Source organism: Astyanax mexicanus, chromosome 11, assembly GCF_023375975.1.
Source record: "Astyanax mexicanus isolate ESR-SI-001 chromosome 11, AstMex3_surface, whole genome shotgun sequence".
Lineage (NCBI taxonomy): Eukaryota > Metazoa > Chordata > Actinopteri > Characiformes > Acestrorhamphidae > Astyanax > Astyanax mexicanus.
In genome coordinates, this window is record NC_064418.1 from 47,229,014 (window position 1) to 47,682,966 (window position 453,953).

The window sequence follows — 453,953 nt, forward strand, 5'->3', positions numbered from 1 at the left end:
TAGGTTGATTTTATTGCCTTTTTCTGTATGGGTGGTTATTAAAGCTCTAGTAAAGACTTTTAGTTTTCAGTCTGTTTGATAACTTGATCAAACACTTCATTTTGGTCCATTTTACTCTTGTTTAACATGTTGGGTTCTCCACTTTAATACAGATAAAACATCTTCACTATATATCGCTTCTGGAGTCCTTGTGGTTTTGTTTCTGATATTCCTCACAGTCCTTTTGTGGATGAGGTAAGAGTTTCTGAACATTTGAGATTTAAGATATTCTAATGCTACATCCTGAACAGTCTAATACACATTAGCCCTTTGTTTCCTGCAGTCTTTTGTCAGGTTGAGAGAGAGAGAGATAGAGTTTAAACAATGTAAAAGATTTCATAAGGCACTACACATGGTCATAAAATATGAACAAGAGCATTTTTGTGGTAAAAGTTGTGTTTACACTAATGTCATTTACAGGAGAAAAGTAGCTCTGTCCCACAGCCGGAGTGAAGACAACACTGACGGGGTGAGTTTTAATGCTGGAGTGAACACACAGCAGAGAAACAATTATAAAATATCTAATGCATCAAATATAGATCCTTAATGAGTCTAATGATTAATTAGTTCAGTTTTATATTGTTGTATATGAGAGTCTGTAAGAAATTAGATTTTTAATTAATGTGATATAAATTGTGATATAAAATAATAAAACATCATTTTAATTATTTTGATAATAAGCTTATTATTTTTATCACCACTGTTTTGCCATTGTGGTGCTAAAGGAAGTGTTCTAGAAAATGTTGCCCAAATGCAAAATTAAAATAGTTTTAGTAAGCTTACAACAAGAACGTAAGGTTGCAGTAAGAATATAAACAGTCAAATATACTTCTTTACACATTCTTGCACATGTACCTATTTGTATTTATGACCTACTTGTACGCTTCATTGTATTGGACGTAGATATGCCTTGTTACTTTATATTTAAAATGAAATAAATAAATACAGAAAAAATAAGGTACCGTATTTTTTGCACTATACAGCGCACCGGATTATAAGGCACATTACCAAAAATGTCTATTTTATGGTCTATTTTCATACATAAGATACACCTCCTTATAACACTACACTAGTAAGGAACAGGGGTGTCGCCATGTTTCCCTTCTAATTCTAATATCAGGTCTCGCTGCTGAGTGGTGGTAGGAGGTAACTAAAATCTAAGCTAAGTAAACAAAATTGTAATTCTTAAAAATTCTTAATCTACACAGATTTCTCTCCTGAAAACTGTTTATTTGCCAGGGTAAAGTGCTTCTGTTTATTTACAGTAAGATTTAAGATCTAAGATTGGGTGCAGCAGCATTAGCATTAGCGGCTAACTGTAAATGCTGCTCGACAGCGAGTGTTTCGGTAAGACAGGACAAAATTAGCTAGCGGTTTTAACACATTAAACACGCAGACAGTCAATATATTCACCTCTGAACGGTGAAAGAGCTAGCGCTTAGCGCCGTTAGTGGCTAATGCTAATACTGCTCCAGTCTCGATGCTGGAGAACTACACTAAAAACTCCTGTATAACGCTGTACTTTAGCGGAGTGGCTTTACTGCTCCTTAATACCTGACGGGTATAATTATTCATACATAAGGTGCAGATTAAAGGGTTTTGGGTGCGCCTTATAGTGCGAAAAATATATGATATTAAATGTTGTAATAACAATCAGACGACTTGTGGCCTGAGGGATATATCATGCCATAGAGGGTTAATACTCTCTCTCTCCTTCTCTTCTCTCTCTCAGCCAGCTTCTGCTCCGGTATATGAAACCATCTCAGACCTGGCTATGACCTCCAGGCCCTGCACAGGAGCTGCATCCTCAGATGAAGTTCAGTACTCAACCATTCAGTTCAAACAGTCTCGCCCACAGGAAGAGCCTCTCTGCCCCACTGTTCATCAGACTCTCGCTTTTAATAAAGAAGAGGAAGTTGAGTACTCCACAGTGAACAAAGCTAGAGCAGAAACTGCTCGGTAAGCAATACAGATCACTCATATATCTCTATCTCTCCTTCTCTTTAAAAACCACTCTGTCTCTTTTACACACCCACAACCCACCTCTGCTTTCTGTGAAATCTGATTATTAATGTCACATACACTGTCAGATAGACCAACTCGAAAGCAGAACCTTCAGCTTCATGCTGACTTCATACTTTTCTTTTTTTTTATTAAAATAAACTGCAGTTTCCAGAACTGTAAAGACAAATAAAACTGTTTACTAGTTTTCCTAGAAGCACAAATCTGTGAAAAAAGGGTGTGAAGAACAGTCTGATCATTTATAGAGTTAGAGTTTAAAGCTATTTAAGTGAAGATGTGTAAAGTAGTACTCGTTTAAGAGGTGTATGTACAGCCCTGGAAAAAAAAAGAGATTACTTAAAAATGATGAGTTTCTTTGATTTTACCAAATTGAAAACCTCTGGAATATATTCAAGAGGAAGATTGATGATCACAAGCCATCAAACCAAACTGAACTGCTCGAATTTTTGCACCAGGAGTGAAGGCATAAAGTTATCCAAAAGCAGTGTGTAAGACTGGTGGAAGAGAACATGCCAAAATACAAACTGTGAAAACTGTATATAAAACTAGGGTTATTCCACCAAATATTGATTTCTGAACTCTTAAAACTTGATAAATATGAACTTGTTTTCTTTGCATTATGTGAGGTCTGAAAGCTCTGCGTCTGTTTTTGTTATTTCGGCCATTTTACACTTTCTGCAAATAAATGCTCTAAATGACAATATTTCTGTTTGTAATTTGGGATAAATGTTGTCCGTATTTATAGAATAAAACAACAATATTCTTTTTACTCAAATATATACCAATAAATAGCAAAATCAGAGAAACTGATTCAGAAACTGAAGTGGTCTATTCATTTATTCCAGAGCTGTATTTGAAAGTAGAATTGATTCTGTTGATGTTGACGTATGCGTTCTTAAAACCCCTTAGTCACGGATTCTCTGATAGTTGGTTTTGAGTTTGCCACCGCACGAAAATAATATATAATCTCAATGTTTTAAATGTTGCAGGTATGAAGAATCCCCAGTCTACAGCATGGTCCAGAACTCTGCCTAAGATTAACATTTTCCACCATCAACATACAGCCTCTCCAAACAGATGCAGTTTATTAGAGTGAAGAGCAAATACACAGATCCATATTAAAACAGCACTTCACTTTAAAACTATATAAAAATATTCAGAGGAAAACATCCATCGTTTACATCTTGTGCTCTCTATTTTACACTGGTACTGGTATTATATTACAGATTTAGTTTGACAATTTACCTTCTGAGTGGTAACCCACAATTGAGATTAGATAGGCTAGTGAGATTAGATTAGCTAGTAGTGCAGAATAGGGTAAAAAATATGAATAGTATAATAAGGCATCTCGGAGGGTTTGACCATGGAGGGATTTTTTTTATTTATTTTACAGATTATGGTGTTTTAATGGCTTTATCCGTTTAAATCATATACAGCATTGTTTCATTTTTGTTGTAAATATTGTATTTGAAATTTTACTTTGCTTTATTATTGTTTTGTTTTTCACCAAAATGAATTTTAGTGTGTTATTCTTGCTCCTTTGCCTACAAGGAAATGTGGTAACACTTTATTTTAAGGAACACAAATTAGGCGCTTATTAATGTCTTATTATTTGCTTAATAAAGCCTTAATTAGACATTTGTAAATGATTTATTCTCTACTTATTAGGCTTTACTCTGTGTGTTTACTCTAAGTGTTATTGGTGCTTAATTAGTGGTCTGTTATGTGGAAATGATTAATAATGGCTGTATTAGTTCTTATAGTGCACAGTGAACAGTTATGTCTGCACCCTGGTAAACAGATTATTAAGCATTAACTATTAGCTAATTCTACATGTTATTAGTGTTATTATAATTGGCAGCAGTTTGATCTGAGTGTGAGTTTGGTAAGGTTATGGCTGTGCTGGAGTTTATTATAAGAGTTAATAAGGGGTTAATAATCACTAATAGACCAAGATGTGACTAAAGTACCATATTCTAAAATGAGCTTCTGTTCATCACTAATTACACACTAAAAAGAACTGAATAAATATTTAATCAATCACAGACCCCTAATTAAGCACCAATAACACTTGCACAGAATAAAGCCTAATAAGTAGTGAAAACATAATTTACAAATGTCTAATTAAGGCTTTATTAAGCAAATAATAAGACATTAATAAGCGCCTAATTTGTGTTCCTTAAAATAAAGTTTGACCGGAAATGTATTAGTGCAGGAAAACTGTCTTACCTTAATTTCCTTTTACCTTAACCTATCACAATATTGTAACATGCATGAGACTTTCATAACCTGTTTTTTTTTTTCTTATGGCTCTTAATGTATAACCTAAAACAGTGGCAGCTTAGTGAACTTGGTCATCAAACCCACAATACTTTGGTCAGTAACCGAGTTCCAGTGCAGCGGTTTACAAGCTTTAGCAAACAAACCTATATTTAGAGCTCTTCTCTAGCAATCGAGAGTATTATTAGAGAAGTGTGAATCTACCCTGGCTATTAAAACCTGCTGAAATTACAACAAAGATAGCCCATAAGTGTGTTAAAGGTTATGGAGCTTAAAACTGGTCTAAGTATTTGAATCTGCATTTTGTATTGTTGAATTAAATAGATATTTTGATAAACTTCAAATATGCTGTGGGGAAAGCCATATATATTTTTTTTATTTCAACAATGCTTTTTTGTGTTTTTTTTGCTTGTGAGGTTGTGAAATTTACTGTTGAATAAAATGCTTTTTAAAATATTTTCTATTCATACAATTTTCATCACTCATCAGATTCTGTCCTAAAGTCATAAAGAGATTCAGTCAGATTCACTCAAAGCTCCTCTGTCTGGTGGTGGATAGAAGTTATATGGAGTTCCACAAAACTCTCATCTATTAGTCTATTAGTCTTGAATTTGAATCTCTGCTGTTTAAGTGAAATTCTCCTCTTCTTTCAGTCCCCCTCACCAATCATGAAAAATAAGATGAATGAACTATTAAACTATTGCATAAAATTATATTATGTGTAAAAAATGTTTTATCCAGTTTATAATCAAAGGTTTTGCTGTATAATAGTGTTTCTTTATATATATTTAATAAATATAGAAATATAAATTAGTCTCTCAGAAAATGAGAATTTTTATCTCTTATCTAAATATGTAATAAATAAGGAATATCTTAAGATGCTTTTATTTTGTTTATTTTAACGGATTTAGTCAATATTGTACTTTAATTATATTGGGCTGTTTTTTAATATTTTCTTTATTTAAAGTTTGTCAGGAAAAGCTGAACTGCTTGAATTGATTTTTTTGCACCAGGAGTGGCATAAAGTTATCCAAAAGCAGTGTGTAAGACTGGAGGAGGAGGAGAAAATGCCAAGATGCATAAAAAATGTGATTGAAAACCAGGGTTATTCCATCACATATTGATTTCTGAACCCTTAAGACTTTATAATAAATGTTTATATATTTTTTATTATTATTATTTGAGGTTTGAAAGCTCTCTTTTTTGGTTATTTCAGCCATTTCTCATTTTCTACAAATAAATGCTCTAAATAACAATATTTTTATTTGGAATTTGGGAGAAATGTTGTCTATAGTTTAGATAATAAAACAATAATGTTCATTTTACTCAAACATAAACCTATAAATAGCAAAATCAGAGAAACTGAATCAGAAACTGAAGTGGTCTCTTAATTTTTTCCAGAGTTGTTTATAAATATATTTATTTATTTTTTATTGTTTTCATGTATTTTTTATTACTAACATGGATTTAAAAAGAAAGTAATAAAGCAGTACTGTTGTATGTATTTTTATTGTTGTTTTTTATATATTTTTTGTGTGTTTTTAGTTACGTATTGATAGTTAAGACTCTTTGCTATGTTACAGGACTGCAGTGAGAGCAGGAAGTGAACAGAGATGCAGTTTTAACACCATAAATCCAGTAGAGGGAGTCAGTTCTCCACCTGTTTACCTCCCAAACTCCACCTGTGTAGATCAACCTGTCAGTAATATGAGGTCAGTCCATGTTAAAGTCAGCAGGGTCCAGATTTCCATCCAGCTGTTTAATTAGATTGTTTTATACATCATATTTTAATAGTGTTGGACATTTACTCTAGTTTAAGGTCTGCAAGTTCTAACAGTCAGGATTCTCTTTCATTTCTGCTTCAGTCCACTGGAACCTGCTGTCTCCTGCCCTGTTTCAGAGCTACGGCTGGACACAATAACGGAAACCTGTATTCTGTTCCCACTAACTGTATTTTTATTCAGCAAATGTTATACTTATTATTATTAAATATTCAGAGTCTGACAGTCACATAAACTTCTGTATCTAATTTGTGTAGATTCAACACAGTATAAACACATAGTGACTCAGATTTCTTCTCTTTTCACAAAGAAATAAAAGACTGAAAAATGATTTTCAGATTAATTGGTAGATTAAACAAGGAAGTAACAATGTTTTATTTATTTTTTAAAGCTACAGATCAGACTTTGGATAAAACATCAGTAAACATAGTTTATTTCATGCCTCCTGTCCAGCAGTAAGTGTAACATTAATATTATAGTTATTATTATCTGTATCTGTACCTAGAGCTGTGTACTAGAAAGAACCTAGTGATGCAATTATACATTCTGATTCAATATATTGTTATACTGAAAAAAGGCAATATATTGCTATTTAAAAGAAAATAGGAAAACTATTATGGTATGAGAAACACAATATTATATGAATAAAAAAATGACTTTTATCAAAATTACACTTTTTATCCAGTCAAATCAGTCCAACATTTTTTCAAACCGGTTCAAACACAAAATGAAATGATCCACTGTCTGACACTAAATAATACTAAATAAATCATTAATTCAAAATCTATACAGTGTTTTTTAGGAATGAATACAATACTTCAATTATAAAGTTGCAATACTTCAATATATTAATATTTTCTTACACCCTACTAATCATTATGTTAATATTTCAGCAGCAGTCAAATAAATTATTAAAACTACTGGTAATAAACTTGTATAAAGAGCTCCTCAGTATAAGAGTCTAAAGAGTGTCTAAAGTCATGTGGTCAAACACTGCACTCGTTGATGGTGTGAAATGAGCTCATTTCTCATCTTCTGTTTCCTGTTTCATTACCCCTTAACCACATTTACACCTCTGCATCTCTTCTATATAAGTGTATTACACAAGTTATTACAGCCTTATTATTCATACAAATTCAACATCATTAACCCTTTACTGATAATGATATGAGAATGATCAGATAGTCCTCACAATAAATAAATAAATTAATTAATTGATGACTGACATTCTGACAGTCTTAAGGGGAGTAAAAAAAGAGCAGCAGAGGACAGGAAGTGGCTCTGAGCTATGGGGAGATGTGAGGACAGAATGAAAACTGCAGAACACACCGTCATCTTTTCTTCTGACTCTTCTCTCTATTTAGACCAGAGCAGATCAGAAGTGAAGGACAGTAGGACTGAGGATCTTCTGGATCTTCTGATATCAGCTGTGTTTAAAGAGTGATGCTGCCATGTCTCCCCAAAGATCAGCAAATATCACAGCAGCAGTGATCCTCATTTTACTGGCAGGTAAACTTTTACATTTATTACCATTTCTGATCTTTTTTATTTTAATTAGTTTCAAATGTTTAATATCCATGTGTGTGAACTGAAAGTGTTTAGACTAAGTCTGAATCAGGTTTTTTTTTTTTATCTCACTGATTTTCTTTATTGTTGCAGATTTGTTGTAGTGAGTGTGTGTAGATCTTTAAGCACAGTGCTATATTAATCCACGATAAATAATAAACACATTTTATTTATGGGTAAATCTTAACCAATATGTGAATCACCTGTGTGCAAAACATATTTCAGTCATTCACATCATTGTGGAGAAATTTAAACTCCACTTTTCTCTGCAGAAACTTTGGCCAGGCCACTCCTAAATATTCATATAGTTTCTGTTCAGCTGCTCAGATGTGGGTTTGCCTTTCTGTTTTGAGTCTTTGATTTTCTGCAGAACCTGATTACGTTCAGCTCATAAACAGACAGACTAATTAATAATTCTTTAATACAGAACTGAATTCAGAATTTATTTAATAAAAGAAGGTTGTACAGGTTTTGAGATGGGAAAACATCCCCACATTAATAACACTACCACCACCATGTTTAATGTTTATATGAGTTTCTACTAGAAGAACCATGGTTCAGACTGATCAATCAATAGAAAATTAAGGGCACTTATTCTTACACCCTGCGCAAGGCACATTATGATGTTACCGTAGTTACTATCTGCTCAACATGTGTATACTTCCATTTATCACACACACAAGTACATGCTGAAGTGCACAAACTCATCTTTTAAATAAAAAATAAACATTATACAAAATAAATAAATATTGGTGTTCTTGTAAATGATCTGATTGGTTTCCTCTGCTGAGAAGAGCTGGACACGTCCAGGTATCTGCGACATTAAAATATCCATATGCCAAAGTCAGAGCTCACCTAGCTCTTAAAGCGAATGTCAAGTAACACACTAATTGGTTTATTTCACGTTACGCCCAAAACACACCCATGATTAATTAAGAGAGTAAGTACATGCCCTTTCCGAGCTTCGAGCCGCACAAGGTGTACTTTTCCTGTCTATACGAAAGCAAAGACACACTGACACACCCTAAATCAATACACATGTTGATTGGTTTATGGCTCACCTACATATCTCTAAAATTGGGCCCTAAGCCTTTACCACATCACACACAGACAGTAGAGAGTGAAGCTTAGCCTCACAGTGAATGAAAACATTAATAATTTCTCACATTTAATATCAGATAACTAACTCTTCACCCACATACTGTTCTCTAGCTAAATATAGAAGGTGCAATAAGAATGTTAGGAGGGTATTACCATTGTTTGAGGACTTTATATTGATTATAGACTATATATATAAGTGTTTCTGTGTATAGATTTTAAAAGACTCAATGAATCCAGAACTATATTAACTAAAGTATTGGGAGAGCTGTTAATTTATTGTTTTGTCCACCAATCAAGGGTGTTAAAACAAGATTATCTTGTTTTTTTTAGACAGTCTCTGCTGTGTTAGCCTTTAAGGCTAGCTCCTAACACACAACAAATAGTGAAAATCTGCCTCATGAACATGCTCTGGCCTTCTGCAGAAGTCCTGGGGTAGAGAGGTAGACAGGCAGGTACTGTATGCTGTCCAGTCCAAGTCATTATGTAATCAGAGCATTAAATCTACTGATTACTTTCAGGATTAAAATATTAATTATATAAATTATGTCCTATAGCTTTAAAGGGGAGATGTTAATACTGTAAATCTCTGAAACACTATAAACTGAGCTCAGTTCTTCTGTGTTCATCAAATCTACCTTCACATGTCTTTGTGCAGCTCATGATTCTGTTAATGTTATATATTAAATATTAACAGCAGTATTTAACACTGTGGATTTAACACTCTCTCCATCAGGCCACCAGATACCAGCATCATCTGGACAAACAGGTAAACAAACACACACACACACACACACACACACAAAGACACACATTCCTTGTGCCACAACAAGGATTCCTGAAAAAAAACATTGTAATTGTGTGTGTGTGTGTGTGTGTAGCTCAGCAGGGGACGGTGGATCAGCAGGTTGTAGGACACAGAGTGAAAAAATTAGCCTGTAGTCCCACCTGCAGTGGAAACTGTTACTACAACTGGTTAAAACAACGCTGGATCACAGACTACCGGTACAGAGGTGGAGGTTACTGGCATACTCCAACTAACATGGGATGTTCAACTACTGCCACAGTTTGGATCGAATCCACCAGTTCATCTATTCAGGACAGATACTCCTGTAATAATAACTACGTCTCCTCTCTTCCATACTGTAAGTACAGAGTCAGTCTGTCTCTCAGTGTCACTAAAGAGAATCATTCAGGCTGTTTAAAACCAGGAAATCAGGTTCTACTTTAGAACGATGAGGTTCATTCTGTATTCTGTGCAGTTCTGAGAAACTGAGTACCAAAGATCAAGTCAAGTCAAGTAGTTTTATTGTCAATACTGCATATGTACAGGACATACAGAGAATTGAAATTACGTTACTCTCCTTCACAATTTTACAGCAAGTACAGATAATAGATATAATAAAGGAGAATGGGAGACACTATGTGTACAATACAGCAGGGACACAAATAGACATACATGAGACAAAAACAAGGTGCAGTGGTGTGGGGGAGGAATAGATATATAAATATAAGTAAATAAGTAAAAATAGATATATAATTATAATATAAAAGAGTGGGAGACACTATATGTTCAATACAGCAAGACACAATAAACATACGTAAGACAATAGTGCAATATTGATGGTGATTGAGATGGAATGACAGTAAAAATAGTAAATAACAGTAGTGCAAATACGGTATATGGTATATAGCTTAAGGCTGGTAAAGTGAATGGGTGCGCAAGTCCTTATAGTTCACAGTTTAATTAAGTGGAATTAAAGTGCGTATTGACAGTGCAAGTATATCAGTAGTGCAGGTGTTGTGTAGTGCAAGTCCGTTTGGAAGGGACCAGTACTTTGTGCATTGTAGTGCAGAGTTTCAGTACTTTATTAGTGGGGGGGTCAGGATGCTGAGGGAGTGTGTGCTGGGGCAGGATTGGGATGGGGGGTAGAGCAGGAAGAGAGTTCAGCATCCTCACAGCCTGATGGATGGGGCTGTCTTGCAGTCTGCTGGTCCTTGCCCCGAGACTCCGCAGTCTCCTCCCTGATGGCAGCAGGCTGAAGAAGCTGTGTAGTGGGTGAGAGGGGTCTCCTGAAAGACGGAGGGCTTTCCGTGTGAGGCGGGAGCTGTACAAGTCCTGAAGGGAGGGGAGAGAGGTGCCAACAATCTTCTCAGCTGCTCTCACGATGCGCTGGAGGGTCCTGCGGCAGGATGCTGTGCAGGCCCCGTACCACACGGTGAAACAGCTGGTCAGTATGCTCTCGATGGCCCCTCTGTAGAAGGTGGTCATGATGGGGGCGGGGGCTCCAGCTCTTCTCAGCTTGCGGAGAAAGTAGAGACACTGATTTGCCTTCCTGGCCAGTGACGCTGAGTTGGTGCTCCAGGAGAGGTCCTCTGTGACGTGCACACCCAGGAACTTGGTGCTGCTCACCCTCTCCACAGCAGTTCCGTTGATGGACAGAGGAGTGTGCAGTGTGTGAGTTCTCCTGAAGTCCACAACAATCTCCTTGGTCTTCTCTGTGTTCAGAGAGAGATGTGTTTGCACCAGGAGGCCAGGCGGCTCACCTCGCTCCTGTAGTGTGACTCATCGTTGTTGCTGATGAGACCCACCACCGTCGTGTCATCCGCACGATGACTTGACGAAGAGGTTGGAGGTGTGTGCTGGTGTGCAATCGTGGGTCAGCAGAGTGAACAGAAGGGGGCTCAGCACACATCCTTGGGGAGCCCCTGTGTTCAGTGTGGTGATGCTGGATGTGCTGCTGCCAACCCGCACTGCCTGTGGTCTACCAGTCAGGAAGTCTAACAGCCAGTTGCACAGTGAAGTGCTCAGCCCCAGACTGTCCAGTTTGTGTATGAGCTGTTGGGGGACGATTGTGTTGAATGCTGAGCTGAAGTCAACAAACAGCATTCTGACGTAGGTGTTCTTCTTGTCTAGGTGTGTGAGGGCTGAGTGGAGAACAGTGGAGATGGCATCATCGGTCGAGCGATTTGACCGATAAGCAAACTGGTAGGGGTCCAGGGAGGGGGGGAGCAAAGACTTGATGTGATGCATGACTAGTCGTTCGAAGCACTTCATGAGGATGGGGGTGAGTGCAACTGGACGATAGTCATTGAAACAGGATGGCGATGCCTTCTTTGGGACAGGGATGATGGTGGTGGCTTTGAAGCATGTGGGAACCACCCCCTGACTCAGAGAGGTGTTATAAATGTCAGTATAAACCTCTGCGAGTTCCCAGGCACAGTCTCTCAGCACACGGCCAGGAATGTTGTCAGGCCCAGGAGCTGTCCGAGCATTGATCTTGCTGAATGCTCTCCTCACACTGTCTGGGGACAGCGTCAGCACCTGGTCACCAGGAGGAAGGATGGATTTCTGGGCGGGTGTGTTGTTGAGTGGCTCGAACCTTGCGAAGAACCCATTCAGGTCGTTCAGCAGAGATGTGTCACTGTCGCAGGTCTGTGGATGTGGTTTATAGCCTGTGATAGACTGGATATCCTGCCACAGGTTCTGTGTGTCTCTGCTGTCACTGAAGTGTTGGGAAATCTTCTTTGAGTACAGCCTCTTAGCTTTCCTGATCCCGCGGGACAGGTTGGCTCTGGCTGACCTCAGGCCTGCCTGGTCACCTGTTCTGAAGGCTGCATTTCTAGCCTTCAGGAGCTTGTGGACCTCTCCTGTCAGCCATGGTTTCTGATTCGCTCGAACAGTGACGATCTTGAGGTCGGTTACATCATCAGTGCACTTGGTGATGTAGGCAGAGACAGTTTCTGTGTACTCCTGAATGTCTGTGGAGTTGTTGTGGGTGGCAGCCTCTCTGAACATATTCCAGTCTGTTGTGCTGAAACAGTCCTGAAGTGCCTCTGAGGAACCCTCTGGCCATACTCGTACCTGCTTAAGAACTGGTTTGGTGACTTTAACCAGTGGTCTGTAAGCTGGCATTAGCATAATGGTGAGGTGATCAGAGGCTCCCAGGTGGGGGAGGGGGGAGGCTCGGTAGGCTCCTCTGTGTGTAGTAAAGACCTGGTCCAATATGTTGTTTCCCCTGGTTGGAAAGTCTATGTGTTTAAAAAGTCCAGAAACACACTCTTTGGGTCTGCATGGTTGAAATCTCCAGCCAGAATGAGAAAAGCATCTGGGTGCGCTGTCTGCTGTTCACTGATGTACTGGTACAGTTCATTCAGTGCTTCACTCCTCACGCTGTTGTTGGAGGTCGGAGGGATGTAAACAGCAGCGATCAGCACGGCGGAGAAATCTCTCGGTAGATAGAACGGACGGCATTTGATAATCATCAGTTCCACTACCGGTGAGCAGTGTTTACAGACCACAACAACGTTCCGACACCAAGCATCGCTGTTGTAAACACAGAGCCCGCCGCCGCGGCTCTTACCTCCGTCAGCTAGCGCGCGGTCCGCCCGATAGCATGTTAGCCACTCCAGCTGAACGGCGTGGTCCGGGACGCTGTTGTTGAGCCAGGTTTCGGTGAAAACATAAACACAACAGTCTCTCACGGTCTTCTGAGTTGACTGAAGTAAGCGGATGTAATCCAGTTTATTGTCCAGAGAGCGTACATTGGCCAAAAGTACGGTGGGGATAGCTGGCTTGTGTGGGCTAGCCGCTAGCCTCGCTCGGATACCCCCGCACTTACCCCGTTTCTGCCTTCTCGCCTGCCGCCTGTGGCGCTTCCATTGTGGTCGAGCTGCAGCGGTGGGGGTCGGTGGGGGTGCGGGTGTCCGGAGCACGCCGCAGACTCGCAGTTCTTCTCGGAGTCCGCGGTTTAACTCCAAAAGTGAGTTTCTGCCGACTCCAAGCAGAAACTCACGGCTGTAGGTGCGTTTCAGGACGTGAACGCACGACAGAGACGTACAAAAACACTGCGACTTACGAGACAAAAAACACAAAAAGGCTGTTTCCTCGGGGGGGAGAGAAGCCGCAGCGTGTGCACGCGCCGCCATCTTGGATACAAAGATTTGAGTTCAGTAGAATAATTAGTTTCCTTATCTTAATACTTTCGATTCCTGTACAATAAATAATAATAATAATAATTCAGATAATTTTCTTGTTTATTATTTTAAGTGAAGTTATGAAATAACTTGAATCCCTGAAGCTACTCCCCTTCTTAATCTAACACCTTATAAATCATGTATTTTTGGTGTAACCTCACCCCCCTCTCCTCCCTCTGACTCAGTAGTGTGTCTCAGTCTGTATTTATCAGAGGAGGTCTAGTTTTCTAGCTGTAAGCAGAAGCTGACTGTGATACTGCCTCTTAGTCTCCTCCCACGTTTTTATCTGCTGAAGGTTTTAATTGAGAGCTGATTCAAGAGGAGAACATTTATACTAAAGTTATTTCAGATCTCACTTACTCAAAATGTTATCCATTCTAAAATCTTAATATTTTTTAGCGGTAGTAAGTCTGTGATTTTATGCAGCTTTTGTTGGTTATTCAGAATTAATTATTAAACCTAATTAGTACTAAAATAAATATGAATAAACAAAGGTTGCATAAAGATTTTCTCTAATAGAGAAACCTACAGAACCCTTTAAATACCAGCAGAAGAGGAAAGTCAGAAAACTCAGTCCAGTAGCAGTGCTTTAATTGATGTTCATCTATTATTATTATTCTATTAATATTTAGTTTCTGACAGACAGTGTGAGCTGGAGAGGATTTAGATTTTTGGTGTAAAAACAGTTTAAAAATTATTTTCAGGCATGTCTTGATGGTTGTCAGACTTTTCAGTACTTGATACCAGTACTTGATTTCCAACAAATGTAACAAGGCAGTGATTTCTCCAGAACTAACAGGGCAGGAAATCTTGTTTTTTAACATTTTATTATTACCTTTTTTAGATATATATTACACATATTACACATATTCACATATATTATTACCCCTTTTCTATTCTTTTTTATTGTTTTAAATACACGGTTTAATGTTTTAATGTGCAGCATTGTGAAGCAATTTTCCATCTTTCACCTTTCATGCATTTCAATATATTAAACATTCTCTACAAATTAAGCTCTTCTTCTTCTTCTTCTTCTTCTTCTTCTTATTATTATTATTATTATTATTATTATTAATAATAATAATATTATTATTATCATTATTATGATCAATCTATGAAATAAATTTTGTGCTTTCATCTTCTTCCAGATCAAATAAGAGACACTGTTTATATTATGACACGGTATAAATGTAATAATAAAAACAACATTTTGTTAGTATGAACATGTTATATTGCTTTAGGATTGAGCATTTACCAAAACAACAAAAACAAAACAACCTCAGATTTAAAACGGATTAAATTGTCTGTCTAGATAATCAACAGGAAAAACAAGACAGAAGACGCCCTGCTTTCCTCAGTGATTCATGAGTTTAACTAAATATAATAACATGTAATGAAGTAAATGAAGCTAAACACTAAAACTACACTATAGAACCAAAAGCAGAACACAATTACTGATTTATCTGCTTTAGAATAGAAGCTCCGCCCACAATCAGTGCAGACCTGCCCACAGGTAGGGTAGATATTACAGTGTTTTACTCACACTCAGTATTTCAGTTCTGCTGTTCCCACTGATGTGTTTAGTTAATATAATTCTTCATCTGTTTCTGATTTAACTGTTCAGAACTGTTTCAGTACTGACTGATCAGCACTGTACTGACTGTACTTCTGTGTATTCCAGGTAAACTGGGTGAGAAACAGTGGGGCGTGATGTACACTCCTGATCATGTGTGTGCTCTGGAAGGTTCATCAGTTCGTCTCTCCTGCTCTTATAAACACCCTGGAGGACTCAGAGTGACTGAATCATTCTGGTTCATTAATGAGCAGCCTGGAGTTGAGCCTGTAGATCTGCTAGATGATGATCAGTATAAGGGGAGAGTGCAGTATTACCAGAACCAGCTCTACCACGCAGTGAGAATCACTGATCTGAGAGAGAGCGATTCTCAGATATATAAGTTCAGATTCATCACTGATGATCCAGATGTTAAATTAATTGGCAGCTCTGGAGTCCGTCTGTCTGTCACAGGTAGTTCTGGATCAAATAAAACAAGTTTATTTATCTATGAGAGATTTCCACAGATAAAAATTAGACTAAATAATGTTTAAAATCACCTGCAGATCTGAAGATTGGTGTGTTGAACACAAAGGAAGGAGGAAAGCAGCTGACCTGTAGCTCCACCTGCACTCTGACTAACCCCACCTACATCTGGTACAGGAACGAACAGCCTGTATCTGAGCAGAACAGAGCTGTACTGTATCTGAGGGACCGCACTGTGGATGCAGGCAGCTACTCCTGTGCTGTGAAAGAACACGAGGAGATCCGCTCTGCTGCTGTCTGTAAGACATCACTTTACACTGCACTCACTCTGTTATTATATTATGGATTATATTCAGCCACATTGGGGTAGGAAACGGGGGGGGGGGGGGGGGGGATATTAGAAACAGGTGGATTTGTCCCCCCCAAAAATGATATAGTTTCGCTCAGCTCAGCTGTATTATTAATGAGGAGACAGATCGCTGTGTGTAAATGGGAAATCTCTTAACGCCAATTACGGAGCCGGTTCAGGAATTAAGTTCCGCCTTTCAGTAGAAACAGCCAATCAGCTTGCTGGTTTTCGGCGCGCGGAGTAATATCAGTGTGCTGGTGGGGTGAAGCCCGCCCTTTGCTGTGAGATTTAGCAGCGTGATCGGAAAGCAGCAGCTGATTTTAAAACAGATCTGGATAAACGGCGATTTTTTTTTTAAAGAAAGGTAACAGAGCTAACCATGTAAACTGTGATGACACTGTTTCTGATTAAAAAGACTCGTCTCCGAATCAAAACACACAGATTAAACTCACTGTGTGATTAATTCAGCTGTGTTAGTCAGTTATCTTAACTTTGGAATTACCTAAATAGGGAGTCAAGGTTTAAGAAAAAAATAACTATATATGCAATGCACAACTTGCCCTGATGTACTTGATCAGCTAATCACTATTTCATTTTCAAACTGTCTTTATTAATTTAGGATTGCAGGACTTACTGTGAGATATAATGAACAACAATTCATTTAGATAACTAGTTTGCTAGAAGCTGGATGTAGAGGATAGCCAGACTTTAGTACAAAACTTTATGTTTAGCAGTTTCTTAACCCTGATCTCTGCCCTAAAATTGTGTTTTCCACCAGATCCAACTGATTAGCTAATAAACAGTCATTTTACTGAGTTTACCTGTTAAAATCTCTTAGCCCCTATGGATCATAAATCAATCATTATGTATACCACCACTTACTTTATTAGGTACCTTTAAAGCAGAGAAAACTCGAATATGCAGAACAGTGGGAATATGCAGGAACAGGGTGTAGAAACACTGATCTATCCTGGCTTCTGTTCAGTTGTGGTTCACAGTACGACCACAGTAAGACCACAAGTCCTGACGTCTAACGTTTATCTTAACTTCTGCCAAAAATCTCCATGAAACGTAAAGTTACATTCTTTATTATAAACAAACAGCATAGAAAGAAGTGCTCTCAGTAGAAAAAAATTAAAAGCGCAGGACCCAAAGTTTTTTTAAAAAAAGAGTGGAGAAAATTTAAATATACAACAGATTTGATATGCCAATACATAATAATAATAATAATTATTTAAAAAATAATAATAATCAACTCTTATATTATTTAAAATTTTACCTCTCAGTCAGTCGTCTGGACTGAAACAAATAACTAATGTGACTGAAGGCAGCTTTATCATGTTTAACTGATCATGTGAACTGAAATATTCTAGTGGAGTTGTATTCTTGTTCCAACATGCCAATTATGTATTTAGTTTTCAGTCTGTTTAATTATTAATATATAATCAGGAGAATGTTATTATCTGTTCTCCATTCAGATCCTCCTAAAGAGACCAGAGCAGTTGTTCTTCCCTCTGGAGAGAGAAAGGAGGGAGATTCAGTGACTCTGACCTGCAGCAGTGATGCAGATCCTCCTGTTCTCACCTTCAACTGGTTTAAACAAAGTGTAAATGAATCACTGGGAACAGGCCAGAATTACAGCATCACCAACATCAGCTCCCAGCACAGCGGACTGTACTACTGCACCGCTCTCAACCAGCTCGGACAGCACAGCTCTGCACCCGCCCGTCTGGACGTGTTCTGTAAGTGCAGTTTGTTCTGTATGATCCTGTTTCTTCTGAGTGTAAGAAGTTCAGTGATTAGCTCAGTCTCTGTGCTGTTCAGATCCTCCCAGACCTCCATCTCTATCTGAGTTTAACGGGTTTAACGGCTCGATCACGCTGGTGTGCGTCAGCGACTCCAACCCTGCCAGCTCTTACACCTGGTTCAGGAAGACAGGAAGCAGCTCTGAACCTTTTAGAAACGGCTCTAATTTAACTTTAGCTGCTGGAACAGCTGGAGTTTTCTACTGTCTGGCAGAAAATCGATATGGATCATCCAACTCAACAGAGTGGATGTTTACATCAGATGTGTTATAGGTTGATTTTATTGTTTTTTTTTCTCTGCTGGGTGGTTATTGATTATTAAAGCTCTAGTTTTCAGTCTGTTTGATGGCTTTACTAGACATTTAATTTTGGTCCATTTTGATCTTGTTTAACATGTTGGGTTCTCCGCTTTAATACAGATAAAACATCTTCTCTATATATCGCTTCTGGAGTCCTTGTGGTTTTGTTTCTGATATTCCTCACAGTCCTTTTGTGGATGAGGTAAGAATTTCTGAACATTTGAGATTTAAGATATTCTAATGCTACATCCTGAACAGTCTAATACACATTAGCCCTTTGTTTCCTGCAGTCTTTTGATAGATAGATAGATAGATAGATAGATAGATAGATAGATAGATAGATAGATAGATAGATAGATAGATAGATAGATAGATAGAAGAGTTTAAACAATGTAAAATATTTCATAAGGCACTACACATGGTCACAAAATATGAACACGAGCATTTTTGTGGTAAAAGTTGTGTTTACACTAATGTCATTTACAGGAGAAAAGCAGCCCTGTCCCACAGCCGAAGTGAAGACAACACTGACGGGGTGAGTTTTAATGGTGGAGTGAACACACAGCAGAGAAACAATTATAAAATATCTAATGCATCAAATATAGATCCTTAATGAGTCTAATGATTAATTAGTTCAGTTTTATATTGTTGTATATGAGCACTGTGACAGTCTGGTATTATTTTTGTTTCTGAAATTGAGATTTGATTTTTAAATAATGTGATATAAAATGTGAAGTCTAATATTTTAAATTTAATTTAAATTATTTTGATAACAAGCTGATTATTTCAATCACTGCTATTTTATCATGATGGTATTAAATAAAGTGATGTAGATATTACCCACAGGCAAAAAAATAGTGTTAGTAAGCTAACAACAAGAATGAAAGATTATTGTAAAAATATAAACAGACAAATATATTTCTTTGCACATTCTTGCACATATTTACCTATTTGCAATTATGACCTACTTGTATGCTTTACTGTATTGGACTAAAATAAAAATACAGAAAAAATAAGCTATCGTATTTTTTCGCACTATAAGGCGCACCGGATTAGACGGCGCATTATCACTATCAATGTCTATTTTCTGGTCAATTTTCATACATAAGATACACCGCATTATAACATTACACTAGTAAGGAACAGGGGTGTCGCCATTTTTCCCTTCTAATTCAGCAGCTCTCGCTGCTAAGTGGTGGTAGGGGGTAACTAAGAGCTAGGCTAAGTAAATAAAACTGTAATTCTAAAAAAAAAAAAAAAAAACATTTTTTTTTAAATCAAACAAGTGCTGAATGTTAATCTACAAAGATTTCTCTCCTGAGAGAAATTTGAGAGAGTTCATTTGAGAGAGTAAAGGACTTCTGTTTATTTACAGTAAACTTATTGGAGTAATTTTACCCTAATACCTGACTGGTAGAATTCATACATAAGGTGCACTAGATTACAAGGCACACTGATGATTTTGGCAAGATTAAAGGGTTTTGGGTGCGCCCTAAAGTTCGAAAAATGGATGTTGTAGAATGCTGTAATAACAATAAGGTTTGTTGCCCGAGGGCAACATTATACCATAGAGGGTTAATACTCTCTCTCTCTCCTTCTCTTCTCTCTTTCAGCCAGCTTCTGCTCCAGTGTATGAAACCGTCTCAGACCTGGCTATGACCTCCAGGCCCTGCACAGGAGCTGCATCCTCAGATGAAGTTCAGTACTCAACCATTCAGTTCAAACAGTCTCGCCCACAGGAAGAGCCTCTCTGCCCCACTGTTCATCAGACTCTCGCTTTTAATAAAGAAGAGGAAGTTGAGTACGCCACAGTGAACAAAGCTAGAGCAGGAACTGCTCGGTAAGCAATACAGATCACTCATATATCTCTATCTCTCCTTCTCTTTCAAACCCTCTCTCTCTTTTACACACCCACAAACCACCTCTGCTTTCTGTGAAATCTGATTATTAATGTCACATACACTGTCAGATAGACCAACTCGAAAGCAGAACCTTCAGCTTCATGCTGACTTCATACTTTTCTTTTTTTTTTATTAAAATAAACAGAAGTTTCCAGAACTGTAAAGACAAATAAAACTGTTTACTAGTTTTCCTAGAAGCACAAATCTGTGACAAAAAGGGTGTGAAGAACAGTCTGATCATTTATAGAGTTAGAGTTTAAAGCTATTTAAGGGAAGATGTGTTTAAGAGGTGTATGTACAGCCCTGGGAAAAAAAAAAGAGATTACTTAAAAATGATGAGTTTCTTTGATTTTACCAAATTAAAAACCTCTGGAATATATTCAAGAGGAAGATGGATGTTCACAAGCCGTCAAACCAAACTGAACTGCTTGATGTTTTGCACCAGGAGTAAAGGCATAAAGTTATCCAAAAGCAGTGTGTAAGACTGGTGGAGGAGAACATGCCAAAATACAAACTGTGAAAACTGTATATAAAACTAGGGTTATTCCACCAAATATTGATTTCTGAACTCTTAAAACTTGATGAATATGAACTTGTTTTCTTTGCATTATGTGAAGTCTGAAAGCTCTGCGTCTGTTTTTGTTATTTCGGCCATTTTACACTTTCTGCAAATAAATGCTCTAAATGACAATATTTCTGTTTGTAATTTGGGATAAATGTTGTCCATATTTATAGAATAAAACAACAATATTCTTTTTACTCAAATATATACCAATAAATAGCAAAATCAGAGAAACTGATTCAGAAACTGAAGTGGTCTATTCATTTATTCCAGAGCTGTATTTGAAAGTAGAATTGATTCTGTTGATGTTGACGTATGCGTTCTTAAAACCCCTTAGTCACGGATTCTCTGATAGTTGGTTTTGAGTTTGCCACCGCACGAAAATAATATATAATCTCAATGTTTTAAATGTTGCAGGTATGAAGAATCCCCAGTCTACAGCATGGTCCAGAACTCTGCCTAAGATTAACATTTTCCACCATCAACATACAGCCTCTCCAAACAGATGCAGTTTATTAGAGTGAAGAGCAAATACACAGATCCATATTAAAACAGCACTTCACTTTAAAACTATATAAAAATATTCAGAGGAAAACATCTTTTATTTTACACTAGTACTGGTATTATGTTACAGATTTTGTTTGATAATTTACCTTCTGAGTGGTAACCCACAATTGAGATTAGAGATGCTAGTGAGATTAGATTAGCTAGTAGTGCAGAATAGGGTAAAAAATATGAATAGTATAATGAGGCATTTCGGAGGGTGTGACCATGGAGGGATTTTTTTAATTTATTTTACAGATTATGGTGTTTTAATGGCTTTATCCGTTTAAATCATATACAGCATTGTTTCATTTTTGTTGTAAATATTGTATTTGTAATTTTACTTTGCTTTATTATTGTTTTGTTTTTCACCAAAATGAATTTTAGTGTGTTATTCTTGCTCCTTTGCCTACAAGGAAATGTGGTAACACTTTATTTTAAGGAACACAAATTAGGCGCTTATTAATGTCTTATTATTTGCTTAATAAAGCCTTAATTAGACATTTGTAAATGATTTATTCTCTACTTATTAGGCTTTACTCTGTGTGTTTACTCTAAGTGTTATTGGTGCTTAATTAGTGGTCTGTTATGTGGAAATGATTAATAATGGCTGTATTAGTTCTTATAGTGCACAGTGAACAGTTATGTCAGCACCCTGGTAAACAGATTATTAAGCATTAACTATTAGCTAATTCTACATGTTATTAGTGTATAATTGGCAGCAGTTTGATCTGAGTGTGAGTTTGGTAAGGTTATGGCTGTGCTGGAGTTTATTATAAGAGTTAATAAGGGGTTAATAATCACTAATAGACCAAGATGTGACTAAAGTACCATATTCTAAAATGAGCTTCTGTTCATCACTAATTACACACTAAAAAGAACTGAATAAATATTTAATCAATCACAGACCCCTAATTAAGCACCAATAACACTTGCACAGAATAAAGCCTAATAAGTAGTGAATACATCATTTACAAATGTCTAATTAAGGCTTTATTAAGCAAATAATAAGACATTAATAAGCGCCTAATTTGTGTTCCTTAAAATAAAGTTTGACCGGAAATGTATTAGTGCAGGAAAACTGTCTTACCTTAATTTCCTTTTACCTTAACCTATCACAATATTGTAACATGCATGAGACTTTCATAACCTGTTTTTTTTTTCTTATGGCTCTTAATGTATAACCTAAAACAGTGGCAGCTTAGTGAACTTGGTCATCAAACCCACAATACTTTGGTCAGTAACCCAGTTCCAGTGCAGCGGTTTACAAGCTTTAGCAAACAAACCTATATTTAGAGCTCTTCTCTAGCAATCGAGAGTATTATTAGAGAAGTGTGAATCTACCCTGGCTATTAAAACCTGGTGAAATTACAACAAAGATAGCCCATAAGTGTGTTAAAGGTTATGGAGCTTAAAACTGGCCTAAGTATTTGAATCTGCATTTGTATTGTTGAATTAAATAGATATTTTGATAAACTTCAAATATGCTGTGGGGAAAGCCATATATATATTTTTTTATTTCAACAATGCTTTTTTGTGTGTTTTTTTTGCTTGTGAGGTTGTGAAATTTGCTGTTGAATAAAATGTTTTTTAAAATATTTTCTATTCATACAATTTTCATCACTCATCAGATTCTGTCCTAAAGTCATAAAGAGATTCAGTCAGATTCACTCAAAGCTCCTCTGTCTGGTGGTGGATAGAAGTTATATGGAGTTCCACAAAACTCTCATCTATTAGTCTATTAGTCTTGTATTTGAATCTCTGCTGTTTAAGTGAAATTCTCCTCTTCTTTTAGTTCCCCTCACCAATCATGAAAAATAAGATGAATTAACTATTAAACTATTGCATAAAATTATATTATGTGTAAAAAATGTTTTATCCAGTTTATAATAAAAGGTTTTGCTGTATAATAGTGTTTCTTTATATATATATGTAATAAATATAGAAATATAAATTAGTCTCTCAGAAAATGAGAATTTTTATCTCTTATCTAAAGATGTAATAAATAAGGAATATCTTAAGATGCTTTTATTTTGTTTGTTTTAACGGATTTAGTCAATATTGTACTTTAATTATATTGGGCTGTTTTTTATATTTTCTTTATTTAAAGTTTGTCAGGAAAAGCTGAGCTGCTTGAATTGATTTTTTGCACCAGGAATGGCATAAAGTTATCCAAAAGCAGTGTGTAAGACTGGAGGAGGAGGAGAACATGCCAAGATGCATAAAAAATGTGATTAAAAACCAGGGTTATTCCATCAAATATTGATTTCTGAACCCTTAAAACTTTATAATATTTTTTTATTATTATTATTATTATTTGAGGTCTGAAAGCTCTGTTTTTTTTTTTTTGTTTTGTTATTTCAGCCATTTCTCATTTTCTACAAATAAATGCTCTAAATGACAATATTTTTATCTAGAATTTGGGAGAAATGTTGTCTATAGTTTAGATAATAAAACAACAATGTTCATTTTACTCAAACATAAACCTATAAATAGCAAAATCAGAGAAACTGAATCAGAAACTGAAGTGGTCTCTTAATTTTTTCCAGAGTTGTATATAAATATATATTTACTATTTTCATTATTTTAATATATTATTGTTATTACTAACATGGATTTTAAAATAAAGTAATAAAGCAGTACTGTTGTATGTATCATTATTATTGTTGTTATTGTTTTTATTAATCAGTTTTTGTGTGTTTTTTAGTTACTTATTAATAGTTAAGACTGTTTGCTATGTTACAGGACTGCAGTGAGAGCAGGAAGTGAACAGAGATGCAGTTTTAACACCATAAATCCAGTAGAGGGAGTCAGTTCTCCACCTGTTTACCTCCCAAACTCCACCTGTGTAGATCAACCTGTCAGTAATATGAGGTCAGTCCATGTTAAAGTCAGCAGGGTCCAGATTTCCATCCAGCTGTTTAATTAGATTGTTTTATACATCATATTTTAATAGTGTTGGACATTTACTCTAGTTTAAGGTCTGCAAGTTCTAACAGTCAGGATTCCCTTTCATTTCTGCTTCAGTCCACTGGAACCTGCTGTCTCCTGCCCTGTTTCAGAGCTACTGCTGGACACAATAACGGAAACACCTGTATTCTGTTCCCACTAACTGTATTTTTATTCAGCAAATGTTATACTTATTATTATTAAATATTCAGAGTCTGACAGTCACATAAACTTCTGTATCTAATCTGTGTAGATTCAACACAGTATAAACACATAGTGACTCAGTTTTCTTCTCTTTTCACAAATAAATAAAAACTGAAAAACGATTTTCTGATTAATTGGTAGATTAAACAAAGGAAGTAACAATGTTTTATTTTATTTTTTTTTTAAAGCTACAGATCAGATTTTGGATAAAACATCAGTAAACATAGTTTATTTCATGCCTCCTGTCCAGCAGTAAGTGTAACATTAATATTATAGTTATTATTATCTGTATCTGTACCTAGAGCTGTGTACTAGAAAGAACCTAGTGATACAATTATACATTCTGATTCAATATATTGTTATACTGAAAAAAGGCAATATATTGAGATTTAAAAGAAATAGGAAAACTATTATGGTATGAGAAACACAATATTATATGAATAAAAATGAACTTTTATCAAAATCACATTTTTTGTCCAGTCAAATCAGTCCAACATTATTTCATACCGATTCAAACACAAAATTAAATGATCCACTGTCTGACACTAAATAATACTAAATAAATCATTAATTCAAAATCTATACAGTGTTTTTAGGAATGAATACAATACTTCAATCATAAAGTTGCAATACTTCAATATATTAATATTTTCTTTTACCCCTACTAATCATTATGTTAATATTTCAGCAGCAGTCAAATAAATTATTAAAACTACTGGTAATAAACTTGTATAAAGAGCTCCCCAGTATAAGAGTTGTCTAAAGAGTGTCTAAAGTCATGTGGTCAAACACTGCACTTGTTGATGGTGTGAAAAGAGAGTTTCCTGTTTCATTACGCCTCATTCACATGTACAGCTCTGCATCTCTTCTATATTAGAGTATTAAGTGTAGAATTCACTGCACGGTGAGATTACAGCTTTATTATTCATACAAATTCTCCCCACAGATAAATAAAAACCCAAATCTGATAGCAGAACATCATTAACCCTTTACTGATCTACTGCCTATTTTAATATAATGTTTAAAAGTCCCTACAGTCTTAAGGGGAGTAAAAAAGATCAGCAGAGGACAGGAAGTAGCTGTGAGCTAAATGGGGAGATGTGAGGACAGAATGGAAACTGCAGAACACGCCGTCATCTTTTCTTCTGACTCTTCTCTCTATTTAGACCAGAGCAGATCAGAAGTGAAGGACAGTAGGACTGAGGATCTTCTGGATCTTCTGATATCAGCTGTGTTTAAAGAGTGATGCTGCCATGTCTCCCCAAAGATCAGCAAATATCACAGCAGCAGTGATCCTCATTTTACTGGCAGGTAAACTTTTATATTTATTACCATTTCTGATCTTTTTCATATTAATTAGTTTCAAGTGTTTAATGTGCATGTGTGTGAACTGAAAGTGTTTGGACTAAGTCTGAATCAGGTTTTTTTTTATCTCACTGATTTTCTTTATTGTTGCAGTGAGTGTGTGTAGATCTTTAAGCACAATGCTATATTAATCCATGATAAATAATAAACACATTTTATTTATGGATAAATCTTAACCAATATGTGAATCACCTGTGTGTAAAACATAGTTCAGTCATTCACATCATTGTGGAGAAATTTAAACTCCACTTTTCTCTGCAGAAACTTTAACCAGGCCACTCCTAAATATTCATATAGTTTCTGTTCAGCTGCTCAGATGTGGGTTTGCTTTTCTGCAGAACCTGATTATGTTCAGCTCATAAACAGACAGACTAATTAATAATTCTTTAATACAGAACTGAATTCAGGATTTGTTTAATAACAGAATGTTGTTTAGGCTTTGAGATGGGAAAACATCACCACATTAATAACACTACCACCACCATGTTTAATGTTTATATGAGTTTCTACTGGAAACTACAGAATCAGCAATAAGTCAAATACATCACAGACTGATCTATCAACAGAACATTAAGGGCACTATCTCTCACCCTGCGCAAGGCACATTGTGATGTTAATTGCTATCTTACACCCCACCATCACGTTTGTTTTAATGCCTTGCATCTGCGTCATTTAAATAGCAACGGGATTACGAATATATCTATGTCAAATGGTGTGGTGGTCTGGAAGTGAGATGTGTTCAGGTAAATGTCTGGCGTATTGTTTTCTTGGCAGCAGAAAAACAAGGTCTGCCACTGAAAAATGAACCTAGACAAATGTCTGACGTTCATTGCTATCCGTGTGTATTCTTCCACTCATCACACACACACAAGGACACGCAGCAGTGCACAAACCCATCTTTTAAATAAAAAATAAACAAAATACAAAATAAATTAATATTGGTGTTCTTGTAAATTATCTGGTCGATTTCCTCTGCTGAGAAGAGCTGGACACGTCCAGGTATCTGCGCCATTAAAATGCCAATATGCCAAAGTCAAAAACACACCTGGCTCTTAAAGCAGATGGCAAGTAACACACTGATTTTATTTTTTTTACGTTATGCCCAAAACACACCCATGATTAATTAAGAGAATAAGTACATGCCCTTTCTGATCTTCGAGCCGCACAAGGTGTACTTTTCCTGACGATACGATAACGAAGACACACTGACACTCCCTAAATCAATACACATGTTGAGCGGTGGATGGCTCGCCTACAGATTGCTTAAATAGGGCCCTAAGGCTTTACCAAATCACATAGAGACAGTACAGAGTGAAGCTTAGCTTCACAGTGTATGTGACAAACTTTAATAATCTCTCACATTTAATATCAGATAACTAACTCTTCACCCACATACTGTTCTCTAGCTAAAGATAGAAGGTGCAATAAGAATGTTAGGAGGGTACTACCATTATTTGAGGACTTTATATTGACTATAAACTATATATAAGTGTTTCTGTGTAGATTTTAAAAGACTCAATGAATCCAGAACTATATGAACAAAAGTATTGGGAAATCTCCTAATTTATTGTTTTGTCCACCAATCAAGGGTGTTAAAAACAAGATTATCTTGTTTTTTTTAGACAGTCTGCTATGTTAGCCTTTAAGGCTTGCTCCTAACACACAACAAATAGTGAAAATCAGCCTCATGAACATGCTCTGGCCTTCTGCAGAAGTCCTGGGGTAGAGAGGTAGACTGGTACTGTATGCTGTCCAGTCCAAGTCATTATGTAATCAGAGCATTAAATCTACTGATTACTTTCAGGATTAAAATATTAATTATATAAATTATATCCTATAGTTTTAAGGGGCAGATGTTAATACTGTAAAGCTCTGAAACACCATAAACTGAGCTCAGTTCTTCTGTGTTTATCAAAAATCTCCATCAACCTTCACATGTCTTTGTGCAGCTCATGATTCTGTTAATGTTATATATTAAATAAAAGCAGCAGTATTTAACACTGTGGATTTAACACTCTCTCCATCAGGCCACCACATACCAGCATCATCTGGACAAACAGGTAAATAAACACACACACACACACACACACATATATAGAAACATACACACACACAAAGACACACATTCCTTGTGCCACAACAAGGATTCCTGAAAAAAAAAAACATTGTAATTGTGTGTGTGTGTGTGTGTGTGTGTGTAGCTCAGCAGGGGACGGTGCATCAGCAGGTTGTAGGACACGGAGTGAGAAAATTAGCCTGTAGTCCCACCTGCAGTGGAAATTGTTACTACAGCTGGTTCAGACATCGCTGGATCACAGATTACTGGTACAGAGGTGGAGGTTACTGGCAGAGCACTCCAACTTACATGGGATGTTCAGCTACTGCCACAGTTTGGATCGAATCCACCAGTTCCTCTGATCAGGATAGATACTTATGTACTGTCAATAACTACATCCAGCCTCCTTCATACTGTAAGTACAGAGTCAGTCTGTCTCTCAGTGTCACTAAAGAGAATCATTCAGACTGTTTAAAACCAGGAAATCAGGTTCTACTTTAGAACGATGAGGTTCATTCTGTATTCTGTGCAGTTCTGAGAAACTGAGTACCAAAGATTTGAGTTCAGTAGAATAATTAGTTTCCTTATCTTAATACTTTGATTCCTGTACAATAAATAATAATAATAATTCAGATAATTTTCTTGTTTATTATTGCAAGTGAAGTTATGAAATAACTTGAATCCCTGAAGCTACTCCACTTCTTAATCTAACACTTTATAAATCATGTCTTTTTGGTGTAACCTCACCCCCCTCTCCTCCCTCTGACTCAGTAGTGTGTCTCAGTCTGTATTTATCAGAGGAGGTCTAGTTTTCTAGCTGTAAGCAGAAGCTGACTGTGATACTGCCTCTTAGTCTCCTCCCACGTTTTTATCTGCTGAAGGTTTTAATTGAGAGCTGATTATATTGAGGAGAACATTTATACTCAGTTATTTCAGATCTCTCTTAACTCAAAATGTTATCCATTCTAAAATCTTAATCCTTCTTAGCAGTAGTAAGTCTGTGATTTTATGCAGCTTATGTTGGTTATTCAGAATTAATTATTAAACCTAAATAAATATGAATAAATAAATGTTGCATGAAGATTTTCTGTAATAGAGGAACCTACAGAAACACAGCCACAAACACAACAGCATCAATGAAGCCATGCTAACGAGCAGTTTGATTGGTCAGTAGTAGAAGTGGACAATATCATATTTTATTGTATTATTATAAATGTCCATGTCATATTGAAGTTATACTTTTTAAGCATATTGTTCATCAGTGCTATAAGAACAGTGATTGCATATTTCATTGCAGAGAGTAAGCCTGATATCATGTGCTGTGTTCACTTGCGTGTTTTTAAGCAGAGCAATGCTGTAGACATCTGTAAATTCTTTTCAATGCAAATTTGCTTTTTCGTGTAAAGCCCGGGAAAAACCAGCAGCTTTCTGTGGACTCAGCGCCCCAAACCTGATCCACACTGAGAAACAGCCCAATCCTGATTCACTTTCTGAACACTGAGTTTTTAAGTGATTTTATTTTATTTATTTATGTAGAATATTTGAACATTTTTATATTTCCAATTTCAGAATTTTCCTGACTACTTTTTTTAAAGGGTTCAGATTCCTTAAATATGGAAAAAGAATGCAAATATGTAATAAATAGCAGGACTAATTATTAAAAATGAACCAGCAGAGAACTCAGTCCAGTAGCAGTGCTTTAATTAATGTTCATCTATTATTATTATTCTATTAATATTTAGTTTCTGACAGACAGTGTGAGCTGGAGAGGATTCAGATTTTTGGTGTAAAAACAGTTTAAAAATTATTTTCAGGCATGTCTTGATGGTTGTCAGACTTTTCAGTACTTGATACCAGTACTTGATTTCCAACAAATGTAACAAGGCAGTGATTTCTCCAGAACTAACAGGGCAGGAAATCTTGTTTTTTAATGTTTTATTTTACATATATTATTACCCCTTTTTAGTAAATTTTCTATTATTTTTATTGTTTTAAATACATGGTTTAATGTTTTAATGTTCTGCATTGTGAAGCAATTTTCCATCTTCCGCCTTTCAAGCATTTCAATATATTAAACATTGTTTACAAATTAAGCTCTTGTTGTTGTTGTTGTTGTTGTTCTTCTTCTTCTTCTTCTTCTTCTTCTTCTTCTTCTTATTATTATTATTATTATTATTATTATTATTATTATTATTATTATTATTATTATCAAGCTATTAAAATAAATTTATAGTGCATCGTCTTCCAGATCAAATAAGAGACACTGTTAATATTTATGACACAGTAAAAATGTAATAATAAAAACAACATTATTTTAGTATAAAAATGTTATATTGCTCCAGGATTGAGCATTTACCAAAACAACAAAAACAAAAGAACCTCAGATTTAAAACAGATTAAATTGTCGGTCTAGATAATCAACAGGAAAAACAAGACAGAAGACGCCCTGCTTTCCTCAGTGATTCATGAGATAACTTTATATTTAGATGACTAAATATAATAAAATGTAATTAAGTTAATTAAGCTGAACACTATAGAACCAAATGCAGAACACAGTCACTGATTTATCTGCTTTAGAATAGAAGCTCCGCCCACAATCAGTGCAGACCTGCCCACAGGTAGGGTAGATATTACAGTGTTTTACTCACACTCAGTATTTCAGTTCTGCTGTTCCCACTGATGTGTTTAGTTAATATTATTCTTCATTTATCTGTTTCTGATTTTACTGTTCAGAACTGTTTCAGTACTGACTGATCAGCACTGTACTGACTGTAATTCTGTGTTCCAGGTGAACTGGGTGAGAAGCAGTGGGGTGTGACTTACAATCCTGATAGTGTGTGTGCTCTGGAAGGTTCATCAGTTGATCTCTCCTGCTCTTATAAACACCCTGGAGGACTCAGAGTGACTGAATCATTCTGGTTCATTAATGAGCAGCATGTAGATCTGCGAGAGGATGATCAGTATAAGGGGAGAGTGCAGTATTACCAGACCCCATGTCGAATGAAAATCACTGGTCTGAAAGCGAGCGATTCTCAGATATATAAGTTCAGATTCATCACTGATGATCCTGGTGGTAAATACTTTGGCAGCTCTGGAGTCTGTCTGTCTGTCACAGGTAGTTCTGGATCATATGAAACAAGTTTATTTAACTATGAGAGATTTCTACAGATAAAAATTAGACTAAATCATGTTTAAAATCTCCTGCAGATCTGAAGATTGAAGTGTCAGACACACAGGAAGGAGGAAAGCAGCTGATCTGTAGCTCCACCTGCACTCTGACTAACCCCACCTACATCTGGTACAGGAACGAACAGCCTGTATCTGAGCAGAACAGAGCTGTACTGGATCTGAGGGACCGCACTGTGGATGCAGGCAGCTACTCCTGTGCTGTGAAAGAACACGAGGAGATCCGCTCTGCTGCTGTCTGTAAGACATCACTTTACACTGCACTCACTCTGTTATCATCTCACTGTCAGATTCTACTGGATTATACTCAGTTTATTCAGTTACTCTCATATTTTGTATTAGATGTTCATCACCACAGGTCTAGAGCCTCTGCAGGCTGGCTGTTGTATGATGTGTAGCTCCACCCATCCCCATATATTTTAATGACAGAACAGCCCCACCCTTGAATTAATTAATAAAGGGATTAACAGTTTTGGGTGGAACATCTTTTCTGCATCACATGGAGTAGCTAAGTTGTAGTCCATCTGTCAGGAAACTGGTTAATTAATCATCATTATTAATTACTATAATTGATCATGTGGTGTTATTATGCTGTTGGTCTCATTAACCGTCTCTCTGTATGAAGTTATTTCTTGTTTTTTTTTTTTGGATTTAGTGTAAAATTGTTGTTTTTTATTGTTGTTGTTTCATACTGAGTGTCTTAGTTTGAAGCCTGAGTGTAAAATGGCCAATGTGATCGAATCAGTTGTTACCCAGCCATCTAACATTAGTGTTTTTTTACATTACATTACATTTGGCAGACGCTTTTGTCCAAGTTTTGTCCAATAGTCAAGTACAATGTAAAATAAGTTTAAAGGTAAAACATCTTTGGAAAGGGATAAAAGGAGGTCAAAGGGGAATAATAGGATAGAGGAGTGAAGGAGAGGAAGAAGGAAATGAGGTTAGAAGTAGTTAGTGTGTTAGAGGTATTAAGAGTGACCATATACTGTTTAAAACAGCATTTTATCTTATTTTAATGTTAACTGGTGTGCACTGACTGTATTGCAGCAGCTCAGAGGTTAAATTTGTGGATAAAACATAGCTATTCAGTTCTTCTCAAAGTAAACAAAGTTAATCTCCAGATCTCTTTTTGGTGTAATTTGATGGAAATGTAAATGGTTTGGTAATAATATCATTGTTTCTGGTGAAACATTATACTAGCTGGATAAACTGGGCATTCTGGGAAAAATCTGCTTTGCTTTAGACTGAACATTAAAGGTATAGTATGTTTATTGTTACACATAGATAAACTAAGTCTCTTTGTTTCAGGTGTGTTTGAAGGTCTGCAGGTGAAAGTGGAAGGTGCTGCAGCTGCTCCTGCAGAAGGACAGACAGTAACACTGACCTGTAGCTCGATTGGCTCTCTGATCAATCCCATCTACATCTGGTACAGGAACGGACAGCCTGTATCTGAGTGTAGATCTGCCTCCTGCTCTGTAGCTGTGTTCAGTGGAGAGATCAGCTACAGCTGTGCTGTTGAAGGCCGTGGTCTCTGCTCTCCTCCAGTGTGTGAGTTCAGATTTTCACATTCACTTATTTACCTCTCAGTCAGTCGTCTGGACTGAAACAAATAGCTAATGTAACTGAATGCAGCTTTATCATGTTTATCTGACCATGTAAAACTGAAATATTATAGTAGAGCTTTATTCTTTTTCCAACATGCCAATGATGTGTTTAGTTTTCAGTCCATTTAAAGATTAATATATAATCAGGAGTATTTTAATATCTGTTTTCCACTTAGACTCTCCTAAAGAGACCAGAGCGGTTGTTCTTCCCTCTGGAGAGAGAGAGGAGGGAGATTCAGTGACTCTGACCTGCAGCAGTGATGCAGATCCTCCTGTTCTCACCTTCAACTGGTTTAAACAAAGTGTAAATGAATCACTGGGAACAGGCCAGAATTACAGCATCACCAGTATCAGCTCCCAGCACAGCGGACTGTACTACTGCACCGCTCTCAACCAGCTCGGACAGCACAGCTCTGCACCCGCCCGTCTGGACGTGTTCTGTAAGTGCAGTTTGTTCTGTATGATCCTGTTTCTTCTGAGTGTAAGAAGTTCAGTGATTAGCTCAGTCTCTGTGCTGTTCAGATCCTCCCAGACCTCCATCTCTATCTGAGTTTAACGGGTTTAACGGCTCGATCACGCTGGTGTGCGTCAGCGACTCCAACCCTGCCAGCTCCTACACCTGGTTCAGGAAGACAGGAAGCAGCTCTGAACCTTTTAGAAACGGCTCTAATTTAACTTTAGCTGCTGGAACAGCTGGAGTTTTCTACTGTCTGGCAGAGAATCAATATGGATCATCCAACTCATCAGAGTGGCCGTTTACAACAGGTGTGTTACAGGTTTATTCAATTTTGGACTATTGACAGCTATTTGTCAACAATCAAGACATAAATTCTTGTAGGAAATTCAGTGTTAAATTAAAGAAAATTATTTTTACTTCCGCTACTTGTTTCTCTGTGGTATCATTTACATATCGTCGCTGTCCAATGAAAAACACTTATCTCCAAAACAGCAACTTTACAGGAGAGAGAAAAAACCTGGTAAACTCTTAATAAAAGTCAATGTAAAAAGAGTTTATTTCAAGTCATTTTGATAAGTTTCTGTTGGTCCGTTCATCAAGAAATTTTGGCACAGTGTAAGGGACAGTTTGTATGTTCAAATACTGTAGTAAACTAAAAATCGACAAAAATGGAGATAAGTGTTTTTCATAGGACAGCGACGATATACACTCGCTTCAAAAGTACTGGAACAGTGAGGCCAATTTCTGCTGTAGACTGAAAATAATTGGATCTGACATTAAATATGATCAACATTTCAGCTTTTATTTCCATCATTTTTTGTGAGCAAGACTGTTGTAACAGATAAATATTAAAACGATTAAAGTGAATAAGAATTTAATATTTAGTCAAAAATACTTTGCTTGCAATAACTGCATCAATCCTTTGAATCACTGAAATCACTAAACTTTTGTATTCCTTTTTTATTATCTTGCTGCATGATAAAATATCTCCCAGTCCGTTTGGTTGCTGATTCTTTTAAACTTTTAAAAAATGTTTCTTTAGATTTGTGAGTTAATTTTCCTGCTGCAAAGATTAATGTAGATTAATGAGTTCACTGAGATTCACAAATGAGCTGGTATGTTTGGGATCATGAGCAGATCCTTTTTTCTCACACTTTAGCCTTTCCATCACACTGGTAAAGATTAATCTTTGTCTCATCAGTCCATAATCAGTAAATAGGCTTGTCTCTGAGCTTCTTGGCAAATTCCAGCCTGGCCTTCCTATTCTTCTTGCTAATAGTGGTTTTCATCTTCTGGGGAAGCATGAATTTTTCTGTGAAAATTAGACTGACTTCTGCCCTGTAGGTTGTTGCTCATGTTATTATAGTTGATTTAGCGTCTTTCTTTACAGCAGACACAATGTTTATGTCATCAATTGTGGTTGTATTCCATGGTCTACCTGTTTAACATCTTTAATGCAGTACACCAGTGACGACTTTCTTCTTCAGAACATTACAAATGGAATGTCCAACTGGCTATGGCCAAAATTTTTGCAATGGCTCTGATTTTAGCACCTTCTCTTAACATCACAATTGCTTAATTTCATTCACATACCACTCTGCTTTTCTGTAAGTGCTCAGTCTGCACAGGCAAAACCCAAATCTGAATCTGATATTCAGCGCTAATTGTTGTTTGAATAATCAATGTATCAGGACACACCTGGGCAATAAAACACACCTGACAGTCACATGTTCCAATACTTTTGCTCACGTGAAAAATGGGTGGGTTCAGACAGAAGGTGCTGTTTTCTGAAGTGTGTTTCAGATCCAGGTGTAAATAACTGGAAATATATAATTTTCATATTCTCATATTCATAAAACATTTTCAGTCTACAACACAAATGAAGGGCTTGACCTCACTGTTTCAATACAATTGGAGTGGACTGTATATATAAATACCAAATCTGAAACCTTAACAATTCTGCATAGGTGGAGCTAAACTGCTGTAGGCTGAATAGGTGGGGCTTAACTGCAGCAAGTTAAATGTTGAGTGCTGAATATTTAATTTATCTCTTTTAGCTGATTGGTGGAAGCAGTATGCAGTCTGGGCAGCTGTTGGATTGGTTTCTGCTCTGGCTCTCTCTCTTCTTACTGCTGTTCTGTGCGTTCAGTGAGTAACATTACTCTTTTATTATTACACTGAATATCTGAACTGTCTGTCTAAATACAGTTTTAACCTCAACCTAAAACCTCTGTCTAAAATGGAAACTGTTAAAGATGTGTTTTGTGTTTAATGTGAGATCAGGAGGAAGAGGAGAGCAGAGAGAGGTGCTGATGTTCAGGTACTGAGAGAAGATTCTACTGAAGCTGTTTATGAAAATGTTCCTATAGAGTTTTACTGAATATAGACTTTAATCTGTGTTTCCTCATCTCTCTCTAAAAGACTCCAAAGCCTGGAGACGACACGTACACAGCTCTAAACCTCGCCACCACCTCGTCCTCTGAGTACGACACTCTGACAGTAAGTCAGTGCAGTGTGTTTGTGTGTATTTCTTGTTAGACATAGTACATTATGAACATTGTTAATGTTTAATGTCGATTTATCTTGCTTCATCAGCATGCTACACACTCCCCCAGTGATACCTACTCAACCCTGAACCCTGCAACCAGGACATCATCTGAGTACGACAGTAAGTCAGTGCAGTGTATGTGTGTGTTTGTTTGTTCTTATTGATAGTATATTTAGTTGACATTGAATTTGAGTAAGAGACCACTTAAAAAGGATGAGTTTCTTTGATTTTACCAATTTGAAAACTTCTGGAATATAATCAAGAGGAAGATGGATGATCACAAACCATCAAACCAAACTGAACTGCTTGAATGTTTGCACCAAGAGTGAAGCAGCATAAAGTTATCCAAAAGCAGTGTGTAAAACCGGTGGAGAAGAACATGCCAAGATGCATGAAAACTGTGATTAAAAACCAGGGTTATTCCACCAAATATTAATGATCTGATCTCTTAAAACTCTATGAATATGAACTTTTTTCTTTGCATAATTTGAGGTCTGTAAGCTCTGCATCTTTTTTGTTATTTCAGCCATTTCTCATTTTCTACAAATAAATGCTCTAAATTACAATATTATTATCTGGAAATTGGGAGAAATGCTGTCTGTAGTTTATAGAATAAAACAACAAGGTTCATTTTACTCAAACATAAACCTATAAATAGAAAATCAGAGAAACTGATTCAGAAACTGGAGTGGTCTCTTACTAATTGTAAGAAAATTTAAAATGAATAAAAAGATTTTAACAAAAAGAATCCAGCTCTGAAACTTTCTTTTTGGGATCAGACTACGTTCACACAGTGCAGAACAGGAACACTCAGGTATCACTTGTATTTTCCCAGTAAAAGGAGATGAAGCACCAACCTGATAAACACAAAAATACTGTAAAACTATAAAACACTGATTCCTGAACTGAAAATACACTGAAATACATCTGTAATATCTTAAAACATGTAATAATTAAATATTAAATTAGTTAAATTACTGTACGTGTTTTCTTAATGTTAAAGAGAAACCATTATACTATTACTATTAGCTGTTTCTATCCTGCAGATATCCTAAATAACTGATATAACATCAACCAAATAAAGTATATTTAGTTATGAATAATGTTAATATTGTTTTATCTTCAGCACGCTACACACTCTGCCAACGACACATACTCAACTCTCAACCCTGCAACCAGGACGTCCTCTGAGTACGACACTCTGATGGTAAGTCTGCAGTGTGTGTGTGTGTGTGTGTGTGTTCAGTATATAACAGTTTCTGTGTGTTTCTGTGTGTGTTGTGTTCAGGTTGTTGCTCCTCCCCCGGTGCAGAGCGGAGCCGTGTTCAGTTCCTCTTTATTCACTGCTGAAGATTCAGATCTTTATAGAGGAACAGAGGAGCATTTCTGGGATTAGACAGCTTTTAGAGATCATCACTCATCAGATTCTGTCCTAAAGTCAGAAAGAGATTCAGTCAGATTCACTCAAAGCTCCTCTGTCTTTGTAATCAAAGTTGTTGCTGTATAATAGTGTTTCTTTATATATAATAAATATAGAAATATAAATTAGTTTCATGAGTCTCTCAGAAAATGAAAACTTTTATATTTTATCTAAAGCAGTAAGAAATAAGGAATATCTTAAGATGCTTTTATTTTTTTTGTTTTAACAAATTTACTCAATAGTGTACTTACATTTGTATTGGGCTGTTTTTTATATATATATTTTCTTAATGTTTAATTTGTCATACATATACAGCTCTGAGAAAAAAAAGAAACCACTTAAAAATGATGAGTTTCTTTGATTTTAACAAATTGAAATTATAACCAAGAGGAAGATGGATTATCAGAAGCCAGCAAACCAAGCTGAACTGCTTGAATTGAATTTTTGAGGACTGAAAGCTTTTTTTGTTATTTCAGCCATTTTTCATTTTCTGCAAATAAATGCTCTAAATGACAATATTTTTATTTTATCAAACTGAAGTGGTCTCTTCATTTTTTCAAAGTTGTATATAAATGTATTTCCTTTTTCATAATTTTCATGCATTATTGTTATTTCTAACACGGACTAAAAATAAAGTAATAAAGCAGTACTGTTGTATGTATTATTATTATTGTTGTTATTGTTTTTATTAATCAGTTTTTTTGTGTGTTTTTTAGTTACGTATTGATAGTTAAGACTCTTTGCTATGTTACAGGACTGCAGTGAGAGCAGGAAGTGAACAGAGATGCAGTTTTAACACCATAAATCCAGTAGAGGGAGTCAGTTCTCCACCTGTTTACCTCCCAAACTCCACCTGTGTAGATCAACCTGTCAGTAATATGAGGTCAGTCCATGTTAAAGTCAGCAGTGTCCAGATTTCCATCCAGCTGTTTAATTAGATTGTTTTATACATCATATTTTAATAGTGTTGGACATTTACTCTAGTTTAAGGTCTGCAATTTCTAACAGTCAGGATTCCCTTTCATTTCTGCTTCAGTCCACTGGAACCTGCTGTCTCCTACCCTGTTTCAGAGCTACGGCTGGACACAATAACGGAAACACCTGTATTCTGTTCACACTAACTGTATTTTTATTCAGCAAATGTTACACTTATTATTATTAAATATTCAGAGTCTGACAGTCACATAAACTACTGTATCTAATCTGTGTAGATTCAACACAGTATAAACACATAGTGACTCAGTTTTCTTCTCTTTTCACAAAGAAATAAAAGACTGAAAAATGATTTTCTGATTAATTGGTAGATTAAACAAGGAAGTGGCAATGATTTTTTTTTTTTTTTTAAGCTACAGATCAGACTTTGGATAAAACATCAGTAAACATAGTTTATTTCATGCCTCCTGTCCAGCAGTAAGTGTAACATTAATATTATAGTTATTATTATCTGTATCTGTTTTTTTTAGAGCTGTGTACTGGCAACAACTTAGCGATACGATACGTTCTGATTCAATATATGATACTTCAAAAAATGCAATGTATTGCGATTTAAAAGAAAATTACTATTACGGTATGAAAACAATATTATATGACTTAAACTTAAACTTTTATAAAGAGCTCCCCAGTATAAAGGTTGTCTAAAGTGTTTCTAAAGTCATGTTGTCAAACACTGCACTTGTTGATGGTGTGAAATGAGCCCATATCTCATTTCTCATCTTCTGTTTCCTGTTTCATTACCTTTAACCACATTTACAGCTCTGCATCTCTTCTATAGTAATGTATTACACAAGTTATTACAGCCTTATTATTCATACAAATTCAACATCATTAACCCTTTACTGATAATGATATGAGAATGATCAGGTAGTCCTAACAATAAATAAATAAATGAATTAATGATTGACGTTTAAATTCTGACAGTCTTAAGCGAAGTATAAAAGAGCAGCAGAGGACAGGAAGTGATCTGAGCTAAATGGGGAGATGTGAGGACAGAATTAAAACTGCAGAACACACCGTCATCTTTTCTTCTGACTCTTCTTTCTATTTAGACCAGAGCAGATCAGAAGTGAAGGACAGTAGGACTGAGGATCTTCTGGATCTTCTGATATCAGCTGTGTTTAAAGAGTGATGCTGCCATGTCTCCCCAAAGATCAGCAAATATCACAGCAGCAGTGATCCTCATTTTACTGGCAGGTAAACTTTTATATTTATTACCATTTCTGATCTTTTTCATATTAATTAGTTTCAAGTGTTTAATGTGCATGTGTGTGAACTGAAAGTGTTTGGACTAAGTCTGAATCAGGTTTTTTTTTATCTCACTGATTTTCTTTATTGTTGCAGTGAGTGTGTGTAGATCTTTAAGCACAATGCTATATTAATCCATGATAAATAATAAACACATTTTATTTATGGATAAATCTTAACCAATATGTGAATCACCTGTGTGTAAAACATATTTCAGTCATTCACATCATTGTGAGAAATTTAAACTCCACTTTTCTCTGTAGAAGACTTTGGCCAGGCCACTCCTAAATATTCATATAGTTTCTGTTCAGCTGCTCAGATGTGGGTTTGCTTTTCTGTTTTGAGTCGTTGATTTTCTGCAGAACCTGATTATGTTCAGCTCATAAACAGACAGACTAATTAATAATTCTTTAATACAGAACTGAATTCAGGATTTATTTAATAAAAGAAGGTTGTACAGGTTTTGAGATGGGAAAACATCCCCACATTAATAACACTACCACCACCATGTTTAATGTTTATATGAGTTTCTACTAGAAGAACCATGGTTCAGACTGATCAATCAATAGAAAATTAAGGGCACTTATTCTTACACCCTGCGCAAGACACATTATGATGTTAATTACTATCTGCTCAACGTGTGTATACTTCCATTTATCACACACACAAGGACATGCTGAAGTGCACAAACCCATCTTTTAAATAAAAAATAAACATTATACAAAATAAATTAATATTGGTGTTCTCGTAAATGATCTGATTGGTTTCCTCTGCTGAGAAGAGCTGGACACGTCCAGGTATCTGCGACATTAAAATATCCATATGCCAAAGTCAGACCTCAACTGTTTTTTAAAGTGAATGTCAAGTAACACATTAATTGGTTTATTTCACTTTACGCCCAAAACACACCCATGATTAATTAAGAGAATAAGTACATGCCCTTTCCGAGCTTCGAGCCGCACAAGGTGTACTTTTCCTGTCGTTACGAAAGCAAAGACACACTGACACTCCCTAAATCAATACACATGTTAATCAGTTGATGGCTCCATTACATATCTCTAAATTTGGGCCCTAAGCCTTTACCACATCACACACAGACAGTAGAGAGTGCAGCTTAGCCTCACAGTGAATGAAAAACTTTAATAATCTCTCACATTTAATATCAGATAACTAACTCTTCACCCACATACTGTTCTCTAGCTAAACATAGAAGGTGCAATAAGAATGTTAGGAGGGTATTACCATTATTTGAGGACTTTATATTGATTATAGACTATATATATATAAGTGTTTCTGAGTATAGATTTTAAAAGACTCAATGAATCCAGAACTATATTAACTAAAGTATTGGGAGAGCTGTTAATCTTTTGTTTTGTCCACCAATCAAGGGTGTTAAAACAAGATTATCTTGTTTTTTTTAGACGGTCTCTGCTGTGTTAGCTTGTAAGGCTAGCTCCTAACACAATAAATAGTGTGTGTTTGTGTGAAATGGGCTGTGACATTTAAAAATCTGCCTCATGAACATGCTCTGGAAATGCACTGCAGAAATCATGGGGTAGAGAGGTAGACAGGCAGGTACTGTATGCTGTCCAGTCCAAGTCATTATGTAATCAGAGCATTAAATCTACTGATTACTTTCAGAATTAAAAGATTAATTATATAAATTATGTCCTATAGTTTTAAGGGGGAGATGTTAATACTGTAAAGCTCTGAAACACTATAAACTGAGCTCAGTTCTTCTGTGTTCATCAAAAATCTCCATCAACCTTCACATGTCTTTGTGCAGCTCATGATTCTGTTAATGTTATATATTAAATATAAGCAGCAGTATTTAACACTGTGGATTTAACACTCTCTCCATCAGGCCACCAGATACCAGCTTCATCTGGACAAACAGGTAAATAAACACACACACACATACACACACACACACACACACATACACAAACACACACACACACACACACACACACACACACACTTCTTGTGCCACAACAAGGGTTCCTGAAAAAAAAAAAAAAATTGTGTGTGTGTGTTTAGTTCAGCAGGGGACAGTGGATCAGCAGGTTGTAGGACACGGAGTGAGAAGATTAACCTGTAGTCCCACCTGCAGTGGAAACTGTTACTACAACTGGTTCAGACTACGCTGGATCACAGACTACCAGTACAGAGGTGGAGGTTACTGGCAGACTTCAGCTAACATGGGATGTTCAACTACTGCCACAGTTTGGATCGAATCCACCAGTTCATCTAGATACTCCTGTAGGGTCAATTACAACACCCGGCCTCCTTCATACTGTAAGTACAGAGTCAGTCTGTCTCTCAGTGTCACTAAAGAGAATCATTCAGGCTGTTTAAAACCAGGAAATCAGGTTCTACTTTAGAACGATGAGGTTCATTCTGTATTCTGTGCAGTTCTGAGAAACTGAGTACCAAAGATTTGAGTTCAGTAGAATAATAAGTTTCCTTATCTTAATACTTTCGATTCCTGTACAATAAATAATAATAATAATTCAGATAATTTTCTTGTTTATTATTGCAAGTGAAGTTATGAAATAACAGAATCCCTGAAGCTACTCCATTTTTTAATCTAACACTTTATAAATCATGTGTTTTTGGTGTAACCTCACCCCCCTCTCCTCCCTCTGACTCAGTAGTGTGTCTCAGTCTGTATTTATCAGAGGAGGTCTAGTTTTCTAGCTGTAAGCAGAAGCTGACTGTGATACTGCCTCTTAGTCTCCTCCCACGTTTTTATCTGCTGAAGGTTTTAATTAAGAGCTGATTAAATTGAAGAGAACATTTATACTAAAGTTATTTCAGATCTCACTTACTCAAAATGTTATCCATTCTAAAATCTTAATCCTTCTTAGCAGTAGTAAGTCTGTGATTTTATGCAGCTTTTGTTGGTTGTTCAGAATTAATTATTAAACAGAATAAGTACTAAAATAAATATGAATAAACAAAATATGCAAAGATTTTCTGTAATAGAGAAACCTACAGAACCCTTTAAATACCAGCAGAAGAGGAACACAGCCACAAACACAACAGCATCAGTGAAGCCATGCTAACAACAGTGCTGTAAGAACAGTGACTGCATATTTCATTTCAGAGAGTAAGCCTGATATGAGAAATTGCTTTTCCGTGTAAAGCCTGGGAAACACCAGCAGCTTCACACTGACCCCTATCCTGATTCATTTTCTGAACACTGAGTTTTTAAGTTATTTGTTTTTATTTATTTATGTTGAATATTTTTTATATTTCTAATTCCAACATTTTCGTGACTACTTTTTAAAATGTTCAGCTGCCTGAAATATGGAAAAAAGAAGGAAAATATGTAATAAATAGCAGGACTAAATCAGAAAACTCAGTCCAGTATCAGTGCTTTAATTGATGTTCATCTATTATTATTATTCTATTAATATTTAGTTTCTGACAGACAGTGTGAGCTGGACAGGATTCAGATTTTTGGTGTAAAAACAGTTTAAAAATTATTTTCAGGCATGTCTTGATGGTTGTCAGACTTTTCAGTACTTGATACCAGTACTTGATTTCCAACAAATGTAACAAGGCAGTGATTTCTCCAGAACTAACAGGGCAGGAAATCTTGATTTTTAACATTTTATTATTACCTTTTTTAGATATATATTACACATATTACACATATTCACATACATTATTACCCCTTTTCTATTCTTTTTTATTGTTTTAAATACACGGCTTAATGTTTTAATGTGCAGCATTGTGAAGCAATTTTCCATCTTTCACCTTTCATGCATTTCAATATATTAAACATTCAAATTCAGCTCTTCTTCTTCTTCTTCTTCTTCTTATCATTATTATTATTATTATTATTATTATTATTATTATTATTATCAAGCTATTAAAATAAATTAAGAGTGCTTTCATCTTCTTCCAGATCAAATAAGAGACACTGTTTATATTATGACAAAGTATAAATGTAATAATAAAAACAACATTTTGTTAGTATGAACATGTTATATTGCTTTAGGATTGAGCATTTACCAAAACAACAAAAACAAAACAACCTCAGATTTAAAACGGATTAAATTGTCTTTCTAGATAATCAACAGGAAAAACAAGACAGAAGACGCCCTGCTTTCCTCAGTGATTCATGAGTTTAACTAAATATAATAAAATGTAATGAAGTAAATGAAGCTAAACACTAAAACTACACTATAGAACCAAAAGCAGAACACAATTACTGATTTATCTGATTTAGAATAGAAGCTCCGCCCACAATCAGTGCAGACCTGCCCACAGGTAGGGTAGATATTACAGTGTTTTACTCACACTCAGTATTTCAGTTCTGCTGTTCCCTCTGATGTGTTTAGTAAATATTATTCTTCATTTATCTGTTTCTGATTTAACTGTTCAGAACTGTTTCAGTACTGACTGATCAGCACTGTACTGACTGTGATTCTGTGTTCCAGGTAAACTGGGTCTCCCGCAGTGGGGAGTAACTTACACTCCTGATAGTGTGTGTGCTCTGGAAGGTTCATCAGTTCATTTCTCCTGCTCTTATAAACACCCTGGAGGACTCACAGTGATTAAATCATTCTGGTTTGTTAACAAGAATGAAGTTGGGCCTGTGGATCTGCAAGAAGATAATCAGTATAAGGGGAGAGTGCAGTATTACCAGAACCAATGCAAAACAAGTATCAATGGTGTGAGAGCAAGCGACGCTCGAACATACTGGTTCAGATTCATCACTGATGATGTGAATGGTATTAACAGTATTAGATCTGGAGTCCGTCTGTCTGTCACAGGTAGTTCTGGATGAAATAAAACAAGTTTATTTAACTATGAGAGATTTCTACAGTAAAAATGAGACTAAATCATGATTAAAATCACCTGCAGGTCTGAAGATTGAAGTGTTGAACACAAAGGAAGGAGGAAAGCAGCTGACCTGTAGCTCCACCTGCACTCTGACTAACCCCACCTACATCTGGTACAGGAACGGACAGTCTTCATCTTGGCAGAACAGAGCTGTACTGTATCTGTGGAACCGGCAGAATGCAGGCAGCTACTCCTGTGCTGTGAAAGAACACGAGGAGATCCGCTCTGCTGCTGTCTGTAAGACTTCACTTTACACTGCACTCACTCTGTTATCATCTCACTGTCAGATTCTACTGGATTATATTCAGTCACATTGGCGTAGGAACCGGGGGGATTAGAAACAGGTGGATTTGTCCCAAAAAAAAAAGGTTATAGTTTCGCTCAGCTCAGCTGTATTATTAATGAGGAGACAGACCGCTGTGTGTAAATGGGAAATCTCTTAATGCCAATTACGAAGCCGGTTCAGGAATTAAGTTCCGCCTTTCAGTAGAAACAGCCAATCAGCTTGCTGGTTTTGCGGTGCGCGGAGTAAAGTCAGTGTGCTGGTGGGGTGAAGCCCGCCCTTTGCTGTGAGATTTAGCAGCGTGATCGGGAAGCAGCAGCTGATTTTAAAACAGATCTGGATAAACAGCGATTTTTTTTTTTAAAGAAAGGTAACAGAGCTAACCATGTAAACTGTGATGACACTGTTTTTGATTAAAAAGACTCGTCTCCGAATCAAAACACACAGATTAAACTCACTGTGTGATTAATTCAGCTGTGTTCGTCAGTTAGCTTAACTTTGGAATTACCTAAATAGGGAGTCAAGGTTTAAGAAAAAAATAACTATATATGCAATGCACAACTTGCCCTGATGTACTTGATCAGCTAATCACTATTTCATTTTCAAACTGTGTTTATTAATTTAGGATTGCAGGACTTACTGTGAGATATAATGAACAACAATTCATTTAGATAACTAGTTTGCTAGAAGCTGGATGTAGAGGATAGCCAGAATTTAGTACAAAACTTTATGTTTAGCAGTTTCTTAACCCTGATCTCTGCCCTAAAATTGTGTTTTCCACCAGATCCAACTGATTAGCTAATAAACAGTCATTTTACTGAGTTTACCTGTTAAAATCTCTTAGCCCCTATGGATCATAAATCAATCATTATGTATACCACCACTTACTTTATTAGGTACCTTTAAAGCAGAGAAAACTCGAATATGCAGAACAGTGGGAATATGCAGGAACAGGGTGTAGAAACACTGATCCATCCTGGCTTCTGTTCAGTTGTGGTTCACAGTACGACCACAGTAAGACCACAAGTCCTGACGTCTAACGTTTATCTTAACTTCTGCCAAAAATCTCCATGAAACGTAAAGTTACATTCTTTTTTATAAACGGACAGCATAGAAAGAAGTGCTTTCAGTAAAAAAAAAAAGAAAAGCGCAGGACCCAAAGAAAATGTAAATATACAACAGAATTGATATGCCAATACATAGTAATAATAATAATAATAATAATAATAATAATAATAATAATAATAATAATAATAATAATAATAATAATTATTATAAAAAAATAATAATCATCAAATCTTATATTATTTTAAATTTTAGGTGATAACTGATCAGTTTTTGTCATGTGTATATAATATGAACGTATTTTTTTTTAACAACAGTAAATGTAAAGTGGAGTATTTTTAATGTTTAATGGAGTATTTTCTAATGTTTAGGTTGTAAAGTCACCTTTACTTGGATGTAACTAATAATAAACAGAATACAGAAAAAATGTGATTATTTGTAATTAAAATTAATTCCACAAATGTTGTTTTTGAAAACTATACGGTAGGCTTTGGTTCATATTAGCAAATGTGTTCCCCCCCCAATATGAAACCTGCTCCTACGCCCTTGCTCAGTCAGAGTTTTCAGAGTTCACTAATTTACCTTTTAGGCTGATATCTAAACGAGAACACAGCTAACGTGTCTAAAGGCAGCTTTAGCGTGTTTATCTGATAATTTGACCTGAGAATTTGGTTCTGTATTCTTACAGCATATCAGTAATATGTTAGGTTTCAGTCCGTTTAGTAATTTGTAGATAATCAGGAGTATTTTAACGTGTAATTCTGTTCTCCATTCAGATTCTGCTAAAGACACCAGAGTGGTCAATCTTCCCTCTGGAGAGAGAGAGGAGGGAGATTCCATGATCTTTCTATTCTCACCTTCCACTGGTTTTAGCATAGAGTAAATGAAGCACTGGGAGCAGGACAGAATGTAAACAATCCAATATCGAAAACAGTTACTAAACTGAATAAATCTAGTTATTATTCATTGTGCTGTTTACGACATCTGTCCTGTTCAGTCTGAGAGTTTGGGTCACTAATTCTGAGTCTCTATGTTTTAGGTGTGTTTGAAAGTCTGCAGGTGAAAGTGGAAGGTGCTGCAGCTGCTCCTGCAGAAGGACAGACAGTAACACTGACCTGTAGCCCGATTGGCTCTCTGATCAATCCCACCTACATCTGGTACAGGAACGGACAGCATGTATCTGAGTGTAGATCTGCCTCCTGCTCTGTAGCTGTGTTCAGAGGAGAGATCAGCTACAGCTGTGCTGTTGAAGGCCGTGGTCTCTGCTCTCCTCCAGTGTGTGAGTTCAGATTTTCACATTCACTTATTTACCTCTCAGTCAGTCGTCTGGACTGAAACAAATAGCTAATGTAACTGAAGGCAGCTTTATCATGTTTATCTGATCATGTAAAACTGAAATATTATAGTAGAGCTTTATTCTTTTTCCAACATGCCAATGATGTGTTTAGTTTTCAGTCCATTTAATGATTAATATATAATCAGGAGTATTTTAATATCTGTTTTCCACTTAGACTCTCATAAAGAGACCAGAGCGGTTGTTCTTCCCTCTGGAGAGAGAAAGGAGGGAGATTCAGTGACTCTGACCTGCAGCAGTGATGCAGATCCTCCTGTTCTCACCTTCAACTGGTTTAAACAAAGTGTAAATGAATCACTGGGAACAGGCCAGAATTACAGCATCACCAACATCAGCTCCCAGCACAGCGGACTGTACTACTGCACCGCTCTCAGCCAGCTCGGACAGCACAGCTCTGCACCCGCCCGTCTGGACGTGTTCTGTAAGTGCAGTTTGTTCTGTATGATCCTGTTTCTTCTGAGTGTAAGAAGTTCAGTGATTAGCTCAGTCTCTGTGCTGTTCAGATCCTCCCAGACCTCCATCTCTATCTGAGTTTAACGGGTTTAACGGCTCGATCACGCTGGTGTGCGTCAGCGACTCCAACCCTGCCAGCTCCTACACCTGGTTCAGTAAGACAGGAAGCAGCTCTGAACCTTTTAGAAACGGCTCTAATTTAACTTTAGCTGCTGGAACAGCTGGAGTTTTCTACTGTCTGGCAGAGAATCGATATGGATCATCCAACTCATCACAGTGGCCGTTTACATCAGGTGTGTTATAGGTTGATTTTATTGCCTTTTTCTGTATGGGTGGTTATTAAATCTCTAGTAAAGACTTGCTAGTTTTCAGTCTGTTTGATAACTTGATCAAACACTTAATTTTGGTCCATTTTACTCTTGTTTAACATGTTGAGTTCTCCTCTTTTATACAGATAAAACATCTTCACTATATGTCGCTTCTGGAGTCCTTGTGGTTTTGCTTCTGGTATTTATTGCAGTCCTTTTTTGCATGAGGTAAGAACTTTTAAACATTTGAGATTTAGGATATTCCACTGCTACATCCTGAATAGTCTAATACATATTAGTCTCTTGTTTCTTGCAGTCTTTTGTCAGGTCGAGAGAGAGAATTTAAACAATGTGAAAGATTTCATAAGGCACTACACATGGTCATATGAACAAGATAATGTTTTTGCTAAAAGTGTGGGTTTATATCAATGTCATTTACAGGAGAAAAGCAGCTCTGTCCCACAGCCGGAGTGAAGACAACACTGAAGGGGTGAGTTTTAATGCTGGAGTGAACACACAGCAGAGAAACAATTATAAAATATCTAATGCATCAAATATAGATCCTTAATGAGTCTAATGATTAATTAGTTCAGTTTTATATTGTTGTATATGAGAGTCTGTAAGAAATTTGATTTTTAATTAATGTGATATAAATTGTGATATAAAATAATAAAAAATAATTTCAATTATTTTTATAATAAGCTTATTATTTCAATCACCACTGTTTTGCCATTGTGGTGCTAAAGGAAGTGTTCTTGAAAATGTTGCCCAAACGCAAAATTAAAATAGTTTTAGTAAGCTTACGACAAGAACGTAAGATTGCAGTAAGAATATAAACAGCCAAATATACTTCTTTACATTTTCTTGCACCTATTTACTATTTGTATTTATGACCTACTTGTATGCTTCATTGTATTGGACTTAAATAAAATAAATAAATACAGAAAAAATAAGCTACTGTATTTTTCGCACTATAAGGCAGACCGGATTATAAGGCGCACTACCAATGAACGTCTATTTTCTGGTTTATTTTTTATACATAAGATACACCGCATTATAACACTACACTAGTAAGGAACAGGAGTGTCGCCATGTTTTCCTTCTAATTCAGCAGCTCTCGCTGCTCAGTGGTGGTAGGAGGTAACTAATATCTAAGCTAAGTAAACAAAACTGTAATTCTTATAACTTTTTTATATATATTCTTTTAAAGTCAAATGAGCACTGGATGTTAATCTACGCAGATTTCTCTCCTGAAAACTGTTTATTTGGGAGAGTAAAGGACTTCTGCTTATTTACAGTAAGCTCAGAATACCAGATTTCCTCTAAGACTGGGTGCAGCAGCATTAGCATTAGCTGCTAACCGTAAATGCTGCTCGACAGCGATACACTGAGGAGCCCTGAGTGTTCCACCAAGCCAGGGCGATATCAGCTTGTTTCAACACGGTAAATGCGCAGACTAATCACCTCTGAACTGTGAAAGAGCTAGCGCTTAGCGCCGTTAGCGGCTAATGCTAATACTGTTCTTGCCTCGGTGCTGGAGAACTAAACTCAAACTCTTCTGTAATGCTGTACTTCAGCGGCGTGGCTTTACTGCTCCTTAATACCTGACGGGTAGAATTATTCATACATAAGGAGCACCGGATTATAAGGCGCACTGACATTTTTTGGCAAGATTAAAGGATTTTGGGTGCGCCTTATAGTTTAAAAAATGTTTGTATTGAATGTTGTAATAACAATAAGAGGGTTTGCAGCCTGAGGGCAACATTATGCCATAGAGGGTTAATACTCTCTCTCTCTCTTTCTCTTCTCTCTTTCAGCCAGCTTCTGCTCCAGTGTATGAAACCGTCTCAGACCTGGCTATGACCTCCAGGCCCTGCACAGGAGCTGCATCCTCAGATGAAGTTCAGTACTCAACCATTCAGTTCAAACAGTCTCGTCCACAGGAAGAGCCTCTCTGCCCCACTGTTCATCAGACACTCGCTTTTAATAAAGAAGAGGAAGTTGAGTACGCCACAGTGAACAAAGCTAGAGCAGGAACTGCTCGGTAAGCAATACAGATCACTCATATATCTCTATCTCTCCTTCTCTTTAAAAACCACTCTCTCTCTTTTACACACCCACAACCCACCTCTGCTTTCTGTGAAATCTGATTATTAATGTCACATACACTGTCAGATAGACCAACTCGAAAGCAGAACCTTCAGCTTCATGCTGACTTCATACTTTTCTTTTTTTTATTAAAATAAACTGCAGTTTCCAGAACTGTAAAGACAAATAAAACTGTTTACTAGTTTTCCTAGAAGCACAAATCTGTGAAAAAAGGGTGTGAAGAACAGTCTGATCATTTATAGAGTTAGAGTTTAAAGCTATTTAAGTGAAGATGTGTAAAGTAGTACTCGGTTTAAGAGGTGTATGTACAGCTCTGAAAAAAAAAGAGATTACTTAAAAATGATGAGTTTCTTTGATTTTACCAAATTAAAAACCTCTGAAATATATAAACAAGAGAAAGATAGATGATCACAAGCCATCAAACCAAACTGAACTGCTTGAATTTTTGCACCAGGAGTAAAGGCATAAAGTTATCCAAAAGCAGTGTGAAAGACTGGTGGAGGAGAACATGCCAAAATGCCAACTGTGAAACCTATAAATAAAACCAGGGTTATTCCACAAAATACTAATTTCTGAACTCTTAAAACTTTATGAATATGAACTTGTTTTCTGTGCATTATTTGAGGTCTGAAAGCTCTGCATCTTTTTTTTTTTTGTTATTTCACCTATTTCTCATTTTCTGCAAATAAATGCTCTAAATGACAATATATTTATTTTAAATTTGGGTGAAATGTTTACTGTAGTTTACTGAATAAAACAACAATGTTTATTTTACTCAAACATAAACCTATAAATAGCAAAATCAGAGAAACTGATTCAGAAACTGAAGTGGTCTATTCATTTATTCCAGAGCTGTATTTGAAAGTAGAATTGATTTTGTTGATGTTGACGTATGCGTTCTTAAAACCCCTTAGTCACGGATTCTCTGATAGTTGGTTTTGAGTTTGCCACCGCACGAAAATAATATATAATCTCAATGTTTTAAATGTTGCAGGTATGAAGAATCCCCAGTCTACAGCATGGTCCAGAACTCTGCCTAAGATTAACATTTTCCACCATCAACATACAGCCTCTCCAAACAGATGCAGTTTATTAGAGTGAAGAGCAAATACACAGATCCATATTAAAACAGCACTTCACTTTAAAACTATATAAAAATATTCAGAGGAAAATATCCATCGTTTACATCCTGTGCTCTCTATTTTACACTGGTACTGGTATTATATTACAGATTTAGTTTGACAATTTACCTTCTGAGTGGTAACCCACAATTGAGATTAGATAGACTAGTGAGATTAGATTAGCTAGTAGTGCAGAATAGGGTAAAAAATATGAATAGTATAATGAGGCATCTCGGAGGGTGTGACCATGGAGGGATTTTTTTAATTTATTTTACAGATTATGATGTTTTAATGGCTTTATCCGTTTAAATCATATACAGCATTGTTTCATTTTTGTTGTAAATATTGTATTTGTAATTTTACTTTGCTTTATTATTGTTTTGTTTTTCACCAAAATGAATTTTAGTGTGTTATTCTTGCTCCTTTGCCTACAAGGAAATGTGGTAACACTTTATTTTAAGGAACACAAATTAGGCGCTTATTAATGTCTTATTATTTGCTTAATAAAGCCTTAATTAGACATTTGTAAATGATTTATTCTCTACTTATTAGGCTTTACTCTGTGTGTTTACTCTAAGTGTTATTGGTGCTTAATTAGTCGTCTGCTATGTGGAAATGATTAATAATGGCTGTATTAGTTCTTATAGGGCACAGTGAACAGTTATGTCTGCACCCTGGTAAACAGATTATTAAGCATTAACTATTAGCTAATTCTACATGTTATTAGTGTTATTATAATTGGCAGCAGTTTGATCTGAGTGTGAGTTTGGTAAGGTTATGGCTGTGCTGGAGTTTATTATAAGAGTTAATAAGGGGTTAATAATCACTAATAGACCAAGATGTGACTAAAGTACCATATTCTAAAATGAGCTTCTGTTCATCACTAATTACACACTAAAAAGAACTGAATAAATATTTAATCAATCACAGACCCCTAATTAAGCACCAATAACACTTGCACAGAATAAAGCCTAATAAGTAGTGAATACATAATTTACAAATGTCTAATTAAGGCTTTATTAAGCAAATAATAAGACATTAATAAGCGCCTAATTTGTGTTCCTTAAAATAAAGTTTGACCGGAAATGTATTAGTGCAGGAAAACTGTCTTACCTTAATTTCCTTTTACCTTAACCTATCACAATATTGTAACATGCATAAGACTTTCATAACCTGTTTTATTTTCTTATGGCTCTTAATGTATAACTTAAAACAGTGGCAGCTTAGTGAACTTGGTCATCAAACCCACAATACTTTGGTCAGTAACCGAGTTCCAGTGCAGCGGTTTACAAGCTTTAGCAAACAAACCTATATTTAGAGCTCTTCTCTAGCAATCGAGAGTATTATTAGAGAAGTGTGAATCTACCCTGGCTATTAAAACCTGGTGAAATTACAACAAAGATAGCCCATAAGTGTGTTAAAGGTTATGGAGCTTAAAACTGGCCTAAGTATTTGAATCTGCATTTGTATTGTTGAATTAAATAGATAATTTGATAAACTTCAAATATGCTGTGGGGAAAGCCATATATATATTTTTTTTTATTTCAACAATGCTTTTTTGTGTGTTTTTTTTTTGCTTGTGAGGTTGTGAAATTTACTGTTGAATAAAATGTTTTTTTAAATATTTTCTATTCATACAATTTTCATCACTCATCAGATTCTGTCCTAAAGTCAAAGAGATTCAGTCAGATTCACTCAAAGCACCTCTGTCTGGTGGTGGATAGAAGTTATATGGAGTTCCACAAAACTCTCATCTATTAGTCTATTAGTCTTGTATTTGAATCTCTGCTGTTTAAGTGAAATTCTCCTCTTCTTTCACTCCCCCTCACCAATCATAGAACATAAGATGAATGAACTATTAAACTATTGGACAAAATTATAGCATTTGTAAAATGTTTTATCAACTTTGTAACCAAAGGTTTTGCTGTATAATAGTGTTTCTTTATATATAATAAATATAGAAATATAAATTAGTCTCTCAGAAAATGAGAATTTGTATCTCTTATCTAAAGATGTAATAAATAAGGAATATCTTAAGATGCTTTTATTTTGTTTGTTTTAACGAATGCAGTCAGTATTGTACTTACTTTTATATTGGGCTGTTTTTTATATTTTCTTTATTTAAAGTTTGTCAGGAAAAGCTGAACTGCTTGAATTGATTTTTTGCACCAGGAGTGGCATAAAGTTATCCAAAAGCAGTGTGTAAGACTGGAGGAGGAGGAGAACATGCCAAGATGCATGAAAAATGTGATTGAAAACCAGGGTTATTCCATCACATATTGATTTCTGAACCCTTAAAACTTTATAATAATTTTTTATTATTATTATTATTTGGGGTCTGAAAGCTCTGTTTTTTTTTTTTTTTTGTTATTTCAGCCATTTCTCATTTTCTACAAATAAATGCTCTAAATGAGAATATTTTTATTTAGAATTTGGGAGAAATGTTATCTATAGTTTATATAACAAAACAATAATGTTCATTTTACTCAAACATAAACCTATAAATAGCTAAATCAGAGAAACTGAATCAGAAACTGAAGTGGTCTCTTAATTTTTTCCAGAGTTGTTTATAAATATATTTATTTATTTTTTATTGTTTTCATGTATTTTTTATTACTAACATGGATTTAAAAAGAAAGTAATAAAGCAGTACTGTTGTATGTATTTTTATTGTTGTTTTTTATATTTTTTTGTGTGTTTTTTTAGTTACGTATTGATAGTTAAGACTCTTTGCTATGTTACAGGACTGCAGTGAGAGCAGGAAGTGAACAGAGATGCAGTTTTAACACCATAAATCCAGTAGAGGGAGTCAGTTCTCCACCTGTTTACCTCCCAAACTCCACCTGTGTAGATCAACCTGTCAGTAATATGAGGTCAGTCCATGTTAAAGTCAGCAGGGTCCAGATTTCCATCCAGCTGTTTAATTAGATTGTTTTATACATCATATTTTAATAGTGTTGGACATTTACTCTAGTTTAAGGTCTGCAATTTCTAACAGTCAGGATTCCCTTTCATTTCTGCTTCAGTCCACTGGAACCTGCTGTCTCCTGCCCTGTTTCAGAGCTTCGGCTGGACACAATAACGGAAACACCTGTATTCTGTTCACACTAACTGTATTTTTATTCAGCAAATGTTATACTTATTATTATTAAATATTCAGAGTCTGACAGTCACATAAACTTCTGTATCTAATCTGTGTAGATTCAACACAGTATAAACACATAGTGACTCAGTTTTCTTCTCTTTTCACAAATAAATAAAAAACTGAAAAATGATTTTCTGATTAATTGGTAGATTAAACAAGGAAGTAACAATGTTTTATTTATTTTTTAAAGCTACAGATCAGACTTTGGATAAAACATCAGTAAACATAGTTTATTTCATGCCTCCTGTCCAGCAGTAAGTGTAACATTAATATTATAGTTATTATTATCTGTATCTGTACCTAGAGCTGTGTACTAGAAAGAACCTAGTGATACAATAGTACATTCTGATTCAATATATTGTGATACTGTAAAAAAGGCAACATATTGCTATTTAAAAGAAAATAAGAAAACTATTATGGTATGAAAAACACAATATTGTATGAATAAAAATTGACTTCAAATCAAAATCACACTTTTTATCCAGTCAGATCAGTCCAACGTTATTTCATACCGATTCAAACACAGAATTAAATGATTCACTGTCTGACACCAATCTAAATAAATAATTAATTTAAAACTATACAGTGTTTTTAAGAATTAATACAATACTTCAAGCATATTGTTGTAATACTTCAATATTGTGGCGTGGAAGAGGAAGGAGCACTCGTGAGACTCATTGCAAGTACTCAACAGCTCTTTATTAACTGGCTTGCTACTCACTTATAGCCTTTAACAAGGCTAGGAGAGCGAAAATCAACTGCCAACTCAGCACCAACAGCCCTGAGGCCACCAACCCAGCTATTCATCACAGAGATGGTAGGTCCCCATAACCCACCCAAAACATACCCCCATAATGCCCCACTGGCCCCGGATTAACATAACCCGCCCCCACAGGCACATTAACAGCTGGCACACACACACACACACACACACACACACACACACACAGACGCCACATAGCCCCCCCCTAAAGGGTCAGCCGTCCCGGCGACCCCACAAACCCAACAACAACCCCATGAACAACAAAACATTTTTTTTTTTTTTTTTTTTTTTTTTACAATCAATCACACACAAAGTCCTCCAGGTGGGCGGGCGGCCTTCTCACCAGCGGCTCCGCAGAGCCAGAGTCCGGGCCAGGTTTGGGATCAGGTTCGATAGGCCCCGCCCCGCCGCCCACCGTGTCCAGCAGTTTAGGACGGTAAGGGGCCAACCGATCGCGGTGCACTATCATTCTGCGCCTGCCCCACCGGATCCTGTACACCACCTCCCCAAGCCTGGACAGCACCACGCACGGACCCACCCATGCCGACAGAAGCTTCGGGCACAGTCCCTTCCTACGCTGAGGGTTGTACAGCCAAACCCTCGCCCCCACCGATAAAGGCTCCCCAAAGCAGCGCGTATTATACGCGCGTTTCTGCTTCCGACCGGCAGCAGACTGGTTCGAGCGCGCGAGCCCGTGCGCTAAATCCAGTGAGGACAGAAGACGCGAAACGAAAGTGGGCGCGTCCGTAGCGTGCTCGCCCCCCTCAGGAGGCGCCCCGAAAGCCAGAGCCACCGGCGTCCTCAGCTCGCGACCAAACATAAGCAGAGCCGGCGTGAATCCAGTCGTCTCCTGCACGGCCGAGCGGCAGGCCAGCAGCACGACCGGTAGATGTATGTCCCAGTCACGCTGGCCTTTGCTCGACACCATGGCCAACTGCGCTGCCAGCGTGCGATTGAAACGCTCCACCAGCCCGTCACTCTGCGGATGAAGGAGCGTCGTCCTGGTTTTATGAATGCCCAAGATGCGGCAGACCTCCGCCATGACCTCCGACTCAAAGTTCCTCCCCTGGTCGCTATGCAGCTCCTCCGGAACCCCGAATCGACGGAAGAACTCCCGCACCAGGACATCCGCAGTAGTGACCGCCCCCTGGTCCGGCACCGCGTAGGCCTCCGGCCACTTTGTAAAATAGTCCATCGCCACTAAGACGTAGCGGTTCCCAGAGTCCGTCACCGGGAAGGGGCCCAACACATCCACGGCCACCCGCTCCATCGGGCCGCCGCACTGATAGGGGTGAAGTGGGGCGCGGGGCGCCCTCGCGGGGCCTTTCTTGGCGGCGCACACGTCACAGCAGTGCACAAAGAGTTCCACATCAGCCCTGCACCCAGGCCAATAGAAACGTTGTCTCAGGCGCTTCAGGGTTTTGGTTACGCCAAAGTGCCCAGCCCCAGGCGACCCATGGACTCCCCGTAGGACCGAATCCCTAAGCGCCCGCGGTATCACCACCTGAAACACGCGCCGCCCATTCGCCGGATCCTCCCAGGTATGACACAGGACGCCATCGGATAAGCTAAAGCTAGCCCAGTTGGAGCGCAGTGCTTTAGCGACCGGACCCAACGGCACCACCTCCTCCCACGATGGCGTGACATTCGCCTCGAGCGCGTGTACGGCCCACATTAAGTCGCGATCCGCCCGTTGCGCATCTCGGATCTGTTCCACGGACACCTGGGTCACCACTACACCGCCGGTCACATCCGCTGAGACTGCAGCGCAATTACAGTCCATGGCCACACACGGCCGGCGCGACAAAGCGTCCGCGTTACCATGGCTACGGCCCGGTCGGTGCACAACCTCGAAGCTAAACTCCTGGAGTCTAGATATCCAGCGCGCGAGCTGGCCCTCGGGCTCGCGGAAACGCATGAGCCACTGAAGCGAGGCGTGGTCGGTGCGCAGCAGAAACGGGACCCCATACACATATGGTCGGAAATGCTTAAGGCCCTCGACCACCGCGAGTAGCTCCCGGCGCGTCACGCAATAGTTACGCTCCGCCTTGTCTAGGCGGCGACTATAGTATGCTATTACACGCTCTGAGCCATCCTGAACCTGTGATAGGACCGCTCCGAGGCCACGGTCGCTCGCATCAGTATCCACAACGAAACTCTCCGACATATTCGGATACGCCAGAACTGGAGCATTGCATAGACAGCTTTTTAGCTCCTCGAATGCTCGCCCCGCCTCGTCAGACCAACGGAATGTCACACCCGGTCTAGTTAAATTGTGAAGCGGCGCCGCCACGTCTGCGAACCCCCTGATAAACCACCTGTAATACGACGCGAGCCCCACAAAACTACGAACCATTTTCGCGTTACGCGGGACAGGCCAGTCACGGACAGCCTCCGTCTTTTTAGGGTCGGTTTCCACACCAGCACCGCTCACTACATGGCCCAGAAAATTCACGCGCTGCCTCAGCAGGTTACACTTCACCAGGTTGAGCTTCAGGTTAGCCGCCTGAATCGCGCCGAGCACCACCTCGAGGTGAGAGAGCGCGGAGTCGAAGTTGGTCCCGTGCGCCATGACGTCATCCAGGTAAACAACGCAGCACGAACGCGGGATCCCGCTTAACACACGCTCCATAAGACGCTCGAAAGTAGCCGGCGAGTTACACAACCCAAACGGGAGCACCGTGAAATGCCATAGAGCCGAGCCGAGCGAGAAAGCGGTTTTCTCCCTATCCCCTTCAGCTAGGGGCACCTGCCAATACCCACTCCTCAAATCTAGCGAGCTGAACCAGGCTGAGCCCGATAGCTGATCTAGCGTATCGTCGATCCTGGGAAGCGGATAAGAGTCGAGCTTCGTGATGGCGTTAAGTCGGCAATAATCAACGCAAAAACACCAGTTCCCGTCCTTTTTTTGCAAGGACCACCGGGGCTGACCACGGGCTGCTCGAAGGCTCAATAACGCCCGCACTCGCCATGTCACGGACTAACTGCTCAGCCGCCACGCGTTTCGCTAATGCCAGGCGGTGCGGTCTCAGCCTGATGGGCTGGGCGTCACCTGTGTTTATAGAATGAAACGCGAGGCTAGTCCTAGTACACTCACGCTCAGACACAGCGAAGCTAGCGCGAAAACGCCCAATCAGGTCGCATAAGCGCAGTTGTTGGGGCTCTGATAAGCCCACACAACTGCACTCCAGCATCTCTTCAATCGGATCGATAATTAACCCCTCATCTAACGGACCCTCGAACATAACGTGCACCGAATCACACGCATCCCCCCCCAACGGCTCACTTACCCCGCACTCGTCATGTTCCTCTACGGGGAGTCCAGTCACCAGAACCGAGCCCCGTGCACAATCAATGACGGCTCCAACGCGTGCGAGCAGGTCCTTGCCCAGAATGCACGGATCGTTGATGTGCCCAACCCAGAACTCCTGCTGAAAGGGGCCCTTGCCAACATCAACAGTCAGCTCCGTTAATCCCAGGAGAGCGATAGGATCTCCGGTGGCCGAAGAGAGAGCGATGCGCCAGCTGCAGTCCACCCCAAACTCGCCTGCCACATCCCTCGCGAGCTCAGGCTTTATCAGCGAGACTGACGAGCCCGTGTCCACCAGCGCGTCCACCATCACTCCATTCAGCGTGCACTTCAGAAAATAGCCGCCGGGTCCGACAGCTCCGTGATCAGGTTCCGAGGGTAAGCCTAGAATCCCTGGGGCCACCGTAACCCTCACTTGGTGGTCCCGGCTCCGTTTCCCGACCGGCCGCACTGCGCTCGCTTGTGGCCACGCCCCCCGCAATGCCAGCACTCCAGTTGTGCCTCGGGCCGGCTCCGCCTCCATCTCGGTGGATCATGGGCTCCGGGCAACGCCCCCCACGGTTCCGGATGGCAGGACAGGATGAGTTCGGCCCGCTCAGCCACCTCCACCGCGGCCTCCAGGGTCTGTGGGTCGGCCAGTCTCACATGTTTGCGCAGCTCGCCTGGTTCTAGGGCGCGCAGGAAATTATCCAGCGCGAGACTTCTCTGAGCCGCTCGCGGAAATGCCGGATACGCTTGGCGGGTTAGCAGAACCATCTCAGACGCCAGCACGCCCAAAGTCTCTCCCCGCTGCCGGCGCCGGTCCGCCACTAGCATTTTGGCGGCCGCCTCGGAAGGTTGACGGCTGAAACGGGTTCCCAGCGCCCGCGTCAAGTCAGACAGCTCGCAGCGGCACTCCGCGGGGAGCTCGATCAGCACTCTCAGTGCGTCTCCCTGCAGCGCCAAACAGAGGTTGGCCGCCGTCTCAGCATCCGTCCAGCCCGCACGGCCCGCCACGATCTCCAGCTGGGCTTCGAAAGCCGTCCGGTCAGCGCTGCCGTCATAGAATGACAGGCGGGGATGAGCCGTCAAGCTCACCGTCAGCGCGCCGTCCTCTCTGGGAGCCGGCGCCGCCGTCCTCGCGCCATCCGTTCCGCGGGCTCGACCTTCGGACAGCCTGCTGGCGCCGTCAGGTCTGGGTCCACTCCGCTGGTGAGTCTTGCCCCTCGTCCGCTGGTCCGCCGTTATCCTCTTCAGCCGTTCGATTTCCCCTGCCAGTAGCTCCATATCATCCAGCAGGGCCGCTTCTGACACCAAATGTGGCGTGGAAGAGGAAGGAGGACTCGTGAGACTCATTGCAAGTACTCAACAGCTCTTTATTAACTGGCTTGCTACTCACTTATAGCCTTTAACAAGGCTAGGAGAGCGAAACCCAACTGCCAACTCAGCACCAACAGCCCTGAGGCCACCAACCCAGCTATTCATCACAGAGATGGTAGGTCCCCTTAACCCACCCAAAACATACCCCCATAATGCCCCACTGGCCCCGGATTAACATAACCCGCCCCCACAGGCACACTAACAGCTGGCACACACACACACACACACACAGACGCCACAATATTTTCTTTTACCCCTACTAATCATTATGTTAATATTTCAGCAGCAGTCAAATAAATTAATAAAACTACTGGTAATAAACTTGTATAAAGAGCTCCTCAGTATAAGAGTTGTCTAAAGTGTGTCTAAAGTCATGTGGTCAAACACTGCACTTGTTGATGGTGTGAAATGAGCTCATTTCTCATCTTCTGTTTCCTGTTTCATTACGCCTCATTCACATGTACAGCTCTGCATCTCTTCTATATTAGAGTATTAAGTGTAGAATTCACTGCACAGTGAGATTGCAGCTTTATTATTCATACAAATTCTCCACACAGATAAATAAAAACCCAAATCTGATAGCAGAACATCATTAACCCTTTACTGATCTACTGACTATTTTAATATAATGTTTGAAAGTCCCTTCAGTCTTAAGGGGAGTAAAAAAAAAGAGCAGCAGAGGACAGGAAGTGGCACTGAGCTAAATGGGGAGATGTGAGGACAGAATTAAAACTGCAGAACACACCGTCATCTTTTCTTCTGACTCTTCTCTCTATTTAGACCAGAGCAGATCAGAAGTGAAGGACAGTAGGACTGATGATCTTCTGGATCTTCTGATATCAGCTGTGTTTAAAGAGTGATGCTGCCATGTCTCCCCAAAGATCAGCAAATATCACAGCAGCAGTGATCCTCATTTTACTGGCAGGTAAACTTTTTTATTTATTTACCATTTCTGATCTTTTTCATATTAATACGTTTTAAATGTTTAATATTAATGTGTGTGAACTGAAAGTGTTTATCCTGTCAGAGTCAGGTTTTCATCTCACTGATTTTCTGTACTAATGTGTATTTATTGCAGTGAATGTAGATATTTACACAAAATGTTATATTAAATCATGACACCCTTATTAAACAACAAACTAATAAAAACTACAAATATATATTTATGGGGTAATCTTATCCAATATATAAATCACCTCTATGTCACAAATTTCAGGCTCTGACATCGTTGTCTTTCTCAGAAGACCACTCCTAAACATTCATAAAGTTTATTTTCTGTTTGGAATGTTTGATTTTCTGCAGAACTTGGTTATGTTCAGCTCATGGACATGGATGAACAGACAAACTAATAAATAGTTCTCTGATACAGAACTGAATTCATGGGTTCTTCAGTAACAGGAGGTTTATTTAATAAACTGTCAATAACTGTCAGATGTTTATTGCTATCTTGGCAACATCTTTAGCAAACATTTTCTCACTTTTAGGCAACAGAAGATCCCTATAACTCAGTATCACACCCACGGCCTGTTGACATCTGGGACATATAGTATCTCACAAAAGTGAATACACACCTCGCATTTTTGTGTAATTATTACATTTTATCTTTTTTAACGGGACGTCACTGAAGATATGACACTTTAATACCATGTAAAGTAGCCATAAAAGTAGTTATATAAGCTGTACACTGACTACTTTACACTGTAAGATATGCAAGTGTCATATCTTCAGTGTTGTCCAATAAAAAACATAATATTTACAAAAAATGAGAAGGGTGTACTCCCTTTTGTGAGATATTGTGTGTTTTTTTAATGAACTTAGTTTTCACGCTTACTCACGTAGCTCATGATTCTGTAAATGTAATAATGGGATTATTAGCAGCGGTATTTAACACTGTGGATTTAATAGATTTAAGCTTCATCTGGACAAACAGGTAAATAAACACACTCACCACAAACAGTGATTTTGTTTAATAACAAAAAGATTGTAAGTGCTGCGATGGATTGGCGGCCTGTCCAGGGTGTATCCTGCCTTCCGCCCGATGCCTGCTGGGATAGGCTCCAGCACCCCCCGCGACCCTTCTCGGATTAAGCGGTTGACAATGAGATGAGATGAGAAGATTGTAAGTGTGTGTGTGTGTGTGTTTAGTCCTACAGGGGACAGTGAATCAGCAGGTTGTAGGACAGAGAGCTGTCAAACAGACCTGTAATCGCCGCTGCAGTGGATACTGTTACTACAGCTGGTACAGGGGTAACCAGCAGAGAACTGAAAATTACCTGGGATGTTCAATCGTTGCCGCAGTTTGGATCGACTCCACCGGTTCATCTAATCAGGACAGATACTCCTGTTTGGTCAGTATCTACGCCCAGCCTCCTTCATTCTGTAAGTACAGAGTCAGTCTGTCTCTCAGTGTCACTGAAGACTATTTCAGTTTGTTTAGAACCAGGAAATCCGGTTCTACTTTAGAATGATGAGGTTCCTTCTGTTATCAGTGCAGTTCTGAGAACGGAGAGAATAATGGATTTTCTCATGTTATTAAGTCATCGTACTGACATACTGAAACTAGCCATTACAGCAACATATTTTACTTCATTGACAAAAACTGATAATTCATCATGAATTGTTTGTAATGTTTGGCTCAATAATGCACAGAAAATGTGATTTTACAGCACATCGAAAGGAACAGTTTATCTACCTTCATTAAACGTATTTATTGAGAAATAGAAAACAGTGTAAAAGAACAGCTTCAGATGCTGCAGGTTAGCTATTAGCTAGACATACTTCTCTTAGTTCATCTTTAAAAGATACAAACAGAGATTTATAGATGGAGTTGGTTGACCTATTATGTATTTTTAAAGAGTAGCCATCAAAAAGATTTTTTAATAAATATAATTTAAAGTAATCTAGCTAAAGTAGTAGCTAAGTGTCTAAACAGCGACAAACTCCTTACTCATTTGCTTCTTCAGCAACTGAGAAAGCCAGGCAGATATGGGCCTGTCCCAATAGTGAGAACTGAGCATTTGATTGATCAGATTTTCTGTCTTTATAGAACCATTTAAAATACCAGCAGAAATGAAATGGTTATTAACTGTTTTTTTATTTAACTTTATTTATTAAATATACATTTATATAATTTATACAACACTTTATATAACTTGCAATTCTTATCTAAAGCATAGACCTGATTACACACCACAGATTATGTATAGTGGTTTATTGTTTTAGACGATGTCTTAGCTAAATTTAATAAAAAAGTAATGAAGTAATGTAGTAGTGAACATCTTTCCAACAAATGTTTTTTCATTGGTACTGAAAGGAAGACAGTGTGTGGAACTGACTGAGAGATTTTCAATTATTTTTTACTTTCACTTATATTATTATTATAAATTAATATTTTATCTGTACATTTTCTATTTTTTTTTTTGTTTTAAATACATGGCTTAATGTTTTAAAGTTGTCATTTGTCTTGAAAGCATTTAGAACTTTATTTCACATTTTTAAAATACAATAGATCACTCGGAGTTATATATGCATGCAGCATGTGAAACTGTTCTTCTACCCCATTACCTGCATTTACCAATAAAAACATATAGACAAAAAACGAGAAAACCAGGAAAAGCCCCCGTACTGACGTCAACCTGCAAAAACAATTTAAAACACAAGCACTGAATCACTTTCCTCACAAAATCTTACTTTTACTCACACTTAATTTTACTCACACTCAGTATTTCAGTTCTGCTGTTCCCGCTGATGTGTTTAGTTAATATTATTCTTCATTTATCTGTTTCTGATTTAACTGTTCAGAACTGTTTCAGTACTGACTGATCAGCACTGTACTGACTGTGATTCTGTGTTTCAGGTAAACTGGGTGAGCAGCATTGGGGAGTGACATACACTCCTGATAGTGTGTGTGCTCTGGAAGGTTCATCAGTTGATCTCTCCTGCTCTTATAAACACCCTGGAGGACTCACAGTGACTGAATCATTCTGGTTCATTAATGACCAGCCTGGAGTTGGGCCTGTAGATCTGCAAGAGGATGCTCAGTATAAGAGGAGAGTGCAGTATTACCAGACCCCATGTCGAATGAGAATCACTGGTCTGAGAGCGAGTGATGCTCAGACATATAAGTTCAGATTCTTTACTGATGATCCTGATGGTAAATACACTGGCAGCTCTGGAGTCCGTCTGTCTGTCACAGGTAGTTCTGGATCATATAAAACAAGTTTATTTAACTATGAGAGATTTCTACAGATAAAAATTAGACTAAATCATGTTTAAAATCACCTGCAGGTCTGAAGATTGGTGTGTTGAACACAAAGGAAGGAGGAAAGCAGCTGAACTGTAGCTCCACCTGCGCTCTGACTAACCCCACCTACATCTGGTACAGGAACGAACAGCCTGTATCTGAGCAGAACAGAGCTGTACTGTATCTGAGGGACCGCACTGTGGATGCAGGCAGCTACTCCTGTGCTGTGAAAGGACACGAGGAGATCCGCTCTGCTGCTGTCTGTAAGACATCACTTTACACTGCACTCACTCTGTTATCATCTCACTGTCAGATTTTACTGGATTATACACAGTTTATTCAGTTACTCTCATATTTTTTATTAGAATATGTAACACCCCAGTGAGCACATGTGATACTGTAGTATTTGTACAGTAAAACACTCAAATGTGACGTCACTACAGGTCTAGAGCCTCTGCAGGCTGGCTGTTGTATGATGTGTAGCTCCACCCATCCCCATATATTTTAATGACAGAACAGCCCCACCCTTTTCATCTCATTTTTCTGTTCTACACTGTCTTTACCTGCCCCTTGAATTAATTAATGAAGGGATTAACAGTTTTGGGTGGAACAGCTTTTCTGCATTACATGGAGTAGCTGACTCCATGTAACTTGACTTTGACTTTGAGTAGCTGAGTTGTAGTCCAGCTGTCAAGAAACTGGTTAATTAATCATCATTATTAATTACTATAATTGATCATGTGGTGTTATTATGCTGTTGGTCTCATTAACCGTCTCTCTGTATGAAGTTATTTCTTGTTTTTTTTTCAGTAAGTCTGGATTTAGTGTAAAATTGTTGTTTTTTATTGTTGTTGTTTCATACTGAGTGTCTTAGTTTGAAGCCTGAGTGTAAAATGGCCAATGTGATCTAATCAGTTATTACCCAGCCATCTAACATTAGTGTTTTTTTGTGACCATATACTGTTTAAAACAGTATTTTATCTTATTTTAATGGTAACTGGTAAATGGTGACTGTATTGCAGCAGCTCAGGGGTTAAATTTGTGGATAAAACATAGCAATTCAGTTTTTCTCAAAGTAAACATTTAGACTGAACTGTAAACCCAGAGAAAAAGGTCTAAGATGTTTCATCTGAAAGGAGGGAGGTCCTAACAAATGAAGCTGTGTGTGAAAAAAGAACAAAAATACAGTAATTCAGGACTGATATCAGGAAGGCCTGGTTTAGTGTGTTTATTGTTACACACAGATAAACTCTATGAGGCTCTTTGTTTCAGGTGTGTTTGAAGGTCTGCAGGTGAAAGTGGAAGGTGCTGCAGCTGCTCCTGCAGAAGAACAGACAGTAACACTGACCTGCAGCTCGATGTGTAGCTCTCAGTCCTACTCCACCTACACCTGGTACAGGAACGGACAGCCTGTATCTGAGTGTAGATCTGCCTCCTGCTCTGTAGCTGTGTTCAGAGGAGAGATCAGCTACAGCTGTGCTGTTGAAGGCCGTGGTCTCCGCTCTGCTACAGTGTGTGAGTTCAGATATTAACATTAAATAATTTACCTCTCAGTCAGTCGTCTGGACCGAAAATTTATGTAGATTAATGAGTTCACTGAGTTTCACCAATGAGCTGGTATCATGAGCAGACCCTTTTTTCTCACACTTTAGCCTTTCCATCACACTGGCCATCAAAGGTAAATTTTTGTCTCATCAGTCCATAATCAGTAAATGGGCTTGTTTCTGTGCTTCTTGGCAAATTCCAGCCTGGCCTTCCTATTCTTCTTGCTAATAGTGGTTTTCATCTTCTGGGGAAGCATGAATTTTTCTGTGAAAAGTAGACTGACTTCTGCCCTGTAGGTTGTTGCTCATGTTATTAATGTTGATTTAGCGTCTTTCTTTACAGCAGACACAATGTTTATGTCATTAATTGCTGTAGTTTTCCATGGTCTACCTGTTTAACATCTTTAATGCAGTACACCAGTGACGACTTTCTTCTTCAGAACATTACAAATGGAATGTCCAACCGGCTATTGCCAACATTTTTGCAATGGCTCTGATTTTTGCACATTCTCTCTGCATCACAATTGCTTATTTTCATTCACATACAGCTCTGCTTTTCTGTAAGTGCTCAGTCTGCACAGGCAAAACCCAAATCTGAATCTGATATTCAGCGCTAATTGTTGATTGAATAATCAATGTATCAGGACACACCTGGGCAATAAAACACACCTGACAGTCACATGTTCCAATACTTTTGCTCACGTGAAAAATGGGTGGGTTCAGACAGAAGGTGCTGTTTTCTGAAGTGTGTTACAGATCCAGTTGTAAATAACTGGAAATATTAATTTCTCATATTCTCATATTCATCTTTTAATGTCAAACTCAAATGTTTTTTGTCTACGATACAAATAAGGGATTGGCCTCACTGTTTCAATACTTTTGGAGTGGAGTGTATATATACAGCTAAACTGGTGTAGGCTGGGTGGAGCTAAACTGCAGTATATTGTTTTATTTAGTTCCTTTAGCTGATTGGTGGAAGCAGTATGCAGTCTGGGCAGCTGTTGGATTGGTTCCTGCTCTGGCTCTCTCTCTTCTTACTGCTGTTCTGTGCGTTCAGTGAGTAACATTATTCTTTTATTATTAAACTGAATATCTGAACTGTCTGTCTAAATACAGTTTTAACCTCAACCTAAAACCTCTGTCTCAAATGGAAACAGTTAAAGGTGTGTTTTGTGTTTAATGTGAGATCAGGAGGAAGAGGAGAGCAGAGAGAGGTGCTGATGTTCAGGTACTGAGAGAAGATTCTACTGAAGCTGTTTATGAAAATGTTCCTATAGAGTTTTACTGAATATAGACTTTAATCTGTATTTCCTCATCTCTCTCTAAAAGACTCTAAAGCCTGGAGACGACACGTACACAGCTCTAAACCTCGCCACCACCTCGTCCTCTGAGTACGACTCTCTGACAGTGAATCAGTGCAGTGTATGTGTGTATGTGTGTGTTTGTGTGTTCTTATTATTAGTATAATTAGGTAACATTGAATTTAATCCACAGTGGACCATCATTACGTTACAGATCTCTTCGCAAAACATCTCAGCCTGCCACCAGCATTCCCCCAGGATCCCTAAAAAGACAAAACATAGTCATATACAGCTCTGAAAAAAAAATAAGAGACCACTTAAAAATGATTTCTTTAATTTTGCCAAATTGAAAACCTCTGAAATATAATTAAGAGGAAGATGGATGATCACAAGCCATCAAACCAAACTGAACTGCTTGTTTTTTTGCACCAGCAGTAAAGCAGGATAAAGTTATCCAAAAGCAGTGTGTAAGACTGGTGGAGGAGAACATGATGCCAAGATGCATGAAAACTGTGATTAAAAACCAGGGTTATTCCACCAAATATTGATTTCTGAACTCTTAAAACTTTATGAATATGAACTTGTTTTGTTTTTTTTTGCATTATTTGAGGTCTGAAAGTTCTGCATCTTTTTTGTTATTTCAGCCATTTCAAATTGTTTTGCAAATAAATGCTCTAAATAATGAAATATCTTAAAACATGTAATAATTAAATATTAAATTAGTTAAATTACTGTACGTGTTTTCTTAATGTTAAAGAGAAACATTATACTATTACTATTAGCTGTTTCTATCCTGCAGATATCCTAAATAACTGATATAACATCAACCAAATAAAGTATATTTAGTTATGAATAATGTTAATATTGTTTTATCTTCAGCACGCTACACACTCTGCCAACGACACATACTCAACTCTCAACCCTGCAACCAGGACGTCCTCTGAGTACGACACTCTGATAGTAAGTCTGCAGTGTGTGTGTGTGTGTGTGTGTGTGTGTGTGTGTGTTCAGTATATAACAGTTTCTGTGTGTTTCTGTGTGTGTTGTGTTCAGGTTGTTGGTCCTCCCCCGGTGCAGAGCGGAGCTCCAGACGAGGAGAATAACTAACAGCCGTGTTCAGTTCCTCTTTATTCACTGCTGAAGATTCAGATCTTTATAGAGGAACAGAGGAGCATTTCTGGGATTAGACAGCTTTTAGAGATCATCACTCATCAGATTCTGTCCTAAACTCATAAAGAGATTCAGTCAGATTCACTCAAAGCTCCTCTGTCTGGTGGTGGATAGAAGTTATATGGAGTTCCACAAAACTCTCATCTATTAGTCTATTAGTCTTGTATTTGAATCTCTGCTGTTTAAGTGAAATTCTCCTCTTCTTTCAGTCCCCCTCACCAATCATAGAAAATAAAGTGGATAAACTCACTATTGGATAAAATTGTATTATCTGTAAATAATATTTTATCAACTTTGTAATAAAAGTTGTTGCTGTATAATAGTGTTTCTTTATATATAATAAATATAGAAATATAAATTAGTTTCATGAGTCTTTCAGAAAATGAGAACTTTTATATTTTGTCTAAAGCAGTAAGAAATAATGAATATCTTAAGATGCTTTTATTTCGTTTGTCTTAACTAATTTAGTCAATATTGTACTTACTTTTATATTGGGATGTTTTTTATATATATTTTCTTAATTTTTAATTTGTCATACATATACAGCTCTGAGAAAAAAAAGAAACCACTTAAAATTATGAGTTTCTTTGATTTTAACAAATTGAAATTATAACCAAGAGGAAGATGGATTATCAAAAGCCAGCAAACCAAGCTGAACTGCTTGAATTGATTTTTTGAGGACTGAAAGTTTTTTTTGTTATTTCAGCCATTTTTCATTTTCTGCAAATAAATGCTCTAAATGACAATATTTTTATTTTATCAAACTGAAGTGGTCTCTTATTTTGTATATAAATGTATTTACTTTTTTCATAATTGTCATGCATTATTGTTATTTCTAACACGGACTAAAAATAAAGTAATAAAGCAGTACTGTTGTATGTATTATTGTTATTGTTGTTATTGTTTTTATTAATCAGTTCTTTTGTGTTTTTTAGTTACGTATTGATAGTTAAGACTCTTTGCTATGTTACAGGACTGCAGTGAGAGCAGGAAGTGAACAGAGATGCAGTTTTAACACCATAAATCCAGTAGAGGGAGTCAGTTCTCCACCTGTTTACCTCCCAAACTCCACCTGTGTAGATCAACCTGTCAGTAATATGAGGTCAGTCCATGTTAAAGTCAGCAGGGTCCAGATTTCCATCCAGCTGTTTAATTAGATTGTTTTATACATCATATTTTAATAGTGTTGGACATTTACTCTAGTTTAAGGTCTGCAATTTCTAACAGTCAGGATTCCCTTTAATTTCTGCTTCAGTCCACTGGAACCTGCTGTCTCCTGCCCTGTTTCAGAGCTACTGCTGGACACAATAACGGAAACACCTGTATTCTGTTCACACTAACTGTATTTTTATTCAGCAAATGTTATACTTATTATTATTAAATATTCAGAGTCTGACAGTCACAGAAACTACCGTATCTAATCTGTGTAGATTCAACACAGTATAAACACATAGTGACTCAGTTTTCTTCTCTTTTCACAAAGAAATAAAAAACTGAAAAATGATTTTCTGATTAATTGGTAGATTAAACAAGGAAGTAACAATGTTTTATTTTATTTTTTAACAACTACAGATCAGACTTTAGATAAAATATCAGTAAACATAGTTTATTTCATGCCTCCTGTCCAGCAGTAAGTGTAACATTAATATTATAGTTATTATTATCTGTATCTGTACCTAGAGCTGTGTACTAGAAAGAACCTAGTGATACAATAATACATTCTGATTCAATATATTGTTATACTGTAAAAAAGGCAACATATTGCTATTTAAAAGAAAATAAGAAAACTATTATGGTATGAAAAACACAATATTATATGAATAAAAATGGACTTTTATCAAAATCACACTTTTTATCCAGTCAAATCAGTCCAACATTATTTCATACCGATTCAAACCCAAAATTAAATGATCCACTGTCTGACACTAAATAATACTAAATAAATCATTAATTCAAAATCTATACAGTGTTTTTTAGGAATGAATACAATACTTCAATTATAAAGTTGCAATACTTCAATATATTAATATTTTCTTACACCTCTACTAATCATTATGTTAATATTTCAGAAACAGTCAAATAAATTATTAACTACTGGTAATAAACTTGTATAAAGAGCTCCCCAGTATAAGAGTTGTCTAAAGAGTGTCTAAAGTCATGTGGTCAAACACTGCACTTGTTGATGGTGTGAAATCAGCCCATTTCTCATTTCTCATCTTCTGTTTCCTGTTTCACATGTACAGCTCTGCATCTCTTCTATATTAGAGTATTAAGTGTAGAATTCACTGCACGGTGAGATTACAGCTTTATTGTTCATACAAATTCTCCACACAGATAAATAAAAACCCAAATCTGATACCAGAACATCATTAACCCTTTACTGATCTACTGACTATTTTTATATAATGTTTAAAAGTCCCTACAGTCTTAAGGGGAGTAAAAAAAGAGCAGCAGAGGACAGGAAGTATCTCTGAGCTAAATGGGGAGATGTGAGGACAGAATTAAAACTGCAGAACACGCCTTCATCTTTTCTTCTGACTCTTCTCTCTATTTAGACCAGAGCAGATCAGAAGTGAAGGACAGTAGGACTGAGGATCTTCTGGATCTTCTGATATCAGCTGTGTTTAAAGAGTGATGCTGCCATGTCTCCCCAAAGATCAGCAAATATCACAGCAGCAGTGATCCTCATTTTACTGGCAGGTAAACTTTTTTATTTATTACCATTTCTGATCTTTTTCATATTAATTAGTATCAAGTGTTTAATATGCATGTGTGTGAACTGAAAGTGTTTAGACTAAGTCTGAATCAGGTTTTTTTATCTCACTGATTTTCTTCATTGTTGCAGATTTGTTACAGTGAGTGTGTGTAGATCTTTAAGCACAATGCTATATTAATCCATGATAAATAATAAACACATTTTATTTATGGATAAATCTTAACCAATATGTGAATCACCTGTGTGTAAAACATATTTCAGTCATTCACATCATTGAGGAGAAATTTAAACTACACTTTTCTCTGTAGAAACTTTGGCCAGGCCACTCCTAAATATTCATATAGTTTCTGTTCAGCTGCTCAGATGTGGGTTTGACTTTCTGTTTTGAGTCTTTGATTTTCTGCAGAACCTGATTATGTTCAGCTCATAAACAGACAGACTAATTAATACTTCTTTAATACAGGATTCAGGATTTGAATTCAGGATTTATTTAATAAAAGAAGGTTGTACAGGTTTTGAGATGGGAAAACATCCCCGCAATAATAACACTACCACCACCATGTTTAATGTTTATATGAGTTTCTGCTAGAAGAACCATGGTTCAGACTGATCAATCAATAGAAAATTAAGGGCACTTATTCTTACACCCTGCGCAAGACACATTATGATGTTAGTTACTATCTGCTCAACGTGTGTATACTTCCACTTATCACACACACAAACACATGCAGAAGTGCACAAACCCATCTTTTAAATAAAAAATAAACATTATACAAAATAAATTAATATTGGTGTTCTCGTAAATGATCTGATTGGTTTCCTCTGCTGAGAAGAGCTGGACACGTCCAGGTATCTGCGACATTAAAATATCCATATGCCAAAGTCAGAGCTCACCTGGCTCTTAAAGCGAATGTCAAGTAACACATTAATTGGTTTATTTCACGTTACGCCCAAAACACACCCATGATTAATTAAGAGAGTAAGTACATGCCCTTTCCGAGCTTCGAGCCGCACAAGGTGTACTTTTCCTGTCGTTACGAAAGCAAAGACACACTGACACAGTCTAAATCAATACACATGTTGATTGGTTTATGGCTCACCTACATATCTCTAAAACAGGGCCCTAAGCCTTTACCACATCACACACAGACAGTAGAGAGTGAAGCTTAGCCTCACAGTGAATGAAAAACATTAATAATCTCTCACATTTAATATCAGATAACTAACTCTTCACCCACATACTGTTCTCTAGCTAAAGATAGAAGGTGCAATAAGAATGTTAGGAGGGTATTACTATTACTTGAGAAATTAAAGATTTTTTTATAAAAATGTAAAAACATTTTTTTTTTTCGCAAACATATAATATAGCTTTAAAGGGGAGATGTTGCTGATCAGAGCTGTGAAATTAATACTGTAAATCTCTGAAACCCTTTAAACTGAGCTCAGTTCTTCTGTGTTCATCAAATCTACCTTCACATGTCTTTGTGCTGCTCATGATTCTGTTAATGTTATATATTAAATATAAGCAGCAGTATTTAACACTGTGGATTTAACACTCTCTCCATCAGGCCACCAAATACCAGCTTCATCTGGACAAACAGGTAAATAAACACACACATGTGCCACAAAAAAAAACAAAAAAAACAAAAAACATTGTAATTGTGTGTGTGTGTGTGTGTGTGTGTGTGTGTGTGTGTGTGTGTGTGTGTGTGTGTGTGTGTGTGTTTAGTTCAGCAGGGGACAGTGGATCAGCAGGTTGTAGGACACAGAGTGAAAAAATTAGCCTGTAGTCCCACCTGCAGTGGAAACTGTTACTACAACTGGTTCAGACAACGCTGGATCACAGACTACCGGTACACAGATGGAGGTTACTGGCAGAGCACTCCAACTTACATGGGATGTTCAGCTACTGCCACAGTTTGGATCGAATCCACCAGTTCCTCTGATCAGGACAGATACTTATGTACTGTCAATAACTACATCCAGCCTCCTTCATACTGTAAGTACAGAGTCAGTCTGTCTCTCAGTGTCACTAAAGAGAATCATTCAGACTGTTTAAAACCAGGAAATCGGGTTGTACTTTAGAACGATGAGGTTCATTCTGTATTCTGTGCAGTTCTGAGAAACTGAGTACCAAAGATTTGAGTTCAGTAGAATAATTAGTTTCCTTATCTTAATACTTTGATTCCTGTACAATAAATAATAATAATAATTCAGATAATTTTCTTGTTTATTATTGCAAGTGAAGTTATGAAATAACTGAGTCCCTGAAGCTACTCCACTTCTTAATCTAACACCTTATAAATCATGTGTTTTTGGTGTAACCCCACCCCCCTCTCCTCCCTCTGACTCAGTAGTGTGTCTCAGTCTGTATTTATCAGAGGAGGTCTAGTTTTCTAGCTGTAAGCAGAAGCTGACTGTGATACTGCCTCTTAGTCTCCTCCCACGTTTTTATCTGCTGAAGGTTTTAATTGAGAGCTGATTCAATTGAGGAGAACATTTATACTAAAGTCATTTCAGATCTCACTTACTCAAAATGTTATCCATTCTAAAATCTTAATCCTTCTTAGCAGCAGTAAGTCTGTGATTTTATGCAGCTTTTGTTGGTTATTCAGAATTAATTATTAAACCTAATTAGTACTAAAATAAATATGAATAAACAAAGGTTGCATAAAGATTTTCTGTAATAGAGAAACCTACAGAACCCTTTAAATACCAGCAGAAGAGGAACACAGCCACAAACACAACAGCATCAGTGAAGCCATGCTAACAACAGTGCTGTAAGAACAGTGACTGAATATTTCATTTCAGAGAGTAAGCCTGATATGAGAAATTGCTTTTCCGTGTAAAGCCCGGGAAACACCAGCAGCTTCACACTGACCCCTATCCTGATTCATTTTCTGAACAGTTTTTAAGTTAATTTTTATTATTTATTTATGTTGAATATTTTTTTATTTCTAATTCCAACATTTTCGTGACTACTTTTTAAAATGTTCAGCTGCCTGAAATATGGAAAAAAGAAGGCAAATATGTAATAAATAGCAGGACTAAGTCAGAAAACTCAGTCCAGTAGCAGTGCTTTAGTTGATGTTAATCTATTATTATTATTCTATTAATATTTAGTTTCTGACAGACAGTGTGAGCTGGAGAGGATTTAGATTTTTGTGTAAAAAAAAACAATTTAAAAATTATTGTCAGGCATGTCTTGATGGTTGTCAGACTTTTCAGTACTTGATACCAGTACTTGATTTCCAACAAATGTAACAAGGCAGTGATTTCTCCAGAACTAACAGGGCAGGAAATCTTGTTTTTTAACATTTTATTATTACCTTTTTTAGATATATATTACACATATTACACATATTCACATACATTATTACCCCTTTTCTATTCTTTTTTTATTGTTTTAAATACACGGCTTAATGTTTTAATGTGCAGCATTGTGAAGCAATTTTCCATCTTTCACCTTTCATGCATTTCAATATATTAAACATTCAAATTAAGCTCTTCTTCTTCTTCTTCTTCTTATTATTATTATTATTATTATTATTATTATTATTATTATTATTATTATCATCATTATTATGATCAATCTATGAAATAAATTGAGTGCTTTCATCTTCTTCCAGATAAAATAAGAGACACTGTTTATATTATGACACAGTATAAATGTAATAATAAAAACAACATTTTGTTAATCAACATGAAAAACAAGACAGAAGACGCCCTGCTTTCCTCAGTGATTCATGAGATTAACTAAATATAATAAAATGTAATGAAGTGAATGAAGCTAAACACTAAAACTACACTATAGAACCAAAAGCAGAACACAGTCACTGATTTATCTGATTTAGAATAGAAGCTCCGCCCACAATCAGTGTAGACCTGCCCACAGGTAGGGTAGATATTACAGTGTTTTACTCACACTCAGTATTTCAGTTCTGCTGTTCCCACTGATGTGTTTAGTTAATATTATTCTTCATTTATCTGTTTCTGATTTTACTGTTCAGAACAGTTTCAGTACTGACTGATCAGCACTGTACTGACTGTAATTCTGTGTTCCAGGTGAACTGGGTGAGAAGCAGTGGGGAGTGACTTACACTCCTGATCGTGTGTGTGCTCTGGAAGGTTCATCAGTTGATCTCTCCTGCTCTTATAAACACCCTGGAGGACTCAGAGTGATTAAATCATTCTGGTTCATTAATGACCAGCATGTAGATCTGCGAGAGGATGATCAGTATAAGGGGAGAGTGAAGTTTTACCGGAACCCATGTAGAATGAGAATCACTGGTCTTAGAGCGAGCGATTCTCAGATATATAAGTTCAGATTCATCACTGATGATCCTGGTGGTAAATACATTGGCAGCTCTGGAGTCAGTCTGTCTGTCACAGGTAGTTCTGGATTATATAAAACAAGTTTAGTTAACTATGAGAGATTTCTACAGATAAAAATTAGACTAAATCATGTTTAAAATCACCTGCAGATCTGAAGATTGAAGTGTTGAACACACAGGGAGGAGGAAAGCAGCTGATCTGTAGCTCCACCTGCACTCTGACTAACCCCACCTACATCTGGTACAGGAACGAACAGCCTGTATCTGAGCAGAACAGAGCTGTACTGTATCTGAGGGACCGCACTGTGGATGCAGGCAGCTACTCCTGTGCTGTGAAAGAACACGAGGAGATCCGCTCTGCTGCTGTCTGTAAGACATCACTTTACACTGCACTCACTCTGTTATCATCTCACTGTCAGATTCTACTGGATTACACTCAGTTTATTCAGTTACTCTCATATTTTGTATTAGAAGTGGCAAAACCCCAGTGAGCACATGTGATACTGTAGTATTTGTACAGTAAAACACTGTCTGAACAAGTTACTGTATATAAAAAATAGACAGTGGATCTTCTCTCAAAAGTGATGTCACCACAGGTCTAGAGCCTCTGCAGGCTGGCTGTTGTATGATGTGTAGCTCCACCCATCCCCATATATTTTAATGACAGAACAGCCTCACCCTTTTCATCTCATTTTTCTCTTTTAAACTGTCTTTTACCATTCACAAATTTACCTCTTAGTCAGGCGTCTGGACAGAAACAAATAGCTAATGTGACTAAGAACAGCTTTATCATGTTTATCTGATCATGTAAACTGAGATTCTAGTAGAGCTACCTTCTTACAGCGTGTTAGTGATGTATTTATGTTTTTGTCCATTTAGTAGTTTGTAGAAAATCAGGAGAATTTTAATATCTGTTCTCCATCCAGATTCTCCTAAAGAGACCAGAGCGGTCGTTCTTCCCTCTGGAGAGAGAAAGGAGGGAGATTCAGTGACTCTGACCTGCAGCAGTGATGCAGATCCTCCTGTTCTCACCTTCAACTGGTTTAAACAAAGTGTAAATGAATCACTGGGAACAGGCCAGAATTACAGCATCACCAACATCAGCTCCCAGCACAGCGGACTGTACTACTGCACCGCTCTCAACCAGCTCGGACAGCACAGCTCTGCACCCGCCCGTCTGGACGTGTTCTGTAAGTGCAGTTTGTTCTGTATGATCCTGTTTCTTCTGAGTGTAAGAAGTTCAGTGATTAGCTCAGTCTCTGTGCTGTTCAGATCCTCCCAGACCTCCATCTCTATCTGAGTTTAACGGGTTTAACGGCTCGATCACGCTGGTGTGCGTCAGCGACTCCAACCCTGCCAGCTCTTACACCTGGTTCAGGAAGACAGGAAGCAGATCTGAACCTTTTAGAAACGGCTCTAATTTAACTTTAGCTGCTGGAACAGCTGGAGTTTTCTACTGTCTGGCAGAAAATCAATATGGATCATCCAACTCATCAGAGTGGCCGTTTACATCAGGTGTGTAATATGTTTAATAAATTTTACACCATTGTCAGCTATTTGTCAACAATCAAGACATAAATTCTTGTAGGAAATTCAGTGTTAAATTGAAGAAAATCAGTTTTACTTCCGCTTCTTGTTTCTCTGTGGTGTCATTTACATATACACTCCCTTCAAAAGTACTGGAACAGTGAGGGCAATTTCTGCTGTTGACTGAAAATATTTGGATTTGACATAAAATATGATCAACATTTCAGCTTTTATTTTTATCCTTTTTGTTATCAAAACTGTTGTAACACATAAATGTAAAATAGATTAAAGTGAATAATAATAAATAATAATAAATAATAATTAATATTTAGTTAAAAATACTTTGCTTGCAATAACTGCATCAATCCTTTGAATCACTGAAATCACTAAACTTTTGTATTCTTTTTTATTATCTTGCTGCATGATAAAATATCTCCCAGCCCATTTGGTTGCTGATTCTTTTAAACTGACAGAAAAAAAATGTTTCTTTAGATTTGTGAGTTAATTTTCCTGCTGCAAAGATTATTGAAGATTAATGAGTTCACTGAGTTTCACAAATGAGCTGGTATGTTTGGGATCATTAGCAGATCCTTTTTTCTCACACTTAAGCCTTTCCATCACACTGGTAAAGGTTAATCTTTGTTTCATCAGTCTGTGCTTCTTGGCAAATTCCAGCCTTGCCTTCCTATTCTTCTTGCTAATAGTGGTTTTCATCTTCTGGGGAAGCATGAATTTTTCTGTGAAAATTAGACTGACTTCTGCCCTGTAGGTTGTTGCTCATGTTATTATAGTTGATTTAGGGTCTTTCATTACAGCAGACACAATGTTTATGTCATTAATTGCTGTAGTTTTCCATGGTCTACCTGTTTAACATCTTTAATGCAGTACACCAGTGACGACTTTCTTCTTCAGAACATTACAAATGGAATGTCCAACCGGCTATGGCCAAAAATTTTGCAATGGCTCAGATTTTTGCACCTTCTCTTAACATCACAATTGCTTATTTTCATTCACATACCACTCTGCTTTTCTGTAAGTGCTCAGTCTGCACAGGCAAAACCCAAATCTGAATCTGATATTCAGCGCTAATTGTTGTTTGAATAATCAATGTATCAGGACACACCTGGGCAATAAAACACACCTGACAGTCACATGTTCCAAGACTTTTGCTCACGTGAAAAATGGGTGGGTTCAGACAGAAGGTGCTATCTTCTGAAGTGTGTTTCAGATCCAGATGTAAATAACTGGAAATATAAAATTTTCATATTCTCATATTCATAAAACATTTTCAGTCTACAACACAAATGAAGGGATTGACCTCACTGTTTCAATACTTTTGGAGTGGACTGTATATATAAATACCAAATCTGAAACCTTAACAATTCTGCATAGGTGGAGCTAAACTGCTGTAGGCTGAATAGGTGGGGCTTAACTGCAGCAAGTTAAATGTTGAGTGCTGAATATTTAATTTATCTCTTTTAGCTGATTGGTGGAAGCAGTATGCAGTCTGGGCAGCTGTTGGATTGGTTCCTGCTCTGGCTCTCTCTCTTCTTACTGCTGTTCTGTGCGTTCAGTGAGTAACATTATTCTTTTATTATTACACTGAATATCTGAACAGTCTGTCTAAATACAGTTTTAACCTCAACATAAAACCTCAGCCTCAAATGGAAACAGTTAAAGATGTGTTTTGTGTTTAATGTGAGATCAGGGGGAAGAGGAGAGCAGAGAGAGGTGCTGATGTTCAGGTACTGAGAGAAGATTCTACTGAAGCTGTTTATGAAAATGTTCCTAAAGAGTTTTACTGAATATAGACTTTAATCTGTGTTTCCTCATCTCTCTCTAAAAGACTCCAAAGCCTGGAGACGACACGTACACAGCTCTAAACCTCGCCACCACCTCGTCCTCTGAGTACGACACTCTGACAGTAAGTCAGTGCAGTGTGTTTGTGTGTATTTCTTGTTAGAAATATTATGTTATGAACATTGTTAATGTTTAATGTTGTTTTATCTTGCTTTATCAGCATGCTACACACTCCCCCAGTGATACCTACTCAACCCTGAACACTGCAACCAGGACATCATCTGAGTACGACACTCTGACAGTAAGTCAGTGCAGTGTATGTGTGTGTTTGTGTGTTTGTGTGTTCTTATTATTAGTATAATTAGGTAACATTGAATTTAATCCACAGTGGACCATCATTACGTTACAGATCTCTTCGCAAAACATCTCAGCCTGCCACCAGCATTCCCCAGGATCCCTTAAAAGACAACATAGTCATATACAGCTCTGAAAAAAAAATAAGAGACCACTTAAAAATGATTTCTTTAATTTTACCAAATTGAAAACCTCTGGAATATAATTAAGAGGAAGATGGATGATCACAAGCCATCAAACCACCAAACTGAACTGCTTGTTTTTTTGCACCAGGAGTAAAGCAGGATAAAGTTATCCAAAAGCAGTGTGTAAGACTGGTGGAGGAGAACATGATGCCAAGATGCATGAAAACTGTAATTAAAAACCAGGGTTATTCCACTAAATATTGATTTCTGAACTCTTAAAACTTTATGAATATGAACTTGTTTTGTTTTTTTTGCATTATTTGAGGTCTGAAAGTTCTGCATCTTTTTTGTTATTTCAGCCATTTCAAATTTTTTTGCAAATAAATGCTCTAAATAATGTAATATCTTAAAACATGTAATAATTAAATATGAAATTAGTTAAATTACTGTACGTGTTTTCTTAATGTTAAAGAGAAACACTATACTATTAATATTAGCTGTTTCTATCCTGCAGATATCCTAAATAACTGATATAACATCAACCAAATAAAGTATATTTAGTTATGAATAATGTTAATATTGTTTTATCTTCAGCACGCTACACACTCTGCCAACGATACATACTCAACTCTCAACCCTGCAACCAGGACGTCCTCTGAGTACGACACTCTGCAGTGTGTGTGTGTGTGTGTGTGTGTGTGTGTTCAGTATATAACAGTTTCTGTGTGTTTCTGTGTGTGTGTGTGTGTGTTTGTGTGTGTGTGTGTTCAGTATATAACAGTTTCTGTGTGTTTCTGTGTGTGTTGTGTTCAGGTTGTTGGTCCTCCCCCGGTGCAGAGCGGAGCTCCAGACGAGGAGAATAACTAACAGCCGTGTTCAGTTCCTCTTTATTCACTGCTGAAGATTCAGATCTTTATAGAGGAACAGAGGAGCATTTCTGGGATTAGACAGCTTTTAGAGATCATCACTCATCAGATTCTGTCCTAAACTCATAAAGAGATTCAGTCAGATTCACTCAAAGCTCCTCTGTCTGGTGGTGGATAGAAGTTATATGGAGTTCCACAAAACTCTCATCTATTAGTCTATTAGTCTTGTATTTGAATCTCTGCTGTTTAAGTGAAATTCTCCTCTTCTTTCAGTCCCCCTCACCAATCATAGAAAACAAGATGGATAAACTCACTATTGGATAAAATTTTATTATCTGTAAATAATGTTTTATCAACTTTGTAATCAAAGTTGTTGCTGTATAATAGTGTTTCTTTATATATAATAAATATAGAAATATAAATTAGTTTCATGAGTCTTTCAGAAAATGAGAACTTTTATATTTTATCTAAAGAGGTAAGAAATAAGGAATATCTTAAGATGCTTTTATTTTATTTGTTTTAACAAATTTACTCAATAGTGTACTTACTTTTATATTGGGCTGTTTTTATATATATTTTCTTAATTTTTAATTTGTCATACATATACAGCTCTGAGAAAAAAAAGAAACCACTTAAAATTATGAGTTTCTTTGATTTTAACAAATTGAAATTATAACCAAGAGGAAGATGGATTATTAAAAGCCAGCAAACCAAGCTGAACTGCTTGAATTGATTTTTTGAGGACTGAAAGTTTTTTTTGTTATTTCAGCCATTTTTCATTTTCTGCAAATAAATGCTCTAAATGACAATATTTTTATTTTATCAAACTGAAGTGGTCTCTTCATTTTTTTCAAAGTTGTATATAAATACATTTATTTTTTCATAATTTTCATGCATTATTGTTATTTCTAACATGGACTAAAAATAAAGTAATAAAGCAGTACTGTTGTATGTATCATTATTATTGTTGTTATTGTTTTTATTAATATGTTTTTTTGTGTGTTTTTTAGTTACGTATTGATAGTTAAGACTCTTTGCTATGTTACAGGACTGCAGTGAGAGCAGGAAGTGAACAGAGATGCAGTTTTAACACCATAAATCCAGTAGAGGGAGCCAGTTCTCCACCTGTTTACCTCCCAAACTCCACCTGTGTAGATCAACCTGTCAGTAATATGAGGTCAGTCCATGTTAAAGTCAGCAGGGTCCAGATTTCCATCCAGCTGTTTAATTAGATTGTTTTATACATCATATTTTAATAGTGTTGGACATTTACTCTAGTTTAAGGTCTGCAAGTTCTAACAGTCAGGATTCCCTTTCATTTCTGCTTCAGTCCACTGGAACCTGCTGTCTCCTGCCCTGTTTCAGAGCTACGGCTGGACACAATAATGGAAACACCTGTATTCTGTTTCCACTAACTGTATTTTTATTCAGTAAATGTTATACTTATCATCAAGGGCGTAGGAGCGGGCTTGATATTGGGGGGGGGGGGGGGGGCACATTTGCCAATATGAACCCAAGCCCACCTAGTTTCCTAGAACAACATTTGTGGAAATTACTTTTAATTAAAAGTAAATTATTATTATAAGGTGATTTTACAACCTAAACATGTTACTCCACGTTACAGTTACTGTTGTTAGAAAAAATTATGAATGCAATGTCTGAATTATATACATATGACAAAAATGATTAGTTATCACCTAATATTCATAATAATAGATTTGTTTATTACTGTTTATTATTATTATTATTCTTATTATTATGTATTGGCATGTCAATTCTGTTGTATATTTACATTTTCTCCTCCTGTAGAATTTTTTTTTCTACTGAGAGCTCTTCTTAAGATGGTGTCCTTTTATGTAAAAGAATGTAACTGTGAACTACAAATGAACAGAAGTCACTTTACAGCAGTGTTTCTCAACCCTGTTCTTACATATTCTACTGAATATTAACACTGTTCTGCATATTCTAGAGCTTCCTCTGCTTTAAAGGCACTTAATAAAGTTAGTGGTGGTATGATGTGTTTAATACACTGCTGGATATACATGATTAATTTAGGCTCCATAGGGGGCTAAAGGATTTAAACAGGTAAACTCAGTAAATGACTGTTTATTAGCTGATCAGGTGCACAATTTTGGGGCAGTGATCAGGGCTAAGAAACTGCTCTAAACTACAAACATAAAGTACTGTACTAAATTCTGGCTATCCACTACATCTGGCTTCTAGATAACTAGTTAGCTAAATTTATTTTCGTTCATTATAGCTCACAGTAAGTCCTTTAATGCTAAATTAATAAACATAGTTTGAAAATGAAATGGTGATTAGCTAATCAGGTACAGGTCAAGTTAAACATTAGATAAATAGTTGACACCCAATCTAGCTAATTCCAAAGTAAAGCTAACCCACTAACACAGCTGCAGTTTATTAATCACAGTGGGTTTAAACTGTGTGCTGATTCAGAGACGTGTTTTTTAAGCAGCTATCATATCTCCGTATATCCAGATCTGTTTTAAAATCAGCTGAAGCTGCTGCATCCCGGTCCCGCTGCTAAATCTCACAGCGAGGGGGAGGGGCTTCCCCAACAGCACACTGCCTCTTCTCCGCGCGACGCAAAGCCAGCAAGCTGATTGGCTGTTTCTACTGAGAGGCGGGATTTAATTCCTGAACCGGCTCCGTGATTGGTCCGGTCTGTCTCCTCATTAATAGTACAGCTGAGCTTAGCGAAAAAATATCCTTTTTGGGGGGGACAAATCCACCTGTTTCTAACATCCCCCCCGGTTCCTACGCCAATGCTTATAATTATTAAATATTCAGAGTCTGACAGTCACATAAACTTCTGTATCTAATCTGTGTAGATTCAATACAGTATAAACACATAGTGACTCAGTTTTCTTCTCTTTTCACAAAGAAATTTGAAAAAAAGACTGAAAAATGATTTTCTGATTAATTGGTAGATTAAACAAAGAAGTGACAATGTTTTATTTATTTTTTTAAAGCTACAGATCAGATTTTGGATAAAAACATCAGTAAACATAGTTTATTTCACGCCTCCTGTCCAGCAGTAAGTGTAACATTAATATTATAGTTATTATTATCAGTATCTGATTCTAGAGCTGTGTACTGTAAAAACCTAGTGATACGATACGTTCTGATTCAATATATTGTGATACTGAAATAAAGGCAATATATTGCTATTTAAAAGAAAATAGGAAAACTATTATGGTTTGAGAAACACAATATTGTATGAATAAAAATTGACTTTTATCAAAATTACACTTTTTATCCAGTCAGATCAGTCCAACATTATTTCATACCGGTTCAAACACATAATGAAATGATCCACTGTCTGACACCAATCTAAATAAATCATTAATTCAAAATCTATACAGTGTTTTTAAGAATGAATAAAATCATCAAGCATAATGTCACACTACTTCAATATATTAATATTTTCTTACACCTCTGCTAATCATTATGTTAATATTTCAGCAGCAGTCAAATAAATTATTAAAACTACTGGTAATAAACTTGTATAAAGATCTCCGCAGTATAAGAGTTGTCTAAAGAGTGTCTAAAGTCATGTGGTCAAACATCGCACTTGTTGATGGTGTGAAATGAGCTCGTTTCTCATCTTCTGTTTTCTGTTTCATTACGCCTCATTCACATGTACAGCTCTGCATCTCTTCTATATTAGAGTATTAAGTGTAGAATTCACTGCACGGTGAGATTACAGGTTTATTATTCATACAAATTCTCCACACAGATAAATAAAAACCCAAATCTGATAGCAGAACATCATTAACCCTTTACTGATCTACTGACTATTTTAATATAATGTTTGAAAGTCCCTTCAGTGGGAAGTATAAAAGATCAGCAGAGGACAGGAAGTGATCTGAGCTATGGGGAGATGTGAGGACAGAATGAAAACTGCAGAACACGCCGTCATCTTTTCTTCTGACTCTTCTCTCTATTTAGACCAGAGCAGATCAGAAGTGAAGGACAGTAGGACTGAGGATCTTCTGGATCTTCTGATATCAGCTGTGTTTAAAGAGTGATGCTGCCATGTCTCCCCAAAGATCAGCAAATATCACAGCAGCAGTGATCCTCATTTTACTGGCAGGTAAACTTTTACATTTATTACCATTTCTGATCTTTTTCATATTAATTAGTATCAAGTGTTTAATATGCATGTGTGTGAACTGAAAGTGTTTAGACTAAGTCTGAATCAGGTTTTTTTTATCTCACTGATTTTCTTTATTGTTGAAGTGAGTGTGTGTAGCTCTTTAAGCACAGTGCTATATTAAACCATGATAAATAAAAAACACGTTTTATTTATGGATAAATCTTAACCAATATGTGAATCACCTGTGTGTAAAACATATTTCAGTCATTCACATCATTGTGGAGAAATTTAAACTCCACTTTTCTCTGTAGAAACTTTGACCAGGCCTCTCCTAAATATTCATATAGTTTCTGTTCAGCTGCTCAGATGTGGGTTTGCTTTTCTGTTTTGAGTCTTTGATTTTCTGCAGAACCTGATTATGTTCAGCTCATAAACAGACAGACTAATTAATAATTCTTTAATACAGGATTCAGGATTTGAATTCAGGATTTATTTAATAAAAGAAGGTTGTACAGGTTTTGAGATGGGAAAACATCCCCACATTAATAACACTACCACCACCATGTTTAATGTTTATATGAGTTTCTACTAGAAGAACCATGGTTCAGACTGATCAATCAATAGAAAATTAAGGGCACTTATTCTTACACCCTGCGCAAGGCACATTATGATGTTAGTTACTATCTGCTCAACGTGTTTATACTTCCACTTATCACACACACAAACACATGCAGAAGTGCACAAACCCATCTTTTAAATAAAAAATAAACATTATACAAAATAAATAAATATTGGTGTTCTCGTAAATGATCTGATTGGTTTCCTCTGCTGAGAAGAGCTGGACACGTCCAGGTATCTGCAACATTAAAATACCAAAATGCCAAAGTCAGAGCTCACCTGGTTCTTAAAGCGAATGTCAAGTAACACACTAATTGGTTTATTTCACTTTACGCCCAAAACACACCCATGATTAATTAAGAGAGTAAGTACATGCCCTTTCCGAGCTTCGAGCCGCACAAGGTGTACTTTTCCCGTCGTTACGAAAGCAAAGACACACTGACACACCCTAAATCAATACACATGTTGATTGGTTTATGGCTCACCTACATATCTCTAAAATTGGGCCCTAAGCCTTTACCACATCACACACAGACAGTAGAGAGTGAAGCTTAGCCTCACAGTGAATGAAAAACTTTAATAATTTCTCATATTTAATATCAGATAACTAACTCTTCACCCACATACTGTTCTCTAGCTAAAGATAGAAGGTGCAATAAGAATGTTAGGAGGGTATTACCATTATTTGAGGACTTTATATTGATTATAGACTATATATATATATATAAGTGTTTCTGAGTATAGATTTTAAAAGACTCAATGAATCCAGAACTATATTAACTAAAGTATTGGGAGAGCTGTTAATTTTTTGTTTTGTCCACCAATCAAGGGTGTTAAAACAAGATTATCTTGTTTTTTTTTAGACGGTCTCTGCTGTGTTAGCTTGTAAGGCTAGCTCCTAACACAATAAATAGTGTGTGTTTGTGTGAAATGGGCTGTGACATTTAAAAATCTGCCTCATGAACATGCTCTGGAAATGCACTGCAGAAATTATGGGGTAGTGAGGTAGACAGGTAGGTACTGTATGCTGTCCAGTCCAAGTCATTATGTAATCAGAGCATTAAATCTACTGATTACTTTCAGGATTAAAAGATTAATTATATAAATTATGTCCTATAGTTTTAAGGGGGAGATGTTAATACTGTAAAGCTCTGAAACAATATAAACTGAGTTTTTCTGTGTTCATCAAAAATCTCCATCAACCTTCACATGTCTTTGTGCAGCTCATGATTCTGTTAATGTTATATATTAAATATAAGCAGCAGTATTTAACACTGTGGATTTAACACTCTCTCCACCAGGCCACCAGATACCAGCTTCATCTGGACAAGAAGGTAAATAAACACACACACACACACACACATACACACACATACACAAACACACACACACACACACACACACACACACACACACACACTTTTTGTGCCACAACAAGGGTTCCTGAAAAAAATAAAAATAATTGTGTGTGTGTGTGTGTGTGTGTGTGTAGCTCAGCAGGGGACGGTGGATCAGCAGGTTGTAGGACACGGAGTGAGAAAATTGACCTATAGTCCCACCTGCAGTGGAAACTGTTACTACAGCTGGTTCAGACTACGCTGGACCTCAGACAACCGGTACACAGATGGAGGTTACTGGCAGATTTCAACTTACATGGGATGTTCAGCTACTGCCACAGTTTGGATCGAATCCACCAGTTCCTCTGATCAGGATAGATACTCCTGTAATATCAATAACTACATCCGGCCTCCTTCATACTGTAAGTACAGAGTCAGTCTGTCTCTCAGTGTCACTAAAGAGAATCATTCAGGCTGTTTAAAACCAGGAAATCAGGTTCTACTTTAGAACGATGAGGTTCATTCTGTATTCTGTGCAGTTCTGAGAAACTGAGTACCAAAGATTTGAGTTCAGTAGAATAATTAGTTTCCTTATCTTAATACTTTCGATTCCTGTACAATAAATAATAATAATAATTCAGATAATTTTCTTGTTTATTATTGCAAGTGAAGTTATGAAATAACTGAGTCCCTGAAGCTACTCCACTTCTTAATCTAACACCTTATAAATCCTGTGTTTTTGGTGTAACCCCACCCCCCTCTCCTCCCTCTGACTCAGTAGTGTGTCTCAGTCTGTATTTATCAGAGGAGGTCTAGTTTTCTAGCTGTAAGCAGAAGCTGACTGTGATACTGCCTCTTAGTCTCCTCCCACGTTTTTATCTGCTGAAGGTTTTAATTGAGAGCTGATTAAATTGAGGAGAACATTTATACTAAAGTTATTTCAGATCTCACTTAACTCAAAATGTTATCCATTCTAAAATCTTAATCCTTCTTAGCAGTAGTAAGTCTGTGATTTTATGCAGCTTTTGTTGGTTCTTCAGAATTAATTATTAAACATAATTAGTACTAAAATAAATATGAAAAAAACAAAGGTTGCATAAAGATTTTCTGTAATAGAGAAACCTACAGAACCCTTTAAATACCAGCAGAAGAGGAACAAACACAACAGCATCAGTGAAGCCATGCTAACAACAGTGCTGTAAGAACAGTGACTGCATATTTCATTTCAGAGAGTAAGCCTGATATGAGAAATTGCTTTTCCGTGTAAAGCCCGGGAAACACCAGCAGCTTCACACTGACCCCTATCCTGATTCATTTTCTGAACACTGAGTTTTTAAGTTATTTCTTTTTATTTATTTATGTTGAATATTTTTATATTTCTAATTTGAACATTTTCGTGACTACTTTTTAAAATGTTCAGCTGCCTGAAATATGGAAAAAAGAAGGAAAATATGTTATAAATAGCAGGACTAAGTCAGAAAACTCAGTCCAGTAGCAGTGCTTTAGTTGATGTTCATCTATTATTATTATTCTATTAATATTTAGTTTCTGACAGACAGTGTGAGCTGGAGAGGATTCAGATTTTTGGTGTAAAAACAGTTTAAAAATTATTTTCAGGCATGTCTTGATGGTTGTCAGACTTTTCAGTACTTGATACCAGTACTTGATTTCCAACAAATGTAACAAGGCAGTGATTTCTCCAGAACTAACAGGGCAGGAAATCTTGTTTTTTAACGTTTTATTTTACAAATATTATTACCCCTTTTTTAGTAAATTTTCTATTCTATTTGTATTGTTTTAAATACACAGTTTAATGTTTTAATGTGCTGCACTGTGAAGCAGTTTTCTATCTTTCGCCTTTCAAGCATTTCAATATATTAAACATTCTCTGAAAATAAAGCTTTTCTTCTTCTTCTTCTTCTTCTTCTTCTTCTTCTTCTTCTTCTTCTTCTTATTATTATTATTATTATTATTATTATTATTATTATTATCACGCTATTAAAATAAATTAAGAGTGCTTTCATCTTCTTCCAGATCAAATGAGAGACACGGCTAATAATAATAAAAAACAACATTATTTTAGTATGAAAATGTTATATTGCTTCAGGATTGAGCATTTACCAAAACAACAAAAACAAAACAACCTCAGATTTAAAACAGATTAAATTGTCTGTCTAGATAATCAACAGGAAAAACAAGACAGAAGACGCCCTGCTTTCCTCAGTGATTCATGAGTTTAACTAAATATAATAAAATGTAATGAAGTTAATGAAGCTAAACACTAAAACTACACTATAGAACCAAAAGCAGAACACAGTCACTGATTTATCTGCTTTAGAATAGAAGCTCCGCCCACAATCAGTGCAGACCTGCCCACAGGTAGGGTAGATATTACAGTGTTTTACTCACACTCAGTATTTCAGTTCTGCTGTTCCCACTGATGTGTTTAGTAAATATTATTCTTCATTTATCTGTTTCTGATTTAACTGTTCAGAACTGTTTCAGTACTGACTGATCAGCACTGTACTGACTTTAATTCTGTGTTCCAGGTGAACTGGGTGAGAAACAGTGGGAAGTGACTTACACTCCTGATAGTGTGTGTGCTCTGGAAGGTTCATCAGTTGATCTCTCCTGCTCTTATAAATACCCTGGAGGACTCACAGTGACTAAATCATTCTGGTTTATTAATGACCAGCCTGGAGTTGAGCCTGTACATCTGCTAGATGATGATCAGTATAAGGGGAGAGTGCAGTATTACCAGAACCAGCTCTACCACACAGTGACAATCACTGGTCTGAGAGCAAGTGATGCTCAAATATATAAGTTCAGATTCATCACTGATGATCCGGATGGTAAATACTTTGGCAGGTCTGGAGTCAGTCTCTCTGTCACAGGTAGTTCTGTGAAACTACAGGTAGTTCTGTGTTTTATCTGTGAAAGAACACGAGGAGATCCGCTCTGCTGCTGTCTGTAAGACATCACTTTACACTGCACTCTCTCTGTTATCATCTCACTGTCAGATTCTACTGGATTATATTCAGTTTATTCAGTTACTCTCATATTTTGTATTAGAAGTTGCAACACACGTGGTCCAGCGGTCTAAAGCGCTGCCACTATGAGCGGGAGGTCGCCGGTTCGAACCCCATTGCCATCAAGCTGCCGGCGTTAGAGGGAGCAAAATTGGCCCTGCTCCCTCTGGGTGGGTAGATGGCGCTCTCTCCCCACATCACTCCTATGGTGATGTCTGCATCACAGGGCGTCTGTGAGCTGATGTACCGGAGCCGAGCCGCTGTGCTTTCCTCCGAGCGCGCTGGCTGCTCGGTAATGCTGCATCAGCAGCAGCTCGAAAAGAAGCGGTGGCTGGCTTCACATGTATCGGAGGAAGCATGTGTTAGTCTTCACCCTCCTGGTGTGTTGAGGTATCACTAGTGATAGGGGGAGTCCTAATGAATGGGTTGGGTAATTGGCCGTGTAAATTGGGGAGAAAATGGGAAAAATTAAAAAAAGTTGCAACACACCAGTAAAACACTGTCGAAACCAGTGACTGTATATAAGAGTAGACAGTGCATAGTCCAGTCCTCTGCAGGCTGGCTGTAGTATGATGTGTAGCTCCACCCATGCCATTCATTTTAGTGACAATGCATTTTCCCCCCAGAAATCAGTTTTTAAACCTTATTCTGTTGTATCATAAGAAGGTGGGGTTCCACTTGAAGGAAATGCTGAACAGCTTTGGCTTGATTGCAACTTTTCTGCATTTCATGGAGTAGCTGCGTTGTAGTTGTGCTGTCAGGCTACTAGTTAATTAATTATACTATTATTGATCATTTGTTGTTGGTCCCATTAACAGACTCTCTGTAAGAAGGTCTTTGTAAATGTAATGTTCTTTTATTGTAATAGAGTTATGTTGTTGTTTCATACTGTTCGTTAGTTTAAAATGACCAATGTAATCTAATTAGTAATTAGCCAGCCAGCAACCATTACTGTTGTCCTTGATAGTATTTGTACTTGGTATTGCAAATATTCTTGTCACATTTATTTATTTATTTTTATGATGTAAATAAATCCTAGTTATTAATCGCTGTTCATGACATCTTTCCTGTTCAGTCTGAGAGTTTCAGTTTGGGTCACTAATACTGAGTCTCTTTGTTTCAGGTGTGTTTGAAGGTCTGCAGGTGAAAGTGGAAGGTGCTGCAGCCGCTCTAACAGGACAGACAGTAACACTGACCTGTAGCTCCATGTGCTCTCAGTCCTACTCCAACTACACCTGGTACAGGAATATACAGCCTGTATCTGAGCAGAACAGGTCAGTGGAAACACTGGGAACAGGCCAGAATTACAGCATCACCAACATCAGCTCCCAGCACAGCGGACTGTACTACTGCACCGCTCTCAACCAGCTCGGACAGCACAGCTCTGCACCCGCCCGTCTGGACGTGTTCTGTAAGTGCAGTTTGTTCTGTATGATCCTGTTTCTTCTGAGTGTAAGAAGTTCAGTGATTAGCTCAGTCTCTGTGCTGTTCAGATCCTCCCAGACCTCCATCTCTATCTGAGTTTAACGGGTTTAACGGCTCGATCACGCTGGTGTGCGTCAGCGACTCCAACCCTGCCAGCTCTTACACCTGGTTCAGGAAGACAGGAAGCAGCTCTGAACCTTTTAGAAACGGCTCTAATTTAACTTTAGCTGCTGGAACAGCTGGAGTTTTCTACTGTCTGGCAGAGAATCAATATGGATCATCCAACTCATCAGAGTGGCCGTTTACATCAGGTGTGTAATAGGTTTATTAATCACTTTATTTATCAGACATTTGTCAAAAATCGAGGTTTTACTTCTGCTGCTCATTTCTATGTTTACCAAAATTAAAACCTTGAGTGTGTGTGGCTATCACACTGTAAGCTACAGTAGGCTTAAACTATTGTAGGTTAAATTAATCCCCTTCAGCTGATTGGTGGAAGCAGTATGCAGTCTGGGCAGCTGTTGGATTGGTTCCTGCGCTGGCTCTCTCTCTTCTTACTGCTGTTCTGTGCGTTCAGTGAGTAACATTACTCTTTCATTATTAAACTGAATATCTGAACAATCTGTCTAAATACAGTTTTAACCTCAACCTATGCTTCAGCCTCAAATGGAAACTGTTAAAGATGTGTTTTGTGTTTAATGTGAGATCAGGAGGAAGAGGAGAGCAGAGAGAGGTGCTGATGTTCAGGTACTGAGAGAAAATTCTACTTTACTTTTTTATGAAAATGTTTCTATAGAGTTTTACTGAGTATAGACTTTAATCTGTGTTTCCTCATCTTAAGACTTCAAAGCCTGGAGACGACACTTACACAGCTCTAAACCTCGCCACCACCTCATCCTCTGAGTACGACACTCTGACAGTAAGTCTGCAGTGTTTGTGTGTGTGTTGTTAGAATGTGAAGTTATGAAAAAAATTTTAAATTGTTTTTTCTTCAGCACGCTACACACTCTCCCAACGACACATACTCAACTCTGAACCCTGCAACCAGGACGTCTTCTGAGTACGACACGCTGATGGTAAGTCTGCAGTGTCTGTGTGTTTGTTTGTGTGCGTTTTTGTGTTGTTAGAATATGAAGTAATGTAGTGTAGTGTATGCAGTGTGTGTGTGTGTGTTCAGTATATAACAGTTTCTGTGTGTGATGTGTGTGTGTGTGTGTGTGTGTTCAGTATATAACAGTTTCTGTGATCTGTGTGTGTTGTGTTCAGGTTGTTGGTCCTCCCCCGGTGCAGAGCGGAGCTCCAGAAGAGGAGAATAACTAACAGCCGTGTTCAGTTCCTCTTTATTCACTGCTGAAGATTCAGATCTTTATAGAGGAACAGAGGAGCATTTCTGCGATTAGACAGCTTTTAGAGATCATCACTCATCAGATTCTGTCCTAAAGTCATAAAGAGATTCAGTCAGATTCACTCAAAGCAGTTTTTAGTGTTGTGCTGATGATGCATCAGTACACTTCTAAATAAATATAATTATATCACAGATAGTTGTGATGGTGCAGTGTGATTGGCTGAGAAATGTTGTAGGCCTGGCAATATATTTATTACATATTGACCAAATTCCTCAAGTATTTCTCTGCCAAACACACAAACCTAGCAATGATGTCTCAAGGTGTAAGATAGCAATGAGCATCGCCTTGCGCATAGTGTAAAATAGGGTCCTATATGTAAAAATGTTTGTGGACACCCATAGACCACTGAAGTTGTGCGTCATTCTGTAGTGCTTGTACGGCTTCCGTGTCTAAGAGTTTTTTCCCTATGAGAAAAATGAATGGGCTTTTCAAAAACGTCTCTGTCACATTCTGTGGTAAATAAATCTGTTCAGAACCCTGTACGTTTTATTCTGTGTACATTTTACTCCTGAACATCACTGGATTCTCTGAATTTCGAGATCGTTTAAGGGTCGTAATGAGAAAAATGCTAACTTTAAGCTAATGCTACAGCGGAGTGAACTGAACTCCCGGCGCCGCTGCAGAGATTAGATGTTAGTTGATTATTTGGGTCAGGTGTTGTAATTAGCATAGACTAATGACCGTAATTAAATACTAAACCCTTCAGGGAAGCGCTGCCGAACTGAGAGCCATTTTCTTTTATTATCTGCCTTTTAAAGCTCTAACACAGACTACACTGCTCAACATCACACTGCTCAACATTACTGAAAGAGTTTTCACCTGTTTAAATCCTTTAATGATCCTCTGTGAAGAAGCATCATAATCCAAAGCGCGATCTGACCGGAGTTCACTGGTGTTGTGCCGCATGACTGGTGTCATTTTCCAGCCGCGGTGCTGTGACGTCAGTTAAGCGTTAGCTTAAAGTTAGCATTTTTCTGATTACTCCCCTTAAACGATCTCGAAATTCAGAGGATCCAGTGATGTTTAGGAGGTAAATGTACACAGAATAAAACGTACAGGGCTCTGAACATATTTATTTACCACAGAATGTGACAGAGACACGTTTTTGAAAAGCCCATTTAAATCCCGTATTGATTTGGACGGCTTAGACACGGAACCCCATAGGGGCCCCAAATATGGGCATAAACAACATGGCGCCGACTACAAAATGACGACACGACTTCAGTGGTCTATTCTGATGAATGCAAAATGTGCAAATGCATGCACACACACAGGTTGTCTAGTCCTTGTAGAAAATTATTGCCAATAGAATAGGACTCTCTGGATCAGATCAGCATGAACCTATTGGCAACATGCATGATTCCAGGCATGGGCTACAGTGGAGTAAAGCCCCCAGCACTGATCCACTGAGCAGTGGGACTGTGTTCTCTGGAATTAGAGAGCTCTAACTGTTGCCTCTGGGTTAAAGATGCATTTTTTATTTATAATCATCTATTCTATCTCACCAATGCTTTTATGGTGGAATTCCCATCAGATCCTCAGATTTCAGTGCTTGAAATTCCAGTGTAAGGCCTTTGCAGAAGATTAGGGACTGTTACTGCAGCACATTTTAAAGACAGCTTTGGAGGCGAAAGTGTGGATTTTTTACGTTTATTTTTAACACATACTAACACATATTAACATTTTATGTAATATCCAGGGAGTTTTTTTATGGCTGTTTCATGTTCCTAGTAATTGTTAATTGGCTGAATAATGTTTTTTTAATGAAACCACTTGTAATGTTTATGTAAAATGATATTATTACTTACATTTTTAGTACAAGCTAAAGCCAAATATTTTTCTGCACTGATTAATAGAAATTATAATAATTCTAGTTTTTTAGTTATTTGCTAAATTCTGTTAAGTACTCCTGCTTCATGCAGATTTTATGTCAGTGAGTTTACTGAATGCTGTTGTAACTGCTGTTTTAACTGTTCTGTTATTTAGGATTTTTACTTTAGTTTATCATATTTTTACTTGATCATTTTTTTTTTGTTATTACTGAAACATATTGAAAAAAATAGTAATAAAGAAATTATGTAAGATGTTGTATATGTATTTATTATTATTATTATTATTATTATTCAGTCTTGTAGCAGGTTTGGTGTTAGTGTTTGATGGCTATTTGGCACAGTGCAGGACCATAAATCCAGTAGGGGAAGTCAGTTCTCCACCTGTTTACCTCCCAAACTCATAGGATTTCAGCTGTTGCTCAGGAGCTGTTGCTCATGAAGATTTATACATGCAAACATATTGCCTCTGATTGGCTAACAACACTACGAGGCAGCAAGACGATCAACAGTTAGAAACGTTTTAAAATAAAGACATTTTTACACTAATAAGTCTTTGCAATGTCATATGTTACTTTACAACATGTGTAATAATGCCCTGCTAAGTGCAGTTCAGCCACTGACCTAGTCTTAGAATCTCTGTAAAACACCAAATCCACCGGAGATCCTATTTAAACCTAATTACGTAGAAAATGTGGGTAGTCCAGTTCCAGAAAGTAAAAATTCATATACTTTTAAGTAGTGTGAACAAAACTGTTCTAAACATACACCTACCTATATCAATTGTACCTTGCTGGTGTTCCAAAGACAAATTTCAAATGTGTTAGATTTAAAATTGTTAGATTTCTTTGTGGGCTAAGTACAGCTAAACAATTAAAATTGTGTGACCTGTCTTACACCCTGCACAAGGCGTGTTGAATTGGTCTCCAAAAAAAGTATCCCATCCGTGACTTGATCCAATCCATGTGTTTTGTGAAACGTTACAACTCTAGTGATTCGCTTTAGTCTAAAATTATGGACATGTCCCCCGCCCTTTGCTTACGCCCACTAGTTCTCCAAGTCTGCCCATTTTATCCACTTTTTTAAGATGGTTAAACACACACTGTGTCAGTTTACTACTATATATTATATATATAATACAAATGTATTGCTGTTTCTTCAAGTAACCCTAAAACTGTTAATTCCCAGTTAAAGCACAAGTTAAAACATCTTTATCTTTGTTTGTTTTTTTATGCCAGTTTCTTTGGAGTTTGACAAGGCATAAGACTGCTGCTGATAAACTGCTAAATCGGTATGAAAAGCTTACTGTAACCACAGTAGAGTGTCTAAAGTGTTGGTCATGTGTACACACACTGGACAAGCTGATGTGAGATGAGTTTTCTCACGTTCTTGTTTTCTGAGTTTCTGTTCAGGGCCTCAGCCTGGCCTGGGTGTTATATGTTTTAACAAGCCTCACACATTAGCTTCACACATTAGCATTTACAGACTGGTCACAAATCATACTCTATGCTCTGCACTCATCAGAGTTCTCCTCAACACTGTTGAATTCATGCACACTTTGTTCATTTCTAAAAAAAAAAACACATTATACAGAATACTGAAAAAAATATTACTTACTGTTCTGAGTCTCAGATCTTTATATGCCCAGCCAAAACCCAATGTTCCTTTACAATTCTCCCCCAGATTCGGCTCTGCTTCTCTCCTATATTAGTGCATTAATGTAGAATTCACATCATACACATTCTCCAAACAGATAAAAGGAGAGTCCAGGCCTGATACTGGAACATCATTAACTCTTTGGAGCATTTTTGATCTGACAGCAATAATACAGTCCCCATAAACCATAATAGTAATGGTTAAAAGTCTCTACAGTCTTAAGGGAAGTAAAAAAAAAGCAGCAGAGGACAGGAAGTGGCTCTAAATAAGGAGAATGAAAAAAGCAGAACACGCCCATCATCTTTTCTTCTGACTTCTCTATTTCGATCAGAGCAGTGTAGCACAAGTGTAGGACAGAGGATCTTCTGGATCTTCTGATATCAGCTGTGTTTAAAGAGTGATGCTGCCATGTCTCCCCGAAGATCAGCACATATCACAGCAGCAGTGATCCTCATTTTACTGGCAGGTAAACTTTTACTTTTATTTTACATTTCTGTTTAATTGCATATTTGTCACAGCCAATGTTTTAAGATCTGTAAACAAAACGCCATATTTCACCATGACAACCTTATTAAACAGTAAATAATTTTATTTATGGTGTGAAATTAGCCAACTTGTGTGAAACACTAATTTCAACCAGTCACATTGTTGTGGAGAAATATGAACTCCAGTCTTTTGTGCAGAATTTGTAAATTGTCTTGTTTGAATATCTGCCACATTTGGGTTCATGTCAGGACGACATCCAAATATTTGACTCTTTAGACTGATCTGGCTGTTAATTCTGTTTCACACAAAATTCTGTTAATTCTGGGAGAAATGTTGTCTATAGTTTAGATAATAAAACAATAATGTTTATTTTACTCAAACATAAACCTATAAATAGCAAAATCAGAGAAACTGAATCAGAAACTGAAGTGGTCTCTTAATTTTTTCCAGAGTTGTTTATAAATATATTTATTTATTTTGTATTGTTTTCATGTATTTTTTATTACTAACATGGATTTAAAAAGAAAGTAATAAAGCAGTACTGTTGTATGTATTTTTATTGTTGTTTTTTATATTTTTTTGCGTGTTTTTTTTAGTTACGTATTGATAGTTAAGACTCTTTGCTATGTTACAGGACTGCAGTGAGAGCAGGAAGTGAACAGAGATGCAGTTTTAACACCATAAATCCAGTAGAGGGAGTCAGTTCTCCACCTGTTTACCTCCCAAACTCCACCTGTGTAGATCAACCTGTCAGTAATATGAGGTCAGTCCATGTTAAAGTCAGCAGGGTCCAGATTTCCATCCAGCTGTTTAATTAGATTGTTTTATACATCATATTTTAATAGTGTTGGACATTTACTCTAGTTTAAGGTCTGCAAGTTCTAACAGTCAGGATTCTCTTTCATTTCTGCTTCAGTCCACTGGAACCTGCTGTCTCCTGCCCTGTTTCAGAGCTACTGCTGGACATAATAATGGAAACACCTGTATTCTGTTCCCACTAACTGTATTTTTATTCAGCAAATGTTATACTTATTATTATTAAATATTCAGAGTCTGACAGTCACATAAACTACTGTATCTAATCTGTGTAGATTCAACACAGTATAAACACATAGTGACTCGGTTTTCTTCTTTTTCACAAAGAAATTAAAACCTGAAAAATGATTTTCTGATTAATTGGTAGATTAAACAAGGAAGTAACAATGTTTTATTTTATTTTTTTAAAGCTACAGATCAGACTTTGGATAAAACATCAGTAAACATAGTTTATTTCATGCCTCCTGTCCAGCAGTAAGTGTAACATTAATATTATAGTTATTATTATCTGTATCTGTACCTAGAGCTGTGTACTAGAAAGAACCTAGTGATACAATAACACATTCTGATTCAATATATTGTTATACTGAAAAAAGGGCAACATATTGCTATTTAAAAGAAAATAGGAAAACTATTATGGTATGAAAAACACAATATTGTATGAATAAAAATAGACTTTTATAGAAATCACAGTTTTTATCCAGTCAGATCAGTCCAACATTATTTCATACTGATTCAAACACAAAATGAAATGATCCACTGTCTGACACTAAATAATACTAAATAAATCATTAATTCAAAATCTATACAGTGTTTTTAGGAATGAATACAATACTTCAATCATAAAGTTGCAATACTTCAATATATTAATATTTTCTTTTACCCCTACTAATCATTATGTTAATATTTCAGCAGCAGTCAAATAAATTAATAAAACTACTGGTAATAAACTTGTATAAAGAGCTCCCCAGTATAAGAGTTGTCTAAAGTGTGTCTAAAGTCATGTGGTCAAACACTGCACTTGTTGATGGTGTGAAATGAGCTCGTTTCTCATCTTCTGTTTCCTGTTTCATTACGCCTCATTCACATGTACAGCTCTGCATCTCTTCTATATTAGAGTATTAAGTGTAGAATTCACTGCACGGTGAGATTACAGCTTTATTATTCATACAAATTCTCCACACAGATAAATAAAAACCCAAATCTGATAGCAGAACATCATTAACCCTTTACTGATCTACTGACTATTTTAATATAATATTTGAAAGTCCCTTCAGTCTTAAGGGAAGTAAAAAAAGAGCAGCAGAGGACAGGAAGTGGCACTGAGCTAAATGGGGAGATGTGAGGACAGAATGGAAACTGCAGAACACGCCGTCATCTTTTCTTCTGACTCTTCTCTCTATTTAGACCAGAGCAGATCAGAAGTGAAGGACAGTAGGACTGAGGATCTTCTGGATCTTCTGATATCAGCTGTGTTTAAAGAGTGATGCTGCCATGTCTCCCCAAAGATCAGCAAATATCACAGCAGCAGTGATCCTCATTTTACTGGCAGGTAAACTTTTTTATTTATTACCATTTCTGATCTTTTTTATTTTAATTAGTATCAAGTGTTTAATATGCATGTATGTGAACTGAAAGTGTTTAGACTAAGTCTGAGTCAGGTTTTTTTATGTCACTGATTTTCTTCATTGTTGCAGATTTGTTGCAGTGAGTGTGTGTAGATCTTTAAGCACAATGCTATATTAATCCATGATAAATAATAAACACATTTTATTTATGGATAAATCTTAACCAATATGTGAATCACCTGTGTGTAAAACATAGTTCAGTCATTCACATCATTGTGGAGAAAATTAAACTCCACTTTTCTCTGCAGAAACTTTAACCAGGCCACTCCTAAATATTCGTATTATTTCTGTTCAGCTGCTCAGATGTGGGTTTGCTTTTCTGTTTTGAGTCTTTGATTTTCTGCAGAACCTGATTATGTTCAGCTCATAAACAGACAGACTAATTAATAATTCTTTAATATAGAACTGAATTCAGGATTTCTTTAATAATAGAATGTTGTTCAGGTTTTGAGATGGGAAAAGTATTATTATTATTATTATTATTATTATTATTATTATTATTATTATTATTATTATTATTATTATTATTATTATTATTATTATTAACACTACCACCACCATTAGCAATATGTCAAATATATCGCAGGACCTGTGTGATAGTTTAGACTGGTCTATCAACAGAACATTAAGGGCACTATCTCTCACCCTGCGCAAGGCACATTGTGATGTTAATTGCTATCTTACACCCCACCATCACGTTTGTTTTAATGCCTTGCATCTGCGTCATTTAAATAGCAACGGGATTACGAATATATCTATGTCAAATGGTGTGGTGGTCTGAAAGTGAGACGTGTTCAGGTAAATGTCTGGCGTATTGTTTTCTTGGCAGCGGAAAAACAAGGTCTGCCACTGAAAAATGAACCTAGACAAATGTCTGACGTTCATTGCTATCCGTGTTTATACTTCCACTCATCACACACACACAAGGACAGGCTGAAGTGCACAAACCCATCTTTTAAATAAAAAATAAACAAAATACAAAATAAATTAATATTGGTGTTCTTGTAAATGATCTGGTCGGTTTCCTCTGCTGAGAAGAGCTGGACACGTCCAGGTATCTGCATCATTAAAATACCAATATGCCAAAGTCAAAAACACACCTGGCTCTTAAAGCAGATGGCAAGTAACACACTAATTTTATTTTTTTTTTACGTTATGCCCAAAACACACCCATGATTAATTAAGAGAATAAGTACATGCCCTTTCTGATCTTCGAGCCGCACAAGGTGTACTTTTCCTGACGATACGATAACGAAGACACACTGACACTCCCTAAATCAATACACATGTTGAGCGGTGGATGGCTCGCCTACAGATTGCTTAAATAGGGCCCTAAGGCTTTACCAAATCACATAGAGACAGTACAGAGTGAAGCTTAGCCTCACAGTGTATGTGACAAACTTTAATAATCTCTCACATTTAATATCAGATAACTAACTCTTCACCCACATACTGTTCTCTAGCTACAGATAGAAGGTGCAATAAGAATGTTAGGAGGGTACTACCATTATTTGAGGACTTTATATTGACTATAAACTATATATAAGTGTTTCTGTGTATAGATTTTAAAAGACTCAATGAATCCAGAACTATATGAACAAAAGTATTGGGAAATCTCCTAATTTATTGTTTTGTCCACCAATCAAGGGTGTTAAAACAAGATTATCTTGTTTTTTTTAGACGGTCTCTGCTGTGTTAGCTTGTAAGGCTAGCTCCTAACACAATAAATAGTGTGTGTTTGTGTGAAATGGGCTGTGACATTTAAAAATCTGCCTCATGAACATGCTCTGGAAATGCACTGCAGAAATTATGGGGTAGAGAGGTAGACAGGCAGGTACTGTATGCTGTCCAGCCCAAGCCATTATTTAATCAGAGCATTAAATCTACTGATTACTTTCAGGATTAAAATATTAATTATATAAATTATGTCCTATAGCTTTAAAGGGGAGATGTTGCTGATCACAGCTGTGAAATTAAAACTGTAAATCTCTGAAACCCTTTAAACTGAGCTCAGTTCTTCTGTGTTCATCAAATCTACCTTCACGTGTCTTTGTGCAGCTCATGATTCTGTTAATGTTATATATTAAATATAAGCAGCAGTATTTAACACTGTGGATTTAACACTCTCTCCACCAGGCCACCAAATACCAGCTTCATCTGGACAAACAGGTAAATAAACACACACACACACACACACACACACACACACGTGCCACAAACAAACAAATAAAACATTGTAAGTGTGTGTGTGTGTGTGTGTGTGTGTAGCTCAGCGGGGGACGGTGCATCAGCAGGTTGTAGGACACAGTGTGTGGAAATTGACCTGTAGTTCCACCTGCAGTAAAAACTGTTACTACAACTGGTTCAGACAACTCTGGATCTGGTACCAGTACACAGATGGAGGTTACTGGCAGCAGACTCCAACTGACATTGGTTGTTCATCTACTGCCACAGTTTGGATCGAATCCACCAGTTCCTCTGATCAGGATAGATACTCCTGTAGGGTCAATTACAACATCCAGCCTCCTTCATACTGTAAGTACAGAGTCAGTCTGTCTCTCAGTGTCACTAAAGAGAATCATTCAGGCTGTTTAAAACCAGGAAATCAGGTTCTACTTTAGAACGATGAGGTTAATTCTGTATTCTGTGCAGTTCTGAGAAACTGAGTACCAAAGATTTGAGTTCAGTAGAATAATTAGTTTCCTTATCTTAATACTTTGATTCCTGTACAATAAATAATAATAATAATTCAGATAATTTTCTTGTTTATTATTGCAAGTGAAGTTATGAAATAACAGAATCCCTGAAGCTACTCCACTTCTTAATCTAACACCTTATAAATCATGTCTTTTTGGTGTAACCTCACCCCCCTCTCCTCCCTCTGACTCAGTAGTGTGTCTCAGTCTGTATTTATCAGAGGAGGTCTAGTTTTCTAGCTGTAAGCAGAAGCTGACTGTGATACTGCCTCTTAGTCTCCTCCCACGTTTTTATCTGCTGAAGGTTTTAATTGAGAGCTGATTAAATTGAGGAGAACATTTATACTAAAGTTATTTCAGATCTCACTTACTCAAAATGTTATCCATTCTAAAATCTTAATCCTTCTTAGCAGTAGTAAGTCTGTGATTTTATGCAGCTTTTGTTGGTTATTCAGAATTAATTATTAAACATAATTAGTACTAAAATAAATATGAATAAACAAAGGTTGCATAAAGATTTTCTCTAATAGAGAAACCTACAGAACCCTTTAAATACCAGCAGAAGAGGAACACAGCCACAAACACAACAGCATCAGTGAAGCCATGCTAACAACAGTGCTGTAAGAACAGTGACTGCATATTTCATTTCAGAGAGTAAGCCTGATATGAGAAATTGCTTTTCCGTGTAAAGCCCGGGAAACACCAGCAGCTTCACACTGACCCCTATCCTGATTCATTTTCTGAACACTGAGTTTTTAAGTTAATTTTTATTATTTATTTATATTGAATATTTTTATATTTCTAATTTGAACATTTTCGTGACTACTTTTTAAAATGTTCAGCTGCCTGAAATATGGAAAAAAGAAGGCAAATATGTAATAAATAGCAGGACTAAGTCAGTAGCAGTGCTTTAATTGATGTTCATCTATTATTATTATTCTATTAATATTTAGTTTCTGACAGACAGTGTGAGCTGGAGAGGATTCAGATTTTTGGTGTAAAAACAGTTTAAAAATTATTTTCAGGCATGTCTTGATGGTTGTCAGACTTTTCAGTACTTGATACCAGTACTTGATTTCCAACAAATGTAACAAGTCAGTGATTTCTCCAGAACTAACAGGGCAGGAAATCTTGTTTTTTAACGTTTTATTTTACATATATTATTACCCCTTTTTTAGTAAATTTTCTATTCTATTTGTATTGTTTTAAATACACAGTTTAATGTTTTAATGTGCTGCACTGTGAAGCAATTTTCCATCTTTGACCTTTCATGCATTTCAATATATTAAACATTCTCTACAAATTAAGCTCATCTTCTTCTTTTTTTTCTTCTTCTTCTTCTTCTTCTTCTTCTTTTTCTTCTTCTTCTTCTTATTATTATTATTATTATCAAGCTATTAAAATAAATTAAGAGTGCTTTCATCTTCTTCCAGATCAAATAAGAGACACTGTTTATATTAATGACACAGTATAAATGTAATACTAAAAACAACATTATTTTAGTATGAAAATGTTATATTGCTTTAGGATTAAGCATTTACCAAAACAACAAAAACAAAACAACCTCAGATTTAAAACAGATTAAATTGTCGGTCTAGATAATCAACAGGAAAAACAAGACAGAAGACGCCCTGCTTTCCTCAGTGATTCATGAGTTTAACTAAATATAATAAAATGTAATGAAGTTAATGAAGCTGAACACTAAAACTACACTATAGAACCAAAAGCAGAACACAGTCACTGATTTATCTGATTTAGAATAGAAGCTCCGCCCACAATCAGTGCAGACCTGCCCACAGGTAGGGTAGATATTACAGTGTTTTACTCACACTCAGTATTTCAGTTCTGCTGTTCCCACTGATGTGTTTAGTAAATATTGTTCTTCATTTATCTGTTTCTGATTTTACTGTTCAGAACTGTTTCAGTACTGACTGATCAGCACTGTACTGACTGTGACTCTGTGTGTTCCAGGTAAACTGGGTGAGAAGCAGTGGGGCATGACATACACTCCTGATAGTGTGTGTGCTCTGGAAGGTTCATCAGTTGATCTCTCCTGCTCTTATAAACACCCTGGAGGACTCACAGTGACTGAATCATTCTGGTTCATTAATGAGCAGCATGTAGATCTGCGAGAGGATGATCAGTATAAGGGGAGAGTGCAGTATTACCAGACCCCATGTAGAATGAGAATCACTGGTCTGAGAGTGAGCGATGCTCAGACATATAAGTTCAGATTCAACACTGATGATCCTGATGGTAAATACTTTGGCAGCTCTGGAGTCCGTCTGTCTGTCACAGGTAGTTCTGGATCATATAAAACAAGTTTATTTAACTATGAGAGATTTCTACAGATAAAAATTAGACTAAATCATGTTTAAAATCTCCTGCAGGTCTGAAGATTGGTGTGTTGAACACAAAGGAAGGAGGAAAGCAGCTGAACTGTAGCTCCACCTGCACTCTGACTAACCCCACCTACATCTGGTACAGGAACGAACAGCCTGTATCTGAGCAGAACAGAGCTGTACTGTATCTGAGGGACCGCACTGTGGATGCAGGCAGCTACTCCTGTGCTGTGAAAGAACACGAGGAGATCCGCTCTGCTGCTGTCTGTAAGACATCACTTTACACTGCACTCACTCTGTTATCATCTCACTGGCAGATTCTACTGGATTATACTCAGTTTATTCAGTTACTGTCATATTTTATATTACATGTTCATCACCACAGGTCTAGAGCCTCTGCAGGCTGGCTGTTGTATGATGTGTAGCTCCACCCATCCCCATTTATTTTAATGACAGAACAGCCCCACCCTTTTCATCTCATTTTTCTCTTCTAAACTGTCTATTACCATTCACAAGTTTACCTCTTAGTCAGTCATCTGGACTGAAACAAATAGCTAATGTGACTAAGAACAGCTTTATCATGTTTTTTTCTGATCATGTAAACTGAGATTCTAGTAGAGCTACCTCCTTACAGCGTGTTAGTGATGTATTTATGTTTTTGTCCATTTAGTAGTTTGTAGAAAATCAGGAGAATTTTAATATCTGTTCTCCATTTAGATTCTCCCAATGACACCAGAGTGGTTGTTCTTCCCTCTGGAAAGAGAAAGGAGGGAGATTCAGTGACTCTGACCTGCAGCAGTGATGCAGATCCTCCTGTTCTCACCTTCAGCTGGTTTAAACAGAGACCAGCTGCAGATGAATCACTGGGAACAGGCCAGAATTACAGTATCACCAGTATCAGCTCCCAGCACAGCGGACTGTACTACTGCACCGCTGTCAACCAGCTCGGACAGCACAGCTCTGCACCCGCCCGTCTGGACGTGTTCTGTAAGTGCAGTTTGTTCTGTATGATCCTGTTTCTTCTGAGTGTAAGAAGTTCAGTGATTAGCTCAGTCTCTGTGCTGTTCAGATCCTCCCAGACCTCCATCTCTATCTGAGTTTAACGGGTTTAACGGCTCGATCACGCTGGTGTGCGTCAGCGACTCCAACCCTGCCAGCTCTTACACCTGGTTCAGGAAGACAGGAAGCAGCTCTGAACCTTTTAGAAACGGCTCTAATTTAACTTTAGCTGCTGGAACTGGTGGAGTTTTCTACTGTCTGGCAGTGAATCAATATGGATCATCCAACTCATCAGAGTGGCCGTTTACATCAGGTGTGTTGTATGCTTTTTAAATTTTACACTATTGTCAGCTATTTGTGAACAATCAAGACATACATTCTTGTAGGAAATACAGTGATAAATTTAAGAAAATTGAAGTTTTACTTCCGCTACTTGTTTCTCTGTGGTGTCATTTACATATACACTCCCTTCAAAAGAACTGGAACAGTGAGGCCAATTTCTGCTGTAGACTAAATATATTTGGATTTGACATTAAATATGATCAACATTTCAGCTTTTATTTTGACGTGGGAAATTTCATTATCACCATCATAATCACCAATATAACCACCTTGTTATGACAAATGTAATAATTTTATGCATGTTCATTCACTAGATCTGACCATTTATGATTATTCATTTCACTAGATGTTTTATCATTTGTAATTCACTGATTACTTTATTACTTTAATGCACTTATATTAATTCGTTTGCAAACTTGCTCTTGAGTTAGTGTGACACTTTGTGATGTGCTGACTAGCAGAGAGACTTTGTACTGATAACCATTGATAACCTCTGTCTGGGAACAGAACAGAAGGGAGGTTTGAAGGATGCAGGTGCAGGCGGAAGCCCTTCTGCCCATGTATGGTTTATGTTTTCATAATAAGGCAGAGTGAGAATGGATAACACTCTCTGAGAAACTGTTGGTCTCTCAGAGCACACTCAGAGCTTTTGCAGAGCTGTACTCTATATTTTGCATTAATAAACTTGTTACTCATTTGACACGACTCAGAACTTAATAGTTGTCTTTATTAATTGTCACAGGTATTTCCACCACAATTTCCATCATTTTTTGTGAGCAAAACTGTTGGAACAGCCATCACACTGGTAAAGATTAATCTTTGTCTCATCAGTCCATAATCAGTAAATGGGCTTGTTTCTGTACTTCTTGGCAAAATCCAGCCTGGCCTTCCTGTTCTTCTTGCTAATACTGGTTTTCATCTTCTGGGGAAGCATGAATTTTTCTGTGAAAAGTAGATTGACTTCTGCCCTGTAGGTTGTTGCTGATGTCATTATAGTTGATTTAGGGTCTTTCATTACAACAGACACAATGTTTATGTCATCAATTGATGTAGTTTTCCATGGTCTACCTGTTTAACATCTTTAATGCAGTACACCAGTGACGACTTTCTTCTTCAGAACATTACAAATGGAATGTCCAACCGGCTATTGCCAAAATTATTGCAATGGCTCTGATTTTAGCACATTCTCTCTGCATCACAATTGCTTATTTTCATTTGAGTCTGACATTCATCGCTTTTTGTTATTTGAATAATCAATGTATCAGGACACACCAGGGCAATAAAACACACCTGACAGTCACATGTTCCAAGACTTTTGCTCACATGAAAAATGGGTGGGTTCAGACAGAAGGTGCTGTTTTCTGAAGTGTGTATTAAATCCAGTTGTAAATAACTGGAAATATTAATTTCTCATATTCTCATATTCTCATATTCATCTTTTAATGCCAAACTCAAATGTTTTCAGTCTACGATACAAATAAGGGATTGGCCTCACTGTTTCAATACTTTTGGAGTGGAGTGTATATATACAGCTAAACTGGTGTAGGCTGAATGGGTGGAGCTAAACTGCAGTATATTGTTTTATTTAGTTCCTTTAGCTGATTGGTGGAAGCAGTATGCAGTCTGGGCAGCTGTTGGATTGGTTTCTGCTCTGGCTCTCTCTCTTCTTACTGCTGTTCTGTGCGTTCTGTGAGTAACATTACTCTTTCATTATTGTTCTGAATATCTGAACTGTCTGTCTAAATACAGTTTTAACCTCAACATAAAACTTCTGCCTCAAATTGAAACAGTTAAAGATGTGTTTTGTGTTTAATGTGAGATCAGGAGGAAGAGGAGAGCAGAGAGAGGTGCTGATGTTCAGGTACTGAGAGAAAATTCTACTGAAGCTGTTTATGAAAATGTTCCTTTAGAGTTTTACTGAATATAGACTTTAATCTGTGTCTCCTCATCTCTCTCTAAAAGACTCCAAAGCCTGGAGACGACACGTACACAGCTCTAAACCTCGCCACCACCTCTTCCTCTGAGTACGACACTCTGACAGTAAGTCAGTGCAGTGTGTTTGTGTGTATTTCTTGTTAGACATAGTACATTATGAACATTATCAGTGTTTAATGTCGATTTATCTTGCTTCATCAGCATGCTACACACTCCCCCAGTGATACCTACTCAACCCTGAACCCTGCAACCAGGACATCATCTGAGTACGACACTCTGACAGTAAGTCAGTGCAGTGTATGTGTGTATGTGTGTGTTCTTATTGATAGTATATTTAGTTGACATTGAATTTAATCCACAGTGGACCCTTCGCAAAACATCTCAGCCTGCCACCAGCATTCCTCTAGGATTACTTTAAATACAAAACATAGTCATATACAGCTCTGGAAAAAAATTAAAGACCACCTAAAAAGGATGAGTTTCTTTGATTTTACCAATTTGAAAACTTCTTGAATACAATCAAGAAGAAGATGGATGATCACAAACCATCAAACCAAACTGAACTGCTTGAATTTTTACACCAGGAGTGAAGCAGCATAAAGTTATCCAAAAGCAGTGTGTAAGACTGGTGGAGGAGAACATGATGCCAAGATGCATGAAAACTGTGATTAAAAACCAGGGTTATTCCACCAAATATTAATTTCTGATCTCTTAAAACTTTATGAATATGAACTTTTTCCTTTGCATAATTTGAGGTCTGTAAGCTCTGCATCTTTTTTGTTATTTCAGCCATTTCTCATTTTCTACAAATAAATGCTCTAAATGACAATATTATTATCTGGAATTTGGGAGAAATGTTGTCTGTAGTTTATAGAATAAAACAACAAGGTTCATTTTACTCAAACATAAACCTATAAATAGAAAATCAGAGAAACTGATTCAGAAACTGGAGTGGTCTCTTACTAATTGTAAGAAAATTTAAAATGAATAAAAAGATGTTAACAAAAAGAATCCAGCTCTGAAACTTTCTTTTGGGATCAGACTACGTTCACACAGTGCAGAACAGGAACACTCAGGTATCACTTGTATTTTCCCAGTAAAAGGAGATGAAGCACCAACCTGATAAACACAAAAATACTGTAAAACTATAAAACACTGATTCCTGAACTGAAAATACACTGAAATACATCTGTAATATCTTAAAACATGTAATAATTAAATATTAAATTAGTTAAATTACTGGTACGTGTTTTCTTAATGTTAAAGAGAAACCATTATACTATTACTATTAGCTGTTTCTATCCTGCAGATATCCTAAATAACTGATATAACATCAACCAAATAAAGTATATTTAGTTATGAATAATGTTAATATTGTTTTATCTTCAGCACGCTACACACTCTGCCAACGACACATACTCAACTCTCAACCCTGCAACCAGGACGTCCTCTGAGTACGACACTCTGATAGTAAGTCTGCAGTGTGTGTGTGTGTGTGTGTGTGTGTGTGTGTGTGTGTTCAGTATATAACAGTTTCTGTGTGTGTGTGTGTGTGTGTGTTCAGTATATAACTGTTTCTGTGTGTTTCTGTGTGTGTGTGTGTTCAGTATATAACTGTTTCTGTGTGTGTGTGTGTGTGTGTGTGTGTGTTCAGTATATAACAGTTTCTGTGTGTTTCTGTGTGTGTTGTGTTCAGGTTGTTGCTCCTCCCCCGGTGCAGAGCGGAGCTCCAGACGAGGAGAATAACTAACAGCCGTGTTCAGTTCCTCTTTATTCACTGCTGAAGATTCAGATCTTTATAGAGGAACAGAGGAGCATTTCTGGGATTAGACAGCTTTTAGAGATCATCACTCATCAGATTCTGTCCTAAAGTCATAAAGAGATTCAGTCAGATTCACTCAAAGCACCTCTGTCTGGTGGTGGATAGAAGTTATATGGAGTTCCACAAAACTCTCATCTATTAGTCTATTAGTCTTGTATTTGAATCTCTGCTGTTTAAGTGAAATTCTCCTCTTCTTTCAGTCCCCCTCACCAATCATGAAAAACAAAATGGATGAACTATTAAACTATTGGATAAAATTATATTATCTGTAATCTGTAAAAAATGTTTTATCAACTTTATAATCAAAGATTTTGCTGTATAATATTGTTTCTTTATATATATAATAAATATAGAAATATAAATTAGTCTCTCAGAAAATGAAAATCTAATTTTATCTAAAGAGGTAAGAAATAAGAAATATATTTTAAGATGTTTTGTTTAGTTTGTTTTGTATTTAAAAGTTTGTATTTAAAGTTTGTCAGGAAAAAAAAGAGACCACTTACAAATAATAAGTTTCTTTGATTTTACCAAATTAAAACCCCCTGGAATTTAATCAAGAGGAAGATGGATGATCATAAGCCATCAAACCACCAAACTGAACTGCTTGAATTTTTGCAACAGGAGTGAAGCAGCATAAAGTTATCCAAAAGCAGTGTGTAAGACTGGTGGAGGAGAACATGATGCCAAGATGCATAAAAAAATGTGATTGAATACCAGGGTTATTCCACCAAATATTGATTTCTGAACCCTTAAAACTTTATAATATTTTTGTTTATTGGAGCTCTTTTTTTATTATTTCAGCCATTTCTCATTTTCTGCAAATAAATGCTCTAAACGACAATATTTTTATTTGGAATTTGGGAGGAATGTTGTCTGTAGTTTGTAGAATAAACAACAATGTTCATTTTACTAAGACATAAACCTATAAATAGTAAAATCAGAGAAACTAAATTAGAAACTGAAGTGGTCTCCTAATTTTTTCCAGAGCTGTATATAAATATATTTACTTACTTTTCTTTATTTTCATGTATTTTTTATTTGATTTAAAAATAAAGTAATAAAGCAATACTGTTGTATGTATTATTATTGTTGTTATTAATAATAATTATTGTTATTTTTTTTTTAGTTATGTATTGATAGTTAAGACTCTTTGCTATGTTACAGGACTGCAGTGAGAGCAGGAAGTGAACAGAGATGCAGTTTTAACACCATAAATCCAGTAGAGGGAGTCAGTTCTCCACCTGTTTACCTCCCAAACTCCACCTGTGTAGATCAACCTGTCAGTAATATGAGGTCAGTCCATGTTAAAGTCAGCAGTGTCCAGATTTCCATCCAGCTGTTTAATTAGATTGTTTTATACATCATATTTTAATAGTGTTGGACATTTACTCTAGTTTAAGGTCTGCAAGTTCTAACAGTCAGGATTCCCTTTCATTTCTGCTTCAGTCCACTGGAACCTGCTGTCTCCTGCCCTGTTTCAGAGCTACAGCTGGACACAATAACGGAAACACCTGTATTCTGTTCACACTAACTGTATTTTTATTCAGCAAATGTTATACTTATTATTATTAAATATTCAGAGTCTGACAGTCACAGAAACTACTGTATCTAATCTGTGTAGATTCAACACAGTATAAACACATAGTGACTCAGTTTTCTTCTCTTTTCACAAAGAAATTAAAGACTGAAAAATTATTTTCTGATTAATTGGTTTAATGCCTCCTGTCCAGCAGTTAAGAGTAACATTAATATTATATTTATTATTATCTATATATGTTTCAATATATTGTAATACAAAAAAAATGCAATGTATTACGATTTAAAAGAAAATTACTATTATGGTATGAAAACAATATTATATGACTTAAACTTAAACTTTTATAAAGAGCTCCCCTGTATAAGGGTTGTCTAAAGGTCATGTGGTCAAACATCGCACTTGTTGATGGTGTGAAATGAGCCCATTTCTCATCTTCTGTTTCCTGTTTCATTACCCCTTAACCACATTTACACCTCTGCATCTCTTCTATATAAGTGTTTTACAGCCTTATTATTCATACAAATTCAACATCATTAACCATTTACTGATAATGATATGAGAACGATCAGATAGTCCTGACAATAAATTAATTAATTAATTAATTGATGACTGACGTTCTGACAGTCTTAAGCGAAGTATAAAAGAGCAGCAGAGGACAGGAAGTAGCTCTGAGCTAAAGGGGAGATGTGAGGACAGAATTAAAACTGCAGAACACACCGTCATCTTTTCTTCTGACTCTTCTCTCTATTTAGACCAGAGCAGATCAGAAGTGAAGGACAGTAGGACTGAGGATCTTCTGGATCTTCTGATATCAGCTGTGTTTAAAGAGTGATGCTGCCATGTCTCCCCAAAGATCAGCAAATATCACAGCAGCAGTGATCCTCATTTTACTGGCAGGTAAACTTTTACATTTATTACCATTTCTGATCTTTTTCATATTAATTAGTTTCAAATGTTTAATATCCATGTGTGTGAACTGAAAGTGTTTAGACTAAGTCTGAATCAGGTTTTTTTTTATCTCACTGATTTTCTTTATTGTTGCAGTGAGTGTGTGTAGATCTTTAAGCACAGTGCTATATTAATCCACGATAAATAATAAACACATTTTATTTATGGATAAATCTTAACCAATATGTGAATCACCTGTGTGCAAAACATATTTCAGTCATTCACATCATTGTGGAGAAATTTAAACTCCACTTTTCTCTGCAGAAACTTTGGCCAGGCCACTCCTAAATATTCATATAGTTTCTGTTCAGCTGCTCAGATGTGGGTTTGCTTTTCTGTTTTGAGTATTTGATTTTCTGCAGAACCTGATTATGTTCAGCTCATAAACAGACAGACTAATTAACAATTCTTTAATACAGAACTGAATTCAGGATTTATTTAATAAAAGAAGGTTGTACAGGTTTTGAGATGGAAAAACATCCCCACATTAATAACACTACCACCACCATGTTTAATGTTTATATGAGTTTCTACTAGAAGAACCATGGTTCAGACTGATCAATCAATAGAAAATTAAGAGCACTTATTCTTACACCCTGCGCAAGGCACATTATGATGTTAATTACTATCTGCTCAACGTGTTTATACTTCCACTTATCACACACACAAGTACATGCTGAAGTGCACAAACTCATCTTTTAAATAAAAAATAAACATTATAAAAAATAAATACATATTGGTGTTCTTGTAAATGATCTGATTGGTTTCCTCTGCTGAGAAGAGCTGGACACGTCCAGGTATCTGCATCATTAAAATATCCATATGCCAAAGTCAGAGCTCACCTGGCTCTTAAAGCGAATGTCAAGTAACACACTAATTGGTTTATTTCACTTTACGCCCAAAACACACCCATGATTAATTAAGAGAGTAAGTACATGCCCTTTCCGAGCTTCGAGCCGCACAAGGTGTACTTTTCCCGTCGTTACGAAAGCAAAGACACACTGACACACCCTAAATCAATACACATGTTGATTGGTTTATGGCTCACCTACATATCTCTAAAATTGGGCCCTAAGCCTTTACCACATCACACACAGACAGTAGAGAGTGAAGCTTAGCCTCACAGTGAATGAAAAACATTAATAATCTCTCACATCTAATATCAGATAACTAACTCTTCACCCACATACTGTTCTCTAGCTAAAGATAGAAGGTGCAATAAGAATGTTAGAAGGGTATTACCATTATTTGAGGACTTTATATTGATTATAGACTATATATATATAAGTGTTTCTGTGTATAGATTTTAAAAGACTCAATGAATCCAGAACTATATTAACTAAAGTATTGGGAGAGCTGTTAATTTATTGTTTTGTCCACCAATCAAGGGTGTTAAAACAAGATTATCTTGTTTTTTTAGACAGTCTCTGCTGTGTTAGCCTTTAAGGCTTGCTCCTAACACACAACAAATAGTGAAAATCAGCCTCATGAACATGCTCTGGCCTTCTGCAGAAGTCCTGGGGTAGAGAGGTAGACAGGCAGGTACTGTATGCTGTCCAGTCCAAATCATTATGTAATCAGAGCATTAAATCTACTGATTACTTTCAGGATTAAAAGATTAATTATATAAATTATGTCCTATAGTTTTAAAGGGGAGATGTTAATACTGTAAATCTCTGAAACACTATAAACTGAGCTCAGTTCTTCTGTGTTCATCAAATCTACCTTCACATGTCTTTGTGCTGCTCATGATTCTGTTTTTTTTTTTTTTTTGGCCCAACCACCACCCCCCCTCTTCGGAGGACAATTAATACTTTATTTTTATTTATTGTATTATTATTATTATTATTATTATTATTATTATTATTATTATTATTATTATATATATATTTTGTGTGGATATAGTTGTGGGAGTTCAGGGTTTGCTCATGATTCTGTTAATGTTATATATTAAATATAAGCAGCAGTATTTAACACTGTGGATTTAACACTCTCTCCATCAGGCCACCAGATACCAGCTTCATCTGGACAAACAGGTAAACAAACACACACACACACACACACACATATATAGAAACATACACACACACACAAAGACACACATTCCTTGTGCCACAACAAGGATTCCTGAAAAAAAAAAAACATTGTAATTGTGTGTGTGTGTGTGTGTGTGTGTGTAGCTCAGCAGGGGACGGTGGATCAGCAGGTTGTAGGACACAGAGTGAAAAAATTAGCCTGTAGTCCCACCTGCAGTGGAAACTGTTACTACAACTGGTTAAAACAACGCTGGATCACAGACTCCCGGTACACAGATGGAGGTTACTGGCAGACTTCAACTAACATGGGATGTTCAACTACTGCCACAGTTTGGATCGAATCCACCAGTTCATCTATTCAGGACAGATACTCCTGTAATAATAACTACGTCTCCTCTCTTCCATACTGTAAGTACAGAGTCAGTCTGTCTCTCAGTGTCACTAAAGAGAATCATTCAGACTGTTTAAAACCAGGAAATCAGGTTCTACTTTAGAACGATGAGGTTCATTCTGTATTCTGTGCAGTTCTGAGAAACTGAGTACCAAAGATCAAGTCAAGTCAAGTAGTTTTATTGTCAATACTGCATATTTACAGGACATACAGAGAATTGAAATTACGTTACTCTCCTTCCCAATTTTACAGCAAGTACAGATAATAGATATAATAAAGGAGAATGGGAGACACTATGTGTACAATACAGCAGGGACACAAATAGACATACATGAGACAAAAACAAGGTGCAGTGGTGTGGGGGAGGAAAAGATATATAAATATAAGTAAATAAGTAAAAATAGATATATAATTATAATATAAAAGAGTGGGAGACACTATATGTTCAATACAGCAAGACACAATAAACATACGTAAGACAATAGTGCAATATTGATGGTGATTGAGATGGAATGACAGTAAAAATAGTAAATAACAGTAGTGCAAATACGGTATATGGTATATAGCTTAAGGCTGGTAAAGTGAATGGGTGCGTAAGTCCTTATAGTTCACAGTTTAATTAAGTGGAATTAAAGTGCGTATTGACAGTGCAAGTATATCAGTAGTGCAGGTGTTGTGTAGTGCAAGTCCGTTTGGAAGGGACCAGTACTTTGTGCATTGTAGTGCAGAGTTTCAGTACTTTATTAGTGGGGGGGTCAGGATGCTGAGGGAGTGTGTGCTGGGGCAGGATTGGGATGGGGGGTAGAGCAGGAAGAGAGTTCAGCATCCTCACAGCCTGATGGATGGGGCTGTCTCGCAGTCTGCTGGTCCTCGCCCCGAGACTCCGCAGTCTCCTCCCTGATGGCAGCAGGCTGAAGAAGCTGTGTAGTGGGTGAGAGGGGTCTCCTGAAAGACGGAGGGCTTTCCGTGTGAGGCGGGAGCTGTACAAGTCCTGAAGGGAGGGGAGAGAGGTGCCAACAATCTTCTCAGCTGCTCTCACGATGCGCTGGAGGGTCCTGCGGCAGACTGCTGTGCAGGCCCCGTACCACACGGTGAAACAGCTGGTCAGTATGCTCTCGATGGCCCCTCTGTAGAAGGTGGTCATGATGGGGGTGCGGGCTCCAGCTCTTCTCAGCTTGCGGAGAAAGTAGAGACACTGATTTGCCTTCCTGGCCAGTGACGCTGAGTTGGTGCTCCAGGAGAGGTCCTCTGTGATGTGCACACCCAGGAACTTGGTGCTGCTCACCCTCTCCACAGCAGTTCCGTTGATGAACAGAGGGGTGTGCAGTGTGTGAGTTCTCCTGAAGTCCACAACAATCTCCTTGGTCTTCTCTGTGTTCAGAGAGAGATTGTTGTGTTTGCACCAGGAGGCCAGGCGGCTCACCTCGCTCCTGTAGTGTGACTCATCGTTGTTGCTGATGAGACCCACCACCGTCGTGTCATCCGCACGATGACTTGACGAAGAGGTTGGAGGTGTGTGCTGGTGTGCAATCGTGGGTCAGCAGAGTGAACAGAAGGGGGCTCAGCACACATCCTTGGGGAGCCCCTGTGTTCAGTGTGGTGATGCTGGATGTGCTGCTGCCAACCCGCACTGCCTGTGGTCTTCCAGTCAGGAAGTCTAACAGCCAGTTGCACAGTGAAGTGCTCAGCCCCAGACTGTCCAGTTTGTGTATGAGCTGTTGGGGGACGATTGTGTTGAATGCTGAGCTGAAGTCAACAAACAGCATTCTGACGTAGGTGTTCTTCTTGTCTAGGTGTGTGAGGGCTGAGTGGAGAACAGTGGAGATGGCATCATCGGTCGAGCGATTTGACCGATAAGCAAACTGGTAGGGGTCCAGGGAGGGGGGGAGCAAAGACTTGATGTGATGCATGACTAGTCGTTCAAAGCACTTCATGAGGATGGGGGTGAGTGCAACTGGACGATAGTCATTGAAACAGGATGGCGATGCCTTCTTTGGGACAGGGATGATGGTGGTGGCTTTGAAGCATGTGGGAACCACCCCCTGACTCAGAGAGGTGTTATAAATGTCAGTATAAACCTCTGCGAGTTCCCAGGCACAGTCTCTCAGCACACGGTCAGGAATGTTGTCAGGCCCAGGAGCTTTCCGAGCATTGATCCTGCTGAATGCTCTCCTCACACTGTCTGGGGACAGCGTCAGCACCTGGTCACCAGGAGGAAGGATGGATTTCTGGGCGGGTGTGTTGTTGAGTGGCTCGAACCTTGCGAAGAACCCATTCAGGTCGTTCAGCAGAGATGTGTCACTGTCGCAGGTCTGTGGATGTGGTTTATAGCCTGTGATAGACTGGATACCCTGCTACAGGTTCTGTGTGTCTCTGCTGTCACTGAAGTGTTGGGAAATCTTCTTTGAATACAGCCTCTTAGCTTTCCTGATCCCGCGGGACAGGTTGGCTCTGGCTGACCTCAGGCCTGCCTGGTCACCTGTTCTGAAGGCTGCATTTCTAGCCTTCAGGAGCTTGTGGACCTCTCCTGTCAGCCATGGTTTCTGATTCGCTCGAACAGTGACGGTCTTGAGGTCGGTTACATCATCAGTGCACTTGGTGATGTAGGCAGAGACAGTTTCTGTGTACTCCTGAATGTCTGTGGAGTTGTTGTGGGTGGCAGCCTCTCTGAACTAGGGCTGTCCCTAACGATTATTTTTTAAACGATTATTCTAACGATTATTTTTTTCGATTAGTCGACTAATCTATTTATTGAGAAACATATTTAAATAATTATTATTTTACGTTTTAAAGCAAACGATAAAATACTATATTTATATATAATAACAACAACAGCAACACAAGCCTACTAAACCAAACCCCACACTTATAATCACTTACATGTACAACACGTTTAGATCTATAACGCTAAAAATGAATAAGCTCCCATACACCACAACCGTGTGTTGCACTGTTTTCTGTGACCGCTAGATTTTGTGACCACGGGCAAGTAGTTCTCAGCAGACCGGTGCACTGGCCGATTCGAAACGTGTTCGTTTCTAATGTTTACCCCGACTGGCCAAAACGGTTCAGTTTAGGGCTGAGGGTAAGGTGTAGGTATAGAAAGCTTCCGTTTTGCCAATGAACGCTCATAACCGTGAGCACTGGTCACAAAATTCCGACGGTGACAGAAAACGGTGTGACACCGCAGCGCCGACGGCGCTAGCTAAAATAACTTAAGGCAGCTAGCTTAGCTAAACACCTGAACTTATGAATAATGCTACTGTTTCTGGAAACTGCGAAATGCCATGCACAAATATAAACCAAAAATGTATAATTTCTGCCTGTGGCAGGTTTAAAACCTTTGGTAGACAGCCTTAAGTCTTTTTAAAGACACCCGCGGAGACCCTGATGTAAACGGTAACTTACTGTGTGACCCTGTTGACATAGTGCTCCTGGATGTTTGCGCTTCAAGTGCTCCTTTTGCACATATGGCAGAGGACCACATTGTTGCCCTTTTGCGTGAAATGCTCCCAAACTTTAGATGCCCGCTGGCGTTTTTTTGTAGCAGTTTTCACTACCGCAGTTCTACAGCGGGGGTGTTGTGCCGATTCTGTCCGCGAAGCGGGAGTCAGATTCAGCAGAGAGTCGGATTCGGCACAAGCGCGGCAGCACCTCGCGGTCCGCGGTGTCAGTTGTAAGCGCTCGCGCTAGCCGCAAAATACGGCAGAAAACACTGAGGGAGCTGCAGAATTATGTATGGGACTAGAATATGAGCTCTCACCAGAACAAGCGAATCTCTCTCTCTCTCTCTCTCTCTCTCTCTGTGTGTGTGTGTGTGTGTCTGTCTCTCTCTCTCTCTCGCACGTGAACTCCTCCGCGTTTGACTTGCAGAACTGTGTTTAGCTGTTCTTAAAAATCATTTTAATTAAATAATAGTTCTATGCTTCTATGTTACCGTGTTAATTAACATATTTACGACGCGCCGACGCACGTTATGCAAATCGATGTATTTTCGTAATCGATGACGTCGATTATGTCGACGCGTCGCCCCAGCCCTACTCTGAACATATTCCAGTCTGTTGTGCTGAAACAGTCCTGAAGTGCCTCTGAGGAACCCTCTGGCCATACTCGTACCTGCTTAAGAACTGGTTTGGTGACTTTAACCAGTGGTCTGTAAGCTGGCATTAGCATAATGGTGAGGTGATCAGAGGCTCCCAGGTGGGGGAGGGGGGAGGCTCGGTAGGCTCCTCTGTGTGTAGTAAAGACCTGGTCCAATATGTTGTTTCCCCTGGTTGGAAAGTCTATGTGTTTAAAAAGTCCAGAAAACATACTCTTTGGGTCTGCATGGTTGAAATCTCCAGCCAGAATGAGAAAAGCATCTTGGTGCGCTGTCTGCTGTTCACTGATGTACTGGTACAGTTCATTCAGTGCTTCACTCCTCACGCTGTTGTTGGAGGTCGGAGGGATGTAAACAGCAGCGATCAGCACGGCGGAGAAATCTCTCGGTAGATAGAACGAACGGCATTTGATAATCATCAGTTCCACTACCGGTGAGCAGTGTTTACAGACCACAACAACGTTCCGACACCAAGCATCGCTGATGTAAACACAGAGCCCGCCGCCGCGGCTCTTACCTCCGTCAGCTAGCGCGCGGTCCGCCCGATAGCATGTTAGCCGCTCCAGCTGAACGGCGTGGTCCGGGACGCTGTTGTTGAGCCAGGTTTCGGTGAAAACATAAACACAACAGTCTCTCACGGTCTTCTGAGTTGACTGAAGTAAGCGGATGTAATCCAGTTTATTGTCCAGAGAGCGTACATTGGCCAAAAGTACGGTGGGGATAGCTGGCTTGTGTGGGCTAGCCGCTAGCCTCGCTCGGATACCCCCGCGCTTACCCCGTTTCTGCCTTCTCGCCTGCCGCCTGTGGCGCTTCCATTGTGGGCGAGCTGCAGCGGTGGGGGTCGGTGGGGGTGCGGGTGTCCGGTTTAACTCCAAAAGTGAGTTTCTGCCGACTCCAAGCAGAAACTCACGGCTGTAGGTGCATTTCAGGACGTGAACGCACGACAGAGACGTACAAAAACACTGCGACTTACGAGACAAAAAACACGAAAACGCTGTTTCCTAGGGGGGGAGAGAAGCCGCAGTGTGTGCACGCGCTGCCATCTTGGATACAAAGATTTGAGTTCAGTAGAATAATTAGTTTCCTTATCTTAATATTTTCGATTCCTGTACAATAAATAATAATAATAATTCAGATAATTTTCTTGTTTATTATTGCAAGTGAAGTTATGAAATAACTTGAATCCCTGAAGCTACTCCCCTTCTTAATCTAACACCTTATAAATCATGTCTTTTTGGTGTAACCTCACCCCCCTCTCCTCCCTCTGACTCAGTAGTGTGTCTCAGTCTGTATTTATCAGAGGAGGTCTAGTTTTCTAGCTGTAAGCAGAAGCTGACTGTGATACTGCCTCTTAGTCTCCTCCCACGTTTTTATCTGCTGAAGGTTTTAATTGAGAGCTGATTAAATTGAGGAGAACATTTATACTAAAGTTATTTCAGATCTCACTTAACTCAAAATGTTATCCATTCTAAAATCTTAATCTTTTTTAGCAGTAGTAAGTCTGTGATTTTATGCAGCTTTTGTTGGTTATTCAGAATTAATTATTAAACATAATTAGTACTAAAATAAATATGAATAAACAAAGGTTGCATAAAGATTTTCTCTAATAGAGAAACCTACAGAACCCTTTAAATACCAGCAGAAGAGGAACACAGCCACAAACACAACAGCATCAGTGAAGCCATGCTAACAACAGTGCTGTAAGAACAGTGACTGCATATTTCATTTCAGAGAGTAAGCCTGATATGAGAAATTGCTTTTCCGTGTAAAGCCCGGGAAACACCAGCAGCTTCACACTGACCCCTATCCTGATTCATTTTCTGAACACTGAGTTTTTAAGTTATTTGTTTTTATTTATTTATGTTGAATATTTTTATATTTCAAATTTCAACATTTTCTTGACTACTTTTTAAAATGCTCAGCTGCCTGAAATATGGAAAAAAGAAGGCAAATATGTAATAAATAGCAGGACTAAGTCAGAAAACTCAGTCCAGTAGCAGTGCTTTAGTTGATGTATATTAATATTTAGTCTGACAGACAGTGTGAGCTGGAGAGGATTTAGATTTTTGGTGTAAAAACAGTTTAAAAATTATTTTCAGGCATGTCTTGATGGTTGTCAGACTTTTCAGTACTTGATACCAGTACTTGATTTCCAACAAATGTAACAAGGCAGTGATTTCTCCAGAACGAACAGGGCAGGAAATCTTGTTTTTAACTGGTGTGCCAAAAAATCGATTCACATAAGAATCTTGATTCTCATTTACTACGATTCAGAATCGATTTAAAATGTCCCAAAATCGATTCTGAGGGGCGGGTTTTAGACTGATTTTGGGCTGGGTATTTTTGTTGGACCTGGCAACCCTGGGGATAGCGCTTGTCCCTTTGGAGATCTTCCAGACACACACAGAGCGTAGGTGTTTGAGAATCACCGGTAAGATGGCAGAACAAGCACTATATTACCTTAGATTAACGTGTAGTTTCAATGTTTTATGGCAGAATGCTTCATAACAAGCATAAAAAAGATCGCTAGTAGTTAGTTTCAGTAACTGTTAGCTAGCTAACTAGCTAACTTTCCAGTTCCACCTTAAATAACGCTACAGGTGGCAGCGGGCTGCAGCATTTAAGGCGGAACGGAAAAATAACAATAAGCTAATCAGAGCTAATTTCAGCTCCTCATCACAGAGGAATTAAGGAATGGACAATATGAATTAATTTCTCCACCTCCTGCCCCCTTTCTGAAGAAATACAACCACCTTAAATTAACTAGTTAATCAGCAGCTGCTCCTGAACTTTAGCGCTCCACTGCTATCATCACATCAGCCCAGCAGCGTCACCTACACACCACCGCTAGTAGCCTGGTAATAAAGCAGTGTTATTTATTTATGTATTTATTGTTCATTAACGTCATTGTGATATCCCAGTGATTCCTCTGTCACTGAGGACCCACATTCCTGCACATTTTATTGTTTTTGTAACACATTACTTGCTCCAGGACCAGTGTATATTATGGAGGGTTTTTTTTCAATACGATTCATAAGCCAGAAGCAGAAATATTTATAATTCAAATCGTTTTGAATCAAAAATCGATTTTGAATCGAATCGTGGCCCCCAAAATCGGAATCGAATCGAATCGTGAGATAGTAATCGATTCCCACCCCTATTTTTAACCTTTTATTATTACCTTTTTTAGATATACATTACACATATTACACATATTCACATACATTATTACCCCTTTTCTATTCTTTTTTTATTGTTTTAAATACACGGCTTAATGTTTTAATGTGCAGCATTGTGAAGCAGTTTTCCATCTTTCACCTTTCATGCATTTCAATATATTAAACATTCTCTACAAATTAAGCTCTTCTTCTTCTTCTTCCTCTTCTTCTTCTTCTTCTTCTTCTTCTTATTATTATTATTATTATCAAGCTATTAAAATAAATTAAGAGTGCTTTCATCTTCTTCCAGATCAAATAAGAGACACTGTTTATATTATGACACAGTATAAATGTAATAATAAAAACAACATTTTGTTAGTATGAAAATGTTATATTGCTTTAGGATTGAGCATTTATCAAAACAACAAAAACAAAACAACCTCAGATTTAAAACGGATTAAATTGTCTGTCTAGATAATCAACAGGAAAAACAAGACAGAAGACGCCCTGCTTTCCTCAGTGATTCATGAGTTTAACTAAATATAATAAAATGTAATGAAGTGAATGAAGCTAAACACTAAAACTACACTATAGAACCAAATGCAGAACACAATTACTGATTTATCTGCTTTAGAATAGAAGCTCCGCCCACAATCAGTGCAGACCTGCCCACAGGTAGGGTAGATATTACAGTGTTTTACTCACACTCAGTATTTCAGTTCTGCTGTTCCCACTGATGTGTTTAGTAAATATTGTTCTTCATTTATCTGTTTCTGATTTTACTGTTCAGAACTGTTTCAGTACTGACTGATCAGCACTGTACTGACTGTAATTCTGTGTTCCAGGTGAACTGGGTGAGAAGCAGTGGGGAGTGACTTACACTCCTGATAGTGTGTGTGCTCTGGAAGGTTCATCAGTTGATCTCTCCTGCTCTTATAAACACCCTGGAGGACTCACAGTGACTGAATCATTCTGGTTCATTAATGAGCAGCATGTAGATCTGCGAGAGGATGATCAGTATAAGGGGAGAGTGCAGTTTTACCGGAACCCATGTAGAATGAGAATCACTGGTCTGAGAGCGAGCGATGCTCAGACATATAAGTTCAGATTCATCACTGATGATCCTGATGGTAAATACACTGGCAGATCTGGAGTCAGTCTGTCTGTCACAGGTAGTTCTGGATCATATAAAACAAGTTTATTTAACTATGAGAGATTTCTACAGATAAAAATGTGACTAAATAATGTTTAAAATCTCCTGCAGGTCTGAAGATTAAAGTGCTGAACACACAGGGAGGAGGAAAGCAGCTGATCTGTAGCTCCACCTGCGCTCTGACTAACCCCACCTACATCTGGTACAGGAACGGACAGTCTTTATCTTGGCAGAACAGAGTTGTACTGGATCTGTGGAACCGGCAGGATGCAGGCAGCTACTCCTGTGCTGTGAAAGGACCTGAGGAGATCCGCTCTGCTGCTGTCTGTAAGACATCACTTTCCTCGCACTCTCTCTGTTATCATCTCACTGTCAGCTTCTACTGGATTATATTCAGTCACATTGGCGTAGGAACCGGGGGGATTAGAAACAGGTTGATTTGTCCCCACCAAAATGATCGCTCAGCTCAGCTGTATTATTAATGAGGAGACAGATCGCTGTGTGTAAATGGGAAATCTCTTAATGCCAATTACGGAGCCGGTTCAGGAATTAAGTTCCGCCTTTCAGTAGAAACAGCCAATCAGCTTGCTGGTTTTGCGGCGCGCGGAGTAAAGTCAGTGTGCTGGTGGGGTGAAGCCCGCCCTTTGCTGTGAGATTTAGCAGCGTGATCGGAAAGCAGCAGCTGATTTTAAAACAGATCTGGATAAACGGCGATTTTTTTTTTAAAGAAAGGTAACAGAGCTAACCATGTAAACTGTGATGACACTGTTTCTGATTAAAAAGACTCGTCTCCGAATCAAAACACACAGATTAAACTCACTGTGTGATTAATTCAGCTGTGTTAGTCAGTTAGCTTAACTTTGGAATTACCTAAATAGGGAGTCAAGGTTTAAGAAAAAAATAACTATATATGCAATGCACAACTTGCCCTGATGTACCTGATCAGCTAATCACTATTTCATTTTCAAACTGTGTTTATTAATTTAGGATTGCAGGACTTACTGTGAGATATAATGAACAACAATTCCTTTAGATAACTAGTTTGCTAGAAGCTGGATGTAGTGGATAGCCAGACTTTAGTACAATACTTTATGTTTAGCAGTTTCTTAACCATGATATCTGCCCTAAAATTGTGTTTTCCACCAGATCCAACTGATTAGCTAATAAACAGTCATTTTACTGAGTTTACCTGTTAAAATCTCTTAGCCCCTATGGATCATAAATCAGTCATTATGTATACCACCACTTACTTTATTAGGTGCCTTCAAAGCAGAGAAAACTCGAATATGCAGAACAGTGGGAATATGCAGGAACAGGGTGTAGAAACACTGATCTATCCTGGCTTCTGTTCAGTTGTGGTTCACAGTACGACCACAGTAAGACCACAAGTCCTGACGTCTAACGTTTATCTTAACTTCTGCCAAAAATCTCCATGAAACGTAAAGTTACATTCTTTTTTATAAACGGACAGCATAGAAAGAAGTGCTTTCAGTAAAAAAAAAAAGAAAAGCGCAGGACCCAAAGAAAATGTAAATATACAAAAGAATTGATATGCCAATACATAGTAATAATAATAATAATAATAATAATAATAATAATAATAATAATCATCAAATCTTATATTATTTAAAATTTTAGGTGATAACTGATCAGTTTTTGTCATGTGTATATAATATGAACGTATTTTTATTTTAACAACAGTAAATGTAAAGTGGAGTATTTTTAATGTTTAATGGAGTATTTTCTAATGTTTAGGTTGTAAAGTCACCTTTACTTGGATGTAACTAATAATAAACAGAATACAGAAAAAATGTGATTATTTGTAATTAAAATAAATTCCACAAATGTTGTTTTTGAAAACTATACGGTAGGCTTTGGTTCATATTAGCAAATGTGTTCCCCCCCAATATGAAACCTGCTCCTACGCCCTTGCTCAGTCAGAGTATTCAGAGTTCACTAATTTACCTTTTAGGCTGATATCTAAACGAGAACACAGCTAACGTGTCTAAAGGCAGCTTTAACGTGTTTATCTGATCATTTGACCTGAGAATTTGGTTCTGTATTCTTACAGCATATCAGTAATATGTTAGGTTTCAGTCCGTTTAGTAATAGGTAGATAATCAGGAGTATTTTAACGTGTAATTCTGTTCTCCATTCAGATTCTGCTAAAGACACCAGAGTGGTCAATCTTCCCTCTGGAGAGAGAGAGGAGGGAGATTCCATGATCTTTCTGTTCTCACCTTCCACTGGTTTTAGCATAGAGTAAATGAAGCACTGGGAGCAGGACAGAATGTAAACAATCCAATATCGAAAACAGTTACTAAACTGAATAAATCTAGTTATTATTCATTGTGCTGTTTACGACATCTGTCCTGTTCAGGCTGAGAGTTTGGGTCACTAATTCTGAGTCTCTGTGTTTCAGGTGTGTTTGAAAGTCTGCAGGTGAAAGTGGAAGGTGCTGCAGTAACACTGACCTGTAGCCCGATTGGCTCTCTGATCAATCCCACCTACACCTGGTACAGGAACGGACAGTCTGTATCTGAGTGTAGTTCTGCCTCCTGCTCTGTAGCTGTGTTCAGAGGAGACAGCTACAGCTACAGCTGTGCTGTTAAAGGCAGTGGTCTCTGCTCTCCTCCAGTGTGTGAGTTCAGATTTTCACATTCACTTATTTACCTCTCAGTCAGTCGTCTGGACTGAAACAAATAGCTAATGTAACTGAATGCAGCTTTATCATGTTTATCTGACCATGTAAAACTGAAATATTATAGTAGAGCTTTATTCTTTTTCCAACATGCCAATGATGTGTTTAGTTTTCAGTCCATTTAAAGATTAATATATAATCAGGAGTATTTTAATATCTGTTTTCCACTTAGACTCTCCTAAAGAGACCAGAGCGGTTGTTCTTCCCTCTGGAGGGAGAAAGGAGGGAGATTCAGTGACTCTGACCTGCAGCAGTGATGCAGATCCTCCTGTTCTCACCTTCAACTGGTTTAAACAAAGTGTAAATGAATCACTGGGAACAGGCCAGAATTACATCATCACCAACATCAGCTCCCAGCACAGCGGACTGTACTACTGCACCGCTCTCAACCAGCTCGGACAGCACAGCTCTGCACCCGCCCGTCTGGACGTGTTCTGTAAGTGCAGTTTGTTCTGTATGATCCTGTTTCTTCTGAGTGTAAGAAGTTCAGTGATTAGCTCAGTCTCTGTGCTGTTCAGATCCTCCCAGACCTCCATCTCTATCTGAGTTTAACGGGTTTAACGGCTCGATCACGCTGGTGTGCGTCAGCGACTCCAACCCTGCCAGCTCTTACACCTGGTTCAGGAAGACAGGAAGCAGCTCTGAACCTTTTAGAAACGGCTCTAATTTAACTTTAGCTGCTGGAACAGCTGGAGTTTTCTACTGTCTGGCAGAGAATCGATATGGATCATCCAATTCATCAGAGTGGCTGTTTACATCAGGTGTGTTACAGGTTTATTCAATTTTGCACTATTGTCAGCTATTTGTCAACAATCAAGACAGTGATAATTGAAGAAAATCTGTTTTACTTCTGCTGATTTACTTAGCTGATTGGTGGAAGCAGAATGCGGTCTGGGCAGCTGTTGGATTGGTTTCTGCTCTGGCTCTCTCTCTTCTTACTGCTATTCTGTGCGTTCAGTGAGTAACATTATTCTTTTATTATTACACTGAATATCTGAACTGTCTGTCTAAATACAGTTTTAACCTCAACATAAAACTTCAGCCTCAAATGGAAACTGTTAAAGATGTGTTTTGTGTTTAATGTGAGATCAGGAGGAAGAGGAGAGCAGAGAGAGGTGCTGATGTTCAGGTACTGAGAGAAGATTCTACTGAAGCTCTTTATGAAAATGTTCCTATAGAGTTTTACTGAATATAGACTTTAATCTGTGTTTCCTCATCTCTCTCTAAAAGACTCCAAAGCCTGGAGACGACACATACCCAGCTCTAAACCTCACCACCACCTCGTCCTCTGAGTACGACACTCTGACAGTAAGTCAGTGCAGTGTGTTTGTGTGTATTTCTTGTTAGAAATATTATGTTCTGAACATTGTTAATGTTTAATGTCGATTTATCTTGCTTTATCAGCATGCTACACACTCCCCCAGTGATACCTACTCAACCCTGAACCCTGCAACCAGGACATCATCTGAGTACGACACTCTGACAGTAAGTCAGTGCAGTGTATGTGTGTGTTTGTGTGTTCTTATTGGTAGTATATTTAGATGACATTGAATTTAATCCACAGTGGACCATCATTACATTACAGATCCCTTAGCAAAACATCTCAGCCTGCCACCAGCATTCCCCTAGGATCCCTTAAAAGACAAAACATATTCATATACAGCTCTGGAAAAAAATAAGAGACCACTTAAAAATTATGAGTTTCTTTAATTTTACCAAATTGAAAACCTCTGTAATATTATCAAGATTCTCATTTTCTGCAAATAAATGCTCTAAATAACAATATTTTTATCTAGAAATTGGGAGAAATGTTGTCCGTAGTTTATAGAATAAAACAACAAGGTTCATTTTACTCAAACATAAACCTATAAATAGAAAATCAGAGAAACTGATTCAGAAACTGGAGTGGTCTCTTACTAATTGTAAGAAAATTTAAAATGAATAAAAAGATGTTAACAAAAAGAATCCAGCTCTGAAACTTTCTTTTGGGATCAGACTACGTTCACACAGTGCAGAACAGGAACACTCAGGTATCACTTGTATTTTCCCAGTAAAAGGAGATGAAGCACCAACCTGATAAACACAAAAATACTGTAAAACTATAAAACACTGATTCCTGAACTGAAAATACACTGAAATACATCTGTAATATCTTAAAACATGTAATAATTAAATATTAAATTAGTTAAATTACTGGTACGTGTTTTCTTAATGTTAAAGAGAAACCATTATACTATTACTATTAGCTGTTTCTATCCTGCAGATATCCTAAATAACTGATATAACATCAACCAAATAAAGTATATTTAGTTATGAATAATGTTAATATTGTTTTATCTTCAGCACGCTACACACTCTGCCAACGACACATACTCAACTCTCAACCCTGCAACCAGGACGTCCTCTGAGTACGACACTCTGATGGTAAGTCTGCAATGTGTGTGTGTGTGTGTGTTTAGTATTTAACAGTTTCTGTGATCTCTGTGTGTGTGTGTGTGTGTTTCTGTTTGTGTGTGTGTGTGTGTGTGTGTGTGTTCAGTATATAACAGTTTCTGTGTGTTTCTGTGTGTGTTGTGTTCAGGTTGTTGGTCCTCCCCCGGTGCAGAGCGGAGCTCCAGACGAGGAGAATAACTAACAGCCGTGTTCAGTTCCTCTTTATTCACTGCTGAAGATTCAGATCTTTATAGAGGAACAGAGGAGCATTTCTGGGATTAGACAGCTTTTAGAGATCATCACTCATCAGATTCTGTCCTAAAGTCATAAAGAGATTCAGTCAGATTCACTCAAAGCTCCTCTGTCTGGTGGTGGATAGAAGTTATATGGAGTTCCACAAAACTCTCATCTATTAGTCTATTAGTCTTGTATTTGAATCTCTGCTGTTTAAGTGAAATTCTCCTCTTCTTTCAGTCCCCCTCACCAATCATAGAAAATAAAGTGGATAAACTCACTATTGTATACAATTGTATTATCTGTAAATAATATTTTATCAACTTTGTAATAAAAGTTGTTGCTGTATAATAGTGTTTCTTTATATATAATAAATATAGAAATATAAATTAGTTTCATGAGTCTCTCAGAAAATGAGAACTTTTATATTTTATCTAAAGAGGTAAGAAATAAGTAATATCTTAAGATGCTTTTATTTTGTTTGTTTTAACAAATTTACTCAATTTTGTACTTACTTTTATATACATTTTTTTATTTTAATATTTGTCATACATATACAGCTCTGAGAGAAAAAAGAGAGACCACTTAAAAATGATGAGTTTCTTTGATTTAAACAAATTGAAATTATAATCTAGAGGAAGATGGATTATCAAAAGCCAGCAAACCAAGCTGAACTTTTTTTGTTATTTCAGCCATTTTTCATTTTCTGCAAATAAATGCTCTAAATGACAATATTTGTTATTTCTAACATGGACTGAAAATAAAGTAATGAAGCAGTACTGTTGTATGTATTATTATTATTGTTATTAATTTTATTAATATGTTTTTTTGTGTGTGTTTTTTAGTTACGTATTGATAGTTAAGACTCTTTGCTATGTTACAGGACTGCAGTGAGAGCAGGAAGTGAACAGAGATGCAGTTTTAACACCATAAATCCAGTAGAGGGAGTCAGTTCTCCACCTGTTTACCTCCCAAACTCCACCTGTGTAGATCAACCTGTCAGTAATATGAGGTCAGTCCATGTTAAAGTCAGCAGGGTCCAGATTTCCATCCAGCTGTTTAATTAGATTGTTTTATACATCATATTTAATAGTGTTGGACATTTACTCTAGTTTAAGGTCTGCAAGTTCTAACAGTCAGGATTCCCTTTCATTTCTGCTTCAGTCCACTGGAACCTGCTGTCTCCTGCCCTGTTTCAGAGCTACAGCTGGACACAATAACGGAAACACCTGTATTCTGTTCACACTAACTGTATTTTTATTCAGCAAATGTTATACTTATCATTATTAAATATTCAGAGTCTGGTAGTCACAGAAACTCCTGAATTTAATCAGTGGAAATTAAAGACTGAAAAATTATTTTCTGATTAATTGGTTTAATGCCTCCTGTCCAGCAGTTAAGAGTAACATTAATATTATATTTATTATTATCTATATATGTTTTAATATATTGTAATACTGCAAAAAATGCAATGTATTACGATTTAAAAGAAAATTACTATTATGGTATGAAAACAATATTATATGACTTAAACTTAAACTTGTATAAAGAGCTCCCCAGTTTAAGGGTTGTCTAAAGTGTGTCTAAAGTCATGTGGTCAAACACTGCACTTGTTGATGGTGTGAAATGAGCCCATTTCTCATCTTCTGTTTCCTGTTTCATTACCCTTTAACCACATTTACACCTCCGCACCTCTTCTATATAAGGGTTTTACACAAGTTATTTCAGCCTTATTATTCATACAAATTCAACATCATTAATCCTTTACTGATAATGATATGAGAATGATCAGATAGTCCTCACAATAAATAAATAAATTAAGCTTTTTTTTATTTATACTTAAGCGAAGTGTAAAAGAGCAGCAGAGGACAGGAAGTAGCTCTGAGCTATGGGGAGATGTGAGGACAGAATGGAAACTGCAGAACACACCGTCATCTTTTCTTCTGACTCTTCTCTCTATTTAGACCAGAGCAGATCAGAAGTGAAGGACAGTAGGACTGAGGATCTTCTGGATCTTCTGATATCAGCTGTGTTTAAAGAGTGATGCTGCCATGTCTCCCCAAAGATCAGCAAATATCACAGCAGCAGTGATCCTCATTTTACTGGCAGGTAAACTTTTACATTTATTACCATTTCTGATCTTTTTCATATTAATTAGTTTCAAATGTTTAATATCCATGTGTGTGAACTGAAAGTGTTTAGACTAAGTCTGAATCAGGTTTTCATCTCACTGATTTTCTGTACTAATGTGTATTTACGAATGTAGATATTTACACAAAATGTTATATTAAATCATGACACCCTTATTAAACAACAAACAAATTTTATTTATGGGGTAATTTTAACCAATACATTAATCACCGCTGTGTCACAAATTTCAGGCTTTGAAATCGTCTTTTTTTCTGCAGAAGACTTTGGCCAGGCCACTCCTAAACATTCATAAAGTTTCTTTTCTGTTTGGAATGTTTGATTTTCTGCAGAACCTGATTATGTTCAGCTCATGGACATGGATGAACAGACAAACTAATAAATAGTTTTCTGGTACAGAACTGAATTCATGGTTTCTTCAGTAACGGGAGGTTTATTCAATAAACCTCAATAACTGTCAGACGTTTATTGCTATCTTGGCAAAACATTTAGCAAACCTTTTCTCACTTTTAGGCAACAGCAGATCCCTATAACTCAGTATCACACCCTGGGCCTGTTGAAACCTGGGACATACAGTATCTCACAAAAGTGAATACACACCTCGCATTTTTGTATAATTATTACATTATATCTTTTTTTAATGGAACATCACTGAAGATATGACACTTTAATATCATGTAAAGTAGCCATAGAAGTAGTTATACAAGCTGTACAGTGACTACTTTACACTGTAAGATATGCAAGTGTCATATCTTCAGTGTTGTCCAATGAAAAACATAATATTTACAAAAATGAGAAGGGTGTACTCCCTTTTGTGAGATATTGTATGTTTTTTTAATAAACTTAGTTTTTCAGACAAATTGTTTTCTGTAGCTTTAAGGGGGGAGATGTTGCAGATTAGGGCTGATCTTTGAGAATAATTTTGTAAAGCTCTGATTAAATGCTTAAACTGAGATCAGTTCATCTGTGGTTATCAGATCTCCACCCATCTTCACACGTACTCATGCAGCTCATGATTCTGTAAATGTAATAATGTGATTATTAGCAGTGGTATTTAACACTGTGGATTTAATAGATTTAAGCTTCATCTGGACAAACAGGTAAATAAACACACTCACCACAAACAATGATTCTGATTAAGAGCAAGAAGATTGTAAGTGTGTGTGTGTGTGTACATTTGTGTGTGTGTGTGTGTGTGTGTGTGTTTAGTCCTACAGGGGACAGTGAATCAGCAGGTTGTAGGACAGAGAGCTGTCAAACAGACCTGTAATCGCCGCTGCAGTGGATACTGTTACTACAGGTGGTACAGGGGTAACCAGCAGAGCGCTGAAAATTACCTAGGATGTTCATTCAGTGCCGCAGTTTGGATCGACTCCACCAGTTCATCTAATCAGGACAGATACTCCTGTTTGGTCAACTACGCCCAGCCTACTTCAGACTGTAAGTACAGAGTCAGTCTGTCTCTCAGTGTCACTGAAGACTCTTTCAGTTTGTTTAGAACCAGGAAATCCGGTTCTACTTTAGATTAATGAGGTTCCTACTGTTATCAGTGCAGTTTTGAGAACGGAGTACCAAAAAAATATTTTGTAGAATAATGGATTTTTTTATGTTATTAAGTCATCGTACTGACATACTGAAACTAGCCATTACAGCAACATATTTTACTTCATTGACAAAATCTGATAATTCCTCATGAATTGTTTGTAATGTTTGGCTCAATAATGCACAGAAAATGTGATTTTACAGCACATGAAGTGGAACAGTTTATTTACCTTCATTAAACGTATTTATTGAGAAATAGAAAACAGTGTAAAAGAACAGCTTCAGATGCTGCAGGTTAGCTATTAGCTAGACATACTTCTCTTAGTTCATCTTTAAAAGATACAAACAGAGATTTATAGATGGAGTTGGTTGACCTATTATGTATTTTTAAAGAGTAGCCATCAAAAAGACTTTTTAATAAATATAATTTAAAGTAATCTAGCTAAAGTAGTAGCTAAGTGTCTAAACAGTGACAAACTCCTTACTCATTTGCTTCTTCAGCAACTGAGAAAGCCAGCCAATAGTGAGAACTGAGCATTTGATTGATCAGATTTTCTGTCTTTATAGAACCATTTAAAATACCAGCAGAAATGAAATGGTTATTAACTGTTTTTTTTATTTAACTTTATTTATTAAATATACATTTATATAATTTATACAACACTTTATATAACTTGCAATTCTTATCTAAAGCATAGACCTGATTACACACCGCAGACTATAATGTATTGGGGTTTATTGTTTTAGACGATGTCTGAGCTAAATTTAATAAAAAAGTAATGAAGTAATGTAGTAGTGAACATCTTTCCAACAAATGTTTTTTCATTGGTACTGAAAGGAAGACAGTGTGTGGAACTGACTGAGAGATTTTCAATTATTTTTTACTTTCACTTATATTATTATTATAAATTAATATTTTATCTGTACATTTTCTATTATTATTTTTTGTTTTAAATACGTGGCTTAATGTTTTAAAGTTGTCATTTGTCTTGAAAGCATTTAGAACTTTATTTCACATTTTTTAAATACAATAGATCACTCAGAGTTATATATGCATGCAGCATGTGAAACTGTTCTTCTACCCCATTACCTGCATTTACCAATAAAAACATATAGACAAAAAACGAGAAAACCAGGAAAAGCCCCCGTACTGACGTCAACCTGCAAAAACAATTTAAAACACAAGCACTGAATCACTTTCCTCACAAAATCTTACTTTTACTCACACTTAATTTTACTCACACTCAGTATTTCAGTTCTGCTGTTCCCACTGATGTGTATTATTCTTCATTTGTCTGTTTCTGATTTAACTGTTCAGAACTGTTTCAGTACTGACTGATCAGCACTGTACTGACTGTAATTCTGTGTGTTCCAGGTAAACTGGATCTGCAGCAGTGGGGAGTGACGTACACTCCTGATAGTGTGTGTGCTCTGGAAGGTTCATCAGTTGATCTCTCCTGCTCTTATAAACACCCTGGAGGACTCAGAGTGACTGAATCATTCTGGTTAGTTTGGCCTAGAGATACGTATGTAGATCTGCTACTGTATGATCAGTATAAGGGGAGAGTGCAGTATAACCAGACTCAGTGTAGAATGAGAATCACTGGTCTGAGAGCGAACGATGCTCGAATATACTGGTTCAGATTCATCACTGATGATCCGGATGGTATTTACACTGTTGGATCTGGAGTCCGTCTGTCTGTCACAGGTAGTTCTGGATCATATAAAACAAGTTTATTTAACTATGAGAGATTTCTACAGATAAAAATTAGACTAAATCATGTTTAAAATCACCTGCAGGTCTGAAGATTGAAGTGTTGAACACACAGGGAGGAGGAAAGCAGCTGATCTGTAGCTCCACCTGCACTCTGACTAACCCCACCTACATCTGGTACAGGAACGGACAGCCTGTATCTGAGCAGAACAGAGCTGTACTGGATCTGAGGGACCGCACTGTGGATGCAGGCAGCTACTCCTGTGCTGTGAAAGAACACGAGGAGATCCGCTCTGCTGCTGTCTGTAAGACATCACTTTACACTGCACTCACTCTGTTATCATCTCACTGGCAGATTCTACTGGATTCTACACTCAGTTTATTCAGTTACTCTCATATTTTGTATTAGAAGTTGCAACACCCCAGTGACCACATGTGATACTGTAGTATTTGTACAGTAAAACACTGTCTGAACAAGTTACTGTATATAAGCACAGACAGTGCGTCGTCTCTCAAAAGTGATGTCACCACAAGTCTAGAGCCTCTGCAGGCTGGCTGTAGTATGATGTGTAGCCTCACCCATCCCCATATATTTTAATGACATTTCCCCCAAGAAATCAGTTTTAAGCTGTATTCTGCTATATTGTAAGAAGGTGGGGTTATGCTTGACTGAAGGTAAATGGTTTGGTAATAATATACCTGAACTGCACTTTTACTGGTTAAACAATACACTAACTGGAAAAACTGGGTATTGTGGGAAAAATCAGATGTGCCTCTGGTCTTTAAGACTGAACTGTAAACCCAGAGAAGGTGGTCTGAGATGCTTCGTCTGGGAGAGGGGGAGTTGAATCTAGTGTGTAAGAAAAGAACAATAATACAAGAACGATAATATGCTTGAAGGATTGCAGGACTGAGATCCAGAAGGCCTGGTTTAGTGTTACACACAGACAACCTGACTGTGTTTCTCATTCAGAATTCACTAATTTACCTCTCAGTCTGACTTCTAACCGGAAACACAGCTAATGTGTCTGAAGGCAGATTTATCATGTTTATCTGATTATTTGATCTGAGAGTTTTTTCTGTATTCTTCCAGCATGTCAGTGATGTATTTAGTTTTCAGTGTATTTAGATCTAGTTATTATCATTGTGCTGTTTATGACATCTGTCCTGTTCAGGCTGAGAGTTTCGGTCACTAACTCTAAGTCTCTTTGTTTCAGGTGGGTTTGAAGGTTTGCAGGTGAAAGTGGAAGGTGCTGCAGCTGCTCCTGCAGAAGAACAGACAGTAACACTGACCTGTAGCTCGATGTGCTCTCAGTCCTACTCCACCTACATCTGGTACAGGACCATACAGCCTGTATCTGAGTGTAGATCTTCCTCCTGCTCTGTAGCTGTGGTCAGAGGAGAGATCAGCTACAGCTGTGCTGTTAAAGGCAGTGATCTCAGCTCTGCTTCAGTGTGTGAGTTCAGATTTTCACATTCACTAATTTACCTCTCAGTCAGTCGTCTGTATGGAAACACAGTTAATGTGACTGAAGGCAGCTTTATCATGTTTATCTGATCATGTAAAACTGAAATATTATAGTAGAGCTTTATTCTTTTTCCAACATGCCAATGATGTGTTTAGTTTTCAGTCCATTTAAAGATTAATATATAATCAGGAGTATTTTAATATCTGTTTTCCACTTAGACTCTCCTAAAGAGACCAGAGCGGTTGTTCTTCCCTCTGGAGAGAGAATGGAGGGAGATTCAGTGACTCTGACCTGCAGCAGTGATGCAGATCCTCCTGTTCTCACCTTCAACTGGTTTAAACAAAGTGTAAATGAATCACTGGGAACAGGCCAGAATTACAGCATCACCAACATCAGCTCCCAGCACAGCGGACTGTACTACTGCACCGCTCTCAACCAGCTCGGACAGCACAGCTCTGCACCCGCCCGTCTGGACGTGTTCTGTAAGTGCAGTTTGTTCTGTATGATCCTGTTTCTTCTGAGTGTAAGAAGTTCAGTGATTAGCTCAGTCTCTGTGCTGTTCAGATCCTCCCAGACCTCCATCTCTATCTGAGTTTAACGGGTTTAACGGCTCGATCACGCTGGTGTGCGTCAGCGACTCCAACCCTGCCAGCTCCTACACCTGGTTCAGGAAGACAGGAAGCAGCTCTGAACCTTTTAGAAACGGCTCTAATTTAACTTTAGCTGCTGAAACAGCTGGAGTTTTCTACTGTCTGGCAGAGAATCAATATGGATCATCCAACTCATCAGAGTGGCCGTTTACAACAGGTGTGTTATATGTTTAATAAATTTTACACTATTTTCAGCTATTTGTGAACAATCAAGACAAATTATTGTAGGAAATTCAGTGTTAAATTGAAGAAAATCAGTTTTACTTCCGCTACTTGTTTCTCTGTGGTGTCATTTACATATACACTCCCTTCAAAAGTACTGGAACAGTGAGGCCAATTCCTGCTGTTGACTGAAAATAATTGGATCTGACATTAAATATGATCAATATTTCAGCTTTTTTTTCCATCATTTTTTGTGAGCAAGACTGTTGTAACAGATAAATATTAAAACGATTAAAGTGAATAAGAATTTAATATTTAGTCAAAAATACTTTGCTTGCAATAACTGCATCAATCCTTTGAATCACTGAAATCACTAAACTTTTGTATTCTTTTTTGTGAGTTAATTTTCCTGCTGCGAAAATTTATGTAGATTAATGAGTTCACTGAGTTTCACAAATGAGCTGGTATGTTTGGGATCATGAGCAGATCCTTTTTTCTCACACTTTAGCCTTTCCATCACACTGGTAAAGGTTAATCTTTGTCTCATCAGTCCATAATCAGTAAATAGGCATGTCTCTGTGCTTCTTGGCAAATCTCAGCCTGGCCTTCCTATTCTTCTTGCTAATAGTGGTTTTCATCTTCTGGGGAAGCATGAATTTTTCTATGAAAATTAGACTGACTTCTGACCTGTAGGTTGTTGCTGATGTAATTATAGTTGATTTAGCGTCTTTCTTTACAGCAGACACAATGTTTATGTCATTAATTGCTGTAGTTTTCCTTGGTCTACCTGTTTAACATCTTTAATGCAGTACACCAGTGACGACTTTCTTCTTCAGAACATTACAAATGGAATGTCCAACCGGCTATGGCCAAAATTTTTGCAATGGCTCTGATTTTTACACCTTCTCTTAACATCACAATTGCTTATTTTCATTCACATACCACTCTGCTTTTCTGTAAGTGCTCAGTCTGCACAGGCAAAAGCCAAATCTGAATCTGATATTCAGCGCTAATTGTTGATTGAATAATCAATGTATCAGGACACACCTGGGCAATAAAACACACCTGACAGTCACATGTTCCACCACTTTTGCTCACGTGAAAAATGGGTGGGTTCAGACAGAAGGTGCTGTTTTCTGAAGTGTGTTTCAGATCCAGGTGTAAATAACTGGAAATATTAATTTCTCATATTCTCATATTCTCATATTCATCTTTTAATGTCAAACTCAAATGTTTTCAGTCTACAACACAAATAAAGGGATTGGCCTCACTGTTTCAATACTTTTGGAGTGGAGTGTATATATACAGCAAACTGCTGTAGGCTGAATGGGTGGAGCTAAACTGCAGTATATTGTTTTATTTAGTTCCTTTAGCTGATTGGTGGAAGCAGTATGCAGTCTGGGCAGCTGTTGGATTGATTCCTGCTCTGGCTCTCTCTCTTCTTACTGCTGTTCTGTGCGTTCAGTGAGTAACATTATTCTTTCATTATTACACTGAATATCTGAACTGTCTGTCTAAATGCAGTTTTAACCTCAACATAAAACTGCAGCCTCAAATGGAAACAGTTAAAGATGTGTTTTGTGTTTAATGTGAGATCAGGAGGAAGAGGAGAGCAGAGAGAGGTGCTGATGTTCAGGTACTGAGAGAAGATTCTACTGAAGCTGTTTATAAAAATGTTCCTATAGAGTTTTACTGAATATAGACTTTAATCTGTGTTTCCTCATCTCTCTCTAAAAGACTCTAAAGCCTGGAGACGACACGTACACAGCTCTAAACCTCGCCACCACCTCTTCCTCTGAGTACGACACTCTGACAGTAAGTCAGTGCAGTGTATGTGTGTATGTGTGTGTTTGTGTGTTCTTATTATTAGTATAATTAGGTAACATTGAATTTAATCCACAGTGGACCATCATTACGTTACAGATCTCTTTGCAAAACATCTCAGCCTGCCACCAGCATTCCCCCAGGATCCCTTAAAAGACAAAACATAGTCATATACAGCTCTGGAAAAAAAAAATAAGAGACCACTTAAAAATGATTTCTTTAATTTTACCAAATTGAAAACCTCTGAAATATAATTAAGAGGAAGATGGATGATCACAAGCCATCAAACCAAACTGAACTGCTTGTTTTTTTGCACCAGCAGTAAAGCAGGATAAAGTTATCCAAAAGCAGTGTGTAAGACTGGTGGAGGAGAACATGATGCCAAGATGCATGAAAACCAGGGTTATTCCACCAAATATTGATTTCTGAACTCTTAAAACTTTATGAATATGAACTTGTTTTGTTTTTTTTGCATTATTTGAGGTCTGAAAGTTCTGCATCTTTTTTGTTATTTCAGCCATTTCAATTTTTTTTTTGCAAATAAATGCTCTAAATAATGTAATATCTTAAAACATGTAATAATTAAATATTAAATTAGTTAAATTACTGGTACGTGTTTTCTTAATGTTAAAGAGAAACCATTATACTATTAATATTAGCTGTTTCTATCCTGCAGATATCCTAAATAACTGATATAACATCAACCAAATAAAGTATATTTAGTTATAAATAATGTTAATATTGTTTTATCTTCAGCACGCTACACACTCTGCCAACGATACATACTCAACTCTCAACCCTGCAACCAGGACGTCCTCTGAGTACGACACTCTGATAGTAAGTCTGCAGTGTGTGTGTTTGTGTGTGTGTGTGTGTGTGTGTGTGTGTGTGTTCAGTATATAACAGTTTCTGTGATCTGTGTGTGTGTGTTCAGTATATAACAGTTTCTGTGTGTTTCTGTGTGTGTTGTGTTCAGGTTGTTGCTCCTCCCCCGGTGCAGAGCGGAGCTCCAGACGAGGAGAATAACTAACAGCCGTGTTCAGTTCCTCTTTATTCACTGCTGAAGATTCAGATCTTTATAGAGGAACAGAGGAGCATTTCTGGGATTAGACAGCTTTTAGAGATCATCACTCATCAGATTCTGTCCTAAAGTCAGAAAGAGATTCAGTCAGATTCACTCAAAGCTCCTCTGTCTGGTGGTGGATAGAAGTTATATGGAGTTCCACAAAACTCTCATCTATTAGTCTATTAGTCTTGTATTTGAATCTCTGCTGTTTAAGTGAAATTCTCCTCTTCTTTCAGTCCCCCTCACCAATCATAGAAAACAAAGTGGATAAACTCACTATTGTATAAAATTGTATTATCTGTAAATAATGTTTTATCAACTTTGTAATAAAAGTTGTTGCTGTATAATAGTGTTTCTTTATATATAATAAATATAGAAATATAAATTAGTTTCATGAGTCTCTCAGAAAATGAGAACTTTTATATTTTATCTAAAGCAGTAAGAAATAAGGAATATCTTAAGATGCTTTTATTTTTTTTGTTTTAACAAATTTACTCAATAGTGTACTTACATTTGTATTGGGCTGTTTTATATATATATATATATATTTTCTTAATGTTTAATTTGTCATACATATACAGCTCTGAGAAAAAAAAGAAACCACTTAAAATGATGAGTTTCTTTGATTTTAACAAATTGAAATTATAACCAAGAGGAAGATGGATTATCAAAAGCCAGCAAACCAAGCTGAACTGCTTGAATTGATTTTTTGAGGACTGAAAGTTTTTTTTGTTATTTCAGCCATTTTTCATTTTCTGCAAATAAATGCTCTATTTTTATTTTATCAAACTGAAGTGGTCTCTTCATTTTTTCAAAGTTGTATATAAATACATTTATTTTTTCATAATTTTCATGCATTATTGTTATTTCTAACATGGACTAAAAATAAAGTAATAAAGCAGTACTGTTGTATGTATTATTATTATTGTTGTTATTGTTTTTATTAATCAGTTTTTTTTTGTGTTTTTTAGTTACGTATTAATAGTTAAGACTCTTTGCTATGTTACAGGACTGCAGTGAGAGCAGGAAGTGAACAGAGATGCAGTTTTAAAACCATAAATCCAGTAGAGGGAGTCAGTTCTCCACCTGTTTACCTCCTAAACTCCACCTGTGTAGATCAACCTGTCAGTAATATGAGGTCAGTCCATGTTAAAGTCAGCAGTGTCCAGATTTCCATCCAGCTGTTTAATTAGATTGTTTTATACATCATATTTTAATAGTGTTGGACATTTACTCTAGTTTAAGGTCTGCAATTTCTAACAGTCAGGATTCCCTTTCATTTCTCCTTCAGTCCACTGGAACCTGCTGTCTCCTGCCCTGTTTCAGAGCTACAGCTGGACACAATAACGGAAACACCTGTATTCTGTTCCCACTAACTGTATTTTTATTCAGCAAATGTTATACTTATTATTATTAAATATTCAGAGTCTGACAGTCACATAAACTACTGTATCTAATCTGTGTAGATTCAACACAGTATAAACACATAGTGACTTAGTTTTCTTCTCTTTTCACAAAGAAATAAAAAACTGAAAAATGATTTTCTGATTAATTGGTAGATTAAACAAGGAAGTAACAATGTTTTATTTTATTTTTTTAAAGCTACAGATCAGATTTTGGATAAAACATCAGTAAACATAGTTTGTTTCATGCCTCCTGTCCAGCAGTAAGTGTAACATTAATATTATAGTTATTATTATCTGTATCTGTACCTAGAGCTGTGTACTGCAAAAACCTAGGGATACGATACGTTCTGATTCAATATATTGTGATACTGCAAAAAAGGCAACATATTGAGATTTAAAAGAAAATAGGAAAACTATTATGGTATGAAAAACACAATATTATATGAATAAAAATGGACTTTTATCAAAATTACAGTTTTTATCCAGTCAAATCAGTCCAACATTATTTCATACCGATTCAAACTCAAAATGAAATGATCCACTGTCTGACACTAAATAATACTAAATAAATCATTAATTCAAAATGTATAAAGTGTTTTTAAGAATGAATAAAATCATTAAGCATAATGTCGCAATACTTCAATATATTAATATTTTCTTATACCCCTACTAATCATTATGTTAATATTTCAGAAGCAGTCAAATAAATTATTAAAACTACTGGTAATAAACTTGTATAAAGAGCTCCCCAGTATAAGGGTTGTCTAAAGTGTGTCTAAAGTCATGTGGTCAAACACTGCACTTGTTGATGGTGTGAAATGAGCCCATTTCTCATCTTCTGTTTCCTGTTTCATTACCCTTTAACCACGTTTACACCTTTGCATCTCTTCTATATACGTGTTTTACACAAGTTATTACAGCCTTATTATTCATACAAATTCAACATCATTAACCCTTTACTGATAATGATATGAGAATGATCAGATAGTCCTCACAATAAAAAAAATAATTAATTAATTGATGACTGACGTTCTGACAGTCTTAAGGGGAGTAAAAAAAGAGCAGCAGAGGACAGGAAGTAGCTCTAAGCTATGGGGAGATGTGAGGACAGAATGAAAACTGCAGAACACACCGTCATCTTTTCTTCTGACTCTTCTCTCTATTTAGACCAGAGCAGATCAGAAGTGAAGGACAGTAGGACTGAGGATCTTCTGGGTCTTCTGATATCAGCTGTGTTTAAAGAGTGATGCTGCCATGTCTCCCCAAAGATCAGCAAATATCACAGCAGCAGTGATCCTCATTTTACTGGCAGGTAAACTTTTACATTTATTACCATTTCTGATCTTTTTCATCTTAATTAGTTTCAAGTGTTTAATATCCGTGTGTGAACTGAAAGTGTTTAGACTAAGTCTGAATCAGGTTTTTTTTATCTCACTGATTTTCTTTATTGTTGCAGTGAGTGTGTGTAGCTCTTTAAGCACAATGCTATATTAATCCATGATAAATAATAAACACATTTTATTTTTGTTAAAATCTTGACCAATATGTGAATCACCTGTGTGTAAAACATATTTCAGTCATTCACATCATTGTGGAGAAATTTAAACTCCACTTTTCTCTGTAGAAGACTTTGGCCAGGCCACTCCTAAATATTCATATAGTTTCTGTTCAGCTGCTCAGATGTGGGTTTGCTTTTCTGTTTTGAGTCTTTGATTTTCTGCAGAACCTGATTATGTTCAGCTCATAAACAGACAGACTAATTAATAATTCTTTAATACAGAACTGAATTCAGCATTTATTTACTAAAAGAAGGTTGTACAGGTTTTGAGATGGGAAAACATCCCCACATTAATAACACTACCACCACCATGTTTAATGTTTATATGAGTTTCTACTGGAAACTACAGAATTAGCAATATGTCAAATATATCGCAGGACCTGTGTGAGAATTTAGACTGGTCTATCAACAGAACATTAAGGGCACTAAAGACTACTAAACACTAAGGGCAATTAAAGGCACATTATGATGTTAATTGCTATCTTACACCCCACCATCATGTTTGTTTTAATGCCTTGCATCTGCGTCATTTAAAGAGTAATGGGGTTACGAATATATCTACGCCAAATGGCGTGGTGGAACCAAGGTGTGCCACTGACAAATGAACCTAGACAAATGTCTGACGTTCATTGCTATCTTAGCAACACAGGCTCGCTGCACACGATCAACGTGTGTATACTTCCACTCAACTCATCACACACACACACAAGGACACACAGCAGTGCACAAACCCATCTTTTAAATAAAAAATAAACAAAATACAAAATAAATTAATATTAGTGTTCCCATAAATGATCTTGACACAGCGTGAATTGACTATAGACTCTATATTTCTGTGTATTTCTGTGTATCCAGAATCCTGAACTATATAACCAAAAGTATTGGGAAACTTGCTCATTTTTTGTTTTGTCCAAAACCAAGGGTGCTAAAAACAATTATTTTTCTTTAGACAGTCTCTGCTGTGTTAGCTTGTAAGGCTGGCGCCTAATACACAATAATGTGTGTCTGTGTGAAATGTGCTGTGACCATGTGAAAATCTGCAGTGCATATCCAGTGCATTTTCATGGGGCTGAAGTAGAGCGGCAAACAGGCAGGTACTGTATGCTGTCCAGTCCAAGTCATTATGTATTCAGAGCATTAAATCTTCTGATTACTATCAGGATTAAAAGAGTATTTATAAAATGGTAACTAATTATATCCTATAGCTTTATGGGAGAGATGTTGCTGATCAGAGCTGTGAAATTAACACTGTAAATCTCTGAAACCCTTTAAACTGAGCTCAGTTCTTCTCTGTTCATCAAATCGCCATCAACCTTCACTTTGTGCTGCTCATGATTTTGTTAATGTTATATATTAAATATAAGCAGCAGTATTTAACACTGTGGATTTAACACTCTCTCCACCAGGCCACCAGATACCAGCGTCATCCGAACAAACAGGTAAATAAACACACGCACACAAACACACACACACACACACACACATGTGCCACAAACAAGGCTTTCTGAAAAACATTGTGTATGTGTGTGTGTGTGTGTGTGTTTAGTTCAGCAGGGGACGGTGGATCAACAGGTTGTAGGACACAGAGTGAGGAAATTGACCTGTAGTCCCACCTGCAGTGGAATCTGTTACTACAGCTGGTTCAGAGATGAAGGTTACTGGCAGCAGACTCCAACTAGAATTGGATGTTCATCTACTGCCACAGTTTGGATCGACTCCACCAGTTCATCTAGATACTCCTGTAGGGTCAATTACAACATCCAGCCTCCTTCATACTGTAAGTACAGAGTCAGTCTGTCTCTCAGTGTCACTAAAGAGAATCATTCAGACTGTTTAAAACCAGGAAATCAGGTTCTACTTTAGAACGATGAGGTTCATTCTGTATTCTGTGCAGTTCTGAGATACTGAGTACCAAAGATTTGAGTTCAGTAGAATAATTAGTTTCCTTATCTTAATACTTTCGATTCCTGTACAGTAAATACACTTTTGTAAAACTTTATTCAAAACTTTATTCAGGATGGGCAAAACAAAGATAAACATTTTAATTCAGATAATTCTCGTGTTTATTATTGCAAGTGAAGTTATGAAATAACTTGAATCCCTGAAGCTACTCCACTTCTTAATCTAACACTTTATAAATCATGTGTTTTTGGTGTAACCTCACCCCCCTCTCCTCCCTCTGACTCAGTAGTGTGTCTCAGTCTGTATTTATCAGAGGAGGTCTAGTTTTCTAGCTGTAAGCAGAAGCTGACTGTGATTCTGCCTCTTAGTCTCCTCCCACGTTTTTATCTGCTGAAGGTTTTAATTGAGAGCTGATTAAATTAAGGAGAACATTTATACTCAAGTCATTTCAGATCTCACTTACTCAAAATGTTATCCATTCTAAAATCTTAATCCTTCTTAGCAGTAGTAAGTCTGTGATTTTATGCAGCTTTTGTTGGTTATTCAGAATTAATTATTAAACCTAAATAAATATGAATAAATAAATGTTGCATGAAGATTTTCTGTAATAGAGGAACCTACAGAAACACAGCCACAAACACAACAGCATCAATGAAGTCATGCTAACGAGCAGCTTTGATTGGTCAGTTCTAGAAGTGGACAATATCATATTTTATTGTATTATTATAAATGTCCATGTCATATTGAAGATATACTTTTTAAGCATATCGTTCATCAGTGCTATAAGAACAGTGACTGCATATTTCATTGCAGAGAGTAAGTCTGATATCACGTGCTGTGTTCACTTGCGTGTTTTTAAGCAGAGCAATGCTGTAGACATCTGTAAATTCTTTTCTAATGCAAAATTTGTTTTTTAGTGTAAAGCCTGGGAAACACCAGCAGCTTTCTGTGGACTCAGCGCCCCAAACCTGATCCACACTGAGAAACAGCCCTTTCTGAACACTGAATTTTTAAGTGATTTTATTTTATTTATTAATGTAGAATATTTGAACATTTTTATATTTCCAATTTCAGAATCTTCCTGACTACTTTTTTTTAAAGGGATCAGCTTCCTTAAACATGGAAAAAGAAGGCAAATATGTAATAAATAGCAGGACTAAGTATTAAAAATGAACCAGCAGAGAACTCAGTCCAGTAGCAGTGCTTTAGTTGATGTTTAAACCATTAATATTTAGTTTCTGACAGACAGTGTGAGCTGGAGAGGATTCAGATTTTTGGTGTAAAAACAGTTTAAAAATTATTTTCAGGCATGTCTTGATGGTTGTCAGACTTTTCAGTACTTGATACCAGTACTTGATTTCCAACAAATGTAACAAGGCAGTGATTTCTCCAGAACTAACAGGGCAGGAAATCTTGTTTTATAACATTTTATTTTACGTATATTATTACCCCTCTTTTAGTACATTTTCTATTCTTTTTTATTGTTTTAAATACACGGTTTAATGTTTTAATGTGCTGCATTGTGAAGCAATTTTCCATCTTTCACCTTTCATGCATTTCAATATATTAAACATTCTCTACAAATTAAGCTCTTCTTCTTCTTCTTCTTCTTCTTCTTTGAAATAAATTTAGTGCTTTCATCTTCTTCCAGATCAAATAAGAGACACTGTTAATATTAATGACACAGTAAAAATGTAATAATAAAAACATTATTTTAGTATGAACATGTAATATTGCTTCAGGGTTGAGCATTTACCAAAATAACAAAAACAAAACAACCTCAGATTTAAACGGATTAAATTGTCTGTCTAGATAATCAACAGGAAAAACAAGACAGAAGACGCCCTGCTTTCCTCAGTGATTCATGAGTTTAACTAAATATAATAAAATGTAATGAAGTAAATGAAGCTAAACACTAAAACTACACTATAGAACCAAATGCAGAACACAATTACTGATTTATCTGCTTTAGAATAGAAGCTCCGCCCACAATCAGTGCAGACCTGCCCACAGGTAGGGTAGATATTACAGTGTTTTACTCACACTCAGTATTTCAGTTCTGCTGTTCCCACTGATGTGTTTAATAAATATTATTCTTCATTTATCTGTTTCTGATTTAACTGTTCAGAACTGTTTCAGTACTGACTGATCAGCACTGTACTGACTGTGACTCTGTGTGTTCCAGGTAAACTGGGTGAGAAGCAGTGGGGCATGACATACACTCCTGATAGTGTGTGTGCTCTGGAAGGTTCATCAGTTGATCTCTCCTGCTCTTATAAACACCCTGGAGGACTCACAGTGACTGAATCATTCTGGTTCATTAATGAGCAGCATGTAGATCTGCGAGAGGATGATCAGTATAAGGGGAGAGTGCAGTATCACCAGACCCCATGTAGAATGAGAATCACTGGTCTTAGAGCGAGCGATGCTCAGACATATAAGTTCAGATTCAACACTGATGATCCTGATGGTAAATACTTTGGCAGCTCTGGAGTCCGTCTGTCTGTCACAGGTAGTTCTGGATGAAATAAAACAAGTTTATTTAACTATGAGAGATTTCTACAGATTAAAATTAGACTAAATCATGTTTAAAATCTCCTGCAGGTCTGAAGATTGGTGTGTTGAACACAAAGGAAGGAGGAAAGCAGCTGAACTGTAGCTCCACCTGCACTCTGACTAACCCCACCTACATCTGGTACAGGAACGAACAGCCTGTATCTGAGCAGAACAGAGCTGTACTGTATCTGAGGGACCGCACTGTGGATGCAGGCAGCTACTCCTGTGCTGTGAAAGAACACGAGAAGATCCGCTCTGCTGCTGTCTGTAAGACATCACTTTACACTGCACTCACTCTGTTATCGTCTCACTGTCAGATTCTACTGGATTATACTCAGTTTATTCAGTTACTGTCATATTTTATATTACATGTTCATCACCACAGGTCTAGAGCCTCTGCAGGCTGGCTGTTGTATGATGTGTAGCTCCTCCCATCCCCATTTATTTTAATGACAGAACAGCCCCACCCTTTTCATCTCATTTTTCTCTTCTAAACTGTCTATTACCATTCACAAGTTTACCTCTTAGTCAGTCATCTGGACTGAAACAAATAGCTAATGTGACTAAGAACAGCTTTATCATGTTTTTTTCTGATCATGTAAACTGAGATTCTAGTAGAGCTACCTCCTTACAGCGTGTTAGTGATGTATTTATGTTTTTGTCCATTTAGTAGTTTGTAGAAAATCAGGAGAATTTTAATATCTGTTCTCCATTTAGATTCTCCCAATGACACCAGAGTGGTTGTTCTTCCCTCTGGAGAGAGAAAGGAGGGAGATTCAGTGACTCTGACCTGCAGCAGTGATGCAGATCCTCCTGTTCTCACCTTCAACTGGTTTAAACAAAGTGTAAATGAATCACTGGGAACAGGCCAGAATTACAGCATCACCAACATCAGCTCCCAGCACAGCGGACTGTACTACTGCACCGCTGTCAACCAGCTCGGACAGCACAGCTCTGCACCCGCCCGTCTGGACGTGTTCTGTAAGTGCAGTTTGTTCTGTATGATCCTGTTTCTTCTGAGTGTAAGAAGTTCAGTGATTAGCTCAGTCTCTGTGCTGTTCAGATCCTCCCAGACCTCCATCTCTATCTGAGTTTAACGGGTTTAACGGCTCAATCACGCTGGTGTGCGTCAGCGACTCCAACCCTGCCAGCTCCTACACCTGGTTCAGTAAGACAGGAAGCAGCTCTGAACCTTTTAGAAACGGCTCTAATTTAACTTTAGCTGCTGGAACAGCTGGAGTTTTCTACTGTCTGGCAGTGAATCAATATGGATCATCCAACTCATCAGAGTGGCCGTTTACATCAGGTGTGTTGTATGCTTTTTAAATTTTACACTATTGTCAGCTATTTGTGAACAATCAAGACATACATTCTTGTAGGAAATACAGTGATAAATTTAAGAAAATTGAAGTTTTACTTCCGCTACTTGTTTCTCTGTGGTGTCATTTACATATACACTCCCTTCAAAAGAACTGGAACAGTGAGGCCAATTTCTGCTGTAGACTAAATATATTTGGATTTGACATTAAATATGATCAACATTTCAGCTTTTATTTTGACGTGGGAAATTTCATTATCACCATCATAATCACCAATATAACCACCTTGTTATGACAAATGTAATCATTTTATGCATGTTCATTCACTAGATCTGACCATTTATGATTATTCATTTCACTAGATGTTTTATCATTTGTAATTCACTGATTACTTTATTACTTTAATGCACTTATATTAATTCGTTTGCAAACTTGCTCTTGAGTTAGTGTGACACTTTGTGATGTGCTGACTAGCAGAGAGACTTTGTACTGATAACCATTGATAACCTCTGTCTGGGAACAGAACAGAAGGGAGGTTTGAAGGATGCAGGTGCAGGCGGAAGCCCTTCTGCCCATGTATGGTTTATGTTTTCATAATAAGGCAGAGTGAGAATGGATAACACTCTCTGAGAAACTGTTGGTCTCTCAGAGCACACTCAGAGCTTTTGCAGAGCTGTACTCTATATTTTGCATTAATAAACTTGTTACTCATTTGACACGACTCAGAACTTAATAGTTGTCTTTATTAATTGTCACAGGTATTTCCACCACAATTTCCATCATTTTTTGTGAGCAAAACTGTTGGAACAGCCATCACACTGGTAAAGATTAATCTTTGTCTCATCAGTCCATAATCAGTAAATAGGCTTGTTTCTGTACTTCTTGGCAAAATCCAGCCTGGCCTTCCTGTTCTTCTTGCTAATACTGGTTTTCATCTTCTGGGGAAGCATGAATTTTTCTGTGAAAAGTAGATTGACTTCTGCCCTGTAGGTTGTTGCTGATGTCATTATAGTTGATTTAGGGTCTTTCATTACAACAGACACAATGTTTATGTCATCAATTGATGTAGTTTTCCATGGTCTACCTGTTTAACATCTTTAATGCAGTACACCAGTGACGACTTTCTTCTTCAGAACATTACAAATGGAATGTCCAACCGGCTATTGCCAAAATTATTGCAATGGCTCTGATTTTAGCACATTCTCTCTGCATCACAATTGCTTATTTTCATTCACATACAGCTCTGGTTTTCTGTAAGTGCTCAGTCTGCACAGGCAAAAGCCAAATTTGAGTCTGACATTCATCGCTTTTTGTTATTTGAATAATCAATGTATCAGGACACACCTGGGCAATAAAACACACCTGACAGTCACATGTTCCAAGACTTTTGCTCACATGAAAAATGGGTGGGTTCAGACAGAAGGTGCTGTTTTCTGAAGTGTGTATTAAATCCAGTTGTAAATAACTGGAAATATTAATTTCTCATATTCTCATATTCTCATATTCATCTTTTAATGCCAAACTCAAATGTTTTCAGTCTACGATACAAATAAGGGATTGGCCTCACTGTTTCAATACTTTTGGAGTGGAGTGTATATATACAGCTAAACTGGTGTAGGCTGAATGGGTGGAGCTAAACTGCAGTATATTGTTTTATTTAGTTCCTTTAGCTGATTGGTGGAAGCAGTATGCAGTCTGGGCAGCTGTTGGATTGGTTTCTGCTCTGGCTCTCTCTCTTCTTACTGCTGTTCTGTGCGTTCTGTGAGTAACATTATTCTTTTATTATTACACTGAATATCTGAACTGTCTGTCTAAATACAGTTTTAACCTCAACATAAAACTTCTGCCTCAAATTGAAACAGTTAAAGATGTGTTTTGTGTTTAATGTGAGATCAGGAGGAAGAGGAGAGCAGAGAGAGGTGCTGATGTTCAGGTACTGAGAGAAGATTCTACTGAAGCTGTTTATGAAAATGTTCCTATAGAGTTTTACTGAATATAGACTTTAATCTGTGTTTCCTCATCTCTCTCTAAAAGACTCCAAAGCCTGGAGACGACACGTACACAGCTCTAAACCTCGCCACCACCTCGTCCTCTGAGTACGACACTCTGACAGTAAGTCAGTGCAGTGTGTTTGTGTGTATTTCTTGTTAGACATAGTACATTATGAACATTAACAATGTTTAATGTCGATTTATCTTGCTTCATCAGCATGCTACACACTCCCCCAGTGATACCTACTCAACCCTGAACCCTGCAACCAGGACATCATCTGAGTACGACACTCTGACAGTAAGTCAGTGCAGTGTATGTGTGTGTTCTTATTGATAGTACATTTAGTTGACATTGAATTCGATCCACAGTGGACCCTTCGCAAAACATCTCAGCCTGCCACCAGCATTCCTCTAGGATTACTTTAAATACAAAACATAGTCATATACAGCTCTGGAAAAAAATTAAAGACCACCTAAAAAGGATGAGTTTCTTTGATTTTACCAATTTGAAAACTTCTTGAATACAATCAAGAAGAAGATGGATGATCACAAACCATCAAACCAAACTGAACTGCTTGAATTTTTACACCAGGAGTGAAGCAGCATAAAGTTATCCAAAAGCAGTGTGTAAGACTGGTGGAGGAGAACATGATGCCAAGATGCATGAAAACTGTGATTAAAAACCAGGGTTATTCCACCAAATATTAATTTCTGATCTCTTAAAACTTTATGAATATGAACTTTTTCCTTTGCATAATTTGAGGTCTGTAAGCTCTGCATCTTTTTTGTTATTTCAGCCATTTCTCATTTTCTACAAATAAATGCTCTAAATTACAATATTATTATCTGGAATTTGGGAGAAATGTTGTCTGTAGTTTATAGAATAAAACAACAATGTTAATTTTACTCAAACATAAACCTATAAATAGAAAATCAGAGAAACTGATTCAGAAACTGGAGTGGTCTCTTACTAATTGTAAGAAAATTTAAAATGAATAAAAAGATGTTAACAAAAAGAATCCAGCTCTGAAACTTTCTTTTGGGATCAGACTACGTTCACACAGTGCAGAACAGGAACACTCAGGTATCACTTGTATTTTCCCAGTAAAAGGAGATGAAGCACCAACCTGATAAACACAAAAATACTGTAAAACTATAAAACACTGATTCCTGAACTGTTTACACTGAAATACATCTGTAATATCTTAAAACATGTAATAATTAAATATTAAATTAGTTAAATTACTGTACGTGTTTTCTTAATGTTAAAGAGAAACCATTATACTATTACTATTAGCTGTTTCTATCCTGCAGATATCCTAAATAACTGATATAACATCAACCAAATAAAGTATATTTAGTTATGAATAATGTTAATATTGTTTTATCTTCAGCACGCTACACACTCTGCCAACGATACATACTCAACTCTCAACCCTGCAACCAGGACGTCCTCTGAGTACGACACTCTGATGGTAAGTCTGCAGTGTGTGTGTGTGTGTGTGTGTGTGTGTGTTTTCAGTATATAACAGTTTCTGTGATCTGTGTGTGTGTGTGTGTGTGTTTCTGTGTGTGTGTGTGTGTTTCTGTGTGTGTGTGTGTGTGTGTGTGTGTGTGTGTGTGTGTTTCTGTGTGTGTGTGTGTGTGTGTGTGTGTGTGTGTGTGTGTTCAGTATATAACAGTTTCTGTGTGTTTCTGTGTGTGTTGTGTTCAGGTTGTTGCTCCTCCCCCGGTGCAGAGCGGAGCTCCAGACGAGGAGAATAACTAACAGCCGTGTTCAGTTCCTCTTTATTCACTGCTGAAGATTCAGATCTTTATAGAGGAACAGAGGAGCATTTCTGGGATTAGACAGCTTTTAGAGATCATCACTCATCAGATTCTGTCCTAAACTCATAAAGAGATTCAGTCAGATTCACTCAAAGCTCCTCTGTCTGGTGGTGGATAGAAGTTATATGGAGTTCCACAAAACTCTCATCTATTAGTCTATTAGTCTTGTATTTGAATCTCTGCTGTTTAAGTGAAATTCTCCTCTTCTTTCAGTCCCCCTCACCAATCATAGAAAACAAGATGGATAAACTCACTATTGGATAAAATTGTATTATCTGTAAATAATGTTTTATCAACTTTGTAATCAAAGTTGTTGCTGTATAATAGTGTTTCTTTATATATAATAAATATAGAAATATAAATTAGTTTCATGAGTCTCTCAGAAAATGAAAATCTATATTTTATCTAAAGAGGTAAGAAATAAGAAATATATTTTAAGATGTTTTGTTTAGTTTGTTTTGTATTTAAAAGTTTGTATTTAAAGTTTGTCAGGAAAAAAAAGAGACCACTTAAAAATAATAAGTTTCTTTGATTTTACCAAATTAAAACCCTCTGGAATTTAATCAAGAGGAAGATGGATGATCATAAGCCATCAAACCAAACTGAACTGCTTGAATTTTTGCAACAGGAGTGAAGCAGCATAAAGTTATCCAAAAGCAGTGTGTAAGACTGGTGGAGGAGGAGAACATGATGCCAAAATGCATAAAAAATGTGATTGAATACCAGGGTTATTCCACCAAATATTGATACCTGAACCCTTAAAACTTCATAATATTTTTGTTTATTGGAGCTCTTTTTTATTATTTCAGCCATTTCTCATTTTCTGCAAATAAATGCTCTAAACGACAATATTTTTATTTGGAATTTGGGAGGATTGTTGTCTGTAGTTTGTAGAATAAAACAACAATGTTCATTTTACTAAAACATAAACCTATAAATAGCAAAATCAGAGAAACTAAATTAGAAATTGAAGTGGTCTCCTAATTTTTTCCAGAGTTGTATATAAATATATTTACTTGCTTTTCTTTATTTTCATGTATTTTTTTATTGGATTTAAAAATAAAGTAATAAAGCAGTACTGTTGTATGTGTTTTTATTGTTGTTTTTTATATTTTTTTGCGTGTTTTTTTTAGTTACGTATTGATAGTTAAGACTCTTTGCTATGTTACAGGACTGCAGTGAGAGCAGGAAGTGAACAGAGATGCAGTTTTAACACCATAAATCCAGTAGAGGGAGTCAGTTCTCCACCTGTTTACCTCCTAAACTCCACCTGTGTAGATCAACCTGTCAGTAATATGAGGTCAGTCCATGTTAAAGTCAGCAGGGTCCAGATTTCCATCCAGCTGTTTAATTAGATTGTTTTATACATCATATTTTAATAGTGTTGGACATTTACTCTAGTTTAAGGTCTGCAAGTTCTACGGCTGGACACAATAACGGAAACACCTGTATTCTGTTCCCACTAACTGTATTTTTATTCAGCAAATGTTATACTTATTATTATTAAATATTCAGAGTCTGACAGTCACATAAACTACTGTATCTAATTTGTGTAGATTCAACACAGTATAAACACATAGTGACTCGGTTTTCTTGTCTTTTTGCAACGAAATAAAAAACTGAAAAATGATTTTCTGATTAATTGGTAGATTAAACAAGGAAGTAACAATGTTTTATTTTTTTTTTTTTAAAGCTACAGATCAGATTTTGGATAAAACATCAGTAAACATAGTTTATTTCATGCCTCCTGTCCAGCAGTAAGTGTAACATTAATATTATAGTTATTATTATCTGTATCTGTACCTAGAGCTGTGTACTAGAAAGAACCTAGTGATACAATAATACATTCTGATTCAATATATTGTGATACTGAAAAAGGGCAATATATTGAGATTTAAAAGAAAATAGGAAAACTATTATGGTATGAGAAACACAATATTGTATGAATAAAAATGGACTTTTATCAAAATTACAATTTTTATCCAGTAAAATCAGTCCAACATTATTTCAAACCGGTTTAAACACAAAATTAAATCATCCACTGTCTGACACTAAATAATACTAAATAAATCATTAATTCAAAATCTATACAGTGTTTTTAGGAATGAATACAATACTTCAATTATAAAGTTGCAATACTTCAATATATTAATATTTTCTTTTACCCCTACTAATCATTATGGTAATATTTCAGCAGCAGTCAAAGAAATTAATAAAACTACTGGTAATAAACTTGTATAAAGAGCTCCACAGTATAAGAGTTGTCTAAAGTGTGTCTAAAGTCATGTGGTCAAACACTGCACTTGTTGACTGTGTGAAAAGAGAGTTTCCTGTTTCATTAGGCCTCATTCACATGTACAGCTCTGCATCTCTTCTATATTAGAGTATTAAGTGTAGAATTCACTGCACGGTGAGATTACAGCTTTATTATTCATACAAATTCTCCACACAGATAAATAAAAACCCAAATCTGATAGCAGAACATCATTAACCCTTTACTGATCTACTGACTATTTTAATATAATGTTTGAAAGTCCCTACAGTCTTAAGGGAAGTAAAAAAAAAGAGCAGCAGAGGACAGGAAGTGGCACTGAGCTAAATGGGGAGATGTGAGGACAGAATTAAAACTGCAGAACACACCGTCATCTTTTCTTCTGACTCTTCTCTCTATTTAGACCAGAGCAGATCAGAAGTGAAGGACAGTAGGACTGAGGATCTTCTGGATCTTCTGATATCAGCTGTGTTTAAAGAGTGATGCTGCCATGTCTCCCCAAAGATCAGCAAATATCACAGCAGCAGTGATCCTCATTTTACTGGCAGGTAAACTTTTACTTTTATTACCATTTCTGATCTTTTTTATCTTAATTAGTTTAAAATGTTTAATATCCATGTGTGTGAACTAAAAGTGTTTAGACTAAGTCTGAATCAGGTTTTTTCATCTCACTGATTTTCTTTATTGTTGCAGATTTGTTGCAATGAGTGTGTGTAGATCTTTAAGCACAATGCTATATTAATCCATGATAAATAATAAACACATTTTATTTATGGAATAATTTTAACCAATATGTGAATCACCTGTGTGTCACAAATTTCAGGCTCTGACATCGTTGTCTTTCTCAGAAGACCACTCCTAAACATTCATAAAGTTTCTTTTCTGTTTGGAATGTTTGATTTTCTGCAGAACCTGATTATGTTCAGCTCATGGACATGGATGAACAGACAAACTAATTAATAGTTCTCTGATACAGAACTGAATTCATGGTTTCTTCAGTAACAAGAGGTTTATTCAATAAACCTCAATAACTGTCAGATGTTTATTGCTATCTTGGCAACACATTTAGCAAACATTTTCTCACGTTTAGGCAACAGCAGATCCCTATAACTCAGTATCACACCCACGGCCTGTTGAAACCTGGGACATACAGTATCTCACAAAAGTGAATACACACCTCGCATTTTTGTGTAATTATTACATTATATCTTTTTTAAATGGAACATCACTAAAGATATGACACTTTAATATCATGTAAAGTAGCCATAGAAGTAGTTATATAAGCTGTACAGTGACTACTTTACACTGTAAGATATGCAAGTGTCATATCTTCAGTGTTGTCCAATAAAAAACATAATATTTACAAAAATGAGAAGGGTGTACTACCTTTTGTGAGATATTGTATGTTTTTTTAATAAACTTAGTTTTTCAGACAAATTGTTTTCTGTAGCTTTAAGGGGGGAGATGTTGCAGATTAGGGCTGATCTTTGAGAATAATTTTGTAAAGCTCTGATTAAATGCTTAAACTGAGATAAGTTCATCTGTTCATCTATCAGATCTCCACCCATCTTCACACTTACTCATGCAGCTCATGATTCTGTAAATGTAATAATGGGATTATTAGCAGCGGTATTTAACACTGTGGATTTAATAGATTTAAGCTTCATCTGGACAAACAGGTAAATAAACACACTCACCACAAACAATGATTCTGATTAAGAGCAAGAAGATTGTAAGTGTGTGTGTGTGTGTACATTTGTGTGTGTGTGTGTGTGTGTGTGTGTGTGTGTGTTTAGTCCTACAGGGGACAGTGAATCAGCAGGTTGTAGGACAGAGAGCTGTCAAACAGACCTGTAATCGCCGCTGCAGTGGATACTGTTACTACAGCTGGTACAGGGGTAACCAGCAGAGCGCTGAAAATTACCTGGGATGTTCAATCAGTGCCGCAGTTTGGATCGACTCCACCAGTTCATCTAATCAGGACAAATACTCCTGTTTGGTCAACTACGCCCAGCCTCCTTCAGACTGTAAGTACAGAGTCAGTCTGTCTCTCAGTGTCACTGAAGACTATTTCAGTTTGTTTAGAACCAGGAAATCCGGTTCTACTTTAGATTAATGTCAGTGCAGTTTTGAGAACGGAGTACCAAAAAAATATTTTGTAGAATAATGGATTTTTTTATGTTATTAAGTCATCGTACTGACATACTGAAACTAGCCATTACAGCAACATATTTTACTTCATTGACAAAAACTGATAATTCCTCATGAATTGTTTGTAATGTTTGGCTCAATAATGCACAGAAAATGTGATTTTACAGCACATGAAGTGGAACAGTTTATTTACCTTCATTAAACGTATTTATTGAGAAATAGAAAACAGTGTAAAAGAACAGCTTCAGATGCTGCAGGTTAGCTATTAGCTAGACATACTTCTCTTAGTTCATCTTTAAAAGATACAAACAGAGATTTATAGATGGAGTTGGTTGACCTATTATGTATTTTTAAAGAGTAGCCATCAAAAAGACTTTTTAATAAATATAATTTAAAGTAATCTAGCTAAAGTAGTAGCTAAGTGTCTAAACAGTGACAAACTCCTTACTCATTTGCTTCTTCAGCAACTGAGAAAGCCAGGCAGATATGGGCCTGTCCCAATAGTGAGAACTGAGCATTTGATTGATCAGATTTTCTGTCTTTATAGAACCATTTAAAATACCAGCAGAAATGAAATGGTTATTAACTGTTTTTTTATTTAACTTTATTTATTAAATATACATTTATATAATTTATACAACACTTTATATAACTTGCAATTCTTATCTAAAGCATAGACCTGATTACACACCGCAGACTATAATGTATTGGGGTTTATTGTTTTAGACGATGTCTCAGCTAAATTTAATAAAAAAAGTAATGTAGTAGTGAACATCTTTCCAACAAATGTTTTTTCATTGGTACTGAAAGGAAGGCAGTGTGTGGAACTGACTGAGAGATTTTCAATTATTTTTTACTTTCACTTATATTATTATTATAAATTAATATTTTATCTGTACATTTTCTATTATTATTTTTTGTTTTAAATACGTGGCTTAATGTTTTAAAGTTGTCATTTGTCTTGAAAGCATTTAGAACTTTACTTCACATTTTTTAAATACAATAGATCACTCGGAGTTATATATGCATGCAGCATGTGAAACTGTTCTTCTACCCCATTACCTGCATTTACCAATAAAAACATATAGACAAAAAACGAGAAAACCAGGAAAAGCCCCCGTACTGACGTCAACCTGCAAAAACAATTTAAAACACAAGCACTGAATCACTTTCCTCACAAAATCTTACTTTTACTCACACTTAATTTTACTCACACTCAGTATTTCAGTTCTGCTGTTCCCACTGATGTGTATTATTCTTCATTTGTCTGTTTCTGATTTAACTGTTCAGAACTGTTTCAGTACTGACTGATCAGCACTGTACTGACTGTAATTCTGTGTTCCAGGTAAACTGGATCTGCAGCAGTGGAGCGTGACGTACACTCCTGATAGTGTGTGTGCTCTGGAAGGTTCATCAGTTGATCTCTCCTGCTCTTATAAACACCCTGGAGGACTCACAGTGACTGAATCATTCTGGTTAGTTTGGCCTAGAGATACGTATGTAGATCTGCTACTGTATGATCAGTATAAGGGGAGAGTGCAGTATAACCAGACTCAGTGTAGAATGAGAATCACTGGTCTGAGAGCGAACGATGCTCGAACATACTGGTTCAGATTCATCACTGATGATCCGGATGGTTTTTACACTGTTGGATCTGGAGTCCGTCTGTCTGTCACAGGTAGTTCTGGATCATATAAAACAAGTTTATTTAACTATGAGAGATTTCTACAGATATAAATTAGACTAAATCATGTTTAAAATCACCTGCAGGTCTGAAGATTGAAGTGTTGAACACAAAGGAAGGAGGAAAGCAGCTGAACTGTAGCTCCACCTGCACTCTGACTAACCCCACCTACATCTGGTACAGGAACGGACAGCCTGTATCTGAGCAGAACAGAGCTGTACTGTATCTGAGGGACCGCACTGTGGATGCAGGCAGCTACTCCTGTGCTGTGAAAGAACACGAGGAGATCCGCTCTGCTGCTGTCTGTAAGACATCACTTTACACTGCACTCACTCTGTTATCATCTCACTGGCAGATTCTACTGGATTACACTCAGTTTATTCAGTTACTCTCATATTTTGTATTAGAAGTTGCAACACCACAGTGACCACATGTGATACTGTAGTATTTGTACAGTAAAACACTGTCTGAACAAGTTACTGTATATAAGCACAGACAGTGCGTCGTCTCTCAAAAGTGATGTCACCACAAGTCTAGAGCCTCTGCAGGCTGGCTGTAGTATGATGTGTAGCCTCACCCATCCCCAAGAAATCAGTTTTAAGCTGTATTCTGCTATATTGTAAGAAGGTGGGGTTATGCTTGACTGAAGGTAAATGGTTTGGTAATAATATACCTGAACTGCACTTTTACTGGTTAAACAATACACTAACTGGAAAAACTGGGTATTGTGGGAAAAATCAGATGTGCCTCTGGTCTTTAAGACTGAACTGTAAACCCAGAGAAGGTGGTCTGAGATGCTTCGTCTGGGAGAGGGGGAGTTGAATCTAGTGTGTAAGAAAAGAACAATAATACAAGAACGATAATATGCTTGAAGGATTGCAGGACTGAGATCCAGAAGGCCTGGTTTAGTGTTACACACAGACAACCTGACTGTGTTTCAAATTCAGAATTCACTAATTTACCTCTCAGTCTGACTTCTAACCGGAAACACAGCTAATGTGTCTGAAGGCAGATTTATCATGTTTATTATCTGATTATTTGATCTGAGAGTTTTTTCTGTATTCTTCCAGCATGTCAGTGATGTATTTAGTTTTCAGTGTATTTAGATCTAGTTATTATCATTGTGCTGTTTATGACATCTGTCCTGTTCAGGCTGAGAGTTTCGGTCACTAACTTTAAGTCTCTTTGTTTCAGGTGGGTTTGAAGGTATACAGGTGAAAGTGGAAGGTGCTGCAGCTGCTCCTGCAGAAGAACAGACAGTAACACTGACCTGTAGCTCGATGTGCTCTCAGTCCTACTCCACCTACATCTGGTACAGGAACAGACAGCCTGTATCTGAGTGTAGATCTTCCTCCTGCTCTTTAGCTGTGTTCAGAGGAGAGATCAGCTACAGCTGTGCTGTTAAAGGCCGTGGTCTCCGCTATGCAACAGTGTGTGAGTTCAGATTTTAACATTCACTAATTTACCTTTCAGTCAGTCGTCTGTATGGAAACACAGTTAATGTGACTGAAGGCAGCTTTATCATGTTTATTTGATCATTGGAATCTGAGATTCTATTAGAGCTGTATTCTTACAGCGTGTTGGTGATGTATTTATGTTTTTGTCCATTTAGTAGTTTGTAGAAAATCAGAAAAAAAAAAAAAATCTGTTCTCCATTAAGATTCTCCTAAAGACACCAGAGTGGTTGTTCTTCCCTCTGGAGGGAGAAAGGAGGGAGATTCAGTGACTCTGACCTGCAGCAGTGATGCAGATCCTCCTGTTCTCACCTTCAGCTGGTTTAAACAAAGTGTAAATGAATGGGAACAGGCCAGAATTACAGCATCACCAACATCAGCTCCCAGCACAGCGGACTGTACTACTGCACCGCTCTCAACCAGCTCGGACAGCACAGCTCTGCACCCGCCCGTCTGGACGTGTTCTGTAAGTGCAGTTTGTTCTGTATGATCCTGTTTCTTCTGAGTGTAAGAAGTTCAGTGATTAGCTCAGTCTCTGTGCTGTTCAGATCCTCCCAGACCTCCATCTCTATCTGAGTTTAACGGGTTTAACGGCTCGATCACGCTGGTGTGCGTCAGCGACTCCAACCCTGCCAGCTCTTACACCTGGTTCAGGAAGACAGGAAGCAGCTCTGAACCTTTTAGAAACGGCTCTAATTTAACTTTAGCTGCTGGAACTGGTGGAGTTTTCTACTGTCTGGCAGAGAATCAATATGGGTCATCCAACTCATCAGAGTTGCAGTTTACATCAGGTGTGTTATAGGTTGATTTTATTGCCTTTTTCTGTATGGGTTGTTATTAAAGCTCTAGTAAAGACTTCTAGTTTTCAGTCTGTTTGATAACTTGATCAAACACTTAATTTTGGTCCATTTTACTCTTGTTTAACATGTTGAGTTCTCCACTTTAATACAGATAAAACATCTTCACTATATATCGCTTCTGGAGTCCTTGTGGTTTTGTTTCTGATATTCCTCACAGTCCTTTTGTGGATGAGGTAAGAATTTCTGAACATTTGAGATTTAAGATATTCTAATGCTACATCCTGAACAGTCTAATACACAGTAGCCCTTTGTTTCCTGCAGTCTTTTGTCAGGTTGAGAGAGAGAGAGAGATAGAGAGAGAGTTTAAACAATGTAAAAGATTTCATAAGGCACTACACATGGTCATAAAATATGAACAAGAGCATTTTTGTGGTAAAAGTGTGTGTTCACACTAATGTCATTTACAGGAGAAAAGTAGCTCTGTCCCACAGCCGGAGTGAAGACAACACTGACGGGGTGAGTTTTAATGCTGGAGTGAACACACAGCAGAGAAACAATTATAAAATATCTAATGCATCAAATATAGATCCTTAATGAGTCTAATGATTAATTAGTTCAGTTTTATATTGTTGTATATGAGAGTCTGTAAGAAATTAGATTTTTAATTAATGTGATATAAATTGTGATATAAAATAATAAAAATCATTTTAATTATTTTGATAATAAGCTTATTATTTCAATCACCACTGTTTTGCCATTGTGGTGCTAAAGGAAGTGTTCTAGAAAATTAAAATAGTTCTAGTAAGCTTACGACAAGAATGTAAGGTTGCAGTAAGAATATAAACAGCCAAATATACTTCTTTACATATTCTTTCACATATACCTATTTGTATTTATGACCTACTTGTATGCTTCATTGTATTGGCCTTAGATATGCCTTGTAACTTTATATTAAAAATGAAATAAATAAATACAGAAAAAATAAGGTACCGTATTTTTCGCACTATAAGGCACACTACCAAAAATGTCTATTTTATGGTCTATTTTCATACATAAGATACACCTCCTTATAACACTACACTAGTAAGGAACTGTCAGGCTTGGGGTGCAGGGTAGACGAGGAGGCGGACGCAAATGCAAACATAAACGGGATTTATTAACGAAAACAGATACAAAATAAACAGGGATTTACACTTACTGGGAATAACTGAAAACTGGACTGAGGAAACTGGGGAAACACACGGACCACTAACAGACGTAAAAACGTACAAGGATCGACACCGGGGAAATGGAACACGGACCTTAAATAGAGGTGCACACACACAGGAAACATGAAACACCTGGGACGAAGGGGCGGAGTTACAAAAGAACACAGGTGAGTGGAAAAACACAGGCAGAACACAGGGGCACGGGTCACGTGGGACAACACAGGCACGAGGACAGACAGGAAACAGGGCCAGGACCTTACAGGAACAGGGGTGTCGCCATGTTTCCCTTCTAATTCTGATATCAGGTCTCGCTGCTGAGTGGTGGTAGGAGGTAACTAAAATCTAAGCTAAGTAAACAAAATTGTAAATCTTAAAAAATCTTAATCTACACAGATTTCTCTCCTGAAAACTGTTTATTTGCCAGGGTAAAGTGCTTCTGTTTATTTACAGTAAGATTTAAGATCTAAGATTGGGTGCAGCAGCATTAGCATTAGCGGCTAACTGTAAATGCTGCTCGACAGCGAGTGTTTCCGTAGGACAGGACAAAATTAGCTAGCGGTTTTAACACAGTAAACACGCAGACAGTCAATATATTCACCTCTGAACGGTGAAAGAGCTAGCGCTTGGAGCCGGTAGAGGCTAATGCTAATACTGCTCCAGTCTCGATGCTGGAGAACTACACTAAAAACTCCTGTATAACGCTGTACTTTAGCGGAGTGGCTTTACTGCTCCTTAATACCTGACGGGTAGAATTATTCATACATAAGGTGCAGATTAAAGGGTTTTGGGTGCGCCTTATAGTGCGAAAAATATATGATATTAAATGTTGTAATAACAATCAGACGACTTGTGGCCTGAGGTCTATATCATGCCATAGAGGGTTAATACTCTCTCTCTCTCTTTCTCTTCTCTCTCTCAGCCATCTTCTGCTCCAGTGTATGAAACCGTCTCAGATCTGGCCATGACCTCCAGGCCCTGCACAGGAGCTGCATCCTCAGATGAAGTTCAGTACTCAACCATTCAGTTCAAACAGTCTCGCCCACAGGAAGAGCCTCTCTGCCCCACTGTTCATCAGACTCTCGCTTTTAATAAAGAAGAGGAAGTTGAGTACGCCACAGTGAACACAGCTAGAGCAGAAACTGCTCGGTAAGCAATACAGATCACTCATATATCTCTATCTCTCTTTCTCTTTAAAAACCACTCTGTCTCTTTTACACACCCACAAACCACCTCTGCTTTCTGTGAAATCTGATTATTAATGTCACATACACTGTCAGATAGACCAACTCGAAAGCAGAACCTTCAGCTTCATGCTGACTTCATACTTTTCATTTTTTTTTATTAAAATAAACTGCAGTTTCCAGAACTGTAAAGACAAATAAAACTGTTTACTAGTTTTCCTAGAAGCACAAATCTGTGAAAAAAGGGTGTGAAGAACAGTCTGATCATTTATAGAGTTAGAGTTTAAAGCTATTTAAGTGAAGATGTGTAAAGTAGTACTCGGTTTAAGAGGTGTATGTACAGCTCTGGAAAAAAAAAAGAGATTACTTAAAAATGATGAGTTTCAAATAAACCTCTGAAATATATAAACAAGAGAAAGATAGATGATCACAAGCCATCAAACCAAACTGAACTGCTTGAATTTTTGCACCAGGAGTAAAGGCATAAAGTTATCCAAAAGCAGTGTGTAAGACTGGTGGAGGAGAACATGCCAAAATACAAACTGTGAAAACTGTATATAAAACTAGGGTTATTCCACCAAATATTGATTTCTGAACTCTTAAAACTTGATGAATATGAAATTGTTTTCTTTGCATTATGTGAAGTCTGAAAGCTCTGCGTCTGTTTTTGTTATTTCGGCCATTTTACACTTTCTGCAAATAAATGCTCTAAATGACAATATTTCTGTTTGTAATTTGGGATAAATGTTGTCCATATTTATAGAATAAAACAACAATATTCTTTTTACTCAAATATATACCAATAAATAGCAAAATCAGAGAAACTGATTCAGAAACTGAAGTGGTCTATTCATTTATTCCAGAGCTGTATTTGAAAGTAGAATTGATTCTGTTGATGTTGACGTATGCGTTCTTAAAACCCCTTAGTCACGGATTCTCTGATAGTTGGTTTTGAGTTTGCCACCGCACGAAAATAATATATAATCTCAATGTTTTAAATGTTGCAGGTATGAAGAATCCCCAGTCTACAGCATGGTCCAGAACTCTGCCTAAGATTAACATTTTCCACCATCAACATACAGCCTCTCCAAACAGATGCAGTTTATTAGAGTGAAGAGCAAATACACAGATCCATATTAAAACAGCACTTCACTTTAAAACTATATAAAAATATTCAGAGGAAAACATCCATTGTTTACATCCTGTGCTCTCTATTTTACACTGGTACTGGTATTATATTACAGATTTAGTTTGATAATTTACCTTCTGAGTGGTAACCCACAATTGAGATTAGATAGGCTAGTGATATTAGATTAGCTAGTAGTGCAGAATAGGGTAAAAAATATGAATCGTATAATGAGGCATCTCGGAGGGTGTGACCATGGAGTTTTTTTTATATATATATTTTACAGATTATGGTGTTTTAATGGCTTTATCCATTTAAATCATATACAGCATTGTTTCATTTTTGTTGTAAATATTGTATTTGTAATTTTACTTTGCTTTATTATTGTTTTGTTTTTCACCAAAATGAATTTTAGTGTGTTATTCTTGCTCCTTTGCCTACAAGGAAATGTGGTAACACTTTATTTTAAGGAACACAAATTAGGCGCTTATTAATGTCTTATTATTTGCTTAATAAAGCCTTAAATAGACATTTGTAAATGATTTATTCTCTACTTATTAGGCTTTACTCTGTGTGTTTACTCTAAGTGTTATTGGTGCTTAATTAGTGGTCTGTTATGTGGAAATGATTAATAATGGCTGTATTAGTTCTTATAGTGCACAGTGAACAGTTATGTCAGCACCCTGGTAAACAGATTATTAAGCATTAACTATTAGCTAATTCTACATGTTATTAGTGTTATTATAATTGGCAGCAGTTTGATCTGAGTGTGAGTTTGGTAAGGTTATGGCTGTGCTGGAGTTTATTATAAGAGTTAATAAGGGGTTAATAATCACTAATAGACCAAGATGTGACTAAAGTACCATATTCTAAAATGAGCTTCTGTTCATCACTAATTACACACTAAAAAGAACTGAATAAATATTTAATCAATCACAGACCCCTAATTAAGCACCAATAACACTTGCACAGAATAAAGCCTAATAAGTAGTGAATGCATAATTTACAAATGTCTAATTAAGGCTTTATTAAGCAAATAATAAGACATTAATAAGCGCCTAATTTGTGTTCCTTAAAGTAAAGTTTGACCGGAAATGTATTAGTGCAGGAAAACTGTCTTACCTTAATTTCCTTTTACCTTAACCTATCACAATATTGTAACATGCATGAGACTTTCATAACCTGTTTCTTTTTCTTATGGCTCTTAATGTATAACCTAAAACAGTGGCAGCTTAGTGAACTTGGTCATCAAACCCACAATACTTTGGTCAGTAACCGAGTTCCAGTGCAGCGGTTTACAAGCTTTAGCAAACAAACCTATATTTAGAGCTCTTCTCTAGCAATCGAGAGTATTATTAGAGAAGTGTGAATCTACCCTGGCTATTAAAACCTGGTGAAATTACAACAAAGATAGCCCATAAGTGTGTTAAAGGTTATGGAGCTTAAAACTGGCCCAAGTATTTTATTGAGAAGGGTTTCGGGATAGGAGGTTCGTTTAGGTGTTAGGAGTTATCCAAGATGGGGCATCGATTAGAATGCCAGGTAGGGGAATGATGAGGAGACGATGAGGTTTATTTTTTAAGGTGATGATAACATTTACTGAAGAAGCTCAGATCTGAATTCACATGTATTCACAGGTTCACATTCACATTTACTGGACATCCCCTTTAAGGTTTACATATACATCTACAGTCTGGAAAGGAAAAGAAAAGAAATAGTAATAAGAAATAAGGCACTATAAAATAAAAATAAAGGTCTGCATTTACTTTACATACATAAAGTACATAAGTGCCACACTTCTTTTACAATGCAAACTTGAATTACTGGGAATTTCTAATAAAGAGAACAGCTCAGTCATAGAGCAGCTATTAAACAGTCTCTGAAGCCCCCTAGTGGCCAAATTAGGTAGCGCAACTAGAGCACGCACGTGACGTGTATTTCACGAGGACAAAGAAACTTTAACTCGTAATATTCTCACATAACATCCAGGCAGATAGTGCTAAAACACTTATAACATGTAACTTAGAATCATGTAGGGATTATACTCTACACCTTAAGACATGTTAGGAAATGTAGGCTACACAATACATCCAGACAATATCCTGACTAGCTCAGCATATATACGGATAAAGAAGTAAACAGAAACGGAGATACATGCAAAAAACACAACAGCATGACTTACGTTTCATCATTGACTGTGAGAAATGTACTATGAAGACTTGATGAACTAAGATTAAGATGGATGAGGGTCAGCTTCTAACTTTAACTCTGAGCCTACTAAATGTGGTCAGCTCTGTTTCTGGAACAGGTAAGTGAATCAGGCACCGGATTTACCGGAGCTAGAACGTCACAATAAGAGTCCCGTCCTTTTATACATATTTGAATCTGCATTTTTTATTGTTGAATTAAATAGATATTTTGATAAACTTCAAATATGCTGTGGGGAAAGCCATATATATATATTTTTTTTTTCAACAATGCTTTTTTGTGTTTTTTTTAGCTTGTGAGGTTGTGAAATTTGCTGTTGAATAAAATGCTTTTTAAAATATTTTCAATTCATACAATTTTCATCACTCATCAGATTCTGTCCTAAAGTCATAAAGAGATTCAGTCAGATTCACTCAAAGCTCCTCTGTCTGGTGGTGGATAGAAGTTATATGGAGTTCCACAAAACTCTCATCTATTAGTCTATTAGTCTTGTATTTGAATCTCTGCTGTTTAAGTGAAATTCTCCTCTTCTTTTAGTCCCCCTCACCAATCATAGAAAATAAGATGAATGAACTATTAAACTATTGCATAAAATTATATTATGTGTAAAAAATGTTTTATCCAGTTTATAATAAAAGGTTTTGCTGTATAATAGTGTTTCTTTATATATATTTAATAAATATAGAAATATAAATTAGTCTCTCAGAAAATGAGAATTTTTATCTCTTATCTAAAGATGTAATAAATAAGGAATATCTTAAGATGCTTTTATTTTGTTTGTTTTAACAGATTTAGTCAATATTGTACTTTAATCATATTGGGCTGTTTTTTATATTTTCTTTATTTAAAGTTTGTCAGGAAAAGCTGAGCTGCTTGAATTGATTTTTTGCACCAGGAATGGCATAAAGTTATCCAAAAGCAGTGTGTAAGACTGGAGGAGGAGGAGAACGTGCCAAGAAGCATAGAAAATGTGATTGAAAACCAGGGTTATTCCATCAAATATTGATTTCTGAACCCTTAAAACTTTATAATAAATGTTTATACATTTTTATTATTATTATTTGAGGTTTGAAAGCTCTCTTTTTTTTTGGTTGTTTCAGCCATTTCTCATTTTCTACAAATAAATGCTCTAAATAACAATATTTTTATTTGGAATTTGGGAGAAATGTTGTCTATAGTTTAGATAATAAAACAATAATGTTCATTTTACTCAAACATAAACCGATAAATAGCAAAATCAGAGAAACTGAATCAGAAACTGAAGTGGTCTCTTAATTTTTTCCAGAGTTGTTTATAAATATATTTATTTATTTTTTATTGTTTTCATGTATTTTTTATTACTAACATGGATTTAAAAAGAAAGTAATAAAGCAGTACTGTTGTATGTATTTTTATTGTTGTTTTTATAATTTTTGTGTGTGTTTTTTAGTTACGTATTGATAGTTAAGACTGTTTGCTATGTTACAGGACTGCAGTGAGAGCAGGAAGTGAACAGAGATGCAGTTTTAACACCATAAATCCAGTAGAGGGAGTCAGTTCTCCACCTGTTTACCTCCCAAACTCCACCTGTGTAGATCAACCTGTCAGTAATATGAGGTCAGTCCATGTTAAAGTCAGCAGGGTCCAGATTTCCATCCAGCTGTTTAATTAGATTGTTTTATACATCATATTTTAATAGTGTTGTACATTTACTCTAGTTTAAGGTCTGCAAGTTCTAACAGTCAGGATTCCCTTTCATTTCTGCTTCAGTCCACTGGAACCTGCTGACTCCTGCCCTGTTTCAGAGCTTCGGCTGGACACAATAACGGAAACACCTGTTCACACTAACTGTATTTTTATTCAGCAAATGTTATACTTATTATTATTAAATATTCAGAGTCTGACAGTCACATAAACTACTGTATCTAATCTGTGTAGATTCAACACAGTATAAACACATAGTGACTCAGTTTTCTTCTCTTTACACAAATAAATAAAAAACTGAAAAATGATTTTCTGATTAATTGGTAGATTAAACAAGGAAGTAACAATGTTTTTTTTTTTTTTTTAAACTACAGATCAGATTTTGGATAAAAACATCAGTAAACATAGTTTATTTCATGCTTCCTGTCCAGCAGTAAGTGTAACATTAATATTATAGTTATTATTATCTGTATCTGTACCTAGAGCTGTGTACTAGAAAGAACCTAGTGATACAATAATACATTCTGATTCAATATATTGTGATACTGAAAAAAAGGCAATATATTGAGATTTCAAAGAAATAAGAAAACTATTATGGTATGAAAAACACAATATTATATGAATAAAAATGGACTTTTTATCAAAGTCAAATTTTTTATCCAGTCAAATCAGTCCAACATTATTTCATACCAGTTTAAACACAAAATTAAATCATCCACTGTCTGACACTAAATAATACTAAATAAATCATTAATTCAAAATCTATAAAGTGTTTTTAAGAATTAATACAATACTTCAATTATAAAGTTGCAATACTTCAATATATTAATATTTTCTTTTACACCTACTAATCATTATGTTAATATTTCAGCAGCAGTCACAGAAATTATTAAAACTACTGGTAATAAACTTGTATAAAGAGCTCCCCAGTATAAGAGTGTCTAAAGTCATGTGGTCAAACACTGCACTTGTTGATGGTGTGAAATGAGCTCGTTTCTCATATCTCATCTTCTGTTTCCTGTTTCATTACGCCTCATTCACATGTACAGCTCTGCATCTCTTCTATATTAGAGTATTAAGTGTAGAATTCACTGCACGGTGAGATTACAGCTTTATTATTCATACAAATTCTCCCCACAGATAAATAAAAACCCAAATCTGATAGCAGAACATCATTAACCCTTTACTGATCTACTGACTATTTTAATATAATGTTTGAAAGTCCCTACAGTCTTAAGGGGAGTAAAAAAAGATCAGCAGAGGACAGGAAGTGGCTCTGAGCTAAATGGGGAGATGTGAGGACAGAATGGAAACTGCAGAACACACCGTCATCTTTTCTTCTGACTCTTCTCTCTATTTAGACCAGAGCAGATCAGAAGTGAAGGACAGTAGGACTGAGGATCTTCTGGATCTTCTGATATCAGCTGTGTTTAAAGAGTGATGCTGCCATGTCTCCCCAAAGATCAGCAAATATCACAGCAGCAGTGATCCTCATTTTACTGGCAGGTAAACTTTTTTATTTATTTACCATTTCTGAACTTTTTCATCTTAATACGTTTTAAATGTTTAATATTAATCTGTGTGAACTGAAAAGTGTTTATCCTGTCAGAGTCAGGTTTTCATCTCACTGATTTTCTGTACTAATGTGTATTTATTGCAGTCAATGTAGATATTTACACAAAATGTTATATTAAATCATGACACCCTTATTAAACAACAAACTAATAAAAACTACAAATATATATTTATGGGGTAATCTTATCCAATATATAAATCACCTCTATTTCACAAATTTCAGGCTCTGACATCGTTGTCTTTCTCAGAAGACCACTCCTAAACATTCATAAAGTTTCTTTTCTGTTTGGAATGTTTGATTTTCTGCAGAACCTGATTATGTTCAGTTCAGGGACATGGATGAACAGACAAACTAATTAGTAGTTCTCGGACACAAAACTGAATTTATGGTTTCTTTAGTAATGGGAGATTTATTCAATAAACCTCAATAACTTTCAGACGTTTATTGCTATCTTGGCAACACCTTTAGCCAACATTTTCTCACTTTTAGGCAACAGCAGATCCCTATAACTCAGTATCACACCCACGGCCTGTTGAAACCTGGGACTTACAGTATCTCACAAAAGTGAATAAACGCCTCGCATTTTTGTGTAATTATTACATTATATCTTTTTTTAATGGAACATCACTAAAGATATGACACTTTAATATCATGTAAAGTAGCCGTAGAAGTAGTTATATAAGCTATACACTGACTACTTTACACTGTAAGATATGCAAGTGTCATATCTTCAGTGTTGTCCAATAAAAAACATAATATTTACAAAAATGAGAAGGGTGTACTCCCTTTTGTGAGATATTTTATGTTTTTTTAATAAACTTAGTTTTTCAGACAAATTGTTTTCTGTAGCTTTAAGAGGGGAGATGTTGTAGATCAGGGCTGATCTTTGAGAATAATTCTGTAAAGCTCTGATTAAATGCTTAAACTGAGATCAGTTCATCTGTGGTTATTAGATCTCCACCCATCTTCACACTTACTCATGCAGCTCATGATTCTGTAAATGTAATAATGGGATTATTAGCAGTGGTATTTAACACTGTGGATTTAATAGATTTAAGCTTCATCTGGACAAACAGGTAAATAAACACACTCCCCACAAACAATGATTCTGTTTAAGAACAAAAAGATTGTGAGTGTGTGTGTGCATTTGTGTGTGTGTGTGTGTGTTTAGTCCTGCAGGGGATGGTGCATCAGCAGGTTGTAGGACAGACAGTCAGGAAATGGACCTGTAATCTCCCCTGCAGCAGAAACTGTTACTACAGGTGGTACAGGGGTAACGTTGACCAGCAGAGAACTGAAAATTACCTGGGATGTTCATTCAGTGCCGCAGTTTGGATCAACTCCACCAGTTCATCTAATCAGGACAGATACTCCTGTTCGGTCAGTATCTACGCCCAGCCTACTTCAGACTGTAAGTACAGAGTCAGTCTGTCTCTCAGTGTCACTGAAGACTCTTTCAGTTTGTTTAGAACCAGGAAATCCGGTTCTACTTTAGATTGATGAGGTTCCTTCTGTTATCAGTGCAGTTTTGAGAACGGAGTACCAAAAAAATATTTTGTAGAATAATGGATTTTCTCATGTTATTGAGTCATCGTACTGACATACTGAAACTAGCCATTACAGCAACATATTTTACTTCATTGACAAAATCTGATAATTCCTCATGAATAGTTTGTAATATTTGACTCAATAATGCACAGAAAATGTGATTTTTCAGCACATCGAAAGGAACAGTTTATCTACCATTTATTGAGAAATAGAAAACAGTGTAAAAGAACAGCTTCAGATGCTGCAGGTTAGCTATTAGACAGGCACACTCTCTCAGTTAAAAGCTACAGACAGAGATTTATAGATGGAGTTGGTTGACCTATTATGTATTTTTAAAGAGTAGCCATCAAAAAGACTTTTTAATAAATATAATTTAAAATAGTCTAGATAAAGTAGTAGCTAAGTGTCTAAACAGCGACAAACTCCTTACTCATTTGCTTCTTCAGCAACTGAGAAAGCTAGGCAGATATGGGCCTGTCCCAATAGTGAGAACTGTGCATTTGATTGATCAGATTGACATCGTACTGACGTCAACCTGCAAAAACAATTTAAAACACAAGCACTGAATCACTTTCCTCACAAAATCTTACTTTTGCTCACACTTAATTTTACTCACACTCAGTATTTCAGGTCTGCTGTTCCCACTGATGTGTTTAGTAAATATTATTCTTCATTTATCTGTTTCTGATTTTACTGTTCAGAACTGTTTCAGTACTGACTGATCAGCACTGTACTGACTGTAATTCTGTCTTCCAGGTGAACTGGGTCTCCCGCAGTGGGGAGTGACGTACACTCCTGATAGTGTGTGTGCTCTGGAAGGTTCATCAGTTGATCTCTTCTGCTCTTATAAACACCCTGGAGGACTCACAGTGATTAAATCATTCTGGTTCATTAATGAGACTGGAGTTGGGCCTGTAGATCTGCTAGATGATGATCAGTATAAGGGGAGAGTTCAGTATCACCAGAACCAGAACCAGCTCTACCATAGAGTAAGAATCACTGGTCTAAAAGCGATCGATGCTCAGACATATAAGTTCAGATTCATCACTGATGATCCTGATGGTAAATTCATTGGCAGATCTGGGGTCATTCTGTCTGTCACAGGTAGTTCTGGATCAAATAAAACAAGTTTAGTTAACTATGAGAGATTTCTACAGATAAAAGTTTGATTAATCATGTTTAAAATCACCTGCAGGTCTGAAGATTAAGGTGTTGAATACAAAGGAAGGAGGAAAGCAGCTGACCTGTAGCTCCACCTGCACTCTGACTAACTCCACCTACATCTGGTACAGGAACGGACAGCCTGTATCTGAGCAGAACAGAGCTGTACTGTATCTGAGGAGCCGCACTGTGGATGCAGGCAGCTACTCCTGTGCTGTGAAAGAACACGAGGAGATCCGCTCTGCTGCTGTCTGTAAGACATCACTTTACACTGCACTCACTCTGTTATCATCTCACTGTCAGATTCTACTGGATTATACACAGTTTATTCAGTTACTCTCATATTTTGTATTAGAAGTTTCAACACCCCAGTGACCACATGTGATACTGTAGTATTTGCACAGTACACTCACATGTGACGTCACTACAGGTCTAGCTGGCTGTTGTATGATGTGTAGATCCACCCATCCCCATATATTTTAATGACAGAACAGCCCCACCCTTGAATTAATTAATAAAGGGATTAACAGTTTTGGGTGCAACATCTTTTCTGCATCACATGGAGTAGCTAAGTTGTAGTCCATCTGTCAGGAAACTGGTTAATTAATCATCATTATTAATTACTATAATTGATCATGTGGTGTTATTATGCTGTTGGTCTCATTAACCGTCTCTCTGTATGAAGTTATTTCTTGTTTTTTTTTCAGTAAGTCTGGATTTAGTGTAAAAATGTTGTTTTTTATTGTTTTTGTTTCATACTGAGTGTCTTAGTTTGAAGCCTGAGTGTAAAATGGCCAATGTGATCGAATCAGTTATTAGCCAGCCAGCTAACATTAGTGTTGTTTAGTGACCATATACTGTTTAAAACAGTATTTTATCTTATTTTAACTGGTGTGCACTAGGGGTGTCATGATTCTCTAAATCCTTGATTCGATTTTATTTCTGATTTTAGGGTCACGATTCGATTCGATTCTCGATTTTCTATTTTTACTTTTACTTTTTACAATTTTCTTTATTCATTTTATATATATATATATATATATATATATATATATATATATATATATATATATATATATATATATATATATATAAAACAATAATAAAATATCAGAGTATATAAAAAAAAACAGAGTATAATAAAAAACAGTATAATAAACTCTTGCTACCATAACTTTACCCTGAAACTGTGATTTAGGCTTTACAAATCTAGTACATTAATTTCTTACTGGAAACATGCTCTAATATTGTGCTTCTTTTGTCTTTTTTCCTTTAAATATACACATAAGAGTAGAACGGGTTGAAAGGGTAGCACAACTCGACAGAACACCTGATGACTCGGCTCGCCGTGTGGGCGTATTCGTGAAGTTTTTTTAATTCAAATGAAGCAACAGGTGTAGTCAATCAAAGTTTAAGATTTTAATCAACCTCAGCGGGATCTATAGTTCTTTAAATCCGTTTTCAGCTTCTCTGCCGCGGTTGAAAGGCAGCTGTTCTGTGTGTGAGAGGCGCGTGTGTGTGTGTGGTGTCTGCGGGGCTGCGCTCATGCAGCCGCTGTCTCTATGTTGAAAAACCCTGGGCTACAGTGTGCTGCGCCATTTGCGTCGCGCGCTTGCTTGCGTAGCTTAGCAGGAGGGATCGTCGATCCTCTTTTTGACTTTGAAATTTGTGGATAAAACAAAGCAATTCAGTTCTTTTCAAAGTAAACAAAGTTGAGCTCCGGTTCTGTTTTTTTGGTGTAATTTGATGGAAATGTAAATGGTTTGGTAATAATATCATTGTTTCTGGTGAAACATTATACTAGCTGGATAAACTGGGCATTCTGGGAAAGATTCGCTCTGCTTCTGGTCCTTTAGACTGAACTGAAAACCCAGAGAATGTGGTCGAAGATATTTCATCTGGAAGGAGGGAGGTCCTAACAAATGAAGCTGTGTGTGAAAAAAGAACAAAAATACAGTAATTCAGGACTGATATCAGGAAGGCCTGGTTTAGTGTGTTTATTGTTACACACAGATAAACTCTATGAGGCTCTTTGTTTCAGGTGGGTTTGAAGGTCTGCAGGTGAAAGTGGAAGGTGCTGCAGCCGCTCTAATAGAAGGACAGACAGTAACACTGACCTGTAGCTCGATGTGCTCTCAGTCCTACTCCAACTACACCTGGTACAGGAACATACAGCCTGTATCTGATCAGAACAGGTCAGTGGAAACACTGGGAACAGGCCAGAATTACAGCATCACCAACATCAGCTCCCAGCACAGCGGACTGTACTACTGCACCGCTCTCAACCAGCTCGGACAGCACAGCTCTGCACCCGCCCGTCTGGAGGTGGTCTGTAAGTGCAGTTTGTTCTGTATGATCCTGTTTCTTATTTTTTTTCTCTGCTGGGTGGTTATTGATTATTTAAGCTCTAGTTTTCAGTCTGTTTGATGGCTTTACTAGACATTTAATTTTGTTCCATTTTGATCATGTTTAACATGCTGAGTTCTCCTCTTTAATACAGATAAAACATCTGCAATATATATCGCTTCTGGAGTCCTTATGGTTTTGCTTCTGGTATTTATTGCAGTCCTTTTTTACATGAGGTAAGAACTTTTAAACATTTTGGTTTTAGGATATTCCACTGCTACATCGTGAATAGTCTATTACATATTAGTCTCTTGTTTCTTGCAGTCTTTTGTCAGGTCGAGAGAGAATTTAAACAATGTGAAAGATTTCATAAGGCACTACACATGGTCATATGAACAAGATAATGTTTTTGCTAAAAGTGTGGGTTTATATCAATGTCATTTACAGGAGAAAAGCAGCCCTGTCCCACAGCCGGAGTGAAGACAACACTGACGGGGTGAGTTTTAATGCTGGAGTGAACTCACAGCCGAGAAACAATTAGAAAATATAAAATGCATCAAATATAGATCCTTAATGAGTCTAATGATTAATTAGTTCAGTTTTATATTGTTGTATATGAGCACTGTAAGAGTCTGGTATTATTTTTGTTTCTGATATTGATATTTGATTTTTAAATAATGTGATATAAAATGTCATTTTAAATTTAAATTTAATTTAAATTATTTTAATAACAAGCTGATTATTTCAATCACCGCTATTTTATCATGATGGTATTAAAGAAAGTGATGTACAAGATATTACCCACAGGCAAAAAAAAAATAGTGTTAGTAAGCTAACAACAAGAATGAAAGATTATTGTAAAAATTTAAACAGCCAAATATATTTCTTTACACATTCTTGTACATATTTACCTTTTTGCAATTATGACCTTCTTGTGTGCTTTATTGTATTGAACTAAAATAATAAGCGCTGAATGATAATCTACAAAGATTTCTCTCCTGAAAACTGTTTATTTGGGAGAGTAAAGGACTTTATGTTTATTTACAGTAAACTCAGATTTCCAGATTTCCACTAAGGCTGGGTGCAGCAACATTAGCATTAGTGGCTAAACGTAAATGCTGCTCGACAGCAATACACTAAGGAACCCTTTGTGTTCCAGTAAGCCAGGACAATATTAGCTAGAGGTTTTAACACAGTGAACATGCAGACTACAGTCCAATATATTCACCTCTTATTGGTGAAAGAGCCGTTAGCGGCTAATGCTAATACTGCTCCAGTCTTGATGCTGGAGAAGTAAACTAAAAACTCCTGTATAACTCTGTACTTCATTGGAGTGATTTCACCTTAATACCTGACTGGTAGAATTCATACATAAGGTGCACTAGATTACAAGGCACACTGATGATTTTGGCAAGATTAAAGGGTTTTGGATGCGCCCTAAAGTTCGAAAAATGGATGTTGTAGAATGCTGTAATAACAATAAGGTTTGTTGCCCGAGGGCAACATTATACCATAGAGGGTTAATACTCTTTCTCTCTCCTTCTCTCTCTCAGACAGCTTCTGCTCCAGTGTATGAAACCGTCTCAGATCTGGCTATGACCTCCAGGCCCTGCACAGGAGCTTCGTCCTCAGATGAAGTTCAGTACTCAACCATTCAAAACCATTCAAAGCCTCTCTGCCCCACTGTTCATCAGACACGCGCTTTTAATAAAGAAGCGGAAGTTGAGTACGCCACAGTGAACAAAGCTAGAGCAGGAAGTGTTGGGTAAGCAATACAGATCACTCATATATCTCTATCTCTCCTTCTCTTTCAAACCCTCTCTCTCTCTTTTACACACCCACAACCCACTTCTGCTTTCTGTGAAATCTGATTAATGTCACATACACTGTCAGATAGACCAACTCGAAAGCAGAACCTTCAGCTTCATGCTGACTTCATACTTTTCATTTTTTTTATTAAAATAAACAGAAGTTTCCAGAACTGTAAAGACAAATAAAACTGTTTACTAGTTTTCCTAGAAGCACAAATCTGTGAATAAAGGGTGTGAAGAACAGTCTGATCATTTATAGAGTTTAAAGCTATTTAAGTGAAGATGTGTAAAGTAGTACTCGGTTTAAGAGGTGTATGTACAGCTCTGGAAAAAAAAAGAGATTACTTAAAAATGATGAGTTTCTTTCATTTTACCAAATTGAAAATCTCTGGAATATATTCAAGAGGAAGATGGATGATCACAAACCATCAAACCAAACTGAACTGCTTGATGTTTTGCACCAGGAGTAAAGGCATAGAGTTATCCAAAAGCAGTGTGTAAGACTGGTGGAGGAGAACATGCCAAAATACAAACTGTGAAACCTATAAATAAAACCAGGGTTATTCCACCAAATACTAATTTCTGAAATCTTAAAACTTTATGAATATGAACTTGTTTTCTTTGCATTATTTGAGGTCTGAAAGCTCTGCATCTTTTTTTTGTTATTTCACCTATTTCTCATTTTCTGCAAATTAATGCTCCAAATGACAATATATTTATTTTAAAATTGGGAGAAATGTTGACTGTAGTTTATAGAATAAAACAACAATGTTGATTTTACTCAAACATAAACCTATAAATAGCAAAATCATAGAAACTGATTCAGAAACTGATATGATTTCTTAGTTTTTTACAGAGCTGTTTTTGAAAGCAGAATGGATTGCCACCGCACAAAAATAATATATAATCTCAATGTTTTAAATGTTGCAGGTATGAAGAATCCCCAATCTACAGCATGGTCCAGAAATCTACCTAACATCAACCTTTTTTCACCATCAACATCCAGCCTCTCCAAACAGTTTTTTTTTTTTTATTAAAGTAAAGAGCACATACACAGACCCCCATTAAAACAGCACTTCACTTTAAAACTATAAAAAATATATTCAGAAAAAACATCCATTGTTTACATCCTGTGTTTTTTATTTTACACTGGTACTGGTATTACGTTACAGATTTAGTTTGACAATTTACCTTCTGAGTGGTAACCCACAATTGAGATTAGATAGGCTAGTGAGATTAGATTAGCTAGTAGTGCAGAATAGGGTAAAAAATATGAATAGTATAATAAGGCATCTCGGAGGGTGTGACTATGGAGTGATTGTTTTTTTTATTTTACAGATTATGATGTTATGATGTAAATATTGTATTTTTTTTTTTCACCAAAATGAAGTGTGTTATTCTTGCTCCTTTGCCTACAAGGAAATGTATTGGTGCAGGAAAACTGTCTTACCTAAATGTATAACCTAAAACAGTGGCAGCTAAGTGAGCTTAGGCATCAAACCCACAATACTTTGGTCAGTAACCGAGTTCCAGTGCAGCAGTTTACAAGCTTTAGCAAAAAAACCTATATTTAGAGCTCTTCTCTAGCAATCGAGAGTATTATTAGAGAAGTGTGAATCTACCCTGGCTATTAAAACCTGCTGAAATTACAACAAAGATAGCCCATAAGTGTGTTAAAGGTTATGGAGCTTAAAAACTAGCCTAAGTATTTAAATCTGTATTTTGTATTGTTGAATTAAATTGATCTAACTTTTTGTAAACTTCAAAAAAATGTGTTTTTTGCTTGTGAGGTTGTGAAATTTGCTGTTGTATAAAATGCTTTTTAAAATATTTTCAATTCATACAATTTTTATATGCATGTACACCTATTTTATTCAGGCATTTATATACAAAAAGTAATTAGATTTGAATTTGTGGTTTTTGATTTTTTTTATATCTGAAAAAATAACTGTAAAAATGATGAGTTTTTGATTTTACCAAAATGAAAACCTCTGGAATATAATCAAGAGACAATGGATGATCACAAACCATCAAACCACCAAACTGAACTGCTTGAATTTTTGCACCAGGAGTAAATCAGCATAAAGTTATCCAAAAGCAGTGTGTAAAACTGGTGGAAGAGAGCATGCCAAGATGCATAAAAAACTGTGAATAAAACCAGGGATATTCCAACAAATTGATTTCTGAACTCTTAAAACTTTATAAATATGATCTTGTTTCTTTGTATTATTTGAAGTTCTGCATCTTTTTTGTTATTTCAGGCATTTTTATTTTCTGCAAATAAATGCTCTAAATGACAATATTTCATTTGGGAGAAATGTTGTCTGTAGTTTATAGAATAAAACAACAATGTTCATTTTACTCAAACATAAACCTATAAATAGCAAAATCTGATAAAAATGATTTAGAAACTGAAGTGGTCTCTTAATTTTTTTCAGAGCTGTATTTACATTGTACTGAAATACATTCATTTTCAATAGGCATATGGGCAGCTGAAACACTATGGAACGAACAGTCTAGTGCAGGGGTGTCCAAACGTTTTTTTTGGGGGCCAGAAGTAGAAATATATTTGAAGTCACGGGCCACACTGCGCTAGAAATGCACACTCTCTCCGCTTTTAGACTCTTTGGCCTGTTTTTCTGCGCTAGAAATGCACACTCTCTCCACTTTTAGACTCTCTAGTGCACTCTGTGGGCGTGGCCTAAGCTTTTGTTTTTAATGGATTCATTTTTTTCTCCTTTCATTACTTTTGCTTTTATACTTTAAGTAGTTTTGAATCCAGTACTTTTTCCAACACTTGAGTTAATACTTCAACTTCTACAGAAATATTTTAAACTCTAGTATCTTTACTTCTAACTGCAGAGTAATAAATGGAGAAACTGTACACACCTTTGATCCTCAGTAGAAGAAAATAGCTACAGTGATTGTATTTTATTTTCTATTCCCAATCTCTTCTCAACTGACCAATCAATGACCTTCTCCTGAAAACCTGCACGCTCTTAGCCAATCATGATGAAGGAGGCGGGGTTTGCCAAGCTCCAGCGTGCTCTGGAATCACGTGTTTTTATAGTGGTTCTTCTCCAATCCAGGTGTGGCGCTGTGTGTATGTTTGTATGTGGATCTCCAGCTGCAGTAGAGTAGATCCGCTGTGTGTGTACACAGTGGTGCTGGAAGAGAGGAGGAAGAGGAGCTGCTGGAGAAGAAGAAGAGGAGCTGCTGGAGAAGAAGAAGAGGAGCTGCTGGAGGAGGGGAAGAAAAGCTGCTGAAGAAGGAGAGGAAGAGGGAGAAACTGCTGAAGGAGGAGAGGAAAAGCTGCTGAAGGAGGAGAGGAAGAGAATCTGCTGGAGGTGAAAAGAAAGAGGAGCTGCTGGAGAGGAGGAAAGGAGCTGGAGGAGAGGAAGAAGAGCTGCTGGAGGAGAGGAAGAGTAGCTGCTGAAGGAGGGGAGGAAGAAGAGCTGCTGAAAAGGAAAGGAAGAAAAGCTGCTGGAGAAGGGAGGAAGAGGAGCTGCTGGAGAAGAGAGGAAGATAATCTGCTGGAGGAGGAGAGGAAGAGGAGTTGCTGTAGGAGGAAAGGAAGAGAAGCTGCTGCAGGAAGAAAGGAAGAGAAGCTGCTGGAGAGGAGAGCAAGAGGAGCTGCTGGAGGTGAAAAGAAAGAGGAGCTGCTGGAGAAGAGGGAGAGGAAGAAAAGCTGCTGGAGGAAGAGGAGCTGCTGGAGGAGAGGAGGAAGAGTAGCTGCTGGAGGAGAGGAGAGGAGAGGAAGAGGAACTGCTGGAGAGAAGAGGAAGAAAAGCAGCTGGAAGAGAGGAAGAGAATCTGCTGGAGGTGAAAAGAAAGAGGAGCTGCTGAAGGAGGAGAAGAAGAGAATCTGCTGGAGGTGAAAAGAAAGAGGAGCTGCTGGAGAGGAGAGGAAGAAAAGCTGCTGGAGGAGAAGAGGAGGAGCTGCTGGAGAACAGGAGGAAGAGGAGCTGCTGAAGGAGGAGAGGAAGAGGAGCTGCTGAAAGAGGGAAGGAAAAAGAGCTGCTGGAGGAGAGGAGTGGAAGAAAAGCTGCTGGAGGAGGAAGGTAGGACACAGATCAGAAGAACCTGTACCCTTTCCTGCCTGAGGAGAACTGAAAATCAGACTTTAATGGACAGGTAGGCGCACACATACCAGGAATTTGTGTTAGGTGGTTACAGTAATAAATATCTGACAGCATTTCACTGTAATTTCTTGGTATGCACACATGTTGACGACTGACAAAGGACTTTAGATAAAACACAGATAAACACATTCATAAAAATGTGCTTAATAAATGCAGTTATTCAAAAAGTTCTCTTAGAATTTTTTTTTTTATGATTTTCTTAGGAGACTTGTCATTGATTATTATTTTATCCATTCCTTACTAGGTATGTTTTTTTACTGCTGCAGAGAGCTGTGGGTAAAGGACAGCCATGAAGGATACATCAGTTGTGTCCTTAAATTCACTCTAAATATTGGTTGCAGTTTTTTAGTCCGGTTCCTGTAACCCTCATACTTTTGTGATGTGTGCAGCATGTGATTTTGCATTATCTTGTTGAAAAATGCATGGGTGGCCTGGAAGCAATCTAGTTTTCAAGGCAGCATAACTCCTGTAGTTTATCAAAGGCCTTAATTAGACAAAAACGATTGTGACATTTATTTTGTTCTTGTAATTGTTCAGCTCCACCACATCTTTTGACCAATCACGAGTGGCTTAAACAGAAAAAGCAGACCAGATCATTCTTTCCAGTGTAAAAAAAAAAAGGACTACAGTAGCTATTTATTATGCTCACTCTCATTCACTGTACTGATTGTTCCTTTAATAGTGCTATCTGTACTAGGGGTGGGCGATATGGCTCTAAAATAATATCACGATATTTCAGGGTATTTTTGCGATAACGATATACTTGGCGATATAGGAAAACTAACATAATTCATTCATTTCTGGAATATAGTATAATAGTATAACAGTATAATCATAATGTGGCAAAATAAATAATATAGCATAAAATAATATAATGCAGCAAAAAATATTGCAGAATATTTTCATGCATATAAACTGCAAACTAAAACAATTATACAATAAATACACTTAAAGCTTCACAGTAAATAATGGACTACTTTTAATACAGAACAGCCCTATTATCACGATATGGATTTTTAATATCACAATATTTCTGTGTCACGATATATTGTATACGATATAATATTGCCCACCCCTAATCTGTACATAGAATTTTGTTTTAATTGATAGTTTAATTGATCCTTGTCCTTCTTTTTTTTCCCTACAGGATTGAATGCCATCTTGTCTCATTCTTCTCCTGATGTCCTTTGCTGCAGTTTAAATAAAATAAAAAAATAACTTCCACAAACACATGCCACCAGAATATGCCACTAAGAATAATCAGTCAAACTCTTAAACCATAAGAGACTATATTAATATATAAAATATGGCGTCTACTGGAAGCTCCACCATTCAGCAGGTATCGTCTACTACTGCTGCTTTCTACACCAGTATAGATCACATACCAACAGACAGAACCACAGTCAAGGAGAGAACCCACCTCTGCCTGGAGTGTGGGAAGAGCTTCACCGAGAGGGGTACCCTCAAAGCCCACCAGCGCATTCACACTGGAGAGAAACCGTATCAGTGTGTGGAGTGCGGGAAGAGCTTCACTCAGCAGAATCATCTCCAGCTCCACCTGCGGTTCCACACTGGAGAGAAACCGTTTCACTGCTCGGACTGCGGGAAGAGTTTTAATCAGCAGAGCCATCTCCGACTACACCAGCGCATTCACACTGGAGAAAAACCCTATCAGTGTGCATTCTGTGAGAAGAGCTTCCGCGACCGAGGAAATCTCAAAAAACACCAACACATCCACACGGGAGAGAAGCCCTACTGCTGCTCAGAGTGCGGGAAGAGCTTCAAGGATATAGGTCCTTTTAAAGCCCACCAGCGCACTCATACCGGAGAGAAACCATTCCAGTGTTTGGAGTGTGGAAAGAGCTTTAACCAGCAGATCCATCTGCAGAGACACCAGCGCGTTCACACTGGAGTTAAACCATATTTCTGTTCGTTTTGTGGAAAAAGCTTCAGTGATAAAAGCACCCTCAAAAAGCACCAACACATTCACACTGGAGAGAGACCGTTTAAGTGCTCTGTGTGCGGGAAGAGCTTCAATCAACAGGGTCATCTTCATCAACACCAGCGCATTCACACTGGAGAGAAACCGTTCTCCTGCGTGGAGTGTGGGAAGAGTTTCAGACATTCCAGTACTTTAAAGGGACATAAGTGCATTACGAGTGTGGTGGAAACTCAGGACTTGTGATTCCTGTTATTGTGAATATAAGCATATGTTCCTCATGACTTGCATGTTTAAATTAAATGTTATATATGAATAAAATACTGTTCCCTTAAAATAACTCACAATAACGTACATCCATTAATGTCTCAACTTCTGAAAATGGCTAAAGTGTCATTTTTTTGTGTGGCCACCTTTATTTTCCAGGACTGCCTTTTTTATTTTATTTTATTTATTTTTTTATTGAGAATTGCCAGAGAGCACATTACAAATATGGTATTATTTCTCAACGACAAAAGGTCCAAAAAGGTGTTAAAAAAAAAAATAAAACATAAAAAAATAAAAGTGTCTAGACTGTTTAGACTGTGTCTAAAAAACGTATATAAGAAAGCGTATTAATTTTTTTTAAACAATGAAATAGTCCAAGTATGTTCACTAATTCAGCACTGCATGGGTTCACTATAGCATCACGGTTCAACTCAACTGGCCAATCGGAGAACCGCATATGTAAAGGGCCAGCCCATCGTATATCAGGGGGCGTGGCCTGTCTGAATACGGGTGGGGTTTCAAAATATCGCCCCTCCTCTTCACAGCGAAACTGCTGATCAGAAACTGTTGTTGAGGAGATCTGCTGTAGGTGTACAGAGCTGCTGGAGGAGAGGAAGAGGAGCTGCTGTGATGAAGGTAGGACACTTTATTACACCAGTAGTAAAATACTGGGAGTAGAAGAACATGGGGAACCAGATCAGGAGAACCGGTATCATCTTCTGTCTGAGAAGAACCCAGCTAGAACCTCAGATCCTGATTATTATAGATAATAATATAAACACATATAGTACCAGGGAAAAGTTTGAATACTAAACTTTTGTCATTCAGTCTGTTTTCTTTTCTTTTTTTAATGTTTTACATTGTAAATTTAGTACTGAACATTATATTTAAGCAATACAGGAACACATGCTGAATTATTGATTAAATATCACATTAATGTTTAAGGACAGATCTGCACACACTTGGTATTTTTCACCTGGAATAGTTTTCTCAACATCTTGAAGGAGTTTCTGGAGGTACTGAGAAAGTATGTCCAAACTTTTGACTGAACAATATGCTTTAATAAAAATACTAAGGATATCATCTGTGCTTAAAGAATACTGACCCAACTGTACATTAAATTGCAGAGACTGTAAAAATCATGTATAAATAGAAATCACTGAACTGTTTATATTTGCCATTACTGATGTTTTTTGTCTGTCAATGTATTGCAAAAATACTGTATTCTGGTATATTTCACCATCGTAAAATAAACACACGTTACGTCACAGTGGAGGCTTTTATACTGTTCATTTTTTAAAATCTAAATTATTTTGTATTGGACAAATCTTAGAAAAACATTGTGCTATAAAGTATGAATTATAAAATCTATATATTGTGGTAGTTAATGTTCTACTATAGTTGGTTGTTTTTGCTTCCTATACATTTGTTCCCTAGAGATTCCCTCCAGGTCTCTGTTTTTCTGTGCTTTTAAGTAAAAACAGGATGTTAAAAACCAGTACATAAGTAGAAGTAGTATTAAAAAATAGATCATGTTGTATTGTACAGTGGATGGACTAATCTGTCAATTGTTCTACAATTACAATTGGCCGATACTGACTGTGCTACTTTAGAATCCATTTGTATTTATTTGTATTAGTTTTAAAGTTTTAAAGTTATACCAGGGTGTCTAGTCTCTCTGTAAGTTATAAATGTATATCAGATATCGGCATTGGCTCAGAATTCTCACATTGTTGCATCTCTAAATACAACCCAATCTGATTTTTAATTCAAAGTAAAATAGAAGTTATGTGAATTTTTTAAAGTTCTTAACTGCTAGTTAAGTTATTTTACTGATTTTTTGATAACGTAATCTCATTATTCATTATTTTACTGCTACTGTCTAAACATGCACACATCTGTACCATCTGGAAAGTACAGGGAAAACCCACAGTCATATCAGTACCTCATTTAGAAACCAAACCCAGTCATGGAGAACGAGTTAAAAGGTTCCTGCACCTGTTCTGAACAAGGCAGCCACGGTAATGTTTAACTATCGTTATGAAAAACGGGCCAAAGAGCTGGTAAGCAGTGAGAGTGCTCACTTGTAGCGCGGAAAACGGGCCAAACAGTCTAAAGGTGGAGAGAGTGCCCAGTTGCAACGCAGAAAACGGGCCAAAGAGTCTAAAAGCTGCGGAGAGTGCGCAGTTGCAGCGCAGAAAACGGGCCAAAGAGTTTAACAGCGTCGAGAGTGCACACTTGTAGCGCGGAAAAACAGGCCAAAGAGTCTAAAAGCAGAGAGAGTGCCCAGTTGCAGCGCAGAAAACGAGCCAAAGAGTCTAAAAGCGACGAGAGTGCGCAGTTGTAGCGCAGAAAACGGGCCAAAGAGTCTAAAAGCGACGAGAGTGCTCAGTTGTAGCGCAGAAAAATGGGGCAAAGAGTCTAAAAGCGGGGAGAATATACAGTTGTAGCGCAAAAAACGGGTCGAAGAGTCTTACAGCGGCGAGAGTGCTCAGTTGTCACTCAGAAATTGTTCTGCTTTCAGTTTAGAAACATAATATGGACTGCCACTTGTAAATTAATGCTAGATTCACATCACATAGAAGTCTATAGCCCCCTTTTAAGGCGTTAAAACGGCTCCTAATATAATATATAAATAGCAATAAATAAAGTCCTGGATTTTGAAATACCCATTAAATTGGCACCTACAATTAGGCCTGGCTCTGACTCCCATTATTCACGTCACCTTTCCATGTGCACGCTGACTAGTGTTTAACACGACTTAAAACTTTATGATCACTTTCCAAAGGACCTAACAGTAGGAATGTCAATCATTTTATTATCATTTTAAATTTTAAGTACATTTGTCCTGTTTCTTATTTTTTTAGGACTGCAGGACCTCCTGTCTTCTCTTTCTCCTAAAGTCCCAATTCCTCTACAAGCAGCACTTCAGGAGATGCCAAGGATAAACCTCTCAGACTCTTCAAATCAGGAGTGAATAATTTGAGTCATTTTAATATGGCAGCCATTGGAATCTCAAGTCCTCTGCAAGAGTCCTCTGCTGACTCTCCCACCTCTAATACATCCAGCATCCCAACAAAGAAGATAAAGAAGAAAGCCAAAGAGAGAACCCACCACTGTCTGGACTGTGGAAAGAGCTTCGCTGAGAGCAGTATCCTCAAAGAACACCAGCGCATTCACACTGGAGAGAAACCGTATCAGTGCACAGAGTGTGGAAAGAGCTTCAGTCACAAAGGCAATCTCAAAAAACACCAACAAATTCACTCTGGAGACAAGCCGTATGTCTGCTCAGACTGTGGAAAGAATTTTAATATACAGAGTCAACTCCGACTACACCAACGTGTTCACACTGGAGAGAAACCGTATCAGTGTTCAGACTGTGGGAAGAGCTTCAGTCACAAAGGCAATCTCAAAAAACACCAACAAATTCACACTGGAGAGAAACCGTTTAGCTGCTCAGAGTGTGGAAAGAGATTTAGAGACAGTGGGCCTTTTAAAGCCCACCAGCGCGTTCACACTGGAGAGAAACCGTATCAATGCTCCGAATGCGGAAAAAGATTCACCCAACTGATGAATCTTCAAAGACACCAGCGCGTTCACACTGGAGAGAAACCGTATCAGTGCTCGTACTGCGGAAAGAGCTTCAGAGACGGCGGCAACCTGAACAAACACCAACTCATCCACACCGGAGTGAAGCCCTACCGCTGCTCAGAGTGCGGGAAGACCTTTAAGGCCTGGGGTCCTTTCAAAGCCCATCAGCGCATTCACACTGGAGAGAAACCGTATCACTGCTCAGACTGTGGGAAGAGCTTTAAGCAGCGGAGTCATCTGCAGAGACACCAGCGCGTTCACACCGGACTGAAACCGTTTTACTGTTTGTTCTGTGGAAAAAGCTTTAGTGACAAAAGTACTCTCACAAACCATCAGTACATCCACACTGGAGAGAGACCGTTTGACTGCTCAACCTGTGGAAAGAGTTTTACTCAGCAGAGTAGTCTCCTACAGCACCAGCGCATTCACACTGGAGAGAAACCATATTATTGCTCAGAGTGTGGGAAGAGCTTTAGGCATTCGTGTACTTTAAAGGCACACAAGTGCTCTAAGACTGAAGCAGAAACTTCTGACTTGTGATTCTCTTAAATTATCTTAGTGAATTAGGTTTCTTTTTTGTTGTTGGTTTCTAACCATGTTCCTGAAGAATCCACTGCTCTGCACACCAGCACTATTTGTTCCAGTCAAAGCGGACTCTGGTTTGTTTCAAACCCTTGATGTGGTTCGTTTCAGCAGGTGTAAATACAGTAATCCCACTCGGATGTGGCCCAAATTAACAGACCATGATCTGACCTCAACCCGACCCAAGTGTCAAATATACTCCTCATGTTTGAGCTAAACAGCTGTAAAGGTGCAGTTTAACCTGATTTATTACCTAGATAATTAATACAGCTATAAACTAATGCCTCTGCTGCATCTCTGCAGCTGTTCCATGCTAAATTACACTGAAAATAATAAAATATGTGCTGATCTGGAAAATAGAACCTTCTTTCTGTATTTACTTTCTCAATCCTCCCTAGACAGCGCTGACCAATAAGAGGAGAAAACATGCTTATATAGTTTGTTGTGGTGCATTTTGTTGCACTTGCAGTTTCCCTTGTATGAAGCCAAACCAGGCCAAGGGGGAAAACACTCCAAGTTATTCTGATTTAGACCAGATACATGAAATACAGGTATGAAAACACCATAAAATTACACAATAGGTAAAAGTGGACTTCAGCCTTCTTCGGGTTGGGTCGCAGCGGATGACCAGGATGTACATAGCTGCCCTTCCTAGCATGGACTGCAAGATACCAATACAAGTCCGTTATAAAAAAAATCAGGCATTTTGACACAGAATTAAGTGATTTTTCCAATACATTTTGACACTTGAATGATGCGCCAGTAAATTAATTTTTGATGTTTTCCCTGAACTTTCAAAGACTATTATATATTAGTTTCAGGAATATAACTTTATTACCACAACAACTGATGTTTTTATTTTTAACACCAGAAAGTCATAAATAAACATGAATTTGCATTTGATTAAAGATGTTGCACCTTGTGGAGTCATTTAAAAACATAAATAAATAATTTATGGACACTTTCCCTGATTTTACAGATGTTTTAGTGCTATTTTTAGAAATATAACTCTATAACCAAAACTTGTGCTGTTATAATTTTTTACTATACATACAATAAATTATTAATACTGGCCTCACCACCACCACCACCACCCCCAGCCCCTTATGGGGCCATAACTTTTTTATTTACACGTTTTGTGCATTTATATTTTTTTCCCTATGTTATTATTATGTTTCTATTTGGAGCAAGAAAAAAGATCCAATAGGTCCCCATTTTTCCCCTTCCACCATCCATATTCCTAAAACTGAAGCTACATATGGAGGATTGCCTAAAGTTGAGGTTATTAGACAAAGATAAGATGCACATACAAATATCAACACTACAAAATATATGTATGGGGCTTTTACCATTCACACTGTAAGGAAAATGCATAGTTCTATAACATGAAATAGAGTAGAACGTCATTCCAACTTTAGTATGTTGTGGAAAGAGATGGAGTTATCTCCGAATGTATTGTAGAAAATACAATAAGGTTTCATCAAATAGTTTTGTACAGTTTTGTAAAATTGCAGTCACTCTCTCCAGGTTACAACGATTTTATTTATTTTTTTAGAAATTTGAGTTCTGTTTCTCAAGTTAAGTAGAACTATTTTTTAGCAATGGTAAAAGATATCATTAAAAAGCGTTTAATATGTTTTGGGTACTGTTAATGAGGAGGTATCGTTAAGTAGTGATATGTTGGGACAAACAGGGATGACCAGACCCTGGATCTTAGATAACCTGCCCATGACCTCAGACCAGAAGACATATTTGACACACAAATAAAATATGATTCTTGAAAAATGTTTCAAAAATGCTTATAAAAGGTAAGACTTATAGTTATATATTTTGGTTAGTTATGGTAAAAAAAAATAATGAATGTAAACAGACACTACACACTCTCACACTGTGAAATGCAATAATTTATTAAATTTGTATCTTGTAAATCCAGTTACAAAAAAAAATCACTGATCTTTTTTTTTTTCTCTTCCAATTTTTTCTTCTTCTTTTTTTTTTAGCTAAGTGAGTGCACCCTGGCCCAGCTGCCCGCAGCCAACCAGACTCATCAGATCCGGAGATCTGATCTCATCGGTGCGACGGTTACGTCTGTCTGTCCGTCCGTCCGTCCGTCCGTCCATCCGTCGTCCCTGAAACTGCAGTGAGTCTCCAACATTCACTCATTCACTTATATTAGAAATCTCACTCACACTCGCTCTGAATCAGCTCTGCAGTCGCGTGTAGCTCCAGCGTTCATCATCCACCTTCACTAAACCACCCAAACGTACAGCAACACTAATAAATACCCATCCCAACCCCTCCATCAGCATCCATCACACACACTCACAGACTCAGGCCTTCAGTAACACTGCTACCAGGCTACATGTGCTCGTTAAAAAACAACAAAAACAAAAAGAGAATTATATTAGAAATCAGGTTACATTACTTTCTGTTTATAATACAACATTAATTCATTTGATCTGAAGATAATTAACAATAACACTGGATTTCACAGAGCAGACCGTGTTAGTGTTATTCGCCCCGTTAGTCGGTCCAGGCCCTGCAGTTTATACTGAGCTCAGCAGAAGGACGAGTGAAAGTTGGACAACAGCAAGACTTTGGCTCCGTTCACACAGCAGCTAAATGTGTCCCAAATACAGTATTTCTGTTTTATGTGATACAGATAAAAGTGTTTGTGTGTCAGTGTGAATGAAACAAACACACTGCATTGAACAATTTCTGATTCTAATTCTGATTTGGACCACTTTAGTATATTTACGCATATACTCGTGACTCTTGATGCCAAAAAGAAGAAAAAAAAATCAAGAAAATAATAATAAAAATAATAATAATAACAACAACAGCAACCAAGGTCTGGCTGAGTAATGGGCCCATTTTTACTGGGCAGTTTTACACATTTTTAGTCAAGCGAGTCAGAAACTTTTTTTTGGATGTTATAATTAACATTCTTAGAATGTTTTTAGAATGTAACGTTGCTGCAACCTCATTAATTTAAATAATTCTTAGTTTTGGCCGTGTTGCCTACAATGTTTTCATAGTCCCAGATAGAACATTTTCTGAACGTTATGTTTAACATTCTCAGTGTGTTCAGTCTATCAAAGGTTTTGGATGTTCTTATAATATTTTTAATTTAAAACGATGCTCTGGTAACATCGCTGCAACGTAATTTATTAACGATTAGTTTTTTGGAAATGGTGCTTTTAATGTTTTCATAACCCCAGCTAACAATTTTTGGTTAGTAGGAAGTTTTCTGAATTTTGCAAATAACGTTCTTATCATTTCTTAGAATATGTCTGTCAGTGTTTAAAATGTTTTTGTGACTATATTTAAATTTTTAGTTTTGGGAATGTATTTGTCTAGCTGATGACCTTTATTTCTGTAATGTTAGCAGCTAACCTTCCTGGAACCTTTTTTTAAGCATAAATACTAAACATTCTTATACCATTTTCTGTTAGCTGGGAACGTTATGGGAGGCGTGTTCTAATAATGCAATCCATTATTAAAACACACATTTTTAGAGCGATTCTTAACATTATTTCAGTAAAGTTACAAGGCCGTCCTTCCTGAACCTTTTTAAAATATTGCTGAACGTTCTTACAACATTCTCTGTTTGCTGGGATGATAGCTCCTGTGATGTTGGAGAAGATGAAGGCGAAACTTTATGTGAAGCGCTGCACTACAACGCATGAGCATCCAATGTCGGATAAGGAGTGTGTTCAAAAAATAGTGTTAGTATTTGTCTAGTTATGGGAGAAATGTTCTAATAATTTTGTTCTGCAAACCAATATTAGAACACACATTTTTAGAACGTTCCTGCAACATTATTTTTGTAACACTACAGGCTAACATTTCTGGAATCTTTTCAAAATTATGCTAAAACATTTTTATAATTGTGTTGAAAACCATTAATGTGTTACATGCTTTCAGAACATTCCCGGAACATTATTTCTGTAACGTTATAGGTTAACCATGTTGGAACCTTTTCAAAACATTGCTAAACGTTCTTATAATGTTCTCTGTTAGCTGGGATGATAGCTCATGTGATGTTGGAGAAGATGAAACCTATAGCTCATGAGCATCCAATGTCAGATATCACATTTAATAAATAGTGTAACAGCCTGAAATTAATATCAGATTTTAAGAGAAAAGATTTGGGCCACTTTTACCTGCTGTGTGAACGCAGCCTTAAAGGCATCAGTGTTATAAATTCGCTTCTAACCCAAAACATCTGCCCTCCTGTGTCGAGATTAGTTCCATCAGGACACAGCGATACGAGTTTAAGCGAGGAATGTCAGCTAAACGAAACATCCTAAAGTCATGAAGTCACTCAGCCCTTGTTTGAGTTAAGGTACACGGCAAGTTCCAGCTTCAGTAGAGACACTGCTCTTCACTTCCTCTCAGAGTGAGGAACACAGTCAGTGCAGTAACCCACAGTCTCTCACAGGCGAACACCACACCGTCTGTAGCCTGTCTGCAGTGTGGGCAGTGCGGCAGTAGTGTTTAGTAAGTGTTTGGTAGCTGAGATGTTCGGGTAGATGTAGGGTGGATGGTAGATGGTGGTGGAGAAGCTGTCAGTAGGCCACTCGTGTTCATCAGTGCAGTTCTGCTCTGCTCCAGACCACCAGGAGGAGCTCCTGCTCACCATCGTCCAGCACCTCATCATCTGATCCATCCCCTCCCGTAGCTGGAGGCGGAGCGGACGCTGCAGCGCTTCTTCACGATCATGTTAATGTAGGCCTTCATGATCTTAGTGATCTCTCCAACCTGTCAGAACCAGGGAACCAATCAGAGAGCAGGAATAAACGTTAGGTCTGTTATTATTCAGCATAAAGGCCCTTTTACACAGAGAATGATTTTTAATGATTTTTAAGTCAAACATGTTTTTATTTTCTGTGTTCTGTAAACTGGACTAGAACCTTAATACATCTCGCTAGTGCAGGGAGGGTAATTAGATTAATTTGATTTATTTAAATTGATTTAAATTTTAATTAGGGATGTGCTGTATTGTACGCAATAACATTTTTGAATATGGTGAGCGATATTATACCCTGAAATATGGTGCCACATCACCCACCCCTAATTATCACATCAGGGTACTAATTTTTTAACTGTTTTTAGCCAAAAAAAAAAGATCACTGTTCACATTTCCCATTATATATCTACTAGAGACAAATTATATCTGTCTAGTATCATTTATTTTACTTTAATCCTGGATATATGGAGATATATGGAGTGCATTCTGAATCATTGACTTCTGTTACAAATCTGAAGATCAAAAAAAATAAAAATTATATTTCAGTTAGGGGTGTGTCATATCATATCGTATGCAATAATAAAATGTAATTTTCCGAGAGCATCACTATTGCGAAAATACCATGAAATATTGTTATATTATTTTAGGGCCATATTGCCTACCCCTAGTTGATATCACGCCTGTATATATCTGCTAGTGCCAATATACACATTTACTACTTACAGAGAGACTAGACATCCCTTAACTTAATAACTTTAGAAACAAACTAAACATTTATTTATTTATTTTAGTTTAGCTCTTAACCAACTGTATACAAACAATACAAATTAAGCTTTTAATTTTTCTTTGTTGTCACATTTTAGTTAACTGGTTCTTTACATAGATTGGCCACAGCCCTAAACCCTCTTTTTAAAATTAGATTTAAGATTTAAAATCAGAGATTCTTTACTTGATTCAAGTCTTATTTCAAGGAATTTGAGCTTATTTTTAATAAATCAAAATAAGAGAAATTTGCTGACCCTATTGGAGAAGGATTTTTTGTGTAGGTTTAATGCAGTTAAAATGGAGATTGTATATCTTTACATATAAAAACTGCAAGAGTGAATCTTTATTTAAAATGCTGTGTAGTCCAAGACTAAGTTTAGTCTCTGTAGAGAAACTGCTCCGGGGCTTTAAAGATGTTGTAGTGTGAGTTGTGTGTGTGTGTGTGTGTGTTCTGCAGGTACCTGAGGCGTGTCGAACAGCATGTCCCGCCCGTCTACAGTGATCTTATAGGTGCTGTTCAGCGGAGCTCCGAAGAAGACGATGTGCTCGTACGGAAACGTCTCCAGAGGTTTCGCTTCTCCTCTCTTATACACCGACACGTTCTCCGCACTCACCCCCAACCACAGCTCCCGCGGGAACCCGCCTTCTTTAGACTGAACACACACACACACACACACACACACACGTTTAATCATATTTAACCTGTATCAAACTTTAAATTCAGCAGTGTGACACATCACTCACAAATAACACAATTCACAAATATACAGATTCTAATAAATCTTAAACTGTAGTAAAGTAGTTAAATTATTGATTTATTTTATTATTATTAGTATACTATTATGTTCTTAGTAGTACTGTATTTTTTATATTGTTACAAGTTCCAGTAGCTGCTTTAATAATTACTATTAATAATAATTAGAAGTAGTTGTCATACTTGTAGTATATATATATATATATATATATATATAAGACATTTAACTACAGTACTACAACTATAATATAATATTACAATAATAACATTGTAATTGGTAGCAGTAATAGTAATGGTAGTAGTATTTTTAAACAATATTAACTACTGAATAAAATATTGAATATTGAATTATGATTATTGTAAGTGTTTTTAGTATCAAAAAAAGTTCAAATCAGAAAAGTAAAAAGTGTTGCTACAATAATAATCTTAGTACTAGTGATAGCAGTATAATTTTAAGCTATTGTTTTATTATTATATATATACCTATTATTAGTAGTATTACGGTAAGTAAAAATTAAAAGTTGCTGTTGCAACAAGAATAAAATTCTACCAGTACTTTTACTGCTAATAATAATAATAACAGTTGTTTTACAACAATTGTATTACTATTGTTATTATCATTATTATTACTATTATTATTATTATTATTAGTAGTAGTAGTTGTTTTAATTGTAATAGTAAATATATTATATATTTAATTATTATTATTATATAAATGATTATTAATTGTTTGTACAGCTCACCTCCACGTCGAACAGGGTGGATCCGTACCCGGGCCACTCTTTGATGATGCTCATGTATTTGAGCATGGCCTGGTGCTGGTTCAGGCCCTGCAGGCGACCCCACTTCTCGGCGATGCTGGCTCTGGTCCCGGCCATCTCCTCCTTCACCCACATGTCCATCATCTGCTCCTCCTGCAGGCTGCGCTGCTTCCGGACCGAGCCGCCCTTCAGCCCGCGCCGCAGCGTGCCCTCCAGGAAGCTGCTCCTGCGCTTGTCCAGCGGAGGCCCCGCGGTGCCGGTGGAGCCGCCGGCGCGGGTGAAGGTGAGGATGCGGCGCCGCAGGCGGCCGGTGGGGTACACCTGCTCCAGGCACCAGCTGACCCGCGCCGCGTCGCCGTGCAGGTACTGCAGCCGCAGGGCAGCCAGGTGCTGCAGGGTGTCCTCGTGCGCCGGGAAGTGACCGCTGATCAAACTCTCATGAGCCTGGAAATAATAAAGCACATCAGATCAGTTTACTGGAGCAGAGCATTCTAAATATTACCTTTACGACTACAAAAAGAGAGCACTTAAAAATGATGAGTTCCTTTGATTTTACCAAATTGAAAACTTCTGGAATATAATCAAGAAGAAGATGGATGATCACAATCCATCAAATTTCTCATTTTGTGCAAATAAATTATTTAAATGACAATATTTTTATTTGTAATTTGGGAAAAATGTTGTCTGTTGTTTATAGAATAAAACAACAATTTTCATTTTACTCAAACATAAACCTATAAATAGTAAAATCAGAGAAACTGAAGTGGTCCCTTCATTTTTTTCCAGAGCTGTATTATCCCATTACACCCCTAAATAAGTTTTAGGGCTACAGGGACTCAAATCAGAGGAGAAACTCACAAATCTATTTTTTCTTAGTTAGAAATAATGATAACCGTTGCATTATCTGATCTTATTGTATTTTTAAATGTATTTTTAATGTATTATGGCCCTTTTCTTCACAACAAACATAAAATAAATTTCTGGTGGTACATCGATACCTAGCCAGTTAGCTAAGTTCCTTGTTTAAATGGTTGCTGCTGCTGCACAATTTTAAGTGAAACAGAAAAATTCAAACAACAAGCAAATGAATACTTATTGTTAGCTCAGTATCACCAAAACATTTTGAGCATATGTATAAGATGCCCTGAATGTAAGTAATGTCCAGTAACAGCACAGCTACTGTTATGAAGCAATTTTCTGTTTATTTATTTATTTTACCAATCAATCAATCAGGATACAGTCCAGATCTGCTAAAATTCTGATTGGACGAGAGACTGACCTGTTCAAACATGAACACAAACTCCACCCCCTCTTTGGGCATGCTCTCCACATCCAGGAAACAGTAGAGCTTAAAATACAACTTCCACTGGCCTTCCTCTTCTGCCTCTGTGACTGCCAACCTGCACACACACACACACACACACACACACACACACAAAAATACACACACACAAAACAGTTATTTGAGATGAAAAGAAATGTTAGCTTTGTACACTGTTTCTAATAAAGTGGCCAGTAAGTGTTTCTAATAAAGTGGCCAGTGAGTGTAGGTACAATGTGGTAGGTGTTTCAAATAAAGTGGCCAGTGAGTGTAATTAAAATGTGGAAGGTGTTTCTAATAAAGTGGCCAGTGAGTGTAAGAACAATGTGGTAGGTGTTTCTAATAAAGTGGCCAGTGAGTGTAAGTACAATGTGGTGGGTGTTTCTAATAAAGTGGCCAGTGAGTGTAAGTACAGTGTGGTAGGTGTTTCTAATAAAGTGGCCAGTGAGTGTAAGTACAATGTGGTGGGTGTTTCTAATAAAGTGGCCAGTGAGTGTAAGTACAGTGTGGTAGGTGTTTCTAATAAAGTGGCCAGTGAGTGTAAGTACAGTGTGGTAGGTGTTTCTAATAAAGTGGCCAGTGAGTGTAAGTACAGTAAGTGGCCAGTGAGTGTAAGTACAGTGTGGTAGGTGTTTCTAATAAAGTGGCCAGTGAGTGTAAGAACAATGTGGTAGGTGTTTCTAATAAAGTGGCCAGTGAGTGTAAGTACAATGTGGTGGGTGTTTCTAATAAAGTGGCCAGTGAGTGTAAGTACAGTGTGGTAGGTGTTTCTAATAAAGTGGCCAGTGAGTGTAAGAACAATGTGGTAGGTGTTTCTAATAAAGTGGCCAATAAGTAAAAATTACTAACCGCTCAAATTTAGCTAAAACGTCGGCTACGATCACGCGACTCTCCACGGCGCGGTCCAGAGAACAGCGGTGCTCAAACAGAGCAAACATATTCCTACTGTCCTCCATCGCCAAGCCCCGGATCAGCTTCTCTACCACCTACACACACACACACATACACACACACACACATACACACACATAGCACATACACACACACAGCACATACACACAGACACACATATACACACATACATACAGACAGACATACATAGACACACAAAATCAAATGCACAAACATGCACGTGCATGCACAAACACATACATGTACACACACATACACACACACACCATGCATACAACCAAACACATGACACACACACAGGTGAACACGTGCAACATTGCACACACATGCACACACTCAAACATACACACACAAACAAGCATGCATAAACATATATAAGCATATGCATAGCCATGCATAAACACACATATAAACACACACATAAAACATACACATTTATATATGAACAGACACAAACACACATAAAAACACACATATACCCACGCACACACACACAAAAAGAAAAAAAACACAGCAAATGAAGCTCCTCTTAGTGTCAAACATCATAATCTAGAACTACTGCAGTTAACCTATTTGCTTCGCTTGTTATTAGATAAGCTCCGCCCCCTCCGTATGCTCACCTCTCCGGCAGTGGTGTGAGAGTTGATGGAGATCTTGCAGGATCCGCCCCCATGGCAGTAAACAGTGGTGGTCATTTCCTGTCTGTTTCTCAGAGCTACGATTTCCTCCTGAGACGGAACGAACTCACGCGTCTTCGTCTTCTTCAGCGATTCGCCGATAAACGCAGCGAACTGCTCGATCTCTGAGCCTGGAAACAGCTCCCTGATCCTGAGGAGCAGAAACAGTTCAAGAAGAAAATTGTAAACAGTAGCCAGATTCAAGGTGAGGGAGACACAACTAGAGAACTGTCGAACAATGCAATGATATCTACCCTACACCTCAAAGCTAAATTAAGTTCAAAATATATGTAAACCTACAAAAAAGAGTATTCTATATAAGAAGTTGTCAAAAACAGAAATTTCACAGATACAGGTATGTAAAATTGTCACCTTGATAGTCAACTTCATTTCAACTCATTACCACAAATTGTACACTTATTTTTGGAATGTATGATAAAAAATATACATAATTTTAGAGTAATAATAAGCAAACAGTATGAATTATTTTGACTATTTGAAACTGAGGCACATAAATTGATGTATTATCACAGACTGGTACATGTAAAAAATTAGTTTATTTCAATGTTTGGACCACCACCCATTTGTGGGCAGGTCAATAAATAAATAAATAAATAAAATATCCATAATTTTATGCAAGTAGTTATTAATTGTATTTGTTTGTGGTGTTTTTTGGTTGGTTGTGGTGGGTTGTGGTAGCTTGTAGTGAGTTGTAATTGGTTGTAGTGGTAGATGGTGGCTGATTGGTTGTGGTAGGTTGTGGTGGTAGGTTGGATTGTGGTGTATAGTGGGTTTGATTTGTTCTGGTTGGTTGTGGTGGGGTGTGATGGCTGGCAGTGGGTTTAGGTTTTGGGTTGTAGTTGATTTTGATTGGTTGTAGTGGGGTATCATGGCTGGTGGTGGGTTGTAGTTAGCTGTGGTGGTCAGTTGTGGTAAAATGTTCACAGGTAAAGTGAAGTGTAGGGCAGGGTGCAGTCAGTACCTCTTCAGGTGGAACCTCAGGTAGCGCAGGATGGCGCGGCTGGGCAGGAAGGTGCAGCTCATGCAGGTGAGCAGGTGCCAGTGGGCGCGGTTAGCGGTGCTGTTCGGCTGAGGCATGTGATTGGTCTGTTTGATCAGCTGACAGTAGACCTCGTCTCTGAGCGGCCGCAGGTCCTGGCAGGTCTGCAGGATGCCCTGGATGATGGGCACAGGGTCCAAGACCGCCTCCATCTCCTGCAGAGAATTAAACATCTTCACTGCCTCGTCCTGCAGGCTGGAGTAACCCTTCTCCTTTTGGACTGGAGGAAGAGAGAGAGAGAGAGAGAAAGAGAGAGATATGAATTTTTTATCATAATTTACAGCCATAACTGAGATACACTGTTCACTAGAAATGATCAATGCATTGTGGGAGATTATCGTGCCCTAAAAATCTGAATAGTGTGCAGGACTCACGGCTGGTGTTGACCTCGCCGTAGGGCAGGGGCAGCAGGGGCGAGTGCAGAGGATGCTGAGTGTATCTCAGGATGGGGTTCCTCCAGTACGTCTGCTCCACCGCCTCCACGTTCATGCTGTTCTCCTAAACACACCCAAACCAAACACTCAGCCTTTACCACCTTCAGCCATGAAACAAAACACACTGATTCACTGAAGCTTCATACGATCACTCTCAAAACTCCTGTGTTATTAATCTGTTTTGTTCCCAACATTCAGCAGTAAATCAATAGTTTTACAGAGCCTGATGATGTACTAGCATTTTTTTAAGTGTTTTTATAGCAAAGTAAATACGTTGTCAATACTGAGCTGATAAGGTAGATTACATTTTATATAGGTTTAAATATGGATTTAGTCTCTTAACTACTACTTACTCTCTCATCAACAACTTTGACCTGATTTTTGAGCTAATTTGAGCTAATTTTGCATTGATATAGACAGAATAATGCTGTAAAATGTTCTAGTAGATAATCCACTGACTTTGGACTTGATAAAACACAGTGGATCAACACCAGCAGATGACTTGTCTCTGCAAACCATCACTGATTGTGGAAACCTCACACTAGACCTCGAGCAGTTTGCCTAAAAAAACTTTCCGTACCACAGTACTGATTTTACATCAAACTAATTGCAGTACTTAAGTACAAAAATGTTGAATACTTTAGTACTTCCACTTAACTGTGGAGCTTAAAGAAAACTTCAATTTCTACTTAAGTCACTTTTTTGAGCACTTGTACTTTTACTCAAGTCTGAGGCTTTACTTTATGTATTTTATACATGTCTAATAGTACCAGAGCGGTGATTTCTAACACATGGATTTTGAGAGTGTAGAGTAATGAAAGTCAGAGTGTTGACAGCAGCTCAGGCTGGAGGAGGAAGGCAGTGCAGAGAGGAGGATGATGGGAAAGCACTCAGAGCACACACTGCCTGTACCTCATTCAGCACTACAGCCTGTACGCCTGACGGAGAGCCTGCGGGACGCTACAGCGCTACGCTTCAACAGCTGCAACCAACACAGTTACAACATCCACTTTATCTTCAGCACAGAACCAGGATCAGCCACACCAGCCTTTCACTCAGATACACTACACGGACAAAAGTAATAGGACACCCACTTTTTTATTGTGAAACTGAGGGTATTATACCACTCTGTAGTGTGCCAATAAGTTCATGTTTCAGGGTTCATACATTTTTACCAATACATTTCCATCATTTTTTCATGACCATATGGTTTTTAAAACAGTGCAGACATGAAAACTATAATAAAACTATAATTGAAATTATGATTATTGTCTGCCTAAAATTAATAATAAAATGTGTGTCAGATCCTGAGAGCTCCATTGTGTAGGGTTAAATTACTGAACTAACTCTGATTTGACGTATTTGTTAGCTCAAAATAGATTTTCTCCATCAATAAACTGAAACGCAAAGATTTGTAGACCAAATTCTCATGACTTTTCCTAAATTTTCTGGGTATATTTATATTTCCATGACTTTTCCAGGTTTTTCATGACTGTATGAACCCTGATTATTGTTGTAGAGAGCTTAGGACTCCAGAGAGTCCTATTTATTTGACAATACTTCTCTTCACCAGAAAAAAATGTGTATTTATTTGCACATCTGTTTCAGCAAGTTTAATGCATTAATTGGAAGTGGAGTGTCCATAAACATTTGGACATATAGTGTATCTTTATAATTAAACAAGCAGATCTATTAAATTTGGCATGAAATTTGTATTAATATACTGAATTATTAAACTGTAGTCATTTTACACTTATTATAATGTTAGTTTTATATTCTGCATTATATAATCAATAAGAAAGCTTGCCTTGATGTCTCTGATGAGCTGCTGGGTGGGTGTTTCTATTGGGACCTTGCTGTCGATGGCGTTCTGGATGGCAGAGGCCCATCTCATAGCCTCGTTCAGCAGCTTGGTGTAGAGACGGTACGAGTGCTTCCGCCCGTGTACGATAATGTTCCAGTAACCTGAGGAGCACATTATAAACACATTCAATAACTTATAATGAAGTGGAGTTTAATAAAATAATACAAAGTAAGGCAGTCAGGCTGTTTAATTTACATTACATTACATTACATTACATTTGGCAGACGCTTTTGTCCAAAACAATAGTTGAGTACAATGTAAAATAAGTTTAAAGGTAAAACATCTTTGGATAGGGATAAAAGGAGGACAAAGGGAAATAATAGGATAGAGGAGTGAAGGAGAGGAAGAAGGAAATGAGGATAGAAGTAGTTAATGTGTTAGAGGTGTTAGGAGAGTAAGAGCTCTTTGAAGAGCTCTGTCTTCAGGAGTTTCTTAAAGATAGTGAGAGATTCTCCTGATCTGGTAGTAGAAGGTAGTTAGTTAGAGGTGTTAGGAGAGTAAGAGCTCTTTGAAGAGCCCTGTCTTCAGGAGTTTATTAAAGATAGTGAGAGATTCTCCTGATCTGGTAGTAGAAGGTAGTTAGTTAGAGGTGTTAGGAGAGTAAGAGCTCTTTGAAGAGCTCTGTCTTCAGGAGTTTCTTAAAGATAGTGAGAGATTCTCCTGATCTGGTAGTAGAAGGTAGTTAGTTAGAGGTGTTAGGAGAGTAAGAGCTCTTTGAAGAGCCCTGTCTTCAGGAGTTTATTAAAGATAGTGAGATTCTCCTGATCTGGTAGTAGAAGGTAGTTAGTTTGAGGTGTTAGGAGAGTATGTGCTCTTTGAAGAGCTCTGTCTTCAGGAGTTTATTAAAGATAGTGAGGGATTCTCCTGATCTGGTAGTAGAAGGTAGTTAGTTAGAGGTGTTAGGAGAGTATGTGCTCTTTGAAGAGCTCTGTCTTCAGGAGTTTCTTAAAGATAGTGAGAGATTCTCCTGATCTGGTAGTGGAAGGTAGTTTGTTCCACCATTGGGGAACTCTGTATGAGAACAGTCTGGATTGCTTTGTGTGAGTTTTTGGCAAAGCGAGGCGACGTTCACTGGAGGAGCGCAGCGGCCGGGAGGTAGCGTAAGCCTTCAGGAGCGAGTGCAGGTAGGAAGGAGCCTGTTCTGTCATCACCTTGTAGGCGATTGTAAGAGCTTTGAATTTGATGTGAGCATCAACTGGTAGCCAATTTAGTCTCCTACAGATTTATCACAGTTATTTTACTGTAAAACATAAATAAAAGGCAGATGCTATGCTTTGATTTTACCAAATTGAAAACCATCAAACCAAACTGAACTGCTTGAATGTGGGAGAAATGTTGTCTGTAGTTTAAAGAATAAAACAGCAATGTTTATTTTATTCAAACATAAACCTATAAATAGCAAAATCAGAAACTGATTCAGAAACTGAAGTGGTCGAAATTTTTCCAGAGCTGTAAATAGTACCATAGTGTTAAAAGGTACATTTAGTGGACACACACACACACACACACACACACACACATACATATATATATATATATACACTTAATGTAAATAGTATAAAATTTCAAGTATAAGATTTGCCAACAAACAAAATACTATGTAAAAGTAGCTTAAGCTCAATCACTTAGATATGTAATCAATTGTGAATATTTTTAAACAAGCTTTTGTGACCTACTTAGTCTGATATGGGAAATTCAGGCACCAAATATTGCGTAAGGAGTTTCTATTGGTGGCCTATAGTCACATGGTGTACTAGGCGGGGTTAACAGACACTCTGAAAAAAGAAATCCAGTAAAATATCCTAGAAAGGAGACTTGCTTTGTATTACAGACATAAATCTAAGAGATCTTTAAAGTTAATATAAAAATAAAGTTCATTATGAACTCTGTGTGATACTGTTTTTGTTCTTGCAGGTTTAAAATATCTACTTAAATTAAAAATAAAATTAGAAATTCTAAAAAATATTCTGCTGTAGCTTTAGTTCGAGCGCCTCAGTTTCACACCATCACACTGAGAAACTCGCATCCATCTGTCAGTCTGAGTGTAGATCCTCACCTGTCTCCTTGAAGACTCGCTCGTCAGGCTGGACCACTGAGCACAGGCTGTTCAGCACCAGTGTTCCCAGTTTAGAAGCACTGCGCTCCGACGACTTGTAATAATCCAAAGAGTTATTGGTCAGAACAAACCAGCGTTTCTTCAGCTTCAGAGACGTGCTCTTACTGCTGGACTTCATCTCCTTATGCAGCCAGCCTGAGAGAGAGAGAGAGACAGATAGAGAGAGAGACAGAGAGAGAAAGAGAAACAGAGAGAGAGAGAGAGATACAGAGAGAGAGAGAAACAGAGAGAGAGAGAAACAGAGAGAGAGAGAGATACAGAGAGAGAGAGAAACAGAGAGAGAGAGAAACAGAGAGAGAGACAGAGAGAGCGAGAGATACAGAGAGAGAGAGAGAGAAAGAAAGAGAGACAGAGAGAGAGAAAGAGAGACAGAGAGAGAGAGAAAGAGAGAGAGATACAGAGAGAAACAGAGAGAGAGAGAAAGAGAGAGAGATACAGACAGAGAGAGATACAGAGAGAGAGAGAAACAGAGAGAGAGAGAGAGAGAGAGAGAGAGAAACAGAGAGAGAGAAAGAGAGGGAGACAGAGAGAGAGAGAGAGAGATACAGAGAGAGAGAGCATACTTAATTGTAGTGAATGGATGATTATGTTTTTTATCTGATTTTTTAAGACATTTTGGCTACTTAGGGCCGATTGGCTGACATTCAGAATACTGGGTGCTGATTGGTGCTAATGGGATGGCGTTCTGTCTAATGAGTGCTGACTAACTGGCATTCTGGACACTAATTGCTGATTGGTTTGCTTTCTGCCTACTGATAGCTAATTGTCTGACATTCAGGTTACTTTTAAGTTTTGATTGGCTGGCATTCCGAATACTAAATGCTGATTGGGTGGCACTCTGCCTACTGAACACTGATTAGGTGGCACTCTGCCTACTGACTACTCAGCACTAATTAATTATCATTCTGGATGCTGAGTACTGATTGACTGGTATTCAGGGTGCTACATGTACTTAACAGCTGGCATTCTATGTACTGAGTGCTGATTGATTGTGATTGGCTAACATTGTTTATAATAGTAACAAGTGCAAGGTTAATCGACCCTCACCTCTCACTATGAAGTCCTGCCCGTCGCTGCGGGACTCTCCGCGGGGTTTCTGCAGGAGGCCGATCCAGTGGTGCATCTCCTCTGGCAGGTCCGTGTTGCAGTGGATCACGCGATTGGCTGTGATGATGACGAAGGAGTTGGGTCTAAGAGAAGAGGATTATGGGAAAGCAGAGTTAAATAAAGGTACTGTAACACTTATTTAGCCTGGAGAATCTTCATGTTCTGTAAACCTGTATGATACCTGTCAGGGTTGTCGGAGGCGCACACTGAGTCAATTAGCCCAACATCCAGAGTTCCCTACAGACATAAACACAGACAGAATACAGATATAAATATATTTTAGTGTTTGGAACACATTTTTTAAATTAAACATTTTTTTTTTCCATTTGGGCAAGGAATGAAGACTTGCTAGCCTAAAGTGAACGTATGTTATATACTGTGTGGTGTTCCTCAAGGCTCTACTCTTGGCCCACTTTTATTTTCCTCAGAAACTCTGAGTTAAACACTGTTTAACTGTTTAAAACCATCTCAGATTATTTTCTAGATCACAAGCTATACATTTAAAGGAGAAAATCACAGATAAAGTGACACTATACTGATTAAACTGCCATTTAAAACACTCAAAATGTGTGTGCTTTTTATACTGAGTTGCTTTAAGCTATTTCTTTAAGTAATGTATTTCTCTTTTTGCTTTGTTTTATAAAATGTGTATGATAAATAAAGATCTGTTTTCTCAAGTTTAGGATTAAGGTTTAGGTTTTATGTTTTAAGGATTAGGTTTAAAAATATATATAATTAAAGTTTCCTATATTGTTTATTAATGCTAGTTTGTTTATTAACTGTTTATTAATCACTCACCACAGCGTTTTTAGGGTTGGCTTGTTCATGCTGCATTTCCATCAGCTGCTCAGGGCTGGCGCTGTGGACCCGACTCAACACACTGAACCAGCCACTGCAGAGAAACACACCACACACACATTATAACACACCACCACCGGGGGCGCAGCACGTTAATACAGTGTGGATTTCTGTCCACATTCTGAACACCAGCTGAACAGGAAGTGTTCGGTGTTTGTGGGGAAGTGTGGGGAGGTCAGTAGTCAGCAGGTGTGTGGGGTGTGGTCAGTAGTGAGCAGGTGGGCAGTACCTGGCTTCCTCTGGGGTTTCTGCGTAGATGTGGTAGGTTCGGTCCTCTGTAACAATGTTGAGAGCGTTCTCCTTCTCGTGGTTATCAACAATCTCCCTGTAAACACAAACAACACAGGAGATCAGATTGTACAGTAGGTACAGATCCCTCCCTCAGACGAAGTCTGCTGGCTAATCCTGCTGTGTTTCTCAACCAAAATGACAGACCTTCGACTAGTGGGTGGGGCTCTGGTACCTTGTTGTTCTTAACTATTCAGGAACCCACAGTATATAAAATCACAGATACAGCAGTGTTGCTGGAGTTTTTAAACAGCTCTAAAAATAGACCACCATTAGCATCCTGTGGATAATGGGTCTAGAAACATAATGTTATGCTTGATTGGTGTATATCTGTGTCTCTCACTTGGCCGTGCGAATGTCGATGGTCCCCTTCAGCTTCTCCTCGCTGTCGTTTTCGTAGTACATCAGCTTCGCCTCTCTCAGGACGAACCAGCGCATCTTCCAGTTGCGTCGGCTCAGCGTGGACATCCCTCCACCCTTCTTATACAGCCAGCCGCACCGCACCGAGTCCTGCTTCGCCCGGAACCACATAAACGTCTCGTCCTTCAGCACGCACCAGCGCCGCCGCCACGGGATCATCAGACCACCTGCAAGATTATGATCATTCAGTTTAATGTAGTTACTACAAAAAATAGAACATTTTATCTTAATTATTGTTTAATTGTAATGAACATTGAATGGCTTTTTGCTGTAATATTTATGTATAGAACAGTGTAAATAATGAGAATACAATTCAAGCAAGTTATTGTACAGTTATATGTTATATACATGTATACTGTAGAGGTTATTGAGGGGTTAAACACTCACTCTTCATATAGAGGTAGCTGTGGAAGTACGGAGGACCGCTGCCGTTCAGCAGACTGACCCGGCCGTTCGACACCTCCTCATCTGTATCCGCAAATCCATCATTCTCATCATCACTGTCAATAAACTGCAGAGAGAGAGAGAGAGAGGGAGAGAGAGAAATATATTTTAAGACACGGGCCACAGACTCTATAATAAAACAAATAATGAAATATTTCACTTTAAATAATACTTTTTTCCTGATTATTTCATTTACACACCATTTTAATTGACTATCTTTATCTTTGACAGTGTTGTGTAAACTAAGATTTTTCAAATTGATGTTTAATTTCTCTCTGGCTCTTTGGCCCATTTTTCTGCGCTACAAGTGCGCACCCTCTCCGCTTTTAGACTCTTTGGCTCGTTTTTCTGCGCTAGAAATGCGCTCCCTCTCCGCTTTTAGACTCTTTTGCCCCGTTTTTCTGCGCTAGAAATGCGCACCCTCTCCGCTTTTAGACTCTTTGGCCTGTTTTTCTGCGCTAGAAATGCGCACTCTCGCCGCTTTTAGACTCTTTGGCCCGTTTCTGACACCTAGCATTCAAACTTTGAATCTCACATTATAAAATCCTTCTTAACAGCGGGCCAAATTTCATTCTATTTCTAAAATACCTCGCGGGCCGCTCCAAAAAAGGAAACGGGCCGCATAGTTTGGACATCCCTGACCTATTAAAACACTAATCTCTAGCTCTTAAACACAAACCCCTAAACACTAACCCGTACCCTAAAATCCTTAAAATCTAAACAAATATACTCTTAAACACACAATTTGTATTTAGGAACTAGAGATTTGTGTTTTAAAGGTTTATGGAGGTAGAGTTAGAAAAGTTTCAATCACTGAAGCCTTAAAACACTAAGCTCTAGTTCCTAAACACAAATCCCTAATGACTAACTCTATATCCTCAAATCCCTAACACTAATCTCTAGTACCCAAACATAAGTACCTAAGTCTTAAATTCTTAAATCCAAAAGACCAACCTCTAAAACAACCCTTATAACCAAATTATTTAATTTTTACACATTTAATGAGAAAGACTGATTGACCCCTAGTTCCATAACATGTGTCCATAACCTCTTAAACCCAAAGCACTAAACCCAAATTCGAAACTAACCCTAAAACTAACTCTATAACACCTCCTTTCTAAATAATAATCTCTGAACACTCTAAAAAATCCTTAACCCCTAAACCCTTAAACACTAATCCTTCAGCCTGTATAAATGAAAGTAGTAACTGAGGGGTAATGGTAGGTAGATAATGGCAGGTGGGAAGGCAGGTAATCAAATAATGTTTATAGCTCACAGTAAATCACCCTGCACCCTAAACCACATTCAACCAGGTCAGAGAGTTCAGTTCAGTCAAAACAAACCAGAGATTACAGATCAGATCAGACTGGGTGAGTCAGCTCTCAGCTAAAGCGTGAACATCCTGGGAATCCCCAACACTTCCCAACACCTCCCAACGTTCCCCAACCCCCCAGCAGGTTCAACACATTTACCCTGCAGCTAAAGCTCACAGCCATCCTACAGACCAGCACTAGTGACTGTCATACCTGAATTAAACACATAACTGTCCTAATAGTACAGCTGAAATTACTCAGTTCAATATATTAACAATATATTAAAGACTAAACCTTGAGCTTAAACACCTTAACACCAACCGTTGAAAACTCCAAGATCTAACATCTAAACTTAAACTGTTAAAAAAATACACCAAACCTCAAGCTTTAAAAATGTAACCCCAAATGGTAAAATATAAACCACAACTCCAATTCTTAACACCTAAAACCCAACTTTTAAAAACTAAAGCCCAAGCCCTGAGACCTAAACCCTAAGCGCGAAAAACGGGCCAAAGAGTCTAAAATCAGCGAGAGCGCTCACTTGTAGCGCGAAAAACGGGCCAAAGAGTCTAAAAGCGGCGAGAGCGCTCACTTGTAGCGCGAAAAATGGGCCAAAGAGTCTAAAAGCAGCGAGAGTGTTCAGTAATACCGTGAAAAACGGGCCAAAGATTCTAAAAGCAGGGAGACTGCTCACTTGTAGCGTGAAAAACGGGCCAAAGAGTCTAAATGCAGCGAGAGTGCTCACTTGTAGCGCAAAGAATGGGCCAAAGAGTCTAAATGCAGCGAGAGTGCTCACTTGTAGCGTGAAAAACGGGCCAAAGAGTCTAAATGCAGCGAGAGCGCTCACTTGTAGTGCAAAAAACAGGCCAAAGAGTATAAAAGCAGCGAGAGCGCTCACTTTAAGCACGAAAAACGGGACAAAGAGTCTAAAAGCAGCAATAGTGCAGATAATGCAGAAAATTTCAGGCACATTGGGAAAATTACTATTTTTTAACTGAGTTCAGAGGGAAATGTGTGTTTTTAATTTGTCAGGAATCAGTTGCCGTAATTAAGGAGTTTAATATTAAGAGACATTATGAAACGAAACATCAACATGAAAAATCTTAATTTACACAACACTGTCCAAGATAGATAAAGATAGTAACTCAAATAAAATGGTGTGTAAATGATAGTAATCGAGAAAATGTATTATTATAAGTGGTATATTTCATTATTTATTTTTTATTAAAGAGTCTGTGGCCAGTGACTGCACATATGTTTCTGCTTCTGGCCCCCAACAAAAAAATGTGGACACCCCTGCTCTAAACCAAAACCCCAAAATCTAAGACCTAATCCCAATCAGTAAACACTAATCCCCAGCCATTATTACCAAACTCCAGCTCTAACACCTAAAACTAGACATTAGCTTTTACAACTATACCTAGTCTTTAAAAATGGCAATGTGTGCTTATAGCAATATTCAGAATAAAACTATCAAAATCTTATTTAAGCAAAATCTGTAGTTAAAACTAAAAAGGATACTCTGATAACTGCAGAGTTTCTCTTACTTCTATTCCTACTGAAGTTTTTTTCCCAAACTTTTGACTATAATTGTACAGCTGTACTGTGTCAAATCTAATCCTAATTTCCACTATAATCTGTTCAGACAGATCTATCTTTTACAAAACCTTTCAAATTCTCTACAAACCAGGGTATAATAAGGAGACTTGTATAGAATCTGCATTTTGTTACTTACAGAGTCAGAGCTGCCTCTGAAGGAGTCCATGCTGTTGAAGGTGCAGGAGGACCTCCTCAGCACCTCCTCGTCAGTGAGGTTGCCGTCTGTATTGCTCCCTGGAGCCTCCTCAAACTCCTCCTGGTCGTAGTCGGACTCTGTGTCCGGCAGGATGCTGAAGTTGAACTCCTGTTCAGGTAAATCCTCATCCGACTGTCTGAAGACCTTTTGTAGTTCACTGTAACCTCCAGCAGATGGAGCAGCTGGAGCTGTTAAACATGGGGGTGGTGGTGGTGGGGGTGGGGGAGCTGGAGCTGGGGTTGGGGGTGGTGCAGCAGGGGTCAGTGGAGAAGGGGTCAGTGGGGTAGGGAGTTCTAAAAGTCTGCTGTGTCTGTTTGAGATGGGTTTTGAGGTGGAAGCGTCCATAGAGCCCTGAGAGAATGCGGCTGGTGGAGGAGGAAGGTTGGACAAGACGGTCGGGTCCAGAGGGGCAGCAGCTGGAGTAGGCAGCTCTGGAAGAGGCACGCATTCGTCCTCAGCGTGAAAACCCTCATCCACCTCGTCCTCAGCCAGCGGAGCCGTGCTCTCGCCCGGATCGTGAAGGTTTTCCTCGCTGGACAGTGACTGCTCCAGCCCCCCAAAGTCCAGCATCTCCAGGAACTCCGTTGCGACGCGAGAAGCTTCCTTCTCCAGACGGTAGATCTCGGCGTCCCGGCGCTGACGGAGCTCCTCCCGCGAACTCTCGTTCAGCAGCGCCACGCCGTCCTCCCTCTGCTGCTGCAGACGCTCGATCTCTCGCTCCAGCCGCAGGATCTCCTCCATCTGCCGACTCTCCTCCTCAGAGGAGTACTGCCAGCCGCCGCGGGACACCCGCACCTCCCTCTGCAGCAGCACCAAACACACAAAACCCACTGTCATACAGGCTCATTTCTACCTGACCCAGTTCTACCCCAGATTATCTAGCACTGTTCTAATCAGCAGAATTTACAATCAGACAGAACACAATCAGCTCCCTTGTGGGATCTTCACTAAATAAAATATGCGCTGATATGCTGCATTACCTTGGCACAATGGTGATTTGTTTCCAGATGATTCCTAGAGGGACAGACAAGCAGGGAATGAATCCGTTTATTCTGAGCAGATTACGGACAGAGATTTTAAATGCCCTAAATTCAGATCAGGACAGGGGAGTGTTTGGGGTGTGTGGGAGAGTCTGGGAGAGTTTGGAAGGGATTTCAGAGACTGGAAAGAGTTTGGGATGGCTCCTGAGGGGCTGCAAAGATATGTGAGAATTTGGGAAGGTTCTGGAACAGTTTGGAGGAGTTTTTGAAACAATTTTAGGAGCGGTGGGTGAATAGGTAATGTCTCAGCTGCATAGCTGGGAAGGTGAATCTTATGCTAAGGGTTTTTTTCTTTAGTGTATTGTTTGATTATTTGTCTTACTATCAAGATTCCTGTAAACCTGGTAATGTAACAACATCTTTAAAATGTAGGTCTAGGCTGGGAAAATTTTAAAGAGTTTTGAAAGAATTTGAGAATGGTTGAGATAGCTTGGGATTGCCAAAGATATGAAGGGTCTGGAAGAGTTTTGAAAGTTTGTGCCAGTTTGTAAAAGGTTTGTGTGAATTGAAGAGGGTACAAAAAGGTTGAACATTTGAAAAGACATGTGGGCTGGAACTATTTGTGGAAAGGTTTGGGAAAGAATGGAAAATGATAGAAAAGTATCAAAGGTGTGTGGAGGGTTTTGGCAAATTTGGAGGAATGGCTGGGATGAGTTTGGGATAATGTTGAGAATTTAGGATGGTTAAGGGGAAAGTGGGAGTTTGTGGAACAACTGGAAGAGTTTGTGGTGGCTTCTGGATGATTTATGAGAGTTTCTTGCGAGTTGGCTTGCGAGAGTTTGGGAAATAGTTGGACAGTTTGGGATGGTTTAGAAGTTGGGCAAACAGTTGGGCGAGATTCGGATGGTTTAGGAGAGTTTTAGTTGGAAAAGTTTGTGGAACAGCTGGGAGAGATCAGTTTAGGGAGTTTGGGATGGTTTTAGAGGGTTGGGTAAACACTTTTAAAAGTTTGGTAAAGGTTGGGAGTGTTTTGGATGGTTTAGGAGGGTTGAAAACAGTTTTGGAAATGGTTGGGACTTTGGGATGGTTTTGGAGAGCTATAGATGGATTTGGGGAATGATTGAGAAAGTTTTGGAAGCATAAGGATAGTATGGGATTGGCTGGGAACATTAAGTATGGTTTAGAAGAGTTTGTGATAGTTTTAAACAGTTTTTGGAACAGTTGGAATAGTTTGGAGATGTTTCTGAGATCGTGAGTGTACCTGCTGTGAGCTGCAGCTCTCTCCTCGGTCTCCTGCTTCCTCCTGAGCTCCTCCTCTTCCTGCTGTTTCCGGAGAGCTTCCTGTTCCTGCTCCTCTTTCCTCCTCTGCTCTTCCTCTTCCAGACGCCGCTGTCTCTCCTCTTCTTCTCTTTTCCTTTTCTCCTCCAGAAGCCTCAGCTCCTCCTCTGCTCGTCTCCTCTCCTCCTCCTCCCTTATCCTCCTCTCCTCCTCCTCCCGTCTCCTCCTCTCCTCTTCCTCCCTCTTCCTCTGCTCGCGGAGCTGCTGGCAGTGGCTGCGGGCGACCTGTCCCCGGCGGTGTTTCTGCAGGACCACGGCGGCGGTGCGAACCCGCAGGAACACCTTCCTCCAGAAGTGAGCGCGGTAGTTCTTCTGAATGGTGATTGTGCTGGCACGGATTTTCCTGTAGTGCTTCCTGTGAAGAAAAACAGAGGAGGGAAGTCGGCTCAAGATCTGATTCTTCACCAGATTTTAGCTTTTAAATATAGAAAACATTTCAGCACGTTTTTATTACAGACGCCGAAGAGTTTATCCTCTTAACTTGTGATGTTTATTACAGTCTAAAGTTTATTATTCTGTAATTACACAGAAATAAACAACCAGCTGAGTTATTTTTAGGTTATAGGAGGAGGAATTACAGTCTGGAACCATCGGGTGGTTCTGTGAAGTTTAAGAGGAAAAGACATGCAAATTCAACATGCAAAAATATGGAAACCTATATTTAATATTCACACACTTATTTACACACTTTAACCACTGTTGCTCCACACGGCTATTTGTTTTTTTTAATACTGCAATTTTAGAAACACTACTTTTTAAAAGACTGTTCTAATACTATTCAGAATATAGCACTTTTAGAAATACTGTTCTAATAAAGTACTATTATATTAAAAATACAGCATTTTTTAAATATTGTACTTTTAAAAAGACTTTTCTATAAGAAATACAGCTTGTTTAAAAATACTGTACTTTTAAAAAATTCTATTCTATTAGAAATACAGCTTGTTTAAAAATACTGTACTTTTAAAAATACTATTCCATTAGAAATACAGCAATTTTAGAAATATTGTACTTTTAAAAAAACTATTCTATTAGAAATACAGCTTGTTTAAAAATACTGTACTTTTAAAAAATATTATGCTATCAGAAATACAGCAATTTTAGAAATATACTTCTAAAATATACTTATAATATATATTTACTTATAAAATATACTTATAAAACAACATGTTTTAGAAAAATGCACTTTAAATACTATACTTTAAAAAATGCTGCACACATAACAATTGTACTTTTAAAATCTGAATGCTCTAATTAATAACTGATCACATTATGAATATTTTTTTGCAAAACTTTATTTATTTTCACTGTTTAAATAGATTCAGTATTGTGTAAATTGTTACCAAACTGTCCATCCTGATGTAAGGAGCCACAGTTAAGGTCTTAGTTAAAAGTTAAACTTATTAAAGGCCAGACTCTCTGAGAGCTGATGATTACACAGAGCCGCTCCACTGCCCACACTGTAAGAGTTTTCTTCCAAAATGTTTTGCTTTGTTCTTCCAAAGATTTCAGTTTCTTTTTCTGAACCAGTAAATACAGTAAATAATATTCTATATCTTTAAAAATATATATAATCTTACAGAATAAAAAATTTCCACACAGACAGTTAGACTATTGATTCAGTGGTGCTGAAAATTACAAAATGTCTTTTAACTAAAGTAAAATAAGTCTCTTAATATCCTGTTAGTGATCATGATGGGCTACAGCTGAAAGCTTCTTTGTACCACATAAAACAGCACCAGCTGGTAAGCAGTGTGATGCTCCCACCACCATGTTTAACAGGGCTGTGTATTGGCAAAATTTGGCAATATAATAAGTGTCATGATACAGGGGTAATGCAATAAACCAAATTTTAGGAAAACTCACACTATCATATTTATGAAATCTCAGTAAAATGAAAGGTTACTTTTTATGCAATTAGAACAGTGGAATTTACCAGAAAAAATACAACACAATCGACAATACAGTATAGCAAAAAAATATTGTGATACTCCTATAATTTCAATATTTTCTTACACCTCTAATTTTTACCAGTTGGTGTTGCCAACCAAACTCTTTTTTACTTTTTATTTGAGAAACATAAAACAAAAAGAAGCCGCTATCAGTTGTAGTCCATCATGATCACTAGCAGGAAAGTTAATCTTGGCAAATTAAAAGATATACTGGGACTTTTAGCGCTGCTGAATTTATATAATAATAATCTAAAAGCGTGTTTGGATCATTTTGACCCTGTACTGAGCTCAGAAAACTCTTAACATTAAAATAAAACATTATTTTAAACCAAATTCTTGTTCCTCTTTCTAAAAAACTTATGATGTCACAAACTCTGCTTCCAAAACTGTATAAATGTGTTCTATATATTTCTAAATTGCAGCAAAAATGAGTTACACTACTTTACCAATGTAGAGAGAGAACTCTTTTATAGATTTAATCTGATAAAAGTGAGAGCAGAACTACACCCAGGGAAGGGTTAAACCTCAAACAGCCATCACTGTAGCAGAGTTAGGTAACTCTAATGTTTATACATAAACCGTCACACACACACACACACACATTTAGAACCACACACACACACACTTGCATGTACAGTCATTCTCAATGTGCAACAACTCATACTCAACAGAGCTCTGGCTGCACACACAACTATACTCACACTTCTAATGCACACACACACACACACACGCACACACACACATGCACACAGGCACAGACAGTACTGACCTTGCCACATAGCTCAGTATGTGGGCTCTGATGAGCATGCCCGCTGCTCTCCGCACCGCGTCCCGCTCTCTCTCCAGCCTCTGCTCCAACACTTCCTTCAGGAAGACCTGTAGTGGGGAGCAGGGGGAGGGCGGGGTTATAGCTCTGAGTGTGTGTGTGTGTGTGTGTGTGTGTGTGTGTGTGTGCGCGCTAGTGGAGCTGATTTGCCATTGTGCAGAAACTCAGCTCAGCCACTTCCTGCTCCAGCTCCACCAGCCTGACTGCATACAGACACACCCTCTCTCCCTCTCCCTCTCTCTCTCTCTATCTCTCTCTGTCCAAGTGTGGGAGGCTCGCCCTCTGTTTAACCCACTCCTCTCCTCAGAGCTAGACTAGAACAAAAATTTAACCCTTGATTCTCTCTTAGACCAGCCAACTACAATCACAGCAACTTAAAAATTAAATAAGTTTTAATTGAAATGTTCATAACTTTTTAAAGTGGATATATTAAACTCACATAACTTTTTACACAAGTTAAAATCGGTGTATGTTTTAGACAAAACATGTTCACAAAGTTCATTGCACTAAATCACTCTCACATAAGGATTAAGATCTCACCAGCTCTATTCTTGCTACTTTTAGCCTCTTTCGGAATTAGCCGCTTAAGAGCTCTTGTCACTTTTATGCAAATAAGCTGTTACCGACCAGTAAAACACAACAAGCAAGTTCATGATGAATTGCAATAGAAGCACGAAAGTCTTATCCCTCATCTGCTGACTTGCCACAGACTGTAGGTATAGATCCCTCCCTCAGAAGACGTCTGCTGGCTAATCATGCTGTGTACTGTCTTAAGATTCTCAACCAAAATTTAGTAATTAAAATGGTGTTTCGTCAACTAAAGTTCTAGTAGGTGGGACTCTGGAGGGGGTTGACGGGTGAGGGGTAGAAACAGGGTGGTTCTATGCAGGTTTTCTTATTGTGATGTCGCAATAAAGGAGCATTCAAATGGATCCAAATACAATAATTTAATTCCATATGACATCAAACTCTTTCAGCTGCTTCACAGAAAACAAATGGACAAATTGACAAATTTAAAAAAGCATTGTTTTTTCTAGGGTAAAATTAGTGATCCTGCCAATACCTTTCCAAAGAAGACGATGCAGAGCAACACACAAACAGAATCACCCAGGTGCGCCATTTTTGATGAGTAGGATTTTTTTTATTTCAGGATTTTGTATATCCTGATGGAAATTAGTACTTAGATCATAAAAATAACAATATTATCTCCAGTTAAAAATGTAAATTATAAGTTTGACCAGAGTCTGTGAGCTTGTCTAGTCATTTTAATCTTAAATCATTCTAATTTCAGCAGCTATTTTGGACCATTATCTTTAGTTTTTGCACAAACAAATTTAAAAATACACAGATCTAGTATTAGACCGCTAAGCACTTCTGTTTACACTGTATCCCCCTTTAGCACTACAGTCCCTGTGCTCACTTTCTGCCACTAAATCTGCCACTAACACCCTAGTGCCCCGACACCCCTCACCAACACCACCCCTGCCCTTCCCCACAAAACCTCATAGCAGTTCTGATTGGTGAAGTATAAACCTCCATTACTTTTATATATATTTTCACACACAGGGTTCTACAGGGTCTCAAAGCCCTTTGTGAGACTTCCTGCAGCCTGTGACACAGATGTTCCTGTAATCCCTGACACACAGCTGCAACACACACACACACACACGTGCGCACACACAGGAGGAAGTTTCCTTGACCACATCCTTCCCCTTCCCACACAACCCCCCAATACTGGGAATGTTTAACACTCATACTATGGTATAATTACACACAGATTCTATAAAATAAAACCACACTCCACAGCCTGCCTCAGAATCACACGCACCAACAGTGCCTCTAAATTCTGAAAGCCTTATTTCAGAAATGAAGGCTGATTTTACTAATGAAATACGAATGAATATATTTCACTTAGTTATTTATATTAATTTTATTATAAGTAAAACTGTTTTTGTAATTAACTTTATATGACATTAGAATAAACCAAAATAAACATAACGTCTGTGAGTCACTATTTTATATTTTAGCTACACTTCTCACTTCTGTACTACTCAATCAATCTATTACTACTCTACTACAACTCTACTCTTCATTGCAACTCTATTACAACCCAGCTCGGTCCACTATAACTCTACTACAACTCTACTCATCACTTTAACTCTACTATAACTACAACTCTACTCACTTTACTATGACTCTACCCAAACTACTATAACTTTAGTCACACCACAATAAATGTAATCAATCCACTATAACACTACTAAAACTCTACTTATTCCATTACTCTACTATGACTCAGCTCAATCCACTATAACGCTACTAAAACTCTACTTATTCCATTACTCTACTATAACCCAGCTCAATCCACTATAACTCTACTACAACTCTACTTATTTCATTACTCTACTATAACCCAGCTCAATCCACAATAACTCTACTACAACTCTACTTATTCCATTACTCTACTATAACCCAGCTCAATCCACTATAACTCTACTACAACTCTACTTATTTCATTACTCTACTATAACCCAGCTCAATCCACAATAACTCTACTACAACTCTACTTATTCCATTACTCTACTATAACCCAGCACAATCCACTATAACTCTACTACAACTCTACTTATTTTATTACTCTACTATGACCCGGCTCAATCCACTATTACTCTACTACAACTCTACTCATCACTATAACTCTAATATAACCCAGCTCAATCCACTATAACTCTACTACAACTATACTATACAACTATACTAAATCTATCTATCTATCTATCTATCTATCTATCTATCTATCTATCTATCTATCTATCTATCTATCTATCTATCTATCTATCTATCTATCTATCTATCTATCTATCTATCTATCTATCTACCTATCTATCTATCTACCTGTCTATAACTCTACTCACTTTACTATGACTCTACCCAAACTACTATAACTTTAGTCACACCACAATAAATTTAATCAATCCACTATAACTCTACTAAAACTCTACTTATTCCATTACTCTACTATAACCCAGCTCAATCCACTATAACTCTACTACAACTCTACTTATTCCATTACTCTACTATAACCCAGCTCAATCCACAATAACTCTACTACAACTCTACTTATTTCATTACTCTACTATAACCCAGCTCAATCCACTATAACTCTACTACAACTCTACTTGTTCCATTACTCTACTATAACCCAGCTCAATCCACTATAACTCTACTACAACTCTACTTATTTTATTACTCTACTATGACCCGGCTCAATCCACTATTACTCTACTACAACTCTACTCATCACTATAACTCTAATATAACCCAGCTCAATCCACTATAACTCTACTACAACTATACTATACAACTATACTAAATCTATCTATCTATCTATCTATCTATCTATCTATCTATCTATCTATCTATCTATCTATCTATCTATCTATCTATCTATCTATCTATCTATCTATCTATCTATCTATCTATCTATCTATCTATCTATCTATCTATCTACCTGTCTATAACTCTACTCACTTTACTATGACTCTACCCAAACTACTATAACTTTAGTCACACCACAATAAATGTAATCAATCCACTATAACGCTACTAAAACTCTACTTATTCCATTACTCTACTATGACTCAGCTCAATCCACTATAACTCTACTACAACTCTACTTATTTCATAACTCTACTATAACCCGGCTCAATCCATTATAACTCTATTGATGCCACTAGCACTCAGCTATAACTCACTCCATTATACCTCTACTATTACTTTACTAGGACTATAACCTACAGTGGGTTTTGAGAGTGTCTACCCTTAATTAACCCTTTATCCATTATATATAACATTACAATAAATCCAAATGAGTCAATGGTCAGAGTGTCTACCTGTCATTAGTTCTATATAACATTAGAATACACTCAAATCAGTAGTCAGTGAGGCTGAGTGAGGCTGAATGAGAATAGGTGAAGGCCAGTTAGGCTGTGTGAAGCTCAGTGAGGTGAATAAGGATGAATCTGATTGGACGAGGCTCAGTAAGGGTGGGTGAGGCTGTGTGCAGGTCAGCAGTGCGGGTGGAGGGGCAGGATGAGCTCCAGCAGCTGATCTTAATGGTTTACTGCTCAGAGAACAAATTGGAGTCAACCAGCCCTGCACAACAATGAGGCTATTTAACAGCCTGACAATCAGCCAGGCATGACTCTATTCAGCTCTCCACCAGCACACTGTGTGTGTGTGTGTGTGTGTGTGTGTGTGACAGAGCAGTGTGAGAGTGTAAGTCCTCTACTGCAGCTTATTCTGACACCCAATCAGATTATAACACCATTCACCACCACTGATTTGCCAAAACCTCACTTCCTGACTGAGTCACTATTTTATATTTTAGCTACACTTATAACTTACTGTACTACTTAATCCATTATAACTCTACTACATCTCTACTCATCACTATAACTCTACTATAACCAGACTCAATCCACTTAAACTCTACTACAACTATAGTCATCAATATAACTCTACTATAACTCAGCTTAATCTACTATAACTCTATTATAACTATAACACTACTCACTTTACTATAACTACCCAAACTGCTATAATTTCAGTCACTCCAGCCTAATCAATCCATTATAACTCTACTACAACTCTACTCATCACTATACCCAGACTCAATCCATTATAACTCTACTATGACTCTACTCATCACTATAACTCTACTATAACCAGACTCAATCCACTAAAACTCAACTACAACTATAGTCATCAATATAACTCTACTATAACCCAGCTTAATCTACTATTACAGTATTATAACTATAACACTACTCACTTTACTATAACTCTACCCAAACTACTATAATTTCACTCCACAAAAGTCTAATCAATTCAATATAACTCTACTACAACTCTACCCATCACTACAACTCTCCTATAACCCGGCTCAATCCACTATAAGTCTATTGACTCCACTAGAACTCTACTATAACTCTACTTACACCTCTACAACTCAACTGTAACTCCTTATTCCACTATACCTCAACTATAACTTTATTAGGACTATAACTTACAGTATATCTGTGTGTGTGTGTGTGTGTGTGTACCTTTGTCTTGCCCAGTTGCCACTCTTTCCTGGTGTTATCATACAGAGTGAGGAGGTCGCCGCACTTCCTCCTCTCCTCCACGTTTGTCTGTCTTTTTTCTTTTAGAAGCACACGGTACCTGCAGAACCATTACACAACATTACGACTGATTAAAATAATATACATTAACATAAGATAAAAATGTTTTTGTGTGTGTGTTTTTTCTGTTTATTTACTTTTTACAACCAGTGTTTTTTGTATGTAAAGCACCTGGTGACTTGTTTATTCACTCACTCGCTTATTCACTCACTCGCTCACTCACGTTTAACAGTTTGTATTCTGCACAGGGGGGCGCTGTTAGTACTTAAAAATCACCCTGTTCTTCTAGTCTAATTATTTCAGTTTAATTCAGTTCGGATTGGATCTGTGCAATGTGGGGCTGTTTAGTCTGGTTTGATTCATTTCAGTTCAGATCAGATCAGATCGGTCAGAATCAGTTCAGTTTAGATCAGGTCAGATTAGATCAGTCTGAATCAGTTTATGTTGTATCATATCTATCATATTTCATGGCCAATCAGTTCAGTCTGAATCAGATCAGTTTGGATTAGATCAGATCAGTTCATAACAAATGAGAATCAGTTTATTATATATCATATCATATCTATCTATCATATATCATGTCTTATTAGTTCAGTAGAGTTCAGATCAGATCACTTCAGTCTGAATCGGTTCAGTTCATATGAGTTTAGATCAGTTCAGTTCAGGGTGAAATGTGAGATTTGCTGATTCACCGAATCAGACCTGATTGGAATCAGTGTGTGGTCAGAGTTACACCTGTCCGTTGGTAAACTGAGCATTATTAGAGAAGATGAGCGAGTGATATCAGGTGTGTGAGTGTGTTTCTCACCTGTTGAGGAAATCGGAGAAGTTTCTGCGGACAGGGAATCCTGCCCGGCGGATCTTCACCGTTTCCAGCATGCCAGAATACCGCAGCTGATTCAGCACAATGTCCGGATCAAACTTATCTGCATTCTGGAGAGAAGGGGAACATGGTCATATGAATATGAGTCATGAAATAAAAAAGAGAATCCTATAAAAGAGGAGAAGTTAGCATTTAATTTATCTCAGAAAACAGTTAACATGCTCCGATCCTTACTGCTGAGTTGGGTTGTTAGCTAGCATTGAGCTGCTAATTGCAATGCAATGTTCTGATTTCAATAACTTCAAAATATCAAAATTGTTACGATGAAACCTAATTGTTCATAAGAAACAATAAATGAGCAGGTGTCCCAATACTTTTGTCCATAGTGTATTGACCACAGTTTAGTGTATTTCTTCCTTACTGCACTGATATTAGCTCAGTCTTTCAATGAAACAGCCTCACAGAGTGTGTGTGTGTGTGTGTGTGTGTGTGTGGGTGTGTGTGTGTGTGTGTGTGTGTTATCACTGCATTCCTCCGGTGCAGGTCAGCTGTGTGACGCTGGGCTGGCTGCAGTGAGAGCGGGCAGCCGTGACCTCTGACCCCTGCGCGGGTGGGTTTGGAATGTGCTGGCAGAAGAGCCAGAGCAGATTCACACAAAGACCCCCAACACCACCCACCACCCACCACACACTGCAGCACTGTTCACACTCCTCACACACACACACACACACACACACACACACACACACACACATATATACACACTCGGTGTGCACACAGAGGCTGTTATACTGCAGTACAGTGATGGTGGTGCTGAGGATAGAAAAAGGCCAGACCTCCACACTGATTCACACACTGACTCACATACAAATATGGCACTGATTCTGAAATTAATTCTGACTCTACAACTCTATTATTTTAACATGGATTATGACTGACTCAAATAGTGATTCAGTGATTCAGATTTTGTTTCTGTTCCTGATTTTCAATCTGATACTGATTCTGAATAAGAGTGACTCATACTCTTAATTTTGTGATTTTTACTTAGCATATCTAACTTCAACAGTGAATTATTCTGATTCTTATTCTTACTCTTAATCAGAGTATGAGTCACTGTTAAGTGTCAGAATTGCAGATTCTGACTCCAACAGTGACTCATTCTGAATCTGACTCTGTGACTCTGATTCTGCAATTCGGCTTCAGACTGTGGCACTGATTTTGACACACTTTTTATTGATTTGAACTAAGAGTGACTTATTCTGATTCTGACTCTGTGATTCTGACTAAGCAATTCTGGCTCCAACAGTGACTCATTTTGATTCTAATTCTGTGATTCTGACTTGAATCATATGACTCATTCTGATTCTGACTCTGTGAATTGATTCTACAATTCTGCTTCAGACTGTGGTGCTGATTTTGTTTCTGCTCCTGATTGTCACTCTGATACTGAGTCTGAATAAATGTTACTTGTATACTGATTCTGTGATACTGACTCCTGAGTCAGAATCATAACGTGAGTCACAATAGTTGTGATTCTGACTCAGCGATTCTGATTCTAACCGTGATTCTACTGCTGCTTTCCAGTGAAAAACATGTATTTTAAAACTTTTCTTCTGGTTTTAGTTTTCAATTTTAACCCAGTAGCTGTTCTGTAGACTGTGTAACGGATTCTGGATGAATAGACCAATAGAAATGCCTCAAAATTACTTGGAATAAAATCTTTTTAGATTCACTTCCATTCAAAGTTAAGATAATATTTTCATTTTCTTGTAAAGTCAAGATTGTAGAGGCTTTTTCATCTGTCTTCCAGTGACGCTGAGTCTAACATCGACTCTTATTCTGATTCTGACTCAGAGTCAGTCCTGATCAGATGAACTGAGGTCATTCCTACCTTATCCATGTTGGGTTTGAGGCAGCGGACGAAGAAAGGATTGGAGGCACTTAGAGTCGCCATGAGGGCGTGGAGGGAATCCTGAAACACAGTAGTTACATACATTGTAATAATAAATACAAAAATAAATATGATTGAATAATGTTAAGTGTTATTAATGATTAATATACTGTATTACTGTCTGACCCTGAACTGTGAGCTGACGGTGGGTTTTCTGCGGGCGGTTCCCATCTTCAGCGTGTCCTCTCCATTCCTGCTGCCCACCCTCTCAAACAGGTCGTAGATGAAGTCCAGCCTGCTGTCCTTCAGCATGTTTAAGATATCATCTCTGAAAGTGTCTCTGTTCTTCTCCAGAACACCACGCACATCATACAGCACCTGAAACACACAGAATTATTCAGAATTCACTATGAAATAATCAGTATCCAGGCCTGTCAAGATATTATTTTTTGTGGACAATATATTATCCCAGAAATGATTGCAATAAACAATATTATTGTCATTTTGAGACCATTAGAAGCCACTGACATCATGATAAAACAGCAGCATAACAATGCATTTATACCCTTTAAAAAAACAACAGTTATTATAGCACTGATTGGTCATTTAGCATGACTGGCTTAAATACTGTTCACTGTTATATATGTGAACCAACATGCAAATAAACATGATAGACGATATATTTGAGGTCATGTCCATTTATTGTACGATAATATTGTGTTGATAATACTTACCATGACTTTATTAAAATTATTATTCAAAATGCACTATTAAATACTCAGCATCTACTAGAAATTTTAAATTATTCAGAATCTATCATGAATTATTCAGAATCCACTATTAAATACTGAATATCTATTATGAATTATTAATTTTCTACATTGAACGTTTAATCTTTTACTGTGAATTATCATGTCCCCATAATGAAACTGTAGTGTCAGTATTGTGGGGATAGATGAGAGCATGTAGAGTGTGTGAGAAGGTTTGTGTGTGTGTGTGTGTATGTTTGGGGGGGTGGTGTTTGGGGTGAAGGGCTTTAGGCTTCTTTAAACACTGGAGCCTCAGCGTTGAGGAATGTTCCAGCTCTTTCAGCTCTCAGATGTACTGTATGCCACTTACATGTCTGTGGTGTGTGTGTGTGTGTAAGCGTGTGTGTGTGTGCGTGCACAAACACTGATCTCAATAATACCTCACCTGTTGGGTATTAGCATTAGCCTGATCTCTATCAGTACAACGTGAGTAATGTAGTGTGTGTTTGTTTGTGTGTGTGTGTGTGTGTGTGTGTTTGTGTGTGTGTGTGTGTGTGTGTGTGTAGGGGGGGTAGATTACCTCTCCAGCGTAATGTTTGATGCCAAACTGGTGGTCCGTCACTCTGGGTTTAACATAGTATGGGTTTGCCTGTGGAAACACACACGCACATGCACACACACAAACATAGTTTAATTAATGTTCTGGTTATGGGTAATGGAGTAAAGTAAATATGTGAAAGTTGAACAATGGATTGTAATTTTATGTAGATTATGGCAGTCAGCAGTAAGAATAAACCTGCAGTGTTTACATCATTACTGTGTGTGTGTGTGTGTGTGTGTGTGTGTGTGGAACGTACCGTGTGTCGGCTGTGTAGTTTCTCCAGCAGTGTGTGATCTGTTCCTTTGGGGAATCGACTCTCTTCATTAATCAATGCCAGAATTCCCAATTTCTGTAAAACACACAAACACACATTCATTAATAATCAATAGTGACCCTTTGAGCTGGTTAGCTGTGTTATCCCCCACAATGAACAAGGTGTAATTAACTGGCTGTGTACAATCAACCTTTATTTTCACTCTGAAATACATAAAAAAGGTGAAGAGTGTCATTAAACAGAAATTTTAAAGTAAATTAATTTATTATAGATGAGTAATGTAATGGAAAAAATTAAAGTCCACTTGAGTTTCTGAATCTCTGATTTTGCTATTTATAGGTTTATGTTTGAGTAAAAAATGAACATTATTAAATTATAATTATTTAATTATTGTCATTTAGAGCATTTAGAGCATTTACTTGCAGAAAATGATAAATGGCTCAAATGACAAAAAAGATGCAGAGCTTTCAGACCTTAAATAATGCAAAGAAAACAATTTCATATGCATAAAGTTTTTCAGTAAAGTTCTAATGAAGTTCAGAAATCAATATTTTGTGGAATAACCCTGGTTTTTAACATCACAGTTTTCATGCATCTTGGCATCATGTTCTCCTCCACCAGTCTTACACACTGCTTTTGGATAACTCTATGCTTTTACTCCTATTGCAAAAATTCAAGCAGTTCAGCTTCTTCTTCCTGATTATAATCCAGAGGTTTTCAATTTGGTAAAATCAAAGAAACTCATCATTTTTAGGTGGTCTCTTATTTTTTTCCAGAGCTGTGTATATGCAGGAATCAAAATAAAATAATAAAAAAATAGACATAGTACAACTTGCTGTATTGAATTAGCTGTAACTGGGTGAATGTAACAGGTTGTGTTTTTACTGGGTGTTTCAGAAGAGAATGGACACTCAGTCAGTGGTCAGAGACTCTCAGTACCTTCTCAATAAGGTCCAGACACTCAGCGTTGTCCATCCAGTCTATGGCTTCCCAGTGGATTCCCTCCCTACAGAGAGAAACAACATGTACAATGGCAGTACTGTACACAGGTCATGTGATAATGTGATCAGTACCAGGGTCCTCCTCTTTAGAGTGAGATACTGAACGTCCAGACCTCCCTCTTATGTGGCGTTACTGTAAGGATCTGGCAACCTCACTAACTAAAGCTTAAAGACGACTATATAGCTGTTCCCATAATGCAATCTGCTGTAAATATGACTAATCTCCTCCATCAGCATTCCAAATTTATGGACTAAAATAATTATTTGTATGATATATCTGAAATGTGTTACACCTTTAAACAGCTGGAAATGCACAAAAGGCACATACTAATTCTTCTCTTAATTAATTATGGGTGTCTTTTGACTTTGGCGGATTGCTTATATAATGGCGCAGCTACCTGGACATGTCCAGCGCACAGAACTAACCTGTTATATTCCAGCTGTTCCAGGGAAAAGATGTGTTTGTTGAAATATTCCTGAAGCTTCTCGTTGGCGTAGTTAATGTTGAACTGCTCAAAGCGGTTCACCTGGAAAACATGGTGGAGGTAGTTTCAAGATAAATGCAAAAAGATCACTGGTTAAAAATACTGGTTAGTATTGGGAATTTTTCACAAAAAAAAACTGTTACTGTCGTCAGATAGAACAACATGACTACATGCAACCACTACACTCAATGCTACCAATCAGAGAATGTGGGCGGAGCTAAAGATTGTAAAACACACAGAACCTTTAACGACCTTTAACCCCATTTTAATTTGTAACATTATTTAGTATTATCTTTCAGCTGTATTAGTATAAACACTGTAGAGTCACACTGACCTGAAAGTTCTCGAAGCCGAAGATGTCCAGGATTCCGATGGATTTAAAGTTGTCTTTTCCTTTGATCTTCTGATTAATCCGAGCGATGATCCAGGAGAAGCACTGAGAGTACAGAGCCATGGCCACAGAGTCCCGAGAGTCCAGAGCCTGCACACAGAGAGAAAATACAGTTAATAACTTTATACAACTTTACATAACTCCACACGCCTTTATCTGATATCTTATAATAACCTGATAATAATTAATGTAAGTGTTCTTACATTTATTGTTGTATTGTACATATTTTTGCATTTACATCTGAATACTATAGTAGATTATACACTAATTATACATAGTCAAAAAGCGACAAGACTGCGCAGTTGTATCGCAGTAAACGGGCCAAAGGGTCTAAATGCGGCGAGACTGCGCAATTGTAGTCCAGTAAACGGGCCAAAGAGTCTAAATGCGGCGAGACTGCGCAGTTGTAGTGCAGTAAACGGGCCAAAGACCCTAAATGCGGTGAGACTGCGCAGTTTTAGCACAAAAAAACGGGCCAAAGGGTCTAAATGCGGCGAGACTGCGCAATTGTAGTCCAGTAAACGGGCCAAAGAGTCTAAATGCGGCGAGACTGTGCAGTTGTAGTGCAGTAAACGGGCCAAAGAATCTAAATGCTTCGAGACTGTGCAATTGTAGCCCAGTAAACGGGCCAAAAAGTCTAAATGCGGCGAACCTGCGCAGTTGTAGCGCAGTAAACAGGCCAAAGAGTCTAAATTAGGCGAGAGTGCTCAGTTGTAGCGCAGTAAACGGGCCAAAGAGTCTAAATGTGGCGAGACTGCGCAATTGCAGCCCAGTAAACGGGCCAAAGAGTCTAAATGCGGCGAGACTGCACAGTTGTAGCACAGTAAACAGGCCAGAGAGTCTAAAAGCAACGAGACTGCGCAGTTGTAGCACAGTAAACAGGCCAGAGAGTCTAAAAGCAACGAGACTGCACAGTTGTAGCGCAGTAAACGGGCCAAAAAGTCTAAATGCGGCGAACCTGCGCAGTTGTAGCACAGTAAACAGGCCAAAGAGTCTAAATGCGGCGAGACTGCGCAGTTGTAGCGCAGTAAACAGGCCAGAGAGTCTAAAAGCAACGAGACTGCACAGTTGTAGCGCAGTAAACGGGCCAAAAAGTCTAAATGCGGCGAACCTGCGCAGTTGTAGCACAGTAAACAGGCCAAAGAGTCTAAATGCGGCGAGACTGCGCAGTTGTAGCGCAGTAAACAGGCCAGAGAGTCTAAAAGCGACGAGACTGCACAGTTGTAGCGCAGTAAACGGGCCAAAAAGTCTAAATGCGGCGAACCTGCGCAGTTGTAGTGCAGTAAACGGGCCAAAGAGTCTAAATTCAGCGAGAGTGCTCAGTTGTAGCGCAGTAAACAGGCCAAAGAGTCTAAATGCGGCGAGACTGCGCAGTTGTAGCGCAGTAAACAGGCCAGAGAGTCTAAAAGCAACGAGACTGCACAGTTGTAGCGCAGTAAACGGGCCAAAAAGTCTAAATGCGGCGAACCTGCACAGTTGTAGCACAGTAAACAGGCCAAAGAGTCTAAATGCGGCGAGACTGCGCAGTTGTAGCGCAGTAAACAGGCCAGAGAGTCTAAAAGCAACGAGACTGCACAGTTGTAGCGCAGTAAACGGGCCAAAAAGTCTAAATGCGGCGAACCTGCGCAGTTGTAGCGCAGTAAACGGGCCAAAGAGTCTAAATTCAGCGAGAGTGCTCAGTTGTAGCGCAGTAAACGGGCCAAAGAGTCTAAATTCAGCGAGAGTGCTCAGTTGTAGCGCAGTAAACGGGTAAAAGAGTCTAAATGTGGCGAGACTGCGCAGTTTTAGTGCAGTAAACGGGCCAAAGTGTCTAAATGCGGCGAGAGTGCTCGGTTGTGGCGATTTTACGTTATAAGATAATCCAATCTATTTAACCTGCCGTTGCAGTGCCTCTTGTTAATATTAAATTGATTATTTCTGTGAGATTTAAAGAAAAGGGAAGCCATGAAATGTTGAAATGCTGAAACAAATAATTAACACTAATATAATAATGATTTATTCGTACCATACCTTTTTAATATATATTTTTCTTTTTTACCTGAAAAACCATAATGCTCACAAAAATGACGTTTAAGAGTTAAACTGCTGATCTGAGTGTGTGACCAATTCACTATTCAGAGAGGAGTGAGTCAGAGTGTCAGAGTGTGTGTGTGTGTGTGTGGCTGTAATAAAGCTGTGTGTGACAGAGAGAACAGTGTGTGGAGGAATAATGCTCTATTAACATACACACGCAAGCACACACACACACACACACACACACACACACACACACACACACACACACACACAGGGCTGACAGCGAGTGTGTTTGTCTTCAGGAATGAGTGTGTGTGGGAGTTTGTTCACTATGCTGCACACTACAGGCCAAAATAATGGATAAAAAACTTTTGTAAACTTTAAAAACACTTTTAAACATTTATTTTAGTATTATCTGAAATACTTTTTTATTTACTATCAAACAATTCAAATTGTTCCCCTCCACCCGGATCCATTAATTATTTAAAGCAAATAAACACACGGGACTCAGAATTATATATATAAATAGGTAAAATAAATTAACGTAAATTAATTTCATAAATCAGTGTTTTTCCAGCTCTCCCATTGGTCCATCCATAGTGGAATGCCGACAGTGTGAAGAGCAGACGAAGTTCAGGTAATCCAGGATGGTAACAGATATAGAGAAGTAGTTTTAGACAATGAGTAGATTTTATTGTAAATCACTGTGGGAAAGTCGTAGACAGTAATAATGAACTGAATTAAAGGGAGAGTGTTTTATTCAGCTGTGTGTGTGTGTGTGTGTGTGTGTGTGTGTTTAGAAAAGTGTGTGTTGTTATTCCCGCACAAATGCGCCCCACCGCCCCCGGTCTGCACTCTTACACTCTATTGTGTTTCTACTACAGATTTTATCACTGATTTATTACTGCATGAATCTGAGGGGACAAAAAACAGGAAACGCTCCAGAGTCACGCAAGGCCGCTTTCTGAAGGAGGTGGGCGGGGCTTATTTCAGAGAGGCTCTGTGTGTGTGTGATTCTCAGGCATGTAGGGACCTGTCTGTGGATGTGAGCAGAGTTTACTGGCAGTCAGTCAGTTCTGCTGAACTACAGCCGTCCCTCTGAACTCACTCGCTGCCACACAATATTCCAACAGAGAGACACACTCACGCTAAAGGGCACAATATTCCAACAGAGAGTGCACAGCAATCCAACAAAGCCGCCCAGTATTCCAACAGAGGGGACTTTCTCCAACTATGAGGCCCAATATTCTAACGATGTTCAAAATAAGGGGCATACTATTCCAAAAAGGGACACTTTTTTAAATGACAGACATAATATTCCATTATAAGGGATACAATTGTCCAAAAAAGTAGCATAGTATTCCAATAGAGAGTGCACAACATTATATATAAATTCCAACGTAGAATAAACATTCCAAAAATGTATTCCAATGTACAGTAAAGAAGGGGACACAGTCCAAATAAAGGACACAATATTCCATTGGACAGTACCAATCATTTCAAATAATGGGCACAATATTCCAACAGAATCCCTATCTGGAGAGAATTTGTTTCTCAGGGGGTCCTGGAGTAATTTTCTCTTTTATGGGGGTCCTCTGCGATTTTATTCTCATCCGGAACGACCAAGTTTGTGTTTTTCTACAGTTTTTCACTGAACTCCGTGGTCCTCTTGTAATTTTAGTCCCAAGTTTCGTTATCCAATAAAATAATTATTTGTCCACTACCGTGCACCGTAATTACCCTTTGGGCGTGCGTTTCCACGAAGATCCATATAAACACAACAGCGAGTGGAAATGGAGGAGCTACTGAACGCGATGATGTCATGTGACTGAGAAAGCCAAAAAACTCACTGGTCCTCCTGTTTTTTTTTCGATTGCAGTCTGGATAAAATCTATTAATTACTGACTAGAAGTGTAAAATATTTTTTTTACAGACGCCCCTCTAAGAAACTAATCCAGTCCGGATAGGGCTAAATACTGTACAATACTCCAACAAAGTGGCACAATATTTCTACTAAGAGGCACAATATTAAATATCTATTATATATCTAATATATTTCACCAAAAGGGCACAATTATTCCATAATATTCCAATGGAGAGTGCACAACATTACAAGTAAAGGACGCAGTATTCAGTATGTGTGTGTGTGTGTGTGTACCTGTTCCACAGTGAGTGGTGAGCAGATTTCCTCCCCCCGCAGGATGATGGAGCGTTGAGTCAGAACTTCAGACAGCTGGAACCCGTCCAGCCCCAGCAGATCACTCACACTGCTGACCACTGCAGACCATTCAGACCAGAGACAGCTCTACTTTAGAATCTACTGCACGTAATGTAGTAATTTCAATAATTTACTAAGCAACCTAAATAAATATTTTAGTAAATTATATATATATATATATATATATATATATATATATATATATATAATTCAGTAACTGAAATAAACAATTCAATGACTAACATAAATTATTCAGTTACTGATAAATGTAAAAATGATTCAGTAACTGGAATAAATTATTTAGTGACTAAAATAAATGATTCAGTTACAGACACAGTAGAAATGATTCAGAATCTGAAAGTATAAAAAGGTCCAATAACTGAAACAATTGATTCAGCAACTAAAATAATTAATTCAGTTTCTGATACAGAATAAATGATCCAGTAACCTATTAGTATGAATGACTCAGTAACTAATATAACTCATTCGGTAAGATATAAAATAATTAAATTATTAATTAACTAAAATGAATGATTCAATAAATTAAATAAGTGAACACTATCATGTCTCTGCTCTGGTGTACCTGTGCTCAGTGTGTCTCTCACCTCCTTTAGTGGTGATCTGAGCGCCTCCTGCTGTCATGAACTCGATGTTGCCGATGTGTAAAACTCCCGACAGCAGCTTAAACACATCCCGCACCTCCTCCTCCGTAAACTCCATCACCTTCAGAGCCTCCTGCACTCACACACACACACACACACCATTATATCATCACTATCATATATTTTCAGTACTGCTTATAAAAACTGTTTTTTGTTAGTGGAAAAGTCTCTTTTTACGTTGTGTCATTTAACTTTCTGAATTTATTTATTTAACCAATGAAGTTCAATAGAATATATTTGGTTTATAATGTCTGTTTCTTACATGTCCTTTGACTTTAATTTGATTGCAATATTTTTTATTATTATTATCTGCATCATGCCCTAGTTTTCTTTAATTGGATTTATTATAGAATAATTATAATTATAGAGTAATTATAGAGTAATGTAGAAATAGTTACAGATTAGAAATAACATGCAGAATATAAATATATGCAAAATTATACAAAATAAATATAAATTAAAAATTAAAAATGGGTAGTTTTGATGCACACTGTCGAGTATGGATGGGGTATAGCTGAAACAGCCTCTAGAATAATAATAACTAATATAATAGTAATATAAGTGATAAAATAAATATTTGTGAATGTGAAATTGCCTCTGTTGTCCTAATTTTTGTTCTGATGGAAGGTCCAGATTTAGATATGTGTTTATTATGTACTGGTATATTGTTTGAGTTCATGGGACGTCCCATTAAACGTGTGTGAGAGATAAGGCTGTGCTGCCCTCTGGAGGTGCAATGTTATAATACCTCTTCTTTAATTCTAGCTCAGACTAAAGGCCATTGAACACCACATCCAATTTTTTAAAACATACGCATTTACAGTCCATTCCAAATCCCTTTATTTTTGCTATAGAATAGACATGAATATCTATTTTTTGAGAGCTTATGCCTGTCTGGCCCCATTTAAAGAGGATAGAATACTAAAAACTTGTCAAAGTCGGTGTTAAATTTCCTGTACATTAAAAGTGACTCTCGTTTTTTTGTCCAAAAAGTTTGTACGCAGTTTAAAAGGGCCTTTAGTCTGAAGCGAGATTTGCCCACGGCGCCACACAAGCTACAACATCCACTGTCTTCTGCAGCCAGCCAGCATCTCCTCTTCAGCTCCGTCAGGCTGATCGACTCGGCCTGTCTGTTTCCTGCTGAAACTCCAGACTGGAAATAGTGTGTGTGTGTGCAATAAAATGCTGTGTGTTGCTGTGTGTGTGTGTATGGGTGTGTGTGTGTATGTGTGTGGAACAGCAGTAAAGCTGAATGTGGAGTTTTCTCACCATCACACTGAGGAAGAGCTGCTTATCATCCAGACTGCTGTCCTGAACACAGCCTGACTGACTCAGATAGTGATACGCCTCCGGAGAGTCCAGCAGCAGGTACAGCTCTACACACACACACACACAAACAAATGTATAATATTTCATATAATAAAAATACTGTATAACAATTATATGATCCAAGGGCTTACTCTGACAAACTGCAATACACTATAGTAAATGTTCGGGGAGCTCTATAATGCTCTAAAATGTTCATAAGGTCCATACACTCATTCTAAGAGACTATAATACACTACAGTAAGTGTAGGGGGCGCTCTGTAATGCTGTATACACAACAGTAAGGGTAGAGGGTGCTCTATAATGCTGTATACACTATAGTAAATGTAGGAGGTGCTCTATAATGCTGTATACACTATAGTAAATGTAAGGGGAGCTCTATAATGAGGTATGCACTATAGTAAATGTAGGGGGAGCTCTATAATGAGGTATGCACTATAGTAAATGTAGGGGGTGCTCTATAATGAGGTATGCACTATAGTAAATGTAGGGGGTGCTCTATAATGAGGTATGCACTATAGTAAATGTAGAGGTTGCTCTATAATGAGGTATGCACTATAGTAAATGTAGGGGGTGCTCTATAATGAGGTATGCACTATAGTAAATGTAGAGGTTGCTCTATAATGAGGTATGCACTATAGTAAATGTAGGGGGTGCTCTATAATGAGGTATGCACTATAGTAAATGTAGAGGGAGCTCTATAATGAGGTATGCACTATAGTAAATGTAGAGGGAGCTCTATAATGAGGTATGCACTATAGTAAATGTAGGGGGTGCTCTATAATGCTGTATAAACTATAGTAAATGTAGGGGGAGCTCTATAATGAGGTATGCACTATAGTAAAGGTAGGGGGAGCTCTATAATGCTGTATACACTATAGTAAATGTAGGGGGAGCTCTATAATGAGGTATGCACTATAGTAAATGTAGAGGGTGCTCTATAATGAGGTATGCACTATAGTAAATGTAGGGGGTGCTCTATAATGCTGTATAAACTATAGTAAATGTAGGGGGAGCTCTATAATGAGGTATGCACTATAGTAAAGGTAGGGGGAGCTCTATAATGCTGTATACACTATAGTAAATGTACGGGGAGCTCTATAATGAGGTATGCACTATAGTAAATGTAGGGGGTGCTCTATAATGCTGTATACACTATAGTAAATGTAGGGGGAGCTATATAATGCTGTATACACTATAGTAAATGTAGGGGGTGCTCTATAATGAGGTATGCACTATAGTAAATGTAAAGGGAGCTCTATAATGCTTTATACACTACAGTAAATGTAGGGGAGCTCTATAATGCTGTATACACTATAGTAAGTGTAGAAGGAGTTCTATAATGCTCTATAATGTAGGAAGCAGCGTGCTCCTCTAACTCCCTTACCTCTTTGCTCATGGTCAGCCCCAGATAGTAGTGAGTAGAAGATGTGATAATTTCGTTCCCCTGGGTTCTGCCGGACCACCCGGTTCTGTAAAAAAATAAAATATTTATTTTTTGGGATAAAAAACAAAAATTGGTAAAAAAATGATGATGTGACATCAGGGCAGACATATTTAATTAGGAGAAAAGAGTCCCAATAACTGTAAATAAAACTGAATTCATCCAGACTATGAAGAAACACATGAGGAATCATGTAGTAACTTAAAAGTTTTAAATAAACCAAAATACTCTGAAGCATTTAGGTGCTCTTATCTGCTGGTTTTGGGTTCCAAGGACCCTAAACCACCAATTTACCAATTACTGCAGCTAAAAAGGCATAAAAAAGCAATGAGAATCAGTCAGACCTTCTCCAGCAGGTAGTCGATGATGCAGCCCCCCTGAATGTTCCCGCTCTGGGAGAAGTGCAGCTGGATGAACTTGCCGAAGCGGCTGGAGTTGTTGTTGTAAACGGTTTTGGCATTTCCAAACGCCTCCATGATGGGGCTGACGGGAGAAACACAAAAAAAAACACACACATTTTTTCTTAAAAACAGGGTCCTACTTTATACAGCACCAGCAGTAGGCTGGGAAATATATCATAAATAACTCCAGGTTGCTGGGGTCTTACTTGTTGGTTTGTTAGGTGGTCACTATAGTAATGAAGGTGGTTGCTGGGGTGTTGCTAAATGGTCCCAACAGCTGTTTGTGTGTTACTAGGTGATTACAACAGTTTCTAGTAATTCTATAATGTTCCAGGTGGTTGCTATGGTGTTACTAAGTGGTTGCCAAGGTACAGAAATGTGTAATTACTAATGCTCTGTTTGTGTGTGTGTTTGTGTGTGTATTACCTGCTCTGTACGATGGCCTGCTCTACTCTGGTGGTCTTCTCTGACAGAGCAGCTCCAGTAGAACTTTGACTCATAACAGACAGAAACTTCAGCAGCAGCTTTGTACTCTCAGTCTTCCCTGCACCACTCTCTCCACTGCACACACACACACACAAAATATGCAAACATAAACATGATTGATGATAGATTTGAGTAAACTGTTTTTGAATAATATATATTTTATTGCGAAAATGCCCTTAGACCCCAAAGAAATTAAAAAATTATAGTTTAAGCAGCAAGTCATATTATATGTGAATAAAAATCAGACATAGCTCTTTCCCACTGATTTGGAACCGGCACCATACTGGTTCGTGAACCTAATTTTGAACCGGTTCACCACGTTTCCACCAACAAAAGTAGGTTCCATAACCAGGAACGTTTGTTTGCAGCTGGACCAGAGAACACTGTGCAGTGCCCTCTGCTGATGACATTAGATATGACATTTTGATGGTTCTGCTAAAACTGTTGGAAACGCGGGCTGGTTCACTGAAAATCACCACAGTTCTTTTAAGCCTAAACAGAACAGAGTTCTTTTGGTGGAAAAGCTCAAACATTGCACTGATAAATTCATTACAACGTTTTCTGACACCAAAAATCAGTACAATACAATATATAGTAACATGTTGAGTTTCTAAATTGAACTTTAAATGGATTTATTTTAATAATAAAAAGAAGTAAAGGGTACAGGTTGCAGTTGATATCAGTTAATGCATCACACTAGGAGTGATGAGTGGATAGAGCACCATCTACCCACCCAGAGAGAGCAAAAAGCCTACTGTGCTCTCTCAGACTCCGGCTGCTGATGGCAAGCAGTATGATGTAGGATCCAAACCAGCGATCCTCAGATCATAATGTAAAATCCCATCGTTCTGTGATACAGTGTTTTACTAGTGTATTGGTGTTACCTAATCAGCACACACTGGCTGTCCTGTCTCTTCCACAGGCAGCGGTAGCACTCGTTGGCGAGGGCGAAGATGTGGGGGGGCAGCTCCCCCAGCTGGTGTTTACTGTAGAGCTCCACCGCCGCCGAGTCGTACAGGCCTGAGATCTGCTTATACGGGTTCACTGCTGCCAGGATGGAGCCGATGTTGGTCTGCAGGGAGAACATGAAGCTTAACACTTCTGATCATAATACATAGATCATAAAATAGATCTGTGATCTGGTTTAGACTCTCAAGAACAGTCCTGAACCAGATAACTAATTTGTGGTCAGAAGAAAAATTTATATTTTTAAATTTATAAATTAATATTAATAAATAGATTGCAGTTCTGATTCGTGTCTGGTTTCTGTGGTGTTGCTATGCTGTCCGTGGTGGTTGCTAAGGTGTTGCTAAGTGGTTGCTAGGTGGCTGCTAAGGTGTTATCATTGTGTAGGTGTTTATAAGGTGTTGCTAGGTGGTTGCTACGGTGTTGCTATGGTGTACGTGTTGGTTGCTATGGTTGGCTAAATGGTTTCCAGGTGGTTGCGCAACATGCAAACACATTTTGCTATGTGGGAATGTTTTGTGAGAAACTGCTAATTTATAATATGCTTGCATTATGTTAATATGTTAATAAAATAAATTATTAGCTTCTTTAGCTTTGTAGCTTCGGTGCTTCAGCGCTTGTTGGTGGGATTAATGACTGCTTAAATTTTACGCTATATTAGCCTTTTAGCTCCAGTACTAACTGGTGGGATATAAGTTTTAATTAATTGTTAGCTTCTTTAGCATTAAAGATGCTGTGTTAAATTGTGGGGTAAAAGATTGCACTAGCTTTTAGCTATATTAGCCTCAAAGCTCCAGCACTAATTGGTGGGGTATATGATTGCATTGCTTTGACCATAGCTGCAGTGCTAATTGGTGGGTTATGTTATTGCATTATTTTGACCATAGCTTTATTGCTAATTGGTGGGCTATATGACTGCTTTAATTTGACCATAGCTTTAGTGCTAATTGGTGGGGTATATTATTACATTACTTTGACCATAGCTCCAGTGCTAATTGGTGTGAAAAAAAAACTTCCGTTAGCTTTCCATCGTTTACTCGTTAGCCATTTAGCACCATTGCTAACTGGTAGGTTCCACTGCAAAGCTGACGAAGCACTGCACAGACTGATGGACTGTGTTTGCTGGTGGGGGTGCAGGTCAGGTCATTAGCGCCGGCCTCAGTATTGACCTGTGGTCAGCTCGTCTGACCTCCAGCGTCCTGTATGTCCTGCTTATATTCAGACAGGAATCTGTCCTCTGTTGTAATCTGGTTAGGTGGATGCTCCTGCACTCTGCACTCACCAGCTGATGCTCTAATCTCGTTAAGAAAGACCACAGAACCCAGATTAGACCCGGTCTGCAGTGGAATGAGCCCAGGGTTCTGAGCTTTGGGTTGTATTTCTCAAAAATCATTAAAATCTATTTTATTTAAGCTTAAATCTGAAATGTAAGCCTTAGGAGCACACAACAGGTCACCAGCTATCTGCTGATCTATTAGTGTAGCAGGTGTGTGTGTGTGTGTTAGATGGTCTTACGTAGATCAGGTTGCTGCAGTAGCGAGTGTACAGGTTGTGCAGGATGGACTCTTCATGCAGTTCAGACAGAGTGGACATGTCCTCCACCCCGTTCATACTGGACACGTCCATCATCATCACATTCAGTCTGCTTATATCTGCACCGTTCATAGTGATCACCTAAAAAAAGAGAGACAGAGAGAGAGAGTTCATTTAGTGGTGACTCTAACAACCACATATAAATACCCTAACAACCACCTTGGATACTATTGTAAAGCTACCACCTAACAAACATCTAACAACCACTTAGGACACTGTAGCATCCATGTAGTAACACCTCGGCAACCACCTGGAACACTGCGGCAACCACCTAGAAACCCCCAAGTAAAACCTGAGACAATGTAGCAATCACCTAGTAACCTATCAATCATCTGGGGCACTGTCACAAACACCTAGCAACACCCATATAAAAATCTGAGACAATGTAGCAATCACTGAGTAACCTAACAATTTTCTGGGACACTGTAGCACCTACCTAGCAACACCCTATGAACCCCCTGGGACACTTTAGCAACCACCAAGCAAAGTTATATAAAGACCACCAAATAACAAAGAAGCAACCACTATTGTACAGCTACCACCTAACAAATGCCTAACAACCACTGTAGCATCCATGTAGTAACACCTTGGCAACCACCGGGAACACTGCTGAAACCAATTCAAAACCTAGCAACACCCAATTAAAAACCTGGGATACTGTAGCATTCACCTAGTAACCTATCAATCGACTGGGGCACTGTAACAATCACCTAGCAACACCCCAATAAAATCATCAGACACTGCAGCAAACATTTAGTAACCTAACAATTATTTGGGACACTGTAGCACCTACCTAGCAATACCTTATGAACCACCAGGGACAGTTTAGCAATCATCAAGCAAAACTATAGAAACCACCAAAAAAACAAACAAGCAATCACTATTGTACAGCTACCACCTAACAAATGCCTCTGTAACAACCACTCTAGCACCCACAAAGCAACACCTTGGCAACCACCAGGAGCACTGCTGCTACCACCTGGCAACACCTAATTAAAAACCTGGGATACTGTAGCAATCACCTAGTAACCTAACAATCATCTTGGACACTAGCAACCACCTAGAAATACCATAACAACCACCTGGAATACTATTGTACAGCTACCACCTAACAAGCATCTAACTTAGGATTGTATCAACCACATAGCAATGCCCGAGCAGCCAACTAGGACAGTGTAGTAACCACATAGCAAAACCTTGCCACCACCTGGATCACAATCATCTTGAGCAATGTAGAAATCACCAAGTAAAACTATATAAACCATCATATAACACCCAAACAACCACCTAACAATATCCCAGATACCCACTGGGAAACTGTGGGAACCATCCTGCAACATTATGATAACAACAGAGAGAAAGACAATGGGACTACAGTGAGGACCTGGGGGTCTGTAGGTATAAGTGAGAGCAGGTATACTCACAGTGTAGTACAGCAGTGCTCACTGAGCGCGCTCTGTTACACACCGGCTGCTCAGATCTTTCTGCTCAGTCATCTACACACACTTTACAGTAACCAGGCCTGACTGAGCTCCTATAGAGGGCGCCAGAGCTGCAGTTTTAAAGATACCACAGTGCTGATTAGACTGAAGTTCAGATTCTGCTCACAGATGGATAAATTACCACAAGCGAAGGACCTTTCAGTGGTTCCTTAATGCAGTAGTACCTTTAACAGGTTGTAATGGACCCCCATAACAGTGTAGTTTAAAAAACACAATCTTAATGTTAGTGTAAAAAAAAACATTACTTTAGTGTAAAGAAATGTAAATACATGGACACTTTTACTTGGAAACTTTGCTTGGAAACATGTTTCTAACAAAACCTTCAACTTAACTTATATACTTATAGCAGAACCTATACACTTTGTTCTAGAATAACCACCTAGCAACACCCTGGCAACCCCCTGGGGCACTGTAGCAACCACCTAGTAACACGTGAGTAACCAACTGGGCCACTGAAGCAAAAACGTAGCAACAGCTTAGCACCCACCTGGAACACTGTACCAACATTCTAGCAAGACCCTGGCAACCCCCTGGAACACTATACCAATGTCATAGCAAGACCCTGACAACCCACTGGGACACTGTAGCAACCACCTAGCAACACATGGGCAACCAATTGGGTCACTGTAGAAACCACCTTACAACAGCCTGGCAACTCCCTGCCTGGGACACTGTAGCAATCACATAGCAGCAAACCTAACAAAGCAAATATGTAGCAACTACCTGAGATACTGTAGCAATGCACCTAATCACCTAGCAACATTCTAGCAATCACCTAGGACACTGCATCAATCACAGCCTTAAAGTTTGTGAGAACAACTTTGTAATACAAATAATTCCTATGAGGCTTGGGAAACATGGCTCTAATAAAAATAAAGAAAAGCAAAATATTGTCCATGACTAGACCTCTGTCTAAACCCCTGTATTGGGAAAGTTTGTAAATGTTTTAAAATAATTAGAAAACGTGAAGTTGAGGACTTTTAATGAAACCGTGGATACGAGAACTGGTGGTAGTTCCTGTAATTTCATGGGTGATTGCTAGGGTGATTTTAGATGGCTGCAACGGTGTCCCAGGTGGTTGCTAGGGTGTTGCTACATAGTAGCGATACAGTAATACCCCATGTGGTTGCTAGGGGGTTGCTTAATTGGGATTTTGCTGCTGCTGTTGAATGAAATATTAGAGGAAACACTGCATATTTTAAAGGGATCAATGGATTAATCTCACCTATATATCTGATTTAAAGAAATGCTTCTTTAGCACAGAAAAAGTGAATGGTTATAATTGGTATATAATTAAGAGTGTAGAAGGTTGAGGGTGAGTTTTAAGGTTAGAGCCGAGCGGGAGTCGTCTGGCCGGTGGTCTGGGATCCTGCTGTGACTCAGCAGGAAGCACTGCTGTTAAGGTCAGAGGAAACACACAGTATGGAACGTGAGCAACCAGCCACAGCAGAGGTCAGCGGGGCGGTGGGGAAGTTTTGGGGGGTTTAAGACGTTCCAGCATGGAATTCTCTACATTCCTGCAGCTGATAAAGACGGAGAACACTTGGCACAGACTCCGAAACAGTCGACACACCCTGAAACCTCGCAGGCCTGCAGATACTGTACTGACATAATTAATAAACCAATAATTACAATTACTGCCCTGTGTAAAAGTGTGTTTACCAAGCCGCTCACAAAAACTGCATTATCAACTTACTGTACAGTTTATAGACATAGCCTTAATACTTATAATACTATATATTAATACTAATATTTACATTTTTGTTTATTAATAAGTGAGAGGAGCCCAATAACATGAAAGAGTTGATGTACCAACTTTGTTTGAAAACAGGGGTTTTATTTTATTTGTTTAGATTATTTAACATTATTATTCTTTTAATTCTAGTGTAAATATTCTTTAAAAAAGTATTGCTTTACAAAAGGGTGTAATTGCACTATTATTCATTAGTATTCAGGGTTTTCTCTAGCAACACCCTAGCAACCACATGAGGTATTACTGTATCGCTACCATGTAGCAACATCCTAGCAACCACCAGGGACACTGTAGCAACCACCTTGCAACACCCTAGCAACCACATGAGGTATTACTGTATCGCTACCATGTAGTAACACCCTTGCAACCACTTTGAGACACTGTAGCAACCACCTTGCGACACCCTAGCAACCACATGGGACACTGTAGCAACCACCTTGCCACACCCTAGCAACCACATGAGGTATTACTGTATCACTACCATGTAGCAACACCCTAGCAACCACTTTGAGACACTGCAGCAACCACCTTGCGACACCCTAGCAACCACATGGGACATTACTGTATCGCTACCATGTAGCAACACCCTATAAACCACTTTTGGGATACTGTAGAAGCCATCTAAAATCCTCCTAGCATTCACCCGAGAAATTACAGGAACTACCCTAACAACCACCACTTCCTGTATCCACAGTTTCATTTAAAGCCCTCAACTTCACGTTTTCTAATTATTTTCAAACTTTACAAATAAATAAAAAATATACATAACTATACAGGATACACATATACATATATAACAATTAAATATACAACATAAATATAACATACATATATTAGTGATATCAAATGATAATAAGAAGAGCACCATTAAGACGCAATTATTTCTAGGACTATATATGAATAATATATGAATAAGCAGCAGAGTGAGACAGGATGTCCTTCAAACGCATCAATACATCAATTAAATAATCGATCATCACAATAAAACACATTCACACTCACACTGCGTTCACTACAGCAGCACATTATAAATACTGTTGCTCATTTCTGGGTAAATTCTCCATCAAAAGGACCTTTGTATTAAATTCTGAATTCCCCGGGGCTGAGTGTGTGTTTGTGTGTGTGTGTGTGTGTGTGTGTGTGTGTGTGTGTGTGTGTGTGTGTGTGTGTCAGGCGGAACATAAGCTTGTGTGTCCCCAACCGGGTTAATCACACACTCTGATAAGCCCAGATACCCTAACACTCCAACTACAAACAGCAGGAGCCACTGAAATCCTCTAAACACGCTCAGTTAAGTAATATCTCATCTCAGGGATTCCAAACTTTAGGCTCCTTACTGTGACTCAACCAATCAGATACTACCACACACATAACCCACCACATACCACGCAGGTACTACCAATCAGATACTTCTCAACCAAATATACACCATGTACCCAATCAATTACCAATAAATCCACCAAATCTGACTCAATCTAACCTACCAGACACTTGATCAAATATATGCCAAATAGCAGTGAATCATCCAAACACCAATCAACCCAAAAATAGTTCTAAATCCACCAGACACCACTCAACCCACCACATACAACCAAACACCACTCAACTCAACAATTACTACTTAACCCATTAGATACCACTCAGTCAAGCAGATACCACTTATTCCCATTGGATATCTCTCAACCAATTATATACTACTTGCCTGCCAGCTACTAAGCAACAAACTCGGAACAACTCAACCCAAGTAAAACCACTCAACCAATATCAAACATTTAGATACTACTCATCCACCACATACCACTCAACCCACCAATACCTCTCAATCAGCCAATCAGCACTCAACCCACTAATACCACTCAATCAAACAGATATAACTTAACCCCCACCAAATACTACTCAGCCAAGCAAATACCACTCAATCCACCAGATACCACTCAACCCACCAAATACCACTCAATCCACCAGATACCACTCAACCCCACCAAATATCACTCAAGCCACAGAATAGTACTCAACCAACCATATACCACTAAACTAATGAGTCAACACTTCCAGCAAACATCACACAACCAATCAAATACCACAAATAAAACTCAAGCAACGAGGTACCACATATACCATTCAGTCAACCAGGTACCACATATACCACTCAATCAACTAAGATACCACAGATACCACTCAATCAACCAGGTACACTGGTATACCAGACACAACTCAACTGATCTCAACCACCTTAAGGCCTTTCATTTACCAAATATCACTCAAACCACCATCCAGACAGCATTCACAACACCTAATCACCCAACTAATTAGACACCACGCAACCCAGCAAATCCCTGGTAGAATTTCTAGTAGAAGTTGTAGAACAGTGTGTGGTCCATAGTGGACAGGGTGAGGGTGAGGTTGAGGGTGGGTGGGGGAGTCAGTCAGGACTAACAGTAACTAACAGAAAATGAGATAACGCAGTAAACAGTGGAGGCGGGCGGCAAGCTGTTGTGTGTCTGGCTCATTAATGTCCATCAGACGGGAGGAGGGCTGGCACTGTGCCAGAGTAGGAACACCCCCCCAACCAGGACCCTCCATGTGTCGGGATCACACCGGCTGATTACAGATTAAATAAACACCAGCGTCCACCGAGGACAGAGAATGAAATACGCCAGAGACAGGAAACCCAGGGCTTAACCCTCAGACATGTAGAGTTTTAACTCTTATTGTGTTTTAGAAGTGTTGTGTAATTATGTAACAACAGATCGTCTCTTACATGTAATAAGATGCACCATGCGGAGAAAAGAAGCATATTTGATGCCATGTATACATACCATATATCACAATAACGATATTTATAACGATATATATAATGATTAATAGCTAAAATGTGTTATTTATGGAACTGCGTAGGTAAAACTACTGACCACTACAGACCAGGACCTCTCACTGAATGTTTATACAGAAAGCCTCACATTTAGTCCAGTTAACTGCAACAGATTTGTGACCAATCCCCTGGGAGCAATTTAATATTCAAAAAAGCCTGAGGCACACCCACAGTGTCTGTATGTGGGGTTTATGTTGGAATATATTTAAATATATTTGATTATGTATGAGCTACTGTTCAAAACACCACATTCACTCTTATCAACAAAATAAACAAATATTTTATTTCAAATATATATCATAGATAAATACAGATCATTAGTCTGATATCTTGTATTGCATCCAGGTAATCATAAATTAAAACTAAACAATAAAATGAACCAAAAAATAGCTGACTCTACTTTTTTTTCTTAAATTTAGCTTAACCACTTAACCCACCTACTCATTAGGACATGTAATGCCCCTAACACTAGGAGGCGTCATTGAAGTACCACTGCCCTGATATATCTGCTAATCAGTAATGAGGGGACAGAGCGCCACCTACTGTACCCACCCAGACAGAAAAAATCCAACTGTGCTCTCTCGGACTCCGGTTGCTGCCGGAGAAGCAGCATGATCCGAAATTCTCAATCACAAGTCTTGGGCCAAAGTGTCACTCTAAAACCACATCTCTAACCTGATTGAGAAACGTTGAAAAATCTGGAAAGAATCTGTAATAAAAGTTAATTCTAACAGCTTTAATATCCAGTACACTTACCTGTCCATACTCTGAGGTAAAGACGACAGAATTGTCATCATAGCAGCAGCTGACCGTGCAGGGATGGAGCTGACCCTTCTCCCGCACCCACACACGATCACCCTGTAACACACACACACAACAAGCAATATTGATCAATCATCTCATTCATCATTATTATCATTCTGAGCTGAAATCTGGCATTGGTGATATGGAAGTGTGCAGATGGTGATAAATATATTTTTTTAAGTATAAAGTGTAGAACTTGGTTCTAAAGCCACTTGATTGTATAGAGAAATAGAATTAGTTGAGGTTTCAAAAATCAGAAAGACCACTTTGTTGACTAGCATGTTACTTACTCAACTTAATTTTCATGTTGTTCACCACCACTATTGGCCAGCATGACCAGCATGACCACCATTTTCTAGTATGACCACCAACAACTTGCCTGATAACCAGTGACCTGCATGATCATCAGTGACCACCATGACCACCATTGACCAGCATGATCACCAGTGACCTGTATGATCATCATTGACCAGCATGACCACAATTCACCACCATGACCACCACTGACCAGCATGACCACCATTGACCAGCATGATAACATGTTAATCCTGCTGTTTAACCACCTTGGTCAAGCTGACCAATCACTTGGTTATGCCAGTTATAATGGTCATGCATGTTCATGCTTGGCTTAGATGCTCGCTGGTCATTGGGGTCAGCCAGCATGGTGACGTTGGGGATGTTGGTCATGCTGCTAAGACAACACTGAGACAGTTACTCCAACAAAAGCAGGATAAACGCTTTTTAATACCTTTGATTTTAGAAGAAACAACAATTAAACTGGTTTCGTTAATACTTTTGTCTTGTGTAGTGTATGTAAATGATGTAAATAAGGTGGTTCCTGTGACATCAGAGCTTTCTCAGTTTAGTATCGGTCCATGGCCGTTGGTTTAGGAGGATCTGGACACTGTGTTTGGTCTCAGGAGGAGCTCTTTATCTTCAGCTCTGCTCTAAACAGTCGTGAGTCGCGTCCTGTTTTTGGGTCATTAAAAAACAACAAAGGCCAGAAACTCCCGTCTGAAAGGAGCCGGGTCTATTTTTGACCAAACCACTAACACACACTAATGCACACACACACACAAACACACACTAACACACACACACTCTCTACTGTTCTACATAAGGCCTGGAGAACACATGGAGAATCACAGGAACCCGGGCTGATTACTGAGACGCATGGTAGCTTCCTGTCTGCTGTGTGTGTTCTGTGGAGATGATGGTGAGGGACTCACTCACTCAGAGCATTCATCCACACGGCCGTGCCGCTCAGCAGCATTCAGCAGCGTTCAGCAGCCAATGGGGTGTTGAGAGAGTGGTTTGTCGGACAGGTCGTCAGAGTGGAGAGATCAATAAGAGCAGGTTCCACCAGGAAACCCGACCCAAGGTCACCGCTCACTGATATCAGTCCTCATCAACTATTAATGACCCGCTGACATGTGCACAGGCCCAGATCACAGCCTTAAAGCACACACACACACTAGGTAAACCCTAACAATGACCCATCAACTAAACCCAGAATATAGAACTGTCTGTAAAATATAAATATAAACTCTATAATTAAACGACCAACCCTTAGAATCACCCAAAACCCGCTGGATGCAACTACCCAACTAATTCCAATAGTTTTTCTATAAAAACCTTAAATCAGCTGCCAAATGCCAAGAGCCAGCAAACAAACCCTAAATCCAACACCTAAATCCCAGCCACAAAAACAAATAAACAAACCATAAAACAGTTAAGTAAAGACTAAATCCAAAAAACCAAACCCCAGAAGCTAAACTCTACCCCTAACCAAACACTGAAACCCTAAATCCCAGAAAAACAACAGCAAAATCATACTACTTTCTAACAAACCATAAAACAAGCAAACAAAAAACATAAAATTGGTCGAATGTTGGTGGTGCTGGTCAGTCAGTTTGGTTTGGCTGGTAATGCTGAATGACTATGATAATCAAGCTGATCTGTCAGCATGACCACTATTGAGTAGCATGATCAACATCAGCAATAAACAGCAGCTAAACCCTAAAACCAAGCACTAAACCTCAAAACAAGTCATCAAAACTTAAAACTACCTTCTAAATCCTATAATCCAATGACGAAAGACCAACAGTTAAACCCTTGAACCAAAAAAACAACAAACCATATAACCCAGAAACCAACAAACGCAACAAATAAACCTCACAATTATTGATTAAACCACAAAAACAGGCAAACAAAACTTTAATCTACCTTGAAAATCCAACAAACTTAAAACAATCTTGACTAAAGACCAGCAGTTAAAACCCTACAACTCTAAAAAAACACTAAAACTCTGATTGGAAGCAGGTGAAGTAACGGTTAATGCAGACGCAGGCACATATATACCATATAATAATGACATATTTACAAATCTGTACACCAAATGTATTAAAACAGTAGAAATCTATGCAAAATTCCAGACATTTTATATCATGTTTTTATTTGTTATAATTTATGCCAGTGATGGAATCAAGAGGGTATTAAACATGGTGCATTAAAGTGAGCTGTAATGATGGGAAGTCCAAAACTGTTCCAGTAAAAACACAAAGTACAAACCCACTCAGAACCTGTGCCTACTGGAAACCCAACTAAAACCCACCTAGAACCAACTTTGAACCCCACTAGCACATCTTCCACCCATGGGAGCCACACATAAGAATGTAGCTGGGCTGTTATCTAGAGCATGGGGTGAAGTACAGGCCTGAAGATGCTGCTACTGTTTTTAGCTATGCTAACTTTCCACTGCCAAACTGAAGCTTTAGACAACACACTCCAGACACACACACACACACCAAGCTGATTAGAGTGAGAGAGAGTTAAATATGCAGCTGTTTGTGTGTGTTTGTGTGTGTTGGGTTGGCACAGGGAAGTGTAAGTGCTGGACTTAGCGTAGCCGCTAGCTGTGCGGCGGGGCTGTAGGGGCTGTAGAGGCTATAGAGTTAAGCAGATCAGCTGCTGCGGTTACATAAGCTTTCTCCACTGTATTTGGGCTTGGGGGCACACGGCCCGGCGCTGATGGGCTTAACGTCCTGTCTTATGAGTGGATTTCAATCTGAGATGATGTTCCTCCTCCACACAAACAAAATAAAGGAATATGAGGACAAGATACACACAGAGAGCCTAATACACACCATAAACACCATCACACTGCAGCAATGAGTCATACACACATCATAACATCAGGCCTCTTACAATAATGACATTATTGACTTATCATACAATATACAGACATGACTTTAATGATTTTGATAACATCAATATTGCTTATTAAGTTTCTTTGCATGTTTATCTGCATAGTAATAAATTTTATCAATATTTGTGCCAGCTGTTCAGCGACCAATGCATCAATAACTGTACAGTCATACATAGAGTGTAAACTGCAGTCGGTAAAGAATAAATTATAAAGTGAACACACACATACAGAGCAAGGCAGAATAAGGTAGAGTGAGGCAGAATCAGGAAGAGTAATTGAGAGTGATATAGAGCAAGGCACAGCAAGGCAGAGTGAGGTAGAGTAAGCCAAAGCAAGGCAGGGTGATGAAGAGAAAAACAAAGTAAGGTATAGCAAAGCAGAGTGAGGTAGAGTGAGGCAAAGCAAGGCAGGGTGATGTAGAGAAATGCAGAGTGAGGCAGAGCAAGGTAGAGTGTGGCAGAGAGAGGCAGAGTGAGGTAGAGTAAGCCAAAGCAAGGCAGGGTGATGAAGAGAAAAACAAAGTAAGGTATAGCAAAGCAGAGTGAGGTAGAGTGAGGCAGAGCAAGGCAGGGTGATGTAGAGAAATGCAGAGTGAGGTAAAGCAAGGCAGTGTAAGGTCGAGAGAGGTAGAGTGAGGTAGAGCAATTGAGAGTGATGTAGAGCAAGGGAGAGCAAGAGAGGTAGAGAGAGGCAGAGCAAGGTAGAGTGATGTAGAGAATGGCAGAGTGATGTAGAGAATGGCAGAGTGAGGTAGAGGAAGGCTGAGAGAGGAAGACTGAGGCAAAGTGCTGCCGAAAGAGGCAGAGTGAGAGAGGTAGATCAAGGCAGAGTGAGGTAGAGCAAGCCAGGATGATGTAGAGAAAGAAAGAGTGACGCAGAGCGAGGTAGAGCAAGGGAGAGTGAGGTAGAGCAAAGTAGAGTGAAGTAGAGCAAAAGCAAGGTGAAAGAGAGAAAAGCAGAGTAAGTTGGAGAACAGCAGAGTGAGGTAAAGCAAGGCAGGGAGAGGTAAAGAGAGGTAGAGCAAGCCAGGATGATGTAGAGAAAGAAAGAGTGACGCAGAGCGAGGTAGAGCAAGGGAGAGTGAGGTAGAGCAAAGTAGAGTGAAGTAGAGCAAAAGCAAGGTGAAAGAGAGAAAAGCAGAGTAAGTTGGAGAACAGCAGAGTGAGGTAAAGCAAGGCAGGGAGAGGTAAAGAGAGGTAGAGCAAGCCAGGATGATGTAGAGAAAGAAAGAGTGAAGCAGAGTGAGGTAGAGCAAGGCAGAGTGAGGTAGAGCAAAGCAGAGTGAGGTAGAGCAAAGTAGAGTGAAGTAGAGCAAAGTAGAGTGAAGTAGAGCAAAGTAGAGTGAAGTAGAGCAAAGTAGAGTAAAATAGAGAAAGGCAAAGTGAGGTAAAGCAAGGCAGAGGGAGGTAGAGAGAGGCTGAACAAGGGAGGGTGATGTAGAAAAAGACAGAGTGAGGTACAGCAAGGCAGAGTGATGTAGAGAAAGGCAGAGTGAGGTAGTGCAAAGGAGTGTGAGGCAGAAGGAGGTAGAGAAAGTAAAAGTGAGGCAGAGTGAGGTAGAGAGAGGAACAGCAAAGCAGAGTGATGTAAAGAAAGGCAGCATGAGGTAGAGCAAAGCAGAGTGAGGTAGGTAGAGTGAGATATAGTAAGGTAGAGAGAGGTCTAACTACTGCTTATCTTGGGTAAATGGAGTGCATCTAAGCCAAGTGCCAAAAACCTCAGACACCCTTTTTTAAAAACCATCCTAAACCATCATAAATAACGCAACACACATATCCTTACTTTTACAGCACCTTAATAAAGTTACTAAAGACAGAGGAGCAGCTCTCAGGCTGGAGATACTCGAGGTGTTCTGGGTTTTAGAATTCAGAGCTAAGCTTTCCTGGAATATTCTGTATAATCTGGGTATTTCCCTGAGGGGAACCGTAAAACTGGAGCAACAAAAACCTCTAAAGAGGTCGAACTGTTTTAAAATAGTGTACATTTACACAGAACACACACAGAGTCCCCCTCATCCACATTCTCAGCCTTTACAGCTCTCAGAGCTCCAGTATAAAACACTGGGAGGTTGGTTTATTTCACTGAAGTGCTTTCTTAGAGCTGAGAGCTCTAGGAGGAATTTTCTGTGACAGTAAAACCAGCTGAAGAACAATAAGGTTCTCTAAACTCTGTAAATAAACCAATATTTGCATGTAAACTAAATACAAAAATACTAATAAAGTACTGTAAAACAAAATATCATGATAGGATACAATATAAGTATTTTCTAGACTATTCAATACCAGTCAATAGCATTCAGTTTTGGATACACCTCTTCTCATTCAATGTGTTTTTCAATGTTTTTTTACAGTATTCATTTAATATTAAAGACTATATTAAAGCTAAACATGAACACATGCTGAATTATTCAGTAAATAAAAATAATATTTTTTGTAAACAATCCAGAATATGTTTTATATTTTAGATTCTTCTAAGCAGCACATTTATCTTTGAGTACAGATCTGCTTACTCTTGGTATTTTAATCTCAGTGTCTTCATGAGGTATTATAGGAATAGGAATAGTTTTCACAGTGTCTTAAAGGAAGGAGTTCCTGGAGGTGCTGAAAAATAGTTGCTGCTTTTCCTTCACTTTTATCTCAATTAAATCACCAGCTCAGTTCATCAGATTTAGATCAGGGAATGAATGTGGAGGAATAACACTTTTTAACAGTTTACTACATAATTGCATATGTGTCCCTTATCTGTAATATCTTTTAAAAAAAATTTAGAAAATCAATTTAATAAAGAAATAAAGAAAAACATTGAACATTGAAGGTGTGTCCAAACATTTTGACTGTTTTTTTGCTGCTGATAACAGTGGTTTGGTTCTGGGTATGTTTGGATCAGTAGTGATGCTGTAGTGACCATTAGAACCCATTCACTGATTAAACGTTACGGGGATGGTGGGGGTGTTGGGGGGGCTGTTTCCGAATGGAAGAAGCCAGATGTGTTTCTTTTGAGTAAATCAGCCTCGTGCACCGGCCGCATTGTCCCACCAACAGATGGTCCAACCCTGCCACCCCCCGCCCCTCCATTACCCCACCAAAACACTGCTCACAATGGAGCCGGCCCGTCACGCGGAAACCCCACCACAAAGACCAGCTGGGAGAGAGAGAGTGTATGTGTGTGTGTGTGTGTGTGTGTGTGTGTATACAGAAAACTTCATTCACACTCAAACCAACTGGGCAACACTGATCACACTGAGTATCACTATATTTCAAACAATATTTAAGTTGATAAGAAGAAAGATGAAGATAAAATCCTAATATTAAATAACAACAATTATTTAGAATTAATGAAGTAAGACCTTTAACATACTACAAGTACTTCACATTATTAAGGTAAAAAAACAAAACAATTAAATACATGAGTTAGAATTAACTAAATAAGTCAGCATGATTAAAATAACCAGTTTAGCAGTAATTAATTAAATTAATTAATGAATTAAACAAATAGGAATTACGTAAATAAGTACGAATTAAGCAAATGAGTTCAAATTAAGCAAATTAGTTAGAATTAATGAAGTAAATAATTTAGCATCAATTAAGTAAAAAGGAATGAATAAAGTAAATAAGTTAGAATAATCAAATAGGTGAACATTACTAAATTAAACAAGTTTGTCTTGATTAAATAAATCAGTTATCATTAATTTAGTAAATATTTTATTATTAAGAAATTTAAATAAGTTAACATTAATGAAGGGAACAGTTAGCACTATTGAAGTAAATATGTAAGCAGTAATAGAAGAATTTAAGCTAGCAATAAAATAGGGAATAAATAGAATATGGCTAAAGCTAAAGTTTATATAATTGTATGACTAATACAGAAACTACACAGTCATTTATAAAGACTCTCTAATTTGTAAGCTGCCAAATTCACTGGTTCCCTGTGTTTATACTGGGCTGTGTGTGTTTAGACTGGTCCCCAGTTCATCTTCAATCAGGACCCCTTTATCGGTCATCATCATGAGGTTGTGACCTTAAACAGGCCTGTGACAGCGCCGGACTCTTCACTGCGGTTTCTGACCGTCTCTCTGATCCCAGTGTAGAATTAACACTCCAGTATAATTAATAATAAAGTTAATGCTGCTGCTGCTGCTGTGTTTTACTGCAGTCTGGAGGAACTCTGTGTATAGATTTATGACTCTATAGATCTACTGAACCGAGCCGGTTAGGGAAACGTACGACCCGCCCACAGCCGATACCCGGAGTGAACCTGAACGTGTGCTCCGAGCGCTGCATGCTTAGCGGTTCTGTATCCAGAGGAAATTTGCTAATTAATGAGCATGAAATATTAAGGAGACATGGGCCGAGGTGCTGCGGCCAGCAGGTACCTGAGCCGGAGTATTAGGTGATCAAATCAGCCGAACAAAGACGGCTAATCAACTCAGACTGTCTTACACACTGCGCCAATTAGCACAGCTCACTGTTTCTAATACTGCCCAATCAGAGAGGAAACACACACCGATATACCGCATAAACCCTATATACTCTCTATACTCTTAATACATGTTATAAAACTTATCTAACCTATAAACCATTTAAAATGCATATACCCAATACACTCCATGGGGCAGTTCCTCAGACAGACACTAAACCTGGTCTTGAACTTGAAAAAACTAGGCCTAATCCCTGTCTGAGATACTAAACCTGTATATATAGTCTATATATCCTGTACATCATGGGTCGGTAATAGGCGACCCATGGGCCAGACATGGCCCGCAAGCATGATACAACTGGCCTGTGAGGTAGTTTGAACTATAATGAACGATAATGAAAAAATAAAAAATAAATGTTTCTCTGGTGAGCTTTTGTTTACATTCCTCCCCTGTCTCTTTCTGTCATGCTCGGCTTGACATTTCTATTTTCCACCCATTCTCGTTTTTTCGCCCGTTCTTGAACTTCCTATCTCCTTATAAGGGTGTCCCTATTTAATAGTCGAAGCAGTAGTGTATTGGACCGCGACCCCGGCGACACAGGTTCGATGCTACATGTGGAGCGGTGTATTTATTTATTGATTTTTTTTCTTTCTTCTTTGGTTTACCTGCTTTGAGATCAACTGTTCTGCAATTGGGTTCAACAACCCTCTGGGCTGAAGAGTTACTAGTCTGTAGCTCCATCCCCCATTACACTTCATTTTCCAAAACAGATTTTTATTTGTGGCCCGCCACATAATGGCTTGGTAAATATCTGGCCCACGGTCAAACTGAATTGCCGATCCCTGCCATACAATATAGGAATATATAGACCTATAAACCTTATAAACCCTGTTTACGTTTATTCACTACCCAGCATGCCTTTGGTTATCCCCTTCAGACATTAATAGGTGGGGCTAGACTGCTATAGACTGAATGGGAATGGCGGGCGGTATTGGAAAGGTAGGGGGTATAATAGGGTGTAACAGAGTGGAGGAGCGAGTGGTGAACCTCGGAGAGTGATGAACTCTCACTGACAGGACCTGAGTGAAACCCAGCTCTCGGTGGGGATTCTGTGTCATTACGTAAACCAGCCTGAGGCCTGGCATGTGTGTGTGTACGTGTGTGTGTGTGTGTGTTTGTGTGTGAGAGAGAGAGACGCTGTATCACAGAACAGATTTTTACACAAATGATGATGATGTTTAGCTGTGAAGGTGGGTAAGCCCACACACACTGACAGGCCAAAAGTCACGGGACAGCAGTATGTAACTTGATCATAAATGGTTACATCAGGGGACAGATTGGAAACAATCACACCTGTGTAATTTGTGAGGTGTTATCTTATGAGAGAGACCCGCCACTGGCTCCACAGTAGACACAGTGCAGTGGGTGCAGTGCAGTGGGCAGTAATAATGGTGACCGGCGGTGTCTGGCTAGAACTTTCCATGTAAACCGACCAGTGAAATCACATTCACATCATTCAGTGCAGGAGACCCCACTAGCATTGTGCCATATCCTATTGTACACAGTAATATTGCCTAACACAACTTCCTGTTATTATATTTCATGCTTTTTGGAAGGCCGTTGTATTTTCAGGTTTAATATAAGTTAAAAATGGAAATTGCTTGATTTTAATTTGTTTCTAAACTTTACTTTGTGATTTTCTACTGGACCTTAGCTCTAAGTGTTCTGCAGCATTCTGACAACAGAGAATGATAGAATAAAAGAGACAAAATCTGCTCAATCAGAAATCTGATTTACTGTCATCTACAGCTGCATTCATATCAGGATTCCCAGATTAATGGTCCAGTTATGTGGGGGAAAGTATGTAAGGACATCCAGGGTGACCAGTTCATCCCGTTGGCTGAGCTGGATAAGGGGAGGGGTGGGAAAAATCCATCCTGTGGTTTATAATGTAGGAGTTGCATCAGGTCAAATGCTGACCAACGCAGGACCGTCCCATAGAGAGCAGACTGGTTATAACCCAGTATTGGCTCACAGTTACTGTCATCCGGCTCGTATTTCACCACGGAATGACAGCAGTGACTCTGACCAAATCTGGTGGTGTAAGAAGTACAATTGGCATAGTTGGCCCAACCACTGTACAGGGGCATAGTGGTGGGGGGTAAAGGGTTCATTTCTGCCCCCCAGCACACAGCATATGGGCTATAGGAGAGAAAAGGCCCATCCCAGGGTAGAGCAGAGGGGGCAGGGGATTAGTATTATTAAAGCTCACATTTAGTACTCACTACTCACACTGCACAAAGCAAAAGACCATTAGTTGCCACGTGGCAGGTTAATATAGTTAACACATTCTGCATTGTAAATTAATAATAAAATCAATCAAACTATGAAGAAACACATATGTAATTGTTTAATAAACAAAAAAGTATGTTAGATGTTAGATTGGTTAATATTAGCACCTGTTGCTTAGATAGAGACAGTTTTACACATCTCTTCTGATTTTCTCAGTCAGCTTTATGAGGTAGTGTCACCTAAAATTCAGGCTTTCAGTTAACAGCTGTGCTAAACTTGTCAAGAGTTAATTACATGATTTTTTTTTGCCTTTTCACAAAAAAATCCGGTTTTCCCCGCTACTAAAAATCAAATTAAAGATGACAAAGTTAAAGTTAAGTATTTTTACAGGTTTACCTGTAAAAAAACAAAACAAAAAAAACATTTTGGACTAAGACTTTTTCAGATGTTTTGGACTGAGTCAAGTCCTTGAGTGAATCAGTGATTCAACCAAGTAAGATGGATAAACACTTCAAAAATGAGTAGTGTTTTCAGATATTTTAGATAAAAAAGATAAAATGCCTGTTGAAATTAACTGAATTACTCATAAAGAAAAAAATACTTTAAGAAAAATGAGAGAAAAATGTCAGTCAATCCCAAAAAAGTCAAGAACTTTGAAAGTATCCTCAAGTGCAGTCACAACAAATACCATCAAAAATGTTATGATGAAACTGGCTCTCATCAGGTCTGCCCCAAGAAAAAAAGATAAAGAGTTCCCTCTGTTGCACAAGATACGTTTATCAGAGTTACCAGCCTCAGAAACCACAAGTGTACAGCTCCCCAGATAATTTAGATAACAGAGTATTTTAGTTTGTTTAACACTTTTAAGTTCATGATTCCTTTTGTGTTCCTTCATAGTCTGGATCACTTCCTGCTGCTAATCTTTAGTAGATGGTTTGCAGCACCAAACCACGTTTTCTTTAGAGTGTAAAAAACAGCTCAGAAGCTCATATATATCAGAAGTTCCATATATAGGCACGGCGCCGACTTCTGACTGACTGAGGACGTCAGAGGGTCTACAGTCTGGATCACGTTACTGGAATGCTGAAGAAATTCTAGGAATTTTTGGGAGGGATGTAACGCAACACCTCATCAACCCCCAGCAGTGGACTTAATCCAGCTGTTTTCCAGCTGAGTCTCTGCAGGGGTCATAACCTTTACTCAAACTGCTCTCTGGCATTTACTCACAGCCAGGCTTTTTTCTACAGTTTATCTCCAGACCTCCCAGCAGGGCGGCACCACTGAGCTGATCACCCTCCAACAACTAAACTAAATACAGAACCTCAATAGTTGGTGGTGGGGTAAAGTGCTGTAGGCTGAATGGATTGGGATAAAGTCCTGTAGGCTAAGTGGGTGGAGCTAAAGTCCTGTAGGCTGAATGGATGGGGATAGACTGCTGTAGGCTGAATTGGTGGAGCTAAGTCTTGTAGGCTGAATAGGTTGAGCTAAACTGCTCTAAACTGAATGGGTGGGGCTTAAGTATTATACAGGCTATGTAGGTGGGGCTTAAATACTACACATTTAGTGGGTGGAGCTAAACTGCTGTAGGCTAAATGGGTGGGGCTTAAGTACAGGCTAAGTAGATGGGGCTTAAGTACTATACACTTAGGGTGTGGGGCTAAAATCATGTAGGCTGAATGGATGATATAAAGTCGTGTAGGCTGAATGGGTGGAGCTGAAGTCCTGTAGGCTGAATGAGGGGGGCTAAAGTCCTGTATGCTGAATGGGCGAGGCTTAAGTCCTGTAGGAAAAGGGGTGGAGCTAAAGTCCTGTAGGCTGAATAGGTGGGGCTAAAATCTTGTATGCTGAATGGGCGTGGCTAAAGTCCTGTAGGCTTAATGGGTGGGGCTAAAGTCCTGTAGGTTGAACAGGTGGGGCTAAAGTGCTGTAGGCAGAAGGTGCCTCTTTTTGTGTTTAAACAGAAGCTGTTTTTGTACTTTCCATAGATTCCATATGTGAACTAGAGGAGTGAACGTACTCTTTAAAATAAATAATTATGGAAAGTTTTCATCACACACACACACACACACACACACACACACACTGCCCGATGCTGCTTTAATAAGGGGGTAGGATCTGAAGCAGAACCCGCACCATCTGGGCTGCAGAATAATTACATACTGACTTCATCACTGCGGCCGCACACACAGGGGATTATGGGTATTACTGTCCTGTGTGACGTCATCAGGGCATCCTCAGAGCATGGGCAGGACGTGTGGTCAGGGATGAGGAATTAAAAGTGAATTAGAGCTGGAAATCTGCTTCTCTGCAGAGCTGCAGGTACCTCAGCATCCGCCGCCATGTACCGCTTTAACCCTGCACAGGCTTTACATGACCAGATACATGAGCGTAAATACACAGTACTGTGTGCAAACAAACACGTATTTATTTACATTACTACTAATAGGCCTGGATATATATTAGGCAGCAAATGAACAATCAGTTCATAGAGAGATGTGTTGAAGAATAAATGGACAAATAAAAAAGGACACACACAAAAATCTCAGGCACGACAAGACAGGAGCCGAACATCATACAAGGTCCTGACACAACATGGACATTTGTTTTTTTGCCTGTGTAAAAACAAACCAAACTGAGGAGGAAATGCTTCAAGTAAATTAACTCAAAGTAACTGATTCATACCAGAGAAATGAACTACAGGTTTGCAAACAGCCTAAAACTATTAATTTAAACAATAAGACAGAACATAACACAACTCCCACTTAATCTCTGGACTCTCTCTGTTTAAACCAATAACAAAACCATCTGGAACACCACATTAACAGCCTAGGACCACCCTATCAACCACCTGGAACACCCTATCAAATACATAGGACCAGCCTTGCAAATACAGTCCTGTAGAATACCATTTATACTGGCTAGCAGCATCTCGGTAACCACTTGCAACACCACAGCAACATAACCACCTGAAATGCCATGTCAGCTGCCTAGAAACACCATAGCAACCACCTAGAATGCTGTAGCAAATAAACATAATTGTCTCATCAACCACCTGGATTAATATGTCAACTGGTTATAAGTACAGTAGCATCCATCTGGAACACCATAGCAAATACATAGCAACCACCTGGAATACCATGTCAACTGCTTAGAAACACCCTAGTAACCACCTGGAACCACAAAGCAACAGCCCACCTGGTGACAACCTTAGCTGTGATGAGCTGTGAACTCTGTTGATTCTGAGGTTGTTGCACTTTTTAACGTTATTTTAAGAGTGAATGAATCCCGGGTTTAGAGGTAAGCGTGGTGATGATACAGCAGTCAGAGCTGAGTCACTCTGAAGCCCTTATTTGGTCATTCTCCCGCGACTGCTTCACTCAGATCCGCTGAGCTGAGGGGCGGAAGTGGCATTTATAAGAATGAAGAGAGGGAGGAAATGTGTGGCTCAGTCCTGCAGGAGTTTCTGAGCTTTAAGAGTCACGTGACCCGTCTGGACTAAACAATGCCAGCCAGTCTGAGACGCAGGTCGTGACTCAAGACTCATATGAACTCAGTTACTCAGTGGAGAATCTGCCCTTACACACATACCCTCAGCTTATATTTATACAGGAAACAGCAGAAGATAATACACGTTTTATCCAGGCCTGGATAGTTTATTTTACAATAAATAATTACTATTAATAATTTTATTGTCATTGTAGGAGCATTGTATACTGCTATTATAGTGATAATAAAATATTAAATATAATATATAGCATACTAATGCAAGTACGCACGTTTAATAATAAGCAAGTAATGACATTTTCATGTATTGAGTAGTGATGCACCGATGTGGGAATTCTGGGCTAATGTGGATATCTGATATTACACATGTATACATGTATATATTGCCAATGCTGATTCACATTTATAACATACAGAGAGACTACACACCCTTGTAAAACTTTAGAAACAAATGAATTGTTATTTATAATTTATTGTAATTATCATTATTATTATTATTATTATTATTATTATTATTATTATTACTTTTTATTTTAATTTATTTAGGATTGTTTTCATATTTTTGTTTTTTTTATTTTAACTCCTCTTTATTAAAATAGCAGATAAAATAATAAAGTATTATTTTGGAAAAAATAATACATCACTTAAAATTAAGAAAATTAAATAAAAATGAGTTTAAATCAATAAATTTTAAAGTAGTGCAGCCAGTGTTGCTTGGTCTTTTCCAGCATACACTAAAAATGTCAGCAAGTATTGATCTGCAATATTGACCCAATCTAGCAAAGTAAACAAATTAGACCATATTAAAGACTACAAAAATGATTATATGATTGATAGCACGAATATTGTATAATAAGTCTAGAATAAATAGAGCTTCATAGGCGGGACACATCATAATGATCATTACACGGCCGTTAGTTCTGATCTAGGAGGTATTTTTCAGCAGCCATATTTCTAGCAACCACCTCCAGCCCTGAGGTCAAATATAAACCACAAGTTTTCCAGCTGTAGCAACACTTAGGTTCAGACTCTCAAACAGGGCTTAAGCCTTGTGGTAGACTTTATTTTTCCATTTAATGGAAAATCCCCATTCTAAATGCTGTGTAGTCTGAAACTAGGTTTAATTCCAGTCTGAGAAACTGACCCATAAGCTCTGTGCTGACGTGTGAAGTCTGCTCCACCTGAAGACGACTGTATGAAATGTCTGTACAGCATTTCTAATTCTATTTTGGGCCAAAACTGACCCAACTGACCAACTTATATACAGTATCCAACCAGCCTACATACCACTGCAGGATTTGTCTGAATCTGGTCTACATAGCAGACAATTATGGGCCAAATGTGGCCTAGTTAAGGCACTTAAGGGTCAGTTACGACAATGGGAAGCTTACTGTGTGCCAAAATTTCCCGGCAATAGCCGACACATTTAGGTATTAGAAAATTTAACTCTGGGGCAGATTAGAGTGACCATGTTTGTACAGTTTGTAGTATTCTGACCCAAAACCAGCCCAAGGCGGCCCATTGTGATCGTGTCATTGGCAAGTCACTGCCACCATCATTCCACAGTGGTGATGTGGGCTGGATGAAACAGTAAATGCGGGTCAGAACTGGGTCGTGACTCATTTGTTGTCTGAACATCAGGGGGAGGCACGTCTTGCTGGTTTTGACTCACAAATAGAAATATTGTATAAATGTTTCACACCCAGCATAACTGACCCATAACCCTGGGTTATGTGTCAGGAGCAGGAAAAACACTGAAAAGTGCAACACAGTCAACCTTCTGGAACAGGACAGCCAAACACTGTGCCAGAAAGCAGATTACAATATTTTATATATAATATTAAAAGATTGTATATTTATTTATTGTGGTATTTTGGAACACAGATAAAATCAATCAGTAGCAGATTTAAGAAAACTGCTATTCATGCCCTGTTGTCTGTCTAGAAACACCCTAGCAACCACATGGAACACCACGGCAACTATATAGCAATGCCTTAGTGATCCCTGGAAACAACTTAAGCTGTGCATTTACTTGATGCTTAGGACATCACACCCTGTTTAACAGTACTTTTCATAATGTACTATATTCATGATTCATGTTTTTTGTAAAAAAAATGAATCAACAGCAGGTTTTGAGCAGATTTACAATAATATTATCTATCTGTCTGTCTGTATGTCCGTTCGTCTGTCCATCCATTCATACATACAAAAGTCTGTTTTAGTTAAATGGTTTAAATCAGTAAATCTAACATTATTAGGTACCACTTTAAAATAAGACTACCTTTATATAGGGGTATAAAGGGTTTACAATTAGTTTATTAATGGTTACTAATTAGGTTGTAAATGCCTTAAAATCATTAATAATTAGTTATAACTGACTATTATGCTGAGGTAAATGTATGGCTAAAAATGCATTGCTGAGGTAAATTTATGATTAGAATGGCCCTGCTGAGGTAAATGTATGACTAAAATGATTAGAATGGGGCTGTTGAGGTAAATGTATGACTAAAAATGCATTGCTGAGGTAAATTTATAATTAGAATGGTCCTGCTGAGGTACACACATGACTAAAATTGCTTCTGTGTGTTATTTAACACATACTGAGAAAGGGCAACAATGACATGTTGTTTGCAAATAATGAACCCACAGCTATCTATATTGTTGCCCTTTTTACATATGTGTAACATATCTGATTATTAATGATTTTTAAGGCATTTACAACCTAATCAGTAACCATTAATAAACTAATTGTAAACCCTTTATAAACCCTTTATAAAGGTAGTCTTATTTTAAAGTGGTACCCATTATTAAGTACGTTCTCTTCACATATCTGAAAATTAAACACAGGTAATTACACTTTATGTAATGAACTGTACAGTTGACGGGTGTTTATTAAGCCTTATGATATTGTCCATATGCTAAAAAAAATAATTTTAAACAATACAACAGCAGGATTGTAATATTCAATCCACAATGTAAAGAAACAACACAGGCAGACAACACTAATACTGTGAACACTGAATCAGAGCATATATTTGTAATATTTCCACACTGAATATGTGGGTGTACAGGCAGGCCCCGCCCACAGTGTCCCAGAGCTCATGCTTTATTAATGAAGAAGCGCAGACATGTGTGTGTGTGTGTGTGTGTGTGTGTGTGTGTGTGTGTGTGTCCATCAGGAAGGATATGCAGGGTGTAACCCGTGTGTGTGTGTGTGTGTGTGTGTGTGAGTGATTCAGTGACAGTGGTGGTGGAGATGAGCTCTGTTGGATGCTGTGATGAGGTCACTGCAGGACGCAGGGCTGAGACAGATTACACACTTTACCTGTCATCACTGACCCAAACCACCCCCCCCCCCCCCCACCACCCCAAAACAGCGGTGTGTTACAGAGTGATTAAAGAGATCATATCCTGTATCTTTGCAACTTTATTTACTTACACTGCCCCAATGGGTGGGGCTAAACTGATGTAGGAAATAAACTGATGTAGACTGAATGGGAGGAGATTAACTGCTGTGGAATTTATGAGTGCAACTAAATTAATGTAAGTGGAATGGGTGGAGCTTAACTAAAGATTACTAATGATTTATACTTCTGTATGGAGTCAATACACTGTCTACAGCATAGCCTGTGCGAGTGCCTTATGCAGCTGCCCATGTTTATACTTCTGTTTCTGTTAAACCGTAAAGAATGTGTTGGTGGCCCAACGGACCAATCACAGCTGCTGATGTCTGCATCACGTAGTTATGGAGTAGGTTAGACGTAGAAGTAAAAATTGGCCTCAATGAGTGGAACTAAACTGATATAAGCGAAATGGGTGGAGCTAAACTGCTTTAGGCCGAATAGGTCAAGCCACACTACTATAGGCTAAATGGGCGGAGCTAAACTGCTGTAGGATAAAAGAGTGGAACTAAATTGATATAAACTGGGTAGGTTGTATGGGTGCGGCTAAACTGCTGTAAACTAAATGGGTGCGGCTAAACTAATAATGAACAAATGTATGGAACTAAACAACTGTAGGATTAATGAGTGCAAGTAAATTGATGTAAACGTATGGGTGGAGCTTAAGTGCTATAAACCAAATGGGTGGAGCTACACTGCTGTAGAATGAGTCAGTAGGGCTAAAATGCTGTAGATTTCTGTAGGATGAAGGGGTGGAGCCACATTGCTGATGGCTGAATGGATGGGGCTAAGCTGCTGTAGACTAAATGGTTCGAGCTACACTGCCATAAGCAAAAAAATGAGGCTAAACAGCTGTAAACTGCTTTTTTAACATAGTAAGGAAAATTTTGCCACTTTAAAATGTCATCAGGTTTAAGCATCATCTGGTTCTATGCTGCAGTAAACCATTAAAACCATTAACCACTCAGTGTGAGGTGTGCTGTGCAGGGTGTGTAACTGCAGGGGTTTTCCTGTTAGCCGGGCTCACACACATTCTTCCTCTCCTCAGCGTCTCGCAGGTGCGGCGGGGAAGGAAACGGGAAGCGGGGGAACGAGATCAGACACCCTGTAAACTCTATACAGTGAGAGGAGAGCTGATTTTGGTCTTTTCTGGGTTCTAAGGAAAACCTGAGTGGTCTCCTTGTTATCTAAATAACATATAACCCTATTTACACTAGACACAATTATCAGAAAGCTTCATATGTAGGGCACCAGTCAACACAACTGAACATGCAACCTGCAGACTTCCAAACACCACATCATATAAGCTATCTGGTATGCTATAGGTCAACACGCTTGGAGGAGAATGCTGTTAGATGTCAGCTACCAGACATCAGGGCTGAATAGCATCAACCACACTGAGTGATAGAGGAAAGGAGAGAGAGAAAAAGGTCACTGACAGATGGCTGTGGCATCACCTTGCATTAAACGTGTCTGCGAACTTGTGATAATGCAAGTTTTACTCTATCAAATTGGTGTGTCTGGGCTCATTAGGATCCTCTGTACACTACTCCTAAAACACTCAAGTGGCAACACTCAAACCTTTATAAGTTGTGAGGAGCTATCTTGTAAGTGAAGCTGAATACTGCCTAGTAGGGGTGGGCGATATCATATCGTATACAATATATTGTGACACAGAAATATCATGATATAAAAATATTGTGATAATAGGGATGGTTTGTCTTAAAAGAAGTCCATTATTTACTGTGAAGCTTTAAGTGTATATTAAGTGTATATAAATTAATGAATTATTGTTTTGTTTTACTATATTGCCAAGTATATCGTTATCGCAAAAATACCCTGAAATATTATGATTTTATTTTAGAGCCATATCGCCCACCCCTACTGCCTAGCGTACTAATGTAAAGGTGACTTGAATTGTTGGAATTAGAGCAAGACACGCCAGACAAGCGACTCACAATGATATACTGTAGTTCCTCTTCCCATGACTTTTGGCAGTGATTGTTTTGGATTCCACGATAAAATGTATTAGCTAGATTTGCCTTCAAGCATTTCTGATCTCTCACTCGTACATAAATGAGGTGAGACGCTGTAATCAAGACTGATATGAGTAATAGAGCAGGTAGCTACCTGTCTCACCTCCCCGTCAGTACCCTTATTCACTCTTCAGCTCACTGCTGTTATACCTGACATGACTCAGTCTGAAAAACATACAGTACCTAAATGCTCAGGCTTGTTTGGACACTTTGCACTCATCAGCTCTTTCAAAATGCAGAATAAGCTTATCTACTATATAATCTACTATATAATAAACTGCTTAAATATACCCAAACCTCACAATTGATGCATTTAGTGAATGAATCTATTGGCAGCAGGCATAATGCCAGGTATGGGCTAGAGCATTGAGCATTGAGCATTGAGCTGTGGAGTAGTGGAACTGTGTCCTCTGGAGTGATGGTGCTCCATCCAATACTTTTGACATAAGTTGGGAATAAGAGTCTCACAGCAATGTTCTGGACAGTAGAGACAGTTACTCCAACAAAAGCTGGATAAACTATTATTAACACATTACATTTTACAGGAAACAATACAACAAGTGGGTGTCCCTACAGTATCCATGTAGTGTACATGATGTCATAATTGCTTAGATTGCTTTCAGGGAGAACCAGCAGTGACTGCTGATCTGTCTGAAATTACTGTAATAAAAAATGCTGAGTGGTAATTACAGGGGCCCAAGCACCACACAGCCAGAACACACGCTGAGAAGTTCCAGAGCTCCTTGGTTGCACTACAGGACTTTTGAAGTGGGAGCAGATTATAAACATAGAGAATATAGAGTATATAGAATATATGGAATCTGAACAGATATAGAGCACGCCCTACACGACTGGGCATGAAACATTACACCCGATTCCTGACTACAAGCACCACTATGACTTGCATTTCCCAGGAGATTCAGATGCCAATATGGAGGTGCACGAGCTTGCTGCAGTCGCTGATTTTGCAGAAGCACACAAAACAAAGGGTAAAATGGTGGGTTGTTGGGTAAAGTGGTGGATTGTTGGGTAAAGTGATGGGTTGTTGGGTAAAGTGGTGGATTGCTGGGTAAAGTGATGGGTTGTTGGGATAAAGCGGTGGGTTGATGGGTTAAGTGGTGGATTGTTGGGTAAAGTGGTGGGTTGTTGGGTAAAGTGGTGGATTGTTGGGTAAAGTGGTGGATTGTTGGGTAAAGTGGTGGATTGTTGGGTAAAGTGGTTAATTGTTGGTTAAAGTGGTGGATTGTTGGGTAAAGTGGTGGATTGTTGGGTAAAGTGATGGATTGTTGGGTAAAGTGGTGGGTTGTTGGGTTAAGTGGTGGATTGTTGGGTAAAGTGGTGGGTTGGAAGATGAGGTCAGCATGGTCTCTACACATTACTTTAAGAGCTGAAGGTCAGAACAACACTACTACCACTGAAGTAGTGACTTCAACTGTTGCATTATTGCCACCATTATATTGATTTTAAGAGCTTTGGGTTTCACTGAGTTTCTATAGCACACACATACACACACACACACACACACATACACACAGGGAGAGAGTAAGCTGTTACAGTAAATCTGAAGGAAACACGTGGACTTCACAAACTGAGGCAAATTAATACAAAGTAAACACTTCCAGTGGTCAACAGTTGGAGCTTTTGTACTAAAAATCTGCTGAATCAACTCTAATCTCATCAGCAGCCTCTAATCCACACAGAACCCTCTCCCAGAACCCACTGCACCGACCCGGATCAGGATTTAACCCTCTACACCCCAAATCAAAGAGCTACAGGGTCACTGATCCTGGAGGGGAAATCACAGAGCATCTCACAATATGATAACAATAATAATATGTGGAGTAATGAAGCAGTAATTATAGTAAGTCTAATTGGGGATGAGTCCTAGGAAGTTTAGGAAAATACTGATATTTGACACAGGGTATCATTATGAACAAAACGATACAATATATAATATATATTGAAATATTATCGATATATTTTGCCATCCTTAATAAAAGTATATGGTCTATGGTAAACGCATTCACCTCTCAAAGACAACCAACAACCAAAACCCTTTCCAGTACTCCCTCTCAATTAGGAGTTAAATATTTCAGTTTATTTTTGTGATAACAATATTCTTGGTGAATATGACAAAACACTAACATTTTTTATAAACTTTAAGAATATTCCACTACAACAAAGTTGAAAAAAAAAGTTTTATACATTCAGTAGAAACAAAAAAATCTGTAAAGGTTTGTCTATTTCGTAAACTTACTAAGACTTATTGGTATAAAATAATAAAGCAACGAATTAAAAATTGCAATTAAAAAAATTACAAAAAATTAACTGTAAATAGCAGAACAAAAATATCACAATATCACGATATAGTTTATTTTATTGTGTCTAATTTTTTGGCAATATTATTGCATACGATACAATATGACAAACCCCTACTGATAAAACATTCAAAACTCTTCCCAGCACAATCAAATCCACTCACAACCCCATCCAGTAGAACCCATTCTCTAATAATAATTGCAGAAAGCATTGGGGGTGTTCTAAAACTTTTGACCAATAGAGACCAATAGAGTTTGTATCTGTCAGTCCACCCATTTGAGACTCGGTGTCTATAATATCAGCTCTGCTTTGTCTCCGCCCACTTTACTATAATAGGGGTCAGTGTCAGATGTACGGTACAGTTACAGTAATAATGTACAACAGTCTGTGAATGGGCTGGGAAGTGAACAATGTGTGTGTGTGTGTGTGTGTGTGTACGTTATGTGTCTGTTTATATGTGTGTGTGTGTGTTTGGGGGGAGGGGTGATCAGGCCGCAGAGGGCGGGGCTGTATATAACAGGATTAATAAGCTTTAATAGCTCGGGGGTTTGTTTCTGCAATCATGTGACCCGACTCTGACCCCCCGCCTGATCATAACTGAGCCATTCTAACTCTGCACGTGTTCCCCCTCAAAACACCCTGCAGCAGTGTGTATGAGTCTGTGTGTGTGATGTCTGTGACTGTGTGTTAATACAGTCATTCCCATACTGCATAAACAGAATAAACATCCCAAATCACTTGCTGCACTCTGCACTGCTCCTAAAGAGTCTACCCTCTGGTGAAGTCTATATAACGAGAGAGTTCTACAAGGGCATGTGGTATAAAGAGGCACGCTTTTACGGATACAGCCAATTCTTTCACCTTCTCTACAAACATTTTTAAGACTTTCAGGGAATGGACATTTTAAGACATAGTAAGGCTTTCTTTTTATATAAAAAATGTATAACTTTTCAAGGATCTTCAGATACCCTGTCCAATATTCATGCAGTAAATCAATACGCTGATGTATAACCTTGAATTGTCACTGTACAATTCGCAACCTGCTTTACACTCTGAGCTGAACTTAAATTTAGCAATGTAACAGCATACTTCCAAAGAATGCAGATTAGCGCTGGAATGCTAATGCTATGTGCGGGAATGCTATCTCCAGAAGTGTCCATAAAAAGACTCAGGAATGCTCATATAACACACACATAAACACACACAGACACTGCTGAAGCTGATGCTGAAGACAAAAACAACTGCTGGTCTGAGTCTGGGATGGGAGGCCACAGTTAGCGAGAGGTCAGAGGTCAGGGTCAGTGGAGTGTGTGAAGGGCAGGAATGCAGGAGTGTCTTTAGATGAACCGTTTTAAGAGCAGGACGGAAGTGTTTTCTTACAGTGAGTGACAGGTGCTGATCTCAGACCCATAATAACTCCATCAGCTCAACAAGACTGTGTGTGTATATATATATATATATATATATATTTAGCAGTGCAAGCTAATGAATGCAAAAAGCTACTTTAGGTGCACCCACTGTAAACGTGCAAATGCACACACACACCTTGTCTAATTCTATATTTTTGTATTGTTTGTATTTACATATTTTTGTATATCGTCGCTGTCCTATGAAAAACGCTTATCTCCATTTTTGTCGATTTTTAGTTTACTACATAATTTGAACAGACAAACTGTCTCTTACGCTTTGCCAAAATTTCTTGATGAATGGACCAATAGAAACTCTTCAAAATGACGTTAAAATAAACTCTTTTTACATTGACCTCCATTGAAAGTTTACATGTTTTTTTTCCTCTCCTGTAAAGTTGCTGTTTTGGAGATAAGTCTTTTTCATTGGACAGCGACAACATATTCTTTGACGACTGTAGTAGGTGAGATACTTATCTTGAGGTTACAGCATTTTTTTCATTTATTTATATCCTATAAGGTATCTCTCTCTCTCTCTCTCTCTCTCTCTCTTCTATTCAGAAAACCTGACAGATTAAATGTTAACTGTAGAAACATTTAGAAAACATTCTACTAGCCAAATATTGTTACCTGGAATAAACCTACTGGCACCATGCCCTGCCTAATGCCAGGTGAGGGCTAGACGGCCATAAAGCCCCCCAGTATTGAGCTGTGGAGCAGTGGAAGAATTGTGCTCTCTGTAATGATGGAGCTCCATCCAGTGCTTCTGGATAGGATTAATTGGGGATTAGGTAGGGTGGTCATCATCCTACATTTTTACCATAGGCTGACGTGTTAGCCTAAGGCAAGCATGTTAAATCTTAGCTAATGGCATGGCTAGTTTCTTAGTATGGGATAGGGGTGGGGCAATATATTGATATTTCAATATATAAATAGTAACAAATATTGAAAAATTAAACCAAGCAGTGTATTATGTATTAACAGTTAGCTAAACTAGACGTTCAGCTTTTAGAAATGTAACAAACCTGGTTTGACATATATTTAGTGATATATTTTTTTATGTTCAAGGTTATTACTGTTAGCAATGACTCAGGTTAGCACTGTTAGCATTAACATTTCGTACTTGGAAAATCCAACCTCCAAGTTCAAATTAAATGCAGTATCTCATGGCTAGTAAGTTATATTTGAGCTAAGGGCACAGTGTTAGCTTAGGATGACTTAATGCTTTATTTTGCTTATTGTTTCTGTGCTATAAGAGCCAATACATCCAACACAATAGACTAATAAGTACATTCTTGTGTCACAGGGTGTTGTTTTTCAAGTGTAAACATGATCACACACATCAGAACAGATGTTCAGTTGTAGGCTCTTTACTTCACTTTAGAACTAATGATTCTTCTCATTCCAGCAGAGAATAATCTGGATTTAACTGCATGATAAACTCTACTATACTAAAATGTAGGCCTATTTTTGTTCAACAGACCAGTCCTATATGATATTTAGATTCTGTACTAAGTCTTCTGTTGGAAGTTTTAATGTACGTATTCAGGGATCTGCAATTATAGAACGTCTCCCTTCTCAGCATTTATTTAAAGCAGCTACTCCCAAAAATACTCTTTAATTATTTAAGGGAAATCTACCACATTAATAATTCACTGCAGCATCCAACCAACCAATCGCACCAACAGCACCAGAGCAGCTACACACACACACACACACACACACACACACACACACACTTTAAACTGGTATTAACCACACACACACACACACACACACACACTATCAGCTCACAAATGATGACATGCCAGCCAGGACACTTACACCGACGCAACATCCCCACCATTTAGCACTGGAGCTATGAGGCTAATGTAGCTAACGAGTAATGGAAGCTTCTATTCCACCAATTAGTGCCGCCAATTGAGATTGTATTCCAGATAATCAGTGAATGCTAATTAATTAACTAATTAATGCTAATCGGTGGAATATAAGCTTACATTATTTGTTAATAACAACAAACAGGTCTTGGCTGTTGATTTGAATTAACACAATCAAGTTTCCTGTTGAATTATTGCTTCTGTTGAATTAAGCCAAAAGTTATGGGACAGCAGTATGTAAATTGATATACGTATAAGTCGTCAAATTATGGGAGTTATAGTGACGTCTAATAGAGAGTGCCAGATAGATGGTATAGGTAAAAGTCAATAAAAGCCATTATCCCCCACAGTGGACAGTGCAGTAGATGGAAGGTAGGTATTGACTGTGACTGGTGGCATCTGGCTACAACTGTCCATGTGAACTGTGACAAAAATCACAACCACATTGTTTGCAGGAGACCTTATACACATATCTCCCAGCTCCAGGTCACTGCAAGGTTCATTATCTGCTGTGAGACAACGGGAAAAAAAGTCATGGGACACACTAGTACTAGTACTAGTTCCTATGCCATGACTTTTGCCAAGTCCCACAGAAGATTAAGAATGCTACACTGCTAAGATGAGCATGGAAATTGACATGAAAACTGGAAAAGAGGTGAACTCTATGGGTTCCCAATTGATTCTTTAAGACAAGACATCAGGGTAATCTAATCTTACACTCTGCTGTCCCATGACTTTTGGCATGTAACAGTATGGTTTTACTGTGCAGCTCAGTCAGGCAGTGTTCAAATACTCCACTGAAACCTCCTTAACCCAGATTTTGCTGATCTGCTACTGTGTATCTTTTATTTCTGTTAAATAAATAGGGGTTAATCTACAGTTACAGTAGATACAGTAATCATCAGCACTGTAATCTGTTGTACCTGTACTGCTGTATGATGTACCTGCACACCAAGGGGAGTCAGATTCAGCACAAAACCGTTCCTTTTTCTTCTTATATTGTTTATTGTTTGACGCTAGCATGCCTCAACTTCCTGTAATTGCTTCAAACTATGCCAAACCATCTGAAAAACTGCTTTGGTGTGTATTTTTAATTCTCCTAGCTCTTTTGGAATAATAGGACCTTCCAAGTATACAAATTAAACTTTGTTTTTGTACAAGGAGTTGTTTTTTAAAAAAAACAATGTCCTCATATGAGGAAAAAGTTATTTATTTTAACATTTAAAAATGACGCCTGCGAATTGGGATCAGAAGGACCCAATTAGTCCAAAAACAGCTTTCAAAGTAAATAAACTAGTTTCAAACATTAAACTGGATTATCCTTTTTACCTGGCCCATGTTTCTGTCTGGACTGGCTGTAGAAACTTTTGACTGGGATTCTCGCCATCCTGTTTTCAATCAATAGAGTGTACCTCTAAATAACAGACAAGCTGGATCATAGGTCATAAGTTGACCACATTTTACCCACTTCTTTTAATCAGAACCAATTTAGGTTCCGTCACACTTGCTATTCTGGTTCAGACCAAACTAAAAAGGATCCAAAATTTGGATCAAACATGGTAGGTGTGACATGGTCCAATCAGAGCTAGGAGGTAGGCAATAAAAAGTCTGTAAATGTATTTAGCTACATCATTACTAAACACAAATAAATCATTATAAACACTCACAAGCTGCTGGTCAAGTGAATAAAATGAAGAATTAAGTAACTAGGCTGCAGATGCCCGTGGTGCCGTGTGGCATCACTGTTCCTATATATCGGGATGCCTGAGAAGCACCTGTCCTTCTATTCCCTGTGTGTTTCTGACCCCCTGCAGCACTTCTTTAACTGATATTGTTTAAACAGCATGTTCAGAGTCTCCATACACTCCTCAGAGCCAGGGTTAAGTGTGTGTGTGTGTGTGTGTGTATTTCTACACACCATGACTGGGAAATAGAAGAGCCCTAACTGACTGTATTATACAATGAATCACTTTATTGATATGGTTTACGGTCATCACACACACACACACACACACACAAAGCCTCCCACTGAGCATTAACATCAACTAGTGTGTGTGTTGCCCAACAGAAATGTTACAACTGTAGAAAATATAAGATAATTTATATAGCACTTTTCATACATCAAGGACATAGCTTAAAGTGCAATATATAAATATATTAGGAATATATTTGAAATGGAACAAAATTAAACATTTGGCTGAAAGATGAATACTGTATACCGAACACAGTTAATCATAAGTTCTTATTAATTTTGATAGTGTTTTTAAAAACAGTGCATAAATTAAGTTAGGAAAAGGTATTAAAAATCATTTCAGTCAAACATTTAGTGCATCAATAACATACAGTGAATTAAGGGTGACTGTGGCAGATTTTGAGCCAAATAAATGATCCATTTCTGAAATATTGAAGATATTAGTTATTTTGTTTTTCACTTTAGACAAGAAAATAAACCTGTTTAGTTGGATTTATGTCAGGGATTTATGGATGATAATCACTTTTTACTGTTTACTATGTAATTCCATATTTCCCTTAATTGATTTAGTATTAATCCACAATGTAGAAAATAAATTAAATAAGGAAATAAAGAAAAACAGTGAACGGAAGAGGTTTGTCTAAACTGTTGACTGTGTACTTTGATGATTATATGCATGTATAACCACATGTGCTGATAAGGTATCAAAACATATGCGTGCGTGCGCGCGTGCGCGTGTGTGTGTTTGATGTGAGAGAGTGTGTGAGAGACACTGTATCAGTGTAAATGTGCAAAAGTGAAAAGTATAAAACCCCTCTGAGAGAAACGCGGAAAAAACACAAATACAAACAAACAAACAAAATAACAAACAAACAGCAGCTCGAGCTCACACACTCTTCCCCTCATTATCAATAAACTCCCCTCACTGAGCGCCCGGTACACACACACACTTGCGTGCACACACACACACACACGCTAAATCAGTACATATACAGGTGTGTGTGTGTGAGTTTGTGTTGTTTTATTAAATAAACGGGTTGTTTTTTTCTCACCTCCTCCAGCTCGAGCTCCATCTGCAGCTCCTCTCGCCCCGCGCGCTGACTGTCCGACCGGCTCGCGCTTTGTGCTGCTCAACGGGAGTGGCCTGGCGAAGGGGCGGGGCTTATCCACACAGCCACACCCAAGAGGCCACGCCCCTTGCGGCGTCACAGACAGTGATCAGAGCGTCTCTCAGGCTAAAACTGAGCTTTTTAATCTTTCCTAATGTACAGATACAGAACAGAACTGCTGATTTAGCTCCAAACATCCAGAAAACATCAAAAAGCATCAACTCTGTGATTACTGCTCTTTACATATTTTGTAAATATCGTTTTAGAACACTTTATCTTTACCATTTAAGCTCATAAAGTTTCAGTCAATGACCAGAAATTATAAAAAATCCAGTGTATTTTTTTTGTTTAGTAAATTGCCAGAGCCTTTTAGAAAAACAAATTAACTAAAAAAAAAGTAAATATATATTCAAACATTTGTATATTGTAAAAAAAAAAATCATACGTTGTTTTTTAAAAAGGTGGTGTTTTTTTTGCAAACAATTCATTGGTTAACTGTTTACAGCTGATAAGCACCAATGAAAACAAAGTTTTGGAGGTTTGTCTGTGGAGTAAAGCAGTGCTGGAACAGATGGTGTAACTACACTCTCTACTGCAACATTTACACACTTACACACAAGACATTCACACTTTCATCATAATAAGTGAAAAAGACACAGAAACACGGAGAACTCTGTAACTATTAAAATTAGAAGTCTTTTCTTTAGATAAAATAGACAGAAAAGACCCAGAAAGATTGTACCAGCACTGTTTTTTTAATGGAAATATAAGTAGTTTGAAAATAAAGTACATAAATTACACTTTACTGTCAAGAGATTACACTTACTGGACAAACAATAAATCCAGTACAAAATCTGCTCTGCTTCTGGATTATTCATTTGTGCTCTAAACTCAGTGAACGCAGTCTGAGATACTCCTTCTGGGAGGTGGACGACAGGCGGTTCAACTAAATAAGTAAACAGGTCTGGCTTCAGTTCTGGTCTCTAAAAAACAAAATAATCATTCTAACAGAACCATACAGTATGTTTCTATATTCTATATTTTTTATATACAGTCACTGGTCACTGGTTTGTACAGTATTCTGTATAACAAATTTCAGGTTTAATGTTTTTCTTGCTGCTGAGTGAGAAAGTGTGAATACAACATTGTACACCAGTGTACCACACACACACACACACACACTGCAACTAACACATCTGAGCTTGTTCACTGTTTTATTGCTTTAATGGGTTAATTAAAGCCCCCACCTCGCCCCACTCCAGCTCCATTAGCAGCTCTTAGTCCACTCCCTCAGGCCATTGGTCCCTCACTGAGACGCGGGGTCTCCCCCTGGGCTCGGCAGTACACACCCTCACAAACACTGCATGTGTTTGTGTGTGTGTGCAAATAGTGCTGTATGTAACAGAATTATAATCTAGATATGACAACTATACACTAGAACTGGGTGATTTGGTAAAAAATATTAGATCACAATATTTACACGATACACAACATGTATTGTAATGTTTTGACAAACAGAAAATATGCATCAGCAGAGCATCAGATTCTTAAAAAATTGATTTATAATCAGTTTTTGCTGAACATCATCCAGTTAAACTGGACTATTAATGCTGTTTGTAAGGTGTACTTTTCCCGACTTTACGATAGCAAAGACACACTGACACACCCTAAATCAAGCTGCATGGTACACGGTTGACAGCTCGCCTAAAGATAGCTAAAATAGGGCTCTAAGAGTTCTGCTTTCTGAGTGTCCTACAGACAGAGTGTCAGTCTCTGAGTCTCTTGCTGTCTAAGTGCCTAGGTCTGCTACTGTCTGAGTGTCCTGCTATTTGAGTGTCCTGCTCTATAGGAGCTAAACCCACCATTTCTCTCATTATCTGATCTTCTCTACATCTCAGTAATGAGCAGCTCTCAGTAATGCTCCTCCACACAGGAAACAGGAAACGCTGGTCCTTCTGATCAATAATGATCTCAGTCACTCCATCTGTCTGCTTTAGTATTTTGAATCAATTAACATCAAAAGCAATTAAGAAATTAACACATACACACTTTCATTACTTGTTAACTACATTAGCGTAGCACCTGTGCTAACTGGTATAATCTATTGGATTTTAATCTTCTATTATTTATTTGCTATCTTTAAGTTCAACTTTAAAATACACACAAAACATGTCTTACCTGACGAAGGAAATTACCTGTACCTCTAGCCTCAAACTATAGTCAAATTTTTCAATGATTCTTATTTATGATTATTCCAACAAAAGCTGTACTTTTTATTTTCTTTTAAAATGTAGTAATGGTATATAATTAACTTTTTTTTTACAATTGTTTTTTTAATATTAAAAAAAAATACTATTAATTAGTATATTTATTAATTAGTCCATTACAGTGAACATCACTATTTCCTTTTTTTAATGTTGTAATTCACATAACACTAATTGATACTCATTATTCTCTACAGAATAGAGCAAGAACCAGCCAATGAACAATTTTAAAAGCCAATGAAATAGTAGATTAGCCCCGCCCACTGGAAATAAACGGCAGTTCAGGCATTAGAGCCTGCTACCGTTCTAAAGCCAACTACACTAAGTAATAAGAGTTCAATTTTACAAATTTTAGGACATAGGATTTAGAACATTTTAATGTTGTTTATTTTACTGTGTAGTAATAGTTTGTGACAAAAAAAGGTCAATATTAAAATATAAAATAAAAATGTTAAACACTGTTACTATGGACAATGAAAAAAAAACCGATTTAATATTTTAGTTAATGGTATTACTTTTTTCTTACTTTTTTTGTGTGAGTATACAGGTAGGAAACAGCATTTTTTATATTACTAAAACATAACTCAGGATTGAAAGGGATATATAGTATTTTTTGTTCGTCTTTCTTATTTTTTTTCGGAATGTATGAAACTGTATCAATAAATAAAGCATTTAGTATGAAATCAAAGTATATAAAATATCAAACACCAACAGCAAAAAACATTATTGTACTACTTTTACTAACAATAACAATGCTACTAATACTGATGTATAATAATAATAATAATAATAATAATAATAATAATAATAATAAAGCAGTAATTTTAGTACATTAATGGTGCAGTCAGATCTTCTCTAATGATCTGAATGTAATCATGTATTTAAGTCTCCATTAAGTCCTGATCAGATAAAGAGATTAAGCCTCTGCAGCAGCTTTATCTCCATCAGCAGAGTCCGCTAACAGGATCACTGCACCCATCCCACCCTGTCCCACCCCGTCCTGCCCCATCCTGCCCCGTCCCATCCTGCCCCGCATCACAGATTAGACCCAGAGTTTAGGGTTAAACCCAGTTTAAGTTCACAGTCACAGTTTAAAGCAATAGTTCAAATCCCTGCCAATCAGCCGAGGCGTGGTCAGTTCTTTAGATTAGGACTAATGAAGGCTAATGTAGCTAACGAGTAGTGGAGGTGTACAGCCCACCAATTAGCATAAGGCCTTAATAAGGGAGGTGCTTTAGCTTTTATCTAAAATGAAGTTGTTCGTTTATGTGGAATGTACATATACATAACTACATTATATTACATTTCTATCATTTATATTACATTTACTAACATGGAAATGCATGCTACTATATCAATACAAAAGCTTTACAATTTAAAACAGTAAATCAAAGTCTTAAATCTAATAAAACCACCACCACATATTAGATATATTATCAATACAGAACATATGTATATATAGGTATATAAATAAATGTATATATAGAAGATACATGTCATATGCATTATTATTACTATTATTATTATTATTGTTATTATTATTATTATTATTATTATTATTATTATTATTATTATTATTATTATTATACTAAAATAAATATAAAACATACACATGGTACAAACATTATCACATATTACACTTACAGTACATATACAATTTTACAATTGGGATATACTATTGTGTGAAATTCCACCCAACACCATAAAACCAGTCTTTCTGTGACAACAAACTGTTCATCTTGATGCTGACCCCAAAGCCTCCATACAGATTTGTGGTCGTTGTTGGTCCTGTAGTCCTGTGTCATGCAGCCGTCTGCCAGTGGTGCTGGTACTTTAACAGGATGACTAATAAACGGCATTACTGCTTGCAGAATGTCTGTGATCGTGGATAAACACGTGGATAAATATATATGTATATATATATACATAAACTTTATATTTCAATTATTTTATTTCAAAACAGTTTAAAACATTTGTATTGTTTTATTGTTGTCATGCAATTATGATACATCATTGATAACCTGACAGATTGATTCACATATACATAACACGTATGGGACGTACTATAATTACACAGAGGTAGAGGGGTGTATATATTAAGAACAAAGACATTGTTTAAACTGTAAATCTGTCACTTCTTAAAATAACTGACCACCTAAAGTGTTAAGTCAACATCAGATCCTCTAATCAGCAGCGGCATGTGGTGAGTGTGTAAACAGAGAGGCGTGTGTGTGTGTGTGTGTGTGTGTAGCAGTATCAGGTGCTGGTGATGGACCTTAGCAAAAGCCATGCTGTTCACACACAAACTCACTACTGTTTATAGTCCTGATGACATCACCAACAAGACATTTAACATTTAACTCAATCCACAGTTTAACAATGAATTAAATTAACCATAATTTCTTACTCTCTCTGGACACTGTTCTGCTTTTAGGCTGCTGCTACTGCTGTCATTATGAGAGTACTGGTCTTTTTAGCCTTTAAAACCTTCAACAATTGCTTAAGATTTTAAATGTTCATTTTCATAAGGCAGACTACACAGAAATTATATATTTTTCTGTTTAATCACTTTATATTTTCAATTTTCCTTTCCTGTCACGCATGTGTTGCAAATCAGGCTGGACAATCAAAGTGTGGACAAAAAAATGGTTTAATTACTGTGATATTTTACTGCGACAGGATGGACAACTTAACCATAAAGCTTTACCTCTTTAAGCTCAGTGTGTGAAACAGCTACAGGAGTCCAATTTACAAACACTGAGTTGAGTTTTCAGCCCCAGACGCAAAGCCCACGCGGGTTGCCAGATTGACAAACAGTGGCATGCGACGACAAGTCTTACTCTATTGCTAATCAGTGAATTTATATGCTTCAGTGTTCAAAATATCCAGCTTCACTATGCTAGAAATGGTAAATTACCTAGGTATGGTTAGCAAACCTTACTGAAGCACAGTGATTACCTGTTTACCAGAACAATAGCCAGCTTGCCTGTTTCCATGGCTGCAGCACACTGATTGCATGCTGTTGAGTACTATACCTGGCAACTCGGTGTGTGGAAATGGGACTGGGAGAATGGCAGTGGGCAGATTCAGAAGCTAAAACCCAGGCAATCTGGCAAAGAAAACTGCATTAAATGTAGAAAAGATTCTTTAAAGGTGCAATATGTAGAATTTTACCACATGTTTATTCTAAAAAGAAAGACATTTTACATTTCTCAAACTGCTTTGTACCCTCACAATATGCCACTATGTAAGATTTAGTGATTTTTATTGTTGGGTATTTCTTATTTCTTTGGTTTAGATTCATTATAAAGGTGTTTTAAAGAAAAACTACTTATTGTACCTTTAAAGTAAAGGTTTAAATCCCTTTTTTTTTGTTTAAAATTTTTGACAAATGTATAGTTATACAGTCTTTGTATGAAATGTAAACAACTACGCTGTTATATTATATAATATTATATTATATTATCTTACTTTATATTATATTATATTATATTATATTATATTGTATTAATTGACCCATAAGCAAGTATCTATAAGTCTAATAGAGACTGTTGTGTTCTTGTTCTGTTGATCAGGTAGGTCACACTTCCTCTCCATGGTTCCTCTGTGGTTCCTCTGTGGTTCCTCTGTGGTTCCTCAGTGGTTGTAAACCAGGAAACCTCATGCGGAACATCTGTTCTGATCACCTACATTTGTGGTGAGGGTTATATTAAGCCAGGATAATCAGATTGGTCTAGATTGGACCCCTCAGTGAACTATCACTTTAATACTCAGTGAGAAAGGCCTGGTTGTGCTGAACAAAAGGGGTCTGCCTGAGTTAATGGAGTTACTCTCTAGGGGCAGAGGGGTGCAGAGGAGGAACAGACAGGTTTAGCCCCGCCCACTACACTCCCATCCCCCACCATTCCCCCCCACCACTCCCTCAGACTCAGATGGGTCCATTGTTGTGGATCTTTGTCTGATTGCTGCTCGTGCTCCTGCAGGGAGTTAAGAGGGCTGAGGGTTAATTATGAAGCTTCCTCTGCGCTGTAATAAAAACATCCTGAACAAGATTTTTACATTATATTTATAAAATATCCCTTGTATCCTTCTTCTCAGAAAAATATCAAATATTTTATTTATTAAAAAGGGAAGAAAGCATTGTGTATTGGAAGGTGTTGTGTGATTTAATATAAAGAAATCCATGTAATATTTCGTCACTGTCCAATGAATTAACAGATATCTCCAAAACCTTCTTATCTTTCAATGGAAGTCAATGTAAAAAAAGGTTATTTCAGGTCATTTTGGAGAATTTCTATTGGTCCATTCATTATGAAATTTTGTCACAGTGTAAGAGACAGTTTGTGTGTTCTAATTATTTTTGTAGTAAACAAAAAAAACAACCAAAAAATGGAAACACTTGTTTTTCATTGGATATTGACAATTTTAATTTTAAACAGCTTTTAAAGGTCAATGAAATATCAGAAAATATTTTTGGAGTTAAAAGAATTGTTTCGTAACTGTACACAAAATTACTGAAGTTTCTCCCAGTCTATTTGCACAAGAATATGCAGGTAAATAGGTGTACATATTTTTGACAATTTACTCTAAAATATCACGTAAAATTACAAGTAAAAAATGAAATATGCCAGAGCCGTGCCTACAAATGACCAATTTTTACATACACTTCACATAATTACCATTTTGTTAACAAATCTTCTTCATAATACCTTTTTAAAGTGTTTTTCCACACACACACATCTTAGTGCAAACCATTTTAGGGAAACAGGTATTTTCTCTATTCAGATGGTAAGAGAAGGGTAATTACATGCAGTTTATAATGCATCTTTTATTTGCTGAACTATCGCTTTAAGCCAGCAGGTAGAGTGTGTGAGGAATGTGTGATGAGATCATCCTTTCTTTACTGCTCTTCCTAAAGCTGCATGAACTCTGGATTGTCTGCAGCAGCTGATTTTACACCCCAGGGCGAGATCTGATGGGGTAGTGAGAGAGATACAGAACAAAGCCCAGTAGTGTTCATCCACAGTGGCTTTTCTTATTACAGCCCACAGGTTAGAGGTTCTGAGGATTTACAGTATAAGTGTAACCAGGTAAGATAGTGCACTATCTAACACCCTGTGCAAGGCATGTTGCGATGCTTGTTGCTATCTTACACCCTGCCCACAGTCTACTTTCATGCCTTCTGCCTGCATCGTTTAAATAGCAGAGGTGCTTGTGAATATATCTACACTGATGGGCGTGGTGATCTGGAAATGAGGTGTGTTCATGTAAATTTCTGGCATATTGGCAACGGAAAACACAAGTGCACCACTGACTACAAAAGCCTATACAACAACAAAAGCCTTAAAAGACCCTGAGCCGTCAAGCCCTAAAGCCTAACAGCTCAAAAAATCTATACCTGCCTGTCTGTCTGTCTGTCTGTCTGTCTGTCTAATGCTAAAAAGATCTAGGCCAGCATGTCATAGCCCTAAAGAGCAAAAGCCCAAAAGTCTTGGGGCTCTGTTTTAGCGATTTATTAGCTTGATAGCTTGATTAAGAGCATGTTAGTGTGTTTTTGGTATTGTGAGGCCACCAAATATACACTCGAAACATACAAAAGGCGTGTACTAATTATCTTAATTAATCATGGGTGTACTTTTTTGCGTAATGTGAAATAAACCAATCACTGTGCCTGTTGTCATTCCCTTTAAGAGGCAGGTGCACTTTGACTTTGGCGCGTTCGTATCTTAACAGCGTGGCACTTTTAAACGTCTCAGCAGAGGATACTGACCTGTGCCTTCATGCTGTGAAGGTACACCAGGAGATAATTTAAGGAAACAGCAATGTTATTTTATTCTTTATTCTGGTTATTATTAATGTAAAAGCTGCAGGGCATTTATTTGTGTGTGTAACAAATAGGGGTGTACATGTGCTGAGCTTGCTGACTGCTGACTGTTGTCATGGTTTAAATCAGTCAGTGGAGCACCAGTATTTCCCACCACCAAAATAGAAACATGCCAGATATTTACCTGAACACACTTCACTTTGACTCTATTTTAACAGCGCAGGCACAAGGTGTAAAAATAGACTGTTGAGAGGGTGTAAGATAGCAATGAGCATCGTGAAGCACCTTATTGTGCTAATACTCTAAATCCTTAATGTTATAAAGCAGTGAATTGTAAGAGCCTAAAAGCCTCATATAGGTTGTTAATGACAACTGTTCCCAAAGTGTTGATTCTGGGTTTATTAAAGATAAAATCACTTTTACAGAACCCATTTAATGTGCAGATATTTAGACACTCATTAGCTACTATATATTCCTCATGACTTTATATAAACGCTGTGCCTCATGTGAGCACAGGATGAGTGAGTGAGTGAGTGGTGGGACAGAGGCACATGTATTGAGCTGCTGAGAGCATGTGCCAGCTTCATCACAACTACATCTGCACTCAGACACTTTACTGGAACAGCAAATCCAATATCAGCTGCCCACAGCAGCGTCCATTATGATTTGTGGTCAGTTCGATCGTCAGCCTGAGCGCCACTGTCTGAGTAAAGAAAGCATGCAGTTCTGCTGTATCTGATACAGATTGTTTGGTTGACTGATAAAAACGATCCTATGAATTGTTTTAGCTCAAAATGTTTGTGAACATTTCAGCTGAAAGCAGAGCGAGTGCAAATGCTACAGCTTCTCCCTATAGGAGGAGTTAACTGTACCAGACTACAGGGGGCACTGTAACAGTCATTAAACAGTCTGGTGAATCCCTGCAGCTGATACTAAAGATGATATAACCCAGGGGTTCAACTGGTCTCATGGTCATTAAGTCACGACCCACTTTTATAGAATACAATACAAACGGTACCACTTTAAAATAAGAATACCTTTATAAAGGGTTTATAACTGGTTTACAATTAGTTTATTAATGGTTACTAATTAGGTTGTAAATGCCTTAAAAATAATTAATAATCAGTTATAACACATACGTAGGAAGGGCAACAATATAGATGGCTGTGGGTTCACTATTTGGCAAACAACAGGTCTACGTACATTTCTGCGTTTGTGTTATAACTGATTATTAACGATTTACAACCTAATTAGTAGCCATTAATAAACTAATTGTAAAACCATTTATAAACTCTTTATAAAGGTAGTCTTATTTTAAAGTGGTACCAAACAGACAAATGTATTTTGAATAGCCTTCAAAAACCCATTTAAACATGTATATGCATGCAAAGGGAAATTAAGAGATTTTTTTTAAGAAATTGAGGAGGAACATGACAACCACATGTATAAAAGTTACTACATTAAATTTAAAGATCAAAACAGCATAAAGTAAATAAGGACACAAAAATAGGTATTTAATTTACGTTAGTAAGAAACATTCTGCCTCTTTCTCCCCCAATATAAAGGAGAGCACAAAATCAGATGAGGATTAATTATTTAAAGTTTTTAAAAAATATATATTTATTTTAAACAAGCTGTTCACAACCCGCCCAGAACGTGTCCAGTTAAGAAATGCTTCATACCAACACTTCATACTGTCACAGCCTCTCTATGTTTCCCTGTGTTTTCCTTCTTTCCTAGTGTGTTTCTCCAGTAGTTTTCCGTCAAGTGTGTAATTTGTAGCTCTGCCCCTCGTTACCTGTCTCCCCAGGTGTTCATTGTTTCATGTTAGTATATACAGTACCCTTTTGTCTATGTTTATCCGTTGGTCTTTGCACCTTCCTCTGTTGTTTGTCTCGCCACGTTTGCTTTAGTTTGTTCATGGTTTTCGTTACGCTCCGTTTATCTCTTGTTTATTTCTAGTTCCCTGTATTTCACGTATATTTCCTGTCATGTTTATTTCCTGTCTGTTTCTTTGTTAATACCTGTATATATTTACGTATTTATCCCTTGTATTTATCCATAGCTTTATTTAGTTTATTATCTGTTTAGCTTAGCTCTTTGTTTGTTTCCCTGTTTGTTTATATTTATATATTTTCTCGCTAATTCCCTGTTTGTTTGTTTATTTATTTGTTATTTATTAAATCCTTTGTTCTTACCCGCTTATACGTCCGCCTCCCGTCTGCTCCTTTCGTTACACATACATTAATATAGCAGCAAATAACAAATTGCTAACAATATTTTGGAAAATGTGCTGAAACACTACACAGTACAAAAATGTTAAAGTGTGGAGCTTAATAGTGCAATGTTACTAGAATCAGAGCAGTTGAAGCTGATGCTGAGATGCTGGTGCTCTAGTGTGAAATCTACTGGTAGAAAAATGTAAATACATTATTTAATTTTATTCCCTTTGAAGCAAACCAGATTTCCCATCTTAACGCATTAAAATATCTGTGTCCAAATAAATGGGATCTACTGTGACAGACACTAGCCAGTTATTTTACACTTTTTACAATTTTATCCAAGTTTTAGCTTTAGCTCACTACCAAGTTTTTCCTAATCTTCCATCAGTGTGGCTCAATTTAGGCTGATTTATTTATGTCACACCACTCATTGTCTTGTTCCGTCCCTGTTTATCATTCCGCATTCATTTTCTGTTTATAAAATGTAAGTCATGAACTTTGTATTATAATAGAAAAAGTCTTTGTTACAGTAAAAGTGTGTGAAACTACCTCCACCATGTTTTGAAGCTGTACTTTAGCGTGACTAGCTCTCACTGCGATCTCACTGGCTAGTTGATCTTCTTCTAAACAGTGCTTTTTTAGAAGAGAATCAAATAATACAGGAGTTATTTCTACACACACCTTAGTCATCACACACACAGCATTCCATCTCACTGCTGGGAAACTTGGTGTACATCATGAGAAAATGATAAAATTACATCATTTTGAAATCAGTTTTATGTTACAGACATTCAATGTACAATGGCTTGTTGTTTGCATTACAGATTTACAGATTTCCCTTTATTGTTTAGAGTTTATGCTGTATTTATTTCAGACTGATATTATATAAAAATAATTAGCTGATAATGTCATGTTTTAACATGAGTTAAAGATAAAAAGAGTTACAAAAAACAAATTAACTCTTTGAAGCTCTGCAGTCATTTTGATGTAATTAATATACAATAGTTGCTGTGATGAAAAAAAAACATTTGGCTCAGTAAAAAACATAAACGCTATGTTTTACTATAAAACTAAACGTTGTACGCTCAACACATATATAAACTGATTATGGGGTCATCATTTTAGATTTGAGTAAAAATAAAATAATAAACACACAAATAATAAATTGAAATAATAAATCAAAGAAAGTAGCATCAGGCATGCAGGATAAACTGATGGTGTGTAAAATGTTCTCAGGAATATTATTAATTTATTAGCTGTAATATTATATGAAAAAACGTCTTGTTTGTTGCAGTGAAGTGCTTCTAACAGCAGAGGGAGCTGCAGCACCATCAATATCCAGCTGTAATGAAAAAAATCCACAATCAAGAGTTAATTACGGGTAGACACTCACTGATTACTGTCTTTATTCTTTATGTTTATTTGGGTTTAGTATTCTAATGTTATATAGAGTTAATTACAGGTAGACACTCTCACTGAACACTGACTTTATAATTTTACTTTATTTTTTTTATTATTATTATCTAGAAGTAAAGTATGTATCAATAAAGTATCTATCTATCTATCTATCTATCTATCTATCTATCTATCTATCTATCTATCTATCTATCTATCTATTGTTTATTTGGGTTTATTTTAATGTTATGTAGAGCTAATTACAGATAGACACTCTCACTGATCACTGACTTTATGTTTATTTAAGTTTATTATAATATTATATATAGTTAATTACAGTTAGACACTCTCATCGATCATTGACTTTATGTTTATTTGAGTTTATTCTAATTTTATATAGATTTAATTACAGGTAGACACGCTCACTGACCACTGACTGTATGTTCATTTGAGTTTATTATAATAATATTTACAATTAATTACAGGTAGACACGCTCACTGACCACTGACTGTATGTTCATTTGGTTTTAGTATTCTAATGTTATATAGAGTTAATTACAGATAGACACTCTCACTGCCCACTGACTGTATGTTCATTTGGGTTTAGTATTCTAATGTTATATAGAGCTAATTGCAGGTAGACACTCCCACTGATCACTGACTTTATGTTTATTTAAGTTTATTATAATATTATATATAGTTAATTACAGGTAGACTGTCTCACTGATCATTGACTTTATGTTTATTTGAGTTTATTCTAATTTTATATAGATTTAATTACAGGTAGACAGTCTCACTGATCACTGACTTTATGTTTATTTGAGTTTATTCTAATTGTATATAGATTTAATTACAGATAGACACTCTCACTGATCACTGACTTTATGTTTATTTGAGTTTATTATAATAATATTTACAATTAATTACAGGTAGACACTCTCACTGACTAAATGTTTATTTGTTTTCTTATTGTTATATATTGTTATATAGATTTATTTATAGGTAAATACTCTAACTTACCACTGATTTCAGGTTTGTTTCAGTTTTAATGTTATATGATGTTTGTGCGTGGTTTGTGAGCTGTAACGGGGTGTGAGAGTTGTAAAACACAATTGTAATTGTGTTTTATTATATTGAGTGGCATTAGGAACAATTTCTGAACACACTTTGATTAAGTTCCTCTTCATAAAATGTCTGTTTAATTGTATTTACTTATATGTCAGCCATCACTGAAACATCGCTGGTTGCGGTTGTGTTGCGATAGGATTGGTATGCTGTTGCATACCAGCATATTTATAATGATATCATATACAAAAAAGTAGTTTCTCTGGAGGTGATATGTAGTTGCTAGGTGGTTTATATTCGTTTGTTACTTTTTTTTATTGGGGTTCTGTGTAGCTTCTATTGTGTTTCTACAAGGCTGCTACAAGGCACCTCGTCTATTACGAGGTGGAAATAAAGAAAATGACTGGTGCATGATTTGTATAAGATATCCTTCATAATGAAATGCCTGCTTACTCTGTAGACACATGTACTGTGTGCTAATTTGTGGGGGTGCTGCGATTTGACCTTTCTATCGTTATATTTATTTGTGTTTATTGTAATGTTGGTAGGCTGCAAGGTGATTGCTGTGATTTCCCAGGTGATTGTATTGTTTTTTTTTATTATTTACAGATAGTTTTAGATGTGTTTCTGAAAGGTTCTGAGGTATTTCGGGTTGTTGCTGTGATGTTGTGTTGTGGTTGCTAGGGTGTCGCTAAGTGGTTGCTATGTTCTTGCTGTTGTACACCATGTGGTTGCTTTGGTGTTTCATAATATTTTTTAAAAATCTTATACTTTTGTCCACTACTGTTTGTCTTGTTATTGAAACTACTTTGAAATGATACTCATAAACACAGTTATGCCTACTTTATATTTTTATTAAAGATTTTATTGAGTTTTTGGCTACAATGCAGTGTTGGATACATTTCATGCATAATTCAACAAAAACAAAAAATGTGTACATTTAATTTCATGCATTATCAGAAACACAACATCCCTTGAATACATTCACATTTTCTTATTTGTATAATCTGGCAATCTCTTTACACCAAATATATAACTATAATCATAATTCATCTGTAAATACAAACCAACAAACCCACACTAGATCACTGATGCTAATACAAATCATTGTTTACAGAAAATAAAAAAAAAGCAACGCTGGACTGTTTTTCTCTTGGTCCATTTCTCAAGAAAACAATTACAATGCTTTAATACACATTCCTTACTTAAACATTTACGTTCCTACATACAATGTTCTGTTGTCAGATTTATCATTAACAATGATAAACTAATGCTCAGCTAGATTTGATTTTTAGAAATAATCTGAAGTGCATCCATAGTACAATGTGTAAAGCAAAAGCTGCACATTTCTGGATCAGAGTAATTATTTGGACATGAGGGCCAGTTTGACTGAACCGATCTCACCAGTATTAACATCAATGAAAGTCACCTGCATCTCAGGGCAACCAACCTTCACCTGAAGTTTTAGTGTTCGAGGACTGCCTGATTTGATCCCTGGCATTGAGACTGCTAAAGACCCAATCTTTACCATGCCTGGCTCATCTACAAACCTAGCAGATTTGCTCTCAGTGTAGTACAAATCAAACTGCACATGTTTTTGGTCTCTCTCAACTGGATTAAAGTCGAACTCACTGACTTCATCAAAACTGACAGATTCATTCTTCTTTACAAAACAGTGAAAGCAATCATTACAGTACGCCTTTCCTTCCTTTGTCACATATTTGCGCTTACCCCTGTGTCTGGTCTGATCAAACTCCTCCACAATTTTAATTCCATAAGTGTAACGACTGATCCGTGATTCCACCACATTCTGCCTCATCCCAAATGTAACGGCTCCATTCAGAACAGCCATCTGAGCATCAGCAGGACAGAGCACCTTACACCTCCCCTCAAACTTCTCTTTCACAAAGCTGTACACGTACGGACTCAGAGCAAAGCCTCCAACTAAAAACATGTAGCTGATTTTGCGGCCTGTCAATATTTCTCTAATCAGGCTTTCTATGCTTCTGATCCTGTTGTCATGTAGTAATTTTAGCTTATCTCCTATCTGAAGGATTCTGCGTTGTGTTTCAGGACTTCCCCTACTGCTGGCTCCTTTCTCTTCAACTTTCCTGACTAGCTGTTCTAAATTAGACAGAAATTTAAAATCTCCATTATAGTCATACATTAACTTCTGCAGATCACTGGGATGTTTTTCTTCCAACGCATCACACATTTTCTCATAAAATGTCTCTCTGAGGCACTCCTTGAAGTGTTTGTCTATTGGCTTAGGATCCACAAATGTTTTTGTTGCCCAGTTCAACTCCTTTAGATGACCCCCCTCCATCACCTCATGCACAGTAATGTTGATGTTCACACCTAAAAAAGAATCCAAATACATTTTATAAACTCACATTCTAGTTGTAGCTATGCAGTGACTACATTTTGGAGGACAACATGACTGAAGTCCCACCTTCTGCTAATCTAATGTTCAGATTCACAATCTAAATGTAGGTATTGTGATATACACAATGGCAGAATTACAGCCTCTCTTTGAGGTAAAAATAACTATAACTACATGAAATCAAATTTGCTCCTGTTTGTAGAAAAAAGTAAGATGAACATGTCCATCTCTACATACCTCCACAGTCCGCCACCATGTACTGAGTTCCTGGAACTTTCATTATTGCCTCTGCTTCTGTAAGATCTTCCTCCATAAACTGTTTGTGTGTCAACTGTTTACACCACACAGATGCAGCCTCATGTTCCAGAGCTATGATCAGTCTGTCAGGCTCAGACTCCGTCACCAGACCCGCCTAAAATGTTTTACACAATATTCTTTATTTTTTTATGCAATGTTTAGTACATTTCACCACAAATCACACTTATTTTTATAATAAATAATGTGTTTTGCTAGGATGAACCTTGCCCCTGAAATGGGGAGGCAAACACAGGGTGAGTGAAAAAATAGATTGCCGTTAAACATTCTTGGGTAATAAAGTGGTCTTGTGTGTGAAATCTAGTGCAACTGTGGTAAGCCTGGGATGACCAATGTCCAAGATAAAAGGCGTAAAGTGCACTGATCCTGAGGGAGTGAGTGAAATGTGGATGTGGATGTGAAAACATTGGTGCCCGAGAAGAGAAATCATGTTGCCGATGCTGGAGTAGGACTGTGTTGGGCACCAGGCTGGGGGCTAAAACATCAACAATGATGGACTTTTCAGGAATTTTTGCAGGTGGCAACATCTAGGCGGCTAATTGTACAGAAAAGCGGGGAGGATAAACGCAAAACCATCTAAAACTTAATTTGCTAAAAAGACAACAAGGAATAATTATAGGAGGTTATAAGAAAATCAGGAGGAAGCGGGTGAGACAAAAAGTCAAGAAAAACCCAAAGATAATGCCGCTGTGGAGGTTGCACACTAAAACAGGGTCAGGGTAGCAGGAGAATGGGAGCTGGAGGCGGTGAAGGCGAGAAACAAAACAGAAGTGGTACAGACAGAAACTGTATTTCACAGCCTGGTAATGCAAAGTGGACAGCTGACAAAGGTGTGAAACGTATTAATTCTTTACTCCGTAGGTAGAAGTATAGATCATCAGCTCAAAAGTACTGGTTTCAAAACTACCTAAAGAATATATTAAAAGTAATGGAAGAGTTAAAAATAAAGCCATTAAGAACTAATATGTACTAATGCACTTATATGTAACAATAGTGCACCAACATGTAACAATGCACATCATCTCACCTCTGTAGCTGCTTCTCTCATGAACTGTTTAGCTGCAGCGCTCCAAATGGCTGGAACCGTCAAAATCCACGTAGCATCAGAAGCTGAGTACTTCACTCCAGCAGTGTGTTTTCCAATCGTCTCCAGAGCGTGATCTTTCATAAACCTCAGGCTCTCAGAGAACACTGTCATAGCTCTCATTTTTTTCCCATTTTTGGAAGTAAGCATAACGTCTCTGTGCAGTTTCTGAAAAAATAAAAATGTATACTGATTAATTAGTTGATTAAGAGTGACTGAGCAGGGGTGGGTTTCCCGAAAACAATCAATCTTAGCGAATAACGATTGAACTAACGAATGACGTGAGTAAAGAACGAGCCAGTTCTGTGAGTGTTTCCCAAAGAGCTTCGCAAAGCGAAAATTAACAAACAAGTTAAAAGAACGTCTTTGTTGACCCCTTCCCCGAAACAGCAAGATCAATCGATCCACAAACATCGATTCAACACTGCCAATATGCAGTATTTATTCACTATTACACCCTAAAAACGTAGAAATGTGTTGTAATCAATAACAGTATACATATTCTGAATTTGTTTATTAAAAAAGGATGTACTTTGGAATTGATAAAATACAAGATACATATGACTAAATAAATAAACAAAAATCTAATCTATTTTAAAATATTAAACGTTTCTTAGATTGTTTAATATTTTAAAATAGATTGTAGCACTAATACAGTTATTTTTTATTAATTTAGTCATATGTGTCTTTAGTAGTAAAGATGATTTTATGAACAAAAATTTAAACCAACCAAAATATGTTTTATACTTTAAATGTATCTTTGAGGGCAGATCTGCAGACTCTTGGTATTTTAATCTCAGTGTCTTCATGAGGGAGAATCACCTGGAATAGGTTTCTCAGTGTCTTGAAGGAATGAGTTCATCATCTGCAGGAATTCATTGATTGCATTCCTTGCATCATTAATGTCAAGAGCTCTACTATAACTAATCTGGATTTTAATTATTTATTTGTGGGTTTGATTGGTCAATTCAAATATGCTCAATTAGACTACAAGCTACAGACAAAGTTGGCATTATAATATAATATAATATAATTTATTAATTACACCACGCAAATAGTATTTTTTTTCTCCCTCAAAATTGGCGGTCCCTGGGTTTTAAGATGCTTTCAAAATAACGACTGGGCCGGGTTACTCCTTAATCTGAGAGAGTTTACCTAGTACTTTAGTGACGCACAGGTCTGGGAAACATCCTTTAATAAACGATCAATTCTACAGGTCCTTCTAAAAAAATTAGCATATTGTAATAAAGTTCAATCTTTTCAGTCATGAAATGATAAAAATTAAACTTTCATATATTTTAGATTCATTGCACACCAACTGAAATATTTCAGGTCTTTTATTGTTTTAATACTGATGATTTTGGCATACAGCTCAAGAAAACCCAAAATTCCTATCTCACAAAATTAGCATATCATGAAAATGTTCTCTAAACGAGCTATTAACCTAATCATCTGAATCAATGAATTAACTCTAAACACCTGCAAAAGATTCCTGAGGCTTTTAAAAACTCCCAGCCTGGTTCATTACTCCGCAATCATGGGTAAGACTGCCGACCTGACTGCTGTCCAGAAGGCCATCATTGACACCCTCAAGCAAGAGGGTAAGACACAGAAAGAAATTTTTGAACGAACAGGCTGTTCCCAGAGTGCTGTATCAAGGCACCTCAGTGGGAAGGAAAAAGTGTGGCAGAAAACTAGGGGTGTCACAATTTCGATATTTCATCGAAATCGATCGAAATTATGTCATGGTCTCGAGCCTTGAAGTCAAAATGAGGATAGACGACCCCTCTCTCTAAGCTACGCGAGCACGCGTGCGCTCTACGCAAATGGCGCAGCACACTGTAGCCGACGCCGCGGACATTGTGACTGCTCAAAGAGCAGCCCTTTCTCCAGAGAATGTGGACATTCTCATCTTCTTAAAGAAAAACTTGAAAATATAAAAATAACAGTTGTTTTGTCTAGCCTCAAATATGTTAATAGTTTTAGTACCTTAAGGAGCATCTTTCTCTCAGATAAAGTTAATAATATATCTTTGTTAAAGAAAAAAATTGTCATTCACAGGGACCGAAAAAGTCTTAAAGTCTTATTTTGCATGTTTAACTGTTATAGTAGGACAGAGTTCAGTTTGTTAAGGCTCTAATTGTTCTATTATTTTGTACATGACTGTTCCTGTATTTTTTTATTATTTATTTTGTTATGTTGCACATTTGCTGTTTTAAAAGGCCACTAGATGGCATTACATATATATCTTAATAAAATGATTTAAATTTGACCATTAGTGCCTCTGCCTCTCTGCTGTAAAAAAAATAAATAAAAAATTGATAATCGAATCGAATCGTGACCCTAAAATCGGAAGTAAAATCGAATCGAGGATTTAGAGAATCATGACACCCCTACAGAAAACGCTGCACAACGAGAAGAGGTGACCGGACCCTGAGGAAGATTGTGGAGAAGGGCCGATTTCAGACCCTGGGGGACCTGCGGAAGCAGTGGACTGAGTCTGGAGTAGAAACATCCAGAGCCACCGTGCACAGGCGTGTGCAGGAAATGGGCTACAGGTGCCGCATTCCCCAGGTCAAGCCACTTTTGTACCAGAAACAGCGGCAGAAGCACCTGACCTGGGCTACAGAGAAACAGCACTTGACTGTTGCTCAGTGCTCCAAAGTCATTTTTCAGCACGACCTGGCAGCTGCTCACAGTGCCAAAACCACTGGTAAATGGTTTACTGACCATGGTATTACAGTGATCAATTGGCCTGCCAACTCTCCTGACCTGAAGCCCATAGAGAATCTGTGGGATATTGTGAAGAGAAAGTTGAGAGAAGCAAGACCAACACTCTGGATGAGCTTAAGGCCGCTATCGAAGCATCCTGGGCATCCAGAACACCTCAGCATTGAAGCAGTCATTTCTGCAAAAGGATTCCCGACCAAGTATTGAGTGCATAACTGAACATAATTATTTGAAGGTTGACTTATTAAAAACACGTTTCTTTTGTTGGTCGGATGAAATATGCTAATTTTTTTGAGATAGGGATTTTTGTTTTTTCTTTACTTTTTTGCTTAAATCATCAATATTATAACAATCAAAGGCTTGAACTACTTCAGTTGTGTGTAATGAATCTAAAATATATGAAAGTCTAATGTTCATCAGTACATTACAGAAAATAATGAACTTTATCACAATATGCTAATTTTTTTAGAAGGACCTGTAATTACGAGTTATTGAAGTTATTAGCATTACGAAGCTTTCGGGAAACCCACCCAAGATACTCATAAATAATAAAACAATAATATGAACATGTAAAAATAAATCATACATTTTTGTGCAGCTCCATTTTGAAGTTGTCAAAGAGGTAGAGCTGCTTTGCCTCGTCTTTCTTGGTCATTATAGCATCATAACCGAACTTGAAGAACTTTTGATCTCCATCAAACAAAATACAGGTAGGAGTTTTGGGGGTGTTAAAACCAAACTCTTTACCCCACTTAGGCTGCTGAATCTGTTCTGATTCTGCAATCTTAAAGCAGTATCCTGAGAAATCCATTCCCAAATCTACAGCAATGAAAACTCTGTGGTCGGCCATTTCTTCATCAGTAGAGGAACATTCCTGGTGAGATTTAGAATCAACATTTTTAGAGACTTGCTACAATTATAAGTTAACAAATATAGATAGCTAAATTAACCTTTTCCATATTAACATAAGGTATGACATATAATGTGTTATGTTATGAATTATAATACATATTGTGTGTAATTTAAGACAATGTATTTCTTTACAGTCTTAATGGGTGGGAAGGGTCCTTGTCCGCTATTGTCAAAGTTGAGCAGGACAGGCGGATTATGCAAAGCCATCAAACAGCCAATCTTGTAGCAATCTTCAAACATTGGGCGCAAAACCTCAGGAATATCCTGCAACTGTTCAAAAATATATTTACACAACCTCCTTTGGATAACTTTTAACGACAGAAATATAGGAAATATTCAACATGCCTAAAAAACATGTCTTGTAACTAGTTGCTTATCAGTAAGTTTAAATAATTGCATACCTACCTTCTGAGTGTTGTAGATCCCCACCTTTTCATGATAGACTGCCAATTGAAGATTCTGAATAGCTGATTCAAAGTACTGTGCTGTCTTTAGAGAAATAGATTTAACTAAAATGTATTTAAGTAAGCATGTAACATTTTAATGAAAGTGTTAGCATTTACCTTAGTTTTACTGGAACGTTCTTGGCTGCCTAGAGCGAGGGCCTCTGTAGTTTTTATGACTTTCTGTGTATCCTCTTGTGATTGTCGTAAACCATCCTCAAGGAAGAAATGGCAAAAATGTGAAAATATAAATCAGTTCAAGCAATGGTGAGCTTTAGACAACAATCCCTCCCTACTGTCCTCACCGTGTTCTACAGAGAGACTATAGAGAACATCATCTCCCCCTACTGTCCTCACCGTGTTCTACAGAGAGACTATAGAGAACATCATCTCCCCCTACTGTCCTCACCGTGTTCTACAGAGAGACTATAGAGAACATCATCTTCCCCTCCTGTCCTCACCATGTTCTACAGAGAGACTATAGAGAACATCATCTCCCCCTACTGTCCTCACCGTGTTCTACAGAGAGACTATAGAGAACATCATCTCCCCCTACTGTCCTCACCGTGTTCTACAGAGAGACTATAGAGAACATCATCTTCCCCTACTGTCCTCACCATGTTCTACAGAGAGACCATAGAGAACATCATCTCCCCCTACTGTCCTCACCGTGTTCTACAGAGAGACTATAGAGAACATCATCTCCCCCTACTGTCCTCACCGTGTTCTACAGAGAGACTATAGAGAACATCATCTCCCCCTACTGTCCTCACCGTGTTCTACAGAGAGACCATAGAGAACATCATCTCCCCCTACTGTCCTCACCGTGTTCTACAGAGAGACTATAGAGAACATCATCTCCCCCTACTGTCCTCACCGTGTTCTACAGAGAGACTATAGAGAACATCATCTCCCCCTACTGTCCTCACCGTGTTCTACAGAGAGACTATAGAGAACATCATCTCCCCCTACTGTCCTCACCATGTTCTACAGAGAGACTATAGAGAACATCATCTCCCCCTACTGTCCTCACCGTGTTCTACAGAGAGACTATAGAGAACATCATCTCCCCCTACTGTCCTCACCGTGTTCTACAGAGAGACTATAGAGAACATCATCTTCCCCTCCTGTCCTCACCATGTTCTACAGAGAGACTATAGAGAACATCATCTCCCCCTACTGTCCTCACCGTGTTCTACAGAGAGACTATAGAGAACATCATCTCCCCCTACTGTCCTCACCGTGTTCTACAGAGAGACTATAGAGAACATCATCTCCCCTACTGTCCTCACCATGTTCTACAGAGAGACTATAGAGAACATCATCTTCCCCTACTGTCCTCACCGTGTTCTACAGAGAGACTATAGAGAACATCATCTCCCCCTACTGTCCTCACCGTGTTCTACAGAGAGACTATAGAGAACATCATCTCCCCTACTGTCCTCACCATGTTCTACAGAGAGACTATAGAGAACATCATCTTCCCCTACTGTCCTCACCGTGTTCTACAGAGAGACTATAGAGAACATCATCTCCCCCTACTGTCCTCACCATGTTCTACAGAGAGACTATAGAGAACATCATCTCCCCCTCCTGTCCTCACCGTGTTCTACAGAGAGACTATAGAGAACATCATCTCCCCTACTGTCCTCACCGTGTTCTACAGAGAGACTATAGAGAACATCATCTCCCCCTACTGTCCTCACCGTGTTCTACAGAGAGACTATAGAGAACATCATCTCCCCTACTGTCCTCACCATGTTCTACAGAGAGACTATAGAGAACATCATCTCCCCTACTGTCCTCACCGTGTTCTACAGAGAGACTATAGAGAACATCATCTCCCCCTACTGTCCTCACCGTGTTCTACAGAGAGACTATAGAGAACATCATCTCCCCCTACTGTCCTCACCGTGTTCTACAGAGAGACTATAGAGAACATCATCTTCCCCTACTGTCCTCACCATGTAATTGTTCATATAATTTATTTCTTTAATACTGTTTTTACTGTTTAATTGAGGTTTTGCTTTTCACATGTTTGTTTTTTTTAAGTACAAAACAAAGAATATATAAAATATATTTATTTTATATAGAAAATAGCATATTTTATATAAAACCTTGTCCACTTTTACATTGTTAGAATTAGATTGTTTAAAGGAACACTACGTAGGATTTTCTTGATTATTGAACTTTTTAAAGAAGTGAAATTGAGGTGCCGGAGCTCCTCTGAGCTCAAACCAGACTCTGTAAGTTTTCCTAGGCGGTTGCGGAAAACGCTTGCGAGAACTGCGCCATTGGAGTTCGTTCATTCTTTACAGACGCTAACTAATAGTGATGGACACAGCAGCTTTTTTAGATGAACTGAATCATTAAAATCTTTTCACTAAAAAGATTCATTCCAAGGATTTGTTCATTCGAATAAATCTTTTGCGAATGACACAATACTACTAACTAACATACAGACATTATGGCAGAAGCTGGAAAGAGACCGAAGATGTCTGTAAAAGCCAGAAAGCGAGAAAGAGAGACTAATCGGCCTAGAGACCGGACAAGAATAAATATAGGAATCTCTTTCACTCGTTGGTGTGAGCTAAGAGATGCTAAACAGCTGAAAACAGATGCCGAGCTGTCCAGCTTCTTGATTGACAAGTAAGTAATACCCATAGACTGTGTATAGCTGGACAGAGCATTGTCTCTCAGAAGTGAAGCCAAACATTTCATGCTAAAACGGAACTGATGATGCAGTTCAGATTGGTTGTAAATCTATTCTTATGCTTTTACTTTATGATGGAAAAAGTAGCTTATATTCAGGTGAAGTGGTAGAGATTGATTTCTGTAATTGAAAAGATGTGGTCAAATTATTATTAATTATTATTATTATAAAATAATAATAATAATAATAATAATAATAATAATAATAATAATAATAATAATAAAATAAAATAATAATTTTTGTCATTTGTTACATGATTGACTTTAAAACCAGCCTGGCTCCTAGTGGAACATACACATTACATGCTAATGCCAATACCTCACAATGCTTTGATCTTACTGCTGCTGTAACACTGTACATTTCCCCACTCTGGGACTTCTAAAGGATTACCTTTTCTAAATAAAAAATGACTAATCAAATCTGAAAGCTGGATGTACATTCCTACTAGTGTTGGAAAATAAAGCCAAAATAAAGTGTATGTGTACACATCTGTCCAGCCATATCATAACTATCTCGGTTATCTAGTAATAACAGTCTACTGTACATATGTAAAATATATATATGTATATGGTTATAAACAGGTCTTTATCTAACGTATCTCCATTCACAACAATCATAACTTTGTACACAGATGGTCCACTATACAGGTGTAAATTATAAATATGTAGCCTTTATGCTTAAAAACAGATCTTTATCTAACGCTTTCCCATTCACTCTCCTCTTCCACTTGTAAACAGATGCAGGAGGAAGTTTGTGCCAGGAGACGGAGGGGGTTTACCACAGTGCTGTGAACGTTTATTAAACTCTGCAACTGTAGGGGGAGCCCACGAGCACAAAATCTCAGTCTAATCCATTAAAACCAGTGCAACAGTTTGTGAAATCCTACCCTGATCACTTGCTCCGCCTTCATCCTGAGATCTTTTGCAGACATTCCTGATCCTCCTTTCTTTAATTTGGGCACAAGGTTTGCCCAATCGTTTATTCTTAATTTCTCGTACATGATTTTCAGTTCAGATTCTCTGCAGGGGTTTGTGATGTCTTCAGATAAAACTCCACTGCTTCCTAAAGTCAGGTCCACCAGTTTCCCCATTCTTATAAGAGTAAAAACAAGTTGTCTGAAAGCTGTTAAATAATAATTGATGTAACATTTATATGTAAATGAGGTGAGCAATGCCATACTTTTTTTTGAAGTCATGAAATTCTTTTCGTGTGTTCTGAAGTTCCTCTCTGCGAAAATGGTATAAATATGCATTAGTTCATTATTTTTGGATTGCTTCAGCATTTTTAGATTTATTTTCCTGTTGTGAAGCAGAGGAACTTGTTCTAAATGAAATAAAAGCAAAGGAACTTGTGAAACTGATTTAACCAACGGTTTCTAAGTGTATTTTAACTTTTATAACGTGCACAGATATGCTAGTATTTACAATTAACAATAAAATACAAAAATCAACGTTTCCCCATTTATGTTAAATTCAAATTTGCTCGATATTAGTGCTACAACATCCTTAGCAGTTATTGGGAAATGTATAAGTCATTTATATGTCTTGACCTAAGTAAATGAATAAAAAAACAATCCTTAAGCCCCTGTCCTACCGAAGCACACTTTCCTCATTCCACAATTGTCCCATTAATTTTCCAATGACCCCCATACAGAAAGTTTTTAAAAATGTTGTTCTTAGTTCATACAATTACTATTTTACTACATACTGACTGTTTACCTATTAAATACTTTTAAATGATTATAAAATAAAGTGCTATATATATCGTTGTCCTAACCCCCTTAGCTTTAATTACACTCCCCTCCTGCTCCTGTATCTCTGCCCTGTAATGTTCACTCTCTCACTCACTCACTTTTTTATCACTGTCACACTACTGCTCACCCTTCTGTTGGGAACAGAATGTCTTTTTATAAGATTATAGTCTTATAAAATTATGTTATTATTATGTGTTATGTGTCTAGAGCTGCCTTGAACATTTCTGTTATGATTACCTACAAAATGTCTCTCATTCTTGTAGACATCATTTTCTTACCTCAGAGCATCAATTTCTTTTTTTTTTTCTGAAATCTCCTCTTCAGATTTTGAACTGACAAAGACAAAAACAATTATATTAACCATACTTGTGTTGGATACGGATTGAATCTATCGTTACAGTGAACATGCACACACAAGTGCCTTTGCTGAAGAAATAAAGTCAATAATAAACAGTTTCAAATATTTCAAAGTATCTGCAGTTGCAAAGACCATCAAAAATGTTATGATGAAACTGGCACTCATCAGGACCTCCCCAGGAAAGGAAGAGCAAAAGTTTCCTCTGTTGTACAGGATAAGTTTATCAGAGTTACCGGTCTCAGAAACCACAAGTTAACAGCTCCCCAGATAAGAGCACCTTAATGCTTCACAGAGTATTTAGGTTTGTTTAACACTGTTTTTAAGTTACTACATGATTCCTTATGAGTTCCTTCATAGTCTAAGTCACGTCACTATTCATTTACATTGTAGGTAAAACATTAAAAAACTAAAATAAAACAAAAACTTTTGACTGGAACCGTTCATGTTTCCAGAAATGTACTTATATTAGCTAAAATATTAGCTAAACTAAATAAATGACTGAATAAAATAAATAGAAAGAAAGATTCTGTCACCATGACAAAGTGTGATTGTATGGTTAAAATGTCTGTCAAATGCCCAAATTATCCTAGAAATAATGTCAGTCACTTTTTATTATTAATTAGAAATGAACACCTGAAGCCACTGCTAATGTTTTTGTCTGTTTAAAAGACTTATCAGTAAAGCAGTCATTACCTTTCAGTGTAGATGTGTTGTCCATGTGCCATGCTCACATGAAAATGAGAAAACAGTCTAGTAAATTAAATACTCAACCACAATTAGTTCAGAAATTTACACTGGTCATAGTTGATACAGTATAGTGTTCACATATGATTAAACCAGATAAAAATAAATACTGTATATATTTGTTTCTTAATTATTATTTTTTTTACTATAAATTACATTATTTTAAATATCAACAGAATTTACACACAGACTAGTTGATATACCGAACAGTGAATCTTAAAGCCTTACCTTCAAGAAGTTGAAAGAGAAGTTGAATTTAGTGAAGAAACAAGGAAACTCATCACCTTTTATACCCTAGACACACCCAGTTTATCTGTGGGCTGGACTGGGAGAAGTGAAATTAAACTCTGATCCTATAAAGACGTGGCTGTTTCTTTCTCCTCACTCTTGACTCCAGATCACCCAGATTGTTTCTAGTCTGCAGCAGAAATGTCTGACTCGGTTTTCATTGCTGTAGATTTTGGCACAGCGTTCTCTGGATACTGCTTTAAGATTGCAGTGTCAGAACAGGTTCGGCAGCCGAAATGGGGTAAAGAATACGGTCTTGAAACCCCCAAAACTCCTACCTGCATTTTATTTGATGAAAATGAAAAGTTCTTAGAGTTCGGTTATGATGCTGTAATGACTTACAACAGGCACACCAAGAAAGACGAGGCAAAGAAGCTCTACCTCTTTGACAACTTCAAAATGGAGCTTTATGGAAAGGTATGATCTTTTTAGGAATATTTTGTTGTTTCAAATTTAAAAGTAAATGAGCTCAACAGTTTATTCATTTGTGTGACTAATTTGCACAAATTTATTTTTCAGGAGCTGCACAGAGACATTACGCTAACTGCCAAAAATGGGAAACAAATGAAAGCTATGAAAATATTCTCTGAGAGCCTGAGGTTCATGAAAGATCACGCTTTGGAGATTATTGGAGAGCACACCTCTGGAGTGAAGTACTCAGCTTCTGATGCTACGTGGATTTTGACAGTTCCAGCCATTTGGAGCGCAGCAGCTAAACAGTTCATGAGAGAAGCAGCTACAGAGGTGAGATGATCCATCAAATAAATTAAAATGTATTTTTACACTTTCTCACTTAAAATATTAATATTTTACACTAATTGTGACTGTGGAGAATCATACCCATTTTAACACCTGAAACACACTTGTAGGCGGGTCTGGTGACGGAATCTGAGCCTGATAGACTGACCGTAGCTCTGGAACCTGAAGCTGCATCTGTGTGGTGCAGACAGCTACCGAGTGAAGGTTTTATGGAAGGAGATCTTAGAGGATCAGAGAAAATAAAAGAAGTTACAGGAACCCAGTACATGGTGGTGGACTGTGGAGGTATGTTCAATCTTTGAAGCCTTGCTATCCCTTTGCTACTGAAACACAATTAATTTTCCTCTGTAGAATTTAAAGTGTTATTAATATAATGAGAGACTGTAACTCTGCCTCAGTGTCTATAACAATACATTATTATTATATATTAACCCTAATGATATTCCAATGATTGTATGAAGTACATGAAGTCTATTTAGGGGAGATCCTTCTACAGACATTGAACTATTCTACTCAGTGGATCACGAGTCTTCCAATGCTATCTATAATCTATTAGCATGATGTATCCTTATTAGACAGGATAGTGTAAAGGTATGAAATTTTACCTTAAAGTTACTCAAAGTGAGCTGTTTCACCATAGCAATTACGAACTACACATTTTCTGTCACACTATTCAGTTTATTTATACTGTGATTTAGAGCACTACAATTTAAATGAATTGACTTCACATGGCCCTATTTTAGCCATCTTTAGGCAAACTGTCTAAAGAGCACCACAGAGCTTGATTTAGGGATTTCTAGAAGCCTCTGACATTTCAAATGTTTCTGACTCTTTTTTTTAGGTGGAACCATCGACATCACAGTGCATGAGGTGGTGGAGGGGGGTTGTCTGAAGGAGCTGCACAGGGTGTCTGGAAGTGACATGGGTGGTCAGACAGTGGACAAGAACTTCAAGACGTTCCTCAGAGAGCTGTTCTCTGAAGAAGTATTTGATGAGTTTGAGGAGAATCACCCCAGTGAACTGCAGAGGTTAATGTATGAGTTTTCCATCTGTAAACGCTGTAAAGGAAATGTGTTTGTGCAGTGTCCAATTAATTTAAAAGAGATAGCCACTAGATATAAGGTTATAGAAAACTACTTTGATGGAAACAATGATGCCGCCTGGGACGAGGGACAAATCCTACTGTCAGGAGAAAAGCTGAAATCCCTACATGATGACAGTCTCAGAAGCATAGAGAGTCTGATTACAGACATACTGAAAAAACCCAACCTGAACATCGATTACATCTTCTTAGTTGGAGGCTTTGCTCTGAGTGCGTATGTGAACAGCTTAGTCAGAGAGAAGTTCGGGGGGAGGTGTAAGGTGGTCTGTCCTGCTGATGCTCAGATGGCTGTTCTGAGAGGAGCCGTTACATTTGGGATGATTCCAAATGTTGTGCTCTCACGAATCAGTCGGTTCACTTATGGAATTGGAATCGCACACTTATTTGATGAGACCAAACACAAGGGCAAGCGCAAATATGTGACAAAGGAAGGAAAGGTGTTCTGTGATGTTTGCTTTCACTGTTTGGTAAAGAAGGACGAATCTGTCCTCTTTGATGAAGTCAGAGAGTACGTCTTCTCTCCAGCTGAGAGAGACCAAAGAGCAGCGTGCTTCCGCTTTTACTACACTGAGAGCAAAACCCCTGAGTTCACAGATGAACCAGGAATGACAAAGATTGGGTCTTTAACCGTCTCAATGCCGGTGATCGAAGAGGGCAGTTCTCGTTCAGTAAAACTTAAAATCAAGTTTGGTTTCACTGAGATGCAGGCGACTGCCACAGATGTTGATTCTGGTGAGACCAGTTCAGTCAAACTGGACTTCTTGTCAAAATGATGTGCTACATCCAGAAATATACTCACTGACCTGCTGATACACATCAGCTTATTTAAAGAAATAAAAAAATAGTTAGACCAGTGCTCACCGTGTTTTATGTAAAATCTCAAACTGGGAGTGTTATACAAATGTATAAACTGGTAGAGGGATTCATCCATTTTAATACAAGGATTTAAATGAATGTTTTCTTAAATTACTCGATGACTAGACCATATCTAGTTAATAATGTTTTTCCATCACCAAAAGGTGATGGAAATATATGGAAATAACAAATATATTACTCAGCATCTGTAAATACAGCACAAAAACACAAAATATACCATTGTGCTGTATTTACAGATGCTGTGTAATATATTTGTTTCCAGGATTGTGCAATAAAGCAAAACATCATAATATATGCAAGAAATATTGTGTTTGATAATTCATAAAAATAAATGTGTGATATTTTATTATGCATAATATGTGTATGAACACAAATTTCAGAGACAATCGTGAAACTAAACTGTTAAGGTAAAACAGCAGTATCAAATGAACTCAACTTTCATCACTAGTTACATCATTACATCAAAATAAAGTTACAATAATTCCTCTTTATTTTATAATTCAGCTATGTTATTAATGATACATTACAGGTACAGGCACTGCTCAGCACATCTTTACTTACAGTACAAATATACAGAATAACATTATGGCCATATGATCAATTATTTTATCAGTCCACTCTTTTTCAGTTTAAGGAACTTTGTACTCTACGGTGGCCCTGAAGGGCAAACCACATTAAAAAATGGCAAGAAAATAAAAAAGAGATGCACTTAAATAAAAGGAGCGATTAAAAATAAAAAAAGCACACAAACAAAAAAAAAGCAGGAATAAATAAAAACGGACAAAGTTAAAAAAAAAAGATGAGCAATAAAATAAAAACAGAAACACTTTTATAAAAAAAATGAGCAATAATATAAAAAAACGTACAAACTTTTATAAAAAGATGAGCAATAATATAAAAAAAAACTGACACAGTTAGAAAAAAAGATGAGCAATAGTATAAGGAACAATAAAATAAAAAAGAGAAGTGAATTAATATAAAAGGAAGCACACAAATAAATAGAAGCAATAACTGCACATGTTATGCCCCTGAGAGAGGGGATAGTAGAAAATACCAAATTTAATGAACACAGGACACACTGATGAGTGTTCAAAGCAGCATAACTTTAGTATGATGTTAATAATAGAAACATGTTTTATGATACTGGTTTCATTACATTATAACTCCTTAGAACATAAATGAACAGCTAATTTAACACACATTTGGCCATAAGAACAAAATAACACATTCCATGACTATGGAACTATAATCAGTGTGACTAACACAAATACAGTTCATTTTTAATATGATGTATACTATAATGTACTGTTTTGTGAATGCATACTACACAAGTTTTTCCACACAGACCCATTTTGCACTTCTCATATCTCTTCTCATTTTAGCTTCATATCAGTCATGTATTTATTTGATAACCCAGACCAGCAATTTAACAAAACACATTAAAACAGATTAACATATTTATCTATATATATTTTTTTACCCATACTCTGTCATAAAAATGTAATCAGCACAACTACTTGTAAATGTAAAGTAAAGAAAATGCTAAAGAAACCTCTCATTTACTAAGGATGTGGCTCTGTGAAACTATAGCCACTAATTAGCCTATTTTTCTCAAGAGCACTCTGCTAGCTAGCATTAGCTAAGCTTAGTAGCCTACTTAGCTAACAAAAAAAAATAAAATGGCCATAGCTAATTACATGTAGAGTAAAATCAGTACGTTTACAGTCAAATCACAATTAAACATCATTTCATACAAAATATACCCTTAACCTGAGCATGTGACTGCACAGCCTTAAACAATAGGCAGCCTACTGTTAGCACTCTGCTAACGGGCAGAGCTAACTCCATGTGCTTCAGAAATCTCAGCTAAAGTCAATAAAATCACTAGTAAGCAACAAAAACACAACATTTCATAAACACAGATATTCATTTAAATAATATGCTTCTCAACTGATTTGTACCTGAGAGAGGGGATAGTAGAAAATACCAAATTTAATGAACACAGGACACACTGATGAGTATTCAAAGCAGCATAACTTTAGTATGATGCAATCTCAGCATGTGCTCTCTGTTCCCCTCACTCAGTCCAAACTAGACACGCCCCTAGCACAGGCTCAACCAACTGGTGTACACAGTAATAACCCAATAACTTGAAATACAGTGACTGGTAATAATATCAAAACAACACAGAACTCTTTTCCTTTTTCTCTATATATTTTCTTTTCTTTTTTTTTTATATATATTTTTTTCTCCTTTTTTTCAGTATATCACACACAGAGGGTGGTGCAGTTTCTCCCAGAGAACACTTCATCTTTTTGCAAAGACGGTGGTGCTGTTTCTCCCAGAAAAAGCACCATCTAAATCCTGAAACTAGCAGCAGAAAAATAAAAGAGAGTGCTGAAAAACAAAAAAGAGTGCAAGCTAAATGCTAAAGCTAACACGCACAGGATTATGGGATCTTGAGTTCGCAAACCCACAGGAAACATGCCCTGCGTGAGAAATCACTGTTATTGGGATTTTACTGCTCATGTAAGTATAATTCACAGTTAGGCAGCTGGGTTAGCTCACCTAACTAAGTAATTTATACAGATTTACCACAGCTCACACGGTTAGCAGGGGTTTAATGTGTGTAATTATATTATGAGAACTATGTGCTTAAATACGACAAGAAGCTAACAATTCCACCTTAAACAACACAGCAGTAACGGGAACTGCTTTATCATTTAAGGTGGAATTGATAATCAGTATAAACTTATTTCAGACTGGTAAACTCGCAGTGGGTGTGTTTGTATTGGTTTTAGTGGGATTATGAGGAGTAGAGAGTATTAATATTACTGTAGTTCTGAAATATCAGTGACATTAGAGCTGAGAAACTCTTTGGTGCCACCTTACAACTTTTTTTGCAGAATCTGCGCTCGTGCTGGAACCACCGTGTTTATTAAATGTAAGAGAGGTGGAGGCAGTGACCGGAGTCAAGCTATCCGCGCTTCGGAAATTCCCAGTCAAGTCATCCACGCTTTAAATTTAGATGCGCGTATACGCGCAATGTTGCGGTAAACAGACGCGACACAGTCCATCCTAGACTATTACCTCTGCAAATTTGGACAAATTTCACTGTATTGTTTATTTTATATTAATAAAAAAAATATGAATGTTTAAAATTACATTTCTCATAATTTTCCCATAATGCCAAAACTGGTCCATGACCATTTGAAAGAGTACAACATAGGCTATCACCTCTGCAAGTTTGGGCAAATTTCACTGTATTGTTTATTTTATATTAATTTTGTTTATTTTTATTCATGCTTAAAATTAAATTTCTCATGATTTTCCCATAATGCCAAAACAGGTCCACTACCATTTGAAAGAGTCTGTCCTAGGCTGTGACTCCTGCAAGTTTGGGCAAATTTTACTGTATTGTTTTTTGTTTTATATTATTTTTAACTTTTATTATTCATGCTTAAAATTAAAATTTCTCATGATTTTCCCATAATGCCAAAACACGTCCACTACCATTTGAAAGAGTCTGTCCTAGGCTGTGACTCCTGCAAGTTTGGGCAAATTTTACTGTATTGTTTATTTTATAGTAATTTTCCCTTTTTATTTCATACTTACAATGAAATTTCTCATGATTTTCCCATAATGCCAAAACAGGTCCACTGCCATTTGAAAGAGTCTGTCATGGGCTATGACTCCTGCTAATTTGGGCAAATGTCACTGTATTGTTTATTTTGTATTAATTTATTTGTTTAAATCCATGCTTTCAATGAAAATTCTCATGATTTTCCCATAATGCCAAAACAAATAAAACAAAAAGTACAACAAAGTCTAAGTGTCAAAGTTCTCCTTTTCCTTGTGGTCTTGTTCCACCATTAAACTGCTCAGCATGTTTCTAAACAGTCTAGTCTAGAAATCACCTGTTAAAGACACCTGTGCTAGAAACAGGGGGTGTGAGTTTAAAACCATCGCCATAAATCCAATACCTCAAGTGCAAACCTGCAAAAATAGCTGATAGCCTGAGGAACTGATAGGACTGCCTCACAGTGGCCCTGTGATGGCTTATTGGAGAATGAATTTACATCTGATACTAGCAAGTAATAAAAATAAACAAAACAGTGAAATTTGCCCAAAACTTGCAGAGGTAGCCTAGGACAGACTCTTTCAAATGGTAGTGGACCTGTTTTGGCATTATGGGAAAATCATGAAAATTTTAATTTTAAGCATTAATTAAGAAAAATCTAAAATTATTATAAAATAAACGATACAGTGAAATTTGCCCAAACTTGCAGGAGTCATAGCATAGGATGCACTCTTTCAAATGGCAGTGGACCTGTTTTGGCATTATGGGAAAATCATGAGTGTTAAGTGTTACAGTTTAGTGGGGGAGGTGGACTCAAATGCAGAGTTATTTTATTTATATATTTTATTTAATTTATTTGCTTATTTATTAGTCTTATTATTTATTGGTAATATTATGTTTGACATCTCAGATGTGTCTGTGCAGTCGGTTTGATGTATCTGTGATAGCATGCTTGAACCGGGGTTTGAACTCCCAACCTTTGGAACTCCAGACAGGTGTGCTACCACTGCACTACTGAGAAAGTGTGCAGTGGATTTGGATGAGGGCCTTAAATGTGGCAGTGAAGAAAAAGGGCGGGAAAATCAAACAAAGGATCTGCTGCCACATGGCATGGCGCAAACAAAGGAAATGAAATCCAACTAAGAATCTTTTTGAAAATCAAAACTTCAAAATAAACTGAGATCTTTTCTCTCTCTTTTTGCGGCTTCTTTTAAGATCTCTCTCTTTTTTGTGAGCCTTATTTTGAGATGTTTCCTTTTTTTTATGGCCTCTTTCAATATCTCTTTTTGTGAGCCTTTATTTCTTTTAAGATCTTTTTCTTTTTTTGTGGCTTCTTTTAAGATCTCTTTTTTTCGTGAGCCTTTGTTTCTTTTAGGATCTCTCCTTTTTTGTGGCTTCTTTTAAGAGTTCTTTTCTTTCTAATCTTTTTTCTTCTTTACCTACTGTTATCGGTCACCCCTCTACAAAGGTGTGACGGTGAACTAAGGTTTGGCTGGGGTTTTTAAGCTGAGCCTGATTTGAACTAATTACCGCTGTGGATTCTGGGACTTGGAGTTTTTTGCCCCAGATCCACCAGCTCTTCCACCGCAGTGTCCAGGCCCTCTGCTGGTGGTTGGCGGCACATGCCGCTTTCTCACAGTACCCCCCCCCTCAAGGGGCGGCACCTGACGACCCCAAGCCAGCAGCACGATCACGCTGGAAGTCCCGGATCAGAGCCGGGTCAAGAATTCGGTTCCGAGGGTCCCACAAACGTTCCTCCGGCCCGTAACCCTCCCAGTCAACAAGATACTGGGTGCTGCCCCGGACCTTACGCACGTCCAGCAAGCGCCGAACTGTGAACGCAGGGGAACCGCCCACAAGACGTGGGGGAGGGGGTCGAGTTCCAGGTGAGGGGGCTCCACACACAAATGGACGTAGGTGGGACACGTGGAATGTCGGGTGCACTTTCATGGCAGATGGAAGTTGCAACCGATATGAGACCGGATTTACCCTCCGCAAGATCTTATAGGGACCCACAAGACGACCAAAGAATAGAGCCCACCGGGCCTGACGTGGGTTTAATCGTTTGGCCTGCTGTGTATAGGCCAGGTTTTTGTGATCTGCCCACACCAAAAATGGATGTTTGGCCCCTTCGAGCCAGTGCCTCCATTCTTCCAGGGCCAACTTCACTGCCAGGAGGTCCCTGTCTCCAATAGAATAGTTGCGCTCTGCTGGGGTAAGCCTGTGAGAGTAAAACGCACAGGGGTGTAGTTTCTTTGTTGGCCCTTGGCGTTGGGAGAGTACTGATTTGAACTAATTACCTAGAATGGACTCTTTCAAATAGTAGTGGATTATTTTGGCATTATAGGAAAATCATGATAAATTTAATTTTAAACGTGAATAAAAAAATAAAATAAAATAAACGATACAGTGAAATTTGCCCAAACTTGCAGCAGTCATAGCCTAGGATAGACTCTTTCAAATGGTAGTGGCCCTGTTCTGGCATTATGGGAAAGTCATGAAAATTGTAATTTTAATAATGAATAATGGACTTCCGGTCTAGAGGATGTAGAGGGTAGACGTGTGTGCGAGAGGCTCCCGGCGCTTTTAGCTTACAATCCCCATGACTTTATTTTCTTTCACCTTAAAATAGCTTTAACGGGATTTTACCATACTACTTCATCACTTTACACCCCGGAGAAGTACGATGTCACCTGCTAAATCTAAGGCAGAGCAGGAACTGAGGAGGTCTACCCTGAGCAACAAGTTGGCTAACATGGCGACGGCGGCTGCTGCTAAAGGCGAGGAGGAGCCCCCTGCAAGTAGCTTGGCTGAGCTGATGGAGAAACAGCGCGAACACTTAAAGGAAGACATGTCTTCCCTCATTCAGGCGTCTCTGTCTCCTATCAAGGTCTCCTTGGATGCTTTTCGTGAGAAACTGGATTCGTTGGGGAAACGTTTTGATAACTTGGAGACTGTAACAAGCGAAAATTTCGTGGCGCTGACACAGGCTGAAGCGGCCATCTCTGACCTGAAGGCAGCAAATGCGGCGCTAATAAACAAGATGGATGACCTGGAAAACCGCTCAAGGAGAGCAAATTTACGTATTGTGAATGTACCTGAGGGCGCAGAACAAGGATCTGACATGGCTTCATTTACATCCGAGCTGCTGAAGGAAATTATGGGGGAGCAGATCTTTCCAAAAGCGCCCGAACTGGAGAGAGCACACCGGGCGCCAGCGCCCAAACCTACAGAAGGTCGCCCACCCAGACCTATAATTGTGTGTTTTCACCGCTACCAAGAGAAAGAGAAGACGTTGCGGTGGGCTAGACAACATCAGTTACTGTACAAAGGGATGCCTTTGAGGATTTACCCAGACTTGAGTGCCAACCTCTCCAAGAAAAGAGCCGTGTTCAAGAGCGTTAAAGCAGCGCTTTACGGGAGGGGGATTCAATTCAGGCTCCTGTATCCTGCTCGCTTACGGGTCTCATATGAGGGAGAGAGCTACACCTTTGATACGCCCGGAGAGGTGGAAGTCTTTCTCCAGCGGGTTAACCCTGTCGTCTCCCCGTGATTGACGGAATCCGCTATTAAATGAGGCTTTGTTTGTTCAGAACTTTTGGATTTGTTTGTGAGTGGTGTTCCCGTGTCAATACGTTAACTTTGAGGACCTCGAAATAGGAAACATGTAAGTGCATCTATGTTCAAGTTCAAAAACTAATGACACCTGGGTCTAAAGCACGTTAGCGAAGAGACATTTAATTATTATTCCCTCCGAATTTGTTTTTGCACTACGGCGCTTTTATTTTGATGTGGAAATGAGGGTGTTGAATATCACTGGAATGTAAATATTTATTTTATGTTGCCGGAGCTCTCGTTTGTAGGGAGTTAAGGGAGTGTGGGGCGTTACCGGGAGTGTTCGAGTAGAATCCTGCAGTTTGCACACAGGCTGGAGACAAACATAGGATGTTCTGTTGTGAGAATATTTACGTCGAAAGTTGCCTTTCCTTGTTTTAGTTGTTCTATTGTCTTTTTATTATTTTTTCTAAGGTTTAATGATAATATTATCTGTTTAAGGGGATATGTGACCACGGAAACTTTGTGTATTTTTCACCAATACTATGTGTGATCCCTTAAGAAGTGGGAGAGGTGCGGAGAAGCCTGTAGTCAGGCTGGTATCGTGGAATGTGAAGGGGGTGAATGGCCCAGTGAAACGAGCAAGAATTTTTAGCAACCTAAAGAGGTTGAGGGCGGATATAGCTTTTCTGCAGGAAACTCACTTGAACAATTCTGATCATCTTAGATTAAAGAAACCTTGGGTTGGGCAGATTTTCCACTCCAACTTCAATGCCAAGGCAAGGGGTACGGCCATAATTATGCACAAAAGAGTCCAGTTTTCTACCTTTAGTGTTGTGGCGGACCCTGCAGGCCGTTATATTATGGTGTCTGGCATTCTTTTTGGCATACCGGTACTATTGCTAAATGTTTACTTCCCTAATTGGGATGACGTTGGATTTGTGCGTAAACTTTTATCAACCTTGCCGTCTGTGAGTTCACAATATTTGATTTTAGGTGGTGACCTTAACTGTGTAATGAACCCTTTGTTAGATCGCTCCAATTCTAAATCGAATGTCCTTACGAGGACGGCCGTTGAGCTGTCCACATTCATGAATCAAATAGGATGTTTAGACCCTTGGCGCTTTTTAAACCCCGGTGGTAGGGTTTTTTCTTTTTTTTCTCATGTTCACCAAAGTTACTCTAGAATAGATTATTTTTTTATTGACCAAAACCTGTTAAGCCTAGTACAAAACATAGAATACTCACCGATAGTTATATCTGACCATGCACCTCTACTTCTGAATATTTCTATTCCATCTAAATATGCAGAACAAACCCTGTGGCGTCTTAACCCCGCTTTGCTGTTGGATGATACATTTTGTAAATATATATCAACCTCAATAGACATGTTTTTAATTAATAATCAATCAGATGAAGTTTCCCCATCTCTGCTGTGGGAAACTCTGAAAGCTGTACTCAGAGGTGAAATAATTTCATATGCTGCACACCAGCGCAAGGAACGAAAGATGAAACTTGACCAGCTAGCTCAGTCTATATATGCGCTGGATGTGCAGCACTCGGTGTCCCCCACGGCAGAGCTTTATAAAGAAAGAGTAGCTCTCCAATCTCAGTACAACCTGCTCTCCACATACCAAGCTGAGCAACTTCTTCTTCATTCAAGGGGACTTTTCTTCGAACATGGAGAAAAGGCTGGGAAACTTTTGGCACACCAATTAAAATCCAAAATGGCATCACGCTTTATAACCCAATTACAGGACGACATGGGTAACCTGACTTCAGACCCCCTTGAAATTAATAATACTTTTAGAAATTACTACTCTACGTTATATAAATCGGAATTCCCAGAAGATCAGACGTTGATGAAAGAATTTTTTAGGGCTATCGAGGTACCTACTGTGAGTCCTGAACAGAAAGAGCAATTGGCTGTACCCTTTGAAGTTACTGAAATTACACAGGCAATATCCCTAATGCAGAGTGGTAAATCTCCAGGGCCCGATGGGTTTCCTATCGAGTTCTACAAAAAATTTTCTACTAAGCTGACCCCCCTACTACTCAAAATGTTTGAACATTCCCTAGAGCAAGGGAGGCTGCCGTCGTCTCTTACAGAAGCCTCAATTGCACTCATACTAAAGCCTGATAAAGACGCAACACAGTGTGGTTCGTATCGGCCCATTTCATTATTAAATGCAGATGTTAAAATCTTGGCTAAAACGTTGGCAATGCGATTGGAGCTACCACTTACCACAATAATATCAACAGATCAAACAGGTTTTATTAAAGGCCGGCATATTTTTTCAAACATACGTCGGCTTCTGAATGTTCTTTACACCCCCCCATCTTCTGAGTGCCCTGAGGTGATAGTTTCCTTGGATGCAGAAAAGGCGTTCGATCGTGTCGAGTGGGAGTACCTTTTTTTTGCTATGGAAAAATTTGGTTTAGGTGAGGGATTCATCGCGTGGATTCGCCTTTTGTATACCTCCCCCAAAGCCTCAATAACTACGAATAAGTCCCGCTCACAGTACTTTGACTTATCGAGAGGTACAAGGCAAGGCTGTCCGCTAAGCCCCCTTCTATTCACTCTGGCGATAGAGCCCTTGTCTCTGATGCTGAAGGCAGCTCAATCATTCCGGGGTATATCGAGATGGGGAATTGAACAAAAGGTATCACTGTTCGCAGATGACTTATTACTTTACATTTCGGACCCTCTATCTTCGATGCCAGATATCATGCAAAAACTACATTTGTTTGGAAGTTTCTCAGGATATAAATTAAACTTGTCAAAGAGTGAATGCTTACCAGTGAATGAGCTAGCTTCAAAACTTCCAGATGCATCCCTACCGTTTCACATTACCAACTTAGGTTTCAAATATCTTGGTATTAATGTTACGCATACCTTTAAAGACCTATACACACAGAACTTTGGCCTATTTTTAACCAGGCTCAAATCAGACCTTAATAATTGGAGTGTCTTACATCTAACATTAGCTGGCAGGGTCAATTGCATAAAAATGAATGTCCTACCAAGATTTTCATATTTGTCCCAATGTCTCCCTATTTTTCTGGCCAAATCCTTTTTTAAGCAAATAGACAAATTGATTTCTAGATTTATTTGGAATGGGAAGATTCCTTGGATTAAAAAGGACCTCCTTCAAAGACTTAGACCTACTGGAGGGCTGGCACTACCTAACTTAATGTTTTATCATTGGGCATCAAGTCTCCATAAGATCTCCTGCTGGATTCAGACCCCAGATAAGGATTGGTGTGAGTTGGAGTCGAGATCCTGTAAGGGGGTCTCACTTCGCGCTCTGGTCACATCTAAGCTCCCACTACAGGAAACATACTATACGTCTAACCCGGTGGTTGTGGGTACACTTAGAATTTGGACTCAATTTAGACAGCACTTTAAATTTAGAGAGACCTTACATGTGCAAAGTCCAATTTGTAATAATATTTTTTTTCCTCCAGCTAAACTAGATCACACCTTTAAAACGTGGCAGAGGAAAGGGCTGACAAAATTTGGCGATCTCTATATTGACGGGGTTTTTGCAAGTTTTGAGGATCTACGAAGTAACTACAACCTAAGTCGGTCGGATCTGTGGCGCTATTTCCAAGTCCGGCATTTTGCCCAAACCCACAATATGGCGTTCCCCAATCTCCCACTGAGTACTCAAATAGATTACTTGTTGGAACGCCCGCACAATATTGGACGATTCATTTCCAGCACATATTCTATAATATTGTCTATTGATGAAGCATCCATGGACAGAATTAAAGTTAAATGGGAAAAAGAGTTAAACAAAGTTTTTCCTGACGATATATGGGGTAGTGCATTACAGAGGGTCAACGATACCACTTCCTGTGCACGATTGAGCCTCCTACAGTTTAAGGTCCTACATCGGGTGCACTGGACCAGGGCTAGGTTGTCCTCGTGCTACTCGAATGTTGACAGCAGTTGTCTTAGATGCACTATTGATATAGCAGATTCAAGTCACATGTTTTGGCAGTGCTCCAAATTATCAGCGTACTGGTCTGGTGTGTTCGACACACTGTCAAAAATCTGCGGCCTATTAGTGGAGCCATGTGCTGAGATTGCGGTGTTTGGAGTTACGGATCACATTGATAATCTTACTCTCAGGCAAAGGAAGATAATTGCTTTTGCGTCATTGATAGCCCGCAAGCAGATCCTCTTGAACTGGAAATCACCCAAACCTCCTAAGGTAGCACAATGGCTACGAGACCTTATGTTATATATACATCTCGAAAAGATAAAATATAATATAAGGGGGTCAGTTAAAAATTTCTATCATACTTGGGATCCCTTATTAACTTATTTCTCGGATATTCAGACACTTCCTTCGGGGTAAGATGGGCTTTGTCACTGCCCCTGAGAGCTCGATCTCCTCACCTCTCCTATCTTGGTATATCTTAACTCTACAACTATAAGGAATTACTGTATTATTTGACTGTGGTGATCCCCACCCAATGAAAAGGAAAAATATATATATATATATATATATGTATATGATTTTTTTTTTTTTTTTGATTTTATTTATTTAAGAGAAAAGGAAGGAAAAAGGAATTTATTTATATATATATATATATATATGTATGTATTTTTTTTTTTTTTTTTTTTTTTTTATTTATTTATTTATTTTTTTTTATTGTCTGAATGTGTACATTTCTTAGAGGCAACTAATTGGGGTGGGAGGGGGGAAGGGTTTAGTGAAATAATGTTAAGGTGGAACAGAATCCTGTTTATTGTACCTCTGTATTTGAACTGTCTGCCAATAAATAAACATGTTAAAAAAAAAAAAAATGAATAATATACTATAAAAATAATATAAAATAAACAATACAGTGAAATTTGGCCAAATTTGCAGGAGTCACAGCCTAGGACAGACTCTTTCAAATGGCAGTGGACCTGTTTTGGCATTATGGGAAAATCATGAGAAATTAAATTTTAAATATGCATATATTATATATATTTATATCTAAACATTTTTTAATTAATATAAAATAAACAATACAGTGGAATTTGCCCAAATTTGCAGAGGTGATAGCCTATGTTGGACTTTTTCAAATGGTAGTGGACCTGTTTTGGCATTTTGGGAAACTCATGAGAAATTTAATTTGAAGCATGGATTGAAACTCTCTCTCTCTCTCTCCCTCTATCTCTCTCTCTCTCTTCTAAAAACTGATGGGATTGTTATGGTATCATATAAAATAGATATGTACTGCACAAAATCTACAGTGAGGTGAGTTATTTTAATCCGTTTTCTTCTCGTTTCTGGGCTTAATGTATGTCTGAATTAATATAACCGACTGAAACGTGTCGGTCTCTCCTTCTCTGTGTTTTTTAAGCGTGCTCTCTGCCTGCGCGTCTGTTTACCATAAAATCGCGTGGATACGCGCATCTAAATTTAAAGCGCGGATGACTAGACTGGGAATTTCCAAAGCGCGGATAGCTTGACTCCGGTAAATTGCTTGTCTCAGTGTGTTTCTAGTCTAAATATACAACCAAGTATATCCCCCAAGCCCCTGGCAGAAATCGGAAGAAAGCACACAGAAAGTTCCTAGTCTGAACTGAATACACAGCCCCCCCCACCCCCACATAACGGAGGAAAGCCTCCAGAAATTGCTTGTCTCAGTGAGTTTCGGTTTGTTTTCAGTGTGTTTCTAGTCTAAATATAACCCCCCCACCCCCACATAACGGAGGAAAGCCTCCAGAAATTGCTTGTCTCAGTGTGTTTCGGTTTTGCACACACAGTTGAAACCAATTCTACTCCGTTGAATTTAAAGAAAGACATATGAATGTCCATTTGCAGTTTACCACAAGCCATGTAGGACCACAGCAAATGTGGAAGAAGGTGTTGTGGTCAGATTAGATACTTTTGCACATCAAACTTTTCAGATTTTTATTTAATAAAAATGTGCACCATTTATCATTTATTGTTTCACTTAACAATTATGTGCTACTTTGTGTTGGTCTATTACTTAAAGGTGTTTTTCCGCTAAAATACACTTTTTCTTGGTTCTTGGTAAAAGAAAATAGGTCTCTCTGAGTTGTATATGCATGCTGCAAAACAATAGCCCTGTATATTTTGTAGTATCGTGATAATGACCATGGATTTTTGTCATCATTACACACTGTTAAAGTTAAACATTATGGTAAAATTATGCATATTCTCTTTGTATTTGTGATAATGTTCAAGTATTATAAACTCTACTTGTGCATTTGTTTGCTCAGGGAAAAGGAACCCAGATAGCCACAGAGTGCTGGCCCGGAACCGGCCACCGGACTCGGCCCAGTGTATTTTTAAACGTAGGACCAAGTTTGGGCCTTATTCGGTTTCTGACTCCTTGAAGCTGGCTGAGATTCAGTCACCTAACTTGGTCCAGTGCCCAACATTGGGCTGAATAGTCCAGAGTAAGCAAACTGCTTGTAACTGAAGGTACTTTGTCTTTTACTGTTGGTGAATTTGTTTTCTAAGAACTAGGAGGTTCAGAAACCTACTATGTTATTCCTACTACTACAAGCTACAAGCTATTTGTACATAAAATTTATGTAAATAACCACTTTATACATCAGTACATCAATATGATTATTATATATTATTATAGGAAACACTAATAAGGAACTCACCATTGGTTTAAATAAAGTATTCTGTTTACTCAATTAGTGTTAATGAGAGAAAAACTGTTTGTCTGGAAGCTCAAAGAAAGACATAAAAAAAGATTTATATTAAATTTATGTTTAATTCATAAAGTTTACATAGTTAAAAAAGGGAAAAAAAGAGAAACAGAATGCAATTAGCAAATCCTTTTTTAACTCATTCAAATGAATACACTACAAAAACAAGGAATTTAATGTTGCAAATATTCACTCATTTTGAATTTGATGCCTGTAACGTGTTCCAAAAGAGTTAAGACAGGGGTAACAACATTATGCATGCATTATGAAGACCAAATACGAGAACGGAGACCGTGGACTGTTTCTTTAACTAGCTGAGCTCCGCAGTACAGTTAAAAAGCTCCGCATGACAGTGCTCTTACTGCCTCTCCCTATTAGGCTACAGAGGGTCGTGTAGTGTCGTGTTACAGTGTTTGTTGTTGCAACGCTAAAGTATGGAGGATGAAGAAAAAAAAATCCAGAAAAAACAGAAAAAGATCGAATCGTGACCCCAAAATTCGATTCTAAATTGAATTGTGGGATTCCCAAAGATTCACAGCCCTACTTTGTACTATGAATAACATTGGTTTAATAGGTTAGCCCAAACAATGGTTAGGACCAAAAATGACATAAGTATAAATAAATAAATGCACATATAAATGTAGAAATAAATAAATAAATAAATAAATACACACTTAATTATTTGCATAGGTAAATAGATAAATTAATAAATACATTTCTTATTTATTTATATATTTATTTATAAATTTATGTGCATTTATTTATTTATTCATTCATTCATTTATTTCAACATTTATTTATTTGTTTATTTATTCATTTATTTCAACACTTATTCATTCATTTAAACATTTCTACATTTATTTATTGATTTATTTCCACATTTATTCATTTATTTATTCATTTATTTCCACATTTCTTCATTTATTTATTTTTGTATTTCTGCATTTGTATGGTAATTAGGTAGGCAGCCCTATCCTCGATCTAAAGCAGGATTGGTTGTGGCTCGCTCGCGCGCCGGGACACAGCAGTACAGCATCTGTCTTTTATACAGTAATTCACAAGGGAACAGATGTGGGCGCTCCAGTAAAGAAGTGTTTTACACACCAGTACAGTGGTGTATACACCAGTACACCCTACAGAACTGTGTTTTACACACCAGTATACAACAGGACAGAGGTTCATCCACCAGTACACACTGTGCTGTTCAGTGTCCCGGTGCACACTCCACCGTGCTGTACTTCTGGTATCAGTGAGACGGAACAAAAGGGACGGCACAGCAACATAGTAGCTATAACCCCTACTGCAGTAACAACTGCTGAAAATAATGAGGGTCAACAGCTTCAAAATGTCGCCGCTGCAGGCCAAGACAGGAGCAGTAGAGCCAAAACTTTTGTAGCTCAAAAACCAATCCTGCTTTAGAGCGAGGATAGAACCGCCTACCTAATTATCATACAAATGCAGAAATACAGAAATAAATAAATGAAGAAATGTGGAAATAAATAAATAAATACATGTGGCAATAAATCAATAAATAAATGAATTGAAATAAATGAATTAATAAATAAATGAAAAAATAAATAAATGAAAAAATAAATAAATGCACATATAAATGAATAAATAAAAATATATATAAAAAATAAATAAGAAATGTATTTATTCATTTATTTATTTACCTATACTATTATTCATGCGTGTATTTATTTATTTATATATTTATTTATTTATTCATTTCTATGTCCATTTACTTATATATTTATTTATTTATTTCAACATTTATTTATTTATTTATTTATTTATTTATTTATTCATTTATTTATTTCAACATTTATTTATTTATTTATTTATATATGCATTTATTTATTTATACATATGTCATTTTTGGTCCTCCATACTGTACTACTTAAATATATAAATACATCTACATTAATTATAAGGAAACTGTGTTGATTATAGAGATGCATATTTGCAAATATAATGCTGTTATGTTTTTTTCTTTTGTATGACATGACCATTTTAAATTCAGCATCACATTCTTGAAATAAGTACTTGGAAAATTGGGCACCAGCAGAAGCAAAAGTAGGGGCAGCAACATTAAACATATATTAATTTACTGACAATAATAAAATGCATCTATGATTTTACTATTTCATTTTCTGCCCATATAAAACATGAATAAGTTAATTGCTCTGAAAAGCTCCACTATTTTACTTAATGCTGTTAAATTTTCCTGTTGTTTCTAACAGGATAACTGTGTGTGTAATTTAATTTTAAACTTTTTCAAGTAAAACATTTTTGTCTCTAGTATATACTTATATACTGCATACACAAACAACTTCTAGTTTGATTTTACAAATTAGAGAAATGTTGACTAAAGATTATTTGGTAGTAGTGAGTGTGTATATATAAAACTGTGCTAGCTAAGTTAATAAATTAGCAGAGTGTGTGCAGGAAAGTATTACTGAACTCTGGAATAAATAATACAAATAAAGATTTTTTTTGTATTAACTCACAGACACAGCACCATTTTATTTTACTAAAAAGCTAGCTAAAACAAACATTACACAGTGACTTGTAGAGACACACAACCACTAAGTTAACCTAGCTGACTAGCTAGCTAATGTACAACATCTAAACAAAAGTTCTGTGGAAGCATTTAGTTTAGCTAGTAAAGACCAATTCGTTAGCTAACTACCAAATTGGTTAACTAACAAGCCTAAATGCTTTTACAGTGTGTATGTTTGTAAAAGCATTGAAGCTAACGCTAGCAAACTAGCTGGTTTCTATCCTAGCTAGCTAACTATTTATTAGCTATTTATTTATTAGCAGTCCTTCACCAGCACCAAAACGACTGCTCAGTGACACTGATGTAGAACAGTCAGAAAGTGAAACTGGGCCAGCTGTGGGCCAGAAGTATTTTTCTGCTTGCAACTCTAAACCAGCAGTGCCGACTTAGAAACGAGTCCGGGCCTTAAGTCACTGGCTATCTGGGAAATTATTTAAACTGGATATCGTATCGTACCTCAACACAGTTTTAAGAGATCTCTGGAGACCAATGGCACACATAACGGAGGAAAGCACCCAGGAATTGCTTGGCAGGAGGCACACAGAAAGTTCCTAGTCTGAACTGAATACACAGCCCCCATATCCCCCTCCCCCCCAAAAAATAAATAAATAACTGAGGAAAGCACTCAGAAATTGCTTGTCTCAGTGTGTTTCAAGTCTAAATATACAACCCCCCCACCCCCCCCCCCACCCCAACATAACGGAGGAAAGCACCCAGAAATTGCTTCTCTCAGTGTGTTTCAAGTCTAAATATACAACCCCCCCCCCCCCCCCCAAACATAACGGAGGAAAGCACCCAGTTTTTTTTTTTTTGTTTTCAGTGTGTTTCAAGTCTAAATATACAACCCCCCCACCCACCCCCCCCCCCCCCCCCCCCCCCCCCCACGAACATAACGGAGGAAAGCACGCAGAAATCGGCAGGAGACAAGTTCCTAATCTGAACTGAATACACAGCCCCCATGCAACCCCCCCCACATAACGGAGGAAAGCAAGCACCCAGGAATTGCTTGTCTCAGTGTGTTTCAAGTCTAAATATACAACCCCCCAACCCCCATCCCCCCCCCACATAACGGAGGAAAGCAAGCACCCAGGAATTGCTTGTCTCAGTGTGTTTCAAGTCTAAATATACAACCCCCCAACCCCCATCCCCCCCCCACATAACGGAGGAAAGCAAGCACCCAGGAATTGCTTGTCTCAGTGTGTTTCAAGTCTAAATATACAACCCCTCCACCCCCCTCCCCCCCACGAACATAACGGAGGAAAGCACGCAGGAATTGCTTCTGTCAGTGTGTTTCAAGTCTAAATATACAACCCCCCCCCACCCCCCCCCCCCACGAACATAACGGAGGAAAGCACGCAGAAATTGCTTGTCTCAATGTGTTTCGGTTTGTTTTCAGTGTGTTTCAAGTCTAAATACACCCCCCCCCCCGGCAGAAATTGGCAGGACGCACACAGAAAGTTCCTAATCTGAACTGAATACACAGCCCCCATGCCCCCCCACCCCCCACCCCCCACCCCCCCCCCCCACCCCCCCACCCCCCCCCACCCCCCCGCCAACGGAGGAAAGCACCCAGGAATTGCTTAAAGTGTTTCAAGTCCCCCCCCCCCCCCCCCCCCCCGGCAGAAATCGGCAGGAGACACACAGAAAGTTCCTAGTCTGAACCATAGACTGTATATAGCTGGACAGAGCATCGTCTCTGAAAAGTGAAGCCACCACAGGTCGGGCGCCCCCTGCTGTTCGGCTGCAGAAAGCTGTGTAACCCCACCCATCCCCATAGGTTTCAATGGCAAAACAGACAACTTTCAATCACGTTTTTTTCTAATATACTGTAATTCTACCTCCAGTATTTAAATGCAGCAGCTAGTATAACCTCTGCTTATATTGTAAAATTTTTATATCCCCACAGAATTAGTTTTTTAAAGCGTTATTCAGCTCTATTTAAAAAGGTGTGGTTGTTGTAAAAAGGGCTGGGTTACACCTAGCCGGGGTGGGACCAATGACTGTATGGGCGGGACCAATAACAGACCGTCAGCAGAACCTGCATCATGTTCTTTTTTCCCCTTACGTCAAGCAGTAGACTAGTACTAGTAGTTAGTCAAACGTTTAGCTAGCTAACTGTACTACCGTTATTATTTTTTATTAGCTAAACTGAATTTAGATTGTTGTATTAATAATGTCGTGTTCTGCTGTTAATTGCACCTCAGTGAAGCTGGCCCCTCATATCATTAGAAATGGAATAAAAATATTTCCATTGGTTAGTGCTACGTTTGTGCTGGTTTGTGCAGCAAAAATTTGTGCTGTTATCGTTTTTGAGATATTAAACATTTAATTTTCTTACCTGTTATGTAACCCAGCCCCTCATTTGTGGCCAAATCGCACCAAAGTGGTCTCATTGGTTAGTGCTACGTTTGTGCTGGTTTGTGCAGCAAAAATTAACGTTTGTGCTGTTATCATTATTGAAATATTAAACATTATATTTATTACCTGTTATGTAACCCAGCCCCTCATTTGTGGCCAAATCGCACCAAAGTGGTCTAATTGGTTAGTGCTACGTTTGTGCTGGTTTGTGCAGCAAAAATTAACATTTGTGCTGTTATCGTCATTGAGATATTAAACATTATATTTATTGTTAACCTTATTGAGATATTAAACATTTAATTTCTGACCTGGTATGTAACACAGCCCCTTATTTGTGGCTAAATTGCACCAAAGTGGTCTCATTGGTTAGTGCTACGTTTGTGCTGGTTTGTGCATCAAAAATAGCGTTTGTGCTGTTATCGTTATTGACTTATTACAAAAAAAATATTGAATACATGTGAAGCTGGCCCCTCATATAATCAGAAATGGAATAAAAATATTTCCATTGTTTAGTGCTACGTTTGTGCTGGTTTGTACAGCAAAAATTAGCGTTTGTGCTGTTAGCATTATTGAGATATTAAACATTATATTTACTGTTATCGTTATTGAAATATTTAACATAATAGGACTTACCTGTTATGTAACACAGCCCCTCATCTGTGGCTAAATTGTACCAAAGTGGTCGCATTGGTTAGTGCTACGTTTGTGCTGGTTTGTGCAGCAAAAATATATAAAAATATTTTTAAAATATTTTACACACACACAATAAATATATATATGCACAATAAAGCCTGTGCACTTTACCTATTATACTGACCTCACCCACTTGACCTACTACCATATAATGTACATTCCCTTTAGAATGGTTTATTTAATAAAAATGCAAAAATAACTGTTGACATTACCCCAACAACACACTGTCACCAGGCAAAAACAATTTTTAATTTACAGTGTAAAATGTAAAAGTTCTTATTTTTGGTTAATGTTCACATTACTCTTTCCAGAATTTGCCTTATTAAGATAGTAGTTTGCTATAATGAACCCCGCCTACGCGATGCGGGGAGGGGAACTGTGATGATGTTGCTTGGGGTACAGTTCAGAACAGCTTGAGACGGTTCTCAAGCCAGGTCCCCCCCCCCGCAGCTAGGAGTAATGAAGATGAGTGATGAAGATGAGGGTGAAGATGAGGGTGGTGATGGGGTGGAGGCGGGTGCGAGGTCGAAATCACGTAGGTGAGCACCTGGAAGGTATATATATAGGACCAAGGGGAGGAGCACGGGAAATTGAGGCGTGGTTGATATCCCAAAACTTTGTTAATTCTTAACAACACTTAAATTATGGGCTTTATTGGGGGGCTGGGTAATGCCACCCATTAAATATTTTTTTTATCCAATAACTCTAATAACTAAATTGCACAAATATTTATTCTAATAGCACAAACCAGCACAAACACAGCAGTAGAAACACAACACCACTTTGATGAAATCTGGCTTTAGATGAGGGGCTGTGTTACATAAAAGGTAATAAATTAAATAGTTAAATATTTCAATAACGATAACAGTAAATGTAATATTTAATATCTCAATAACGATAACAGTAAATATAATATTTAATGTCTCAATAACGATAACAGCACAAACGTTAATTTTTACTGCACAAACCAGCCCAAACGTAGCACTAACCAATGAGACCACTTTGGTGTGATTTAGCCACAAATAAGGGGCTGTGTTACATAACAGGTCAGAAATTAAATGTTTAATATCTCAAAAACAGTAAATATAATGTGTAATATCTCAAAAATGCTAACAGCACAAACGCTAATTTTTGCTGCACAAACCAGCACAAGCGTAGCACTAACCAATGGAAATATTTTTATTCCATTTCTGATTATATGAGGGGCCAGCTTCACACGTATTCAATATTTTTTTTCGTAATAAATCAATAACGATAACAGCACAAACGCTATTTTTTGCTGCACAAACCAGCACAAACGTAGCACTAACCAATGAGACCACTTTGGTGCAATTTAGCCACAAATAAGGGGCTGTGTTACATAACAGGTCAGAAATTAAATGCTTAATATCTCAATAACAGTAAATATAATGTTTAATATCTCAATAATGATAACAGCACAAACGTTAATTTTTGCTGCACAAACCAGCACAAACTTAGCACTAACCAATGGAAATATTTTTATTCCATTTCTGATTATATGAGGGGCCAGCTTCACACCTATTCAATATTTTTTTTCCTAATAAGTCAATAACAATAACAGCACAAATGTTCATTTTTGCTGCACAAACCAGCACAAACGTAGCACTAACCAATGAGACCACTTTGGTGCAATTTAGCCACAAATAAGGGGCTGTGTTACATAACAGGTCAGAAATTAAATGTTTAATATCTCAATAAGGTACACAATAAATATAATGTTTAATATCTCAATGACGATAACAGCACAAATGTTAATTTTTGCTGCACAAACCAGCACAAACGTAGCACTAACCAATTAGACCACTTTGGTGCGATTTGGCCACAAATGAGGGGCTGGGTTACATAACAGGTAAAAAATATAATGTTTAATATTTCAATAATGATAACAGCACAAATGTTAATTTTTGCTGCACAAACCAGCACAAACGCAGCACTAACCAATGGAAATATTTTTATTCCATTTCTGATTATATGAGGGGCCAACTTCACACCTATTCAATATTTTTTTCCTAATAAATCAATAACAATAACAGCACAAACACTAATTTTTGATGCACAAACCAGCACAAACGTAGCACTAACCAATGAGACCACTTTGGTGCGATTTGGCCACAAATGAGGGGCTGGGTTACATAACAGGTCAGAAAATTAAATGTTTAATATCTCAAAAACGATAACAGCACAAACGTTAATTTTTGCTGCACAAACCAGCACAAACGTAGCACTAACCAATGGAAATATTTTTATTTCATTTCTAATGATATGAGGGGCCAGCTTCACTGAGGTGTTAATTGCTCTATCAGACATTTTGGACAAAGTTCTTTGCAGTTTTTTCGGTAAGTTTGCTGGCTGTTTTTCCCTCCACTCCTGTGTCTGTGTGCATTTTATTTTATTAATTATCAAGATCTTAGGCGAACCATTTAATCTCGGTTGGATTTTATAGCTAGCTTAATTTGTTAGCTAACATTAGTGTAGTTATCTAACTAACTATATTCGCTAGACTCTGTAGAATTAATATTTTTACTTGGTCAGTGGCTTCGCCCGTCACCGGTGCGTGCGGCAAGCTGACCCAGATAGCATGAAGGTTCTGCCCGTGATCTGCTGATGTACAGCAGCACTGGCTTAGACTCTGCATAATCCGTGCAGAATTTAGCCAAACGTGCTCAGTTCGTCTCAGCGGCAAAATTAACTGAGCTTCAGTACCGGATTCGTCTCGTTGTTTAAAGCAATAACTAGTCCTGGCATTCACTGCCGTTTGGTGATGTTTTAAAGCTGTTAAAAAGGTATATTGCATTTGTATATCTACTGGTAGACTGTTATGTACTGATAATTATTCTTGAATGTAAAATGTGAAATGATCTGAAGCATGAATGAACACTCAAAACTGAAACTATTTAAGCTGTAGATAGAATTAGCTATTAGATTTTGCAAGTGTGAACATATTACTACTATTGTATTATAGGCTACATTACTGAAACAGAGACTCAATAGAGATCATAACATACATATATTACAGTTTTAACCTTTGTGTCCTAAATAATAAACAGAACTGTATAAGAAAACTGAATATAGTTCTATTTAAATGTTTATACATTACTATAAATTGTTAATTTCTATTGTTAATTTGTTACTGTGTTATTAATAAATGAACCATTTAGATGTTATGAACATTCTTTATGAAAACACAGAAATTGGTATAATTTTAAATTAGTCTAAACTGTTTAAACATCATCAAGAAAATATAACTAATGTGGAGACATTTTATTGTCTATACGTTATAATAATTATTATATTTATAATAATTCATAATTCATAATTTAACATTATCATTTTTACAATCTAATAGTGTTCTTTCATTACATTAACTCACTACTCTTTTATATAGTTTTCCTTTAGGTGAACAGGATGCAGACAGACTGAGGCAATGGCTTGTGAATATGAGACGTCAGGATTGGAAACCCACCCAGTGCTCTCGTATCTGTAGTGTTCACTTTGAAGACCACGCTTTCTAAGAGTACAAGACTGCTTTTTGAAAATGTGCTTTTATTTAATAAATAATTTATTAAACATCCATATTAAGTATATGCATCATATTATTTAATACATTTAGTGTATTGCAAATAATATATTCACATCTTTTTGTAAACTTTATCATTTACTCAAATTGTCTGAAGAAAATGAAATTGATAAGATTAAACATGTTCAAGTATATTTGTAATCTGAAGGCAATTGAACATAGTAATTAATTTTGTCAATTCACAATACGTGGTATATCTTTTTAATGTGAGCTGTGTTTTTTAAAGACAGTCCAATAACATACCATTGCAGTATGAAAGTACAAATCAAGACATAGTCAGCTGGATGTGTTGTAAAATATTTTATTGCTTAAAAAACAATCATATTAAATATAATATATGTTCTTATTATTATTATTATATATAAAATTAAGTATTTTAACTTTAAACCTTTAACTTTAAAACCCCAAAATCCCATGCTACACTTGCCATGGGGAGAAAAAAGGAGGAGATCCCAGTGGTGGAATGATCTGGGTGAATGTGGGCCCAAAAATAAATACATACAAGGGGACATGGGGTAGAGGGGCAAAGAAGGATAAGCCAAGGAAGAACAGTGACAATGTTGAACAGTGTTATGGCTAAAAATGTTTTTGTAGTTAAATAATACTATGAAAAAAGCACATCACACCACACATAGAGTTTAAAATCCTGAACTGTTTCAGCCAAAACTGTCAGCCTGAAAGATTAAGCCAGCATCACCCTTACTGGATTAAGGCTTTCAGGCATTCGGCTAAATTACATAAAAAAATGTCATTTCCCAAAGGGGACAAATGAACATCATCTTTTAGAAACAGCCAAGACTTGTCAAACACTATGTCTGGATGACGTACAATACCCCCCTTTACTTCCAAGACAAAATTAGCCATCACACTGTTCACAAATTTCTGGGACCTGTCGATCTTTTTTGGCCTTGTGGATCCCCATCGATGTAGCTGGGTGATTTCAGACAGGATGATCCTCATCTGTGGGTGACGCCAATAAAGATCACACAGATCCTCCTTCATCTCTGCGACGATATGGACACTCTTCATCCGCCCAAGTTCGTTCCTGCCGCAGTGGATGACCAGGACATCCGGAACTGTTCTTCCTCGAAGGGACTGGTAAAAGAACCAGGTGAGGGCACGCCACCAAACCAAACCACCGAACCTTGGCATGGGTTCCCAGGTCTGTTCCCAGGGACCTCCTCGCTCTGTCCTCCCCACGGCAAATGCAGCTGTCCCCCATTATCCATACAACTGTAAAAAAAGAAAAAGAACAATAAAGTATATTAAATCACATTTTATTACAATAACAGCAATATGTACTAAAATATAGTACAATTAAACATGTGTACAGCAATACACCAATTAATGCATAATCACCACTAGTAATGCTGTAGTTAATTCCTACTTAACTAAGATTTTTACACAACTAAGTTACATTTCACCGTGAAAACGTTCTTTTTATCTATCTATCTATCTATCTATCTATCTATCTATCTATCTATCTATCTATCTATCTATCTATCTATCTATCTATCTATCTATCTATCTATCTATCTCTTACCTTTTGCTTTTTCCTTCACTCCTTCACCTTAAGCCTTCACTCCACGTCAAATCATAGTTTGATTTAGCTAGTGTTCTTGTGCCACATAATGCAATTAAACATATTATTAAAGACAAAAGGCAAAGCATCAGAGTTTTAGTTAGCTAGCTAGTCTAGTTTATCAAGCAAGTCTACCTCAGGCTCAGCTTGTCTCTCTGGTTAACCACCGTCTCACGTTAACAAATGGCTTTAACGACTTGGTCAAACACGTGCTGTATTCGGAATGGCATACTACTATACTGCGTACTGCATACTGCACTAGTATGTACTGCACACTACACACTGCCCAGTATGTAGTATTCAGTACTGCAACACTTTTGATTGTAGTACCCTACACGATCCTGCTGTGACACACCAGTCAGTGCTCTGTAGTGCTCCGAATTCCTTAGAGTGAGTTGTAAACAGAAAGAACATGAAAAATGTCCTACCTTTTCATTATTAAGACTAATGAGATCTGCATACTGTCCAGAACAGCAATTGCTGCTTTTATTTTAGAGTTTAATGTAAGTGCAGTTAACCCAATTCTAACAACCATTTAGCAGCAGCCCCCACAACCCAAGTATGTTCCAGTTATATTTAAATATAATTTTCTATTTATTTTAGTAGATTACTATTTTCATCTATGTAAATACCAACAAGAAGAACATATTTAAACAAACTCTTATTCATATTTACACAATCTCAACAATAAAAGAAATTAGACACGTTGCACATGTGAAACAATTTTATTAATTTGTATTCAAATCATTCCCTTATTTAAAAGAAAAAATATGTATTAAAACTGAGGGATGTAACGTAGCGGTAAAAACAAAACGAGGCTTTATTATAACGCACGTAAGCAGATAGCGTAGTCAGATAACAGGCGTGGGTCAAAGCCAGAGAAACAACCAACCAAAACATCAGAGCCGAATCACAAACCGACAACGAAACCATTAACCAGAAGCAGAGTTCAAATAACCCGAAAATCACAATACAAACAGAACAAAAGGATAAGGCAAAAAACGTAGTCGAAAAGAACAAACAAGGGTCATACACGGGTAATACAGACAGGAAAATAACGCTCAGCATATCGCTGGTGAAACAGGGAAAATACCTCGCAACACGCGAGACAAACAGACAGGTATTTATACCTAAACTAAATTACTAACACCTGAACACAATCTAGAATTCCGGTGACGTAGACCGCACGAATGAGCCTCGGTTGGCTGAGTCCGAACACGTGGTGTTGTCAGGTGCATGCTGGGAGGTGTAGTTCCGGACCGGGGATTGTCCATAGACGGGAACGGCAGAGTCAGAAAAAGGAACAAGGGAATTATTTATTAAATCAACAGAACGATTTATTTAACGAAGGGAATTATTTATTAAATTAACAGAACAATTTATTGGAATTATTTATTAAAATAACAGAATAATTTATTTAAACTGAGGGAATTATTTATTAAAATAACAGAATAATTTATTGGAATTATTTATTAAATAAATAAGAACCGATTTATTAAAACTGAGGAAATTATTTATTAAACAGAATAATTTATTAAAACTGAGGGAATTATTTATTAAAATAACAAAATAATTTATTAAAACTGTGTCATGGTTTGTACAGAATGGCAGACAAGTGCAGATACTGATAAAAGTAAAATATGTTTATTATAACAATAAACAGATGTAAATCGTAGTCGATACAGAAAAATGGGTGATCACCAGTAAACAGAGCAATGAAGACAAAACCATACCAGAAACGAGAAACAGTCCAGAGTTCATACACGAGAGATCCAATGTCAGAGGTAATCCAAGAGGCAGTAGTGAAAACACAGTCCAGGTAATACACAAGCAATCCAATATCAGAGGCAAAGGCAATAATCGGCGTCGAGAAAACAAAAGCAAGGTCATACACAAAGTAAACTGAGACAAGAGATAAAGTAACGCTTTGTAATGAGGAGAACCTACAATACGCGGCGTGGTAGTCTGTTTGGCGTGCACCTTTATAGTGTCAGTAATCAGTATTCGGGACTTACTGGAGGACTTACTTACTGTCAGGTGAGTGCGTGATGTCAGCGGGTGGTGCATTCTGGGTAGTGTAGTTGTTGACCTGAGAACCTCCGTTAGAGCTTGGTGTGAGAGGGACAGAGGAGCTAACAGCACCAGACGTGACAAACTGAGGGAATTATTTATTAAAATAAAAGAATAATTTATTAAAACTGAGGGAATTATTTATTAAAATAAAAGAATAATTTATTAAAACTGAGGGAATTATTTATTAAAATAAAAGAATAATTTATTAAAACTGAGGGAATTATTTATTAAAATAAAAGAATAATTTATTAAAACTGAGGGAATTATTTATTAAAATAAAAGAATAATTTATTAAAACTGAGGGAATTATTTACTACATTAAGGCAGCACACAGCGGAGGGTCCCGGCCGCGGAGAGTGCTTGGCCGCGGCAGTGGAGGGACACGGCCGCAGCAGCGGAGGGGCTCGACAGCGGTGAGCCAATACTTTCCAAAATAATTCCCTTAATTTAAAAATATATATATTTCCATAATTTAAAAATCTCTCGCACTCGCCTCCATCTTGTTTTTTTCTGAAGCGAGCTGGAGATTGGAGAAGCCAGTCGCAATGCATGTTGGGATGCAGTACACCACGAAGATAGCTCTCCATGCACACTGCGAAATCGGAGCGGAGTAGTACACCATCCAGGTACCTGTAGTGCACTACAGATCCTCAGTTTGGTCACAAACTGCGTACTGCATACTAGCTTTAGGCAGATTTAGTACGCGAGTAGTATGTAGTATGCCATTCCGAATACAGCCACGGTCTCCCTACTTTATGCCTACTAGCTAGCTAGCTAATGTAACCCAGGTCTTAAATGGGTCACAAAGACAGATAAATTAGATAACTGCAGAAAGTAAATAATGAATATATATTTTTATTATTTCTTTAATTATTCTGAAACAGTATAAATTAATTAATAGAAAAAAAGAAAACTCCCAAACAGTGTTTAAAATGAAAAGGAAATCGTTTTTATTTATTTTAGATAATAAATGAAATAAAACTTTTAGGCGCTAAACAGCAGCCAATCAGTTCTTCAGATGATCCAAGGTGCTAAACAGCAGCCAATCATAATAATCCTCTAAGAGACAGAGGCGGAGCCTGTTGGTTAGTGGACGTCAATCCCTGGCTGTTTTACCCAGAAAGTTCTGCGGGAGGAGAAGAGACAGGTCATGCAAGAAGTTCTCTGCTTAAAGTATTAAAAAAAAAATACTAGAAAACGCTAGAATTCAGTGCTGTAGATAGTGAGTAAATCACTACCAAGCTGACCGCTGTTAGATTTGAGGCTGCAGAGTGGAGGAAGGGAGAGAGGCTCACTTATTGTGCCTCGTGAAACTTTGCCAGTTACACGCTCCGGTAATCTCCAGGTGGAGGTAGAACCTGGTGTCCATGTGCCCTGGGGTGGTGTGTGAAAACCTTGGATAGGATTCGGTGAGTTTAGAGTATATTTAAACATGTTTTCTGACCAAATTGCCGAATAAATAGAGGAATAAAATAGCGCTAATTAGCCTAGCGGCTAACGCGTTTTGTTATGCTAAGCTAGCCCATTGAATCTAGCCTGTGATAAGCTAATGCTAAGCTAATTTAGCCTACGCTAAGCTAATGTGTTGAATTTAGCTTATTAAGCTTATGCTAAGCTAACCCTCGTGTATATATTTCAAGCCTGAGGCTATGCTAACGCTATTGGTTAAGGTGTGAGATGAGTTTATCCACTTATAAATGTAATTTTATGGAACGGTGGAGATTTATTAAGCTGTATTTTGGATGTTTAAGACCTGTTTTGAATGTAATACTGTTAAAAGTAATGTTTTTTACTGAGTTCGGTTATGTAAGTGTATTTAAAAAAAAAAGTTAAGAGTTAAGTGAAACTCAGACACTGTTTTATGTAAACAGGCCAGTTTTTTTGTTGGGTGAAATGGATTGGAAATGGATCTTCCCGAACACTCCTCGTGTCGTTCAGCTGCACACGGCCGGTGCAGTGCGCGGTGCTAGGATGGCGAGCCAAGCCCGAGGACCCAAGTGACTTCATTACACTTCATTCACATTTTCAAACACTTGATAGTGAACATTAAAGAAAATTTGTGGACTTTAAGATTATTTGAGTAAAAAGGACACTTTTATTTTATTTTATTTTTTTTTGAAAGACAGGACACTCTACAAAGATACTGAAAAGGGTTAAATTTTAATTGGTTGGATTACTGTTATTTGATTTTGATAATTTCTAAGTGGTTTTGATATTCATTTATTGTTTTTGCTACAGAGAATTGTTATTTTTTATTTCTGGTTGTTTGTTAAAGGGTATACTATTGGTGTAAAATAACCTAGAGGTTTAATTGGATAACAGTAATTATAATAATACTTACCTTTAATCAATAATCCATTAGACCTAGAAGAAAGAAATAATTAATTAGTTATAAAATACCTATAAATAGATTAAAATAATAAAATAATACTTACCTTAACTGCATAAATACATCTAAAATAAAGAACACCGGTGATTAGTGTGGAGAAATAATAGTAATTAATATAATATTAAATATACAAATACTGAAATACAAAGGGTATAATTACCATTTTCATTGTTGACCAAGGTTATTGAAGGGTGAATTCTTTTGGAAACTGAGTAACTGAATTGTTTTTTATTTATTTATTTACAGAATTTATTTTGTTACATTGTTTTATTTACCTACTGGCATTGATTGACATTTTAATACACTTTATTGCTGCACAAATTCTGGTCTCATTTCTTCCATGTGTATTGCTCCTAGAGCGAACCTAACTGGTCCTAGAACTATCCTAATTATTTTATCAAGTAACACTCATTGTAGTGGTTGTGTAATTGGGTCTATATATCTGTGGTGCTACAGAACTTGGCGAGCCAGCCAGGAGCAATAAAACTGGAAGCAGTGAGACCAAATAATTAGAACACACACCTAAAAACTATATAAATAAGCTAAACAAAATCTAGATCTAAAATAGCACTCAAAGTGTATACTCACCATGGAAATTGTAGAACAGGAAGAAGTTAATGTTGCTAACTCAGTTCTTGTTAGTGGGTTAACTGAGACAGAAACAGATACAGAACTAACTGACTATTTAGAGCAGCATGGCTACATTGCAAGGGTACTGCGTATTGATAACCCCACGTCAGCCTTTCACAAAAATGCAATAGTGGAGTTTAAAAGTTCTTTAGCTCTCAGTACTCTAAAACCCTTACTGCCATATACTTACCGTAGTTCAAGGCAAAAAGATGTCTCCTACAAGATAACTGCTTTGGCAAGCGTATACATGCCTTCAGCCACAAAAACTGATGCAAACTGGTTCCTAGCCGAATTCCAAAAGCTAGCAGCACAAAGCAGGAAGCCGTTAACAGAACTTCTACAAGAGCAACTCCTTCTGTGTCGTGAAACAATGACATGTCAAGAAGATAACCAAACTGGCCGAATCCAAGATAGTTCCAGTTCATGGGAGGCAGAACCTACAAATCAAGTGTCATCAGCTTATCCACAGTCACCAACGAATGCTCAGAGCTTCCCAGCGATTAACTCAGAGAGACGATCTGAACATAATGTGGTGCTCACACCAGAGGAATTGAACCCTCCTGCTATTCAACGCGTTGTTGTTGAACATGTTGTAAGGAGTGGAGAAACTGCAGCACATGCAAATGCCCCAGTAAGGCTTAGAGTCTTTTCAGGGAAGAAACCCCATCCTAATAATGAGGTTGACTATGAGACATGGAGAAACAACGTTGAACTACTGTTGCAAGACCCTGCAGTGTCAGACTTGTGTCGATCCAGAAGAGTTCTTGATAGTCTTTTGCCTCCAGCAGCTAATCTAGTAAAGCATCTGGGTCCACAGGCTACTCCAAGAGCTTATCTAGACCTACTTGACTCAGCTTTCGCCACTGTTGAAGACGGTGATGAGCTCTTCGCAAGATTTCTGAATACTCTACAGGATGCTGGTGAAAAGCCGTCCGAATACCTCCAAAGGCTCTACATTGTTTTAAGTAAAGTGATCAAACAAGGCAGTCTACCCACCAGTGAGGAGAACAGGCACCTGTTACGCCAGTTTTGTCGTGGATGTTGGGATAATGGGTTACTTGCTGACCTCCAGCTGGAGCAGAAGAAGAATAACCCACCCTCATTTTCTGAGCTATTGTTCCATCTTCGTATGGAAGAAGATAAGCACATTGCCAAAGAGATGAGAATGAAAAAGCATCTTGGTAATGCAAAGTTTCGTGCCAGCTCCCATGCTGTCAGGGCTGAGACTTATGTTAGCCAAGAAGAAGAAACCCTTAGTGCTGAGGTTGACAGCCTAAGAAAACAAGTCAAAGACTTGCAAGGGCAACTTAAAGTGTCAAAGCCAAAGCCAAATTGCCCTGAGTACTCAGAAGGTGCTATTTTAGAGCTGAGACAACAAGTAGCCCACCTGCAGAGTCAAGTTGCCAACATGATGGTTCCAGAGCCACAGAAACCCATTGCAGTGCTGTCTGAAATGAGAAACAAGAAAAGAGACAGAACAGTGACACAAGAAACACAGACCAGTGCTACCAAAGAGTCCAGTCAAAGGCCGAGACCATGGTACTGTTTCTGCTGTGGAGAAGACGGACATACTGCTGTATCCTGTCCAGCTGATCCCAACCCTTCCTTAGTGGCTGCTAAAAAGAAGCAGTTAATTGAGAAGCAGCATGCTTGGGACCGTGAACACAGTACAGTGAACCAGACAATCTCACAGAGAACTAAGAACCCTAATGTTACCAGGGCCAGTGTAAACAACCAAACTACTCAGACCAAAACATATGGTAACCTACCCAGAGGTCTAGTAGGGACCAAGTGTATTTCTGAAGTGATCATTGATGGACAGAAATACAACTGCTTGCTTGACACAGGGTCACAGGTGACAACTGTTTCCAAATCCTTTCATGAGACACATCAGCCAGCCCTGAGCTGTAAACCTATTGGTGATCTACTAGAAGTAGAAGCAGCTAATGGACAGCCCGTTCCATATTCAGGTTATGTAGAATTGAACATCACTTTTCCAAAAGAGTTTCTAGGTACAGTTGTGGAAGTTCCTACCTTAGCATTAGTTGTTGCAGACATCAGCGAAGCAGCACGACCCACCTTGCTGATAGGAACCAATACTTTGGATGTCCTGTATGAGAAACATTTTGAGAAGAATCAGTTGAAACATCAGTCACCACATCATGGCTATAAAATGGTCCTGAAAACACTAGAAATGAGACATAAGCAAACTGAAAACTGCACAGTAGGCACGGTAAGGCTTCATAGTAATGCACCCAAAATCATTCCAGCAGGCCAGTGTTCTATTTTAGAAGGATCCGTGAACCACAGAGGTGCTGACCGATGGGTTGTTCTGGAGTCACCCTCAACAGCTTCTCTTCCTGGTGGTCTCATTGTGACCAACAGCCTGATTACTCTACCTGACAAGTTTCACGCTAAGCTGCCTGTGGTACTGAGGAACGAGACAGACCATGATATTACCCTAACTCCTAATCGAGTCCTTGCTGAATTGCATGCACTGCAACAAATCCTGCCCAGTGATGCATTGAATAAAAACTCCATTGACACCTCACCTATGACAGCTTCTGTCACAGATGCAAGTATCAAGTTTGACTTTGCTGATTCACCTATCCCAGCTGAGTGGAGAGAAAGGATAGAGTGCAAACTGAGAGCTATGCCTGAAGTCTTTGCTCACCACGACCTGGACTTTGGACACACAAACCAAGTGAAACATCGCATCAAGTTGTCTGATGAAACTCCTTTCAAACAGCGAGCTAGACCAATACATCCTCGGGACTTTGATGCAGTAAAAAGACATCTAGAAGAGTTGTTAGAGTCTGGAGTAATCAGAGAGTCTGAATCCTCCTTTTCATCCCCTATTGTTGTAGTCAGGAAGAAGAACGGTGAAGTAAGACTCTGTGTAGATTACCGGAAACTCAATCTGCAAACTGTGAAAGATGCATATGCCCTACCTCATTTGGAGGAAACCTTTTCTGTGTTGACAGGATCCAAATGGTTCTCAGTTCTTGATCTGAAGTCAGGGTATTATCAGATTGAGCTGGAAGAAGCAGATAAACATAAAACAGCTTTTGTATGCCCACTTGGATTCTGGGAATGGAATCGTATGCCGCAGGGGATCACTAACGCCCCAAGTACATTTCAAAGACTCATGGAGAAGTGTATGTCAGACCTCAACCTCCGAGAAGTCATTGTCTTTCTGGACGACCTCATTATCTTCTCAGAAACCTTAGAGGAGCATGAGGAGCGCCTTTTCAAAGTCCTCCAACGACTCAAGGAGTATGGTCTCAAGCTATCCCCTGAGAAATGTAAATTTTTCCAGAAGTCCGTCCGATACCTTGGACACATTGTATCCAGTGATGGAGTGAAAACTGACCCAGAGAAAATTGCAGTCCTGAAGAACTGGCCGAGTCCCAAGAACCTCAAAGAACTCCGTTCCTTTTTAGGATTTGCAGGGTACTATCGAAGGTTCATCAGAGACTTCTCGAAGATAGTCAAACCGCTGAATGAGCTAACTGCTGGATATGCTCCTAAGAGGAAAGGATGCAAGCTGACCAAAAGTCAGAACCAGTACTACAAGCCAAAAGAACTGTTTGGAGACCGCTGGACGGAAAACTGTCAGGAAGCTTTTGACACTGTCATCGCTAAACTCACTTCAGCCCCTGTCCTGGGATTTGCCAACCCCAGTCTGCCATACATCTTGCACACCGATGCCAGCACCGTTGGCCTTGGAGCTGCCTTATACCAGGAGCAGGACGGGCACCAACGTGTAATAGCATATGCCAGTCGTGGTCTTTCAAAAAGTGAAGCGCGATACCCAGCGCATAAGCTTGAATTCTTGGCCCTCAAGTGGGCTGTAACAGACAAATTTTCTGACTATCTATATGGCAATTCGTTCACAGTGATAACTGACAGCAATCCTCTGACATACATCCTCACTTCAGCGAAGTTGGATGCTGCAAGCTACAGGTGGTTGTCAGCATTGTCAACATTTTCCTTTAAGTTGCAATATAGACCTGGCAAACATAACCTCGATGCAGATGCCCTCTCACGACATCTCATGAATACTAAAATTGATGACCCTTCTTCTCAGAAAGAACAAGACCGAATTAGACAGTTTACGCTGCAACACTTACCAGAGCTTACCACTAATGCAGAAGTGAGCACCGAAGTGGTCCAGGCAATCTGCGAAGCTCGGTTAGTATGCCAGCCATCCTTGAGTGCATCAGAAGTCGAACCCATTCCCTTAGTCGGATCCCTGTCTACTCATCCTGATTCTTTACCTGATGCTTTTGTGTTGGGCGAACACTTTGAAGGGTTTCCAGTCATCCCAATGATAACTGAAGTTGAGTTACAACAGAAACAGAGGTCAGACCCTGTTATCAGAGAAGTAATCTCATCTTTTGAAAGGGGAGAGGTGCCAACCCCATCTGCAAGAAGGGAGATGCCAAAACTTTCTCTGATGTGCCGAGAGTGGAATCGGTTACAAATGAAGGACGGAATTTTGTACAGAAGAAGACAACTAGGACAAGATGTCAATTTCCAGCTAGTTCTACCAGAAGAACTAAGAGAGATGGTAATGAAGAGCCTCCATGATGACATGGGCCACCTAGGGTTGGAGCGTACCCTAGATCTTTTAAGAGCACGCTTTTATTGGCCCCAAATGGCATCAGATGTGGAGAGGAAGCTAAAGACATGCAGTCGCTGTGTACTCAGGAAAGCACCAGCTGAAAGAGCCGCACCATTAGTTAACATCAAAGCAACAAGACCCCTAGAATTGGTGTGTATGGACTTCCTGTCATTAGAACCAGATCGCAGCAACACCAAAGACATCCTGGTGATCACAGATTATTTCACCAAATATGCTGTGGCAATACCTACTCCCAATCAGAAGGCCAGGACTGTGGCGAAGTGCTTATGGGAGAACTTCATAATTCATTATGGTGTTCCTGAAAAGCTGCACAGTGACCAAGGTCCTGACTTTGAGTCCAAAACGATCAAGGAGCTGTGTGAAGTCATGGGAATTCATAAAGTAAGGACTACACCATATCATCCACGTGGTAATCCGGTGGAACGATTCAATCGGACACTACTGAGCATGATTGGGACTTTGCAAGAGAAAGAGAAGTCGTGTTGGCGAGATTTTGTTAAGCCATTAGTACATGCTTATAACTGTACGAAGCATGACAGTACAGGGTTTACCCCTTACGAGCTAATGTTCGGAAGGAAACCAAGACTGCCAATTGACCTCGCTTTCAACATCTCTGTGAACAAGCAACATGAGAAGACTCACTCTCAGTATGTGAGCCATCTGAGAACTCAACTGGAAGAGAGCTATAGATTGGCTACCGAGAATGCTGCAAAATCTGCTGAAAGAAACAAGGCACGATTTGACAAAAGAGTCACTGAATCAACCCTAGAGAAGGGTGATCGTGTGTTAGTGAGGAATGTGAAACTGAGGGGAAAACATAAATTGTCAGATAAATGGGAATCTGTTGTGTATGTTGTTGTGGGCAGAGCAGGAGAACTCCCAGTGTACACAGTAAAGCCTGAGAACAAGGCTGGGCCCCTACGTACATTGCACAGAGATTTGCTCCGACCGTGCAACTTCCTATCACCAGAAGAAGCTGACCTTCCTATTTCTAAGGTTAGGAGACCAAGAACAAGACAGATGTCACCCAAAGAGAATTCAGAAGAGTCTGATTCTAACTCTGATTCTGATGACTACCCAATCTACTATTCTTCAGTTCCCTTAAGGCTTGAACCTGTTGAAATTGTTCAGATCCATGAGGATGAAAGAATACCAGTTGACTCTAACTTCAGAATCCAGCTTGAACCAGCTGTAAAGAACCCGTCTGCTGAACCTGAGATTCCTGAAAGAGAAAACTTACCTGAGAAGATCCCTGTAAAAGAAGACCTACCTGAAAGATTAGCAGAAAATGAATACTTACCTACAGACCATGTCGACGATCCAGCTCTAAATTCTGAAATGCTGCATTCTGCTACACCTGCTGAAGAGGTACCAGAAAACGCAGAACACCTACAGCCTTCCACAGAGGAATCTGAGGATGAAGAAACTCCAGCATCAGTGAGACGCTCCACAAGACACAGAGAAAAAGCCAAGAGACTAACCTATCCAGAGCTAGGCAATCCTCTGATATCCATTGTCCAGTCCCTATTCCAAGGTATGACTACAGCCCTCACTCAGTCTCTTATAGAAGCTGCCTCTATGGAATATGCCAATCCTGCTGTGAGACATCCCACTAGTCCAATGCACAGGGATGTGCATGCAGTTAAAGACGGGAGGGTGTAACCCAGGTCTTAAATGGGTCACAAAGACAGATAAATTAGATAACTGCAGAAAGTAAATAATGAATATATATTTTTATTATTTCTTTAATTATTCTGAAACAGTATAAATTAATTAATAGAAAAAAAGAAAACTCCCAAACAGTGTTTAAAATGAAAAGGAAATCGTTTTTATTTATTTTAGATAATAAATGAAATAAAACTTTTAGGCGCTAAACAGCAGCCAATCAGTTCTTCAGATGATCCAAGGTGCTAAACAGCAGCCAATCATAATAATCCTCTAAGAGACAGAGGCGGAGCCTGTTGGTTAGTGGACGTCAATCCCTGGCTGTTTTACCCAGAAAGTTCTGCGGGAGGAGAAGAGACAGGTCATGCAAGAAGTTCTCTGCTTAAAGTATTAAAAAAAAAATACTAGAAAACGCTAGAATTCAGTGCTGTAGATAGTGAGTAAATCACTACCAAGCTGACCGCTGTTAGATTTGAGGCTGCAGAGTGGAGGAAGGGAGAGAGGCTCACTTATTGTGCCTCGTGAAACTTTGCCAGTTACACGCTCCGGTAATCTCCAGGTGGAGGTAGAACCTGGTGTCCATGTGCCCTGGGGTGGTGTGTGAAAACCTTGGATAGGATTCGGTGAGTTTAGAGTATATTTAAACATGTTTTCTGACCAAATTGCCGAATAAATAGAGGAATAAAATAGCGCTAATTAGCCTAGCGGCTAACGCGTTTTGTTATGCTAAGCTAGCCCATTGAATCTAGCCTGTGATAAGCTAATGCTAAGCTAATTTAGCCTACGCTAAGCTAATGTGTTGAATTTAGCTTATTAAGCTTATGCTAAGCTAACCCTCGTGTATATATTTCAAGCCTGAGGCTATGCTAACGCTATTGGTTAAGGTGTGAGATGAGTTTATCCACTTATAAATGTAATTTTATGGAACGGTGGAGATTTATTAAGCTGTATTTTGGATGTTTAAGACCTGTTTTGAATGTAATACTGTTAAAAGTAATGTTTTTTACTGAGTTCGGTTATGTAAGTGTATTTAAAAAAAAAAGTTAAGAGTTAAGTGAAACTCAGACACTGTTTTATGTAAACAGGCCAGTTTTTTTGTTGGGTGAAATGGATTGGAAATGGATCTTCCCGAACACTCCTCGTGTCGTTCAGCTGCACACGGCCGGTGCAGTGCGCGGTGCTAGGATGGCGAGCCAAGCCCGAGGACCCAAGTGACTTCATTACACTTCATTCACATTTTCAAACACTTGATAGTGAACATTAAAGAAAATTTGTGGACTTTAAGATTATTTGAGTAAAAAGGACACTTTTATTTTATTTTATTTTTTTTTGAAAGACAGGACACTCTACAAAGATACTGAAAAGGGTTAAATTTTAATTGGTTGGATTACTGTTATTTGATTTTGATAATTTCTAAGTGGTTTTGATATTCATTTATTGTTTTTGCTACAGAGAATTGTTATTTTTTATTTCTGGTTGTTTGTTAAAGGGTATACTATTGGTGTAAAATAACCTAGAGGTTTAATTGGATAACAGTAATTATAATAATACTTACCTTTAATCAATAATCCATTAGACCTAGAAGAAAGAAATAATTAATTAGTTATAAAATACCTATAAATAGATTAAAATAATAAAATAATACTTACCTTAACTGCATAAATACATCTAAAATAAAGAACACCGGTGATTAGTGTGGAGAAATAATAGTAATTAATATAATATTAAATATACAAATACTGAAATACAAAGGGTATAATTACCATTTTCATTGTTGACCAAGGTTATTGAAGGGTGAATTCTTTTGGAAACTGAGTAACTGAATTGTTTTTTATTTATTTATTTACAGAATTTATTTTGTTACATTGTTTTATTTACCTACTGGCATTGATTGACATTTTAATACACTTTATTGCTGCACAAATTCTGGTCTCATTTCTTCCATGTGTATTGCTCCTAGAGCGAACCTAACTGGTCCTAGAACTATCCTAATTATTTTATCAAGTAACACTCATTGTAGTGGTTGTGTAATTGGGTCTATATATCTGTGGTGCTACACTAACATTTGAACCACAAAATTAATATTTGCTGTATTTTATTCACTTCCACTTGCTACATACAGAACTATAATGTGGCTGGGTACACGGTTAATATCCATAACGTGCACGAACTGCACTTTTACTATGAAAATATTCATCTTACCATGCTGCAGATAAGTTCTCCGCTCGGCTCGACTGGACTCCGCTCGGCTCAGCTCGGCAGACTGTGTGAGCTCTGTGGAGGCAGCCCTCAGGGGCGGGGTTATTTAAATGAGTAGGCTGTCTCTCCACAGTCTTTCTCCCTCCTCTGGTCTCTACTGCACAGACTCTGGTTTCAGAATCGCCAAAATGGCGGAAGATTTTGGCTTCATTTTCATTGAATGAATGGGAACGGCGACACGGCGTCCATCTTTATATACAGTCTATGGTCTGAACTGAATACACAGCCCACCCCCCCCCCCCCCCCACATAACGGAGAAAAGCCTCCAGAAATTGCTTGTCTCAGTGTGTTTCGGTTTGTTTTCAGTGTGTTTCTAGTCTAAATATACAACCCCCCCCCCCCCACATAATGGAGGAAAGCACCCAGAAATTGCTTCTCTCAGTGTGTTTCGGTTTGTTTTCAGTTCTAGTCTAAATATACAATATGCACACAGTAAGTTCCTAGTCTAAACTCAATACACAAAAATAGTCTAAACCACCCCCCCCCCCCCCCACACTGTTTTCAGCGTGTTTCTAGTCTAAATATACACCCCCCCACACACCCGGCAGAAATCTGCAGAAAGCACACTGAAAATTCCTAGTCCTAGAGCTAAGAAACAAATGGTTAGAATTTGTCTATGGAGGAACACCACCAGCGAAAAGTACGATTAAGATAGACAGGTGTATGTTGAGAACAGTTCTGTTTACACTAGTTACTTAGCTAGCTAGCTACCTTGTGTAAGCAAAGGTTTTGTTGCTGCACAGCCAACGAACCCCCGGGTGGATTTTAACTTTCTGGATCTGGACTACCCACGTCTGTGTGTAAGTAATCTCCAGGATCTCCAGTGGATTTTGCATTTTACAAAGACCCTAAGACTAGGTCTGAACTCACTTAGCAGGGCATTACACATGTTATAAAGTAATATATGAAATTGCAAATATATGGAGTGAATTTTGTGCCAAAAAAATAAAATCCGCAATAAAAAAAATTAAGAATCAAAAGGAAAAAATGTATGTTGCAAATTCAAAAGAGAAAAAAATATATAGCAAATACATATTTTAAATATACTTGGTTAGTTTATTATCCTTTGCAGTTATTTTGGAATTATTTCAGTTTGAATTTTGCCTGTCTTTGCTTAATTTTTTTGTGTTTTTGTGAATTTTCTGTTAAAGACTTTTGCTTCTGGAATCTCTCGTTTACTTCTGCTTCAGTTTTTTGCTTCTGAGTTTTGCGACAGTTGGGCGGGGCTTAGAAAAAGGCTTTACCCTTGAATCTCCATTGGTCAGCTGGTTTTAGACTGACTGCTGGTACCCTGAACCCTAATCTGAGACTGACCACACCCACCACGCCAGCTTCAAAACAGGCCGGAGTGAGCAGGTTCTAGGGCAGCAGCAGCAGCAGATACCAGGGTACCAATTACCAGTAACTTATATTGTAATGTTTTTACATGAGTTAAAGAGAAAAGGGCGAGAAAGCAGAATAAATCTTTGCAGCCCTGCATTCATTCTAATGAACATTTATATGATTGGATCAAACATATACAGTTTCACTGTTATCAGATCAATTAACTCATTATCAAAATCATTGTTTAAGATGTAAGCAGAGGAAATTGGCATCAGATATGCAGGATACACTGTAAAAAGTGAAGCATGGAGCTGTTCATTCAAGCTAATAAATATGATTGAACACAGTACAATTATTGACTTTATTGTGAAACTCAACCTTTTTGAATTTTGATGTGTCAATTTTGATTCAGACTAAATTAATTACAATTCTGAAGGAAATAAACCAAATGTTTTGGTTCCACTGAAATCATACTCGAAGAAAAGAGATAAGGATGTAATATTTTTAATTTGAATCAAACATGAATTGCGCATGCGCACTGTGGAGCACGGGAGAAGTTGTAGAGAAGTGCTTCAGAGCACTGAGGGAGAGAGGGAGAAAGTGCCTGAACGCGCTCGCGAGAGAGAGAATGAGAGAGGGAGAAAGTGCCTGAACGCGCTCGCGAGAGAGAGAATGAGAGAGGGAGAAAGTGCCTGAACGCGCTCGCGAGAGAGAGAATGAGAGAGGGAGAAAGTGCCTGAACGCGCTCGCGAGATATGCTTATGGTATTGTGGCATCGGGACTGGAGGGGGGGCGGAAGGAATTATGGGAGCTCACCCTGTTGGGGGAAGTGGGTGTTTTTCTGCGTGTTTATGTTACTGTTTATCCCAGAGTTTCATGTCATGTTTTATTATCACTGTTCTAGTATTATTCATGTAGTTATCAGTTATGTGGTTGTTTTGTGCCTCACCCTTTGTGTGTTTTCTGTGTGTGGGAGTGGGGTTAGCTGCGTTGGAACTTTAGTTAGTTTCACTTTTCAAAGTGGAATCCCATGTAAATCCAGCTCTTAGTGTCCTCCTCAGAGCAAAATTAAAAGAGTAAGAGAGCACTGAAACGAATCTCGCTGGTTATCCGTCCTCTTCCACGCCACAGTAACTTCTGGAACTTCTGAATATGCTGCCATGATTTTTTTTTTGAAGTTCGGTTCAATATAAATGTATTAGTTTGGTTCCGAAACTGAAATGTAAAGAATTTAACTTGGATCAAGGTGAATAATTAATTTTGGGTCGAGTGAAGTAATATGGTTTATGTCAAAATAAAATAATCAGGTTGTAACAATTGACTTTATTTAGATTGAGTGAAGTCAAATAGTTTAGATGCAACAAATGGACATCAATTTTTTTAATTTGAGCAGGGCTACACTTTTTACAGTGTATATTGAATTACGTGTATAATCTTGTTATTAACTGTAATGTTTGACATAAAAAAACAATGTTATCTCGTTTGTTGCAGAGAAGTACTTTTAACATCAGAGGGAGCTGCAGCCCTATCAGGACCTTTAATATCCAGCTGTAATTAAAAATTCCACAGTAAAGAGTTAATTACAGGTATACACTTTCACTGACCACTGAGTTTAAGTATATTTGAGTTTATTCTAATGTTATATAGAGTTAATTACAGGTATACACTTTCACTGACCACTGAGTTTAAGTATATTTGAGTTTATTCTAATGTTATATAGAGTTAATTACAGGTATACACTTTCACTGACCACTGAGTTTAAGTATATTTGAGTTTATTCTAATGTTATATAGAGTTAATTACAGGTATACACTTTTACTGACCACTGAGTTTAAATATATTTGAGTTTATTCTAATGTTATATAGAGTTAATTACAGGTATACACTTTTACTGACCACTGAGTTTAAGTATATTTGAGTTTATTCTAATGTTATATAGAGTTAATTACAGGTATACACTTTCACTGACCACTGAGTTTAAGTATATTTGAGTTTATTCTAATGTTATATAGAGTTAATTACAGGTATACACTTTCACTGACCACTGAGTTTAAGTATATTTGAGTTTATTCTAATGTTATATAGAGTTAATTACAGGTATACACTTTTACTGACCACTGAGTTTAAATATATTTGAGTTTATTCTAATGTTATATAGAGTTAATTACAGGTATACACTTTTACTGACCACTGAGTTTAAGTATATTTGAGTTTTTTCTAATGTTATATAGAGTTAATTACAGTTATACAGTTTCACTGACCACTGAGTTTAAGTTTATTTGAGTTTATTCTAATGTTATATAGAGTTAATTACAGGTATACACTTTTACTGACCACTGAGTTTAAATATATTTGAGTTTATTCTAATGTTATATAGAGTTAATTACAGGTATACACTTTTACTGACCACTGAGTTTAAGTATATTTGAGTTTATTCTAATGTTATATAGAGTAAATTACAGGTATACACTTTCACTGACCACTGAGTTTAAGTATATTTGAGTTTATTCTAATGTTATATAGAGTTAATTACAGGTATACACTTTCACTGACCACTGAGTTTAAGCATATTTGAGTTTTTTCTAATGTTATATAGAGTTAATTACAGGTATACAGTTTCACTGACCACTGAGTTTAAGTTTATTTGAGTTTATTCTAATGTTATATAGAGTTAATTACAGGTATACAGTTTCACTGACCACTGGGTTAAAGTATATTTGAGTTTATTCTAATGTTATATAGAGTTAATTACAGGTATACAGTTTCACTGACCACTGAGTTTAAGTTTATTTGAGTTTATTCTAATGTTATATAGAGTTAATTACAGGTATACACTTTTACTGACCACTGAGTTTAAATATATTTGAGTTTATTCTAACGTTATATAGTTAGTTACAGGTATACACTTTTACTGACCACTGAGTTTAAATATATTTGAGTTTATTCTAACGTTATATAGTTAGTTACAGGTATACACTTTTACTGACCACTGAGTTTAAATATATTTGAGTTTATTCTAACGTTATATAGTTAGTTACAGGTATACACTTTTACTGACCACTGAGTTTAAGTATATTTGAGTTTATTCTAATGTTATATAGAGTAAATTACAGGTATACACTTTCACTGACCACTGAGTTTAACTATATTTGAGTTTTTTCTAATGTTATATAGAGTTAATTACAGGTATACAGTTTCACTGACCACTGAGTTTAAGTATATTTGAGTTTTTTCTAATGTTATATAGAGTTAATTACAGGTATACACTTTCACTGACCACTGAGTTTAAGTATATTTGAGTTTATTCTAATGTTATATAGAGTTAATTACAGGTATACAGTTTCACTGACCACTGAGTTTAAGTTTATTTGAGTTTATTCTAATGTTATATAGAGTTAATTACAGGTATAGACTTTTACTGACCACTGAGTTTAAATATATTTGAGTTTATTCTAATGTTATATAGTTAGTTACAGGTATACACTTTTACTGACCACTGAGTTTAAGTATATTTGAGTTTATTCTAATGTTATATAGAGTAAATTACAGGTATACACTTTCACTGACCACTGAGTTTAAGTATATTTGAGTTTATTCTAATGTTATATAGAGTTAATTACAGGTATACACTTTCACTGACCACTGAGTTTAAGTATATTTGAGTTTTTTCTAATGTTATATAGAGTTATTTACAGGTATACACTTTTACTGACAACTGATTTTAAGTATATTTGAGTTTTTTCTAATGTTATATAGAGTTAATTACAGGCATACACTTTCACTGACCACTGAGTTTAAGTATATTTGAGTTTTTTCTAATGTTATATGGAGTTAATTACAGGTATACAGTTTTACTGACCACTGAGTTTAAGTATATTTGAGTTTTTTCTAATGTTATATAGAGTTAATTACAGGTATACACTTTTACTGACCACTGAGTTTAAGTATATTTGAGTTTATTCTAATGTTATATAGAGTTAATTACAGGTATACACTTTTACTGACCACTGAGTTAAAACATATTTAAGTTTATTCTAATGTTATATAGTTAATTACAGGTATATACTTTCACTGACCACTGAGTTTAAGTTTATTCTAATTTTATATAGAGTTAATTACAGGTATACACTTTCACTGACCACTGAGTTTAAGTATATTTGAGTTTTTTCTAATGTTATATAGAGTTAATTACAGGTATACACTTTCACTGACCACTGAGTTTAAATATATTTGAGTTTTTTCTAATGTTATATAGAGTTAATTACAGGTATACACTTTTACTGACCACTGAGTTTAAATATATTTGAGTTTATTCTAATGTTATATAGTTAGTTACAGGTATACACTTTTACTGACCACTGAGTTTAAATATATTTGAGTTTATTCTAATGTTATATAGTTAATTACAGGTATATACTTTCACTGACCACTGAGTTTAAGTTTATTCTAATTTTATATAGAGTTAATTACAGGTATACACTTTCACTGACCACTGAGTTTAAGTATATTTGAGTTTTTTCTAATGTTATATAGAGTAAATTACAGGTATACACTTTCACTGACCACTGAGTTTAAATATATTAGAGTTTTTTCTAATGTTATATAGAGTTAATTACAGGTATAGACTTTTACTGACCACTGAGTTTAAATATATTTGAGTTTATTCTAATGTTATATAGTTAGTTACAGGTATACACTTTTACTGACCACTGAGTTTAAGTATATTTGAGTTTATTCTAATGTTATATAGAGTAAATTACAGGTATACACTTTCACTGACCACTGAGTTTAAGTATATTTGAGTTTATTCTAATGTTATATAGAGTTAATTACAGGTATACACTTTCACTGACCACTGAGTTTAAGTATATTTGAGTTTTTTCTAATGTTATATAGAGTTATTTACAGGTATACACTTTTACTGACAACTGATTTTAAGTATATTTGAGTTTTTTCTAATGTTATATAGAGTTAATTACAGGCATACACTTTCACTGACCACTGAGTTTAAGTATATTTGAGTTTTTTCTAATGTTATATGGAGTTAATTACAGGTATACAGTTTTACTGACCACTGAGTTTAAGTATATTTGAGTTTTTTCTAATGTTATATAGAGTTAATTACAGGTATACACTTTTACTGACCACTGAGTTTAAGTATATTTGAGTTTATTCTAATGTTATATAGAGTTAATTACAGGTATACACTTTTACTGACCACTGAGTTAAAACATATTTAAGTTTATTCTAATGTTATATAGTTAATTACAGGTATATACTTTCACTGACCACTGAGTTTAAGTTTATTCTAATTTTATATAGAGTTAATTACAGGTATACACTTTCACTGACCACTGAGTTTAAGTATATTTGAGTTTTTTCTAATGTTATATAGAGTTAATTACAGGTATACACTTTCACTGACCAATGAGTTTAAATATATTTGAGTTTTTTCTAATGTTATATAGAGTTAATTACAGGTATACACTTTTACTGACCACTGAGTTTAAATATATTTGAGTTTATTCTAATGTTATATAGTTAGTTACAGGTATACACTTTTACTGACCACTGAGTTTAAATATATTTGAGTTTATTCTAATGTTATATAGTTAATTACAGGTATATACTTTCACTGACCACTGAGTTTAAGTTTATTCTAATTTTATATAGAGTTAATTACAGGTATACACTTTCACTGACCACTGAGTTTAAGTATATTTGAGTTTTTTCTAATGTTATATAGAGTAAATTACAGGTATACACTTTCACTGACCACTGAGTTTAAATATATTAGAGTTTTTTCTAATGTTATATAGAGTTAATTACAGGTATACACTTTCACTGACCACTGAGTTTAAGTATATTTGAGTTTATTCTAATGTTATATAGAGTTAATTACAGGCATACAGTTTCACTGACCACTGAGTTTAAGTTTATTTGAGTTTATTCTAATGTTATATAGAATTAATTACAGGTATACACTTTTACTGACCACTGAGTTTAAATATATATTGAGTATATTCTAATCTTAAATAGTTAATTACAGGTATTCACTTTCACTGACCACTGAGTTTAAGTATATTTGAGTTTTTTCTAATGTTATATAGAGTTAATTACAGGTATACACTTTTACTGACCACTGAGTTTAAGTATATTTGAGTTTATTCTAATGTTATACAGTTAATTACAGGTATACACTTTCACTGACCACTGAGTTTAAGTATATTTGAGTTTATTCTAATGTTATACAGTTAATTACAGGTATACACTTTCACTCACCACTGAGTTTAAGTATATTTGAGTTTTTTCTAATGTTATATAGAGTTAATTACAGGTATACACTCTCACTGACCACTGAGTTTAAGTTTATTTGAGTTTATTCTAATGTTATATAGAGTTAATTACAGGTATACACTTTCACTGACCACTGAGTTTAAGTTTATTTGAGTTTATTCTAATGTTATATAGAGTTAATTACAGGTAGGCAGAGTTTTCAAACTTATTCCATGTGGCTGCTATAGTGACTTAGATGGTTAGACTGGTACTGAGTGGTTATTGCTGTTGTAGCCCAGGTGGTCGGTTTGTTCCCAATTTGTTTGAATCATTGTGAAATAAGAAGGGTGCACAATGTTTTATCAGGTTTCTGCAGAATAAACATCCAACCAGAATTAGGCTGTCCTATAACAATACACTTATTCACTGCAAAATCAAGATTTAACCTTGAATTAAATGAGTGAATGTGTTTTTTTTTACCATATTGTCAATCACACAAAAACCTTGCGTCTATGTTTTTGCCATATTTGACTTTTTGTCATAATGTGAAATTTGCTGTTGTCCGTGATAAACAAACCAGAAGATTTAACATTAACACCAATAGCAGAAACGAGAAGCATATTTTTTGATAAATACAAAAAACTTCACCCTACACAGTCACCCAACGTTTTTTTTCTGGCAGCAGGGGGCGCCAGAATATGTCTGTAAAAAAACGAAAAATACTCTCACATTTAAAACATATAAACTGTAAAAAAAAAAACAGTTATTGTATTTACTATGATTAACAACAATTACTGTCATTTTACAAGAACTTGTCCTATAATTATATGAAATCTTTCCCTTTCAACAGATTTTTGTTTTTTTTAAACCATACAAAACAAAAAAATATTAATTTTACAAGAACTTGTCCTATAATTACATGAAATCTTTCATTTTTGACATATTTTAATTCTTTAAAAAGTGTCATACACTCCTTATAGAACGGATCATTAGTAATTTTACAAGAACTTGTCCTATATGTGATGGTGTCAGGGCCCTGAACACATCACCACCTACTCAAGAGACAATTACCTGAAATCTTTCACTTTCAACAGATTTTAATTCTTAAAAAAGTATCATAACTCCTTATATGAGATCTGAAGGTGGTCATTATATAACTAACAGAGTACTTGGTTATTTGAGAGAGTTATTCAAACAATGTACAGCATGAAAATGTCAAAATACATTTCTTTTTACTAGGGCTGGGACGTTAGTGCGTTAATTTCGATTATTTAACTATGCAAATATCCATGCATTAAAAAAGAACGCATTTTAACGGCACACTATAATATAGATACGTAATTCTGGATTAGAGCAGTGGAGAGTGCCATTACATCTGATGGTGTTGTACACAGCCTGCTGGAAACTCAGAAGAAGTCGTTTGGGATTTCACCTGTGGGGGCAGCACTAATGCCTGGCGGAATCAGCCGCAGGGAAACAGAAGAAGAAGAACCACAGTAAACATTAGCGACATGGGCGAAGAAGCTGATGAGAACGCTTTAGTTGGCCCCGAGCAGGGGAGGTTTTGTTTTAAAACAAAGACGGATGGGAGTGTCGACAGGAGCGTGGTTGTGTGCAGATTATGCAACAAAGAATTCGCGTATCACCGCAGCGTATCAAGCCTCAAATATAACCTCAATGCAAAACATGTAGCAGCTAGCGCGGAAGCTAACGGGGGCCCAACGCCGAGTTAAAAGACCCACAGCCAACCCACACTCCACCAGCTGACTGGTTTCAAGGGCAGGGTAAGCAAGACCACAACGGAGAAAATGACCAACGCGCTGGCTTACTGGGCTGCTCTCGACTGCAGACCCATTGCAGTGGTAGAAGATAAGGGGCTGGAAAGTGTACTTCAGATTGCGTTGTCTGACAACTACGTATGAGCTGCCATGCAGAAAAGCGGTGATAAAGAGAGTTGAGGGTTGGACTGAAATTGATTATCTCTTTATTTTTTGTAATCATTTCAACTGTTGATAAATCCACAAACTCTGTAATAGCCTCTGAAGCAACAGAGATGTTTTTTAATAGTCAGGGGTTACATTGTTCTGAATGTACTTGAAAGTATTGTGTATAACAAAAAAAGGTCTACCTATGCCTATGAAGCTACCTGAATTTCTGAAATTTACTTTTCTAAATATGCTGAACTTTATGCTGAGCAAAATTTTCACTGGCCTGTTGATCTTGGTTTTGAAATAAATAAACAATATTTTGTTGATTAAGCTTATGTATTGTCATTCAAAATCCATGTGGAAAAAAATATTTCTCACTGTTTTCAAGCCAAATATTTATATGCGATTAATTTCGATTAATTAATTTTAAAGCCTGTAGTTAATTCGATAAAAAAATTTAATTGCGTCCCACCCCTACTTTTTACGTAAATGAAAGTAATTTTACAATAATTTGTCAATAAGGTCTTTTTTCCTTAAATTTACAGATAAATAATGTTTTTTTTAAACAAAATAGAATCTAATTTATTTGTCTTTAAACCTCTGAAGAGAAGCTGAAAATGGCGGAATATGGATTTAAAAACAAAAAAATTAAATTGTATATTTTTTTTCTACGGTTATTTTCTGTAAAAAAAAAAAGCTTTTTTTTTTTTTTTTTTTTTTTTTTTTTTACAGTGTACACAATCTATATTTTTATATATTTTTTGTATTTCTCGTTAGACCAGGACTAAGAAGTATGAATGTTTATGTGTAGAGCTTTTAGGAGAGCTGGAGACAATCGGTAGCAATCCTGTTGATGTGCCAGAGGAGGCATTGCTTATAAGTCAAACTTAGAAAATTCTATTTAGTCATATTTAATGATCAGGAGAGAAAAAATCTTAGGTTTGAGCCAATTTTATGCATGTGGCTGCCTGGATAAACGTAAGCTAGATCTGTATCCATGATTTTCTATGAAGCATGTGTGTCTGAAAACATATTCCATTGGAAATTGTTTTAAGCTTCTTTTACTTTGTTTTTTTATTGTTAGTTTCACTCTTGTGACACATAATGGCTCACAGTGATTCTGTGATAAATTAAGGCGCTAAAGGCTACTCCCTGACATAATTCCCAGTTTTATGTGTATGGAGTTTGGCTGGCATCACAATAGCAAGGACAGTACAATTATTTATTGTTTGTGTTATATGTTTGATTAGTGTCTGTCAACTATTAAATCAGCAGTGTGACATGTGACCAGCTTCAAATTTATCTGCAGGGCTTTTTTTCAGACTGTCTTTTGTTTTCTGTTTCTCTCTTATTTGATTTTCTTTCTAGTTTTGGCTTGCTTCTGATTGCACAGACCTTTTATGGTTATCCTTAAAAATAAATCTTCTCTCTTACACTGTTACCAACTACTTTTAAATGTTACTCATAAACACAGTTATGCCAACTTTACGTTTTTATTGAAGATTTTATTGAGCTTTTGGCTACAATGCAGTGTTGGATACATTTTATGCATAATTCAACAAAAACAACATATACATTTATTTTCATGCATTATCAGAAACACAATATCCATTGAATACATTGACATTTTCTTATTTGTATAATCTGGCAATCTCTTTACATCAAAAATATAGTAATAATCATAATTCATATGTTAATACAAACCAACAAACCCACACTAGATCCCTGGTGTTAGTGCTAATTATTGTGTTTTCTAAAGTATTATTGTACAGAAAAAGGAAAGGCAACGCTGGACTGTTTTTTGACCTATTTAAAGAAATCAAGTACAATACTATAACACACATTCCTTACATAAAGATTTACATTCCTACATAAAAAGTTCTGTAGTCAGATTTATCATAAACAATGATAAATTCGTGCTCAGCTAGATTTGATTTTTAGAAATAATCTGAAGTTCATCCATAGTACAATGTGTAAAGCAAAAGCTGCACATTTCTGGATCAGAGTAATTATTTGGACATGAGGTCCAGTTTGACTGAACCGATCTCACCAGTATTAACATCAATGACAGTCGCCTGCATCTCAGGGCAACCAACCTTCACCTGAAGTTTTAGTGTTCGAGGACTGCCTGATTTGATCACTGGCATTGAGACTGCTAAAGACCCAATCTTCACCATTCCCCACTCATCTACAAACCTAGCAGATTTGTTCTCAGTGCAGTACAAATCGAACTGCACAAGTTTTTGGTCTCTCTCAATTGGATTAAAGTTGAACTCTCTGACTTCATCAAAGAGGACAGATTCATCCTTCTGTACAAAACAGCGGAAGCAAACATCACAGTACACTTTTCCTTCCTTTGCCACATATTTCCGCTTGCCCTCGTGTTTGGTCTCATTAAACACCTCCATAATTCTAATTCCATAACTGTTACGACTGATCCGTGATTCCACCACATTTGGAATCATGCCAAATGTAACGGCTCCTCTCAGAACAGCCATCTGAGCATCAACAGGGCAGACCACCTTACACTGCCCCCCAAACTTCTCTCTGAGTAAACTGTTCATGTACGGACTCAGAGCAAAGCCTCCAACTAAGAAGATGTAGCTGATGTTTAGTTTGCAGTCTTTCAATATTTCTCTAATCAGGCTTTCTATGATTCTGATCCTTTTGTCATGTAGTAATTTTAGCTTATCTCCTATCTGAAGGATTCTGCTTTGTGTTTCAGCACTTCCCCTACTGCCGGCTCCTTTATCTGCAACTTTCCTGACTAGCTGTTCTAAATGAAATGGAAATTTCATATCTCCATTATAGTCGTACATTAACTTCTGAAGATCACTGCAATGTTTTTCTTCCAACGCATCATACATTTTCTCATAAAATGTCTCTCTGAGGTACTCCCTGAAGTGTTTGTCTACTGGTTTACCATCCTCAAATGTTTTTGTTGCCCAGTTCAACTCCTTTAGATGACCCCCCTCCATCACCTCATGAACAGTAATGTTGATGTTCACACCTAAAAAAGAATCAAAATACATTCAGAAAACCCACACATTCTAGTTGTAGCTATGCAGTGACTACATTTTGGAGGCAAACTTGACTGAAGTCCCACCTTCTAATGTAGGTATTGTGATATACACAATGGCAGAATTACAGCCTCTCTTTGAGGTAAAAATAACTACACTCTAAATGTAGACATTGGTAATCATTGATAATAATTCATATGTAATTGTAATAGTAATTCATATGTCTCATTAGAGCACACAGTCTCTCTTTACAGAGAACATTAAAAACACACCCTAACTATAGGTGTTGTGATACAGTCTCTCATGCAGTTTCGATTAGTTAATTCTGTTTTTGGAACAGGTTCATCTCTACGTACCTCCACAGTCCACTACCATGTACTGAGTTCCTGGAACTTCCTTTATTGCCTCTGCTTCTGTAAGATCTTCTTCCATAAACTGTTTGTGTGTCAACTGTTTACACCACATAGATGCAGCTTCATGTTCCAGAACTATGATCAGTCTGTCAGGCTCAGATTCCGTCACCAGACCCGCCTAAAATGTTTTGCAAAATATTCTTCATTTTTTGATGCAATGTTTAGTACATTTCTCCTCAAATCACACTTATTTTTATAATAAATAATGTGTTTTGCTAGGATGACCCACGCCCCTGGAGACTGAAATGGGGAGGCAAACACAGAGTGAGTGAAAAAAAAAACAGATTGCTGTTTCTTGGGTAATAAAGTGGTCTTGTGTGTAAAATCTAATGCAACTGTGGCAAGCCTGGGATGACCAATGTCCAAGATGAAAGGCGTAAAGTGCACTGATCCTGAGGGAGTGAGTGAAATGTGGATGTGTAAACATTGGTGCCCGAGAAGAGAAATCATGTTGCCGAAGCTGGAGTAGGACTGTGTTGGGCACCAGGTTAATTACAGGCAAAACAGAGGAGCCCTGGGGGCTAAAACATCAACAATGATGGACTTTTCAGGAATATTTGCAGGTGGCAACATCTAGGCGGCTAATTGTACAGAAAAGTGGGGAGTATGAACGCAAAACCATCTAAAAATGATTTTTTTCTAAAAAGAAAACAAGGAATAAATATAAGGATGTTATAAGAAAAGCAGGAGGAAGCGGGTGAGACAAAAAGTAAAGAAAAACCCAAAGATAATGCCGCTGTGGAGGTTGCACACAAAAACAGGGTCAGGGTAGCAGGAGAATGGGAGCTGGAGGTGGTGAAGGCGAGAAACAAAACAGAAGTGGTACAGACAAAATCTGTATTTCACAGCCTGGTAATGCAAAGTGGACAGCTGACAAATTTTTTAAATGTATTAATTCATTACTCTGCAGGTAGAAGTATAGATACTAAGGTTTAAAATACTTTGGAAGAAGCTGAATCATCAGCTCAAAAGTACTGGTTTCAAAACTACTTAAAAATATATATTAAAAGTAACGTAAGAGTTAAAAATAAAGCCATTAAGAACAAATATGTACTAATGCGTTAATATGTAACAATAGTGCACTAAAATGTAACAATGCACATCATCTCACCTCTGTTGCTGCTTCTCTCATGAACTGTTTAGCTGCTGCGCTCCAAATAGCTGGAACCGTCAAAATCCACGTAGCATCAGAAGCTGAGAGCTTCACACCAAAGGTGTGCTTTCCAATCATCTCCAGGGCGTGATCTTTCATAAACCTCAAGCTCTCAGAGAACACTGTCATAGCTGTCATTTGTTTCCCATTTTTGGTAGTTAGCATAACATCTCTGTGCAGCTCCTAAAAAATAAAAATGTATACTGATTAATTAACGGATTAAAAGTGACTGAGCAGTAGGATCAGGTACTCATAAACAATGAAATAATAATATAAACATGTAAAAATAAATCATACATTTTTATGCAGCTCCAATTTGACATTTTCAAAGAGGTAGAGCTTCTTTGCCTCGTCTTTCTGGGTCTGACTGGTGTAAGTCATTACAGCATCATAACCAAACTCTAAGAACTTTTCATTTTCATCAAACAAAATACAGGTAGGAGTTTTGGGGGTGTTAAAACCAAACTCTTCACCCCATTTCGGCTGCCAAATCTGTTCTGACGCTGCAAACTTAAAACAGTATCCTGAGAAATCCATTCCCAAATCTACAGCAATGCAAACTGTAGGGTCCGCCATTTCTTCATCAGTAGAGAAGTGTTCCTGGTGAGATTTAGAATTAACATTTTTAGAGACTTACAATAATAATAAATTAAATTATAGCTATAGCTAGCAAATTCTATCTGGTTTAATTAACTTCCACATTAACATAAGGTATGACATATAGTGTGTAATACTAGTCTATGAATTATGATACATATTGTATGTAATTAAAGAACATTTATTTCCTTACAGTTTTAATGGGTGGAAAGGGTCCTTGCCCACAATTATCAAAGTCAAGCAGGAGAGGTGGATTATGGAAAGCCATCAAACAGCCAATCTTGTAGCATTCTTCAGCCATAGGGTGAAAAACCTCAGGAATATCCTGCAACTGTTCAAAAACTATATTTACACAACCTCCTTTTAATAATTTAAATTAAAATGACAGACAGAACGTCATATACAAACATACATGAACAACAGTCTTATAACTTGTTTATGCATTAATGGGATTTTATTTTAGGTGCAATTTTGGTGTGAATGAGTGTATAAAGTAAAGGTGACCTGAATGATAATGCTGATCAGTAAGTTTCAATAATTGTATACATACCTTAGCAATGATGTAGGATGACAGCAAACTAGCACAGATTGTCCATTGTGCGAAAGATGTGCCAAAGAGAAATGTCTGTAGAGGAAATAGATTTAATTAAAATGTATTTAAGTAAGTGCGTAGCATTTTAGTGAAAGTGTTACCATTTACCTTAGTTTCACTGGAACGTTCTTGGCTGCCTAGAGTGAGGGCCTCTATACTTTTTATGACGTTCTGAGTATCCTCTTGTGATTGTCGTAAACCATCCTCAAGGAAGAAATGGCAAAAATGTGAAAATATAAATCAGTTCAAGCAATGGTGAGCTTTAGAAAACAATCCCCTCCTACTGTCCTCACCATGTTCTACAGAGAGACTATAGAGAACATCATCTCCCCCTACTGTCCTCACCATGTTCTACAGAGAGACTATAGAGAACATCATCTCCCCCTACTGTCCTCACCATGTTCTACAGAGAGACTATAGAGAACATCATCTCCCCCTACTGACCTCACCATGTTCTACAGAGAGACTATAGAGAACATCATCTTCCCCTACTGTCCTCACCGTGTTCTACAGAGAGACTATAGAGAACATCATCTCCCCCTACTGTCCTCACCATGTTCTACAGAGAGACTATAGAGAACATCATCTCCCCCTACTGTCCTCACCGTGTTCTACAGAGAGACTATAGAGAACATCATCTCCCCCTCCTGTCCTCACCATGTTCTACAGAGAGACTATAGAGAACATCATCTCCCCCTACTGTCCTCACCATGTTCTACAGAGAGACTATAGAGAACATCATCTTCCCCTCCTGTCCTCACCATGTTCTACAGAGAGACTATAGAGAACATCATCTCCCCCTACTGTCCTCACCGTGTTCTACAGAGAGACTATAGAGAACATCATCTCCCCCTACTGTCCTCACCGTGTTCTACAGAGAGACTATAGAGAACATCATCTCCCCCTACTGTCCTCACCATGTTCTACAGAGAGACCATAGAGAACATCATCTCCCCCTACTGTCCTCACCGTGTTCTACAGAGAGACTATAGAGAACATCATCTCCCCCTACTGTCCTCACCGTGTTCTACAGAGAGACTATAGAGAACATCATCTCCCCCTACTGTCCTCACCATGTTCTACAGAGAGACCATAGAGAACATCATCTCCCCCTACTGTCCTCACCGTGTTCTACAGAGAGACTATAGAGAACATCATCTCCCCCTACTGTCCTCACCGTGTTCTACAGAGAGACTATAGAGAACATCATCTCCCCCTACTGTCCTCACCATGTTCTACAGAGAGACTATAGAGAACATCATCTCCCCCTACTGTCCTCACCGTGTTCTACAGAGAGACTATAGAGAACATCATCTCCCCCTACTGTCCTCACCATGTTCTACAGAGAGACTATAGAGAACATCATCTCCCCCTCCTGTCCTCACCATGTTCTACAGAGAGACTATAGAGAACATCATCTCCCCTACTGTCCTCACCATGTTCTACAGAGAGACTATAGAGAACATCATCTCCCCCTACTGTCCTCACCATGTTCTACAGAGAGACTATAGAGAACATCATCTCCCCCTCCTGTCCTCACCATGTTCTACAGAGAGACTATAGAGAACATCATCTCCCCCTACTGTCCTCACCATGTTCTACAGAGAGACTATAGAGAACATCATCTTCCCCTCCTGTCCTCACCGTGTTCTACAGAGAGACTATAGAGAACATCATCTTCCCCTACTGTCCTCACCGTGTTCTACAGAGAGACTATAGGGAACATCATCTTCCCCTACTGTCCTCACCATGTTCTACAGAGAGACTATAGAGAACATCATCTCCCCCTACTGTCCTCACCGTGTTCTACAGAGAGACTATAGAGAACATCATCCTCCCCTCCTGTCCTCACCGTGTTCTACAGAGAGACTATAGAGAACATCATCTCCCCCTACTGTCCTCACCATGTTCTACAGAGAGACCATAGAGAACATCATCTCCCCCTACTGTCCTCACCGTGTTCTACAGAGAGACTATAGAGAACATCATCTTCCCCTCCTGTCCTCACCATGTTCTACAGAGAGACTATAGAGAACATCATCTCCCCCTACTGTCCTCACCATGTTCTACAGAGAGGCTATAGAGAACATCATCTCCCCTACTGTCCTCACCGTATTCTACAAAGAGACTATAGAGAACATCATCTCCCCCTACTGTCCTCACCGTGTTCTACAGAGAGACTATAGAGAACATCATCTCCCCCTACTGTCCTCACCATGTTCTACAGAGAGACTATAGAGAACATCATCTCCCCTACTGTCCTCACCGTGTTCTACAGAGAGACTATAGAGAACATCATCTCCCCCTTCTGTCCTCACCATGTTCTACAGAGAGACTATAGAGAACATCATCTCCCCCTACTGTCCTCACCATGTTCTACAGAGAGACTATAGAGAACATCATCTCCCCCTACTGTCCTCACCATGTTCTACAGAGAGACTATAGAGAACATCATCTCCCCCTACTGTCCTCACCATGTTCTACAGAGAGACTATAGAGAACATCATCTTCCCCTACTGTCCTCACCATGTTCTACAGAGAGACCATAGAGAACATCATCTCCCCCTACTGTCCTCACCGTGTTCTACAGAGAGACTATAGAGAACATCATCTCCCCCTACTGTCCTCACCGTGTTCTACAGAGAGACTATAGAGAACATCATCTTCCCCTCCTGTCCTCACCATGTTCTACAGAGAGACTATAGAGAACATCATCTCCCCCTACTGTCCTCACCATGTTCTACAGAGAGACTATAGAGAACATCATCTCCCCTACTGTCCTCACCGTATTCTACAAAGAGACTATAGAGAACATCATCTCCCCCTACTGTCCTCACCGTGTTCTACAGAGAGACTATAGAGAACATCATCTCCCCCTACTGTCCTCACCATGTTCTACAGAGAGACTATAGAGGACATCATCTCCCCTACTGTCCTCACCGTGTTCTACAGAGAGACTATAGAGAACATCATCTCCCCCTCCTGTCCTCACCGTGTTCTACAGAGAGACTATAGAGAACATCATCTCCCCCTCCTGTCCTCACCGTGTTCTACAGAGAGACTATAGAGAACATCATCTCCCCCTTCTGTCCTCACCATGTTCTACAGAGAGACTATAGAGAACATCATCTCCCCCTACTGTCCTCACCGTGTTCTACAGAGAGACTATAGAGAACATCATCTCCCCCTTCTGTCCTCACCATGTTCTACAGAGAGACTATAGAGAACATCATCTCCCCCTACTGTCCTCACCGTGTTCTACAGAGAGACTATAGAGAACATCATCTCCCCCTACTGTCCTCACCATATTCTACAGAGAGACTATAGAGAACATCATCTCCCCCTACTGTCCTCACCATGTTCTACAGAGACTATAGAGAACATCATCTCCCCCTCCTGTCCTCACCCTGTTCTACAGAGAGACTATAGAGAACATCATCTCCCCCTACTGTCCTCATCGTGTTCTACAGAGAGACTATAGAGAACATCATCTCCCCCTACTGTCCTCACCGTGTTCTACAGAGAGACTATAGAGAGCATCATCTCCCCCTACTGTCCTCACCGTGTTCTACAGAGAGACTATAGAGAACATCATCTCCCCCTACTGTCCTCACCGTGTTCTACAGAGAGACTATAGAGAACATCATCTCCCCCTACTGTCCTCACCATGTTCTACAGAGAGACTATAGAGAACATCATCTCCCCCTACTGTCCTCACCATGTTCTACAGAGAGACTATAGAGAACATCATCTCCCCTACTGTCCTCACCGTATTCTACAAAGAGACTATAGAGAACATCATCTCCCCCTACTGTCCTCACCGTGTTCTACAGAGAGACTATAGAGAACATCATCTCCCCCTACTGTCCTCACCATGTTCTACAGAGAGACTATAGAGGACATCATCTCCCCTACTGTCCTCACCGTGTTCTACAGAGAGACTATAGAGAACATCATCTCCCCCTCCTGTCCTCACCGTGTTCTACAGAGAGACTATAGAGAACATCATCTCCCCCTCCTGTCCTCACCGTGTTCTACAGAGAGACTATAGAGAACATCATCTCCCCCTTCTGTCCTCACCATGTTCTACAGAGAGACTATAGAGAACATCATCTCCCCCTACTGTCCTCACCGTGTTCTACAGAGAGACTATAGAGAACATCATCTCCCCCTTCTGTCCTCACCGTGTTCTACAGAGAGACTATAGAGAACATCATCTCCCCCTACTGTCCTCACCGTGTTCTACAGAGAGACTATAGAGAACATCATCTCCCCCTACTGTCCTCACCATATTCTACAGAGAGACTATAGAGAACATCATCTCCCCCTACTGTCCTCACCATGTTCTACAGAGACTATAGAGAACATCATCTCCCCCTCCTGTCCTCACCCTGTTCTACAGAGAGACTATAGAGAACATCATCTCCCCCTACTGTCCTCATCGTGTTCTACAGAGAGACTATAGAGAACATCATCTCCCCCTACTGTCCTCACCGTGTTCTACAGAGAGACTATAGAGAGCATCATCTCCCCCTACTGTCCTCACCGTGTTCTACAGAGAGACTATAGAGAACATCATCTCCCCCTACTGTCCTCACCGTGTTCTACAGAGAGACTATAGAGAACATCATCTCCCCCTACTGTCCTCACCATGTTCTACAGAGAGACTATAGAGAACATCATCTCCCCCTACTGTCCTCACCGTGTTCTACAGAGAGACTATAGAGAACATCATCTCCCCCTACTGTCCTCACCATGTTCTACAGAGAGACTATAGAGAACATCATCTTCCCCTCCTGTCCTCACCATGTTCTACAGAGAGACTATAGAGAACATCATCTCCCCCTACTGTCCTCACCGTGTTCTACAGAGAGACTATAGAGAACGTCATCTCCCCCTACTGTCTTCACCGTGTTCTACAGAGAGACTATAGAGAACATCATCTTCCCCTCCTGTCCTCACCGTGTTCTACAGAGAGACTATAGAGAACATCATCTCCCCCTACTGTCCTCACCATGTTCTACAGAGAGACTATAGAGAACATCATCTCCCCCTCCTGTCCTCACCATGTTCTACAGAGAGACTATGGAGAACATCATCTTCCCCTACTGTCCTCACCATGTTCTACAGAGAGACTATAGAGAACATCATCTCCCCCTCCTGTCCTCACCATGTTCTACACAGAGACTATAGAGAACATCATCTCCCCCTACTGTCCTCACCGTGTTCTACAGAGAGACTATAGAGAACATCATCTTCCCCTACTGACCTCACCGTGTTCTACAGAGAGACTATAGAGAACATCATCTCCCCCTACTGTCCTCACCGTGTTCTACAGAGAGACTATAGAGAACATCATCTCCCCTACTGTCCTCACCATGTTCTACAGAGAGACTATAGAGAACATCATCTCCCCCTACTGTCCTCACCATGTTCTACAGAGAGACTATAGAGAACATCATCTCCCCCTACTGTCCTCACCGTGTTCTACAGAGAGACTATAGAGAACATCATCTCCCCTACTGTCCTCACCATGTTCTACAGAGAGACTATAGAGAACATCATCTCCCCCTACTGTCCTCACCGTGTTCTACAGAGAGACTATAGAGAACATCATCTCCCCCTACTGTCCTCACCGTGTTCTACAGAGAGACTATAGAGAACATCATCTCCCCCTACTGTCCTCACCGTGTTCTACAGAGAGACTATAGAGAACATCATCTCCCCCTACTGTCCTCACCATGTTCTACAGAGAGACTATAGAGAACATCATCCCCCCCTACTGTCCTCACCGTGTTCTACAGAGAGACTATAGAGAACATCATCTTCCCCTCCTGTCCTCACCGTGTTCTACAGAGAGACTATAGAGAACATCATCTTCCCCTCCTGTCCTCACCGTGTTCTACAGAGAGACTATAGAGAACATCATCTCCCTCTTCTGTTCTCATGCATATTTATTACCTTCAAAGCATATCAGACTGAAAACTACATTAAACTGTCTGATTACCACAACCTAAATATGTTCATGTTGGTGCTCAGACAGTTTAATGTAGTTTTCAGTCTGATATGCATTGAAGGTAATAAATATGCATGAAAACAGAAGAGGGAGATATATTTAGTTCATTTATAAAGTATTATATAGTTTATAGAATATATAAATACTATATATATATAAACTAAACAATATATGAATACATATACACTCATATATTTATATTATTATTTATATATTATATTATTTAGTTTATATATAGATAAATATAGAAGTATATAAGTATTTATATATCTATAAACTACTACATACATAAACCAAATAATATAAATAATATAATATATAAATAATAATATAAATAAATATATAAATAAGTAACAAGTATTTATATCTCTATACACTACATAATACTACCTATACTAATACAGCAGACTCCTCTGCTGATGCCGCCATTTTATTTGCTGAAATATATATAAAATACCATATACCATATAACATTTACATTGTAAGAACATTTTATTCTTTGGAGCATTTAGTTTGTTAGAGCATTTTATTTTAATATTTTTTTGGAAGTGTTAGATTCAGATTAATTCTTAAATATTAAAACTCAGTGCAATAGCAAGTCCTACCCTGATCACTTGCTCCGCCTTAATCCTGAGATCTTTTGCAGACATTCCTGAGCCTCCTTTCCTTAATTTTGGCACAAGGTTTGCCCACTCGTTTATTCTTAATTTCTCGTACATGATCTTCAGTTCAGATTCTTTGTAGGGGTTTGTGAAGTCTTCAGATAAAACTCCACTGCTTCCTAAAGTAAGGTCCACTTCTTTCCCCATTCTTAGAAGAGTAAAAATACATGGCAAACTCAGTTCAGGGCAGCTTCGCTTGAAAGCGTGAAGCTGAAGCCCCCCATGAGAAGAGATACAGGAAGAGAAGAAAAGAAAAATAAATAAGGGGGAAGATGGGGAGGAAGTGGGTGCACAGTTTTTTGACACGCAGGTAGAGAGGAATGGAGGGTTTATATAGGACAAGTGGGAAGAGTAAAGGGCTTGGATCAGTCTCCCAAAATTATTATAACTCCACTTTGCTAGTATTTCCCATGCCCTTAAACTGCAATGGAAAAAAGTGTAAATGTTAAAAGAAGCAAGACATTCATCATAGGGACTGAAAGGAGAGGAAAGTTAAAAAGGAAGATAAAGCTGAGGTATCGAGCTGGTGAGTTTTGCTGCATTTAATCTTGAAGGTTAGTGTTCAGTTCAATTTTGAATTCAATTTATCTAGCACTTTTAACAACAATGTTGTCACAAGGCAGCTTTACAAAGAAACAGGCCCAAGCCTCTTATTAGCAAGCACCACACTCATGCCAACAGTGGCGAGAAAAAATTTCATCATACTAAGAGGAAGAAAGAAGAAACTTTTGGAGGAACCAAGTCATAGGAATCCATACCCCTCAGGTTGACCCGGACAGTACAAACAAATAACAGGACAAAAACAACAGTACAGAGAGATAATGTGCAGCTATAGCTAACGTAGTGTTGTTTTGTCTAGGATGGTAAGATCTGCCAGACAAGGGTGAAAAGCAGGTTAATGGGAGGTAGAAAAGGTGGTGAATTCCAGGTTATGGAGGAAACTGGAGAAAGCAAGGAGAAACATGGGTTTGAGTATTGCAGAATGCTCAAACTGCCGCAAATTGGGAGAGCTTTTTAATGCCTCTGATAATTAGAGAATTTGGTGGTGGTTGGAAAAGGGTGAGGAGATCCGAGTAGCAGTTTGAGACGAAATTGTAGGCAGAAATTAATCCTGGCAACGGTGACAAAGGCAGTTGGAGGTCCAAGGAAGAAAAAGGTAGGAAATAAATGAGGTCAAGTGTTTAAAGCACTGCCAGCCACTCCAGTAAGCGGAAAGTGTGAGGGGTCTAGGAAAAAAGAGGAATGACACAGTTCAACTTGTCCCAGTGAAGCAAAGCGCACGTGGGACACGTTCGACACCTAGGTAGAAAGGAAGTGAGGATTTATATAGGGTGAGTGGGAAGAGTAAAGAGCGTAGATCAATCTCCCCAAATTAAGTTATTTTTATATATCCACATGTGGTGATCCATGCCATACCCTTTTCTGAAGTTATGAAATTCATGTTGGGTTTTCTGAAGTTGCTCTCTGTGAAATTGTATAAAAATTTGCACTTGTTAATTATTTATGGATTGCACAAGCCTTTTTAGAGTTCTTTTAATGTAGTGAAGCACAGTTCTAAAAGAAATACCAGCAGGCACACTTGTTCAACTGATTTAACTAGTGTTTATTAAATACTTGTTCAGGGCATAGCAATTATAAGCATATCAAAGCAGTCAGGTTTAGCACTGTGTTGCATATCTCTTGCACGCAATGGAATCTGTGATTTATAAACATCACCGGGTGCTGAGGGTTTTCTCTGTGGTCTTCTATTTACAAAATAGTTGAGAGGTGACTGAAAAACTGATTTAGACAAGAAGACTGGAATAGTGTTGTGGTGGGCATAGATGTGAGAGACACATAGTGTCATAACTAATTGAATTGAACATTTACCGTGCCTCTCAGTTACAGCACCCACACCTGTTATCTGCTTGCCTATACCAGCAGCCAAACAAAATGTCAGGTAAAGACACTTAAATAACATTAACATTAATTACAGTTAACTTTAAAATACAAAGAAATAACATGTACCCATTTTTTGCTAATTCAGATACACCCTACCTCAGTGCTACAATATATTATTTTGTTGTCAGTTAATTGGAAATTTATTAGCCACTTATAAGTCTTAACCTAAGTAAACTAACTTTACAAAGGACCCCTCTCCCACTAAAGGGCAATTTCCTTATTTTTATCCCATTAAAAATGTTGTTCTTATGTTCATACAATTACTATTGTAGTACATACTGACTATTTACCTATTAGATACTATTTAGTGATCATAAAATAAAGTGCTATAGAAATCTTTCTCCTAACCCTCTTTTATTTACACTCCCCTATTGCTCCTGTATCTCTGCCCTGTAATGTTCACTCACTCCCTCCTAAACTTAATCATTATCACACTTCTGCTTATCCTGCTGTTGGTAACAGAATGTCTTATATACACTGCTCAAAAAAATAAAGGGGACACAATGGAACTCCAAGTCAAACACACATCTGTAAAATCACTGGCACTTTTCTGCGATGCATGTCGCTGTGCCCGATCTCTTGGCTCACCTGGTGTGGGCGTGTCCGTGACATTTTTTTAATTCAAATGAAGTAAAAGACGTAAACAAAAATAAGTTTAAAATTTACATTTTTAGTAAACCTCACTGTATTCTATATCTCTGTAAATCCATATTCCACCATTTACAGCTTCTCTTTTGTGGTTAAAAGGCAGCTGTCCTGTGTGTGTGAGGCTTGTCTGTATGTGAAGTGCAGGCTGCTGTTCCCTGATTGGCTGGACGCAGCACGGCCTCCGGATTCATTTGAATAAAGTTGAGCTCTGCTGAACTTTTTCGCTAGAGGGCGGAGCTGTTCTTAACACAACACAACTCAGGATCCACCCCAGCATGCAACAACTCTCTGCATTGAATTGAATAGAATGCGTCAGGGTTTTAAGCGCCAGCGGACACATACGATAGGCTACGGCGTAGGTTTGATGCAGAAGTGTAAATTGGGCTTAAGAATTGCCTTATCTCTGCATGACGCAGAAAAATCTGTTTACCTCAAGGCTAGACTATTGTAATGCACTACTGTCAGGATATTCCTGCAGTAGCCTAAATAAACTCCTTACAAAAATTAGAAAATTTGAGCATATTAGTCCAGTACTATCAGCACTGCACTGGCTTCCAGTCAAATTCCTCATAGACTATAAAATTCTCCTGTTAACGTATAAAGCCCTACACGGGCTCGCTCCTGAGTATTTACGAGACCTCATCTCCTATTATGAACCACCGCGATTACTTAGATCTCAGGGTGCTGGTTTCTTAGTAGTTCCTAAAATTCAGAGGAGCTCTGCAGGAGGAAGAGCTTTCTCTTATAAAGCGCCTCAACTCTGGAATAATCTCCCCGAATATGTTCGGGACTCAGACACAGTCTCAATCTTTAAGTCTAGACTGAAAACTTACTTGTTTAGTTTAGCTTTTGGTAATTAATGTTTTTCCCTTTAGATAAGGCTGCAGATCCAGGGGTTCATGGACTGAGGGAATTGTGGTAAACTGAGATGCTGGTGCTGTTGTTCGCCCACTGCACACGGTCACTCAGGTTTGTGGACGGTGGAGTGGGTGGATGCCTGTGTTTCAGGGAGCCTCCGTGGCTATGGTATCTTCAAATACAGCCAAAACTATTCTATCTCTCTGCTTTTTTCCGAGTTACTGACTGCCCACCTGTTGGAGCCGATACCGATGGATGTTGGACCTTCAGGCTCGTCTGTCACAGACTGATGGAAGTTTCTAGAAGTCAGCCCTTCTCTACCACACAGTTTTTGCAACATGCTTCAAGTTAGTTACTCACTCTCCACAACAGATTACATCCAAGTTCACATGAACTCTAACTGTTTTCATTGCTAGTTTTGCTATACACCTGATTGATTTATATTATAAAGACTTTTTAACATTCATTTATAAGTTGCCTGACCAGTGGTAGGATGGTCCCCCCTTATATGTGAGGTTTCTTCCTTGCCTCGGCACTCACTGGAGCTTCTGTATTGTTCAGTGTTTCTGTCCTGTGATCAGATTTCTGTAAAGCTGCTTTGTGACATCAGTTGTAAAAAGCGCTATACAAAAAATTTGATTTGACTTGATCTGAGTATAGTATATATATTTTTATGATGCCATCAGCATTAAAATGAAAAGAAACATCACATTTTAAATATGATTTCTCAGTGGGCGCATGTACAATGGAAATAATAAAGGTAACAACATAGAACCATGTGACACTTCACAGCTATTAACTAAAACTTGCTAAAACTTGGATTTATTCTTACAACATGATTAACTATAAATGTTCTTACCTTAATTCGTAATTTTCATATTTAAGGATTTCATTCTCTTCTCTGAGTCTGAGACAAAGAAAGAAATGTAAAACAGCTTGGAAATACGACACAGACAGGTTTTAATTGAAGGCAAAAATATCTCCCAAGAAGTCTCTCTGAAGAGTGCAATTCACCCCAGTAGCATGAGGGGTCAACTTTAGAAATACTCAGAGTAACTGCTGTGTAGTTCAGGAGATGGGATGGGGATCAGATGATATTCTGTATTTCCATCACTTACAGCATCAGCTCTGAATAAAACATCTAAAACTTTGCCACTATGAATGGGAGGTCGTAGGTTCGAATCCCATTCATGTAGCTTTGCCGTCAGCTTCCGGCACCCAGAGGGAGCATAATTGGTCTTGCTTCCTCTGGGGTGGGTAGACGACGGTCTCAAGGTGTCTGTGAGCGGATGTATTGGAACCGAGTCGCTGCGCTTTCCTCCGAGGGCGCTAGATGCTCAGGCAACAATGCATCAGCAGCAGTGGTGATGGGGGTGCACAAAGGGGTGGAACAATTGGATTGGAAAAACATCTAAAATTTGTGTAAAAACATTTGTACTGATTTTCATCTGTGGCATTAGTGCATATTTATGGTCTGATTCTTTTAAAAGTGATTAGAAAATACATGAAGTCTGAAATATTTATATTAATTGACATGATAAATATGTAGATGCAGTGATTCAGCACTATACCTCTTCATGGAGATTTGTAATTCATGGCTGCGCTGAAGTTCTGCCCTGTGAAAAGGGTATAAATATGTATGTGTGTGTTTTTTTATGGTTTCCAAAAGCTTTTGTCCTGCTTTAAAGCACAGTTCTGAGGGGTAAACCACCAGACAATGTCAAAATATTCAAAATATTGAAGTTATCTTAATAGAAAGCTAAGACTCATTCAGTTTCTGTTTTGATAGAATCAGTTAACATGAGGCAGAGAAAGCATCAGCATGATTTAGGATTTTAACTGCCAATCCCTGGATCATAGAGGCAGTGCTGTAGCCTGCTGGAAAAAGACTGCCAATATTTTTAGTAATAAGAACACCAGTGTCTCCAGTGACACCACCAGAGGGCAATAGCAAAAACAAAACTGAACCAGAAAATGTGTCTTTATGTCTTTAAATGGTGGATCATAATTACACAACACTATATTAATACATTGCAATATAACAAAGCTTAGAACAGTTTGCTTATTATTCACTGTAATTGTACTTACCTTAATTTGTTCATTTCAGATTTGAGGATTTCTTTCTGGCACCTGAGTGTAAAAAAATGCCTCAGATGTCAGTTATCACCCAATAACATTTTCTTATGAATAGAACCATCTTACCTAAATGCTTCAAGAAGTTCCTCGATCTCTAATCTGACAAAATAGAAATAGAGTGTTTTTAATGGAAGAGAGCAAACAAAGATGATTATTTAGATCTATCCATCCATCTACGTCATTCACAGCAACGACTCTGACTACAAAATCTTCAACTATGTGTAAATACTTTTGTACTGAATGTCTACTATGACAGTATTACAGATTTACAATCCCATTATTTATAAAGTTAACATTTATTTAACAAGTAGAAATGTTGCTTATTTATACTTTACTAGAGTAAGTATTTATCAGACAACTTTGTACTTCAATTTATTACATTTTCACACAATTATCTGAATTTTCTATTTTTTACATTTTAAAAATAGCCTCGTTACTCCTATTTCATTTCAGCTCATTTTCATTCCGGCTTCTATACATTTTCGGTTCAATAAAACCCCCATTCAGATAAATCTCATTAGAGTAAATCTGATTGTGATTGGATGTAGAGAAGTATAAACATATACCATTTTGATTTTGTTCTTAATGGCTTTATTGTTTCCCATTACCTTATTTTTACTTTTATACTTTAAGTAGTTTTGAAACCAGTACTTTTACAAGGAGTTTTAAAGAGTAAAAAGTTTGAGTTCATTCTTTAACTTCTACTGAAGTATTTTTAACCCTAGTATCTATACTTCCACCTGCAGAGTAATGAATGGAGATACTTGATCTCTTCATAGGAAAAACACACACACACACACACACACACACAAGAATTAACATTTTTAAAACTAATTACTGAATTGCTGCAATCAAGGCACAGTTGTATTTGGTTTTTGGTACCCCATACATAAATGCCTCCTTTAAATGTAATACTCCTGAGATCGTTTTTAAACAATGATGTGAGAAAAACGTGTCACGATGAAAAGTTAAAGCTCCAGTACACTGATTTAATGTCACCCAATCTCTGAAGAGAAAAAACGTGTGAATAAATTTGATTTGATTTAATTTAAATTGGTGCAGATATACAGTATAATGCAGAAATGGATGTATATTAATAAAGCGAATGACGTTGAGCAAACAAGACATACCTTGGGTTTAAGTATAAGTGTAGAGAAATGTAGAAAATGCAGCTTTCTCTGCTTTAAAGGCACTTAATAAAGCAAGTGATGATATGATGAGTATAATACACTCATGTTGGATATACATAATTATTGATTTAGGCTCCATAGGGGGCTAACAGATTTTAACAGGTAAACTCAGTAAAGGACTGTTTATTAGCTGATCAGTTGGATTTGGTGAAAAACACACAATTTTAGGGCAGAGACCAGGGTTACGAAACTGCTTTAAACTACCAACAAAAAGTACTGTACTAAATTCTGGCTATCCTCTACATCCAGCTTGTAGCAAAATAGTTATCTAAATGAATTTCTGTTAATTATAGCTTACGGTAAGTCCTGCAATCCTAAAGTAATAAACACAATTTGAAAATGTATTAATTATTGGCTGATTAGGTACAGATCAGAGCAGGCTGAACATTATGTATATATTTTTTTCTCAACCCTTGAATTTTCTTAAGAAACAATGTTATCACAGTTTACATGGTTAGAAACCGTTACCTCTTTTTCCTTTTTTTTTTTTTTTTAGGAAAATCGCTGTATATCCATATTAGTTTTAACGTCAGCTGCACCCCGCTCCTAAAACTCACAGCTAACTAACTCACCTCCGCAAAACCAGCAAGCTGATTGGCTGTTTCTCCTGAAAGGCGGGACTTTATCCTTGAACCGACAACGTGATTGGCGTTAAGATATAGATAGTTCTTCCCGGTACTGACAGGAAATAAACAACTGGAACCACTGTCCCTGAAGCTAATTTTATTACACGTGTTAAACTGTTACAGATTAAATTTTAAGAATATGAATATATGTACTGTATATTTGTAAATCAGTCATTACCTGTCTGAGTAGAGGTTTGGTTGATTGGTTTGTTGATGTGCCATCCTGAAATCCAAAAGTTTACATTGAGAACTATTTAAAGGTGCAAACAAATGATTTCACAAGAAAAAAACATGTTTTAACTGAAGTATTTCACTAAAAATACTAGACATTTATCTGTTGTATTCTGCCTGTAAATGATCTCTTTTGTCTATCTCAGCATTTCCTTAATTTTACATGATTCTATTGTCACTTCTATTGTCAGTGGAGCAGCATGGAAAAGTTTTACATAGATTTAAATGAAATCCTAATAAATAAATGAAATATACTCTAAAAAGCCTTACCTTCAGAGAGGTGAAAGAAGTCAGAATCTAGAGCATGTAGTGTAGAAATGAAACTAAATATGCTGCTTTTATACTCCCAGATTGTCTGTGGGCTGGACTGAGAGAAGTGAAAGTAAACTCTGATCTTATAAAGTCTAAAGAATCTGTTTCTTTCTGCTCACATCAGGAGTGTTTCTGCACTGCTGGAGAAATGGCTGACTCCAGAGTTTTCATTGCTATAGATTTAGGTACAGCATTCTCTGGATACTGCTTTAAAATAGCAGGATCAACACAGATTCGGCAGCCTGTGTGGGGGGAAGAGCACTCTCTTAAAACCTGCAAAACTCCTACAAGCATTTTATTTGATGAAAGTGAAAAGTTCTTAAAGTTTGGTTACGATGCTGTAATCACTTACTCCAAGCAGATCCGGACCAGAGAGGCAAAGAAGCTCTACCTGTTTGACAACTTTAAAATGGAGCTGTTTGGAAAGGTATGATATATTTTGTATGTACCTGTTATTGAATTTGTCTAAAAATGTATAAATGGGCTCAACAGTTTACTTTAGCAGGTGAATAAACTATATATTTATTTCTCAGGTGCTGCACAGAAACATCATGCTAACTGCCAAAAATGGAAAACAAATGAGAGCTATGAAAGTTTTCTCTGAGAGCTTGAGGTTCATTAAAGATCATGCCCTGGAGACGATTGGAAAGCACACCTCTGGAGTGAAGTACTCAGCTTCTGATGCTACGTGGATTTTGACGGTTCCAGCCATTTGGAGCGAAGCAGCTAAACAGTTCATGAGAGAAGCAGCTACAGAGGTGAGATGTTACCCAAGTGTTAAGTATTACCCAATTCTCATTATAAGCTATACTTTTATGAAAATGTATAATTGGAGAAATATCCATTGTTTATCCTCAGAATAAGAAGTATACTCTGTGTAATTTGTAGGCGGGTCTGGTGACGGAATATGAGCCTGATAGACTGATCGTGGCTCTGGAATCTGAAGCTGCATCTGTGTGGTGCAGACAGCTACCACGTGATGGCTATGTGGAAAGAGATCTTAGAGGATCAGAGAGAATAGAAGACATTCCAGGAACACAGTACATGGTTGTGGACTGTGGAGGTATGGAGATCCTAGTCTGTTTGTGATGCTTTTCATTATTTTTATTGTACAAACATATTCAGATTTGTTTTGCTAAGTGCATTTCCAATCATGTCTCTGCAATGCAAACAGTTAGTGGAAAAAAATAAAGAGACTGGGCAATTTGTATTATATATTATATATACTGTAGTATATATCACATCATAATCATTTTTCGTTTATTGGGATGGAATGTTGTAAAGGGGCTCGAACTCTTTTATTTATTGCTTGAAACCAGGGTTCTCTCCAAACAAACAATGAGTCTGATTATGGCGCTTTATAAAGAACAAAAACAACAGTTTTTTTTAAATAAATATCAGCATTAGATTGTCTAAATTTAATTATATTAGTGGTGTCATTCACTTAAAAATGAATAAAAATCATGATTAATTTTTTAATGCTGGAATTTCACAGTATTATTAGTATTGTGAGGGGACAGTAATAATAGTGTAGTGTGGTGTAGGTCTGACAGACTAGAGCTTTTTTACTGTATTATAATATTGCATAATGGCACATGGGAAACGGCATGCACGAGAGAACAAGCAAGAGACAGACGGAAGTGAGAGAGAGAAAGAGAGAGAGAGAGAAATGTGCATAAGAGAGCAAACAAGAGACAGACGGCCTGAGTGAGAGAGAGTGAGAAGGAGAGACAGTACGAGCGAATTCTGCATTTCTGCATGCGCTTTCTGTTTGTGTGCTGCAGCCTGCAGTCTCTGGTGCACTGTTTCCAAGTCAGACTGCCCATGTACTGTTGATTCTGTGTGTGTTTGCGCGAACTGTAACCCCGTACCGTGACGGTTCATAAAGAATACATGCACTGTTACTCCATTAACATTCAATTATGTGAGTGAGTTTAGCTCATGTGTCTCGTTCCAGAGATTATTTTATAATTTGACTTATGTTTTGATAGGTGGAACTATTGACATCACAGTGCATGAGGTGGTGGAGTGGGGTCGTCTAAAGGAGCTGCACAAGGTATCAGGAAATGACATGGGTGGTCAGACAGTGGACAAGAACTTCAAGATGTTCCTCAGAGAGCTGTTCTCTGAAAAAGTGTTTGATGAGTTTGAGGAGAATCACCCCAATGAGCTGCAGAGGTTAATGTATGACTTTTCAATCTGTAAAAGTTACGAGAGCGATGTGTTGGTGCAGTGTCCGTATAATTTACAACACATAGCCAGCAGATATCAGAATATAGAAGACTACTTTGAGGAAGACGATGATGCTGACTGGGAGAGTGGACAGATCCTACTGTCAGGGGGAAAGCTGAAATCCCTACATGATGATAGTCTCAGAAGCATAGAGAACCTGATTAAAGACATACTGAAAAAAAACAACCTGAACATCGATTACCTCTTCTTAGTTGGAGGCTTTGCTCTGAGTCCGTATGTGAACAGATTAGTCAGAGAGAAGTTTGGGGGTCAGTGTAAGGTGGTCTGTCCTGCTGATGCTCAGATGGCTGTTCTGTATGGAGCTGTTACTTTTGGAACGATGCCAAATGTTGTGCTCTCACGAATCAGTCGGTTCACTTACGGAATTAGAACTGTACACTTATTTGATGAGACCAAACACAAGGGCAAGCACAAACATGTGACAAAGAATGGAAAGGTGTACTGTGATGTTTGCTTTAAAAGCCTGGTGAAGAAGGACGAATCTGTCCGTTTTAATGAAGTCAGAGAACATAACTTTATTACACATGTGAAAGACCAAAAATCAATAGGGTTTGGATTTTACAGCACTGAGAGCAAAACCCCTGAGTTCATAGATGAGCCAGGGATGAAGAAGATTGGGTCTTTAAGAGTCTCAATGCCAGTGATCAAAGAGGGCAGTTCTCGTTCAGTAAATCTTAAAGTGAAGTTTGGTTTCACTGAGATGCAGGCGACTGCCACAGATATTGAGTCTGGTGAGAGCGGTTCAGCAAAACTGGACTTTATAACAAAATGATGTGTTTGAGGTACTGTATTTAAGTACAGTAGTAAAGTAAAAATAATACTCCAGTAGATACAAATACAGAATTTTAATACTTAAGTACAGGAGAGAAGTAAAAATAATAATCCAGTAGACACAGATACAGCATTTTAGTACTTAAGTACAGTAGTGAAGTAGTGAGATTGAAAAAGTAGAATAAGTCTCAGCCAGTCTTCTATTACTTTAAGTATACTTCCCCATAAGTGGTAAGTTACTGTGCATTCCCAAATCATATGTACCATGATGTATCAATCAAATGTACCAGTCTCTGTATGGCATTTCCAAAATACATCACTGTAAACATTACCTGTTCTACAAACCAATTCTCTAACTTCTAAAATGTTACTGCCTACAACGAATTCTTCCCCATGCAGCATCGTCATTATTGAAATGTATTATTTTGATATTCTCATACATGTTGTTGTTTAATTGATTAAACATCCCATCACTCCCTCATGCGGTCACATGAAACTGCACATGGCACTACCAGGAAGTCCATCACCTGAGTAAGGATTTCACCTGTACACCTCACTATAAATACACCCTCACTCCACACAACTCGCAGAGTATTGTTTGGTTTACCCACTTTACAAATAGTTATTCTGTGCCTGTGTTTGCCTTTCCGTTACTTTCCGTTGTGTTTTTGTGTATTTATGACTCTGATTTTTGCCTACCTTTTGCTACTGAATCTCTGTGTATGAACCATGTGTATGGTGTGTTTATCCTCTCTGGCTGCTGTTTACCGGTTTTGTCCCTGCTTGTTTTGACTTCCCCTTGTACATCAACTTTTTTCAGTAAAGTTTTTGAACTGCATCTGCGTGTGTCCTGCGTGAGTTCTTTCCAGCCATGACAGTGTGCTTCATATTGGATATTAAAATAATCTGTTACTGGTTAATATATTCATCAATACATTTTCCTGAACACAACAATAACAACAAACCTAAACTGATAAGTATTCAGACCTATAGAGCAAATTAACCAAGACTGTGACTTGTTATTCTAAGAACAAACAGAAAATATTACTTTGTCTTGGCCCACTTCCTTAAACCATATCACCAAACAACCAAACTCAGCACACTTGTGGTGTGGTGTGTTGTGTTGGTCAGGAAGTTGGAGATACAATTACACAACGATGTATGAATACAAAAACCCTCATATTAGAGAGACGAGAGACTCGTAGCTTTATAAAGGGAAATGGATGAGTTAGCAGCTCATATGTGGAGCATCTTTTGCTGGAGTGGAGAGTAAACAGCTGCTCTGAAGTTCATGCTCAGGTCCAGGAGGTGAAAAAAGGCCAGGTGGTTTGCTTTTGCTGTTTTTTTTTTTTTTGCTGCTTTTGCTGTTTTTGCAGCTATAGCTGCACAGCTGCACCAAGAGATGTGTTGTGGGTACGAGAGAGAAGCACGTAGCGCTAATGCTAATGCGTAAAAGCAAAAATATGCATGAATTCCGCTTTGACTGTTCATATGTCGCATGTCCATGGATCGGATACATATCTGATTTAGGACCACATAAGAAAGCGACATTCATTAAAATTTTTTTTTGATTTGGCACGTTCACACAGCCATGAACAAATCAGTGCAATGCATCATAAAGAGGTTTAAATTATCTGTATACCCTGGTGTGAGCTGGTCTGGTCTGGGACAGTTTTATTAGAATTGTGGAAGACTAAATTATCACCTTAATTCCTGTAACATTATCTAAGCTGGTCTGAACTGGATTTGAGAATTAAACTGGAGATGTTATCTGTTAGCTCCGTTAGTGCCTCCAGCACTTCAAGCTGCTGCTTTACAACATTTTATTTTCCTGAAAGTCTGGTTCTCATTTGTATCTTCATAACAGATCATTCTTCAGATTGTTTTCATTTTAAATGTTGTTTCTTTCACTTTGTCTCTCTCTTTCTCACGCACACACTCACTCTATATTTAAAAAGGTCATAAAACTCCAGTGTTCTGTGAAGTGCTGGCATGTTCTGTAAATCTAAAACCAGTTTTTAACCATTCAGGAAACTCAGATGTGTTTATTTAGTATACAGCTGACAGGCCAGTTCACCCTAGCATGCCGTCTGAACCTGTGCAGAACTGTTCACTGTTTTTAATCCTTATTAATTCATTTTAATCCTTATTACCCTGATTTTTCAGATCATTTTAGATGGGTTGAATTTAGACCAGAAATCACAGGATAAGTATTGTTTTTGTGCTTGTAAAAATGATATTTATGTATTTTCTGTAAATGAACAATGAAGATTTTATGGCAAAAACATACAACAAAATGACCAACTTTTAGACGGGAAATTATTAATGTATTCTTAATCTGCTTTCTTAATAATAACAAATACAAACAAATCTATGAAATATTCAAAATATTGTGAGTATTCACTTTTTGTTAGACTTTTTGTTACACTACACTCAAATACATTCAAATACCGATTCTGGGTTGTTGATGTTCACTGAACTAATAACATTAATATGTGTTTACATTGTGTAAACATATTATTTGAAGACAGTTTAAATGAAACCTGGACACTAAGTTAAAAATATAATCACTTTGTGAAGTACTGTAAATTCCTCCTGGATTGTATTCAGAGTTTATTAGTGAATTTGCTGATTTTCTAGCAGCAGTATTTCTTGCCGCCGATAAGGTCGTCATTGTAGGAGACTTTAATATTCATTTTGAGAAGAATCAGGACCCAATGAAAATTGTTTTTAAATCAGTTTTAGATGCTCTAGTGTTTAAAAACCAGGGTTATTCCACCAAATAATGAGGTCTGAAAGCTCAGCATCTTTTTTGGTATTTCAGCCATTTCTCGTTTTCCAGGATTCGGGGCGGAACTCACGCACACCCACATGCCCTTCGATTATTTTAAAGTTTTATTAAGCTTTGGGATATAATGCAATGATGGAAACATTTCATGCATAAATCATACACAAACAACATGATTAGATTTATTTTTGTGAATTGTCATAAACATAACATCTCTTGAATACACGGACATTTTCTTCTGTTTATACCAAAGATATTATAATTCATCTGTACTAATAACAAAAACTAAGTAGATCACAGCCAAAATCATTTTGTCACCTAAACGGTTACTTTACTTGAAAAAGAAAACAAAGAAAGAAAACAATGTTGGACTGTTTCTGTTGGTCCATTCCTCACACTGCAAAAAATCAATTGCCAAAAATATATGTAACTTGAATGGCTTAAATTTGGACATGACCAGTGATTTTTGTTGCTGTTTATTAAGTCAAACTAACTATTAATGATTCATAAAATAAGCGAAATTATACTACACAGATATATTACAGATTTATTGATTCCAATTATTATTATTTTTTTTTGCAGTGCAAGAAATTAAATACAAGCAGTAGTACATATGTCTATATTGTCATTTACAAATCCGCCTGACAGTTTATACATTTACATAATAAGTACAGTTCTGTTGTAAAGTTTCACATAAGCAATGCTAAACTCATGCTCACCCAGTTTGATTATTAGAAATAATCTGTGGTGCATCCAGACTACAATATGTAAAGCAAAGGCTGCACATTTCTGGATCACACTAATTACTCTAACATGAAGTCCAGTGGGAGTGAAACAGTCTTGCCAGAATAAAGATCTGTGACAGTCGCCTGCATCTCAGGGCAACCAAACTTGACTTTAAGTTTCAGTGAATGAGGACTGGAGCTATTGATATTTGGCACTGTGTAAGATCCAATTTTTTTTTTACACTGCTTAAACTGAACACTTCCACTGTCATTGTAGTACAAATGGAACTGGCTAAGTTTTTGGTCTTTCTCAAGTGGACAAAAGTCATGGTCTTTGAAATCGCTGAAATGGACGTCTGTGTTCTTTTTCACTTGGCAAAGAAGGAAAATATCATCGTACTCATCATCACACTCTGTCACATTTTTGCGATTGCCCTTGTGTTCCGTTTGATCAAACACTTGCGCAATTGCAATTTCATAAGTGAACCGACTGATCCGTGAGAGCACAACATTTGGCATCATTCCAAATGTAATGGCTCCTTTGAGAACAGCCATCTGAGCATCAACAGGACAGAGCACTGTACACCTCCCCTCAAACTTCTCTCTGACTAATCTGTTCACATACGGACTCAGAGCAAAGCCTCCAACTAAGAAGATGTAGCTGATGTTCAGGTTTCGGGCTATTAGTGTTTTTATAATCAGGCCTTTTAGGCTTCTGAGACTATCATCATGTAGGGATTTCAGCTTTTCACTTATCCCAAAGATTCTCTTTTGTTTCATCTCAGCACTTTCGCTACTGCAGGCTCCTTTGTCTTCAACTTTACTGAGTAGCTCTTGTAAACGATAAAAACATTCCTCTTCTCCACTGTAGTCATACATTAACCTCTGCAGCTCACTGGGGTGTTTTTCCTCAAACTCATCAAACACTTTTTGGGGAAATTGCATCCTCAGGAACGATCTGAAGTTCTTGTACACTGTCTGACCACCCATGTATTTTTTAGTTTCCAAGTTCAGCTCCTTTAGACGACCGCCTTCCACCACCTCATGCACTGTGATGTTGGCTACACCTAAAAAGAAACAGAAATAAATGTCAAATTCTTATGAAAGGACAATTCACTCACTCTTAACGGTCATAAAATAACAATATTTTGGGAGAGGGAACATGGCAGATACCCCACCTCCTCGTAATCTTACATTCTTAATAACACTGCAGTCTCTCATTAACCCCAAAAACTATAATTACAAAAGATCTTATAGTATATTGTTTTATTTTCAATTAAATACATAGTATCAGTATTTTAGCTGAAAAACTATTTTGCATGATCAACACACCTCCACAGTCCACCACCATGTACTGTGTTCCTAGAGCCACTTCTATTTTCTCCGCTCCCCCAAGATCTTCTTCCATAAAATCTTCATTTAGTAGCTCGCTACACCACACAGATGCAGCTACAGCTTCCAGAGCTATGATTAGTTTTTGAGGCTCTGATTTCTTCACCAGACCTGCCTAAATATAAAATATTCAAGAATAATCTTTTTTCCATTTTACAGATAATCCTTTACCTTCTTCATATGTTTATCAACAGAATTTATCTCACCTCTGTAGCTGCTTCTCTCATGAACTGTTTAGCTGCTGCGCTCCAAATAGCTGGAACCGTCAAAATCCACGTAGCATCAGAAGCTGAGTACTTCACTCCAGCAGTGTGCTTTCCAATCATATCCAGGGCGTGATCTTTCATAAACCTCAAGCTCTCAGAGAACACTTTCATAGCTCTCATTTGTTTCCCATTTCTAGCAGTTAGCATAAAATCTCTGTTCAGTTCCTGAGAAAAAAATCTGTAACTTATTCACTCAATTATAAATCAGCAATCAGTAAATGAAAATGTATAAATCATACCTTTCCATGCAGCTCTGTTTTGAAGTTTTCAAAGAGGTAGAACTTCTTTGCCTCGTCTTTCTGGGTCTGCCTGGTGTACGTTATTCCGGCACCATAACCGAACTCTAAGAACTCTTTATTTTCATCAAATAAAATGCAGGTTGGTGTTTTGGGTGTGTTGAACCCATACTCCTCTCCCCACATAGGTTGCCAGACCTCTTCTGATCTTGCAATCCTAAAGTAGTATCCAGAAAATTCTGTGCCCAAATCTATGGCGATGAAGACTGTTGGGTCGGTAGATTTCTCATTAACTTCTTCAGCATCACAGGGCTGATTCTGGTAAAATCACAGTCAGGAGTGAGGAGAAAGAAACAGAACGGAATTTAAAACAATGGTTACTCTCACTTCGCTTAGGCTAGCCAACAATAATTATTGTTATACTCTTCTGCCAATCCCAGTTCTTGTCACCAAATTTATGGATATGCCACAAAATAATGTTTTAGGTGGTTTAAATAGAAAGTTTGAGAACCCCATATTTCTACATTGTAGAACCCATAGATTTTTATTCAGAGTAATGCTAGGAGAGTTCCTGCTCCTGAGAGCAATTTTGTAATGATCATTATGCAATTATGGCCATTGGTAACCCCACACATCTACTAGATGTACTACTTATCCCAGAACACTCATACAGTAAGTAAACTAAGTAAAATCTATCAACTTCATTTAGTTTATCCACATTATCTCTACTGTTTTTTTTTTTGTTCTGTTATTTGTTTATTTGTTATTTGTTTGTACTGAGCGGGTCGACCCAAGTTGGATGGGTTCCTCTGAGTATTGGTTCCTCCTCTTAATGTAAGGGAGTTTTTTTGCCACTGTTATCACCAAAATAATTGGCATCTCTGTGGTGCTGCTCATAAGAGGCGTGGACCTGTTTTTTTCTCTGTAAAGCGGCTTTGTGACAACTTCTGTTGTAAAAAGTGCTATATAAATAACATTGAATTGAATAAACATTCTTAACTTCTTGGGTTTTTTTAATGGGCACAGTGTAATTTGTTATTTTGCTATATTGTGATTTTACTCCATAGCTTTATGTAAATAAAAAATAGCATTAAAGATGTAGGCCATCATTACAGACCATTTTCTTGACCCCGACCTGACAGATCCCAAGAAAAGAGGTGGGAAATCTCAACCTTTGTATTCTCTGTCCGAGCCGGAGTTGACCCGATGCCCAATCTGAAGTCGGGATAGATATCCCCTTGGGGATATCGATCCCTGAGGGGAAATTCTAGTTTTTTGTTTTGTTTTGTTTTTTTTAGGTTATTTTAGGCTCAGACAGAAAATCTAACTTTACTGAGAATACAAAGCTCCATTCTTCCAGCTCCTTAAGGTGTGCAACAGTACAGATTTGATACTGTTGCATTCTTTAATATCAAATGTTCCACACATTTTCTACTAAGGGCAGGACTGTAAAAACGTTTTGAAGGAAGCACAAGTTGCTCTAACATCTAAATGTACTTTGCTGCATTAATGCTGCATCACAGAAGTGTACTGACACACCCCCCCATACCATGACAGAACCATATCTTCTAAAACTGTTTTGGAATACTGATTTATCTGACCACAATACAGGTTTCAACTGTGTGATGGTCCATCCTAGATGCCTCCAGAAAAGTTGACTCTGATTCTGGACATGGTGAACATAAATAAGGCTTGTGTTGTGTACAGTAGTAAAGTTGTAGTAAAGTGGTATTAGTGAATATAGTAACTCTGTATTGTAGTAGAGAAGTGGGCGGAGCTTCTTCTGGTCATGGTGAATATAAGGCTTGTGTTGTGTACAGTAGTTAATTTGTAAGTGGGATTACTGAATATAGTAACTCTGTATTGTAGAGATTGTTGGTGATAAAGGTGTAGAGTATCAGCTGTTGTTAAATAATGGTGTTTGATGTGTCTGAGGAATCGGAGATACGGGCTTAGGCTTGTGCTCTTGTAATAGAAGAATTGATGCATATTAACAAATTAAATATCATTAGCCAGCAATTAAATAAAAAATATACATAAAAAACATAAATTATTCATTTGAAATGTGTAATTTTAGAAAATAAATATACTCACAGTCTTAATGGGTGGAAAGGGGCCTTGCTTACTGTTGTTAAAGTCAAGCAGGAGAGGTGGATTATGCAAAGCCATCAAACAGCCAGTCTTGTAGCATTCCTCAACCATAGGGTGCAAAACCTCAGGAATATCCTGCAACTGTTTAAAACTATTTTAAATAAAAAAATTGTGGGATAAGAGACCACTATCTATGAGAGAAAAGCACTAAGGAGAGTGGTGAAGATAGCAGGAAAGATTATTGGGGCTATGCTGCCACCCATTGGAGATCTGGCAAAACAACACTGCCTGTTGAGAACAACCAGAATCATTAAAGACTGTCTCACGGACTGTTCTCTCCTCTGCTCTCAGGCAAAAAATATCATAGCATGACATGTAAATCCACAAGTTTCCATGACAGTTTTTATCCAACTGCCATTAGTCTACATGGGCTACATGTGCAGAACATCTGTCTTTGTCTTTGTAAATGACTGTATGTTTGTTTGTACAGTCTTGTCATGTTCTGATATTCTCGGCTTTGTCTTCATGTCATGCTTTAAAAATGTAATATTCAGGAATAATATTGTATAGAAGTTTCATATCCAGTGTGAACGTACCTCGTCAGTGTTGTAAAGGCCCATTTTTTCATGATAAATTGCCATTTGAAGATTTTGTATCGAAAAATCAAAGTATTGGGTTGCCTTTAAAGGAAATAAACAAAATGCATTTACTGTATGTAAGAATATGCAAGAATTTTGGTGAAATTAATCTACAGCACCTTACCTTTGTGTTACTGGAATCTACTTGGCTGCTTGGGGAGAGGTGCTTCAATGTGTTTACCACGTCCTGTATATAATCCTGTGACTGTTGCAAAACATCCTTGCAGAAAAAAAGTTTCAGAATTAAAAAAATACCATACTTTAATTCATTTAAAAGGAAACTTCTCACATCAATTTTTACATTGACTTCTTCATTACTACTTGCAGCCAGAGCTGTAAAGTAATGAAGTACAAATACTTTGTTACATTACTTAAGTAGAAATGTTGATTATCTATACTTTACTGTTATGGATTTTTTTTTTACTGTTTTTACTTATACTTCTCATATTTTCACACAATTATCTACTCCATACATTTTAAAAAATATCCTCGTTACTCTTATTTCATTTCAGCTCATTTTCATTCTCATCGTTCAATAAAACCCCTATCCAGATAAATCTCTCCATCCAGATAGAGTGAATCTGATTGTGATTGGATGTAGAGAAGCATAAACATATATCATTCTGACTCCCTATTGGTTTATACTGTGATCCATCACCCCCCCCCCCCCCCCCACACACACACACACACTCCACTCACATAGCAGACGTATGTAGCCTAGTATGAAGATGAGAACTCCAAACAAACGTCCAACTAATATATTTATTTATATATTTAATATATATATTTATCTAACTTTAATATATTTACATTCTACTAAAATACATTCATTTACAATGGGCATATACACAGCTGAAACAGGAAACAGCCTTGTGCATCCCAACACTATCAATATTAACATTTTAATATAACATTATAGTCATTATGGCTTTTAGAAAAATGTGTTTAGGGGAGGGGGGTAGTGCACTCTAAGCTTTATTTTGTTCCCCTTATATTACTTTTACTTTTATAGTTTAAGTAGGTTTGAAACCAGTACTGTTACACTTTTACTTGCTCGTCGTGTGTTAATGAGCTACTTGCACACCTTGATGGCATGAATGAGCAAGTGAGTATCCTCTGCTGAGAAGTGCAGAGGCGCCGTGCTGTTATAATATCAATGAGCCAAAGTCAGAGTGCACCTGGCTCTTAAAGGAAATAACACGCTTATTGATTTATTTCACCTTAAGCCTAAAACACACCCATGATTTAGAGAAATAGTACATGCCTTTTGCTTATTTCGAGCAGCAAAAGGTGTATTTTTCCTAAAATAGGGCCTGTAGTGTATCATTAGGTCCTTCTCTGCCTCAGTGGAAAGAGTTAGACCTGTTATGACCAAGACTGGACAGTAAATACTCAGTGATATGTGCAGGTCATCCTGTGGCAACCATACCTCATCATTCTTTCTCTTAATCATTTTTGAGAACTTTTCATTTAAATCCTACACTACATAATGCTGTAGCTTTTAAAGTCCTACCTTGATCAGTTGTTCTGCCTGCTTTCTTAGTTCTTTAGATTTTTCATTCTTGAATTGGAACAACAGTTTTGCCCACAGGTTCTGTCTTAATTTTTCATATCGATTCTTCAGTTCAGATTCTCTGCAAGGGTTTGTGATGTCTTCAGACAAATCTCCACTAGTTCCTAATGTCAGGTCCATCACTTTCGCTCTTCTTGGAAAAACAATGAAAAATACCTGTTTAAATACCTAAAATTAATGATTTAGTTAATAAATAAAAATTACTTAAATAAATGATCCACAACTACACCTGAAGCTGTGTAGTTCACGTTGGCTGCGTTGAAGTTCTTCCCTGAGAAAAGTGTTTAAATTTGCAGTTTTAACTTCAAATTTCTTTAAACTGCCTTCCATCCAAGTTTGGGACAGATTTTTGATTAAACACGTCACAGTTTGCCCTTTCAAATCAAACCAATCAGACACTTTGTTTACCACTTTGTTGTATATTTCTTACATGTAGTGACAGCTTGAACAGAGCTGCCCTGTACCCCACTTTCAAAAATTGAAGTATTTCTCCAAGAAGATTATTGCAATCACATGTTTTGTTATACATGTTTATTTATTAATTACATTCAAGTAGTCCTGCTGGCTCAGGGTGCATGAGTGTCAGCATAAACTGTCTGTCAGCATTGGAATAAATTTAAACACTATAGCAGGAGACACAGGAGGACCCCACTGCTGATACAAAGAAGAAAAAAACTAAAACTAAACTGCAGTTTGCCAAAATGTATATGAATAAGCCATAATCCTTCTGGGAAAATGTCTTGTGGACAAAGGAGACCAAGATAAAGCTTTTTGATTAAAGCACAAATCAAAGAAATCAAAGAAAACACTTTTGGCCATAGAGCACACATACACAAAAACTGCTAATAGTTTTAGTGATTTGAATTGCAGTGTCTTCAGTATTATCACCAGAGGGCTACAGAAAATTAAAAAAGAAAGTTTGTCTGCAGGTTTTAAAATAAAAACAGTAATTTCATAACACAGTGTTGTTAATTTGGATAATAACACAGCTTGTAAGCAGTAAAAAGTAACCTATACAATGTACTTTACAATACATACACAATCAAATAGATAAATGAACAATGTATAGACAAAAAACTAAATATCAAACTGTCATCAACATGATTCCAAAACTACTAAAGGTAAAAGAAAAAAACATTGTTTAGGTGTTTCTTAAAAACATGAACCGATGCTGAGAGTCTGTTGTCAGTAGGGAGTTTAGGGTTATAATCTGCTAAGGCAGATTTTTTATTAAAAAAAAAAATAGTAGTGTGTGTACGCATTATTAAGCGGACACAAAAGTTAAGTGATTTGATTTATGCTGGAGCCTTGCTATGTAAATCCTGATAAGTCTACACTAGAATTTTTAAATCTATCACCAGCAGCAAATAGGCTCTATGCACGTTAGACGAGTGAAGAGTAGTTGCTATGAAAACTATGGTGTCCATTCAAGAATAAAGTCCTGCCCTTCTGCAAAAACAGCCAATCAGCTTGCTGGTTCCACTATTCATGATTATTTTATCAGATGTTGTCAGTGATGTAAAATATGTTTCTCAAATGGAATCCAACGTTTGGTTTCCAGTATTTTGGTCTCTCCCCAATCAAACAAATGGAAGGCTGCTCTTGCATGACTGTGAATAAAGGTCTGGACAGGGCTGGCTCAGCTCAGAGCAGGTCTGTTATAGTTTTTGCCCAAAGTGCGTTGGTGCCATCTGCATGTCCCAGTCAGCAACACTGTTATATTCTCCTGAGTACAAGGCCATCATAAAAATACATTTCTACCACCAGCAATTTGATCTAGAGGTCATGGGGAAGTGGACCAAAACATGTGGTGTCTTGGTGGAGAGCAGGTGAAGGGATTCCATTTAAAGTTATCTATCTGAACCAAAATAGAGGGAACAGTACAGTAAAACAACAGTTTTCCTGACTCCCTCTTTGGCATATCTGCACTGTTTAGCACCAGAACAGCAGCCAGTGGGTTTTAGAATCAGGCTTTACTAACATATATAACTAACTTTTTTCTTGTCCTTGTTTAACCTGAGACAATTTGGTAACATCAAGACTAAAATATCTACACACTAAGAAAAATAAGTACAGATTTGTACCTAAAAGAGTACAAAGCTTGTCGCTGGGGCTGTACCTTATATAGAGGCAAAAAAATACCTTTTAGTCCTTTTTTGTACCCATGTTTTTTGTGCCAGTAAAGATTATAAATATTATAAACATGATCATCAACTGAATGTATGTCAAAAACGTGATGATCTAAAATTGTCTGGCTTTCAAATAACAAATGTGCAAATAAAATATATATTGTTTATTAGTACAGTGATGCAGAATACTGCTGATTAAATGGTACAAATCTGTACTTATTGCTGTTAGAAATTACTTTGTACTTCAGAGGGAACAAATCTGACCCTGTAAAGAACAGTATTGTACCTTTGAGGGTACAATTATAAAGAGTGTACCTTTGAGTACAAAAAAGTACTCATATCATACCTCTGTTCTTTAGAGTGTATAACACTCAATGGCCAATCTTATTGCAGTTTACAGCTTAGTAAATCCATCAGAATTAAAATGAAAAGAAACATTACATTTTAAATATGATTTCTCGGAAGGTGCATGTAGAATGGAAATAATAAAGGTAACAACATAGAACCATGTGACACTTCACTGCTATTAGATGCTAAAACTTGGATTTATTTTTGCATGTTTAACTATAAATGTTCTTACCTTAATTCGAAATTTTCTGATCTGAGCATTTCATTTTCTCGCCTGAATGAAACAAAGAAGGAAATGTATTAGTTTTCTTTGATTCTTATCCTTATTCTACCTAATATAACTAAAATCTTCCTAATGCATATGATGTAATTATTTGTAATGCTACTGTAATGCTGACTGTGCCCAGAGATGGCTGAAATGGTAAAACCAACTCAGAGAACATTTGGACATTTCCTCCAGACCATCTATTTGAACAACTGTCTTGTCCTTGTTTCACCTGAGACAATTTACTGACATTCAGACTTAAATAGCTAAAACATTTTTTGACCGATGTTGTTGCTGTTTACAGCTAAATAAATAAAAATGCAATCAGTATTAAAAAACAAACAAACAAAAAAATAATAATAAATTTTAAACAGGATTTTTCAGAGGGTGCAAGTACAATGGAAATAATAAAGGTAACAACACTGGACCTCTCCAGTTCCATCAGGTTGGATGGTGAACATTGGTGGACAGACTTTTTCAGGTCTCTCCAGAGATGCTCAATTGGGTTTAGGTCAGGGCTCTGGCTGTGATGGTCAAGAATGGTCACAATGTTGTTCCAAAGCTATTCCTTTGTTATTTTAGCTGTGTGTTTAGGGTCATTGTCTTGTTGGAAAGTGAATTCTCTTCCACAATATCTCTGTTATTGACCACCTTTAACTTTCCTTCAATTGTAACCAGTCGTCCGTCCTGTCTTCTTTATCTATCTTACCAAGGCTCTTATCCTACGATTGCTCACTTTGTCTGGGCGGCCAGGTCTAGGAAAAGTTAGTCGTCCCAAACTTCTTCCATTTAAGGATTATGGAGGCCACTGTGCTATTAGGAACCCTGAGTGCTGCAGAAATAGTTTCGTAACATTGGCCAGATCTTAGCCTTGCCTCAATTCTGTCTATGAGCTGCTTGGGCAGTTCCTTCGACCTCATGATTTTCATTTGGTCACATGCACTGTAAGCTGTAAGGTCCCCCCCACACACACACATGCATGTGCATGCACACACACACCAATGGGAGATTTTCAGCATCTCCAATTCACCTGACAGCTGGTTGTGGTTGGACTGTGGTAAGAAACGTGACAGTACTATTCAGCACTGAATTGCTGTTTTAATAAATACATAAGTAAATTTGAAACACTAAATGTAATGAATTCAATTCTTATTAGGACCGTGCGAGTCGTATACTTTCCATAACCACTGTAGATGCTAAAAGGTGAAAATAATTTTTATAACATGATTAACTATAAAAGTTCTTACTTTAAATTGGCCAGTTTAGTGGGGATGTCGTTCTCTTGCCTAAGTCTGAAAAAAGATAAAAAACATATTAGTTTTCGATGAATGAATAATAATATAATTGAATAATTCTTACTGATAGAAACAATAACATAGTTCCTAACATAGACATCTTATATGTAGACGCCGCATACCCTGCCTCCTGGCGTGCCTGCGTGGCTGCCATTTTGGAGGAGGTAACCCTGCGCCCGAGTGCATTCATTTACGCTGAGGAAGTGTAAATTAATCATTTATAATCACAACTCTACCAATTTACACCCGATTTACACACGGTTTGTTTTGTTACAAACAGCAGAGATGTAGTAATGATTCATGATGCTGTTACACATTACAAATACCTGCTTTCATACTGAAATACTTGAAAAACTGAAATGTTTTATGCTTTTTCACAAAGACAGACACAGGGTATGGCATATTAATAAGTGTATACATGTATTATTTTTTTATTTATATGTATACATACACATATATACATAAATACATTTATTATTTATATTTATATTTATATATATATATATATATATATATATATATATATATATATATAAATATATATATATATATATATATATATATATATATATATATATATATATATAGATAGATAAATAATAAATATATAAGTTAAAAATATATATTGTGGCTGCGTCCCTGGGGTCAGGGGCATGGCCATTGTGACCCAGCAGTCCAGAAGCCTACAGACACAGACACAGGGAGTAAATTAACTCAAATGTTCGAATGGAGGCTGAGGCTGCGTCCAGAAACCCCAAAAGTGTCTCCATTTTTCTACCGATCCTCCTCCTCTCCTCCGTGACCCAGAAACTGATTTCGTGATGCCATCTTTCCGCCTGTCTGAATACCATAGGAGGCAAAAGAAAATGCTTAAAATCCTCCTCGAAGAGACTTCCAGCGGAAGATACATGAGAGCATCCTACTCCGGAAGATTTTCAAATGACATCACTGCATCCACGCTCACAGAGCACGGTAAAATGAAGAAGGCAACGCACAAATATACGTCAGAAGCGTACTAATTGACTATGTTTCTCATCTAATTAAACAGCCAGTAAAGCAGTAATATAATTTATAGTTCAGATAAGCTAACACGCTCTTCCTTTGCCACCTGGCTTTATATTCCAGAACTGAGCTTAAATGTTCTTTATCCAGGTAACACAACTGCCCAAGTTGCTTTGTATGTTTAGTAAAACTATATTAATGACCCTATTTGTAACATGTTGTTATACATATACATACATATATTACATATTTTTAATATATATTTAAACGAATGTTTTCTCACTTCTATGTGTATGCAAAATGTAATATGTATCATTATATTTAATATTTTCTAATATTATTTATTATTATTTGTTATTTGTTTTATTACACACTGTTATGTTCTCTTAGCGACACTAGAGGGCGCAAGAACACAAAATATATGAGAAATGTGTAAATGCTCAGGTTGTATTTTTGGCACAATGGACTTCCCGTAGTCGGACACTTTTACGCAGGAGAGTGTCACACGTATAAATCAGTGTACGTACAGCCCAACTGGCAGATGGTCAAGGTACTGTATATTGTTCTGGGAAATAAATCAGCAAAAATGAAAAGTAGTCGTCAGCTCCTTCCTAACACATCGCTAGCAGCAACACTCTGCTGTTAGACTCAACACATTCAATGAAATCATATTTCACTATTAAGATCATTTAATATTGAAGATGTGATTGGCTGCTGATCAGATTAAACTTCAGAACGCGAGTTTCTGACTGAAATAAAGTATATACCAGAGGCGATTTCTTAAAGACTCCAAGTAACGCCACGGCTTTCCTCTCACTCATTCCTGCAGCTTCACAGTGCTTTAAACAGTGCGGATGCTGAGCTTTCACAGACTTCAATAGCGGAGCAAAGCGTGCGAATATTGGTGCCAACTCCTCAGTAAGGAAAGTACCTATTGGCTGTCCTAAAAGTCGCTAGATCACCCAATTTGCATAATACATGTTTTTGAAGCTGTAAAGGATTAAGGTTGTGGGAGAAAAAAAGTGTGTAAAAAACACTCTAAATATGTTAGAAATGTTACAAATGAACTCTAACAAATGAACAACTTCTGTTCCTTTTTTTTTCTTAAGTTTTCTTTATTTTTAAACCTATTATAGACAAATTGTTCAATGGTTCAATAGATATGTAGCTTTTAAAAAATAGTCAGACTCTGTGGAGGAGGTGAGTGACAGGCTGTGTGGTGAATGAGGTGAGAGACTGACTGAGACTGTGGGAGTTAATAAGGATAAAAAGAGTATATTCTTTTTTTTCTGCCTCAATTAATTCCCAGCATATATAACTGTGGATTACAGGAGACTGGATTGATGGATTATCTTAAGTCTGGACTCGTTTTGAAGGTAAGAGAGTGGGGGAAGCGCTGGTGGGTGTTGGGGGGGAGTGACCTGGAGTAACCCCGCAGCGAAAAACAAGCAGCTTTTAACTCTAAACACGCGCGGTGACGCGCTCTTTTAGCTCTAATTCAGGAAGCGTACCGCATTCGATTAAACGGATTGGAACGAGAAACGGAAATATGAAAATTCTGATTTCATATTTTCATAACCAAGACATATTTCGCCATAAATGTTTATTTTCAGAAAGGAGATACAGATAAATAGGCTAGATAACTGAAAAGCAGCTTTAAAGCTTTAAAATGGGGTAACACTTTATAATACTTTTCCATAGTTAATAGGTAACTAAGCAGGAACTAATGAATAGTGCTGCATTAACACCTAAATATTTTCTATTAACTACCAGGGAGTACTGAATAATTATTCAGTAGAGAGTACTGAACTAATATTTATAGTAGTTCACTGTTAACTGCACAATAATTACTGAGACTTACATATCTCCTGGAGAACTACTTACTAATTATGTCTCCTTTATAATAACTATTCATTAATTACTGCTCAAATCAACATTAACTACTGAAAACTCTTACATGCCACCTGTGGAACTATAGATCTAAATCAGTCTACAAAAACAATTATTTGATCAGTGGTGATATTAAAGGCATATTTGAAGCCAGTCACACCATTTGTAGTAGTAGTGACATTAATTACCTTATTATCCTCATTATCTTCCAAATATTAACAACATATATTAAAATACTAGTGTATAGTGGTCTGCTTAACCCACATTTTTGAAAGAAAAAAGTGCGCATTACTAGGATAATTACGGTAATTCCACAACGCCGGACCGCTAGCTTCTATCAGTGTGTTTATCTGCAGGTTATTCTATCAGTGGTGATATTAAAGTCAGTGACACCACTTATCATATATTAACCTTACTTACCTTTGTATCCTCAGTATCTTCCAAATGTTAGACACTGAAATGTGCAGTAATCTGCTTAACCCCCATTTTTGTAATGTTCTGCCAGAGTGTTACACATGTTTATTCTAAACCTGTGCTCTTCTTCAGTCCTCCTGGAGATGTGCTCAGTAGCAGTGATGGCTCACATACAGCTTTACTGTAGGTTGTGTCCTACATCCTTATTCTGGGGGAAACCATGTTTAAATGAATAAATATTTGTGTTAGATAACAGACTAGGTGTCCCTGTGTTCTTCATAGATAATTAATAAGGTGTTCCTGTCTTCTTTTTTTGGGAGTTAACAGCAGCACATGGTAACCCGTTACTAATGACTGAGGAGTTACTGTGTTCTTCTTTAGGAGTTACTGCAGATCATACCACAGTATTATAAAGTGAAAACATGGTAACTAATTACTAATTACTGAGGAGTTACTGCAGATCAGAACACAGTATTACAAAGGGAAATATACATTAATAATAATAATAATAATAATAATAATAATAATAATAATAATAATAATAATAATAACACATATAACCTAGCTAACCCCAAGCTAACTAACACACATTTAACCTAGCTGACTAACACACATTTAACCAAGCTAACTAACACACACCCATTTAACCTAGTTAACTAACACACATATAACCTAGCTAACTAACACACATTTCCTCAAGCTAACTAACACACAATTAACCTAGCTAACACACAAAATTAACCTAACTATCTAACACACATTTAACCTAGCTAACTAACACACATTTCCCCAAGCTAACTAACACACAATTAACCTAGCTAACACACAAAATTAACCTAGCTAACTAACACACAGTTAACCTAGCTAACACACACAATTAACATATCTAACACACACAATTACCCTAGCTAAGACACACAATTAACCTAGCTAAGACACACAATTAACCTAGCTAAGACACACAATTAACCTAGCTAACTAACACACAATTAACCTAGCTAAGACACACAATTAACCTAGCTGACACACAATTAACCTAGCTAACTAACACACAATTAACCTAGCTAACTAACACACAATTAACCTAGCTAACTAACACACAATTAACCTAGCTAACTAACACACAATTAACCTAGCTAACTAACACACAATTAACCTAGCTAAGACACACAATTAACCTAGCTGACACACAATTAACCTAGCTAACTAACACACAATTAACCTAGCTAACTAACACACAATTAACCTAGCTAACTAACACACAATTAACCTAGCTAACTAACACACAATTAACCTAGCTAAGACACACAATTAACCTAGCTAACTAACACACAATTAACCTAGCTAAGACACACAATTAACCTAGCTAACTAACACACAATTAACCTAGCTAAGACACACAATTAACCTAGCTAACAAACACACAATTAACCTAGCTAAGACACACAATTAACCTAGCTAACTAACACACAATTAACCTAGCTAACTAACACACAATTAACCTAGCTAAGACACACAATTAACCTAGCTAAGACACACAATTAACCTAGCTAACTAACACACAATTAACCTAGCTAAGACACACAATTAACCTAGCTGACACACAATTAACCTAGCTAACAAACACACAATTAACCTAGCTAACTAACACACAATTAACCTAGCTAACTAACACACAATTAACCTAGCTAACTAACACACAATTAACCTAGCTAACTAACACACAATTAACCTAGCTAAGACACACAATTAACCTAGCTAAGACACACAATTAACCTAGCTAACTAACACACAATTAACCTAGCTAACTAACACACAATTAACCTAGCTAACTAACACACAATTAACCTAGCTAACTAACACACAATTAACCTAGCTAACTAACACACAATTAACCTAGCTAACTAACACACAATTAACCTAGCTAACTAACACACAATTAACCTAGCTAACTAACACACAATTAACCTAGCTAAGACACACAATTAACCTAGCTAAGACACACAATTAACCTAGCTAACTAACACACAATTAACCTTGTAATGTCCGTATATCTCACGAGACATAAAAAGGAGACGACAGTCTGCGTTCACTTAACAGGGTGTTTATTCCTCAACCTCCACTCTCCCGAATGCCCACAGTACAACAACGGTCGGAACTACTTTCCACTCAGCACTCTCTAAAAGTGACAGTGTTCAATTTCTGTATGCCACACATTACAAACCTAGCTAACTAACACACATTTAACCTAGCTAACACACATATAACCTAGCTAACACACACACATTTCCCCAAGCTAACTAACACACAGTTAACCTAGCTAAGACACACAATTAACCTAGCTAACACACAATTAACCTAGCTAAGACACACAATTAACCTAGCTAACTAACACACAGTTAACCTACCTAACACACACAATTAACCTAGCTAACTAACACACAGTTAACCTACCTAACACACACAATTAACCTAGCTAACTAACACACAGTTAACCTACCTAACACACACAATTAACCTAGCTAACTAACACACAGTTAACCTACCTAACACACACAATTAACCTAGCTAACTAACACACAGTTAACCTAGCTAAGACACACAATTAACCTAGCTAACACACAATTAACCTAGCTAAGACACACAATTAACCTAGCTAACTAACACACAGTTAACCTACCTAACACACATTTAACCTAGCTAACTAACACACATTTCCCCAAGCTAACTAACACACAATTAACCTAGCTAACACACACAATTAAGTGTGAAAAGGCTGAAGATGCACTTTTATAAAACTGATACTTAATATTAAGGCAATGATTATTACATTATTACAGTATTACAGTCATTCTTAGAGTCTTAGATGCCTTCTGGAGAACTTTAATTAATATCTCCTATGCAATAAAAGTATGTTATAATGTTTTTTTTTCTTCCAAAAATGATGGTTGAGCAGAGTAATACACACTGTAGTATTTTACTATGTGTTGCTACGCCAGTAATTAGGAATAACTCACAGCCGAGAGAGTATGTGTGTGTGTTAACAGCACAACTTTACTGAAGAGCGAAGCGGGGGAAGGGTACACACAGGAGAAGGGCAGACAGCGCGCATGCGCCAAAGTAGAATAACAACAACCAAGCAGTGGGCTGGCGTGACCACCTTTCTTCCCCACACCCGCCCCCAACCAGAGGAAACACAGCAAAGCAACCCAACAACACAAGGGCAACCAGCGCGCCAGCACGGGTCAAGGAACACTATCCGAACACATAAGACACATACACAGAACCCATCAACACAGTGAGAACTACACAGAACATTACTCAAAAAGAAAGGATACGTGAGTCCATCACAAGTCTAACACATAGTCACTGAGGTGGGACGGCTGCCGACGTAGCCTGGCACCACGCCTGGGCGAGGAGGGTGTGCAGCCAGGGTCAATGCAGGGGGGCCCTGGGCCCTCAGGCGGGTTACTGGGCACAGTACCGGCGGCAGGCAGTTGCCATCCCGGAACAAAGCAGGGCTCACAGGGCCCAGCATTGGAGGGGACCGATGCGATCTCCGGAGGAATAGCAGGTGCCAGAGGAAGCACCACCTGGGGTGCCTCCGGGGTTGGAAGGCAGTCTTCATCAGACGCGTCGCCATCCTCAGAGGGACGGGTGATGTCAGGGCCGGTAACCGGGACCCTATAGCAGTCCGACAACTTGACCCGATAAGTGAAGTCCCTAAGTTGCGATCCCGCGAACTTGCGCAGGCCACACCAGAGACCCTCAACAGCCACAACAAGGTATCGGTCACGGCTGCATGCCTTGTTGCGGTCAGCGTGGAGGTAGACAAGGTCACCGACCCCAATTGGAGATGGGACTAGGGTCTGACCACGAGGGGCCTTGGACTTTTCGCTGTGGACGTGATTCCTCATCCTCCCTTCGTGCTGCAAACGTATGAGTTCCTCGTCGGCGAGGGGCAGTTGGGCGGAGGTGAACTGGTCTCTCTGTGTCCACATCTCCCGGGCAGAGAGGCCGCGGGAACGCAGTCTGGAGTTTAGGCATGCAGTTGCGACTGCCAGGAGTCTGGGTGATACGGGGCCACCGCGAGGCTGCTGTCGCAGCAATTCCTCACCCAACTCCTGCACCGCCTTTTCTGCAACAGGATTTTTGTTTGGGTTCTTCGCTCGACCCAGCTCCAGCGAGAGTCTATGTTTTGTGAGGAGCGGGTCAGAAGCCAGGGCTTTGAAAGCAGGGGCCGGGTCAGTCCGTATCACAGCAAATGGACCGTCCAGGGGTCGTAGTTCCACACAAAGCCTGATGAGTCCATCCCGCAGGGTCTGACTACCCTCATCATCTACCAGCATCGACATTGTGTACGACGTCACACACTCTCGTACTACCAGCACAAGTTGGCGTGCGCGTTTCATGACATCAGCAGCAAAGGCGACACCAATCGCAGCGGGGGGGGCAGATGATGACTGTTCGATGATGGCCTGAGGCGTATGACGGAGGGCCGCACACGAATGACAGCCCTCTGTGGCCCGGAGGACAGCCTTGTCAAGATCGAGAGCGAAGAAGTATCTGCCCATCGTCTTTCTGAGCTGGTTGGCAGAGGGATGACTGAGCTGTAAATGCAACGCAGTCACAAGGCCGTCGAGGACCTGCCTGGGAACCACGATGCACTCCCGGCATGGGGAGAGGGGTTCTTCACGTCTAACGATGAGCAAGCCGTCACTCGCAATAGATGCCACGCTGAGGTACCTTTTGACATCTCTGATGTCCGTAAGCTTCTTAGATGGTCGGGTTCCTTGAGTAAGATGAGCATGGGTACGGCGTAAATCAGGGCATTCAGACTGGAGTGATCGCCACGCCGTCCTGCTTGTGAATGGCAGTCTTGCACGACCTGCCAGGATGTCATCGATGGACAGCAGCCTGACTACTGAGTTCTGGGTGCGTTGCACGAAGGTGCACACTTGGCACGTCACGTCTGTGCAGTCGGGAGGGTTACGGCTGGCGAAGTCAGATGGAAGGATAGCTGCGCCAGCCACATGTCGGATCGACACTTGGAATCTGCTCGCCGTGGAGAGGAACGTAGACACACGGGGACTTGCTGAAAACTCGCCTCGGCACAGCTTCTCGTAGGCCTGGACGCATGGCTTGCTGTCAGTGAGGACGCATGCTTTATTCGTCGACTGAATAATGTAGGGACCATAATGCTTGACGGCCGCAGCAATGGCGAGAGCCTCCACTTCACAGGGCAGCCATGTTAACTGATGGTCGCGTAGCTTGGCACTAAAGAAACCAGCAAGCGCGAGCTTGTTGTCGCGCATCACATACAGTGTAGCAGCTATGCCAGGTCTCCTAACTGCGCCATCAGAAACGATCCATAGTTGATCATCTGGGCGGGGCAGGACGACTGAACGGTCAGAGGAGAGGCACTCCTTCACCTTACTAAAGGCACAGTGTAACTCATCAGTCCACACGACGGGATCTTGTGACGTTTTCCCTGCTATGGCATTGTCAAGGGGGGCAAGGAGGGCAGAGCAGTGTTTGATGACGCGGGCCATTACTTTAACTGCGCCAATGAAGGATCTCATGCCTCCCACTGATTTAGGTGGCTCGCACGCAGCCAGGGTAGATACACGGTGGGGGCTTGGCTTAAGCGTACCCTGGGTCCACACCCACCCAAGGATGTTAGTGGAGTGTGGGTTAATGACGGTCTTGGATGCAGAGAGACGCAGGTTGCAACGACTCAGAGCATGAAGGACACAGGACCAGTTGTTCAACAGCTCCTCAGGTGAGTTGCCACCGCAATATAAATCATCAGCAAGTTTCGCCACCACGCCAGCTTGCAGCAGATCACCCAACACGCGGCACATCAGTTCCTCAAGTGCAGTCTCCGAGCCGGGCATGCCCATGGCTGAGCGTGCATAGACACGAACTCCACGGAAGGGGGTGACCACGCCACAATACTTCATGGAGTCGCATGACAGTGGTATCTGGTAGAATGCGTTTGTCAAATCTGTGGCAATGAGGTGTCTCCATTGAGCAACTTGACGTAGGGTGCTGTCAACATCGGGCATGAGGGATGGTTGTGGCTTTGAGTAGCGGCCGACGTCAGCAAAGGCGGTTACTAAACGATAACCACCACTCTGTTTCCTGATGAGGAAGGAGGGGTTGAGGTATTCCACCGAAACACCTACATCCTCAGGGCGACGAAAGACGCCCAGACGCTCCAGCTCGTCAAACTTCTGTTGTAGCTCAGCAAGTTTGTCTCTGCCGTACAGTGGTAAGCGACCTTTTCGTTGTGGAGGTTCGACTGGACCCATATTCACTTTGGCCTCGAACGTGCCCTCGGCGCCGTTGTAGCCAGAGATAGCAGGGTCGAAAACTTCATCGTATCGGTCCAGCAAGGAGTGAAACCTATCTCTGAAGCCAGGAGGGAGGAGGTTGTTTGGATCAACTTGGACGCCCCTGGAATGCTGGAGATTAGCGGGTCGAACTGGAAGGTGCCGGGCCATAGGCATGACGGTGTGTGTGTCAGCCGCATGACACGGAACAGTCAGTGTGGAGAGGGGGTCCACTTGGCAGACGTGTTGGTGGCGCTTCACGACGTGCGGTTCGCCCGACAGGTTTGGGATCCGGATCCTCCCTGCGACGCTGGATACTACCCCAGGGCAGGGCCAATCATGTATTGTGACGTCCTTGCCTGTGCGTGTCCCCAGGCGGGGTTCCATGGCATAGGCTGTATCCGATGGAGCGTGGGGTGGGAGCGGAATTTCAAGGAATTCACCAGGCCATATGGTGGTTGACACAGGAGGGGCACGCAACGTAATGGTGCGGCGAACCGCGTTCTCTGAGAGACCTGTGTCGGTGGAGCCATAAGGGAACACGGCGCCATCGGCTAAGGTAATCAGTCTCTTGGCGGGACGCACTGAAATGTCATTCGAAGACATGAAGGGGGTGCCTGCGAGTATGTCCACATCCAGGTTCTCCACAACCAGGCCGTCGAAGTGGAACTTATTGGTACCCCGGTTGAAAGTAAGACGGGTCTCGCCCACCACCTTCATGGGAGAGGAACCATCAGCCTGGTGAGCGGATTGGGAGCTTGGGGTCATGTGAACACCAAGGCGGTGCGCAGCAGACAGTCTGATCATGTTGCAAGTGGCGCCTGTGTCGAGGATGATGCGTGCATGGTGGTGTTTGTAAAAGGTGTCTATATACGGTGACTGTCTGACTTGAACAGCGCGGGCAGTGTGGGGCTGTGTGAGCTCAGGACACACAGGGGGAGGTGGCTCGTCATCAGAATATACGTGGTAAGTGGATGGGTCGGTGGATTCCTCACCGAGCACAGAGACAATCTGCCTGGCTTTGAGCATGAATTTACGGTCTTGTTCGGGTAAATATCTGCATGAACTGAGGAAGTGTGTGTTGTTTTGACGGCCTGCTTGTGTGCACAGGGGGCACGACTTTTCTCGTGGGCTTGATCGCATCTGTGTTTTGAGGGCACCGAAGAGGGGCTGACGGGGTACCGCGCCACTGTATGTGCGGTTAGAGGTGGCTGCTCGCATGATTTTGGCGTCGTCAGCTGAACGGATTTCAGAGAGCAGGGAGTCTAGAGCTTGGGAAATCTCGGGTTTAATAGACGCCAATGTACGAGTGCGCAATTCAGTGCCGTATCTCTGCTTGACAAGCTTAGGTAGGTCAGTATGAATCAAACGCAGCCATGACACGACTACAAAATTCTCAAGGGACGGGGACAGCTCTTCATCCTCAGTTAGAGTAACGCCATGGTGAGTTAACCCGGCTGCCTTAAGGAGACCATCCTCTGTGAAGGCCATAAGCCGCTGATATAAATCTTCAGCACGTTCGTCTGCTTCTAAATGAATGTCTACAAAGTCAATAAGCTGAGCCCCTGTGGTTTGGAAGCCATAATGTAAACGAATGGCTTGCCATATGCCCTCCACGGATGTGGAATTTTTGACAATAGTGTTACGAGAAATCACAGGGCAGTAATTGGCAATTTGGCCTAGCATGAGTTCTAACTGGCGAACTTTTTGTTGGGCAGTCCGCCTGTGTGCTGCAGCAAGTGACTCACCATCATCTTGAAATCCTCGGAGAGGAGTATCACGGCTCTTCTTACCCCATGACGTGCCATCGATGAGAAATGGAGCAAACACGGGATCCATCGAGAGTGTGTATAGTAGGTTTTGTTTCCAGTTTTCGAATGAATTCAGAGTCTCTTGTTTGGTCAGACACCATTGTTTTGGTGCACGGTTGATATTAGCTGCCATCACGTAAATTGTAGTTCACTCAAACTACCTCCTCGGCTGCTGACACGTTCGTCGGAGTTGGAGAAAGTGGAGATGAAAGGCTGGGTTCGGTAACTTTGCGCTGCCACCACGCCAGTAATTAGGAATAACTCACAGCCGAGAGAGTATGTGTGTGTGTTAACAGCACAACTTTACTGAAGAGCGAAGCGGGGGAAGGGTACACACAGGAGAAGGGCAGACAGCGCGCATGCGCCAAAGTAGAATAACAACAACCAAGCAGTGGGCTGGCGCTAATATTTTGAAGGAACTGAGGATAATAAGGTAATTAAGGTTATTATCTATCACTCGTTCTGACTTCTATCACTCTCTCTGACTTCTATCGCAGTTTCTGTCCAGCGAGTGCTGCTGAACCCCTCCACCATCACAAAGCACTCACAGACGGACACATTACACACTAACACATAATGGCAGACGGTTTACTTAAGAGTTAAACAGGAGGGCAGATCAACTGCTCAGATTAATTTGGTGTAAAAGGTGGGAAAAGTAACAGGTATTTTACGTATAAATAAACTTTTTTATTTAAACATTTTAAGATGTAGGCTTTCACTCCATGAAAGACCAGCATCCGCCACTGGTATATACATATACAAAATAACTTTAAAATGCATGTTATTATTGCGCATAGTGTCTTGAACATTGAACTAATTGCAAAAGTAACATGTGTAATTAAAAACATCAATAAGAACTACTCAGAGATGTATTTTTTGGCATTGTTGTGTGACTCCGAATACGTTTATGATTTAATTAATTTTATATTTATATATGTAACGGTGTACAATAGTTACCTACTTTTATTGAGTGAAATTCCTGCTAAATGGGTATGGCGCCACCTGCTGCGGTCAGCGTGTAATAGCTCAGAGACATATATACACTAGACTCTGTGCACCCTGGTCAGTAGAGTGTGTGCACATTGCTGTGGTGAGTACAGCTCTGCTTAGCTCAGCTAAATAAAGCTGCTAATAATGCTGTATAGTGTTTTAATACTGCTTTATGCTGATATTTTCTCTAAATACATATCATAGAAACTAGTGGACCCATTGGGCTATCGTAAAACGTGCTGTAAATAATTATAAATCTAATTATAATCTGAGCTAGTAATATGCTAACTCTAGCCTGTCTCTCTAGCTTGTAAGCTGACCGAAGCACATGTAAATGATCTGTCCTGTGGCTGCCTTATTCATTACAGGTATGTTCCAAGTTGTGTTATATATTTTTTTGTGTTTTACTTAGTTAATTCTTAGGATTTTGAACACTTGAGTCTAATTGTGAATCTCTGCTAGCTAGGTTAGCTAGTTAGCTGCACCATGTGGCCTAGATTTCATGTTTTTCCTTCGCCACCGGATGGCGCTAATTCACCATTTTAATTGTGTTGTATGGTTTATATATTAAAAAGGGATTTGTAGCAGTGATTTAAACATATAAAGAGCTAAATAATTATATATATATAAAAAACTAGAAATAAGCATTAAGAGAAAAATCTATACGATCACTAAGGAAGAAATGTGTTAAAATTGTATTATTTTATATAGAAACTTTATATAGAAATATTATTGTATTATCTGATGTATATTGTGTATTTCATTGTTTTATCTGAAAAGAGTATTAAGGGTCAGTAGAGTGTGTGCACATTGCTGTGCTTGTAAGCTGACCGAAGCACATGTAAATTATCTGTCCTGTGGCTGCCTTATTCATTACAGGCAATAAAAACCTGCATTATCCCATCCTGTGTCGTATCCTTCCCAACGAGGGCAGAGGAACATAAGGGGTCCGCATCAGAGGGGTCACATATATGATATATACTCATAAATACAAACATGTTTTCTTTGTTGTCAAAGAAGACCCTGTTTTTAAACATTTATCTGTGATTTGTAAACGCATAACAGGAAAACTGCTTCACTCATTCATTTACGTCACACCTCAAATTACATTTGCTAAAGTATTTGTATTTTTAAAATCATTTTTACTTTGCGGAAATAAATTTTGTCCTACGGCCCCCCTGCAGTCCACAGGTTGAAAAGCACTGCTTTTGTGCATCCTATTGTGAACAAAATGTATTTCTGTTAGCTAAGCTAATGCTGTTTGCTCCTACTTTCTGTTTTTTAAGTAAACAAATTTGGTGATTCATTCACAAAACACTACATTGGTAAGTTGGGTTCTGACGCAGTATGGAACTTTTCTGTTCTGATAAAGTATTCTTATTTAATTTGTACATTTAAGATTTGAGGGTTTCATTGCCTGTGTGCGAGATAAAGAAAAATATCTAGTTAAATGATTAGAAAACACAATACAGAATTATTGTTATTAATACAGCTTTCTTACCTTGAAGACATGTTTTCTGTCTCTGCAACACCGTATCTGACACAACAAACAATGCAATCATAAAATCACATAAAACATGACGTACAGAACCAGCTAAATGCTTTTTGACATCGACTCCACTTTATGCTTGTTTTTTTTGTTGTGATTTTGGAATAATGTAATCACATAAAACGGTTGTTTGCCTGGCCCGAGTGATTTAGGCTATAAGAGCATGTTATAATTTTTGGACTTTTTGCAATGCAGTAATTGAATTTCCAACATGCTGGGAAATAGACTGGCAGAAGAGAAGCATAAGTGTTTTAATTTAGTAATCTACTTTTAATTAATTTAATATGTCTTTTCATTGTCAGAATTGAACAATTTCTTCTTCTTCAAAGTTAAATTAGTGATAGTTAAGGTCTGCCACTCTCACATAATAGTGGACCTGTTGTGGTATTTAAAAAAATGGAAAAATTAAAATAAATAAACACTCCACTGTGGTTCTATTCTCAGTTCTGTTGTCAGTGGAGAAGCCTGGTGTGGATGTTCATGGTTTTCTATAAATCTTCTAGGAAATCTTAAAATCTTACCTTCAGAGAGCCGACAGAGAAGTGGGAAGGTCAAAAACAAATACTAAAGAAATGAAGACTAACTTCTCTGTTTATAACCAGAATGGCCACCACTCCCCCTGCAATTTCCAGAGGGCTGAACTGAGAGAAATGAAAGTAAATAGTAAACTGTTTTTATTAAGATGTGCTTGTTTTTTCTTCTCACTCTGGACTTCAGATCTGACCAGGATTATTGTTGGGCTGCTGCAGAAATGTCTGACTCCACAATTTTCATTGCTGTAGATTTTGGTACGGCGTTCTCTGGATACTGCTTCAAATTTGCAGATTCAAAACAGATTAGGCAGCCGAAATGGAAATCTGAAACCCCCAAAACTCCTACCTGCATTTTGTTTGATGAAAATGAAAAGTTCTTAAAGTTCGGTTATGATGCTGTAGTGACTTACACCAGACAGACGAAAAGGAACGAGGCAAAGAAACTCTACTTCTTTGACAACTTCAAAATGAAGCTGTATGGAAAGGTAAGATATATTTCTTTAAGTAGAAACTGAGAGAAAAAATTCTTAAATTGTGCTTGTCATTTTGTAATCATGTATTAAATATTTAATTAAATACTTAATGCAATTAAGTGCTGTATATTGGGCTGTAATTACACACATTTGGACCAAGCTAATAGAAACATACAAGGATCAATGACATAAGGATTTTCAGCAGGCCAATTTTAAAATGGTAAAAATAAAAAAAAACTTTTGCATTTGTTCAAACATTAAGGGTTTGTATAAAATGTATTTCCTTAACATTTAAGCATTTTGATATTTCCATGAACACTAAAAAAGAGACTGAGGCAAAAGAAAAATATTTTGTGGTCAGATAAAACAAAATTAATTTATTTTTGGAAAAATCATGAAACAACAACAACAACAAAAAAAGGAAAACAGCCAGGACTGTTAAGCAAATAGTATTCTAACCTAGCTTTTTACAAAAGGTAAATATAAAATTTGTTCCCAAAAAATATAACTTTGGGTCATAAAACATGATGCCAAAATATGGTAACTTTATATGAGGGTTCCTATTGGCTGCTTACATGACACCTTGGCAAATAAGCATACAATGCAACATCTTGTCTGAAATCCCCAAATTAGTTGTATATTTGTGGTCATGCCACATGATTTCATAAAAACTGACACTATTAGACAAGATTTGTTTGAATATTATGGTGTAAATAAAAACACAAATTTCACACAGAGGGCAAAAAAGTAAGAATGAACATGACTGAAATAAAACATGGATGGATAGTCACACCTAAATATGTTTTAAAACTTTGTTTTGTTGTTTTATTTCTTTACAATTTTAATCTAAATGATATATTCTTCTGTTATGACCCACTCACCATTCCTGGGAACTCTTCTCAAAATAATTTAGAGTCCATGCTCGAACCTGCGACCTCCTGCTCATACTGGCTGTGCTTTAGACCGCTGGAGCACTCCAGCGCCCAGGAGGAATGTTTTAAATATTAAAAACTTTAGTATTAGTGTGGGGATTTAATGAACACCTCAGTGTCTAGTCAAGTCATTGTTTTGATAAAGCACTAGTACTTTTACTCAAGTCTGGATTTCTAGTAATTTATACATTTATACTCATAACAGGACAGATCTACAGATGGTGATAATTTCCCCAAACCTTATTGATTTTGCCAAACCAGTCAGAGGTAGTGAGGGGAAATAACAAAGTTATTTTTTTCTATGTTATTATTTTAAAAAGAATAAGGGGTTTTGAGAAAACATTTGGACATAAACTACTTAAACTGTTCTTGAAATAAGACTTGGGCTCATCCATAAGATAATAAGAATCAATCAATTTGTGTATGACAAAAACACTTTATTTACAGTTCCAAAATAAGATAAAAACAGATAAGGAACCATTGTTAATTACTATTCTGTCCCCTTTACACGTGGGGCTGTATGTATCGACAGATAGCTAAACACTGAGATATAAGAGGCTTGAATGAAGACAAGCGCTGAAGTACAGTGTACAGTTCTTTACTTGTGATGTCCTGAGCAACATGAGCTCCCAATGCTCTCTATTGTGTGAAAACTGAAATAAATACAAAAATACTTCTTACTGCTAAATACACAATTGAATAAACAAATAGACATTTCCATTAAAGAAAATGAGCAACACTTGATTGGATATCTATTTCAATTAAGTTAGACATCTATCATTATATAACAATAACACATTCAAGAAATAAACATATTTACAATGTTTGACAACATATTTAAACAATATAAACTTACGGCAAAGCTTCTTCATGGATCGGCACGTGAGGATTGCAAGGATTCTCGTTAGCTCACGAGAACATGTGAGCTCTTGAAAAACAGGGTACAAAATGGCTGATCTGAACCATAACCTCAAACATGTGACTATATGTATACTTGAGATCTTACAAAGTAGATATTTTTATTTTATTTGTTTATTTTATTGTTTAATATTTACTTTTATTGTTTAATAAGTTTACTGAGTTCAGAGGATTAAGCTACACACATTTATTCCTCAGGTGCTGCACAGAGACCTCATGATGTCCGCCAAAAACGGTAAAAAAATGAGAGCTCTGAAAGTGTTCTCTGAGAGCTTAAGGTTTATGAAAGATCACGCCCTGGAGATGATTGGAAGACACACCGCTGGAGTGAAGTACTCAGCTTCTGATGCTACGTGGATTTTGACGGTTCCAGCCATTTGGAGCGAAGCAGCTAAACAGTTAATGAGAGAAGCAGCTACAGAGGTGAGATGATCCATCAGATAAATGGACACATACTGTTTTATTTCCTCACTGTACATTTTTACTGTGAGAAGACCTGTCAAAATAATTGTTTTGGACAATATATTATTTCAGAAATGTCTGCAATCAATTGCATTATTGTCCATTTTTAAACATTTAATCCCATTGATATTGTAGTGGAATGGAGTCCAACAAACCCAGAGGATTGTTGGACCCAAGTGCAAAACAATGGATCTTAAAGGAGATAAACCGAAGAAGAAAAAGGAAAGAGAAAAATAATAATAAATAATAAGTAAAATAAACCAGGGTCGCAGCCCAGTAAAATACCGCTGCTCCGGTTAGTGAATTGGGTCTAAATGTCTGAATGTGGCTTTGAAAACAGGTGGAAAAACAAAAGTGGGCGCAATAAGAGAAAGGGAGAAAGTAAACAAAAGCTAACCAGGGAAGCATGGCTCTTTAACAACAGGGAGATGCAAACACAAAAGACTTTCCGAAACTAAACATGAATAACTAGAGTGGTTGTGATATTGGGGAGCAGTTCCACTTGGAAGTAGGGGAACCAGGACCTTACAGGACCTTACAGGACCTCCCCCAAGGAGTGGCACCCAATGGCCCCAAACCTGCCGTGAGGTCCTGTCAAAAAGCCTTGACCTGTTCAGGGTCCAGGGTCCCTAACGGGTGTGGGCTTTTCCTGAGAGGTGTGCGGGTGTGCCCCAACTGCATTAGTCTGGTTGGGCAGGAAGGGAGGACAGACAGCTTAGATATTTGAGAACATAAGCTCATGGAAAAAACAGCATAGATCCGCTCTCAACTAAGCCAAAGATGCAGTACTAAGTGACTGATCTGCTTTTCTTAAATACTATTGTCCCCAAGTGTTGGGGATCAACCTATTCAGTCGTCAGTGCTGGTCAAAGTACGCTGGGCACGAACCCTTACAGGTATAATGATAAAATAATGTTATAATAATGCAATTATACACTTTTAAATAGCCTTTAAATAATCCAAATATTCAGAGCTTGAAATTGGAGTATAAAAATAAATATTCTAAATAGCTCAGGAGGGGGGCGTAATTTAATTATATTAAACGATTTTGCAGTGTTCACATTACTTTTTATAATTCAAGGCCATGCTTTTTTATGGACATGACAGATCAAACAGATATTATATAAATTATATAAAGTATATTTCCCAAGTGAAAGAAGGTCACACACTCTAATATTTGGTTGGGCTGCAAAGCCTTCTCCAGCACATCCCAAAGATTCTCAATGAGGTTAAGATCTGGACTCTGTGGTGAACTCTCTCAATCCATGTGTGAAAATGATGATCTGATGCTCCCTGAACCCTGAACTCTTTCACAATTCCAGCCCCATGAATCCTGCCATTATCATCTTGGAATATAGCGGTGTCATCAGGGGAAAAAAAAATCAATTGATGGTATAATCTGGTCTATATTCAGAATATTCAGGTAGTCAGCTGACCTCATTCTTTCAGCACATACTGTTGCTGAACCTAAACCTGCAGACCAACTGCAGCATCAACCCCAGATCACAGCTACACAGCTGTTTAGTCTCAATCCCTTGAGTTCCCTTAACATTCCTACTGGCACTTAACAGTATTAGATGTTATCTCCTGACATCATTTTTTTTTTATCTGACGTCATGACCAACACTCAACCAGAAATTTACACCTGTTGACATCGGTGGCCAGCTGTGCATGTGGAAATGCTCTTAATTTCACTATTAAACAAATTCCTGAATTCTAGTGCTATTTTTCTACCATTTGATTTCACCAAACATTTAAGTAATAACCAATTACAATCATTCAAGATTTTTTTTCTACCGCATTTCTTCCTCGAAGATTATGTTTCCCCACTGTCGCCACAATTGTTCTCTGCCATTTGGGTAACCGACCATATTTGGTTTCTTTGAACACTCATCCTGATAATGAATATGCCGAACACATTTTCCTAAAACTACTGTGTATTTAGGTTTCTGCCTGTGCAGTAGGTTTTAGTGAACACCTGATCAATACTTATTCAAGACTGTGGGTTAGAGGTCAGGGTTCAGTTGGAGTCATACAGTCGTAGTCATCTTGGACATGGGGGCCAGCCAGGCTACCTCAGTCCACACGACAACTCTGAATAAAGCTGTATCTTCCTGCAAGAAGTCTTATAGACTATTCTTTCTACTGTCAGTAAAATCAACGTTAAACCTACCGTTAATAACACTGTATATAAGTTCAGGTTCAGTTGTACTGTATTATTTCATCTCAAACCACAAGCCAAATGTACAAAACCTTTATAGCAAAAATGTGTAGCTTTACTCACGTATATTTAAAACAAAATATTAAGTACACATATAGGTCAAACTAAACTGCTGTGTACTTGGTTAATTATAGTATTGGTTAGTATATCTCTGATAAAGTACATAACAGTAAATGAAGCATACTCTCTTGCTTTTAGATTAAATGAAATATACTAATAGAATATTTCTTTTTTTGTACGGGTAGGCGGGTCTGGTGACAGAAGCTGACACAGAAAAACTGATCATAGCTCTGGAACCTGAAGCTGCATCTGTGTGGTGCAGGCAGCTACCAAGTGATGGTTTTGTGGAAGGAGATCTTACAGAAGCAGAGGCAATAAATGAAGTTTTAGGAACACAGTACATGGTGGTGGACTGTGGAGGTACGTACTGGCTCTATAACTGAATTAACCAATCCAATGTTCTGTAGTGAATAAAGAAATAATTGATTGGCGAAATATTTGGCAACATAGCAGGCCAGGGGCTTGTTGCAACCTGGCAAAGACATTCCTGGAAAACCCTTGCTGTGTGTGAGTGAGCATTATCCTGCTGATAAGATACTATGGGTTGCAACACTTGTGGCTGCTGGATGTCCTGCCCATATCTCAGACTGCCATATACGAACTGACCAAACCATCACTCAACAGCAAAGGCAGAATTTAAGTGCATACTAAAACTTTCATCAGATCCCAAAGTGAACCTAGATTGTTGTTAAAGACAATATAATTCCAGTTCATAGCAGGCCACATTTCTCATCCACAGCAGCATTGAAGCATCTGATGTACAGCCTAGCTGCAGGAGTCCACTTGACCATCCTGCTTCTTTCAGTGCAATAATGTTCCCCCTCTTAAAGTTTGTTAGCTGGGCAAAATGTCTATAAGTGCATCATAGAGGCATGTTTATAAGTTTCTCACCAAGAGGTACACTAACCAAAAGTAGCCTATTAAAAAAATATATAGGGCAATGGGGAAACACTTGTTTCTAACCACTGGTGTCTAATCAGATTACATATTTGCATATGTTTTATCAGTACTGATTCACTTAATTTTAGACATGGTTGATATTTTATTCTGTTTTTGTTTTTTTAGGTGGAACCATCGACATCACAGTGCATGAGGTGGTAAAAGATGGTCATCTAAAAGAACTGCACAGGGTTTCTGGAAGTGACAGGGGTGGTCAGACAGTGGACACGAACTTCAAGACGTTCCTCAGAGAGCTGTTCTCTGAAAAAGTGTTTGATGAGTTTGAGGAGAATCACCCCAGTGAGCTGCAGAGGTTAATGTATGAGTTTTCAAACTGTAAACGTTATGAGGGGGAAGTGTTGGTGCAGTGTCCATATAGTTTACAGCAGATAGCTAGCAGAGATCAGGATATAGAAGACTACTTTGAGGATAACAATGATGCCGTCTGGGACGGGGGACAAATCATACTGTCAGGGCAAAAGCTGAGATCCCTACATGATGATAGTCTCAGTAGCATAGAGAGTCTGATTAAAGACATACTGAAAAACAACAAACTTAAAATCGATTACCTCTTCTTAGTTGGAGGCTTTGCTCTGAGTCCGTATGTGAACAGCTTCATTAAAAAGAAGTTTGGGAAGAAGTTTAAGGTGCTCTGTCCTGTTGAGGCTCAGATGGCTGTTCTGAGAGGAGCCATTACATTTGGGATGATGCCGAATGTAGTGCTCTCACGAATCAGTCTGTTCACTTATGGAATTGGAATCGCACACTTATTTGATGAGACCAAACACAAGGGCAAGCGCAAATATGTGACAAAAGAGGGAAAGGTGTACTGTGATGTTTGCTTTCACTGTTTTGTAAAGAAGGACGAATCTGTCTTCTTTGATGAAGTCCGGGAGTACGTCGTCTCTCCAGTTGAGAGAGACCAAAGAGCAGCGTGTTTCCGTTTTTACTACACTGAGAGCAAAACCCCTGAGTTCCTAGATGAGCCAGGAATGACAAAGATTGGGTCTTTAACCGTCTCAATGCCAGTGATCAAAGAGGGCAGCCCTCGTTCAGTAAATCTTAAAATTAAGTTTGGTTTCACTGAGATGCAGGCGACTGCCACAGATGTTGATTCTGGTAAGACCAGCTCAGTCAAACTGGACTTCATGTTCAAGTAATTTGTCTGATTCTAGAAAAACAAAATAGCTGAACATGTTCTGTAAACTGACAGGATGATTAAATTTTTTTTAAAGAATGTTCTGAGTAAGAAAATTTTAATTTATTTTTTACAATTACTTTGTAATTAGTATTTTGATGAACAGACAAAAAGAGTCTAAAATAAAAATAATATATAATAAAATCCTGGCACCACAAATTAAGATTTTTTTACATTGTAAATAGTTACATGAGTAGTCACGGTTTGCCATGGTTTCAGACCTTAATTAGGAAAAGACCCTGCGATAAAAATCTGGACATTTAAAAACTGATGGCCACAAAGCAGGAGAAGATTCTAAGAAGGTAGAGGTGTATGTGAGAAATTGAAGAGAACAGGAACTGGTTAGATGGTTAGCTGGTTGTTGTTGTGGTACATTGTTCTACTGGTTTACACTTGCACTTAAATTGCCTTTATTGAAGAGTCATCAGAATAATTGCTCTTTAATGAAGTTTAAAAAAAGTGAAATACTTCTGTGTCAAATACTTAAAGTGCCAAATCAAACCAAATCAAAACTACTTTTAAGTATAAAAGTAAAGTAGTGTAAGGGGAAAAAATAAAGACATTAAGAAGGCCATGCCCATGCCTATAGTGCACCACCCCCTCTCCTAAACACATTTTTCTAAAAGCCATAATGACTATAATGTTATATTATTAAAATGTTAATGCTGATAAATTTGGGATGCAATAGGCTACCTAGTGTTTCAGCTGCATATATGCTGATTGTTATTTACAATTTTTTTTTTTTATATTTTGTTTAGTATTTACAGCTGTACAATCAATTATTTGTTGTAAAGAGATTCCCTGATCATGAAATAAACCAAAGGTTTAAACATCTGAAAGTGTTTGATAATAAATGTAAATGTGTTTTGAGCTGCATTATGTCCAATAAAAAAACCTTCGGAATACCAAGCTAACATATGAGCATCTTGTAGATCATATCCTTTACAGAAAAATGTTTACACGTTATTGGACAATTAATACAGAATTTATAACAGACAAAATGATCTGTTTGATCTTTCTGCTGTCTTTGACCACAGAACACATGATTCTTACCCGATAAGTTAGAAATTTACTTGGTTTAGTTTCTATTGGACTGGTTAGTTTAATACTATTTAAATAACAAATGTTCAATTCTGGTTCTGTTATTTTTTGTCTTGGTGTGTAAAATAATCTGTATGTCAGTATAAGTAGGGTTATTCATTTTCACTGCTATACAGATGACATTTAGCTTTGTATATCAACTGCCTCAATAAAACAACGTCTGGCACAGGCATGCTGCACGTGCCCAGCACACATACATCCCTGATCGATACTCAACTTTTACAACAACCATAAACAGAATAATAAATAAAATAACAATTCTGTTCCCGGAAACAGCCTTTTTTTTTTGTTTGAACCTTTCCAAGGTGATTTGCAAATCAATGCATTTTGTTTTTACAAAATGTTCAGAAGCAGGAATGAGAAATGTTTTTATGTATTGTATACTTAATGTATCATAGATTTCTTGTCCTGTTACTGGATTCCTGTAAAGCTACTTTATGACAAAACAATGCCTACAACACACCCATGATTAACAAAGAGAATTAGTACATGCCTTTTGCTCATTTTGAGTACTTTTTCTGATTGTTACAATAGCAAAAACACACTGACATGCCCTAAATAAAGCTGCATAGTGCACAGTTCACTGCTTACCTAAAGATCACTAAAATAGGGGCCATGGTTTATTTTTAAGACTAGGATGGAAATTTACTTGCTTACCTTAACCTTTGGTAATTTACACCAAGTAAAAACAAAATGCAATAATTTGCAAATCTCTTAGACCCATATTTTATTCACAACAAGATAAAGGCTGCAGATCCAGATGCTCATGTACATAGGAATTGTGTCAGAAAAAAAACTTTGATTTGAGGTAAGTAAACATTGTTGCAGATGATCAAATAATTAAAATTAGATTCATTTGTTCACAAAATCTGATATCACATAGGAATGCTGAGTCTACGTGTCAATAAGTGCAATAGACTGTCATATCAAAATTGATAAAGATCCTGCTTATCTAATCTAATCTCTTCTATGCTAATCTCCTCTATCCAAAAGTATTAAAATAATAAAAGGACTGAGCATATGACGAAAGTTAAATCTTTATTGCCAGTCATCACATTTTTTTACATGCATGAGGTGAAATATCAAGGTTAAAAAGTATACTTCTGTTACTTGTGTCTATGATCATGCATGCCTCTTTCAAGGATATTCAAACAGGAACAGTCACAAAAACAAGCAGTAAACTATATTTTCTCCTTTCCAGCAAATCAAACCAGTTATTATTTAGTCTATTAAATGAACCTGTGAGCAAAATAAATCCCCATATGAAAGTGTAAAGGAGGCCGGTCTTTTCTATGCCCTCTCTCTGGGAGAATGATCCTTTCATTCTCCAGCATTTTCAATACATGTGTCTGAATTTAGGAACCTTTTACGCACAGTGTGTTGCCCAACTGTCCATTCTACAACAAACACCAACCCAACAATTTCACCATACTTTACATGCTAATTCATTCAGTCATCACTGAAGAACAGCAACAGAGGAACAGTTGTACATTTGTTCAGTCCGATGGACATGATTTAATTATATAGAAGAGCTCATATTAGACCAGGGGCAATCTGTGCATTCTGGAAAAGTCCAGAACAGCCGTTGAGTCTATAGCCATCGGCCTTGTTCAATAACCAAAATTTAGAGTTTAACCACTATCTGTCTATTTGTCAAGCACAAATTTCATAGGCCTAAAGCCAACAAAGAACTAATGGAATTGTAAGTTTTAGAATAAATACAGCAGAAAGCATAAGGAGAAAGTTGGATGGAGAAAGTAATCTCTGTTTAAATAACATAGTCCCACAATGATCATACATCCAAACAGAACACCTAATTGTGCAGATCTGCAAGAACAGCTGAAAATCCTTGTGAACAGAGCAACACTGATAGAAACTGCTAGACTTCCCTGCACTTTGTTTTACAAGCCTGCACACAAAGAATGTTTGGCAATGTTTTGAAAAGTTTCCAGGAAGGTTAGCGTAAGAACATCCTTCTAAGAACATCCAGAAAACTTGAACCTGAACTCTATAACAGTAATTTAGAACAGATTTATGAACAGATTATTTAGCAGTAAAAACATTGACTGGATCAATATGTGTGTGTCTCGTTTGAGGTCAAACAAATCTTCATACTGTATAATATAGATTTATGGGTTTACATGATCTGATATCACAAAGGAATAATGCCCCACTTATCTAATCTCTTCCGTGTTGTTCTACAAAATGATAAGAACAATAAAATAATGGGCAAATGACCACTGTTCACGCCGATATCACATATTGTTATGATAAAAGGTTAATCTTGAGATCTGAGGGTATTCCAGAAAGCGGGTTCAACAAACTCCAAATCTGACCCTGAACTCCGAGTTGACTTACCTCACCGCGTAATACTCAGAGTTTTCAGTTCCACAGCAGCTGATCAGAGTTAGGTTACTCAACTCTGATTAGGTTAAACCCAGATGAAGCGCGTTCTCGGCTACCTATAAACAGCCATTCTCAAAAGAGCGCTGAAACAGGGATTGACCATGAAAATGAATGAGGGAAAGCACAAGGCATCATATTTCACCCCATTAAGCAGGAAATATTAATGTCTGCTTATGCAGAGTATGAAATCATAATCAGGCATAAAAGCAATTCAGCAGCAAAGCAAAGCAAAGGAGTCAGCTTGGGCAAAAATAGCTGACAGAGTCAATGCGTGAGTTACAATAAAAATTAAAAACTCACAACAATACACTTAGTGAAAAGATATGGAAAAATATTTTAATTGTTTAGTTGTTATTCTTATTTAAACATTTTTATTTGTCTTGATTTGTAAACTTTTCTTTTTTTAAATTAACCTAGGTGTAATCCAAGTGGGATTAAATGCACATGGAAGCAAGTGAAGATGAAATATAAAAACATAGTCCAAAGTGGTATGACTTGTACACAGCTACCTAATGTTCCTACTTTTATCAAGCTTAGTTTGCCCTACAGTTGATTATGGTTTTGTAGCTAATAGGAAAAAGGCTGAGGTAAGAAAAACATATATATATGTATCTTACTTTTGCAATTATGTCAATGTACAAGACACTATGCTTCATAATAAAATGTATTTTACAGTTATTTTTAGTGTACATGCAGTTATACAGTTGTACAGTTATGTACAGTTTTACATGCAATTTCCTGGGGGAGGAAATGGCACTGATTTGGTGGAATATGCCACATCGATATTACATTTATCCTGTTGTAAAGCACAGACATTTCAACATGTTTGCTATTGCAGACACATTTGGTGCTGTGAACTGTTCTTGCCTACGAATCTCAGTCCCATCAGTTCAAGCCTATGCATGCTAAACCAACAAATATAGCACATGCTTAATGTGGTCACCTAGTCTTTCCTTTCAGCACCTTTCTGTCATTTTCCGGTGCTTAGACTAAAGATCTAGACAAATCTAGACGATTCTGATCTGCTTGACTAACTTGGTACGGTTGTCATGGTATAATGTAGCTTTATGGGTTCACAAGAGATTGCTGAGTATATTGGCCTGTGTGCATCTGTTACTTCAAGAAACGTTCAGAAATCAAAACTCTGTTACTTCAGGAAACTTTTAGAACTGAAAATAACCACAGTTGACCTTTATTGCCCTTGTAGCACGCTGTTAAAGTTAAACATTAGGATTAAGAATTTTATTGTACTTCTGGCCTATTTATCTGAAGTCAAGTGAAAGGATTTTATACTTGCAGGTGTTATTCAAGGTTATTTCAGCGTGGACAAACAGAAAAACTTAAAGTCTATCTAATATAATAATCTATAATCATGAGCCCCTTTAGGTGAAATATTTTCATGCTAAGCCACAAAAGATAATCAGACATTAATCTGCAAGTAATCCAATAAGCCTAGTGCTACATCCTTAATGTGGTCAGCCAGTGGTCCTTGTGAGCATGATTTTTCATTTCTCAGCATAATTGACTGGTTATTAAAATGTTAATGTTGATAAATGTAGGATGCACTAGGCTCCCCAGTGTTTCAGCTGTATACAAGTATAAACCAACAGAACCAGAAACCAATAGGGAGTCAGAATGGTATATGTTTATACTTCTCTACATCCAATCACAATAAGGTTCACTCTATCTGGATGTAGAGGTTTATCTGGATAGGGGTTTTATTGAACGATGAGAAGCCGGAATGAAAACGAGCTGAAATTAAATAAGAGTAAATGCATATATCCAGAGCAGGAATGCATCACAGTGGGTAGCAGGACACTGGAGAACCAAGCTGGGCAACATCAGGACACAACAGGAGGAACAGGGCATCTGGGTACATGCGAAAGAGATACAGAAAGAGAGAAAGAATAGAAAAGAAGGGGGAAAAAACAGGATTAGAATGGTTGTGCTAAAATTCTGCTGTGTAATGTGACAGGCCTGAGTCTAGAATGGCAGTGGTGGAATGTACTTACTGAGAACTGGCCTTCACTAGACAAAGCCAAACAAAAATGTCTGTAGTATTTAAAGACACATCCATACCATATCACCATAATCAGATCTCATCAGATGTGCAATGTATTAACTACACAAAAGCTGCATTATTTTTACCACCAAATGTCACATCAGTTACAAGTACAAACATCACAATTAATTCACTATAGTCAACAAATCGTTAATAGTTCTACATTTCTTTAGAATGGAATATAAAAAACATACCTAGATGTGCATATCTCTAATGACTCTTCAAAATCAAAGCAACAGGTAAAGAACTGTAATACAGCTCCCTGCTGCCCCCTACAGCTTGTGAGTGTGTTAATGCAAAGCTTTCAGACCTATACATGTATATACAAACCATATACCCATTGTGTGTGTGTGTGTGTGTGTGTGTGTGTGTGTGTGTGTGCTTACTCAGCTAAAAGGTATAATGGCAGCATAATAGCTCAATAGTGTCCAGCTGCACTGCTTTGAAAAGAAGCTTTTAACACACACACACACACAAACACACACACACACACACACACACACACACACACACACACACACACACACACACAGTCTATAGAGAGCATTACTGGCAGTTCCAGCATGCAACATCCCAATATACACAATCTCCTCACCCAAATAATCACTCTCTTGAAATTATACCAATATATAAATGTAAATACATAACTAAATACACCAATATTGGTGATAATGATGGTGGTGGTAATGACAGTGATTGCGAAGATGATTCTAATGATGATTGCAATTTTGGTGATAACTGTGTGATAACTGAGTGTGATAGTGAAGATTCAGATGATTGTGATATGTAAATGGTGTAAATAATGATTGGGATGATGATGATAAAAGTGGATGATGATGAAATGATATTTGGTAGCAATGGTGAAAGTGATCAAAGTGATTGCGATACTAGTGATTGTGATGAGGTAGATGATGGTGATGATCAGGAAAAATATGGTTTATGATGATGATAGGGAAAAAATTATAATGATGGTGGTGGAGTTCATGAATGATTTGTACTGTAGCACCCCCACACGGCTGACAGAAGGACTGACTATGGTGTGTGTGTGTGTGTGTGTGTGTGTGTGTGACGTATCTGAAGGCAGTACTACAGTCTTTTCTACAGTTTTTTACAAAAACATCCTGTAGTCAAATTTTCAAAAAATCTTAACACAGTTACCACAACATGTGTCTGTATGATCTATACTATTGATATAATTATTGTTGTTATTACACAATATGTATTCAATTGTCATGTTTCTGATTGCTTAGAATTCCTGTACATATATATTTCCCACTTAAAAATTTTTGGATCTTTCATATCTTATTTATAATTGTTTGTATACAGCACGCCAAAATTAAATACCTAATTTTCCAAATCTTAAATACAGTATAAAACAATTTACAAGAGGAGAAGCAAAAGTTTCTGGATGCAGCCTCTCTGTCTCTGTCTCTCTCTGGGACTGAGGCTCTGGTAATTGCAGCTGCAGAGCTGATTAGTCGTCTTCTGCCTGCTGATTGGGTGAGAGTTAATGAGCAAGCTGATAGGTGGAATAATTAAGAAAATCATTAGGGAAAGTGTCCCAACTTTTGCACACTGCTGTTCGCTGGGAGACAGTAAAACTGCAAAGAAATAAATAGGGCACTTACTGTACGACCTGGGGTGTAAACATTCAAAAGGGGGCGTGGCTAAAACTGAAAACATTGGTGCAATAGACACAAGTTTAAGTAATTGTTTAGGAACTTTTTAAAGGGTAACTAAACCCTCTGATTATAGATTTTAGACTCCACACTTAGCTCAAATTTGAAAAATACTGAAAAATGGGAGGACTAGTTTGGGAGGTGCACTGGGTGATGTATGGGTTTAGAAGAGGGGGAGCTGATTGGGCTGAGCACTGTGGATCTGATAGTGGTGAGACGTGGAAAGTTGGACATCACACTGAACCTGAGAGGACGCTGCAGAGACAGAAATAATTTCAATAAAAGCATTTTTAAAAAGGTTAGGAAAGGTTTATAACAATTTTAAGCAGGACTGGTATTTTTTATTACTTTAAAGGAACACATTCCAGCCTCTAAGAAAACGTTTATACCATTATTGACAACAATTTACTTTGCCTTGAACCATTAAATTTAGTTATTCTCTTGTTTTTTTCTATAATTAACCTTAAAATATATTAATGCAACAAAAATAAAGTATATTCAATGTTCTTTACTATCAGGGTTGTTAACATTTGCAAAAAAAAAAAACTGTGAGAAAATAGGAAAGAGAGAAAATAAAGGAAACAGGCAGATTTTAGGACCCAGTAGATCAAAGAGAGAAATAGAGAGAGCACGCGGAAGAGTCACTCACATGATATACACACACATATGCAAAGTCTGCTCACCCTCACGCGCTGCCTCACACACAATAACACACACTGAGCTCGCGGGGTGTATGCAGGGGTAGTGTGTGTGTGTGTGGAGCAGCGCTATGAGAGCAGTGAGCGCTGCGGCTGTGTTCACTGTGTGCTTACTCTCAGTGTGGGTGAGTATCACAACCTCACACACACTCCTCACACACACAAACTCCACATACACACTCTCCTCACACACACAAACTCCACATACACACACTCCTCACACACACAAACTCCACATACACACACTCCTCACACACACAAACTCCACATACACACTCTCCTCACACACACAAACTCCACATACACTCCTCACACACACAAACTCCACATACACACACACTCACACACTCTCTTCTCATACACACATACACCCCTCACACACACACTCCATTGTGTATCTGTGGAAGTTATGTTGAACTTATCAGGTGACACCCAACAAACACCATCAACATTAAATTCTCCACTTTAGATTTAACTTAAACTTATCATAACAGACACTTAGCTCAGTTTAGCTCACACTGTTTCAGAGTCCTCTACCTTACAATAGGGGGCAGCAACAGCATTCACTAACCCCTGATGATGATGATGATGATGATGATATGGTAATGATAGAAATACTAGAGATAAGAAGAGAGTAATGGGTGATGATGAGACTAAGAGTGATGATCGTGTTAATGGTGATGATGATAGTAATAATAAGAATATGGAAAGGGTGGTGATGTTGGTAATATGAGTGATGGTGATGGTAATTTTATTATTAATATGAATATGGGGAGAATGAAGGTTACTATGGTAATGATAGTAATAATGAGAATTTGTAGATTGATGACATTAATGATAGTAATGAGAGTGATGTTTGTTATATGGAAAAGGGGGTGAGGATAATGGGAATATGGAGAGATTGATGATAGTGATGATGATAATTAAGATAATAATAGTAATGAGAGTGATTTGGCTATATGGTAATGATTGTGATGATAATGGTAATGATAGTAATACTGAGAATATGAAGAAAGTGATGATAGTGAAGATAATAATAGTAATGAGAGTGATGGTAATGGCATTACTATTAGGAAAATGGGGAGAATGAAGGTTATTGTGGTAGTGATATTAATAATGAGAATATGGAGAGAGTGATGATGGTGATGATAGTAATGAGAGTAATTTTGGTTATATGGTAATGATTGTGATGATCATAATGATAGTAATAATGAGAATATGGAGGGAGCGATAATAGAGTGATATTATTGGTTACATGGAACGGGTGGTGGTGATAATAATGATAATTATACTTATACTGGAAATATGGAGAAAGTGATAGTGATAGTAATGAGAGTGATGTTGGTTATATGGGAAAGACGGTGAATATAATGGTCATTATCATCATAATTAGAATATGGGAAGGGGGGGGGGGTGATAGTGATTATGGTAATGTAGATATAGGGGTTGTCATTTTTAGTCATTTTAGTGTGGGAGGTTTCATGGCTAAATTGAAGCAGCCTGGTGGCCAATCTTCATTAATTGCACATTGCACCAGTAAGAGCAGAGTGTGAAGGTTGAATTAGCAGGGTAAGAGCACAGTTCTGCTCAAAATATTGCAATGCACACATCATTATGAGAGACATACCAGAGTTCAAAAGAGGACAAATTGTTGGTGCACGTCTTGCTGTCTTGCTGGAGCATCTGTGACCAAGACAGAAAGTCTTTGTGATGTATCAAGAGCCACGGTATCCAGGGTAATGTCAGCATAACACCAAGAAGGACCAACCACATCCAACAGGATTAACTGTGGATGCTGTAAGCGGAAGCTGTCTGAAAGGGATGTTCGGGTGCTAACCCGGATTGTATCCAAAAAACATAAAACCACGGCTGATCAAATCACGCAGAATTCAATGTGCACCTCAACTCTCCTGTCTCCTGTTTTATATGTATTTATTATGTGTGCAGGCTGAGGAGCGGACGTTCTCAATAGATCTGGATCGGAACTGTTTCCTCAAAGATGGAAAACCCTTCCAGTACATCTCCGGCAGCATCCATTACTCCAGAGTCCCACGCAGCTACTGGAAGGACCGACTCACCAAGATGTACATGAGTGGACTGAACGCCATCCAGGTGTAAGAGCTTCCTGCACTCTCACTCTGCTGCTACAATATCACTAAAACAGCTAGATACTTTAAATCTAAAGTGTGTGTGTGCTGTAGGTACATTCCCTGGAATTTCCACGAGTCAGAGCAGGGTGTGTTTGAGTTTGAGGGGCAGAAGGATGTGGAGTATTTCCTCAATCTGGCCAATCAGACGGGGCTGCTGGTCATCCTGCGGCCAGGACCCTATATATGCGCCGAGTGGGAGATGGTAGGTTTTAACAGACACATACACACACATACACACACGCTGGGTGCTTCCCAATCATTATATTATTATTAAAATACAGAATTGTACACTGTATATATGTAGTAGGGGTGGGCGATATGGCTCTAAAATAAAATCACGATATTTCAGGTTATTTTTGTGATGGCAATATACTTGGCGATATAGGAAAACAGAAAAATAATTCATTAAATTCAGGAATATAGTATAGTGGTATAACAGTATAATCATAATGTGGCAAAATAAATAATATAGCATAAAATAATATAATGCAGCAAAAAATATTTTCATGCATATAAACTGCAAACTAAAACAATTATACAATAAATACACTTAAAGCTTCAAAGTAAATAATAGACTACTTTTAAGACAGAACATCCCTATTATCACAATATGGATTTTTAATATCATGATATTTCTGTGTCACAATATATTGTATACGATATAATATTGCCCACCCCTAATATGTAGATACATAAAATATAAATAATAAATAATCTTTAACTATATACTGCATGGCCGTTGTGGTTGTGTAGTGGTTTATGTATGTGTATAGCTTAAGACTTCCTTGTATATTTGTAGGGTTTTACTTTCACTTTCTCTTTCTTCATGAGTTTGTCGATTTCAGCAGAGAATGAAATTACTAAACAGTACCACTACTTCCACTACAATATTTGGTTCTTTTTTTATTTTGGCACATTTCATCTCCAAACAATTTGAGCTTTGTGTAATAATAAGTGTGATCCCGTTTAAAATGATGATATTGATTGGCTATATTTGCTTATTCAGCCTTTTACCTTATTTTTTCATGTATCTGAAGCTTTATGCTTTATTAAATTACCAATATTAAAGATATATATATATAAATATAAATATAATATATAAATGTATGATAAATATTATATGTTGTTAAATAGTCATTAGTGTGTGTAATGCTGTACACTGTGGATGTGGATGGTCAGCAGTCTGACAGTGCTGATTATTATAATTATCTGGTGTGTAATGATGTGTGTGGATGTGTCAGTGCTGCGTGTGCTGAGTGTTTGTTTGTAAATAAGTGTTTACTCTCTCTGCTGCAGGGCGGGCTGCCTGCCTGGCTGCTCCACAACCCCAACATTATCCTCCGCTCTGCAGATTCAGGTACTTTTTTCTTTTAGCACCTCCATTAGCTGTGTGACGGGGTCGTGTGACGGGTTGTGTGATGTGGTTTTGTGGTGGAACTGTGTGATGGGTTTTTGTGACAGGGTTTTTTGTTGTGGGGCTGTGTGACAAAGTTGTGTGACAGGGGTTATATGACGGGGACTGAGTGATGAGGTTGTGTGACTTCTCTGACTCTGTGTTTCTGCTTAGATTACCTGCAGGCTGTCAGTGACTGGATGGCCGTTTTGCTTACAAAAATGCGTCCGTGGCTTTACCAGAACGGAGGGAACATCATCAGCGTACAGGTACACGCTGATAACTGCAGCACAACCTTTAATGATGCGGGATAAAGTGATAATTTAGTTAAAATTCCATCAAATGCAATATATTTACTGTCTGATGCATTTGCATAGCATACAAATGTAATAGCCCATAAGCTACCAGTTTTACCAAGCTACCAAGCAATCAATGCTAACTACTTGATTGTTTTTGTGTCACTTTGAATTAATGCATTCAGCTACATTTTTAAGTTGCACACATTGCCCACAGTTTGACTAGTCTGTACAAAAGTATTGAGCAGATAAACACGAATCTGTTGGCACCATGGCTAATACCAGGCATGAGCTAAAGGGGTTTAAAACCCCCAAACATTAAGCTGTGTTGTCTGAAATGATGGATATCTCACAAGATAGCACCTCACAACTTAAACAGATATGGGTAATCCCAAGCTGTCCCTTAGAGAACACTACTTTAACAATTTGCATTCTGCTGTCCCATGACTTTTGCCATGGTTTATAATACCTTGTAAACCTTGTGTACCTGGATTAAAGAGGAATTGTGGGTAATGTAGTGTGTGTTTGCTGCTTCTCAGGTGGAGAATGAGTATGGTAGTTATTTTGCGTGTGATTATAATTACCTGCGTCACCTGCGCACGCTCTTCCGCTTCTTCCTGGGCGAGGACGTCTTCCTCTTCACCACGGATGGAAACACGGATAAAGAGCTGATCTGCGGAACTCTGGAGGGACTTTACGCCACCATCGACTTCGGCACAGGTCGGTTAAGCTCTGAGAGAACACCTGTTTAAGATTAATGTGTGTGCGTGTGTGTGACACATTAGCTGAATCAGCAAATACTTCTCTCTCTTTCTGCTGATGTCAGAAGAAGAGATTATGTGTTAACTGGTAAACAGATATTAGCCTTATAGACTATTAGACTGACTGTGTGCTTTAACTGAATCACTCTCCTGACCATGTACACTCCATGTAAGAGCAGGGTGTCTCATTAAATTGGAGTTTTTGGATGCTTTATAATGTTCATATGATCCATACACTCATTCTGACAGACTGTAATACACTACATGAATTGTAGGGGGCGCTCTATAATGCTTTATATTATCTATATGATCTACACACTCATTCTGACAGATGAGTAATTGTAATACACTACAGATACAATACTGGGTGTGCTAAAATGCTTTGTAGCGTCCATATGATCCACATGCCCACTCTGAATTACTATAATAAACTACAGGAATTGTAGAGGTTGCTCTATAATGCTTTATAATGTCTGTATGATCTACACACTCATTCTGACAGACTGCAATAGACTAAAGAAACAATATTGAGTGCTCTGTAATGCTTTGTAGCATCCATATGATTCGCATGCCCATTCTGAATTACTATAATAGACTACAGGAATTGTAGAGGTTGCTCTATAATGCTTTATAATGTACATATGATCTACACACTCATTCTGACAGACTGTAATACACTACAGATACAATATTGGGTGTGCTATAATGCTTTGTAGCGTCCATATGATCCACATGCCCACTCTGAATTACTATAATAAACTACAGGAATTGTAGAGGTTGCTCTATAATGCTTTATAATGTCCATATGATCTACACACTCATTCTGACAGACTGTAATACACTACAGATACAATATTGGGTTCTCTATAATGCTTTGTAGCATCCATATGATTCACATGCCCACTCCAAATTACTATTATAGACTACAGGAATTGTAGAGGTTGCTCTATAATGCTTTATAATGTCCATATGATCTACACACTCATTCTGACAGACTGTAATACACTACAGATACAATATTGGGTTCTCTATAATGCTTTGTAACATCCATATGATTCACATGCCCACTCCAAATTACTATTATAGACTACAGGAATTGTAGAGGTTGCTCTATAATGCTTTATAATGTACATATGATCTACACACTCATTCTGACAGACTGCAATAGACTATAGAAACAATATTGAGTGCTCTGTAATGCTTTGTAGCATCCATATGATTCGCATGCCCACTCTGAATTACTATAATAGACTACAGGAATTGTAGAGGTTGCTCTATAATGCTTTATAATGTACATATGATCTACACACTCATTCTGACAGACTGCAATAGACTATAGAAACAATATTGAGTGCTCTGTAATGCTTTGTAGCATCCATATGATTCGCATGCCCACTCTGAATTACTATAATAGACTACAGGAATTGTAGAGGTTGCTCTATAATGCTTTATAATGTCCATATGATCTACACACTCATTCTGACAGACTGTAATACACTACAGATACAATATTGGGTGTGCTATAATGCTTTGTAGCGTCCATATGATCCACATGCCCACTCTGAATTACTATAATAAACTACAGGAATTGTAGAGGTTGCTCTATAATGCTTTATAATGTCCATATGATCTACGCACTCATTCTGACAGACTGTAATACACTACAGATACAATATTGGGTTCTCTATAATGCTTTGTAGCATCCATATGATTCACATGCCCACTCTAAATTACTATTATAGACTACAGGAATTATAGAGGTTGTTCTATAATGCTTTATAATGTCCATATGATCTACACACTCATTCTGACAGATTGTAATACACTGCAGGAAGTATAGGGGGTGCTCTATAATGCTTTATAATGTACATATGATCTACACACTCATTCTGACAGACTGTAATACACTACAGATACAATATTGGGTGTGCTATAATGCTTTGTAGCGTCCATATGATCCACATGCCCACTCTGAATTACTATAATAAACTACAGGAATTGTAGAGGTTGCTCTATAATGCTTTATAATGTCCATATGATCTACGCACTCATTCTGACAGACTGTAATACACTACAGATACAATATTGGGTTCTCTATAATGCTTTGTAGCATCCATATGATTCACATGCCCACTCTAAATTACTATTATAGACTACAGGAATTGTAGAGGTTGCTCTATAATGCTTTATAATGTACATATGATCTACATTCTCATTCTGACAGACTGTAATAGACTATGGAAACAATATTGAGTGCTCTGTAATGCTTTGTAGCGTCTATATGATCCACATACCCACTCTGAATGTCTATAATAGACTATAGGAATTGTAGGGTTGCTTTATAATGCTTTATAATGTCCATATGATCTACATTCTCATTCTGACAGAATGTAATACCCTACAGGTAGTACAGGTGATGATATATAGAATTAGTTTTTTAAGTACTCTACAATGCTTATATGCTTTTATTGTCTCGTTCTTTTTTTCTTTCTTTCTTATTCTTTCTCTCAGACACCAATATAACCACTGCATTCAAGCGGCAGAGGAGATTCGAACCCAAAGGACCACTGGTGAGTGTAGAGAAATGTACCAACAATGATTTCTGTACAGTTTTGGCAGTACAATGTGATGACAGTTTATTTTAAAAAGGGTGAAGTTCTGCTGGATTTTGGTCTTTGATGGATTTGTCTATGTGTGTGGATATATGTGGGTGTGTGTCCTGCAGGTAAACTCTGAGTTTTATACTGGCTGGTTGGACCACTGGGGTGATAAACATGCTTCAGTAGAGACGCAGAAGGTCAGCAGGATGCTGGAGGACATGCTGAGCATGGGGGCCAGCGTCAACATGTGGGTCAAAGTCCTTACACTCGTATTTAGTATGTATATTAAATGATGTGTGGAAAAGTGAAATTGAACGTTTTTTGGGTACCTCTAGCTAAGATACAAGATGAGATTGAGGCGGTTGGGTATGGAGGTGTACAGGTTCCATTTGATCAATCAACCTGTATTTTAACTCATTTCCAATGTGGCCGAGCATTTACAGAAACAGGGATTGACATGACAGAGAAAATAAAAGCTAAATTTAATTATTGTAAAATAGCAGTAAATAAAAAAAAATTTAGATAAAAAAATAATTAAAATAATTCGAATAAAATATAGAAATACAAAAATAATAAATAAAATTAATGATTATAATTAAGTTAGGTTAAATTGACAAAAAATGTAAGATCATAAGAAAGTAAGACTAATACAACAAAAATTTAGCTAAAACTAACTTGTACATAATACAATAAAAATTCAAATAAATAAATGAACTAACAAAAATAAAAGAAATCATATTACGAAAAATAGTAACAATAAAAGAAAATCAAAATAAGTTAAAAAGCAATAATACAAAACTATTAAAAATAATAAAAATAATAATATAATAACTATAAGAATAAGAATAATAAAAAATAAATAAAATGAAAATAAAATAAGGAAACAACAAAAAAAAGAAGAACTAAAATAAACGTTAAGAATAAATAAGTTTAAGTAAAACAGGAACAGGCTGTCTGAAGGTGGTTAGATATTAATAGTTTAAAATGATTTAGTGACACTAGTGAGCTGAGTTTTAGAGTGATGTTTCATAGATGTTGCTACAGCTGGGCCTGTAGATCCTGTAGCTCAGGGGTGTCCAAACTACGGCCCGCGGGCCATTTGCGGCCCGTTTCTTTTTTGGAGCGGCCCGCGAGGTATTTTAGAAATAGAATGAAAGTTGGCCCGCTGTTAAGCAGGTTTTTATAATGTGAGATTCAAAGTTTGAACGCTAGGTTTCAGAAACGGGCCAAAGAGTCTAAAAGCGGAGAGGGTGCGCATTTTTTGCGCAGAAAATCAGGCCAAAGAGTCTAAAACCGGAGAGAGTGCGCATTTCTAGCGCAGAAAAACGGGGCAAAGAGTCTAAAAGCGGAGAGGGTGCGCATTTCTAGAGGAGAAAATCGGGCCGAAGAGTCTAAATTTGCCGTAATTAAGGAGTTTTATATTAAGAGATTAATCATGAAATTAAACATCAATTTGAAAAATCTTAGTTTACACAACACTGTCAAAGATAAAGATAGTAAGTCAAGTAAAATGGTGTGTAAATGAAATAATCAGGAAAATGTATTATTTAAAGTGGTATATTTCATTATTTGTTTTATTACAGAGTCTGTGGCCCGTAACTTCAAATATATTTCTCCTTCTGGCCCCCAACAAAAAAAGTTTGGACACCCCTGCTGTAGCTCTACACTCGTAGGTTGATAAAGCTGCGTCCCATAAATGCTCGTTTAATGAGAAATCTGGAGAATAGGCAGGATGAGGAAGTGTTCCAATCCGGTGGAGACAATCCTGGAAATCTGCTGGATAATGAAGACACCACTTAAGTCAATGAAAATAATGGAACTGGAATCACAAGGCCACAAGATAATGTACTTTATTAATAAAGACTGATAAATAACAAGTAAAGAACAACTAAGAAAGTACAGAGCTGTATTTAGGTTTTAATTGTTGTAAAAATCAAGCAGTTCTGTTCTGTGTTATTTTACAGGTACATGTTTGAAGGTGGAACAAACTTTGGGTACTGGAACGGTATGTCTAGATTCATTCATTACCCCTTTATATCATAACATAACATAACATATAACATAACATTCAGACCCTTTGTGAAGAGATAGGAAGCTAATGTAGATGGAATGTAACAGATTTTATCTTTATTGTTCTTTCAGAAATGGGGAAACTGTTGGTTCCACCCTAAACAGTTCAGAAGCTACATTATTAGAGTATTCATGTTGATAAATTTGGGATTCATTAGGCTCCATAGTGTTTCAGCTGCATATATGCTCATTGAAAATGAATGTATTTCACATACAATGCAATGCAAATATATTAAAGAAGCATTGTTAGATGTTTGGCTCATGTTCTCTTGAGTCTCTGCACAGATCATCTTTATACTAGGCTACATATATAAATAAGGTTCTGTCATTAACCTTATATCCAATGCTAATTACTGTACAATATACATAAGCGTCCACTACGTTATGCATTAGCTGCATTAGCCTTTTAGCTTCAGCTTCATTACTAGTTTTCTACAGAGAGCTTATCCGTGGTGTATAACCTTCTATTACTTGTTAGCTGCTTTAGTCTCTTAGCTCCAATGCTAATTGGTGTATACAGGCTAACATTGCTTGTTAGGTACATAAGCCTCGTATATCTGCTGTTTATTATTGTACATAAGCTTTAATTTCATGTTAGCCTGTCTACATTAGATGCTAAACATGCCTTAGGTGATTGACTATATTTGCAGTAAAAAGAGTGCTGGAGTTTGGTGGGGTTGGCTGCAGAACTATTGCTTTAATGTGTAATGGTTCTCAGGTGCTGATCTGGACAGTCGGTTTCGCTCTGTGGTGACCAGCTACGATTACAACGCTCCTCTGTCAGAAGCTGGAGACCCAACAGACAAACTGCTGGCCATCAGAGACGTTATTAAGAACGTAAGAAGAACACATGCTAATATTTCATATATCACCTTGCTTGCAGTATTGCAATATATTATTAAACAGCAGAAGTAGTCCACAATGAAAACTGTATTTTGTTTCACAGCAAAAGTGCACAAACAGTGTTAAACCTCTGATCTGTGTCTGTGCTCCTCTTCAGTTCCGGGATATCCCGTCTGGGCCGATGCCCCCAGCCTCCCCTAAGTTTTCGTACGGATTTGTCACTCTGAAGAAGGTGAGTTTATTCACAGCTTTCCTGAAAACTCCAGACCCTCAGAGTCAACATCACAAATTTATTATATCATATATAAATATGTGGCTAGATAATATGGCAAAAATCTGTATCACAATATATATCTTAATTTTAGTTGATACGATACAATTGGGTTGTATTAGACAGAATATCAACAAAAAAATACAGAAAAAATAGATTACATAAATCATAAATTAATTTGTATTTGATTAAGTTAAATATGTATATAAGCCACTCCTTTGTTACTTTGGCCGTATATTTTGGGTCATTGTCCTGCTGGAAGACCCATCCACGACACATCCATGACATATATGGTGTTCATATATCTCTCTCTGTATCTCTCTCTCAGGTGGGTAATGTTAGTGGACTTTTGGACACACTTTGTCCGCAGGGTCCGGTCCAATCCCACCATCCGCTCACCTTCGAGGAGATAAAACATGTAAGAAAAATAATCATTCATTTTCTTCCCGTACTCAGGTTCTCTCTGCTAAGAATTAGAAAGAATAAGAAAGTGTTTACATGAATAATTAAGACAGTTACATACATACATATTATTATTATTATTATTATTATTATTATTATTATTATTAATAATAATAATAAAATTACGTGTGTCTGTACAGTTGAGTTTGTTCTGTTTTGGTTGATATTATTATAACCTTTGCTGTGTGAACATCTTTGCAGTATTACGGTTTCATGCTGTATCGGACTCTTCTTCCCCGGAATATTCCAGATCCAACTCCTCTGATCTCTCCAATGAACGGCATTCACGACCGCGCCTATGTTTCTGTGAATGGGGTGAGGAAAATCTTGCTTTTTAATTTCTGGGATGATCCTGATGAGGGCCAGTTTCATCATACGGTCTTTGGTCTTTTTTCGGATTAACTAACCTTTACTTTACTTAGTTGAGTATTGCTTGCTTCTCATAATCTGGATTAGAACATTACTCAAACAGGGCTATTCACTGTATACCTGTAACTCTACCTCTTCCTGTGTGTGTGGTGTTTGTTTGTGCACAGGTATATCAGGGTGTGTTGGAGAGAGACATTATGTTAGTGATGAACGTTACAGGAAGACAAGGAGATCAGTTGGACATCCTGGTGGAGAACATGGGCAGGGTCAACTTCGGCAACAAGATCAACGACTACAAGGTAAGACTACTTTTGCCTCTGCTTCAACCTCCTAAAAAATGAACTGATCTAAAGAACCAGTAGCACTGCTTTTATATCACTATCACTCCAGAGAACCAGTTTCAGAACCACTCTGAACATTGAGCAGTGAACAGTTTCACTCTGTGTTCTGTTTTTTTTGCAGGGCCTGCTGGGTAATCTGATTCTGGGTAATGACGTGCTCACTGATTGGCTGATATTCCCTCTGGACCTGGATGCAGTGATATCAGGCGGCTGGCCGCAGGCTGGGGGGATAAACGTCCCTCCGAAACCCAAGACTAAGGAAGGACGAGGACCAGCGGTTTACTCAGGAACTTTAAAGACCCCTGGAGTAGCCTGGGACACCTTCCTCAAACTCACCGGCTGGACCAAGGTAACTGTTACAGGCTGTAGTCCTGTATCTTTATTTACTTTCTTAATAACTACTTATAACTATCACAATTAAGCATGAACTAGCTTGTTCATGTTTTGCAATTTAGCACAAGCTAACAATCAAAAGCTTATTTGAAAGAGCCCTTAATCCTCCTGTTATATTCTGGGTCAATTTGACCGGTTTTAAAGTTTAAAGATCTCAAAAAATAGTTACAAGTATTTGTTTCAGTATGAAACTTCTTCTGCTGGTCTTAATCAGTGTAATCATCATATAATATAAAAATGTTTCATCTCACATATTTGCATCCACCACCCCTGCAAAAAAACTAAAATCAAAACAAAATTGCAATGTTATGTTTTAATGTTATGTAAAACTATTGTTTTATATGTTAGTCTTTCAAAAATAATAAATTAGTTAAACAAAAATTTTTGAACATTTTTTATGAAAAACGAGTGAATTATCCTAATTGAACCACTACCTGTTAGAGGTAAGGAACACTATTGCACTAAATATTGATAGTAGGGGTGTGACGAGACACTAATATCGTGAGACGAGACGAGACACGATACTGGGTTCACGAGAACGAGACGAGACGAGATTTAAAAATAAAATTTTAAAGAAAACCTCAAAAATTAAAAATTGAAAACTAGAGTTTTATTTGACAAAATCAAATAACGCAAACTTAACAGACTTGTTTCTCTCACACATTGATTCTATAAGAAATAGAAATAAGAATAAAAAATAAAAATAAAACGTTTCTAGGTCTTATATAGTGCAAACAATAAGTTCAAACCAAAAGCAGTCATATTAAGACTATGGTTTGTGTTTTTTTCTGCTACAATAAACAATAAACAACTGTTTATAGTTTCCACTGGATCCAAAATGCAGCCAGATATACAACTTAAAAGGGGGTAAGCATCCTAAGCGACGCATAGGGGCGCTGCACTAAAGGGGGCGCCAAATGAAAGGCCCAAATAATGTTTTTCTCAGGAGAAACAGCCAATCAGTTTTGCTGAGCGCGGAGGGCTAGTAATCTCCTCCACCCCTCCGGGGGCGCTGACACTACGTTTGCACTCCAGAAAGTAGTTGTACTCCTGCTGTGTTGCCAGATCCCGCTTAAAAAGTCCACACTAAACTATTTTTTCCCCCCGTGAGACAGGTTAAAGCTTGACCAGAAATATCGTCACGTTTAACCTCGCAAAATCTTGTGCCACGAGATCTCGTCACACCCCTAATTGATAGAATAATTAGTAATGGAGTTAGTAAAAAATATTTACACTGCTTGTTAGGATTTTTTGGGTTTTCAGATATCTTTTTGATAGTTAAACATGCACCGGTTCAAATTAACCCCGGAACACCATTGCTGTTCCTGACAAATGAACATAATAGGAGGGTTAAATGGCTTATTCTGAAAGGGACTGAAACTCGCTAGATTAGAGCTTGTATAGAACATAGATCTGTTCTTACTTTTGTAAAAAGAATGTATATCATATCCACTTTAATATCAGATTATTTTTTTCAGGGTCAGGTCTGGATAAATGGGGTCAATCTGGGCCGATACTGGCCAAAGCGTGGTCCCCAGCAGACCCTGTACGTTCCAGGGACCCTCCTCAGCCCCAGCCTGCCAAATAACATCACCATGCTGGAGCTGGAATCTGAACCGGACCATCTGAGGGTGCTGTTTATGGACCGACCGCAGCTAAACAACACCAGACCACAGTCCTGACCCCGCCCACTACCCTTAGTTGCACTTTTTAAGGTGGAAAAGTGAATTAGAATAAGAATCTTAAGCTTCACTAACGGCTATTTTGAAGATTTGTAAATGCTATTAGCATCAGTGCTAATTGGTGGGGTATAGGCTTAGCTACGTTAGCATGGTAGCTTTCTGAAGCCCTTAATGATGACGACCAACTGATAACTCAGGAAATCTGTAAATAATCAGATTATTTTGATGAGATCAGAGCATTGATAATGATTGATGACTGATGATTGTGATTGTGTTTGGAGTTTCAGTATTAGAATGTGTTTAATAAAATGTAATAAAATCACAGTCCTGAAAAAAACACTGAACACAGGAAGCTGTAAATAATTTACACTTTTATTATCAACAGATTTTTGATTAACAGTTAAGCACTGTAGACCCTGAGGGGAAAAATATTAGTATTATTTTTTTTTTCTGAATATCAGAAGGCCTTACAGCAGCATAGACAGTATTGTTTCAAGTGTCACTTTTTATATAATTAATAAAGGACATTTTAAGACCATTATTCTGTTTTACTTATTATACTTCATCATAAGACACTGTGTGTGTGTATATACATATACATACTCTTTTACTGGCTACATTTAAACATATCATTTTCACATTACCAATCAAAAGTTTGTGTCAACTTAGCATTTTAAATAATGTATAATGCAAATTATTTCATTTTTGACTATAATTTACACTTAGTCCACCAAATTGTAAAATCTGCATGATTAAATAAATGGTCAAGGATAGAGTTAATCAGATTGGGTTTGATAAACTCTCCATTCTAGAGAACTTATCCAGTCAACTATATTCACAACACCCTGCAGCTGATAAGATTTGAGACTTTAAAAAAATGCTGTAAGCCCGTAATTATATCAGAACTCTGATAAACCAGTTGTTTGGGTTTTAGGCAGCAGCATAAGCCCTATCCGGATGAGATTAGTTTCTCAGGGGGTTCTGGGGTAATTTTCTTTTTTATGGGGGGTCCTCTGTGATTTAATTCCCATTCAGAACAACCATGCACGTGTTTTTCTCAGACGTCCTCTGAGAAAATTACAGGCTGAATTATCTACTGTTTTTCTCTGAACTCCGTGCTCCTCCGGTAATTTTAGTCCCGTCCGCACATCTCTGAGTTTCGTCTCCTCGCGTTTAATAAATGATACGCACAGTAATACACTTTGGGCGCGCTCTGTTTCCACGGAGATCCACGTTAAAAACACAACAGCCAGTGGAAATGGAGGAGCTACTGAACGCGATGTCATGTGACCGAGAAAAAAGCCTAAAAACTCACTGGTCCTCCTGTTTTTTTTTTTTTATTACAGTTCGGATGCAGGAGTTTTATCACTGAGTAGAAGTGTGAACTATTTTTCACAGACGTCCCCCTGAGAAACTAATCCTGTCCGGATAGGGCTATATTCTCCTGAACATCAGGTAAGTGAGTTTTGTAGCTTCAGACATTCTGCTTCCATTCACTTCCTGTAAGACTAGGAGCTGATATGTCTCTGAAGTTCTGATGGGGGAGTGTGTGGTAAAACAGCACGGCTTGGGAGGAAAAAGCACCAGTTTTTGCGTCCGGTCTGTGTTCAGGGTTTGGCCGTGGCGTTGGCCTTGCGGTGGCTCTGGACGCAGCGTGGAGAGCAGAACGAGAACTGCAGATACTCAAATGGAATCTTCCCCAACAGCGATTCACCACACTGCCAACACCGCCTACACACACACACACATACACATACAGGTGTAAATCTCATATGACAACAGTAAAACTTAGTCATAATTCTATAAAAAGTGATTCAGTTTAGTTACACCATGAGGTGTTGTAACATATACTTAACAACTATGAGGATTTATACAGGGGTCACAGTTTGATGCATGCAGTTCATCATGCTTTAGTTAAAGTATCTTTCTCTACTAGGGGTGGGTGATATGCCTCTAAAAGAAGATCACAATAATTCATGGTATTTTCAGGAGAACGATACAACAAAACACTAAATAAAAAAAAAATTCAAGAATATACTACTGCAACAAAATAAAAATGTAATTTTATTATTGCATATAATATGATATGGCACACCCTTGATAATTTTTTTTTAATCAGATCTGTAACATAAGTCAATGATCCAGAATGTCATGATATTAATAATAATGCAATCCAAATATCTAATCAAATATCCACATATCCAGGATTAAAGTAAAATAAATGATACTGGACAGATATAATCTGTTTCTAGTAGATATATAATAGGAAATGGGAACAGTGTGAATTTTCTTTTGCTAAAAACAGTAAAAAAAAAAAAAAAAAAAATCAGGGTATAATATAGTTCACAATATTCCAAAATGTTGCCGTACAATAAATTTTTTTTGCGTACTATACGATTTTGAGTCCTATTCTAATGGCAACACCAGACAACTTTTTTTCTACCCTTTCCTACCCTTTCAGAGGAATCAATGAATAAGCAACTGTCCCAATACATTTGTCCATATAAATGTACATACTTGATGTTGGTCAGCTTTATTCCATCAGTAGCCGCCTGCTCTGCCAGTCTCCTCTCAGCAGCCAGAGCTCTCTGAGAAAAAAATACATACACATTTAGGTTGCCAGAGCCTTTAAACACCTGCAATACCACAGAAACCCCCCTGTGAAATTCCACTAGCAGTTCTGGAGTGAAGCTGTTCCAGCAGTACCTTCTCTCTGTCGCTCAGAGACAGAAACCTCTTCCTCTCCTCCTCTTCCTCCTCCTCCCTCCTCTTCTCCTCCTTCTGCTCCTTCTCTCTCTGCTTCCTCGCCGCCCGCTGGGCTTTCTTCTTCTCCGCCTTCTTACTCTCGATTTCAGCCGTCAGGGGCCCGGGGACCTGCAGAAAATGAACACACACACACAGTTAACGCATCACACATCACTGATTAGTGTTAAAGCTAGTCTGCTCTGACTGAATCTGAGTCTGAGGTACCTGAGCTTTAGCATAGTCGTATTTGTTTGGATGCTCAGCCATGAACTTCCTAAACGTGTTCCTGGTATCCTTCTCTGCAACGGCATACGGAGTCTGGCCACTCTTATCCCTGAGGAAACACAAACACACACACGCACACACATTCAGCATCACCACCAAGCGCATCCATTTCTGTAAATCTCCAGCATGTGTAAACTTCTGTTTCTCATCTAGCTGCTTTGCATCACGATTTTTCCTAAAAAGTTCTCCATCCCGCTGGAAATCACACCATTCACTTTCCTGTAGAAGTCTCTGATACTTGGTAAAGTCACTGAGTTTAGTGCAGCAGTTGTAGCAGCAGGTCGTAGGTGAGCAGTTGCTGTTGTTTATAGATATTTTCGCTCTTAATAGTTTGCTTAAAAGCCACTTTGAGAACTGTAATAAGGCACATAATTAGTAAGAATCTGTAAAAACACATTTTGTACATTTTCCTCTACTTTGATAACGACAGTCATGATGGGTGCCACGTGGAGTGCTACCCCTGGCTTGTCTCTTATTGGTGTGTTCGAGGCTGTTTGCACTTTTGTGAGTGGGCGTATACTGAAAGGGGACCAGTCTGCATGCTAGCAAGCTACCCATCAAGCTATCCACTTCTTTCTTCCACGTTTTATTTTTTTGTTTCTCCAAACTGCCCCTGTATTTAAAAACAAAAATATAAAAACAGTATCCTCAAGTGCAGTCTCAAAGACCATCAAAAAATTATGATGAAACTGGCTCTCATCAGGACCACCCCAGAGGAGGAAGTGCAAGTTAATCAGTGAGTTACCAGCCTCAGATATTGCAAGTTAACAGCTCACAGATAAGTATTTTAGTTGGTTTAACACTTTTAATTTACTACATGATTGCTGGATGTCTGGATGAGTATAAGGGAACACAGTACAGTATCAACTTACAATGGGACTGGCAGTGTGTGCCAGAAAGATAAAGGTGTGTTTAGGTGAGCTAAGGGCATGTAGAGGTGAGGTACAGGTGTGTATGTTGTCTATGTGAGGTAAAGTTAAGCTAAAACGAGTTAAAGGAGGGTTCAGGTGAGGTAGAGGTGAGGTAAAGATCAGGTAAATCTTTGATTAGATGAGGTGAAGGTGTTCTGTACCTGCTGGCGGGGTCACTCCCGGCCTCCAGCAGCAGTCGGACGGCGTGTTTCTGTCCTGCAGCCGACGCTACGTGCAGCAGAGTGTACCCGGCCGAGTCGATGGGGGTGTTGAGGAGTTTGAGGGTTGGGTTCTGGTGTTCTGAATCTCCGGGCTCTACTGGAGACTCAGGCAGCTGCAGCAGGCTGTGTAATGTGGCAGTGTCTCCTGTTTTACAGGCGGTGTAGAGAGCATCCCTCACACTGTACTCCCACAGCTCACCTGAACACACAGCAGCAGCCAGTGAGGAACGAGGGAGCTGATGATGTATGGGTTTAAAGGCTGCAGTGTTGGGGTTAGGGTTAGATCTTAGTGATACTGAGGGTGTGGCTTTACCTTCTGTACCTTCAGGAAGCTCCTTCTTGTTTTTGGGTTTCCTCTTCAGTTTAGTTTTCTCTTCATTATCTATTGGAACATCCTCCTCCACCGCCTTCTCCTCATCATCATCATGATCCTCATTCTCCACCTTACTGCTGACATCTACAACCAACCATTAAACATAAATCAATTAAAAACAATAAATAAATATTAATAATAAAAATCATCATATGACTGCTATTGTATACAGGTACTGTGTGTGTGTCAGACTCAGCTCTCAGCAGGGGATTGGTCAGTATTGTAAACGAATATACAGCTCTGGAAAAAATTAAGACACTACTTGAGTTTTTGCTATTTAAAGGTTTATTTTTAGTAAAATGAACATTGTTGTTTTATTCTATAAACTACGGACAACATTTTTCCCAAATTCTAGATAAAAATATTTAGTCATTCAGAGCATTTATTTGCAGAAAATGAGAAATGGCTGAAATAAAAAAAAAAAATGCAGAGCTTTCAGACCTTAAATAATGCAAAGAAAACAAGTTCATATTCATAAAGTTTTAAGGGTTCAGAAATCAATATTTGGTGGAATAACCCTGGTTTTGATCACAGTTTGCATGCATCTTGGCATCATGTTCTCCTCCACCAGTCTTACACACTGCTTTTGGATAACTTTATGCCTTTACTCCTAGTGCAAAAATTCAAGCAGTTTAGTTTGGTTTGATGGCTTGTGATCATTAATTTGGTAAAATCAAAGAAACTCAGCATTTTTAAGTGGTCTTTTAATTTTTTTCCAGAGCTGTAGAAGAGAGAGTGTGCACCTGAGCAGGGAGTGTGTGTGTATGTGAGGGAGAGAGAGAAAGAGAGAGCAGGTGAGTGTGTGACAGTGTGGTTCTTTACCATCCTTCTTCCTCTCTCTCTTTTTTCTTCTTCTCTTCTTGTTGGGCTTCACTTCGTATTCTCTCAAATCCAGCGTGTTTAAACTCATCTTCACCATCTCCAGCTCTACAGAGCCTTCATCATCATCATCATGATCATCAGAGCTCTGCTCCTCATCCTTCTCTACACACACAACACAACAGATAAACCCAATAGAGTTCACACAGTTAATGGTGATTCTGGCCTTATGAAGAGGCTGGTGTTGGTCAGAGGAGGATGGGTTTAAACTGACCTGCTGGGTTTTGGGGAGGATGAGCTGCAGGATTGGGAGTCTTTCTTTGCCACACCCTCCTACCCGGACTGAGGATGCTGGAGATCTCTGTAGTTCTATCTGCAATTACATATTATTATTATTAATAATATTAAATCAAAGTCGTTTACTACTATTAATACCACCACCACCACTACTACTACTACTAATTATTCTTTATTTAATGTATTTTCTACTTTGTACATTAATATTAAAGACATGAAAAGAGTTAAGGGACACATTTGAATTCTGTAGTAAACAGTAAATAAGTGTTATTCCTCCACATTAATCTCCTGATCTGAACCTGATGAACTGAGATGATGATTTGAGGTGATTTAATTGGGATGAGCTGGAGCTTCACAGCAAAGTGAAGGAAAAGCAGCAGCTATTGTTCAGCACCTCCAGGAACTTGTTGAGTATGCCCTCAGGTCCTATATATTGACGCAACTCACGCGTTCGTTTGCAATGGGAAAAGGAAATGACTAAGACTAAGACTATTTATTTGTACAGAGCCCTCTGGGGACCACTTCCACTCACAAGGAGTTAAATAGAAATAGTCCGACGAGTATTTTACAGACACAAGCATTTATAGACAAACCACAAGTCACAGAGGAAGGAACCTTGGTCAGTTCCCCAAAAACTGGTTCTGGCTGGTCTTGATCAGAAGTTCGTCCGTCGAAATCTTTCTTACGCATACAGTAGGACTCAATCCTCTTTGCCTCCCAACGCTTTTGGGGCCTATAAGCTCTAATGGCCAGATCTTGCAAGTAACTGATAGTTAAGTCAGAGACGTATTTTAGAGAACTGTCTCAGCTGCCTTCCTCCGCTCTGCCGGTAACATGTCAACACCTTCCCTTTAGCTGATCTCTAGGTCAGTGGGGCAAGCTTTATGTCAAACCCTGTTGCCTACCATAGTATCACACCTCAATTCATAATGCATTTAATTATACTTCATTGCCTTGATTAGTAATGGGATTATAGCAATGCAGTTGATTATATTTCATTAGCTTGATTAGTATTAATTATAGTAAAATTCTTGATTTAAAAAAAATGTAAAGCATATTTCTAACAAACTCCTTCAAGATGCTGAGAAAACTATTCCAGATGACTCTCCCTCATGAAGACACTGAGATTAAAATACCAAGAGTCTGCAGATCTGTCCTCAAACATAAATGTGATGCTTAGAAGAATCTAAAGCTTTAATATTTTTGGTTTGACAAATAATTCTGCATGTGTTCATGTAAAGCTTTAATACTGTCTTCAATATTGAATTTACAATGTAAAAGAAAATACACTGAATGAGAAGAAGGGTGTCCAGACTTTTGACTCATTATAAATGTTATTATGAATCATTTCCCCCAATAAACATACAAACCAGCCTCTTTTTTTGTCTAATTTGACTAATTTCTCCATATCTACTTTTATTATGACATTTTAGATTAAACTGATGCCATACTATAGATTTTTTGATGTAGTGCTTCTTAAACTCTACTACTGAGTTTCCCCTGTAACACAAAACGACAGAGACACAGAGACATGAGAGTGAGGTGAGAGTGGTGTACCGTAAACCTGTAGTGTTGAGAGGACGTTATGGACGCGCTGGATTTCGCTGAAGGTGGCTCTGCGAGTGGCGAAAGGAAGTGAACGTATTCTCCCGTCTCTTTTCTCCAGCGGCGCTCCACGACCTCCAAAAAACACTCCTCGGTTATACTTGGGAGTTCTCAGGAATACAGCATTCGCCAGCTTCAGATACTCAGCCCAGTTCTTCAGCAGATCCTGAATCTCCTAATGATACACACAAACACAATGTTCATATAATCTACAGGCTCATTCTAACAGACTGTAATACACTGCAGGAAACATGGGAGGTGCTCTATAATGATTTTCAATTCTGTATAATGTTGATATGACCCTCATACTGATTCTGACAGACTGTAATACACTACAGGAAGTTTAATAGGAGCTCTATAATGCCCTATAATGTTTATGTGGTCCACAAGCTCATTTTGACAAACTGTAGTACACTATAGATATGTAGGGGGTGCTCTTTAATGCTGTATAATATTCATATGATCCACTAGACTAATTCTGACAGACTGTAACACACTATAGAAACTGTTTGGGGGCTCTATAATGCTCTATAAATGTTCTTATGATCCACTGCTTATTCTGACAGACTGTAATACACTATAGAAACTGTAGGTGGGGCTTTATAATGCAAAAGTTTGTTCATATGATCCACTGCTCATTCTGACAGACTGTAATTCACTATATAAACTTTATAGGGTGCTCTATAATGTTCAAATTATCCACAGGCTTATTCTGATGGACTGTAACACACTATAGAAACTGCAGGGGGCGCTCTATAATGCTCTATAAATGTTCATATGATCCACACACTCCTTCTGACAGACTATAATACACTACAAGAACTGTAGGGGGCTCTCTGTAATGTACGTATAATGTTTCTCACCTTGACGAGTGCTGCTTCATTATATCTCCTGAGGGCGGCTCCAGCTGATTTGGGGGCGTGGCTGCGGTTCTGACCATCTCTCACGCTCTGAGCGGTTCCTCGTTTGGCTCTCACAGTGTATCGGTGAAACGTCTTGTGCTGCAGGATCTCGTTACTGCAACATTAACATCACAACACCTTTCTCAGCACCACTGGAAATCAGGAGGGATCCTACTGATGTCTTTGGGATCTGATTGGCTGACCGATTCAAATCTCATCATTAATTTTGTTTGGAGGATATACTGTCTCCAATTTAATTGGGATAAATTATATTATAGTCATTAGGACCATTTCATGCCACTGATTTAAAGATAATACATCTCTGGGTGAGTTTCTTTGATTTTACCTAATTATAAACCTCTGGAATATAATCAAGAGGAAGATGGATGATCACAAGCCATCAAACCAAGCTAAAGTTATCCAAAAGCAGTGTGTAAGACTGGTGGAGAAGAACATGATGCCAAGATGCATGAAAACTGTGACTAAAACAGGGTTATTCCACCAAATATTGATTTCTGAACTCTTAAAACTTTATGAATATGAACTCTTTTCTCAAATCTTTTTTGTTATTTCAGCCAAAACAAAAATATTTGGAATTTGTGATAAATGTTCTTCATAGTTTATAGATATAAAACAGCGATATTATTGCAACAGACTTGCTTATCAAAGATTGTAATGTCACAAAAACAACACATTTATACAATAATCCTTCTCTATATACCCTTTAATCTGCATTAGTTCCTTAAAAAGATCCTTTAACAAACTTAACTTACCCCTTAAACACAGCTCCAGCAAAGTGACCCCCACCGGTCATCAGGATCACCCACACTGTCCTGTCTGATATCTTCAGCAGGGAGTCGACCAGGTCCACCTCAGCTTCTGTCTGAAAGAACACCCACACACACACACACAATCCTCAACATTACAGCACAGTTTGAGTTTCCACCTTAAACAGAGCAGATGTTACACACATACTAGACACTCTAAAAAGCTGTCATATCAGTCAGGTTTAAAATTACACTCAATTTGTTACATTTTATAAAAAAAAAAAAAATATATATATATATATATATATATATATATATATATTCTGCTTGACCAGGATGACCAGCACAACCAGCATTAAGCATGACTAAGCTGGAGCTGAAAAAAGGCTTAACTCACATGTACATTCGACTCAATTAAATAAGTATATAAATAAACAGCAATATAAAGCATTCAGAATAATTTATCACGCTCAGCATCAGTTTACCACCCCTTCATAAACTGCTTCCAGCTGATAGACATGAGCTGTACAGGACTAGGATAGTTATGTTAGCTAAGCTAACTTAGCCTTAGCATTTGTTTGTTCACCAAAAGACTGGCTGCTAAAATTATTTAATGATAAAAAAAAAGAAACAGATGTAATTAAAAATCTGCAAAAAAAAAAATTAATTCTCCCATAACTGCAACCCTACATATAGTTAGGCTCCACAGAGACAGATTTTTTCACATACATACGCTAACAGTAAAATGTCTCTAAACCCAAGTAAACCTGTCTGTTCTTTTTCACTGTATTGGGCAGTGGGTTCTTCATTCTCTGCCAGAGGTCCAGGTACTTACTTTGTTGCTCTGCAGTACACAGCGGTACAGGGACACGTACTGTCCCTCAGAGTTCTGGAAAACCACTCTGCTGGATGATCGCCCTCCCTCCAGCACCTCAGTGTTCTCCTCATCACCACGGCCTCCGTCTCCAACATCGTCTACCTCGTCATCCTCCGAGTCAGAGCCAGAAATGCTGGACAGGTCACCTGTTTAAAAACACAAAGAGCGTACAGACTTTCAGAATCTGAACCCCAAGTCTGGTGTGTCCATCAGGTGAGGAAACACTGGGTATTCCTGCTTCCAGATTATTCATACTATGGTTTATAGGAATACAGGCATTTTAGGGTCAATTATCAAAACATCCAAATTGTATTCATAATAGTACAAATAACACACATCAACTGTTGAAAGTGAGACATTAAACCATTTTACAAGACATTTCCTGAAGAATAATAACTCATTTAGATATGGAAGGATCAAAAGATTCAGAGGAATCCCTGTACACAAAGCCGACACTCAGTATTAGATGCTGATGATCTTCGGGCCTCATGAGACACAGCATTAAAAACAGGCTCTTCTGATTCTGTACTCAGAACATTTAACTTTTCTTTTTTTAGTACCACTTAATTTTTTATTTTTTTGCCCATGCCAACATTTATAAAATGTATATTCTAAATGAGTTGAAATAGTAAAATGTCTTACTTTCAACATCTGATATGACCAGCCCAAATTGCTCACACAGGTATACCACTAAATTGTATCTTCATCCCAGTGTCAGACACATGATGGACAGGTGATGGTGTAAATAGACCTACCTGTGCCCGTTTTCTTCTCAAACTCCTCCACTGAGAGCGGCGCCCGCCCAGCCAGACGCTGCCGCAGGTTAAACCGGTGCCAGTCCAGTTTATAATGCTCCATCTGAACAGAGAGAGAAAGAAACAGAGAGAGAGAGAAAGAGAGAAAGAGAGAGAGGGAGAGAAAAATAAACTATAGTAGGTTTAAGATAATAGTCTACAGTTCCATTGTTCTGTAAGGAATTCTTTCTGCAGGGTTACCTGCTCATCACGACTTTCAAACGGACACTGACACGCCGAGCACAACATCCTGTCCGACACTCCCCCAACACCCTCCTCCACCCTCCTGCTGGACGAGCGTTCATTGGGAAAACCTAAATAAATACACAAATTCCACAGAGTGTCAAATACAGAGTCAAATTCCACACTGGGTCTACACAGAGTGAAAAACCATGGTGAATCAAATACCACAGTGGAATAACACATACCCTCTGAGGCGGTGGACTCTGGGGTGGGCTGGGGGTCTCCCTGAAGGCTTGGAAGATTTGAAACCTCTCTGAGTCCATTAATGAGCTTCAGATCCCCAGCAAACTCGAACACCGAGCGCTGCTCCACACCGGCCATCTCAGAGAAGAGCCTACAGGAACCAGAGCATAATCTGACTGAAACACACGCTGACAATTAATGGTGGAACAGGGATGCTTGAGGTGTCATGGACCTATATAGAATCTACTGTTATACTCCCTTAAATTAACCAAGAAATCCAAAATCTACTGTTATACACCCCTAAATCTACCAAAACATCCAAAATCTACTGTTATACACCACTAAACTTACCAAAACATCCCAAATCTACTGTTATACACCACTAAACTTACCAAAACATCCCAAATCTACTGTTATACACCCCTAAATCTACCAAAACATCCCAAATCTACTGTTATACACCCCTAAATCTACCAAAACATCCCAAATCTACTGTTATACACCCTTAAATTAACCAAGAAATCCAAAATCTACTGTTATACACCCCTAAACCTGCCAAAACATCCAAAATCTACTGTTATACACCACTAAACTTACCAAAACATCCCAAATCTACTGTTATACACCCCTAAATCTACCAAAACATCCCAAATCTACTGTTATACACCCCTAAATCTACCAAAACATCCAAAATCTACTGTTATACACCCCTAAACCTACCAAAACATCCCAAATCTACTGTTATACACCACTAAACTTACCAAAACATCCCAAATCTACTGTTATACACCTCTAAATCTACCAAAACATCCCAAATCTACTGTTATACACCCTTAAATTAACCAAGAAATCCAAAATCTACTGTTATACACCCCTAAACCTGCCAAAACATCCAAAATCTACTGTTATACACCACTAAACTTACCAAAACATCCCAAATCTACTGTTATACACCCCTAAATCTACCAAAACATCCCAAATCTACTGTTATACACCCCTAAATCTACCAAAACATCCCAAATCTACTGTTATACACCCTTAAATTAACCAAGAAATCCAAAATCTACTGTTATACACCCCTAAACCTGCCAAAACATCCAAAATCTACTGTTATACACCACTAAACTTACCAAAACATCCCAAATCTACTGTTATACACCCCTAAATCTACCAAAACATCCCAAATCTACTGTTATACACCCCTAAATCTACCAAAACATCCAAAATCTACTGTTATACACCCCTAAACCTACCAAAACATCCCAAATCTACTGTTATACACCACTAAACTTACCAAAACATCCCAAATCTACTGTTATACACCTCTAAATCTACCAAAACATCCCAAATCTACTGTTATACATCACTAAATCTACCAAAACATCCCAAATCTACTGTTATACACCCCTAAACCTACCAAAACATCCCAAATCTACTGTTATACATCACTAAATCTACCATAAAACACCAAAGTCCGCCAAATCTTTCAAAACGTCCCATATGTACTGTTATACGCTCCTAAACCTACCCTAAATCTACCGTAAAACACCAAAACCTTATATCCTACCTTCTATATTTAGTAGTTTGTAATGCTATTCCCTAAAATACCCCAGAATCTGCTGTTTTATACCCCTAAATCTTCCATCAACCCTCCATATGTACTGTCAACCTCCGTATATTTACTGTTCCACCTCTTAAATCAATATAACCACTATTTTTACAATAAACCCCCAACATTTACCACAAGAGCTATAGGACAAATCCATATTCCTCCATATCCAGCTACCGTCAACCTTCCTAAATGTACAGTAAATCGCCCAAACAATCTACACCCAGAATTTTACCATTTATATAATATTTACAACAGTGCAGCTGCACTGTGAATCACAGTGCTGTCAGGGAGCTGATTAGAACAAGTAACAGTCATTTAATAAACAGATATTAATGTATGAGAGCAGTGAGATAAACAGCGGATAACACTGTGATATAAACTGTATCATATATTATAAGGTGTGAACAGGATAATCAGGATTAAAACTTAAAGTGTTTAAACTCTGTACCTTTAGCTCAGACCCACACCATGTGCTCTTCTTCTTCTCTAACCTGCAGAAACACTCACACACAAACACACAGTACTGCCCCCTACTGTTCTCCACGCACTACTGCAACCACACAGACACACACATTTACATGATTCATAGGCAAAGGTGTGTAAAGTATCTCCATTCATTATTCTGTATGTGGAATTATAGATACTAGAGTTTGAATTACTTCTTTAGAAGTTAAAATGATTAACTTTTTACTCTTTAAGTAAAAGTACTGGTTTCAAACTACTTAAATCGGATGTCCGTAAGTTTTGGGATTTGGGGGATTTAGTGCCCTCTCTGGTGAGAATGGGTAATTTGCACCCAGCGTGCGGAAGAATCCTTTTAAACTGGGCGGGAGTGATGCGGTCTCCATTCAGAGCGGATGAATCCAAGAAACTTCACACTTTGGTTTTACTATGGGTGAATAAGCTCTTCTTGAAGTCTCCATTGCTCTAAACGAGCCAAAGAGTCTAACAGCGGAGAGAGTGTGCACTTGTAGCGTGGAAAACAGACCAAGGAGTCTAACAGTAGAGAGAGTCAGCACATAGCACAGTAAATGAGACAAAGAGTCTAAAGGCAGAGAGACTGCGCACTTGTAGCGCAGAAAACGGGACAAACACTAAGTATTTAAATGATTTTTTCGTTGAAAAGAAAAATTGGCCTACAGCTGTTTAAGAAAATCTGCTGCACCACCCACACTGAAATAATAATTATTAATATGCAACTATATTTATTTGAATATATAAATAAACCTGTAAACGAATGAAACTGAAAACATGAAAAACATGTGATTTAGGTTCTATTAGAATTATAATAAAACAAGCGTTTTAAAAGCATCTGCAAATGACAGCAACGGATCAGCAACCACAGCAATGCAGGAGAGCCGATACATTTGGATATACAGTTGTGGTCAAAAGTTTACATACACTTGTAAAAAAACATAATGTTATGGCTGTCTTGAGTTTTCAATAAGTTCTACAACTCTTATTTTTCTGTGATAGAGTGATCGGAACACATACATGTTTGTCACAAAAAACAGTCATAAAATTTGGTTCTTTCATAAATTTATTATGGGTCTGCTGAAAATGTCACCAAATCTGCTGGGTCAAAAATATACATACAGCAACATTAGTATTTGGTTACATGTCCCTTGGCCATTTTCACGGCAACTAGGCGCTTTTGGTAGCCATCCACAAGCTCCTGGCAAGCTTCAGGTCGAATGTTTGACCACTCTTCTTGACAGAATTGGTGCAGTTCAGCTAAATGTGATGGTTTTCTTGCATGAACCCGTTTCTTTAGCACTGTCCACATGTTCTCAATGGGGTTTAAGTCAGGACTTTGGGAAGGCCATTCTAAAACCTTAATTCTAGCCTGGTTTAGCCATTCCTTTACCACTTTTGATGTGTGTTTTGGGTCATTGTCTTGTTGGAACACCCAACTGCGCCCAAGACCCAACCTTCGGGCTGATGGTTTTAAGTTTTCCTGCAGAATTTGGAGGTAATCCTCCTTCTTCATTATCCCATTTACTTTCTGCAAAGAACCAGTTCCACTGGCAGCAAAACATCCCCAGAGCATAATACTACCACCACCATGCTTGACAGTAGGCATGGTGTTCCTGGGATTAAAGGCCTCACCTTTTCTCCTCCAAACATATTGCTGGGTGTTGTGGCCAAACAGCTCAATTTTTGTTTCGTCTGACCAGAGAACTTTCCTCCAGAAGGTTTTATCTTTGTCCATGTGATCAGCAGCAAACTTCAGCCGAGTCTTAAGGTGCCTTTTCTGGAGCAAGGGCTTCTTTCTTGCACGGCAGCCTCTCAGTCCATGGCGATGTAAAACACGCTTGACTGTGGAGACTGACACCTGTGTTCCATCAGCTTCCAAATCCTTGCAGACCTGCTTCTTTGTGATTCTTGGTTGACTCTTGACCATCCTGACCAATCTCCTCTCGGCAGCATGTGATAGCTTGCGTTTTCTTCCTGATCGTGGCAGTGACACAACTGTTCCATGCACTTTATACTTGCGTATAATTGTCTGCACAGTTGCTCTTGGGACCTGTAGCTGCTTTGAAATGGCTCCAAGTGACTTCCCTGACTTGTTCAAGTCAATAATTCGCTTTTTCAGATCCACACTGAGTTCCTTTGACTTTCCCATTGTAGCTTTTGTAGCTGAGTCTAATCACTGGGTCAAATGAGCCCTATTTAAATGGGCTCATGAGAAGTCAACAGTTGTAGTCAATCAGAATCACTTACAAGAAGTGAAGAGGCCATGACATGAAGCTAATTTGATTGACACAACTCGCTACATCACCAAAATTGACAAATTTTGTTGCTGTATGTATATTTTTGACCCAGCAGATTTGGTGACATTTTCAGCAGACCCATAATAAATTTATGAAAGAACCAAATTTTATGACTGTTTTTTGTGACAAACATGTATGTGTTCCGATCACTCTATCACAGAAAAATAAGAGTTGTAGAACTTATTGAAAACTCAAGACAGCCATAACATTATGTTTTTTTACAAGTGTATGTAAACTTTTGACCACAACTGTATATTGTATATAAATCACATCAGTAAGAGCACTGAGTACATACACACATTATTCTTATTTAAATGCTGTTTATTACAAAAAAGCTCAAATTAAATGTTTTATTTCTTTGCCACTCGTTTCCTCGCAGGTCTGGCCGACCCCTGGTTCTGAGCAGTTCTGGTTCGGTCTTGTTTGGCTGGTTCAGACCCTGGTTGGAGGTGGATGAGAAACAAACACAGATTATTACACTGTAAATTATTGTCAAGACTTTTTTGAACATAGTATAGGGCATTTTTCATTATTGCACACAGATGTGATTTTCAAATCGCACGTCATGCTGCTTCACTATCAGCAGCCAGAGTCCGAGCGAGCTGTCTCGTTTTATCACTCCTTGTTTATGTTGTTTAAACAGATGTCTGTTAGCTGATGGGTTGTTACGATAATTTCCAGGGAGTCAGACATTTTAACACCGTGATTTTAACATTGTGGATTTTACTGTGAACTATGTAACTACCAAATTAAACACGCAAGTGTGATATTGATCTACTGGGATTAGTGACGCACCCCGAGTGTCCTTCAGAGCACTCCTCAGTTCCTCACACTCCAATCGCAGATCACTCTCCTCCTGCTGCAGAATGGACAGCTCCCTCCGTAGGTCACTCAGTGAAACTGCATGCTGCTGCTGGTTCCTGCGTCAGTCAGAGACATTAAAATCACACTTCTTATCAGAATTACCTGTTTTACAGTGCATAGTGCAGCAGGTACGTTCTGCTACCTGACGCTCAGGTTAAGCCATCCTTAAATGGCTGCTAGGATGTTCTACATGATTGCTATGATATTAACAGCTGGGTAGTTGTTATAATATACATGGTGGTTGTTATGGGATTGCTAGGTTCGACAATGTAAGTCTACTATTTAATGTGGAATGAAATGTGAGGCACTAGAATAAAACCACAGTATTATTTAAGGTGGAACAGATCCTGAAGCTCCATAATGCAACCACTGCAACTCTTAGGGTGACACAAAACCCAATGTGTTTGGGTGTAACCGCTGAACCATTTAAGGTGGAATAGATGCTCCCTGCCTAAATAAAACCACTAAGCCATTTAAGGTGGAATAGCGACTACGCGGCCAAAATGTAACCATTGAACTATTTAAGGTGAAATAGATGCTAAGCTGCCCAAAAGTAACCATTAAATAATTTAAGGTGGAATAGATGGTAAGCTGCCTGAAAGTAACCAATGAACCATTTAAGGTGGAATAGAGGCAAAGCTGTCTGAAAGTAACAATTGAGCCATTTAAAAAGGTGGAATAGATGCTAAGCTCCTCAAAAGTAACCATTAAATAATTTAGGGTGGAACAGAGGCTAAGCTGTCCAAAAGTAATCACTGAGCCATTTAAGGTGGAATAATGTCTGATGGCCCAAGACTAACTTTGAACCATTTAAGGTGGAATCCAAGGCAGAGTCCAAGCTTACCGAATGTACCCGATGCAACATTTAAGGTGGAATAGAGGCTGAGCTTAACAAATGTAACCAATACACCATTTAAAGGTGTAAACCAATGCACCTTTTAAGGTGGACTGCATCATAAGTAAGTTTGTTCTTCATTGATCTCTAATAGATTTGGTTATGTTGTTTCTGGCACTGTATAATTCATTGTCTAGAACAAATCTAGAACATGCACACATACCCTGTGGTCAGTTCAAAGAGCTGATTTTCCAGCTTCTGCCTTTCTTTCATTGCAGCATCAAGTTTCACCAGTGCATCCAACACCCCTTCATCCATATGCAGAGTCAAGAGCCTCCTGCAGCGCAACTCTTCATGACTACACAGAATAACATAGACACACATAGTATACATGTTATATCCACACATAATGCACACATGCATGCTCATATATTAATCACAGTAATACAGTAATTTATCTCAGTGCGATTTTTTTTTACTCGCGTTGGTTCTGCAGTTCAAGCTGCACTCGTTCATTCTTCACCCTCTGCAGTTCCTCCTTCTTGTTCTTTACCTGCTTCAGTAAATCCTGTAGTAAACAATCACACAGGTAATAATACTGAGAGTTATGCTGCATTCCATTTTTCTGCAATGCCTCAGTTGATGGTTTTCCAATCATATCAGTAAATTGACATCTTAACAAGAGCAGCAGAGATGCATTAGTTTATAGCTGTAGTAAATATCTGTTTAATAAATCTGATTAAACTGCACCTGTACAGCCGTTTACCTTAAACACAAGGAGTATTTTTGATAGTTGAGTTGGATCAAGGTTGGATTTCGTTTTCACCACAAATCAAACCACTCCAGAGTTTAGTTGGGATTGGACCGAGATTACCTCCTCTTTTGGGTCTCGAGTGCAATTACTGGTTTTAAGAACAAACCACACCAAGAGTGCAACCGGACTAAATAGTGCTGGTATGAAAACACCCTTGGAAATTCCAGCATCTGTTGGTCTATGCTAGTCTAAAATCTTTTCTAAAATGGTCAAGCCAGCTGGTCTTGCTGGTAGGCCAGTTAAACAATTAAATGTCAAGATAAATTTAAATATTTAATTATCTTTGTAGGGTAAATGCTATTTTCAGCACTTAGCTCTTGTTTTAAACAATTAAGTACTGGGTTTATCTTCATTTTTAAGTTTGTATATCACAGTTAGAACTAGGCTTAGCCTAGCGTTTTTATATAAACACTTACTCTTTTTGATATAATGTAATTTTACCTGAACGAGACTGCTGTTGGAGCTGCAGGGGATGTTTGAATTGTCCATTGCAGGTAAGGGCAGGACATGGCCTTCTCCCAACTCACCTGATTCAGCTAATCAACTCATTATCAAGCTCTTTCAGAGTAACAGAGGTTGTGGACCAATCATAGCAGTGAGAAGGCGGGACTACAGTTTCCTGTAGTGTGGGGTGGAGCTGATTCTCTGGTGGGAAACATGACATTACCTCATGACTGAAACACTGGCAGCCAATGAGAGCTGAGATATATAAACTACTAGTGTATCTCAAAAAAATGGAATATTATAAAATAAAATAATATAAAAGTTACTGTAAGTTAATGTAAAACACACATATTATATACATGTATTTTGCACAATGTTTATTTATTTTATTCATTATTATGGCTTACAGCCAATGAAAGCCCAAAAATCAGTGTCTCAGGAAATTAGAATATTATATAAGACCTCTTGAAACTTTTGGCAGTGTGGGCAGTGTGCCAAGCCCTGCTGATAAATGAAATCTTCATTAATGTTTTGATTTAGAGATTGGGTTTATGTTTAGTTTTAAGGTTTAGAGACTAGACTTATGTTTTAATTTTAAGGTTTAGAGGTTGGGTTTGAGTCTAGTTTTAAGGTTTATAGGTTGAGTTTATCTTTAGTTTTAAGCTTTTAATTTTAAGGTTTAAAGGTTGGATTTAAGTCTAGTTTTATAGTTTAGAGGTTAAGTTTCAGTCTAGTCTTAAGGTTTAGAGATTGAATTTATGTTTATTTTTAAGGTTTAGAGACAATGTGTAATTCTAGTTTTAAGGTTTAGAGATTGAGTTTAAGTCTAGTTTTAAGGTTTAGAGGTTGGATTAAAGTCTAGTTTTTGGGGTTAGAGACTAGGCTTATGTTTTAATTTTAAGGTTTAGAAGTGGGGTATAAGTCTAGTTTTAAGGTTTAGAGGTTGGGTTTAATATAGTTTTTAGGGTTAGAGACTAGGCTTGTGTTTTAATTTTAAGGTTAAGAGGTTGAGTTTTAATCTAGTTTTATGGTTTATAGATTAGGATTATGTTTAGTTTTAAGGTTTAGAGATTGAGTTTATGTTTAGTTTTAAGGTTTAGATGTGGGATTTAATTCTAGTTTTAAGGTTTAGAGGTTGGGTTTAAGTCTAGTTGTTTGAGTTAGAGACTAGGCTTCTGTTTTAATTTTAAGGTTTAGAAGTGGGGTTTAAGTCTAGTTTTAAGGTTTATAGGTTGGGTTTAATCTAGTTTTTTTAGGATTAGAGACTAGGCTTATGTTTAGTTTAAGGTTTGAAGATTGAGTTTATGTTTAGTTTTAAGGTTTAGAGATTGAGTTTATGTTTAGTTTTAAGGTTAAAGATTGGGTTTAGGTCTAGTTTTAACGTTTAACGTTCAGGTTGGGTTTAAGATAAGGCTATTGGTCTCAGAGAGGGAGGGTGTTAATCAGCTCTGCTGGGGTTGGTGAAGGAGTTAATAAGCAGGTTGCTGGGGAAAGTTAAAAAGGTTTGAGATGAACTCGAGCAGACAGTTGAGAAGATCAGCCACCATGAGCCACACAGCCTTCCTCCTCCTCCTCTTCGTCACGCTGCTGCAGGGCTTTACTCTCACTGCTCAGGTAACCACATCCTTACACCCAGTAAACTCTGCTGCTCCTGTGCTGTACAGGTGTTTATTCTGGTCTGAATAAGGATTATTTTCTGATCTGTGTAGAGACCTGCTGAAGGTAAACCAGGCACTGGAACCAGGCGCTTCAGGAGGAGTTACTCAGGTACAGCTACTAATACACCTGACCTTACCTTTATAAATCCGTGCGTTTACTGATTATAACGTTTTATTCTTGACTGTCTTAATAATACTACTTATATCCATTAAAATAAAACGCATGTAGATGTAACACATATGTACATAGTTGTATATGTAAAATTGTATATGCTTTGTATACATACAGTACTAGTCAAAAGTTCAGCCACCCTTCTTATTCAATGGTTTGCCTTATTTGGATTATTTTTATTTTGTAGACTAATACTAAAGACATCAAAACAATGAAGTAATATATATGGAATATTGTACACTGCAAAAAAAAAAAAAAACATTTCAAAAGCTAACATAATATATAATTGAAATGCTGTTTGATTAAATTTATGTATGTCCTTTTTTGGTTTCTTTTTTTGTCTGTTTTTTTAGTTTACTCCATCATATGTACCCTGTTGCTTCTCTGTACATTATGTATATAACTCTGGTTTAACAAAATCAATAGAAATGTTTAAAAGGTTTTAATTTGGAAAACTCCTCAGCTTTTATTTAAAGTTTACACAACTTTTGCCTTCTCTTGGAAAGTCACCATTTTGTTCATTTGACAGCAATAATATACTTATATTAAGCAAAAAAAATCTACCAATTGGGTAAGCAAATTTGTATTAGTACTTTTTCCTAAAATAAGCTTAAAATCTCATAACCAACAGCAGTTTAGCCCTATCCATTCTTCCTATAGCACTTTAGCCCCACCCATTCCATCTAAAACAGCTTAGATTCAAAGACTCAAGGATTCAAGGAGAATTTTTTTGTCTTTCATATCACATGTGGTACATCAGATGAAATGAAGTTGCAATCTCAGGGTCCAGTTTTCACTCAAACATCTATTGTAAAATAAGATAAGTATGAATATAAAATAATATGATATTAAATATAAGTAAAAATAAAATAGATATCAAGATAAATACACAAACATATAACATTATAGCCTTTCATCCCAAACCCACTCTGAATGATTCTGTTCACCTATTAACTGTTTAATTACAAACATGGCTGGAATTACACGGTTTAGGTTATACAATGTGATTTGTGTTATAGAATATATGGAACAGAATGGTGGAACACCAATGGACACTATTATAGCCGTCAATGATTATCAGGGTACGTTCAGTTTATTTCTGTATTGATTTTAATTATATTTCATGTGAATGTCTTGTAAAGTTCATTACATTAGAACATTATGGTGTTTGTGTGTGTGTGTGTATCTGTGTGTGTGTGTGCTGTAGGTTTGTTTGCAGTGGAAGGGGTCAGTGTCAGGGAGGGGGATATTGCGGTGTCCAGGCATTCTGAGAAGAGCTGTTTTGCGCGGAGCTGTCTGTGGTCTAAATCAGTGGACGGCCATGTTTATATAGCGTACACCCTCTCTCCGCTCTACAGTGAGTACTCACCACCACACTCACCATTACACTGCAGGACAAAATAATGGAAACACTGAAACTTATATATTAATAAACAAAGAGTTTATTCCACTTTGTTCTTAGCCCCACCCATTCAGTCTACAGCAGTTTGGTCCATCACATTTAGCCTTCAGCAGTTTAGCTCCACCCACTCTTTTAGCCTGTAGCAGTTTAGCTCCGCCCATTCCGCTTTTAACAGTTTAACTCCACCCATTTAGTCTTCAGCAGTTTAGATCCACCCACACATTTAGTCCTTAGCAGTTTACCTCCACCCACCCAGCTTAAAACAGTTTAGCTCCACACACTCATTTAGTCTTCAGCAGTTTAGCTCCACCCATTTAGTGTGTGTGTGTGTGTGTGTTTGTGTGTGTGTGTGCAGGTGAGGAGGATAAGATGAAGATAAAGCAAGGAATGGAGCTGATAGAGAGAAAGACATGTGTACGCTATGTGCCCAGAACACACCAGAGAGACCACCTGGATATCCAGCCCAGATCAGGGTATGACCACCAGATCCACTAATCCTCACACCAGATCCACTGATCCTCACACCAGATTGACTGATCATTACACCAGATCTGAATATCCTCACACCAGATCCACTGATCCTCACACCAGATCCACTGATCCTCACACCAGATCCACTGATCCTCACACCAGATCCTTAGGCTACAAATCCTTACACCAGGTCCAAGGATATCATACTAAACCTATAGGCCCTCACACCAGATCCACAGTCTCTTTTTTCAGATCCACTGATTCTCACACCAGATTTACAGATCATCACACCAGATCCACTGATCCTCACACCAGATCCACTGATCCTCACACCAGATCCACTGATCCTTAAACCAGATCCACTGATCCTCAAACCAGATCCACTGATCCTCAAACCAGATCCACTGATCCTCAAACCAGATCCACTGATCCTCACACCAGATCCTTAAACTACAAATCCTCACACCTTTATCCAGATCCACAGATCCTGAAACCAGATTTACAGATCATCACACCAGATCCAATGAGTCTTTCACCAGATCTACAGTCCCACACATGAAATCCTCAAACCATATCCAATGCCCCTCACACCAGATCCAATGCCCCTCACACCAGATCTCCAAACCCACACACTAGATCCACTGAGCCTCTCAATTGAGCCACAGATCCTAACACCAGTTCCACTGACCCTCATACTGACTTTGCCATGAGCACACTGGCCAGTGTTCCGAATTACTCGCAGTGTTACATAAGTCTTACAACTTATAAAGGTCTGGTTATTCCCAAACACATAGTGATCAATTTACATACTCCTGTCCCGTGACATTTGGCATGTCTGTGTATGTAGGTGCTGGTCGTATGTGGGAGCGAACGGAGGCCGGCAGATTCTCTCTCTGCAGACCCCAGAATGCATCGGTTCTGCGGTGGTGGCTCACGAGCTGATGCACGCTCTGGGCTTCTTACACGAGCAGTCTCGCGCTGACCGGGACAACTACGTCACCATACTGTGGTCAAACATCTGGAAAGGTCAGCATCTGTTCCTGACTGAGAGGTGGAGTAGAGCTGCTGATCAGAGATCTGTAACATCTTCATCTCTTTATCTCTACAGACCGAACCAGAAACTTCGCCAAGTTCAAAACAAATAACATGGACATGCCCTACGACTACAAATCCATCATGCACTTCGGAAAGTATGTTTTCATTATTGTTATTTATTTATCAATCAATTCTAATTGTATTTAAATATTGTCCTCAATTTTGAAGGTCAGTAAGCTCACCTACTTACTAGGGCTCCATGTATTGCTGGTAATGCCCAAAGCAAAAAATGGCCATGGTCAGATTTTTATTGAGTGGCTCATCGTTTTTTACTTACATTATCCTTGTAGCTTCAGTGCTAGTTGGTTGGTTATAAGCTCATGTTACTTGCTAGCTGCATTAGCCTTGTTTCTCCAGTGCTGATTGGTCAGGTATAAGCTATGATTAACTGCTTTAGCCTTGTATCTACAGTGCTAATTGGCATGGTCCAATTTCATTAAGTTTTTGATGGTCTTTGCGATAGTATGGATTAAAACATTACTCAATTGAGGATACTTTCAAAGTTTCTAAAATGTTTCAGATTTACTGACCTTCATTTCTTAAAGTAATTTTTACATTACTCAGTTGAGTAGTTCTTGCTTCTAATAACATGAATTAATATAAGTTTATTAGGTCTGTTCAGTGAATACCAGCTCTACCTCTTCACAACTTTACAACTGATGCTCTTAAACACAGTAAGAGGCAAGAAATTCAAGTAATTAACTCTTGATGAGTTCAGCACAGCTGTTAACTGAAAGCCTGAATTCCAGGTGACTCTTCCTCATAAAGCTGACTAAAAAAATCCAGCAGAGAAGTTCAAAACTATCATCTAAGCAAGTGGTGCTACTTTGAAGAATCTAAAATTAGAGGTTTAATACTTTTTTTTGCTTAGGATATAATTCTACATGTTTTCTTCATAGTTAAGATGAGTTTAATCTACAATGTAAAATGAAAAAAAAAAATACACTAAATATAATGTCCAAACTTTTAACATGGTACTATATGTATTATATAGGATCAAATAAGAAAATCAAAGAAATGGATTTGAAATGGAATTAATTATTTGTCTGCTTGTCAGTAAGATCAGTATGGTCAGGTGAACAGGTGAACAGGTGAACAGGGTCATTGTTGTGCTGGCTGTGTTTGCAGGTATGCCTACTCTGAGGATGGAAATCCCACTATTGTGCAGAAGCAGAACTGGAACGGGAAGTTGGGCCAGTCGTTTGGTCCCAGTGAACTGGACATCCTGAAGATCAATAAACTTTATCAGTGTAAATAAAAATCCTGAGAGAACGACAGGCCTGATCGTAACATTATAATGATTATAATCTGTATCTACTCTATGTTCTTATAGTTCATCTTCTTTACTCTAATCTTTAGTACGTGAACTGTATGTATGTACCGTGTGGATGTATGTATGCAAGTATGTATTCACTGAACTCATTAAAGCCAGTAATGAAATCTGAGTTTCTTTTCTTATTTGTAGCCTGAAATGATTTGAATTTGACCTCATGTTTGCACTAATTTTCACACCAACAATTGCTGGAAAAAGTCAGTCCATCATAAATTACAGAGCATTTATTTAATGTACTGAGCTCAGTTTGATTTAAACTTATGATCTTCTAAGCCTCTTGATAAGCAGTCCTAAATCATGACCTCAAAAGAACTGTGTTTTTATATAGTGTAATTTGACAACTCTAGACCAGTGCTTGACGTGGGTTGGTGTGCACCAGTACTCAGTACCCAGACTGTTTAGTTTTGCTCTTTGATTGCCAGTACCATAATATTTCTCAGTGTAACAGAACCTTTTACAAGCTGCTGCTACATAAAAAGTTTTAAAAAATAATCAAATGTATAGGAATTTACTAAACTTGGTTTTAGGTCCTGTCATCTCAGTGCCACTATTGGTCTAGATATACAACTATCTACATCAGTGGTGTGTATTAGAACCTGTTAAAGGTTCCAATCCAGCCCTCAACATGAAAATATGTATATATACAGCTCAGGAAACAATAAAAGAACAGTTTCTTTGATTTTACCAAATTGAAAACCTCTGGAATATAATCAAGAGGAAGATGGATGATCACAAACCATCAAACCACCAAACTGAACTGCTTGAATTTTTGCACCAGGAGTGGCATTAAGTTACCCAAAAGCAGTGTGTAAGACAGGTGGAGGAGAACATGATGCCAAGATGCATGAAAACTGTGATTAAAAAACAGGGTTATTCCACCAAATATTAATTTCTAAACTCTTAAAACGTTATGAATATGAACTTTGAGGTCTGAAAGCTCTGCATCTTTTAGTTATTTCAGTCATTTCTCATTTTCTGCAAATTGTCAGGTGCGGGTGCAGGGAGGACGCAGAGGCGGACGCAAATGCAAACAAAAAGGGATTTATTAACGAAAACAAATACAAAATACACATGGATTTACTGAAAACAGGACTGAGGAAACTGGGGAAAACATGGAGCACTGACAGACGATAAACGTACAAGGATCGACACCGGGGAAATGGAACACGGACCTTAAATAGAGGTGCACACACACAGGAAACAGGAAACACCTGGGACGAAGGGGCGGAGCTACGAATGAACACAGGTGAGTGGAAAAACACTGGGAATGAAACACAGACCTGAGAATAACACAGACATAAGAAGCAGACAGACTAAAGACCTGACACAAATAAATGCTCTAAATGACAATATCTTTATTAGGAATTTGGGATAAACGTTGTCTGTAGTTTATAGAATAAAACAACAATGTTCATTTTAAGCAAACATATACATATAAATAGCAAAATCAGAGAAACTGATTCAGAAACTGCAGTAGTCTCTTAATTTTTTCTAGAGATGTTGTTCTCAATGGTGACTGTGTAATTAAGTTCTGCCACTAATTAAAATAAATCCATCTTCCATAAAGCTCACAAACATATTATAATCTCTATTTTAGGGAGAGGCAGAACTTTTTCCAGACAGTGTTTACATGCACTTCATGGTCTGATTACTGCATGAACAGTTATTTACTGCATAAACATGAATTTAGATAATAAGATAATGTAAAAACTCATAGTTTATTATTGTTTTGCAACCAGCCATTACTTAGATAACAGTTAGCACAACTGTTTATGTTCTTAGAACATTTTTAAGTTTGACAAAACAATAAACAAACAACACAAAACCTCCTTGACCAACGTAGACAAGGAAAATCTCCCTCAGAGGTGGAGGGGGAAGAATCCTTGGAATGAATCATGGCTGATATATAATTATACTTATAAATTAATGTTTAAAAGTCATTATACATTTCTATAGGTATAATATATTCAGGTAAAGAAAAAAAAACTTGGGCAATATTTAAAATGCTTTTTTAAAGAAGCTTGACTTTCTTGTGTGATATTTTTTTTTTCTTCTGGTGTGACAGTATGACCGCATGACAGTACAACAAAGGACATTTCAGGATTTTGTGCTAATGATAGTTAACCAGCCATTAGCATTAATTTTTATAATGAAGTTTAAAGCCTTTATAAATTAGAAATATTACTATTATAGCATTATTATTTAGTGTGAAACTAAAAAAGAACACAATTTACTACAGTTAATTATATGAACAATTCTGACACACTGGGCTTCACTAGGGCTTCAATAACATGACTTTGAATGGGATCCACCAACTACTTAAAGTATTCCATGAAATTGTGTTAAAATTAGAATGTGGTGTCACTACAGACGTAATAAATGGAAATAAATGGAAGAAAATATGTAGTTTTCTAAAAACAGACACTTGTTTATTAACAAAAATGATTGGGTTTGGTCCTATGACTGTGTTAAAGCACTAAATGCAATTTTTAATAAAAAATGACGCCATTACAGGTCTTTATTACGTGTCTCTGCTGGCTGGTTGTAGTATTATGTGTAGCTTCTTCCATCTCCATATGTTTCAGTGACTAAACAGAACCGCCCACTTTACCACTTCAGTGAGTTTTCCCTGTGCTAATAATACCTCATTTTTAATTCCCCCCAGAAATCAGTTTATAACCCTCATTTTACTATATTGTAAACATCCCTTCTTATTAAGACATTCAAAAAGAAGGTTTACACTATAGATAAATAAGGTTTCATTTAGCAAGGAAGTGATTGTCTGAATTACATGGTGAAGCTGACCCTTAAACCCCAGGCGAATGAGACAATGATTTTGTAGAGTCCCACAGGGCTCTATTTTAGAGCCAATTAAACTAAATTAAATTTTGACTGTAATGAAGTGTGGGCTCACATACCAAGTTTAAAGAGTTTAAAGGTTTAAAGCGGATATCTAATTAGTATTTAGCCAGTGAGCTAATGTTAGCATAGTTACCCTTGTAAAGGAAAAGTGTGTTAAGCATATTTTTAAAAGTAGACGTAACATGGAAAAGTACATATTTTTTTGTAAAAGTTAAAATATGTATTAAAAAAACATGCTTAATGTATTTTTTGGAGCAACTTATGGCAACTTAAGTATAATTCAGTTGTTACTAAGCTATATTTAAGCACAAGATAAAAGCATTATGCTGTAAAAGCATTATTCTGTAAAGGTAAGTAGATTTTTTTTAATATAATTTGTATTTCACATTTTTCCCATTTTTTTCCCAATTTACATAGCCAATTACCCAACCCACTCCATAGGACTCTTTTCGAGCTGCTGCTGATGGAGGAAAGTGCAGTGGCTCGGTTCTGATACATCAGCTCACAGACGCCCTGTGCTGCAGACATCCCCTAGGAGTGATTTGATGTGGGGAGAGAGCGCCATCTACCCACCCAGAGGGAGCAGGTCCAATTGTGCTCCCTCTGAGCGCCGGCAGCTTGATGGTAAAGCTGCATGAGCGGGGGTTTGAACCTGCGACCTCCCGCTCATAGTAGCAGAGGTTTAGTCCGCAACCTAAGTAGATTTAAGTGCTTTAAACACACACACACTTTTTTAATATACTTGAAATACATTGTAAATGTATTACTTTGCATATTGATGCACATATTGTGTACACCTTAATGCTACTGGAAAAAAACAGAGGAAATATATTTATTTTGTATCTTCATAAAGTACATTAAATTGAAAATGTACTTTAAGTATTCTTTACCTAATTTTAACATACTTTTCTTAATGCTCTTAGTT

The 453,953-nt window shown here is 37.8% G+C and overlaps 12 protein-coding genes and 1 long non-coding RNA gene across 18 annotated transcripts; 9 read left to right on the plus strand and 4 right to left on the minus strand.

Annotated features, from left to right (window-relative positions):
- The first annotated feature begins 55,674 nt into the window (after window positions 1-55,674).
- On the plus strand, window positions 55,675-79,398 carry LOC125804990 (hemicentin-1-like). Its single transcript, XM_049485127.1, has 14 exons — window positions 55,675-55,717; window positions 63,274-63,612; window positions 63,705-63,923; window positions 64,933-65,171; window positions 66,534-66,626; window positions 67,385-67,465; window positions 67,559-67,565; window positions 74,457-74,783; window positions 74,876-75,094; window positions 75,652-75,915; window positions 75,998-76,062; window positions 78,099-78,176; window positions 78,273-78,353; window positions 79,345-79,398. The coding sequence occupies exons 1-14, from the start codon at window positions 55,675-55,677 to the stop codon at window positions 79,396-79,398; spliced, it is 2,109 nt and encodes a 702-aa protein (XP_049341084.1).
- A 20,974-nt stretch (window positions 79,399-100,372) lies between these two features.
- On the plus strand, window positions 100,373-126,541 carry LOC125804991 (B-cell receptor CD22-like). The gene is made up of 12 exons (XM_049485128.1): window positions 100,373-100,377; window positions 102,485-102,741; window positions 102,834-103,052; window positions 120,898-121,224; window positions 121,317-121,392; window positions 123,704-123,846; window positions 124,079-124,342; window positions 124,425-124,678; window positions 125,137-125,214; window positions 125,311-125,391; window positions 126,250-126,330; window positions 126,488-126,541. The coding sequence occupies exons 1-12, from the start codon at window positions 100,373-100,375 to the stop codon at window positions 126,539-126,541; spliced, it is 1,839 nt and encodes a 612-aa protein (XP_049341085.1).
- Window positions 126,542-128,461: 1,920 nt separating this feature from the next.
- LOC125804992 (Fc receptor-like protein 1) lies at window positions 128,462-137,112 on the plus strand. The gene is made up of 9 exons (XM_049485129.1): window positions 128,462-128,471; window positions 129,931-130,161; window positions 131,639-131,995; window positions 133,195-133,434; window positions 133,665-133,928; window positions 134,011-134,201; window positions 135,996-136,073; window positions 136,839-136,919; window positions 137,059-137,112. The coding sequence occupies exons 1-9, from the start codon at window positions 128,462-128,464 to the stop codon at window positions 137,110-137,112; spliced, it is 1,506 nt and encodes a 501-aa protein (XP_049341086.1).
- A 39,893-nt stretch (window positions 137,113-177,005) lies between these two features.
- On the plus strand, window positions 177,006-184,799 carry LOC103045416 (zinc finger protein 658B-like). The gene is made up of 3 exons (XM_049485130.1): window positions 177,006-178,050; window positions 179,206-180,242; window positions 183,168-184,799. Exons 2-3 carry the CDS (start codon window positions 179,365-179,367, stop codon window positions 184,393-184,395), a joined length of 2,106 nt encoding a protein of 701 aa, XP_049341087.1. The 5' UTR covers window positions 177,006-178,050; window positions 179,206-179,364; the 3' UTR covers window positions 184,396-184,799.
- Window positions 184,800-186,328: 1,529 nt separating this feature from the next.
- On the minus strand, window positions 186,329-268,204 carry myo10l3 (myosin X, like 3). The gene is made up of 39 exons (XM_049484869.1): window positions 268,101-268,204; window positions 240,569-240,670; window positions 233,608-233,766; window positions 232,011-232,198; window positions 231,067-231,201; window positions 230,584-230,722; window positions 230,183-230,267; window positions 228,739-228,845; window positions 227,413-227,542; window positions 226,748-226,866; window positions 222,517-222,663; window positions 222,124-222,224; window positions 221,636-221,702; window positions 220,679-220,771; window positions 220,402-220,470; window positions 219,259-219,450; window positions 219,073-219,153; window positions 217,167-217,291; window positions 216,281-216,398; window positions 211,119-211,225; window positions 208,321-208,752; window positions 207,060-207,093; window positions 206,020-206,880; window positions 202,915-203,038; window positions 202,451-202,694; window positions 202,049-202,144; window positions 201,760-201,853; window positions 201,143-201,198; window positions 200,902-201,044; window positions 199,795-199,989; window positions 197,682-197,839; window positions 195,815-195,938; window positions 195,363-195,660; window positions 194,324-194,531; window positions 193,641-193,777; window positions 192,750-192,870; window positions 191,453-191,914; window positions 190,417-190,608; window positions 186,329-189,201 (listed from the first exon to the last, which is right to left on the minus strand). The coding sequence occupies exons 1-39, from the start codon at window positions 268,119-268,121 to the stop codon at window positions 189,097-189,099; spliced, it is 6,369 nt and encodes a 2,122-aa protein (XP_049340826.1). The 5' UTR covers window positions 268,122-268,204; the 3' UTR covers window positions 186,329-189,096.
- LOC125804946 (uncharacterized) lies at window positions 193,119-193,634 on the plus strand. Its single transcript, XR_007441166.1, has 3 exons — window positions 193,119-193,169; window positions 193,215-193,304; window positions 193,466-193,634. It is a non-coding gene; the product is annotated as an uncharacterized LOC125804946 (long non-coding RNA).
- A 13,878-nt stretch (window positions 268,205-282,082) lies between the features above and the next one.
- LOC107197194 (heat shock 70 kDa protein 12A-like) lies at window positions 282,083-365,602 on the minus strand. Its single transcript, XM_049484713.1, has 13 exons — window positions 365,555-365,602; window positions 365,232-365,276; window positions 363,304-363,336; window positions 363,190-363,231; window positions 362,673-362,717; window positions 357,598-362,008; window positions 288,915-289,010; window positions 288,757-288,840; window positions 288,484-288,621; window positions 288,026-288,313; window positions 284,653-284,877; window positions 283,548-283,722; window positions 282,083-283,285 (listed from the first exon to the last, which is right to left on the minus strand). Exons 6-13 carry the CDS (start codon window positions 357,799-357,801, stop codon window positions 282,291-282,293), a joined length of 2,205 nt encoding a protein of 734 aa, XP_049340670.1. The 5' UTR covers window positions 357,802-362,008; window positions 362,673-362,717; window positions 363,190-363,231; window positions 363,304-363,336; window positions 365,232-365,276; window positions 365,555-365,602; the 3' UTR covers window positions 282,083-282,290.
- glb1l (galactosidase, beta 1-like) lies at window positions 294,765-426,211 on the plus strand. Of its 3 annotated transcripts, none has more exons than XM_049484710.1 (16): window positions 294,765-295,067; window positions 413,987-414,153; window positions 414,241-414,391; window positions 415,486-415,546; window positions 415,757-415,851; window positions 416,418-416,598; window positions 419,151-419,209; window positions 419,365-419,486; window positions 421,204-421,244; window positions 422,028-422,146; window positions 422,310-422,384; window positions 422,752-422,841; window positions 423,087-423,200; window positions 423,422-423,553; window positions 423,717-423,944; window positions 425,467-426,211. In XM_049484710.1, exons 1-16 carry the CDS (start codon window positions 294,792-294,794, stop codon window positions 425,668-425,670), a joined length of 2,115 nt encoding a protein of 704 aa, XP_049340667.1. In that variant the 5' UTR covers window positions 294,765-294,791; the 3' UTR covers window positions 425,671-426,211. The 3 variants fall into 3 exon arrangements, with proteins under 3 accessions (XP_049340667.1, XP_022519365.2, XP_049340668.1); XM_049484711.1 differs by lacking the exon at window positions 294,765-295,067 and adding an exon at window positions 412,001-412,164; XM_022663644.2 differs by lacking the exons at window positions 413,987-414,153; window positions 414,241-414,391; window positions 415,486-415,546; ... (10 more) ...; window positions 423,717-423,944; window positions 425,467-426,211 and adding exons at window positions 295,170-295,394; window positions 295,520-295,694; window positions 296,251-297,339.
- On the plus strand, window positions 326,659-335,133 carry LOC125804908 (uncharacterized). The gene is made up of 2 exons (XM_049484705.1): window positions 326,659-334,038; window positions 334,501-335,133. Exon 1 carries the CDS (start codon window positions 327,062-327,064, stop codon window positions 333,410-333,412), a length of 6,351 nt encoding a protein of 2,116 aa, XP_049340662.1. The 5' UTR covers window positions 326,659-327,061; the 3' UTR covers window positions 333,413-334,038; window positions 334,501-335,133.
- Window positions 347,086-350,381, minus strand: LOC103046229 (heat shock 70 kDa protein 12A-like). The gene is made up of 4 exons (XM_049484714.1): window positions 350,085-350,381; window positions 349,746-349,970; window positions 348,578-348,752; window positions 347,086-348,211 (listed from the first exon to the last, which is right to left on the minus strand). Exons 1-4 carry the CDS (start codon window positions 350,361-350,363, stop codon window positions 347,211-347,213), a joined length of 1,680 nt encoding a protein of 559 aa, XP_049340671.1. The 5' UTR covers window positions 350,364-350,381; the 3' UTR covers window positions 347,086-347,210.
- Window positions 397,109-404,887, plus strand: LOC103044800 (heat shock 70 kDa protein 12A-like). Its single transcript, XM_049484712.1, has 4 exons — window positions 397,109-397,375; window positions 399,412-399,636; window positions 402,142-402,316; window positions 403,022-404,887. The coding sequence occupies exons 1-4, from the start codon at window positions 397,109-397,111 to the stop codon at window positions 404,053-404,055; spliced, it is 1,701 nt and encodes a 566-aa protein (XP_049340669.1). The 3' UTR covers window positions 404,056-404,887.
- ankzf1 (ankyrin repeat and zinc finger peptidyl tRNA hydrolase 1) lies at window positions 426,025-439,661 on the minus strand. 4 transcript variants are annotated; one of them, XM_049484709.1, is made up of 16 exons: window positions 438,753-439,661; window positions 436,695-436,868; window positions 436,468-436,580; window positions 436,228-436,330; window positions 435,431-435,618; window positions 434,602-434,711; window positions 433,790-433,943; window positions 432,886-433,101; window positions 431,299-431,397; window positions 431,028-431,184; window positions 430,146-430,289; window positions 429,773-430,031; window positions 428,641-428,749; window positions 428,377-428,544; window positions 428,188-428,258; window positions 426,025-427,401 (listed from the first exon to the last, which is right to left on the minus strand). In XM_049484709.1, exons 2-16 carry the CDS (start codon window positions 436,828-436,830, stop codon window positions 427,278-427,280), a joined length of 2,151 nt encoding a protein of 716 aa, XP_049340666.1. In that variant the 5' UTR covers window positions 436,831-436,868; window positions 438,753-439,661; the 3' UTR covers window positions 426,025-427,277. The 4 variants fall into 4 exon arrangements, with proteins under 4 accessions (XP_049340666.1, XP_049340665.1, XP_049340664.1 ...); XM_049484708.1 differs by having other exon boundaries at window positions 430,155-430,289; window positions 431,028-431,189; window positions 432,879-433,101; window positions 438,753-439,660; XM_049484707.1 differs by having other exon boundaries at window positions 431,028-431,189; window positions 432,879-433,101; window positions 436,695-436,864; window positions 438,753-439,659.
- A 5,339-nt stretch (window positions 439,662-445,000) lies between these two features.
- LOC103038533 (hatching enzyme 1.2) lies at window positions 445,001-450,273 on the plus strand. Its single transcript, XM_007239369.3, has 8 exons — window positions 445,001-445,649; window positions 445,745-445,802; window positions 446,885-446,947; window positions 447,073-447,222; window positions 447,623-447,740; window positions 448,586-448,764; window positions 448,847-448,928; window positions 449,962-450,273. The coding sequence occupies exons 1-8, from the start codon at window positions 445,545-445,547 to the stop codon at window positions 450,089-450,091; spliced, it is 885 nt and encodes a 294-aa protein (XP_007239431.3). The 5' UTR covers window positions 445,001-445,544; the 3' UTR covers window positions 450,092-450,273.
- Window positions 450,274-453,953: the final 3,680 nt, after the last annotated feature.

Coding starts and splice junctions, on each gene's coding strand:
- LOC125804990 (XM_049485127.1), top strand. CDS start 55,675: ATGGCCAACTGCGCTGCCAGCGTGCGATTGAAACGCTCCACCA. Junction 65,172..66,533: donor GTGGTCTCCGCTCTGCTACA/GTGTGTGAGTTC, acceptor TCTCTCTAAAAG/ACTCTAAAGCCTGGAGACGA. Junction 76,063..78,098: donor GCTCGATCACGCTGGTGTGC/GTCAGCGACTCC, acceptor TCTCTCTAAAAG/ACTCCAAAGCCTGGAGACGA.
- LOC125804991 (XM_049485128.1), top strand. Junction 124,679..125,136: donor TTACATCAGGTGTGTTACAG/GTTTATTCAATT, acceptor TCTCTCTAAAAG/ACTCCAAAGCCTGGAGACGA. Junction 125,392..126,249: donor CTGAGTACGACACTCTGACA/GTAAGTCAGTGC, acceptor TTTTATCTTCAG/CACGCTACACACTCTGCCAA.
- LOC125804992 (XM_049485129.1), top strand. Junction 130,162..131,638: donor CGCCCAGCCTACTTCAGACT/GTAAGTACAGAG, acceptor TGTGTGTTCCAG/GTAAACTGGATCTGCAGCAG. Junction 136,074..136,838: donor CTGAGTACGACACTCTGACA/GTAAGTCAGTGC, acceptor TTTTATCTTCAG/CACGCTACACACTCTGCCAA.
- LOC103045416 (XM_049485130.1), top strand. CDS start 179,365: ATGGCGTCTACTGGAAGCTCCACCATTCAGCAGGTATCGTCTACTACT. Junction 180,243..183,167: donor GTGGAAACTCAGGACTTGTG/ATTCCTGTTATT, acceptor TTTCTCCTAAAG/TCCCAATTCCTCTACAAGCA.
- myo10l3 (XM_049484869.1), bottom strand. CDS start 268,121: ATGGAGCTCGAGCTGGAGGAG. Junction 232,199..233,607: donor ACTGCAGCAACCTGATCTAC/GTAAGACCATCT, acceptor TTCTCCCTGCAG/ACCAACATCGGCTCCATCCT. Junction 207,094..208,320: donor AGAGCTGCAGCTCACAGCAG/GTACACTCACGA, acceptor CTGTCCCTCTAG/GAATCATCTGGAAACAAATC.
- glb1l (XM_049484710.1), top strand. CDS start 294,792: ATGTCTGACTCGGTTTTCATTGCTGTAGATTTTGGCACAGCGTTCTCT. Junction 419,487..421,203: donor ATGGGGGCCAGCGTCAACAT/GTGGGTCAAAGT, acceptor GTTATTTTACAG/GTACATGTTTGAAGGTGGAA. Junction 423,201..423,421: donor CCTATGTTTCTGTGAATGGG/GTGAGGAAAATC, acceptor GTTTGTGCACAG/GTATATCAGGGTGTGTTGGA.
- LOC125804908 (XM_049484705.1), top strand. CDS start 327,062: ATGGAAATTGTAGAACAGGAAGAAGTTAATGTTGCTAACTCAGTTCTT.
- LOC103046229 (XM_049484714.1), bottom strand. CDS start 350,363: ATGGCGGACCCTACAGTTTGCATTGCTGTAGATTTGGGAATGGATTTC. Junction 348,753..349,745: donor TGAGAGAAGCAGCAACAGAG/GTGAGATGATGT, acceptor AAAACATTTTAG/GCGGGTCTGGTGACGGAATC. Junction 348,212..348,577: donor CATGGTAGTGGACTGTGGAG/GTACGTAGAGAT, acceptor ATTCTTTTTTAG/GTGTGAACATCAACATTACT.
- LOC107197194 (XM_049484713.1), bottom strand. CDS start 357,801: ATGGGGAAAGAAGTGGACCTTACTTTAGGAAGCAGTGGAGTTTTATCT. Junction 288,841..288,914: donor AACGTTCCAGTAAAACTAAG/GTAAATGCTAAC, acceptor ATTTCTCTAAAG/ACAGCACAGTACTTTGAATC. Junction 284,878..288,025: donor AAATGGAGCTGCACAAAAAT/GTATGATTTATT, acceptor TTATTTTTTCAG/AAACTGCACAGAGACGTTAT.
- LOC103044800 (XM_049484712.1), top strand. CDS start 397,109: ATGTCTGACTCCACAATTTTCATTGCTGTAGATTTTGGTACGGCGTTC. Junction 397,376..399,411: donor AAATGAAGCTGTATGGAAAG/GTAAGATATATT, acceptor TTTATTCCTCAG/GTGCTGCACAGAGACCTCAT. Junction 402,317..403,021: donor CATGGTGGTGGACTGTGGAG/GTACGTACTGGC, acceptor TTGTTTTTTTAG/GTGGAACCATCGACATCACA.
- ankzf1 (XM_049484707.1), bottom strand. CDS start 436,830: ATGGCCGGTGTGGAGCAGCGCTCGGTGTTCGAGTTTGCTGGGGATCTG. Junction 436,581..436,694: donor AGAGTCCACCGCCTCAGAGG/GTATGTGTTATT, acceptor GTATTTATTTAG/GTTTTCCCAATGAACGCTCG. Junction 431,190..431,298: donor TCCTCCCCAAAACCCAGCAG/GTCAGTTTAAAC, acceptor TTGTGTGTGTAG/AGAAGGATGAGGAGCAGAGC.
- LOC103038533 (XM_007239369.3), top strand. CDS start 445,545: ATGAACTCGAGCAGACAGTTGAGAAGATCAGCCACCATGAGCCACACA. Junction 446,948..447,072: donor AGCCGTCAATGATTATCAGG/GTACGTTCAGTT, acceptor TGTGTGCTGTAG/GTTTGTTTGCAGTGGAAGGG. Junction 448,765..448,846: donor GTGGTCAAACATCTGGAAAG/GTCAGCATCTGT, acceptor TTATCTCTACAG/ACCGAACCAGAAACTTCGCC.